The 459,899-nt window shown below is 33.2% G+C and overlaps 7 protein-coding genes across 13 annotated transcripts; 3 read left to right on the top strand and 4 right to left on the bottom strand.

Moving 5' to 3' along the window:
- Positions 1-1,931: 1,931 nt before the first annotated feature.
- LOC111058683 lies at positions 1,932-9,902 on the top strand. The gene is made up of 11 exons (XM_039438235.1): positions 1,932-2,628; positions 3,334-3,523; positions 4,240-4,322; positions 4,731-4,809; positions 5,324-5,467; positions 5,814-5,976; positions 6,497-6,670; positions 7,653-7,797; positions 8,555-8,686; positions 9,032-9,141; positions 9,568-9,902. Exons 1-11 carry the CDS (start codon positions 2,547-2,549, stop codon positions 9,697-9,699), a joined length of 1,434 nt encoding a protein of 477 aa, XP_039294169.1. The 5' UTR covers positions 1,932-2,546; the 3' UTR covers positions 9,700-9,902.
- Positions 9,903-10,787: 885 nt separating this feature from the next.
- LOC111049485 (transmembrane protein 35A) lies at positions 10,788-21,389 on the top strand. Its single transcript, XM_022335564.2, has 4 exons — positions 10,788-11,026; positions 15,275-15,413; positions 16,679-16,785; positions 18,638-21,389. The coding sequence occupies exons 1-4, from the start codon at positions 10,916-10,918 to the stop codon at positions 18,749-18,751; spliced, it is 471 nt and encodes a 156-aa protein (XP_022191256.1). The 5' UTR covers positions 10,788-10,915; the 3' UTR covers positions 18,752-21,389.
- Positions 21,390-24,023: 2,634 nt separating this feature from the next.
- On the top strand, positions 24,024-75,868 carry LOC111049472 (transcription initiation factor TFIID subunit 1). Its single transcript, XM_039437279.1, has 27 exons — positions 24,024-24,196; positions 28,739-29,419; positions 31,525-31,749; positions 32,518-32,700; positions 33,973-34,086; positions 35,150-35,319; positions 40,009-40,401; positions 42,611-42,851; positions 44,546-44,680; positions 45,320-45,543; positions 47,663-47,783; positions 50,989-51,130; positions 53,530-53,660; positions 54,644-54,865; positions 55,751-55,876; positions 56,346-56,479; positions 57,027-57,195; positions 57,755-57,905; positions 59,158-59,442; positions 62,614-62,840; positions 65,403-65,585; positions 67,536-67,778; positions 71,548-71,692; positions 73,231-73,524; positions 74,319-74,461; positions 75,137-75,280; positions 75,659-75,868. Exons 2-27 carry the CDS (start codon positions 28,754-28,756, stop codon positions 75,866-75,868), a joined length of 5,421 nt encoding a protein of 1,806 aa, XP_039293213.1. The 5' UTR covers positions 24,024-24,196; positions 28,739-28,753.
- Positions 75,869-83,958: 8,090 nt separating this feature from the next.
- On the bottom strand, positions 83,959-292,917 carry LOC111058168 (serine/threonine-protein kinase STE20-like). Its single transcript, XM_039438234.1, has 9 exons — positions 292,466-292,917; positions 100,435-103,493; positions 98,825-98,926; positions 97,372-97,494; positions 95,706-95,892; positions 92,056-92,237; positions 88,622-88,750; positions 87,873-87,984; positions 83,959-86,511 (listed from the first exon to the last, which is right to left on the bottom strand). Exons 1-9 carry the CDS (start codon positions 292,554-292,556, stop codon positions 86,216-86,218), a joined length of 4,281 nt encoding a protein of 1,426 aa, XP_039294168.1. The 5' UTR covers positions 292,557-292,917; the 3' UTR covers positions 83,959-86,215.
- Positions 292,918-294,437: 1,520 nt separating this feature from the next.
- On the bottom strand, positions 294,438-406,701 carry LOC111058948 (serine/arginine repetitive matrix protein 1). 6 transcript variants are annotated; one of them, XM_039438232.1, is made up of 15 exons: positions 393,993-394,362; positions 368,707-368,793; positions 363,027-363,252; positions 356,186-356,340; positions 351,768-351,914; positions 341,898-342,242; positions 340,960-341,215; positions 336,079-336,362; positions 331,138-331,330; positions 313,409-313,561; positions 312,626-312,801; positions 310,643-311,147; positions 310,163-310,505; positions 305,409-305,588; positions 294,438-296,385 (listed from the first exon to the last, which is right to left on the bottom strand). In XM_039438232.1, the coding sequence occupies exons 3-15, from the start codon at positions 363,241-363,243 to the stop codon at positions 296,382-296,384; spliced, it is 2,958 nt and encodes a 985-aa protein (XP_039294166.1). In that variant the 5' UTR covers positions 363,244-363,252; positions 368,707-368,793; positions 393,993-394,362; the 3' UTR covers positions 294,438-296,381. The 6 variants fall into 6 exon arrangements, with proteins under 6 accessions (XP_039294166.1, XP_039294161.1, XP_039294160.1 ...); XM_039438227.1 differs by lacking the exons at positions 294,438-296,385; positions 393,993-394,362 and adding exons at positions 297,886-301,254; positions 406,595-406,701; XM_039438226.1 differs by lacking the exon at positions 294,438-296,385 and adding an exon at positions 297,886-301,254.
- A 956-nt stretch (positions 406,702-407,657) lies between these two features.
- Positions 407,658-452,071, bottom strand: LOC111054935 (protein stoned-B). 2 transcript variants are annotated; one of them, XM_039438225.1, is made up of 18 exons: positions 451,126-452,071; positions 444,854-445,371; positions 443,759-444,057; positions 441,360-442,722; positions 440,141-440,297; positions 430,178-430,350; positions 428,498-428,693; positions 426,599-426,732; positions 424,692-424,918; positions 422,897-423,131; positions 420,280-420,448; positions 419,184-419,298; positions 417,123-417,289; positions 416,384-416,535; positions 415,769-415,881; positions 414,984-415,081; positions 413,701-413,866; positions 407,658-412,428 (listed from the first exon to the last, which is right to left on the bottom strand). In XM_039438225.1, the coding sequence occupies exons 2-17, from the start codon at positions 445,365-445,367 to the stop codon at positions 413,722-413,724; spliced, it is 4,257 nt and encodes a 1,418-aa protein (XP_039294159.1). In that variant the 5' UTR covers positions 445,368-445,371; positions 451,126-452,071; the 3' UTR covers positions 407,658-412,428; positions 413,701-413,721. The 2 variants fall into 2 exon arrangements, with proteins under 2 accessions (XP_039294159.1, XP_039294158.1); XM_039438224.1 differs by lacking the exon at positions 407,658-412,428 and having other exon boundaries at positions 444,854-445,373; positions 451,126-451,257.
- On the bottom strand, positions 451,212-453,629 carry LOC111054937 (protein stoned-A). Its single transcript, XM_022342066.2, has one exon. It carries the CDS (start codon positions 453,627-453,629, stop codon positions 451,212-451,214), a length of 2,418 nt encoding a protein of 805 aa, XP_022197758.2.
- Between the last annotated feature and the right edge of the window lie 6,270 nt (positions 453,630-459,899).

The raw sequence follows: 459,899 nt of genomic DNA, 5'->3' as shown, positions 1-459,899 counted from the left end.
TACATCGGGTGAGTACCTAGTTCTAATTAGGTCCATTCTATACTATTAAATATATTGTATGCATTGTAATGTATTAAAACTCTGTTCAAATTTTCTGTTTAGATTTTCTCAAAAGACTCATGATATCGATAAGTACATAGGTAGGTATATAGTTCTAATTAGCTCCATTCTATACTATTAAATATTTTGAATGCATTGTAATGTATTGGAACTCTGTTCAGCTTGTTCTCATTTTATTTGTTATTTTCATTGATTATTTTATGCCTATATTTCTTACAAAACTATTGCTCAATTGAGATGCTTAGTTTTATAACACTGTATAGAGTTAAGTACCTAAATTGAGCAACAATTCTAATGAAGATCACTGATACATGTTAAATTCAATCATAAGAGCTAGAATGGATCTTTCAAACTCAAGTCCCACCGATTTCCAAATAGGATTACAAAATTCCAAAGTTATATGAAATCTTCTTTCATTAATCTTATTCCATCATTTGTAATAGGGCAACCATATGCTTACCACATTTCACGTTTCACCCGAAAATAATCCAAGGATAGAGCCTCGAACTGATTATTTATTTATTGCTTCTACTGTGTGGCGCACTTTCATGTACTGCGTGCACATACAATAATATTATATATATTGCATAGATATATATTGTATAGATATAGATATACAAGTAGTAGTAGTTGTAGTTGTAGTAGTAGTAGTAGTGGTAAATATAAATAGTAATCTCTGAAACGGTTTCTCTCTCACATTGGAGCCATCTGGTCTATGTTTGTATTGAACTTGGACGAAGCAAAGAGGATGAGAGAGATTTATTCCCTCCGTGATGAGTGTAGATCAAAAACACTTTTACGCATCCATCTTAGTACAGTATCATCATTGACTATAGACATGAATAGACATGACTATAGACAATGGTATCATGCGTGCATGCGTGTGCGTGAATGCTTGATTTTACACAGATACAATCACCTTTTTTTGTTGTGCTACTCTTAATTATGAAGAAATAGAAATAAAAACATAAATATGAAACATGTTGCGTGTAAATTAAAAAAAGGGTACTTGGATTTTTTATTTTTATTTCTTGACAAAGTACAATGTTTTACTCTACTGAGGATCCATTCATTATATTATTGCTCTCCATTCATTAAATTGCTCTTGAACGATCTGTGCATGTGGTCTCTTACTAGTTGGTCAGCAGTTAAATTGAAATGAATATAAGTACCCCAATAATGTTCAATGTAGAGTAGGTAGCTTAGATTGTTTGGAGAAAATAGGGATATTAAACTAAGATAATAGGTACCAAAAATACTCAAATAATAGGGTACAATATTAGATGGAATTCTGATTTAAATTTCTCCAATATAGATGTATCAAAACAAGAAATATACCTGAATATTGATAAAATATTCTTTATCAATGAAAGATCGTCCATTAGGTAATTGTTTATTACCATATGAAATCAGAAAAATACTTTTTTGAAATTTTAAGATTAGATTATAAGAGTTGAAATATGAATCCGATTCTGCAACAAGATGTCAATTGTAAAACTATGTGTCGTCTGTTAAAGTTAACCAAACAATAATAATTAAAATAATATATTTTTGTGTAGTTGAGAAGTTGATATTGTGGTAATTATTCATATTGAATGAAAAAGACTAAGAAATTGTCAAAAAAACCACTGATCAGTTTGTCAAATGTCAAAAAAACCATCAGTGGTTTTTTGACAATTTCTTAGTCTTTTTCATTCAAAATAATATATCCTGTTGATTGCATCTTCTAATGAAAGACCAAATTTTTATAAGCTATCAGTTGTGGCTTTGTTGTTCATGATGTCCAGTTTCAGGTTCATCAGGTTCAGGTTCATCAGTTTCAGGTTCATCAGCTTCAGATTCATCAGGTTCAGCTTTCAGGTTCTTTATGTTTGATTGTGAAATGATAACTATGATGAAACATATAATATTAGTACCTGAATTTCCAACATAAAAATGAATTTTCTTACCTAGATATAGAGTAAAGATACTGTTTAAAGAGTGTAGATACTGTACCGTACTGTTTTAGAGTAAAGATAGTATTGTATCAGTTGTGTATGCCTAGACTCACTTCCAATATTTTTTATCAGCAAAGAGAATATTTTTATTTACTCTCATTTTTCTTGGTATTAAGCTATACAAGTTATAAATTATAATACCAGGACCTACTTAGGACTTCCTATATATACCTGTAGGTCCTGACCACCTATATATCTCCTTTATTTAGGAGGTCCTGCAAGTACTCTTTTTATTTTCTATCAAATCACATATATTTGATAGCTGGCACTTGATTGATTTTATTATATATCCATAAAAATCACATGTATTTTACCATATGATTCTCTCCTTACAAACTGTAATTTAGAATTTTAGATGAGGCTTGATAAAACTTTTTGGAAACTTACACACAGTCTTCGCCTACTATTAGAACAGTAACTTATAGTATTAATATTCAAAGGTTATTAAAGTAGCGCCTGTGCTAAGATTTACTCAAGCAAAGCTTTCAAATGAAACATAAAAATAAGGATAAATCAACAAAGCAAATACAAAAATCGTTTCATTATTCCCATCCAGATGAATTGGAATCACGTAAGAAAATTAGGTTGTTATTGAATCTTTTGATAGTAATTTTTTAAATCTATTTTTATGTATATTTTGATTGTAAGAATTTTAATGAATGAATAGAAAACACATTTTATACATTAGGTAAAGTTGAGATGTGAAGGTAGAGGTAAAGGTGGGATGTTATAAAATGTAAAGCTGTATAAGTTTAAACCTGGTAAAATAGGAGAGGAATAATAATTGATAATAAAGAGTAGGTACAGTAGTGGAAACGCACTTAATTTCATGAGTTGATTTTAATCAAGGTAATAGCAAGTCAATCCACTAGTGATGCTTCTTAATTTTTTTCAAAAAAAGACATGAGGTCTTCAAATGTCACAGTTTCTAGACTATACCGGTATATTTATTCACGTACAAAAGCTTCTTGCTTTTTTATGAGTAGTAAAAATTTATTGTTTGCTTCAATTATTTCTTGACATCATCATCAGCATTTTCAACTTAAGTTATAATTAATTTTTCATGGTAGAAGTCATCTGTTTTCTGCATCAAATTTTATTACTGATAAAAAGTTCTTTTACTGATGAATTTCATGTTACAAATGATGTGAACGATAAAATTGATTTGATTTGATATTCGTTGATTGATCATTATCTTATTGAATAAGTATTATTTTGAAAATACTAAAATTCTCTTCTATTCATTTATAATCCATAGGCTATTTATATTTTTCAGACGAAAAAGTAATCGACCTGAAAAGTTATCTGAATGAACTGACATCTAATAATGATGTTTATTACTTCAATGTCCAAGTTTTATTCAATGGAAGGTTTATTGATAAACAAGGCGTGGAACTTGCCAAGAACCAAATCATTGAGGAGTCACCATTTTTTGACACACCAGATGTGTTGCAAACTCCTGCCATGTAAGTTACATATCTATTATGGAATTCAAAATTATAAGAATGGTACAGAAATTCTAAAATGTACCTATTCTATTTAGAGAATTATCATATCAATATAAAGTCGCATATTTCAAGAAATGTCTAAATTGTTGTCGAAAAAATCAGCCTTTCTTGAAATTGGAATATACCAAATTAAATAAAACACATGAATTTTGACAACTAAATTTATTAATTTTTGGTAGGCTATAAGAACATGGTTTTGTGGCCACACAGGTCACATCATCAGCCTGATAACTAAGACATGTCATCACTGGTCATCATGAAAACATTAAACAAACAATAAAAACAGAACATAGCTAGTCATTCGTTTGGTCTTACAAATTTGTTTGCTAAAATGCAAAAATGTGCGTGCTTGAATTGCGATAATAGTGTTACTGAAGAACAGCTATCGCTTCGCTGTTCAGACTGCAAGTGTTCATTTTACTACGGCTGTACTGGTATAAGTGAAACAAATTTCAAAAAGTTATCCAAAGAAAATCGACTAAAGTGGAGGTGTGCGGTTTGAAAGTCAAGTGCTAAGTGTAAGTCAAGAACTTGCTGATTAATGCAGGGTTAAAAATGAATTTGAAGTGTTAAATTGTTTCTTACAAAAATATCTTACAATCATTCTTAATCTTGACAGAATTATTAAAGAAAATAAAAAAATATTATTTTTGTCATGATCTATTCTATTTCAGCTCAGAAAGTGGAAAGGTAGAGATTCTTCTTGGAATTGGATTCGATGAATCAGTTGAATCCATAGAGTCTTTGAGAATTGAAGGTAAGTGCAGCGATTTTTTAGATTCCATAGAGTTGTAGTATACAACTCTACTCCACTAAAGTGCAATTGCTTTATCAATACAGACCCTATATAGAATTGAATGCAATAGGTATACTTCAACACCACTCCTTTTAAAGTGCAATAGCTTTTTCAATACAGAACCTCTTTATCATTGCAATAGTTTTTATAAAAGGAGCTTTCATTGGATGCTTCAATTCTTACTTGATCACTTATAAATATTATTGAAATATTTCCATAAAAGGTACTTTTACAGGATGCTTCAATACTTATTTGATTACTTGATATTATTATAGTATATTATAAAATATACATTTTTTTTAGACATAGGGACATAAGAGAAATTTTTCGACTTCAATTGACTCTAAAACTCTTTATCATATGTTTCAGAGGCTGAAGTATGTGATGAATCAATCCTATGTAATTGTTTTTTGATCTCTTCAAAGTATGCAACAATATCAAAACTACAGTAAGTGTTTATTGTGGTAATATTAGGCCTAGTATAGTAGCAGTCAGTAGTCAGTAACTTACAGTACTTCAAAACTATAATAGCTGTTTTCAATCTATTTTGTTTTTATTAAGAGTCGATTTTCTCTGATGATTATAATTTATGATATAAGTTGTGTAAGATAACTTATGCTTATAAGTTAAAGATTGGGCAGATTACTGTGTACACTAAGAGCGTTTATGTTTTCAAAAAATAAACCTACTATAGTGTGGTCCACGTTATAATGGAAGTGGATAAAGAAATAAGAATAGCGATGCCGATTCTCTGCATTAATAAATTATATTTCTACACTGTCAAAAACATAATTGACATCGTTGTTGACCTAGAAAAGGATAGTACCACCGGCTTTGTCGAATGATAGACAAGCATAGCAAAACCAAAGTTGATCATATACTGTCATTATAACGTGGACCTCACTATAGTGAATATCCTCCATTGTTCAATTAATATTTGTAATCAATTTTTGTTTTTTCAGCTTGATAGATTGCTGTCTCAATGCAAAATCAATAGAAATTATTGCTAAACAACTCAGATCGGAGAACAACACTATCAACGATCTAAGCTTGGATATGAATGTAGTTCCGGAACAAAACTATCACCTCCTCATAGATGGAACAACGTAAGTTAAGTATATTGCAATTATAGTGAAATAACTATTAAAATTCTATTCTGTTTCAAAATGTCAGTTTTGTGAATTTACAAAATCCAGTTACTTAAAGGAGGATCATAAATATTTATACATTAGAATAATTATGTTCTGGATATTTTTGAGGAACGTGAATTTCAATTTTTTAATCTTTGTAACAATAAATTAATAAAAAAGGTTGAATAACTATCAATAAATTGAGGAAATACGTTTTAATTTTTGAGAAAATTCTAATTCCTGTCATTTTATATCTCCTTCTTTGTGACCTTTAACAAAAGAAAGGTCTAGTACACTATAAACTGATTTTTTCAAATTCCAGATTAGAACATTTATCATTGAGGAATTGTAAAATCGAATGTAAAGGGGCAAGACTGATTGCTGAAGCTTTAGAGTTTAAGAAACCTGAACTTAAACAAAGATTACTTTCGCTTGTTTTGAATGGAAATGCAATTCAAGATTCTGGACTATTATTCATAACAATGGTACAATCTCTGTATTGATTAGTTCTATTATTCAGTCTATTTATTGGAAATAATACTCAATTATTAAAAGATAATGCTTCTACAATATTTCGATTCTCCGAAATATTGTAGAAGTATATTTGTTAAATTGTAGAACTTTTCTTATATTTTAATTATTGTAGAAATATGTTTCTTATTGTAGGGGAATATTTCGATTTTCATGTCCAAAAACTAACACCAATATGATTTTAAGAAGAGTAGGTGGATCGAGAAATTTATTTTGAAATAGGCTATTTAGGGTGATCGACTACTTAACTACATATGCATAACATAAACCTACTGTTCAAACTATTGAACAGAGAAGTTTCTCGATTGAATAGAGAAGCTTCTTTATTTCTTATCAATAGTCATCAAATAATTAATAACTACCTATTTCACTATTATTAATGTGATATAATTCTACAGATGAATAAAGTAAATTATTTATTCATTGCCAAAATTGCAAAAAAATCTTACTTCCACTTTGTCATTGTTTTTTAAGGCTCTGAGGACAAATTTTAAACTTCACTACCTCTCTTTGGCCAATAACCTGATAACAGACAGTGGCATTGAAATGATAGCTGGAGTTATGAAAAGATTTCCAATTTCACCTGAAGAAGACAGAGAAAGACGTTTCATGTTCATCAAATATTTGGAGTCTGCTGCCATCAAACATGTAATGATGTTTTGCTGTCAATTCATATTCTAATAATTTGAAGGATAAATCATTTTGCTAGCATTTTTAAAGAACAAAGTCGTTTGTCCTCACGCCTCACAAGATGTCTGCCTATCCACAGATGAACTGAGAATTCCTGTGAATCATATCTCGTTGAAAAATGAATAGAGCTGCATTCACACCAAAGTTATTAACAAAATGTTTATTTTTCCGTCCTTATAGATTCTATTAGATTGAACATAACTTATCATACACATGATGTGCATATGTGTTTGTCAAGCTACGTTTAATCTGATAGAATCTATAAGGGGTGAAAATAAACTTTTTGTTAATAAATTTGGTGTAAACGCAGCTCTAGTTAAGTTATGAAATCAATCAGTCGATGTATTAGGTAGTGAAATCGATAAATAGGGGCTAATTTGAATCGGTGAAATAGGGGCTCACAATATTTTCAAATAATACTTATCTCATTTATATGAATATGTATATTGAACTATATAATTTGCACCTTGAATTTTTTATGCTATACAGAGTTTGCTTTGCTATTTGAGGGGCTAAAATACCTTACCTCACCCTCAAGTTACTATTATTATAGTAGGTAATGCTAGAAAATAGCCATATAGATTGGTTACGGTATCTATTGTAATACCCAGCCAAGATATATCTATCTATCTATCTACGTTGATACCTACCTTGTTGTATTATACGTACCGTTCTTTGAATATTGTATTTTTCTAAGCATCATCATTGATTTTTCGGATGAGATCTTCTCCACTTTCTCTTCTGAAATTTAATTTATTGGTGATTGACGGCTTCTGTATTCTGTGTATTCTATAGCTTCAATAAACAAAACATTTTCTCATATTTTTTTAAATATAAATAATTTTAAATCAAGCTTTTTTAGCCTAAGTGTAGTCTAATTATCTCATTCTACTTTTTGGGAAGTGGTTGACGGGGTTTGATTTATTTCCTTTTTTTCTAGGGAAAAGAGTGCATTGATTCAATTTGCAATGCTGTTGAAAGATTTTCTGTTTTCAAACAACGAGAAAGTAGCTCCTCATCCAATGAGACTAGTATTGGAACAGTCAGTGATGATGCAAGGACTCATCAAGACACCATTTCAGACAGTATTCATTATTTTTTTAATATTCTAGAACTAGTCCTGATAGATACTTAAAATTACAAAATAAAATCTATAGTCTGACTTTCAAGCTGATAAATAGATTCATTATAATATCAGTTATAATTAAAATAACATACATAAGGTACTCATAATACACAATTTACATAATTGTGAGTTCATTTTCGGAAAAAATGTCACGATTCATGATACATAATTTTTGGCTTCAAATTTTCTTTGAGAAAGCCTAACTATAAATTTTTCTCATGTTCTCAGTGATTATCAAGTGTAAATCCAATCATCCTTATCAATTTAAAATTTACAGTTTCTTAATTTTAAAAAATTGGACATAAATTCTTGAAAGTAAATCATGAGTAACCTATATTTTGGAAATGTTTCTGTTTATAATAAAGTTTTAGGAGGAGAACAGTTTTGGGCTAAGCCTGCTGCTTTCTCCCAGTTATAACTATATGATTTGTGATGGTATTTATGGATAAATAATAATAATAACAGATATCAAAATTATTTATTCATTCATATACATTTGACTATACTTTCAAAAATACTTACTAACTCTATGAAGAGTAATCACTTTTCCTTATAGGGCTACTACAATATAGTTTTAATGAGAAAAGGGTACTTGTGAATTTTTATCCAATTCTAAATGAGAAGCTTCACTTAATTGATAGTTGATATTAAATAAAATTTTTATTTTCACCCTATATGCATTCATAATAATAATAATAATAATAATTGCATTTCAGTGGCAAACCCATTCATATCTGTAACCAATATTATGAATGGAGATCTACATCCACTACTCACAACTGTCTATAAAGATGGTGACATCAAGTATTGTGTGGGGAATTTTGCTTTGGCATATTTGAACCTCAGTTGTGAGTGTAATAACTCTCTTCTTATTTATTTTAAATGAGTCAAATTCAAATTAAATTCTCCTGCATGCATATGATGAGGAAGCCTTTCCGTAATGAAACTCAGAAATTTCAAAGCTTTTCACATTTTAATAATATTTTGTCAATAAATTTGGAAATCTTGTAAAAACTCACAATCTCTCTCAATAGTTTCATCTATTCTATACAATCTTCTCCTGAAAACCACCTTTTCAATTTCTTTTTATACACTGTTTACGTTTAGAGAACTTAATTGTTTTTTTTCTGAACCAGGAATAATGTTGTTATGGTGATGTGAATGGATATAATGTAATCATGAATATTTTTCAGACAATTATTTTGGGAAAATAGGATTGCATGCTTTACAAGAAGCAGCAACATATCAAAGCACCGTCGGTCCACAAGTCAATGGCTTCGGTCTAATGGGAATCAAAGTTGAGGTGAGTATAATATTATATGTCACTTAAACTCACAAATATCTGTGAGTTTCAACGGTTTTTCAACGAAAAAAAAATGAATATATGCTCTTCCATTTCTATTTGTATTCATACAGTATTGTTCGTTACTTATTATTGGAAATTATCATACAGTAGGACAATAATTATTATTCATACAGCTATATATCAATTATTTCTATGAGGGCCATTTTCAATGCATCTGGGTAGATTTCTGAAAGAATCATAAGTTTTTCTGAGGTTCTATATGCTTTGAGTAAATATTTTTGAATCTACTAGACCTATATTTGTGTGTATTTTTGAGGAATAGGCCTCTATGACTGGTTAGTTTTTCAATTCGATAGACTAAAATCACCTTTTTCTTGAAAAGAAATAAATAAATAGGCTGATATTTATCATCGACTGTTGCAGGGTTCAAAACGCAAAGAAACCCTGAATGAAGAAATTAAAGAACTGAACAATATCCTAGAGAAACGCTCTCTTCCAAAGCTGTACGATCGACGACATCTGATCAATCTTTCTCAAAATACTCATGACAAATAGAGATGAGTTAGCAGACCTACAATGGTTTCAAGTTTTATAGGCGCGCTGCTTCATTAATTTTTCAATAATATGAACGTATATAAATAATTAAATAATATCATAATTATTAATATGATCATTGATAGCCAATAAATTATGTTACAATAAGTTCAAATTTATTATTTGTTTAATCTTCATTTTTCCAAACTATTTTGATTCTGAAATCTTTTCTCAATCGGAATTGAATTTGAAGCTGCATGTAACTCAATACTTGTTTATTATTTTCACTATACCAAGATTGTTATTCTACTCTAGAAATTATTGCTCTCGTCACATGCAAGATGTCTATTATCAGGTAAATTACACAATAATTTAGAATTTTAGATGATACACTAACAATAACTTATTCAATATAGTATAATTACTGTTCAACTACTGTTTCAACAAAAAAAAAACGTAATAGGGCCTACTCCTTCACAGGAGGTCACTGAATCGCAGGGGTGCCTACAAAAGGGGGCCTTGCTAGCTCGAAATTCTTGGAAGAGGACTCAAAATCAAAGGGTCCCAAAAAATGTCTAATCAGTGTTTAGAATCAGCTATTCTCCCAAGATGTGGGGTGAGCACAGTGGAATTTTCTCTAACTTCAGGGGGGGGGGTGCGTATGTACTTGGCGTGTTGGGCACCCCTGCTGAATAATAAATAAAATATCTTATCGATTGATATAGGCATAATGCTCTTATAAAATGTATTTATATGTAGTGGAAGCACTATACATCATAACATTCCCCCCCTTTCCTATATATTTATGTTCAAATCAGTTCTTTGCGCACGGATTTTCTTTGAGTGTATAATTGTAATGTAGTGAACTAAGTTGATAAGTTGAGAAACTAAATTCCTAAGTGGTGTGAAGTGCAATTTACTTGATGTGATTAATTGTTTGTACTAGTGATTCAAAATATAACAATTCAGTCCACTTTACTGTAGTGATAATACATTTTTCAAATTGGGCGCGGTTGAAACTACCCTGCTTGGTTTACACTCCTGCCGTTGGTAGCGCTGCGGAGCTTTCAAAGCGCGCGAGAGCGCATGTCCTTTGAAAACTGAGATTTTGACTTGCGCCCAAAAGGGAGATTGTTTGATCCGTTCCATCTTCGCCTTCGCTTCGTCTCGCGTGTGTGATGACATCGAATGGATTCTGATTATCGCTTGTTCCAACCGTCAGTTGTGTTTTGCCGCCATGGGCTCGGTAGTGCTGAAAAGTTTATCGATATTGCTAGGAATATTTTTCGTTTTCGTCGGCACCATGAAGCTGACATCGTTGATTAGCAAAGACTTACACAAAGATTTGGTAGGTTATATTCTACAAAACTCGTGTGATGGTTCGTTCAAGTGTGTAAAACGCGGTGGTGAAGAGGGGTTGTTGTGCTCATGCAATGCTAGGGGGAGGGAACTCGTATGAAAAATCATTACCTTCACTTCCACTATTTTCACCTTCTCTGATTACTCAAGTCGACATTCCACAAATAATTCTCCTTCAATTACATGCCTTGAATATTTCTCTACATTGTATAAATCAAGAACAGTGGTTGAAATTTAATTAATCATGAAAGTGTAATCGATTGCTCCTAACCCTAATATTGTGACAGTACCTACCTACCGTAATTAGACTGCATCATGACATGCCATCAGTATATCTAATGATAAATTATTCAATGTTATTCATTCAAAAAGGGCTGGGTTTATCCACCTATCAATTAGATTTCCTAGCAAACAATTCTAGAATGAGAAAACTTGAAAATTAAAATATAAAATTCTACAAGAGTTAGCTAGCCTACATATTCTTTCAAGCCGGTATCCTCAACGAGCGACTATCAATGATTATTTGCTTCATCTAATAAATAATATTGTTACTTTTGTCATTGTCAATTAATAGGGTAATCTGTCGTCCAATTGTTAGAATAATTATTATATGATCAATTGAAAGATGCTTAAAAATTATTAAAAAAGTGACAGTGAACGGTATACATTTGTGTAGGTATCAAAAGTAGACTTGAAGGTCTCTTGAACAAAATTCATCGCTCGTATGCCTACGTACGTTACTGTATTCAAAACCATAGAGAAGATATAGCATAAGATAGCTATTTCTATCATCATAGACCTATGCATAATTCAGTCACTTCTTATTAATACATTAAATTATTTCATTCTTGATTCAAAAAATAAATTTATCTGACTTCGTTCAATTTATTCCTTCCATAATAATGATTATTCATTTGATCAAGCTTTGTATTAATGAAAAGAGAAACTAAGAGTCAACTCAGTACTGTCTTCGCTGCATCTAAATATTTTAACTTATTGACTATACTTTTCTCATTTTCCTAGTAATAATAAGACATTTCAATTCAGCCTATTGTGAAATATTCTTATAAATGAAATTTAGGACAATTTATTAACGCTGCAAGATAATTTGTCATTTTCGAAGTGTAGAAATTTCATCAATTTGTCTGATCAGCCAAGAGATGCAATGCGCTAAGTCAATGATAACTGATGACAGTGAGAAAGGGCATTTACCTTGACCTTTTCAAGCTCATCACTTAACACTTGGCCAATCTGTTTTCCAATTGATTAAAAATAGCAAGGAGTGTTGTTGATCCCTTCCCTTCAAATAATTACTAGCCCAATGCATCCACTAACAATTGGCATAGATTTACCTGAAATGGAAATTGAATAATAATTGATAGGAAAATTTTCAGAATATATATTTCATTTTCGTTATATTTGGGTAAAATTGCGCTGAAAAATATATTCATTTGAAACTTTCAATTACAGAAATTACAGTAATTCTCCTATATATTATTCCTAATGATATTTCATCAATATAAATACAGTACTTTTATTACTAGGTACTGTACTTTCTATATTCTATTCTTTGCATTATTTTTCAAATAGTTTTCAATAAGAATAAATTATTTACTTATAGTTATAATGGGAAATAAATAGGATCTATCGCTTATAAATTTATTAGGGATTGAAAACCCTTCGGCCAAAAGAATATCATTTCTTTGAATGTAGAGTACTGCGCCATTCAACTATCAACAGGTTTGAATAATGATAAGGGCTCTTCTTCAATCAATCAATCAATTTATTAAAACACACAAAACAAAATGACCAAGAATTACAAAACAAATAAAATACAATAAAATGTTACAAATATAAAAAAACATAGGCTTTGTGGTTGGGTGTGTTGGAGAAGAGAAAAAAAAGAGAGGAAGATACCTAGCCAACTATGGTTTCTCATGTAATAGGCAGGCAAACAATTCTATTGTATACTAGGCTACTAGTACCTTAATACCTTCTTCTTCATCCTTTCCCCACACTTGTGAGATCGATGGCATCATAATACAAAAGCACTAAAATACAATAATAATTGAGGTTTTTACTATTCACTAATAAAATGATTGGAGGTTCAAAAATAAGATAGAATTTATAATGGGTGAGGAAAGGTGATCATATACAATATAGGCTAGTCAGGTGAAAAAACAGGCAGTCTCGTCTCCCAAACGAATCTCTTTCTATTTCAATCTTTAATTTTGAGACATAGCCTATGATGGTTATTATGATTACATTAAAAAAAACTCTTCACTTGAATGGGCTACTTTTTACAAATTAATAAAAACAATAAGAAAACTTAAAGTACCCTTTATTATTTTAAAGTTATTTTTATTATTTAAAACTTTAAAATAATAAGGGTACTTTAAGTTTTCATACTGTTTTTATTAATTTGTAATTCCATTGTATTCTTTCACTTGAAATAGTGGGTAGCTCTACGATAATCAAGTCCAATCAAGTACTTACAGTACTATCAATGTGGGGAAAGCTTCCCTCCAAAATGATGAAATTTGAAAAAAATTGAATCTTCCAAGATAAGAAACGTTTTGAAGAAGAAAGTTTTAAATTACTTCTTAAAAAACGGATTTCTCTCTATAAATATTAAGTCTAGAAATCTCGTTCAAGCTAGAGGATTTTTTCAAAAGTAAATATTGAAAGGTATAGGTCATCTTTAAATCTGATTTCAAAGATTGAATCATTTTCCAATTATCCGAATGTTTATTAGGTAATTTGTTTGATTCAAGTTATTGTACGGTTGTTATTCGAAGAGCTTTCTTTCTATTTTGTGAGTTGAAGGCCCTGGCATGTTGCCTTGCAGGCAGACTGCTGGCAACTAGAATAAAGTTGAGACATACTTTGCACTTTTCTACTTCATTTTGTCTTTTTCTTCTTCATTTCAGCCAGCTCCTAGGGTTCTATATAAAAATAATCCAACAATTATTTATCGCTGCGGTTTCCGAAAGACAATAGTCTCCCATATTAGTTTACTGCCCAGATACTAAACTCAAAAACAGACTCATCTAGAATAATTGTTAAATTTACGACTTAACAATCATCTGCTCCCATCTTATTTCCTGCAAGAATAAAATCATAAATGTTTAAACATCATTGTTTCGTTCTTTTATACATGTTTTTATATTTCCATTCAATATTGTAATCAAATCATTGGTCTGTTATTTTTCATGTGTTAGAGTTTGATGAACCAACAACAATATATTGTCTATTTTTAGATTTGGTTTGCAATACTTTCTTTCTCGACCTCCGCAAGGTAGTCTGAGAATAATTTTGAGATTCATATTTCGAAAAGAACCTTGTCAATAACCTTTGGAAGTCACATTATATTTCAAGGCAATATCTGAGGTCTGACATGGTCTATTTTCACTCTGAATATATAGAGTTACTTAAATCAAAAATGTGGAGCAATGCTAAGTTATATTGTTGGGTTAGTAGACACGTTGGAATGAGAATCAGGCTGAAAATGTTACTATAGCATTGTAAAAATGTATAGCATTGAGATAATTCTCAATGAATGAGCAAAAATAGAATATGATAAATGGTTAGATGAACCAATTTTCATTAAAAATTTGGAAACTCACTAATGAGTGAAGAATTGGCAAAATATTTGGTCTTTTCAAGTTTCCAAACAAGCATTTGTTTACTTGAAGCAAATGTGAGTTTACTGACTGCTAGCGCATATATAAACTCAACCTTGATCTACATATTTGTGTTTTTGTGTATATAAAAATAAAAATAGATCGACAATTGAAATTGTTTGTAAACTTAGCCATTAAGACTGGATTCTTATTTTTTAACTTCATATGCTCACTTAAATTATATTCTGCAGCCGAAAAGACTTTTATTTTTCAAGCTCTTTTTGGCGTGAATATAGTAAAAATATGGCACAGGATAGAAACGAATTCAACAATAATATATGTATAGTAGATTTCTTTGCTGAGGATGGTTAGAGTATTCGATGATGATTTGGTAAGAATAATATCAATTTATAATAATAGGCTGTTATAGTAACAATTATGTTATTCTAACACTTATATTATCAATTCATTATCACTAATTCTTCATTTTAATTCTGCGGATTGTTATTATGTGGGTACCGTAGTTTAATTCCCGACCTTAATTTGTCTCATGAATATAATATTCATTCTCCTATTTTCTTCATCGTCTAATTTATTATTTTTCATGATTCCAGAGAAAAGAATACGTCAAATACGCTAAAGTGTTACCACTCACAGAAATGTTTGATATAAAAATTCCAGCAAAATGGTACAGGAGAGTAATTGGATGTCTAGAAATAATCTGTGGATTAGCTATGGCTTTTATTCCAATAAGTAAGTACTTCATGATTTCTGCTACCAATAAAATTAGAATAGTCCATAATAATGTACATAGTGATTCACATAATATCTATATGATAAAAATTTTATTCACCATATAAATATTTTTAATTTCTCTCAAAAATAGAAACTATCGTATTTGTGCTTGAAACGATGACTCCACCTGTTTAGCTGAAGTTACCAAAATAGAATCTTGCTTTATTAACGCTTCTATTTCAAGTTTTCGTCCCTATAATAATCCGAAATCTATATTTTGTGATGAAAATCACTTGTTTTACTGACCAATGTAGGCTTACATCTTGGATATCTATTGGTAGAGTTTAGCGAGATTATTTAAGTTTTTTTTGTTCCGTACGAGGCCCTATATTAGTTACCGTATCAATTTTATAGCATTCAGAATAGCCTATATATTTCTAATATAGCAATATTCTGATCGATAAAACTTCTAACTATGCATAGAACAGACTATGTTACTTTATATTCCACTGTAATATTTTCAGTCACAAAAGTTACATCTTCAAACTATACTGTCAGTAGGCCTATGAAGATATCGTACATCATTTTCATAATCATTACACATTACTGTGAACAGTAGTTTGATTAAATGATTCACAATGAGGAATGAAATCTTCAGGCTCTTTTCCATATTTCACACAATATGTTGTATTTTCTTCTAGAAATGTTTCATTTTCACAAAACCCAATGAATCGAAGCTCAAGGCATCATCTTTGGTTGAAGCTTAAACATTTTCTTTAGCATGCATTATTTGAACTCAAATTATTCTTTTACACCATGTAGATTAGTCAGTAGCAATTCATTCAACCATGTAGATTATTTTTTACACACCATACGATTTAAAATTAATAAGAGACGTTTTAATTATGATTTTAGGCTCAACACAATCAAAGAAAATAAAGTAAACATACAACAAACAATTCAATAATTATTATTCCAAAAATGTTCAAGGCTTTGATAATATTTTGAGAATTACACAAACCTTTTCTACATAAAAGATAAAATCTACAACATCTCTGAATACAGTCTTCAATTCATTGGAGAAGAGCTTAAACATTTGAAGTTTTGATGTTTCAATTTCATTTGAATTCAAATTAAAAAAGATGTTCACTGATGAATTTCAGAATCCGTTTGAAACTTTGTTCCATGTTAATGGTATCAACAATTTCATTTTAGAATTGTCTCATTGATATTCATTTGTCTGTCATCTTTATATTCTTGACAATATTATTCATGCTTTTCAGATGCTGTGAAACAAGGAGCTAATATAATTCTATTATTGTTAATGATGATGGCTGTGTATTGCCATTACATGGTGAACGATAAATTTGAACGAATCGCGCCTGCTCTTGTGAGTACTTTTTTGTAACTCAATTCTTTTTATTTTTTCATAAAATTCCATGTTCAATCGTTCTTTGTCGATGAATGAATCCATTTTCATATTTTTTTAGAAATAAATCAATTTTTCCCAATTATTTTTATTTATTCATAAAGTTCCTTTCTTTATCATTCTTTGTTGATAAATCAATATATATTCTGGAAAATGTTCTTTGATATAGACTCCGAGGGAATTAATTTTGAGATAGAAACTCTGAAAAGATACTTAATAATTTCACTGTCTCCTTGTCATCAAAATGACTGGTTGGTAGGCTACTTATGACTGGCCTACTAACTGCATAGTTATTAATTATCCTAGTAAAAGAGCATCAGTGATGGCCTAATAAAATTTTAATAGTTATTACCTACTTCTGCCCGAACCTACTGCTGTTCTGCTGTAAGAAACTAACTAACTACTGCTGTAAAGAAACTAATTCTTATTTTAGTTTCAAATAGCAACGTTCCAGAATAACTAAAATGGTTATAATCGGAATTTGAAAGTATAAAGTATAAACCACAACTTTCCTGTTAATTAGTTGTAACATTTTCTTCATCTTCATCTTATTAGTTTGAAAATATAAGAATAAAATATTCTTTAAAACAATATAAAAGCATGTAACCTTTTATTTGAAGCATTTCATACTTATAATTATGTTTGAAATGTGTTAATTATTAAACCGATGAGCGCTGTCATTAAAACTTGAATTTATGTTTAAAATGTTTTAAATAAAAGGGTACTTCATGTTTTTAATAATTTTTTAATAAAGTAGCCCATATAAGTGAAGTGATTTTACAAGATTCTTATCTATATTCTCTTTGTTTCCTGCTAGAAAATAAGACACAGAAATAGAAGTTATCAATAAATTGTATTCACAGAATTGTCAGGCTTGGGTAAAGGAAAACACCTGTGAAAGCAGGAGCAGTAGTATTGTCTGTTAGGAGTGTTGATAAATTAGAATGCTAAAGTAAATGAAAATGAATCTGTCATTCCAGTGATTTTTCAGGAACAAATATCCACGTTTGTGAAATACTGTCATAAACAATATTCATGCTTCAAGCATTTTCAGCCTTATTGAATAATTGAACTCTAATCTGCAAAACCGGAAGAAATCAATCTGTACTTTTTCGTCTTATCTGTGAGAAAAACTTCATAATTCACTTCACTTTTTTATCCTAGAAACATTGAGAAACTAAAAAACAAACGTAGACTTAATTATAGATGATAAATGGTATGTTTCGATCTGTGAAACGACAATAATTATATGAGTTCGGTTCATAATAAAATAATATCGGGGCACCGATCTTCACTCGTTATTTTTATTTATTGATAAACAATTCTCTAAAATGATCCTGTCTATATTTTACAGCTGGCTATCCGTCAGCTTATGAATTACGAGGATGCAATATTTTGATTTTCCACAGACTCACTCGCTCACTCCCTTTTTTACCATTCACAGACGACGAAGTCTCAGCTGTTTCAGCCAAGGATGAATTATCCTTTTAATGCTCGTTCAGCAAGTTTTCCCAAGGATGAGACCTAGTGCAATCGAATTTTTATATCATAAACCTACTTTGTTCCAAATTTCGTGAAAATCGTTAGAGCCGTTTTCGAGATCCGTTGGACATAAATATAAATAACCAAAAAATATAAATACCTCAAATATAAAAATATATACAGAAATTGCTCGCTTAATATAATAGGATACGTCTTCGCTCTCCAATATAAATTCAACCCTGCTTTTCTCATACGAAGAAAATAAGTTGAAAATTCGTCAAATTAACTGTTTCAAAACTCGCTGTCTATCTTATCTTGATTTTGCTTGCAGGTATTTTTCTTCATGCTAACTGGACGAATGGTGATAGACTGGCAGTTGAGGAGAAAACTGGAGGTTGATAATGCAGCAAGTAATGGAGAAATTAAAAACAAGAAACAAGACTGAATCTGGACGAGAACATGTTTATACCTGCTCATAAATAATTGAACTGAATATTGTGTAAACCCTATTTCTTCACTAGGAAAATCCGACCTATTTCTAAAGTATAGTTATGAATTGAGTTTTCACTGTGTAAGGATACACCGGACACTTGTTGACTTGAATCGTCTACTTCTCCATCATCAAATGCAGTAGGCTACTCAGAATGAAATTTGTCATGATTGAAGTAATTTCAGGGTAATTTGATTGTATTATTTTGACGTACAAGCATGTGAAACGCTAATAGATGTATGACGCACTCTCTTTCAACGTGATTTAAATTTTCTGTCTGTAAGATCTGATACGGTATATTATCCTTAAGATTCGTTAACATCTTCAAAGTAAGCTTCAGTTGCATATTAATTTCTATGTAATATGATTATAGTTTTGTATGAGAAATCAAGTTACTCTGTAAAGAATTATAGATGATAATTGACAAGATCTCATATCTGAACTTTGTTGTTTACTTCACTATATTTGAGATTCATACTTTCAAATGAGAACGGGAATAGAAGAATTTCATGTTGAGAACAAAATGTATTTAATAAATGAACGATTATAAATTTGTAAAAGGATAGTTTATTTAAGTAAATTTTCTCTAACCTGTTTATTATTATTGTTTAGCATGATAATTATTTTTGAAAGAAAGAAGAGTCCAAATTCATCAAAAAAGTTTAATCAGTTTGGAGGAAGTATTCAAATACCGTACTCTACTTTATTGTTATCATCATTATATTCTCTTTATTTTATCAAAAAATCACAGCAATGCACGTTATTAGATTTTGTTGATAATTTCTTTATTTACAACCTTTATAGAGGTATACTGTATAATTAAATGAGAATTAGGCTAAGAGGATAGGTCTACCATCCCCTCTCCCATATTGTATAAATGAAAAGCACAGTTATTACTGAAATTTAGACTTTGAGAAGCATAATATTATACAGAAAATTTAGAACTATGTTATACACGATTTTCTTGGTACTGGTACCGTTTTTTTGAGCTTGAAGAGAATGGATTTATCCTGATTGTTTTTCAATTTATTGATTTGGGAAAATCCTATTACACTTTTGTTAGTGAAATAAAAAAAATAGTATAATTAAAAAAATGTTATGTTTGATACAAATTATTTAAATTGAAAATACTTTTACATTGATTGAATCGTTTTCTATTGTTTTTAGTTACGGTACTTCCACAAATGATTTTTTGGTCTAATTATGTACTATGTTATGTTTTCTAGTCCTTTAATTATAACGATAATTAAGTTCAAATCCCAGTGTTAAATTCACTATATATTTATTGTTATCGTGTAAGTGTTATTTATTTTGTTGCCCCAGAAAATTGTAATGCGCTTTTATAATGACAGTTTTCAAATTTTATAATAACTTATTATTGTTGTAGAGTAGTTTGAGACCTACCTGTAAATAATATAAACTAGTCAAAAATTTGGTGAATATAATATGAAGATTTTTCTATCTAATCTGTAATGATTCGCTCAATATTTTGAATAATGAATATCATATTGAAAATAATCATCTATACTTACCATATTTGAAAATATTTATGTTTTCTGTACAAGCTGGATGCAGTTGAAGTTGAAGACCTCTCCCATATGAATGTTAATATTGTTAATTTCCAATCATGGTTGAAAAATATATCTATGTGTAGTCAAATATTCTGATAAGAAGCAATTTTTTATTTCCACTTTTTATGAATCTTTATTTTGAAACTCTTTAAAATTAATAACTATTGGTTTCATTAATATACTGATTAATTGATAACTATTGTTTTTAAATGGTGTATTTCGTATGATATACAGATAGCAGCGATTTTGTATTTCAGATTGAACACCAAACTCTATGTGCAATAAATACGTATCATTAATGTTCTTGGAAATTCTACACATTGCGGCCTTTGTAATTTTTGGATTGTAAACTTTCTCAAATTATTCTTCCCAAGTCATTTTATGAAATGCAAGGAATTTCTACATTCGTTACAGGCATTGAAAAGTTTTTGAAATATAATGCAGCACAAATTACAGCTTATTTTTATGTGTTTTATGGTTAGCATTCATATTTAACTTGGCTATATCAATGTTATCCATTTTCACCTTGCGATTATTAATGGAAAACCTATAGATCAACTATTCCATAATAAAAAAAATTGTAAGAAATCATATAGAGATATTTCATAAGTACCGTATACTACAGTATTGTTGATAATATACAATATCTAAAATTAATTCTACATGAAAAATTTGAATAACATCCATTTAATTATAATTTCCTTATTACTAAGATATGCTTAGGCTATTCAAAACAAATCATATAGTTGTTAAGTATTATTTCCCTGTTTTTGATATTTGAGGCCTATATAATTTTACTGCTGTTGCCTTTATTGGATTTCTATTCTGTAGTATTCTATAGTGATTAATTCTTATTCTGTCATGTTCAAGTCAAAACTCCTCTTCATATTGTCAATATCTTCTTGGAATAAAAATGAATTGCCTTTCCATCTTCCCACTCTTCGTTTATTTGAGAGTCATTGGAATTTCAAATGTATTCATTTAGAGAATTTCATACATGGTTTGCCTGCGCATTCCTCTAACAACAGAAAAATTGTGGACTTATCAAAATCGGCATGTTTTACTCTTGAACTTGAGCCCTATTGGCCTATAAACAGTACAGTATTCACATTTTTGTGCCAATCCATTTCTAAATATTATACATTTGATATAAAAAAACCGGTGTACGTTTCATAGAATCACAACATTAAAAAGTTGTCAAACTTTGTTTATCATCAATATCCTCCAATAGGCCACTTTATATTCTTCAGCACTCTATATAGAAGAGAATTTTAATAAATCATGATATTACCTTGTGACATGCACTTGATTGTAGTGAATTGAATTTTTGCATATTGTGAAAATTAATTACTATTATTAAATACGTTTTGAATACTTTGAAAATACTTGTGTTATTTACAGTCATTTCATGTTTAGGTAGTCTACCCATCCAATTTCCCTTCCAGAATATTTTTCAATCTTGCAATAGCATTGTCTAGCTTTTATCATTTGAAAGTTTTGCTTTAGAGAACTTAAAGTTAATTATATACAAAAAAAGTTTTTTTCAAGACATGTTCATAATATTGATGCTCAAATGAATTATTGACCGAGCGAAGTGAGGTCTAAGATTCAAGTCGACGGTTTGGCATTTCTCTTAATGTTTGAATGTTTTTATGTTGCGCATTTACGGCAAAACGCGGTAATAGATTTTCATGAAATTTGACAGGTATATTCCTTTTTAAATTGCGCGTCGATGTATATACAGGTTTTTGGAAATTTTGCATTTCAAGGATAATATAAAAGGAAAAAGGAGCCTCCTTCATACGCCAATATTACCGTAAAAATCAGACTATAGAATTATTAGGCCTAATCATAAATCAGCTGACAAGTGATTAGGCCTATATACAGATATGTGGAGAAGCCATCAGTCTATTGCTGTATTTCCATAAGGTCTATAGTTTAAATCAGGTACTTGTGGATGAGAATACTACGTGAGGTCCACTGTTCACAGAACTAATAGTATTATTGAGTATGATGATGATAATAGACCAAAGTTAGTAGACAGTATACTATCAAAACGTTGATAATCAAATTTACGATTCACATTATATATATATATATATATATATATATATATATATATATATATATATATATATATATATATATATACATATTATGTGAATCGTAAATTTTATGTCCATTCCATAATTTAGTTGACCATGTAACAGAAAAGATTTTGGGAGAATGTCTCTATATTTCATAAATAATGTAAGTATTTAAGTTTTTTGACATAATGATTCGCATGAATAAGAATTGCAATGATTATCAATACAGTAATCTGAAACTCAAATTCATTGAACTCAAGTTAAGAAATGAAATGATTTAAGTTGATAAACCATTTCTACAAAGTGACATATGATAACATATGATATCACCTATGGAAATTCAAAATTTTAAATAAGTTACTACCAAATTGGGACACCATCAGGTTGTGTTATCAGCGGGATACCAGGGAGAGTCACAAGGGGTGTCTGTGTTTAAAGCAAGATGAGACACTATCAGCGTCCAGTTTTTCATTGACCAGGTTTACAAGCTGAGTGAGATACTAGCCTGCCACCAAAATCTGGTGTGTAGTTCTCATTGACACAATAAGAACTAATCCTCCACGACTCACACTTGGTGTCCCTTTGTAATATGGGTCTCTGACCCTTATGGAGATTTAAGGCATCAGCAATGGCAGGGGCGAGGCGTGACTCTGTCATCTCCAGGAACTATTTAGTTGAAAATTTGAATGAAAGCTGTACCCACTCCCCTACTTGAAATATAATGATGTTTCATTTTAGACGATTATTTAACAAGCAGAGTGTTGATGCGGAAGAGGTGATAATACTCTGCAGTGGTGGTAACAAATACTAAATAGCATTAACTGGAATCGAATATTTTTGAGAATCACATGAAGGGATGGAACTGATGATGCAGTAGTCTACTTCATTCAATAACTTGGCGCGCTCGCAAAAAAACGATTAGCTTTTGGTTTCTTCACCTCTTTTTTTGTATTTATTTTAAATATTTGCAATTTAATAATATACACATGACTTATAAATTTCTGTCCAGTCATCAGAGAATCCAGAGATGACCGGACGCCTCGCCTTGAGCAATGAGTGTCTTATTACTCTTTGCAATTATTACTTTTAAGGACATCTAATAACTATTTAAGGACATCTAATGGGACACCAGGTTTTGATGACCAGCCAGCATCATGTATAAAAATGAAAGAGTTTGATTCAAGCTTTTTTCAAATGTTCCTCCAATAAGTTATATTAGGATCCTTTCACAATAAAATCAATGTCCTGGAGCATAAAATTGAGGTTTTCAGTTCTCCACCACAAAGTTGAATTCGGAATTTTTCCCCACCTACTGAATCATTAACGTTACGTCAATAGTAAATTCGATTCCTTGATGAAAGAAATCAGAAGTAGTAGGTTATAGAGTCAACCAAGGAGGATCGTTGGAGTCAACTTACGCCTTTGATCTATACATCACAAGTAAACAAATTTTCCACGGAAGCGCTAATAGCGTTCAAACTTTTTTCCCCCAGCTGTAGTTGACGAAAAACCCACTGAAGCGCTGTAGGTTCTCCCCGTTTGGATTTTTAGCTTGTCCGAATTCCGAATTCAAAATGGCGAACTCTCTGAATTTTGAGTCACGTATCTCTTGCAGCCAGTTCGTATTTTGACTGAATTATTCGTCTTTCAACACAATAAATAAATTCTGTTGTGATTTTATTGTTTGTTAATAGAAATATATGTTTACCAATTTTCGTTCTGGTAGTCATGTGATTTGAAACGTAAGTAACGCTTATTACAAGAAAACTTGTTTACATGTAGGTTATGTTTTGTTTATTTTATTTAGAGTTATTATAAAGTAGAAATAAATATTCTACATAAACAACTCATAATAATACATTCATATAAGCTATCAATTTCAAAAAACTTCTTGGTAATTCATTCATTAATTTGTCAATTGAGTTTGCTTTTATTTCCTATTACGTTATCGGCCGTCTAAACATTACCTTTTTACATTTTCATCCCATAAATTAGCCTAGCTTTTTATTTTTTGTATTTACTCTTGGCATTCTCTCACTTACTTGTTGTTAATTTGTTATATTTATATGTAGATTATTGGTAAGTTATTTACTACACTAGTAAAGTAATTTAGGTACTGTACCTTATTCACTATTTTCAAACATGAGCAAGTGCGGTGACATTGCAGTAACTTACCTATTCGTGTTGTTGTTTTTATTTCAGGTAAGGGCCTTATTACAATAATAATTATGTACAATCATCTATCAGATCATAGATCTTTGATCGTTAATATTTGTTGGACAATCAAATATTTGACAGATTTAACAAAAAATAATCAAATCTTTGTTGTTAGATAGGCCTACCAAATATCTATGATCTGATATAATATTAGGTCTGGGTATATTGATGGGGACCTAATTTAGGTCTAGACTGAGTCAAATTTATCTTTGTCACTTTTTGTGATAACAACATAAGGCTAGGTCTATCAAATAATATTTTGAATTTTAATGTATCTAACTGTAGGCCTACATTATTCTAAAGCTTTTCTAAATATTTTAAACACTATAGCATGACCCAGTAACTCAGCCTGATTTAAAGTGAAACTTACACATTATCTCAACTCATTTTCTAACTGTCATTCTCTGTTTGAGATTGCTAGTTATGGAATAATGCTTTGGGCAAACAGTGTGAACGCCTAATCAATTTTTGTCCTTCAAAAGAAGGCAAAAAGAATAATATGCAAGCTATCATATAATGCACATTGTAGACCCTATTTCATTCACCTAGATATCCTGCCGTTGCCATCGTTATATGTCTTAAAAATATTATGATATGTTCAATGCAATTTGAATAAGTATGATACTAATAGCCTCCATAGTTTGAATACAAGAAATAGGCACAAACTTAGATTTCCGTTGTACAGCCATACTAAATCACAAAGAAACTGGCACTTCACATCTATCAAATTATATAACTCCACACCTGACCACTTGAAAGTACTCACATGCACACAATTTCAAAAAAATATTAAAAGCAGTGTTAATTGATGAATGTTTGTATACCGTACATGACTATTTTAGAATAGATTGGAATCGTTTTATGTGATTCATATGTTATTGTATTGTACTGATACGATCTTAGTGTTTTTGTATTTGTTTTGACTTACTTCAGTGTTGAAAAAATTGACGAAGTCCATGTATTCATGTGAATATTTTAAGACCAATAAACTTCTATTCTATTCTAGTGCACCTGAAAATATTAATTTTCGTTTTTGGATTTTATAAATCATGTTCCGTTATCAATTTTGGATAGCTCATGAATTAGGGTACCTATATATAATTCATTTTATCTGGAATAGACATAGTCAAGATACATAAAAATAATTCAACAATTATTCGATATACGATGAAGCAATTCATACCTGACTGATGTATTCTTAATTATTATAAACTTTTGGATTGTTAGGCTGGTCGACTCAAATAGCTTGTACCATCTCAGCTTTTGGACCAATATTATTGCTATGTATTGTAGTGTCCTGATGCTATGGATGTGTTGAATTGGTTAAGGGATCAACTCCTGATACAGCGACTGTATTGTATTAAATTGTATTCAGATTATTTATTCGTCAATACTTGATACTTACTTATAATTGTTGTCGTTGTCGAAGACTGGAGATACACGATAGGCAGAACACGTACTGGCTGTAGATTATAAGGATTCCCATACCCTTGAATAGAGGCTTACAGTGGTCCTCACAGAGAAAGTCATTGTTCGGGCTGCTCTTTTTTGGAATAGCAGCACATCCTTTGCTGCTGGCACATGTCTCCACAGGATCAGTCCATACATGAGGTGGCTGTGAAAGAGTGAGTGGTATGCCATCACTAAACTCTCCCTGTCTACCACGTATCTGAGCTTTCTTAGCAGGTATATTACCCTGGTTAGCTTCCGGCACACTTCATAATGTGCTTTAGCTGCATAGTAATTTGTGAGAAATCTAATTTGTAATTTATTCTTTTATTTACAGATTTATCTAAGAAAAATGGCGGATGACGAGGAGAACGCAGATCGCAAAACCGGACTCTGTCTAGCGAACTTCCTGTTCGGTAACATCGACGAATCCGGCGAACTAGAGAACGATTTCCTCGACAGCGAATCGAAACGCAGTTTGCGATCACTGGAACGGTTTGGTTTGGGATCGATCCTGCAAGATCTGCTTGGCGAAGCTGGTGTGAAGAATATCAAGAGAGAAGCGAACGAAGATGATGACAAAGATGACAGTGATGATGAAGACGATGACACTCACGAGAAAGCGGATGAGGCAAAAGAGAAGACGGGCGAAGATGAGGAGAAAGAGGAACATTTCGTTGATGTAAAATCGCCCTCAGCTGTTGATTACTCGGATATCAATGAATTAGCTGAAGACTGTTACACAGAAGTGGTAGCCAACAGTAAGCCTCCAAAACAAGAGACTGATGCCACAGATTACGACGCGGATGATGAGGACACAAATATTAAGAACGAGGATGATCAGCTTATGCCACCTCCTCCTCTTCCTCCGTCCGATTCGAAAGCGAGTAACGACAAAGATGCGGCTAAAGAAGAAGAGAAGAGGCGCAAATTGGAAACACCGTTGGCGGCCATGTTGCCGTCAAAATATGCTGGCGTTGATGTCCGAGAGATATTTCCGGATTTTCGTGTTGATAAGGTGAGTCAATCTTTTTTCATCTTAGTATATAACAACATAAGGCTAGGCCTATCAAATAATATTTTGAATTTTAATGTATCTAACTGTAGGCTTTCATTATTCTAAAGCTTTTCTAAATATTTTAAACACTATAGCATGACCCAGTAACTCAGCCTGATTTAAAGTGAAACTTACACATTATCTCAACTCATTTTCTAACTGTCATTCTCTGTTTGAGATTGCTAGTTATGGAATAATGCTTTGGGCAAACAGTGTGAACGCCAAATCAATTTTTGTCCTTCAAAAGAAGGCAATAAGAATAATATGCAAGCTACCATATAATGCACATTGTAGACCCTATTTCATTCACCTAGGTATCTTGACATTGCCATCGTTATATGTTTTAAAAATATTATGTTATGTTCAATGCAATTTGAAAAAGTATGATACTAATAGCTTCCATAGTTTGAATACAAGAAATAGACACAAACTTAGAATTCCGTTGTACAGTCACACTAAATCACAAAGAAACTGGCACTTCACATCTATCAAATTATATAACTCCACACCTGACCACTTGAAAGTACTCACATGCACTCAATTTTAAAAAAATATTAAAAGCAGTGTTAATTGATGAATGTTTGTATACCGTACATGACTATTTTAGAATAGATTGGAATCGTTTTATGTGATTCATATGTTATTGTATTGTACTGATACGATCTTAGTGTTTTTGTATTTGTTTTGACTTATTTCAGTGTTAAAAAAATTGACGAAGTCCATGTATTCATGTGAATATTTTAAGACCAATAAAATTCTATTCTATTCTAGTGCACCTGAAGGTATTATTAATTTTCGTTTTTGGATTTTATAAATCATGTTCCGTTATCAATTTTGGATAGCTCATGAATTAGGGTACCTATATATAATTCATTTTATCTGGAATAGACATAGTCAAGATACATAAAAATAATTCAACAATTATTCGATATACGATGAAGCAATTCATACCTGACTGATGTATTCTTAATTATTATAAACTTTTGGATTGTTAGGCTGGTCGACTCAAATAGCTTGTACCATCTCAGCTTTTGGACCAATATTATTGCTATCTATTATTGTAGTGTCCTGATGCTATGGATGTGTTGAATTGGTTAAGGGATCAACTCCTGATACAGCGACTGTATTGTATTAAATTGTATTCAGATTATTTATTCGTCAATACTTGATACTTACTTATAATTGTTGTCGTTGTCGAAGACTGGAGATACACGATAGGCAGAACACGTACTGGCTGTAGATTATAAGGATTCCCATACCCTTGAATAGAGGCTTACAGTGGTCCTCACTTGCAGAGAAAGTCATTGTTCGGGCTGCTCTTTTTTGGAGTAGCAGCACATCCTTTGCTGCTGGCACATGTCTCCACAGGATCAGTCCATACATGAGGTGGCTGTGAAAGAATGAGTGGCATGCCATCACCAAACTCTCCCTGTCTACCACGTATCTGAGCTTTCTTAGCAGGTATATTACCCTGGTTAGCTTCCGGCACACTTCATAATGTGCTTTAGCTGCATAGTAATTTGTGAGAAATCTAATTTGTAATTTATTCTTTTATTTACAGATTTATCTAAGCAAAATGGCGGATGACGAGGAGAACGCAGATCGCAAAACCGGACTCTGTCTAGCGAACTTCCTGTTCGGTAACATCGACGAATCCGGCGAACTAGAGAACGATTTCCTCGACAGCGAATCGAAACGCAGTTTGCGATCACTGGAGCGGTTTGGTTTGGGATCGATCCTGCAAGATCTGCTTGGCGAAGCTGGCGTGAAGAATATCAAGAGAGAAGCGAACGAAGATGATGACAAGGATGACAGTGATGATGAAGACGATGACACTCACGAGAAAGCGGATGAGGCGAAAGAGAAGACGGGCGAAGATGAGGAGAAAGAGGAACATTTCGTTGATGTAAAATCGCCCTCAGCTGTTGATTACTCGGATATCAATGAATTAGCTGAAGACTGTTACACAGAAGTGGTAGCCAACAGTAAGCCTCCAAAACAAGAGACCGATGCCACAGATTACGACGCGGATGATGAGGACACAAATATTAAGAACGAGGATGATCAACTTATGCCACCTCCTCCTCTTCCTCCGTCCGATTCGAAAGCGAGTAACGACAAAGATGCGGCTAAAGAAGAAGAGAAGAGGCGCAAATTGGAAACACCGTTGGCGGCCATGTTGCCGTCAAAATATGCTGGCGTTGATGTCCGAGAGATATTTCCGGATTTTCGTGTTGATAAGGTGAGTTAATCTTTTTTCATCTTAGTATGTAGCAACAGTGGGACTACTAAGCCGATTTGATTTTGAGAATGGGTGTCTCGTTTTTTTTTCAATGGTAGTGGTTTTTTTAATCAGTCTTTCTTGGTCCATTAGAAACTGCATTGGATATAGGCCTACGGTATTTTACATTATTTCATTTCTTTAACGTCATTTTGGCATTGTAAACGGAGGGGGTGTATCTACTCTTCTATAATATTTGCTGAAATTATACTACTATACATTGAATTTGAAATTGAACTGTTTGGAGCTTATAGAAGATTCGTTCATTTAAATGCACAGATTATCATCATTGTTCAATTGTCACCTATTTTAGCAACTAGCAACTACGAGCCAGGCACTTCAATGAAAAATACTAATTAAATTCTACTTCAGGTTTATTGAACTAATCAAAAGTAATTAATAAAATCATTTAATATCTCAAATTTTTAAACAAAACAAAGTTATTCAACAATCGATTCAGGTCAAGAAGGCATATTCAATTTTCAACTTCTAGACTTGAGAACTTGCTAACTTGCTGCATCTAAATTCGAGCCACGGTCATCCTATGTAACTAAATTTTGAGCTATATAAGAAAACAACACAAGTTTGGCACTCATCATTTTAACAATTTAAACTTCGACTCTTCAGAAACACTCACGATTTAAGAAAAACTCACTATACTTGAACTTACACGCCAAATAATTTCCTGATTCTATTCCTACTAACTTTATAAAATGTGGTTTCCTATTTAACTAGATAAAAATTACTGATAACTGAAACTTGTCAAGTTGTCCCTCTAAATAGAAAGCAGACCCATTCAGAGGACCGAGGCTCGCACACCGTTACATGATGTTTTTCCGGTTACGTCTCAATTCGAACTGCGGCCTTTTGACTGAAAACTATTCCCCCTCCACGAGCGTTGAGCATAACTTCAGTGTAAAAGCCAAAGCTTCAAAAAGGTCAATGCTCGTACAATTCCCAAATATATAGTAGCTTTTTCGACATGAAATTGAAACTGTATTTGAAAAATGCACGAAAATTGCTTTAATTTCGACAACTAAGCAACAATTTAGGAAATCCTATAAAAACATGGTAATTTCTCACACTAAAATTTCATGGTTCAACATAAGATGAAAATCAAAGCTCATTCAGTTCAATAACCTGCAAAAGAATATAAGATACACTGGAAAAAACAACTACAATAATATCCACTAAATATCACACTATTACAGCATTACTTTCCAATGTAAGAACGATATTGAAGTAAACAAATCGACATCTTATTTGCAAATAATGACTCCTCATAGTAAATTAGTGAAAAATCGAAAGGGTGGTGTATAGTTGATGGGCGTTTTTACACGATGTCGTCCCGATTTTGTTGACAAAACGCTTGATTATTGAAATCATAATTTTAGGTAGCCTACCACAAACTCTTGTAAAATAGCAACTCACAATATTTATTCCTTACAGTAAGAGAAATGATGTGATTTTCCTATCGTATTAAAATTTTACCCCTTCAGCGCTCCAGTTGGAAGTTTTGTCCACTTCCAAAAAATTCATTATTCGGAATTTGTAAACTAGGTTATGTTTATAGAATGCATGTACTAACTTCAGCACAAGCAGGTAAAGTTTTCCATTTCTCAATTATTCTTCTTTAGATTATTATAACAAAAAATTATGTACGTTACTTGGACGTGAATGTCTTTTGCAGTGCTCGAATGAAATTCTAGTCTCGGCTAACGCCTCGACTAGAAACATCATTCTCGCCTGCAAGACGCCCCTTCCCGTCCATGTGACGTAAGATACTATTTCCTGGCAGAAAAAAATTGATAATTTTAAATAAGAATTGATAGTTAATGGTCTATTACATGTGATATACCGGTATCAGCTACCATCTATCGTAAGGCAGACAATCGGCAATGCGGTTGCCCTATCTTTCTCCACTGCCACAATAACGTGGACCTCACTAGTTGTTGAATCATCAATTTACTTGATCACAATTAATGAGGTTCTAAATATTATTGCAGGTGTTGAAGCTATCCTTTTCTTGTTGAACGAAACTAGACTTGGACTACTCATGATTTCAGGTGTTGAGGTTCTCGCGTCTATTCGGGCCGGGCAAGCCGAGCAGCCTGCCACAGATCTGGCGCAGTGTGCGGAAGCGGAGGAAGCGCCGGAAGCACCTAGACAGGCATCATCATCATCAGTCGGACTCTGGCTCCGACAACGAATCCTACCGCAACAAGAAGCGCGGTTGGACGTTCAACTTTGCGCCGCCGCCTCCGCCCGAGATGTGTGCTTCTGATGATGAGGTGCGTTCTCGGTTATTAAAATTATTTGCTATTTTATACAGGGTGTTTTCAAACTCCCTACCAATATCCTAGGGCATTGTTCCTGACTACGAAACATTTCTAAATATCATTTTCAAACTGTCCCAAAGTCCTCATTTACTCACACAACCGCCATTTTGTATTTTCCACTCACTAGTAACGTTTTATTATTGTTTGAAAATCACTAATAACATGCAAAGCAAATTGGAATTGTTGCATTATTGGAGCAGACGTTAGAACTATGTCTTGATGTGCACTGCAACAAACCTTCAATGGTCATCTATCACTAAAGCCGCCATATGTTAATGTTCGTTCAGTCTTGAAAAATCAGATGTAAATCGATTCGTAATTGAATTTACTAAAAAAAGTTATTCCTGTATTTTTTTGTGAAATCAATGTTTTGTTTGTTATTCAATAAATAAGGGAGTTTGGAAACACTCTGTATAAAGTTGGTTACTGCCAGAAATGTGTGCTTCAGATGATGAAGTGCGTTTTCGGTTCTTGAAACTATATAACCCAACTCATTCTTTGATAATATTTTAGCTTTCTATAAAGTTGAATTGAAACTTTTTGTGTGATCAGTTATTTGAATTTTAATAATACATTTTCTGGAAATACGATTTTGCAAATTCAAATCAAATCAATTTATGTCCCAGAATGTTTAGTTCAATGATGTAAGTTAACTAAGGTAGAAATATAGATACACTATTCCTTCTACTGGTTCTAAGTAATACTGGTTCTTGTTTTCAGAAAAAGCTACTGCAACCGCAAGAAGACAAGGTGCAAAACAAGTCGCCGGACAACGGAGAGAACCCGGACATGGGTCCCAAGGCGGCCGACTGGAGGTTTGGGCCGGCGCAGGTTTGGTATGATATGCTCGATGTACCTGAGACCGGCGAAGGATTCAACTACGGTTTCAAACTCAAAGAAAAGGTCAACCAACCAATCATTCAAACTTTCTATTCATAACATAGATGAGAATGTACATTTATAGGTACCTCACAAAGAACTCATTCTTCTTAGTTTAGAACGATCACATTTTGATAAGTTGTAGAACAAAATATTGAAATACAGGGATGAAGATTCGATTTTAAAAACTTTCCTTGAAATGTTTGAAAATTTAGTTCTTGAATGATTTATCATCATTTTTAATACAGTGATTTTTTTCGATTGGTCAATACTATAGCCATCTAGTCTAAATATTTTTAATCTGAGAAACGTGACGAATGAAATTGAAACCGTTAAACTCCTTGGTATAATGTTGGATTCCAAGCTAACTTGGACAAGTCACATTGATTGGGTGTGTGGACGACTCAGCAGGGTGGTGTTTCTGTTAAGACGACTTGAAAATCTTGTTCCTCATGAGTATTTGAAGATTTCATACTTTGGGTTTTTCCAGAGTGTAATGATGTACGGGCTTATTCTCTGGGGTGGGGCAGCTAATGTGGGAAGAATTCTATTACTCCAAAAAAAGGTACTGAGAATAATGACTGGTTCAGACTACTATGCGCATTGTCGTCCTCTTTTTAAATCACAACATATTATGACAGTGTTCAGTTTGTTATGCTTCTTCTGATAAAAGTAAAAAATGAGTTGCATACTTTGAAGTTAGATCAGAAATGCATAGGCACGACACTAGACAGAGTAATTATTTGGATGTTCCCTATGTAAGATTGAGAAAGTTGCAGTGTCAATCTGACGTTCTATCAATAAGAGCTTTCAATAGGTTACCGCTGTGTTCCAGGAATCTGAGTATATCTGTTTTCAAATCAAAAGTGAAAAGGATGCTTTTAGAGAACCCACTGTACAGTGTTGGAGAGTTATTTGATCTCCCTTGTGATATTGTAAATAATTTCTTCCAAGCTGACTGATATATTTATATAATTACGAGAATTGTTATGTTATAATTATTGATTGATGTTTGTAGGTATGTTGTAACCTGTATTTTTTTATATTGATATGTTTATATGTGACATGGCCCACTGTACTATTTTAAGTATTTATCGGCTAATAAATGTATTTCTATTTCTATTTCTAAAGACTAATGAGCTAATTTTTCCTATCCTAAAATACTACTTGAAAAATTGAACAGTGAATTTCTCATTAGAAACTCTTACTCTAAAAGGATTTTAAAAAACTTTCTTTGGAATAATGAAAATTTGGATTTTTTTTATAATTTATTCATGATTCTTTATTCGTTTCTAGACTGAAGACAATGAAACTCCGAAAGAAGGCTTTCCTGAAGATGCCTACCTCATGGTGTCGCAACTGCATTGGGAGGATGATGTAGTATGGAACGGAGAAGAAATAAAACATAAGGTATTAAACAAATTCCATAGATAAAAATGCCTAATAAGTATAACAGATTGAAATTAAAAATATAATATTATTATATTTAAATTTTATTGGGCGTATAAGCCTGTGGTACTTTTCTGTAAGTTGTGTAATCCTCATTGATTAAATAAATAAATAACTTGATGTACTAGAGGTATAATATGTCTTACGTATTATAACAGAATATGCCTAATCAGAGCAAAACTGTTACATTTCAAAATAATTATTTGTTTAATCTGTCATTAAATTGTTCAATGAGTTTATTCCAAATTTCAAATTGAATAATGGATAATAATTATTGTCTAATAATAATTGTAATGCAAAGCTTAGGTCCGGTTTCCAGGACACTCATTTGAATCTAATGGATCATTAAACCTACAGATGTAGAACCTAGAAGTCCATTCGATATAGAAATAAGTCCATTAGATTTTTTTCTAAGAGAAGTCTCTCTTTTTTACTCTGTTGCATATCCATACTTTTTCACTATAAAATTGAACTTGAATTTAAAGTCTCTCTTTTTTCCTACCTACTTCTCCAATACTTCCCTTTTCTTCTCCTCTTCACCCTTCATTCCTTACTTTTATACCCTCTACCTGCCTATTACATGGGAAACCATAGTTGGCTAGGTATTTTTCCTCCCTACACACCCCACCATAAAGCCTGTTTTTGTATTTTATTAAAAATTTTATTTTTGATTGTGATTTTTTGTATTTTGATTTATTTTATGTATATTGTGTTGAATTGAAAAAAATTATTGATTGAGATTCTAATAAGTGTCCTAGGAACTGGCCTTAGAGTACAAGAAATCTTACGAAGAAATAAATAGTTTTATGTCAGTTCAACTGGAGAACAAATCATTGTTATCTAGAAAATAGGAGTTTTTGAAATGTTACACTATCGCACGATACGTTTACTGTTGAACTGCATGAATCTTGCCAGATTTTTCAGTGTTTTTGAAGGAAATATGGTATTGTTTTTTATGTTTTACAAATTATGAACTGCCTAAATGTTGTCAGTTTTTTGAAAGAAGTATGGTTTTGTTTTGTAGGTTTTGCAGAAGTTGAACTGTAAGACGAACGCGGCGGGCTGGGTGCCGAGCAGCAGCAATCGCACGGCGCAGGCGTTCAGTCAGCCGGGCAAGGGAATGCCTCAGATTCCAGGCGCCAATGTCCGTCTGGCCACCATACAGATCGCCAATCCCGCCAACAAGACTAAAATGTCAGTAAACACCACACCATCCATTCAAGTACAACTATACAATGCATCAAATTTATAAAGAGAAGATATTTTGGGTTAGCGCCTGTTTTTCTTTCCTGTATTGTGATGCTTTTAATGAATATGATATTATTGAGAATGGGATAAATAGTACCTACCCAAAACTAGCCGTGTCTGAAGTGAAGAGGTACACGTTATAATGGCAGTAGAGAAAGTTAGGAGAAAAACGTTGCCGATCCTCTGTCTTGTCAATGTCTTCTATAGACGGTAGCTGATACAGGCTTATTGATGTTATAATAACGGCTCATACTCGTTTAAAATAATCAATTATATTTTATTAAGCAAAAAATATATTTTTCAATAATTTCATAATGAATTTTCATAATTGAAATGGAATATTTTGTTAATTAATTATTAATTCCACATTGTTAAAAGACGATCTGGCAACAGAGCAAAGCGAGAAAGAGATAGCGCTATCCGCTTTGTTGAATGATAGACAAGGATAGCAATACTATTGCTAATCAAACACTGCCATTATAACGTGGACCTCACTATAGTGATTGTACGAGAGTTCAACTTTAAAGTAGCACTTTCAATATATTCAAACGCCGGTATATGACATTCCTAATAAATTAATATTGGGAGTACATCAATCATTCGTCAAGTTTTAAGTCATCAAGTACCTATTTTGACCATTCCTTGAGGTACTGAGAGAAATGGAAGATGAGCCATTCAATACGTGAAGATTTCAGCGCATCAAGTTTTCGTTGCAGGCTAATACAGTCAGCTATAGTGAGGTCATCTTTATAACGGCAGTGTTTCATTAGCAATGGTATAACACTATTCTTGTCTATCATTTAACAAAGCGGATAGCGCTATCTCTTTCTTGCTTTGCTCTGTTGCCAGATCGTCTTTTAACAATGTAGAATTAATAATTAATCAACAAATTATTCCAATTCAATTATGAAAATTAATTATTAAATTATTGAAAAATATAATTTCTTGCTTAATAAAATATAATTGATCATTTTAAACGAGAATAAACGTTAATATTACATCAAAAAACCTGTATCAGCTACCGTCTATAGAAGACATTGACAAGACAAGAGGATCGGCAACGTTGTTCTCGTATCTTTCTCCACTGCCATTATAACGTGCACCTCACTATAGTTTTGGATAAGTGAGAGTGGGTTAGGGAAAATTTGTTTATAGTTGAAGGTTAGGTTAGGGGTTGGTTTTTTGTTTTTAAATGACAATATGCTGGTATTATCTTATAACTTTAAAATCATCCAAGTTATTTGTTAATATGTCCATTGAATTTTCTAAAAGCAACGGGAATTTGATGAACTGAAAACTAGATAGGCAATGGAGGATTGGTGCGGATGCTCAAAAGGAGGAAACCGTTTGAACTGGTGTAGTGTTTGTTCAAGTAGTGTCCAGTGAAAGAGCAGATCAGAGATTGAGTGAATCTAGCTCCTCTAGTGCAGTCGATAAGTGTAAATACCAATCAAATAAACAATATCAGTAAGAGTTTCTGATGAGATATTCCCTGTTTAATTTTTCAAGTAGTATGTTAGGATAGAAAAAAATAGCTCATTAGTCTTCAGACCAGATAGCTATAGTATTGACAATAAAAAACAAACAAATATAATGTGCGCAAAGAAATAAATTTCCGTCCGCGTATAGGAATATCAAGCAATAATAATAATACTGAGGGTGATGCCCACATAAGCTCTTAGGCTTGTGCGTGGGTAATGAGTGAGAGGGATGATGATGAGGGATGACAACTACTTTTTAGGTAGTCGGGACCAACGGCTTATCGTCTCCTCCGTAAGACGGTGTGGCCGTATCTATGTGATTGTGCTGTGGTCAAAAACTTTTGGCCCCGGTGAAGATTCGAACTCGGGCTCTCTTGATTATTAGACCGGCGCGTTATCACTTACTTCAATGAGCCACCCAATAAGCAGTTAATATCTACAAATACGAATAACAAAATTAAATATGAAACAATGTTATAAAATACTAAGTTAGAAGAAAATAAGAAAACAAAACTAGTTTGAACTTTCTAAAGTACTATATAATTTTTTTTTTCTATTGGTCAATACTATAGCCATCTAGTCTAAAGACTAATGAGCTAATTTTTTCTATCCTTAATTACTACTTGAAAAATTGAACAGTGAATTTCTCATTAGAAACTCTTACTGCTATTGTTTAATTAATATGTACACTTATTGACTGCACTATAGAAGCTAGATTCACTCAATCACTATTCTGCTCTTTCACTGGATACTACTTGAACAAGCACTACACTAGTTCAAACGGTTTCCTCCTTTTGAGCCTCCGCACCAACCCTCCATTGTCTAGCAGCTGGATCGCCTCGACGTTGTCATGTTGGTGTAGTCGCCCCTCGTGCCTCTCCGCATGCCTCTGGATCTCGGTGGACACCAGATCGACGTGAAGGTCTCTATGAAGATCGCTGTTCCTGACATACCAAGGAGCATCCACAATGTTCCTTAGCACTTTGTTTTGAAAACGTTGAATGATATTGATGTTGCTTTCTTTGGTACACCCCCAAATTTGTATACCATACGTCCATACTGGCTTTAATATCTGTTTGTACAGAAGTACTTTGTTTCGGATTGAAAGGACAGAGTTTCTTCCGATCAGCCAATACAGCTTCTTATATTTGATTCCAAGCTCTTCTCTCTTCTTCTTGACATGGGCCTTCCAGCGAAGCTTTGCGTCCAAGGTCATACCTAGATACTTGGCATCATTAGCATATGGTACAACTTGGTTGTTGATAGTTATTGGTATGGGCAGGTCCTTCTTATTGGTAAAATTGATGTGAATCGACTTTGTTTCATTCAATTTCATTCTCCACTTTCTAGTCCAATCTTGAATTTTGTTGATGGATCTCTGTTGTGTTTCTCTGTTGCAATATGTATATTACTGTCTACTGATAATATGGCTGTGTCGTCTGCAAATGTTGCTGTAGTATTCTCATCAAGGCTGGGAATATCGCTGGTATAGAGTAGGTAAAGAACTGGTCCCAGAACACTGCCTTGAGGAACTCCTGCTTTAATTTCCTTCAAATCAGAATATGAACTTTCATGCCTGACCCTAAAGTATCTGTCAGTGAGATAGGATTGTAATATATCTGTATATTGCTTTGGTAGCACTTTTTTGAGCTTGAAAATGAGACCTTCATGCCATACTTTATCAAAAGCTTGCCCTATATCAAGGAAAGCTGCTGAGCAAATTTTTTCTCTTCTAAGCACTTCTCTATTACATTTATAATCCGATGCACTTGATCTATTGTTGAGTGTTTCACTCTGAAGCCAAATTGGTGATTTGGAATTATGTGCTGTCTCTCAATTATTGGTTTTAGCCTACTAAGTAAAATCCTTTCAAACAACTTGGATAGGACCGGTAACAATGATATTGGCCTATATGATGATACTTCATGTGGCTCTTTACCTGGCTTCAGTAGCATTATAACCTCTGCTACTTTCCATATTCCTGGTACGAATTTTAGTCTGAAAGAAGCATTCAAAATGTTTGTTAATTTCTCTATTGCTTTCCTTGGTAGGTGTTTGAGGTGTTTAGGTGTTTGTATATAATATAGCAGAGCAAATATTAAAGTAGTGACTGTTATTGTTTGTTACATGCTTACTAGCGGCTCACTTGGGGTTTATTGATTTATTAATTACAAGGTTAATTATTAATTGATTATGGTGTTTTTTTTAAGAAATGGAATGGTGAAATAATATATAATAGCTTCACTTTATAATAATGAATAAGCTGTATTCAATATAATTATCAATCTAATGTACATATCTAATCTAAAGATATCTAATATGTATCAATCAAAATAATACCTCTACTACTACTCAGAAATAGAGAATTTCCATTCCCTGTTCTTCCTTATCATGCAGATAACAACTCTCATAATCTGCATTTTCAATTATTCATTATCGTTATTGAAGAATACTACAGCATCAAACTTGACTGGACTCGTACTTATCTGACTGTTTACTTTTTCATTACTGTCAATTTTTAATAACTGTACATTTTTTATTCAGTGTTTTTATTTAAAGACTGAAATTTATGGACAGCTTTTTGTGTAGTTGAGAAGTTGATTTTTAGCAATTATTCATATTAAATAAAATACTGAGAAATTGTCAAAAAACCACAGATTTATTGATATACTTAGAAAGACCGGTTTCGGTTATTACACCATTGTCAATCTCTGATAAACTAAAACTAAATACAAGAGCAGCAGAATTTATACTAGTAGGCGAGTGCTGCTCTTGTATTTAGTTTTAGTTTATCAGAGATTGACAATGGTGTAATAACCGGATCCGGTCTTTCTAAGTATCAATAAATCGGTGTATTTTTGACAATTTCTTGGTCTTTTTCATTTAATTTATAGAAAGTGTGCTCCTATTGTTCTATTGTAATAACATTGGTCATAAAGCTCCGAACTAAGGTTAGCATGGACTTAAGTATAAGTATCCTTGTCATATCTTATTTTAAAACTCAGAAAATGGATAGATAAATAACGGATAAGTTGAATGAAAAAATAGATATATGAAATAGAATATAAGAAGGGTACTAGTAATTCTTTGTAATTAATAATTTTTACTATCTTAGCATGTTTTTTCATTTATCTATCAATTTATGTCCCGGTAGGATGATGAACAAAAACCAGATGAACCGAGAGGACAACGGTGACGACACGTGGTATTCGATATTCCCGGTGGAGAACGAGGAGCTGGTGTACGGCATGTGGGAGGACGAGGTGATCTGGGACGCTGAGAACATGGCCACCATTCCCAAGCCCAAGATACTCACCCTCGATCCCAACGACGAGAACATCATTCTGGGAATTCCCAACGATGTGGATCCCTCGAAGCAGCGCATCGACTCGGCCACACCAGTCAAGGTCAAGATCCCGCATCCGCATGTGAAGAAGTCGAAGATTCTGCTGGGCAAGGCGGGTGTCATCAATGTGCTGGAAGAGGATTCGCCGCCCCCTCCACCCAAGTCACCCGATCGGGATCCGTTCAATGTGTCCAATGATAGGTCAGTTATACTTCTACATTCAACAATAACAAATTGTTGCCGTTACCAAACTTGTGTTCATATTGTAAGTTATATCATCATCATATTGATAGTGATTTTTTAAACGTACAGTATGTAAATACATCTATATTTTAAATTTTATATAATAATAATAATTCATTTATTTGATCCATAGATTCATATACATGAATATAAGATCTTGTCAAACATAAATTTACACAGAAATTGTCAACTACAGAGTAAAATTTTATAAATATAAATATAAAAATACATAAATTCAAATCAATTTGGGCAGGTACTATAAACTAAAATGTTATATCACAGTTGGAATTCAAAAATTCGTCTATATGGTAATAGGGCCTTTCTACTAAATAACTTAATAATTTCATTTTTAAAGCTTTATTAGAAACATTCTTGGCTCCAGCAGGAAGCTTGTTGAATAAATTGACACCACCTACAAAGCATGTTTTATATGACTTGTCTGTTCTACATCTTGGAAGATGCAACATCTGACTAGATCGTGTATTGAAACTATGTATCTGCGACCGTTGAACATAAGACGACATGTTCTTTTTTATATACAGAACAGAGCATAGTATATACAATTTGAATACAGTTAATACTTTGAGTCGAATAAACAGAGGTCTACAAGTCTCTTGCTGACTTTTATGAAAAATAGTTCGAATTGCTCTCTTCTGGTACAGCAGTAGATGCTTGAGGTGGGCTGTGTGACCCCACAAATGCATGCCATAAGACTCTGAACTAGAGCAAAATACACCATTCTTAGATTCTGGGTTGATAGCTGGTCTCTAAGTCTTCTAAGAAGAAACGTTGATCTTGTACACAGATTCTCTACATGAACACTCCAGGACAATTTTGGGTCTATGTTGAAACCCAGCAGCCTTACTGCAGGTGCTTGGGGCTCATCTACAGAGCGCAGACTGCATATAATTCTTGAGGTCTTTCCAATATTAAGTTTAAGAATGTATTATAGATACATTGAATATTTTATTTTTCCAGATTGATTTTTACGGTAATTGCAAACACTTGCAATATTTTAAAGTGCGATAAATAAATGCAATTTTATCCATCTATCAGACATTTTTGATTGAGAAAGCGTAAGGATAACTAGGAATAAACCTATTTGATAGGTGATTTGTCAACTGTAATACATAAGCAGTTAATGGGTATGGTGATACTGTTTAAAAAATTTAATCAGACTGCACACATGGTTGAGACAAATATATGCATCAAAAAGTAACTGTATCTGATTCTAAAATACTATCAAGCTATTCAAGTTATCTCTGCCACCGAGTATTAAGGTTGTGCAAAGGCTAAAAATAAACATTCTACTGGTGATATTTTTCAAAGTTTTTCGATTTGTATACTATAAAGCTATCAAAATGAATAAGTTTTCTCAGGAAAACATTTTTCCTATCACTACTTTTTAAGATATGAGCGCCTTAAGTTGAATTTTTTGGGACAGAACATTTCAAATTCGGTAACATATAAATCCATGAAATTTAGAGGACAAATTCTTCATGGTATTGTTGATTGAATAAAAATAAAAATGCTCTGAAATTATCAATTTTTGAAAAACTTATTCAATTTACCAAAAATAACTCAAAAAGTTTTTTGGCCATTTTTAGTAAATTGAATAACTTTCTCATATACCTTGAATAGTTTTATAGTATTTTAGAATCAGATATAGTTACTTTTTGATGAATAGCCTATATTCGTGACAACCATGTGTGCATTCTGGTTATATTTCAAAATAGTATCACAAGACCCATTGACTGCATATGTATATTACAGTTGACAAATCACCTATCAAATGGGTTTATTCCCAGTTATCAATGTTATGTTATGGATCTGGATATACTTTATTCTTTATTGATTCATACAATAAGTACATAATCAAAATGATAGGGAGAGAAAATAACCTTGTGCTGTTCCTCTCCCAAATTTAGATAAGGTTACACATAGTCCGAAATAGGTTAAGTCTTGTAGTTGTTCACTTCACAAAATTATGTGTTGATAAAGTATAAATAAATTAGTTTCATAGTTATTTTCATAGTTAAATTCCCAGTTATCGATGATATGTGTTGATAAATAAATAAAGTATAAATAAATGCGTTTCATATGTTATTTCTTGGGTTTCACGGTAACATTGTTGTTGATGTTTAGTATATTGTCTGTGGTGTTGCAGCTACTACCAGGCACGTTCGTCGGACACGTCGCTACGCCTGAAGGTGGGCGGAGGCAACCTGATCCAGCACTCGACGCCTGTTGTCGAACTGCGAGCGCCCTTCGTGCAGACGTTCATGGGACCAATCAGGCTGCGCAACTTCCACCGACCGGCCATGAAGCGCTACTCGCACGGCGCACTCGCCAGTCCCGGTCCACATCAAGTCATGCCGCTGCTCAAGCATATCAAGAAGAAGGCCAAGGTCAGAGGCATTACAACAACATTTATTCATCACATTGTGTACAAATACTTAACATGAGGAAAGGCACAACAAGCTCATGCCCAAAACTGTCCCATTTCCGACATTTACTGTCCAAATCAAAATGTTGGTTATGTCACTTTCACTTTTCAAAATACAATTTACGCTCTTCAATACTCAGATAAACGAGCAAATTTGAAAACAAATAGATACTATTAGAGTCTAGAATAGTAACTTAATAATTACCGTATTCAAAAAGTCTAAATTTTGAATGAAACTGAAATTTTTGAGCTAAAAACTTACTACACTTAAAAACTACACTTTACAAAAAAACATTAGACCTTATCTCAACCTGCCTTAAAAATATCAAGATTTTCTTGTCATTCATAAATCAGAAACAATGGCGTAGAGGTCTACGCATTCTATTTGTATCCAGTGAGATAAGTCGATTTGCCATGAGTAGAGACCCCATCATCATGTCAACCTTTAGGCAAGTGCAAGCCAACTACTACAGAATGAACCAGGCCATCTTACCAGGAGGCTGAAGAGAAGGAAGCCTTTTGAACTAGTTTAAAATCAATTTGTGATAGTGATCTGATAGTGGATGCAGACTATATCATTTTTACTGCTCTTATAATCTCAGAACTACTTGGGTCATCAATGGATGTACTGAAGCTTTATAGTTTCCCCATAGAGAAACAATAGCGTAAGTAGATATCCCATGGTATAGGGCGTTTATGTCGCAACTTTTACTGTTATCTCAAGCTGATAGTCCACGTAGTTCTTTCCTGTGAAGCTTTATGACGCTGATAGTCTCTCATATTGTGCCGTTCATACACTCTTCGACAATAATCGACAGTAATCGGCTTGAGATAACAGTAAAAGTTGCGACATAAACGCCCGATACCATGGAATATTTACTTACGCTATTGTTTCTCTATGGTTTCCCATAGTGTAAGATTTATAGTGAAATGAAAATTAATGGTTAGTCTCTGAGACTAGTTTTAATGACAATCTACATAAAAAAAATTCAGTTATGTGATTTTCATTGTGAAGATTTTCTATTTTAAAGTTATAAATAGAAACTGATGAAACACTGAAGAACGTCTATTTTGATTGTAACTTGACAAATGTCAAATACTTTCTTAGTGCTGTCGACTAGAGAGGTCCAACTAAATGTGTCTGATAAATTTGAAAGTGTGCAGTCAGCTTTGCTCAGTAGGTTTGTGGTTCTGCTGATCTATTTATTTATTTGAACATTCCACTTTGGGAGTGTACAGGGAAACCCTAAAAAAATTCTCTCCAAACGATTAGAAAAAAAATCACAATTAAAGATGAAAATATAAAGAAATGGTATAATGAATATGAAAAGTAAAACAGATCGTATTTAACTAGAATCAATTCTATATCCAAACAAACTCAATATCACTAATCAGAGTCTTCACACTGATGAGTAAGTGAGTGGATGTATGAATGAATGAGTGACATTTCACTTTTAAATATATGTAGATTCCAGAATTTTGAATTGGCTACAAATCATACTTCGATGCAAGCTTTGACATTTTATTCATCGAATAAAAATGATTACTCTTGATTACTGTAAGTTTTTCAAAAAAATGTGTTCAATTTGAAGGTCTATGTGAGGAAAGCATATTTTTAATAAACAAACCTCATTCTATCTTTTATTTATTTTGTAGATACGGGAGCAAGAACGACTGCTGTCTGGTGGTGGAGATGTGTTCTTCATGAGGACACCAGAGGATCTCACTGGTAAAGATGGCGACATCGTTCTGGTCGAGTTTGGAGAAGAACATCCTCCTCTTATCAACCAGGTCGGTGTACTATAAGAGTCGTTAGTAGTAATTTTAGTCACTTTGGAAAGTCAGTGATGAAACCTTTTGTTGAAACGCTTTATGACTCTTTTTAAATGGACTCCTATTTTTTATTTCTAATTTTTAGTAGCAAAGCACGGGGGTACTGCCATGAATTTGAATGTTTTTTTTTGCGTATTCAAAAATATACATGATGATGTATATAATACTATAAAATGATATTATACTATATATCAATTGTATTAAAAATGGAAAATAATAATTTATGCCCTTTCAAAAAAGCCTCAAGTTTGAGATCTGGAAGGGATAAACTGGAGAGAGAACTGCTAGTTCTGGTATAACCTTTGGCAACGATATTACGAAACTGGAAGCGGAAAAATATTGAACATGAAGCATACTATGCATTTAATTGAGCACTCAATGCAATTTTTGCTTCACAAAATCTTTATAATTACCATATTGATGGGTGTTAGGCTACATTTGATTGATTGTGACTTGCAAGCTACAATCCAGAATATTTTATCTTCGGTACCCTCAATAATACCTTAATAAGGCTGTAATTTTCAATGTACACTGTATTGGAAGGTTCTTGTTTGAATGTTTTATCTTTCTATTATTGTGGTTTTGAATTGATTGCAGGTTGGAATGTGCACGAAAGTGAAGAACTATTACAAGCGGAGAGCGGGCAAGGACGCGGGTCCTCAGGAGTACAAGTATGGCGAAGTGGCCTATGCTCACTCGTCCCCGTTTCTCGGCGTCCTGCCGCCGGGTCGCTCCATACAGGCGCTTGAAAACAACATGTACCGTGCGCCCATTTACGAACACAAGATACCGCAGACTGATTTCCTTGTCATCAGGACCAGGTGAGAACTGAATCACAGATTGCAGTTTTGCAGCTAGTCTATTGCTGCTACATAGAAATAAATTTAAATTGTTTATCTGTCATGAATACAGTTATTACAAAGAATTAAAGAAGAACATTATATTTCAGCATTCTGCTTTTATAAAACGTAGTAGTTTTGCTAGGAGGAGAAAGGAGAATAGTTACTACACACTAGAAGAATATATGTTTAACGTAGTATGTTGATTGATAAATAATGAGAGGTAAGTGGACTTAAATCTTTAGGTGGATTCCGAATCACCGTGAATTAATTTGTAAACTCATGAATGGTATTCAGAGGAGTTCGGCTTCTAGAACCAAGTAGTACATAAGATTTTTAAATTCAATATTATGAATTCTGACCAGTACAACCACACTGAAAGCGGAGCGGAGCGTGGCGTGGCGTGGAAGCGTCATGCGTCAAGAGCCTAGAAAATGGCGTTGTCTAAGTTTGCACGGACATTACTTCGTGAGAATAATTACTTGAAGTATTGTATATTATATATACACACAGGAAGCGTCTGAGCGTCAAGCGTCAAGGGCCTAGAAAATGGCGTTGTCTAAATTTGCACGGACATTACTTTGTGAGAATAATTACTCAAAGTATTGTATATTAGCTAAGCCTGCTTGGACAGAGTGGGTTGATGAAATGAACTTAGATCGTCTACTATTTGGTGAATATCACTATCTGTTTAATGTGTTAAGAAAGCATGAGTCCCAATTTTATAAATACTTGCTAATGTCAACTTTAACCTTTGATTATATTTTGACGAGAGTGAAGTCTGATTTGGAAAAACAAGTCACTAATTGAAGGAATCCAATATCTGCTGAAGAATGACTTGTAATAACACTAACGCTAAGAAAAATCAAAGTGAAAATAAGTGTCGAAGTAGTGTGTGATATCATAACCTCAACCTTTGGACAACATTAACTTATTATCAAATTTTTTGGAGAGAAATAGAACAGGCTCAGCCTTCCTTCAATATCATAATTATACATTGTGTTATTGTATTATGATTGTAGTATTTTGTACAATAAATGGATAAATAAATATATGAATAAAGGTAACCATATTTTATAGAAATATGAATGAAATTGATTAGAATAGCCTTACTTTTGATTTCAAGTGCAATAGGTAAATTTTCTCTTTTAATTAATCAAATAATACACATTACAGGGGAATTTGGGCAAACATTAAATATACTAGTGTACTAGATGGTGGGAAAATGTAGTAGAACAAGTGCATTATTATGTACAATAGTATGTACATTAGTAGGGCACTCGCTCTTTGAAGCTTTGACCCTCCGCTCGTAGACGCTCAAAAAACAAACCAGCTTGTTCCAAAGTTTGACGCCCCGCTCCGCTCTACGAGTAGACGCTTCCAGTGTGTTTTAGCTCATTACTTAACATGATATTGTTCACGACGCTCCTCAACGCCACTCCACGCTCCGCTTTCAGTGTGGTTGTACCCTAAATTGTAAATTCAAATCCAATATTACTATTACTATTTGAATAGAACTTCTTAAATATAAAATTATAAAAGACAGTATTAATGTCATTATTCATACTTCATACCTGAAATACGCTTACATCTTAAACATCACCTTTCTTGAAGTGTCACACTGATGATAGATTTTGTCGTGGTTCGATATGATGCTCCACATTGAACAACTGTGACCCACAAACAAGAGGCCTACTTTTTCTCTTACCAATTACTAGTATTCGTCAGTTAGAAGAACAACAGATTGAATAGAGCATTTTTCTATAAATCAAACTGTTTTGAGATATATACTTGGTATGAGATTATTATTGATTTCTATTATTCACAACCCGAGGTGTCGGGTTATTTATTTTAGAAATATCTATAAATAGTTTGTAATCGAACTTTCATAATTGAAAAAATATTAATAATAGAGCACGTTGACCTGTTCTACATATACATTCATTCATGCCAAACTTTCCATGTAGAACAATAAAAAAAAATCAAAATCATTTATTTGCCAATTATAAAGATAACAATAATAAATAAAACAAATACATCGTTATAATAAAGCATCGTATGTGTTTTTCTATTGAATTTGTAATGTACTTGTTTGTGTTAGACATCAGTATGCCGTCAGAGAGCTGGACGCTTTGTTTGTGGCGGGACAGTTATGTCCGCTATATGAAGTGCCTGGCCCCAACTCAAAACGGGCCAATAATTTCGTGCGGGATTTCCTTCAAGTAAGGCAGCATGATAACGTAAAGCACTACTTGTCATGTCTCAAGCCTCACGTGAAATGCAGCCTTCTTTGTATTCGTTATAATTATTTTCGTATTATAATTTCTGCTAGCTCGCATAAAAAATTTTGTCTCTTCTTGTATTCGTCGTATTTCGAACGTCTTCTCCGTTATTTGAATTCTTTGTAAAATCGATTATTTTTGTTTTTCTTCTTTTCGAGCAGGTAATATGACTTGATACATTGGAACCCTCCCTCCATGCTATGTCACTTGGCATCGTGTATAAATACAAATGATCGTATGGTACATATAATTATTAAATCTTCGTAATAATAATTATTATCACATCTTGTCACAAGATGTGATTGTAGTTTGATTCCAACTTTTAGTTTTCCCGCCTTTCGGAGGATACGATAAGCCATCGGTCCCGACTACCTAAAAAGTAGTCGTCATCTATCATCCTTCTAACTCATTACCCAAGCACAAGCATAAGAACTTATGTGGGTATCACCCTCAGTATATTATTTAGGATAGTGTTTATGAACCTCACTTGAACCCGTACTTAACGAAAGCAAATTCCAAATTCCTATCGACATATTGTTATTCATCTATTATCTATCCAAAAAGGGTCTCTCAATCTAGTGAATATACTATTTCTCTACAAACATACCAAGTGAAACCTGTTTACTAAGTCAGGTGAATACCGATCAGGAAATGGTAAATGGGTTTTCAAAAATAGGCAACAATGAACCTTGTATCTCAAAACAATGTACTTATGAATGGTATTGGTTGTAATAGTATTTACTTTCAAATGTATTCAAAAGCCAAATAGTATCTCTTTCTATTTTAACTTGATTCATGTTTAAAATGAACGTTCATTTAATACTTTTTCCTTGAATATAAAAACGGCCATTATTTAAATTGATTATGAGAACCTATCAAAGGTCTATCAATGTTAATCCAATAGTGTTTTTTCTCTTGAATATATAACCACAGCCATTATTTGAATGGATTCTGAGATCCCATCAAAGATCTATCAAGGGATCTGTCATGTGTTTAGCTTTTTTGAAAATGTGGGTTCAAATTTTGTTCATCAACACCACCCTCAAATCTGTTTCTTGTTCATGTTTCATCTTCTGCGTGATTTTTTACGTTATGTATTAATATTATTTACCTTTCTTGTTAATTTTTAGCACTGAATGTTTCGCCCTTTATCACTTCTATTTTGTTTTGTCTTGTCTTCTTTTTATTGTGCATCGCTTTAAGCTTTTGTTTTCATTTTGGTTTTGTTTTGTGCATCCAGACACCAGTACAGTATACGAGAGCTTGATGCTTTGTTCGTGGCCGGCCAGCTATGTCCCCAATACGAAGTCCCCGGGCCGAATTCGAAAAGAGCGAGCAATTTTGTTCGTGATTTCTTGCAAGTAAGCACAGTTTCCTACCGTACTAAGTTCCAAAAGTTCATAAAGTTGGATAGCCGTCAGAAGATTTGAGAAAGGAATAAGGCACAAGGCAACCTTATTTATTCTCTCCCTATAATTTTGATGACTTAGGTACTTATTGTATGAATTAATAAAGAATGTATCATTTCCTGCATGTCATTTAAAATTCAGCTCAATTTCGACAATTTTTGTCTCTGCTGTGCCCGTTTACTGTCGTTGTATATTATAGATAACTGCATTATAGATTTTAGAAAATGTACCTATTTCAACAAATCTTAATGTATGTTTTCGTCTCTAGATAGATGTGAATGCATAAATTTTAAATACTTCTTTATTGAATTATCTTCTATCGCTTGTTATAAAAAATCATTAATACGAGTAAATAACCCTTTCATTGCATATTTACATTTTCTAAAATCAAATAAAAGTTCATAAATCATAATATACAAACAATGATATGTATGCAATAGTTAGCGTCTGCTATCGCTTGCATAGAGCATCCTATCGCTTGTTAAAGAATTTTAATAAATCTTTTTACTTTTAAAAAATAATTTTTAGATACATTGTTAACTGTAAATTATACTTGTGTAACAATTATTGCAAACTTCATTTAGTGTGCTTCATTCAATCTCCATCGAGAACGTTATGATATTATGTCCTAAACTCGATTTGAATGGTAGTTAGTAGACGAAAAATTCAAAAGTCACGGAAATAGTTTTCCAGGCAAATTTTTTGTACATCGTTTTCACTTTTGTAACACTTGGACCCCGTTGCACAATAGCCGATTTAATTTCAATCGTGAATAATTTCACGAGAACCAATCAGAGAAGGCTTTTTCGAAAAGAAGGCTCCTCTGATTGGTTCTCGTAAAATTAATCACGATTAAAATTGAACCGGCTTTTGTGCAACCGGCTCTAATACTTGCCAAAATCAAGACTTCTTTCGAATGTTACCTTAGAGTGTTACATTCTATCTTCTTCGAGAACATGATTTAATTGTATTCAAAATCTTATTCTAATTTAAATTAGTACTCAAGCCATACAATAGCCTGGAAATATTTTCTTCCAGAAAATAATTATTAAAGAGAGCTCATTGTGAATTGAATTATTAAAAAATATGAAAGTCGAGTTGAAGCTCAAGTGTTTAGGAACTAATGAACTGACTCAGTGCTTAAACTGATATTTATTAGTTTGGAAAACTCCTCTACATAATTATTTGTGTAATGTAAATTAATCATTGTACTGGTGACTTATTTTATCAACACTATGCCACTGGTGGCTGTTAACACACTATTGAATTATTAAATCTACTCATAATATATATTCTTTTTAACTTGGATTTTTTTAAAATGTATAAGTTTTTGTAAATGTATAAGTAAATGAATATTCCTAATATATTATGCTTCTTACTTTCATTATAGGTTTTTATTTACCGTACTGGTGACTTATCAACACTATGCCATTGGTGGCTGTTAACACCATTTAATTATTAAATCTACTCATAATAGACATTTTTTTAAACTTAGAATTTATGTAAAATGTATAAGTTTTTGTAAATGAATACTCCTAGTATATTATGCTTCTTACTTTCATTATAGGTGTTTATTTACCGTACTGGTGACTTATTAACTCTATGGCACTGGTGGCTGTGAACACTATTCAATTATTAAATCTACTCAATTATATCCTTTCAAACTTGTAATGTTTTTGTAAATGTATAAGTAAATGAATATTCCTAATATATTATTCTTCATACTTTTATTATAGGTGTTCATTTACCGTTTATTCTGGAAAAGCACAGATGTACCTCGCAGAATCAAGATGGACGACATAAGGAAAGCATTTCCCTCGCATTCTGAGAGCAGTATTCGTAAGAGGCTGAAATTATGCGCCGATTTCAAGAGGACAGGTAATGGTACGATATCTCCCCTTACCTCTCTTCTGTGTCCTATCTACCCTCTCTTTCCTCTTCCTACTCTATTATTTTCCTCCCTAATTGTTGTCATGCTTAGCTTTTATTCTCATTTGTATTAATTTATTAGCTTCTACTTGTAGTTTTCACTTCCTGTTAGTAGCGTTTGTCAATTATTATTGGTTTTGTTTATTCCAAAGTTCACCCTCTTATTTTAGAGTTATATCCACTTTCCAGCTTGCAATTTACTTGTTGCTTCACATTTCTAGTTTTGTGATTATCATTCATGAACTGTAGTTTTTATTTTTGAGTTTAAGCTCTTCATTTTGATTCAACCTTCGCAATTGTAGTTGTACCGGGTGTTTCAAAAAGAATGACCCAATTTCAAACAGCTATATTTATTTAAAAAAATGATGTACACAAACAAATTTGACATCGAATTACTCACAGAAGTATCGAGTTTATGATGATGTATCATTAGTGTTCTATGTACCCTCCTTTTGAGGCGCAAACGACATCTAGACGGTAGCCAAATTCATCCCAGACTGTCCGCAAGATGTCTTTTCGGACTGTAGCTACAGCATCAGTTATCCGTCTAGATGTCGTTTGAGCCTCAAATGGATGGCACATAGAACACTTATAATACATCATAATAAACTCGTTTGTGGGCACCATTTTTTAAAAATAAATATAACTGTTTAAAATTGGGTCATTCTTTTTGAAAAACCCGGTATATCTTATTCTATAGACTGAGATATTATGTAGTAGTTGCTTTCACTGTAGTTTACTCTCTTACTTTATTGTAAGGAGTTGTAGCTTAAATTATTTTGGTTGCTGCTCTCGTATTTTGATCGAAGCTTTCACTTTTTCATGTCTGTTCTATTTTGATCTTATTGTCTTGAAAATATCAACGTACAGTTTGTACACAAATTCATAATTGATTTTTTTTAGAATCTTATAATTCTTTTGCATGGCTTTAGTTGTTTTTCTATAGTGAGGTCCACGTTATAATGGCAGTGTTTGATTAGCAATAGTATTGCTATCCTTGTCTTTCATTATAAGGTTCGAACCCACTAGAACGTACCAGACACGGACCGTGTCAGACCATGCCAGGCACGTAAAATAACAACTATGCCCACTACAACGGATCAACAGCGTTCTATGCCAGTACATTACGCGTATGGTACGCGTATGGTACGCGTATGATACGCGTATGATGCCCGGTCAGAAGTTGTTGGGAACGCGTCAGTTAGCAAGAGAATGTAGCGGTGAACTGGTTACCAACGCGGTGCATGCGCGGTTACAACGGGGTTTGCAGGCGTCACGTGCCATGCAAGGAGCGTTCCGTCACAAACAAAATATACTGGCCGACAAATGTTGACCTGGACGTGCATGGCACGCTCCGTGCTTGGCCGGTGACGGAACGGTCTAATGGGTGTATTACATATCAAATGATGCTAAGAATATTTTTTTGCATGTGTCGGTACGGGCACGGTCATGGTATGATACGTTCTAGTGGGTTCGAACCTTAAACCTGTATCAGCTCTCTGTTGCCAGATCGGCTTTTAACAATGTAGAATTAATAATTAATTCACAAAATATTTCATCTTAATTATGAAAATTCATTATGAAATTATTGAAAAATATAATTTCTTACTTAGTAAAATATAATTGATTATTTTAATCGGAGATGAACAATTAATATTACATTAATAAACCTGTATCAGCTCTCTCTTGCCAGATCGGCTTATAACAATGTAGGATTATTAATCAATTCACAAAATATTCCATCTTAATTATGAAAATTCATTATGAAATTATTGAAAAATATTATAATTTCTTGCTCAATAAAATATAATTATTATATTGACAATGACTCAGTCGAATTTTTAAATATAATCGATTATTTTAAACTAAGATGAACAATTAATATTACAGTAATAAACCTGTATCAGCTACCGTCAAGAAGGCATTGACTAGACAGTGAGGATCGACAACGTTGTTCTCCTATATTTCTCTCCACTGCCATTATAACACGGACCTCACTATAGGGGTATAGGGGTATTGGTAGTTTTTAGTTTTATTCTCAAATGAAATAGATTATATCATTTTCAGTGTATGGTAATTTATGTAATCGAGGAATAGTTATTAAATTGCTTGATAAAATTCTTTCTTGAATTCTTTATTATACTACTATGATGCAATATGATACTTTCAATATTCAGTTCAAGATGCTCAATAGTCTATAGTGACATACAATTTGAACTTTTAGCATTGGTTAAATGTAGAGCATTAATTTTATTGTGTTTGCTGACTGTTTAATAGAAATGTCACTATAGGCTATGCTGTGTTCATTGTTTTAAACATGTGTTTGGTTTGGTGCGAATGTGTGTCAGGCTTGGACTCGAATTGGTGGGTGATTAAGCCGGACTTTCGGCTTCCAACTGAGGAAGAGATTCGTGCCATGGTGTCACCCGAGCAGTGCTGTGCCTACTTCAGCATGATCTCCGCTGAACAAAGGCTCAAGGTATGCACACTAGTAATTCATCCAAAATTATCGAATGGTTCAGTTTATATCTTGAAATTTATTGTTACAATACAGTAGAACCTCGTTAACCCGGAAGTCCGGATAATCCGGATCGATTTTTGGAGGAATTATAACAAATTCGACCACAAATACATTTCTAGTTCAGTTTTGTGTTTGTATTAAAACTCGTAAAAATTATCTTCATTTAAGTACTTGGATAGTGGATGTGTTTTTAATGTGTCATACATGACATCAAAACCTATTTAATTTTTGAAATATTATTTTGTGAATTGGAAATCTGGTCGCGGATTTAATTATCAAATATAATTGATAAAGCGAGAAGATCTCCAATGTACAAAGATGAAACGTGTGTTTTATCACGTTTCGTGAAGGCAATATTATGGGTTTTAGCTCCATGATATACAAACAAGAGTGAGTTGATTTTTGGTCTGTGAATCAAGGCTGCATGTGTTTTTCACATAAATAGATTTGGAATTTTTCTTTCGAGGCCCGTATACTTGAACCGTTTGTGAAGTGAGTTGTTGAGTTAAGGCATTGGTTACCTGAAGGATTCTGTCTTGAGGATTCAATTATTGGCTGTCCGAAATAGGAACAATAGAAAAAGTCAATTCCAGCGATAAAATTTTTGTTAATTTGATTGTAAGGGAGGAGGTGTTATGATAGTTCTCCTTAGTAAAAAGACACTGATACTGTCATTACTACTATTATTAATTAATATAATAGTATTATAATACTACTTTAATATTAATTTTGATTTTTTATCGTTCTATGATCTATTCGCCAATAACAATTTCATTTTTCCTATTCTTTATTGTAATTTTAATTGTGTTTAATACTACTTCAATATTAATTTCGATTTTTTTTATCGTTCTATGATCTATTCACCAATAACAATTTCATTTCTCCTATTATTATTTATCATAATGAATGAATTTAAATTGTACTTGTGCTTTGGTTGGTAGGACGCCGGTTACGGTGAGAAGTTCATCTTCACGCCGTGCGAGGATGACGATGAGGAGATGCAACTGAAGATGGACGACGAGGTGAAGGTGGCGCCGTGGAACACGACCCGTGCCTACATCCAGGCCATGAAGGGAAAGTGCCTCTTGCAGCTCACTGGCCCGGCCGATCCCACCGGCTGTGGCGAGGGATTCTCCTATGTGCGCATGCCCAACAAACCCACTGTGAGTCACAAATTACAACACACTGCAATTTCAATGCAAACTATTTATAATTAACATTTTTAATAAAATAAACATGTCTATAAAATGAGGTTTCTATATTCGGTGTGTGACTACCGCAATATAGAATCACTATTTATGTATGAAAAATAGTAAATAGGTACTATTCATGTATTTTATGTATAAAAACATATGTATACACATATTTAATATGTTTAGGTTACAACAGGTATGTAGTATTGTTTTGTGTACGATAATGCAATCATGTCGTTTTGCCAAGAGCAACGAGTGTAACCTCTAGACTGTGTATTTCAAATTAAGGTTTAAAGCAGTTTTGGGCGAATGCCTTTTGTTTTTGCCTTTATTGTATCTATTGTCTATGAATAAATGAAATGAAATGAAATAAATAAAATTCTTAGACAGTATTTTACCAGTATTAAACGCCTTCTTGATATTTTCCTGTGTGGCTACCTCGAAGGTTTCAATAAATAGGCCTTTCACTCTAAATATCAAATATTCATATTTGTCAAGATTCATATTATATTTTCATATTCATATTTCTATCAAAATAGGGAAAGGAACAGTTTTAGGCTGAGGATGTTGCTCCTTCCTCAGTAATTCATTTGTGTGTCAATTTGTAATTGTGTATTGATTTTTTTTTATTAATGTTGAAATCAACTTACAATTTTGCAAAAGTAAGACCTTAGAGTGATGGGAGTGAGAAACTGGAGTGAGTTGTGTCAGGGTCGACCTAGATGGAGGAGAATCGTGGCGGAGGCCAAGGCCCACAGAGGGCTGTAGCGCCATAGGGTATGGTATGTAATTTGATTCAATGCTAAAACTGATTGCTATAAAATTTGAAATATCAATATTTTTCTCTTTCTCCAGCAAAGCAAAGAAGAACAAGAAGCGCAGCCTAAGCGGACGGTGACTGGAACAGATGCTGATCTCAGGCGGTTGTCTCTCAACAATGCCAAAGCTCTGCTCAGGAAATTTGGAGTGCCTGAGGAAGAGGTAGTAGGCCTATTATTTCATATGAAGACTTCCTAAGATTATATTAATTTATTTTAAACTTTCAAGCAGTGAAATAGCTCTTTACATTGAATTGTTTATTATCAAATTTAATGCAATTCCACTTTCAAATACGATTTTTTTCCTGTCGGTAAACTTGGAAACGAAATATTTTAAAACAATTCTCAAGAAATGAATGAAAATTATTATTATTTTTTTTAATTACAAAGAGTCACAATTGATATTGTAGATCCATTTTGTCCCTAATGAAATAAAGCACGTATAATTCTACATTTATTTATTTCTTAGTCATCTTGATGATGTGACCAGTGTGGCCAAGAAAACATAGTCTTGTATCACAAATAAATGTAAAATTGACAAAATCTGTGTGTTTTTATTTCGAAATTATAAATTTTGCCTAGGTTCAGTCTCTAATTCATCAAAGCAACATGTAATTTGATTTTTTTTTTAGATTAAAAAACTTTCTCGATGGGAAGTGATAGACGTAGTACGAACACTTTCGACAGAGAAGGCCAAGGCTGGTGAGGAAGGAATGACAAAGTTTTCAAGAGGGAATCGGTTCTCAATCGCCGAACATCAAGAAAGGTAGGCCTAACTCCAAGTTTACAAAACCCCGCTTTCCAATCCAATTTCTTCATCTACCATCATTATTTTATTTTTTTCCTATCAACGTCTAGTGCATTTTAGGGCCGGTTTCTGAGCTAGGTAAGTTCTAGACTTTAAACAGCTGGAGTCGGAAAATTTGCTTTCCAAAACGGAGCGTAGTTGCAGTAAAATAAATCTATTTTCTGATTTCTTTAATTGGAAATGTTTTTCCTTGACGAAATAAAACATTCCTAAATAATTCAAAATAGCTGAAACTTTACAATATTTTCTCTCTATTTTATTTTTTGTTCAATTTTCTAGTTTTTCGAAATTTAATTTGAACATGACTTTGACTATGACTACGACTACGCCCAGTTTCGGAAAGCCAATTTTCTGACTCCAGCTGTTTAAAGTCTAGAATCCCGAGCTCGGAAACCGGCCCTTAGTGCAATAATAGTATTTTTTGTATTGATAAAAATGTATATCAATCATTTAATTTTTTCTGCTCAATCAAGAACAATTAGTAAATACTATTCTGTGATCTCAGATATAAGGAAGAATGCCAGCGGATATTCGATTTACAAAATCGGGTGCTTGCATCATGCGAAGTGCTTTCTACAGATGAAGGTGAAAGTTCTGATGAAGACAGCTCCGATATCGAAGAGATGGGCAAAAACATTGAAAACATGTTGGCCAACAAGAAAACTAGTACTCAGGTATGTATCTTCAGGTTTCTATCTTCCATTGACTATTTCCCTGTCAAATTGATTCTTTATTGATTCATGCAATAAGTACATTATAAAAATGATAGGGAGAGGAAAAAATAAGGTAACCTTGTGCTAATCCTCTCCCAAATTTAGATAAGGTTACACATAGTCCGAAATAGGTTGAGTCTTGCAGTTGTTCACTTCACTCAATTTTCTTTCCTTAATTATTTTCACAAAATAGATTATTAAATATTCTTGAATAATTTTTAGAGTTTCAAGTCCAATATATCTTTTACTCTTGTTAGAAAAATATTTCTTGCTGTTTACATCTGTATTGCCTATAAAGTTTGTAAGTTTTATTACTCCTATTTAAATCATCTTCCTATTCGTAGTGGTCTTGAATCTTGAAGCACTTAATTAGCTAACTAATTCAGTAGTTTCATTACTTTCGTCTGTAAAATACTTGCAAACCCTATTTGTTTTTCAATATTTCTAAACTTGTTTTTCAATATTTCTAAATTGGTTTTGAATATTACTCGTCCCACTGTATTTGTGAATTCTTTTACAGTTGTCTCTGGAAAAGGAAGAACAAGAGAGACAGGAATTGAGGAAGATGATAATGGGAGAAGGAGCAGATAGTCATGATCCAAGGAAAAAGAAGGACATGAAGAAAGAAGAAGAGGATAATAATTCGCTTACAAACTTCACTGGGCAGCCAGGTAACTATTATTTTTTCTGTGATTAATTTATTTGTATTATCTTATCTATAATTCATCAATTAGAATATAGAGAGATCTATTTGTATCAATTATACAAGTCTCCCAGTAATATATTGATTAAGTTGCTTCAATCATAATTTGGCTGTTATATTTATAATTTATAAATTATTGGTTTGTTTCATAAACCAACTTAATATTTGTTGATGTTAATCTATTTTTATGAGTGTCCAATTATTAAATAGAAATGTATATCCATCAGTATCCTTTGTTCAAACATAAATGAAATTCATCTACAAATACATTTTACAATGTTTTAAATATTCTTCGCTCTTATTCCTCAGATATTTACATTCTATTTACATTTCTCAGGGTGTGAGTGATTCTCAAGAACATTGTTAGCTAAGCACGTTTTGATTGATAGCAATCAACAACAGGAACCAATCAGGGTGATTCTAGGATCTGGTTAAACGATTTTTATTTGTTCCCAAAGTGTGATTGGCTAAGAACATTTTAAAAAATTGTTTGAAGTATGTCATTCAATGTTGTGAATAGGTCTACCAGTTTTTCAGTATGATGAAGATGCATTCGAAATCAGTACAATAATCGCCTCCTATTTTGTCGACAAAATATACCTATTTTCAATTCCATAAAATTTAGATTCGGTTTTTAGAGCACTTATTAAAGACAATTAAACCTAAACATTTTAATGTATCTTTCCATAAGCAAACAGATGCTCTTTTGTATCTTCTCAAAAGCAACATGTTGCATCCGAAAAGATACACAAGGAGCTTAGCTTTAATGTATCCTTCCATAAGCAAACAGATGCTCTTTTGTATCTTCTCAAAAGCAACATGTTGCATCCGAAAAGATACACAAGGAGCTTAGCTTTAATGTATCTTTCCATAAGCAAACAGATGCTCTTTTGTATATTCTCAACGTAAATTGTTGCATCCGAAGAGATACACAAGGAGCTTAGCTTTAATGTATCTTTCCATAAGCAAACAGATGCTCTTTTGTATCTTCTCAACGTAAATTGTTGCATCCGAAGAGATACACAAGGAGCTTTTTGGAGTTACGTCCTCTTAGCACACAGCCTATCAGCTGACATTCGTTCAACATGCTCTTTTCATTGTTGGTGATACTATAATTAGTGTACTGAAAATGCAATTAACATTCCGTGACTCAAAGGTACCATAACATCCAATAAGTGTCCCATGGAAAGTATAAACAATTTGTGTCGCCTATTTTGCAGGTCGCGTTCTGAAAATCTACCGCACATTCCGCGACTCGGAGGGCAAGGACTACACTCGTATGGAGGTGGTGCGGAAGCCGGCCGTGATCGACACCTACGTTAAGATAAGGACGACCAAGGACGAGGCGTTCATTCGGCAGTACGCCATGTTGGACGACTCGCAGAAGGAGGAGATGAAGCGGGAGAAGCGGCGTCTACAGGAGCAGCTGCGACGCATCAAACGCAACCAGGAGCGCGAACGCATCACTGGTCTGTTCAACCGCAACTCGTCGCCGGCGTCTCAGTGTGAGTTATCGCATTTGCCAACTCCTGAGATTTGTTTAATGTAGGATGTTTGTGTAATGTGCCTGAATTACCTCTGGTGGTGCGCGAGAGCATGTATACAACAAATTGTTTTGTGTAGTTGAGAAGGTGATATTGTGGTAATTATTCATATTAAATAAAAAGACTAAGAAATTGTCAAAAACCATAGATTTATTGATAGTTCTGTTAGATAGACCGGTTTCGGTTGTTACACCATTGTCAATCCCTGATAAACTCTGATGAGAATTGTCCTTAATTACTCTTAATAACAAAGGCAGATCTTTGAATATTCTAGAGGCTTTAGAAATAACAAGAGTAATTAAGGACAATTCTCAGTATAGTTTAAATGACCAGGACTCATCTCAACCAATACAACACTACGAATTTAGTTTTATCATAACATTGTAAGCATACATTAGCTGATAGTTTTTCTATTTACATATTTGTTTCATTATCTTTTACTTGTTTTCTTAGGAGTGGCCGTAGTCGAGTGGATCAGATGCTGGCTTTATGATTCAGAGGCCCGGGTTCAAATCCCGGCCCGGGCCAAGATATTTATCTCGGGCCACTCCCGTGTTTCGGATGGACACGTTAAGCCGTCGGTCCCGGCTGCCTAAAAAGCAGTCGTTAGGTCATGTCAGAGGCCCTGAAATTGATCAGTTGCGACCTGAAAACTCTGACACCAGACCTGAGCCAGCCAAGTCACTCGATATTATTATTATTACTTGTTTTCTTGGTTCTTATTTTGTACCGAAAATTTTGAAAACTCATTTTCAGAGCTATAAGTAGCTCTGCAACATAAAATTAGCGTTAAATCTACTTATAGCAGAGCTACCTCTAGCAGAGCTATATGTAGCTTAAATTTTATATAGATCTGCTATATAGCTCTCTAGCTACGTAGTGTAAACATAGCTTTAAGCTATAAAATTGAGCTAGATGTAGCTCTGCTATAAGTAGATTTAACGCTAATTTTATGTAGCAGAGCTATATGTAGCTCTGTCATAATTAACTTTGATGCCATTACTTGTAGCAGAGCTACATATAGTTTGGAATAAACCAGTATTCACTGCTCAGTTCCCATCCTGATGCCGAAGAAGAAGGTAGTTCTTGCAGCAGCCGCTGCTTTCGCCGCAGCTACTGTGATATTTTCAGCACAGAGAAGAGAAAGAAGATATTGGATAATTTTGTCTCTATTCCACTCAATTTCACTCTCCATCATTGCACAATAATATATAAATCAAAAATAAATGCTCGCAATGCGCAGTAACCTACTAGCACTCTGACAACAAATGAGTACAGTATATCTGGTGTAAACCCAGCAGGCACTAAACAGCTGCGGCAGCCTTCCTTCAAGGACAGAGCAGCTATATCTAGCTCTGCTATAAACAAAAATTGACATGTCGCAGAGCTACATATAGTTAAGATTCTCTTTGATGTTTACAGAAAATTTTGGATAGCTCATTTTCTGCTATATAGCTGAGAAAATATCACGTTTCGGAAAGCCAATTTTCTGACTCCAGCTGTTTAAAGTCTAGAACTCAGCTAAATCCCAAGCTCGGGAATCGGCCCTTAGATGTACAACTGTTTCTTTAACCATTTTCAAAATGTAGAAATTTATTATCTTATCTGTCATGCAGTTGAAAGGAAAGATTGGTGTATGCTTTTTTAACATTATTTCCAATATAATATTATACAAGAAGATATTTACAGTTATAACAAGCATTAAACCCTTGCTCAACGACCGTCAGGGCGAAAGATTGGTGTATAAAATAATGATATTCGTACTTTTGTAAATATTGTATATATTGTAAATATTTGTATATATTGTATTGATATTTGTACTTGAGATTTGTACAAATTTGGGTTTTAGTTTGTGGTACTAAAATGTTTTTAAACAAATATAAATAACTGCTAACAAATATTTTCTACTATTCAGTCATGTCAGATGTCACACACTACAGTGCTTCTCATGCATTCATTCATTATTCTAATGCCATCAACTACTCTACTACAACTAACTTCATAAAAACTAATAAAATCATTGATTCTTTGCACAATGTATAAAAACTAATAAATTCATTGATTCTTTGCACTTTTTTTATTCTATCACTCTTTATTGTCTGTTATTCACAGTTATGACACTACAGTGCATCTCATGATTTCATTTGTTGTTCTACTCTTTTACGTTGTCATCAACTAACACTCCAATTAACAACAATGAATTCATTGATTCCTTACACTTTTCCGACTCTTATCACCCTTAGCCCAGTCAAATAGTCATTATAATGCGACCGGACCAAACAAAAATTGAGGTAATTTGATTTTATTGTTCTAATCGGTCTATTTGGGTACTAGTAAGATTAATCTATGGTTTCCCACAAAAATTTCTGAAGGAATAACTTCTGGCAGCCTGAAAACCACGATATTTTCGTCCTTTTTCAGTTTTTTCACGATAAATAAATATGATTTTATTGCCGTTAAATTCTTAGAACAATGGGCAAAGTCAAATATTGAATACAGTACGACAAAAGATAGATCAAGTTTTACAGCAATTGTACACAAAATTGCACTATTGGGTCTTGAAAATAATACAGAAAGTAAACTGTAAGTCAATTAGATTTTTCAAATACAGAAATACAATTCATTTGAAAAGCACAAAACATATTCCTTACAGCACAACTTGAGCCTTTTGAAAAATACATTAATACAAATAGAAACCTCTTAACTCTAAGCAACAATTATTTCACTCTCAAAGAACTCTTCAACGCTATAAAAAGGATTTATCACAAGCCAATTCAATAATCTCGTCTTAAATTTCTTTTCTCTCTGTATTATTAAATCTGTAGGTAATTTATTGTAAAGTTTTATACCAAATGTATCATAGCTTTTAGCTGTTTTGGATAACCTCTGATATCTCCAAAACCAATTGTTCTATCAATATTCTCACTCTATACTTTTTTGAAGAGCATTAAATTCTCTACAATTTTCATTGCCTTAACGTTTTTTATCTCCAATAGGAAGCGAGTTATAGCTAGTCAAAAATATTGATAATTTTTTCTACTTTGCGAGAAATTCATATCTGTTACTCATGGTAATATTAATTATGTATTATTGTAGTGTGTTATTTATTTATTTATTGTGTGTTGTTGACAGTCATGTCGCACCAGTCATTGCTGAACCGCAACCGGCTGGAGTCAGAGCGGCTGGAATCAGGTGGGGGGAGTCACAAGTCTATGCTGCATCACCTGTTGCCCTCACACAGGAGCCAACACGGGGCCAGTGGCAGTGGGCTTGCCCCTCCTACGCCCACTCCGCCCCGTCGTCGCAAGCCAAGCAAGATGAAGCCTGACTTGAAGCTCAAGTGCGGGGCTTGCGGAAATGTAAGCAATGCTAAGTTTATTCATTTATTTATTTATACATGCATTGATACATACAATATCATCCTCAATTATGAATGATTGGGAAAGGATCCACAGGAATGTGTCCGTTTATTGGAGAAATTCACTCGAAATATTGTGCGTAGTAATTGATAGAAAGAAATAAAAATCTAAGTAGGCCCTACCCTTTTTTTAAAAAAAATTGTCGAAACATGTCGTAAGTGAACAATTTAAAAAAATGTCTTTCTATTTAAGAGTAGCCCTAACAAAAAAGGTATCTTAATTTATATTTATCGACAACTTTATTATTATTTTAGCTTCTTAAATTTCTTTTCTCTCTGTATTATTAAATCTGTAGGTAATTTATTGTAAAGTTTTATACCAAATGTATCATAGCTTTTAGCTGTTTTGGATAACCTCTGATATCTCCAAAACCAATTGTTCTATCAATATTCTCACTCTATACTTTTTTGAAGAGCATTAAATTCTCTACAATTTTCATTGCCTTAACGTTTTTTATCTCCAATAGGAAGCGAGTTATAGCTAGTCAAAAATATTGATAATTTTTTCTACTTTGCGAGAAATTCATATCTGTTACTCATGGTAATATTAATTATGTATTATTGTAGTGTGTTATTTATTTATTTATTGTGTGTTGTTGACAGTCATGTCGCACCAGTCATTGCTGAACCGCAACCGGCTGGAGTCAGAGCGGCTGGAATCAGGTGGGGGGAGTCACAAGTCTATGCTGCATCACCTGTTGCCCTCACACAGGAGCCAACACGGGGCCAGTGGCAGTGGGCTTGCCCCTCCTACGCCCACTCCGCCCCGTCGTCGCAAGCCAAGCAAGATGAAGCCTGACTTGAAGCTCAAGTGCGGGGCTTGCGGAAATGTAAGCAATGCTAAGTTTATTCATTTATTTATTTATACATGCATTGATACATACAATATCATCCTCAATTATGAATGATTGGGAAAGGATCAACAGGAATGTGTCCGTTTATTGGAGAAATTCACTCGAAATATTGTGCATATTAATTGATAGAAAGAAATAAAACTCTAAGTAGGCCCTACCCTTTTTTTAAAAAATTTCGAAACATGTGGTAAGTGAACAATTTAAAAAAATGTCTTTCTATTTAAGAGTAGCCCTAACAAAAAAGGTATCTTAATTTATATTTATCGACAACTTTATTATTATTTTAGCTTTTTAGATTTTTATTTCTTTCTATTTAAGAGTAGCCCCAACGAAAAAAGGTAGACCTATTTTAATTTATATTTATCGACAACTTTATTATTATTATTAGCGTATGGCTTCCAATGGTGGGGAGACCCAAGGGTAGTTCCACCTCACCTTATATAGTCCAAAGTTCCCTAATGGGAAACCGGAACTTTCAGAAGTTAAGAAATTAAATATATTCAAAGCATGCATCAAATCAATCAATAATAACAAATTATGATGTCAATTACTTTACAAACCAACCTTAATTTTTTATTGCGATTTTCGGGTGTTTTCTAGTGCTAAAACTTCTACCAATTTTCGACTTTTACAAAAAAATACAGAATTTTCCCTTTTCCTATTGAATTTTAAATGTGCATGTTAAATTGTCTGTACCGGATGAATTATGGTAGTCGTGAGGATCATTGACGGTTACAATATACATCAGTCTTGGTAAGGGCCAAGCCACACTAAGCGTTTTTTCAGGCGTTTTTAGACGAGTCGGCAGGGCAGGAATTTCTCCGATTGACTGATTATGAGTTGTTTCTCAAACGCCTACCCAATCAGCCAATCGGAGAACTTCCTGCCATGCCGACTCGTCTGAAAACGCCTGAAAAAAAACGCTTCATTTGGCTTGACCCTAAGACTGTGGGATTGTATTACATATCAATTGAATTTGATTTAATAAGTTTATTTTTATGAAAATTTGAAGTATACAAATACTGTATATAAAAATATACTCTTCTTCTTATGTACCTTCTCCATTACGGAGAAGGCAATCATGGCAATTCGTACTTTGTTTACTACTGTATATTTAGAAACAATATACAATTATACGATAACTGAATGGGAACTATTTAATTTCTCGAAAAATACATATTGAACAGCCCTAGAATATATTATATTTAAAATATGCGAAGATATATAACTTTGATGAAATTAATAAAAACAATATAAAACCTGTAGTACCCTTTTTATTTAAAACATTTTAAAACAAAAAGGTTCAAGTAAAAAGGGTACTACATGTTTTTATATTGTTTTTATTAATTTTAATAAAGTAGCCCATACAAGTGAAGTAACTTTGATGAATTATAATATTTTAGAAGAGCTAGTATTCTAAAAATTCGACAGTCATTGTCAATATTGTAGAACCGTTCCATAATTGAATAAAAACACACATATGTTGTCAAATTCTACACAGTTTTATTTGGTACACGACCATGGTTTCGTGACCACACACGTCACAGGTCGCATGGTCGTGTACCGAATAAAACTGTGTAGAATTCGACAACATATGTGTGTTTTTATATAATCGCTAGTATTAATCAGTGTGATGGTGACTATTACAGGTTGGCCATATGAGGACGAACAAGGCGTGCCCGCTGTACCAGAACTCGGGTCCCCCTCCCTCACTCAACGTAGCCATGACAGAGGAGCAGGAGGAGGAGATCGAGAAGCAGTTGAACGAGGATGATGAGGATCTAGTCAATGTCGATGGCACCAAAGTCAAGCTGTCATACAAACTGCTAAGGGTAATTGCATTTCATTTTGATTCATTTTTATAATGTCGTAGCCTCTGGAGTGTAGGATTTCAAGGATTCAAACTTGAAAACGTAGGATTAATACAGGGCCTGCTATAGTCGATTAGCGACCCAGGCGAAAATAATTTAGAGGCCCCATCGTTTGTTATTTATTATTATTATTTTTATTTATTAGGTTAGCAAATACATTACAAGGATCGGAAAAGAAAAAACAGGCTATTGCCCAAAACTTCTTCAATTTCGTAATTTAGTTTCAAATTGTCCAAATATTATACATAGACAATGTCCATTCTAATTTCTACACTAAATCACAATCTGAAAATATAAATTAGAATGAAACAAACAATTTAAATTTGGATAGATTGATAATAAAACTGTTAAAATTGTTATGTTTTGGATTTTGATCTTTTTTGCGAACCACTGAAATCCCCTCCTCCTAGTAGTTTCCAGTTATTTAGTTCTTAAGAACTCCAAAAATTCATGGTTCTTTTTTCAGAATATTCTTTATCACAAATGACAAATATATTGCCAGGTCTTGCAAGACCCATTGCATACTAATACTTCATTTTTTTAAAGAACAAATGAAAATTTTTCTTCACAGTTGTGGAAAAACTATCCTTTATAGTCGTGTGAAAAATTGTATTTTAAGCGTTGTTTGGGGACATTTGCAAAGTCGTTCTAGCACATACTTTCGGCTGAACATCCTTCTAAAATTAAAACCGCGAAAAACGTCCACGAAAATATCTGGGAAAATATTTCAAAAATACTGAAAAACCGTTAACTTTGGGGCCCGGTTGCACTAAAGCCACGACAACCAATCGTGGAAGGCTTTTTTTGGGAAAAACTAGGCTTCTCTGATTGTTTTTCCTGGCATTTAATCAAGGTTAAAATTTATCAAACTTTTGTGCAACAATAGACATGTTTTTAAGATATTCTCAAACATCTCCAAACTAGCCTAAAGCTGCATTTATACCAAAATTGTCTACAAAAATTGTCAGTTTCTTGTGGAAAACAAGTTTCTGTTCTCAAATGTAGAACAAGAAAAGTTGTAATTTTTTGCCCAGAGAGCGTAGTCGGCGTGATTTGTTGAGGGGGGACATTTTTTTGGCAACTTTCTCATTGTTTACCCACACGAGTGGAAATCCATTACAATTAATGCCAGCATAGCATCAATCTTAATAGCATTACTTATTCCAGTATTAAATTAAACTTGTATGAAACTACTATTGAGCATACGGATCCAAGTCTGTTTTGCAGTTATAGTTGAACCAATTAATTCCATGTATGGTCTGGTTGTTATCACCGACAGCACGCAGAGGAGATGAAACGCAAAAGTTCAACTAAAAAAGAAAAAAATCTAATGAAAAATTGAAGATACTTGAAATGTTGTAAGAATCCACTTTATTTAAATAAAAATTAATATTTTATACAGGAGCTTGCTTTCGTGTGTGCTCGAAAGCATGCTCCTGTAAATATTAATTTTTATTTGAATAAAGTGGATTTTTGACAACATTTCAAGTCTCTTCTATTATGGACAAGTTCCACAACATCAATATTCACGCTACAAACTTAGCTAATGAAAACATTTTCTGCTGCTGAAGGTGCCGTTTTAAAGTAGATTATTGCTCTATTCTGTAGTAGTTTTTTTTCTATGTTTAGTTTTGAAGCATCTAAATTTGAAAATCTACTTTGTGGATATATTTGAGGTCTGTAAATTTTGTGAGTTGAACTACAAGACTTAACCTGTTTCGGACTCTGTGTTACGTTACCTAAATTTGGAAGAAGAATAGTACAAGATTTCATTATTTTTCCTCTCCCTATCATTTCGAAAATGTACTTATTGTATAAATGAATAAACATAGAGAGCTTTAACTTTGGAATTAACATACTTTAGCCGTCAACTGAACTGTTGATATATTGCGAAGTGTGTGTTACTTGCAGCACGCAGAGGAGATGAAACGCAAAACGCTGCTACTGAAGGTGCCGCGCGACGCGGTGAACGCACGCAAGCGACGCAAGCAGACGGCCGAGCTGCACTGCGACTACCTGAAGCGACAGCAGCGGCCGGCCAACCGCCGTCGCACCGACCCGGTCGTCGTGCTCTCAACCATCTTGGAGTCCATTCTCAACGAGATGCGCGATCTGCCAGATGTCCAGCCATTCTTGTTTCCTGTTAGCGCCAAGGTCAGTGCAGTCGATCATCATTTTTTATTTCTTAATTATTCATTTTCAGTTTATTTTTTCGCTAGTGATAACCACAAAAGGTTATAGTGAGGTCCACTTTATAATGACAGTGAAGAAAGATAGGAGAAAAACGTTGCCAATCCTCGTCTTGACAATGCCTTCTATAGACGGTAGTTGTCACAGGCTTATTAATTTATTTATTTATTTATTTATTTATTTATTCCTTGAAAAAGCATTACAATAATTCACAATTTAGAAATATAACAACAAAATGAATCAATAGGAAATACAAATAAACATAAGGAACTACTTCCCCAAAAGAGCAAGCTCGAGCTTGGGGAAGGAGCAGCCGTACTTTGACTACTTACTTATTATTAATTAACATTACAGTATATACATTAACAACTAAAATCAAATCCTTTCAATAAACAAGATAAATCAGTGATGCTATAATAGATCAATATATTTACATACAATATGTGTTAGAATGCAACAAAATTTGTAAATTATAATAAATTATAATAATGACCTGATATTGCCTAGCCCAGTGTATAACATGATATAAGATGTGGTACAAAATGAAATCTATTCAATTGGAATAATTACTATACTAATGTAATCCAGAAATTCTCGGCACTATCCCAGCCATGAGAGCTAACCAGATACTTTTTCAAATGTAGTCCAAAGTTTTTTTGGGCGAGTAAACCTCTCAAATTACTTGGAAGAATATTAAAAAATAATGGAGATAAATATATGAAGCTACGCTGACCAGCAGTAGTCAATAATCTAGGAACAGTAACCAGACCTGACTCCTCCCGTCTTGTAATAGCACAATCCGTTCTATTAATGAAATGAAAAAGTGATAGCTTCTTATAATATAATATGATGTGTTTCAGGTATATCTGTCTGATCGGTAGAACTGAAAATTCCAAAAAAGCCAATCTTGTTGAATACATTCTATTCTTTTTCAGAATAATTTTTAATATTAAATTTTGTATTGTTTTTACTGGTTTTAGAACATTTGTATATGCACCACCCCAACCCACAATACCATATTGGAGCAATGACTGTGCCAGTGCATAATACACTATCTTCATGACTTTCATAGGCAAAACAGAACGTAACTTCACAAATAAATAAATAAGTTTTCTAGATCGTGTAGTAAGCTGCGACAAATGTACATCCCACTTTAAATGCTGATCAACCATTACTCCAAGATATCTGATACTGCTAACCTTCTCTATTTCATTACAATTAACTGAACACCCTAAATCTACATGACTAAGACAATTTGGAGAATGCAAAACAAGTGACATATTAACTGGCTGATTCTGTATATTCAAGGAAAAAGAGATGTATTTTGTTTTGGACAAATTCAGAGTCAGTTTTCTTCTATCAAGCCATTTTTTTACTTCTCCCAGTCCCCTAGCAGCTGAGTCATATGTGCTAGCCCAGTTTTCTTCATGAAAAATTAAAACTGCATCGTCTGCAAATGACAATATTTTCCCATTGATTAAATTAAGGTTACAAAAGTCATTAATATAGATCAGGAAGAGGCAAGGTCCAATCACTGTTCCCTGCGGGATTCCCATTTTAACAGATTTATATTCACTAACAGTGTTATTGACTCTAACACATTGTTGCCTATTCTTTAAATAACTGCAAAACCATCCCAGTGCCACATCCTCAAGACCAAGGCTACGGAGACAATCAAGTAGACGATCATGGCAAACTGTATCAAAGGCTTTTGCAAGATCAAGAAAAATAGCTATTTGTCTCCTACCTACATCCAAGTTTAAGATTGTTTCTTGAACAAAAGCAGCAATTGCTTCCTGTGTTCCCATCCCCTCTCTAAAACCAAATTGATTTTTTGACAGAATATTATTCACTTCCAAAAATTTATGTAGCTGTCTCTTTACACATTTTTCAATTATTTTAGCCAAATTCGAAAGTAAACTTATAGGTCTATAGTTGGTAATTTTCCTTTTGTCTTGTGATTTGAATATTGGTTTTACTACAGTTGTTTTAAAAGAATCTGGAAAAATACCTTGTTCAAAACTTACATTAATAATGTGTTTGAGTGGAGAGGCAACAATACTTTTAACAGATTTTAAAACAGATACAGTAATGCCATCATGACCAGGCCCAGATGCACCTCTAAGACTCTCGATCGCCTCCACAACCTCAGTCTCTGATACATATTGAAAAGTAAAATAATCTTGCGGATTGTGGGGATTGTCTGGTTGCAAATCGTCACCAGGCTCACTAGGAATATTTTGTACCATTTTCTCTCCTATAGAGATGAAAAAATCGTTAAAAGCATTAGCACATATATTGGGATTATCCCTAGCACTATAGACATTACCATCAATTTCAATTTCTTCCAAACACTCCTTCCTTATTTTACAACCAGCTACCTCCCTAACTACATTCCAAGTCCGTTTTACATCATTTCCAGCCTCCTCAATTTTTCTGCTATAATACAATGTAATACTAATGTAATACTAACTGTATTAATGTAATACTAACTGTTCATTCTCGTTTAAAATAATAAATTATTTTTTATTAAGCAAGAAATTATATTTTTCAATAATTTCATAAGGATTTTTCATAATTAAGATGAATTTTTTTGTTAATTAATTATGAATTCTACATTGTTTAAATACGATCTGGCAACAAAGAAAGCAAAGCGAGAAAGATATAGCGCTATCCGCTTTGTTGAATGATAGACAAGGATAGCAATACCTAAACAAACACTGCTATTATAACGTGGAACTCACTCTATGAATTGTGTGCGAATATCCACATAAGTCTATACATTAGCTTCGGAAGGTGAGTGGTGGTATTGTAAATGACTGTGACTGATGTAGCAAAAGCGTACTGAAGTTGCGATTATCCACTCTACTATGGTGAGCTGGCTCACTCACCACTCATCGATTCATTAACTAGATAAGGCAAACTGGTAATCGTGAAAATTCTCTTCTAGTTTTTGATTTTTTTGTCATGATTTGAATAGTCAAGTTGGTTATTTTCGGAATGATTCCTTGGTCAAAGAATTCCCCTCAGAAAAACATAGTAATTGAAGTAGATAACCTATTTTTAATTTGGAATATTAATGATAGAACGAAAAACAATAAAACTGCTTGATTTGTCGTGAACCAAAAATCGAACAATAGCTCAAACTATAAATAAAAATATAAATCTAAGTACCCTTTTAAATTATTAAAATTTTTAAATGTTATAATTCAAAAGTTTACTCAGATTAATATTAAAAGTAGCCCTAAAAAATAAACCTCAAATTATATACGTTTGTCTTGATTTAACAGTTGTGGGTGGGTACTCCGAATCAATTCCAATATCACGATCCCGTGTTCCACCATTATCCCTAAGCTGGCCACCTTCATTTGCATAGGATTCTGTAAACTTTGTGGTAACATGATAATTTCCAATTCTACTTCTCAATATCGTTTTACTTTATTATACAGTGATGTATTTGTACATTTTTTTGTTCAATAAAATTTATCATTATTACATCATTACAGTACTGATATCAATTCGGTCTCATTCGATGGTAATAATACTATTTTTTGTGTTCCATACGATTGATAGATCGATTGATAAATGCACTTGATTTATTTGCACTTAATAACATTACAAGTGATGTGAGCGAAGTTGAGGCAATAAGATCCACCTCTTCCACTTGACCCACACATTAAAGGGATTAATTCAGTGTCATTTGATAGTAATTACTGTTTATTCTTCATTTCAGGTTGTGCCTGATTACTACAAAATAATTACAAGGCCTATGGACTTGCAAACGATTCGTGAAAATCTGCGACAGAAGAAGTACCAGAGTCGGGAAGAGTTCCTGGCTGATGTCAATCAGATAGTTGAAAACTCCACACTTTATAATGGTCAGTTATTATATTTAATCAATATTTCTCAAGCGAAAAAATTCTATATAGTTTCTTTTAGATATTTCATCCTTACGTCCTTGAAATTGTTTCATTTTGAAAGCAGCTAAAGAAATTATTGATTAATTCTATTTAAGAGTTCGACATTGCTCGGTACGGCCCTATTAACGGTTACATATTGATAGAACAATTATATTAATTTATCGATACTTGCATCAATTCAATTCATCAATGGATGAAACTATATTGTCTGGCCTCTGAGATACATAATTATTGGTTATCTTTCAATATGGCTGAGGCTGAGGTCATTGTTTGAGGTTGACACTCTCAAGCGTCTCATCTTTGATTATTTTCCGGAAGATTCTCATGAATGAAGTTGATCCTTCTTGCCTCCTTGGAAGAATTGGTTTCGCCGTGCCCACTCTGAGGCGGAGCTCGCATACCTGTTCATAGGTGTAGGACAGTGGGTGCATATTTTTTTCCCTCCAACCATATTCCAAGATTGTTAAATGGATTTATGGCGGGGGTGGATGTGTTTTCCAATAGTCAATCAAGTTTCAAGCACAAAGTGACTTTGCTTTTGAGACAAAATCAAAACAATTGAAAATAAGAATGCACACCATTTTTTACACTCATACTTTGTGATAGCCCCCTAATTCTCCCTTTATTGTCATAGTTTATCATTGGCATATTTATCATCATCATCGGCATCTTCTTCATCTTTTCATTCATGCTTGTTATCATCTCTCCATCGCCATTTCATGTCTTTTCTCAACATTTCTGTCACTTATTTCTACTTTTCAATATCATTTATAATTTTTTGAAAGTTGTTTTTTAAGTACTTGAAAGTTAAGTACTTTTTCTAACGTTAGTCTAGTTAATTTTGTTTTTAATACGAATTGTACTTCTTATTGTTATGTTAAGGGAGCATATTTAGGTTTTTACCTGTTGTTCCCATTTGTGAAATAAATAAATATATTTTCTCTTTTCTGTATAGGGCTACTTTTTATAGAAATAGAAAGAAAAATAAAAATCTCAGTATGAAGACATAAAATATGAAGACTTCATATCACTTGAAAATTGCATCAATGTCCGAAACATGTTGTGATTAAATAATTATTCGAAAAGGGTACTGAGAAATATATTTTCGTTGTCAAACTGGGTATCTTGTATGTTCCATCCAACCTAATAGTGCTATTATATTTCACATTGAGATTATTAGCCTACACAATGTATATGCGAGTGAGAAAACTCATATTAAAAATGATTCTTATGAAGTTGAACTTTTGGAATGTATTGATTTCTAACGATAGATTTCCACATATCAGTATCAGAGTCATTGACCGTTACAGAAAAACAATTCCCATGAGTTCTAATGGAACTATCCATACTCGCCCGGCCGGGCTGAATGTGAATTGTCCTATTAGATTTAATGAGAATTATATTTTCATTGTGCCAGTCACTTTCACTGATACTGATATGTAGGAATCCAGCTTAATCAATATTTATTACCTATTTGTGATGTATGTTTTTGTCAGGCGGCAAAAGCTCACTAACGGTGGCCGCACAAAGAATGCTGAGTGTGTGCTTCGAGCGACTGGGCGAGAAGGAGGAGCGACTGATGCGACTCGAGAAGGTCATCAACCCTCTGCTGGACGACAACGACCAAGTCGCACTCACCTTCATCCTCGACAACGTCATCAACAACAAGCTCAAGAATATGTCAGAGTCGTGGCCCTTCAACAAGCCCGTCAACAAGAAGATGGTCAAGGACTACTACACTGTCATCAAGACGCCCATGGACCTCGATACAATCGCCAAGAAAGTCAAGTGTGAGTTGGAAAGTCAAACGTAGTTTGGGTCTCGGCGTTATAGAACAACATTTATTTATTTATTTATGAAAACATGAAAGCATACAGGATTTCTCCCAAAAATTGCTTCCATAACAACATGTTACAACATAATTACATAATAATAAATACATAGTAAGAGTACAAATAAGTAAGAATATTAAAAATAAAATTGAATTCCAGTATAAATTTAATTAAATACTACTGTAGAGCTACACCACACCATAACAGATGCAATGAGTAGTGAATTTATATGATCTTTATACAAAACAATTTTTATCATTGTTATATTCGACATCATTTGCAGTAATAGCTGCTAAGTCTGAAGAAACCAATCTTTGGTCAATGTTTTAAAACTAATCATCAACTATTCATTCAATGAAATCAGTGGAATGTGATCGGTGTTTGAAAAATATTCATCAATTTTATTAATTTAGTTCATTTTCTCGGTTGTAGTGAAGGCGATGTGGTAGATTTCCATATTGAATAGAACCACTAAAAATTATCACAATCATTTACTTATTGAAACATTTTTGAGAAATTATTTTGTCTCTCACTTGCTACGTCATTATTTATTATAAATAAACAGTTTACTAAGGATATTGTAGCAACAGAAGACTCTTTCCGTCCTCGAAAAAACATCAAAACAGTCACCAAGCCGCTAAGAACAGAAATTAATTTGATTTTCCAAACACTTCGAGTTTGATTCTCAATCGTTAGTTCATATTCATTAGTTATTCCCAGTTTCATAAATGTATATATTTTTTGTTTTGCAGCTCACAAATACCATAATCGTCATGAGTTTTTGGCTGATGTGGAGCTTATTCTTGAGAACTGCACCATCTACAACGGCAAAGATTCGCCGTTCACGGAAAAAGCAGAAACATTGGTTAAAACAGCGCATGCTACTTTGGAGGAGGTAAATTTGTTATTTTCTATTGAACTAATAACGTTCATTTGTTTCATAATTTCATCCATTAACATACATTCGAAATTATTGACTGCATTTAAATAAAATCACAGAAAAAATCGTGAGTTTATAACACATTATAGCAATCGTGGCATTATATTCAAATCATAATTATATATTTTTAGCGTTGATCACAATATTTTTATATTTGCGAAACACTAATGTTTCACAGCTTGTTTGTATATTCTCATAATACTCAAACATTCCTCTATATCTTATCCTCTCTAGTCTTTTTTCACAGCATCCTCTATTTCCTCATCTGGTGCATTAAAAATCCGAGTATTGTCATCAATTACAATAGATTCTATAAATTATCCAATTTGATATTGTTCTTAGTATGTCGGGCCAATATTCTTGATCATTCCTCCATATGTTTCTTTTTTAGCAGTGTCCTACTTCATCATGCATCTAGTGCATTATAAAATCAATGTATTATCGATTGCAAACTTATGTTTTCCTGACCAAAAACTACACAACATCTCAAAGAATTTGGAAATATACAGTGTATATGTAGGCATTTGAGACTCATGAGCTATTATATTTGTTGTGTATCTGCCATACGCTAAATAATAATAATCGATTACAATAAATTGTATCAATGATTGAATTTGATATTGTTTTCAGTATGACGAGCACCTGACTCAGTTGGAGAAGAACATCAGTCTGGTGCAAGAGAGAGCGCTAGAACAGGCGGAGACTAATTCCATTGACACGTGGCTTGGTCAGGATGATGAAAACTACACACTGCATGAGGGTGAAACAGCCATGGTGAGTATATTTTCACATTTCTTTCTCGTCACTCATCAATATATTTGGTTATTATGAATTAGTATATAAGTCAACCTAATTTCAATGAAAACACAAATATGTAGTCAAATATCACGAATTTTCGTTCATTAGTTCTTCTGGTATTGCTTCCGTTAGATGACATCATTTCAAGTCAGCTCAATTTTATTGGATTCAGTCATGGTATGACTGTGTCCATCATGATCTGAGCAATATCATCATGAACTGCATGATTTAGTTCATGATCATTACCATGATGACAATGAGCTAGGATCAGAGTTTATCCCTTCCATCATGCATACAATCTCTCGTTTGGTAGTATTCGCTATATTTCATTTATTTTGAAATTGTGTATTTCAGAGTCATACGAGTTCTCCGTTCGACAAGAGCAGATTGGACGATTACGACTTTGTGGACGTGGATGGAATGGAGGCCGACATAATCAGGGATCGCATCAAGCAGGAGCAAGAACGCGACCTCATGAAGTACCTCAGTCAGAATATGAAAAAGGAGGCCGGAGTTTTGGAAGAAGGTTCGTGTTTAGTTAATTATATTTGCATGAAAATATGATTTGTTTGTAGATGTCTAGGTGATTTAAAAATCCATTATTAAATTAGTTAGTGTGTATGTCTGTGAACACGATAACTCCATTCCTAATCAACCGATTGACTTGAAATTTTAAACTTAAGGTCCTTATACCATGAGGATCTGACAATAAGAAATTCAATAAAATTGAATTCAAAATGGCGGAAAAAATGGCGGATAATTACTAAAAAACCATGTTTTTCACGGTTTTCTCGAAAACGGCTCTAACGATTTTCTTTAAATTTATACCATGGATAGCTATTTATAAGCCCTATCAACTGACATGAGTCTCATTTCTGGGAAAATTGCAGGAGCTCCATAATATTCTTGTGAAAAATGGCGGATAATCACTAAAAAACCATGTTATTCACAGTTTTCTCGAAAACGGCTCTAACGATTTTCTTTAAATTCATACCATGGATAGCTATTTATAAGCCCTATCAACTGACATGAGTCTCATTTCTGAGAAAATTGCAGGAGCTCCGTAATATACTTGAGAAAAATGGCGGATAATTACTAAAAAAAAACATGTCTTTCACGATTTTCTCAAAATAACTTGACCGATTTTTTCAAATTCATACTCTGTATAGTTATTTATCAGTTCTATTAACTGGCATGAGTCTCCTTTCTGGGAAACTAATGGGGGGTCTACACCATCCTTGAGAAATGGACTTTGTAACCCCCTTCTCGTGCATGAGGTAGGTAGGTAGAGCAGTTCATAAAAAGAACACATAGTCGAGATATTTCATCTGTAGATTAGCTGTTTAGACGACTTGAAAAAAATGACGATTAAAAAAAGTCATCGAATTTCACAATTTACACAAAGGAAAAAGTACTCTGAAAACAATTATATATACACTTATACAAAAGTCTGATCGTAGTTTCAAATATGAGCAAGGAAAGTTGTGTGAGTGTACCACACCAGAATTTTACTCTAAGATTGGCGTATGAAGGAGGCTCCTTTTTACTTTCCTTGTCCTATTACCATAGGTAAGGAAAGTATTGCTTTCCGAAAAAAATTAAGGTAACCCAATTTCCAAATTTCTATACGTTTCAAGGCCCCCTGAGTCCAAAAAAGTGGGTTTTGTGTATTGGTCTGTATGTGTGTGTGTGTGTGTGTGTGTGTGTGTGTGTGTGTGTGTGTGTGTATGAGTGTATTTGCGTCTGTGTACACGATATCTCATCTCCCAATCAACGGAATGACTTGAAATTTGGAACTTAAGGTCCATTCACTATAAGGATCCGACACGAACAATTTCGATCAAATGCAATTCAAGATGGCGGCTAAAATGGCAAAAATGTTGTCAAAAACAGGGTTTTTCGCGATCTTCTCGGAAACGGCTCCAACGATTTTGATCAAATTCATACCTAAAAAAGTGATTGATAAGCTCTATCAACTGCCACGAGTCTTATATCTGTAAAAATTTCAGGAGCACCGCCCCATCAATGCAAAGTTCGATTTTAGTTTCCCAATTATCAGAATTCAGATACAATTTAAACAAAAAAAATCAAGTGGAGTAGATTGAGCATGAAAATCTCTACAATTAATGTTCAGTAACATTTTCACCTAAAATTGATAATAAGCTTTAAATTCGAGAAAATTTGATTATTCAATTGCAAATTAATATTGATTCTATTAAATCATTCACTATGAAGAGATAGCAGACCTGATGTGTGTCTCCAGTGTTATTACCCTGTCACCAGCTGGCTAAAATCTTCGAATAGTAGACTTGAGATGCACGGGAACACTAGCGTCAGGTGATCAATTTTCTTAATGGCAAGGAAAGTTGTGTGAGTGCGCCACACCAGATTTTTCCTTTTATATTATCCTTGAAATGCAAAATTTCCAAAAACCTTGTATATACGTCGACGCGCAATTAAAAAAGGAACATACCTGTCAAATTTCATGAAAATCTATTACCGTGTTTCGCCGTAAATGCGCAACATATAAACATTTAAACATTAAGAGAAATAATAATAATAATTTCTCTGGATGTTGGACGACACATCCAGAGGAGTTTATTCATAAATTCAGGAACATTACATATTATTTTTCATACATTTCCAATAATATAACAAAATGATATTCATCGTTTACAATATTATACCTCACTATATAATATTTGTGTCGAGGTTATCATCAAATTAATACAAATTTATGCTACAACAGATAATACAAAAATTCCAAAAAATCTAAAACTATATCTATTACCTTAAGCATCACCTAGTACAATGATACTAAACCGAGGTACTAATTTTCTACCTATAAATTACCTTATTTAAAAAGAATACTACTAAAATACTACTACTACTATGTAAATACTAGTATCTTTAGATACAACTATCTAAATCCCACTTACTATTAGTTCCTCACTACTTTGTATCCCAATACTGAATAACCAATGTCTAATTTTTCTTTTGAAGCTATTGAAATTTTCATCTCCTTTGATTTCTAATGGTATTCTATTAGATATTGTAGGCCCTAAATATCCTAGTGATCTTTGCCCAAATGCTGTGAACCCAAATGCCAAACCGTCGACTTGAATATTAGACCTCACTTCGCTCGGTCAATTATAGCAATTGATTCAATTAGTTACTTGTGTGAAACTTGGGATCGCTCTCTGAATCCTTAAATCGGACGCACACAGCAACGTAAACAATCAGATTAGATTGGTGTTCTTAATTTATGCATGTATAATAAATCTGACAGCGAAAAATCAAACTTCTGCATGCATACGTGAGCAGACATACGCAGACAGACGGGCGTTTGTGTGCATTGTAACATTTTAACACCCACTGATTGATCTTCCCTCCGACTGTCTGCATACGTCCGTCTGTGACTGTGGGCGTTCGCCTTTGAGCACGCTGCACACAGGGACAATAGTAGCTTCTACTAGCTGCCGAGGGTATGCGTGGATTGGAAATATGTACCTTTGAGTTCCGGACATTTCCAATTCTGAATTCCCGCGTCAGCTATAATGTTCATATTGAATGAAATGACATTTCTCTTAATGTTTGAATGTCGAAATGTTTATATGTTGCGCATTTACGGCGAAACGCGGTAATAGATTTTCATGAAATTTGACAGGTATGTTCCTTTTTTAATTGCGCGTCGACGTATATACAATGTTTTTGGAAATTTTGCATTTCAAGGATAATATAAAAGGAAAAAGGAGCCTCCTTCATTCATACTAGAGTAAAAATCAGACTATAGGATTATTCATCATAAATCAGCTGACAAGTGATTACAGAGATGTGTGGAGCTCAATAGAAGCTAGTCTAGCTAGTCTAGAAGCAGAGATCAATAGAAGCTAGTCTATTGCTGTATTTCCATAAGGTCTATAGTTTCAATCAGTTACTTGTGGATGAGAATACTGCGTGAGGTCTACTGTTCACAGAACTACTAGTGTACACTATCCTCAAACCTACTTACTATATAGACTAATCCAAATATAAATAACAATTGGAAATCCAAGTACTTTTTTAAAATCGTTCAATTACAACAAAATGTAGTAGAATATTTCAGCTACAGTCATTATACTCACGCCTAGAAATGCATCCAAGTAGAAAACGGTGGCATCCATCATCTCATTGTTATTGTACGTGTAGGTACGGACTTTTGGAAGGAAAAAATCGTTCCTAATTATAACATTAACTTTGTGAAATCTCTTATTATATTCACGAACAGATGATTCATAAGATATAACCTTGTAGTCAGTGTAGTTACAAGATGGCAAACAGTCACAAGAGTCCACAAATTTTTTCTCACCTGTGTTATAATGAGTGGCTTTTGCAACATTCACCGCACAGGAGCTGTATTCATCAGAGCATATGTATGTTGATTCATTGTGCGGCATGTAAAACAGAACACAACCACATTTTCTCAATGCTTTTTTGGTGGAGCACTCTATTAAACAGTTTTGTTGTGTATAATATTGGAAAAAGTCCAATTTTTTCTCTTTTGTGTAGCATTGCTTGGCATATTGAATGTTGTAAAGAAAATCACTATCATCCACAGGATATTTCACGATCAGTTCAGGTTCTATGAGAATGTGAGAACTTGCTGATATCTGAAAACGATGCCATCTCATGAAAGGACTTGGAACTTCCCAGGGATTATGGAATGTGAACCGATATTTATTGTCCCTGCCAATAAACTTGGTGTCTTCCTTTTCATATTCAACCAGAAAATAATTCATGTCTGATTGCCCTTCCAAAACTGATATCATTAATGGTGGATGGACGTGAATTGTTTCATTCTTTAACCAATTTTCTGTATGTGAAGGAAATCCGTGAATCAGTTCAGTATTCAATCGAAGCGTGATGTTCAATTCATACTTTTCTTTAATTTCTGAGTCTAAATTATGTTGTACTGTATTCATGTTGTAAATTTTGGAAGGTGGAAGCATGTTGATGGACCAGCAGAGTTCCCTGAAAATGAAGGTTGGACGGTATAATCCAGACTCAAATTCTGCTGCAAAAAATTCATAGTTATCAATTATTGAGATATTATGAAAAAAGGTTCCAAGACTGAAATCAGATAAAAAGAATCTCTCCCAATTACTCTCTGTGCCATTTCTGGTTGAAGTAATGTTGAACATCTCATCAAATGCGTTTCTAGACATACCTAAAATATCTGCAATTTTGTATATCTCATTACCATCTAGTTTATTCATAATATATCTAAGATCTTTGCTTGAAACTTCTACTGGACCACAGATGGTCAAAGCAGGAATAGCCAGGGTAGAGATGTGCTGCGGAGTGTAAGCTAATTCGATTTTCATGGGATCCTCTTTCCATTTATTCATCTTCATTCTATAAATTGCTAACAATGAGACAATAAAACCGATTACGACTATGCACCAGAAACATCGCTCTATCCAATGTCTGTTTGAATCAAAAATGTATTTCACCCCATGTAATGACGTATTATCTAGAAAGTTCTTGAAATGGGGATTCATATTTCTCCTTCTCCTCATCTGCCTTTGATTTGAAGTTTTGGAAGTAGCCATGCTCATGAGTGTGGAAAACACAACAAACAAAATACACAGTGGATGATAGATCACTCAATATAGACTGAATATCTGCTCAGGAACTAGGATAGGGATCCTGGTACTCTCGACTAGATCACTCACTGAAATTTGCTATAAACTGGGCGTGAACCTCATGCAGATTGCTTATAAATGAACAACATCAGGGCGGGGCCACTTCACTTACAATTCAATTATTCTAAGGGAAGGTCATCATGAACATTGTTTTAATTTTCGTGCTACTGGAGGTCAGACAGAGATAATGTATATGGTTATCATTTCGAGCATGCAACTCATATTCTGAATGATTCTCAACTGTATTGGGATTTGCATGGTAAGGTTCGTGACTGAGTTAGATCACATTAGCCAAATTTTTAAAAATCATAACTCATTCTGAGGTCAAATTAATTATTATAAGTTGATTAGTTTTTCCACTAAACACAAAGAAAGTGTGACAAGCCGGAGGAAAGAGTTGGAAGAGGAGGAAGATAAGGTGGGGAAGGACGGAGAGGAGGTGGAGAAAGGAGAAGTAGGAGGAGGATGAGGAAAAGGAGGAGTAGGAGGAGGAAGAAGATGAGATGCTGGTAAAGGAGGAAGAGTTTGTGGAAGCGGTTGTTGGTATGGAGGATGATGAGGAGGAAGAGGATGTACTACTCACTATATTTATTCCAGTTCTCAAGCAATTAAAAAATTATAAATAGAGTTACTATTGATAACGTTTCAGCAGAATTATTCTCTAAATAATGGTCCTGTCACAATATTAGGCTCTCTCATAGTAAGCTCTTTCTTCATAAATAAGTCAGTTGATGTAAACGTTGTGAATATGTGTGTATTGATTGGCTGGAACGACGTGTCAGTACTTATACTGCGTGAGGTCTACTGTTCACAGAACTACTAGTTTATTGCTAATGCCCACTTGAACTTGTAGCTTGTGCGTGGGTATTTTAAGTGTTTGGGTGATTTGATAAGATGATCAAACGTCCATGCCTACCGGCGGAATTCGAACCTACGACCAGTTATCGCTTGCAACACCTAAAGCTGGATTCACACACAAAAGTGAAAGTGAACAGTGAAAATATAAATCCCATAAGTTCTAATGGTATCATTCATACTTATTTGGCCGTCTGAGTGGGAATAGTCCAATTAGAACCCATATGAATTATATTTTCACTGTCACTGTGTGAAAATCCAGCTATGGCCGCCTCAGCTAACCTGGCTGGCTTTTTAATACTGTCCTTCTGATAATATATTATCTACATTATTATTATTATTCAATGAAATAATTTTCGGGATTTTCAGAAGAAAGCATGGACGTGGACCCGAACTACGATCCGTCGGACTTTTTGATGAAAGGATTGCCAGCCGAGAACCAGGCTGCTCCAGTCAATGAGGAAATTCACGATGATCTCAACGTTAGTGAGTCCGATGAAGAGGGAGCTCAGCAGAGTCACAACCTCGAGGTGCCTTACAAACAGGAAGAAGTCGACGAAAAAGAGGAAGGAGATTTGTGGTTCTAACCTCAATATTCGGTTGATTTTATCCTATATTCCATCAGTGGATAAAGATAATCTTGTTTATAATCTACAGTTCAAAGAAAATTGATGATATGTTTCTTCAATTTCTTTCTGTTATCCCACACCAGTGGATGAGGATAATCTTGTTTATAATTCATAAGAATCTTGATAAGGATAACCTTGTTTAGTCCTTCATCGGACTCACTTGTGTATAATCTAAAATGCATGGAAAGTTTTTGATGAAGTAGATTCAATTCCTCAATTTATGTTTTGTTATTTCCCACCAGTGGTAGAGATAGTCTTGTTTCTAATCTGAAGAGAGAGTATATTTGTGCATTCGTAGAAGAGCATTCGTTTCATTTCATAATACTGTATATTATTGTCATTCTCCACGATTGGATGTAGAAAATCTATTGGTTTAAAAGATGTAACTTATTTTGTTTCAAACCCTCGTCTATTCGTATTGAAAAGACGAAGGAGATTTGAAGTTTCAAGGAGAATGTTGGGTTAATTTGGTTTTGTTATTAATTTTTAATAGTGGATCTTGAACTTTTCACTTTTAGTTGAAATCCTCGTTTATTCTCATAGAAAAAGAGGAAGAAAATTTGATATTCTGAAAAGAATGGCGTTTATTTTGTAGTATTCTTTGTTTGACTTGTCAATGTAGATGACAATTTAGTTTGATCATTTGACCATTTTTCAAAACAGTACCCTCAAGGAAGAGGAGGAAGCGATTTTTTTTGGCTCTGATTTCTGTAATAATTGAGGTATTTTTTACAAGTGAAGGATTAGTGATGTAATATATTATAAGGATTATAAAAAATGATAATTATTGAGCCGTTTCTAATTAACAGAATTAGTAATTTCTAAATACCTCTAGCACTCAATTTTATTTGTTCCTGTATCAGTAGCAAATAATCTACTAAGCGCTTTTCATATTTTTTGTAAATTATTACCAGAAAACTACAATCGTTTAATAGATAATTTATGGGGAAGTTTGGGTAAGGTGGACTCAAATGTTCAAGTTCAATGAATATTTCAACCTTGGGTCTTATGTTTATATTGCTTTGCTGTTATTTTTGCTCTTTCAAAAATTTGGATGCTGTAACTGTAAATAAAGGTGTATACTGTAGGCTACTTTCAAAAAGTATCTAATCGCAGAAAATTGTAATATATTAGTAAATTAAGTAGTGATGGAAATAGTTTGTTAACTGATAAGCATATTTTTTGGTAGGCTATTTATGAATTACAAATTATAATGGGGATAAATAATGATAATCCTATACTATTAAACGAATTTCTGTTTATATATGTTTTTATAGTTCAACCTCTATCCATAGCCCTGACACTTAGAAGTGAATCGAACTGAACGATTGTTCCTACTCTAGCATTGAAAAAGATGTTGAATTGAATACTATATCCTTGGTTCATAATTTTTACAATTTCTAAGCCTTTTAAAATTTCAGCCTAGAAGCTAATTGATAAGGTGTGATCTTAATTAAATATTAGAACGACAGAAAACAGACAAAAGTTTGAATAACAAAAATGTATATTTATTAATAGATTGGCTTTGTTTACTTACAAACTAAAATTAATACTTACAAGTCTTTTGGAAATAAAACAAAGTTAAAAAATAATATTTTACAAATACAGTACAATACTTTATACATCAAACAAAATGGGCGTCTCGTACCATCGAGACAAGAAAACATAAATATAACATTTGCTTTTCTCTTCGTCACTTGATATTAAATGATTATTATCACCTGAAAACAATATAAATTTACAATGATGTGAGCTTTATATAAATAATCCTTTCCACAAAGCCTTTTTATACAATATTCACAAGAACCTGGCGTAGCACTAACTAGTCTACCCAAAGCAGAAGTAGTTTGAAATTCTAGAAGTTGCAAGCGTTTCATATTACTGAGGGTGTTTCAAATATGAAATAAATGTGGGCGACCCACCAATTTCTGGCTTTTGATTTCACACAAGGGCAATACTACAGGAGTATTGAAAGAACAAGAGGTTGTAATTTTATCTCTTACCATACAATCAAACTACTGGAGAACCTTTAGGTTTACAGAAAAATAGCATGAAAATATATTATGAAAGGAGTGTTGATATTTTTTATCCCGGCACTATCTTGGCTAGTGAGCTGATAACTTCGAATTAACAATAATCAAGCAAGATTGGATATCATCAAATTTCAAACATACCTAGTTTCCTTGACTTCTTAAATATGCTAGCACTACTATTAATATTGATACTGTACTACATACTTCCAATATCATTTTTTTTTCAAATTCAACTCTGTCAGCTCTTCTCTTGGTTTAGATGAATGAACTTACTTTAGCACACTTCTGTCACAGGACTCTGTACTTTATTTCAATGTAGGGAGTCATCACATTTGTCATTTTTTTTTCAAAGTCAACTCTGAACCCCCAGTTTAACAAACACTCTTTATTACATCTAAACGCCTGTTTCCGAGCTCGGGAACTGCTGGAGTCAGAAAATTGGCTTTCGAAACGGGGCGTAGTCGTAATCATAGTGAAAGTCACATTTAAATTAAATTTCGAAAAACTAGAAAATTGAACACAAATAAAATAAAGAGAAAATAGTGTCAAGTTTCAGCTATTTTGAATGATTTAGGAATGTTTCATTTTATCAAGGAAAAACGTTTTCTATGATAGAAATGAGAAAATAAAGATTTATTGTGCAACAACTATTTGCGACTACGCCCCGTTTTGGAAAGTCAATTTTCTGACTCCAGCTGTTTGAAGTCAAGAACTTGCCTAAATCCTGAGCTCGGAAACCGGCCCTAAATATACTTATTTCAATTACCACGTCAATCTCAACTCCAAATCTGAACTTACATGATAATAGCCTTCCATATTTCAATTAATCCCAACTTAACCTAACCTCCTCACGGCCTCTGCATCGTGCTAACACTATACTTTTAGCAGTCTGATTCTGTACTGTACTATACATTTAAAAATGTAGGATACTTCTTTTAATACCTTCGTCAATTCCAACTCCAACTCAATATTTCCACGATGATTAACTATCATCTTGAACCCATAACCTCCTCACAGCTCTTGCAAAATAACTAGCACCTGACGTGCACTATTGTACTAATTTGACTGAATGTACTAAATTTTAAAATGGACTCAATTTAATAATTTTGTCAAAATTCAACTCCAACTCTAGACTTCCATGATGTTAAACTTTCATCTTTCCAAGAAACCCAACACACTTTCCTCCACTGCAAGAACGCGCTAATGTTACTTGACTAACTCTCTACTAAATTTTTATATTCTTTCAATAACAACTTCTTTCAAACTTTCAATATGGTGTATGCTTTGCGAATTTCAACTTCAACTCTAGACTTCCATGATGATAAACTTTTGAATCTAACCTAAGCTTTTCTCGGCCTGTGCAGCATGCTAGCACTACTTTTATTCAACTGATTCTGTAGTAAATTTTAGATTTAAATGTACTCCTTTCAATAATATGTCAATTCCAACTACATCTCTAGACTTCCATGACGATTTTTTAACAACTTCATCTCCAACTTTAGACTTTTGTGACAATTTTTCAAACAAACCCGACCTAACCTATCCTAGTTCACGGCCTTAGCAGCGTGCTAGCACTACTATTGATTGACTGACTGTAGTAAATTGTAAAATGTATGGTACTTATTTCTTTCAATAACAATGTCAATTTCAACCACAACTCTAGACTTCCATGACGATCTTTCAAACAAACCCGACCTAACCTAACCTAGTTCACGGCCTCTGCAGTGTGCTAGCACTGCTGTTGCTCGACTGACTAGTCTGGCGCATCTCGTCGGCCAGACTCTCGAGGTCGACATAGTTGCCGTTGTGCTCCTCGTCGGCCAACAGGTCGCCCAGCTGCTGCTTGAGTTCGGCGAAGGTCGGTCGCTTGGCCGGCTCAGAGTGCCAGCAGCGGCCGATCACGCGGAACAGCGTCTGGTGGCAGTGCGTCGGGCGGTCCAAGCGGTAGCCGCCGCGCACGCGACGCATCACCTCGCGTGCGCCCATCGACGCGTACGGCGTCGACCCTAAAATCAAACATACAAACTGTTAATTACATACATCAATTCATTATTTACGCCGATGACGCGATACAGCTTCTAGTGGCCGTGCGCCGGGCGCTCCAGGCGGTAGCCTTGGCACTATATAAAAACAGCACTGTCTATCATGGCTATTTCAAGTCACTCATCAGATAAAGTATCTTATTCTGGGGGAGAAGCCAAACAAACCTTCAGAATATTTTTCGAAAGCAAAAGAAAGCAATCAGGGTTATTGAGGGAGCCAAATCTACGGTTTTATGTACGCCAATTTTAAAAAATCTCAAATTATTAACAATTCCAGCCCTTTATTTTTTGGATATTGCATCTTTTGTTTACAGTAATAAGTAGAAATTCATGGAGGATAACATTTCACACAGATACCGATAAAATGTTTACCCTGCAGTACCCCACTCATACACTTTCGCTCTTGGAGGGGGAACCACATTATGCTGGGCTCAGAAGTTTCAACTGTTTGACGGACGAACTGAAGGGTATTGACAGCCTTGGTAAATTTTATGCAGCTCTCAAAGATACACTGATTGAATGCTGCCCGTATTCATTAAGAGAATGCTATGAGATCTTCTCATTGAAATCCTAGAGATCAGAAAATCATTCAGACGATTTTGTAAAATGAAAAACTTCCCCTCCATGAAGGGAAACCCCCTATATTTGTTGTATTTGATATGTCGAATGTCGTACACCGTTTGAGCTGAGCTCATTAAATGCGGTTTAATACGACAAAATAACAATAACATCACCTCGCGTGCGCCCATAAAATCTATTCATCAATAATTGAAACATTGTCTTGACTTTCTTTATCCATTACGAATCGCTATATGTTACATCAAGTATAAAAACTAGAGTGACGACTTACAGACTATAATGATTGTGAAAAATATGAAATATTTACTCACTGACTTCACAATGAATCCCATGCTCCAGTCAATGAGTAAATATTTAATTTTTTTCATAATAATTACAATATTCAAGTCTGCAAGTCGTAATTTCAGTGTTAATACATATTTTCCTTTATACCTGGTAGACCAACGAGCACAACCAGACGATTGCGTTCCTCACGAAAAGTATTTAAATTTTTTCCTGGATCTGACGATCCAGACGTAAAATCACCAAAACGTTAAAATAACGGAACACTAGCTTAATTCTCTATTATAAGAGAATACGCTCTCTTATATAATCTATAATATTCTCTAGCTTAATTCTCTCTTAATTTCTCTATTTATGGAAATTAAGCTAGATAAATGAAAAATAAATATTTGTAGGTAATATTCTATTTAGGAATAATTAAATAATAATGTTTCTATAACAATAGAAAATGCTTGGGCACTTACCAAGAGTGACTATCTCCCACATGAGGATGCCGAAGCTCCAAACATCAGTCTTGTGCGTGTAGAGACTGAAATGCAGTGACTCTGGTGCCATCCATCTGATTGGTAACGCTCCCTAGAAAACAAATTACAAAAATTGATCTCAATTCACAATATAAATCAATTATTAATTTGATATGATTCTGATATCACAAACAAGTTTGATGAGATGCAGCAGGCTGGTAGGCCTACAGAAGAACAGGAAAATACTTTCAAAAAATAATAGGTAATGCATTTCTAAAGATAAATAAATAAATAATGTTTTCAAAGGATATAAAAATACACTAATAATTTCGTAGTCTATTCGAGTTTTTTGAATATTGATCCATAAACGAGGTACTAGTAGTAATATCGAATGGTATAAATTAACCATTAAATAACCATTTTCATATTATGCTTATTTTCAAAAAATGTTTTTCTCTCATTCTTTCTAATTATTCCATAATATTCATTTATGTAAATTACTGATTGCTACACTGTGTTTATAGATTCAAGGTACATTTTTCTGATTAAAAAAATCAATAGAATCAACAAATTTCATCCTGAGAAAGGATCATTATATTTCTCATCTTAATAAATAATGCAATAAATTTTCATTCCACAAAAGTATTTTTTTTCATAAAACTATTACAAATTCGATCTAATGAGGAATGAAAAATATTTATTTGCGGAGAGTGGAACAAATAATAGATAATTTAGGTAGAATGTGATACCTTGCACTGCCTCTGCTCGTATATCTGGCCAGTATCCCTTACATTCCGAGACATTCCAAAATCTGCAATCTTGCATAATTTGTTATGATCCACTAGTACGTTTCTAGCTGCCAAGTCTCTGTGAATTATCTGAAAATTGAAAAATAAATAAATTTATAAAAAGGCTAGACAAGGAAACATTTAAATACAGTTAAAAAAATGTGTATGTATTTTTATTCAATACTACTTGATTAATATTCTACTTCACAGATTAATTATTCCAGTTGACAACTTTGACAGCAAAGATAAATCCAGCATTTCTTCCAAAATGCAAAAGGCTCTTGTAACTTTTGTAACACTGTCAATAATTTATTGTATGCAGGCAGTTACTGAGTTCATATTAATATACGATAATTTTCATTTTTGATGAGCTACTTGTTAGAGTTTTTGATGGAGCGAACGTATTATTCGTTTCATTAAAACGTTTTTTCTGTCATAATTATAGTTACCGTACATCCATTTCCGAATTTTGAATATTGTAAGATATAATAGTACAATTTTTTTATAAATGAAACAGATCTATAGATAAATGAGTTCATTTAATGAGTTCATTCATATCATATAATGAAAAACAACAGAAGAACACAATAGATTACGTTTTTTTCGCATTTTCCCAAAATGCAAGAAATTTTGGACGATTTATATTTTTACAAAACCTATTTTTGGACAATTTCTATCTAAATTTGGGAAAGGTACAGTTTTGGGCTTCAAGCCTGTTGTTCCTTTCTCAATCATTCAAAGTTGTGAATGATATTGTATGTACTACTACTACTACTACTACTACTACTACTACTACTACTACTACTACTACTACTCAGCTCTACAGGTTGCTGCAACCCTTGGCCTCCCTCACAAAGCCTCTGCATCTCTACTCTACTCCTCTCCATCTCTGAGAATGGACTTCTTAAGGTCCAAACTTCACCGTTTCATGTGAAAACATTACAGGAGTACCTTAACTTTTGCATTTTTCATCATTATTCTTGCTCAATATTATTGTAGAACTCATCAGTTTAACATGATTCACCATGTCATTTTACCGCTACTGGTATTTATTTTTAACGCTAGAACGTAAGTTGAATTATGTTTTGTTAAACACATGAATAAAGGAATCTGAATCTGAATCTCTCCCGATCCTCTGCTTGCCTTTTCCAGTTACGAACTCCAAGCGTTCTCAAATCCTGCTCTACATCATCTGTCCATCTATTCCTTGGCCTTCCTTTCCTTCTTCTATTCTATATTTCATCCCTCCATATACATTTGGCAATCCTTTCATCATCCTTTCTCACAAAGTGCCCTAATCCTGCCAGCTTTAATAAATCTGACGATGTCCTCATTTCCCAGGAAGCGCTCGATTTCGCTATTTTTTCTCCTCCAAATTCCATCTTCATAAACAGGGCCCACTATCCTCCTAATAACCTTTCTTTCAAAGATTCGAAGCCTTTCTATGTCCCCAGCAGTGAGTACCCTAGTCTCAGAGCCATGATATTGTATGTATCAATGTATATATAAATTAATTCATATAATCATCTTCTTCTTCTATATATATAAAAGCCAAATGGCACTCACTCACTCACTCACTCACTGACTGACTGACTAACTCACTCACTCACTCACTCACTCACTTACTCACTCACTCACTTACTCACTCACTCATTCACTCACTCACTCACTCACTCGCAGAACTGAAAATCTACCGGACCAAAAACGTTCAAATTTGGTAGGTTGGCCCTTCAGAGGCGCACTAAGTAATCTTTTGGCAATATTTTAACTCTAAAGGTGGTTTTTAAGGGTTTGAAGTTCGTCTTTTAGCATGTATATTCTTCTTATTCTCTCAATAATGATTGAAAAATGTCCATACCATATGTTAATATAGAACTATAATCTAGAGAGAGTGCCTCTTCGAAACAGTTGTTAACTGGTAACTAAATTAATAATTTTGTCAGGTTGGCATTAAGTTGAGTTGACTTTGTTAGGTTGGCACAAAGTTGAAGATTGAAATGCATTCATCGCGGAAAAATTGATTGGGCACTGCTACTTCAATCAGAGCTATTCCTGGGAATATTATATTACTAGCCGTCAGGCTCGCTTCGCTCGCCATATCCGTTTAGCCAGATGTTTAGTCTGGACCCCGACTGGATCGTCCTAACATGATAAAAATGCTCAAATGAAAAATGCAGGCGAGCGAAGCGAGCCTGCTGATCTTATTCTTGGACGATCCAGTCGGGGGTCCAGAGGGCGGAGCCCCCTGGCTAGACGGATACGGCGAGCGAAGCGAGCCTGACGGCTAGTTTTTTATAAATGAAACAGATCTATAGATAAATGAGTTCATATCATATAATGAAAAACAACAGAAGAACACAATAGATTACGTTTTTTTCGCATTTTCCCAAAATGCAAGAAATTTTGGACGATTTATATTTTTACAAAACCTATTTTTGGACAATTTCTATCTAAATTTGGGAAAGGTACAGTTTTGGGCTTCAAGCCTGTTGTTCCTTTCTCAGTCATTCAAAGTTGTGAATGATATTGTTTGTACTACTACTACTACTACTACATAATAATAATACTACTACTCAGCTCTACAGGTTGCTGCAACCCTTGGCCTCCCTCACAAAGCCTCTGCATCTCTACTCTACTCCTCTCCATCTCTGAGAATGGACTTCTCAAGGTCCAAACTTCACCGTTTCATGTGAAAACATTACAGGAGTACCTTAACTTTTGCATTTTTCATCATTATTCTTGCTCAATATTATTGTAGAACTCATCAGTTTAACATGATTCACCATGTCATTTTACCGCTACTGGTATTTATTTTTAACGCTAGAACGTAAGTTGAATTATGTTTTGTTAAACACATGAATAAAGGAATCTGAATCTGAATCTCTCCCGATCCTCTGCTTGCCTTTTCCAGTTACGAACTCCAAGCGTTCTCAAATCCTGCTCTACATCATCTGTCCATCTATTCCTTGGCCTTCCTTTCCTTCTTCTATTCTATATTTTATCCCTCCATATACATTTGTCAATCCTTTCATCATCCTTTCTCACAAAGTGCCCTAATCCTGACAGCTTTAATAATCTGACGATGTCCTCATTCCCCAGGAAGCGCTCGATTTCGCTATTTTTTTCTCCTCCAAATTCCATTTTCGTAAACAGGGCCCACTATCCTCCTAATAACCTTTCTTTCAAAGATTTGAAGCCTTTCTATGTCCCCAGCAGTGAGTACCCTAGTCTCCGAGCCATGATATTGTATGTATCAATGTATACATAAATGAATTCATATAATATACATATAATGTTTATACATTATCAAGATGAATTTAAATTTCAAACATAGGAAAAAATATTGAAAACTACGTACATAATAACAAACAAGTAGTAAAATTTTATCTACATACCGATTTACTAGTCAAATAGTCCATGCCCCTGGCGACACAGTAAGCGAAGACAGTGAGGTCCCTCGACGTGAGAGCATCTGTGGCGTCTGAGAAGTTGTAGTAATGAGCTCTTGTCCTGTGATCCCGCAGGAAGGCCAGCAGCTTTCCGTACATCACATACTCCATTATCAACAGGTAAGGCTCTGCAAAATCGGAATAACACAATTAATAGGCATTACATTAGTGGATGCCTATACTGGCATTACCTACCAGGCACTGGGATAGGAAATAGGAGAAACTCATTCAAATCCAACAGAAGCAACATAATTTTGTATCTCTTATTGAACAAGACTCAAATAGCTCATATGAGCATTTACAGTTCTTGTTGCCTTATGAAAGCCTTTATATGCAGTATTGATATATATATTATATATATGCAGTATTTATATGCTCTATGATACATACTTGAGCACTGGTATACTTTCTGTTAAAGAATTGTTTAAGAAATATAAGAAAAGGTTCAGAACATTACTCAGGGAAATTAGACGAGAAAAAAATGACGAATTTATCATATCATCTAGCAATAAGGGCAAAGCAATATGGACTATCAAAAAGAATGAATGTGGCATTAAACGACGGTTTGAGGGTACTGTTAGTGATTTAAATTCAAACCAGTTTAACAAATTTTTTATTGACAAGATTGATGAAATTGTAAATAGTGTAGCTAAAAAGGTGTGTAAACAGAGCTCAGCAGAATATCTAAACAGTTGTAACTCCAGACCTTCTTGTAAATTCAGTTTCAGACTAGTCAGTAAGATTGAGGTCGAGAATGTCATAAGAAACATGAAATCCAGCAAATGTGCTGATATCTATGGTATGAACACATTAATTTTCAAATTAGGATTAGATTATCTAAGTGAAGTGTTAACCCACATTATAAATAGTTGTATATTAAACTCTGTGTTTCCTGATGCATTGAAGTTGGTAAAGGTAGTTCCAATATTCAAGAAAGGTAGCAAATCTGATTGCAATAGTTTCAGACCTATCTCTTTGGTTCCAATTATATCTAAAGTTTTTGAAAAGTTGTTAAATATTCAGATGGTTCAGTATTTTGAGGTGAATAATCTGTTCAGTGACAGTCAGTATGGCTATAGGTTGGGAATGGGAACTGTGAAAGCGACGATCTCCCTATATGATCAGCTATTGGAATCATTAGAAAATAAAAATCAGACTGATGTAAGACTATTCGACCTTTCGAGAGCTTTCGACACAGTTTGTCATGAAGTTCTTCTGAAAAAAATAGAATTTTATGGTTTTGAAGAATCTGCTAGCAAGCTTATTCAAGCTTATCTGAGAGATAGGTTTCAGAAAGTGGTTTTTAATGGTGTTGAGTCTAATTACTTGCCGGTTCGTTATGGGGTACCTCAAGGTTCAATATTGGGCCCAATTTTGTTCATTATATATGTGAATGACATGCCTAGTGTAATTGGACCCTCAGCCAAAGGATATTTGTTTGCTGATGACCTGGCAGTTTGTGTAAGTACAAAATCTACCTTGGCAATCAATAGAATCAGGTCCATAGAGAATATTACACTAATGATCGAGGATTGGTGTAACGCGAATTTACTGTGTTTAAACTTAGATAAAATTAAGAGTCTTAATGTGTCTTATGGCAACAATGATGATTTGAATGGTCTGAGAATGGTTAATTTTCTTGGTTTTAATGTTGACTCTAGGCTGAATTGGAAAGACCATATTGATAAAGTGGCGGGTAAGCTGTGTAAGGGATTGTTTATGTTAAGAAAATTGAGAACAGGAGTAAGTCTATCAGTGTTGCGAATAGTATATTTTTCTCATATACACAGTTATTTATCTTATGGAACAATATTGTGGGCTTCCCAAAAATATAGTATTAGATTATTTAGACTGCAGAAAAAAGCTGTGAGAATAATATGTGGTCTTCCTTCAAGAGGACACTGTAGGGATAGCTTCAAATTGATTGAAATTATGACACTTCCTGCTGTGTTTGTTTATCAATGTCTCAATCATGTTAAGGTAAATTATAACTCCTATGTTCAGCAGGGTATGTGTCACAACTATAATACTAGAGGTAGGAATAAACTAGTCTTGAGGTTTTGCCACTATGCAAATACTCAGAAAACTTTCTATTACGTTTCTCTGAAACTTTTCAATGCCTTGCCTGAGAATATAAAAAATTACCATTAAAATTATTCAACAATAGAGTTAAACGATTTCTGTTGAGGAATCCAATTTATGAAATGGAAGAGTTCTATGACGTAGTTGACAATATGCTTGATTAGCAACTAGGTACTCTCATAGGTGAACTAGTCATATGATTATGTGTTATGAGCGTGTTTTACTTATATTGTTATGAAAATAAGTATATTTTTATGTTTATAATTTATTGTAATGACTTCCTGCTTGTAATAATTATGATTCAATCTACCATTGACATTTGTAATGCAATTGATGTTCTCAATTAGCTGCTGCAATAAAGTATTTTGACTTTGACGTTGACTTTGTATTTCATGAACATACAGCAAATAACGCGGAATTAAATTATTCTACACTGGATTTGTAAGAAGAAACAATTTCACATAAAAGCTATGATTTACTATTTCTTAATCCAATATAACTTTTCTTCTATTTCTCTATTTATAGAGTAGAACTATTAATGCAATCATTTTCAATGACAATAGTGAGGTCCACGTTAAAATGACAGCATATGATAAACATTGTTGTGCTATCTTTGTCTATCATTCGACAAAGCAGACAGCACGATCCTTTTCTAGCTGCCAATTTAGTTTTCAACAATGTATATTATTTATTTGAAAATATAAGTATTTGAGGGCACCAGCAACTAAATTCCATTATTTCCCTCATAACGCACAAAATTTGAAAAACAATACATTGAAATAATAAAATAACTAATATACTATTGAATTTTAGGAAAAAAATTGAAAACAAGATACAAACAAAATAGTAGAAAACCTTGAAAATATGAAACTTATAGTTGCAGGTAAAAGAAAAAGAAAGAAGTATGTAAATAATACTGAAGAATTCAAGAAATATAATTAATCAATAAAATATTCAATCTCAATTGAAGAAATCATATTAAATAATTGAAAAATTTATTTTCTTTACGAATAAAATATAATTTACAGTATCATTTTTTTAACCAGAATGAACAGTATTGTTAATATTAGTCTACATCAGATATACCATTATCAGCTATCTTCTATAGAAGGCAGTGGCAACGCTCTTCTCCTATCTTTCTCCAATGTCATTATAACGTGGACCTCACTATGGCTGGTCCCAAAATTTCGTTTTGTTCCAACTTCAAATTAGCCAACACTCTTTGCTAACCTATTTAACTATGTTAAAACCAATTATCTCATAATATAATATATTATATTTATGAAATGTTCTAAACAAAAACGGACGGAGAAAATTCACGTTCAATACCTGATAATTTGTATGAACTTCTCTGTTGATATTGATAAATAAGTTTTACTGATTCTTGATTACTTGAGTAGGCCTGCAGTTATACTCAGCAGCGTGATTGAACAATGAGCTAAAATATTTGAAATATCGAAATAATCAAATAGGTACTATTGAAAGTGAGTCAATAATTGTGTGTGAGTGATGACCTTTTTCAGTGCAGCATCCCAGTAGCGTGACGACATTGGGATGAGCACCCAGCTCCTGCATGATGCCCAATTCCCTGAGCAGGTCTTCGCGCATCTGCAGGGAGGCTCCTTCCTTCACCGTCTTCACGGCCACCAGTCGCGTCAGGCCCTCATGCCCGTTTATGTCGTCTGCTTCTGCCTTCCAAACCTATCAAACAGAAGTAGTGAATTAAATCAAATTAATTAATTCATTGCCTCATAATAATAGAACAGAAATATCAAATAATGCAGTATGTTTACTTTAAAAATAAATGCATGATTAAATTTGGTGAATCGATTCATTGATTTCATTTCCATACAGAAACTTATCTGACCTTACGTAGGAGTTTCTTGTTGTGTTTAATTATAATTCATGGTGAATGTATATGATTTACAAATATATTTTATTATCAAATGAAAATATTATTATAATATCTAATATTATTATCTGAATAATTACCACAATATTAACTTCTCAACTACACAAAAAGTTAGATCTTTTACATTATAGTTTGACAGAGAATATCTGATTCGATATTAGAATGTTCTCTTCTCCTAAATCTAAAGTAATCTGATTATTTTGATTATTTACTAGGTATACTATACTTATACCACGGAATAAAGATACCCTTATTTAAAAGAAACTTGATCTTTCTCTGTGATAATACTAAGAAAAGAATTGAGACATTTGTATCTTCTCATTTATGTTGTACATGTATTTTTCTATGTATATTTTCTTCATAATATACTACTACTTCTTTTAAGCTGAAATATTAATTAATTTAGCAAAATAATGTGTTTTATTTTTATTTGTATTATGTATAAGTTTGTTATGCATTTGTATTTTCGTATTCTCATGTATATAATACTGTATCGAGAAAAGAAATTCACTACAATTCACACTGCTCCCTCTAGATTTCGCTCTTCTCCAGTACCAAAAATCACCTCTCTCTTCATATTTCTCTCTCTTCCAAAGAGAGATCACCTCTCTCTTCATATTTCTCTCTCTCCCAAGAGAAATCACCTCTCTCTTCATATTTCTCTCTCTTCCAAGAGAAATCACCTCTCTCTCTTCTTCCCATCTTTATAGAGAGAGATTCTTTCTCATCGTCATATTTAAAATCCTCTTCTATCTTCTTCAAAATCATTACCTTCTTCAAGATTCTAAAATGAGAGGCAATACTAGGGAGAGCAAAATTACAAAGCAAACAGTACCAGAGAGCATTAGAAAAAAGGAGATGGAGAAAAAGAACAAGAACGAGTTGATAGAAAGAAGAAACTCAATGGCATCAGAGAACCTCAGAAAATGGAAGATGGATAGATGCTCAGAGAGTATCAGAAAAAGGAGGATGGAGAAAAAAGAGCAATGGGAGCTTACCTCCAATGAGAGGTAATAGAAAGAATACACTCGAGAGCATCAGAGAGATTCAGAGAATGCAAGATGGAGAGATGCTAAGAGAACATCAGATAAAGGAAGATGAAGAAGAAACAATCAAAGGAAGAAAGGTAGTAGTAAGAAGATAGTGGAGCTAAGAGACACCCTCATTGAGAATTACATAGTGTAGGGGAGTCATTCAGTTTGCAGATATTATGACTTGGTCTACATTGAGAAAAAATCATGAAAATTCTAAAAGTTGCGTTTATTTACCTGACCGAAATTTCCCTGTCCTAGCACGGTTTGAAGCCTCAATTTCTCCCGGGGAAACTCCCACCTTGTCACAGGATTTGTGGGGATTGGCGGCAGTTCTCGATTCTTCTCGATTTCCCAGCTCTGAAACAATAAATAAGTAAAGTTGGAGTACGATTATGAACTGAAGTTAAAATGTGAAGGAATATATTTGTTTGGAAGTATTAAATCACAACAAATGTTTTTCGATGATTTCGATGGTCGTACAATACCAGGAATATCTTACTCTTCATCTTCATACCGTAGTAGTGAAGGTGATATAATTATTTAATTTGGTATCCATATGTGACAGTTTGAACAATATCCTATTTTATTAAGTAAGCAATTTCTGTATATCTGTTTATATTTTTATATCTGGTTATCTATGTTCAACGGATCTCGAAAACGGCTCCAACGATTTTCACGAAATTTGGAACATAGTAGGTTTATGATATAAAAATTCGATTACACTAGGTCTCATCCTTGGGATAACTCGCTGAACTACATTAAAAGGATAATTCATTCTTGGCTGAAACAGCTGAGACTTTCGTCGTCTGTGGATAGGAAAAAGTGAGCAAGTGATTCTGTGGAAAATCAAAATATCGCATCCCCGAAATTCATAAGCTGACGTATAGCCAGCTGTAAAATATAAACACGATCATTTTAGAGAATTGTGTTCTGTTTATCAATAAATAAAAATGACGAGCGAAGCTCGGTGCCCCGATGTTCAATATGATACTATTGATTAAAATATCCGAAAGTCTAGGAATTATTTTCCACAAAAACTACATGATTTAGGTAGATGAAACGTCAATATGACTTCCTGAATCTCTTTCGATGTTTATTAAATCTTAGATTAGGCTTTATGAGCATCCAAAATAGTTGAACAAAATTAATAACTGTGTTCGTGTTACTACTGGTACTTAAGAATAGATTATCTCGTTGTCTCACCTTAATCTAGCTTTTTTTTTAATTTTCGGATAAAATAATTTAATTGAAGTTGCTTTCCATGACGAAACACTATATAATAACTTTGTTGAAGTTCTGACACTGTGTTACTAGTAAACTACTAATTACTAGTAACACAGTGTCAGAACTTCAACAAAGTTACAATAATTTAATGTATACAAATACAAGTAGCCAACAATTAGTTCAAATTAGAATATACAATCTACAATTGAAAACCATCCATTAAATGAACATGCATGCAGCCTCTTGCCTGATAATTTTTCTTATAAAATCATTATATCTATGTGTAATGAAAGATGTCACGTCTAGTCCATATAGCCTATCAATGGAAATTATGAATATTTTAAAGTTCAGTCGTATCTTCCTAATTGGAATGATTCTCTACAATGTAGAGTCTACATCGTGAGTTCGAAAAAAGATTTAATAAGTAGAAAATTGAAAACACATTGATTGAGTGATTACTTACTGGGTGGGTGGCCAATCTCGGCAATTTGGTGTGTAGAGATGGAGTGGTTGTACTTAAAGGACTCCGGTTATATTCAGATGAGTATTCCGAATCATCAAGCACCTGCAAAATTAGAATGAAGCCATTTTATAATTATGTTTCTAGATAAAGTTCAAATTCATTTATCAGTTATATCAAAGAAAAATATGCAAAATTAAATGTATAAAATCATAATGAATTTTGTTGGCTATATGAATCAATAATTTGATTGATTAACGTAATTTTTAGTTACTAGTTACTAGTCATGTTACATGTAAACACCATTCCTTTAGGCATGAAAATAACGTTATTCATGAAAGCGAAAAATTGAATTGATTGCAATTAATTGATTAGCAGCGCTCAACTTCTTTCTAAAATTATAGCTTACAATATCCAACACAATACACATGGCTCAAGAATAGGAGCTTTCCAAGTAGAATTATTAGCTTTGAATCTTTTATTGCTTTGAAATAAATTGATCAGTTGTGACCTGAAGAGCTCTGACACCAGACCTGAGCAAGCCAGGTCACTCGATATTATATTATTATTATATTGCTTTGATAAAAATTATTATTGTTCTTTGATAATATTAATCCAGGAGCCTTATGAAACTCTACTATGAAAAAACACAGCAAAATGTATGATTGTATGAGATTGCAGCCATTCTGTGTTGTGAATCCATTCTTTTCTACTATCAATTCAAACTTGGAATTAAAAACACTTTTGAGAGAGTCTGAAGATGACCAGCAATAGGTTTGAAACGCCGTCACTGGCTCACTGCTAGAAGGTAAGTGTTTCCCCTGCAGATATAGGCCTACTAGTACTTTCCAGAATAATTGTTTCTCTTTTTCATTATATTTTTCACTCAAATTTTAATCATTAATTTTGTTGAGTCGATTCGATTATATTAGTCAAATTATTCTATAAGTACAAGAAAGATATTTTTATAATTTTCTGGGATTTCGAACCTATACTCTTAAACCAAGCATTATGGTTATTCTCTATTTTTTTACAATGAAGCACAGATTGGGAGAGAATAAGAATAAGAATATCTTGTACTATTTCTCTCCCAAATTCAGGTAACTTAAAAGTCCAAATGAGGTTGTCTTCTGGATTTCCACAAAATTGTCAGTCCAAAAATATTTATACAAACCATTCTTGCAAATTTAGATGTTCCAAATACCAAAATAATAATAATTTATAACACTCAGTTATTTTTATAATGGAGAATATTCACTTATTAGAAAAAAAAATTAAAAACGAACCGAAAAACAAACTTACTCCTATAGGGAGGCGCATCGGACGGATCCGCATCGTATAGGTATGCGAACTCCAATTGAAAACAATGAAACAAGAGAGTTTAAATCCAATCCTCCGATCCGTCCGATGCGTGCCGTCCGTCCGATGACGATCTGTGTGCGCCTACCTTAAAAGTACAGCTGGTTGAAAGCTTCATGATTGTATTATTCAGTAGCCTATGTTTTTTATCCAATTCATTGTCCAACAATAAATCACTCCTTTCTCTATCAGTCTTCAATCTTAAACAATAAAATTAGTTATACTATAACTAATAATCAAAACAATGAACTCACCTTTTTCCGTCTACTCCGTAGTATGATAATCCTGGCAGCCAGGATGGATAGAAGCAGAATGGGAATGACCACCAGGGCTGACACCAGGTAGGTGGTAATGCTCAGGTTCTCCGGGTAGCTGCTCACATCCACAAGAGGTGTCTCGTTGTGAGAAGGTGCCGGCTTCGTACTCCCAAACTGCCCTCCAGCTGTTGAACTTGTCCATTTGATGTTATGATTATGATTGAGAATCGGAGGCCGAGTATTGTTCGGAACATTGCTCACATGATCCTCATCGTAATCATTATAGTTGGGATTGGGTCCTCCATCTGGGATTGGTTCATTGTCTGCTTCTCCCCCTGTCTCATAAATATTGTTTGGGGGAGGTTCTTTGGTGACATGATCTTCATGCAGCTTTGGAATCATGAAGGTTTGATCGTTTGTTTGATCGTCATATCCACTGGGAGCACTATTCGAAACCTCAGAATGAATACCAACATCATTAGGATGACTACCAGGACCATCTTCCATATTTCCGGGCAAATTTGGATTGTAACTATCCTCTATTTTACCATTATTCACAACAGAAGTCTCCACTTCCTCTTCAGTTGCTACCTCACTACCTCTCTCAGGAGCCACCTCCACTGGAGGAGCATTAAATTTTGAATCTTTGGTATCAGCAAAACTACTTTCACTAGCAACCCTATTATTACTAGTGTTATTGTTGTTAATGCTACTTAAACTAATAATACTTCTATTATGCATATCACTGTCTCCATGAGACGCAACAGTTGAATGTTCAACAGTAGTCACTGGGGAACTAGGAAATATTCCTACTCGAAATGTTGTTGGTAATGGCTCTGATGTTGTTGTTGTTGTTGAAGGTGATGTTGTGGGTGAAGCTGTGGTTGTAGATGGGGAGTCAGGAGTTCTTGTGATGTTTACACTTGGATATCTATTTACATTTTGATCAACAACCTCTTTGACAACAGTATCTTGCTTCTCCTCAACTTCTTCCACTTTCTTGTGATTTTGAGGGAATTCAGTTGTTGATGTTGTCTGAACATTGGAACTACTATTACTCCTCAAAACAGCATTCCTACTTCTAATTGCATTCAAATCTGCCCCGGTTTGATTATTAGTCCTAACATTAGCATTAATCCTAGACCTACTTAAATCTACAAAACTACTTCTATTTTGATTCTCATTAATCAAAGCGATGGGCTCTGATTGTTGAGGCACATTCACGGTCTTATTGGTTGACCTTGTGTTGTTCTGTTCAGACTCCTTCACAGATACAGATGTAACAACAGCTGTTGATAGGATTCTGGTTGTGGGTTGAGGACTGATTGGCGATTGTGGCACAGATTGCTGCTGTGGCGGCTCAGCTTCAGATGGCTTGGCATTCCTTGGGTAGGGATTGGATTCCTCCTGTTGCAGGGGGTCAACAGAATGTTCTGGATGGGAATCAGCTGATACGTTTTTAGGCGTTTCACTTGGTTTAGGTGTAGTTGTTGAAGGTGGTAAAGTTGATGGCCTTCTGAATTTCATGACTCTGTCAGTTACAGATGGATGAGTAGCAGGTGATGAAGTTGTAGAACTTTCTTGAGGTTTTGATTCAGTGACTGCAGACAGTACAGTAGTGAATGGAGATGGTGATGATGTTGATACTACAGGAGGCATTGAAGGTGAAGCAACAAGTGCTACAGGTGATGATGACCTTGGAATCTGCAACCTTTCAAACTTATTCCTGTTAGAATTTGCAGAAGTTTTCAAAATCCTCCTCCTATTCACCAACTCTACATCAGTTATCTTCACCTCTGGTTTCGCCTTGACTTTATCAACATCCTCCTCTGTTCTATTACTTACACTCACTACTTCCTTCTTTTCCACAACATCTTCAGTCCTATTCTCCTTCTCATTCTCCACTTTTTTCCCACTCACTTCCCCACAAGTCTTGATGGTGGCACTGTGGAAATTAGGTGACCTCCTCCTGTAAACCTTAGTGGGAGTATTAGAACTATCAACAGCTGCACATTCAGTGGTACTTATTAGGTTTTCATCAGTGGTTTGCACTGATGCTGAGGTTGTTGATGATGTAGTGGGTCGCCTCCTGTAGTAGGAAGATGAAATCACTGGATCTCTGACAGGGATCCTCCCTCTAGGAGCTGTATTACGCTCTATCGCTTTCTTCATGACTGTCACATCCATATTCTCATTGACAATATCCTCTTCCGGTGTTAAATACGACAATTTCTCGGCTGTACTAACATGCCTATCACCTGTACGCTGCCTGATTGACTTATTACTTTCAATTGAATTGATCCCACTTGGAGTAGGCACTGTTTCCGGTGATATTTTCTTACCGAAATTGAGGAACTGTGTGATGTCATACTGAGGCACCTCTTCGATTGCAGGGTACTGATTGAAGGTGGGAAAAGGCGCTGACGTAGTGGGAGGGGTGGGGGTAGTGGATACAGTGGTGAGACGTCTCCTCTTTTTCACAGCAGTGCTGGAATTGACATCCTGATCTGATGGGGTGGGAGTTGAGATTGAAGAGTCTGTAGTTGTGGAAGAATGGTAGTTTGAGATTCTCTGTCGTCTGGACATGATAGCAGCTGGAGATGGAGTAACTTTTCTAGCTCTGTCAACTTTGGTGCAATTCTCACTGTTTTGACAACTTTTATCAGCTACAACTTTTTCATCCTCCTTTACCTCATCTACTTTTCCCTTCACTTCTTCTTCTTCTTCTTCTTCCTCAACAACACCACGTTCCGTTGTTGTTGTAGTTGTTGTAGTACTCTTAGATCTCGATCTTCTGTCAACCGATTTGTATCGATCATTACCTAAAACTCTACTCTTACTCTCTTCCCTGTTCTTCGCTTCTCCTTTCTCCTCTTCGACTACTTCTTTCTCCTTCTCCTCTTTCTCTTCATGATCACCTCCGCCTCTTGACGCCAGCGGCGTCTGCAGATTTCTCTTTCTATCAGCTGGCTGGTCATGTTCATGCTTCACTCCTGCGCCCGATAGACTAAGCACCAGAGTTCGACGGGCTTCAATCTTTTCAGGATCTGAGTCATCTGCAACAGAAAAATTTACACAGACTGTTAGTTTATCTGAATGTTCGGGAGAAAGTTAGAGAGATTTGAAGAGATTACAGTTGAGGAAACAGAGAGTTAAAAAATCATTTGAAAGTTATGTACATTGCAAAGGAAAATACAGATTCGGAGAGAAAATGTTTGAAACAAATACATACTCGATAAAACACCTGGCAGTCGTTAAAATGCAACTTTGAAAGTGAAAATTGCAATTAAAATAAATTTGAGAGAAACACATTATATATTGAAATGTATAAAGCATACCATAAATGAAATATATTTAATATACCATAATATTTCGGACTATGATTGTGTAACCTTGACTAAATTTGGGAGAGGAATAGCACAAGGTTACCTTATTTTTTCTCTCCCTATCATTTTGAAAAAAAAAATTGTTTCATGGAATAGGCCATGTTTTGGTTGTGGGAGAGTTATACTTGACTATGATAATTTGGAAATGAAAATTAGATGAAATACTCTTATAGGAAAACATTTAGAATCTGTACAAATTTGAATGGAAATACAAATTCGAGACGAGGTGTTCACTTGAATGGGATTTAAAATAATTCCACATACAGAACGAATACAGTGTACAACATTCAAAATGAATAAACAACCAGTGATACTTTTATGAAATCCACGGCCAACAGACTCCAATCTGTAGGCTATAATCTACAAAGACGTCCAATCATGAATACAACTGATAATTTTTAACTCAATGTACTCCTCAATTTACAGTAGTTGATAAAACATGACTTTTTTAAAATAAGTTGAACAAACATAAAGTATTAAGTATTATGAGAAAATAAGATAGAAAACATTATGCACGTTTCTATATCTCATTCAAGCACACTATAGTGAGCTTCTATATTCACTTAGAACAGTCAGTACTCCCCATGAATAGAATCAATGCTTCAGGTTCAAACAATACTGACAGTTTAAAGTCAATCTCAAAATAGCATCAATTCACTCCCAACTTATACAATATACTCAATTTGAATGGAAAGCGGAGTTTGAATGACTCAATGAAATTTATGACAGCTTATGCGGAAAAATCTGTAATAAAGTAAAATGAACTGAGAACATCGTCAAGGATCGAGTGGAGAGAAGAGAGAATTCTTTCAACCTTCCGCCTTCAGAAAAGAATGAGTCGTTATGATGATATTCACTTCAAACTGTCAGCATTGGTGGAATGAGAAGCATTTGTGAAATGTATGAGGAATGCTGACAGTGTAAAGTGAATCTCATTATAGTTATTCACCTCGATTCTCAAGTACAGTTGTTGGGAGACGCAGCTAGAAGCCCACTGATTTGTTTGTCCTCACAAAATTACAACATAAAACTTTACGGCCCATTTTGTAAACAAACAAAACAATTTATAGCAAGTTTACATGTTAGCTGGTGATAAAGTGAACATTGTCTGTAGAGGCTACACTTTTATGTTTTCACAATAAACACCAAGGTGTGATGATTTTATACTTATAATATAATAAAAGAGATGCAGGTGTTGAGATATATCTGCATTCTCATTACACAGAGCTTATAAGTTTCCCGATTTAAATTACCTTCATTCTTCTAAATTTTCCTAATCTTTATTTATAATATTATTTATTTATATTTCCTAATACTTTTATTGTCACTGCCGCCTGCCTCAACGATAAAAATGTACTTTTACTTGTGTAAAACAATTTTTCCCTTATTATTTCATTCCTTTCTAATTAATTTTCATTTTTCCCTTTTTTCATTACTGTAATTCTGTATCAAAATCTGATGTATATTTCTTATTTTATTTTTGCATTTTGTATCTGTTTTCTTTCATTTTTTACTTAAAATCTTTGAAGTGTAATATTTATTTTGTCTAAGTTTATTTATCTTTTGTAACTCATTTTTTTCCTGTAACTGGGCACCCGCCGAAAAACCTTTGGGTTTGGCAGGACCCTCAACTGTCTGAATTGTGAATTGTGAATAAAATTTTGATTTGATTTGATCCTAAGAGGATTAGAAATTCCCTTCTCATGGGAATATCTGTAGTTCAACTATATTTTATAGGTATCTGCAGCACTAATTCCGAGTAATAAATGTTATTGGGGGTTATATTGATTGGAAAACTTGATCAGTCATACTATTGATCGATTTTAAATTCACCCCGGATCAATAAAAAGGATGGCCATTCTTTCTTCCTGGGAAGAATTTCATCCCAATTTTCCCAAATTTCATCCCATGTTTATCTGACGTTATTTTTTAATGAATAACGATTTGCCCCGGCTTGGCTGCAATCGGTAAAGCATGCGTGTAAAAATATATAAGTCTGGTCGGTTTTTTAGAATACAATTTCGATTAAATCCTTATAGGCTCGCTCAGGAGCTCCTGCAGTTTATTGCTTTTTACAATTTCTGTAATTGAGCATACTTTTGCATTTAAAACGAATAATGAAAGCTTGGAACTGGAATCTTTTGAGAACAATAGTTTTTATATGCAATATAATAAGTTTCTAAGTTAGTTTCGAAAGTAAAAAATTGATAATAAACATCACGATTACATGCAACAAATTACATACAATATGGAAAAATACCAATAGCCTGAATTGGCCTACTTATTTAAAATTGAAATGAATAATGATGTGATAGGTTATCATTCAGAAGTAAGTTAACATAGAGCTGTCAATACTACTTCAATTCGACCACCTTTTTATTTCTCCCTTTCGAAATGTGATTTTTAACAAATGCCCAAGGAAACTATAGCCATATCAACTAACAAGGTGCTGATAAAAACATGAATTTGTAGCGACTTGTTAGTCAGACAGTAAGAGATTTGTTGAATTATCAAGAAAGTATGTCGTCAACTTGACTAACGACAATTTGATGAAAAACGGTTTCCATGAAACTAGAACTGACTGACCTTTCGAGACTTTTTATTAATTTGTTTTAGAACCTCATTACTGTACTGGTGATTTTATGAGAAGTGAGTCAGCTAGAAATCTTGAACATAAAAGAGAAAACAAAAACTAGATAAATCAGAAAAGAAAACAGGATTCTGAGTCAAGTGCATTTACTCGGACATTGAGAGTTTTCATACGTTTTTTCATTATTTCAATTTTTGAACAAGTTTTAAAGTAATAAGTGACAAAACTTGTTTGATTATTGAGCTGATTGCCAGTTGGTTTGCCTTCAAATAGAAATCAAAATTAACAAGATTACTTGCTACTATAGGCCTACGCGTATACGAACCAAAATTTTCATTTTTTATGTTTCAAAATTTTAATCATCCTTCCTCGTTGAGATAATAAAAACCGAGGAATTGAATTATAGTGTGAGTTCAAGGAGTTATAAAGAGAAATAGTAATAATTATTCGTAAATGAAAAACGAGATAAAGATAAATTATTATTGTTCTACCAAAGAAGAAATAACTCCTATCAAGAATATATTATCGTTTTTGGATTCATTTATAAATATTAATTTATGTTATCTATTTCCATTCTATAATAAAGAAAATAATTGTTTAATACACGTACAGGATAGAGAATTCACGAATGACGCATCACGACGTCAGAACTACTGGACTGATTAACTTGAAATTTTGCATATAGATTATTAATTTACCGAGGATGGTTACAGGCATATTTCAAATTCTTCAATATTTCACGACATCCAGTTTTTAGTTCGTAAACTTATTAATTAGACCTTTGCAGAGCACGGGTTACCAGCTAGTCTGAGATGAAATTCATAGCAGTAGGCTATAAAATTCATTTAAATACAGTACAAAAAGAGCAATCTCCTTAGCATCAAACGCTACTGTTCATTTCTTTCCATTATACATTTTTCTAATATCATTATTATGAACTATTTTTTATATATTTACTCGAACTGTGAGTTAAAAGATGCAAATACTGAAAAAACGGAAATTGCTAATAAACGAGCTGGATTCCAACCTTGCTTGACTTGTCTAATAAAAGTGTTCCTGTGATTAAGGATGCAAAATTTAATATTATACCTCTCTAATCCTTCTTCCATCCTTTCCTGTTTCCTTAATACTTCCTTGAATTTCCTGTTTCGGATACAGGAATATTTTTAATAATCGAACAGGTATTTCCAAGTTTCAACGAAAGTTTCGTTGAAAATTTTGTTTCAAATTTAATGAGGTAGACTTGCAACTCCAACAATAATCACTTTTCAATTACTTGTTATAACTTTATACAAAATATTCAAGAATGTTAATTGGTTATTCCCCAAATTAGTGAATTAATAGATAGAGCTATCTTCTCTCTATGACTATACTTTTCCAAATTACACGAAAGAAATTATTTTTACTAACAGTCACAAACTAAGAAAAGAGCCTATTTTTTCTCATGTTGATTCTCATTAGAACGAGAAAGAACCTATGATCAGTAATTGTTCATTTTCACTTCATATTCGTATTAGAATGCAGTTTTCCAAAAATTATTGAAAAAGGGTAACATATACAATATTATTTACGAAAAAAAAAATATTTATGTGATCGTACAACACTTTCACCATTCCTGGAGCTTGTTTTACAGTGATAACCCAGAAATGAATGATTTACATTCAAAAACGGATAAAACCTGACACCACCAATTATATATTATAGTATTATATTGAACATGTACTAATTACTAATATACGCATTGATTTTTCGCATTCTAGTCAGCCAATTCTACTTATGATTCCTTGATATTCAGAACTTTTGAACACACAAATTTTACACCAACATTTTCAATTTCTTATAATTTAAAAAAAAGCTCTTATAGCAGGCTCATGAGTCTACATCTCATCTTTGTTTAGTATCAGGATTTACTAAGGTTACAGTAAGACTCAATCGACCATACATTTTTGGATGAATTCATATCAATAAATTATTCGATCAGATAACTGTCATTTTTTCACTCAATATAAACTGAACTTACTTTTTGGACTTGGAGAATGGATCAAAATTTGGGAAATGAATAGTTTTGGGCTGTGCCTGTTGGTCCTTCTCTAATCATTTTAATGAATTATGTTTTGTGTATCATTGGATAAATATATAAAGTGCATATACTTACTGAAAGTACGTATTTTAAGTATATATTACCAGTAAAATCACCGAAATTTTTCATCAATAATCAATAAGCCTCATCGAAAAAAAAACATTTTTTTTGCAACAGCCTTGCTCCAAAATTTATGACATTCAACTAGGTGAACAATCACTTCTCCATAGAACTAATGAAGTGAGACTCGTTGACAGCAGCTAGCGTTACAATTAAATTACGATATTTGCTTTTTGCAGTTTATTGGTGGACAACGTAACTAGAACTGTTGGTTACGAAATATTTCTTAAGCATTATTTATTATATCATTATTTTTGCATTCGAAGATTGCCAATAACTGACAGCTTTGAACTCGGTTCGAATGAAGCATTTCCCGTCCTTGAACAAAACCTCAAATTCTTTCACCTGGAGAGATGGACAGAGAGAGATTACAGGATTGCTTAAAAATCAACAGGGAATAGAATAGAATGACTGCCTTTATTTTTCCTAGAGAGCGAAGTAAAGGCGCAGTCAGCCCTCTCTCACACAAGAATCAAGTTTCAAGAGAAGGAAGAATGGAATATGAAATCATCAAAATAATGCTTTGAATTATCCTCTCGATTATATCAGCCGTTGAAATGCAGTCGTTTCATTGATGTACTGTAGTACAGTAGTACTGCAGTAGCTTAGTATTTTAATCCTGTACTATTTATTGTAGTAGGCCTACTGTAGTAAATTGTAGAACTGCACTGTAGTATTGCTTGAATTCTGCCTCTGCCATTGCTGATGTTCACTATCTATAATGAATTTGACTATGACTGTCTTTATATTATTCTATGTACAAAATGACAGGCCTAGAAGCATTCTTAAATTATGTTTTTCTATAGGGAGAAATGGAAGTAATATTTATGTTGTTCAGTGGAAATGAAATATAAAACAGAATTCAGATTCATTTAGATAAGTATAAGTTGAATTAAGATGAACTTAAAAGTTGAATTAGACGCTCTGATCTTGATCGACTTTTGAAACACATTTGAGAATGAATTAAAGGAATATACGTGAAGTAAAATTAATTAAAGTAAAATTATGGGATCGATCTTTGGATACACAGTATTACAGGATATCCGATTTGAAAATAGTAATATCTTTCAAGTTCTCAATATATTGACATAATTATAGAATTCACGTGAAAATTATGTTTGATTTGAAAGAGAAGTGCACGTACACACTAAATTCGTTGACATGTATGAATATATGTATATAATTACCATAGATGTTTTGAGCATAATTGGAAATTCCAACAAGAAATTGACTTACATCTTTCAACTAGAACAACATCATTTCAAGGTTTCCAGCAATCATTCATTTCAAACTATTCTTGTACCTATAAATACTACATCTGCAACACTTTAATATTGTGATCTATATTTTCCTATCTTTTAACAAGTATCTAGCGAGATAGCATCGCACTAAATCCCTTTAAATGAATATTTCCAGCCAAATCATTCCAAATATAGCTTTTTTTCCAGTTGAATAACAAAAATAACATTTTCTCACACTCCAGTTTCCCGGTTCGAGTGGAAACGGTAATTTATCACAATCTGTGTGAATTATTGTCGGAAAAAATGAATAAGAAGGAAGAAAAAAAGGAGGAAGTGGAATGGGAATACGAAAATAGAAATACTACTTGTAAACCTGGCATTGCATGACGGAAAAGCATTCACTACTAAAATGGAAATGACGAGACATATTTTAGCAGCCCTTGCAGTTGTAATAAAGTTCTTCTACCTGTGGCTACAAGTTTTCGAAAATATTGGAAGTGATTCTATCTCAGAAAGGGATTGTTTTGAGGTTGAGGACTCAATATTGCAAATGTGTTTCCAATATTGAATAATTTATTTACCCAAATACACCACTTCAAAGTACTCCAATACACAACAATGAATTATTGGTTCTACTTTCTTTTCCAATAAGTCTTTCTCTAAGCATCTGGAGTTTATTGGAATAGAGTAGAGCAGTTCTACAGTAGAACAGTTCCACAATAGTTCTAGCTGTAAAACAAGGCGACTTTGTAAATTATGATATTATAACCTAACGATTCCTCCATTTGATCTTGTAGTATTACTGCACATATTACAAAATTGTGTCTACAATAAATTTGCCTCCTCAAAGAAGTTATCACTTGAAAAGCGAAATCTAGATTAGATACTTCATTCAACCTGGTAAATGTTAAGGAATTTGGTTAATTCTATCTATTTTCTTAATAACTTATTTGCTGTCACATTGATCTCGACAGCATTATAACATCATTTTTTCTGAGGATGATTCCATGAGCCAGAGTCTTGTGCGTTGATAATGGGAAATGATGATAATTATAGTGATGATGAAAGATGAATTAACTGTACAGTTCAATCACAGAATCTAATCCAATCCATAATATCCATTCTATGATGATTATGATGTTCATGTTGTGGAAATTCACGAAAATTATTCACGTATGTCATGTTTCATGGCTCTTATTGCTGTTGGTGGAGATATTATCTCGAATTTTCAGTCATATTCTCTTAATGAGTATAACCAGAGACAAGAAATATAACAAATAAGCACTTATGCTTATCCTTTATCTATGGTCTAACACACCGAAAACTCGAAAAAGCTAGGTTCTTAGCTCAACAAAAATACTGAATAAAGTTTCGTAACGTTCGATTTCGCATGTTATTTCTTATTTCAACTTTTCATTCACTATCTCCCGTTTTCATTTCAAGTTTAAATAATGAATTAGTTGGAATCATATCAACTTATCTCAAAACAAATATCAAATAATTATGTAATCAACTTCAGAAGAAAGCTTCAGTAATTATCACCTAGTTTCACGAAGTGTCATTGCAAAAATTATAGCAAAAAATACTCCTACTATCGATTCCCGATTGATAAATAAGTCAGCGAGTAATAAAAACTGAAAACATGACAACGATGTTTCTAGAGGAATGAGAAGTGAGCAGCTGACTCGTGGGAACCGATTGCTTTCATGCAATTGACACTTGCACTTCCTTATTTGAGATGCGGCAACGGGCTGCAGGGGTCACTGGACTATGCTCAGATTCACTTTCAACTGTCAGCATTAGTTAGAGGAGACAGCATCGACCTTATTCAAATAGAATACTGTTAAAGTAAATCTCACTTTGGTGATCTCTCAACTGGTTCAATTCACTTTCAACTGTCAGCATTAGTTAGATGAGACAGCATCGACCTTATTCAAATAGAATACTGTTTGAGGTGAAACTCACTTTGGTGATCTCTCAACTGGTTCAATTCCTTGTCTTTCCCAATAAACATGCGGTGATCGCCATAGTTAGATTTACTTAGAACTTTCAGCATTGGTTGAATGGATAGTATTGCAGTTATTCATAAGAGAGGCTGACAGTTTGGAGTGATTTCACTTAGGCCACGTAACGCCAAGGATGCACGACTCAATCAACTACCACAGTGCTAGCTTTTTACGATTCCAGTAAATTTTATCGTTTTAAAAGCTCTGTTGAGTGATCTGAGCATTCCTGCTCAAAGCTGATATATTTGTGTTATGTAGTTGTAATAGTAGAGTGCAGTAAGATACAGTAAGATATTCTTGGGGAGGGAATGATCTATTTTTGTGAAAAGCTGGAAAGTTTTATCCACTTGTTGTCAACAATTGAATATGAATAATGAGGAAGAGGAGGAGGAAAAGCAGGGGGGGAGGAGGAGGTGGAGTGGGTGGTGGTGGTGGTAGAGGAAGAAGAGAAGGTGGAGAAGGAGGAAGAGGAGGAGGTGTGGGTGGTGGAGAATTAGGATGAGAAGGAGGAAAATGATAAAGATACATACAGATTAACTTCATAATGAAAAAGAAGAATAAGAGAAAGAAGAAAACCCCTCGAGATACATGTAGTTTATAGCTGCATATAAGTAGCATGAGGAGCATGAGTGGGAGGAGGAGGAGGAGATAGAGGAACGTTGAGAAGAGGAAAGTTAAAGTTAAGATCAGCAGAAAAACAAATACACGAAGAATAATAATAGGAATATGAGGAATAAAGATGAAAAAGAAAGAGGAGGAGGAGAGAGGGAGAGAGTTGGATGTAGGAGAATATCAAATATAGGAAGAAAATAATAGGAATGAGGAGTTGAGGTAGGATTGAGGGGTTAAGGAAGAAGAATCAGAAGAAGAGGAAAATAAGGGGGAGGAATAAGAGGTGTGAGAAGAAGAAGCAAAAGGAAAACAAAACAAAAAAAATAGAGAAAACTGGGAATAATGAGAGGCAAGATAAGAAAGTGAAGGGCGAAAAGATGGAGAAAAAGAGTTATTGTAAAAAGATAAAAAACAAGAGATGAATGAAAAATGGCAAAGTAAGAGAAGGAGGAGGAGATGAGAGGTGAAAAACGAAGAGATGGAAGATTACGGCAGAAAAATGAGAAATACTGTATGGGCAAGAAGGAAAATGAAAGATGCAGACAACAGCGATAACCGAATGATGAAATAAGGAGAAGAAACACGAACAATAAGGAGGTTATTGTAGGTGGTGACGGAGGAAAGGCAAAGACGAAGCAGAGGATGAAGAAGCATTGAAGAAGGAGGAGCAAGAACTTGAGTGGGAGGAGGAGAAGGAAGATGTAAAAGAAATAGAAAGTATGTATGATAGGAAAAAGGATGAAGAAATTGGTTAAAAGTGATGTAAAGAGGAGGAGGAGAAGTCGGGGGTGTAGGAGGAAGAGATGTTGGAAGAGGATGAATATATATACAAGATTAGGTTTATCATGAAAAAAAGGAGAAGAAGAAGAAGAGAAAGAAGAAACCCCCTCGAGATACATGTAGTTTATAGCTGCTGGGTGACCACTTTCTCCTTTTATAAACAGGAAGATGATCAGATCTCCAATACTGGATTTCAGTAACTCGACAACGGAAATAAAGAAGGAGGAAAAGTAAAAGAAATAGGAAGAATGTATGAGAGGAAAAAGGATAAGAAATTGGTTAATAGTGATGAAAAATGTGAAGAGGATGATCGAATTGATTTCACACTTGATACGAAGATCAAGCATATAATCAACTCTAATTAATGTTTATCTTGATTTTCTGAGTCGAAATTCCAGGTGTCTTCCTGTATAATTCGAGAATGTTTTTTCAGAGTGTAATCTTCAGCTTGAGGCTAGTTTGATGCTTTACATAATAAATCGAGTATTTGTTCAAACGAGTACAAGTTGAATCAAAACTCGAAACTGTTTGCCTCAACACTTCAGTTACTGTAAGCAACTATACGTATACTACTTTACTGCTACCTCTGTCACTTCCAATCCCAAAAGAGAGATCTAAAAACTGTCCAAGATCATATTTTATTTTCTCTTCTCTTTCAAGGTAGATTGTCTACTCAAAGATTGAAGTTTAAATGAAAGATTAACTCGAATGTTCGAGTTTACCAGAGATTGATAATGGTGTAATAACCAAATTTAGACTCACTATTTCAATAGATAAGTGATTGAGACAATTACATCTATTTTAAACACTACTAAGATCAGAAATTCAAGCGATCTAAATTCAAATTATATTCAGGTCTATCACCTGGAAAAAGTTTATTCAAAATCAAATTCTAGCCAAGTGGAATAAGAATATGGGTTTAGGAAATCAATCAACAGGATATAAGGCCTGTTGTCCCAAGATAATATAGCCAATAAAATAGATGGTAATAGATTGTAACCCTACCAAGAAATTGTAACCCTACCAAAAATTCAAGTGATGTGAATTATATTCTGGTCTACCACCTGGAAAGTGTTTATTCAAGATCAAATTGTAACCAATAATCGTGGAATGATAGTATGGGTTTGAGAAATCCATCAAAAGGATATAAGGCCTGTTGTTCCAAGAGAATATAGCCTATACAATAAATAGATTGTAATAGATTGTAACCCTACCAAGAACAGAAATTCAAGTGATGTGAATTATATTCTGGTCTACCACCTGGAAAGTGTTTATTCAAGATGAAATTTTAGCCAATAACCGTGGTATGATAGTATGGGTTTAGGAAATCAATCAAAAAGATATAAGGCCGGCCTGTTGTTCTTAGAGAATACAGCCGATACAATGAATAGATTGTAATAGATTGTAACCCTACCAAGATCAGAAATTCAAGTGATGTGAATTATATTCTGGTCTACCACCTGGAAATTGTTTATTCGAAATAAAATTCTGCCCAATAACCGTGGAATAAGAATTTGGGTTTAGGAAATCCATCAACAGGATTTAAGGCCTGTTGTTCCAAGAGAATATAGCTGATACAATAAATAGATTGTAATAGATTGTAACCCTACCAAGATTGGAAATTCAACTGATGTGAATTATATTCTGGTCTACCACCTGGAAATTGTTTCTTCGAAATAAAATTCTGCCCAATAACCGTGGAATAAGAATATGGGTTTAGGAAATCCATCAACAGGATGTGAGGCATGTTGTCTAAAGAGGATATAACTGATATAGCAAATTGTAAGACGGGGCTCATACTAAATACTGTTAAAAATAATAATACTTTCGAAACAAATTAACTCCATGAGTCATAGATATTAAAAGTTCTACTTACTACCCGTCAGATCTCAGAAGCCTGCACGTAACATGAGAACATACCTTAAAATAGGTACAAGAACATACCTCAACTCTACTTGACCATTGCTTTCATTAAAACTCCCACGATTTCCTCAATTTATCTCTCTAACCTTTTCACAGCACCACAAAACTATTTACCATTTGACCCCATCTACATTAATCAGATTCGCTTCCAAGTAGACTAACCAGGTTACTTTTAATAACCAGGATCACTTTAACATGTAGATTTACTTTCAATGTGCACCTTACGAATAATGTAATAATACTAGTACTATCATTCAAGTTGACGTAAGAATTAAATCAGAAAACGCCCTATTCAATAGACACCACTCAATATTACCTATCAAGTTGCTAATAGAGTTGCATTGTAATTCCATTACTAGCAAGTCATGCGAAAGTCTAACGTTTAATTCATTAGTAATCGCTCTATTTCTAACAATAGCTCACAATAACTTACTATTGAACAATGGGTACAATATCTAGACGTGTGGTTCCAACCGTATCAAATGTCAATGATTCCAAGCTATGCATAATCATAAACTCATATATTCAATTCTTGGACCAGGTGTTATCAAGAGAGACCAGGGGAAAAAGACTTGGAGGTATACAAGGAATTGATAATCAAGTTTTTAAGTAATTCAGTGAATTGGAAATGATTTATCTTATACATTTCTACTTGAATGGAGGGGAGAGGAATTTCAGACTGCGTCATTGAAATTCTAGGGGGAGGGGTTTCAAAGAAGAGCCTACATTAATAAATTAGTTCCAAAGAATCGGACACTGATTCCGGAGCAAACTTTAAACTTAAAGGATCGGGAGGAGGATCTTCTTTGTGTAAGTTAGTGGAGCTGGTTTCAAGCAGTCACCCTTTCAAGGGGAGAGATAAGAGGTAAGAGATAACACGCTAAACACTCATCCAAAACTTCCCTAATATTAAAGTAAATGGTTCTTGAAATTAATTTGATTTTTGACTCAGATTAATCAAGGTTTTGACAATTGAAAACTACGGGTCCAGGGTTCAGCAGTATTCAACCTTATTCCCAATAACTTTAATTTTATTTTAAATGAAAAAGACTAAGAAATTGTCAAAAAACCACAGATTTATTGATACTTGGAGAGACCGGTTTCGGTTATTACATCATTGTCAATCTCTGATAAACTATTAATTATTACTAATTAACTCTGTTAATATTAATTTTATTTTATTAACACAGCATTAACCTCAACTTTAGGTATTATTCGAATCAATTATTTCCCACTACACTTTACAACATACTGCATCCCAGTGTTTCAAATCCAATGATTTGCTGTATTTATATATTTATTAATTTACAAAATCACATACTATAATCAAGTCAATGATAGGGAAAGAACCAACTTTATTCGTATTAGAATAATTATTATTCTAATTTGAACTCAATGCACCGTAATGCAAAGTAATACATCTAGCTTCACCAAGATAATGTTTCATTGGTTACGGCCAAGTAGGTACACTGCATTTCTCGTAACGGTCTGTTGACCACATAGCCTACTCTAGCTCCAGCCAATGATAGGATAATAATGCCAATAATAGTAGAGCAGAATACATTCAACTTATACGGTCAGTCGTGCTTGCAATATGGTCTCCAACGTCAACTTAGCCTTGATAATGGCAGTGAAAAGAGTCGTTCATTCCTCAGATAATACCATTATCTGAACTTCAAATCCATCTATACAAGTACTTTATCTTCAACATCTCTGGTATATCTATACAGCCTAACGTGTCTTGGATAATATCTATGTATCTGCTGTATTTTGAATATATCTTGTGTACCTCTGTACCTATGTAGCAAACTTAAACATTGAGTATATCTATACACGCATCATATTTCTAATATCTCCAGCATATCCCTATAACTATATACCGAGCCGCACCCTAGACATTTTGTGACCAACAAGAACTTTTTACGACCGGCTGAAGGATTTACACGACCGCTGGACTCCTACGCTTTGCTGCATGAATTGTTGTCAAATAGCTTGGCTACTGTTCACAGGCCAGTGTCAAATAATAAACAATACGTTTTATTGGAATTGGAAATAATTCTTGTCATCACCTTGAAAAGTGTTTTCAGGTTTTAAATTTCGGCTCAACAGCTGGACGCTTCGTTGTGATTGTTTTTTATTAGGGAGGTATTATGGAGGTGGTTGATTGTTTGGGGTTTGTAGAGAATCTGTCCTACTGTTCGAAAAATAAAATATGTTCTTAATTGATAAGTTTGTTTATATTTGAATGATGAATATGAACTAGTGATGAATAGGATTTTATTTTAATGATAAATATGAACTAGTATGATATCATGGGTAGAATTTTTTTGAATTCTTAGTGGGTAGACATTATTTAGCAACCAAATAGTTTAATGAGAGAGAAAAGACAAGAGGTGTCACAGTGTATAAAGTAGAAGAGTGAATGAATGAAGATTTTAATGAATGGAAGATATGACTCGTTGAGGAGTAGGAAGAGGTGGGGGAGGAGGAGGAGGAGGAGTAGGAGGAGGGAAGGAGGAAGGGAGGAGGAGGGTGATCAAGAGAAGGATAAGGAAAACGAGGAAGAGGATGAGGGAAATGAGCAGGGATGATGGAGAGAGAGAGATATATATATATTTGATATTTATTTATACAATCTAACATTGCCAGGTCTGGTAATAATAAACAAAATAATAACACTTCTATGATAGAAAATTAATTACAAGTGGAAATATGAAAGGTACAAGTAGGAGTATATTAAGGCTAGGTGAGGGGCAAGGAAGTATAATATAGAAGATTATGGATGTAAAGGAACCCGGATTCTCGGTGGGGAGATTAGATTTTTAGATTAGATTAGATTTCTTTATTTATGTGTGTTACAATATTTACTGGCTTATACACTAATTTACATTAAATGATGATAATGTTAGTTATTCAACGAATTTCATAAAGTAAAAATAATTAATCAATGAGAATAAATATAGAATGCAATTGAAATAACGATAATATAATAATGCGATGTAACTTCATAAATCGGCGGTGTTTCAACAAATAATTGTCGATTCTTTTACAAGGATATAGAATATCCTTCCCATTAACACACGACCGGGAGAGAGAGAAAGTAAGAGAGAGAGACTGGGAAATGAAGAGGAGAAGGATGAGAAAAACAAAAACAAGAAGAGATCAAATTGATGGTTACAATCGAGAATGAAGAAGAATAACCTAAAAGTACTAAGAGAATAAAATTTATTCTATAAATATAAATATCATTGAAAATAATAATAGAAACGTTGTAAACAGCATAGGTTTTTTTTAAATAATTATGGAAAAGATTGCACGAGAAAGGTCATATTCAAGCTTGGGAGTGCCTGAGATGAAAAAACTGTGACTTATATTATAGATGATGATCAAGGCATGATATTTTTTATACTGAGCTTTCTTTTAGACTGTCCTCAAAAATGACGTAATTCTCCATAGTAATATAATGAGTGATGTGATATTCATGATAGCATGTACGTAGATCATGATAATTTTTCCACAATGACAATGCATTATTCAGCCGATCTCATTTAAATTGAAGTTGTGGCTCATTGAAAGTCTAATTACAATTATCATGTCACATTATCGCAATCACACCCTTATCATTTATAGAGCAGAGTACCGTTAACTTTTGTCACAATTGAAATAGTGAATAATGAAGAGGACATCAATAATAATATAAATACAATATTGGCCTATTTTGCAATGAAAGGATTCAATGAATTGAGAAGAAAAAATCAAGTAGCTACCGATTAGAATTCGAAATTCAATACTGTATTCACCACAGTATAACAAGATGTTTGTACTGAAGCATTGATGAGAAATTTTCAAGTTATTGATGTACATAGTTCGGGAAAAAAATGCGAAAAACTCTATTCTTGATTTGTGAAATCTTGAAGATAATTGTAGAGGAATCAAAATATTTAAGTAATGATGTATTCGCGTATAGAGTACATATTTGGTACTCGGCACTTATAATCATAGAGTAAAGGATACTGTTCAAGATACAGTATAAAAGATACTTATATCAGTTGTCTTTGATTTAATGTGTATTGAAATTGAATTCTATGATCCACAAGTGTGGATAATGGATGAAGCAGAAGGTATTAAAGGTAATGTCTCTGTAATGGATTAAAACCACCAACTGTTTTTTTTTCAATCTTATATGTTTGCTCATCTTAAATGAGAGTCTAGAATGGAAACGACGATGTTTTAATACCACTCACTTAACGTTAGAAATCTTGGGTGAGTACCCTTCTTGAGTTCTTACTTTGTTCATCCATCTGGTTTTGTAAGATACCAAATTCCCAAGTTCCACATCATTCGCTGTTGTTTAACTGTTCTCATGACCATTTTTGGAATACATGGGCGTATCTAGTCTCGGCCAATGACAGTAGGGTTCAACCTTCATTGGTCGACAGTGCTAATGGCTAATCGTAGGGCTCCACGCCACCACCCATTACATTCTGATGCTTAATGTTTAAGCTTTCAATACAATAGTGATTGACAATGCTACAACCGAAACTGGTATTAAATTGGTTCAATAATTTGGTTGTTTTGACAATATGAAGTCATTTTCATTCACTATGGATATCTCCACAATATTACATTCAAAACAACACAGAAAGAGAATTGGAATCAATAAATCAATGAAAAAGTTCATTTTCTCATCATGTGGACTACATTGCGGAATACAGGTGCTAAATACATTTGAGAAGATTTAAAAAAAAAACTAGTGATTTTCAACTCGTTAATCTATTGGTTTCCTCATTCAAGTCTATAATTCCATTATCCTTTATCAATTCTTAAATCAGTAATTACTTTCTTCGCCAACTTTTTTTAAACAACGAACTCTTCCATAAAAGGCAACCGGATTCCAGAGATATGTGGAGAAGAGTATTGATTAATATTGCATCAAAATATCAATATGATAGCAGCAATTTATACAAGTCAAAATTCAAGATTATTATCTTGTCTCACACATCGAAAGCATACATAAAAAATCCACTTACTGTGCATGTCGATTCAAAACACGAATCATCTCCCCAACAAATCGCTAACAAATTGGACTGACTACACAATCAATTAGTCTAAATTGACTGCAATTTATTTCCAGTTGATCGGAGAATCATTTGTAAAAAGATGATCCGGGTTCAGATTTGTTCAATCATTTGCAAATTAAATCAGATAGCAGTCTTCTTGATTTATTGCGAGCAGTTTGCATCGTCAATCCTTGTTTGGAATCAAAATTATTATTGAGATGAACTGACTGGTCTCATGAATCATTATTGTTTCACCTTGAGATATCATTCGTACGTTCTCCGACTCTAATAAGACGTATGATAAGTCAATATCGAAGATTGAGACATTACATTGCAGGAACAATCTATTATTTACAAGCCATCATGTGCGATTTATACAAACTGGCAGCCTAGATGTAATAACGTGCTTGGAGTTAGTAGGCCTGCCCAGTTCTTCAAATACTACTATTTCAAGTTATATTTCTTACAGGCACATACTGTAGGCTACCTGTCTGAATTCTACGTTCTTCAAATACTTGTATTTTTAATAGAATTTTCAAATCTCCTTGTTAATGAATATTTAAATTTCGATGCTTGGATCCACTAAATTGGAACTTATATATTTTTCACAAAGTAGGAAGTTATTTGAATTTAATTAATCCAAGAATAAAGGAAAATCATTTTTTAAAATGATGTGTCAGGAAGAGAAATCTGAAGTGAATAAGACCTTCCCTCACGTTAGTATAATACAGGGTGTTTCAAAAAAACTGGAAATTTTGGTTCATATTGAAATTCACATACTCTATTATTTTTAGTACAGGGTGTTTCAGAGAAACGGTAAATTTTGAAAGTTAAATAATTTCAAGAAAAACAAATCTTTAAATAACGTTTTTCATATAATTTAATAGTAAAAATAATGCCATTTTAGAATAAATACCGTAACATTTATTTTTTGAAGATGACATCCTGCAGGTGTGTTCCTTCTCCACTGAAACATTCCTGTAGTCTCTTCGTCACATTGTCCATGGTTTGACGTAACATTGAAACTGGAATTTGAAATCGCATCTCGAATCTTGGCTTGTTGCAGAATTGAAAATTTCAATGTTACGTCAAACCATGGACAATGTGACGAAGAGACTACAGGAATAAGCGTAGAAAAGGCGCAAGATGTCATCTGCAAGATGTAATGTCATCTTCACACCTGCAAGATGTCATCTTCAAAAAATAAATGTTACAGTATTTATTCTAGAATGGCATTATTTTTACAATTAAATGATATGAAAAACTTTATTTAAAGATTTGTTTTTCTTGAAATTATTCAACTTTCAAAATTTACCGTTTCTCTGAAACACCCTGTACTAAAAATAATAGAGTATGTGAATTTGAATATGAACACTAATAATGCAAATGTGAAAGAAAGAAATATATAGTAAAGTACATTGAACGTCTGAGCGTACGTGGAGAATTCAGCACAATCATGATCGTATGTTTATACTGATACTGTTGAAAAACAACTAATATATTGTAGTGAATATCATCACACTCAGGTATATCCTGGTATATGTGGGCTTATTGTATAAAATCAATTCCCTGAGCCCTGAGGCTAATCTTTTAATCTTAACAATAATGCCATTCAAATACCTTGACTAGTTCACAAGCTTATCTACAAATGAAACTTCAGTTCTACACAAGTCCCCACGTTTTCCTCTCATCTAAAATTAATAGACCACAATTTTATGCATTTTATATCAAGTCGTGATCTTTGAAAGGAAGCCTGAATATTTTACTCGACTCTGCTAATAATAAGCGACTACGCTTTCCTCATCTATTAACCTTATAAAACTAATAATTTCCTCCGGTCATTTTTTTCTGCATCCAGTATTCGAAGACTACAAAACTATGCATTTTATATCAAATCGTGATCACTGGCTTCCTGGAGCAGTTTTTATAGAGACATTTCTGAAAACGTTATTGCAGTTTCAGTTTGCCTATTGTTTTCTGCTACGCAATAAAAGGTGATTTGAAGTACCACTGGGTCAACGCGGAACTCGCAATGAGATCATAACTTCGTTCAAGTATTCGTAATAAAGGAGGATCACGTTTTTATTGTTCCACAATTCAACTGTTTCCCGCAGATTTGAGATAATAATTTAGCAGGCAACCTGTTTCAAGAGATTTTTACGTAATCTGAGAAAAACAATGGGAGATGCAGATTCCAAACACACAGGTATAACTAAAAATGCTTATTGGTTCGTTAATGTTCTTTCTTGCCAATCCTGGGCCAACACTCGACTCATCTTGATATGGAAAATGATTGAAAAGTAAGAGAGAGTATTGGAGAATAATATTACGATATTATTATTCACAGCATTTAATTGGATAATAATATTAACCCCGTCTTTCATGATAAAAAGTTGAGAGAATAAAAAGTAAGAGTTGAAGAATTATATCACAAGCGCCTAAAGTGAAAACTTTTGGTACAGAACATTTCAAATTCGGTAAGATATAAAAACACGAGATTTAGAAGGTAAATTCTTCATGGTATTGTTGATTGAAAAAAACAAAAATTTTCTAAAAATATCAATTTTTGATCAAGTTATCCAATTTACCAAAAATGACCCAAAATAACTCAGCTAAAAGTTATTTTTGGTAATTTTTGAAGAATTTATCCTCTAAATCTCATGGATTTATCTCTTACCGAATTTGAAATGTTCTGTCCTAAAAATTTAGACGCTTTAGACGTTTAGAAAAAAGACCTTTAAAAAAATTTAGTCGCTAAAACGTCTAAAACTTTAGACGCTCATATCTCAAAAAGTAATGATCGGAAAAAAAGGTTTTCCTGAGAAAACTTTCTTATTTTGATAGATTGATTATATAAAAATCGAAAACATTGAAAAATATCACCAGTTAAAAGTTTACTTTTAGTCTTTGCACAGCCTTTAAATACTAATAAAGATATTTTTGAACAAAGTGAAAAAAGTGAGAAAAATACCTCATTATCTTTTATGATGAGGTCAAAATAATAGTATTATATTCCACGTTTTAGAATAACAATAATTCATCATCCATTCAAACCATCACTAATCGATTTTGAAATTAATTCAATTTTGTTGAATGACCAACTCATAAATTCTACACTCATTCCAATCATAACACAATCGAAAATGAAACCAAAAAACACACATTGAATAAATATCGAACATGAAACAAGATACTCCATAACGGCATCTAGTTCTGTCTCGACCACATAATATTATGTTGTTGACCAGCAGGAGAGGAAATCATACAAGTTTATTAATGTCAAAGACGGAACCGGAACTAATAACTTATGTTGCAGTGGGCTACCACTTTCTCGAATAAATTAAGCCTTATATTATTGGTGTATTAGCACGACTCACGTCCATAATGTCGATGACTAGAGGCTACATTGTGATAACTGGTGGATTGCTGAACTTTATGTGATATGTATCATCTTTGGAGAGTGTTCAGTTATGTAACATGGATATAATAAGATTTCACCGTTACTGTTATAACAATATATTAATTTCAAGTAATACGCTTGTCAAAATCCTAACTTTTATAAGATGATAGAATAGAATGGAATAGCTGCCTTTATTTTTACTTAGAAGGGCGGAGTTAGGGCGCAGCCGGCCCTCTCTTACACTCAACCCTCAAAATGATAAAATTAATACAAGAAGAGGAATTAACCTAAGAATTAATCACCTACCTTAATATGAGAGTTTTCTGCTTCTGTGATGAAAATAAATATGAAGGAATGAGATAAATAGGAGCAAATGAGGCTTATATGCTTGTATGCAGCTGTATGCAGCTTATAAAGCTGCGTACAGACTTGAACGCCACGAAAACGCGCGTTTCAATTTTATCAGCTGATGCTATGCTTATTATATCTGTATCTCACTGTCTCTGTACAAATATACAGATATAATAAGCTGATAAAAAGCAGAATGCGCATGCTCGTGGCGCTCAAGTCTGTATAAGCCAAAATATCATTATGAAGATTCTATTACAGAGTAGGAAGGAGGAACAGGACACTTCTTCTTATCCCATTCCTCTATCAAGCACTGTCCCAAGTTCCAACTTCCAATGTGTCCTATTCCCAAAATCGGAATTAGATTAGAATTTGAATTCGATTAGAATATATTAAGGAAGGGTAGTTGGATGATTCGGATAATAGAGGAGATTTAATTGCAAAGTACTTGGGTGGTAATAGTACACAAATAACTGATATAATAATAATATAATATCAAGTGACCTGGCTGGCTCATGTGTCTGCTGACAGAGTTTTCAATTCGCAACTGATCAAGTTCGGGTTCTCTGACATGACCTAACGACTGCTGTATAGATAGCTTAACGGATAAAATTGGAGATCATCGAACTACAGTTTCATTGATAGTTTCAAACTCATTTGAACACGAATACAGTTCCATTGATTTGAATTTAAGCTTAGCAATATAACAAAAGGAGATTCAACAATAAAATAATAGAAATTCATTGCATCAATTTGTTTTAAAAAATAACAAATTGAAAGAACGTTGAGAATTTTCTTTATTACACTAAAACAGAAATTAATGTAGATAATTTAAAAATGACTATGATTAAGAAGGCCAAAGTCGCTAAAAATGTTTGTAACATGTTTTTTGGACATTGTGAGCCAGTTTTCTGATATGTTTCTAACCGAGCCAGCAATTCACTGAGACAAGTTTCAAAACTTTCCGATTTATATATTTATTCTAAAGGAAAAACTCATAGGTCATTTATATACTCAAATAATATACTATATAAAATATAAAACATTTCTATACTTTAATTATATTAGTCGAATCAATATAATACTCGCAACATAAAATAGAGTTACCAGGGATCAATAAGAATAGGAGCTCAGACAACAAAGTTACCAGTAACATGTAAATAGTTGCATAATTTTATTCCCAATAAAAGAAATGACCTATGATTCTCCTTTAGAATAATAATATAAAAATCAGAAAGTTATGAAACTTGTCCCAGTGAATTGCTGGCTCGGTTAGAAACATATCAGAAAACTGGCTCACAATGTCCAAGAAACAAGTTGCAAACATTTTTAGCGACCTCGACCTACGTAAACATTGTCACCGTACACTTTGTATAAAAACCAGAACTATTACCCTAACAAACAACGTAGGCCTCATTCGACATTCTACCATAAATCTACACTAAAAGACAAAGTTATGTCACATTATCCAGTGAATCTGAGACAGATAGAGACAGAGAAAGTCTAGACGTGGGGGAAGTTGCAAGTAGATTACGACTGAAGTGCAACGAACAGATAAAGACAGAGAAAGTGTGGACTTGGGAAGTTAGAAGAGCAACAAGTCCAACTCTCACACCTTGTAGGGAGTGAGCTAAGCATGAATATTATTAGCTCTTCTTAGATCCGTGGGTGGAGAGATACAAGACATGACTATGAAAACTTTCTCCACGTATCCTTTATTTTCTTCTTCTTCTTCTACCTCTCCTCCTTCTTCTTGTTCTTGTTTTTTCTCCTGTTCCTCTTGATGACTTTGTCTTTCTTCTATTATTGTAACAAGGAAGAGCAGACCTTAAGTGAAAAGGTTATAATTTTTTATTCGGAGGTCGGGTTACAGGCACCGTTACGTAGCGCAGTATATCAGAGCAGGAACCAGTTACAGCTAATCGGATTAAAATACTGTAGCAGTCATCATCCTTTTTCACTCAATCTCTCTTTCTTTCACACTCATTCCGTCTTTTCCCCTCATTTGCAACTAATTTACAATACATATAGATTAAAATACTGTACTGTAGATGTTCTCTTTTTCATTCTATAATCCCTCTTCTTCCTTCTGCACACCTCTTCACTGTCCTCCTCACTCCCCTCTTTCTCATTCCCTCTCTTTCCCTGTCTTTCTTTCTCTCTCCCACACTCACTCGCTCACTCACTCTCTCTCTTTCTTTCTCTCGCTCTCTCGAAACTAATTTGTAGTATCCCGTGTCAGTACGATCTGTGACCTCATAATCTTTCAGATATCATCTTTCATATAAATTAGAAATTTTCGTCTCGATATCGGACATCTTCGGACTCCTTCGTGTCCTGGAACACTTTCTCTTTTCCAGATCACATCACACCGTGGTCTGTGCGATTTTATAACTTTTTTTGGGTGAGCTAATTTTTGATGGATTCATTGCCATCTGTCGTGGCTGTAGTGTTTTACTTTCTGTGTTGTTGTGAAGGTGATGTTGTATATATCCAAATTGAATGAAACTGACGTGATACAGTCAAAATCACAGATTAATTAAAACTATTTGAGATACTAGTTTCAGTTGTTACACTATTATCTATTTCTAGTAAAATCAATGCTTGAACATTAAGCAGCATATAATGAGTGAAGCCCATGAAGGTTGAGCTCTACTGTCATTGACCGCAACTGAACACGCCCAACAGTTCCAGAAATATGGTGAGGAGTATTAATTTATTGGTCCGTTAAATTACGTACGAACGTATAACTAACAGATCCGAATTGATAATATGAGTAGGGAGAAGCTGAAAGCTTAGACATTAAGCAGCAGAATACAGTGCGAGTGAAGCTCTACGATTGGCCATTAGATGTTGACCAATAAGGTTGAGCTCGACTTTCATCGGCCGAGACTAGGGACACCCTAGAGAGTATTACTGAGTATTATAGTCATGCGAACCGTTGAACAACATCGAATGAAGATAAACTTGGTAACTAACAAAACCGAATCTATAATATGAGTAAGAATGGCATAATAATACAATTTTAAAAGCAATAAACACGGAAATAAAAAGTCTCAAATTGTTTTAATAAATCAGTGGTTTATTGGGTTTATTGTATTCCACTATAGTTCATAAACACTACAGATTGACTGAGAACGAACGACCTGATAGTTTTCATTCAACATGTAATGTTCATAAGCTGTAGTGAGATACCCTTGAAACAATCAGTATTAGTTGAATGCGAAACAAATATGTATTTAATAAGCAATTTTGATAATTTGAAGTAAAGCTCACACACATAAATCTCAATTGAATCTTAAGGTGCGTACAGATTTACGCGCCGCGAACATGAGCAATTCACTTCTAATCAGCTGATGCCAAGCTTTTTATATCTGTATCTTACCGTTTCTGTAAAAATACAGATATAGTCAGCTGATTAAAAGTGAACTGTTAATGTTCGCGGCGTGTATATCTGTACGCACCTTTAAAAGAAGTTCACGCACAATCTAATCACCTACGGGTAGGAAAAAAGTTGAAGGAGGATGAGGATTCAGGCTTGAAATGGGGGCGAAGAACAAAAAACTTTTGTAAAGCAACAATATAAATTAAGGGTTTGAGTTCTGTCCTCCCAAAAAAGGATTCTATTCCGTAAAAGAATTCTTTATAGTTCAAAGCAATAGCTCACCCCATAAGAAATCAACTACAAAAATCTAATCGTAACAAAGCAAGTTACAACAGTTAAACTCCACCCCAATCACGAGCAAAACTCTATAAAAATATATACACTACCCACATGTCCCGTTTCGATCATGACCCACATACCTATTTCGTCAAAAAAATTATTCTAAATGAACAGGAGCCGTACAAAAACTATATTACAAGTAAACTATTACACTATTGATTGCAATCGAAAAACATATCGGCTCTGTAAGGTCAACATATTTCAGGTTAAAGGTGAAACAGAGCCAAGGACAATGGTCTGCTAAATGGAGCCCAGTGAATTATATCGTAACGGCTCTTGAAAAAGTTTATTTACAACATATATCTGTAGAAGTAACCCAGCTAAAGTACTCGTTCCTATCCACAGTGTACTATAAATCAGTATGCACAGGTCTCGAGTCTCGAGTACCTGTTCTTGCTATTTTACCTTCACTTGTGTAGAGCCGACAATCACGATCAACTCGCCAGACCTCTATCAGTGCACTAGACTTCTATATATTATTGTAATAGAGGTATATAGTATGCAACCTATATATTGTTGGATTGAAACCTGACTTTCCAATATTCACAAGATACAAGGATTACCTCCAGAGTAATATATTTCGAATATTGGAAATCGGAATGCCGAAATTTATATGATAGTAAGTAGGCCAAACAATGAGAGGCAAATTGAGTTTCATCACAATCAATATGGAAATAATGATATTCGTCTGGGAGTTGTGCTTTTGATTGAAAACAAAATGGAAATGAGAAAATATGTTTTGATTCCTGATGCTGTAGAGAAGGTCAAAAAATCACACAATTGATGTTCATCACCATGTACATGGAGGACCTTTGTCTAATTCTATCTAATGATCTAACGATATAATATCACTGATCTACTACGGATATCAATGATCAACGATCTGATATTCAATATGATTGAAAGTAAAAATTATGATGATCCAGTATATTATTGTTCCATTAGTGGGGATTGAGTTAAAAATTGGGGATGGAGTTCACGGAATATAACTAAATTTCCATTCGAAATTAAAAAAGTTTTTATAAATTGAAAAATAGTGATGAAAAAGTATCTAGTGAACATTGCAACTATTTTCCCATGAATTTAAATGATATCTTGTTGATTATATTGGCGTTAATTATTTTATAAATTCAAATTTCAACTTCGTAGTTTATAATTTAACAGTTCAAACATACAGTAAAGTACTACGACCGTGTGACAGTATCGATTTAAGGATTTCCAAAGGCCTTGCAAACATGATTTTGCACCAATTGATGACCATGCATCAATTTTAAAAGATTATAAATTTACATGGATGAAAATAATAAATTTAGAGACTTTACTTGGACTACGATTTTCGAAATAATATTAGTATTCCTTAATGGTATACAATCCTTATCAATGTACTTCCTAAGCGGAACAGAGTTTTCTATTGAATTGGGGAGACGCCATTTTAGATATAACAGTTGGAAAATAAAATTTAAAATTGAATGTCAACTCAACTCAAAACTACAATTAATTTCCAATTATTGATGATGAGGGATTGAGTCCCCATCAGTAGAAGGGTATAAAAGGATACTGTGATAATTTGTTAACATTTGTTGTCAATCGATATCCAATATCAAGGAATCCCTTACGGGAAACCAGAATGAAAACCCTTTGAATAGTCTACTATTCTCAAATCTGCAATCCTCTCCACGAGAAAACCGTATTCAATTTTCATAATAGTTTATTATCCAATCACGCTTTCAGGCAAACACCCTCTGGGTTCATCCATTATCCATTTATCACAGTTTCAAACCATCTCATAGCTGTATCAGCTGGATGTGCTTTTCCATTGAAAACCCATCAAACCGAACAGTATGCCATTGTTTCTGATGGCCTCTTGTGGTCTGAACATAATTGGAAAGTGCATGATCATGTCAACAATGGCTATCCATGTCCCTCGATGATGGCACTTCATGTTCGCGTTCATGGGTCATCGTTCTCAAACATTCTCTGTCGCTTCATTCTGTTCACTAGCTATCGTTTTCAAAACGATGTACCTATTATTTGGGTCTGCATTGGGACTCCTATAGAAGATGTTGATTGCGGTTAGCATTTTTTATATGTACTTTACGTTTATTGTGTGATTCCGAAACTCATACACGATGGAACTGATGCAATCTAGGAGTCTAATAAAATACAAATCAATGTTGGACAATACCATTTTCAAGAATACAAAAAACTTGAATGATTATCCATACTATAATAGTTATTGGATAGAGTATAGTTGGAATCATCAAAAAACAATATAAAAACATGGAGTACCCTTTTACTTAAACATTTTTAACGTTAAAACATTTCAAACAACTAGTTACAACTAAAGTTTTTTTAACTTGAAAATGGCCAAAGGAACCAAAACTAGTTGTCTGAATTATTTTAAAGTTTAGAATGTTTTAAATAAGAGGGTACTTTATGTTTTTATATTGTTTTTAATCGTTTTAATAAAGTAGCCCATTCCAGTGAAGTGATTTTAGTACAGTTGAGATATAAAATAGTACTAGAGCAGTAGTACAGAGTAGAAGAGTCCATCAAGTCGGTACTGAAATTCGATTGACTGATTAATTAATATGCATAGCCTACAATATTAAAATAGTCTACAATGTGAGAGATACAATTTTGTAAGCTATGCACAGTTATACGGGCTGTCCCACGAAAGGTGTAACAGCCGAAGACCATAGATTCTACATTGAATTTGCAACAAAAAATGTCCAGTAAAATTTTCTTTTATCGACCTTAGTTTTCGAGATATACTGTATAGATTTTTCGATACTTTTGTAAAACGTCGTCAATAACTAGAAAACTATCAGTCAAAATGTAATTCAAAGGACATGGTTGGAAAGAGGAAGAAATTTCCGATAAGATTCATATAATTTGTTCCTTTGTTTGACGTTTTTGAACTTTTTATGAGCGTTCAAAGTTGAAAAAAGTACATTCGTAGAGTTCAAAACCAAATTTCAACAGTTTGAACACTCATAAAAAGTTCAAAAACGTCAAACAAAGGAATAAATTATATGAATCTTATTGGAAATTTCTTCCTCTTTCCTTTGAATTACATTTTGACTGATAGTTTTCTAGTTATTGACGACGTTTTACAAAAATATCAAAAGATCTATATATCTCGAAAACTAAGATCGATATAAGAAAATTTTACTGGTCATTTTTTGCTGAAAATTTAATGTATAATCTATGGTCTTTGGCCGTTACACTTTTCGTGGGACACCCTGTATAATCCTTTTCTCCTTCCTAGAGAAAATAGATAATATATTTTATATACAGACTATAGAGATTCGTCATCAAATTGTCTTTTTTCCTTAAGGGCTACTTTTAAATATAAATAAACATATAAATCTGAGTACCCTTTTTAAAATTTATTTTGTCACGATATGTTTCGGCTATATCAAAGCCATTATCAAGTCTTGACTGGTACCCTAAAAAGGGTGCTCAGATTTAAATTTTCATTATTGACTATAGAGAGTATACAGTATAGATCTTAGACTAGAGATAGACTATAGAGTATAGAGAGTACATCTCAGAGAGTATACACTGTCTGCTCCCTCAAAATAACAGAAAATGGGGAATACGGCGGGATGCACACCGGAGAAACGCGTTTCGTGGAAAAAGTTTCAGGAAACGTGAAACGAAAGTTGCTCGCAATCGACTGATAAGATTAAGCAGGGAACGTTTCTTTTGTATGCATGCACGAGTGAAACGGATTGCATAAAACAAGTTTCATGAAAAGGGCTTCACGAAATGCGTTTCTCCGGTGTGCCCCCCGCCAAGTCAAGTTTAACCCCAAAATCATTTCATCTGATCTCTCAATCATTCTCTTTATTATTTCTTCTTTGTATGACGGAACCGGACCGGTACTATCGTGAACTATCTTAAACTGCTACTCATCCCATTCACTTGTAACAGTGACCCTCTTGGCTCTTGCTACTGTATAATAAGCTATTGCTACTGCAAATCAGTCTACTTCTTCGCTCCACTTTGACGCTTGTTTTATGACGCAATCAGCTGCTACTTATGCACGGCTGCATTATCATAATTCATTCAGCTTCTTATCAAGATCACGCTGCTTTGCATCTGTTTCCCACGAGACATAGACCACCACCAAAACGTACCATCATTCCAATAAATAATTAATTATTATAAAGAATTATAGTTTATTTTCAAGCAGTTGTGGTACTAAGAGCGATTTTCACAATTTTCACTTGTAATATATAATTCACAAGAAAGTATTCGTTAAATTCCTATGATATAGAAAATTTATTACTATATCATTATCGCTCTAGGAGTATTCAGACTTTGGGAGGATTCTTCCACTCCTCTGTTATATGAATCCCTCGAATTGAATTTTTCACAATAATTATTCTAATTCCTAATACAAACTTGAAGAAAAAATGTATCTAGAAATTAGCCATTTATCAAAATTATATATCAGTGGAATATTTTCATCTAAATTCCAAATCTAGTAAAGAGTAAACTATAATCATGTTAATATTATTGTTTATTCACGTCCCGTTATAGGGGATTAGCCTTCTCGGAATTTAAAGCATAACAATAATGATCTTTATCAATGGAATTCATTATTAATCCAGAGCTTCATTACAATCATGATTGATATGCAGAAGAAAAACTTGCAATAATTTTCAAGGGCTTCCGACCAAAATATGACAAGTAGGCTAGCAGCAATGAATAATAACCAAGAGTTTGGTACGTTGAAAATTTTCAATAGAGTGTGCTATTAGGAGTATCAGATTGATATAGTGTGCTATATTTTTATATTAGATTTTATATATTTTTAAATTAATTTATATTTTATATTTATAGCCTATTGTATATTTATTTATTTATAGTTCTATATTTTTATATTTTAGATAGTGTTCTATTAGGAGTATCAGTATTCTTTGGGAATATCAGATTTTGTACTTCAGGAGTTCTTCTACTCCTCTTCAACTTGGATTCTTCAACTTTAATCTTCCATAATCATTGTTCCATCTACATTATAATACAGGCAAGAATTGGCTTATACAGGTACGGGATAGGAAATTCACAAATGTTGCATCATCACTGGACTGATCAACTTGAAATTCAGCATATAGATTCTTTATTTAACTAGTCTAATTCATCAACATAACATCTAATTCATAACATAACATCTAATTCTAGGATGGTTATAGGCCTATTTTGAATTCTTCAAGATTCCATTACATCAAGCTTTCAATTGGACCCTTGCGAAGCACGGGTTACCTGCTAGTTTCCTAATAAATTTAGGCTACACATAGAAGGATGAGTGTGAGAGAGTTCTAAAACAACCACAAACCTTTAGATTCGCGTTTCTTCATTGTCAAGTATGCCGTAATCCCACCGACAACGGAACTATCGAAATAGTTGGCTGGCATTCCATGCAGGCAAGTCATCGGTTGTAGTTTACATGCCATTTGCGGTTCGCAGTTTGAAGAAGAGCGCTCGTTTCTTGACATTTGTCAGCATGACTGCGCGCGCAGCAAACAAAACCAAAGTTTGGCAACTGGCGCGAGTCAAATTGTTGAAACGAGTTTGTTTAATTATTGCGGTTCAGCCTAGTTTGCCGTCGCATTTCGTAAATATAGCGACGACGGAGATTTCCCGCCTTTTTCCGTTGCGGATTCCCGCCAAATGTCAACCACTGTCGTGTCTAGCCTAACCTAACCTAACATAAAACTATGCAACGCCATGTTATGAGGTCAAACCGAGTACTGCTTCGTTTTCGTTACCAACGTCATGCAGAAATTATTTCAACGCACTGCAATCGCTGCGTCATTTCAAGAAAGCGAACGTGTTTGAGAAATTTGTTTGCACGAAAATTATTGCGCCGTGAAAGTCGCCGAATTGGCCTGGAAAATTTGTGGGCATTAGTCATGTGCTCTGCGGCAGTCGTGGTGTGTTTTAAGCTGGTCTTTCATCACCACGTTTAATTGGCTAATTGGAATACATGACTTTGAAATAAGCTACTGTACTACTTCACTCGATATAGGACACGAACAAGTGAAACTGTGTCTTGTGTCCTTTATTACTATCCTGTTTAATTCAAAATGTCTCAATCTTTACTTTCATTTTATAGTTTCAAACTTTTAGCATAAATTCTGTCAAATTATTCTGCATTCTAATCACACTAAAAATTGGACTGAATTGGATCTTTCATAAAGTGGAAGAAACATAACCTACTTCTTGGACTAGTGTATTCATCAAATACTCGTATGTATCAATTTGGTATGTGGCTGATTTCCTCCACCCAATCATTTTATTGGAAATGGAGAATGTATAACTGAAACTGATCAATAATATGAATATACTGGAAAATGGCTATGTTTACCTTATTCCATAATATTCATCAACTCAACAAATACTCAACTCTTACAAATCAATTGCCTGCAGATTATAAATATTCAAAATTGACAAAATTTGTTAGGCTAATTGAACGATATAGTAATTCTATAATTGGCGATGTTTTAGTTTTATGTATTGTGAATATGTTGTTGAACAAGCTTTAAAGTCACAGTATGGAAACTTGGCTAGTACTTGGCTAGTACGCTAAAATCCGCCATCTTGTTAGGAAGCGCTGCATTGTAATAGTATTGATGGTAGGTTCGGATCACTTTAATGATCCGGATCAATTGATCTCGTTTACTGCCACGAGCCAATCAGAAGACCAGGATTGGAACTTCCCAAGGTCACGTGACGTGTTTAGTATTGGCATCATGTAAAAAGCATTGGTTAGATAGACGTTTGATTAAAAGTTTCCATTCTGTACCTACTCTGTGGTAAAGTAATGTCAAAAGGTACTATTTCCACCACAACAACAGAAAGTGAGTTATTAATAAAACTTGCTACAATACTGAATATTGAGAAGATAATTTTTAATGTAAATTTGGAATAATTATTGAAAAAGTCTTGTGATGTAGCCTATTTTATATAACAATTTAATTACGTAAGAAAAATAATGGGTTCACCTGAGATTCCTGTCAGGAATCCAATTCAATCGCTGAATCACACGACGTATTTATGCTTCCAGCATGCAAATGATCCGTTTTTTATTACTATGCAGTCTAAGAATTGCAGTATTGTTCAGAAGTCGTGCCATCACTGTATTTGGTAGTAAGCCACAGTGTTGCAAAACGAAAAATAAGAACTTGGGTGAACTGAGGAAACGACAATGAGATGGAACAGAAATACAAAGATACAAGGAAGAATATAGGAAATAGAAATTTTTACTCTTACAAAGAGAATCAAGGAGTAAGGAACGAAGTGGGAGAGGAATAAGATTGAGACCAAGAACAAGGAGAGGAAAGTTATAAAGTGAGATTGATGGCAAAAGAATACAAAGAATGACATGTGACATAGAATGATGGAAGAAAGAAGAGGACCTGGAGAGAAACAAGGAAGGAGTATAAGTAAATAGAAGTAGAGGAGAATTATAGTTATCCTTTACTTGACTTGCTACAATCTATTCAACCAATTAAAAATAATTATTGATCAGAGATTGAGGAATGCATTATTAGCCAAAATTCTAATTAGTTCAAATGCTTTCAAATTTTGTGAGAAAGTTTAAAAAATAGTTTGAATTCAATAATGTTTAGAATTTTATAATAACACACGATTTCCTTGATTTGTACATTTATTATTTATGAAAAAAAAATATGAGATGAGAATGAGGAGAGAAACAAGGGAAGAGTACAAGTGAATAGAAGTAGAGGAAAAATATGAGAGAAGGAAGTGAAGAAGGTGGGAAGAAAGGAGAAGATGGAAAAATCAGAGAAGGGAGAAGGAGAAGGGAGACGCTGTAGAAGAAAAAGAAGACGACACAGCAGCAAAGAAGACGGACATAGGAGATGTAAGAAAATGGAGTACTAGGAGTAGGAGAAGGTGGAGATGGAAGGAGACATAAATAAGTAGCAGAGTACAAAAATGACATAGAGAAGGGGAGAAAAGGCAGAGAGAAGGAAAATGTAAGCTGAATAATCAGCTGTGCTAATAGTGAAGTGTTGTGTTTTTTTCTGGCCCAAAATTTTGCAAAATTACTCAAAAATTTCCAATCTGTAGAGATTTGAGTGAAATATTTTTGTTTTTAATCAGTTTTTAAATATCAAAATTCAAAATTTTTAGTTTAGTCTTTAGTTTTGAAGTGGAAATTGGACTTTTTGAAGTGAAAGTGAAATCTTAACCTTATTCTTTTTTGAAACTTTTATTTGTAGAAATTTGGGAGAAGACAGTTTTGGGCTATGCCTGTTGTCTTCTCCCAATCATTTTATATTAATTATAATTATGATCTGTAATGACAATGGAATAAATAAATAAATGTGTGAGAGAAAAGATTTCATGGAGAAGAAGAGAGAAAAAGGAGAAACGGAGAGAAGAGGGGAAAGGAAAATTAGAGGAAAATGAAGAGAAGAGATTGAAGAAGAAAAGTCTTGGAGATGTCTTGAAATAGGCTCAGGTAAAGAGGGTGGGGAGGACAAGGAAAATAAGATGAAGAGTGGAGAGGTCCAAGTGAAGAAAGGAGAAGAAAATTGGGGGGGAAATATGAAGAAATTGTGAGAGGAGGAAGAGGTGGGAACTGAAATAAAGTGATGAAAAGATGAAGATGCAAGATAAAAAAATAAGGAAATAGGACAACAAGACGAGGAGGAAGATGAAACACGATAAGATAAGAAGAGAAAGAAGAAAATAAAAGATGAGAAGCAAAAGAAGAAAATGAAGGAGTCTATCTGCATGCTCCTCTTTCGACGGATGAATGAACCAAGAGCTACGGTGATCAAGAAGGCCGTGGAATATTGCGGTTCACCGACCATACTACCATTGTTTTGTTATTAATCGGATCCAGTGGCCGTCACGTAACCAGCCGCATCCAAATGACGTGAACAACAAACATAAATGAATGCAAACAACACAGCAGCAGTTAGAACAATGGAAGAGAGACAGGAAGATCGTGGCTTCACATCCAACAGTCCTTTTTTGTCCTAGCGCTGCCGTCAGCCATCAGCCATCCTTCCTGCATATTAAACTGATTCATGCATCCTGGGCACATGGAGCAACGACCACCTTGCTATTTCCAATTTAGGCCTATTCCAGATTTGAATATTCAGATCGCCACGTTAGAAAGAGATACCTGTTCAGATTATTGATTGTAGAATATTATCAGTTAGTTGATTTACAGATTCTGTTTCTGGATAGTATCTTCTCTTTCTGAATTTTAATATACTCTCAACATTTACAATATTATAGAGAATATCGGGGCACCGAGCTTCGCTCGTTATTTTTATTGACCGAGCGAAGTGAGGTCTAAGATTCAAGTCGACGGTTTGGCATTTCTCTTAATGTTTAAATGTTTATATGTTGCGCATTTACAGCGAAACGCGGTAATAGATTTACATGAAATTTGACAGGTATGTTCCTTTTTAAATTGCGCGTCGACATATATACAAGGTTTTTGGAAATTTTGCATTTCAAGGATAATATAAAAGGAAAAAGGAGCCTCCTTCATATGCCAATATACGAGTGAAAATCAGACTATAGAATTATTCATCATAAATCAGCTGACAAGTGATTACACAGATGTGTGGAGAAGACAGTCTATTGCTGTATTTCCATGAGGTCTATAGTTTCAATCAGGTACTTGTGGATAAGAATACTGCGTGAGGTCTACTGTTCACAGAACTACTAGTTTATTGATAAACAGAACAGAATTCTCTAAAATGATCGTGTTTATATTTTACGTCAGCTGATGAATTTCGGGTAAGCGATATTTTGATTTTCCACAGAATCACTCGATCACTTTTTACTATCCACAGAAGACGAAAAGTCTCAGCTGTTTTTCAGCCAAGGATGAATTATCATTTTAATGTCGTTCAGCGAGTTTTCTCCAAGGATGAGACCTAGTGCAATCGAATTTTTATATTATAAACCTACTATGTTCCAAATTTCGTGAACATCGTTAGAGCCGTTTTCGAGATACGTTGAACATAAATAACCAGATATCAAAATATAAACAGATATACAGAAATTGCTCGCTTAATATAATAGGATGATGTGAAATTGTTCCATATTAAGGTGAATTTCAAATTCAAGTTAAAATGTATTTATCAAATTGGAAATAATACAATACATGAATACAATGTATTATTTATAAATAATGGATAAGTAAAAAATACACACTTAGATTCCATTCAACACATATAAAATAAAAAATATTTAGTTATTTCCACATAATTTATTTGAACCAAACTCAAGTTTCAATGCACTAAACCAGGGTCTCCAACCTTTTCTTATCCAAGGGCCAAGGTTAATTCTTGGGAGGCTTCGAGGGCCAATAACAAGGATGTACGTGGAATCTGACTTGTGGGAACACACACGACGGGGGATTTGGGGGTTGTAAAATTATTATATTTCCATTAAAATAATATGAGGAGTTTCAAGTGAGTTTAATTGGAACACAGGAAGAAACACAAACCAATTCATTTCATTTCAATACAAAATACAATTTATTGAGTGTAAACGGTCATAAGAAAACTTGAAAATGCATGAATTTAGCAAGTTAAACAAAATGATAATAACGTTGTTAATAGTAATAAGACAACTTGACAATACACAAATTTATAGAAAGTTACCAAGCTAAAAGAGAATACTTATTTTTAGTGAGAGGATTGCATTTCTTTTCCACTTAGAATGTCCGCCCATTTAGGATCAAACTTTGTGGTTCCGATCATTAAAATTGTTTTCAAATGTTCATCTGACAAGGAAGATCTGTATTTGGATTCAACAAACTTCATTTTTGAAAATGTCTGCTCACACTTGTAGGTAGATCCAAGAAGAGAAAACATAGCTTGAGCACGGTTTTTTATGTTTTTAAAGTCTTTTTCAGGGAGAGACATGTACAGTCGGTGCAGACCATTAGCTAATATCTCACAATGGTTGATCGCTTCTTGTTTACAGCTTATTTTACACTTATTAAGAAATGGAGTGGCTAGTGAGAGAAGAGTACTGAACTCACAGTTGTTGTCAAAAATGTGTATAGATATATATTTTTAAAAATCTGTAGCAATAACTCTCGGCGGGCCGGACAAAATCTATCCGCGGGCTACATCCGGCCCGCGGGCCATAGGTTGGATAGCCCTGCACTAAACCATCATCATAAAAGGTCGTTTTGGGTTGGACTCAAATAAATTATGGGGAACTGACAATATCATTTCTATTTCACCTTAATACACTCCAGAATATGCTATGTTTAATTCTTTTCTAGTATTGAATTGATTCCACATATTAAGAATGTATTGTCAGATCTTATACGACCCATTTCATATTGAATACCAAGTCCCTTCAATTATAAAATAATAATATTTGTGGGAAAACAGGGAAACTAGCATAAATGAATTCAATCAATACAAAGAATGAATTAGAATGAATATAGAACTTCTAAACAATTGATATTTTTTGCATTTCTGTTAGTAACTACTCTCCCCGAGTTGATTCCTAATCCTGAAAATTTACATTATATTGAAATCATAAAGAAACGAACATCACTGCTCTGTTAATGCTTAGCTTGTGATTGGTTGAATTCTATTACTTAACTTTCATGAATGTCGTCGTGACAATGAAATTGCCGCTCTGCTTTTAATTAGCTTTTGATTGATTGAATTCTCCAACACTCAACTCTCATTGGTCGTTGCTATGACGACGCAATCACTACTCTCTCATTGGTTTACTTGTGATTGGCTGAATCCTTTCTTGGGCCGGTTACCAGGCAACAGAATTCCTACTCTATTGGCTTGTGATTGGTTGAATTATCTATTAGTCAACTCTCATTATTGTATGTTGCCGTGACGATACCATCGATACTCTCTTATTGGTTGGATGATCTCTTACTCAACAATTTCTTCTTTTAAGACATCACTGCCAAGCCAGAAACATTTCCTTTGATAGCGTTAGTATTTTCATTGACTGAGATTGAGTGAAAATATAATATTCTAGGGCTCTGTTTCTAGGAAACTCATTAAATCTAATATATCATTGAACCTATAGATTTGATAGTACATTAGATTTAATAAATATCCTAGAAACCGGACCTGGGGCTCTACAAAATCAATCAATAAATGAGCTGCAAATCTGTAAAGCCCATTTAAACGGAAGAGGAAGATTCTAGAACAAGACGAGAATGATAGATCAATAGGAAACATCGAATTAATCAGGGAAAATTTGTGAGGAATCCACAGTCTGAAACGGACCAGTCACAGTAATTGGACGAAATTTGAAATTCAAATTCTCCCGCCCTTGAGCTGTTTCAGAACACTGGCAGCAGAGATAATATTGATATGCAAAGCGTTCCATGTCTGAAGCTATTCCGCGTTCAAACAGTAGCAGATTAGTAGGGATGATTTGTTCGGGTCAGGGAGCTAGAGGGTGAATCACTCTGAATTGTCACTATTAGTTGAGAGGGAGGCATTTATGTAATTCATAAGAGATGCTGACAGGTTGAAATAAATATTGGTATAGTGAGATTTATCCCATTCTGTCAGCAATGATTAAACGGGAGACCTTCATGTTGATTATAAGAAATACTGTAAGTTTAAAGTGAATCATGCTATAGTGAGATTCATCCCAATCTGTCAGCATTGGTCGAATGGAAAGCATTGATGGTATTCATGAGAAATACTGACAGTTGGAAATTGGAAGAATGCAAACGAAATTTATTCATCGTGAACTGGAAGAGAGTTCTGTTGTAATTCTTGGCCGAATTCTATTTTATTTCGGTCTCTTTGCATTGTTGAAGTCTGTGAAATCGATTATACCTATTTCGGGAATAGTGTAAGATAGTAGAATGATGAAATTGAGATCATCTTCTGAATATTTAAAAGGGAGAAGAGGACGAATTTGGATTTCTCACAACAAAATTTAATGTAGTGAGTTTGAAAATTACAATAATATTTCCCTTTTATCCTAGACTAGCAGGAAACCCGTGCTCCTCAAGGGTCTATTTTCAAACTTGACAAACTGAAAACTTGACGTGATGAAATATTGAAGAATTGAAAATAGGCCTATAACCATCCTCTGTTAATTAAGAATCTATATACAAAATTTCAAGTTAATCAGTCCAGTAGTTCAGACCTGGTGATGCATCAAACATAATTTTCCTATCCCTTACGTGTATAAGTTCTATACATTATCTTAGTATAGATAATTCTTCTGAAATATCCTTTTATTCATATAAGATTCTTGATTATCAATCACCAGATGGTTCGGAGCCTACCAAAAGTTGTAGATTCATTTATCTCTCGTTACCCATTTTCCGAGAAAATTCTTATGTGTACAATCATCCTCATCCAATTAAAAAGTAAATTGACTGAATTTCAGTGTAACTTTGACAAGGGAAGACAATTCAAATGACAAATGAGTTCAACAAAATACAGTAAATAACTAGAATTAAAGAATCATGGAAACTTAACTAATAGAGCAATATGAAATGGAAAGTCTTTTTTAGACACCACCAGGAAAATAATAGAGATATCATTTATTATCATTTTTACTTCATTAAAATACACGCTCATTCTTCCACAATCGGGAACTCCAATAATATTTTGATCGACTTCCATAGGAATAAAATATCATTGACATGAAAAAAACAGTTTTCAATCTCCAACATGTAAACATAATCTGGACCAATGCGTGAATAAATCCTATGTTACGATGTAATCGATCAGAAATATCATCTAGGTGCACTCAGACTATCCTATACAACTATACTAAAATACTATATAGGTTATATGTCTGAAATCATGTCCAATCACTCAAAACTCAACGACATTATTTCGCAACAGAATCGATTGTCATTGAAAAAAATCGATTGACAGTGTGATTGTTATTTCCTTTAAAGGGACACCTTACGTTTCCACATATGTGATGCAGACTTATATGGGTGTTCTTTTTGGTAATGTCCCACTGACGCCAATATTATTGAATCTGAGAATTGAATAACGCCACGAGCCTGCAGCATTCGTCATGGAATATGACAGAAGTATTCCTGTTTTCTATGTCAATAGCAGAGTGACTCTTCATCAATAGTGTGCTGGAATTTTGTGGAAAATAGTGTCAATCGGAAAATGTAAGCAACCTACATTTGTAATATGTAATCTAAGTTGTTCACCACATTACTGATTCAATAGTGTTTTCTTTGTGAACAAGAAAATGTCGAATTTTATAACAGTACATTCATAATTCAATGTAGATCACTTCAAATCTGGGATTCAGATTTCTATGTTACAAGATTTCTAATTCCACATTAAATTTCAATCAAAAGATTATCGATTTCTCACATTCGCCCCAGATCTGAGTTTAATTATGAAAACCTAATATTATAAGGTGCCTTACTATTAGGCAAATTGTCATTAATTTATTACTCCTTGATAGAAGCATAGATGCTTCACCTCTTATTGGTAATGTGTTTCTCGGTACTGTAAACAGTAATTCATCACAAAAGTGCATAAGCTACCTTTTTTATCGTATCACTTCATAGTAATTTAGTTTAAATAATATTGTTCTATTAGCAATGTATTATTTTGTAGAAATGTCCATTACGGTACTGGAGTTTTATTCGAAAATAAATAATGTTCTAATCACAGTTTTTTTAACTGAAAATGTAGAAAATTATAATTCTATTTACAATTTCTCAGTTATAATCAAGAATCATAATATAAGGAACATGTCAAAATATAAATTGTACGAATTAGGTATCCATTAATTTTTACAATAAGAGTTTCAATTTTCCAAGATTGACAGTATTAGCTAAGTACTATTTGAATTAATGGTGTTCACATTTTACATTCATTTTTCCCCCAAAAGTTTTCATTGGTATAAGTTAAACTGAAAACTGAATGCATTACCATTCATTCTTCATTGAGTTATATTGAGTTTGTTATGATATTTTATCATCAGTTTATAATTGTTTGTTTCATATTATTTTTCTTCGAAGATTTTATAATTAAATTTATTCTGTTCATAATTCGTTTGATATGTGTTCGACTCATACAACAAGGATAACCACATGGAATGCCTGCGTTCGCTTACCAGGTTACCAATAAATAATAATCGAGAGGTCAACTTACTATGCTAATGCTTATCAGATATAATGCCGATAAATAACTGTATCGAATGAAAGTGAAAATCACGTGAGAGATCAACAATAAGCATGCAATCTAAGTCAACTTTTCTAAAAAGGAAATTTCCAGTTAGAATCCAATTACCGCGATTAGCCATGTAGTTGACCCACGTCAAGTACTATTGGTCATACCACCCACCAGATCTAACCAGCGTCAAATTGCATAACTGTTTTGCATTCCCCATTTCCATACATCACGTTAATGACCTTGACAAAACAATTATCATGCAGTTATTCGGTATGGCATCATCTTTAGTCACGGATCGAGGCAGCATGGGAGAGATTATCGGGAAACAGAAGATAAGGAGAAGGAGGAGGAGAAGGAGAAGAAGAAGAAGAAGAAGAAGAAGAAGAAGAACGAAAAAGAGAAAAATTATACACTCCTGATAAAGAGTAAAGGCTGGTTACGGAGCATAGAACCGATGCAGATTCAAATTAGACTAAAAGCAGATGGATGACTTACAGATTATGTGAATCAGTCTGAAGAGTATGAAAAGAAAATGTGAAGATGAAAAAGAAAGAAATCGAATATGAGGAGAAGAACGAGATAGAAAATCAATGGAGTGAATGTTGAGAGAGAAAAGAAGTTGAAGAGGGAATACAATTAAAACAATAATGATAAAAAGCGTAACAATCTAATTTTGAATAAAAAAGAGATGAAGGAGAGAGAAGAAAGAGGAGCCAGAAACTGAGAACAGAGAAAGGTTGTAGAAGTCAATGAGTAACAAAATAATTGAAGCAAGATATGAATTAGTGAATTAGAGACCAGAAAAAAATGAGACCAGAGATCAAAAAATGTATACCCAGACTAGAGCAAGATATTGAAGAATTGAGAATGTTGAGTAATAAGAAAATAAAAAATAAAGTAGGAGCTGAGGATGAGAAGAAAGATGCGAAAATATGAGAAGGAAAAGAAAAAGAGAGAGGAGAAGAGAGTTGATGAGATGAGATGAGCAGATGAACATGAATGGTTGTGAACAATAAAAAAATTAATTGAGATGAAGATCTATAGAAATAACATGAATGAGAGAAAAATCAGAGAGGATGAACAAGAAGCCAATTTATTTATCAATGTTAAATGAAAAGTATGAGAATAGAAAATCGAGACAAAATAAGACTGGATGTAGAGTGCCCAAGAAGCCTAGAAGACCATTTATCAATGGGAAATTGAAAAGAGAAGAAGAATACTCCAAAAAAGAATGAGATCGAGTTCCCTCCCTCTTCTAACCGTTGAAGTACCAATAATTTATCATAATAAGGTATGAATTACCTTGACAGTGCAGTGCTCTGAATGACCGAATGTTCATTAAAATAAAATATGAATGGCGCATTGAAATTTGAGGTGAAGAGGAGACACGAACAATATGACGAAGAGGAAGGACGTTTCGTCATTTCACCTTCTGCTTCGCACATCTTTCTCAACTTTGGTTTGTCTTTCAAAACAGATCTCCACCAGCCATAATTAGTGAAGGTTACTGCACTATATTATCTGCATTGTAGAAGGTTTCTGTAGTATGAATAAAAATATTCAAAAATACTCAACTAAAAGTTATTTTTGGTCATTTTTAGTAAATTGAATAACTTTCTCAAAAATTGATATTTTTAGAAAATTTTTGTTTTATTTAATCAAAATTACCATGAGTTTATCCTCCAAATCTCATGGATTTATCTTCTACCGAATTTGAAATGTTCTGTCCCAAAAATTCAAACTTTAGGCGCTTATATCTCGAAAAGTGATGATCAGAAAAAAAATGTTTCCCCTGAGAAAGTTTTCCCATTTTTTTAGCTTGATGATATACAAATCGAAAAACTTTGAAAAATATTACCAGTAGAAAGTTTATTTTTAGCCTTGGAAATTGAATAAAAGGAGAGATGAAGATATCAAAAGACAGGTTATAGAGACAACATAGCACAACTAATCATAAACGTAATATAAGCATATCAATGAATTGGCCCAGCATAGAGACAATATAGAGAAATCAAAATACAGGACAAGCTTGATCACTCATTTCTGTGAAGAAATCTGAGTTTCGTGAACATTTTTTTAATATTTGAATCAATATCTGAATAATTGGGATTAAATCATAATATAATAGAAGACTTGAAAGTGGATGCAAGACTCCTAAAGAAAAATGGTTATGGAAAATATTATATAATGGATGAAAAATAAATGCAAAAATATGACTCACGTATCCCAATCATGGTAGAAAACATAATTATCTTTTCTCACCTGAAAATAAAAAAAAGTTTATTATTATCAATTCAGACAGGATATTCAATAAAAATACATATCTTACGATGTCTATATGATTGAGATATATTCTATTGAAGACCATTGACAATGATCATTATTAATACTGTAGTAATATCTCATATTATTAATAATATATTTATATTAATTTTATTAATAATAATATATTGATATTTTGAATCATTGATGTTGTTAAATATTGCTCCTACAAAATTTCCCATTTTCAAATGGGGTTATCAAACAATAGCAATTAGATATCAGAACTGGCATTAATGATCTATTATGTGATCTCACAAAAAAGTGACAGAAAAACATCAATTAACAATCACACAGGTGACTACCGGAAACGTGAAAGGAAAACACTCTGAAAGAGAGGAAGAGAGTAGGAGAGAGAGAGAGAGAGAGAGAGAGAGAAGAGAGAGAGAGAGAGAAGCAAAGCAAGAGGAGCAAAGAGAAAAAGAGGAGATTTTGAATGAAAAGAGATAGAGGAGGATACAAGAGGAGGAAGGTGGAAACAAAAATATTGGAGAGACTGAAATGTCCATTGGAGAGAGAAATGAAGAAAAGAGACGGATGAGGGAAAGATTAACCAAAAAATATAATGAGAGTAGAGAAAAAGAGCTTGTGACGAAGAGAAAGAGTAGAAAGAGAGAAAGATCAGAGCTTCCGTTAGTATTTTTTAGTAGAACTGAGGGAAACTACAGAAGTGTATTACATGATTTCCCAATCCAGGATATCAGCAACCATTAACCATATCCTGGCTCGAATGACTGAAAACAATCAGCAGTAATTGTTTTGTCAATGAATTATGTCATTGACAGTCTAATTGGCATCGGCCACACCAATTGGAACGCAGCGCTGTGGTTTATCGCAAAAACCAGTAACCATTAATTGAGACGTCATTTCAGTTGAAATAGGTGGGAATTCCCACTGGTACAGCAAACGATTAAACATTTTTCAATCTTCATGAAATCATCTTTTGAAGATTTGTTAACATCATCATTTGAGTTGAGATAGGTGGTCATTTTCACTGGTACAGCAAATGATTGAAGATTTTTCAATTTATCTCTTCATCTCTTGGACACTTGTTAACATCAGTGTGAAAGTCCAACTTGCAGATGAAGTTTGAATGAGTTTGAAAGTTTGTATTTTCATGAACTATTCTCAAATCAACCAATAAATTTTAGAATAATATTTTTCACCAAAGCGAATATCATGCACAGGGTCTAAGACAGGGTTCTACCATAGAGAATCAATAGCATAAGTAGATATCCCATGGTATAGGGCATTTATGTCGCAAGTTTTACTGTTATTTCAAGCCGATAGCCACGTAGTTCTTTCCCGTGGAGCTGTGTGACGCTGGTAGTCTCTCATATTGTGCCGTTCATACACTCTCACCCCTACAAAACAGTAATATTCGACAATAATCAACAGTAATCGGCTTGAGTAAAAGTTGCGACATAAATGCCCTATACCATGAGATATCTACTTACGCTATTGTTTCTCTATGGATCTACCAAGTCAGGAGAAGTTTTCTAGTCACAAGCATTAGCTTGATTCAATCAATCAGTTACATAGATGACATAATTTACAAAAACACTCCCCTCAATACTTCAATCTATTTCAAACTGGATTACACAACACAAACAAATTATTTTGTGAATTATAAATAAATAAATAAATTGATTAACTGATTGCTTTTGTTTCGATAACCAATAATAATTGATACCAATAACAATTTTTTTATTTTGTCATGATGTATCAAGTTTCTTGTGTTGAATTCAATAATGCATAGGATGGATGTTCCATGTTTGTGATAAGATGATTTCCTCCTTCTTCAAACAAACGAAACGTTGAAATGTGTCATAAAAACAAGAGAAAATACAAAGGTCTTTAAGCTGCGTTTACACCAAAGTTATTAACAAAATGTTTATTTCTCCGTCCTTATAGATTCGATTAGATTGAACTTATCATACACATGATGGATATAAGTGTTTGTCAAGTTCCGTTCAATCTAATAGAATCTATAAGAAGGGAAAAATAAACATTTTATTAAATTTGGTGTGAACGCAGCTTTAGGCACCTTAAGGCTGTGCAAATGCTAAATATAAACTTTCTACTGGTGATATTTTTCCAAATTTTTCGATTTGTATATCATCAAGCTATCAAAATGAAAAAGTTTTCTCGGGAAAAACATTTTTTTTCCGATTATTACTTTTTGAGATATGAACGCCTAAAGTTTGAATATTTGGGACAGAACATTTCAAATTCGGTAATCCATGAAATTTAGATGATGGATTCTTCATGGTATTGTTGACCTAGTAAAATAAAAATGTTCTGGAAATATTAATTTTTGAAAAAGTTATTCAATTTACCAAAAATAACTCAACTAAAAGTTATTTGCAACATTGCACCTAATGTTGTAAAACTTAGTCAGAGAAAATAAAACAATCGTATAAGCTTTCTAAGCTTCCTTAGTTCAGAATCAATAATAGGAATCCATTACATGAGCCAGAAATGGAAGGGATCCGAACCGCGAACCAAAATTGGAGACCATTTAAACCTTCGCAGGCTGTACTTTTATACGTCATACTTTGTATCAAGAGCTATAAACAAACGAGTGCAACCATACTTGTAAAATCACCTGTTTCAATTTCATCCAAAACAAATACAAGTGCCTTGTTCGAGTTTGGCCTGAGATCTACAAAGTGCGATCTCGATTGCAGGCCATTAATTTAGATGTTGTACATGTAGTTGAATTGCAATAAAAGTGCAAGTGTGTGTGTGTCTACTCTACCCGATCGTGGGATTCTAGTGTAGGCCTCAATCTCTCCAACATATTGCATGTCACAAGAGTGGAATTGACTTTCTGTTTTATCTGCTATCCGAACAAGAGTGAAACCGCTGCCATACATCAAGCTGGTCATCTTGTGCAGTCCAATGCTCTGTAATCTACTCTACTCTACCCGATCGTGGGATTCTAGTGTAGGCCTCAATCTCTCCAACATATTGCATGTCACAAGAGTGGAATTGACTTTCTGTTTTATCTGCTATCCGAACAAGAGTGAAACCGCTGCCATACATCAAGCTGGTCATCTTGTGCAGTCCAATGCTCTGTAATCTACTTATACTTCGAATTGCTTTTCTATAAAAAAAGATATAGTGCCAATAGTGCCTTGTCTTGTTGTCTGTAATCTACTTCGTATTGCTTTTCTAGTGCCTTGTTTTCTAGACCTTCTTGCATCTTGCATGTTTGGCAGGAACGACTGAGAGCTTATTTCACCTCACTATTATCAGGTTGTTTCTTCTTTTCCTTTGTCACATGTTTTTCTTTTTGTCCTTTTTCTGCATTATTCTTCCTATGCGAGCAATTTCAATCAATATTGATAACGAGAACGAAATAAATCTCATAAAGTTCTCAAAGAGTTTTCATCTAACCGCCTGAAGGCTATCTTTTCTCTAAAATGATACTGTTCATTTTCAATACTGTTTTCTCTAGATACTGTTTTGGAGAAAGGATTCCTTATATAATAATATAATATATAATAATATAATAATATATAATATAATAATATAATAATATAATAATATAATAATATAATATATAATAATATAATATAATAATATAATAATATAATAATATAATAATATAATAATAATATTAACACCTTCGCAATACAGCACTGTACTTTGAAGATTTACACAAAAGTCTAAGCTCTCCTGACTCTCTTTGTGATAGATTTTGTATTACGATTGTATGATTTATTGAAGTTTCTAGTCCATAAAGAATACCTCTTCCATTGCACCCAAAGCTCAGTTTCAATAAGAATAGCTTTCTTACGTCAGTTCGAGAAATTTATGCTACAATGTATTGTACCTTCATGAAATATATACTCATCTTCTCTTCTCTTCATTGGTCCATTAATGAAATCATCATAAATAGAAACGTTTTTATCAGCATTTATCCCCTTATCATCACATTGCCTTAGAATACTTGTAGAGTAGCCTTTGTGAATAAATAAATAGAATAAATCAATTTAGTTGGATTCTGAAATCAACCACTTCTCACTTTATTCCTGAAATCATCATGAATAGAAAGAAACGTTTCTATCATTATTCATTCCCTATCATTATCAAGATTTATAAGACGTGTAGAAAGTTGCCACTATAAATAAATATTTGGATTCTGGAATCAGCCACTTGTCTCACTTTATTCATGAAATCATAATGAATAGAATAAAACGTTTCTATCATTATTCATCCCCTATCATTATCAAGATTTAAAAGACGTGTAGAAAGTTGCCATTATAAATAAATAGTTGGATTCTGAAATCAACCACATGTCTCAATGTCAAAGCGTTTTACTTTTGAAGCCCATAATAACCAATGCCTATTCTTATTATTATCATACCAATATATTTATTTTTTATTCTATACCAATCCTCATCCATGTCACTTCATGCAACAACTCTGTCTCCGTAATTTTCTATACATGCCTTGATTGTCTTAATTTATTTATTTTGAATCAATTCTATATATTTAACACTCAGTTCCTATCAATCGCAATCCTCTATCTATTCATTTAATCCTCTCACTTTTCCCCAAATCATCCTCTCCATTATCCTTTTCCATCAACTATCATTTACACTACTTTTGCAACCTCCAAGAAAAGTCCACTCACCAGAAAATTCATCCTCCAATTTTATGGCACTCAACTGATGATTAAAACGTGCATACAGAATAAGTGATTCGAGCTCTCTTATCTGGCCTCAAAGGTCTCACTTCACTTCAAGTGCTCTTTGCACAATTATCTGCGTAATAATTAGCCGTCAAATGCAAATACACACATTCTCAATACATATACCACTCACTAATCCTCCACGGCTTAAAATAGCCTTCGCAGAACTCACGTCTGATAATGCAATCACGAATATTGTGAGAAGACAGCTTTGCTGAGACATGAACACGCAATTCACTTGCAGCCAATGAGATAACACTTGTCTCAGATTAGCTTTTACAACATGATATTGACTTTTCCAACAAGTAATGTAAAATAGGCCAATATCCGCTTGAATAAAGTAGGCTGGTTTACTTACTGATTATATCCAGAGAGTATAGAATGTAACAGCATTATAAACCAACTATCAATGAGTGTACATTTACGAAAGAATATTCTAGTATTATGTTATAAATCAATTTTCCCACTATACTCAATGTTCTATAATTATTGTGATATAGATTTTTCTTGTATGAAATATAAAGGGTTATGTGGAAGAGAGGACCTTGAATTACTGAGTCCTAACTCCACCCTTACTAGAGGCAATTCAATCCAATTCATATCAATATTGTATTAAAATTGGAGGAGGTACATAAAATATATACAGGTTATCAGTGTATGTTTAGAGTAGTGTCTGTCATAACTCATTGATAATATTATCGGTTATTTCTGTCCATATTTAACAAACTTCGTTCATCTTATCAAATCTAAAATATGTTCTCAATTGGATTTAATTTGATACAGGAAAGCTAAACCACTAGCTACAAACACATCGATTTATCGATTTTTGTTTGTACGGTATTTTGCTGTCCTTATAAATTCTATTAGATGATTTCAAACATATGTTGTTTGTCAAGTTCCGTTTAATCTGATAGAATTCATAAGGACGGCAAAATATCAAACGAACAAAAATCGATGTGTGTGTGCGGGGCTTAACAGTAGAGCATGCATGTTTATCATGCACACACACATGTTCATCATGCATGTTTTGTCGTCAGTGAGAGGCTTCTAACGTAAAAAAAACAACAAATGAGCTGGAATTACCAATATTAATAACACAAAATAATTCAACCTCAAATAGAGCAGTTGAGAAAAAATAATAAACGACAAAAAATCGAAGTTACTAAAATCTAACCTCAAAATACTTTGCTCGAAGCCTTTAGCTGTTTGGACACTATGTATATTACGACATGTGTATCATGCATATCCTACCGTTAGTGGCCAGCCTTAGCCTTCGTTATCATACCTTGAAATAGCTAATGCATATTATAAGAATATTTATAAAATATATCAACCTGGTTCATAAAATATTTTAATGTCTTGTAAGAGATTGTACACACACTGCGACCATTTTCCAGCAAGGTTAAGGTGCAGATCTCACGCTCCCACACTGGCTTCCATTTAAGGTTCAGTCACGACCAATAATTCTCTACACTTTACACTTCTTCACTCTTCAATTGAAAAAGTGAGTAAACTTTCAACGCCAGGCCACTCAAACACATTTTGCTCCCACTCAACCGAAAATCATCGGGAATTTCAAACAGTTTTCTAAGGTGTGATTCACTTTCTACTGTCAGCATATCTTGTTAAAAGCATCAATGCTACAAATTCTACTAATGCTGACAGTCTCACTGCTCTAGCTAGTACAAATACACGTTTTCTGCTCACGTTCGAATAAATATTGTTGCCCACTTTGCATTAGAAAGGAAATCTCCCCGGTGGCCAATGAGTGAACACCGACCTGATTAAATATAATGATGTAATCTTCAGATTTTGCTGGAGTACTATTCCAGGAGTAAATGAATTAGCATTAACTAAATGCCTGATTGTATCAGGTTATCGTGCTGAATGAATACAGTCAATGCTTTCCAAGATTTAAATGAATCAATTTGAAGAATTTAATCAACTTGAAGATTTCGTATAATTGAAAATGTGATAACAGTATAATCAAACGATGAAAGGCTGTTGAACGAAATTCAGATATAACATGACATATTATCTTGATATTTTTTATTGTTTTATTGAATTTTATGAACTTGGGGAGTAAAATAGTCCTTGCTGCACTTGTGTTCTAGGGTATCATGTTACCGTGATGAATTAAATAAGTAGTCAATCCTTTTCAAGATTTTAATTAATCAATTTGAAGAATCTGATCGACTTAAACATTTCCTTTTAATTGAGAAGGTTTCACGGTAATAACAGTGTAATCAAACTATTAGACTAAATTCAAATATAACATGACATAAGTCATTTCAATATATTATTGCTTATTCGAATTTTATGAACTTGGGGAAAGAACCAGTCCTTCCTATTATGGGTTCTTGGGTATAATATCATATGAATCTGGATAGCTTGCAAGAAAGGCAATATTCTTATGAACTTCAATTCGATTATTTTTGCGCTTTAATAATATAATTCCTTTGAAGAAGAAGTCGATAATTCCATGAACCTCAATATGATTATTTTTTAGATTATTTAATAATCAATCATAGACTTCATAGATTACATTCATTAATAAGTCTGAATATAATTAACTTTATTAAATTTATTTATTTACAATACAAATGACACTAATGTAATACAATTTGTAGATAAAATAATAAGGTAGTCCTTGTTCTATTTTTTTCCAAATTTATAGGTGACAAAGTCAAAGATAAGGTTAGAATTTCACGTTACAAAAAGAAAGAAGATTAAGCAAAGAGAAAGTCCAATCTCACAACTCACATCAAATTATAAATAATTAATGAACTACAAACTTAAATGAGAAAAGATGAAAAATCAACTTTTGAAAATGAAACTTATTTGAGATCATTATTATTTATTGATTCATATGGCTTTTATCGGCAGAGAGATCCTTTTGGATGTTCTGACTTGTCGTATCACCCAATGTCATTTCCTATCAACACTCAAGTTAATAGGTTATAGGTTAATAGGTTCGAAATCATTAAACTAAATTCATGAATTTGTTCAGATAGTACATTTGTACTTAGCAACATTTCATCTCCATTATAATAATAACTCATCCTTCAATCATAACAAAGTCACCTCAAAATTGGTGTAAAAGATAACGTAACACTCAGTATAAATTTAATCCTTTCTCAACAGAATCTTGAAACCTGGAACACTCCCCTCTTACAAAAACAACATCTGTTCCTCTCGATTTCCATTATTAAAGTATCATTCAAACAACACCATAAATAAGAGCTACATTGTGATGTGAGTAGGCCTATTCTATGTTTTATTGAGACTGGGAAGACAATCTCGACCAGTTATACATTTTCAAAATATACCTGAATACAGTGATATCCTTCCATACTTTATAATATATACATATATAAATATGGATAATCTAGGTCGCGTCTCCCAGTTAGGAATCAGCCCACCCAATCCTTTCGCTTTCCGAAGTTTCATCTTTCTTCAGGCGAGAAATTTATGTCTCACGAAAATATTGGAATGCAATATTGTGACTGAAGACTGAACAATAAATTTATTGTGATAGCGAGCAGGGTTCAAGCAGTTTCATATTCCTGCAGTTTGGGAGAGTGGATTGCTGAAACTTGATATTTGAGCCTGGAGGTTGAATCATTGGAAAAGTTATGATATTATGGAAATTCAAATTGTTCCGATGAAAGAATACAGCAGTATGCTGAATTTCCAAATAATACTTTTATCGGTGAAGCTATGACATGACATTTATAATATTATCTTAAAAATGTAAAAAAAACTACTTGGGAGGTGAAGATGCAGCCTAGAGATAATTTAAGAACTTCAAGTAGAAAAAATTATTTCAGAGACTTGAATTGATAATGAATAAAATTGTCGAATGGAATAGAAGATAGCCAGATGCGTAGAATGAATTCGCGATACCATTTATTTATTTTTGGATATGCCTTTTATCGGCTGAGATATCCTTTCTGAAGTCGCGATAATCCTTGTGATATACACTCACAGATGAAACAAAATCGCAGTTTTTAAAGCTAGGTAGACAGTTTGTATCAAGGCAGAAATCAGGGAATGTTCTTTTCAGTGGGACTGACAAAATTTTACAGATCGAAATAAAGTTAACTTCTGTTGAAACTCGAACACTCTGAGGCCATAACAACTGGAGAGATTATTTGAAGATTTCAAAATTTAAATTTTTTCTTCTTCTAACTTCCACGGTATAGGGATGGAATTTCAATTTATAAATTGAATCAATAGCTTCAAAGTGATTAAATCACTTCATCCTTTTCGAATCAATTCTTACAAACTTACATTCTTACGTCCATTGGTGGACGTTCCACCAATGACGGGCAAGCTCACGAATAGGTCATGCCTCCACAATCCCACTACTCCTACTCTCTCCTGATTGGTTGACAGTCTTGTGCGACTGATTCGTATTTCTACAAGCGAATGGCAGCAATTGTTGGGAGGAATATTCACACTTTTTGTTGGACTGATGATGTTCTACGACATTACTGAGTTACACCAAATACACTGGATAAGAGATGTTATCCACTATAGAAATATGAAGTAAGAGATCTGGAACTATCATAATTACAGTATTTACTTATCAGATTATTCAAACAATTGTATTGAATTGGTACTGATCTTTAAAAGGAACTAAATAGAAGGAATTTGAACAGAGTAATAACTTCAGAATCTAAACATCAAGATTCAAGTAACCAAAAATTGTGCTTCAATAACCTGATAGAGATAATTATTGGGCTACAAGTTATTGTATTTACTGATGTATTTCATGAGAGAATTAATATATTTTACTAAAAGCACAGTAATTGCAACAGAGTATTTGGTATTTCTCACAGCAGGAAATGCTGTGGGAATATTGCAAATTGGGATCTGGTCTCAGCAATATTAGAATATAGAATATTATATTATTATGTATTAGAATAAAAATCCGAAAGCGCTCCACAAGTGAGTACTAGCATAGAGAAACTCAAGCTATTGTTTCTCTATGATACTAGTTTTAATAACTAATATTCTAAAATTAGACTGTAGTGTCGTTGAAAATAGTTCAAAAACGGGTTATTACTTGCAGTTCGTCATGGATAGTGAAATAGATAAGTATTAGAATAGTTTGGCAAATAATCAAGATTGGACAAACTTTTTATTTCCGTTTACAAGTCCTGAAAACTAAATACCTGAAAAACTAAACCTAATTTGCTTTCAAAATCACGCATTTCATAGCATTTACTGATCCATCAATATTATAGTAAGTTATAGGAAAGTGATAAAACGAAATGGAAATCATGATACAATAAGGAAAATATTACAGAAGCAAAAAAGCAACCAGAAGAAGAAATTAGAGTTTACAACTGATAATTAATGACTATTCAAGAACTTGAATTCAAAGAACTAAATAAAGCGTGAAGAACAATAGAACCACTGCAAAATTCATTACTGGCTATTCGTCATATCTGAAAATGACCTTTCAATGTCAGAAAACCAGCGTGGAAAATTAGGTAGAGCTTGAAAATTATAATGAAGATTCACCAGAGATGATGCAAGGACAAATTATGATGAAACTGGGAGATTCCAACAGTGAGTCGGCAAGTTTTCATATCTGTATCTTACCGTTTCTGTAAAAATACAGATATAGTCAGCTGATTGAAAGTGAATTGCTCATGTTCGCGGCGCCTATATCTGTACGCACCTCTACAGTTCAAAAACACTATATTGACTCTTGATCTAGTTATTAAAGTGTCAGACTCAGAAGGTTCTAAAGAAGTGCTCTGTCAAAAATAATTTCCTTTAATAACCTTTTTTAAATCTGTAGCAATGGAGATAACCGACACAAGAAATTTCTTTATTCCCATTACAATTACTGGACAACTAGACTTGTGAATTAAATTGCATTTTTTTATATCATCGAAGATTTAATTGGGCTCTTTGGAATAATTTCTGAATTTTTCAATCGTGAAATTAGCATGATATCACTATCCAAGCTAAATACTGCGAGAGTTGGGTATAAAGTATGGGATAGTAAGGTGTTCTATAATAAGTTGATTATTCATTTTTTGATAATTGATTGACAGTAATGTAACATTTGAGGCAAGAGAAATTTCAGAAATAGCTCAACTTGATTGTACAATTAATATTTACAATTGTTAATTAATTAACAATTAATCAGACTTGGAAGAATAAGATGGGAGATACACCACATCGTCATTGCAATTGCCTTATCGTTCACTGAAGTTTATAAATCCTATTTTATCTACTTCTTTTAATTTGTTCGGAGAAGTTTCCCTTATGTAAAATATCAATCTTGTTTTGCAGTTCCTAATCCACAACACAAAGTTATCATGAGAAATTAGCGCCTTCTTCTGTTCTTTCGTCTATCAGCCCTGCTCTCAATCTTTTGTTAGGAACGACAACACACCTAATGAGTTTTAAATTATTACTAAGCCGATTTCGGTTAACACAAAAAGAGGTAATCAGATTATATCATAGAGCTCCAGTTTCGACTCGAATGAAAACAATGTATTTCTTCAAAATCTCATGCTTCTTTTTAAGAAACTCTGTAATATCAAGTTGTATTCGTTGTTAAGAGATAGTTTTTATCATACGCCAGATTATGGATCTTACAAAAGTCTGAAGAATGTAGTAATAGGTTATCTTTAAAATATGATTTCAGCAATGAATTTCACATTATTTTAAAAATCAAGGCTCAAAAACAAATACTACCGGCATAATTTTACATTGAGGATAATTCATGAATTACGTTACGTGAAAATTAACGATTTTATAACTTAATTCCCCCCAGTAATGTGGAATGAGCTGGAATTTGTAGAATTAGCTACCAGGGATAACTAACCTCTAAAAGGTGGATAACAGGCAGCTTATATGCTTCCTTTGTAACAGTGAGTATACCGGGAGTATAAACCTTCCTGAGTATAACAGGGAGTATAACCTTGAATGTGTATCTTTGTAATAGACAATAAATTACATGTACAAAAAAACATCTATATTTTTCGACCAATAATTTTATTAGACTAATAATATTGCAAGAGTTGAAAAAAATTATCCATATTCAGGCCTGTTTGTAAAAATAGAGCATCGACCAAACAACAAAACACATCACGCGACAATCATTCTAAATACGGTACCAAAAATATTTACAACATTAGAAGCCCTGTCATCAGAGTCACGGAAATTCTCTCAACTAAAAGCCCAACTGTCAGTTATTCAAAGGACAGCCGCCCACATTTTCAGGCCATCAACCAAGTTTTGCAACAACTTCATTCATGGTGTCAGGACAAAGATTCACTTTAAATTGTCATCATTGATTCAATGGGAAGAATTGATCTTATTTATAGGGAATGCTGACCGTTGATAGGACATCTCACTGTAGCATCAACTGGCAGTAGAGATTAAATTGGTGGAATTGATGCTATTTAAAGGGATTGCTGACAGTTAAATTTGAATCTCACTGGAGGAAGGGCCAGAAAATCCAGCATCTGACACTGACAGAAAATGCAATCAGATCTGAATCAAGACAGAGACAGAGAATGTCAGCTAGCCTGATTCGAAACAGAGATGGGATATATAACTTTGCCTGTGTCAGGAGAAAGACAGAAAATGTAACTTAGCCTGATTGAAAACAAAACATAAAACGCAGTCTGATTTGCAGTTTGCTCGTTTGAAAGCGTGCAATGCACTAACGATCTGGACAGTTGGATTTCTAGGCACGGCACACAGGATGGCAGAAGAGGAAGGAGAAGGATAGAAGATGGTATGGAAAGGAGGAGAAAGAGAGAAGGAAGGAGTGGAGAGACAAAGGAAACAACAGGGAGAAGAGGCGTGACGGTGTCAAAACGTCGGATGGGCGAGTAAAGATAATAATTGCTACACAAATCCGTTTCATAACACACACAGTCACAGTAACACTGTTCAGCGAGGGTGAGTGTGAGTAGAGGGGAGAAAAGTAGGCTAAATGTTCTAAAGAAGAAAAGTAGATGTTTTTAAAAAGAAAAGGAAATATTATGGAGGAGAAAGGAAAATGTTATGAAGAAGGAAAAGAGGGAAAGTGTGCTTAGATAGGAGAAATGTGAATGTTATAAAGAAGAAAGGAAGATGTAATAAAGAAGAAACGGAAAAGTTATAGAGAAGAAACGAAAATGTTATAAAGAAAAAAGAGAGGGCGAGTGTGTCTAGAGAGGAGAAAAGAAAATGTTATGAAGAAGAAAAGAAAATGTTTTAAAGGAGAAACGAAAATATTATAAAGAAGAAAAGAGAGGGCGAGAGTGTCTAGAGAGGAGAAAAGAAAATGTTATGAAGAAGAAAAGAAAATGTTATAAAGGAGAAACGAAAATGTTATAAAGAAGAAAAGGAAGAAAGAGGATGGACTAGGAAAAAATGGAGACCGATGAGTAGAGGAAGAGGAGGAAGAGCGAGTAATGGAAAGTATAGAGGAGATAAAAAGAGGAATAGGTGAAGTTCTTTGATTACTTTCTAGTGACACTGGTTGAAATGTGAGATTATTCCATACAGATCAGGAGAGTTAGTGGGAAAATGTGTAAATAAGATTGGGCAGGAAGACGGAGGAGGAAATTTGAAATTTTGAGAGAGAAGGAAGTGTGATTGAACAAAACATAGAAGGAGAACAGGAATAGGTGAGGTTTGGCGCTGGTTATCAATTTGATCCCTTGCTACTTATTCGTCCCGGTAAAAAAATGAGATTATTCAAAATAGATGAGAAAACTGATTTGGTTGCTACGCAAAGATGGTAAAGACAGTGCCTCTAAAATAAATTCCTCAAGAGATGTAAATTGATATAAGATTAAAACTATTCAGTTCATTCTCAATTCATACAGTAACCCCGTAAGATTCTATTGAATAGTCTACAGTACTAGCTATGCAGAATATTCTGTGTGGGTTGTAGGAGTCTGAAATTCTAGATATTTCCATTTTAGATAATTCAAATGTTTCATGTATTTTCTAGAATTTGTTTAGTTATTTCAAGCTAAATAGGGAGTAAAATCTCCCTGTTTTCTGGTTATATGATCCTTGTATTGCTATTGCCTATCTATCAAAATACAACGTATAGAATAAAATGTAATTAATCCAAAACAAAAATACAAGAGTTGGAACACAGTATAATCTATATCCTTACATTCGGAATCCATCAACAAAAAGTATGTATCTGTGCGTAAGAGAAGCTTGATTACAAATGAATGTAGTACATCAATGAACATTAGGTAACATCTCAACAAAACAATAGTGTCTCCATAAAGAGTTCGACTAGATTGTAGTAAAAAGTAGTAGAGTTACAGAGTACTAGATTGAAGCATAGAGAAAAAGTAGCATAAATAGATATCCCATGATATAGGTCGTGTATGTTTCAAATTTCAAGCCGTATCCTTGTTAACTCAAGCCGATTACTGTCGACTACTGTCTATTACATCGGTTGTTTTGTGGGGGTCGAGAGTGCAACAACGGCATAGCATGAGAGACTACAAGCGTCATATAGATTCACGAAAAAGAACTAACTATTGGACTATGACTATCAGCTTGAGTTGACAGTGAAATTTGGAACATAAACGCCCTATTCCATGGGATATCTTCGTATGCTATCTTTTCTCTATGATTGTAGAGTTAGACTATTGAGTAGTACATCAGAGGATATAAATTATAGAAACCTGCAGAACAATAGTGTCTCCATCGACTAAATTATTGACTAGGACATCATACTAAATAATAATAGAGGCCTACACAGGCTATGATAGAGACGGAGCACTGAAGATGGACATCAGAGACCAGGGAACAACCAACATCCGCGCGTTTTCCTTAGCAGAAGACGCGTTACGTAATATTCAAAAGCAAAGTGAGCCGTTACGCTCGGCCACACCACGCTATAGCATGCTAAACTGAAGAACGGGTCCGGAAGTTTGTATTTCCCGCCGCCCCCTCTTACACCGCCTCCTAGATTACGACATCGGCCATCCTCTTCTGGCGAATGAGAACGCGCTTCTGCCTCTGCCTTCTTCATTTCACTCAATTAGTAGCCCGTTAGCATGGATCGGGTCCGTGAATAATATTGGATTGTTCGGTTGATTATTTGTCACTTTGAGATTTGATCGGGATCGTAAAGAGTTGAAAATAAATCTATTAGAGACTCAAGGACAATCAAAACATATAGTAATCACGGATTACGAATCATAGGAATCATAGTCGTGTCCTGGAAAGAAAACAGAATGAATGATCCTACATTCTGGGTACATTCATTTTCATCATTGAATCATGTCTTGAAAAGAAAACAGAATGAAGGATCCTACATTTTGGGTACATTCATTTTTTGCAAATTTTGGTTGCAATAATTCCTTTTTTATCTACAGAAGTAGGGCATAGTAATTTTAACACAATTGAAATGAATATAGAAGAGAATATTTATGATAGTGAATATGAATATAATTAATTATATGAATATACATTACTCCAAAACAAACAATAAGTTAATATCAGGGAATGATAGATGTAGATCTGAACATGTAAATGACGAAATGGACTATTCATTCGAAGAATTGTACGTGCAAGTGTGAACGAGTCCGATAATGAATTTGAATACAACAGTAAAATTAAAAGAGTGAAGTAAACAGTTAATTTTAACTCTGATCAAATTTATTCTTAGAAATAGAAATATCGTAAATGAAAATTGTAAAAAACACAAAGTTACAGAAAAAGCAAAATATTGATATAATCTTGGACAAGACCAGTAGGAACTTCGATATTGAGATCAGAATCTGATGTGAATTCGATTAGTGATGGAGATAAAATTATAAGTTGGAGATACAGATTGATGTTGAGCATGGTCGGCATTAGATATACTGTACTGTACTGTACTGCAGCTGAAATTAAAGGTGATCATGAATCATCAAGGCTATAATAGTTGATTCTTTTGATGAAAATTTCGAGAGAGTAGGTTGGCATGACAATACTGTAGACTCAAAACTCAGGATCAATACGATAATATTATGTGTGCTATTAGCTTCTCACTATAATACATATAAATAATATTCACGTGATTTGTTGATGGGATGAAAGAGAAACAGTAATATTCCTTTTCCTCTAATTACAACCTACGTTCGAGCTAATTACTATTTGTGGGACCAAATTGTAGGAGAAGAAATAATTTTCTTTGTTCTCTGTGGTTCGTGGAATTTATTCCATGAAGTACCTTCAAAATTTTATGCAAATTTAGATCAATCAACAGTAATTAAAAATTATGGGTAATTATGACTGGGTAAATAATCTGAATCAATAATTTCCTGTTCATTGTGTCAATAATAGAGATTCTAGATTAGCTTGCTCTTATTCACAAGGTTGAAGAGATTCGTTGTCTTGAAAACAAATCAATGTAGAGAAAAAAAAGTTCGAAATTTTTCTTCAATTTTCTATCAAGTTCTGAGCTGGGTTCTCAGTTTCAAGTTTATTCATTCAGTTCCTAGCTTTGTCAATTCAAGTAAATGTATGAAATTTAAAGTAAATGGTTATCAGATATCTAATTTCCAAAAAATACAAGAAATGAATTATAGAAACGAGAAAAATATCGACCTACTAAAATAGAAATGAGTGAGTAAAAATATATTTGCATTACCATCACAATATACCATAGAACGACTTAACATACCAAAACAGTCCCAGATCACTACACCGACTTAGAATATCATTTGAAATCTCAACCAGAATCAGAAAATCTATAAATCACTCCCGCTTTTTCAAGGCTTTATTATATGAAGCTCACTACGATGTTCGATATGACCCATAGCCTGGAGAGATTTGGAATGGGTGGAATCAATATATCATTTAACAGTTGTCATTCCATCAAGTACAAAATTTATGTACTAGCCCAGATACGAACATCAGATCGACATTATGTCTTATTGATGCAGTTACTTTGCCCTTATTTATTCAACAACATTATGCATACTAGTATAACTCGAACTTTTATTACTCATTCCATCAAGAGATTTTATAATAATATATTTTCAATAATGATTTAGTTACTTTGTCCCCATAATTTATTCAACAACAATATGCATTCTAGTGTTATTAGAACTTTTATAACTTATTCCATCAAGAGATTTCATAATAATATATTTACGATAATGATTTCGAAATGACAAGGCTCTTTGATCACTTGTACCTGTACTCAAAAATCAATTTCACCCTTGAACGGTGAGTTACAAATACGCAATCAAAATAAAGAAATAATTTCTCATCTAATATCAATCGACAGTAGTTTTCATACATGCACACTGCATTATTTTATGCCTATACACTGATAAATACATATAAATGCAATAATAAGTTCCATAATACACAATCTCATACATAATCTTAACCATGAAATTCACTTTCAACACAATCATCTACAACAGGAAGAGATTACTGTACCACAAAAATTCATGAATATAACAGCCTTGTATTATTCATACAAGTAATCATCAGATGAGCTACAGAAGGAAGAAGTTTAGAGAATTGTATGAACAATGAGGAGGAGACCAAGAAGAGAGGGACAGAAGATAAATGAACAAAGTAATGATAATAGCGACAATGACGAAGACACATCTTGAAACACAACGGAAGATGTGCTTGATCACCATTATTAACGCCAAATTGGCTTCGGTAATTGCAAATCCCATTCAAGTACTCATTGACGTCAAATAACGAGCAACTACTGATACTGAGCTGTGCTATTATCACCTGCAATACGTAACTTGCCAATAAATCATTCCGAGTGATGTTTTCTGAAAATGATACTTAAAGAGGTATGAACAGTAGGTTGCAGTATCTTGATAATAAATTTTGACATTATCAATTGTTATTGGTTTGATGCATCTTGATATTTGTTTGCTTTTCAATCATCTCACACGGTATTTGATGGAAGTTGACATGGTATTTGTAAAGAATCGGAAGAGAGCCTCGGAAGAGATTTGTAAAGAGAGAAGACCTTGATTCATATAGACTACATTGAGATGTTGCTTAGAAATGTTAAGGTTCTTCCACAGTAGTTTCTGATACATGAAAGAAATACATGATGTATAGTATTATAGCTGTCATACTGCATATAACAGTAAAATAATATATAACCAGAGATTAGCTGATACAGTCGACACTCGATAATTTGAATCTCTTGATTATTTGAATTTTTTGTCTGGTCCCTTGAAAAACTCTCAATAATTTGAATAAAATCAATGTAATGTATTATAGTATTCTTTTCTCCATGATATAACAATAAGTGATAAATTCTACTCATCATCCTGCTGAGTCCTGACAAAATTAAATTTATCCTAGCTGACATTTCCGCAAATATAATCTGAATATTCCAATTCAATCGCATCATACACTTGAAAATCTATTATTTAAAGCCAGAGAGTAAAGAATGTAATTACATTATAAATCTAGAGAGTATAGAATGGCATTAAATCATTATGGTGCCCACCATTTATTTGATAATATTAGAATATTGCCATGTGCTATGATAGGTTAGAACTTGACCAAGAGATAGAGTAACTCATTACATGAAATCATTATGGTGAAACTAGAGAAAACATAATATAATAGTATAAATTGTCCTACAGTATATAGATATTATTTTCTATACTCTCTCCCTCATTCTGGCCAAACAGAGCTTCACATCACTGTACATACATCGCTACGATCAATTGTCGTTAAACTTAATAGTCAACTACTGTTTGCCTTGAAATTTATTGCAAAAGTTATATTCCTTTATTATTATCAACACAAAATCTCATAAAAATAAATATAAACCACGGTTAATTCATTATTTAGTACCTCTATCCACTTGCAATACCCACTAATGAAGAGAATCACACCTAAGTAGCATATACAAAGATCCTTGCCAACTATTTTAATTAGGATTTATTATATTTAAACAGCTATCAACGATCACATCAAGAAGAATTGAAGTTCATTAACGTAAAGTACTTTTTTATACTATTTTAATAATACATTACAGTACCACAGACATCCTATAAGCAACCTTATTAGTCATGTACCTTATGTAGTCTTCATAGATAAAACTTCTATAGTATAGATTGTTTACTCCATGCTGTAGGGTGTGCTTACTATATGGTGATACTGTAGTATTAGTAATGCTATAGATTGTTTACGCCATGCTATAGAGTTTGCTTACTATGTATAAGGTAATACTGTACTATTAGTAAAATAGGCTAGTTATACTTTACTACTAGTAAAGTAGTTGTACTATCATCTTGGAGAGTCCACCTCCAATACAAACAAGAAGATGAATATATGCTAGCCAAGTTATAAAATGAAAACTAACAACTCAAGAGCGCAGGTCTCTCCATACATGAACAGGTAGCGCAAAGCATCTAGTTGTTATAGCTCAGGAAATAGTGGAAACAACCGTAAAAGCCTACGATGTCTCCATTCATTTAGCATTAAAATGTCATTTGTCAATGAAATCACGTGCTTCACCAAGTCGCTATATAGGTCCATTAATATACAGATATAGGATATGGTGAAGACATAGGTATAGTATGGACATGGATGTATAATATTATAATATAGTGTGTTATGTTTATACATGTTCGTGCAAACTTTTCTGTCTAGTTTAATCACAAACTAGGATCTAAGATTACTTGATAGATCATAGTTGCTTCCAACATGTTACGTCACATGTGCATGAATCTCAGTGTGTCCCGTACAAGGTTCCATGTGATCCTGTCAGAAACATCCATCCTACCTTTCAATTCAAATCGTGGGATGTTAATTCTTAATTCAACAGAGCATGTGTGGGTTACCAGCCACAGTATTCTAATGTTGCCTTGAATGTACAGTACACACAATAAACGAATTAATTGTTTGAACTCAGTGCTAAGCGGATAGATTGACGTGTTCTAGTCAGAGTATAGTGATACTCCCTGGTTTCGGTTGGAAGTTGAGTGAATACAACGTTAACTGGATAACAGATTGCATGAGTGGTGATAAAGTAATCACTTGAGGTGGTATTTATAACTGACAAATAACGTACTTGAGTTAGAAATGACTGACAAAACATTTCAGAGTTAGAAGTATGAGTTTTTTGTTGAAATTACAATAAGATCAAAATTTGCAATTAATCAAATGTAAAGCAGGGATGCCAAAAGGGGGCAAGTCAAGTCAAAAATGTGTTTATTTCCAATATTTCCAAAATTATAAATGTTACAGTACTTGATAATTGAAATGTGAAAGATGTACATAAAGAAAATACAATTGATGAGATAATACTATATCATACCCAATAATTACAGTGTAACAACTAAAAAATAATTTACAATTACGTGGAAATGTGCCTACATAGGTATAAAACCTGTGTGCAGGCACGAAGCAAACTACGTCCTTGGGGGGCTCATAATTGCAAAATTGAATCTTTGGGGGTTCTAAAAAAGGTCAACAGCTAGCTTTTAGAATTTCAAGGTGGTGATAGCTGATTTTTTTCTAATTTCAGGAGGGGTGCGTCCTTGAATGGAAGGGGTGTGAGCACCTCTGTGTAAAGAAAGATAAGGATACAAGAGAAGATGTAAAAGTATGAGGAAAATGAATGAGATACAATAGAGGATATGAAAAATTATTTAGGAAAAGGAATCTGAATAAAACAGGAGAAAACTAATGGAACCAAGAATAAGAATAATAACAACTAGAATGGAATGAATAATGAAATCGATTGTTGAAAGGAGTGGACAGAAGAAGATGATGATATTGAAATGGAAATGGAATACATGAGGGGGGAAATATGGAGAGAAAGAGAGAAAATATGGATAGATAAAATGGAGAAGTAGGAAACGAGCGACAATGGAAAGAAGTGGAATTGCTTGGAAGAAAAGAAGAACCATTCAAGATCAAAGACATAAACTAGAATAACATGTGAAAATCTGACATCACATTTAATTGGACAAATTCAATAAATTTTACCAAGTCTATCGTCCTGGTTATTCCATTATATTTTCGAACGTAAGATTTAAGATAATACGAGTGGTACTTTTCTGTAAGTTGTGTAATTCTGAATGATTTGATAAATAAATAATTATAATCATTACTGAATTTCTGAACTTCAAAAATTACATGAAAACCTACTCTGCAATTTCAATTAATCTTTCCAACTTGATTAATCAAGACTGTAATTCAATCGTAATCCAATAAATTTCTCCTATTGAAAGAAACTCTTTAATTAACTGTCGTTTTCACTTTGGCGAATCAAATAATTAGTATCCACCCAATCTACGAACGCTTCAAAGGCCAGCCCAATTACAAGGAAAATTAAATCATGGTAATGAGTGACTAACTGGTTTTCTAAAAGCATTGAGGAATTAACTAAGGAACAATTAGAAGAGATTCAATTATCAAACACGAGATGAGAGATGCCGCGAGAATCATAATTGTCTCAGTTGGGAGATAAATTAAGCTAAAGAGTAGTCTTGAAAGAGCATGGTCATGAATGGAAAACAAAATTCCAAAATTTATAAAGTTTTCAAATCGAAAATTATACTTCAGGGAACTATCCATCTAGTTTTTTGGTTGCAATTCATAATAAATGAAATAGAATTATGGTAAGAAACTATTGAAATAAATAAAAACTGGCGAATGATAAATTTAGTCTTATCTTGAAGTAGTAGTTCAGTTTCTACTTCTTGTTATTTTACTTTTGTATTTGACCTTGGTTTCTCTCGTCAAATACAATTACAGTTTCTACTTTTGTTTCTTTTTGTAGTTTTCGTATTTTCGTGTTTACTGGCTTTCAAATTTTATATCCTCCCCATTCTCTATCATATCATCCATTATTTGGACTTGTTAGTTACTAAGCTTCTTCTGATTGATTGTTGTTTAACGGTACCATATTTGGAACTCTTGGGCGTGTCTTGTCTCGGCCAATGACAGTAGAGCTCAACCTTCATTGGTCAACAGCTAATAGCCAATCGTAGAGCTTCACCCACACTACATATTTTTCTGCTCAATGTTTAAGCTTTCAATATTTTACTGGAGATTGCAAATTGTGTGACAGAGTTTATTATCTCGAATTCTTTTAATAAATAAATTAATGGTATCGACAATATCTAATCGTTTATTTTAATATGATGATTACAAGTTACAACTGAAGAAGAGCGTTAATAATTCAAGACGACAGTGAAAACTGGGAAAACAAACGGCTAAAATCTCGAAAGACACCATAGTTTTATTAGAGAGGTGGTCTTTTAATCCAGCATTTACATCCACAGTGGCAAAGTGGACCGCATTTTTTTATTTTTCTAGAACGCAAATTCTTGATAAGATTAAATTTATGAAGAAGTTACCGCTACTCGAGAAAATTCCTTCTGACAGTGATGCATTGGTTCTCAAATGAATTAAATGTAGTAGGTTTATAAAAACGTCGATAAGGAATCTAAGCGATATTTCATGGAGGGCGTGCCATAGAAAGAACTAAATATTCTTCTCATGGAATTAAATACAGGATCTAGAAGAGAATGATTTTTTAAAAGATGTTCAGGTAGCATCATCTAAAAACGAGCAAATTTTAACAAATAACCTTGGAGGCTATTATCCACGGCCAGCGAATCTTCAAGGTGTTGAAAAACAGCGAAACATGAGAGAATTAATAAAGAAGAGACGGCGAAAAGATGTTCCAGGAGCGAAAAAAGTGGTCAAGAATGACACAATGACTGTAAGGTATTTGTCAGCCAGTATAATAATGCCAAAGGTACGGCTTAATTTATGAGCAGAATCGTCGGCTGGCTGACTCGAACAAGATTCTCAGGAATGAGAAATAGAAAAACTATGTGAGGTGAGAATGATGGGCTCAATCCAGTTTAGGAAAATACTCATAAAGGATCGAATTAATATTCTCGTTTGACAAATTGGAATGAATAAAAAATTCAAAGTAACAAATGAATATAATGGGTGTGGACAAGTACAGGATTTTGTGAGTTGTGGATGCGGTTTTTGTCAGTATTCGATTTTGGCTTTTTATTGATCCGAGTTAATTTTAATTTGGCTTGCGATTTTGGTGAATCCTAGAATTGAAAATTTAAATATGACCTTCACGGTTCTTACTTCTCGATCCATGACTGTGAATCCGGGTTCAATTCCCGATTTTTCACATTGAGAGTTCTTGTACATTCACCTAAAAGACTCTTCTTGCCATTAAATAATATGATCTTCATTTCATTCAATCTCGAGTTTTCAAAGGAATATTAGAGTATTTCCAATAAAGCAGGTTGATGTGAAAAATTCTAAGGTAATTGAATTTCTATTACTGATAATCAGATAATTGAATGAATACTCATCTAGTGCTAGAATAAACAATCCAAGGAATAAAACATACTTTGATACTATTTTTAACGATTATTTTACCTATTGATTAATTTATATTTATACCAAGCTACTGAACATTGTGAAACAATATAAAATTCATAAATAAGTGATTAATAACACATAAATTGGAAAACAGATTACTTTCTTGAATAGTAAGAGCAAATAGTAACGTAACCCAATTTTGTTGTTTGTGAAAATAAAACATTCTTCATTCTTGATTCTTGAACGTAACTGTGTTTATTAACTGTAACTGTGTTATCTGCGATACTGATTTATCATTATTTATTATCTATATAATAATAATCATACACATGCAAGTGGGTAATGAAAATTATTAATAGAATAGGAATCAATATAAATAATAATAGACTTATGAAAGCTTCGCAGGTAATTAAAGTTATCAAATCCACGCCTCCAATATTCATTTTAAGGATAGACCGCATCTGATTGGCCAGAGCGCCAGAGGTTTCATGACAAGTCTTGGCCTCTGTACAATGCTCGATCGACACAAGAATTTAACAGTCACTTCTTAAATACTCATGCACTTCTCTACAAAATACAGATTAACCTAATATATAGCCTGATTCTGAAAAAGAAAGGTGACTGCCTGATGTATAAGTGATTGAGAAAGAAAGGATCAGGATCATATTTACTCGCTTAGATCAAATAAGATCAGATCAGAACGATGATGATGATGATGATATCAGATAAGTACCGTCAATTTTACTCACTCTGGAGGGCAAGAGTTGACTTCTTTTGAGTCTAATTCCATTTGGAGTAAAAAATTCAAAATCTCTTCACAACGTTCGGAACAAAACTGAATCTGTAGTTTCATACATCTCTGATCATTATCTTTCCCATTACTCTCGTACAAGCCCTACATACGCATTATCCTCGGAAAAAAATGATGGTTACCAAATTTTCCTCTTTCCTAGAACTGATTGGGGTTTCCAACTCCAATTTTACCAATCCTAAACTATGATAAAAAACTGATAGTTACCAAATTTTCCTCATTTCCTAGAACTGATTGGGGGTTTTCATCCTAATTTTCACAAATCTCCATCTATGATTTCAATTGTAATTTATGATTATTCTTCCTGGAAAAATCCTTCAACTAACAAGAATTTCTCAGTATGCTACTTGTTCCTTCCATCATCCCTGTAGTCGGGGTACCAAATTTACCCCACAAACCTTATGACGTACATGAGAAATCTCAAACACATTCCACTTACTCCACGCTACAATTCTCTGAATCTCCCAACCACTTCCTCATACAGCCACCTACATTTTTCAATACAACACGCTGTCAGACAAGTTCTCTTTTTATAACCTTTTTTCCTACCTATTCCGTGACAAACAGCAGTGAAGAGGATGAGTCGATTAAACCGGCTTCTTCACAGATAACTACAGAATTGCTTTGCAATAAATTACAGCCATCACATGGCACTCGTCTTGTCACGTGACAAAACACCTGGAACGTAGTAAAATAGCCGATGACCTTCAGATGACCTCAATCACAAGAAAAAAAGGATCGGACTCACATCATGTCACGTTTTTGCGCGGTTTGTACTCATCATCACAATAATTAACGACATCCAATTGAAAACTGAGACGATGTAATCATTAATTTCCAGTATTTTGTTTCAATTACTAGTGGAAATTAATTAACTTTCCATGCCGTAGTTAAATTAATTACTGTACTAGAAAAGGAAGGGATCAACTTCAAATTTATTTTTTTAACCTATAAATTTGGAAGAAAAATAACACAAGGACTACCTTATTATTTTATCTACCAATGTTATTACATTAGTGTAATTTGCATTGTAAATAGATAAATCCTAGATTTATTGCCCAGGATCCTCCCAAGTTTACTCGAACATATTTAGTTTTGATTATGGTAATGAGAAACCAAAATATATCCAGCCTGCTGATTTCTTGTAGGTGACTTCTTCAATATATTTATCCAAGGCCTACAATGAGCTAAGCTGGAATGTTTACCAATATATAGTATTAATTACATGAGAATCAATTAACTTTACGTGTTGTAGTTGTTAATTACTGTTGTTAACAACTTAGCTATCAGGTCTGATTCATTGCTAAGACTCTTCCTTCTATGTATTTCATTATTGATTTTGAGTATTCCAGCAATTATCAACAATGAATGGAATCCATCCGACAGATAGATTCATGTTATTGGAATTTTAAGATGTTTTTTTGATATTTTAAACCGGGGTGAATAATTCATGGATACCAATGCAATTCTCAATAATGTTTACAATGACCAACAGAGTGTTTTGAAGACGGAAAGTAGAAAAAAACACTTGTAAATAACTAGTAGTTCTGTGAACAGTAGACCTCACACAGTATTCTCATCCACAAGTACCTGATTGAAACTATAGACCTTATGGAAATACAGCCATTGACTGGCTTCTCCACACATCTGTGTAATCACTTGTCAGCTGATTTACGATGAATAATTCTATAGTATGATTTTTACTCTAATATTGGCATATGAAGGAGGCTCCTTTTTCCTTTTATATTATCCTTGAAATGCAGAATTTCCAAAATCCTTGTATATACGTCGACGAGCAATTAAAAAAGGAACATACCTGTCAAATTTCATGAAAATCTATTACCGCGTTTCGCCGTAAATGCGCAACATATGAACATTTAAACATTAAGTGAAATGCCAAACCGTTGACTTGAATCTTAGACCTCGCTTCGCTCGGTCAAAAATGAAAATTACTCAGAAACTCATCACCATAATGGATACTGAATTAATTTGGAGTAGGCTATGTATGAATTTTCATCTCTCAATGATTTCAGGCTAAAAGCTTCCTTTCTCACTCAGTAATCTCATTTACTGTACTGAATTCTCACTATACATGTAATTAGTACATACATAGACTCAATAAACATGAATATAATATATGGTTGGCTTGATTCTGTGTAGTGGTAAATACAAGTATAAATGGATAATGAACCCTCTGGAGAGAGAATTTGTATATTCTATTCAAATGAGTTTTCCTGATTATTCTACGGATAAACCTCTCCTCCCCTCATAATCTGGTATCAAATATATTGCTGACAGGATCTAATTATGCTCCAATCACATTATTATCCAAATCAAGCAGATTGTTGTCATAGTAAAGCTGGTGCTATGGATAAGTCCTAATTAATTTTCGGATAAATAATTAACAGACATGCCATTGCGATTATTGATAAAAAGCGATCGATAGTAAACAGGCATAATATGGTCTCAACTCTAATACAATGTTGTAGCTTATAGCACAGATCTGTTTAGTTAGTCTATGCTTATAGCGAATATCAATTTAATTAAAGTCCACTCTCCATCCAAAACTGAAATAACTGAAATACCTAATAATATAATGTAATACTGTATGTAGTTCATGATGAATTTATGACCATCAACTCAAATTGTAAATGAAATTCAGCCAAGTTCACATAGAGTCTAAGTACAATGTTGTAGCTAAAAGCACAGATCTGTTTAGTTAGTCTATGCTTATTGCGAATGTCAATTTAATCGAACAATGTTGACAATGTTACAGAGTAAAAATGAGATTCAAACAAAACTCAAAGTGTACTTCATAAGGATAAATCATTTTGATTAGTTTCAGGAAATGAGTTGTGTTTATTCGAGTTTATGAATTTTTTATTGACTATCTATTATATTTTTTTGATTTTAAAATAATTTTAGTTTTTCAATGAAGATATATTATTATTTAATAAATATTTGTGTTCAGAGTGAGTAACATTAGGTGATATCCCAGAGTGATTATCTTGTTAATTGTCGCTTATCAAGTAAAGTCTTTTTCTATAAGTCTTATTTCGTTTAGTTAAGTCAGTTTAAGTTAAGTTAATTTATGGTGCAATGGACAAAAGAGAACAATCAGTTACAAAAATGAAGAAATATAATCAGGTTAATTAAGAAATATAATTATTGTTATTGATTGTTTTTTATTGTATGTTGTAAAGTATTAAATTTGGGTAGATAAAAATTCCTAACAGAAACAGTAATAGGTCTGAAAATAAAGTAACTGGCTAATATCGCCAAATAGATAATAACTAAGATTAGATAGCATCAGCTTGTTCTGGCTAAATGGTACAAAAACCTAAAAAGGATTTGAAGGAATTTTATTGCTCATAAATAGATTATTATATAAAATATTTGAAGATTGAGGTTATGTACATGTATTCACGGATCGGTGACCTAGAGATCGATCAAACCGAGAAACGTAGAATCTGACCAAAACCCCTTGGCAGAGCTTTATTGCAATCAGATGGTGTGCAATGTGAAAAAACGTCTGATCACGTGGCTAATTATTAGGTAGCATGGAATAATATTAATGTATAGAATATTAGCTAGCATGTAAAGAGCATAAATAAAAAACCAAATAAAAATAATTTAATGTATTCAGGAAATAAGAGGTACCAGGCGCATGAATACCGAATAAAATTTGCATGCACCAATAGTAAAACGGCAGTTGATAGGCGGCAACTGTAGGCCAATTCAAAAATATTTCTATATATTTATATAAATACTAGATTTTGTGTTAAAACTTTGTATAGTCTATGTTATCGATATGGCTCGAATGCAAAGAAATTATTAATCATACAATCTAAGCAATATTTTGGCATTTTTTATAAGATCTATTTGAACCTAATGGCGGAGGACTAAGATATTTAAATTTTATGCTAATTTGAAAGTCGGAAATAGGATCTGTAAAACTTGAGAAAGGAGAACGAGCACTCGCCAACCAAATGCCACCAGGAGAGGACCCCAAATATTTTAGAGCGTAGTACCTTGCTAATGATTTTGTAAAAGTTAAAGTTAAATTAAATTATTAAATTTCTTAAAGGATTTCGTGATGCTATTATAAAGCAGAAGTCATTTTCATTTTTAAATAAATTTATAACCCCTGGGAGGAGACGATTCCGGCTACCATATTCCCGGACCACATGGAGTTGGATCGACATCGGCGGCTTACAAGAAGATTTTCGACACGTGAGTGATAAATTTGAATTAGTGATGGGCGCCCTAGTGCTTCGAATTAATCTGATGATCAAAGCTAGCTCGCCGAAAGGGTTTTTATTATAAATTAAGAAATTAATAAGAGTAATACTTGTGCAAGTAAAATTAGTATTAAAGGTATTTTGTTAAAAGAAAAAAGATAGATCAATATTTCAGAAATTTCTATTAAATCAAAGAAGTACAAAATCTAGGCTATTAAAACATATGCATATGATATTTAACTTTTGCAATATAATTTGCGATAGCTTATTTTTAGCTCTAATTCACTAGATGAATGGCTCTACCTATTCCGTCAGGTGCCGAATCTTGCACCCTGAGATAAAAATATATATTCGATATAAAGAAATCTACTAAGTACTAGAGATTTTAATATATATATATTTGGATTATTAGTGGCTAATTTATCAAGCTGATCTTAAAGCACACATTTTTAATTGAATTGTCCAAGTCGACAAGTATTAGCAAGCGCATATCGCAGCTACATGCAACAGAATGCATATGATTTTAAGATAAAGGCACATGGTAATGATTCGTGCCATAAATCTAGAATATAAAGTTTAGCCTGTGATATTTCTATTGATTTCAATTATTGTTCTATTTTTATATTATATTTTTTTATCGCTCTATATATATTTTTTGCCTCGATTTATTTTTTGCATTATTTGTGTAATATATGTATGAAACGTTTATGGTGTGCAATTTATTTATTATTCCTCAACACTATTGTATAAGTATCATATTTATATATATTTATTTTTTATTGAATTACAAGAGTTATAGGAGAAGCCATACCTAGGCCTAGAAAGATTTAAGACTGAATACTATTAGAAAACCACGACCTAATTATATAATTATATCAAATCTCATGCTTTACCGACTGATGCCAAGCAGGAGGCTAATCGTTATTTAAATATAAAGAATAACGTGACAATGTAAAGGATTATTTTTATATCTCCCTCAAATAGCTTACAGCTAGAGGGATATTATCGCACTATTGTAATACTCAAATAAATAAATAAATAAAGTCCACGCTCTATCCAAAACTGAAATACCTTATAATATAATGTAATATTGTATGTAGTTCATGATGAATTTATGACCATCAACTTAAATTGTGTATGAAGTTCAGCCAAGTTCTCATATAGTCAATCATTCCTCAAATAGAGTATTTTTCCTTTCATCTATGAGGAACAGGGAAGAATGCAGCAAATTTCCTAGCATTTGCTTCCAATCAGGCTACAATAGTTCATGAAACTAAACAACAAATCATATCAACAACGATATACAATTATTTATTTTATTGAAAGAAGCCAGATAAATCTAGGAACCCGGAACCCTGTGGTCCAATACATGAAAAACAACCAGCAACAACTAAACCACAAAAGCCGCTAGAAATCAACTTGAGTTGTCCAGATTGCAAGTGATATGAAAGTGCTTCAGATAATAATAGACAGGTATTGCAGAATGCAGCGGCAATTAGATGCACGCAATAAATCAATGCAGCCAACTGCAATTCAAACGGATGTGAATTTTTTCACCGAGAACGATTGCGGGTAGCCTATGAAATAGGTTTACAGAATTATAATAGGTTTACATTACAGGTATACGTACAATGTATAAAAATTACAGTATGTATAGCCTCTGTGTAATGGTTCAGTCTCAGTTGCATTCAATTTTTTAAAGATATTAATCAAGTTGCTGGCCTACTGTGCCAATAATTATAGTGCAATAAATTGTCTGTTCCCAAGGTATTAGTGAACTTGCATAATTTTGTTTATATAATCATTCCAGGTAGCTTGTAGCTTGTATTAGGTACTAGTGAACCTGCCTTATAAGATTTATCTTTATAGTCCTAGAATGGTATCGAAAACCTAGGAGAAGTCTGGTAAGGTTTTGACAGACGTAATTTGTGGTAAGAAGTTAGATTATTGAGGATAAATTTAAGGTGATACATAGACGATATAGCAATCTAACTGGTATTTAATAACTGGGATCCAAGGTTGGATCAAGAGCTAAAGAGTGCTACCACAGAATTACAATTACAATTACAATTATAGGAGTTTTCTCTGGTGCTACGTATTGCCGTTAGACAGATGATAGCCATAAAAGATAAGACTGTGGCAAATTTTCCAAGATCTTAATTTCTCAATTGTATCCCAATTACTCAGTTGGATATTAATTTCTGATTGAACCTCAATTTTCAATCAAATCTCAATTTCTAAATGAAGATTAATTTCTGATTAATTCATTTTCAATTTCTATGGTGACAATTTCTTCGGTTATGTGCTTTCCAAAAAAACGTCACGTAAAAATAATTATTTTTTATGTACCTAATGTTATAGATCTATTAGCCGATAAGCCATGCACAAATTTGATACTGATATGAGCGTTATCCTCAGTAATAAATTTATTTTAGTTTGAGTATATTTCATGCTCTTATTTGCAGAAAAAAATTTCTTTTAAGCTAGCATTGCTGTATTGCATTTTACATTTATGAAATAGCATCATAGTAACCTTTCATTTTAAAATAATATATTAAAAACACAAATTAAAACTACTATTTTGGATGTTCCACATCATCTTCAGGTTTAAAAAAAACCTGAATACTGAAAAGTAGCCCTGAATTCATGCATTATATAAATAATTATTTATGCTGCTGCTGCTGCTCACGTATTTCACAATAATAATGTGTACGAGCTTGTAGAAGAAAAATTTGATTCGATTTATAGACGATTTAAATGAGTACAGAAAGTGACGAAAGCATTTTCTCAACAAAACCATAGAGTAAAGATACCGTTCAAAAAAGAAGAAAAATTGATTATCAGACTCTGACAAGACTATTACTAAACAGACTCGAAAGTAACTAATTAGTATTTATACTCACAGTACATTTACTCTTCTATCATTTGAATTGTATAGTTTTGAAAAACTCCGTTACCTGAAACAAAATAGAATATTATTTTATTAATTACAACTCTAGAATTTTATCAAAAGTACAATATTTAGTTATAGATCAAACAAATTGTAAAACTGAAACTGAAAGATAATAAGAAATGAAACAGAAAATAATGAGAAACAGAATACGAAACTAAGGGGCGATTGCTGAGATCGGGATTATCTCTTGCGCTCGGCTAAAAACCGGTTTTTGCGCCGCAGATCAAAAATCGGTTTGCTGAGATCGGGATTAACCACGCTCGAGCGCAAAAGTTAGCCGACCGGCAATTATCGCAGGGAAAAACTGGCGGTCTAAAAATCGGTTTGCTGAGATCCAGTCTAGGCTAAAAATTAATCTCGGTGGATTGCTGAGTTCAAGCGTAGATCAACTCGAGTTTAAAAGATAATCTCGGTGGATTGCTGAGATCGGGATCAGGCTAAAATGAGATAATCTCAGGAGCAAAAATGATGATTTTAGACTCCAACTTAGACCTGCTTGGAGGCAGGTTTAAGTTCGGGATTAAGCTATTAACTCGCTATTCTTTTGATTTTATTGAAAACAAATGTCAAATTGTGGTTCACCTTTGAATTCTGAATAATTTCATTACCCATAAAGTCATATTTAAAATGTTTTTCCACTAATGTTTAAAATATTATAACATAAGAAAGTGAAAATGAAAACACCTTCAAACAACAAGGAAATTCTTTACCTCTCACAAAAAGGGGATCCGGGGGGCCTCCCCTGGAAAATTTAAGAAAAATACCCTCAATTTGGTGTGATTTCAAGCAATTTCCACTTGAAAAACTACATCCTAATGATGAAGTTTCTTTATATTTAGTGTGCTGATCACTATTTAATTTTTCATAGAAAATATCATAGGCCTATGTTATTTCAGTTCATATAACAAATAGAATGGGAATATAATTACATTAGTCATTCAATTGTTTCAAAAAATAGTTTCAAAGCTATAGTCTACAAACCTATGATTTTCATGATTTTTACTAAAGTGAAAAAAGTAATATTTACTGTGGGGGGGATATATCCATGTTCCCAGATATTACTGGAGATTTGTATATCCTCCTGTCCCCGGTGGAAACTACTCTTCAATCATAACATAACTGGGACATTTTGTGGGTACCATACTAAAAAAAGGTGCTGGAGCATTGTTCAAGGGAACTACGTTTCAATCAAATGAACTGGTTTAAATACATGATCTTTTCATATTCATGCATGAAACTGAATGAACAATTATCAATACATGTTGAATTGAACTTTCAATTGCTAAAGATGGTAAAAACAAAACTGACTTACTTCAAAAAGATTTTTCTGAAGTATTCGCTACATGCTGTTTGAAAGATACCTATACTGTTTGAAAGATACCTATTTATTTGTCTCTGGCAGTACGCACTAGCCCATTCACTGAGTAGCCCATAATTCTATTATCATTCTGATATTCTCTCAACACTCATATTATATATTCTTTGGTTTAAACAATGTCTGAAAATATATTAAATTGGAAGCCAATTATTTTGACTCAATTTCTATCAGTGGTCGATTACCTTCTTCGAATCTTGGCTACACGATAGTATCGATGCTATCTTTTATTGGGTTGAACATAATATGGAACTGCACCTACATCAGTAATGAAGGATAACTCTATTAAATACGTTGTAATTGTAAGAAAGTGTGAGATGATATCTATGTGGGGTTGATTGTTGCTAATTGGAGGCAGCTGCATTTGCTTGCATCATCACGGGATGCAGAAAAAGTCTGCATTGCATAATTGAACTATTGAGTCCAGATGGTGATGAGCGACCCTTCGTTTGCGTGATCCTTTCTGTGGAATTGATTTTGTGAGTGGATGAAGTGAATAATGGATTACCTTGAATATTTGGATTATTACGAGCCAATACCTCAAGTCGGCGAGTACGGTATCAGAATTTAAAACTGAAGAGAAGTGCTGATTGCTCTCAAATTGTTTAGCTGATGGTAGTCCACATAGAGACTGGTGATTTATGTGAGTATCATGTCGCATTATACATAGTGTTGCGGCAATAGCTATTATTTGTTTAGTAATTGAAAAATATTACATTAAATTCCTAGAACGCTAGAAAAAAACTACATTTTGGAAATAAATGAAAATGAATTCCAAATGAACACCAAAAAGGTGAGGAGTTGTTCATGTGTTCACTGTAACAACATTCGAAAGAGTTTAGAAGATTATCTAATCACAGATAATCATTATAACGACGGTCAAAATAGAGAGAGATAAAAATCTAAAATCAGAATATAAATCAATATAGGTCAAAATATAAATCATTATAGACTGAAATAGAGAGAGAATGGGAGTAAGTGGGGGAAAGAGAGAGAGAGAGAATGAGATTGATTGATTTTTTTTCTTCTTCATTATGCCCTAATAAAGGCATATTATGCCTGAGAGAGAGAGTGAGTGAGTGAGTGGGAGGGAGGGGACGAAGAAAAAACAAGAACGAAACGAATGATGGGAGAGTGAGTGAGTGTGAGTGAGAGAGTGCAAAAGCAATACGCAAAGACAGCATGTGAGAGCCAAAGTAGCATTCGAGATGGCTGTTGCCAACATTGCGACAATAATTCCCCGTGGATTCCTTCAGTTGCTCCTCGGTCTGGCTAAACTTGAGCGTCGGTCTGGCTAAACCCGCGGATAAAAGTTGCTCTCGACCAAGAGATGACCGACAGCTAAACTCGATCTCAGCAAACCGATTTTTTAGCCGAGACCAAAGTTGCGCTAGACCAACGTTGCGCCGGGGTTAGCCAGACCCGATCTCAGCAATCGCCCCTAAAACGATTGTTTAAAACACAATCAAATAAACAGCTTACATCGCAGCAAAACAAAGAAAAGTTATCGCACACACAGAGAATGCATCGTACTCAAACGTGCAAACGTAAAAAGATAAACAAGAGGTGTGTCTGAGGAGTGTCTGTAGACAATCAGTACTATTTAGCGCGTAAACTACTTCATATCTTCCGAGCTACAATGCCTCCTCATACCATAGATGATATTATTACAACAACCTCTGTGCTTATAGCTTCATAACTCCTGCATTTCTATCTTTATCTATCTCTATTTCTATCTTCATCTCTATTTCTATAACCCCTGCATTTCTATATCTATGCTAAAACGATTCTCTCGTTCTGATCGAACTTATCGACATAATTACAAAAGTAATAACTTCTCATCAACGTTTAGCATTTCAACTAGTTGACACCTTGAATCTTCAATTCAATTCGTGCACTTCAAGTAGAATAATTTGAAGTACATAGCCGTTATAAACGCAGCACAACACTAGATAACGGTCAGATAGTATAGGAAATTATTTACTTGACACACAGCAACTGCTAAGTCCTTAACCTACTTAAGCGTATTCCACACTACTAGTACAGGCACTCCACTTGATTTGTTCTTCAACTGACTTGACTTCAGATAGCTATAGTTATAGTTAGTCACTGTTAACTACACTGAAAACTCAAATATATATAGTTACAGCGCACTCAACGAGGTATTGCTTGCCCTTTACGATACATACTGATGTATATCTGACGTTATGAGACGAGTATTTGAACAATAATTATCGCCTATTGAATTAGTGTTCCGCTAATACCTGCCAAGGATGTTGTTCAACAAATAAGATATATTGGTGGAATGGTCCCGTTTCTGCTATTACTTTAACCTTCACTGAAATGAATATTATCGAGTCTTCAACATTTCAGCAAGCATCTATTGCTGTAGAGTTTAGGCCTAGATGCACTAGAATTATGATATTGACTTTTCAGTCAGCTTCATTCAACATATCAGCGAGCCTCTATTACTGTAGATGCACTGGAATTATGTTATTGACTTTTGAGCCAGCTGTATTATTGTTGGTCATCAACATACATTTCAAGTGCATCTGCAGTTATAGAGCTGATAATATCAGCAAGCCTCCTCTATAACTGTGGATGCACTTGAAATATGTTATTCACTTTATGGCCAGCGATTTATTTATTCAGAGAATTTGTTAGGATTCCACGTGAGAACTGCGACCTGGAGGCTTCATTTAAATAGCCTATTGTTTTGTTTTTCTTCAGTTTCTTTATCACCAGCTCCAAGGGATAACGTTTTTATCGTCAAGAAACAATAATTGAGTTCTCAATCAAATGGCTTTTCAAAACCTTTGGAATATTTATTTATTTATTTTATTCCATAATCACAATATCAAATAAATGATTGGGAGAGAATCAACAGGATAAACCCAATACTGTTTCTCTCTCTATTGTCAGTTTTTCGATGTGTATTTTTGACTCGTTTTTCATGGAGTGGTTGGTTTTTTATAGTTTTCAATCAATCTTGATAGTAAAGTCATACTTAACTAGTTTTGGAGCTTTCTTGATCCACATAAACCACAATCTATGAAAAATCTTGACTGAACCTATCAATGGAAGGATTATATTTTTCTGACTCCGTTCCATCAAATAAAAATTCAGTAAACTCTTCAACGAGTAAATAATATCTTACATCTATACTGTCTCACCGTTATAAAATTACTTGTTTTGTATTGGTTCTATATTCTATCATAGAGAAAGGATAAGCATAAGCACTATATTGAAGCAGGAGAGCTTATTCTTGCCAATTTAATTTACATTAAATTGGACAAGCACTATATTGCTTGTCTTTGATTCTATGCAATTGGAAAATCGAGAGGTGGGTGAAACTTATAGTAAAACCAAGACGTCGAGTTGTTGAATCGCTCAAATTCGAATTAAACTAACATTTGAGGTAGTTTTCGAAAGAATGTAAGTATTTTACAATAGTTTCCGACTATTGTATTCTTTGCTCTATCCAATAAATTAATAAATAAAAAAAGCTTCCTCAGCTCTTCAGTTGTTAGAGTTTCCATACTTTCAGAAGATTCTCATTGAAAATAAGTGAGCAATCAGGATTATACAGCATTCTTCATCAATCGGATGAACATTTCATCAGTGAAAGTAAGTTCATCAGTGGCTTGCAAGGTTTTTTTTTCGATTTGGTAGTCGTTTTCCATCATAACTTTCAGTGAGCTCGTCAGCAATGAAGTGTGTTAAGCCTTCACGCTGTGTGCATACTGAATGCTGGAATGCAGATAACGCATCATTAAACGCAGCTCAAGTCAAACTGCCGTGAAGACACACCCATCGCTCGCATCAACAATCGCTACTCATGTCTACAATCACACCTACATGGCATGTGATATAGGCCTACAGTGTCTCAGTATTATATAAATGCATATGATATACAATACCTCAGTATATACAATGCATGTGTTATACAAAGTATAGCATGTGATATACAAAATAGGATGTGATATAGATCTACAGAGATATAAAGTACCTAGAAAATCCGTCCCCGACGGATCCGGAGGCATGGCCGGATCATCAAAACAGACGGATTATTAGACTATTATTACAGAAGGAATAATAGACTATTATTTTTTTATAGTGTTTATATTTATAATTATAGAGTATTCACTTTAAATTTTTAAATCATAAACATTCAAGAAACTGAAGAAGAACAAGAATGAGAAGAAGATGATGATGGAGAAGACAGGAGAAAAGGGAGAAGAGGAAGAATAGGGATAAGGAGAAGACAGGGTGAGACGAAGAAGAAGACAGGAGAAGGGAAATGAGAAGGTGGAAGAGAGGTTGATTGATTGAGTACTTTATTTACGTAGATTACAATATATACTGGCTTATACACTTATATACAATAGCTTACAATACAGCAAAATTATAGATGAATTTACACAATATAGACTAAGAAAATAATTATTGAACTGTATATGATATGAAAAAGCAATTTGTAATATAGTAACTATAGATAATTATATTGTTATCCATCTACATAAAGTGGCAAAGCTTTGGACATATCAATGTCCATTCTTCGGAAAGAATATAAAAAATATCCTCCCCACTAACTCTCTAACAAAACGTTAATTTCATTAATTAAACTAAGGATTTATTTATTAATGGAAATATTGTAAAAGTTTTAATTAATATGAATATTTAAGAGAAAAAAAAACAAAAAATGGTTAAGTAAAATAATTATATAGGTAGATAAAATCAAATTATTGATTAATAAAATGAAAAGGGGTTGGAGAGAGAGGAGAAGAAGGATGAGGTGGAAGGAGAGGAGAAGGAGAATGAAGTGGGGGGAGGATGAGGAGGAGATTGAAGAGAAGGAAGAGGGGAAAAAGATGATGAAGAAGAAGAAGAAGAAGAAGAATAAGAGAAGTTTTATGAAATACCTATGTAATTCATATTGTATCAATGACATGTAGTTTCTATATCCATGACCATCTAAATTTATGGAATAATGAACTGTACTATCAAATATTACTGGGGGTGCATAATGAAAGGTTATAATAGATGAGAATTTATTGAATAAATAAATAGGCCTACAGACCTACAGAATGTTATAAAAAATTTACAAGCTGAATCCTCAGATAGATCAGTTAATTGTATATTAGCTGAATGTAAAGGATATAGTATTATTACGCATATATATTTCGTTTCTTACCACTGCAAGATATAGAAAGATAGAGTAGATAGGTACTATTGAATGAATAGCCTTGTACACGTGATAACAGCCACCTCCGTCATTCATGACAATAGAGTCAGTCAGAACAGAGAACACCCATGTATGTGTGATGAATCACATATGGATATGTGCAATGTACATGCGTAGAAGTTGAAATGCATGCAAGAATAGACTCGGTAATTATCCAGTCAGCAGTCACTGCCTTCAGCTATACGGGCAGATTGAAGTATAGTCAGAGTCAGAGCACGTGTCTGATTGGATGAGAGAGAAAGAGAAAAATATTATAGAAGAGAAGGAACAGGTAAGATAGAGAAAGAGGTTAGAGCAAGGAAGAGGAGATATCATGCTGTGATATGACTGAGATGTTAGAAGTTTTACTTGATAAAAATGATAAATAAATATTTTTGAAAAAAGGACACTTGAAGATGGCTTGAAAGCTGGAATTAGTAGTATTTATATAAGAAAAGTTAAAAAGGGTACTATCATAGACTAAGTAAACAGGTGAAGATTTAAGAACTAAGTAAGTAAGTTAGATCTGTGGTATTTCTATATTAATTGCTTGATGAATAATTAGGTTTTGTTTATTACTTTTCAAGTTTGTCTATCGAAATATTATTTAAAAGTATTAGATAGATGTTAAATATTAAATTAAATAATAGCAAAAGGAAAAACTTTTGATGATAGGGACAGCAAACTTTCAGAATTTAAGAAACACCCAGAGAATTTTCTTCACATTCATGTTCTCTTATCTCCTGTTTTTGGAGATTAACAATTAATTCTAATTGCTTTTTCATAATACATTATAAAATATGAGTTTGGGGTTATAAAGTGTATCTGAAAAATTAAGAATGACTACACTAGTAGTTCTGTGAACAGTAGACCTCACGCAGTATTCTCATCCACAAGTACCTGATTGAAACTATAGACCTTATGGAAATACAGCAATAGACTGGCTTCTCCACACATCTGTGTAATAACTTGTCAGCTGATTTATGATGAATAATTCTATAGTCTGATTTTTACTCGTATATTGGCATATGAAGGAGGCTCCTTTTCCGTTTTATAATTATTATCCTTGAAATGCAAAATTTCCAAAAACCTTCTATATATGTCTGTCAAATTTCATGAAAATCTATTTCCGCGTTTCGCCGTAAATGCGCAACATATAAACATTCAAACATTCAAACATTTAAACATTCAAACATTTAAACATTCAAACATTTAAACATTCAAACATTTAAACATTAAGAGAAATGCCAAACCGTCGACTTGAATCTTAGACCTCTCTTCGCTCGGTCAATAACTAACGTGCATTTGAACAATCTATCAAAATCAGTAAGTCGTGTGAAAAAAATTGTCTGAGTTTTTCTCAAATCCTGAAAGTCGTTCTTGCTTTTCCTCATTAGGAACTTATTTCTGTTACGTTTACGCCATGTAATTTTCAAATGCTGAATAAACGAATAAACTATGTTCGATCGAAATCGTAAGTTAGAAGTTCAAACGAATGACTTTCTGCTTCACGAAGAGGGTTTTTGGAGAAATTCTAATATGAGGACAGATTAACATAATCATAATCAATAAGAAGAATACGGATACTGTTCATATAATGAAAAAAGGATAGATAGTCAAGTGTAGAAAGAGACGGTGCACTGCCAAAACATCAGCTGTGCTTGGCTTGTAAGGTCATCGACCAGAGAGATAGCAGAGTCCGTTGCGGTGTGCTGCCTATTGTGAATGGCCAGCAAGTAGCACCAACATCGATAACTACTAGGAGAAATAGAAGAAGGAGAGAGAAATAAGAGAAATGGAAAAGAAGATGGTAGACTACTAACTATAATAACAAGAGAAGGAGAAAAAGAAGAAATAGGAGAAGGAGGAGGATGAGGAGGAGGAGGAGAAGGAGGAGGAGGACGAGGAGGAGGTGGACGAGGAGGAGTAGGAGAAGGAGGAGGGGAGGAGAAGAAGGAGGACGAGGAGGAGGAGAAGAAGAAGAAGGAGAAAAAGAAGAAGACAGAAGAAGAAGAAAGAAAACGAAGAAGAACCAGAAGAGAGGGAAAGGAGAAACGATGAAGAGGAAAGCCGAGTACGAAAGTGAAAAAGAATAGGAAAAAATGGAAGAAAGTGAACGCCCCCATATCTCCGTGCATGGAATATTAAAAATCTTCGGGGAACATTGCCACCAATGTGAGATCACATTTAGGAAAATGTTTTCAATTCAATTCAGGAATCAGAGGTTGAGTTTGTCTTCTTTTTATCTTGTTTTTTTGTTTTGTTTTTTATCTTGTGTGAGACGATTCAATACATATTATGCTGGAAGTGAATTGGAACTCAGACCACTATAGTTACCATCATAGTTTAGTTCCTCTAGTTTGATATAATAATTGAGTTTGTAGTAAAACGTAGAAGAAAAAAGGACAGTGTACTATGAATAAAGTAAACTACGAATATAATTTTCATTATAGATACAATTACTAGTGACACAAAACAAACCTAGTAATATGATATCGGTAATAATTCACAGATAAATACTAAAGTTGTCAATTCAGATGGAAATTAAATTGGGTTACATGTTAACCTTTACTTCCAAATTTTCATTCCCAAGCCTTTGGTTTCAAGCGAAGCACGGTACCCTCGATATTGATTGTCATTATAGTGACAATTACTAGTTTATTTACGGTACCACAATTTATCATAACAGAGATGATCACAAAATTACAAAATACTAGCGATGATCTAATGATCACAGTTAATCATATTCGCGATATCAAGACAAGGTGCTTAGTTCTATCAGAGACAAACAAATAGAAGTATATCATTTTCCCTATCCTAGAGTTCTAATATCATCTGTCTCATCACCCACGCACAAGCCTGGAGTTCATGTGGGTATCAACCTCATCGAAAAATGGCAGTCTGCAATTTTTGAGAACAGGAACACCATCCCATAAAACACACCAATAAACTACTGTCGACCTCATTATTTTCTCAACTCTAGAGTCTCTCACGCTTCGAAATGTGATTCTCATTGAATCAATAGAAATGTGCATTCATTATTTTTAATCACTCCTGAAACAACTCTCGATAACCTAGATAAAAGGCAACAAAGAAAAAAGGGTAATAAAGAGATCATCGACCAATGAGAATAAAATAGTACAAAGTTATGATTCTATACTATTTGTGTTTGGAAGTACTAAACTAAACCATTGTAGGTTGTTGGTGAGAGAAGAGAAAAAGAAAAGCAATAAGATAGGGAGAAAAATAAGAATCTAAAAGAAGAACAAGCAGCAAGAATAGTTAACTATTTGAATGTTGAGCAGTAAAAATCGAGGACAGCCTTGAGAGTTGAATGATGAACAGGCAGATACCCGAAGAAGTAACAAGATTCACCTTTAACTGTTTTGCTGTGTTAACCCGTTTAATAGCTCCAAGACGATTCTTCTCATTTATCAACCAGAGCATGAATGCAGAACATACACACACATTACACCAATTAACGTTTGCTGGCCTTCCAGCGTTCTAATCATGTTGGATTCTGTGTGATATTTAATTAGAGAAAATCGGCAAGACTCTACAACAAAATTACTCTGCTTTCACTTTGAGCCTGAATCATACTTACTAGGATGAATTATTGCAAGATGCATTCTTCAAAAGTAGAACTTTCATAGAATGCACTAAAATTTTAATGCGCTCTCATGAATGTCATGTTAAAAGGTGAATGGTTAGTCGTATCAATTTCATATAGCCTACTATCGTTTATTGCACCGTCCTTCTTGTGGATGCACTTATGTACCTTGTGAACTGCTAAGTCTATTATTATGCAAATTTCACATTTATTACAATGTATTTTTAAATTCGTTTTTGAACTAATTTTTTATGTCGTTTTCACGACACTACAGTCAAGTTTTGTAATTTACAGTCTCGAGCGAAGAAGGTGAGTAGCGAGCCGAACATCCACAAATGGTCACATTGCAGTGTGGATGGCAAGACCAACGTGGCCAAGCTTATCAGACTATGAATCTGACTGTAATGTCGTCAAAAATAGTAAAAAACTAATATTATTAACCGAGCGAAGTGAGGTCTAAGATTCAAGTCGACGGTTTGGCATTTCTCTTAATGTTTAAATGTTTATATGTTGCGCATTTACGGCGAAACGCGGTAATAGATTTTCATGAAATTTAACAGGTATGTTCCTTTTTTAATTGCGCGTCGACGTATGTACAAGGTTTTTGGAAATTTTGCATTTCAAGGATAATATAAAAGGAAAAAGGAGCCTCCTTCATACGCCAATTTTAGAGTAAAAATCAGACTATAGAATAATTTATTATTATTCATAATAAATCAGCTGACAAGTAATTACACAGATGTGTGGAGAAGCCAGTCTATTGCTGTATTCCCATAAGTCTATAGTTTCAATCAGGTACTTATGGATGAGAATACTGCGTGAGGTCTACTACACAGAACTACTAGTTAACTAGCTAGTTCATCTAGTTCATCATGGAATGTGAAATAGATGAGAATTTTCAAAATTTTCTCAACAACATATTCAAGAAGTTCTGTTTTTCAAATTGACACTTTATCAAACTGATAATCATGGGAATGTAATGTTAGCACGTTTTCCGGTCGTTTAAATTGAGTGGTTAATAATTGAATACGGTCGGCTACCCTTGTGAATGATATTTGACAGTTGTCTAACATGATATGAGTTATGAATGATACCTTTTATTATAGCTTAAACTAACTAAATTAAATAGTTAACTTAATTTACTAAAAAAAAATATCACATCAAATTGAGGCGTGAACTCCTTACACAACAAACGTGACTCAACAAGATATTGACACCAAATTCATATACAATTAATCACAAACACCTACAACTTCAACACAAGATTCCAATTCTATTCATACGTTGCTGTCTTGACGTTCCACGACTTCGAGCATTATAGTATACCATACCTATATTCACAATATATATTAAATTGCTGACTTGACGTTCCAGTGTTTAGTATACCTATATTCACACTATAAACATATTTATACAGGGGTCAAAGTTCAAAATCACTATTGTTTCACCTCTCCTATTCAATAACAAACTTAGAGGAAGAAGTTCACGACCTGCTACTTAATCCTTGAAAGATTGATGGATGAAACAAAGACACTAAATGTATTTGATGCTATCAATTGAAAGGGAGTTTGTGAAATATCATTACGGTATTGCCTCACGATTGGTAGTAATTATTTATTATTCAATAATCTCAATAATTCGGCCCTGTCTCTCAGAGATGACAATGAAAAGGCTGATAAGAGCAAGCGTGCCTGCTATTGTATTGAAAAGAGTTTGGTAATTTTGAAGACAGGTAGGACAATAGTGTCCATACTAAATAGAGTCAAGATTACGTTTCAAATAGATGACTACATGGTCCTATTCATTATTACAAAGTACTAGGTAATATGTAATACTCATTACTTTATCTTCCAAGTATTATATAGGTACTATTTACAAAGAAGTAACAAGTACTCTCTCATTACTTCTATGACTCTTTTATTACTTGACTAGCAATGACAATACACAGTTGACTTCAACACGACCACGTCTGACAAAACAAGACATTGTGAAGGTAGATAGGAGAGTAATTATTCAAATTTACATTCAGCTGTCAAATAAATCACTCAATATTGCGCAACAATTACTGACTGCATTCAATACACTGATCCTATTTTTGACGTCGTGAGCTTTCCTGCACATGCCATGAGCGCGTGCAAAATTTCAAGAAAATTGTATGGAAAGAAAGTTGTACATATTTTTGAATAGGAAGAAATTGTGTGGAAAAGTTAAGTGAATTTAGTCACAAGTTCTCAATGATCCGTGATATTAGTTAGTATTAGCCATCTGCTGCTACTAAAATTCTGTTCGCCTGGTAGCCAAATCAAAGGTTTTCGAGCAAAAGAGGATAAGTCCAAATCCGCGCGCTGCTTGCATGCCTGCCTGCCTGTATGTACGTGCGCTTTTTGCTTGTGCTTGCTGTTTTGTTTGCTGCCTCCTTGCTTGTGTTCTCGTTCCCTTTTATACTTGCTATTTCATGCTTGCTTGCTCTATACAGACGTTTATATATACGTTATATATAAACGTTTTCAATAACCACTATCAATAACTAACTAATGAGGAGAAGCTTGGAAACGTTCAAAATATGATTTAATAATAAAATGTATGTATGTTTGAATGTATATGATAGAATGAATGTTTAATGTTTCAATTATGTTTAATGGACAGTAGTTAGTAATTTGGATGAATTAGGATTTTAATTGATTAATCAGCTAATTAATTAGGATACCTACTGTCAAATTAATTATTCCTGTTAGAGAAATATTTTAGCTGTTTCCATGATTTCAATCAACTCAAATTGAAGTTGCTGGTTTCGAAGATTACATACATAATACAACAGTTCTTGAGCGAGTTCTTCATTAGTTGACGTAGATAAATAGACATAGATAATAATTATTATTACATAATAAATAATTTGACGTAGATGAAAATAGATAATTTGACGTAGATAAAAATAGTATATTATTTTCACTAGGGCGAATAATCTATTAAAATGCTGATTTCACTAATTCCATGGATAGGGTAGAGCAAAATAAGAAAAGTAGTAAGTACGTCTTAAAGTAAGTAAAGTAAGTGAGCCTTTTAAGTACCTTAAAGTTATACTTTTCTCTAATTGTAGAGATAATATATATATATATATATATATATATATATATATATATATATATATATATATATATATATATATATATATATATATATATATATATATATATATATATATATATATATATATATATATATATATATATATATATATATATATATATATATATATATATATATATATATATATATATATATATATATATATATATATATATATATATATATATATATATATATATATATATATATATATATATATATATATATATATATATATATATATATATATATATATATATATATATATATATATATATATATATATATATATATATATATATATATATATATATATATATATATATATATATATATATATATATATATATATATATATATATATATATATATATATATATATATATATATATATATATATATATATATATATATATATATATATATATATATATATATATATATATATATATATATATATATATATATATATATATATATATATATATATATATATATATATATATATATATATATATATATATATATATATATATATATATATATATATATATATATATATATATATATATATATATATATATATATATATATATATATATATATATATATATATATATATATATATATATATATATATATATATATATATATATATATATATATATATATATATATATATATATATATATATATATATATATATATATATATATATATATATATATATATATATATATATATATATATATATATATATATATATATATATATATATATATATATATATATATATATATATATATATATATATATATATATATATATATATATATATATATATATATATATATATATATATATATATATATATATATATATATATATATATATATATATATATATATATATATATATATATATATATATATATATATATATATATATATATATATATATATATATATATATATATATATATATATATATATATATATATATATATATATATATATATATATATATATATATATATATATATATATATATATATATATATATATATATATATATATATATATATATATATATATATATATATATATATATATATATATATATATATATATATATATATATATATATATATATATATATATATATATATATATATATATATATATATATATATATATATATATATATATATATATATATATATATATATATATATATATATATATATATATATATATATATATATATATATATATATATATATATATATATATATATATATATATATATATATATATATATATATATATATATATATATATATATATATATATATATATATATATATATATATATATATATATATATATATATATATATATATATATATATATATATATATATATATATATATATATATATATATATATATATATATATATATATATATATATATATATATATATATATATATATATATATATATATATATATATATATATATATATATATATATATATATATATATATATATATATATATATATATATATATATATATATATATATATATATATATATATATATATATATATATATATTATATATATTTCTATACTATATATTTCTATTATACAGGGTGTTTCAGAAGTAGTGTCGAGAATTTTAGGGTATTGTACCTGGATGCTAGGAGACTACAAATGTCATATTTGAAGTGTCCAAAACTCAGCGGTTATCCTTATAGCTGCCATTTTGTTTTTTTCACTTAAAAATTTTTATCTCAAGAACGAAATGTTGTATTGATCTGAAATTTGGCATGAATATTTATGCTATAAAGACTCAACTATAAAAAATAAAAAAAATTTTTTCGTTGAAATTGTTGAAAATGGCGGCCATTTTAAATTTTTGATGGCGAATATCTCGAAAACCGTCCATTTTACAGAAAATTTACAAGAGACAAAAAAGTTAGCAAATTTTTTCACAATACCAATAATACCTAATTTATTAAGATTGGTCGAAGAATAACAGAGAAATTAATTTTTTTCGTACTGCATGCATGACCACTTTTCACCATTTAAAGATCAATATTAATTTTTTAATTCCAGATGTATTTAAGATGAAGCTTTGAAACTCGGTATGGCTCCATATGGGCAAACAGATGATTTTACAATAGTTTTTCAATATTTTTTAATAATAATGGCGCCAAATAAATGCGGTAGGCCTAGTCTACTTGCCATATATATTACCTTAATGTGTGCGTTATGAGCCTTTTTGCAATGTGAGCTTTGTCCAATGTTAAGATTTGTCCAAAGTGTTCATCATTATTCTAATATTCTATATATTAAGCATTATCGCTAGCAATCTAAAACCATCCCCATCACAAAAATTCAATTACAAGAATACAAACTAAAATGAAAGAGGATTGATTCAAAGATGGTTGAGATGCTTGCTATACTACCCAAATTCCAATCCAAACCACTTGCCAGATCCAATCCGACTACAAGTGCGCTACGAAAACAATTCCAAGTCCCAAAAACAAAGGGTTACTGCCCATAAATGTTGTAACGGTGAAAAACGAATCCTGTCCGGGTCCAGAGGTGAAATAAAAACAGCAACCAACCGGCGAATGTTCGGAAAGAAACGCCACTTTCTGTATCCAAACTGACAAGTGCCCATTTTGCACAGAATAGTAAAGTTCGGAATTGGTTCCATCTTATTTGTTCAACAGCAATTCCGCTGAACCAACACGGAGAACGGATCTATGCAAATTTAAAATCAATTTTCGTATGGAGTGTGTTGTTTTCCGAGAATGACCCCAATAATTTGCATGGAAATGTTATTCATCCATGCATCACATTACAGACATTGTATAGTTTATCATACATATTCTTTACAAAATTACATAGAATTGATAATTCATTTTATTGATAAAATATATTATATGATCATATCAATGCTTAATAATAATAATATGGTAATGCGTATGTGTATGATCATCGTGTTGGGTGATGTGTGATACAAGGAACGTGTTGTTTAATTCACATTATAATTCATCTTATATTGCATATTAAACATTTTATATTGTATATTAAACAAACAGTTTCATTAATAAATTTTGGAATCTAACTGGATTCAATTTCAAATTTAGTAGAAAGTCCAATAAAAAAGGAATTTTTTACGTGGTCCCCACTATAATATTAAGTACATCTACAGTAAAATGCATTATTCAATGCATAATTTGCCTACTCGGGCAAAAATTGAATTAATTAAAACACTGTTTTCAATATACATAAATAAATAATAATGTTACATGGATAGGGCAAGATAAGAGAAGTAGAGTACAGTAAATTCGTACAGAAGTAGACTAGATAGAATACCGTTCGTAAACGTAAGAGAGTGTGGAAAATTGTTTAGTATAGCTAACTGCTTCACTACAATTCTGTTCGCCTGGTACCAAAATCAAAAGGTTTTCCAGCAAAAGGGCCTAGTCCTCATTGCAGCCAGTAGCGTGTTGTGTGGCTGACTGGCTGCTTTGCTTGCTTTTTCATCCCGTTGTCCGTTGGTTATTTATATATATATACATATATGCATACTACTACCAGAGACAAGAAATTATAGTTAGACTTACTTATCCTTGATCTATGCTACTACAATCATAGTTGCATTATGCATATGTATACGTCGTACTGTACTGCAATTTATTGGGAACAACATAACAACAGTTTTCACTAACATAGTTGAGTCAATTTTGTTTCAGCACAACAAGAATGCCGAGAGACACGACACACATCATCTGTATCTCTACAATATATTTTCTGTTCGACAGAATCCAAAAAATGTTGAGAAAAGCCTGAGTGGCTCGCAGTCGGGCTCCAGACAAAAACGGAGCCGGGTCGACGTGTCCTGAAGCCGCCGCACAAAGTCGCTCTCAATCTAGACTAATAGATAGAGATGTTAATAATTCAAAGTTCATCTAAATCTCCCAATTTAGTATTAATAAATTTATTAATAATGGATTGGGGGGAAAATCAAGGACATGGACTGATGATATTGCTCAATAAAAATTTCATTTGCAGCTTGATAAATTAAGAAAGATGTGAGTGAGTTCAATTATAAAAAGTCAGCAAAGTTGTAAATTTCACCCCCCATGTTGAAACTGCTATAACATTGGAAGTAAATAAATATCACCACCTCCACTGAACAAATTTGTAGAAAATTGATCAAGTTTCTTCATTTTTGTCATGTAGATTGGAAAATTAAAAATTTTATATCGAATTTTCAAAAAAAAAAAAAAAATTCAGTTAGACACATCTGCTCAATATAAATATAAATTTAATATAAATTTGTTTGCTGATTATTATTCTTTACTTTCATGCTTACTCAGTATATAATTATATACTATATAAACGTATATCATTCTTTACTTTCATGCTTACTCAGTATATAATTATATACTATATAAACGTATATAACGTTTTCAATAACATTACTAATAAATAAATAACTTTAGTTTAATTTATTAGTTGAACTAAATTCTCCAATTAGTTTAGTTCACTATATAAATTGGTTTTGCTTGGAAACGTTCAAGTTTTTAATATTATTTAATAATAATTTAAATGTATGTTTTATTTTTTAATTATGTATGTTCAATATAATTTTGGGATCCCCAATGAAATTATTCCTTATTTCCATGATTTTCATCAACTTAATTATAATAATTATAAGTTTCAGGTTTCAAAGATTACAATACAACAGTTTTAGAGCGAGTTCTCCAACCCAGGGGGTCACTAGTAAAATAATTGAGGCAAATGAAAAAATTATATTTTTTTTATTCACTTGGGCAAATATAATCTGATTACAAAGCTGATTTCAATACACTAAAATAATAGTGAATGTTTTTCATGGTAGAGCAAGATAGAAAAAGTAATTCTATTTTTGTAAAAAAAAGAAGCAATTTATTATTTTGAAATATTGTATATAATTGAAATATAATTTGTTCCTTGTTCATGATATGGACAAGAACTTGGATACAAGAACATTGGACATCTGCTGCTTTTACAATTCTGTTCGCCTGGTAGCCAAATCAAAGGTTTTCGAGCAAAAGGGGATAAGTCCAAAATCCATCCGCGCGCTGCTTGCTTTTTTTCTGCTGCTGCTGCTGCTTGCTTGCTCTCTTGCTTCTTGCTTTGTTGCTGCTATTTCTTGTTTTTTTTTCTCTTTCTGAATTTACTTTTTTTCTTTCTTTCTTCTTCTCTCTCCTTCCTACTAGTTAGTATAAACAACATCCTTAAATCCAACACCTAGTTGTGATGAAGAAGTAAAAAGTAGTGATCGATCAAATCATATCCAAAGTTTTTGTTGTGTGATCCAAGTTGTATCGAAGTTGTAACCAAGTTTTGTTGTATCCAAGTTATCCAAGTTTTTCTGACTTTTTTAGTAAATTGATTTTTGATTGATATGAATGAGTGTGAACGATCATGAATTCGAATTGAATTAATTAATATTTTAATCTAGAAAAAAGTTGAAGAAGTCTGAAAAATCAAGGTTGAGTGAACAAGTAGGTTTCATTCATTATTAAACCTGTTAATAAAAAGTTCAAACTAAATATGAACTTTTAGTTCAAACATAGCCTAATAGATAGATTTAAATAGCCTACTATTGCCATAGTCATGGTTCAAACTAAAATATGGATACAGCTGTATTTTTATAAACATTGTCCACACTGAACTGTGCGATGGTGTTAGTAAGCTTATATATAAGTTGAATTTTCAATAGTTTTTCAATATTATTTAATAATAATTTAAATGTATGTTTTATTTTTTAATTATGTATGTTCAATATAATTTTGGGATCCCCAATGAAATTATTCCTTATTTCCATGATTTTCATCAACTTAATTATAATAATTATAAGTTTCAGGTTTCAAAGATTACAATACAACAGTTTTAGAGCGAGTTCTCCAACCCAGGGGGTCACTAGTAAAATAATTGAGGCAAATGAAAAAATTATATTTTTTTTATTCACTTGGGCAAATATAATCTGATTACAAAGCTGATTTCAATACACTAAAATAATAGTGAATGTTTTTCATGGTAGAGCAAGATAGAAAAAGTAATTCTATTTTTGTAAAAAAAAGAAGCAATTTATTATTTTGAAATATTGTATATAATTGAAATATAATTTGTTCCTTGTTCATGATATGGACAAGAACTTGGATACAAGAACATTGGACATCTGCTGCTTTTACAATTCTGTTCGCCTGGTAGCCAAATCAAAGGTTTTCGAGCAAAAGGGGATAAGTCCAAAATCCATCCGCGCGCTGCTTGCTTTTTTTCTGCTGCTGCTGCTGCTTGCTTGCTCTCTTGCTTCTTGCTTTGTTGCTGCTATTTCTTGTTTTTTTTTCTCTTTCTGAATTTACTTTTTTTCTTTCTTTCTTCTTCTCTCTCCTTCCTACTAGTTAGTATAAACAACATCCTTAAATCCAACACCTAGTTGTGATGAAGAAGTAAAAAGTAGTGATCGATCAAATCATATCCAAAGTTTTTGTTGTGTGATCCAAGTTGTATCGAAGTTGTAACCAAGTTTTGTTGTATCCAAGTTATCCAAGTTTTTCTGACTTTTTTAGTAAATTGATTTTTGATTGATATGAATGAGTGTGAACGATCATGAATTCGAATTGAATTAATTAATATTTTAATCTAGAAAAAAGTTGAAGAAGTCTGAAAAATCAAGGTTGAGTGAACAAGTAGGTTTCATTCATTATTAAACCTGTTAATAAAAAGTTCAAACTAAATATGAACTTTTAGTTCAAACATAGCCTAATAGATAGATTTAAATAGCCTACTATTGCCATAGTCATGGTTCAAACTAAAATATGGATACAGCTGTATTTTTATAAACATTGTCCACACTGAACTGTGCGATGGTGTTAGTAAGCTTATATATAAGTTGAATTTTCAATAGTTTTTCAATATTTTTTAATAATAATGGCGCCAAATAAATGCGGTAGGCCTAGTCTACTTGCCATATATATTACCTTAATGTGTGCGTTATGAGCCTTTTTGCAATGTGAGCTTTGTCCAATGTTAAGATTTGTCCAAAGTGTTCATCATTATTCTAATATTCTATATATTAAGCATTATCGCTAGCAATCTAAAACCATCCCCATCACAAAAATTCAATTACAAGAATACAAACTAAAATGAAAGAGGATTGATTCAAAGATGGTTGAGATGCTTGCTATACTACCCAAATTCCAATCCAAACCACTTGCCAGATCCAATCCGACTACAAGTGCGCTACGAAAACAATTCCAAGTCCCAAAAACAAAGGGTTACTGCCCATAAATGTTGTAACGGTGAAAAACGAATCCTGTCCGGGTCCAGAGGTGAAATAAAAACAGCAACCAACCGGCGAATGTTCGGAAAGAAACGCCACTTTCTGTATCCAAACTGACAAGTGCCCATTTTGCACAGAATAGTAAAGTTCGGAATTGGTTCCATCTTATTTGTTCAACAGCAATTCCGCTGAACCAACACGGAGAACGGATCTATGCAAATTTAAAATCAATTTTCGTATGGAGTGTGTTGTTTTCCGAGAATGACCCCAATAATTTGCATGGAAATGTTATTCATCCATGCATCACATTACAGACATTGTATAGTTTATCATACATATTCTTTACAAAATTACATAGAATTGATAATTCATTTTATTGATAAAATATATTATATGATCATATCAATGCTTAATAATAATAATATGGTAATGCGTATGTGTATGATCATCGTGTTGGGTGATGTGTGATACAAGGAACGTGTTGTTTAATTCACATTATAATTCATCTTATATTGCATATTAAACATTTTATATTGTATATTAAACAAACAGTTTCATTAATAAATTTTGGAATCTAACTGGATTCAATTTCAAATTTAGTAGAAAGTCCAATAAAAAAGGAATTTTTTACGTGGTCCCCACTATAATATTAAGTACATCTACAGTAAAATGCATTATTCAATGCATAATTTGCCTACTCGGGCAAAAATTGAATTAATTAAAACACTGTTTTCAATATACATAAATAAATAATAATGTTACATGGATAGGGCAAGGATAAGAGAAGTAGAGTACAGTAAATTCGTACAGAAGTAGACTAGATAGAATACCGTTCGTAAACGTAAGAGAGTGTGGAAAATTGTTTAGTATAGCTAACTGCTTCACTACAATTCTGTTCGCCTGGTACCAAAATCAAAAGGTTTTCGAGCAAAAGGGGATAAGTCCAAAATCCATCCGCGCGCTGCTTGCTTTTTTTCTGCTGCTGCTGCTGCTTGCTTGCTCTCTTGCTTCTTGCTTTGTTGCTGCTATTTCTTGTTTTTTTTTCTCTTTCTGAATTTACTTTTTTTTCTTTCTTTCTTCTTCTCTCTCCTTCCTACTAGTTAGTATAAACAACATCCTTAAATCCAACACCTAGTTGTGATGAAGAAGTAAAAAGTAGTGATCGATCAAATCATATCCAAAGTTTTTGTTGTGTGATCCAAGTTGTATCGAAGTTGTAACCAAGTTTTGTTGTATCCAAGTTATCCAAGTTTTTCTGACTTTTTTAGTAAATTGATTTTTGATTGATATGAATGAGTGTGAACGATCATGAATTCGAATTGAATTAATTAATATTTTAATCTAGAAAAAAGTTGAAGAAGTCTGAAAAATCAAGGTTGAGTGAACAAGTAGGTTTCATTCATTATTAAACCTGTTAATAAAAAGTTCAAACTAAATATGAACTTTTAGTTCAAACATAGCCTAATAGATAGATTTAAATAGCCTACTATTGCCATAGTCATGGTTCAAACTAAAATATGGATACAGCTGTATTTTTATAAACATTGTCCACACTGAACTGTGCGATGGTGTTAGTAAGCTTATATATAAGTTGAATTTTCAATAGTTTTTCAATATTTTTTAATAATAATGGCGCCAAATAAATGCGGTAGGCCTAGTCTACTTGCCATATATATTACCTTAATGTGTGCGTTATGAGCCTTTTTGCAATGTGAGCTTTGTCCAATGTTAAGATTTGTCCAAAGTGTTCATCATTATTCTAATATTCTATATATTAAGCATTATCGCTAGCAATCTAAAACCATCCCCATCACAAAAATTCAATTACAAGAATACAAACTAAAATGAAAGAGGATTGATTCAAAGATGGTTGAGATGCTTGCTATACTACCCAAATTCCAATCCAAACCACTTGCCAGATCCAATCCGACTACAAGTGCGCTACGAAAACAATTCCAAGTCCCAAAAACAAAGGGTTACTGCCCATAAATGTTGTAACGGTGAAAAACGAATCCTGTCCGGGTCCAGAGGTGAAATAAAAACAGCAACCAACCGGCGAATGTTCGGAAAGAAACGCCACTTTCTGTATCCAAACTGACAAGTGCCCATTTTGCACAGAATAGTAAAGTTCGGAATTGGTTCCATCTTATTTGTTCAACAGCAATTCCGCTGAACCAACACGGAGAACGGATCTATGCAAATTTAAAATCAATTTTCGTATGGAGTGTGTTGTTTTCCGAGAATGACCCCAATAATTTGCATGGAAATGTTATTCATCCATGCATCACATTACAGACATTGTATAGTTTATCATACATATTCTTTACAAAATTACATAGAATTGATAATTCATTTTATTGATAAAATATATTATATGATCATATCAATGCTTAATAATAATAATATGGTAATGCGTATTTTTATAAACATTGTCCACACTGAACTGTGCGATGGTGTTAGTAAGCTTATATATAAGTTGAATTTTCAATAGTTTTTCAATATTTTTTAATAATAATGGCGCCAAATAAATGCGGTAGGCCTAGTCTACTTGCCATATATATTACCTTAATGTGTGCGTTATGAGCCTTTTTGCAATGTGAGCTTTGTCCAATGTTAAGATTTGTCCAAAGTGTTCATCATTATTCTAATATTCTATATATTAAGCATTATCGCTAGCAATCTAAAACCATCCCCATCACAAAAATTCAATTACAAGAATACAAACTAAAATGAAAGAGGATTGATTCAAAGATGGTTGAGATGCTTGCTATACTACCCAAATTCCAATCCAAACCACTTGCCAGATCCAATCCGACTACAAGTGCGCTACGAAAACAATTCCAAGTCCCAAAAACAAAGGGTTACTGCCCATAAATGTTGTAACGGTGAAAAACGAATCCTGTCCGGGTCCAGAGGTGAAATAAAAACAGCAACCAACCGGCGAATGTTCGGAAAGAAACGCCACTTTCTGTATCCAAACTGACAAGTGCCCATTTTGCACAGAATAGTAAAGTTCGGAATTGGTTCCATCTTATTTGTTCAACAGCAATTCCGCTGAACCAACACGGAGAACGGATCTATGCAAATTTAAAATCAATTTTCGTATGGAGTGTGTTGTTTTCCGAGAATGACCCCAATAATTTGCATGGAAATGTTATTCATCCATGCATCACATTACAGACATTGTATAGTTTATCATACATATTCTTTACAAAATTACATAGAATTGATAATTCATTTTATTGATAAAATATATTATATGATCATATCAATGCTTAATAATAATAATATGGTAATGCGTATGTGTATGATCATCGTGTTGGGTGATGTGTGATACAAGGAACGTGTTGTTTAATTCACATTATAATTCATCTTATATTGCATATTAAACATTTTATATTGTATATTAAACAAACAGTTTCATTAATAAATTTTGGAATCTAACTGGATTCAATTTCAAATTTAGTAGAAAGTCCAATAAAAAAGGAATTTTTTACGTGGTCCCCACTATAATATTAAGTACATCTACAGTAAAATGCATTATTCAATGCATAATTTGCCTACTCGGGCAAAAATTGAATTAATTAAAACACTGTTTTCAATATACATAAATAAATAATAATGTTACATGGATAGGGCAAGATAAGAGAAGTAGAGTACAGTAAATTCGTACAGAAGTAGACTAGATAGAATACCGTTCGTAAACGTAAGAGAGTGTGGAAAATTGTTTAGTATAGCTAACTGCTTCACTACAATTCTGTTCGCCTGGTACCAAAATCAAAAGGTTTTCCAGCAAAAGGGCCTAGTCCTCATTGCAGCCAGTAGCGTGTTGTGTGGCTGACTGGCTGCTTTGCTTGCTTTTTCATCCCGTTGTCCGTTGGTTATTTATATATATATACATATATGCATACTACTACCAGAGACAAGAAATTATAGTTAGACTTACTTATCCTTGATCTATGCTACTACAATCATAGTTGCATTATGCATATGTATACGTCGTACTGTACTGCAATTTATTGGGAACAACATAACAACAGTTTTCACTAACATAGTTGAGTCAATTTTGTTTCAGCACAACAAGAATGCCGAGAGACACGACACACATCATCTGTATCTCTACAATATATTTTCTGTTCGACAGAATCCAAAAAAATGTTGAGAAAAGCCTGAGTGGCTCGCAGTCGGGCTCCAGACAAAAACGGAGCCGGGTCGACGTGTCCTGAAGCCGCCGCACAAAGTCGCTCTCAATCTAGACTAATAGATAGAGATGTTAATAATTCAAAGTTCATCTAAATCTCCCAATTTAGTATTAATAAATTTATTAATAATGGATTGGGGGAAAAATCAAGGACATGGACTGATGATATTGCTCAATAAAAATTTCATTTGCAGCTTGATAAATTAAGAAAGATGTGAGTGAGTTCAATTATAAAAAGTCAGCAAAGTTGTAAATTTCACCCCCCATGTTGAAACTGCTATAACATTGGAAGTAAATAAATATCACCACCTCCACTTTACAAAATTACATAGAATTGATAATTCATTTTATTGATAAAATATATTATATGATCATATCAATGCTTAATAATAATAATATGGTAATGCGTATGTGTATGATCATCGTGTTGGGTGATGTGTGATACAAGGAACGTGTTGTTTAATTCACATTATAATTCATCTTATATTGCATATTAAACATTTTATATTGTATATTAAACAAACAGTTTCATTAATAAATTTTGGAATCTAACTGGATTCAATTTCAAATTTAGTAGAAAGTCCAATAAAAAAGGAATTTTTTACGTGGTCCCCACTATAATATTAAGTACATCTACAGTAAAATGCATTATTCAATGCATAATTTGCCTACTCGGGCAAAAATTGAATTAATTAAAACACTGTTTTCAATATACATAAATAAATAATAATGTTACATGGATAGGGCAAGATAAGAGAAGTAGAGTACAGTAAATTCGTACAGAAGTAGACTAGATAGAATACCGTTCGTAAACGTAAGAGAGTGTGGAAAATTGTTTAGTATAGCTAACTGCTTCACTACAATTCTGTTCGCCTGGTACCAAAATCAAAAGGTTTTCCAGCAAAAGGGCCTAGTCCTCATTGCAGCCAGTAGCGTGTTGTGTGGCTGACTGGCTGCTTTGCTTGCTTTTTCATCCCGTTGTCCGTTGGTTATTTATATATATATACATATATGCATACTACTACCAGAGACAAGAAATTATAGTTAGACTTACTTATCCTTGATCTATGCTACTACAATCATAGTTGCATTATGCATATGTATACGTCGTACTGTACTGCAATTTATTGGGAACAACATAACAACAGTTTTCACTAACATAGTTGAGTCAATTTTGTTTCAGCACAACAAGAATGCCGAGAGACACGACACACATCATCTGTATCTCTACAATATATTTTCTGTTCGACAGAATCCAAAAAAATGTTGAGAAAAGCCTGAGTGGCTCGCAGTCGGGCTCCAGACAAAAACGGAGCCGGGTCGACGTGTCCTGAAGCCGCCGCACAAAGTCGCTCTCAATCTAGACTAATAGATAGAGATGTTAATAATTCAAAGTTCATCTAAATCTCCCAATTTAGTATTAATAAATTTATTAATAATGGATTGGGGGAAAATCAAGGACATGGACTGATGATATTGCTCAATAAAAATTTCATTTGCAGCTTGATAAATTAAGAAAGATGTGAGTGAGTTCAATTATAAAAAGTCAGCAAAGTTGTAAATTTCACCCCCCATGTTGAAACTGCTATAACATTGGAAGTAAATAAATATCACCACCTCCACTGAACAAATTTGTAGAAAATTGATCAAGTTTCTTCATTTTTGTCATGTAGATTGGAAAATTAAAAATTTTATATCGAATTTTCAAAAAAAAAAATAAATTATAAATAAATAAATAAATTTACCAGTAGCGGTAAAATGACATGGTGAATCATATTAAACTGATTGATGAGTTCTACAATAATATTGAGCAAGAATAATGATGAAAAATGCAAGAGTTAATTAAGGTACTGTAATGGTTTGAGAGAGAGAGAGAGAGAGAAAGAGTTTTTTTACTCGGTGATTCAACAAATTCCAAAATTAGAAATTTTGAAAAATTAGATTTTCAACAAGACACCAGACCACATTCAGTTTTTCGATAATTTGATTAACCAAGATTTTTACAATAATTTTTGCAAAAAATTTATAAAAAGCATTTTAACTACACTGTAGTGTCCACGTTATAATAATGGCGGTGGAGGAATATATTAAAAAATAATTGAATTATATTAATAATAATAAATTTTCATTATTGAGATTATTTTGTTAAATCATTTTTCTTTGCCGTTATAAAATGATCTCACAACGTTGCCGGGATAACGCGACATGCTTTGTCATATGATAAGACAAGTAGATCATAGAGCAACACCATAGCCACCTCTAATACAAGGCCCCGGCCTACGATATTGCAACGTCGCAGTGTAGGCCTACAATCTAATACATGATTGGAGGAAAAGATTTTAAAAAATACCAGCTGATCTTTTTCACCAATCATGTATTAGATTCTAGGTCTACGCTGCGACGTTGCAATGTCGTAGGCCGGGGCCTTGTATTAGAGGTGGCTATGGCAACACCCATTATAACGTCGAATATAGGACACAACTTTAAAGAAGACTTGCAGGTAACCCGTGCTCCGCAAGGGTCTAGTTAAAAATTTGACAAACTGAAAACTTGACCTTCTGAAATCTTGTAGAATTTTAAATAGGTGAACCATAACCATCATCGGTTATTCAAGTTCATCAGTTATTTAAAATTAGTTATTAAAATTATTAGCGTTTGAGTTTATAACTGCGCGAGGTCTTTATAACAGAACTACTAGTTATAGATTTATACTGTAATGCAGTGGTTCTCAAACTTTTTACTTCAAGCCCCCCCTGCATAATTCAGCTGTATGCCGGACCCCCTACATAATATATAAGCATAGACTACTATACATGTTGTACATATACGTATACGTACGTGTATACACCTACATATTTTACACTCAATGTTTATTTAGTTGAGTTTTGCACATTCTATACATGACCCAATATTGCAATAGTTACAATCATAAATAAAACAACAAATTCTATACCAAAACAATAAATGATAATATTTATTCAGGTAGTACAGCTACTACATAGTTGCTATTTTTGTTTGTCATAGAAATGTCATTGTGCGAAATATCAATGTGAGGAAAATGTAGTTGGTGATGATGGTTGAAGCTGAAAATCCGGTGTTTTTCATAATACAATGAGCATTCTTGTCAGGTGTACCTGGAAATCTATTTGAGATAGAGCGCTCTCCCTGATCTCAGATTGTAGAGCACAAAAATACGCCCAGAGGGATTTTGAATTATACATCTAAATGTTAACAATCGGAAGATATTGTTGATCAAAAACTAAAGTTCATCAAAATTGATTTTTCCTTCAAATTTCACTCATTTTTAATAAATCATAACTCAGTACTCATTGAAGATAGAGAGTTCCGAATGATCTCATTTTATTCAGAATTTTATAATCTAAAAAAAAGGCGAGAGTGCATTTTTCTGTCCGACGAGATTTGGCAGAAATAGCTGAAATCTGGAAAATGAGCCGAAAATACTAGGTTTTTGGGTCACTCTGTATCTAGGACAAGGAAATTTTGCATGAAGAATTTGGTTCTGGACTTCTCTTATGTACCCAAATAATATATTAAAAAATCAGAACTACAATATAAATTGCAAACACACCCCCTTTTTATGTCTATATTGACTGGACTAAGAGCGTCAGTGTGAAGGATGAGCTTGTTTTTTCACACAAAGTTTGTTGGAACGAGGTGTCAGCTCCGATAAGGCCTGGGTCACATCCAGTCTTGGTCTATATTCACTTTACATGGCAGCTAGAGCGGAAACCCAGTTTCATACGGATAAATTTTAGCAAATAAAGTCTATATCTTCAATGCCTTTTCATTGAAAATTAGGTGTTCCTTTTGCACACCAATCTAGAAGGATGTAAGAGAATATTCTTGAAACTTCATTTTAAGCGCAAAGCCACCTTGGAGATCAATTAGGTTTTCTTTTTCTATCATGTTGAGGGAGCAATTATTGTTGAGAATTTTAATTTGACAATACGGTTGATATAAATATTCCATGAGTAAAAATTACTCACATGTAATTTTAAAAATAGAAAGATTGCTTATTATTTTAGAAGTAAATTTAAAACATTTTGCAACCAAGCTTTGCGCCCCCCCCCCTGAGCATTCATCGCGCCCTCCTTGGGGGTCGCGCCCCACACTTTGAGAATCACTGCTGTAATGCTTGTGATTAATTTATATGGCCACAATATGATTGATTGATACACGAGAAGGCCGTTGCACGTTGCATCAATGCAAGAGAGTTTTGTCATCGCTTGAGCATACTCGTCAATCTGATTCTCTACAATATTCTGTTCGCCTGGTAGAAAAATGAAAGGTTTTCGAGGGTCGTCCGGGACACAGACCGGGACAGCGTAGCGCTCGCTGCTTCTTTGTTGCATGCATGCACAGTGCACACACATGTCTCTCTCCACAATGTAGATAGATATTATATAGATAGATAGATAGATAGATAGCCTATAGAATCATGTAGTTATATGAATGAATGTAATGTATAATATATGTATGTGTATGTATGTATGCACATCTACTCTCTGCATGCACATCGTCCCCCATTTTGTTGTGTTTTGTTCTTTATTTTTTTTTCCATTCACTCACTCCTCTTCTTCAAATCACCACTCTCCCTCTCCTACATATTTAGTGGTTGATCTCGAATAAAAAGGAGTATGACAGAGATTTTCAAACTCAACTGATTTCAATTGAATGAATAAAAAATTATATTATAGAATTATTATTATATAAAAATCATCTATTATTATAGAATTATTATTTATTATCTTTGTATATAGTCAAACAAATATTTTTATGCAAACACAACTAGTTTCGAGCCTAAATAACCAAGTATTTACTTAGTGTGACTGACATTCATTGTACTTAGTGTGACAGCCACTTTCAGTTGAAAGCACTCGGATCTGTTCATCTCGGATCAGCTTTTTGGAAGGGTCACACACAGTTTTTGGAATTTTCAGTTAGTTTTGTTCCCGTTGCATTCAGGAAATCTATTGAAATAATAATTATATTCGATAGCATAGATTTCAACGCAAACCTAACCTCCTATAACCTTCCCTTTTATCTTTGACCCTTCTATGTTGTTAAATGGTGTCGTCTTGACGTGATGCTGTGAGATTCAATAAACTGAACAAACTTAACTTCTCAGGAAATGGTCATAATGGGGCAGCACTATATATGTATATAATGTAGTTTTCCAGAAGAACTGGGATACTCCCGTTTTTTCTTCTTCATCTCAGTCTCATCTCTCCATGACCATCTCTTCTCTTCAGTCTCATCAGTCATGTAAGGCATAGGAAATATACAATTGACGCATTATCACTTATTATTTTTTATTAACTTGCAATTTGACATAAATATTCTGGATTCACCGAGGATTGATTGTTTATTGTTATTAATCAATTAACTCTAATTCAATAAACAAATTTATTCAGTTTGTAATTCAAAGATATACCCAACCAAACTAAACTTTTCTACAAGTGATTTTCATAGCTTAATTTGTATGGCACGCGCGACTTATAAAAATGTAGGTTGCAGGTTCGAAACCAATGAAACTCATTTTTTTTGCAGGAAATTTTCAACTTTGATAAAGATTGATAACTATCCACGTAATTTTGACAATATAAATAACTACCTATTCTGTTTGTTTGTGTTATATTATTGTATTTGTATATTTTTCATGTACAGGAGATTGCATTTTACAACAGAAAATTCTCCCCGGTGAGAAGGACGGGTTATCTCCTTGTTTAATCATAAACATAGGAATAAGTTCGATGAAGGTTGGGACAACAAAACGCTAGCTGATTCGATTGATATTCTAATATTTCAACTGAAATAATATATGTTAATCTCAATCGAGAATATATAAATGATACAAAACTCAATGGCAATTCAATCAATCCTAATTCTGATTCAATCAATATTCAACAGAACCATACAAATTACCAACTATTTGTCTTCTGTCTCCTTGTTTTCATTCACCAAAAAAGACACTGATAGATGATAGATGATACAAAACTCAATGGCAATTCAATCAATCCTAATTCTGATTCAATCAATATTCAACAGATCTATACAAATTACTAACTATTGTCTTCTGTCTCCTAAATTGTTTCCATTCTCCAAAAAAAGACACTGATCAGCTCTGATTTGGAAACATCAGCCATAATTTCGAAGCAGAAAAACAATCAGCAACCACCAAATTACTGCTTATTGGAGTGTAACAAACAAGCAACACATAAATAGGAGAGAAAGGGAACACACACGCTAACAAAAGCTGACAAAACAATGACAAAAAAGAACAAAACAGCGCGACAATGTGTTTCAAAATGGTGATAAACATGACAATAGGGCATTAGACAACAGACAACCTCCACGTGCATAAAATCTGCATGTTTGGCGGTACTATATCGAGTAAAAATATAGATAAAGTGGGTTGAACTAGGCGACGGTTTTGTCAATGAGATTGTCACAGTTGTGATGACATCTTGTTAAGATATTCTGCAGGATGATTTTGTGTTTTGTCACATTTTGTAAGGATGCAAGAGTTGTGAAATCAACGCCTCTCCCAGATTAATTTCATTTTGGATTGAGTTATCAGGATAGATGAACTCAGGTTTTCCACAAGTCGAAATATACTCAGTTTCGAAAGTCTTCTTTTTCAATTTTCATTTTTTCTGTTTGATGCATCTCTAAAATTATGATACTATGTTAAGCTCAATTATTATGCTACCTACGCTCAAGAATTATGATATTAGAAGCTCTATAATTATCTTAGGCTCTAGAATTATGATATTATGTTAAGCTCAATTATGCTTATTTATATCATAATTTTCTGAAGAATTTCTCCTCGATTTCTAGTTGTACTGAGAGTTCAAGCACGTTAAGGGCCGTTTGCACAGTGTAAGTTTAAGCTAAAGCTTAAACCAAATCTGGATTTCTTTCGGTTTAAACTAAAATTCCGTTTGCACAGTGTCAGTTTAAACTCTGTATTGAGTTTAATTACAAAGCAGGAGGTTTAAACCAAATAATTTGGATTAACTTGACTTCTGTAAAGATTTGATGGGGAAACAGCTCTGATAGTAAATTATTTTTCAACGGTTGTTTTTAATGTTTATTTTTCTTTAGTGCAATCAATTTTAAGATACGTCATAATTATCTGGGGAGCTACGAATTTTACACATGTTGAACCTCTCTATAAACTTCAAAAACGAATACTAAAAATAATAGGCTTCAAGGAGAATCAATTCCCCACGAACATTCTTTTCAAGGACAGTAAAGTACTGAGTGTAAGACAACTCTACATCCAGGCTATCATCACGAGAATGAGGAGAAACAACGAACACATAAGACTGGCAGATCATAACCATCAAACAAGGCAGAGAAACACGTATTCAATAGTACCAAGGATGAACACTACATTTGGGCAAAGAAACTACACATATTGGGACCAAAAATTTATAATTCAATACCAAGTTACATTAGGGAGAATTCAATAGACACAGGTTCAAGAAAAGTTTATTTTCCTGGTTGGTTGATATTGGAGTGGAAAATTGTGAAAATTTAGTTAGACTGTAAATATTGAAACTATTTATTCTTCATTCCACTCTTTACTGTTTTTCATTTTTCTAAAAATAACCTTTCTTATTATTATCCTTAATAGAACATTAATATTATTTACTATTCCATAATTTTGTTTGTTTGTATTATACATTTTTACTAATTTTATTATAAAAAACTTTAATCCCATATCAGTGAATGAAGTTTGTAATAGTAATTATTACACGCAATAAGCAACTAATTACTTATACCCCAACACATATAATATATAGTGGGGTGTATATTTATTCATTGAAATTATCATTTATTCATTGTTGAAACACCGCTGATTTATGTAGTTTTATTACAATACTATATTATCAATATTCTAATGTTGCATTCAATCTTCATTGTAATTAATAAGTTTTCATAATATGTGAAATTTGCTGCATAATTGGCTGTTGTACTGTAATTTATTGTAGATTCGTGTATGAACCAGAATGTATTGTAACTTACTTGAATAAATAAAATTTGAAATTTGAAATTTGAATTTGAAATGCTTCTGTAGACGATAATAATTATTATTTTAGGTTCTAAGTGAATCATTATTTGAATGTAAATATAATTATAACGGAAGAATTGATAAAATTTTTATTGTGATTGATAAAGATGACTGTGAAGAAATTTGGAAACAGAAAAATTAAGCAAAAAACGAATCATATAAATTTCTGGGATGATAGAGAATTTTTTAAACGGTTTTGCTCGAGTAAAGCAACTGCCAATTTATTATCTGATTAAATACACTACTTGATAGAAAATAAGACAATTTTTAACAGTGGTCTTTGATTAGAAAACATGTTCTTAAAACACATAATAGAGATATTTTGCTTTCGATAGATTTCTAATAAACAAGCAACAAGGAAGACCGTAGTAGATTTAAGCGTAACAAAATAACTTTCTCACATTCTAAAATATATTTTTGGGTGCCAACTAAATATAAATTGTATCTAATAGTAATATAGCATTCCATCATTTTATGAAGAACTTCTTGATCGCTTTTCACTTTTATTACCTTACAGCTTACAGCTCTGTGGATTTGGTACGAGGAAATAGCTACATAACCTCAATTTACTGATGGTTTGTAAACAAATAACAAACTTCCTGTAAAAATCAGCCTTCCTGATATTATAAACAATGACATTCTATTACCAACTTAATGCTAAACTAGTTTAACTTAAACTGGATTAGTAAATGCTCTGAGAAAACCGATTCAAGTTTAAACTTTCAGATTAACTTAATCGAGTTTAGCAATATATACTGTGCAAACGGCCCTAAATATTTTGAATGTGGATTACTTTTGAATGAACCGTTATACTCCTCGATAGTATCCGGATAGTTTTTGTACTTGAGTTCAAGCATGTATAATAATTTATATTACTTATAAATGAGCCGTAATGCTCCTGGATAGTATGAATGCATCAGTATATACTATTAGAATGAATGCATCAGTAGATACTATTAGAATGAATGCATCAGTAGATACTATTAGTATGAATGCATCAGTAGATACTATTAGTATGAATGCATCAGTAGATACTATTAGAATGAATGCATCAGTAGATACTATTAGAATGAATGCATCAGTAGATACTATTAGTATGAATGCATCAGTAGATACTATTAGAATGAATGCATCAGTAGATACTATTAGAATGAATGCATCAGAAGATACTATTAGAATGAATGCATCAGTAGCTACACACCGAATATGAAAACACTACTTTTTACAGACATGTTTTATTTTGAAGTGCGACACATATAGAACGCAATGTTAACTGTGACGTGAGTATTGAAGAGTTCATAGTATACTATAGTGTATTATAGCATAAAGTATGTAGTATAGTATGGTTTATTTGATATGGGTATATAGGAAAACTCTTCAAAACTCGATTATTCAGATTATGTTTGTATCTTCTATCTGAATACATTGGATCTTAAAAATAAAGTTAACTGTACATTCAATCAATTTGATGAAATAATCTTGTTTATCTTGTCGATTGAACAGTGTTATAAATATATTTCTATTATAAATAGAAATTATTATTAGGTGTTATTATTAATTTCTATTGAAATTTCCATTCAATAGATACTGATACTGGATACTAGATAGATCAGAAGATTCAAGTTTCATTTTATTGACCATCCAACTACAAAAGTAACCGGCAGTAACATGATCATAATGATCCATACTCCGCTTTATGAAGAATATTTCTATCATTTCATTCCATATGGATTGTCCATATAAATAAGTTTCAATGGTAAGTCACTCTGGAGCGAAATCATTAAAATTACTCTTGAAAATAGTAAAAACCCATAATAAAGAGTACAATATTGCAGTACTGATGTCATGGTCAGATATATATTAAATTTCCAATAATAATTAATCAATAATCAGTTTTTTACCCAGGTATGATATTGTTCATCAGTTTCAAGGCATAAACTCAACAAACTATTCTTCAAAGTCATTTTCAAGCTTCAAGGCTAATTATCTCGCACTGTTCTACAATGTGGCACATATACAACACAACTCACAACCGAAAATGACTTTATTTCATTATGGTTTCTTCTTCAGCCCATCAATCTGCGATGGAGCTGATGTCTTCATCAAGTCACTTTTATGACGGCTCTAATGTTTTTCTGCCGCTTTGCAGTGAATTGCATAGTAGCTTCACAAAAATATGCTGCATCATCTCTGATGTTTTGATAGGGCAATCTCTGAGACTGATTAAAAATTGATAATATGACTGGCACCATTAATCTTCTGCGTCTAATTGTTCACAGCACAATAAACTAATTAGGACGGAAAGATGTATGGAAAAAGGATGAAATCAGTGCAAGAAGAAAAAAATTGGGAGGGTGATAAAGAAGAAACAATTCAGTTGCAGGACTTATAATATGATTCAGAAGACAAAAAGAAGGAAGAAACTAAAGAGGAAAAAAAATGAAAAAAGATGGCCTACCAGAAAAACAAGAAAACTAAAGATAATAAACAGAAAAGGAATGACTCATATGGAGAAAACATTGGATAGATTGATGATGAAAAATGAATGGATGAAGAAAGAAAAATACGACGATGAGTGAGGTAGTGAAGAAGGAAGAGAAGCAGAATAAAACGAACCACGAAAGGAAGAAGAATTAAGCTGGGAGAGAAGCAAGAGTAGGAAAGGAGGAGCTGATGAAAAAGAAGAAGCTGAAGGAGATGAAATTAATGAAAAAATAGAAAAGTTGGGTCATATGACGGTTCAAAGCGTCTTCCAAAAAACGAAAACTGCAAGTTTTTTGACAAAGTAATTAGAAAACTACAACCTTGCAATAATTACAATTAGTAACTTGTCTCATTTGGCGCTCAGTGATCTAATTAAATAGAAGCAACACTAGTTAGGGACCCCTACTGTTTTCTCATTACCTTGTCTTATTAATAATCTCAGTGCAAATTAATCAGGAGTGATGCATGCTGTCTTACTAAATTTGTAGCGATGATTCTGAACAAAGAACTGGTAAATTTAATTAGAGGATTACAATGAGATTGAAAACTGAAAGTAAAATAAAAATGTTTGTGAAAAACTTTGAACTCTACTCACTGACTCTCAAGATCAAGGTTGAAATTATTGATGGAAGAAGATGCATTGTGACCCACCTGTGAAAAGAGAAATAAGCATATTATTAGAAAATTTCGAAACAAAACACAGTCTACATTCAATGTATTCAACACATAAATTGGAACGTTTTTTGGATTAAATTAATTTTTCAATATTTTTCTTATAAATTCTCCTCTAGCTTACATCCAGTTAGATTAGTTCAGGACTGCTTCTGCTAGTAACTGTATTATTGAACGAGCGTTAGCGAGTTCTTACCTTTGACTTACTAAAGGCCAAAATCGTTGTCAGTCTGTTTGTATGTTCTACAATAACTTTAGAAAGAATTGATCAATCAGATTCAAATTTTGAACACGTATTCTTTGAACCTTTTTACAGGTCAAGTTTGTTGGACAACAAAATTGGACCCACTCCTTTATGCTTTTTCAGGATATAAAAATAACATTGAAAGTGCATAAGAAAAAAAATTGTTTTGATTTATCATTTAGTCAGCTGCATGCAATAATTACTACAGCATTTCTATTCATTCATTCATAACATCAGGCAGTTTTTCATGCATAATTTCATCTGGTTAATTTACAACTTTCACATCAACAAACTGAAAAGGTTTGAGATATTAATTAATTAATAAAAAAAAATAATTTGGTATGATATGAGGGACAAACATTCTGAAGCGACAAAGTAATTTTTCATTTCAAATAGGATCCCCGACAAAACCTTCTGTCAAATCTCGTGAAAGATATATTTAGCTGTTCTATAATTTTCACCAACTCTGCATGATATAAAGTTGCTTGTTTCGAAGATTACAATACAACAGTTCATGAGCGAGTTCTCCAACCCAGGGGGTCACTAGTAATGCTTAAATATAGTGCTAAGATTTTAGCGTCTTTTGAGGATTATTATTATTTATTGTTGCTTTCTTCATTCTATTCTATATTCCATTATATTATATTACAGTACCTATCAATGAAAAATACACTATCCCTCATGAGTTTTACCATTACTCTCTTATCATTTCATAACAACTGACTTTCATAAAAAATTGTATTCTTTCAAACACTTTTTTGCTCCTTTCTATAATTCCAACAAGCACCCGGCTTTTTATTTTAGCCAACCTTGAGAACTCTCAGCAAGCACGAAGGTTTTCTTCTATTGTAGGAGTACAAAAATGTCTGGTCGACTTTATTGTTGTATTAGATCGTGAGCTACCACCGATTAACACCTACTTTCAAAAGATCCTAAACGCCATGAGAGAACAAATCTGGAGCCAAAGACACAACACAACGTAACCTGAAACGACGATAACGGATTAACAGAGAAATGAAGCAAATCGTCACGTCACCTTCTTCGGTTTGATGGTTTAATAACGAGTTAATTCGTTATAACAGGGTGAAGGCACAATAGAGAAATCGACTAACTATGGGTCAACATTTTTATCAGCGTGCAGTTTGATTTTGACAGCCTTGTTCGATTTTAAATAACCTTTGGCACAGTGAGATTCACTCCAAACTGCCAGCATTAATCGAATCTAAAGCAATGCTGTTATTTAAAAGAAATGCTGACAGTATCACAAAAGCAAAGATGAACTCTGTTTGCAGAGCGACTGGTAACGCCTTTTTACTTTTTATTCGTTAACACTTTCCGATTCGCCGCTTCCGGTCGGCATTTCCATTTCCGGTTGAGTTCTTCCGTTCGGAGGTCACGTGATTTGGGTGGGGTCGGTTGACTTGATTGATTTTTGCTAAATTTATTCTATTGAGTTATCTAGTAAGGTGATTCTGCTTTGCTATTGAAGATTTAGTTTGTGTATCATGGCATTTTTATTGCGTAATCCACACTTTCAATTCAATTTAATTTGCATTTTATGAAAAAAATCACTTTTTTTGGACTCAGGGGACCTTGAAACGTATAGGAATTTAGAAATTGGGGTACCTTAATTTTTTTTGGAAAGCAATACTCTCCTTACCTATCGTAATAGGGCAAGGAAAGTAATATAATAATAATTATTGTATACAAATATAATTTTTTTCTGCAGTGCATCCTTAAACTTTTTTTTCTGCAGTGCATCCTTAAACTATGAATATAAAACAATATAAACAGAGATAATGCGATAAAATTTGAAAACAAAATTCTTCAAAATTTTTAATTATTATTTTAATGGAATTTTTAACATAGAGACTTTGGCTGTTCGCTAGCAATCAGTTGCACAATATAAACAGAGATAATGCGATAAAATTTGAAAACAAAATTCTTCAAAATTTTTAATTATTATTTTAATGGAATTTTTAACATAGAGACTTTGGCTGTTCGCTAGCAATCAGTTGCGATTTTAAGAAAATGAAAATATTCAGAAGTATTACACTCTCTTAAAATGTCTTTAGAAAATGAATAATCATGTTTTCACATTTTGTAGAATTGAAGCTTAAGGCTGTGCAAAGGCTAAAAATAAACTTTCTACTGGTGATATTTTCCAAAGTTTTTCGATATGTACATCATCAAGCTATAAAAATAAAAAAGTTTTTTCAGGAAAAAATTTGTTTCCGATCATTATTTTTTTAGATATGAGCGCCTAAAGTTTAAATTTTTGGGACAGAACATTTCAAATTCGGTTAGAGATAAATAAAACAAAAATCTTTTGAAAATATCAATTTTTGAGAAAGTTATTCAATTACCCAAAAATGACCAAAAATATCTCAACTAAAAGTTAGTTATTTTTGGTCATTTTTAGTAAATTGAATAACTTTCTCAAAAATTGATATTTTCGGATAATTTTTGTTTTATTTATTCAAAATTACCATGAAGAATTTATCCTCTAAATATCATTTATCTCTTACAGAATTTGAAATGTTCTGTCCCAAGAATTTAAACTTTAGGCGCTCATATCTAAAAAAGTAATGATCGGAAACAATTTTTTTCCTGAAAAAACTTTTTCAATTTTATAGCTTGATGGTATACTAATAAAAAACTTTGTAAAATATCACAAGAAGAAAGTTTATTTTAAGCCTTTGCACAGCATTAATATGGAGCTCTTACATTTTATTTTGAACTCGTCTACACTGGAGAGTATAGAATGTAATACATGGAATGTACATGTAAATTCTATACTCTCTGTTCTACACTTACACTTTTTTCAACAACATGAATAATAATCAAACCGCAAAGTACACATCATACTCAGCCTGCAAAAGAGAAATTAGACCATAAACAAATCACTGCTACAGTGTTGGGTATCTAGTACCTATGTAGTAGTCAACCGCTATTTGACTATCATGATATACAAACAACGAAGAATTTCTCCATCTCTTTCTCTCTTCATCTTTTCTCTATGGTTTCAAGCTAACCTATGCACTGTAAAGTAAATAACTCATTGCGGTTTTCAAAAGTAGAGCAGATTCCTCAGCAGCAAAAAACATGGACCACCGGAGTCACTGAGTGATAGAAATGCGACCACATTTTGATGCAAGCGCAATCGCATCTGAAATATTCATTGCATTAACCAAAACTAATTATCAAATTGCAACAAGTTGATTTGGACCAAATACTGTTCGGTTAATATATTATGACAGTCTGAGTTAATCTTAGTGCCGATTGCACAACAGCCGGTTAAATTTTAACCGTGATTAATTTCACGAGAACCAATCAGAGAAGCCATCTTTTCAAAAACGCCTTCTGATTGGTTCTCGTGGAATTTTAACCGGCTGTTGTGCAACCAGGCCTAAGTGTAGTAATTGCTACAAATGAAATTTTATAAACCAAAATGCAAAATTATAGTAAAGTTCGTGAAATAATCATACAGGGGAATCACGATAGAATTTGAAGAATGGAATGTGATAATATAAGATGGATTGAAATTAAAATCGTTTACATTAGCTTATTGTTGGTAAATATTATAGGATAGAAATAAACTGATCGTTAGTCCTAGTACTAGTAACAGTTATATTCAATAAAAAATGCTTATTTGATACTGTTCATCCATTTCTTATTAGAAATATGTCTTTCAATAGGTGATCAAATTTGTATTGTTTTTCATTTTTAATTAAACAAAATATTCGTTTACTGGAAAACTTTTTTCCTTGATAAGGGGATAGAGGTTGATGATGCTGATAGTGATGAATGGACACAATTACACTATGCTGCTTGTGATAATAGCTTAGATAAGTAAGCAAGAATTAAGTGATAATAGATTGGACAAATATTGTAAAATCCATATTTTGATTGTCACGCAAGACATTGAGATAAGAAATCACTTGAAAATTCAACCTAGTTATCACATCAGGAAAAAAATTGGAGAGCTAAATTGAAGCATTCACTTCCCATTGGTCGAGAATTCTATACCGCATTATAGCACACTTAATAGGTTTCGAAATGACAAGCTATCTACCAATCACGAACAAGCTACTCAAAATCAAGTATGTGTGAGATCATGGTTTGGAAAAGTGCACAAAATGTATGATTTACTGAGTGTTTTAATACGCAAAATGAATGATCCAATTTCAAATAGACCGATGATAGGTTCACCGAGTAGAAAAATAGCCATGGTTAAACAACGTGAAATCGGTTCGATGAATGGATAAAGATGGAGGAGGAACCGAACTCAAGCCTACGTTTCCCATTGGTCGACTCGTCCGGTCCAATCATTGCTCCGTATCAACGTAACCAATCAGAAGTAAGCAACGATGACCGAACTAACTCGACAGCTACACTTATCCAAAACCGATATATCTCCAATTGATTGTCAAGAAATTAAATGAAATTAAATTTAAAAAAATTCTTAATCAGGCGGAGTTAAGACTTTTAAGTCCTCTCTATCACTCAACCTCGACGATAAGAGGTACAATAAGAACGAATTTTTTTACCATAGTCTTTTCGACTCTCTGGTTCTGAAGGCACAATTCAATTTCCATAGTTCTGTTATTGGAAAACATTAATTTGTTGATAATCGAGATTGTTTTCTTACGTCCCAAAAAAATAATATTTGTTTTATTGTTTTCAACTCTAAAGTTGAAATGAATTATTATTATGACTGCTCAAATGTTTTTCAATGTTCATAAAATTATTTTTATTCATTGTAGATTGTCTTCTACAGCCTGAAAGAAGCATTTAAATGTTTTTCATCCAAGAAAACCAATAAAATATACAGTTAGTATGTTAGTAACTGCACATATAACCAAGCAGTAAGTTTTATCACTGAGTAAAAGGACCATAGTATATCGAATGTTTCACTTTGAAGTTTAAACTTTAGAACTCAAAGCTTTGCTTGTTATTATCATGCACCCATCTTTGGATCTTGCAATAATCTAACGGCTTTGTATCGTAACAATCACTTACATCTCATAAATAAAACATGCAATTTAATTAGCATGAAGCTTAGGATGTGGGTATGCTGAATTTATGGAATGACTTATTTGGTTCAGGTAGTAATATGGAAGTGTTCATACACCATAATTAATTAGGTTGCATGGAAATTCAGTTCAGCTAAAATAGATTCACAAGTAGATAGTGTCTTGAAACAATTCGATATGGATGGTGGATTCATGGTTGAGGCTTGAGTTTCACATAAATCAACGTCTAACATATTATTCAAGTATAGTAAGAAACGCGTAGTTGCTAGTGAGTGTGATATATAATTTTATTTTAATAAGGCTTGTTCTCAGATTGTAGGATAAAATAATTAATTCTACACGATTTGTCACGTTTTCGGACATGCACGTTACAATGGAAAACTTAGTGCTTCCATGACGTTATTATTTGTAAAATTCCACAAGTTTATTCTCATTTCAAATTACTTCGTGATGCACCTATTGATAAGGTAAGCACTTTATTTCGCATATCCGCAATAAAAACTATATTCAATAATAGTCAGAGATTGAAAGGAATATGATACCAAGTCGTAGGAGTAGGAGTAAACGATGGGAAGGGTTAGGGAAGAAGAGGAAAAGGAGGAGTAGGAGGAGGAGGAGAAGGAAAAAAGTTAAAGAGGAGAAACGAATAATTTTTATTAAACTAGAAGTTATCTAAGAAGAAATCATCTTCAATTTATTAGACGATTGAAGAGAAATAGAAAAAGAGACTATGATGGCGTGAGTTAAAACATAATACACATCCAATGTATTTGAAGATTACATAGAGAAAAAGGATGAAAGACAGTATGAGATTATTATAATGACGTTGTTGATGATGATGATGATAACCTTACTTTTAAACAGAAATAACAAAAACAGATAGATCTGATTGAGAACTGTTGAAGATGCGAAAAAAATCGGAATAAATCCAAATATGCATTACGGATGATATAAAAAAATGCATCAGAAATTAAAGGGGATTCAAAAATCACTGAAGATGTTAAAAAATATAAGAAATAGCGTATGAAAGCTAAAAACAATATTTAAGACAAGTTTGGGTTTTTCTAGGAAATCAGTATTTTACAATAAATATTACGCACAAACCTTCATGGGATAATGAAAGAAAAACAATACTTCTAAAACAGGGAAGTCTGAGCTAATTATTTCTACAAAGATGAGACCATCGACGATCATCCAAAACAAAGCAAGCTCTAAACTCGCCTTGAACCACTGCAATCATCAAAAATGTGCAATAAAACACAACAATAACTTTTACAACGCTAACAAGACCTAAATTACGTGAACAACAGATCATCACGAAGGTCAGGATTAAACTTTGATGTGATTCTCCATCCGTAAACTAAACTAAGATCTAAAACACAACCAGTAATTATATCGAGTGACTCACTTGCAGCTAACATCACGATTATTTCCCGACATTGAGATCATCTTCACCAAACTACAACAAGACTCGTGATGAACCAAAAAACCAGAAGTAACCATCAATTATAGTGTTGATTGGGCAGGCTCAGCTATGTTATTAGAATCTTCAGATTACTTTTTCAACCCGGAAACAATTCTAAGATCTTTTGTTTCAATGACAAACGCACTCGTACATTGCACTCGATCATCTCAAAAATCGGAAGTACCACACATTCATTTCCTGCCGACCACAGAGGCCTACACAGTGTAATTGCATTCGTGGCGAAATAAATGCACTGAAAAATGCTTTCTGTGGTTTCCAAGCTCATCTCAGCTACATCGGAGGTCAGAATTATTATTATCTTACTCATTGTTCTTCTTGCTAGTGATAATGCTAATGGCTTTGGAGCATTGTTATAAGGAAACGTTTTCCCGAAACAATATTTCAAAACAGATTTAGGTTACCACTACATCTATTAACAGGTCTGAATGTACATACAGACTCATAGTGCCGGTCTCCGAGCTCGGGATTTAGCTAAGTTCTAGACTTTGAACAGCTGGAGTCAGAAAATTGGCTTTCCGAAACGGGGCGAAGTCGTAGACATAGTCAAAGTCACGTTTAAGTTAAATTTCGAAAAACTAGAAAATTGAACACAAAATGAAATTAAGAGAAAATATTTAGAAAACTACTGCAGACACAAAAGGCGTTTCCAGAATCGATAGTGCAATAATAGGAAATGGATTGTTGTAAAGATGAAAAGTGGTTTGTTGTAGTAAGGATAATAATTGGTTTGTTGTAAAGTGTGGTTTCAGCTACTTTGGATTATTTAGGAATGTTACATTTCGTCAAGGAAAACCGTTTCCAATTAAAGAAATGAGAAAATATAGATTATCATGAAACTGCGACTACGCCACGTTTCGGAGAGTCAATTTTTTGACTCCTGCTGTTTAAAGTCTAGAACTTAAATTTTTTTAACTTTTTTAAAAAACTTTTAGCTAAATCCCGAGCTCGGAAACCGTCCCATAGTCTTTGGAATGTTCAGTTCAAAGTGGAACAGTATTCATCAGAATGTTTCTTGACAAAAGCTTTCCTTAATCATGAATAAAGTAAATCAATTTTTTAATGTCTGTTTTTCATTAATTTACTATACTTTTGTATTGTAACTTTGTTAAACAGTGGTGTAGGCTACAAGCTGCATATTTCATAAGTACCTATCATAGTTGACAGTACACAGGAAACAGTATCGGCATTGAGAAGTCATATGCTATAATATCATGCTTCCTCACCTTTTTAATTTTAAGCTGCAGCAATATGATTATTCTCTGTTATAGGTTATGACTGATATATCAAAGGGTCACTAACTGTTTGATTACAATTTTGAAGTCCTTAACCTAGGATGGAGACTGAAATAGAAATGAACAGTACTGTTTAATTAGAATTTTGAGGTCATGTAATCTAGGAAGATGACTGGAATAAACATGAACAGTTCCGCAAATGTGATAAATACACATCTCTGATATGTTGGGGCCTCTTTTATATATACCAATCATGATAGAAGAGTAAATCAGTGAGGTGCGAAGAACATCTGAATTGTTCAATATATGCAGACTCCAGAGAAATGACAGAAGTAACAAGAAAAAAATTCAAACTTCGTGCAGAAATAACCTGGAACTAAGTACAAATCAACTAACAACCGATACTTCTAATTTATTCAATCCAACATGCTAACTGTCAGTTAATAACACAATAATGTGCCAAGGTTTCTGAGGCCTACTCACTCTAACATTTAATTGTAATGTGAGAATGGAGTCAGACCATACATGAACAACAGTTTATCTTTTTTATCTGAGATAGGTGAGATGCTATCAGTGACCTTTCACTCCTCTGCTGTAGGCAAGCATAAAGCTTCAAGTGTGCTGAGAATAGAGAAGCATGCAAGATAATGGAATAGTATGGAAGAGATTAATGGATCTGAAGACCATTGCGTGTGACAATCAGCATCTCTCTAGAATTGACTCTTGAGATGAAAGCTCTCATGCGTAAATGAATCAAAGGGAATTCAACAATACATTTGTAGTACACAATAAAAGTGTCAATTACGATGTTAAACACTGAAATACTAGCAATTATGATTATTGATAATTTGGTATTCTTCTTCCACCGATATCCACGGTTTAGGCATGACTTGCCTGTTCCGGTCCTTGAAGTCTGTGGCGAGTCCGATGGTAGCAAGCATTCAAAAGACACACCAGTGTTTGATGTTAAGTCGGGCCTAGGCCACAAACTCAAGCTCTGACGAAAATTTGTCAAACTCTTTAAATAAGGTTGAGATGGCCCTGTTCTAACAGCTCTTTTGCAATATTTTTGAAGCTCAATTTTGTGCCCATCTCTTTGTAGGCTTTGTAAGAATTTAAAGGCTCCACTTTCAGTCCATTTTGAATGTCTTCATTTCGCAAGAGATCCACTCTTGTACATCCCTTAACACTCCATTCCTAAGGAAGTGCATTTCTGCCACTTGGATCCTGCTTGCTTCCTTCTTACCAAGAACTTCCATAAGTCAAAACAGGGATGACCATGGTCTGGTAGAATTTTAATTTCGTTTTTCTTCTGGCTTTGTTTTCAGGTTCCTATGAATTGTTCTACAATTAATAATGTGGTATTTTAAAATGTATTCAGTCATTCATGTTCGTGAATAAGTCAACCTCGTTTTACCCATCAACACTGTTATCATACAGTGATATACTCGAATCAAGAGTGTATATATTCGACTATAAAAACTTTCGGTTTATACACATTTTAAAGGGAAAGGATAATTTTGAAAAGTGTAGAAGTGGGTAATGAATAGAGAATGATTGAATGAATTATAAGTTGGTGAATAATAAATGATTTATTGATCAGAGTGAGAGAATAGATGAGTGAGGAAAGCTAAAAGGAAGTCAGGGAGAAGAGGATGGAACCATAGAAATATGGGAGAGAAAGCTCAAGGAAATACAAAACAAGAATGAAGTCTATGTAGTTTGTAGTATGAATAAGTACGAAGTAGGAGATATGATGTAACAATAGTCAAATTCCAGTGAAAAACTTCGTGCAAAATAATCGACAAGATGACACATTTTCACGACAGTACTGACAAGCAGGAGGAGGAGGAGCTTACCTCTCCATAGTTGTAGCATGTAGCAGAATGCTTGGATAAACCCCGAAAAGCAAATCATCAGAAATTGAAGAAAAACTATTCTAGTGAAATGAGCAGTGAAACAAAAGTGGCTGTGACTAATTTCAAGGTGAAGAGAAGCCGGTAATTTTGGTTGTAATTCATGCTTCCACCAGTTTTTCAAACAATTTGTTTTCAGCCTTGATCTTTGCTCTTGCCGGAATCCGTCTTTCGCACAATTGGCTGCTGTAATAATTTAATGCTTTTCTGACAAGAAATTTCAGTCAGCCATTATGCAAAAAATTGCACTGTAATACTTGAAAATTGAAGTAAAAAACTGCAAAAATATCTCAACTCTAGTCATTTCCTATGAATTTGAGCTAGAATTATTGCTAAGTACTGTACATGCATGATTCAGTGCATAGTGGTATGTTATTATCACTGTATTCGAAAGGTTTATCTATAAGGAAGACTGTAATAACATGATTTGGGAGCGGCTGCGATATAAAGACTGCAGACCTGATTTCAGATTTCAAATTTTGATAAATGTGATAAATTACTTCATTTTATTCCGTAGCTTTACATGCCTTCATTGTGTTACACCTGTATTATTATCGGATCCATTTATTCCGATACTCACATATCAGATTAGATTTACTTGTTCCTGTTACTCTTATTTTTATACAAGCCTACTGTTCCCATTCTTCATTCCAGTCTTCACACACTTTACAAAATTTTCATTTTTTTAAATTTTTCAAAGTCTTCAAAATGTTTTAAAAATAGATTTTCGGTTAAAAGAAACGAGACGGGACCGCGCTACCTGTACACTGTTTCTTTAACCCAAATTTTCTCTTCATCTCTAATTTTTTCCAGTTGATGAGTTGATTCTCCACCTCCTTTTCCAAGATTTTCTCTGCTCAACTATAGGCTACTAGCGCAGAAACGTTATTCGTGAATATTTTCTTGAAAGAATAGTCTAATAACATGTATTCAAGAAGTTGGAAACACCTATTACATTATATAAGTTATCAATATCACTGTTTTTAAGTTACATGTAAATATAAACATTACCTGAGAAAACTTCTATTGCTGTATTCTGTGACATGTCATAAAAATGTTCTATGCTGGAAAATAACAAATAAATATATTGAAAATAACCAACGTTTAAAAAACATCAGGTTGCTGGTCTCCCTATTTCTATAATTGTTCTTATTTTCTTAGAAAATAAGTATATTAAAGTTATGTGTATATTTGAAAAACGTCGGTTTGCTGGTCTCCCTATTCATATACTTTTTGTACTCATTTTGTTGGATGAGAATATTTAAAATAATATATGATGTTAAAAAACATCATATAAAAACATCATATAAAAACATCATATAACATAAACATCATAAACATCATATAAAAACATCATGTTTAAAAACTAAGGTAGCTAGTCTTCCTATATATTCTGTAATTGAAGTGTATACATAACCACAATAGCCGGACTCTGTATAAGTGAATCTCCGATAAGAAACAATCCGTTACGAATTTCGATCACGTTTTAAAAGCTTTTTCATTGATCGTCCTTCCTCTGACTTCCTAGAAGAAGCGGACGTTGAACAAGAAGAAAAAGAACAAGAGGATAATTTTAGAATCTAAATTGAAACATGAATCGGCGAGGAGAAGAAGTAGAAGAGGAGGAAAAAAGGACAGGTACAAAGCTAGAAGAAAAGGACGTGAGTGAAAAAGAACAGGCATTGAAAATTAGTTTCGGATGAAGCAGCGTCTGCAGGTCATACGGGCAGATAACTGCGCAGATCTTCTGCAAAAGAGCGTGCATCATTTTGAGGATATTTGGATCATATTCAGGAAGAGCTAGTAGATGAGTAGATGAAATTTTGAATAGATTATAATATATAGTTGTTGAGTATAATCAGTTAATATTTATGCAATGACTATTTCCTTCCATTTTCAAAATTAATTTTAAATCCATTAAACTGAATAATTTTATATCAATTTAATATAATAATTAATCTACAAATCACGGAAATTATGGAGAGAAACAACAGGTTCAACCATTATTATTCTGTCCATGACAAGAATTTTTCTTCTCAATTCAGTGAAAAAGAGCAAGATAGAAGAGAGAAGAATTGAAAAGAGAAATGAGAAAGATCAGCAAAAAGGAAGAGAAGGACATGCGGAGAGATGGAAGAAGTCAAAAGAGAGAGAGGTCGACAGCAGAAAGAAGAAAGTGGAGGCAGGAAATTGAACAGAAGAGAAATAATGTTCATCATCATCTTCACCATCATCGTTGAAGAAAAAAGAAGAAGAAGAAGAAGAAGAGAAGTATGGAAAATTTTGTATAGTAGCTAACTGCTTCGCTATGATTCTGTTCGCCTGGTACCAAAATCAAAGGTTTTCGGGTAAAAGGGCCTAAGTCCAAATCCTCGTTGCATGCACCCACCACATTGTGTGTGCTGCTGCTGCTGCTTGCTTGCTTTTTTGTTCGTTCGTCCGTCCGTTATTTGTTTTTTCTTCCTCCCAACTCCTCCTTCCGATCGATCATGAATGAAGTGCTCAAATTGGTGGGCATCATTTCTACAAAATTCGATTTCAAAGACAATGAAGTTCTCTTGAGAAAATCAATTTGGAACTAACCCTTGACTACATTATTTAATCTACTCGTTTTGAGTAACCAGTTTTGGAGACTTCAAGTAAAAAAGTGAGTAAATACAGTATAGAAATTAATTTGGTGATAGACACTGATGATAATAATACTATGAGATACTATGAGAGTGGAAATTTTATTTTGCGTAGATATAAGATATTCTTTCTTCCATACATATAATATATATTTACATTACATTACATGATATATAATATATACATATATTATAATATAATATGACATATAATTAAGTTATATTATAAACCAAAGACCTTAAAGAGATATAGACCCACAATGCCTATGCCTTCCCAATGATAGCTCTTACTTGAAATTGAAGGCCGCCATTGGGGTATATTTGCACGAGTATCTATAATATATCTATAATATATCTATAATATATCTATAATATATTATCTATAATATATTTGCAATACAATAGATCACAAAGGCATTGGTGGCATTGGTATGTAATAATCTTATGGGTTGCCCCCTCAATGGCGGATTTCAATTCCAAGTACGACACTAGCGCTGTATGTGAGAGTCTATGCATCTTTAAGGTCTTTGTTTGAAACTATATTCCAATCTAAACTACAAACTTATTCTAACCACAGAGTTGCAGTACCGTACTGTATCTCTACAGTTCTGATCGCCTGGTAACAGAATCCCAGAGTGGCATCTCGTCGATTTTTGCAAGCGGGCTAGCAACGGCGTCGAGTCAGCAGCAGCATGGTGTGTACATAAAGCCAGTGAGAGAATGGCTATAGAATGTATTAATATTCTATACTCACTGTGTGCAGCAGCACAAACACACAGTCAGTCGCTCTAATGAAAGCTAACACATGCTCACTCGCTCACTCACTTTTTTACAGCTGTTTCAGCCAAGGATGAAATTAATTATCCTTTTAATGTCGTTCAGCGAGTTTTCCCAAGGATGGATGAGACCTAGTGCAATCGAATCTTTATATCATAAACCTACTATGTTCCAAATTTCGTGAAAATCGTTAGAGTCGTTTTCGAGATCCTAAACATTACCTAACCAAATATAAAAAATAGCTAGATATATAAATACAGAAATTGCTCGCTTAATATAATAGGATTTTAAACATTTTATAACTAGTAGTTCTGTGAATAGTAGACCTCACGCTGTTTTCTCATCCACAAGTATATGATGTCACCTGCTTGAAATTTTAACAAATTTAGTTCACGTTTGAATTTGTATTCCATATGATATATAATTAATTCATCCAGTTCCGTGATAATCTTTCCATCTATTGAATTTTTTTTATAATCAAAAATATTTATAATTTCTTTATCATTATTTAGTTCATTTGATTATTTTTAATCACCTATTAAATTAGTTTTTTTTTAATGTGAAAATGTTGATACTGATGAAGGAATTCCTTTTCTTTTCATAGTATCCTTAAAATGCAAAATATCAAAAAACCTTGTGTATTCATCGACTCGCAGTTGAAAAAGGAATATTCCTACCAAATCTCATCGAATTCTATCAACGCGTTAGGCCGTAATTGCGTTACATACAGACAGACCAAAGAAATCCGAGTTAAAGCATAGACCTCACTATGTTCGGTCAAAATATCTATATTTTCAAAAAGATATATAGGCTAGAGAAACAGAATGAAAGAAAAATAAGAATTAGATGAAGTAGAAAATGAGAAAGTTTGATAGAAGGAACACAGTCAGAAGTTGAAGAGGATGAAAAGTAGGGGAAGACAACGGGAGAGAAATAATAATAATAACAAAATAAATATATGAAGTGAATGAGTAACATAAAAAGCAATCCTATAAAAAATAATATTCAGTTATTTTCTTAAATAATTGCAGTAAAGGTCAACTTTCCGTTAATGGTAAACGAGAGACCTCCGACTTCAGAGCCTTCGATTCAGAATCTTCCGATCCATGTCAGGCCTTCGCAAATTAGAGAAATTAAAACGAATCAGGGTCGTTCTGTAGCCTACAGAAGGAAGAAAGCATTCAGCCGTTGTTAATAATATAATTGACCTACAATGCCTCTGTTTTTGAAAAGTGTCAAAGTGAACGAAGCAATAAAGCGTCTGTTGTTTGAAATGACGTAATGGCTGTAATCGATGAGAAATACAAATAAGTAGGAAAAGACCTATGAAAATATAGTCCATACTTTCAAGACAAGTTATTAAGATCTTCAGGAACCGATCGTGCTTACTTATACTTACTCTATAAACTTACTCAGGCTTTTTAAGTCACAAACATAAATGGTTTGTCAACTTTTTATCAAGTCTCTAAGTTACCATGAAGTTTTTAAGTAAAATACTATTTTAAACTTTAATCTCCTTGTTTTGTTCACTTGAAAAATTTGTAATTTTTCTTCTTTGAGTAAATGGGACAGGTCACAGTATTTAAACCAGAGGCTCTAATTAAAATTTGCCACTTATTCAAGAAATTATCTCCTAATATAATATAATGATAGAATTAAATAAACTTAACACAATACTATAATACTTAAATGATGATTGCAAACTAGTACTATAGGGAAAAGGATACAGATTATACTTTGGCGACACGATTACACTTTGGCGACAGATTATACTTTGGCATACGTTGTTACGACAAGTTGTTACTTGTTAGTATGAACATTATTCGTATATGCTATAAAAAAATAGTAGTATCCTCACTATCAAGAATCAATATTAATATTTCAAACTTAAAATTTGTTGTTTCCTTTGTTCTTTTTGAATAAAATAAAAATCGATTCAAAAAGTGATGCGTAACATAACCTGAATTTGGACTGTCGCATAAAATTAAAGGGGAACAATTTCTAGGTATAATCCCGTTGTTCTTTTCTTCAAGTAGAAGAAATAAATATGATCATAGAACTAGATAATGGCATTATCGGCGAATCTAGCCTTACTTGAAATAACAAATAATAAAGGTATTAGTAATTCTGTGTAATTAAATACTATTATGAAATGCATTTTAATGTTCTTTCAAATAGTACTACTGTACAGAAATAATTCATTTGGTGCAAAAAAATTCGCACGACTCGATGTCACTATGTTGATGTGTCACCGGTGAGTCAAACAGAAAAAAATAAATGAAAAATTCGATGTCACTGAGCTTTGATCGAATCACCGGAAGTTTATTCAGAGTGCCAATTGAAGCATGAAGCAATTCGCAACAAGCACAGACAATAGAAATAAAATAAATCAAAAAACGGATGTATCACAGAAGCACAGAGTAATGAAAACAGGCTAATGCGAAACGGACACTTCAAAATGACATTCAGCTTCAACTATAACATGAAAATAGTAGAGATAGAGAGATTATAGATTGATTGATTATATGCCTTTATTAGGGCGGAGTTAGGACTCCTGGTCCTCTCTACCACACAACCCGACAGAGAGAGATATTGATTGTTATTGTTATTGAGAGAGAGAGAGAGAGGGAGAGAAACTACAATATTATTATAATTTTTCAATGACAGTACAAAGTAAGTACATTGATGGTAGATTCTGCCTACTATATTTTAGTCTATTCATACCTTTTATTCATCCATACCTTTTATATTATTATTTATTGTATATTACATTTCCTTTTTGTATTTTTTGTGTGTTGTGAATAAATTGAATAAATAAATTATTGAATATTAACAATAATCCACTCTATGCAGCTCCAAAAACAATACACTATTGTCTCACTTTGAGAGTAATTGAGAAATTGTCCAATTTCGTTAAAATGAGGTGAAAGTGCAAAAGTTCATTAATGTATTCATTAATAGATCTTACTTTATTATTTCATAATTATTGAAGAGACCATCTTCAACTTCATGATTGTGATATGATTGTTGAGAAAGGTCATATCATGAAGAGGACGAATAAAACATGTCGTGGAGCAAAACTGAATATTGGAACCTCTACAAGTATCAGAATATATGGAACATAGTTCTACTACATAATTCGCAACCATTGGGTGGAAAAAGCTCAACTTCTAGGAATGCCCTCCCTTAAGAGGTTCCTAAACCTAAGACCTTTATGAGAATCCACATTTGCGCCCAAAAATTCCGTAGATCCATTGAAATTGTAATGTAATTGATACAAGGTGTAACAAGCCAATAAAAGTTGAAATTTGAAAAGATGATATAAATACCAAACAGTTGAGTTATCATTCAGTACCTACTAATAGATACAAATGATCTAGGTGTCTTTACTCTATGCTACTACCCATAAGCATAAAGGAAGCAAATATAAGATTACTTATTTAATCTGTGCCATAAGTTATTGATTAGTAGGCTACTAGCACTTCAATGTACTAAGCAACTAGTTTCAATACCTGTGGAACTAGTTTTCTACCTATGCAGTATTATGATAATTTATGATTAATATGATTTTCGTCTATCATCGTCTCACTAACTAAAAGTCAAGGCTAAAGCATAGTTTGATAGATCCAACACAACAATCCCCGAGCATTATCTATGTAAATGAATTTTTCATCATCCATATAAAACCCCTGAAGGGAACAATCCGTCAAGAAATTTACAATACATAAACATCTAATCTCAAAGAAACAAAACATTAAACTCTTTTCCCATACAATAGTTTTGATATTGGAGCAACAAAAATATGGATATGAAACCCCTGAAGGAAACAATCCGTCAAGACATTTACAATACATAACATCCAATCTCAAAGAAACAAAACATTAAACTCTTTTCCCATACAATAGTTTTGATATTGGAGCAACAAAAATATGGATATGAAACCCATGAAGGAAACAATCCGTCAAGACATTTACAATACATAAACATCTAATCTCAAGGGAAACAAAATATTAAATTCTTTTCTCATACAATAGTTTTGATATTGGAGCAACAAAAATATGGATATGAAACCCCTGAAGGAAACAATCCGTCAAGACATTTACAATACATAAACATCTAATCTCAAGGGAAACAAAATATTAAATTCTTTTCTCATACAATAGTTTTGATATTGGAGCAACAAAAATATGGATATGAAACCCTGAAGGAAACAATCCGTCAAGACATTTACAATACATAAACATCTAATCTCAGGGAAACAAAATATTAAATTCTTTTCTCATACAATAGTTTTGATATTGGAGCAACAAAAATATGGATATGAAACCCCTGAAGGGAACAATGCGTCAATAAATTTACAATACATAAACATCTAATCTCAAAGAAACAAAACATTAAACTCTACTCTCATACAATAGTTTTGATATTGGAGCAACAAAAATATGGATATGAAACCCCTGAAGGGAACAATCCGTCAATAAATTTACAATACATAAACATCTAATCTCAAGGGAAACAAAACATTAAACTCTACTCTCATACAATAATTTTTCATACTAGAGTTTCTAAAATATGTATTATTGTAACGCGAAGATTGAATTAAGAAGTAATAACAATTTACGAGACAGTTCAATTATTCTAATCAAGTCAATGCTAGATACACTGTTGCAACACATGACCATTATGTTAGCTCACGATGGCATGCCAGAACATGCTAATTCGCTGGCTAAATAATGTGAGAGCATTGAATGCAATCAGAGTACCACGGAACGTACTACAAGTATATCATTTAAAAAGTAGCTACAATACATAGTGTTATATAAAGTATGTATAAGTATAGTAAATAAATGTATATAAATATAGTATATGAGCTACTGAGGTACGGCGGAACTGCATTGCAGTAATGCTTGGTTTCCAACTATAATAACTTACACACTCATTCAATGTTCAGTGTTGGTTTAGGGGAGAGTAAACTTAGTACGAGAAAATGTAAATAGTTAAGAGAACAAGAGGAGCAAATGTATAATTCATAAGAAGTTTTCTAATGAGGACCTGAGAGAGATTTATAATGAGGAGCAAGCATTGCTTTGTATGCAAACAGAAGGGAATGTGATTTTAGGTTGAAGTAAAATGGATTACAGATTCGAAAGAAGTTTGTTGATAAGAACTAATCGATGATTTATAATGTGTCTGTCGAAGTGAATTTTCCCCGCAAGGGACTACCCACCAACAATAGTTACTGTATTTGTATCTAGAGTGGAAAATACTCCTTTTTCTCCTGAGGGAAAATATGAAACAGTTTTTTAGTACCGGGAGCCAAAAAGTGACACTCAAGTATTATGTATCAGGGAGTAAAGTAAGTACTGTCACACTGGACAGTAGGTGGAGGAAAAAGCAATACGCGTTTACTTTACAAAAGTGGCAGTATTTAATAACATAACAGTGGAGGTAAACTTATATTTTAGATAGAAATTAGAGTTGGATTTTTCATGGCTCTGTGGACTGAGAAATAGGATGAGGATAACAGAATAAATACAGTTGAATATAAAATTGTTCGAAAGTCGAAGAAAATTGATTAGAGAATAATTAAATTAGAAGGTTATACAAGATTAATGAGACAGGAATAGAAATCACAAATCATTGTTCACAATACAAGTAAATAGAGAAAATATATATAAATCACGAACTGTATAACATAAATACAAATAATATTTACATCACCTGCGGTTTTTCTTATTGGTCTCATGAATAGAGGGATTCCACTAAACTATTCAGATTGTGCAGACTACAGTGATACAGAAAAGGGAAAGAGATATAATGACGGATGAAAGAGAATAAGCGAAGAATGGAAATGGTGAACCAATCACAGACAAGTTTGAGTTAGCACTATGCCGACAGGCAGGCCTAAGCTCCGCCTAATCCTCTCCTGATTGGTCAGCGATGTTCTTGAATTCTGCCAACAGATGGCTGCACTTACTGGGTCGAGTACAAATTATTTATTTCGTTTGATAACAATAGTAGTTCATAAGAGTCAGTTGTCACTAGTAACTGCATTCTACTACCCTTTATAAACTTTTGGAAAGAAAAATTTCATAGAGAGTACCTTGTAACTTGAAGAATTTCGTGTTGATTGACCGGAACGGATTCTTTCAATTTTATCGAGCTTGCAACATACACTTATTGATCAGCTTGGTACAAACTAGATGTGGGTTGATAGTTCAATTCAAGACGTGTGCGAAATCAATAGAGTTTTACAGATGTGAAGTTGTGCTCCTGGGGGGGGTTATCTCTTATGATAGAGTCCCACGTTATGAAGCTATTGTGAGAAGTTGTGGATTGCAATTCCTTCACAGATAATACGATGTTTCTGGTATTTATAAGAGCAGTCTCTAAATTCCCTCTTTTGCGAATAAATTCACAAAAAATTAAGGCCTTCCGGCTCGCAAAATTACTGGGTTCAAACCTCAGCTCTAGCTCAGTGGTAGAAACATGAATTTTATAAATACAAATAATCACCATAAGGTTCAAGGACCAGGGATTGATAATTCTTACCGCTGCTTCTATGAAGTTCTTGAAGAATACCAGTAAGGAAATTAAAAGAATATTTGATGACTGATTATCAGTAACCATGTACCACTAGAGAATAATCAGGACCAACTATAGTTGTTTCTAGTTGATTCTTAAAACGCTCGTCGTGAATACAAGTATCCACCAATATACCCTTTCAAAATTCCTTAGAACTTACAACGCCAGTTCTTGAAGCTCTCTGGATCCTTATATGATATAACTGGAACCTTATTACTATAATTTCTTAATATGCTTGTTCTGGCTGATAAACTGAATATCATCAAAAGATGATAAATATTGAGTGCTTTGAATAAGGTTAATATTATTTGATTCAATAATTTTAAATGCTGCTAAATATTTGGTGATATTAAAACAGCTCAAACTATATAACACGAGATGAGTTGGGATATAATAAAAAATTCTATAAGTTTGTATGCTGACATAAAACACAAAATATATTCCCATAAAAAAGAGGTGCATAAAATATTCGATATAACTATAATTCACTTAAATAATCTACTTTTAAAATCTGAATAATTATCACAGGCTTTGCTAATATTCACAATAATGAGTTTCAAATTCATAAATATATTATATTTAATACTGGTACTTAGACTTCCAATCAATACGCAATTCTGCAAATAAAAACCTGTTCGGTCTATAAGTTTGATATGGTATATTTTGTTCAATAAACAAAATTAATATTTAATAAATTAATATTCGAACATGAGATCTCAGGGCTTTTAATATGAATTCGGGCAGTGCATGGAAGTAAGCTTCCTACATATAATAAATAAATTTATAAAATGTTCTTGTGAACTATGTGATATTGTTCAACACGTGGTGACTTTTTATTTTAACTCTAATTAATTGGAATAGCGCTTTTTTATAAATTATTACCCCACTGAACGTAGACAAATGAGCTCATTTGGTTTGACTTATCACTCACTGACTGAAGTTCTGGATGTTCTCGTGGATTGAATTAATTATTTCCAATAATTAATTAGGTAGGCTCCTTTTCGTCACTGCTGGGCTAACGTGTAATCCAGATTTTTATAAGTTTCTTTCGAATTAAAGCTATTTTTATGGGAATCTTTACAATTACGAACTCTTTGACAGCACTGAGTTCACAAACAATTTACATTCAACAAACATACATTACATTTAAAAAAGGTTTTGGCTTAATAATTCATTAAAAAATTTTCAAAAGGAATAAGAAAAGACCCTAGACTCCATGTGCATCCTCTCCGGTTGGGATCTTAAGCCAGAAGAAAGAGGTTTTCAGAAAAATTTGCTTCTTCCTAGAATAATTCTATAAGCTACTCTCTGATTGGCCTTCAATTTAATAGACTCAATACAATTGGTTGCCTTGGGAATCAGGGCTTCCTCGGCTTTATAATAGAAAAAATTAAATAAAAGAAGTTTTTATACAGATATATGGGGTATTTATCTTAAATTGAATTCATAAATAAATCGTAACATATGATTTTAATAGATAATACATTTTGTTTTTATATGAGTTTTTTTATACTCTTGATTTATCATGCTTTTTTAGATTATAATAAATATTTATACAGAAATAATAGTTCTTTGTATTTCTACACATCGACTTCCTTTAGTATACATAATATATTCTTTATGAGTGAATTTTATATGATTCAACCGGTCATATGGGTTGATCGAATAATCAGCTGATTCGTTCAGTATTGGTTCGGATAATTATCGATTTATCCAAGATCGACTAATTCTTTTCAAAACGTAAACAAGTAACTCTAACCTCAATATTCATGCATTTTATTTTATTTTTTATTTTTGTAATCCGCCAATAATAATTATGCCTTTACGCTTTATACGCTTTATAATTTTTTTTGATCTTACCAATGAGTTCTCATAATTATTAAATCACAATAATACATGTTTTCTTATCGTTGTTGATAATGCTATTACTCCTAATCGCTAATAATACTTGATTTGAGTTGATTTACTCTTTAGATAGGTCTAACCTTCTTTCCAATTTTATAGTTCTATTACATTTTATTGGCTCATTTAGAAATATTTGGTGGTTTCAAATTACCACGTGACACAAAACGCCCTCTGATTTCTGATTTAAAACGACAATTCGAGAATATAATATAAATTTTATGATCCAGTTGGTTTTTGATCAGAAATCATATATGTTACAAAGTCTGCTAATAACTCTACTGAGAATCTTACCTCCTAACAATTCAACAGCATATACAACAATAAATAAATACAATTCAAATACATACGCCTTACATCGGCCAATCTCCTTCTACACACAATACACAATATAAACTATCTCCTCCTCCATACATAATATAAATCTTTTTTCTAATCCACGCTCCGCCCTCAGGCCAGAAGCATATTTGAATGTTGGTGCAAAATCATTGCCAACCTAACACACTGATAATTCTCCGACTTGCAGAGTATAACATATTTTCTCCCTCAACATAGAACAGTGATTTGTACATTTTCATTTCATTCTCTTGCAGAAATTGGGCTTTGTTTTCATATAATGGATATTTTTAATGATAATCTTTGGTAGGTTTTATCAACAAGAACTTCTTATTCATCTAATACATTGAGACTTGGGATTAATGCTTTTGGTGGTAACTATGCGGTTTGATCATTTGGCGGATAATTTTAATGATTTTCTTAATAGTTTATACATAAATAATAATAATATAATATCTTTATAATATCTCTACATGCAATTCACATTTATATGACATTTGATCTTCTTATTCGGGGTATCAACTTTGATGATTTACTAGGCATTGACTGCTCTGGTTTTCGTAGTGTACAGCTGGTTTACGTTGGCTTCGGCTTGTCACTTGTCGCCATCTTGATGTTTCTTCCTGCTACATGAAGGTAAGTTGGCTTTTTAACATTAGAAGTTATTTATTCTCTTGTTTCATTAATAAGAAAGGTGGTAAAAAAAAAAATGGTTTCTAAATTTTTTATTTCTTTATTTTCAGGTGTTGTTGTTCGAAGTGGATACTCGTCTGCGAAATAAGTGTGTTGCCTGGTGTTTGTTTGGTACGTATTTGTTGACAGGTAGATCCATGAATCCAAATATTATTGTTTATATTCTTATCGCTTATTGTCTCGATAATACGGTTTGAGATTAGAAATATTTTCTTTTGATTCTGTAAATAATCTGGCGGTTTTGACGACCGGTTCTCCATCAGCTCTCTTATCCTGGCTAGCCTAGAGTATTTACTTGGTGTATTTTGAATCGTTCTGAGTTTCAGATTAGCTTTGAAAATTTTAGAACTGATTCTCTCAACATAAGACACGCCCTCATTCATCAATACTTTAATGATATTTTCCTCAATTGATATTGCAGCCATAAATATAATAATACTCACAAAATAAATCAATGCATTTATCGTGTTTCTCACAACATAACCTTTCCACTCATCAATAGTAGTTTCATTTAGTAATAATAATACAATATTTTTCATCCTATCCACAACACAGTCTTTTATCCATATCACAGCCATAACAAATAGTATACAATATATCAGAACATTTATCATTTCTTTAACAATATAATCTCTCAACATGTAATAGTCAGGTACTTTCACTCTCTTATTATAATTTCTTATTTCTTTTAATCTTATTAAACACTTTCCATCCTTTATCAACCTCCATAAATAGTCCACTTTATTATTATCATCCATGCATGTTTCAATCGTAGTTTTCCTTTCAGTTCCGTTTTTTAACCCTGTATGAATCCATATTAGTCCTTCCAGTAGCTCCAGTTTCATTCCATTTATTATGTCCATTTTGCCGGTCACATCGCTGATTTTCTGCTTTAAAGCGAATGTGCCGCGGATGCATGCCGTCGATCTCCGGTCCTCCATCCTGGTTTCGGTCCGGTGTCCTCCGTTGCCTCTTGAAACGTGCATGCGGCTGGTATCGTCGCGCGCGGTACTTCTTTTTCTTCCGCCTGACTTTCCGCCTCCGGGGCCTTGCGGTGCATGCCTCTTTTCTCCTGTAGTCGGTCATGCAGTCGGTCGTCCGGTGTCTGCCTCGGGCGTTTCCGTCTCCGGGCCTTGCGGTGGGCGTTCCTCCGATCCTGCATGTTGTCCTCCCGGTACTCACTGGTATCTTCCTTCCCATCCTTGGTATGCCTCGGTGTGGTCGATTGATGCGCGGGTGTAGGCTCGGTGCGCGGATGCTTGGTGGTGGTCCTTTGATGCGCGGGTGTGGCGTTCAAAACGAGTTCATCGCATGTGGGCTCCATATTACATAATTCCTCTACTGTAACCTGGTGTTCCTCGGTGGCGGGTTGCTCTTCCTGCGGTGATGGTTCTTCAGTGGGAAATATAAGGCTCAAGAGGGATTGATGTTTACAGGGCGTTTCAAGTGCATGGCGGGCGGCGGTTTTGTGTGGTAGGCTGTCTTGTATGGGCTCCTGTGTGTCTGGTGGTGGGTCATTTGCATGTTGATTTTGTGTTGTCCTTGTTGTATGTGCTATTGTATAAGATGTATTTGTTTGGTTATGATTTTGTTTATTTTCGTCCTGTTTTGTGAAGGTTATTTTCCGTTTATTATTTCTATTCCAGTGATCTCTGTTATCATAATATGCCTCTTTGTGATGCTGTTTACTGTTTCGGTATTGGAACTTATTTCTATAATTATTATCAAATGATTGAACTCTGTTATTATTTTCAGTATACTTCGCTCTTTGCGCATTTGCTCTAGCATTTGCTATATGATTTTCATTATTACTGTTTTGTTTGAAATTACTATTTTGCTGATTAAAATTTCTTGCTTGTTTATTTATATGATTTGTCTCAGAAGTAGCTGATTGGATAGAATGTAAATGTTCTATCATTTCTTCACAACTGGAAATCGAAGATACTGCCAGTGTCATGCGAACATTGTAAGGAAGCTTTTTTGATAAGATATTTGCTAGTGATGTGTCCGCCAAAGATTCGTCTAGTTGCGAATTCTTACACATCATCTTAGCTACGAATTCCGTATATGATTGTCTGCCTCTATTATCATATGTGCATGATATAATCTCTGATAGTGCGTCCATCTGTTTACGTTTACTCCAATACTGCTGCAGGAATTGGGAGATGAAGTCCTCCAGGCTGTTGATATCTCGCATCCGGCTCTGGAAAAACATCAGCGGCTCACCGAGTAATAGACTGGACAGTTGGAAGCGCCATACTAACCAAGAGGTGGGTATCAGTTCCTGAATAGCTTTTATTTGATCTATGAATGGTCGGGGTTGCATATGACGGTAGGAATTATCAAATTTTCCCAGACTTTGGAAAAGTTGAGTGCTATTTACTGGTTCAATCGGTATATAATGTATTCTGCTGGCTGGAATATTTTCCATGGATGTCGCTAGTCTGGAGACTCTTTCCTCACTTGCGGTCCATTTATCATCTATAGTTTTTATGTTCTCATTCACTTCGCCATATAATGTGGTTATCTTTAGTTGTTGTCCGACTACGGCATTTTCTAATACATCGCATCTCTCACCTGATTTCGCCCCCTCCCCCGTTAAGTTCGCTATACCTATCAGCACGTCACTTTGTTCTTTAGTTATTATTTCCATTCTATTGACATTTTCACCCCTCTTCGATTCTATCCCGCATTTATTTTCTAATACCTTTTCCGTTGTAGCTTCTATGATAGTGGTACCTCTCTCCTCACCTAATACGTCTACCAGCTCCTCAATTTCTTTAGGTACGTCATCCAACCGTTCATTTATTTGACAGGTGACATCATCTAGACGAGTTTCTAGCTTTTTGATAACTGCAGATTGAGTATCTATTTTTGTATCTATTATATTTCTCACTTCCTCCCTGAAGCTAGAAAATTTTGCATCCATGGTTTTAATACCTTCTTGTACAGTCTTGGTAATATTTTCAGTGATAGTTTCACTATTTTTCTGCATAGCTTCCCGGTTTGCCTTCGCTTCGTTGTCCTGTCTTGCTAAGATTTGACTGAGCATGAGTTTGAGTTCGTTTGTAGAATCATTTGCCATAAGATTGGTAATGTAACCGACTGAAGAGTCTAATGTTGTATTGCGTTTTTCCAGGTTGGTGGCGGATGGCGGTTGATTGGCGATATCGGATGGCGATTGGGTAGCGATATCGGATGGCGATTGGGTAGCGGCACTCTCTGTTCCCTCGGCGACGCTTGGAGCGATCTGCGGAGACGCCTGTACCGGGTTGGACGCCCTCACTCCCTCATCTCCCTCCGCCGGACTCTCATCGGAATTAATCGCATCGACGACGTTATCAATCTTCGTAGAAGACAATTGGGCTAAGTTTTGCGGGTCGAAACTGATGGAGCATATGCTGCCTCCCTCTCTCTCTCGTGGGGTCTCCGCTGCATCGTCCTGGGGCTGTTGATTTGCCGGTGTCGTGGCTACATAGTTTTGGGGATGTTCGCTGAAGTAGGAAATTTGCGAGTTAGCCGGCGACTGGTTCATGGTGACGTTATTATGGAATACTTCGAGTAAATAGCCAAGTGTGTTGCCAAGTCTCAGGAATATTAAAATGGATTCAGTGATAGTGCCTATTCTGGATAAAATTGTGTTGTGTTGAAGTTTCAAGTGTCATATACATATATTACAAAAAGACCTTCGAGTGCTACAGGTACGCTTATCAACATAGACAGATATGGCTTACAAATTACACTAATATAGTTCTTAAAATTTTAATTAGGGTCTTATCCTCCTGAATAACGATAGTATTATAATGCCTCAAATAACCTATAACCCTGGTCAGCATACAATGTCTAGATTCAAAGATCAAAATCAAAATTTTTACTATAACTTTTATGGAAATTTCCATCCAATTTTCTCTATTATGAGAATTATGTTATCAAACTCGTGTGATACAGTTTGTCTGTATTTATGCAGCTTGAAAAATTTTAATTTGAAGAGCAACTCAATTATTTTAGCCAGAAACTTACAATAGATCATCAGATATATCTTGTCGAAACAACTTCAGATTATGTTTCTTGCAGCTTTCAGTTTTATCAATAATTTCATTAATCATTGATAGTAAGATTGAGTAGGTAAGCTTTTCCTCATGCTCCACTGGTTGGGTGCCATTGTGTGAAGTTGTGCTCCTGGGGGGGTTATCTCTTATGATAGAGTCCCACGTTATGAAGCTATTGTGAGAAGTTGTGGATTGCAATTCCTTCACAGATAATACGATGTTTCTGGTATTTATAAGAGCAGTCTCTAAATTCCCTCTTTTGCGAATAAATTCACAAAAAATTAAGGCCTTCCGGCTCGCAAAATTACTGGGTTCAAACCTCAGCTCTAGCTCAGTGGTAGAAACATGAATTTTATAAATACAAATAATCACCATAAGGTTCAAGGACCAGGGATTGATAATTCTTACCGCTGCTTCTATGAAGTTCTTGAAGAATACCAGTAAGGAAATTAAAAGAATATTTGATGACTGATTATCAGTAACCATGTACCACTAGAGAATAATCAGGACCAACTATAGTTGTTTCTAGTTGATTCTTAAAACGCTCGTCGTGAATACAAGTATTCACCAATATACCCTTTCAAAATTCCTTAGAACTTACAACGCCAGTTCTTGAAGCTCTCTGGATCCTTATATGATATAACTGGAACCTTATTAATATAATTTCTTAATATATTTGTTCTGGCTGATAAATGAATATCATCAAAGGATGATAAATATTGAGTGCTCTGAATAAGGTTAATATTATTTGATTCAATAATTTTAAATGCTGCTAGATATTTGTTGGTACCAAAACAGCTCAAACTATATAACACGAGATGAGTTGGGATATAATAAAAAATTCTATAAGTTTGTATGCTGACATAAAACACAAAATATATTCCCATAAAAAAGATGTGCATAAAATATTCGATATAACTATAATTCACTTAAATAATCTACTTTTAAAATCTGAATAATTATCACAGGCTTTGCTAATATTCACAATAATGAGTTTCAAATTCATAAATATATTATATTTAATACTGGTACTTAGACTTCCAATCAATACAAAATTCTGCAAATAAAAACCTGTTCGGTCTATAAGTTTGATATGGTATATTTTGTTCAATAAACAAAATTAATATTTAATAAATTAATATTCAAACATGAGATCTCAGGGCTTTTAATATGAATTCGGGCAGTGCATGGAAGTAAGCTTCCTACATATAATAAATAAATTTATAAAATGTTCTTGTGAACTATGTGATATTGTTCAACACGTGGTGACTTTTTATTTTAACTCTAATTAATTGGAATAGCGCTTTTTTATTAATTATTACCCCACTGAACGTAGACAAATGAGCTCATTTGGTTTGACTTATCACTCACTGACTGAAGTTCTGGATGTTCTCGTGGATTGAATTAATTATTTCCAATAATTAATTAGGTAGGCTCCTTTTCGTCACTGCTGGGCTAACGTGTAATCCAGATTTTTATAAGTTTCTTTCGAATTAAAGCTATTTTTATGGGAATCTTTACAATTACGAACTCTTTGACAGCACTGAGTTCACAAACAATTTACATTCAACAAACATACATTACATTTAAAAAAGGGTTTGGCTTAATAATTCATTAAAAAATTTTTAAAAGGAATAAGAAAAGACCCTAAACTCCATGTGCATCCTCTCGGGTTGGGATCTTAAGCCAGAAGAAAGAGGTTTTCAGAAAAATTTGCTTCTTCCTAGAATAATTCTATAAGCTACTCTCTGATTGGCCTTCAATTTAATAGACTCAATACAATTGGTTGCCTTGGGAATCAGGGCTTCCTCGGCTTTATAATAGAAAAAATTAAATAAAAGAAGTTTTTATACAGATATATGGGGTATTTATCTTAAATTGAATTCATAAATAAATCGTAACATATGATTTTAATAGATAATACATTTGTTTTTATATGAGTTTTTTATACTCTTGATTTATCATGCTTTTTTAGATTATAATAAATATTTATACAGAAATAATAGTTATTTGTATTTCTACACATCGACTTCCTTTAGTATACATAATATATTCTTTATGAGTGAATTTTATATGATTCAACCGGTCATATGGGTTGATCGAATAATCAGCTGATTCGTTCAGTATTGGTTCGGATAATTATCGATTTATCCAAGATCGACTAATTCTTTTCAAAACGTAAACAAGTAACTCTAACCTCAATGTTCATGCATTTTATTTTATTTTTTATTTTTGTAATCCGCCAATAATAATTATGCCGCTTTATAATTTTTTTTGATCTTACCAATGAGTTCTCATAATTATTAAATCACAATAATACATGTTTTCTTATCGTTGTTGATAATGCTATTACTCCTAATCGCTAATAATACTTGATTTGAGTTGATTTACTCTTTAGATAGGTCTAACCTTCTTTCCAATTTTATAGTTCTATTACATTTTATTGGCTCATTTAGAAATATTTGGTGGTTTCAAATTACCACGTGACACAGATCATTAACAAATCAATCACAATCTAGTACCAGGGGATAGAGGAGATTTTTTTGTAATTTGATGAACTCGTAAGCTTGAGAAACAGTTCATGATTGTTGTAAATTCAATTACAAGTTAATTTTTCCTTTATTAATCCAGTATTGTATTCATTATTCATAAGTTTCTAGAAAAAGAAATTTTTCCAAGAAGTTTACATTTGTTTATAGTCTATTTGGAAAATTCTAGAATTTTTGCAAGAAACATCTTTATGAGACAAATCTGTTTCATTTTTTGTCATCTGATTCGTCAGTCAAGTGTAGCGAACACAAATAACCAATCAATATCCTCAATTTTCAGGATAATTCACCATGATGCGATGCGAGAGTTCGTTCTCAGATAGAATTTTCTGTCATTTTTGTCATCAGATGAGTGATGGAAGGACAAGGATTGAAATGAAATTTGAGAGAAAGAGATAGAGAGCGAGAGTTTCGTTCATGAGAGAGAGAGACTGAGAGAGAGAGTGGGAGGATGGAGAGGTGATAGAAAAATAGAGAATCTCTTGCAGATAATTGGATCTCACATAGTAGAGACATGGGTGGTGAATGCTGTACCCAGAAGCTATAAGAAGGAGCATCCTACCATTGTGTTCGTATTAAACCATAGATTTTGTTAATCAATAGAGTGATTGGATCACCAATATTTTTATTATGTGCTCAGTATTAGATCACATATTTTGGTCATCAAGGTCTCAAGAAATTCGAATTTCTATTGTTGCAACATAATTACTCAATAGCATGCATGGATAAACTTGGATACAAAACAGGATGGAAGGTGTGGAGAATTTTGATGGAGGAAGAATGAAAGTGGAAAAATATGGTAAAAGACATGATTGACAAAAGAGTCAAGAAAGAGTGCAATACGAAAGAAAAATTGAAGAATTTACAGGAAAAATGAATGCTAAAATCATAGAATATGTAGAGCATTGATGAGTTAAAAGTACTAAAAGATTGTTGTTGAGGAGTATTATAATATGTTATAAAAGGCATAGAGTTTGAAAGAAGGTTTGGATTTGTAGAGTTTAAAATAAACCCTACAATATTACAGGTGAAAATATTAGTTTGTGGTAGGATATTAAATATTATAAATTTTGTCATTGCATTCGATAAAAACAAATAATATAAGAAAGGAAATGAGGAGAATAAGAGGGTGAAAAGGTAAATATGCTGAGGAATATAATAATATGAATTACAAAAGAAAAGAAAGATCTGACAGAATGAAAAGGTACTGGGAAGAAAGGAAGAGAATTGAAGCGATTAAACGAAGAAAGAGGACTAGCCAGAGACTACAGTAATCCTATGTGGTCATAACATTGAAAAAAATGAATTACACATTTCCTAAAATGAGAGGATCATTATAGGTTTACAATTCAGTCAATAATAAAATTTTCATTATGGCTTAAATTCTTGAAGTGGAAGTGAGAATACTATACTACGGTTCAAGGAAATTCAGATATAACCCAAAATAAGGTCTACAGAAATAAATTGGAACTACCATAATTCACCAGACCGATTGTGATTAGAAAAATTCAAACGGGAATACTTCTTGCAAAACCTACGTTCAGTGCTCAATGCATCGTGGAGTATTGCATATACGGCTAATTTGAAACGAAAATTACACCTATTTGCTCAATTACATAATTACCTCCCGTACTTTTCCTTATTACCATCATGATGTTTGTGAATTATGCGATACCGAATTTATTTGCTCCTCCCCCTTCTTTTCAGATCCTCCTTTCTCTCATTAGTTCTCCTTTGATTATTCCTATCATTTTCTTGTTAATCACAGCTATATAATCTTCGTTTTGTTCTAGTCATTCTTTTTCATTTCTCTCCCATCCCTTATCTTCGTTTTCTTCTCCCATCAATTTAATTCTTACTATTTTCCTTCATTTTTTATATTTCCACTACTTTGTCTTCAACAGAACTTTGCATTTCTTTCTCTCTTTTTCTCATGTATCGTCTTTTAATAGTACAGGCTCAGCCTAGTTTTTCTTCAATGTTATAATTATATTATGATTGTAGTATTTTGTACAATAAATAAATACCATCTTACATTCAAATTACAAAGTTTTATCCATTCTTCTCTTCTATGACTAATGAGCTTTTTTGTAGAATAATTACAAGAGAATGTACCTTCCGTATTCATCAAGAGAAAGGTAGAAAGAAAACAATTCAGTTATTATGTTTTTAAACCTAATTCTGAAGACCAAGTCAAATTAATTCAAAAAGTCAAACTACAGTGAGCATTACTCAGTATATCAACTTTGAACAAAATCTAACTAATTCTCCACGATAAAATGAGTATTTGAATTATAATTTCCGTGCAACGCATTAGCACATTTCATAGACACAGTATAGTATAGAGAAAGTACACTATAATGATCTTTCTCTGCGTTTACCAAAACATATTTGAAACAATAGCGGTACAAACGACAATCTAACCTCAATTGCAATTTAATTGCACCTAGTCATAATCTGAACTTCAACTCAAAAACACAACTGAACTCAAACTCATCAACGTACCAAAAATAATCGTTAGTTACTGTCTTTAGTCATGGATCTCCAAGACCGTAGCTGGTGAGGAACCTATAGTTTCTCTGTATAGCAATCATTAATAGTTTCATGTTCAAAATAAGAGAGCTCTATTGTTGCATGACATAGAGAGAAAGTTAAACGCATGGAGAGTACGCGGATAATATTTTCTAGCACCTAACTTTCGTTTGGCCAACTAAAATGGCAGCTACTCATACGCCGCCACAATCGACTCCACGTTTTGTTTTCGTTGGTGGTCACAATCCAACAATCAACATTTAATCCGTCAACTTGACTGCATGAATGCTTGTTCAATAAAAACATCAACGGTTATCTAATGTGAGGTGAGCACTTATTACTAGTAATGTTCTTCATACGGTATCTAGGGTCCTTTGATAGAATGCTAAAGTTCATATGCCTGAATCAATTTAAGCGGCGAGCGGGGAAAGAAAGAAGCTTTCTATTGGAAGTATCCCGTACATTTCATTCATTCATTTATGATTCAAATGACACTGATGTAATAACATTGGTAGATAAAATAATAAGGCAATCCTCGGGCTATTTTTCTTCCAAAGTAATAACACAGTCCAAGATAAGGTAAGTTTCTCACGTACAATTCGTCTACAATTTTTGTTCAAAATAAATATGTTTAGTTCCAACACAATGTCTAATGACTGCCTAAAAATCAGTCGTTAGGTCATGTCAGAGGCCCTGAAATTGATCAGTTGCGACCTGAAAACTCTGACACCAGACCTGAGCCAGCCAGGTCAGTCGATATTATTATTATAATACAATGTCAGAGCTAATAAACATGATTGGTCGAATCACAAGAGAGTAGTAGTTGTAAATCTCTGGCAGAAATTATATGAGAAAGAAAACATTCGCCATATTACTGTACTTCTTCTATAAAAAAAAGTTTCTAATTGATTTTTTTTTTTTTTGGAAAAGTAAACTATGTTGTGAACTTAGTTTTTCTCTCCCATTCAGTGCTTTCTTGTGAAAATAAAGATAATAAAATAATAAATAAATGTATTACAGTATGATAATATGTTTTTTCTATACGTATTGAAAGCATCATAAAAAAAACCGTCAATAATCTTCAGAAATAAATGCGTCCGTAGGCTAATTGAGAAAATTCAATACAGTACTAAATATATTCTTTGTAATATAGATATCGATAATAGATTTGAAAAAGCATGTCATCTTTGTTCACTGGTTCAAATCTCAAAGTAAAAATCTATAAATTATTCATTTCTTGTAGACTTACAAGTCAAATAAAGAATGAGGAAGACTATAATCCTTCCAAAAAATGCTGATGATGAGCTGGACCTACATCACACCAATCACAATTCAGTAATCAATCAGGATTTCCAGCTCAGATTACCTTGTTGGTTGGAGCTCGTATTTTATAAATTCTACAGTTTAATTTATAGGTCACAAACGATCCATTGTTGATTGATGAAGACATTTCGTATGCAAATTTATGATAATCCTCCTATCTCCAAACCTTCTTTATTTTGATTTCCAGGCACAGAAAAACTAATCAAGCCGAATTTTATTGATTTAGGTGCTTCACAACATTAGAAATCTAGTATTGCCCGAGGCCTATCAGAACTAGACTGCAAGGTCTCAACTATGAATCCTAGTTTGTAATTTCGTAACATTTTCGACCAACTTTTATCCAAGGTTAGGCATGCATATGCGCATCCATATATCATAATCAAAGATAGATGTAAGGTGTCATGTGTAGTGGTATTTTGGTAGTAGAAGCCTGTACCGCCAAAGTGAATGGTTCCATTCATAGTTACAAGAAGTGGGTGTTGATTCAACGAACTGGTTGAATTGAAGCGTTTTTGTTGTCAAATGTCAACGATTGAACTATTTATATGCCAACTCAAAACAGTTGACGATTCAACTACAATATCCGGGCACCGAGCTTCGCTCGTTATTTATTTATCTACTTTAGATAAACCGGACACAATTCTTTAAAATGATTGGGGAATGACTAACAGGCACAGCCCAAAACTGTTTCTTCCAAAATTTTTTATTTATAAACTATAAATAGTACAGAAAGTAAGGTATGTTCCATACACTTGAATTCAGGTTCAATTTTCAGTTCAAACATTTGAAAACAAAAAAGTTCTAATTTAGAATATTTACAAACCAAATTGAATAACAAAATAACACTCACTAATCACTTAAAATTGTCAAATAATGATCAACTTTGAAAATTATGATATACTCTAGTTTAGGAGGATTATCATGTCATGTCAACAAATCAGATTATCTTGATCAAGTCGATTGAATTGTCTAGCTCGATAACATTTCTTGCTGATTGATTATGATTACACAGCTGAAAATAATTTTGTCTCTCTCCCACACAGGCACACACATCTTCTGTTATCGAGAGACGACGAAATTATCATCTGTTTTTCCAAGAATGAATTATTCTTTTCATGTCCTTCAGCGAGTTTTCCCAGGGATGAGACCTAGTGCAATCGAATTTTTATATCATAAACCTACTATATTCCAAATTACTTTCGTGAAAATCGTTAGAGCCGTTTTCGAGATCCGTTGAACATAAATAACCATATAACCAGATATAAAAATATAAACAGATATACAGAAATTGCTCGCTTAATATAATAAGATTCCAAGCATTGAAACCTATATTCATGAATCTGAATATGCACTTTAATGTTTTAACTAGTTTATTTGCTAGTTAACTAGTTTTCAAAATAGTTTCGTTTCGTTGACGTTGAAATCATCAACTAAATTTTAACGGTCACTGACACCATTTCACAACAGTTGTTGGACTTGAGCTTGCTCCAGAATATCAACTATAAAGTACTAAATAAAAGTATTGGTCGATAGGATTAGGACCAATGCATGAATTAGAAGGAAGTTTTGATTGCCTTGAATACTAAATAAGTATGTTGAAAATGGACAATGAATAAGGCGTCACTACCAAATAAGTAATTGATCGAAGAGAAATCAGAGTGCGTCCTACAGTATCTTGCATTTTTTATCCTGCATCTTTTTTACTTCAATTTCTTTTTCTAATTCCTCATTTAGGGTTTCAGTAGTTATCGATCTCATTCTTCGTTTTTATCCAATTCATCTTTCTACAATTTATTATTCGTCTGAGTGTTTTCATAGCAATCTCATTCTTTTCAAATTAATTTATTCAATTTTTCACATTACTTATTTATTTATCAATATTTTATTATTGTCTTTAATTGGGATAAAGATGTTTTTAGATGAATGGATTCAATTTCTTCCCTAATCTACATTTTGGACTAGAAAATTATCGTCTTTCACACTAAAATTTATTGGAGACAAAAATATATTTTGGTAGCATAAATTTATGCAACATCTCAAAAAATTGTATCATCGTAACCATCGGATAAGAAAACAAAAGGAGAGCTCTACCGTATTTATTGAGAAAGTCAAATCAATCGAAGTTTTTGAAGTAACTTTAAAATCTCAAACATGTTGATCACAATTATAGCAATTTTTCAAGTTCTGTAAGCCAAGAAGTTGAAAATTGAGAAATTGAATATTGTAGCCTCCAATTTACAAGACTCATAAACTCATCAGCAGCATACCACAAAATACCAGACAAGGAACTACTCACTTGTTTTTCCAATTTTTGAGAACTTTTTGTGTAGTTGAGAAGTTGATATTGTGGTAATTATTCATATTGAATGAAAAAGACTAAGAAATTGTCAAAAAACCACTGAATCAGTGGTTTTTTGACAATTCCTTAGTCTTTTTCATTCAATTTTTGAGAAGTCCAACAGTAGATTCTTACCTGTAAAAAAAGACAAATTGAAGTAAGTACAAGGTATGAGTGAACAAAATTGAAACTAAAAATACAACGCACAGTAGGGTTACAATGAGAAATATTACGGAGCATGAGAATAAAAATAATTTCAATAGACAGAAAAACATCATTCAAAAAACTAGAAATAACTACTTATCTATAATAATTGAAACTGGAGTAGATCATCACTGAGCTTTCTTAAACTGAGCTCAATAAACTAGAGGCGTAACACGAATTATTTATTCAAAGAATAGAAAGGTATTTGAGAAAAATCGACGCTTAGAAATACGATGAAATATCAGTGATAACTCTTTCACAATATTGGTGTCAGAATAAAATGATTGATTATGATGATCTGAAGGCGATCTGACGAAATTCGTTTCTTCTCGTCCTTTTGCCAATATTCCCTGTCATCTTGCACCTTCTGACATTCTCCTTGTCAGAAAAACAGAAAAAAACTTGACCTCCCGAAAGAAAACAACTCAGTCGAATTAGAAGCGGAGATAAAGAGTGTCATCAACTATTATTCACCTGACAAAATTTCAAACACCTTTTAATAGGTGTCTATTTTTCAGACGTTAATAGTGCTCTTTGTTCTTTGAAACGAACAAAACCCTGACGGGATTGTATGCTGTCATGTCATCAGCCATCCGATAATTATTTCGATAGTTTATTCCTGACATTGTTCACTGTTCACACCTTGTTTCGTCTGCATTCAGCTGAATATTCTGTGGGTGGAAATGTTCGCTTTGTACTTCGTGATTCAGCCATTTTTGAATACAACATGGTTGTTCACAAAAGAGGTCAAATTGTCACCTATGAGAATGGATGTAGCCAGAGTATAAAATGTAATACTCTATACTCTAATACTTTGTATTTCATTGTACTAATGTTACATTCTATAATCTCTGGATGTAGCCTGGGGTTTGAGATACAAGAATCTTGCTACACTTGGTTCACAATTTTTTACTGTATCAATATTCATAGTTCTATCTCCTCTATCTCCTCACTTTGCATATACAATTAAATTATTAACTTTTCAAGAATCTTAATGAAATTTCTTATTTTAATTGCTGTTTATATTGACATTTTGTCACTTGGCCAGTGTAAAGTATCTAAAACTAATCAACAGTTATTAGTTATTAACTATCTCTACCAACATGAAGGAGTTTTTTCATCGAGATTTCTTGAGTTTATTAGTAACGTACTTCAATAATATTAATGATGATATTTCAGTTTTGAAATTTTGTTATTGAAATTGCCATGTTTATTTGAAGTTTAGGATGAATTTGATCTAAATTTCATCAGCAATATATGGATTGGATTAGTAGGTAGGTTCTAAATATTGATGAACTGAATTTCATTAGGTTCAACATTTTGACGTTATTGAGGTGATAGCTTCCTAACTTTATAATTGACATAGTAATTGAATCATTCACCTCCTCATATTATAAATAACATACTTTATTGAAAAATGACCTATTAAACTTTCTGACTTCAATACATTTTTATTTCTCAAATTTGGTTCAGTACCGTAACAACTTGCACTAAAGTGAAGAAGTTCTAAAGATTGCAGAATAATGAGATCCATAAAGCTTTCCTTCATGAATATCTGTAATCAATCATCTTCAAACCCAAACCGCCTGAATATATTAGGAAAAATCAGATCATGATCTCAAAATTAGCATCAACGATTAACATCTCGTTTGAAAAATGAATCTTACAATTTTTTTCAGACTGTGGAAATAGTATTGGGCGTGGTTGACTGGTCATTAAGGTAGCGTCTCTGGTTTTCTAAAGTTTTTACGATAAGTTTTCTCTTCAAGTTGGTACTTCAAGTCTCTTCCAGAGTGCAGCAAATTACTTGTAACTACTCATTTTCCATCATAAGTTAATTGATGAACAGAACCTACAGGCAGATATTTCTAGATTTCCATTTTATTTTTATTTTGAATAGGTTCTTCGATTTAACTCAGATTTTACAGCTGTAAAACTGAACAAAAATCTCGTCAACTTAAAGGAAGGACTCAACTATTACCACAAGTGAAGATAATATTCAAATCGTCTATTTGTCTGTGCTATGACTTCCAAATTCATATGGTAAAATTATTATTAAGACTTCATCCTGGCTGAACTGCTGAAGACATTTTTGCTCTTATTTTTACAGCTGAAATCGTGATCTCTATTATCTTGAAAAGGGCTATCCAATGAAAGCACAAATGAATTTCCCACAAAACTTTTTCCCTTTTACCCAGCTCACACTTATCATTCAATAGGCAACCTAACCGAGCTGAACTGCTGAAAACATTTTTCTCTTAGTTTTACAGCTGAAATCGTGAAATCTATTATCTTGAAAAGGGCTATCCAATGAAAACACAAATGAATTTCTCACAAAACTTTTCCTTTCCCCCAATTCACTCTTTTCACTTACTAGGTAACCTAACCTATAATCCATAACTACCTGTAAGCGGTGACACCAACAACGTGATGCGTGTTTTGCGGCGTTTTTAGGGCGCGCTCGTCACGCTTCACCACGACAATAGACAAAAGTACAGACTTACGTCGACCATAGAGCATCCGTAAACAAATTTATTGCGCTTGCGTATTGTGTTACATGAAAGTCGTGAGGAGGATCGCGTAAGCCTCGTTTCTCCGATGCGCAACTTATAAGCCCCAGAAAACTCGTCAAAGTTAACAAAGTTTAGCTCATAGAGTTATGTGTCTCTCTAGTCAGATTCACTCTTCATTATGGGTTAAATGGGTAGCTTTGATGTTACATTCACAACAAATGCTGACTGTTTAAAGTGAATCTCACTTTCCGATTCACTACATTGTGTCAGTATTGGTGGAATGAGTGTAGGTGATGTTATTTCATGTGGGATACTGACAGTTCAAGTGGATCTCACTTACCAATTTACTTCACAATGTCAGTATTGGTTGAATTTGTAGCAGTGATGTTATTTTATGAAGGAAACTGACCGTTTTGAGTGAATCAGACGCCACTTGGAGCCTGTTCACTGATCGAGTCACGAAGTTTTCACGCATGAGAAGCGTTTCTAGTCTCTAGGGAAATTTAATAGCATGATCGATCAGTTATGTAGGTGGAAATCACAAATCACGTGTGCAGTTTTTCATAATGTGTGGCATTTAGGAACAAGTTAACAGTTATGCAGCTCTTGGGAATTTTATGCTTAGCTATGCTAGAGAGGTAGCTTTCTTCACAGTGTGCTATAGTGGAACGTGTAGTAAATTCCACTTTTTTCACATCTCCATTTTCTATTCTCATTATTATTTCCGCTTCCATTTTTAACTACATTAAGTATACCCAATTCGTTTCTAATTTTCAGACATTCAAAAAAATATTACACAGTAGTTCTGTGAACAGTAGACCTCACGCAGTATTCTCATCCACAAGTACCTGATTGAAACTATAGACCTTATGGAAATACAGCAATAGACTGGCTTCTCCACACATCTGTGTAATCACTTGTCAGATGATTTATGATGAATAATTCTATAGTCTGATTTTTACTCTTATATTGGCGTATGAAGGAAGCTCCTTTTTCCTTTTATATTATCCCTGAAATGCAAAATTTCCAAAAACCTTGTTTATACATCGACGCGCAATTAAAAAAGAAACATACCTGTCAAATTTCATGAAAATCTATTATCGCGTTTTGCCGTAAATGCGCCACATATAAACATTTTAACATCAAGATAAATGCCAAACCGTCTACTTGAATCTTAGACCTCACTTCGCTCGGTCAATAAATATAATTTATCAAAATAAAAATCATTTAATAATGAAAATAATTTGAAAACTACCTATTAATTTTTTTTATAAAATTTTGTGAAGTGAACAAATACAAGACCTAACCTACCTACCTTTAGATGTGTAACCTTATCTAAATTTGGGAGAGTAATAGCACAAGGTTAACTTATTTTTTCTCTCCCTATCATTTTTGATGATGTACTTGTTGAAAGAATGAATCAATTGTTCAACATCATTAGATGGCTTTAACTCATCAAGCTTTCAACAACTGATTTGCAATCAATGATGGTCAATATTTTTGGGGTCAGTTAGGCTGACTGCATGTTTATCATGCACATACAGATGTTCATTATGCATTTTCATCATCAGCGAGAGGCTCCTAACATAAAATAAACAACTAATAACAATTAATAAACCACTGAGAAAATATAATGATAGATACATAATTCAACCTCAAATAGAACAGCAAAGAAAAATAAACAAAATAACTTCAGAAAATTTTGCTTGAAGAGTTTTGCTGTGATGACAGCTTTGATGGCAACAATGTATGACCACTGGGTATCATGCATGTTCTACCGTTAGTGACAGCCTTACTCACAAATAGACAAATATCACAAATTAATAGACTATTAATTTATTATTTTCTTGTAAAATGTCTAATCCAACTTTTCTAGTCGTTCTTGTATAAATGATCAACCCTTTTATCATATTCGAATCGTTGAATACACTTCTCAGGTCAATAACATGAAAATGATGTAGTAATGGCTGAATTAATAGTCCACGCCTCCAAAACGAAGGAGCTGTCTGATTGGTGAATGGGTTGATGAGTCATCTTCAAAGCTCACTACCAATAGGAAGCGAGCAGCTTGGGAATGTCACTTGCAAGGCATTGTCCAATTAGACTACTCGTTTGAATTTGGGGCGTGGCTTACATTAGCAGAGCCATTCCCATACTTTTTCTGTCTAGAGTTGTTTCTGCCCTACTTCAAAGTCATGAATATTATTTACTGGATCGAATTTTATGATATTATTCAAATCGTGAATATGTTTGAAAAACATGAATCTATTTTGATAGAGTCCTGTTAAAAATATAAAATTTTCTGAGCTTTCCATGGCCCTATGACTCCCCCCTGGAGCCGCCACTGCTGCAAACTCCATTAAATTTTTTTTTCTAAAATGTTCTACCTATTAGTGAGAGAAAGCAGTATAGAATGAGATGTTAAATAGACTACAATGTGATATCCTAGTCTAGGCTTGAACTAGGAATTATTGGGAAGTGCATTAACCTAAATCAATAAACGATTGCTGAAAGATGATGCAGGCTGCCTGGTTTTACCGCTAATGGTTTGTTTTACTAATAATCCGAATCGTTTTAAACGTTGTTTCGGTACAAGCTAAAATCTGTCAACAAAAATCCATTAGTTGAAAATACACAGATGAGTCATGTAGTTTAGTGACGCTTACAACATGCAATGATAGTAAGTCAATTTCTTAGACCTCTCTCATTACAATACCAAATACAGTAATACGTAATCAATGAGTGACACTCCTATTTGCCTTCTATTTTGTCTACAGTATTGGTTTTACTACTATATTTTTTCGAAATCTATTAATGTTGGTTTATATTATTGTAGAAAGGTTTCCATTTTCACAAAGTTGTTCTCTAGAGAATATTCTAAGAAGAAGAGAATATTCTTATGATTACTGTACTTGGCATTCAATGGCATTCAAAGGAAAATATCCAATTAGAACCAAAATAGAATTGAACGGAAAATTGATAGAACAAGTGAAAAATTTCAACTATCTTGGTAATGATGTAACATATGATACAGATATTGATGTAAACAATAACATTTCAAAGTTTCAGAAAATATGTGGCACTATACATAGAAACCTCAAAAATAAATCAAGACGAGAAACCAGAATAAAGTTCTATAATACCATTGCAGTTCCGACTCTCCTATATGGAAGTGAGAATTGAATTCACACACGTAGAATGAACAGTCGAATTCAAGCTGCAGAAATGAGGTTTCTAAGGAGTGTATTTGGCTGCACTAGAGTTGATAGAATCAGAAATACTGATATAAGACAGGTTTTATTGGTTGCTCCTCTACATGAAAGAAATATTCAAAATAGACGCAACTGGTGCAGTCATTTGGATAGAATGCCACCTGGAAGAATTCCCGTTGTAGTCCAAAACTATAGACCTACAGGAAAAAGATATGTAGGGAGACCAAGAAAGAGATGGGTACCGGAACAGGTTCATTAATAAACCTAATCCTTGAAGTGAAGATGATGATGATTACTGTACTTTTTCGAAATCTATTAATGTTGGTTTCTATTATTTTGTAGAAAGGTTTCCATTTTCACGAAGTTGTTCTCTAGAGAATATTCTAAGAAGAAGAGAGTATTCTTATGATAATAAGACAGTATGAGAGCAAATCCCGATATATCAGGAGAATGAGATATACCAATAGGTATAGTACTATCAGAGAAAACTTCTATAATGCTGTATTCTGTGGTACTATGATATGACAATGATGGTAAAAGATCAAGGATCTACAAAGAGTTGAAATATTAGGCTAACTACACCAAGAACATAATTTGAAGAGTTGTCTTTGATAATATATCCGTAGGTGATTTTGGAGTAAACAACATTGATGAATGAATGAATATTGCGATATTTGGGTCGCCAAAACAAAAACGATTCGTTAATTCTAATCATATTGCTTCAATCTTAGTCAAGATTATTTTTAAAATTATGAATTATTATGTGAAAAGAATTTGAAATTAGAATAGAATCGGCTTTAACTTGAATTAGCTATCGCTGGATCGGTCAAAGGTATAATTTCCATTTAAATGATTTCCATTTCAAAGATATCATTTCATCTGACAATGATTATCACTCATCTCATTAGTTATACTCAAGCACAATTTATAGGATAAAGTCTATATCAGGATAAAATATCAGTCTAATAAAGGATAAATAAGCTCATCAGCAAAAGAATATCAGGAATGTAATGAAGTAAATCTTAAAAAGATCAAGATTAGTCGTTGAATAGAAAAATTTGAATAGGATGAAAAACAAAATTGGTGGTGAATGGATATTTTGCAAGAGTGAAAATAACACTGTAGGATCAAGAACAAAAGACAATATTTTAATTTTTAATTACTAGTACATTTTCCAATGTTATTCCTATCGTGAAAACACAAATTTGAAAGTGTCAACCACTTTTTAAAAAGTGGTTTTTACTTTTTAAAAAGTGGTTGACACTGTAGGGTCAAGAACAAAAGACAATATTCTAATTTTTAATTACAAGTACATTTTCCAATGCTATTCCTATCGTGAAAACACAAATTTGAAAGTGTCAACCACTTTTTAAAAAGTGGTTTTCACTTTTTAAAAAGTGGTTGACACTGTAGGGTCAAGAACAAAAGACAATATTCTAATTTTAATTACAAGTACATTTTTCAATGTTATTCCAATCGTGAAAACACAAATTTGAAAGTGTCAACCACTTTTTAAAAAGTGGTTTTTACTTTTTAAAAAGTGGTTGACAATTTCAAAATTGTGTTTTCATTATGGAAAAGTACCACAACATCACCCACAACAGAACTGTAAGGTTATTCCTATCTCTACCTCTTCCATTATTATCATATCAAACACTTAACACAAATTACATATGCGAAACTGGACAATTCACGAATATATATGTAATTTGCGAGAATAATGAAACAATACACAGGTGCTAAGTGAAATCGATAATTGGAAATGCTATCTAAAAACAGGCCGAAGTATGTCAGGCCTCCATAGCAATGGGGTCATCCTATCACTAATATACCGCACAAGGTGAAAGCTCATCATTGTTGCGAAATCATCACAAATAGTTCTCAAAGACAATTGGACTTGACTGGTCATTGGTCATTGGTCACTGCCTATTTGAGGTTACGATTTCATTTTTATTTCAATGTCACCACCATAAACACGTTCTCTGCGGTTTCTGCGTTTAGTTTGGTTAAACTAGCGATGCGCATGCTCAGAAAACCTAATTTTAGGCATCTGAAAATAAGTATGAACTCAAATATGGAGGTTGCAGCCTCGAGGAACTACTAAGAAAACAATGATAAACAGAAGATAATTTGAAAATACATAGTCACAACTAAACGTGAAGCTATATTTCTGTAGAATCAGTGGTATGACGTAGCCAGCTAGATATCATGATAAAATTGAAAATAATGTAGAATTTTCCAACGAAATCTCTAATCACGAAGAATTTACTTGAGATATAGATGAATATGATAATATAGTGAATTTCCAACGAAGTATAGTGAATTTACTTGAGATATAGATGAATATGATAATATAGTGAATTTCCAACGAATTATATTGAATTTACTTGAGATATAGATGAATATGATAATATAATGAATTTCCAAAGAAGTCTAGTGAATTTACTTGAGATATAGATGAGTATGATTTGGTGAATTACCGTTTTTCATCTATTTATTGTTACTTTGCTTTTCATTATTTATACAGTACCTTGTACTCTAGTTGATTTAATCTATAATTATTTTTATTCCTACTTCTATTATAATATTATGGATATTTTTCTACTGTTTTGTATAATTTGGTGTGTACCGTAGGAGGGATACGCATGAATGGAAAATTCCAGGGCAGAACATCATTATACAATGGTCTATAATAAATATTTATGATTACCATGGTGCTGGCTACCTATAGATTGAAGGGTATTGGATAAGGAGCAATATATTCGTCCAGGCTACTTCTTTCGCTCAATATATTTCACCATCACTGAGATGATTAATTTCCGTTTCTGAAAATAGAATCTTGTAATCTGTATGATTTTTGTATTCAGGTTTCTCTGAGGATATTAGTAAGCGTTTTATTTCATACAATAGAAATAGATTTTAATGTTTTTTAAAGAATAATGGGTGCTATAAGATTTATTTTGTTTTATTAATTTAAAAGCAGCCCATGTCAATAAGTGTTTTAATAGAAATAGACTCTCTTGTCCTATGACTATCAAGACGGAGGGAAAGAATGGAATGCATTCCAATGATTGAAACTACAGTTTTTCTCACCAAACAAGCCAATCACAAGTTTTAAAGTGAATAGACAACCACAAAAAAGTAAATACAATCACAATTACACATCAGATGAGTAGAATGTGATTCATACATAATTATTCAAATTAAATATAGATATGTGGTGATGAAAAAATGAATGGAAATAGAAAATTATAGAATTATTATTGGATTAGAGGTAGCCGCATCAGAGAAATAATTTTGTAATTCGTTGAAAATCGGCTTTCCAACTTTATTTTCTTGCAATTATGGAAACAACTGAACAAGGCTGCAAGGACAGAAGGACAAAAAAAAGGAGAAATTCACATCTTCCACACAAGGTCTCTCCTATAGTTAGTTATTTTTAGTGTCGTGTGAACCATTCAAATCTTCGTATTGAATTCATGCTATCAGTGTTAATTCTACAATTATTGCAATTACGATTATTCACACTATCGTTTGAATTTGTCTTTTGTTTTTGACCTTCACTCAGGAGCTGCTCATTGTAAAAAAATACACAAGAAAATATCGTTCAGAGTTAAGAGAAAGATGAGACAGACTCATAGAAATAGAAAACTCTCCAAGGCTAGCCGATTTCAAAAATTGTTGATCTGATTTTGAATTTACAGTTTCATATTTCTCATTCGAAAAGAACAAATGCATCCATCCAGACCAATAATTTCTATGTATTATCACAGAGAAGGGGATCTAATTTTGAGTCGATCTGATTTTGAATTTACAGTTTCACATTTCTCATTTAAAAAGGGCAAATACATCCGCTCAAACATTAATTTCTATGCATTATCACAGTGAAGTGGATCTAATTTTGAGTTGATTTGATTTTGAATTCACAGTTTCATATTTCTCATTAAAAAAAAAAACAAATACATCCATCCAGAGCATTAATTTCTATGTATTATCACAGAGAATGAGATCTGATTTTGAGTTGATCTAATTTTGAATTTAAAGTTTCATATATCTCATTCAAAAGGGACAAATGCATCTATCCAGACCATTAATTTCTATGTATTATCACAGAGAAGGGGATCTGATTTTAAATTTACAGTTTTGTATTTGTCATTAAAAAAAAAATACATCCATCCAGAGCATTAATTTCTATTACAGATCACAGAGAAGGGGATATAATTTTGAGTTTGTATGATTTTGAATTTACAGTTTCATATTTCTCATTCAAAAGGGCAAATACATCCACCCAGACCATTAATTTCTATGTATCACAGAGAAGGGGATATAATTTTGAGTTGATCTAATTTTGAATTTACAGTTTCATATTTCTCATAAAAAAACAAATACATTCACCCAGACCATTAATTTCTATGTATTATCACAGAGAAGGGGATACTGTGATAGATTATTTATTCTATTGTATTAGTATATTTTATATACTTTATTATTACAAAATTACTTTGTTACTTTCTATATATTATTACTACTAACATTTCCTATTATGTAACTTGAAATGAGTTCCAAACCAAATGAGTAGCACATTCCTCACACTAGCTCATTCATTATTCTACAATACTTTGAAAAAGGATAGTCATCCTCTACATATGAAAAGTCCAATAGACCACATCTGCGTCTCATTCAACATTGTTATATAAGCAAAGAAGATTACATTTCCTTTCTCATAAACTACTATTAAAAAACCTACAGATTTATAAAACTCATCACATATATTACAAGCGAAATAGTTGTACTATTCATGTTTCATAACGCGCCTAGCAGAAATAGAAACATAGCTTTTTGTACTGCGGAGTATTTTAATATCTCATCAACAAATAAGGATCTATTCAAGTGTTTACTACGCACAGACATTGCGGTTCCGCATTATCTTTAGATATTATCAATGTATACCTGTGTATATGGGGAAATATCGTATCAAATGTATTTCTGTATATCTGTATTGCAGTGTGCAAGTATAGTTCTATGCACTACAGACCTCAAGTTGCGTCCCACGTATTGAAGCTGGTAGTAAATAGCTGGGAATGAACTCTATGGGAAGGAAGTCATGCTGTGTCATTTAAAGGTGGGAAATAGTAGGAGAAAGTGGGAGAGCTAAGAGATGTGAGAAAAAGATGAAAGAAGGAAATGAGGAGATGGTTGAACGGCAGAAGGAGAGAAGAAAGGAGGAGGAAGAAGAGATGATGGAGGATGAAAAGGTAAAGGAGAATGATGAGTGAGAGGTGGATAAAGAGGAGAAGGTGGATAAGGAGGAGGAAGAGGAGCTGGAGCAGGAGGAGGAGGAGGACGAGTATGAGAAAAGGGAGGAGGAGTAGGTGTAAGAGGAGAAGGAATGAATATAAGGAGGCGAGAAAGAACAAGAAGTGAAGAAGTAAGAGGAAAAGTATACGAAGAGAGAATAGAAGAAAAGTAGAAAAAAGGGAGAAAAGAGAATGATGAAGAAGAACAAGATGGGGAAGGAGAGAGAGAAGTAGAAGAAGACTAAAAAGAGTTGAAGAAGAAGCGGAACAGGTACAAGAAGAATAAGAAGGAAAAGAAGCAAAAAAGGAGAATAAGAATAAAAATCAGAAAAAATGAACAGCAGGAGGTGAATGATAGAGGGTGGAGGAGGTGAAGGAGGAGGAGGTGAAGGAGGAGGAGGAGAAGGAGAAGGTGGAGAGAATAAAGAGTGAAGAGAAGATGAAATAATTGATTGATTGATTGAGTATTTATGTAGATTACAATATATACTGGCTCATACACTTATATACAGTGGCTTACAATACAGCAAAATTATGGATGAATTTACAAAATATAAATTAAGAAAATAATTATTGAGCTGTATATAATATGAAAAAAAAACAATTTGTAATAACTATAGATAAAATAGATAATATTGTTATGCATCTACATAAATAGGCGGAGCTTTGGACATATCAATGTACATTCTTTGGAAAGAATATTCGAAGTATCCTTCCCACTAACTCTCTACCAAAACGTTAATTTCATTAATTCAACTGATTTATTTAAAAATGAAAATATTGTAAAAGTTTCAATTAGTATGGAGATTTAAGAGAAAAAACATAAAATTAATAAAGTAAAATGATTTTTTAAGTAAGTAAGATCAAATCATTAATTATTAAATGATAGTAGAGATTCAGAATAGAAGTAATCAGAAGTGGTAGGAGGAGGATGAGGAGGAGGAGGAGGAGGTGGAAGAGGTGGAGAAGGAGGAGGAGGAGGAGGAGGAGGAGGAGGAGGAGAAGAAGAAGAAGAAGAAGAAGAAGAAGAAGAAGGAGGAGGAGGAGGAGCTGGAGGAGGAGGAGAAGGATGAGAAGGTGGAGAAGAATGGGGGATGGAAGGATTAGTAGAAGACAAGGAAGCGGATGAGGATTAGGAGGAGGAGAAGAGTTAAAAGGAGGAGAAAGAGTCGAAAAGGGGAGGAGGACGAAAGGTAGTAGCAGAGAGAGAAAAGAAGCAGAAGAAACAGAGGAAGAAGAATGAGACGAAATGAAATGAGGGCTGGGCTCTTGAATAGGATTAATGTTCAACCTTCGCCCAACTCAGCAGTGGGTTACTCTCGATTTCTCCAGATCAACGAACAACAAACGTCCACTGAGCCGATAACGAGTTGACTATCCTCTCTGAATTAAGTTTATTGTTGACCGGGTGTAATCATCATTCTTCAACTGTTTTGAAATAGAAAAGATTGTAGGCCGAATTTGAATGCATTATGAAATCGAGAAGATTGTGGACAGGATTTTAAGTGGCTCATTCATAGATTGGGCAGGGGGCTATAGTAAAGACGAATGTTTAAATATACTAAGTAGCAATTATCCTTAAAAACATTATTCTGTGACTGGGCCCACATCAAAAGTATTTTATTTTTATTTATTTATAAACTTTACAAAGGAGCACTGATCGGGAGAGAAAAACTAACGATACTCCTTGTACTATTTCTCTCCCAAATTTAGATAACATTTTAAAAGTCCGAAATAGGGTTATGATTTCACTTTTCTAAAATTCTTTACTTTTCTAGTATTCTTAACGTTCTTAATAAAAAGGAACACTATATAGCTTGGACTGAATTGTTGTGATTTGTTTAGAGTTGAGAGTGTAAGTAATTGAATGTTCTATTAATTTATTCTAGAATCATATAGTTCATACTAAAATATGTAAAAATTAAGGAACACTATAATCTTGGATTAAATTTGTTGTGGTTTGTTTCAAGTTTAGAGTGTGAGTAATTTAATGTTCTATTCATTTATTCTGGAATTACATAGGTCATACTAAAATATGATAAAATTATCACTTATTCTACCCAGCGATCACAGATTTGTAGGCCTACTATATAATCGCTGATTTCACCTAGCTAACACAGTGTAAATTAGAAAGACAATAATTTACTTCCAACTAAACCCTAAAAAAAGTCCTTAGACTGAATTATCACTTAAGTTTTATTAGTAATATTTGGAATTGAAAAAAAATACTTGGAAGTACAGAATAATAGTTAGATTAAGATTTCAATGAGATTTCCGCCTTGATATTCCTTGAATCCATGAGATGTTTTGCAGCTAACACTCATACTTCCTCTAAATTCTTATATGATTCAAATTCTCCAATTCTAAAATAATTCTCTTTTTTCTATCTTCATCTAATTCTTATCTTAAACCTTAGATTCGAAGTTTAATAGCGTCATGTATTATGAAAGAGAAGTGTGTCACTGTATTGCAAAATATTAGATGTACAGCTATGTAATAACATAATTATGTTGCATCTGCACAATATCATAGTTTTTAATACATCACTCAAACTTGGAATCTATCAATTCATATTAGAGAAAGAACCAAGTTCTTTAAAATCCATGCAATAATATTACAAATTACGTAAATTAATTATTGTAGAGGTCCCACGATTTCTTCAAAGCTCATCTGTACATTATTGGAATCAGAATCTCTACAAAAAAAATTACATTCAAACGAAAAATTTATAATGGAAAATGATCAATAATTTTCTGATTACTATTGCATCTCAATGATTAGGAGGGAGAACGAAGAGCCCCTTACAGCAATACCATTGTACAAATGATTAATCTCGAGCCCGTTCAAGTAAATGACTTTCCGAAGAAGATGGATTTCCAACATCGACTCTCAATCCATCATCGATATTCGCTGTCACCCAGATAATTTTAACGACCTCATATATAGCTTCAAGCTATCATTTGGGGTCTCAGAGAAATGTGTGTTCATATTATGATAAATTGAACTCATTACATTACTATATGACGGTTGCCTAGAGGAGATGACAGGATAGATACATGGGGATGTATCCATCTATCTCTAAGGATATATATATGTATTCACGTGATTCTGTGTATGTCACGTGATTCAAGCTCATAAACCATAATATCATCCTGGGGATATGTCATTTATTTCTAAATGATCGTTGAAAATGTGTTTTCACGGTTCATCTAAACCATGATACCAATATCATAATAATCTTCACAAGTATACGTATATATTTCATGGAGTTTCATATATGAGTATTAAGTTGAAGAATATATACTTGTAAACCTACATAACTCATAAAATCGTATACATCTATACGGTGGACTTGTCTTCATCTTCATCATTTAATATACTGTGACTTCACCCATATAAAATACTGTACTGTATATAGATTGAATGCAGCTTTCTGATTTTTGCTTGGGAGATGATGTGACGTTACTCCCTGTGCTCTCAATCACTTCTCTTTCTCTTTCTAACGTCATCCTTCTCACTCCTTTTCTCTCTCCTTGATCTGAGCACTTTTCTTTTTCTATTGGTCCTACGTGAGCAATTGGCATTGCCTGAAGATATGTCGATTTATTTCTTGTTAAAGTGTCTCTGCTGTAGAAAGTGAAGTAAAGCGAAAGCAATAATTTCTACCTAGACAAATAGTAATGGTGTTGTGCCAACCAAATAGGTATCTGACACGTGAAGTTGATAATGCGACGATTACGTTCAGAGTTTATGGCTTTAATTGGTGGAATACAATCGAGAAATTTGATGTCAATTAGCGAAATAGGACGTTCACTTGTAATACGTATCAAGACAAGATAAGTGAAATGTGAATATTATTGACTATTTTGTAAATTATTGTTTATTATTCCATTTACTTGGAGATAATTCGCGGTTTCCATATTTTTAGTTAGGACCAATTGCGTCTTAGCATTCAAAACTATGAGATTCTATATAGGATTCTAGAAGAGGATTCAACATTGGATTCATTGTGAAAACATAACTTGAAGAATTGAACATTTGAAAAATGTCAATATCACAGAAAACTTTCAATTGATTTACAAATATAATTGATTACTTTACAATTTTTGTGAACGACATGCAGACAGAGAGAAAAACACGAATGAAACGATTATTTTAAATAGGTTTCCAGATTTTTGGACAAAATAGATTTTATATGGGGCTAATGCAATTTTCAACCCATTTTACGTCCATTTATTCATTTATTTATGGTATCCATCCCTCCAAAATGTCTCAATTGAATGATATCTTACATCCATTCCTATTTTTCAACTATCAACACATATCCTATAAGCGTTATTCTCACCATTAATTTCAATGTCAATTGAAAACTTAAGGCTTTGCATCTCATTTGACTACTGTATATTCCAACTCTCAAAGTAGGTCTGTTTCTAACCCTACAACAATATTATATAAGTCTCCTAAGTCCTGCTGTTGACTAACAAAATGTAAGACTCCTTGTTTTTAATATTATTCACACCCAGAGAGTAAAGAATTACTCTCTACATTATATACTCTCTGCTTACACCCCTCAACTAATAATAATAATTATGATTATTATTCACCCCTCAACTGAGACCTCTTTAAACTAAGACTCCTGTTGTCTTAGTTAATGACGGTCGGATTAATGAAAATTCAGAATTAATTTTATGTGAAACCAAAAAAACGGTAACAATTACAATTCAAAACTAATTGAAATTGTCGAACCACTTTCTCTCTCAATTTCACGCTCACTGACAGTGACATCAACTTTATATCATCAATTCATATTTCAATGAATGACGAAAGAAACAAAATTTCATTTATGATAATTGGTGTGATTGCACTTTCATTTGCAGTGCGATGAGCCCAGTGATCACACTCCCAGCCCAGCATTACACTTTCGCTTTCAGAGCACTTGGCAAGAAATTAGAAATGGGTTAGAACTGCACGTCTGAGTGCCTTGGACTTTTTCACATTCGAAAAACGCTGGATTATAACACGGCGTACGTCTAGCATTCTATATCTGTAGAACTACACCAATGGTTACATAGTGTGGAATAATTTCACTGAACTCCTCCATAACGCAGAAAAAACAATTCGTATTTAATTACAAGTCACACAAAATTGTGAGAGTTTCATGACGCTGTAGAAGACGCATTCTGTTTCGTAATAACTAGTTGTCTAATTAATAGTCTAATGTTTGGTTTCTTTATGTCAGAATTTCACTTTTTCCTTTGAATTACACTGTGTGTTATTTTAAAGTTCAAACAGATAAGAAAAGTTTCATTAGATGAATGGAGGAAAGCTGTGGAGTTTTTGATTGGATTAAAATTATTGTGTACTATAGTATGTTGCAGCACAACCACTTTATAGGCTGTTTCCAACTCTTCAATGGCGAAAGCTAAAGAATAGGCGTTGAGCTGTAAGGTTTGAGGTTATGGATATTGACTCCTAGTAACTTTTCTATCCATCAATAGAATGGAAACGCTTAGTTTCATAATTAATGAAAAGTTCCTATAGATACCAGTTAATAGTTTTTTCCTACAGTTACGTTGAAAAGTGGCCATTGCTGCACTGATTACAGAACGCAAAGAATCACTTTTCCGCTCTAGTGCGGGAAAAATTTTTCTGCACTCCAGATTTGCAACATGGCAACGCAAAATACTTAGTAGGTTATATGGAGCAACAGTGCAGCAAAATCAAAATGAAGTTGGTAACAGTGACTGGGCTGCTATAGTGAGTAGAGGTGCAACCAAGCACAACGCGCTAATTATTATTCATTATATATTATAACCAAGGACAACGAGGACTTTAGGATTTTAGGATTAAGGTTTTTATCAATAATAAAATTACACAGAAAAACATTTGATGCATTTCAGGCAATTTTACCCATAATTACCCACTTTTCATATTCAATGGTAACTGTAGGAAAAACTTAATGTGAAATACGTGCGTAAAGTTCTTCTGCTGCACTCAAGAAACCATTCCGCCCTCGCCTACGGCTCGGGCGTAAACGTTTCTTTCGGTGCAGCAAACTGTCACTTTGCGCACTAGTTGCACAAATAACTATTACCTGATTAATTTTAAGTTTGAAAAACAGACTAGTTATTCAAGGTATTGGATTTCTAGCTATTCTCTATGTAGTCACTGATAAAGTTTAGCTTCTTGAATTTGACTATTCACTGGTAAAAATGAACTGGAGAATTGATTCACTGGTGAAATTGTCTATTATCTGGTAAAAATTGGGAGAATGATAGAATATAGTAGTCGATGTACGCAGAAAAAGATGAGATGCCTCCTGCCAACATACTCATTTCATTTTTAAGCAGTTTTTCTATCAATAGAACAAAACTTGTCAGTGACATGTGACATAATATATGTATGCTGTGGATTGTCACAATAAATCTGAATTTTTCTTCTTCGAAACAAATCATTATTCCAGGCTTTGCAAAACTATGAGATCATAATTTTACCATAATCATTATCATCATCATAATCTTCAAGATCATAATTAGGTACATCAACGACCTTTACCACTTTTACACGATGAGTCTCTTTATTCACATACGTGATTTTATTATCTCATATTATGTACCTTTCATCCTCAAGGTGATGAGTGAGTTATAGATCCAGTGTCCTGAATTTTACGATGCAGATGACTACATTCCATTATTATCACTCTATAACAATACATTTGAATTTTATATTCATAAGTAGTTTGCAAGTTATATTAAAGCGTAAGTTATATTCATAATTGACTCTATTACGGGTTAAATTATGATACTTGTCAACTTATACCACAACAATATACTATTTATGAAGGGAATCTAATAAATTATCCCATTTTATTATCACGTTGTGTTATTTTTCGGCGCGTCTTCTTTGGTCTCGACTGCTCCAAATCCAAATTCGCAAACAGTGTAACAAAACCAACAAAAACGTGAAAACTAGACCACTTTACAGAGTCGCGAAAACAAATTTATGATCGAATAAAGTTTGGTTTTGCATCTCAAGTCGATATATTCCAAAGCACACGTCATAAAATGAATGAAATCTCGCCGAGTCGGAATCCATAAAACGCTCTATCATCCGACTATTTTAGTAGGTACCCAGCATTCTGTCATTATTATTTAGTGCTCGATAAAATCGCCGTAAAAGCAAAATTATTTGCGATTAATAACAAGACTAGCCGTGTAGCAGCGATCCTAATCTTGTCAACAACTCGAAGAGTTAACAAGCTGAACTTGTTACTTATCACGAGTTTTATCAATCAAGATGTGTATGCTATTATAAGGAATGTTAGAAACGAAGTGAAGCAGGTTATAAGAATGTTGCTGGACATGATGGACCCAAATTTGGTAACACCCAATTATTATAAAGTGGATTAACAAGCACTTATACTGGACACATCCATATCATTACATGTGGTAGTTTCATATTTTTTCTCATTCACTTCAATGTTGGGTATATCCTGGTACCTCATGTTTCTGGTTATGATGTTTGATATTTGCTCTTAATTTAAAATGTATGCTTAATTTGTTAAGCAGCTCCAGGCAATTAACTTTAACTTTATAACTTTATCATTACATGTGGTAGTTTCATAAATGGTTTTCTCATTAACTTCAAAGTTAGGTATTCTGGTATCTCATGTTTCTGGTTATGATGTTTGATATTTACTCTTGATTTAATGCATGCTTGATTTTTTAAGCAGCTCCAGGCAATTAACTTCAACTATTTATTAGAAATTTATCTCATGGAAAATTGAATGTCACTTTCAAAGGTTCACATTTTTTCACAATTCAATCAATTTATATTACAACTGAATCAACTTGTATCACAACTCAATCAACCTGTATCACACAACTCAATCAACTTGTATCACAACTCAATCAAATTGTATCACAACTCAATCAACTTGTATCATAACTCAATCAACCTGTATCACAACTCAATCAACTTGTATCACAACTCAATCAACCTTTATCACACAACTCAATCAACTTGTATCACAACTCAATTAACTTGTACTCCGTAGGTCGAGTTCAATTAATAAAATTCAGCCGTTCTTTGTAAGTTCAACCATAGATTATAGAAAACAATATTTATTATAGCTTTCGTCTCTGATTATTCAATCTCTGACTAAAACTCTGTTTATTTCTTTCATCTCTGGTTCAACAGAACTCACATGATACCAACATTCAAACAATATTCCCAGCAAATGCACAAGCACCACAATATCTACAGTAAGTTAACAGCATGTTATGCAGGCCGTAGCTCCGAATTTTATGTTATCTTCTGCTAATTCACCAATATATTATAATATATCTGCTAATTCACCAATTACCGTCATAAGCACGTCAACTAATGTGGAGAAAATAATCTTCAAATCTTTTAATTCTAAAATAATTTCAGATGTGTGTCCTGTAATAGAGAAATGAGACTAACTAATCAGTGAGTGTGAGCTACTTGTAGCTCAATAATAATTGATTCATCATTTATTAACATACACACAATATGCAAAATCAAAGTAACAATAATCTTATCACAATTCAGTGATGTATCATAAATCAAATCAAGTTTATTGACCAATTAACAACAGAGTTACTAGAAAATAAATAAATAATTTGTGTTAATAATTGGCTAGAAAAAGAAGCCTTGTGCTTTGATAAAAAAGCGATCTTCATTTACATTTTTATTAGAACTGTTTCAAGATTTTTGTTGAAATTGTTTCTGTATGGAATTGTATATCGTTCCTGGTAAAAAACTCAGTACTGTTGGTAACAGAAGAGAGCGATTATGATGCACCTCACGTACTAAATCGAAGACCAAAGACGTAGGAAGTCGTTTCTTTGAATTTCAATCAACAAACTATCGAGTTCTTCGAACTCTAGAAACTATGCAACTAGCTTCAGCACTATAAAGTGCGTTTTTCTGAAACCAGTTTCATCATGAACTACAACAGCGAGATACTCAGAAAAAAGGTTCTAATCTTTATACATTCCGAGATCCAGTAACTGGAATAGAACGCTTGACCTTTGGAAATTTTACGCTTTAGAAGCCCCCTAGCAACATACAAACAAACCAAATCACAATAATTGGTTTTTAATAGCAAGTATTGTCAAAAATGTGGCCGATTGTTGGTCAGTTTGTTGATAATAATTTATAATCAGAGTAGTATTGCAGATACCACGGCCCATTTAATTTCCGATATTGTTCCACTTTTTTCTGCGCCATTTAATATGATTCCTTTTGAAACTGTGGCAATGCAGCCAAAGAATCGGATTTACGAGGTAATAATGTTATCAACAGATTTGCAGCTCCAATGATTTTCGTTTGCAGTTGAATAGTTGGTTCACAGTTGAATAGAAGAAAGAGGCAACCGAAGGTCAAATTCATTCACGAATTTCTTCACATTCAAAGATCTCAGCCGATACCTAATTCAAAGAATTTTACCTGCTGGTGAAACTGTGAGTCATTTCTAATAAATAAGATTTACTAAACTTAAACACTGAGCAACACAAATAATATGTGTTGGTTCTGTTGTTCAAATGTTAAGGAAGTAAGGAAGGATTGTTTGTTGAAAGTTGATCATTTTGAGAATCAATTTTCAGCTACAAAATATCGCTTTAATCAAAATAATACCAAACAATGTACCTAGAATGAACCTTATTCTAGGTACCTACATTGATACCAATCATAGGCTACTTAGATAATCTACTAAAATTAGTTATCAGGTTTTATATCGTTAATTTCAGCCGTTATTAAATTCGAGTTGATTGGTTAATTTATTAAAATTCGATTTTATTCAAAGCTTCTCTTCTCGTTGAGTAATTTAGGGATGCTCTGTTAATAAATAAGTAAATGGAATATTAAAATAACAGTGTAGCTTTGATAGAGTAATCTCAGAGAACTGCTCAAAAAATGTACCCCAATATTACGAGGTTTGTGTACTAAAGCGGGATGTAGGTCTACTATATTATATGAACGTTTCAAAGGATTGCAGAAAATTCACTATATCGAGATTCCACTGTATAATCTATGAGTTAAATTTATTCTGAATCAACAAGAGAAATGGATATAGAATTTCACCATTGATTCTTTCCATAGAAGAAACGAAGGAAGCTCTAGGAGAAGAAACTTTGGAAACTATATGAATTTTCATAGAAAATGGATATTTCAAGTAAAAACCTTCCCCACGTGATTGAAACCCACTCGAACTGATATAACCAGTAGGTAAATGCTCAGCATAATACAAACGAAAGGCTACTCATGTACTCATATAATCTGTCACATACTTTTCCTTTCAAATCACTGATAACCGATACGATAACTATACGTGACCGTGATAAAGCGAATCAAATCTTATCGGAACAGTTCATATCAGTTACTTCACCAATCGTGAATTGCACGAATCATCAACTGGTGCACCCAATATACGTGATCTTATCAGCACAATGCTCGGGATTTAATCACGAATTCCATCACAGCATACTAGTTATAATAAAATTATTGAATAAAAATGAAAGACTACCCATATGAGCTTTTAATCTGTATATTCTCTACAATCATAACAAAAGGTATTGGCCTAGATAAAGCATGTTACATAAAAACAAATGAAACTTATGATGAAGTCATCAAATATGAATAAAAAACTATGAAAAGAGATTCTTGAAGGTTTACCCTAACAATAAACCTGCCAACCTAAATAGAATATGAAACCAAAATCTTTATTGAAAGTTAACAAGTAAATTTGATCATGTTTTGTTAGGGCACACTGGAGATTATAATTATTATCGTCTGGGGATCATTCTTCACTCTGAAAACCATTATTCACTCTTTTTAATAGGTAGTGTCGGTAAGTCAACACTTCTCAACTTTTACTCTCTCTCACACACACACTCTCTTTCAAATGCTCAAAGCTGGTCTTCCTTTCTCACCCATAGACATCAGACCACTTCATTATTATGGAGATAATTATTTTTCATTTTCAATTACCGGATTCGTTCCGGTCATACATACCTTGCAATCTCAATCTACATGGAGGCGCCTTCCATTTTCTCATTTTCTTTGCTTACTGTCAGCTGCGCACTTTTCTTCTCGCTCCTTCAAGTTTATCATCATCATAGCCTGAATTTTTCATAACTCTGTTATGTAAAGAAAGTGGAGGTGGTCGACTAATATTGATATATTTGTTGGTAAGAAATCGAGTGAAATACTCAGGTTCAATTTGAATAAAAAATTACAATTATTGACTGTAGTCAATGTACACAATGTAGACAATGTTGGCTATAGAACAATTCAAATTATCATCTTAAAAATCTGGTGTGGCGCACACACACAACTTTCCTTGCCGTTATGAAAATTGATCACCTGACGCTAGTGTTCCCGCGCATCTCAAGTCTACTATTCAAAGATTTGAGCCAGCTGGTGACAGGGCAATAACGCTGGAGACACACATGAGGTCTGCTATCTCTTCATAGTGAATGATTTAATAAAATCAACAATAATTTGCAATTGAATAATCACATTTTCTCGAATTTAAAGCTTATTTTCAATTTTAGGTGAAAATGTTACTGGACATTAAGAAATTACTGGATGAAATGTTACTGGACATTGTAGAAATTTTCATGCTCAATCTACTCCACTTGATTTTTTTTGTTTCAATTGTATCTGAAGCCTGATAATTGGGAATCTATCTGCATTGCTGGGGCGGAGCTCCTGAAATTTTTACAGATATGGGACTTGTGGCAGTTGATAGAGCTTATCGATGACTATTTTAGGTATGAATTTGATCAAAATCGTTGGAGCCGTTTCCGAGAAAATCACGAGAAACCCTGTTTTTGACAACATTTCCGTTATTTTAGCCGCCATCTTTAATTGCATTTGATCGAAATTGTTCGTGTCGGATCCTTATAGTGAAAGGACCTTAAGTTCCAAATTTCAAGTCATTCCGTTAATTGGGAGATGAGATATCGTGTACACAGACGCAAATACGCACATACACTCATACACACACACACACACACACACACACACACACCAATACCCAAAAACCACTTTTTTGGACTCAGGGGACCTTGAAACATATAGAAATTTAGAAGTTGGGGTACCTTAATTTTTCTCGGAAAGCAATACTTTCCTTACCTATGTGGTAATAGGGCAAGGAAAGTAAAAATACTACAGAATCCAGAAAAGGTGATTAACATTATCAAAAAGTACTGTAAATGCTGTTTTTCTACACATGAGTTTTAATGTAGCCTATAGTAGTTTTAGTGCACCTACTCTACTTCTTTTTCTTGGATTCTTGTTCTTGTTCGATTTTACTGATTTTACCTTCATTTTTCCAAAGATTTCCAATTCATATTGCTAATTTCATCCTATTTCACTAATTAAATTACATTAAACTCTCATATCATTAATGATGGAACATTCCATAGGTACATTCATTGTCAATATCTTTGGTGACCGGAACTTTATGGGACCATCTTTCGAGGTTTGCTTAAAAAATTATCTTCATACAAACAGAATACAGAAGAAAATATTTGTTTCTATACTCTCTACGTACAACAATAGTGTACTTTTGTTGTAGTAATCTTTCTTGTTATTGGGACCCAAATTTTTCAATAATTTGCCGGGCAATGTAAGATGATCTTGCCAATCGTATTCCTTGTACAGTAGGTTGATCAGAGAGTGTCTATTCTGTCTTCTTCCAGAGACGGTCGAAGCTATTTTTTTGGTTGTTCAGTGAGAGATCACATTTCTCAAATTCTAAAAGTTATTCAACTTTACTATTTTTTTCCGTTGATAGCTTTCAACTTATTCTTTATTTATTGTATGACTTTTTGTATCTCAAAGCTGTGTATTTAATTTCTTAGTTCTAATTACTGGCCATACATTATTAGTATGTTAGGAATTCGATAAACAAATTGATTTTTTTAACTATAAGAGAGTTTCTAGGGTTTGCAGCAGCTCCTCCATGGGCAGAGGGAAGCTTCCCTTGCATGAGAGTATTTATTTCAAAAGAATAAAATGTATAAAATATTCATAATTTTATTTTTATTATTATTATTGTTAGTTTAAGCTCTAGATGATTGAGTATTATTTTGTATACATGATTTTTGGCAATAAAGTTTATTATTATTATCATTATTATTAGTGAAGGTTTCATCAACAATATACAGTATATGACTCTTTTTTCGCTTACTTGCTACTCTATCAAAATACTTCACTATTATTATTTTAAGATGTTCCACCTACTTATGAAGAAAAAACTAACTAACTATTGAAAATTGCTTTTATCACTATGTACCAACTTCGCATCAACGAATGTCGTCCCAATCAGAAAATCCAAAAATATCACGAAACCACACATAATTATTGTGGCTCCTATCAACCTCGTGTGCGAATATCCTATTTAAAAAATCCAAAAACAGTTAGGTAACACTGTTTGAAGATAGCAATTGGTTTTAATGACTGTAGTGTCATGACAGTCAACGGTAGTCATGAAGCATCGACTCTTGGCAGGTTATGGGATGTGCACATGCTATCTATTCACATCAAACTGACAGGATTGGTTGAATGTGGACCATTGATGTTTATTTATGAAAAATCCTGACAGTTTAAAGTGAAACTACAATTGGAGGTTCATTTCAAACTGGCAGTATTGGTTAAATAGGAAGCGTTGGTATTGTTTATGCAGAATGCTGACAGTTTAAAGCGGATCCTCCAATAGCTTCTTCATAGTGGGACACTACAAGTGAAAGTATAGTACTAGAATATACACTTCAGACTATAAACCTTGCGAAATGCACATTCCCAACATCCTGCCTACAAACTGGTATAGAATAGAACCTACCTATATAGTACGAAACTATACTAAACAACACCGATTATACCTATGGAATAGCATTGACTATAACCATAGTAATCTAGCTCTCATTATGAAAGTTTACTCAGTACTCTCCTCTCCCACTCATATAATTGTTTCACTTTTCTATTTCACTCTCTCTGTCTCTCTCACATGCCTGAATCTTAATTAGAGGTAACGTAGAGGGGAATTCCTTAATGTCTCAATCGTAACCTACCTGCATTGAAAGTCTGGACTGGTTTAATATATCAAGGTTGTAATGTAAATTCACGATTTTGTTCACCGAGCTGGATATTGAAATAATATGATTCAATCAATTGAAGAAATGATTAGTTTTACGATCATCGAGCAAATTATGAATGATTATTTCTTCAAGAATATCTCATCATTGGTAGAGAGTTAGTGGGAAGGATATTTTTAATATTCTTTCCGAAGAATGGACATTGATATGTCCAAAGCTCCGTAAATTTATGTAGATGCATAACAATAATTATAATTATCTATAGTTATTATATTACAAATTGCTTTTTCATATCATATACAGTTCAATAATTATTTTCTTAGTCTATATTATGTAAATTCATCTATAATTTTGCTGTATTGTAAGCTATTGTATATAAGTGTATAAGCCAGTATATATTGTAATCTACATAAATAAAGTACTCAATCAATCAATCAATCATTGATTATATTTCAAATATGATCCATGAAACTCATATCCCCATTAAAATGAAAATAATTCGTTTTTTAGGAGAGGAAATCATTATGCCTTACCACCCGACAATAAACCTGCTTTATAAGTTAACCTACTTTTGAAAGTACTAGCATGAGACAAGCCATTTTTTACTCCTATAGGATTTAGGAGGAATACTGTTTGCAAATTATGAATGATTATTTCTTCAAGAATATATCATCATTGATTATATTTTGAATATAATCCATGAAACTTATATCTCCATTAAAATGACAATAATTCGTTTTTTAGGAGAGGAAAATCATTATGCCTTACCACCCGACAATAAACCTGCTTTATAAGTTAACCTACGTTTGAAAGTACTAGCATGAGACAAGCCATTTTAAACTCCTATAGGATTTAGGAGGAATACTATATCATGAAAATAATTTCATCGAGTTAATATAAAATTAAAAATTCTTCTCATTTTCTCAAATGAATTTTAAAATTTTCATTATCGATTTTAAACCAGACAATAAATATCATTCTTGAAATATACATTGACTTGACCTGTCGTAATCTAGATTTCTCATTTTAAAAACTATTTTATACTTAACTTCAGCAGTTGTACCTCACCAGTGTCAGAACTTAAAATATCTCTTTTTGCAAGATGATTGATTGAATTTCAAGATTTTTTAGTCCACTACGTCTACATTTATTTTATTACTGTACTTCAAGCAGCTATCTTCTGTAGTAAAAGTGAGACCTTCCTTACAGCATAGTATAGGTCATCGGCCATGAGTCATTATAAAGCACACGCCATATATTTATATTTATGTAAGTACGTAGTTTATATATCTGGATGCTCAATTTCGATCAAGTGTTCACGATGACAAAACCAAACGTTACAACACAGCAACATAAAACAATACAACAAAAACTAGCAATTTAAAAAAGATGCTGCTAGCCTCATCATTACAAGTCATTAGATGAGACGTCCGTTTTATTTGCCTACTATGGTCTATGGCCGTGGCTACATTAGGAACAATATGCCCTCACGGCACTGATGCACTGAAAGGTCAAGCTTCCTAGTAATAATAATGTCATTACATAAGGTATGATGAGTTTTTTCATAGATTGCATCGCGAACAAACGCGAAAATGAAATGAAAATTGCGCGCAAACCTCCCAACCCAAACCACTTTCTCCCAGAGTCCGTGAGAAATGAACCTGTTAGCCTAAAAGGTAAGCCATCATTGACCTCTGTACACCTACTCGCCTTATACGAGTCTAGACCGCCTTTATAGTTCGTAATTTATTACAGAATTAACAATGAGCCATTCAAAGATCCGCAGAAAATTCACGTAACAATATTCAAACGCACTCTCCAAGAATATTCTTCGTCACGACCTCATATTATTTTACAACTGATAACTGTTCGAATTATTTATTACGTGGGAGCAAATTGTAGCTTGCAGCCAAACTGGAATTATATATGGAGTGTTTATTGGCTCATTCATTATATCAATACGAACGCGTAATTATCTGTACAACGATTCACAATGGTCAACATGTGAGGTTATCATGGAGGTATTGTTGTATTATTTAATGGAATTTTACATAAACGTGTTGAGGTGTTTTTCTGAGATGAGAAGGAATAAATTTACTTGATTGCTTTCCAATATTAGTGAGTTTGATCAGATTATATTTCATAGTATATTTTATTACAGTATGTTGCAGTCTTAATGAAATCTTGAACCTAGATGAAATCTTGAAGCCTTGATTCTTAAAGAGGTCTTAAACGTGTTGAAGTTGTTTCTTGAGATGAAAAACAAAAAATTGTAGATTGCTTTCCAATATTAGTGAGGTTAATCATAGGTCTATTGTATTCTATAGTATATTTTACAGTATGTTAGAGTCTTAGTGGAATCGGACTGCTCAAGTACAAGTTTTATACCTTAATTTTAACAGCCGAAATAGATAATCTATAAAGTCTCTTTTGCTGAGATGATGCTCACAAGAGCTCCAAGATCGAGCGTTGGTCATAGTAAGGTTTATGATCGTAATTGAATAGTTTAAATATATTCATGTAGAATTACAATGATCAAATAATTTTAAAAAGGTCTATTAATTTGCATGATTATGGTTTGATGCAAGATACACTATAACAGAAGAATATGTAAAATAAAACTAGTAAATAGTGATGATTTACATGAAGTGGCGAAGTTAGCACAGGTCCTGTCTTAAACATAACCAAATAAGAGAGGAACTACAGCTGATGTCCTTCTGTTCACAGAGAAGTAACTGAAAAATACAATCAGCACCTACATTCGGGGAGAAGGGAGAGAGAAATAGGTTCGAAATAGTACAACAAGAGGAAAAGTGAAGAGAAAGAGTAAACGATTGAGAGAATGAGAGCAAGACTTGGACTGAACTCAGTTTCATTCAACTAAAAGATAAGTGCACGGTTCACCAATTTCTCCTGGTCATCCACCTCTCTACCAAAAACACCAAACGCAATTCTTCCACCATTTCTTTTTCTTTTTCTCCTTCCCATCATCCTCCTTTCATTCATCCTGAGTTTCCTAACATTCTTCTTCTTTTTCTTCTTCTTCTTTTTGCTCTCTTGATCTCTCGCTCACTCTCTTTTCGCCTCCTCCATCTCATTTGTCTTCTTCTATTATTACAGTAAAAGACACAGACAATTCACGCCATCCAATTCACCCAAGAAAAAGTGCGTCAAAACCGCGTAGATAAATTGTAATAGCTTGAAGAGAATTCGATTATTTATCGATATCTTATTTAAGTGAAGTCCAGCACTAAAAAGTGACAGCTCTTATTATTATGTATAGACTACCATGTATCCTAGGTGTTTCTAACCATTCAAGAATTTGAGCAATTCCGAAACCAAACATTTATTAACAATATTGTCATCGAAATGAAAACTGCAAATGAAATTGATGGTATTTTGTGAGAAAGCAGTATCTGAAGAATGGATATATCTGCTTTGCATAAACAATGACTGAGACAGTATGGTGATCAATATTGAATGTTGAGTGGCTATTACTCAACCAAAAAGAGCGAAGGGGAGGAGTCAAATATTTGAAATACTGATTGTTGATTGGCTGAGCCCTACAGCCAATGGAGATGGTACTGTTCGAGGGGAGTGAGTATTATTTGTTTCTGAATGCCGGAATTCACTATAAGTAGAATCATTCATATGAAAGTAACGAACGTTGTATTAAATGCATCCAATTCACAGTATCAACACAATATTTCTGCCATTTAGTCACTATTGGGTTTTATTTGATGATTTGAGGTTTAATATTTCTAATGAGATAATAGCTAATATTATACTTTTAGAATATCACAGCTTAGTTTATTGAGCTTTAACTGGAGCATAGAGGTTTATCGGAATTTTTTTAAGATTATGATTAATATGAGAGTTTGTTCAAGATTTGTCATATTGAATTCAAAGATTAGGAAATTATCTTGAATTTCTAAGATTTTGAATGAATCAACTAACTAATGAGAAGTTTTACAATGTTGAATTTGATGAGAATATTCACAATTTTCTCAAAACGAATCATTCAATTCTTAAGAATAAGCAAGAATTTCAACACTGCTGAATTTGAACCCAGTTCTCTCAAAACGAATAATTCATTTCTTCAATGCAGTTCTGCTCAGGAACCTGGAGCTTTCAAATATCTCTATTAACGATATAATTACAACACTCTGCAAACTATCTTCAATCAGTGCTAACAATATTTCAAGCGATTTCCAAACCAAATCCGTTTTCAAACAAGCAGTCAATCAAAGGTGCCACAATCTTCTACTCCATCCTATTACTACCAATAAATAAAACCACTCTTCAATAACCCACATCCAGTGTAGTATCTAGTGAACTCTATAGTAACTATATTTGATAACCAATATGGTTATATAGTTACTGTAGTGAACTCTATCTCTCCAGATGCTTTCAGAGGCAAGCCAGCTAATAAAGTAGCGCCTTCAAATATCACAATGAAAAAGTGTTGTGTCAAGAGTGGAATGCATTATTGCGATTTGCAAGTCGTGCTTAGCCCCGCCCTGAACAGACGCTCAAAGATTAACTATTCGACAGTATTATTGAGAGCCTTGAGACCTCTAGACACTTCCAGTCTCACAACAGAAGGTAATAATATTGAAACAAGCAACCGGTGTCAGTAAATCTTGATATTTTGCTTGTAGACCCACAATCCAGCGCAGCTAGGAATGTGCTAGACAGTGCTAGAGTACCCACAACACTCAACAAAAACAACTAGAAACGATTTCTCAACACACGCATATTGAAAACGCTCGAATTTACTAACCATCATAATTCTGTTTGAGCTTGTAAATCTGAGCTCTTGTTAACAGAAATCAATAGAGGCACTATCTACAAACATATTATGCATGAGATATTGATACACTTCAATGTAAAAACCAACACTATAGTAGTGATTCTTAACTATAGATATGATTCTTACCTAATTTATTCCCAATATTGGATTGATTTTCTACTAGTAATATAAATTTTTATAACTCTTGAATCCAATTTATTATTGAATCTATTGTTTACAAAATGGGTTTACAAAATGAATGATACAAATATAATTGGCCCAATATTCCCCTGCCCAGTAAATTGGATTTCAAGAGCTTCGAGAATAGTTTTGAAAATGGTTACACTAAATACTACATGAAGTTACAAAGTGTCTGTGAGAGAACTTTCACTAGTCATTTTCAGCGATAAGAGGGAGAAAGAGCACCAAAAGAGTACGAAGAGAGAGAAGTGCATGAGAACAAAATGCATAATCTGTTCCACTTCCAGTCTTCTCTGATTTTCATCAAATTATAACAGATTCGATCAAGATCACAATTTTAAACAACACTCTGCACTCTATATACATCCTGCCTAGAACACTATTACTATTTATGCACTACATAGTATACAGTAACCTGTATAATAAAATCCATCAGTATACCTGTATATTCCTAAACTTATTCGAACATACTAATCTTCACCTTACTATGATAATCTTATCTGTACTATATTTATATTCATGGATAAGACTGTATATTTCAACATTATATACATGGTATACTTGGATTACTTGTAATCTTACCAATAGTAATCCTCATTATATTCTTCAGACTTTCTAATAATTTCGTTCTACTGTAGGTGAAAATATTGCTGGATGTCAGACGATCAATGTCCACAGGCCTGATTCGCTGTTATTATGTGCCAATGATTTCCAGTATTATAGAACTATAGTGTTATAGCACTATAATGCACAATCACAAATGATTGTTATCTGTCAATCGTGATTTAGAAAGCTGTATTGCTTCCGATTGTTAGTGAAGAAAGCAGCGGATTGATTCCGATTCCCACTGATTGTTTATAGAAAGAAAATAGTGGAGATACAATTGAGCAAGGTTGAGATTTACCGTTTCCGGTGAAAGAAAATCACGAGTCCTTACTATAAATGTTAACTAATAATATAGTATTGAAGAGGAAAAAATATTGGGAAAGCTGTAATAGAAATGGTAATGTTTATTTAAATTGGAGACATTCAAAAAACATCTTAGCTGTGGAGTAAAAACATTGTCAATGATTATAACAATAGCAGCTTTGCTCTGATAAGGATTGAAACAAACTTATCCCGTTTTTGAACTATTTCTAACTATAGCCTACTACAGTCTAATATCTTTGAATTAGTTAAAGTTATTAGTTAAAGAATATTAAAAAGTTGGACTGTTATGATATTGAAAATATTAGTTATTAGACTGTAGTATCGTTAAAAATAGATCAAAAACGGATTATTACTTGAAGTTCGTCATGGATAATGAAATAGATGAGCACACATTTATTGATAGATAAGTACGTGTAGTATGAAATTTTTTTCTGTGCGTAAACTCCAAACTTCCTTTACGTGATTTCAACTTTGTATTATAAAAAAAAATCCAAATGTGGACAAATCATCACAGAATAATATTAATACAATAATTATCAATTGTAACGATTTATTTCAATTAAATGGTGATAGTTGTATAGTAATATATTATCAAAGAACAATAAGTGTGAAATAAAGACATTTTAAGAGGAGGGGAAACGTTGAAAATGTAAATCAAATTGATTTCATTAGAATAATTTGGATATAATGAAAAATACCTATAATCAGGAAACAATTACAATTTTGTAATAAAATTCCAATTAAATTTTGTATTATTGGAATTGTACTTGCATCACTTCAGCATTCTCCTATTACAGTATTTATACAGTAATAACTATAATAGATTATCAGTTATAGCAAATTTTGATAAGAATAAATTCGTTGCTCCAGCCTACTAAAAAACTGTACAAATTTAAATTTTTATCCATTTCAAACTGTTATTCTATTTCCAATCTATATATTATTTTAAAGCGCAGTCTCGTTGAGAATCTCGCTAAATAGGAATTGTTTCAAATAGTAACGACTTTGTAACAACCCTGTTTACGACTTACAATTATTATTGAACTGAAAATGAATGGTACAATACTATAAAAATTGATACTTCAAACAATAGTAGCAATTATTGCTTGTTTGGGAAACAGTTGTACGTATTTGAAAGTAAAAACTTCTGACGTTTCCACAAATTAACGTTGAAATAATTGGAAAAGGTGAGTTTTACAGCTGAAATTGGACGATTTTCTCCAACTGTAACTTTCTACGGATTAAAATAATCAATCGACTGTAACAAAAAAGTTATATTCAAAGGGAGCAAGTGTAAATAATACATGATTACCGGAAATCACAGGTTATTTCTTTCAGGTTAATTTCCTTATAATTTCGAACAAATTGATCATAGAGTTTAATCCATTTTTATAGTTTACAATAATTATTATTTCATATCATAGATATGGTTGCAATAATCATAATTCAATGGCTCTACAGTTTTTATGATCAATGACCAAAGTACTTTGAATATACCTAAGGTACCTACTCCAAACACGTAGAATGGGAGTTGGAAACACTTAGTGCAGGTTGCACGTACGTCGGTTAAATTTTAACCGTGATTAATTCCACGAGAACCAATCAGAGAAGCCGTCTTTTTAAAAAAGCCTTCTCTGATTGGTTCTTGTGAAATTAATCACGGTTAAAATTTAACCGGCTTTTGTGCAACTGGGTTTTAAGAATTCAATAATTGAAAAATAAATTTTCCCGTCATTTGAAAAAATTAATTCGCAAATCAACAATACGTTGATGATATGATAAAACGATGGTAACAGTGAGTATAGATCAATGTACCTAGAATAGGTACCTATAATTCTAGATACCTTGCTCTGGATTGTAACTGACAGTAAACTTTCTTTTGCAGTGCTCAAATACTGAATGAAATTTAATTACTGCTGGGATACTTGTACAAGACTAGCTTGGAGAAAAAACTAGCAATTAAATTCGGTAACTAGACGAAATCTCTGACCATATTTCGAATAAAGATCACTGAAAAAATTGTGGCGTGAGAGTTGGAAAGTGCACGTGAATGATAGATTGCTGATAGTATTAAATTACTATTGTTCGTTGCACGAGTTGAAAAAATTGGGCCATGCCTTTCCGATGGAATACTAATCTGACAATCAATTTATCTGATTAGATGATAATAAGGAGAATTTTTTCGTTATTATAGTAACATGGGATAGAAAAACTTGTATCCAAGATCAATCTACCAGCTTGATATATGACACCAAGTAGATTTGAACCAAAAATATAAATCAAATAAATGAAGTTTGTATGTTTCAATGAGCAGAATAAAATTTACTAAATTTAGAACTGTTGAATACCTTCTAGCACAGAATACAGCATATTATAGAAGTTTTCTCTGCTTCTAGCGAGAAAATTACTCATGAAATCCGGACGATTGAGCTTGAAACTTAATGGAATACAATGAAAAGGTTTTAATATACTGCCTGCACTTAACCAATGCCAATATGAGGTTTCCATTGAGAAGATCAGAAGTAATTATTTATTCACAGTGAAGATCAGTTTCCATTCCCGGAGGTTGTTTCAAGTAATAACAAAGTCTACCCAAGTAAATGCTTTGAGAAACGAACCGTTACAGATTAGCTGTAAAGTTCAGGTAAGCTAAAATCAAATCAAATCAAGTTTCATTCAATGATATCACTTACATGACAAATTCCAATTTTTTATTGACATTTTTTTTTAATTTTCACCATCAAAAATTACTTGGTAATCAATACTCGAACAATTTAGTACTGTGTACATAAACGCATCCTCTACGACTGGTTTGTTTGGAATTGCTTTACACTGTGTATAGATAACTGAAGTATAGTTTAGCAAAGATAACACTAGAGAATTTTAAATTTTTCGCTTTTTGAGCCAATCAGAAACGATCATTCTAACAAAACCAAAAACATTATGACAATACTGTAACATTATATATACGCCAAACAACAATATAGATCCACTTCAGTATTCTCTTCTTCAACTCTTGAATAAAATGAGATCACATATTCAAACTTACTGTAACGTCTGTGGACGTTATGAAATATACGTTCAAACGTTACAATACTGATCCACTCCAGTATTACCTTCTTGAACTCTTGAATAAAATCAGACCACAGATTCTAACGTTACGTCTATGAACAGACATACTTGGACATCACCATCACACATAACAACCAATTTAAGACAGTCTGAGAATTCAGGAATGAGAAAGGGAATAAATCCAATTTTCTGATTCCAGTTCAGGAGCAGCAATCAACATCTAATATCCATCCAATTTACCAGGCGATCCAGTATTCTAGTAGAAGAGCCTGATGAACTCACGACCTCTAGTGATCCATATGGCTCGTTACAATCAGCTTATATCATTTGATAGCAGTTATTAGAGTTGTGTAATAGGTGTCTGGTGTGGAAAAGCTGGAGAAATTGATAGAGTTTAGGGAGAAAAACTGAAAAATTTGGTAGAGAAACATGAGCATTGTCTGGTGGTAAGAAGCGGGCCGGTTCCATTGACTGAATGTCCAATTATTCCTCGCCATCTTGAAATCTTTTTTCTCATCTATTTCGCAACCTGATCTTCGAACTATAGCAGCTATAGATAGATAGATTTAGCTATTTAGTCGTAACAGTGACGATAATAGATAAGTAGTTGTTTCCCGCTCGGCTGTACGCTGGCTGGCTGTTATCCAATAGATCTCGTTTCCTATTGGGCTGGGTCGCGATCCACAATCGATTAGGTCGGTATCGGTTATTGATCGAGTTCTGAGTCGACAGTGCGGGAGGAGAGGTCGTACAGATTGTTCCAGATATTTCTATTTTCTGGAGAAACAATTCTAAAATGATTTGGATCGTAAAGGAACAATTTAGTGTTGAATAGATGCCACCTCCAATATTATTTCAATTATCGATTCCGAAATCAGAGACGATTCTGTTAACCACCAATATAAAATTGTATTGTTCAAAATACTTTTTTCCTGGTTAGCATATTGTTGACATTAGATTGGTAATTTAGAAATACTAACCAGAGAAAAGTATTTTGACCAATACAGTATAGAATATTGCCAAATAATTATTACCGTTTATGATGGTTTGGTAAGAGTGTGATGATCAAGATGGAAAGTTGAGAAGGTTTAGTTGAGAATTAAATATTGAATGTTATTATTCCATTAAAAATGTCAATGATTGGGAGAGAAACAACATAATAAGCCTACAACTTTTGGGAGTTTCTCTCCCAATCTTCTACAATAAATTTCTCATTAAATACTGTAGGAACTAGCTGGGAAACTTATTCATTTTCCTTTATGCGTACTATCAAGGAATGTGATAGGCCTATTCAACTTGACTTCATTTTCAAATATAGTTTGTGATTTTAAGTGGGAATTTTTACAAAATGCTTCATTTGTCCTTTCATTGCAACGTTACAAAACGTAACAATTTTTATTGCAATCTGAAAATACGAGAATTTATCTCCAGAGCGTTTCACACCACTTTAGCATTTCATTATTATCAAAATAATATAAGGGGATTTGAAGATTACGTCTTCAAGAACCCTGTTGCGAATCAATCCTTTAAATAAAAAACCCAAACTTTCCATCATACCGCTGAAGTATGATAGATATCATAGATAGAAGATTTGTCAAAGGCAATAAGGACTTCAAATAGAAAGATGGAACTGCTCTAGTACTGGGAGTAGAATTTAGTCGTGACTCCCTGACATGACTCCAACTCAAAACGTCTCCTTGAATTTATTTTACCTCTATTCGTTTCCTGCTTTTACTTCAAACTGAAGAATGACTCAACATAATCCTTCTATAATATTCAATAAATCTCACATCAAACGATATAGATCAAGAGATGTTAAAAGATGCAAAACAAATGAAACAAACGAGTAAGTCGCGTTCGATGTCACGTTAACACTAAACAGATTGTAATGATAAAAACATTTGGAGTCATTTATATAAATATAAGTATCAAGTATAATATAAGTCATTGATATAAATATAGATAAAGAAGGTCGATAGCGAGCTGCAATCTACATATCGACCTGATCGTTCGAATCTCAAGTGTATTAATTAATACAAGCTTCCATGAGTATTAGAAGTAAATTTACACATAAACTGACATTTTCAACGTAACATCTCTCTGTGACATCCTCAGTCCTACTGCATTAAAGTATTCTTATAATTACACGAATTCCATTCCAAGTTACGTTACGTTGAAAATAGCACTCGAATTGTACATTTTTCCAGTGAGAATCCACGAATTCCGGGAAAGAATTCCACAATGCTTCCATACCAGACAGTCTGACCGAAAGGATGCACATCCTACTTCAAGCACAATAGAAATATATAACGCGAAGCATCTTCCCAACAGATGTAATGGAAACATGAAAAAAATCGACAGACTCTTCCTTACTTGAGAAAGGATACAGACATTGGCATTTGCCAGGCTTGTCGTTTTTGCCTGCTTCCATCTTCCCGCAAACAACACGGAAAGAACCTACAATTTATTCAATTTTTTCCCAGGAAAATCCTTGGATTTCCTTTGTGTATTTGTGTTTTAGGCCAGCTGTGTTCTTTCCCACAAACTCGGTGTTTGTGTGAAGGTGAAAATCGCCATCCGTAACGATGAATAGAACACATAAATACATATATATTACACTGTACATACTGTATGGAATAGAGGTGGCTTATTCGCAGCTATATTCATCCAAAACTATACCTACATTGCGAATCTACGTATAGTTTTAACCTTGGCTATTTTAACGAAGACACCTGCAATTAGAGAAATCCTCTATTTTTGCCTATTATTCTAGCTGATTCACTCTCACGGTTTTTTTTCAACTCCATGGGATTCATGTGTGTGTCGAGCCCTATTTTTAAATTATTTGTATGAGATAGACAATAGATAGCCATGTTCGAGACTATTGTACTATTACAATTTCAGTGAATGTAGGCGTAGTTGAAGCAATTTATTTACATTTTATCATCACACGGTGAGCAAATGACTTCGAATTATTGGAATTATCAGTCTAGATTTGGTCTTTTGGTATGAAAACTTATATTGTATACACTGGAAAAGATACACATAAATTAATTTAATTGAAAGATGAAAATTTCAATCTCTTCACTCCAACACTTAATAGAACACAGCACTTATCATCCAACACTTATCATTACTCCACATACTTAATAAAATGATAATTCAAGAAACGTTATAGAAATTATTTCGTGTATTTATTAATATTATAACGTTGTATAATACAGTAAAGATACTGTCCTAGAACATTTGTCTCTGGCTGTATTTCAAGAAGGAATAAATAGGTCACTCCAACAATAACTTTGAATACGAACTTTTTATCTTTTCTTCAAGACTTTTCCAATAGGACGGGAGCTCTGATCGTTCTGTTGTCTGATAACAGAAGAAACTCCAAGTCTACTTAACATTTAAACCGCCAAAGTCCTTTAGTTTCTCAGGAAGCTAGAATACGAAAATTATCTCCAAGGTCCTTGTTTTACCAGCATTTATAAATAATGCAACATGAAGTAATATTGTTTCACTTCTAGGTGTTCGTGGACGAAGACAGTGATACGCCAAAATCGAAGAGGAGGAAGAGAGAAAGAACTACAGTAGAAGGATAAGTAGCCTACTACTAGTACTACCGTGTACAAGTTATTTTTTAAGAACTGAATCCCGTGATCCCGTGCTTCGTTCAATATTCGCATCGTTAAGAAGTATTAAGCCTATTGTTCATTGTTAGAGAAGTCTCACTGTGTGTACCTTGTGAAATGGATTCCCAAGGATAGGTCGGTCGGATTATCTAAGGCCAGCCTCAGAAGACACCTCCTTTTGTGGGATTCACTTAAAAACTGTCAGCACTGATTACATAGGAGGTATTGATCTTATTTATAAGCAATACTGACAGCTCTATTCACAATCAAACGTGAAAAAGCTATAGTGAGATTCACTTTAAAGTGACAGCAATGATTTAATGGTAGATATTGATGATATTTATAACGAATGCTGGCAGTTAAAAGTGAATTCATTGTAGCTTTTCCATGTTTGACTGTGAATAGAAGCAGGAGAATGCGTTGAAGAATACGATCACTGAACGTGGAACTACGAACAATATGTAAATGATTGTAAGTCTTGATCTCATTGTGCATGGAGATTTACATTTCAAATTTATTTCACCGGTTTCATCTAGAAGTCATGGAATAATAGTGAACTAGCTTCGAGTTTTGAAAAAAAGTGAAAATAGTGACAGTACAGGTAAACTGCCATCACTAGATCACCAAGATGGGGAACTAGATGTAAAGCAGATGGAAACTAGAGAGAGGGATACCAATATCGAATAGAATCGCGCAGTCGGTCCTCTCTTACACTTAGTGATATTACCAATTGGAATAAGTAAATAAAATTTGTGATGGTGTTGAACAATGTATAAAAAATGGCTTTATGAGCTAGCTTTATTGTATATTAAGTTCTTCTAGTCAAAGCTTGAAAAAATTGTCTTTGTGTAAAGAAGGAAGAATATTTTCTTTCTGAAAATATTTAATGTGAATCTCTGTAAATGTGAAAATCTATAAATGAAAACAATATAAATAGAATACGAATATAGATATCATTACTGATGATGAAATTAAAAATAGAAATAATTTCAAAACAAAAGTGAGGAAATGGGAAATTATTCCAGAGATAAAAGCACCAAGAGTTGGCACAAGATGGAGTGAAGAAAGAAAAGCTGCATTTTCTCAGAGAATGAAAAGCTGGTGGGCGAACAAGAAAACCGCCAAGTCTAATAGAAATCGATGATCATGATTTTACTCAGCGTCTTCCACTTCGGGAGCTCTACGACTAATAATAATAATAAATTGAATACGTTATAATCAAGTTAGTGCCAACTATTACAAAATTATTGAAATACTAATAACTCAAAGATATATACTTTTCTGGGATTTCCAGTTTTGTAAAATACGCGTGAAAATTGCAAATTGAGAATTAAGGTGACGTAAATGAGAAGAAAATAGCAGATTTTGATTGGTGTGAGGGAAGAGCACTGCATTATCTAATTTTGTGAAACATTAATTATTATCATAACATTGTTCTATATGAAAGCCTCTTCTTTAAATGCTTGAGTAAATATTTGCGTTATACTACAAGACAACTGGGCCGAAACAAATGAATCATTGTGGCTTGTGGAAAGACTTTTTCTCTTTCACGGCTGTCAGATTGAACCACTCAAGAGATAATTATGTAATTTACACTCTGCTCATAGTAGTAAACTGCTAGAGTTATTTTTGTTGAGTACCCACTTCAGAAAACGAGAAACTTGTTCAAATATCTACTGTAAAAACCCATTTTATGAGAGTTTTCCTGCCAAATTTTCACGATAAGATAATATTTTCATTTGATACTGTTTTGTTGACGTATACTTCATAATTGGAAAAATAAATACTGCTATTGGTATTTTTTTTTAAACTCAAGAGTTCAATAATGAATTTCATGAGCTGAAATGTAAAGTGGTGAAATTTTATTGATAACTGCAGAAAAAATAATGGAGGGAATATTATGAAAAGAAGAATAAAATTATTCATCATTGAGATACAGTAATCAAATCGTAATAGCACGTGAAGATGAACAGAAAGGAATTACCTTTCTTGGAGGAGAGGAAAATGAAGAGGACAGGAACATGGAGAACGGAGAAGGAGAACGTGCAACAGAGAATGGAAATCTATTGGAAAATGTTAAAAGAGCTCGCAAGAGATAAAAAAAGAAGCAAACCCAACAGAAGGAAAACGAAAGAAGAGCAAAAGGGAACAGAGAAGACGTAGAAAAATACTATATACAGATGGGAAATTACTGAGATATTGCAATTAGGAGGTACTGGGTACGATTCACGGGTTGATAAATAATTTTTGAATAGTAGTTCTCATCGAATTTCCATCTAGCTGTTTACCCTGTTGTCAATATTTGCAGTAGCAGAAGTCTTCGGGGTGAATTACAGAATTTAACTTGGATTTTCGTTTAATACTAATAATTAAATACTATATCGTCGATGTCTTATCCTCTATTGCCATATAGCCAGAAACATAGACAGTATTTCAGATTGGGATCCAGAAAATTGTAGAGAGATAAGTGAATTAGATTGGAAGAGCCTGTATTCATGAGTGCAAGAAGCTGTATTTTATAAATAATATTGAAATGTAGCTAGCATTCTACGCATTTCTATTCTCTCATAAAATAGCTGTTAATTTGTTAAAGAATAAATAGGGCGATAAAGAAGTGTTTAATATTGAATTTATTTAAAAAAGTATATTTAATTAATTGTGTAATTGAATAAATGAGTATTTGTAACATTTGTAATTCTTAATTTGTTGCTATAGTGATACTAGGTATTTTTATAATAGTAAAATATAATTTATTCGTTGAATTTGATGTTCCATTATTTTTTACATTGTTTTACAGAACAATGGCAATACCGTTAATAGCATAGTACGGTAACGAGGAATGGGTTTTAAACAGACAAACTGCATCTCGTATACAAGCTGCTGAAATGAGATTTTTACGAGCGGTCAAAGGTTGTAGTAGACTGGATAAAATAAGGAATGTCAACATAAGAGCTGAATTGAATGTAGAACCGCTATTTATTTATTCATTTATTTGTGGACAGAATAACAAATCATAGAGGCCTAAATATGATTAGGAAGGAACAACAGGCTTGGCCCAAATCTATTCCATTCCCAAATTTTGATAAAATGTCCAAAAAATAGGTTACCGTATGTTTCTACTGTAAAATGTTCAAGTTCAATTTTCGTCCAAAAATATATATAAGCTAAACATTTTGAATTTAGAGAAATTGACACACCAAACTATATTTAAATTTAACACTTAATTATCACTTCATATTGAATTAATCAATTTATTTTATAAAATTTTGAACCCAAAAATACACACAGCTTCTCTAAGCTAAACATTTTGAATTTAGAGAAATTAAAGCACCAAACTATATTTAAATATAACACTTAATTATCACTTCATATTGAATTAATCAATTTATTTTATAAAATTTTAAACCCAAAAATACACACAACTTCTCTCACTAAGCACAGCTGTTGAAATTTATTGGATATTCTGAAGAAATATCGGGAAAATTGGTCTACTCATTTATTCAGAATGCCATCCAATAGGCTCCCAATATTAGCATGAGAGTACAAACCCAAAGGAAAGAAAGGCATAGGAAGACCAAGAAAGAAATGGATGCCGGTATAGCCTAATCCTTGTAAGATGATGAATATGATGATGTAAAGTAACGTATAATAGAATAAAGAATTGTGAAGAGGTATAGTAAATAAATAAACTGTAAAAAGTGAAGCGAAAATCCTGTTATCTCAAATCTCAACTACACCTGGATCAGGTTTAGAGATTGAGAGAGAAATCAATCCAGCCTCGTTCAATTGAACACAATAATTATTTAATGCTTTTTCAGGGAAATTCACTTGAATCAGTCAGCACTGCTTTCAAATAACACGAATGCTCTCCATTCAACACTGTTGCTGACAAGCCGTTGCATTCGGCTGCTGGTGGGTGGTGGAGAAACTTTTCGTAGGTTTCAGCTGCTAAGCAGACAGAAGACAGCAGACGCGCCTTTCTTCCATTCTGTCACTGACAACTGTCTGATTTGGCGACTTTCACCTATTTCTTTCAGTCTTTCTTTATATGGCTAAAAGTATTTCAAATCCGGACTTCTTTTCTCTTATCGCATTGCGCCACCTCAGTCTACTTTGTACTGGATAAGCAACTTACAAGCAGACAGTATTGTACCATAGAGAAACGATAGCATGAGTAGATATCCCATGGTATAGGACGTTTATGTCGCAACTTTTACTGTTATCCCAAGCCGATAGTTTACGTATTTCTTTCCTATGCAGCTGTGTGACGCTGGTAGTCTCTCAAATTGTGCCGTTCATACACTATCGCCCCAACAAAACAGTGAAAATTGACAATAGTCGACAGTAATCGGCTTGAGATGACAGTAAAAGATGCGACATAAATTCCCTATACCATGGGATATCTACTTACGCTATTGTTTCTCTATGATTGTACCCACAAAAATATAACTTGGTTTTTAACTATGTTTCACACTATTACCGTCAACTATAGTAACTATAACTATTATGGCTATATAGTTACTGTACCGTCAACAATCATAATAATATTATTACTGTATTCGCAGGTAACCCGTGCTTTGCACCGGGGAAAATTTGGTGTTGTCAAATAATGCAATCTCCTATAGGCTTAATGTCCAGGAAACATAAAATAAATTAAAGAATTATTTGAATGAAAAATACTAAGAAATTGTCAAAAACCACAGATTTATTGATACTTAGAAAGACCGGTTTCGGTTATTACACCATTGTCAATCTCTGATAAACTGATTGTTTAAAACATTGGGTTTGATAAACAATCAGTATATCAGAGATTGACAATGGTGTAATAACCGAAACCGGTCTTTCTAAATATCAATAAATCTGAGGTTTTTGACAATTTCATAGTATTTTTCATTCAATATGAATAATTACCACAATTTCAACTTCTCAACTATAAGTGAAATAATTATTTATTATTTTGTTCAAAATTACTTGGATAAGATTTGAAATTCCCAGCAAGAAAAAATGAGTTTGATAGGTCTGGAACCCGCAACCTTATTGATTCATGAACCACGCGCGCTACAATCAACTAAGCTACGGAGTTGGAGATGCCCTCTTTGGTTGGGCTTTATACTTGCGTAAACTTTGAATCCCAAATTGAATAAATTTGTTCTTATTATTTAATTAGAATTAATTGATTAATAGCAATGAAAATAGGCATATGACCATCGTCGGTAAATTCAGAATCTTCATGTAAAATTGCAAGTTAATCAGTTCAGTAGTTCAGACGTGATGATGCGTCTTTCGTAAATTTCCATCCAAACCATGTGTAAGACAATTCTCTCCTTTATTTTATAGATTACAGTATTAGCAGAAAAGCTCCAAAAGTAAAGACAGAAGACGCTTGAAAATATTGGTCACTAATTAATTATTGATGATTGTATTTTTTTGTATTTTTCTGTGTAGGCTACGTGGTATTGATGTATAATTTGCAATACATGCATGTCATTAATCATAAAATACAGTTGTACCGTACCTATAATTCAACAGAAAATACAGTTCAGTAGGCTACATAAATAATTGTATTTTTGAATCGATTAACAATTTTATGCCCGTATTACAATAGGACACCAAAAGTGTCCAAGGGAGTCACGGGACATTATATATAGGAACTAACTTCTTATTGTGTGGTCATTACACTAGATACACCAGGATTTGATTTCCGCCCGGCTGTTGGGGTACAAGCCCAGGCACCGCTGGCGCGGGGACACTATTTATGTTTTACTGGCGTCTCAACTACATTAAAATTAAACATGTTTTGTTGGTGTCCCAATAGTGCCCTAATTGGATTGTATGCTCTGAATAGAAGTATACTACTATTTTTTTTCCTCATGTAAGTTATAATTTGTTTTTCTGTTTTATGAAATATAATATGAAACTCTTTCCGATTGGTTAATAAGGAAATGATCGAACTCCCACCAGAGCCTGGGAAAGTAATAATTAAAATGTAGACTATAATTTCATCACAATTCCTATTCTAATTTCAACAAACCACGGTTCCTGATCGTATTTTTCAATTGACTTAGATGCACAGTATTTAAAATTCATGAGAATATACTATAAGATTCCATAACTAGTTCTAAGAGTTGCTTTCACTCAGTCAAAACTATTGTTTATATACAACTGAAATTTTCTTAGACCTGTATAACAATTTACAAATTTCTTAGAAATAACGTAGGCCTCTTACTGATACAGTAAGCCTAATTCTAAATTAATCATCATTTCAAATTTTAAAAGACTGGTTTTAAAATTCTTGATTTTAAAGTTCTTTTAAGATTTGTTTTTTCTTTTTATAAATTTTATTCACCTTAGATTCATTTGCTTCTTTTCTAGTCAAGTAGCCAGTCCTATCATACTAATTAGCAATTATTGTAATAGTTTTTCTAGTTAGAATAATGTTAATGAGCTTACCTTCTAATGGTAATCCATTCACAGCTACCGTTGACAGTGTGATGACAATTACAAAGATGACAGGTGAGCAAGAAACAGCTACTGCCAGCATTGTACTGAGAGCACTTCACAAGAAACATTTGAGTAATTGACAGAAAATCTTATCATTGTATCGATGACACTATAGAAAGACACTGCAAACCACAAACCGAAATATTAAATTTAGTTCAATAAACTAGAGTTAGATATTGTACACTATCCACGAATAGTTTACATTTTGCTAAAATTTGTTTTTAATCACAAGTTTCACTGAACCCTAGTGTTTCACAGTTTTAAAAGATTGTGCCAATACACTTATTTAAAAATGACATTTGTTTGGGATAAATGCCGGTAGTACAAAGTTCACGATGAAATTTTACCGGATAAAACTCACGTGGGTACGGTTGTAAGGATAAAACTGATACTGAAATCTGAAATCAGAATGACAAGATTCTACACGCTCTGTTCGAAACCCCACCACTCGATTCATGAGCAAACACGAACTGCTGTAGTTCGTTCTGCATTCGCTAGGAGCGCCACTTGCTGAACAGAATTCAAATTTTGGACGAAATCAGCTGGGGATACCGTAGCGATGTCTGGTGGAGAACTCCAGAACTATTTGGGATTGAAATAACGTGAGGTCCACGTTATAATGGCAGTGGATAAAGATAGAAGAAAAGCAATGCCGATTCTTTGCATTAATTAATTATATTTCTACACTGTCAAAAACATAATTGGCATCGTTGTGGACCTAGAAAAGGATAAAAACACCGGCTTTGTCGAATGATAGACAAGGATAGCAAAACCAAAGTTGATCAAATACTGTCATTATAACGTGGACCTCACTATAGCGCCAATGTTCAAATTGGAAGCCGATTACAGTAATATTGTAATACAGGTTATAAGCTACTGTAAAGTACCTAAGTTGTAATAGTTTGATATTTCTCTATTTTATTAGAGAGAGCTATTTAATGCACTACTATTTCAAAAATTGATTAGATGAACATACTTCATTTTGGAATTTTAACTTGTTGGATAGAATGTTGTAACAAGATATCAAATCATCAAAAATAGAAAACATAGGCTATACAGTACTGTAGTTCTAAGTGACACTATACAGAAAGTTGATTGGTGTTTTTCAGTATGTGAACTACCAATTTAATCAATCTGACTTTACTTTTTCATAGTAGATTACCATACTCATATATTGAAAGGATTACTTTTTTGAGGCTGCAAACGATAGGTCTGTTAATAGCCTGCTGCAAACGACTATTTCATAAACATACGAAGGAGAGTTGAATATTTTTTAAATTAATTCACCTCTCCAACTGAGGTATCCGTAGGTCTATAAATTATCCCAAAATCATTTTTTCTCTTTATTGCCATGTAATTACCGTTATCGTAATTCCTCATTCAAGTTCAGCTAATAATCGAATTATTACGTATCATAGAAAGGATTCTTACCCTCATTCTGGCATCTTGTGAGATGTGATAAACCGCAAATCACTATAAAGGATCTTGCAAGATTTTTATCACCTCTGTATTTTTCTACTCTTTTTCTCATACCGTGAATAATAACCCAATATATTTTTGGTGCATTAAACAATTCAATTAACATTATCTTATTGAAAAAATCACACTACCGTACCTAATTTATTTTAGATTAGCCATGAGGCAATGTCTAACTACACATCCAAGTCATTTTCATAACTGTACTTTGGGTTCTTTTATTTTAGAAATATATTACCTACATTTTCAAATTTTTGTTTATTTCCCTCACATGATTAATTAAAATCTTCGAAGAATACCTCATTTCTCAGTAGAATAATGATTCTTTCCTCGAATGTATTTGATTTGATGAATTACAATTCGTATATTTTCATAATATTATCTTTACCTTAATTCATGCAGTTATGATTTCCATATTCCATTGGCGATAATAAAAACATGTTTTAGAAAAGGTTTGTATTTATTTCATTGTTGCAACAGTTTTAGATTATTCAAACATTTATAAAATAATAGTATTATTCAACAACAAAAATATAAAAATATTCTAGTAAGATAAATATGCATTTCATAGTATTCATAATAATAATTATTATTTTCTTAATAACGATCACACTGGTTAACAGATATAACAAATACGGTCACTAAATGAAGTATTATTATTTGAGAAAACCTATTTAATACAGTTCATTCAATTGGAGGCTGCAATTCATTCAATAAAGATTGATTATTTTTATTTGGATTGAGTAGTGTTTTGAAAAATTCACAATTAGTTTGATAAATTGCTTAAAGATAACAATTTGAAAACTTATCTATAATTGTCCCTAATACGAGCTAGCCTATTCTATAAGGTTGATTATTAGCAATCTAAACTTTTCAGTATAACATCTCGTAAATTAAACAATGTTGAACCCAATATCCATTCACACATAAATAATTCTGGAAATATTAGAGATATTAATTGTTAATCTACAGGTCTGTAACTTATCAATATCATTTTTGGAAAAATTTTATAATGCAATTTTTATAAAGTACTTCATGATTGAAAAGAGTGTCAATGAGAAATAAATAAATATTCTATAGTACGGTTTCCCCAGACAGTTCCAAAGAATGAGCATGACAGTCTAATATTAGAATAATAAAGTGGTAAGTGGTAAAAAATCACATTTTACCAGGTTGTGAATTTGAAAAAAGATTGAATTTCAATAATGAATATTATTCTCTAAATATTTGTGTAACAATGTATAGAATCTAAAACATTTTATTATTTTTTAAATTAACAATCAGCTCCTAAAAGCTGGATTACAGTATACAAAATATTTTTGAATTATCAATCAGCTTCTAAAAGCATTAATATTGCCGTGAAGCGTTCTAGCCTTTACTGGTAGCTTTGCTTGATCTCTACAATATCTCATAACATTCTTTCTTACTGTGAAATGAATGATCATTACATTTCATCATCAAGATTTAATTTTCCTCCTGAAGAAGGAAGAATATGAAGAATTCAACGTCTCTATGGATAGAAGAGTCTTCAAGTCTCTGTGAATATGAAGGTTTCACGTTCAAAAAGTTGATAAATACTTCTAGAAAATATCTAGGACTTGATTGAAATGTTCTACATTTCGACATAGAATTTGAATAAAAGGGAATATTATATATTTAAAATAAAATCCTTGAGAAAATTAAAAGTGAAGTCGAGAAAAATAACTTCAATCTCTTCACTTTGTAAATGGTAGAGAAAATAAGAATTTTCATAGAAAAATTGGAATCTAGTAAATATTATCATCAAACAAACTGATTAACGACCTCATAGGTAGCCATATTACTGGATTAAAAATGTCAGTTCGTCACTTGATTTCAAGTGAACTCCCGAAATTGTAAAATAATATGCTCACTTTTTTATGCTCACTCATCTTTCACTCAATATTCTATTGTATACCATGTTCTATCAACTTACTTTAAAAATTTCACCATTACTTCCCCTATAGGCTCACTCATTGAATTATTAGAACAAATATCAGCAATATTGAGAAGTTATGAACAAAAAGTGGGCGAAGAGTTGATAATATTCATACTACTATAATATGAGATCAAATAGTTTATATAATTATATTACGTGAACACGATTTCAAAGATTTCGTATATAAATGTGTACCGTACATACAAACAGCGGATTACCGGTAGTGATACAAATTCTAAACGAGAATTCAAATTTAAAAAATGTGGAAAGATAATTATTATTATTTCTGAAAATTTTACGGTATAAACGGCGACAAAGTTATGAATTATATTATCTGATAATATTATTTAGAGGCAAATATTAGTTTGTTTTTTTGAAAATTCCATCCTCAGGTATATAAGATTTTGTTGAGTAAAGCAGCTTTTGAATTTTTTATCTGAAATAAGAAGCAAAATATAATTAAAATTCAATTGAAAGTATGATTTAAGCTTATCAGAAATAGACTCTATAGAATATTATGATACACCATTCAATTCCCACTTCTCATTAAATGACAGACTTTTATTTTTCATACCATACAGTATCATTATTGGTATTTACTATCAATATATTCATAATTTTATTGCACAAATGGAACCGTATTATCATACAAACCATAACACAGCATTTCAGTGCTTATTAAAATATGTATATTGCAGTTGACATTTCTATACTGTACAATTAAATTAAAGCTTGCTGCAAACACCATGCATGGGTGAAACAATTTCAGCAGATGGAAAATCCAGATTAATGCATGAATTTGTCTTGAAATGTTGTCTTATAAATTTTAATGTCAAGGCTATTTTAAAGACCGGAACAGGCAATCATGCCTATAACGTGGAAGTCGGGAGAATTTGTCTTGAAAATATAAATAATCATTAGTAATCAAGAAATGAAATTATTTTTTTTAAATTTCACAAACAATTCAAAAATAATCGTGACTGCCAGTTTATATTTGTTTAAAATTCAAAATTGAAACCCAATTAAGGGATGAAATAATAAGAAATTTCAAGAAAATGCTATATTTTGAAAATAAAAATGATTATAATTTAATTCAATTCAATTATTCAATCAGTCATGTTTATATAAGTTAGTATTAAAAACAATATTATTTTTACTATTATCACATTATGGACTTCTTAAAAAGATATTAGTCCTGTATGAATTAAATTCACAACGTTACTGTTCCATCTCTAGAAAAAAATCAAAACTTAACTCAACAGCATGAGTCTTTGGATATGAATAGTTACCTATGTAGGCTACTGCAGAATCAGCCAAAATACAGTTTATGAATACAAACATGAAAGCATGATGGTTAAGCATGATTATGAGAGCATGAGAAATTGATTCAAATTCAGAGATAATTTCATTTTTCTATTAATTGTTATTGTAAGCATGATAAATTGATGTGAATACAGAGATATTTTCATTTTTCTATAAATTGTAATTATTTAAAACAATTTAAATCCTATTAGCATTTTGAGAATGTTCAGTAATATTATAGATATTTATTTGAATGCCGAGACAATTCATCTTTTGAAAACTTTGTTGACTGTAATTTTCTAAACATTACAATTTACCTCGTGATAATGTAGTTGAACAAACTTTATTTATATCAATCAACTATAAAAATAATAATTCATAGAGAATTATCATAAAAACTGCTTCATGCCCTCTCAAAAATCAATGATGAACTAAATCATTATTCAAATTAATTTGAGCAGAAAAACATACTCTCAATGACAATAGTTCGCAAGTTTACATAAAATTGAATGCATACATACATACCTTTCATGAGATTACAATATTATGATTACACATGTCCAATAAAACTCAGCTTCAGTGCAAAGGTAAGTAAATGGGTAATCCTTACCGCTGATTCTGTGGTATTTACGTGTTACAAATAGTGACCCATATTTTGAGAAATATTTTGTTCCTCAAATTCAATTCATTAAACAAGTATTTTCAAATTAATGATTGTCAGTTTAGTTGATGAACATTATAAAATTATTAATTATGTATTATTCAATAAGATGCATTGACTTTTCAAGATTATTATTAGCTATTATAGCACAAGACAACATGAGAAATGAAGATATTGAGCGTGTTATTTACATTTTTAATATGATTTAGACAGACAGACATTCTACACAGAAATGGATACTAAGAAGTTATCTAGGGTAACTACTTTTTTTAGTAGAATGGGAAAGTGGTTCAAATTAGCAACAGTTGAAGGGGTGGTAACTAATGAGAAAGGGGTAATCAAGGATACATCACAAACAGAAGGTTGAATGCAAAATATAACAGAAATAGGCAGCTATAGTCAGTAGTCACTCATCGGAAAATTAAGTAAACAACAGTAAACATAAATGGTTCAAGGTAAGCTATTTCGAGGTCTAAACACATTTTATACTTAAAGGCAAGATACTGATTGCAAGCTATATTAACGTCTAAAACACAACCAATCTCATAAATACTCAACTTATAACAATTAATAACGGTTCAGTTCATTATTCTCACGAATACTTCAATGCTGATAAGTTGAAGATATGAGCAGTAAGTTATCTAAAAAATGAATCAATTGTGGATGACATAAAATAAGTTGTAAGCAAATCTATAATTATCTATATGGAAAAGATAATTAATTACTTTCACATACATTTATTTCATTCTGAACTTCTCTTATCCAGCATTATAGCCTACTTGTAAGCGGGTTACCAACTTTTCGATTATATTTTTTGCCTAATTATTGCTGTTTATTTGTCAAGGTCAGTGGATAAGGTATCTTCTGAAGAGATAACTAAACAGGAATTGAGAAAACGTATGTTTTCAAATTTTTACTAGAGATTATCTCCATTATTATTAATGGTAATGAAGAACTATACATGTATTGCTCACTATACAAGTAAAGTTACTTCACTAGTAAATTATTGATAAACAAGGCACTTCAAGTAATGACACGGATTCATTTCTGTAACAGCTTATACCTCATAAAGGTAGAAATTGGAATAATGTGAAAAAGGTGAGTTGAAATTCATTGATTGAGAAAAATAATCTCAAATTCTGAGGCTCTTGCAGAAAAGGGTCGAGTATGATGTACTCAGACATGATAAACATGTCAATCATGCTCTATCAAACGAAATATCGTATGTCTACTGTACTTTTCAAAAATTAATTGGGAATTTTGAAATGTTAATATACTGTACATAAAAAACTGTACGGTAATAAAAGTGATCAATTGGGAGAATTGCAAGAATATTAAAAATATGAAGTAGCATTCTACCATTCGGAATGAAATCATTTAGATTTATCGGTATGACGTTTTAAAAATCTCATTTGAATCAAAATTGAAATATCTATGATAGGTTTTATGAAATATACATTAGTTATTAGTTTTTAGAGAAAAATATTTCTCAACTTTTATTATTATGTTACTCGAATCTTCATTTTAATCGAAATTTCAAAATGTATAACCACCTTTTTAATATTTTATGAAGCTAGTTCATCCACATTGAATGATTTTTCATTCAAAATCACACGAGATCATAGAACAATGCAAAATAAGTCAATTATCTGATATTGAATGTTCCTAACAATGAACAAAAATATTACTCTGATGTCTCACAAGATTGAAGGTCAAAACTCATTCTATTTTACTATTCACAAACTTATTTTTAACTCGTATTTGATTAGAATTTATTAAGTCTACCTATATTATAAGTTATGTGAACCATTTTGTAATGATCAATAAAATTATTACTATTATTGAAGTAAGGGGATTTGAATATTCTAACAACAATAATGCTCTAATTTATTACAAAAATGCATCATCAGCCTTATTTTATTAAAATTATTATTGAAACTATTTAGCGCTTATCTAATGTAACCTACAGATGAACAACCTCAACCGAACAGTTGAATGGAATCCTTAAACTTCATTTAAATATTATAATCTTCGAAATATTATTAAGTCATGATTATTTTCTATACAATGCATAACACAGATTTACATTTATCAGTGATAAACACATTAATAAAGTAATGTAGCCATTACTTTATTGTTAGGGGAATATTACATACTCGAATTTGAACACACCAATATAATGAATGAAAATTTTTGAGATTTGAATTTATTAATATAAACATCCATTCAATTGATTATTTCAGTTTATTTGTCTTGAAAGCACATATGTAATAGCAATTCTCTTCAATAATAACAGTCTGTAGTGGAAATTGCAAGAGGCGGTAATAATCACCTTATGGATAAATTTTACTTAAAAATAGAGAAATTTAGTAGGCCTGATGGTTGGGGATTGAATTGAAGAACTCATTGTAGCTTTACAATAATCCACCTGAAATGTGATGAAGCTGGACACTGGACTATGGTTGTTGAAATTATACACTACTATATTATAGTACATACTGCAAAGATAATGGTATTGGTATACAATATTAAAATGATATGAGTCAGTGAGATATAACATTATACAGATTGAAAAGGATGTATTATTTTTTATTATACAGCAAAATTTCCAGATTTATACACAAAAAATAATATTTTTATAGTATATTATTGTAGTTATACATTTGAGAGAAAAGCAAGGGTATTGCCAATAACTCTTCACATGTTGTATAGTTTATAGGTGGTTGATTCATCATTATATCCATTCATAGAATGGATAAATAGTTTCACTATGTATATGTTAAAGATTCTCATAATTTTGTATGAAACCTAAAACTTCAACACTCCAAACCACTAGGCCTACCGTACTCACTCATCTCAATTGCATCCTAAATTCAATTTTATGTCCTATAATTTCTTGTTTTTGATTTGTCACGTCGCAGCGTTTCAACACCAGGCAAATCAGGCCGGTGACGTGGAGTACCTGCACTACAACTGCCACCCTTGCCAGATGACGTCATTGTATGAGTGATGTCATGACACCGACTGCCCGTCCGGCTCGGAGGACCAGAATGCGTGACGTCATGGCACTCACAACTGCACTCTTCCGGATTGACATAGCTGAGCACTGTGTGCGCATGCGTGTGCCCCGAGGGGGGAGCTGACGAGGGGAGAGTGGTGATGCGTTTGGGTGGCCTCCGGCGCTCAGGAACCTCCTCAAAACTGACCCAGGCAGCTGTGGCGCGGGGCGGGAGTGGGGGTGGACTGGGAGGCGGGGTGGGGGGAGCTCTGGCTGGTGTCCTTACTCGTGACTTGCCACTGCTTGGACTCCTTGAGCGGCTTTCACTTTTTATTGAGTCGGTCCTGAAATTGTCAAGTGGCCAATTTTGCACTAGAACACTTGTATCTTACAGCACTTATCATGAGTATCTAACAGCTTATAAAAATTGGTTTCTTTGTTTGTATATTTCAGCACTCATCTCCTACCTTTGTAGCCACTAATAGTTTTTTATTTGAGAGCAATTACAAGAGAGTGACACTCTTCAGATGCACTTTAACTTTGAAGCAAAGCTATTAAGAATAGATAGAAAATATCACAGAAGTCTGGAAATTTTCCCTGCTTGTCCATGACAAACATTGGCCAATGTGCTAGTTAGCTCATCTGAATATTCTAGCCAAAAATAATATATTTCAGAAGAATAAATTGGTAATGTGGAGTAGAATTCCAGAATCATATAAGGCACTTATGATTTCGCCAAGGTACGGTACTCAAAAAATGTATAAATTGGGAAGTTCTGGCTATGTTAGTCATGGTAGAAGTAAGCTACATAAGAAAAAATGACCAATGAGAGTAAAATTTACACTATGAAGAGAGATGTTGTGGAATTTTACCTCAATGAGAGTAAGCTCATATTGTAGTCTAAGTTTCAATCCTATTTATAATATAGGCTACATTGTGGTATCACACACTACTGTGACATATCTTAAGAGTCTGGAGTAATTTAATTTGAGACCAGCAGATGCGAGAAATACAGCCTTGATGATATTTGTTGGCCACACCTAAATTGTTTGTCACACAAAATCTTGATTGACCAGTGACTATCTATCGAGGCAACCGAAAAAGTAGAAGGACTAATACTCAGACAGTATTTCAAGGAGTCATACAACTTTGTGTGACCATTGGTATCAGCAGACAATAGGACTCTATCATGCCAGCTAAATTACAATAAAGTGTTGTAAATGAGTTTTGTTACAAATAGAAATTGGAAGTTATCCATAGAAAACGTTGAACATATAAGGTATGAAAAACCCTCTGTAGCCTATTGTATATATCAAATCCAAACAGTAGTTATAATGTAACCCTCATAAAGATTACATGTTTCAGAGGAAACTGAATCAATGTTTTTGAAAAACGAAATTTTTGAAGTAATAAGAGATTTAGAAAATTCTCATCTTCATAATATTTTTTTTTCAGTAACTGCGCATGGTAAAGGACAAACGTTTTCGCATTCATCATAATCTTTGTCCAAATTTTAAGAGCTAACACATGTTTATAAAATTAGACCGTGATGAATTCCAAGTTTGAAAACACATAATATAGGTAGTTGTTTTCAAGAAATTTACTAGAATAATTCAAGTACGACATATACAATATAGCCTATAATAATCCACTCTCTGATAATAAACAAACTTGAGTAAGAAAATGTCACAACAATCAATCTAAAATCAAAGTACCAATTTCGGTTGTTAAAACGTTATCATTCGAAATAAAAAACCTGAAACAATTTTTCGATCTCAAAGAAGTGCTTGCTCAAAGTCGTTCAATTCAATATGGATATCTACTACAATATTGCCTTAACCACTACAAAAAGAGAACCAAACTTTATAATATTTTCAATTTTCCAAAAAGTTCTCAATAGTTTGAACTAACAATCATCAGTAATTAAACATTCATAATATAATAAAAAAGTTCAAACTACATGCCTCACTTCTACATATATCTTAATTGTGCATTGAAAAACCAAATTAATAATACCTCAATTTATTTGAAATCGTTCTGTTTGTCAACATTTTAGCCAATTTCGTTCTTAATAATGAAGTTTAATGAAAAGTGCCAGATTCATGCCAAATAGATGATTGAATTACATTCAAACCAATAAAAATTTTGATCCTCTGAATAATACCCAACATTGTTTTCTAAAATATAACCTTATATTTCAAGCACCATGTCCTCAAGTGACTTTTATCACATAATATTAATTTCTAAGGTACATTTCAAATCACATTAAGTTTCCCTAGTCATCAGTTTTAACCAAATATGAGTGAGTTGACAAAATTATTCAAGCATAATATTATCTTCATAATATAGTCCTCCAATGAAGGTATAATATTAACGTAACTCGTACTATTTTGGATTGATAAGCTAGACTAGTATTGTCTTCAAAAATTATTATTTATTCTTGAACAGAGTTGAAGAGTACCGTAGTTAAAATTTAAACTCAAGAACCTTACAGTATAACAAGGGCTATTGAGGCAATAAATCGTTCAGTTTCATATTTGTAGAGAGGAAAATGTAGAAGTAAATGTACAAGGGGAAGAAAGTTTATGGTGGTAAATAAGGAGAAGAAGCCGAATACAAATACAATGGACGGAAGGGAGACAGAAAGGCAAAGAAGCACATTTAGAAGCTCACATCGAATAAGCAGGTCTGTTGATTTCTAATTACTTAGTGGATACATTGAAGATGCACTGAAGGATATACAGAAGATAGTTTAGTATTCACATATAGTACACAACACTGTGCATAACATTAAGCTGCATGCGAAGGGCACATTAAGCACATCAAGATGAACAAGATGATTAATGAATGAATGATTCATTTGCACAAAGACTAGGTAACATTTTGAAAATAATAATTTGGACGATCTCTTGTTGAGAAATAATAGTGAATTTATATGAATACTTTTCTTAATGCTGTTGAGCAAATCCTTAAAAAACAATAACGCTTTGCATTTTCAAAGGTATCAGAAGAACCTATAAAATTTTTAAGATATTCTATCAAAACTAGTTTATGGATTATGCTCTTGAAAATAACAATAATTTGGACGATCTCTTCTTGAAAAAAATATAAGTGAATTTATATGAGTCCTCTTAATGTTGTTGAGCAAATCCTTAAAAAACAATGACGCTTTGCATTTTCAAAGGTATCAGAAAAGCCTATAAAATTGTTTAGAAATCATATCAAAACTAGTTTTTGGATTATGTTATTGAACATTCATTCAAACTTTTCAAAACATTAATTTCTGATACACATGGAGTTATTCCATGAGATATCTTAATCTGAATACATGGAGATCCTGACATATCAATTCATAATTTCTCATGTGTGATTTCCTTCAATTTTGTGTAGCCCTACTCTAATAGCTTGTGAAGAAATTGTGTTTCTAGCTAGAAGATGTGTCAGCTCACCTTCTATAGGCTACTCTCAGGCTCAACTTTTGCATGTTATTACCGGTATTTGTACAAGTTTTTTTGCCTTCTGCTATCTTCATTGTGTAGTAAGGAAATGGATGAATTTGATTTGAAAATATTTTGAATAATTCAACAAACATGATCTGCATCTTGATAAAAACAGTGACTATTATCTGCATTTCACAAGCTTTTTGTCAGATTATTTTCATTGTATGAAATCGTATTGTGAAAAAAGTAAAAGAAGATTGATTTGGAACCTACTTCATCAATCTAGTATAATCCTGAATTTTAATGGAAACATTCAATGGAAATAATATTGACTATCGATGGTAATTATGCAATATAGTTTTTTATTGTATTGTGAGAAGGATTTGTATTGTGTGAAGGATTTGTGAGAAGTATTGTATATGGCTTTGATTTGAGACTCTCATAATCAATTCAACACAATCTTGAATTTCATTAGAAATTCCGGATATATAATGTACTGTACTTAGGTCTACTTGAAAATGAACTAAATCTAATTTGAAACCTCAACCTGCATGGATTATCTAACACAATCCTGCATTTCGATAAAAATATTTAAAAGCAGAAATTGAGCAACACCGAAGACTGATAACTAGCAAAACTATATGAAACATGTTTGAGCTTTTCCTGACCTCGTAAGTGCAAAAATTGACATTCACTGGCATTTCTATATGTTTTCCAAGCTTGTGTTCTTTGTAATGTGTTGTATGGTGAAAAAAGTTGTTTTATCTTACTTTATTAATCCAACATAGGCTATCATTAAAAATACTCCAGAGAAGAAATTGATTCGATTTGAAACCTACATAATTAGTAATCAATTATTGCTTTGAAACTCACACAATCTATCCAACACGATCCTGCATTTCATCAAAAATACTCTAAGAATTAAATGAATTCCATTTGAAAGCTACATAATTCATCTAATACAATCCTGCATTTCAATGTGAACATTCAGAAGCAGAAATTTAACAACACCGAAGGCAAGCTACCATAACAGTGAGCCAATTTGCAGTTTTTCTAACCTTGGAAGTGTGATCTGCATCTTGTCCCACTGACAGGCGGCTGACGACTCATCATGCGGCGTGATGTAGTCATCCAGCGTCGATGGGTTGATGGGCGTGGTCGAACGGGGCCTCTCGATCGGATAGGTTTTCACTTCGGAGACGCGCTGCTTGATTGGGATCATGGGATGCGCTAAAGACCTGTCAACACAATCGTTTATTAATAGAGTGTAATGGGGAAAATTACCAATAATTGATAATAATAATTATTTATTATTAAATATTATTATAATAATATATCAATAATTATTATTGGATGTATGTTACAGGGAGAACAGTAGCCTATTTACAAGCAAAATCTATAGGGTGTAGGTCCACATAGTATTCCAGCACTTTGACCTGCCTCAGAACAATTTAGGAAGCTTGTGAAACTGAAACAGATCAACGACAGATGTACGTAATGTGTGTGACATATTATTTGTTGACAAGAAAATAGGATGACGAGTAAGGTAAGTGATAAAATAGTATTTTTTAGTGAGTGAATATATAGAAAATCCTGTTTCTGTTTTACATGACTCAGAAAACTTTAACCTGAAGGTGAAAAGAAGGTGATTTTTGCTCTGTTGTTTGTTTTTCAATATTTGTATGAAATGAGGTCCACATTCAATCATTAGAAGACCCACAGTACCATGGCCACCTCTAATACAAGGCCCCGGCCTACGATATTGCAACGTCGCAGCGTAGGCCTAGAATCTAATACATGATTGGTGAAAGAGATCAGCTGGTATTTTTTTAAATCTTTTTCCACATTCATGTATTAGATTCTAGGCCTACACTGCGACGTTGCAATATCGTAGGCCGGGGCCTTGTATTAGAGGTGGCTATGACAGTACTCTTCCTATAGGAGATATAAATTACCAGCAAACGCCAGTAAGCTATTAGTTAAGGTGAGTTTTTCATTAAAATTATAACAACTTCATACATTTTTTTTTTGAAAAGTAATGCCAATGTATATGCTTTGTTGTGTTAACAATACTAAGATCTGGGTGCACAAATCATGGATTGTTTTTAAAAAGTGAAGCCATGCAATATTAGTCTATGTAAATATAGGGTAATAATGAGTAGAGCCATAAAAATCGATAACCAAATTTTTCTCCTACCAAGCTTGCTTCGAAAAACAAGCTACTCATAGTGTATCATAATGAAACTCCTACGACTTATTGTTGGTCATGCTATCTTCATCAAATTCATTACGAGTAGAATCAGTTGTTGCTGGAGCAGCAATCTCTTTCTAACTATTCTCTATTCATCTGTATCAGTCCTGTTTATTATATATGTAATTAGCTGAAAGGTGGTCTTTTTCCTTAGAAATGTATTATCATTACTTACTTTTACCAGGACCACCTGAATATTTAGTAGGTCCTGCTTATACCTACAATACCTACTATTATTTCATTCTACTTGGTGATTTTTTATAAATATGTTGTGTTTACTGTCAACTATAAAGTCACAATTTATATTCCTTGAACTTTCCTTACTGCATTCATTAAAAATGTGATTGTGATGGTGAGAATATTTTTTATCCACACAAATTAATGTAAATTCGTGAGTGAAATGAACGCAAACTGAACATGAGATGATGGAATTGCACGGCATACTTATTGATTAATGACATCAAAACATAAATTGAATAATATTAAATGAAAGAATGATATCGATACATGGATACATACTCCTCCTTCAAAATTGAAATTTCCTTAAATGAGCTTGATAAAAACTGACCTAAAAACTTGAATACATCACAATTACTTGTAATCCCAATCTAAAATTATGGAATATGAGTTGAACAATCAACAATGATGCATGGTACGATGATGTTCAAAATGTTCTTTTGTATCAGTGCATGATGCATTTGTTTGTGTATCATTCTAGGTGCCTGAAAATTCTATTTGATACACAATGCACATGCTCTCATAATTTTGCTGAGTCTGAAAAATCCTAGAGAAAAATTAATGTTAGTGCATGTGTTTTATACAATCATTCTGCAATAATTACTAGAGAAAATATGCCAATGTCAATATATTAATAACTCAATCGTAGAATTGGGTCAAAAAATATTGGATGAAAATCGAATTAATTTGTTATAATGTAAGAGTTTTCCTCATCATATTACATCAATTTCTCAAATAGAAATTATCACATATATATTTAAATCTATGAACAAACATAATTCATGATTTTTAATTCGCAGAATATGAATAAATATTTGTATGAAACATATTTGATGAGTTTCCTTAAAACATAATGTAACAATATAAGAAACTTATTCTTGAAATAATACATGGGATATATGGAAAAGTAAACTAATATCATGATATTAATCGAGGAACTTTCAAAAATGAAGGAACCTGCTCCTTACATTCCATGAATGCACGAGTGTATTTACACAGGAGTGAACACCAATAATTTTGACAAAGAATAATACACTTATCTATTAATTATTGTACTGACTGGTTCAAATAGGGTTGATTTAAAATTTTAGTAGTAGAAGTATAATTTCCTAAGTTGTAGTTGGTGTGCTATCATTTCACAAAAGCAATCTGTAAATGAAACAGTCATAAAATGCAAATAGAAATAATATTTTTTGTCAACTGATTCTTATAATATATCATGATAATATATTGTGATAGTCATTGTACAACTGTGATACAAGTTAATTTGTTGGTCTTCCTTTGAAAACCAGTGTAAAATCAAGTTTGAAAGAAGGTAAATTGTGGATAATGGAATAATCCTTAAGGAATACTTATCATTTCAATTATACACTTGAAAAAGGAAATAAGAGGATATGGTGATCAACACCAAATAGGCTAGTTAATTGGGGGGAAAAAGGAATAATATGCAATGATAGAATAATTAGAATTACCATATCACAGAAAATCAAATCAACACTGTAATTTCAGATGTTGATAGAAAAATTGGTTGAAATAATATATTAATATGATATATTTCATCAGCGATACATTTATACAAAAATATACAACAAGTTTGAAATATTGCAGTAAGTTTTTTAAATGTGTTATACTGTCTCAATATTATTTGAAAAAACGTGAAGAAATAGTGAATTAAGAAGTAAATATGTAGAAAGAGCATGCGAACAGTTAAGAATAAAAATATAGAAGAATATTAAGCACAAGTTATTGAAAGATTAAATGAAATCACGAATAGAGAAAAAAATCCAAGACCAATATTTATAATGGCGTAGCCTAACAAAGCTTATTAGTTGTATCATCCAATGGAATTTCAAATGTATTGTGCTACAGTTATATGACATGAATTATGGATAGAATAAAATATTTAAAAGTGTCAATATTCTCAAATTCAGTAGTAATTTAACTCAGTTTGATTGACATAATGTATCAACATCTACTGGTATTATCAACATGCAATATCTCCAGTAATAATTCATTGATATCCAAATAATTGAATCAAGATAAATGTAAATTATTGACGATTTTATTGAAGTAATTGTATGATTGAGAAACTTGACCATCACCAAAATACTAAGAAAATAGCAGAATGGCAAAGAATAAAATTAATTCATCAGATGTAAATTATTCAGTTTGAGAAAAACAAATTTTGCATAACAAAATCTTCACAAGCTCATTAAGATGAAACATTTGAATCGAATAATACTGATGATAATGGAGTTCAATCACTAAGCTGTAAACTCCCTCGTACACAGCCAAATTGAAAAATGAAATTAAAACAATCAATCAATTGAATTTGTAAAAGCTGAATTAACCAGAACAAAATCTATTCAGTATCATTTCATCTCCATTTTCCTAGCGATTCAGCCAATTTTCAAGATTTTTACATCCATTAATTTGAAAAAAAGCTGAGGTACTGTAAAAAATGATGAAATATGCCATGACATTATTACTCAGTCATAATTGAAAAAATTGAATTTGAAAGAAGCAGTATGTTGAATTGAAAAATCTATGAAAATGCATTTGAAGAGTGGCAATGGTGGTTATAATAAGTATAAATTATAGTAAAAATATATGCGGCTTTATTATCGTCGGCTATCAGTGTGTTATCAGTCTAACTCCAATTCCGGACAAAATATTGCGAAATTACAAGAAAATGCGTATTAAAAACAAACTAGGAAAATAATTTTGATGGATGAAATTGAGTCAGTAATAGCATAGAGAAACAATAGCGTAAGTAGATATCCCATGGTATAGGGTGTTTATGTTGCAACTTTTACTGTTATCTCAAGCCGATTACTGTCGATTATTGTCGATTTTTACTGTTTTGTTGGGGTGAGAGTGTATGAACGGCACAGTATGAGAGACTACGAGCGTCACACAGCTTCACGGGAAAGAACTACGTGGATAAGTGAACAAATATTGACATTTCCAAGCATTTTATCTTTGAAGAGGAAAATTTATTATTTTATTCATATTACTCGTATTTACGATCTGTGGCAGGGAAATGCCTCTGGTGTTTCGGTGGCACAATACTGGACACGACAACTTTAATGCCTTATTGCTTGGACACGAATAAGTAAATTAAGTATTATCTTATTCAATTTATCTTTTAAACATTATTTATCTTTTAACTTATATTTATCTTATTCAGTTCTTCCAGTTCTATTGCACTCTTGCGTGGAATGGAGTTAGCCAGCTAACACATGTAGCCGACAAGAGTAATAAGTGGAAATAACTAGTTTTACATCTACTATGAAACAGTTTGTAGTGATATTGAAGACTGACCGTTCCTGAGGCAGTGTGGTGGGCACATAAGGCAGTTCGTCCTCAATGGAGTCCGGCTGGTGCACGAGGCCCTTCTTCTCCTGATCGTCGGCGCCATTTTCATGCGGCGGCAGAGGCAGAGCATCCGAGTCCGGTTCAGATTCAGACGACTTGCGTTCGTCGGAGCCAGTAGTGGCGGCCAGTAGCGGGGCCTTGGCTGCTGCTACTGGCTGCAACATGTCGACGTCGTCTGTTGCTGTTTGTGTGTTGGTAGTGGGTGTGAGTGGTTGTTGAGGGTGGTGAATCTCCTCCTCCGCCGCCTCCTGAGGTGGTGGTGGGGGTGGTAGCTGCTCCTCCTCTGCAACTGTTCACCTCATTATGTTGGCAACACTTACTCGCTACGGCATTTCGACGTAAAGCACACATAGAGCAGAATCGATAGGAGGACAACAAACAGAGACAGCAAATAGATAGATAGAGGAAGTTGTGATGGAGTAGTACCAGAATGAGTGATGACGTCAGCGGCCACTATGATGGTGCCTTCGGCGCCACTCCACGTTCTAGTCATCGATGATGAGTCATCAGCCGACGAGGGCGTTTTGCTGACTGCGCTATCTCGCTTGCCCGCCTCTGCACTCGCTGCTGGAGTCTCCTTGAACCTCCTCTTGGGAGGCGACGGAGGCTGCTCTTTCCTCCTCGGAGGAGGCACATCCTTAGATCGAGGACTCGCTCCCTCGGGAGGCCCTCCCGGTGGAGCCGATTTCGACCGAGTCTCCTTGACAGGTGGCTGCTCCAACGACTGAGCAACCACTACTTTTTCCACAACCTTCTCCTCAACTGGTTTCGGCTGGTATTGTTTCTGCATCTCAGCCAGCTCTTCTTCGGGTCGGGTGCTGATCATTTTGCCGGAAACCGGGTCGTAGATCATCAGTGGCTCCGCTATGCTGTCGGGGGAGTGCAGCGGTATCACAATGGCGTCTGGACCGGTGTCCTGTCGTTTCTTGTCCTGAAACATAAAACAGAATGAATGAGTACTTCAAAAATAATAGGTTGTTACAAAACTACGGGAACAAGGAAATACTAAATAATCTTAGATATAAATTAGGTCTTAGATATTAGTTATTTGTGTTATGATGAGAGTTGTTCTATTATGTACAATATTATTGTGTTTTGTGTATCAATATCTTGTTTTTTATATTATTGTATGACTATTGTCGATATGGTGCTTGTCACTATCCATGACATGATTGGAAAGAAGTAAACATAATTCATACTATCTGAGTATAAGTGAGAATATTAAGTCTCCTGGAAAAAGTCAAATAATCAACATGTAGGGCACTATGAAAAACAAAAAATGTTGAAGAATCATGAAAGGACTCATCAAAAATATATTATAGCATTACCTTTTATATAAGAATAATAAGGAATTACAGTATTTAAATGTTATAAAACCTGAGGATAAGTCTCCTCAAGAACTGAATTACATTTTGAATGCTAGAAATTGAAGAATTATTACCTCTCAATTCATTCATTCAAATAATTTTGTGATAGATAATGATAATATCGAGTGACCTCGTTGGCTCAAATCTGGTGTCAGAGTTTTCAGATCGCACTTGATCAAGACGTAAATTAGACATTGTGATAGATAAAAAAGTCATTAAAATTTTTATTGAACATGGAATAATTCTATGGGAATCCCAAATAAATTGCTACTATATCTACCCCTGAAGACTTCTGCTATATTAATGTTAAATTCGATGCATTATTTATAGGTAGTTTCTAACAATAATTACATAAACTAAATGCATACAATTGTCAATTCATCAATCTGCGAATGATTAACTCATGAGAAATTGGGCTGAGAGCTTAGTTGTGTCAATAAATCGACGTCATAGGGTATCTCAACAATCTAATCTTGAGAATTGAAGTGGAGTGTTGGAAGAAGCCATACATCAGAGTTTATTCAAAGAGTAGAGATCAGTAACCTCAGCTTTCATTTGAAAGGTTTCCTTCTTCACTTTCTGTTTCTCTCCAGAATTTTCTCTCTTCAAGTAATTATCTATTGATTTACAAGTTCCAAATTTATTCAATAAATCTATAATGAATCTGCTGGAAGTTCAACAATCAATCTGACAATTATTGTTCAAGTGAAATTGAAATTCTAATTCACATTTCCAAACTAACAACAATCGATTTTAAAGTTATTACAAGTAGGGATTAAGCCTCATTAAAGTGTGAAAATCAAAAGAAATGATAACTTCGTGTTTTCAAATAAACAGCAATAAACTGTCGGTCCTGGCTGGAGTATGACAGTCGTAATGCCCATTGAGGGCTTAAATGATATATTCAGGCGAGATGGAACTTCCGTCAGGACCACCAATAAAGCCCATACAAATATTATTTAACAGCAATCTCTGGTTAATAGATAGGGAAAGATCACGAAATTCTGGAGCGAGAATTATGTTAATTGAAGAAACATCTGACCTGACTAAACGTGAATTCGACATTGGTGATCTTCGGATCCAGACTGACGTGTCTTTCCGATTCAGCGCTTTTTCTCCTCGTCGATTCTCGTTCTTTTCCACTTCCACCTTTCTTAAACAACGATGTGAACACAGATTTGTTTTTAGAATCTTTTCTAGTTTTCGAGTCAGCAGAATCTGAAACAGAGAAATTTGTTCATGCAATGATAAGTGATCAAAAACAAAGTGATGTTTCACTGTTGCAAACGCCATTGATTCTCGTTTTCCAGTCAGCTTTATCCTAATTTATTTCATCGTTTCATACTATTAGTTTTGAAAGCTATTACATTAAAAACGGAAGTTCCTCTAAATTTCGTTATTTTCCGAAAATTTGACACGTTTTTGAAAAATTGTAACTCAGTACTCAATGAAGATAGAGAGCTTCGAATATTATTTCATTCTATTATCTAGAAAAATCAGGAGTGATTTTTTCTGAACGACGGCTCAATTTTGCGAGAATCGCAGAAAACTGGAAAAGGAAACGCAAATCTGTGATTTTTGGGGCATTCTGTACGAAAAGCCACGGATAGAAGGTAAAGGTTTTGTATTTAATTTGTCCAATACTCCAGAATCATTGTAAGAGAAAATCAACATGTTCGGATTTTTTTTCCACCAAGAAGTACCTGGTGACTGGACTATGATTCAAGATTGTTAATGAGACAAGTTAAGGTTTAATATTTTACAACTTATACTGCACAAATGGTTCTAAATTTCGAAAAAATTGAATTATATTGCTGAAACTTACTGGAAGTTCTGCTTTTTGTGCTGCCGGAAGACTCGGAGCTGCGCCGGAAGAGCGAACCCCGTCCGAGTGAGGCGGCGGGGGAAGGGGTGCGGGACCCATCCCGCATCGATCCCGTCGATTTCGACGTCCGACCCAGATCCAAGGTACCCGATCCTAAACACCAAACAACAAACAATTATAATGAATATTTTGTTTTTATTAGTGTTAGCTTATGACCCTTATTCACTCTTTTCTAAATCAGAGGCTTAGAAACTACCGCAGTACTACTAGTCAAGGTCTATTTAATACAGGTCATGACACGATCCCGTGTTGCATTGCAAAAACGCCATTTTGTGGGGTTCTAGTTCACCAGCTATTTTCAAATTTAGTAGCTGTTATCATTAGAGAGTAAACAACATGATGTGTTATTTGTAATATTTTTCAAGGGACATTGCTCGGCTTTGGATAGTAAAATAAATTCTTCCGACATAATAATAGAATTTAGATTACAACTAGGAACTGAATTGTTGATTTTTCGATTAAATTGATTGGGAACTTTCAACTGTTTTTGAGGTTAGCCTCTTGTCCCAATGCCTTATGAATGACATGTTACAAGAATAAGAACAATTCTTAATAATAAATAAATAAAAGATTATTGAACCATTTATTGACCGAGCGAAGTGAGGTCTAAGAGCTTGTTCACATGACAGCGATTTACGCTCGGTTGTCGCTCGATTGGCAAATCGCGATTATTGATAAATAATTACTAGGTACAACATCTATGTACTCAATCTTAATATCTTAATCTATGTACTTAATCACTATATTACTCTTAAACATATATTACTGCTCTGATCGAAACCGCTCGGTTGACTGAAGACATGTGTATGCTCTCATGCCTGCTCTAGTATATCGAGCCGCCCGGCAACCGAGCGGTTGTAGTCTGAGACTACAACCGCCGCGATTCGCCGGCGACTACTAAAATCGAGCGATGCATGAGTACGGCACCATGTGTTTCCCTATACCTGGCAATCGCTCGGTTTGTCAACCGCGCGACAACCGAACGTAAATCGCTGTCATGTGAACAGGCTCTAAGATTCAAGTCGACGGTTTGGCATTTCTCTTAAAGTTTAAATGTTTGAATGTTTATTGTTTATATGTTGCGCATTTAAGGCGAAACGCGGTAATAGGTTTTCATGAAATTTGACAGGTATGTTCCTTTTTTAATCGCGCGTCGACGTATATACAAGGTTTTTGGAAATTTTGCATTTCAAGGATAATATAAAAGGAAAAAGGAGCCTCCTTCATACGCCAATATTAGAGTAAAAATCTGGTGTGGCGCACTCACACAACTTTCCTTGCCGTTATGAAAATTGATCACCTGACGCTAGCGTTCCCGCGCATCTCAAGTCTACTATTCAAAGATTTGAGCCAGCTGGTGACAGGGCAATAACGCTGGAGAAACACGAGGTTGCTATCTCTTCATAGTGTTATCTGCTATCTCATCATTTAATAGAATCAACAGTTGCCAACAGTTTGCAATTGGATAATCACATTTTCTCGAATTTCGAGCTTATTTTTAATTTTAGCTGAAAATGTCACTTAACATTAATTGTAGAGATTCTCATGCTCAATCTAATCCACTTGAAATTTTTTGTTTAAATTGTATCTGAAGCCTTATAATTGAGAATCTAAAATCGAATTTGCATAGATGGGGCGGAGCTCCTGAAATTTTTACAGATATGGGACTAGTGGCAATTGATAGAGCTTATCAATGACTTTTTTAGGTATAAATCTGATCAAAATCGTTGGAGCCGTTTTCGAGAAAATCACGAAAAACCCTGTTTTTGACAACATTTTCGCCATTTTAGCCGCCATCTTGAATTGCATTTGATCGAAATTGTTCGTGTCGGATCCTTATAGGGGAAGGACCTTAAGTTTAAAATTTCAAGTCATTCCGTTAATTGGGAGATGAGATATCGTGTACACAGACGCACATACACATACACTCATACACACACACACACACACACACACACACACACACACACACACATACAGACCAATACCCAAAAACCACTTTTTTGGACTCAGGGGACCTTGAAACGTATAGAAATATAGAAATTGGGGTACCTTAATTTTTTTCGGAAAGCAATACTTTCCTTACCTATGGTAATAGGGCAAGGAAAGTAAAAATCAGACTATAGAATTATTCACCATAAATCAGCTGACAAGTGATTACACAGATGTGTGGAGAAGCCAGTCTATTGCTGTATTTCCATAAGGTCTATAGTTTCAATCAGGTACTTGTGGATGAGAATACTGCGTGAGGTCTACTGTTCACAGAACTACTAGTTATTGAAATTTCATAATTAAAAAATCGAAAACCTGAATTTACATAGTATCTGAACCAAAATATTGTTTTTAAAATGCATAATGCATGATTTTGTTACGAGCAAATTGAATTAGATTGGATTTCCAAAATAATGTACCGACATAAAAACCGCACAAAATGGCCTCCTCCGTAAGAAAAACGGGTGTCTTGACCTGGTTTTTATAGACCTTGCTACTTGTACCAATAAAAACTGCTTCCTGTATAATTCTCATATGCCAATTTTCAACTTCAGCTGTTCCATTGCTTGTCTCCATTCTTTTGTGACCAGACACGGCAGGCCTCCACTGATCTGTCAGTTGTCATTATTACTATTATTTCCTGTTTGAGGTGTACCCCAAGCCCCCAAAGGAGAGAGACGAGCGATTTTTCCAGAGTGACTTCTCCACATGTCTAATGACTCCTACTTTTATGTCTCCGACATAAGACTGGTTACAGAGCTCGACCGACCGTCAGTGCGTATGTACCATCCTGACCGTACGCATCGATGAATCAGTTTTACCCATTCAGAGCTCGACCGACCGTCAGTGCGTATGCACCATCCTGACCATACATCAGTTTTTCTGACTCACAAAATGGACGCCTTTACAGATTATTATTGCAGCTTATTATCTTTGTAAACGAAAGATTAAAAGACGTAGATATCAAGTTCACCCGATGGTCGCCTAAAGAGCATTTCAAAGTGAATTTAGTACCATTATATACATCATTTCATGGGGTGAAGATACATTTTTCAAGTACCTCAGAATGTTCATCAGAAATTTTGATGAATTATTTCGAGCTTGTATCACCATTGGGAATACTTGCAGTCACTTTAAGCTACGGATCAAATAAATGTAGATAATATTAATAATATATTATTTTTCCAATAAAAAATTTAGAAATGATTGAATAAATGTATAGAAAAACTCTGAATTAAAATATGACACTATCAATTGGATTCACTCATTATAAATGTATAGAAAAACTCTGAATTAAAATATGACACTATTAATTGAATTCACTCATTATGCTATTAAATTCAATATCAGCTGATTGTCGGGCAGAGGTGTCAGCACATTGGTTATGTTGCGATCGGGCCACTGATCAGTACAGCTCTGAAAGCTTCTATTTGTTTCAATAGCGCGTCAGTCGACCGATGGAACGGATGCGCACGAGTTCGACCGATGGTCTTCGTACGCTGTATAAAACGCATGGTCCTGACTGTGCGCATGCGTGCCGTCAGTCCTGCTCTGAACGGATACATGGAATATCTATGGAAAAGACAAGCGCGACCGACGTACGCACTGACGGTCGGTCGAGCTCTGTAACCGGCCTAAAGCTCTGGAAACGTCCATGACTAAAAGAATCTCAATATGATTTCTATTGATAGAATGTCTACTACAGAGTATTGTAATGATCTTCAACTAAACTATTCACAAACAAACAGGAAGTAATTCGATCACTCACTCTGGATTCAATTGAACTGAAAGCTGCAGCAATTTAATTTTTTTATCAGCCACTCTCTAGGGTTTTTGTCAAATGAAGCATGCGACAATTCTTCGGCTTCGGAATGCCATGATGAAATTCTTGTCTAGATAAAGTCATCCAATTTTAATTTTTCCAGTTTATATTTCACTTTAGCTGTAATAGATCGTATGATGCATATCAGGGTTCAAAAGTTTCTCTTAAGATTAGCTCTACCACATTGTTATTAATAATTGTGGCGTGCGTGGCGAGCATGACAGTGCTCTCCAGTAGCGCTGCCACCACCAGGTTTTTAGGGTCCTGGGCCCTGCTACTTTTATAGGATAATATTATTAAATAAATACGCAAATTCACTAAAACAATCTCACTCTATTGAAAAAATCCCATAACAAACATCTATAGGCTACTCTCTCTCTCTCTCTCTCTCTCTCTCTCTCTCTCTCTCTCTCTGTGGACATATCAATGTCCCAAAGAATGGACATTGATATGTCCAAAGCTCCGCCAATTTATGTAGATGCTAACAATATGATTATTATCTATAGTTATTATATTACAAATTGCTTTTTTCATCATAATTATACAGTTCAATAGTTATTTTCTTAGTCTATATTATGTAAATTCATCTATAATTTTGCTGTATTGTAAGCTATTGTATATAAGTGTATAAGCCAGTGCCGTGCTACCAATTTTTCCTTAAATCGGTTGGAATAGCATTCCACCTATTAACCTAAGGATAGTTGTCGGCCCAATGAAATAGATTCTTGATAAATTGTGAATGGATCTATCGCCTATGAATGAGAAATCCAGTTTTCAGAGCAAATGAACTTATAATCTTCAGATGAATTTATACAAATACACAAGAACTATTTTAAGCCTAATAATTAGAGTAACTACGAACTAAAATACTTATCTAGTTTACAGTTGAAAAACAGTGGCTATTGGCTTGAATACACAAATAGCTATATATTAACAAAATAGAACACAATAAACTGTTTAAAACGCAATTTAAAACATTAATAAACGAAAATGATTCAGAGCAAAATTTTACAACAACACACGTAGCCAGCCATTTTTCTAGAGAGGGCAGAACAGGAAAAACCTAAGTTACAAGTCACAAAGCCAACGCCTTGTTCGGTATAGATTTTACAGACACGTCACCAAAAAATTATAACTTACAAGTTTAGAATTCACATTCTACATCTGTTCTCAATAAAACTTTATTTTGAAACTGTTATTTTAAACTTTCATATATATTCTCTATTTAAATAAACTATTATTCTGTCTCAGCCTCGGTGACACCATGGAACAATGCAACAATCATTTAAAGAAAAATTTAAAGAAAAAAAAATTACATTGACCCTAATGAAAATTGTTGAAATTTAAATTTGGAACAGTAACAATTTTTTCTAGAAAAACATTACATGTCATCCTATAATATTGAAATTATTATAAAAATTCATCAATAGCGTTTGTTATATATTTCAAACAATATTTCAAAATATAGAATATCAATATTACTTTTGATTTAGCTTTATAATTTAAAGGAAAATATCTCAACAGAAAGTTTATATGTAAAGAATAGTTTTTTGAAATTGCACATAAATTTAATAGATAGAAAAATTCAATTTTTTTTTTATTGCAAAAAAATTAGTATGTGAATGAAAAATTTATTATTATTATTATATATTTTTATTTTTAAATGAATTGATGAATTGTTACATTTAATTTTCACACAAAACCTCAACAAATCAAAAAATGTTCATTTCTTTCACTATTGATGTGGTTGATTTTATTGATGCACATTTTGGAAAACAGTCCGTTAAGGCACTCAGTATGATTTTCAGTTAAGTGTGACTCCAATGTGATGACGTTAGTGTTGGGCTGATCTGAATGCACGTAGTGTTGGGCTGATACTTGTAGTAAACTGATGCATATCAAACTCGATACAGGTGACATCTCAGTTAGCATTGCTTCATGCTTGTAGTAGACGGCTGCATTCCAAATTCAATACAGAGTCACGTAAATTTTGTATCATATAATTATACAATGTACATTTCAGGCTTGAAATGACAATGTAATTCGTTTTTTTTTGGAAAAGAGATAGATGCTGCATACAGGATTAATTTAGGTGAGGATTAATTTAGGTAAGGTTTGGTTTTTTGATATTTTCAGCTTTCAAGGTTTAGAGTTCTGCATACAGGAATAATTTAGGAGAGGATTTTTGAATCAATTCTTTCTGATACTGTGACTGTTATTCTGAATTCAAAGTTGTGAATGTGAACATGGATGGCAATTACCTCCAGGTAATGTAGTAGTGTTGAAGTTTGAGATACAAAGTCAGCAATAGCGTTGGCATTGTTATTGGCGTATGCTTTGGTGTCGGCATTGATTTTGGCATTGGCATCAGCATTGGCGCAGGCATAGGCATTGGTATCAGCATTGGCGCAGATTTTGGCATTGGCGCAGGCATTGGCGTAGCTATTGGCATCGGCGTAGATTTTGGCATTTTGGCGTAGTTATTGGTGTAGATATTGGCGTAGATATTGGCGTAGATATTGGCGTAGATATTGGCGTAGATATTGGCGTAGATATTGGCGTAGATATTGGCGTAGATATTGGCGTAGATATTGGCGTAGATATTGGCGTAGATATTGGCGTAGATATTGGCGTAGATATTGGCGTAGATATTGGCGTAGATATTGGCGTAGTTATTAGTGTAGGCATCAGCGTAGATTTTGGCGTAGTTATTGGTGTAGATATTGGCGTAGATATTGGCGTAGTTATGTCACACTAGTTCGAAAATCACCCAAATGTTCTTAACACTCTTCATGGCATTCACTTGTTGCTGATTTCGAGATTCACATGATAACTATTTCAATGTTAATGTCTGTGCTGTACTGTTATCTTAAAATGCTTATAAACTAAGAAGAAAATCTTGATTAGGCTATCAATACAATCTAATACACATGAAAATTATTTTTAAATATATATGAAATTGAAATTTGTTAACATCCTATTATACAGTCAGCAATACATAAATTGTGAAATATGGACATATCAATTACAAATTTTCACTAAAAAAAATTTCATTTCCATCTATTCACTGTTTAAATATCAAAATTTAATCCATTCTTCAAAATAGAAATAGAATTTCATAACACCCTGTATCATTATCAAAATTGTAAAAAAAAACATCAGATCATCACAACAAAATTAATTTCAATATATATTTCAATAATTTCAGACAATTGGTCTTCTATTCCAATCATTTCATAATATATCTGCATTTCATTATCATTTAATATAACATTCATTTATAGCAAGTTCATTTCACATTTATGATTATCATTCAGGGTTTCAAAATTATTTAGTTTTAATTTTGTGTTCAAAAATTGTATAAAAAGCAAATTATTTAATATTATTAATCATCGTTTGACAGATACTATAGTTTATTTCGACTTTTCAATGTTCTAAACACAAACTACATTTCATGACAAAACTTTACTATCAATCATTAAACAAGAAATCATTCAAAACATCAATAATATTTTGCTTCAAAGGCAATCAATATTCATAAGTAATCTGCATCTATGGCAATCAACATTATTAATCATTATTTTTGCATCTATGGTAATCAACATAAAGTAAAAACACAAAAATATTATCTCATTACTGCCTCTCTAAGTCATAACCTCTGTTATTCCTTCTTCAGGCAATAATGGGTTTCCATCTCAAAAAACAATCACATACCAGCAAAATTCTAATCAACAAACCCCACTAAAAATTCTACATACACTCCAGCATCCATTTCAAACGATAATCAATCATATCAAAATTTATAGAACAAACAGTTTTAAAATTGAAAAAAAATATCAATTACAAACACTTTAGAAAATTTTAGCCTTTAACTCATTTCAATTTATAATATAACACAACGTTTTTATTCAATAAAAACATTATTTCAAGCTAACTTTCATTAATAAATCACATATATATGGCTACAGAATTCATTAATACTTTCAAATTTGAAGTTTATTAATTATAATAACATAATTTATAATTTAAAGACTGTATAATAAGTACAAACATTTCAAGATTATAATACAAAGATGATCAAGATGAATAATGGGTAAATAAGTTCCCTAAAAAATACAAAAAGAGAAAAAGAAAACTGGGTAAATAAATTCCCTAAAACAATACAAAGAAGAGAAAGATTAATTTATTAGAGCCTATCCTACATGTCAGTACTGAACTTTCATGAGGAAGTATATTTAATAAAATATACTACTATGGAATTTTGTAAATTCCAAGTATGACTCTAATTGTTATAATTGTGAGCTATCACTCCCACAAAAACAACTGGTGAAGGAAAAAATGTTGACTATTGTGACTGGGTGGATAGTTCCTAGATGTCTGTAAGGCAATGTGATAGCAGACTCTAGTATCGGACCACAAAAACAAAAGTATGCAAAAGTTTTTTACAAACATTTGATGTTGCAGTCTTAAGGTTTTTATATCGCAAACAAGTAGGTCAGATAATCGAGTCCAGCCGTATGTGGTTCACGCCCACACCTCTAAAAGAATCACACCTACTTGTCTACCAAAAATCCAAAGTATTGGACAGCAAAGAAAAAATAAAATGCAAAATGGGTTAAAAGCCCAGAAGAAAACTATAACCTAATTACATATGGCTTATGGCACAATATGCAATGAAAGATGAGAACATTGGACAAAATTTGCTCTGAAAAACCTAATTACCTAATATAATACCTAAAAAAAAAATAGACATGATTAAAATATGTAATACATGATGAAAAAATATACCACAAGCAAACAATTCTTTACACTATAATGGATAGATTTTAGAAAAGTTAAGTTTTATCAACAATTTAAAGATTAGGAAAATAAGCTACTATTTCAACTTCCAAAATTATTCAGAAGAATACAAATTTAAATGACTATGGACAAGATGGTTAAGATATGCATCATAGAAGAAATTACTGAATATTACACAAAGACAGGAAAGAATCGAAAATTGAAAAGATTAAGGGCCAAGAAAAATAGGCTACAGGAAAGAAAAAAGACACAATTATGGACTCTTACCATACACTGTGTAGCGATTATGCTATTCTGAATCCCGGCATAACACAGGATTCCTAATCATTGTGTGTTGGGGAATACCCTTTCATCATGTGATTCACTGTCATCATCTTGTAAGTAAGCAACTTGAAACAACCTTTAAATACTAACACATCAATGGTGACTTTGCGTTTTGTTTTCTTCAAGAACATAGTTTTATTCATGGGTTCATTTGTTTCAACAAAGCCGTTTTGCCTACAAAAGTTAGTCATGTTCACTTGAGAATGCATAGCATACACCTTTTCAATTCTCAGTTGAAAGTTGAACTCATCAACTTGACTCAAAGCAACATTCATTTTGTTTACATTGTTCCTAACCTCTACAGAAACCTGTCTCATGTAATCATTCACTTTGTTAATAGTTTTCCTAACCTTCAATGTAGCAATATCACTTTCATGATAGTTGACTTTCAGTGAAGACAACTCCCTACCTACTTCTTTACTCAATTCTACTATCTCATTAGGGTTGACTTTTTCAACAACAGTAACTAGGCCTACATTGTCAGAAACTTGAATGAGTTGATCCTGTATCTTAACACTACTATTATCCTGCTTCAATTTGTTTTCATCTTCATGATTATCTTTCAATGTTTCATGTGCATTTTTCAATAGAAGGTTTATACTAACCTGCTCTAGTCTAATGCTAGCAAATTCTTGCTTCATCTCATCAAACCTAGCATTAAACTTAGATTTGCTCATCAATCTTGGCATTTTGCTCATCAAATCTAGAATTTTGCTCATCAAATCTAGCATCTTGTCTATCAAACTTTTGTGTTAAGAACTCTATAAGATTTATATCATTTTTAGCTCCTACCATACTTGTTTCATTTGATATTTCTACTACTTTCTCATGACTTGTTACATTTGAACCGTTTTCACTTACAGTTACACTATCGTTTGAGTCATTGTTTAAGGTTAGGTCTAAATCTTGTGATTCTTCATCTAAGTTTTGAATGTTTTCACTGGATAAAACTTCATTATTTTTATTGTAGTTTAATATTCTTCATTTCATTATAATTAGTATTAATTATAATTAATATTTTATGGTAATCTCATTACCTATTTAATTCTAAGTTCTTAGAATATTTATCTTTAGTTTTTACATTCTATTATTTGTGATGTTATGTTTTGTTGTAATGTGCAATGGGTCTTACTAGACCTAGCACTCAATAAAAATCAATCAATCAATCAATCAATCTCTCTGTGGACATATCAATGTCCCAAAGAATGGACATTGATATGTCCAAAGCTCCGCCAATTTATGTAGATGCATAACAATATGATTATTCTATAGTTATTATATTACAAATTGCTTTTTCATATCATATACAGTTCAATAGTTATTTTCTTAGTCTATATTATGTAAATTCATCTATAATTTTGCTGTATTGTAAGCTATTGTATATAAGTGTATAAGCCAGTATATATTGTAATCTACATAAATAAAGTACTCAATCAATCAATCAATCAATCAATCAATCTCTCTCTCTCTCTCTATATATATATATACAGTTCTCTATATCTCTCTCATATACAGTTCAATAGTTATTTTCTTAGTCTATATTATGTAAATTCATCTATAATTTTGCTGTATTGTAAGCTATTGTATATAAGTGTATAAGCCAGTATATATTGTAATCTACATAAATAAAGTAATCAATCAATCAATCAATCTCTCTCTCTCTCTCTCTCTCTAAACATAATCACTCCTCTATCCAATCACATTACTATAGTGAGGTCCACGTTATAATGACAGTATTTGATCCACTTTGGTGTTGCTATCCTTGTCTATTATTCGACAAGGCAGGTAGTACTATCCTTTCCTTGCTCCACAACGATGCCAAATCTGTTTTTAACAATGTAGAAAGATAATTAATCAATGCAGAGAATTGGCAACGCTGTTCTCCCATCTTAATCCACTGTCATTATAACGTGGATCTCACTATAGAAACTACATCTCACTATCTCACTTCCTCTAGCGCGTCTCAGAACGTTTACGTTCTCCCCCTAGTTTCGCCTCTACGCGGTCATCACTCTCTCAGCTCACCAGTTCAAAAGTCCAATTTGGTGGCCTGAGTGATGACTCCGCTATTCTAATAATTAATAACCTATGAGAGCGGGGTGTTTGAATTGTTACATAATGAATGGATATTTCATTAATAAATTATGGTAACTAAAATAATTTGAGACCTCAAATTCAATTAAAAGCCTCAATAACAGTTGCTCTGATGGAATTTCGAGTGGGGAAAAGCTTAATGTAGTTGTATCAATCAATCGAAATTTATATTCAGAACATACGTACACGAAAATATAAATTAAAATATGAATCTGAGTTCCCTTTTTAAATTCATTTTGTCACTAAATGTGTCGGCTATATAATGCCATTATAGGGACTTGCATTATATAGCCGACAAATGTAGTGACAAAATAGTTTTAAAAAGGGTACTCAGATTTATAGTTTTGTTTATATTCAAAAGTAGCCATTAAGAAAAAAGACAGTACATGAATGTCACAAAACTAAGAATTGAAAATACGTCATAAAGGTTATAGGAATTTATTCTTATTTTTCCCACTTCCAACATTATTCACTGCTCTGAAAGGTCTGAAACGATAATCACTAAACATATTCTTACACTAGACAGAAAAAATCAAAATCAATTTTTTACAATAAATCTATTTTAGCTTTCATTGAGTAAGAGATTTTTACAATAAATTTATTAGAGCTTTCATTAAGTAAGAGATTTTTCATCATTTTACTCAGAAACAAATTGCAAATATTCATAGGCCTTGTAAAAACTCAGTCACACAGACTTTGGTCTTTGCATTCTGGCGTCAAGCTCCTTTAGTTCGTAAGTTGTTCGCTCTGACGCTAGTTGTTTGTTAGTGCTAGTTGTCGTTCACACACTTTGTCTACTTCTAATTTTGTATATTTTTAGATGTGATTTTCTGATTTTATTCATTTCATTGTTCTAGTAATTTATATTGCAGTTTTCGTCATATTCTGCAATTATTCGAGCCATTTTGCATTGGTTCTGTGTCATTTTTATTTTCAATACCTCAATCGGCCTTCGGTGAGTATGATCGATAGACACTTCCGTTCTTGTCGCTTCCCAAGAAATTGCCTGTTCAAGGCTTCTCTTCTCGTTTCTTCAAATATGTAGCAATTTTATCCCTTTTCTATATCTTCAGCCCTTTTTTATATCTCCATCATCAGTAAACATTTTGTCGTTTGTGAAGTATTCTAAGCCTATGACAAAAAGGCAAAATAAAATCAGTCATTGTTTCTGTACAACGTTGTCTTTATTTAGAAAAATCATTATCACAGGTATCAACTTAGAACTATTACATTTTTTTAGATTTACAGTTACAATTCTTTTCAAACATTCTAGCTTCCAGAGTTAATTACAAATTGTATAACAGTTGTAATTTCAATTTGGCACTTTGTTGGGTCTGTGGTGCAAGAACTAGACAAGTATTAGTTCTTTTATCAAATTCTGTTTCTCACACCATACAGTCCACTCAAGTTATGTTGGCTTTACGACCCAACTTAGGCCAACCTGCGACACACCATGCCAAGTAGATAGAAGAAGAAGCTCATGGAGGAAGTTACAAAGAAAATTAATATGACGATGAAGAAGATGGACAAATGCATACTTTCCATTAACTTTTTCCTATAATCGATAAAAGCCATAAAACTACAACAATATATTTCAGCTAAAGTCATCATACTTATGCCTAAAAATACGTCCAAATAGAAAACTGTGGAAACCATTCTACTATTGGTATGGTAGGTACGAATTTTTGGGTGGAAAAATTCGTCCCTGAATACAACTTTAATTTCGTAGGAATTATTTGCTTCAATAAGTGTTGGTTCAACTGATATCACTTTGTAATCGGTGAAGTTACAAGACGGCAAACAGTCACAAGAATTATTCCCAGTAGAGTCGTAATGAGTCTTTTTGGCAACATTCAAGGCGCAGGAATTGTTTGCATCTGGACATATGTATGTTGTTTCATTATGTGGCATGAAAAACAGAACACAGCCGCATTCTTCCAATGAATTTTTTGTGGAGCACTCTATCAAGCAATTTTGATGTGTGTAATATTGGAAGAAATCCAACTTTTTTTCAGTTGTACCGAAGCATTGCTTGGAGGATGGGATTAAGTCTAGCAAAAGATGCAAATCAGTATCATGTAAGGGATATTGTAAAATTTGTTCAGGAGCAATGTTTATTTGAATGCGTGTTGATTCCTCGAGACGATGCCATCTCATGAAAGGACTTGGAACATCCCAAGGATTGTGAATTGTGAAAACATATCTGTTCATAATTTCCCCTCCAAGTATATTAACTCTGGATAATGGATGAAACCTTATTGAGCTTAACTGAGGTGCTGAATCTCCTACAAGAGCTGGATGATTACTCATATTCCTCAACCAAAGATTGTCATTTCCTTCAGACACGTTTATCTTTATCAAAGGAAATCTGTGTATTGTATCATTATGCGATTGAAACGTATACTTTTCGTCTTCCCATATCACTTCTTTGTCTTTATGGAAGAAATTCCGCACTGTTTCATTATTGTATATTCCTGAAGGTGGATACATATTACAAGATAAACAAAGTCCTCTGAAAGTGGTCGTTATGAAACAAAGTGATCCATATGTATCAATTGAAACGCTCAACTTAGGAAACACGTTGTCAAAGAATACACCGATACTTGAATCGGATAAGATGAATCTATTTTTCATGTGATTCAGTGTAAAATTCAAGTTCTGATATTTTTCGAAAGAAGACTTTTCTCTAGTAAGCCTGAAAATATCTGCAACTTTGTAGAATGTTTCAATTGTCTCTGGACTCTTCTTCAATGATTCAAGTAGTACATTTGGAATGAATGAAAAACCACAAACTGTTATTGCAGGATGTGGGAGTGTAAATATGTGTTCGGGAATATCAGCTACTTCAAGCGTCATAGCTCCTTTCCATTGAGATATCATTAGGCAGTGACTCTTACAGAACAAATACATCAAACTTATCAAAGCTATGGTCCATAAACAACGCTCAATCCAATGTCTATCTCGATCGAAAACATATTTGATCCCGTGAATTGATGTGTTGTCCAAAAACTTCCTCCAATGACTCCTACTTCTATATCTCCGACGTGAACCTCTGGAAACGTCCATGACTGAAAGAAGCTCAGTATGATTTCAATTTATAAAATACCCACTTCAGAGTATTGTAATGAACTTCAACAGAACTATTTACTAACAGAGAGGAACTTAGTCGATCACTCACTATGAATTCAATTGAACTGAGAGCTGCAGTGTTTTTATATTTTATCAGCCACTCTGCAGGTTTTTTGTCAAATGAAGCATGCAACAATTCATCGGCTTTGGAATCCCATGATGAAATTCTTGTCTAGATAAAGTCATCTAATCTGAATTTTTTCCACTTTATATTTCACTTCAGCTGTAATAGATCGTGTGATGCATATCATGATTCAAAACTCTCTAGGGTTTTTGTCAAATGAAGCATGCAACAATAACTCTTCGGCTTGGGCATCCCAAATAGAATTATTGTCTATATTACGTGAATCACCTAATCTGATTTTAAAAAAAATTTTATTCTAATCAAGCTTTAATAATGGATTGAGTGATGCGTATCAGGATTAAATGTTTTCTGTATTCAATATTCTATCATACTGTTATTAGTAATGGATGAATTAATTGTTATTCATTACTAATAGCAGTATGATAGAACTGATTACAGAAAAAATTTACTCCTGATACGCATCACACAATCAGCTAAATTCAAATAAATTAAACGCATTTTAGCTAAATTGAAATATAAACTGAGAAAAAAATTAATTAGATGACTTCATCTAGACAAGAATTTCATCATGGGATTCCAAAGCCAAAGAATTGTTGCATGCTTCATTTGACAAAAACCCAGGAGAGTGGCTGATAAAAAATAAAATTGCTGCAGCTTTCAGTTCAATTGAATCCAGAGTGAGTGATCGACTAAGTTCATTTTTATTAGTGAATAGTTCAGTTGAAGTTCATTACAATAATCTGTACTGGGTATTTTATAAATTGAAATCATATTGAGCTTCTTTCAGTCATGGACGTTTCCAGAGCTTCACGTCGGAGATATAGAATTAGGAGTCATTGGAAGAATTTTTTGGACAACACATCAATTCACGGGATCAAATATGTTTTCGATCGAGATAGTTTTGAGCATTACTTTTGGTCAATAGTTTTCATGCTTTTGATACTTTCGTTCATAACAATTTACAGTCTGAAAATAATTCAATGGAAAGAAGATAATATGACGCTTGAAGTAGCTGATATTCCCGAACACATATTTACACTCCCACATCCTGCAATAACAGTTTGTGGTTTTTCATTCATGCCAAAGGAAAAACTTGAATCAATGGAGAAGAGTCCTGAGACAGTTGAAGCATTCTACAAAGTTGCAGATATATTCAGGCTGACTAGAGAAAAGTATTTTTTAGAAAAATATAAGCACTTAAATTTTACACAGAATTACATGGAAAATAGATTCATTATATCCGATTCAAGTCTCGGTATATTCTTTGACAACGTGTTTCCAAAGTTGAACGTTTCAATTGATACATATGGATCACTTTGTTTCATAACGACCACTTTCAGAGGACTCTGTTCAACTTGTAATATGTTTCCACCTTCAAGAATATACAATAAAAACACTGTGCGGCGTTTTTTCCATACAGACAAAAAAGCGATATGGGAAGACGAAAAGTATACGTTTCAATCGCATGGTGATACAATACACGGATTTCCTTTGTTGAAAATAAATGTGTCTGAAGGAAATGACAATCTTTGGTTGAGGAATAGGTGTAATCATCCAGCTGTTGTAGGAGATTCAGCACCTCAGTTTAGCTTAATAAGGATTCATCCATTATCCGGAGTTAATATACTTGGAGGGGAGATTATGAACAGATATGTTTTCACAATTCACAATCCTTGGGATGTTCCAAGTCCTTTCATGAGATGGCATCGTCTCGAGGAATCAACACGCATTCAAATAAACATTGCACCTGAACAAATTTTACAATATCCCTTACATGATACTGATTTGCATCATTTGCTAGACTTAATCCCATCCTCCAAGCAATGCTTCGGTACAACTGAAAAAAAGTTGGATTTCTTCCAATATTACACACATCAAAATTGCTTGATAGAGTGCTCCACAAAAAATGCATTGGAAGAATGCGGCTGTGTTCTGTTTTTCATGCCACATAATGAAACAACATACATATGTCCAGATGCAAACAATTCCTGCGCGTTGAATGTTGCCAAAAAGACTCATTACGACTCTACTGGGAATAATTCTTGTGACTGTTTGCCGTCTTGTAACTTCACCGATTACAAAGTGATATCAGTTGAACCACCACTTACTGTTGCAAATAATTCGTACGAAATTGAAGTTGTTTTCAGGGATGATTTATTCCACCCAAAAATTCGTACCTATACCTACCATACCAATGATATAATGGATTCCACAGTTTTCTATTTAGACGTATTTTTAGGTGTAAGTATGATGACCATAGCCGAAATATTTTACTATAGTTTGCTGGCTGTTATTGATTATCGCAAAAAGTTATTGGAAATTTTCCTCTTCTGCTCCTTTTCCATCTTCTGTTCAGTTTCCTACAATTTCATTTTGCGCGTACCGTTATCATTTCTATTGAATCCTGTTGATAATTAAAATGATACATTATCAAGTGTCTCGTATCATGTTTCTGCCACGCTATTTATACCCTATGTATCTAGAATACATAGGATACATTGTATTCTAGGTACAATGGTTACGGTATATCTAGCGTGACACTGTACAACTACATTGAGCTATTCCCTACTGGAAATTTCAACAATGCAAGTTTTATCAAGGCTTCATTTTGAATTTGTGGAAAAGTAATTGGTGATTAGGTACTATCAAACGTTTTTGATGCTTAGGGAACTCATAAAGTGAATTTTTAATGCAATTGGCATTTTATTTGTTACTCATAGCTTATTGGTTGTGTTGTCTCTCGCTAGAGACTTGTGGTAGAGTTTGTACAGTCAACTGAGCCTCTTACTGTGAACTGAATATAGATACCGTATCATTTGCTACGGAATGTTTTTTTTAGAGAATCACTGTGATCTTGCTGAACTAGAAACAAAGTTAGGTTTTTGAACTTGTTATCCTAGTTCTAGTTCTAGTTATTCTTCTCCCCCTTTTTCTTGTTCTTGGTCTTGGCCAACTGCAGATAAAATGTATTATGTAATATTGTTATTGTATTTATCATATTGTTATTACTCCTATCGAAAATAAATTAATTTGAATTTGTATTATACAGTATCTTCCTTTGTAATTCATTTAATTCAATTTAGAAGTTTTTTTTAATTTAAAAATGATTTTTGTATGTGAATTGTAAATTGAGTGTATAACTGAAGAATGTTGAAGTGAACATAACCTAGATACATCTGGACTGTTGTATAAATTAGAATTGAAACCGTTTTGGGCGTGAGCCTGTAGTACTTTTCTGTAAGTTGTATAATTCTGAATAATTAAATAAATCATTGCTTCTGTAATTCTCCTCTTCCTCCACCTGTTCTGTTTATTTTTCTTGAGTGTAATGTTCACTCATAAGTAGGTAGTGTTTGAATTAACTCAATTCTAATCAATTGAGTTCAATCGACTCGATTAAAATGAATGATTCAGCTTGATTACCTGGTTTGGCGACTTCCAGACGAGCCAAATCAAGAGTAGCCGGCTTGCTGCGACTCACTTCCGGTTCGCTGCGACCCACTTCCGGCTTGCTGCGACCCACTTCCGGTTCGGCACTGCGCCTCCCTGACAGGGTGGACTGCGGCGAAGGCAACGAGTTGCCCTCGTTCCATGGCACAAACCGAGCAGCAGGCACCTAAAAATCATCCACATTTACTCCCCACAAAGGACAATGGTTGCCATGGCAAAATTGTAACGTGACATACATTTTTGGCTCTAAATTTCATAATATTTCCCAAATTTGGCTTAGTGATTTTGTGTTTTGTTTCGGTTTTGCATATGTGTTTTGCATATGTGCAGGAGAATGGTATTTTAATTGATGACAACCGCCTAGTTTCTGACGTAATGAATAAATACTTTATTGAAATGCCTAAGAATCTTTCTGATTCTTTTCCTGCTTTACCCACCCATATTCAGGCACAATCTTCAGAGTCCTTTAGAATTAAAACTAGCCATAAATCTATTTTTTTCAGCCCTGTTACACTTGTTGAACTCAAAACATTTGTTGACTCTCTTTCTACTCGTAAAAGTTCGGGTGACGATGTTGTGACTGCTAGAATCCTTAAAGATAACTTTTCTTCTATTTCTTCAGTTCTTTTATATTTGTTTAACTTGTCGTTGGTATCTGGTTGTTTTCCTGAAATACTGAAGTCGGCTACTGTTGTTCCCATCTTCAAAAAAGGAAATAAACTCAGTAAAGAAAACTACAGACCCATCTCATTATTACCAGTCATGTCAAAACTATTTGAAAAAATTATAAAAACTAGATTACTTTCATTCCTCAATAGCTGCAACTTTTTTTCGGCCTGCCAGTTCGGTTTCAGGGAAAATCTTTGTACAGAAATTGCCTTACAGCATCTTTTGGAATATGTCTATTCAGGATTAAACAGTGGCTGTAGTGGCAAAACAGCGGGAATCTTCCTGGATATTAGTAAAGCATTCGATACAGTTAATCATAGTCTGCTGTTCCGCAAGCTGGAGAGTGCTGGTGTAAGGGGAATTCCACTAGATTGGTTTAAGTCCTTCCTACAGGGTAGGAAACAGTATGTAAGGATCAGAAACGTTGCAAGTGAAGTATTACCCATAACTTGTGGTGTGCCGCAAGGTTCGGTTCTTGGCCCTATTCTCTTCTTAATTTTTGTAAATGATTTGTATAATGGTGAATTGAATGGACGGATAACTGCTTTTGCGGACGACACTGCTCTTTCATATAAAAGTAATAACCTTCAAGATTACATCAGAAAATGCAGTCTGACTTGAACAAAATATCTCTATGGTTTACATGTAACAAACTTAAAATTAATGTAGCCAAAACTAATTATATGATGTTCAGTCTCTCTGGAAGTGCTGACTTGCCTGCTCCACTGCGCTTTCACTCTCCGGTTTGTTCCTATTCTAGCTGTGACTGTCCCAGTATCAGTCCAGCAAAGACTATCAAATATTTGGGTCTTTCACTGGATGAAAATCTGAATTGGAGGCAACAAATTGAAACTCTAAAGAAGTCTTTAAGGTTCTATTTGATGATTTTCCATCGCATTAAATATTTGTGCGATTTTAATGTAATGAAGGAACTTTATTTTTCATTTGTACATTCCAAAATTGAATATGGAGTTGGGGAAGCTCCTATTACGCTAACCAGGATCCAATTATTGAACTTCAAAAAGCTTTTATAAGATTGATAACGGGCAGTAGGTTTGATGATCATACATTTCCACTGTTCTGTCATCTTAGAATTTTGCCTGTTAGGTTCCTATATGTATTCAAGGTTTTGTCATTGTTCTTCAATATAAGTGGAAATAGAGGTGTGACAATTGATTACTGTCAGCCTGTTACCGCACTTCGACAGACCAGGCGGACTGCGGTTTCCCAAGTCAGATGTCCTAAACCCAATTGCACTCTTTTTCGTAAAACATTCATTTTCCTGGCACCTAGATTTTATAATGCTTTGCCGCTTGAGGTCAAGAATGCCATTGCTGCATGTAATTGTGGAAATAAGATTAAGAGATTAATTAAAATTTGGCTTTTGTCACTCACTCCCGAAGCTCTAGAGTTTTTGTTCATAATTATTGTTTAATCCGTCTATTTTTCTTTCCATTCTGTTAACTTTGCATTCTGTTATCTTGCTTTTCTTTTTATTTTTTCTCCTCTTTATTTTTTTTTTGTATTTTCCCTGCTCTTCTTACCGTTTTTTTGCAACATAAATCAATAAATTAATCTTTTCACACAATTTGAATCTCTATTTTTAATGATTTTCTTTTGCTTTCTCTAATTAGCATCATCTCTTTAATAATTAAATACTAATATCCTATTTTGATTACAGCCCATAAATGTTTTTTTTATCTCTCTTTTTTCTTTTTTTTCAGTCCATTCTATTGCTTTAGTAAAATAGTGTGTTAGACTCCCTCCAGCGGTCCGTAAGTTGCATCTTACGTGCTGGATTGTATTTTTCTCAATAAGTAATATTAAATTTGGTTTGATTCGTTACTATGCAGTTATGTATATTATAAACTTGTTTATTTGTTTTTTTTATATGCATGTATTTTACATTTTCTTGTATTGAGCTTATTGAGAATAATTAAAATAATAAATAATAAAATAACAATGTTTGGACTTTTTAACCTCAAAAAGAACTTTATTCTGAACTAAAAAGTGTAAATTTAAAGTAGTGTGCTCACTATAACCTTGGTGTCCGGTTTCCCAATGTTTCTTATTAGGGAACTTTGGACTATTACGGCGAGGTGGAATATTACCCTTAGGTCTCCCCACCATTGAAAGTCATACGCTAATAATAATACAATGAAGAGTTTGTCTCCACAACACCTACAAATCAATCTAGATCTATTATCCACAAATCACACCACACACTGGTCTCCAGAAAGGTGATCTGAAACAACACTGCAATAGAACCAGTCATTTGAGAAAAAACTTGAGCCATAGACCTGGTTTTTGGGACACTTATTAAATGTGATGGACCATCAAGTACTGTTTGCACAGTGCCATTTTACGGATTCTCAGTTTGAACTGAATTGAATCAGTCTATTCAATCGTATACTTATATGATTATTTGTCGTTTGCACAGTATCAGTTTTAACTAAATTTCATTTTGGACTGGATTAAATCAATACCTACTATTACTATTATTAAGTAATAGTAGGTATTGATTAAATCCATATAGGTCTCGTTCGTTTATTTTGAATTCAAGCAATCAGCTGATAAAATTCGGTTTAAGCTTTGACTGTGACTGTACAAACCAAAGACCTTAAAGAGATGCATCTTTGGTACAAACGGCCGTAAGTCTCATAGACGAGCTATATAAAGTCTCATTTGTTATAATGTGGTTCATTTTGAACTGGAACCACTAGCTGATTCAATTCAGTTCAAGTTTTCACTGTGCCAGTATTAAAATCTATTTTTTAAACATGAAGGTGGATCAGATTTGAAGATTTAAGGACGTTAATTTGCACAGTCAAAGCTTGAACCGAATTCAATCAGCTGGTGGCTTAAAATAAAAATGAATCATATTATAACAAAAAAACTGGATATGGATTCAATCCAGTTCAAAATGGAATTTAGTTTAAACTGTCACCGTGCAAACGACATTTAATAAGTACCTAGTGTTCTAGAAACCGAATCTCAGTTAGCAGTGGAATATAATTATTTATGAATTATTGTCCTTAAACAGTCCTAAGAAAACTATGGAAAGTTGTCAGAGGCTACTTCACCAATTCAAGGATTCTCTGAACACCCATCGATTATTAAATTTTTACTAGCCTCATGCGCTGTTTCTAAAATAACCTATTAATAGAGTACTACTCTTTATCAGGTTATTATTTATTTTTTTATTTATTTACAATGCAAATGACACTAATGTAATAACATTGGTAGATAAAATAATAAGGTAGTTCTTGTGCTATTTTTCTTCCAAATTTATAGGTGACAAAGCCCAAGATAAGGTTAGAATTTAACGTGTACAATTTTTATAAAATTTTAGTCCAAAATAAACATGAAAACTATAACAGATGGAAATCACTGAGATATTGCAATTATTCAAATGCAAGTGAATAAATAATCATTATTAAACGAAAATCCAAATTAAATGCTGTAATTCACCCCGAAGACTTCTGCTACTGCAAATATTGACAACAGAGCTAGATGGAAATTTGATGAGCGCTACTATTCAAAAATATTTGTCATCCCTGGAATAATTTCAAATTATTTTGAAATTTTTATCTACTATTCAAATAATTTTTCTCAGAAAATCCAAATTAAATGCTGTAATTCACCCCGAAGACTTCTGCTACTGAAAATATTGACAACAGGGTAAACAGCTAGATGGAAATTTGATGAGCGCTACTATTCAAAAATTATTTGAATAGTAGATAAAAATTTCAAAATAATTTGAAATTATTCCAGGGCTGACAAATAATTTTTGAATAGTAGCGCTCATCGAATTTCCATCCAGCTGTTTACTCTGTTGTCAATATTTGCAGTAGCAGAGGTCTTCGGGGTGAATTACAGCATTTAATTTGGGTTTCCGTTTAATTATAATTAAACAATCCTTTCTTCCTTCCTTACATTTCAACAAAAACAAATTCCTTATTTGTGTTTAGAATCGTAGTTTAGTTAAATTGATTAATAAATTAATAAATTGATTAGAAATTAATATTCCACTCAATTACCACTTGTAACGAATAATATTGAGATATTTGAGAAAATTTGGAACCATTGGAGAAACACAAACTTGTAAACACTTTTATTTGTGAGGAGCTTTACATCTTGATTTGGTCAATATTGAAGTCTTTCCTCTATCACATACCTTTTCTCCCACCTACTTTTGACAATAGGTGGAGGAAAAATACTTTTTACACAGACTTCAAAACTCACCTCCTCCGTTTCGAAACTACCCTGTCGAGGCGGAGTATCGCCGTGCAAGGGAATTATTTTGAACAGTTCGCTCTCGTCGAGTTGGCGAGCAGGCTTGATCGGTTGCGGTGTAACGGGCGATCGCGCCGATTTCGATTTGGCCCGTTCGCTTTTCGACTCTTTCCTGCTTCTCTCCTCTTTCTTCCTCGTTCGCTCGGGCTCCAGCTTTCTCACTCTGTCCGATTCGGTTCGCCTCACGGGTCGCTCCACCTCGTGTTTCTTGGGTGGTAGAATTGGATCGGGACCTGTGACCACAGTGAAAATATACATATTTTTTTATAAAGGTTGATGTGATAGTAAAGTGGAACTGTTAGTAGTTTATTTCATTTATTGGCATTCAAAAATCATCATTACAATAATAATATGATTGGGAGAAGACAACAGGCATAGCCCAGAACTGTCCTTCTTCCAAATTTCGATGGATAAACAAATTTAAAAGAAGAATGAGGTAGTTAGTATGCACTACTGGGCCACTTTGGAGCGAGACCATATTAGGCTTTTATTCAGGCGGTAACGCAATCAATCAATTGGAGAGCTTCCTGCTCTGCCGACTCTGAAAAGGTCTATTATGGTGTCGCCCTTATTCAAACTAGCAATGTGATATAATAGTGTAATATCTCGGGTAGATTAGATATTAATGAACTGTTTTACCAAAGGGTAGACGTGGTTAAAGAAAGCTAATTTTTTCTCTATGAAAATTTGTTGTATTTAAACATTTTCTCAACCAAATTTTTACAACAATTTTGACTCTACTCTGGCTGCCTAGCCTAATACAAAAAAAACATTGAAAGAGATTTGGAATGGTACAAATAAACAAGAAAAAACCTATCGTTATGCAAATAAAGTTTGATCGCCCCTTGTCATTTGAGTAGGATTAATATTCGGGACTCACACATAATGAAGACTCTGAAGAAATCCATTAAACGATGATTTTGGTGATCCACACTCCCGAAAAGAATTGATGTCTGAGCGCGCTGTGTTCGCTTCAACGGTTAAAACAAGAGTGCACGGAAAGAATGCAATTTTTGTCTCAGGTCCGACTCTTCCTAGGCCTACACGTGGAAAACTAGACTACGGCAGGGGGGAAGAAGAGCCGGAAACTGTTGATGGGACGAGTGGATGGAAACTATCTTTCCCAGGCTGGGATGCAAGCTAGGCAGTTCCCAACCCTGAGAAAGATCCTCACCTCGTCCATCGGTTGAAAAAATGCCAGCTTTCCGTAGCCTATGCTAGGCAGCCAGCAAATAAAATATTACGTTCAATTTTCACTAATTTCAATATCACTACTTTCAATTGCTTCCATTACAATAGTTTACCTATTTCATTCTTCTGAAATAAATGTTGTATTCATCAAATATGAATTTTATTTCAATTATTATTGAACGAAAATCCAAATGAAATGGTGTAAATAACCCCGAAGACTGTAGAATTTCCATCTGTAGAAGTTTATTGTGTTGGTAGGTTGAGGTTGAGGAGAAAAAATGCAGAAACAACTGGATTTCCATCATCATATGGGATACAAATTCAAAATAGAACTGAGTTTATTAACATAAGGAGTTTTTGATCTTGGAGAGAACAAATAACATCAGTTTTTAATAGTAAATTATGATTCAACTGTGAATTGTGATGCAACTGAATCAACTAGAACAGGTGACATCAGATACTTGTGGATGAGAAAACTGCGTGAGGTCTACTGTTCACAGAACTACTAGTAGGTGTGATTTCGCCTGACAAGAACGGACAAAATACCGCTTCAACCGAGTGGGAAAGCTTCAGCTTTGTAGACCTGATTAGTTGCATCGAATGATAATAAAATCTAAACATCGACCAGCCCGTTCTTTTCGACTGGTGTCAATGCCAAAAGCAGTCACAAGAAGATATTTTTAGATATCAATTAAATAAGCAAACTTGTTTACTTACTGATTGAGGTACTTCAAACGGAAGCATTATTCATTTTCAACAAAGAAAAATCTGGTGTGGCGCACTCACACAACTTTCCTTGCCGTTATGAGAATGATCACCTGACGCTAGTGTTGTCGCGTATCTCAAGTCTACTTACAAACAAAGATCTGAGCCAGCTGGTGACAGGACAATAACGCTGGAGACAAACGAGGTCTGCTATCTCTTCATAGTGAATCATTTAATAGAATCAACAGTTTCAATCACATTTTCTGGAATTTCGAGCTTAATTTCAATTTTAAGTGAAAATGTTACTGAACATCAATTGTAGAGATTTTCATGCTGAATCTTTTCCACTCGAATTGTTTTGTTTAAATTGTATCGGAAGCCTGATAATTGAGAATCTAAAATCAAACTTTGCATAGATGGGGCGGAGCTCCTGAAATTTTTACAGATATGGGACTTGTGACAGTTAATAGAGCTTATCAATTTCTATTTTAGGTATGAATTTGATGAAAGTTGTTGGAGCCGTTTTCGAGAAAATCGCGAGAAACCCTGTTTTTGACAACATTTTCGCCACTTTAGTCGACATCTTGAATTACATTTGATTGAAATTGTTCGTGTCGGATACTTATAGTGTAAGGACCTTAAGTTCCATATTTCAAGTCATTCCGTTTGGGAGATGAGATATCGTGTACACAGACGCACATACACTCATACACACACACACACCACACCACACACACACACACAACACCACACACACACACACACACCACACACACACCACACACACACACACACACACATACAGACCAATACCCAAAAACCACTTTTTTGGACTCAGGGGACCTTGAAACGTACAGAAATTTAGAAATCGGGGTACCTTAATTTTTTCGGAAAGCAATACTTTCCTTACCTATGGTAATAGGGCAAGGAAAGTAAAAATGGAAATGAACGCTTGCGGTTCTTCATGATAATAGACAGCTGTTGAATTCATTGAACAGCTTTAAAGTTACTACGTGTGTTTTCAAAGTAACATGGATAGATATATTATTCGAATAGATATAATAATTATTCCTTTTCCACAATGAAAATTAAAATGAACGCTCACCGTTCGAAAGTACTGCAGTCAGTAAGTAAACAAAGTAGCTTATTTACTCGAAAATAATTGACTGCATGTCCTGTAAAATACATAAGAAAAATAGTGATGATAATTCAAAGTATGAATGATACCGTAACTTATTATATTTCAGATTAGGAAGGATCTCAATTCAAAGTAGGAATGATAACTTATTCACATTACTACATTTGGGCAAAGAAACTACATATATTTGGGACCAAAAATTTACAATTCAATACCAAGTTACATTAGGGAAGAACTCAATAGACACAGGTTCAAGAAAAGTTTATTTTCCTGGTTGGTTGATATTGGAGTGGAAAATTGTGAAAATTTAGTTAGACTGTAATTATTGAAACTATTTATTCTTCTTTCTTTTCTTTACTGTTTTTCATTTTTCTAAAAATTAACTTTCTTATTATTATCCTTAATAGAACATTAATATTTATCTACTAATTTCATAATTTTGTTTGTATTATAAATTTTTACTAATTTTATTATAAAAAACTTAATCCCATATCAGTGAATTAAGTTTGTGAATAGTAATTATACATGCAATAAGCAACTAATTACTTATACCCCAACACATATAATTTATAGTGGGGTGTATATTATTTATTCATTGAAATTAACATTTATTCATTGTTGAAACACCGCCGATTTATGTAGTTACATTACAATACTATATTATCAATATTCTAATGTTGCATTCAATCTTCATTGTAATTAAAAAGTTTTCATAATATGTGAAATTTGTTGCATAATTAGCTGCTATACTGTAATTTATTGTAAATTCGTGTATAAACCAGAATATATTGTGACTTACGTGAATAAATAATTCTTATAAATTCTTATTCTATTTTGGACCGATAAGGATAAAGTCAGACCATGGATCTAACCTTAGCTTACTTTGTTTAAGACTGTTCGGTACTTTTTTATTATTTAAATTGGATAATCTTTTTCAATATAATTGTTAAGATCATTATAAGAGTGAGAAAAAGTGGCAACTGAAATTTTCAAGTGGTCTAATGAGCGAGTTATGGGTTGTTGAAGTGTTGAACTCCGTTTTTTTCCAGATCATAAACGGTTTCGAATTTTCCATTGGAGTTTTTTTTAATACATTGGCTATGTTCTAATATGCGTTTTTCGCGATTCATGCCAAAAATAAACAAGTTATAGAATTTACAAAAATGTTACTTTTTTATTTATGAACGATATGGGGAATAAAATGTTTTAGAAAGATACATTTTTTTTAATTTTCAAGAGAAGTTCTGTTAATATAGTCGAAACCGTTTATTATCTGGAAAGGAAACGGAGTTAGCACTCATAACTCGCTTATTAGACCACTTAAAAATTTCAGTTTGTCACTTTTTCTTTATAATGATCTTAACAATTATATTGAAAAAGATTATCCAATTTTAATAATAAAAAAGTGTACTGAACAGCCTCAAGTGTGTAAAGTAAGTAAGTAAACCTATGTTTATTTTGTTTAACCTTGTTTAGTCTACGTTTAACCATAGAGAAACAATAGCGTAAGTAGATATCCCATGGTATAGTGCGATTATGTCGCAACTTTTACTGTTATCTCAAGCCGATTACTGTTGATTATTGTCGAATATTACTGTTTTGTTGGGGTGAGAGTGTATGAACGGCACAATATGAGAGACTGCCAGTGTCACACAGCTTCACTGGAAAGAATTACATGAACTATGGGCTTGAGATAATAGTTGAAGTTGCGACATAAACCCCCTATACCATGGGATATCTACTTATGCTGTTGTTTCTCTATGGTTTAACCTTGTCCACTTGGACTATGGCCATACCTTTGAGAGGAATGTAGATGCCATTCTCGGGCGGCGTGTAGGGCCGGTCCTCGGCATCAGACTCGCCTCGCTCGCCGTCGCCGACTGCGTCATCCTCGGTCTCCATGCTGTCCTCGGAGTGGAGCGGGATGATCCGCGTCAACTCGTTGTTGTCAGCCAGTTTGGGCCTCGACCGTCGCTTGTGCTTTGGCTTCGGTTTTGGTGGTTTCGTCTGCGTTTCCGTCTCCAGGTCGATTGTCGTCTGGTGAAGCACCACCTGCAACGAGTTTATCTCACTCATTATTCAGTTATTTGAACGAGCGTTAGCGAGTTCTTACTGAAGGCCAAAGTCTTAGTCCGTCTGTTTGTATTTTATACAATAACTTTGGAAAGACTTGATCAATCAGTTTCAAATTTTGAACACGTATTCTTCAAACCTTTTTACACGTCAAGTTCGTTGGACAACGAAATAAAAGAAAAATTCATTTAACGACTGGTTATCAAACATCATTTTGTTGGTTTTGTATTCTATGGCTATGCTATGGTAAACAAACTTAACAAACAAGCTATCAGCGCTTGCCCAGAGAAGCAAGTGAACTACAATTATTCAATCGACCAATGAGAGCTCTTCAAATTTGAGCTATCACAATTTACCAGGCTTCGGCTGTGGGACTGGAATTTGGTACTGGAACTACAGTAGTTTCTGGTTCAGAATCTGTCAAAATTCTTCCTATGGGATGCGGAACTTTGTACCGGGTAAATTGTGAATCGGACGATTTACCACATTTCATGTTCCCAGAACGGGTCCAATGATTCAAGTTAATGTATCTATGGATAAATATAAAAGTTTTATCAATTTGTTCACTTGTTTGTATTTTAAAGGAAATTGAATCTAATTCTTATTATGATTTATTATAATCATCAAAGGATAGAAGAATATCTGAAAACGGAAATCTTACTTTGGGTGGTGGTTGATGCTGCATCTGAACTGGCTTCACCTGTTCAGCAGTTTCCTGTTTCTGCGTCAGCTGCTGCGCCTTTTGTATGGTCTGTATGCCATTGATGATGTTGCCAACCTCCTCCAGAGGCAGCACGGCTCCCGTGGGGTCGGTCGTCCGCGCCAAGAGCGCCGCCTCCACACTCTCCGTCCCGGGCGGATAGTCCGTCTCCAGGCTGAGGGTGGGGATCGGCTTGGGGCCGCAGAAGGAGGTCTCCAGCAGGGTGCGGTGCGGGGAGGAACACCGCGACGTCTTCGATAGCTGGGAGGCGGCTGAGAGGTGGGAGCCCCCTGACACGTGACTCGCCTGCAATATCAATGCATTAGAATAAGGCTGGCCACTAACAATAGAACATATATGATAAATATCCATGATACATGGCCAAGGGGTCAGCAAAAAAAAGGCCTCCAGCATAAACTTATCAACTTAAACTTACAACTTGGCCTCTAGCATAAACTTATCAACTTGAACATTATACTTGTTTCACTGTTCAAAAGGAATAAACTGTTCAAAAGTTTCTGTGCTAAAAGGAATAATTTTATAACTACAGAATAACTAACTACTCCTTATACAAAACTACATTACATATAAATAAAAATATAGATCTGAGTACCATTTTGATGACAAAATTATTTAAAAGAGTACTCAGATCTATATTTTTATTTATATTAAAAGTAGCCCTAAAGAAAAAAGACTACATTACATACCTTCTCTTATACATTTAGGTGCGTATAGACTTCTGTGCCAAGAACACGCGCATTTCACTTTCCATCAGCTGATGCTATTACTATTATGAGTGTTGAAAATGGATTTTTAAAATCCGAATGCGCTCTACCCATGCGAGTACTAGTTTTTAATAACTTTAATTAAAAAAATAAACTGTAGTGTCGTCAAAAAAATAATTAATTACATGTTATAATGGCAGTGGAGAAAGATAGGAGAACAACGTTGCCGAACCTCTGTCTTGTCAATGCCTTCTGTAGACGGTAGCTGATACAGGTTTATTGATGTATATTAACTGTTCATTCTCGTTTAAAATAATCAATTATATTTTATTATGCAATAAATAATATTTTTCAATAATTTCATAATGTATTTTCATAATAAAGATGAAATATTTTGTTAATTAATGATTAGTTCTACATTGTTAAAAGATGATCTGACAACAGAGCAAAGCGAGAAAGAGATAGCGCTATCCGCTTTGTTGAATGATAGACAAGGATAGCAATACCATTGCTAATCAAACACTGCAATTATAGCTTGGACCTCACTATAGCATTTCGTAATGGACAATGAAAAAGATGAGAATTATCATTATATCTACTGTATTCGTGCAGAAGCAGTCTGATACAGTTATATAAAAAGTATAGAATCAGTTGATAAAAAGTGAAGTGCGCGTGTTCGTGGCGCAGAAGTCTGTATACACCTTTTCATAACTACTCCTTATAAATAAGAAACGCTTGTAAAACTAATAGTCACTATCAATGTTATAGTAGTGGACCAAATAGCATATGCCATTTTTCCACCAAAAACAGAATAGGTAAGCGGTCTTAACCCAATATGCCAATTTTATTTATTTTTTTGAAGAAAATTACTTGTAAACCATGTGAAAAACATGTAAAATGAGAGAGAATAAATGGTAGCGCCATCTCGCAGCTTTTTGACAGTTTGTAGGTTACTAATAGGGCTGATTGTGCTAGATATAGCTTGATTCAATAAGTCTGCGGTTGAACAATTTTAGTAAAACCTCGCACTGTGTGGCAGTTTACAATGATTTTCAGCATAATACTTTTCTTTATATTATATACATGGATGGGCCTATCTGAATTTAATTCAGTTTATTTTATTAGCCACAATTTCTTACAAAATCCACTTTCTTTACAGGCTACTTTGAAGTTATCAATAAACGACTTTGATAATATAAAATGTAGCCTATGATAAGACTAATATCTATGAAAAAAGATTAGACTCACCAGAGTGAAAAATCTTGTTTTGGACTTACGGATTATATCCTACAGTTCATCATTTTTATTCATTCATTTACAAAAACATACAATATGATTTGAGAGAGCCAACAAAGATTATGCCAAAACTGTTTCTCTCCCGAATATTGATACTTAAATATATTTTAAAGTTATGCTTCCAGTTTTAATAATTGTAAAAAAAATTCACATTCATCATAATTTATTTATTCATTTATTGTACAATATACTGTCATCATAATAATATTATGATCAGGGAGAAAAAGCTAGGCTGAGCATGTTCTATTTCTCTCCCAAATTTTGATCAAAAGTTCATATTGTCGAAATGAGGTTATGAATCACATCAATGTTCAAACACATAATTTTCGATCCAGGAAAAGTAATTTGAATAATATAACTCATTAGCCTACATCATACAGAGTGTCCCAAAAGTTAAGTGCCAAACTTCGGGAATAGGTTCTATGGGTCAAAACAAAGAGAAAATGTGGAATAATTTTTTCCCTAAAACGCTTCATTTATGAGATATTTGCCATCTTGTATTTTTTACAAAATATTCTATTTCTTCCAAGTTATCCAACTGATCGCTATAAAAATCAGTAGGTATGTCAAATAAGATAGATGAACTGTAGAAAAGATATTCAACTTTGCCCAATTCGAAAATTCAAAATGGCGGCCATTTCAATCTTTCAATCCAAAATTGCGGGAAAACGATGATAGATAGAGAAATTTACCAAAAAAAAATTTTTTTAGGAAATTTTATTTACAATCAGTCAACACCAAAAAATGAGAATCGGACAAAGCATAACAGAGATACAATGAAATGTGTGTTATGAAGCAGCAAAACATCAATTTCTTGTAAATAGCAAGGAAGCCTACCAGTCTGTATTAACATCAAATTATGAATTTTCTTATCCAAGTACAATAATTGTTCTTGGTAAATTCCTCTATCTATCACCGTTTTCCCGCAATTTTGGATTGAAAGTTTAAAATGGCCGCTATTTTGAATTTTCGAATTGGACAGAGTTGGATATTTTTTCTACAGTTCATCTCTCTTATTTGAACATACCTACCGATTTTTATAGCAATCAGTTGGATAACTTGGAAGAAATAGAATATTTTGTAAATAATACAAAATGGCGAATATCTCATTAACGAAGCGTTTTAGGAAAAAAATGATTCCACATTTTCTCTTTGTTTTGACTCATAGAACCTATTCCCGAAGTTTGGCACTTAACTTTTGGGACACTCTGTATAACTAATTGCCGTGCTACCAATTTCTCCTTAATCGGTTGGAATAGCATTTAACACCTATTAACCTAAGGATAGTTGTCGGCTCCAATGTGATAGATTCTTGATAAATTATGAGTGGATCTATCGCCTATGAATGAGAAATCCAGTTTTCAGAGCGAATGAACTTATAATCTTCAGATGAATTTATACAAATACATAAAGAACTATATCTTATAAGCCTAATTTTTTAGAGTAACTACGAACTAAGATACTAATCTAGTTTACAGTTGAAAAACAGTGGCTATTGGCTTGAATACACAACTAGCACTTTACGAACAAAATAGAACACTAAAATTTGTTTAAAACTCAATTTAAAACATTAATAAACGAAAATGATTCAGAGCAAAATTTTACAACAACATACGTAGCCAGCCATTTTTCTAGAGAAGGCAGAACAGGAAAAACCTAAGTTACAAGTCACAGAGCCAACGCCTCCAACATTACAGACACATTACCAAAAATTTATAAATTACAAGTTTAGAATTCACATTCTACATCTGTTCTCAATAAAACTTTATTTTGAAACTGTTATTTTAAACTTTCATATATATTTTCTATTTAAATAAACTATTTATCTATTAATTATGCTAACCAAGCCTCGGTGACACCATGGAACAATGCAACAATCATTTACAATAAAAAATTCTCCGTCAAAAAGTTTGTCCGTCTATTGATGACTCTGATATTTACTATAAAGTTCCATAGATCTCGAATTGAAGATTCGATTTCAATGTGAGAAAAAAATGTAATATTACAAATACCCCCCTCTTGACATAAAAAATTTTACTGTTTGAAAATTTAAAAAAAAAATACATTGACCCTAATGAAAATTGTTGAAATTCAAATTTGAGAACAGTAACAATTTTTTCTAGAAAAACATTACATGTCATCCTATAATTGAAAATTATTATAAAAATTCATCAATAGCGTTTGTTATATGTTTCCAAACAATATTTCAAAATATAGAATATCAATATTACTTTTGATTTAGCTTTATAATTTAAAGGAAAATATCTCAACAGAAAGTTTAATATGTAAAGAATAGTTTTTTGAAATTGCACATAAATTAATAGATAGAAAAATTTAATTTTTATTGCATAAAAAAATTTAGTATGTGAATGAAAAATTTATTATTATTATTATTATTATATTATTATTATTATTATTATTATTATTATTTTTTTTTAATGAATTGATGAATTGTTACATTAATTTTCACATAAAATTTCAATAAATCAAAAAATGTTCATTTCTTTCACTATTGGCGCAGTTGATTTTATTGATGCACATTTTGGAAAACAGTCCGTTAAGGCACTCAGTATGATTTTCAGTTAAGTGTGACTCCAATGTGATGACGTTAGTGTTGGGCTGATCTGGATGCACGTAGTGTTGGGCTGATACTTGTAGTCGACTGATGCATATCAAACTCGATACAGGTGACATCTCAGTTAGCATTGCTTCATGCTTGTAGTAGACGGCTGCATTCCAAATTCAATACAGAGTCACGTAATTTTTTGTATCATATTTGTAATTATACAATGTACATTTCAGGCTTGAAATGACAATGTAATTCGTTTTTGGAAAAGAGATAGACGCTGCATACAGGATTAATTTAGGTGAGGATTAATTTAGGTAAGGTTTGGTTTTTTGATATTTTCAGCTTTCAAGGTTTAGAGTTCTGCATACAGGAATAATTTAGGAGAGGATTTTTTGAATCAATTCTTTCATGATACTGTGACTGTTATTCTGAATTCAAAGTTGCGAATGTGAACATGGATGACAATTACCTCCAGGTAATGCAGTAGTGTTGAAGTTTGAGATACAAAGTCAGCAATAAGCATTGGCATTGCTATTGGCGTATGCTTTGGTGTCGGCTTTGGCATCGGCGTTGATATTGGCATTGGCATTGGCATTGGCGCAGGCATCGGCGTAGATATTGGCATTGGCGCAGGCATCGGCGTTGATTTTGGCATTGGCATCAGCATTGGCGCAGGCATTGGCATTGGTGCAGGCATTGGCATTGGCGCAGGCATCGGCGTAGATATTGGCATTGGCGCAGTTATTGGTGTAGATATTGGCTTAGTTATTGGTGTAGATATTGGCGTAGTTATTAGTGTAGTTATTGGTGTTGACATTGGCATAGTTATTGGCGTTGGCATCAGCATTGGCGCAGGCATTGGCATCGGCGCAGGCATCGGCGTAGATATTGGCGTTGGCATCAGCACAGGCATCGACGTAGATTTTGGCGTAGTTATTGGTGTTGATATTGGTGTTGACATTGGCGTAGTTATTGGTGTAGGCCGCAGCGTAGATGAGTCACACAAGTTCGAAAATCACCCAAATGTTCTTAACACTCTTCATGGCGTTCACTTGTTGCTGATTTCGAGATTCACATGATAACTATTTCAATGTTAATGTCTGTGCTGTACCTGTTATCTTAAAATGCTTATAAACTAAAAAGAAAAACTTGATTAGGCTATCAATACAATCTAATACACATGAAAATTATTTTTAAGTATTTATGAAATTGAAATTTGTTAACATCCTATTATACAGTCAGCAATACATAAATTGTGAAATATGGACATATCAATTACAAATTTTCACTATAAAAAAAATTCCATTTCCATCTATTCACTGTTCAAATATCAAAATTTAATCCATTCTTCAAAATAGAAATAGAATTTCATAACACCCTGTATCATTATCAAAATTGTAAAAAACATCAGATCATCACAACAAAAATTAATTTCAATATATATTTCAATAATTTCAGACAATTGATCTTCTATTCACAATCATTTCATAATATATCTGCATTTCATTATCATTTAGTATAACATTTCATTTATAGCATTTATAGCAAGTTCATTTCACATTTATGATTTATCATTCAGGGTTTCGAAATTATTTAGTTTTAATTTTGTTCAAAAATTGTATAAAAAGCAAATTATTTAATATTATTAGTCATCGTTTGTCGGATACTATAGTTTATTTCGACTTTTCAATGTTCTAAACACAAACTACATTTCATGACAAAACTTTACTATCAATCATTAAACAAGAAATCATTCAAAACATCAATAATATTTTGCTTCAAAGGCAATCAATATTCATAAGTAATCTGCATCTATGGCAATCAACATTATTAATCATTATTTTGCATCTATGGCAATCAACATTATTAATCAACACAAAAAATATTATCTCATTACTGCCTCTCTAAGTCATAACCTCTGTTATTCCTTCTTTAGGCAATAATGGGTTTCCATCTCAAAAAACAATCACATACCAGCAAAATTCTAATCAACAAACCCCACTAAAAATTCTACATACACTCCAGCATCCATTTCAAACGATAATCAATCATATCAAAATTTATAGAACAAACAGTTTTAAAAATTTTGAAAAAGATATCAATTACAAAACACTTTAGAAAAATTTTAGCCTTTAACTTATTTCAATTTATAATATAACACAACGTTTTTATTCAATGAAAACATTATTATTCAAGTTAACTTTCATTAATACATCACATATATATGGCTACAGAATTCATTAATACTTTCAAATTTTGACGTTTTTTTATTATCACAAAATAATTTATAATTTAAAGACTGTATAATAAGTACAAACATTTCAAGATTATAATACAAAGATGATCAAGATGAATAATGGGTAAATAAGTTCCCTAAAAAATACAAACAAGAGAAAAAGAAAACTGGGTAAATAAATTCCCTAAAACAATACAAAGAAGAGAAAGATTAATTAGAGCCTATCCTACATGTCAGTACTGAACTTTCATGAGGAAGTATATTTAATAAAATATACTACTATGGAATTTTGTAAATTCCAAGTATGACTCTAATTTGTTATAATTGTGAGCTATCACTCCCACAAAAACAACTGGTGAAGGAAAAAAATGTTGACTATTGTGACTGGGTGGATAGTTCCTAGATGTCTGTAAGGCAATGTGATAGCAGACTCTAGTATCGGACCACAAAAACAAAAGTATGCAAAAGGTTTTACAAACATTTGATGTTGCAGTCTTAAGGTTTTTATATCGCAAACAAGTAGGTCAGATAATCGAGTCCAGCCGTATGTGGTTCACGCCCACACCTCTAAAAGAATCACACCTACTTGTCTACCAAAAATCCAAAGTATTGGACAGCAAAGAAAAAAATAAAATGCAAAATGGGTTAAAAGCCCAGAAGAAAACTATAACCTAATTACATATGGCTTATGGCACAATATGCAATGAAAGATGAGAACATGGGACATAATTTGCTCTGAAAAACCTAATTACCTAATATGATACCTAAAAAAAAAAATAGACATGATTAAAATATGTAATACATGATGAAAAAATATACCGCAAGCAAACAATTATTTACACAACAATGGATAGATTTTAGAAAAGTTAAGTTTTATCAACAATTTAAAGATTAGGAAAATAAGCTACTATTTTAACTTCCAAAATTATTTCAGAAGAATACAAATTTAAATGACTATGGACAAGATTGGTTAAGATATGCATCATAGAAGAAATTTACTGAATATTACACAAAGACAGGAAAGAATCGAAATTTGAAAAGATTAAGGGCCAAGAAAAATAGGCTACAGGAAAGAAAAAAGATACAATTATGGACTCTTACCATACGTAGTATTTACGGTCATTGCTATTCTGAATCCCGGCATGACACAGGATTCCTAATCATTGTGTGTTGGGGAATACCCTTTCATCATGTGATTTACTATCATCATCTTGTAAGTAAGCAACTTGAAACAACCTTTGAATACTAATACATCAATGGAAACTTTGTGCTTTGTTTTCTTCAAGAACATGATTTTATTCATGGGTTCATTTGTTTCAACAAAGCCGTTTTGCCTACAAAAGTTAGTCATGTTCACTTGAGAATGCATAGCATACACCTTTTCAATTCTCAGTTGAAAGTTGAACTCATCAACTTGACTCAAAGCAAAATTCATTTTGTTTACATTGTTCCTAACCTCTACAGAAACCTGTCTCATGTAATCATTCACTTTGTTTATAGTTTTCCTAACCTTCAATGTAGCAATATTACTTTCATGATAGTTGACTTTCAGTGAAGACAACTCCTTACCTACTTCTTTACTTAATTCTACTATCTCATTAGGGTTGACTTTTTCAACAACAGTAACTAGGCCTACATTGTCAGAAACTTGAATGAGTTGATCCTGTATCTTAACACTACTATTATCATGCTTCAATTGGTTTTTATCTTCATGACTATCTTTCAATGTTTCATGTGCATCTTTCAATAGAAGGTTTATACTAACCTGCTCTAGTCTAATGCTAGCAAATTCTTGCTTCATCTCATCAAACCTAGCATTTAACTTAGCATTTTGCTCATCAATCTTAGCATTTTGCTCATCAAACCTAGCATTTTGCTCATCAAACCTAGCATTTTGCTCATCAAACTTTTGTGTTAAGAATGCTATAAGATTCAGATCATTTTTAATGTTTGCCATTTTGTAATATGCACTGATTCATTAAAACTTGATCTCTCTTGAACCGACTTCCCACTCAGCAACAAACCATTCATAACCTATCAAGATATCTATCCTACCAATAATTTTTTTATAACCAGGGATATATTTTGTAGTTTGAGTCCCACACCAGGGCGTACCATTTGGGACATATTTATTTTGTAATTTGGTCCCACCACAGGGGTAACATTTGCCGTGCTACCAATTTTTCCTTAATCGGTTGGAATAGCATTTAACACCTATTAACCTAAGGATAGTTGTCGGCTCCAATGTGATAGATTCTTGATAAATTATGAGTGGATCTATCGCCTATGAATGAGAAATCCAGTTTTCAGAGCAAATGAACTTATAATCTTCAGATGAATTTATACAAATACATAAAGAACTATATCTTATAAGCCTAATTTTTTAGAGTAACTACGAACTAAGATACTTATCTAGTTTACAGTTGAAAAACAGTGGCTATTGGCTTGAATACACAACTAGCACTTTACGAACAAAATAGAACACTAAAATTTGTTTAAAACTCAATTTAAAACATTAATAAACGAAAATGATTCAGAGCAAAATTTTACAACAACACACGTAGCCAGCCATTTTTCTAGAGAAGGCAGAACAGGAAAAACCTAAGTTACAAGTCACAGAGCCAACGCCTCCAACATTACAGACACGTCACCAAAAATTTATAAATTACAAGTTTAGAATTCACATTCTACATCTGTTCTCAATAAAACTTTATTTTGAAACTGTTATTTTAAACTTTCATATATATTTTCTATTTAAATAAACTATTTATCTATTAATTATGCTAACCAAGCCTCGGTGACACCATGGAACAATGCAACAATCATTTACAATAAAAAATTCTCCGTCAAAAAAGTTTGTCTGTCTATTGATGACTCTGATATTTACTATAAAGTTCCATAGATCTCGAATTGAAGATTCGATTTCAATGTGAGAAAAAAAATGTAATATTACATAATGAAAAGCGGAAAACAATTAAAATTGAATGAAAATGTCGTCTGCTCACCCCTGAAACGCCGGACGCGGCTGATCCACCTGAGCCGATGGAGGAGAGTCGACTGGTGCGGCCGCTGATTGAAAGAAGTCCGATGTCGCTGCAAGCCGAGTCTTTTCTCTCTTTCTCGCTCTGCGCCTCCAGCTCGTACTTCGTCGACTGTTGAGTGCAATAACAACATTTATTGATCCATTCATTGACAATAATACAGAATTCACAATGAATCAAAAGGCGTTCGCCCAAAACTGTTTCTATTCCTAATTTAACATATTAAAAGAAGTCATTGTGATTAAATATGTTGTGGAATTTCAAGTAAATGATGCTTCAAACAACATTAATTCAAATCTTGCGTCCTTTGTGGGACGCTATATACTTTACACATTTTCAACAAGAACTTCATGGGAACATCACTTTAATTACCAGTAGAGCATAATTCAGTAGAAAAGTAAATTCTTATGGCTTTTTGCTGATGGGGAATGTCCCATCTGGCCTGAATACCGTATATACTTAAAAATTCAAGAGCAATATGTAAGATATTAAGTTCTTCATGATAATAGATGATATAAAGTAACAAAATTGACTAATTTTGAAGTGCTATCTTTAGTTTCCGGCTATCTTAGTCCACGCACTAGACGACTAGACCATTCACTGTCTTGCACATAATTATTCCAATTGTGCTTTACTCTCAGTCCTTATATACCGGATGTTTCAAAAATGATGATCAAATTTTAAACAGTTATATCTATTTTAAAAAATGGTGCACACAAACCAATTTTACATCAAATTACTCACATAAGTATCAAGTTTATGATAATGTGTTGTAAGTGTTCTATGTGTCGTTTGTCCTTTTGAGGCTCGGACGACATCTAGACGGTAGCCAAATTCATCCCAGACTGTTTGCAAGATGTCCTCTCAGACTGTAGCTACTGTATCAGAGTTATCCTGTTTTTAGCTCTCCAATATCAATTGCTAAGGGAGAAACATCGTTAAAAATCATGTTTATGTTCCTTCCTAGCACTTGATATTGAGGAACTAAAAACCTATGAACTAGAATTTGGCTGCCGTCTAGATGTCGTCTGAGCCTCAAAAGGAGAGACATAGAACATTTATAATATATCATCATAAACTCGATACTTCTGTGAGTAATTTGATGTAAAATTGGTTTGTGTGCACCATTTCTTAAAATAAATATAACTGTTTAAAATTGAGTCATTCTTTTTGAAACACCTGGTATATTCTCGACTTGACCCTTTCAGAATTCAGTCAAGATATTAAATAAATATTTTCGCAAAGGATAATGATGGAGGAGAGTTGAATAAAACTTTATTATGAAGTTGAGAAAAACGGAAAAGTGCTGTTTGCATTTTGGGACCAGAGTATACTATAGACCAATTTGCAACGTTTTATTCCTGAGGAGAAATTTCTGCAAGTGAGAAAAAGTTCTCTAGTTCAATTATTTACACAGAACTTTTCCTCCACCTACATTCATTATAGAGTTTTGTTCAATCTTCGTCCATCATTATCCTTTGCTTCAAAATAAGCTAAAATTTTACTAATCATCTCCAATAGCAGATACTTATTATAGACGTATATACTCTTACAAAGATGCTACAGTACCCATGATATTATGGTTCACTTCACTCGATAGGGAGATCTGAAATCTGTTCTAGAGAGGAAAATCGACTTCATTTAGTAAGGGTAGAAAAAATTAATTTCCGTTCACATACTTAACAATATTATTTTACTCCAAAACTGACTTCCTAAGGACATCTGAAAGAACTCTTTGCTTGAGATCATTGTAATGCCTAATAATTTCGTAAATTACCAGCATCAATCTTATTAAAAATGGGAATTGTATAATTAACAATTCTGAAAAAATTGTATTAGATCATCATTTTTATGATATAGGCTATACTGAAGCAATTCAGTGACTGCCTTCTTGTTATTGGGAGTCATTTTGTATAAAAATGGAGTCTTCAGGTAGTAATACAGTGAAAACTGACTATAATCTATGACAGAATTATATATTATTTTATTATATTGAATATTTAAGAAACTGTTTGGTCTAGATTGGAGAAATTGGTATTACACCAATTCTTATAATTTAGATAGCAACACAACTGTAGACTTTTTAGTATTCTTAGATTTTTGACTTCAAAACGTGGAAATAAACTCAACAATCAATTGAATGATTTTTGAGAGTTGATAAAGTGTTCAGATTGATTCAAATTCTTAATCAACATGCTTTTAGGAAATTCTCATTCCTAAATATCATCCATAATGCCTCATGACAAAGGCATGCTTCAATCACTTGGAATACACACCGGTACAAATTCCTTAAAAGTAAAAATTATTTCAGAATGAGTTAGAAAATGTGTGATGAGAGTATTTTATAAGTGCAATTTGGAACCATCATCTAATTGAGGTTTTAGGTAAGCTGATTGAGATAAATTTTGGAAGCAAAGAATCTGTACATGCGTTTGATAAATGGTCAATCCAATGATAAATAGGTAGTTTGAGATTGAAAATGATTCAAGAGTGAAGGAAATATACGAAATTTGATAAAATTATGCATTCATACTTCTTCAAGAATGAGAGGTCGATGGAAACGAAATTTCTGATAAGATACAAAGAGCATACCTATGTTGTTGCCTATGAAAAATTATAATTGATTTTAATGTCCATTAATATCGCATTTAACAGATTTAGTACAATAATTCAAAAATAGAAAATAGTAAATTTCAACTTGTAAATTTAGTAAGCTATAATATATTATTGAAAAAATTCCTTACCAATCATGAGAAATAGTAAAACTTATGGATAAATAGAATCTAAAATCTAATTCAAAGTGACAGAAAATAGGAATACATTGATCCTAGCTATTAATAAAATTTTAATGTTCAAATTACTCTTTCTCCCTCAGGTAAATTGAATGGGTAATGGGTAATGGGTGATTGGTATTATTTATTCAAGTATGAAACTATTTGAATTTTTTATTGTTAAGACATTGATAAATAAATAATATCAATCAAAGAATGATATGAGAATGAACCGTTTTAAATTGGTAGATAAGGCCTAATTAGAAAAAAATCTCGCGTTTATAATAAATATGAATAATTGAAAAATGATACGAGTAGGCCTATACAACATGGTATGGTCATGACGAAGAATTTGGGTTGAGGTATATTGAACGAACATTTATCATGCGGTATTTCTGAGTAAATGAAGGGATTAAAGATGTTAAAGAGAAATTTACAATGAATATCTTTGTCTATGTCAAAAACGTATATCTCTCACTGATATGCTATTTACTTGTGTGGAACTGTGTTGTGTAAACTAAGCTATGTGTGTGAGACTTTTCAATTATTTCAATTTTTTACCGTTTCATCTTCATAGAGCTGAAAAGGTAAAATTCAGCGCCTCAAAAGTAGATCTGAAATATGTCTTATTTATTCTGTGGTGTTTGTTTTGTGACATAGGTACCTTTGTATGAAAATATTGAACCAGAATCATATCAGGCCAGCTGATATACCTAGCCTGTTTTGCTTGTGAGCATAACTTGATTGTCAATCACGTGTATAGCATATAATGTACAAATAAATTGTAATTGTAATAGTTGTGAAGGATAGTAGGATTTGTCAGTGATATTCATGAGATACAATTTAAGGGGGTGGGTATTTTTCCGCAGAATCATTCTCATATACAGTAACTGGAAAGATGGAAATTTCAGAATGTCCCATTGAAACTGCAAAATGAGTTGAACCAGTGTATCATCAGGCCAACTGATTCGATCTGTCTTGTTAGTGACATAACTTTGTATGACAATTATTGTCAATGCTGCTTTTTATGCCGGTAGCCTTAATCCGCAAAACAACTTGTACCAAAGTATCATCAGGCCAACTGATTTAGTTTATGTTTCATTTGACATAACTCTATGAAAATATTGTCGTTTGTCAATTCTGTTCCTGTACAGTAAATGAATAACTCTGAATGACAATATTGTCATTTGCATATGTTGTTCCTGTACAGTCTATAACTTGTAATGAATTTAAAATGGAATAGTTGTGAAGGACATTAGCATTTGCAATAATTATGAGCGACAATGTTAATGGACATGAATATTCCGCAACTGAATCATTCCCGTATAACTGGAAAGATGGAGAATTCAGAGAGTCCAGAAATTAAATCCACAAAATGACTTGAACCAGTATCACCAGGCCAATTGATCCAGTCTGATCTTGTGAGATGACTTATTGATTGTCAATGCTGTTTTTGTATAGTTTATGATATGTAAAATAAATTGTAATTGAGAAAGTCGTGAAGGACAGTCGCATTCGTCAGTGATTTGATGAGAATGTCACTTTTGGATGCCATGCGATGCGATGCGATGCGATGCGAGACTAATTGATTGAGAGCTATGGAACACATACCGCGTGTTGTTGGGTCAACTTTCGTCGTCTTTGTCTTGTCTCACTTACTTCTGGCGGCCCGTGGAAGTCCAGCTCCTCCGTACTACTCCTCAGTTCCAGCGCCATCTCCTCAGTGAATCCTAGTCCTAGTTTAACGCCTCCTCCTCCTTCTCCTCCTATATTTTGGGAAAAATTCAATAAGAGATACGTTAGAAACGATGTTTGCTACAATATATTGAAATAATTAACTAGTAATATTATGATAATGTGTTAGTACTTATGATACTAAACTCAGTATGTATACTATATATATATAATAGTAATAAAATCACTTCACTTATATGGGCTGCTTTATTCAAATTGATAAAAACTTGAAGTACCCTTTTATTAAAAACTTTAAAATATTTATTTATTTATGCATTGATAATACAATAAATTTATGCACAGATTTACGCGCCGCGAACATGAGCAATTCACTTTTAATCAGCTGATGCCAAGCTTTTTATATCTGTATCTTACCGTTTCTGTAAAAATACAGATATAGTCAGCTGATTAAAAGAGAATTGCTCATGTTCGCGGCGCGTATATCTGTACGCACCTTTAGATACAACATCATTCTCAACTGTGACAGATTGGGAAAAGAACAAAAGGCTTAAAGCCCAAAATGTTCCTTTCCCAAATTTAGATAGAAATCGTTAAAATATTCTAAAGTTTTTGATAAAAGGGTACTTCAAGTTTTTATATTGTTTTTATTACTATAATGGTAATACTTATTATCTTTGAATAAGTATTTGTGGGAGATTATAGATATGTTAAAAAGGTTATGTACCACAGTGAATTGAACGAATAAACTAGTAATAGTAAGTTATATTAGCTACTGTGTTAGAACTTATAATTCTAAACTCAGTCTGTATAGTATAATAAAGATGTGTTAGGAAATATGAATTCATATTAGAAAGTTAGGTATTGAAAAAAATTGAAGTCTCGTTGCGGTTTAAGTGGCTGACTCTCTGATATAATATATAGTATATAACTGAGTCATTACAGTATAATATTTTAGTAATTAATCCACACAATTCCACAGTAGAGAAGATACAGGCATTTAGTCTTCTTCAAAGTTTTCTCTCCAACTAGAAACTTTTCCATTTAGAGAAGGTGTCTAGTTAAGAGAAGACTTCCATACTGGAAACTATTTTTTTACAATGAGGCTACTATATGCTAGTATATTCATTTTATTACTTTCATAATGATCATTCTCCCCAGTTGGAAATAGATTAGAAATAGATGAGTTTCAAAGTACGGTACACTGATATTGAATTATTTTTAACCTACGTGTCAGTTTATTATTGTACTTGATTTTTTATGCATTTTGATATTGCACTCTTAGCATTACTACAACTGAGAATATGCTTTTTATACTAAATCAATTTTTAATAATAAATTGTTCTAATTAGCTATTTTATTCATTAATTACAGTATAATTCAAGAATAGGCATTATTAATAACTTTTAACAGAGGCTTCTCATTCATCTACATCCCCTAAAACCTCATCAATGTATCATGAATAGTTTTTTGTTTAATGTAGATATCATGAAAGGTTTTGTTGAAATTCCGTTATTATTTCTTTTTGAAAATATTAATTATACCTAAGTATTTGTTACGAATATTACATGGTTTTTTAAATAAGTAATAAATTATCAACTTATTTAGTTCAGCATTAAAAAGCTTAATTGGCATCAAAAAGGAAAAAGCAGGAGATAGGATTGGGAAATTAAAATGAAAAATAAAGTTTCTGAGCTCTAGTGGTAGTCTGATAATTCCTTTTCTTGGGAGCTCATAAAACTATAACAAAAAAATTATCCTTGGATATATAATAGCATTCCTGTTTGAATGTTTCAGTTTCTGCTAATCCAATTAAATGAATTCTTCTTTGAAAAAGGCATGAAAAATTAAATAAAACGTACAAAAACCCCAGTTAAACAAAAATACAAAAGGTCATATTTTTCCCTATATATTAGAATACAGCCCTATACATTAGTAGCTTCTGAGGACTGTAATAATGATATTATGATGAATTCTCTAAGAATAATTTTTACAGTCAAAAGTGATGGCAATTTCCGATATTAATAAGAGTAGAATGAAATATCAATAAAAGATTGTTTCGAAAGTGATATATTCGTTCACATACGAGAATATTTGATCTCCAAATATAATACAATAGTGATCAAGCTTAAATGCATTCATGCAAGTTCACAAGAACATAGGTATTCTTCAATGGATAAGAATTCACAAGATAGTTGTGAATGTTGAGGAATACATCAGGACAAACAACACTTTTACCAAGAGAAATAAGGCAAGAAATTTGTAAAATTTCATGTTACAAAGCTGTAGAGATATTCTAGCACAAACGTACCCAAAAGACAAAACATGCAAGATAACCACTGAGTATGTGTGAGTGTTGGAGTAACAATAGTGCCAAACATTGTGAGATGATAATGAATACATTTCCATACATGGTTTGTAAGAGAATTATAAATTGATACGATTGTTATATTCAAGAAAATTGTTTTTGTGTTCGAAATCGAGATGACATTTTTGAACGGTTTAAGTGTTTCCAGGAGAGATCTGAGTCTAAAACGTACCGTTTGAGCTCAGAAACAATAATATTATTTTGGTTAGGGAATATAGAGGAATGCAGGATTGAGCGAGTACAATAAATAAAGGCTTACATTAAAATAGGATAATCACAAAATGGTAGAAAAGAGGTAGAGGAAGGAAAGAAGAAATAAGAAGTAAATGAAGGGTAACCGAATAATGAGAATGGATACGGGGAAAATGTTGAAAAAGAATGAATGATTAAATAGTAACCAATATCATATGATAATAATTTACAGGCAAGACTTAGAAGTAATTGAAAAGCAATAAACAAATACAAGGTGATTGGTCACTTCCATACAGAAGTACCGGTAATCAATTACAGGCGGGTTCAAGTACTGATCGATAAAAGTTGCAAAAAAGTTGGAAAGTCCCAAGTCATTCATAACCTGGTTTGAATGGATATTTATTAATTTATGTGAACAACTTGGTTGTCTGATATTCCAGTGACTAAGTAATTGACGCTCATTTCTTGGTTCAAAATTATACAATTTGATTATTCATGATTATTCAACTCCAAGAGTTGAAAAACTACGAGCCTTTGTCTTTTTTCTTTAGGGCTACTTTTAATATAAATAAAATATAATATAAATATATAATTTAAAAGGGTACTCAGATTTATATTTTTATTTATTTGCGAATCTTTGTACACCCTAAACTTTCCGATGTTACTCTGCTCACATAAAATAGATCATTTCATTTAAAAACTCTAATTTGATTTCAAGGTTTCAAACCAAAACAAAATTTTCAAATCAAACTCTAGAGTTTCAAATCAACTCTAATTTGATTTGAAGGTTTCAAACCAATCGCAGTGCAAAATAGCAGAGTCGGACTATGAAAATCCATTGACCCAAATTTCAAATCAAAAAGGTCACTTTGAAAGCCTACTCAAACACTCTATATAATGACTATGCATGTGGTCAGTGTATCACTCTATTGGAAACACACGAGCAGGCTTGTGGGCAATATCCTAGTTAACCAAGTTTGGAAATTACATCAAAGGCCCACCCCAACAACACAATAGATTGGCTTTCCAATTTTCTGATACGTTCGATAGACAGGGACACAATCAGAGAGAAAGACAATACGAGAGAGCTTGGTTGTATGGAATATCGGGGGTATCTAGCCCTGAAAAGTAAGAGAGAGCGGGTGAAAGAGAGAATGAGGGTGAGGGAGAAAGAGAGCGGATGAGAGAGAGAGAGAGAGAGAGAGAGAGAGAGAGAGAGAGAAGCAAGAGTAGAGCAAATAGAGCCGATGAAGAGAGTTTAGAGTTCAAAGTCTCTGGCAAATTATTCACCCCATTTATAGAGCTTCTATGCAAATGTGAGGTATCATCTAACGTACATTATTAATACTGCCCTTTGAAGCTTAGGCACTGATTGAAAGTCCCAACAGTGGAAATTATTCAGCTAATTTGAAAGACAGGAACAGTTGGAAAAATGCTTTGGAGAAATGCATTGGAATTCACTCATTAATTTTATGGTCTAGTGGTTAGCGGTTCATTCTTGCTATTGTATCTGTAATAGGTTTGTTGTACATATAAATAATCAATTACAATAAAACTATTTTACATTTGAATACAGTATTCTCATTTCAAAAACCCTTAAATGATTATGTATCTGAATGTTTTGACATTCATGCATTTGTCTAGAGAGATTCATATAATTTTCTATAATAAAAAATTCAATGACATTTTTAAAACTTAGGTAAAATTGTTTTTTATGTTTTCAGTGACACTTGTATGATTCCAACAGTAGAGGAGATAGTAAATAAATTATTATCTATGTTTTTTGCTTGTTTTGACGCTAAACAATCAAGAAAGTGATTCAGAGTGATAAAGTATCGAATTATATTCAAATCTACTGAGAACTATATCGATTAATGTAATTGAGAATCTCCTTGAACAATTCAAAAGGACAGCGAACTTGATTTCATTTGTTTTTTAGTAATATGAAATTGACGTTTTGATGTTGGTAGTATAAATTTTATTGAACAAGAGAGCAATTTGTGGGGATACTTTGCATAAGATATTGATAACAGATGTTGTAAAAATTTCTAATTTTTGTTTTTATAAATCTATTTGTTGACTTACTTTTGTGATAAACATGTGAAAGCTATAGTGAGGTGATAGCACTGTTATAGATGATGATGCATATTGATTTTCAAATATTTTTAGATTTTTTGCACAATATCACAAAATTTGGAATCCCACAAACACAGGATTTAGAGTCTTATTTCAAGATTTTTTCATTTATTTTTATCAATTCATATATAGAAGTGTAAACAACAAACATGAATTTGAGAGTAGTGGAAAAACAAAGAGGACAAGTACTTGAAGCAAGGAGACAATATATAAGATTGTGACAACAAGGAAACAATAAATACGATTGTGACAATGTGCAAAAAATCTATAAAATTGAAAACAGGTGCAATCACATGTAAAACGTGAAGAAGCTGGTAGCATACTTGAGGGGCAGAAATAATAGAGATTAGAAAAAAATTATAGGTGTAATGAATTATATTAAATTAGTTACCTTTTCCACCTTTACTATTAATTTATAATGTTCTTGTACTTTTCCTGATTAACGAAGACAAACGAACTTCAGGGCATTCAGATTGTCATGTAAAGTGAGACATCAGTAGCATATATCTCCACGGGATTCTAGAGAAGATACTATTATCATTTAGATTTAGATAATATATTATTCAATCATCTAAGATATTTTCATTATCAGTAACATCAAATGATCATCAAAATATCTGGAAAATATTATTTTCTCCTTGGAAAAAATCAATCTCCTCTTCAGTTTCTCTTTACGGTAGAGGTAGTAGTCCAGTCAAATGACAGGTTTGCAAGAAGAGCCCCGAAATATATTTTCTTGACGGCTTTATAGATAGGGTAATGGGTTAAACGTTTTTAAGGACGCTGAATTTGAATGCAAAATTTTATGAAAATCCAGGGGGCAGCTTCACTTATAAAAATGGAATGAAATAAAATGTAATACATTTTTGGTTTCCAGAATAGCTAGGTGGTGCTAGTTCACTTTTTAACGGCCCACTCTTTAATATGTAGACTATAGAGATGTAAGCGGAGAATGATTTTTTTGGAAATACCATTGATTACACTCAAGTACACTACATGTTCTTGTGCTGACTGTACATGTGACTCAACACCCCTACTTTAAAACGTTACTGAAACTAGGTTGCACCAACAGAGATCAAAGATAACCCCCTGATTTCAAATAAATGTCTGCTCTGCTGGACAGAAGAAGAAAACCTTGATTCATTTGGCAGTGTTCACACATATTTCTGTTCTACTTGGCAGTAAAAGAAGAACATTGATTCTTATGGGACTGTTCACACGTTTTGACACTGTGCTAGCACTCCCATAAACTGTTAACCCTCCCAATGGATCTTTGTTCTGTTGGGCACAATAGGAATATCATATCATATTAATATGGGAGTGGAATGCCTTAAAGAGAGGTCACACTACCCCATTAGAAACAATAATGGTATTAGTATTTTCTGCCCAGGCAGAGCAGACATTCATTGGAAGTATTTACAGTTAGTATGAGTGTTCATACATTATTTTGTGAGAAGGTGTGCCATATTGTCTAATATCAATGGTATCATTTTTCTGCCTAACAGAGCTGGAATTAATTGTGAAGGAAGATGTGAAGAGTATTCACAATGAGAATCAAGTATTCCACTCTCCTTGACATGAAAGTACCCACAGGCAATATGAAAGATGTGAAGACTCCCTCCCATAAGACCCAATGAATCCTTCCAATGTTCCTCCCAATGAAGTAGAGAAGTCTCCCAATGAGTCTTATACTTTCTCTAATCATCAGAGCAGAAATTCTTAGAGAGTAGGGATTTAAAAGTAGGGTCTGTAATAGTATGTTTCAAGGTTAATTTTCACTATTTATGGAAAAAATTTAATTTCTAAACTGTGAATACATAATTCATAATTAACTTAAGAATGATATTGTATGTATCAATGTATGAATAAATAAATACTTCCAATGAATTTATGTTCTCCTGGCCAGAAAAGGAATATCATTGGTTCTTATGAGAGTGTTGAAAATTTCACACATATTGCGTGAACCAATGGTATCATTTAAATTATCAGGGTTGAAGCAGAATGTATATTTGATCGGAGTTGGTGCAACCCTGCATGATTGTGATGATTGATGATGATCATTGCCTGCAAACAGTTCCCGCTCGGGACTGGAGTCGTCGTGGTGGGAGGAGCTTGACGCCCTTGAGATGTCAATGCGGGGCGGAGCAACGCCAGCCCCCGCCTTCGACCCCGGAGCAGCCAGTCGGTCACGGTCACCCATCCGACCCGGGGGCGACTCGCCGTCGCTTAGGTCCTCAATGGACGCCACGGGAGCCAGCACAGGAACGGAGGCGGTCTCCATTCATCCGCCCTTACAGACACAGACAGACACCACACAGACACGTCAGGTCAGGTCAGGTTAGGTCGGCTCGTTATCACAACTGTGTTTGGCTGTCCAATCGCAAACAACAGGCAACACATATTTACAGCTAGCAGGTCATATAAGAGTCAACAAGCCAAGTATCAAGCTACCACTTCAATACACATATTCTCCCTTCAAAATAAAAATGTTTTAATATTTTTTATACTCTTCATTTTAGATTTGGGCCCTTCAACTGCATAGTAAGCTAAGAGTATCAAGGCACTACTGTAATATATTAATTCCCTTCCAGCAGAGATAAGGTCTAGTTTTTGTTTAAACTAGATCTAGAAGATATAGTTTTCGTTTCTCTATGCTTCCAGTTAGGGGTGCCCAGGGGGGGGGGGGAAGTGAGGAGGTCGAGGACGCGGACTGCGCCTTTTTCTTATGGGTTGGGGGGGGCGTTGGTTTACTCCATTCCACATTTCCTACATTCCTCTTTAAAATGGAATTGAAATTTAGAATTGGAATGAAAATTACAGGAAAAATGAGTTTTATCTCGTGAATAGAAATTGGAAGCCCTTCTCTTCATTTGAATAGATCTACTTTTCATTTGAAGAACGTACTACAAGTTAGATGAGAATATTGAAAATGCAATTTTTGTCAAATAATAAGTTGAATCCTAAAATCGCAGTTTCTAATCCGACGACTATATGAGGTATGAGTTACATTTCTGAAGACTAAATACAAAAAATATTTTGTATGAAAGATAATTAAAATGATCTACGTATAGATATAGGATTCTTATAATTTCCTGATAACAATATAGATAGAGAGGTAAGTAATTAATGATCTCACAGTTTAAATGTGCTCCCAACCACACCTGATAGAGACTTTAAAGATAATAACATCTAGTGAAGAAAATGAAAAACATTTTTTCACAAATAAATCGAATTTGAGTTTTCTAAACGTTTTAGATATCTAAAGAGAGAGACAATGGTTATGGATGCTACAGAAACTGGCTGGCTAATTATGTTTCAAGAGGGTTGCACTGATAAGTGCAAATTCAATTTGAAAATTTTAAAAAATCCTAGGTAAGTTGAGAATCATGCTACTCCCGTTGGAAGGGTGACCACTCATGCCATATACCAACTCCTCTTAATATGATTAATAAGTTAAAAAATCGCTTCCCGGCGGTTTGGAACCCACCTAAAACTTTAGGTCCACTCATTTCTCATTATTATCCGCCTCATATTACCCACGCACAAGCCTAGAGCTCGAGTGGGCATAACCCTCACCAAAAAATATAAATAACAAAAAACAACTACCATTTCAGAAACAAGGCTATCACACCAGAGATATCATTATTCAGTTATTTATATCATTCTGTGGAAGAAATGGTTTACAGATGAAGAATGAATACTGAAGCATGTTTTATATAGAAGACATGGGGAACAGAGGTTTTGAAACTTTTAAACCGAGCAAACGACACAGAATGAGTAGCATGAAGAAAGTAAAATAAGAGGAGGCAATAAAAGAAGACAAAAAGTAGAAGAAGAAAAGTGTGGAATGGGGAAAAGACAGGAATGATTGAACGAGCTACAAAGAACTCCAGAGGGTTTTACTGCCTATTTTCTTCCCTGAGCTATTCGCTAAGTAAACATACATCTTGTCGATCCCAGAAGGCTCTCACGGAAGCTGACAGAAGAGGCTTAAAACTAAGGAAATGTTGAATCTACAGATAAAGAAAGAGATAACATTTTCACATTCAACAGAGATATTTTTGCTTTCATATCGAGAATTCAATCTATATACCTGGTGAAGATGATTTTGAAAATGTTTTTTTCTTGTGGAAATTGAAAGATTGAGTTTCAACTTTTTTTAAACACAAAATTGTTCCAGCAATCTGTTTTTATAACTTAAATAAGTGTAACGCTAGTTCGCCTCCATGGTGCACATTGGTTAACTGGACTAGCAAATGATGGCGGTCAGACAAACTTATATTCTCCTGACCAAAAACTTCACACCATCTCAAATAAATTGGAAATATACAGTGTATGTGTAGGCATTTGAGACTCATGAGCTTTATGTGTTGTAAATCTGCCATACGTTAAATAAATAAATTTATAGCTATTGGCAATAATATAAAATATTGCAATCCTACATCGATTTATTTAGGGGAATGAAAATACGTAGAATAAAATAAAAAATGATTCATATAAATAAAACAATTTCATAACTGGAAGCTTGTGAAAGCTTGACACTTGGAAAATGAACATGTTCTGCTCATTGATATTATATATATTCGTATGACATGAGGGAAACCACGCAGTTTTCTTTTATTCAATTTTAAAAGGAAATTGCTTGAGAAGTACTGCACTGTAAGTTATATTTAAAACCCGTTATAATAAGTTATATTGAGTTATAATATAAGTTATAAAGTTAACCGTTATATCAAGTTATAATATTTAAAAGCCAACATGTAACAGAACTTGCTCAATATTAAACATCCGTTGCTGTTAGCTATGGAATAAGTTATTGAGGATAAAAATAATTTTATAGGGGGAAAAGGAAAATAGGACAGAATATTGAAGATGATTCAGATTAATTGGAGTACAATTTTAATTGGAAACTTGATACTTGGACGTGTTAACTGTTCTACTCATGATTATTGCTTGAGAGTGTACTGAATTCTGTATTGCATACTTTTAAAAATCAACATCTAATCAAACTTGCTTACTGTTTTGGAACAAGCCAACCAACGTTTTCTGTAAGGTATTGAGGTTTGTACAAAATTATTCACAATTATTGTTCTACCTATATGGATACTGGAGATATTTGAAGAAATAGAATAGGAATATCACAAGTATTAGAATCCACAATAATTTGTTACATCAGTCTGATAATGAGAGATATTTGACATAGAAAGCAATAGGTTGATCTATATTATAAGATGAGAGCAGCTAACTAACATACAAGGGGTACATTGAATAACAAAACATTATTAGTAAAATCAAGGCGAATTGCAAGGTTCAGCTATAAAAATCAATTTAAAACAAACATGCTGAATTATTCAGAAAATATTATACAAAATTAGATTGAAGGGAATTGTGGGCAAACATTTGCCGCCTATATTAATTTTTCAAATATCATCTTGGAGTACTGAGATTTAATGTCCTAAAACTATAAAAAATGTTAATACCGAACCGAATTAAACAACTCTGATATTTTTTGAACGACAACAAACTTTACAATGACGTTGATAAAGATACTTCTTACAAATAAAAAATTACTAGGCTACCTACGTGAATTTTTGTAATAAAAATAAGCTAAATTCACATTCCAGTATGATATTGGACTAATTCAATGAAATTGTAAAATTTATATAGCCTACTACTATCCTATTACTATTTGTTCAAAACAAGTAAGTATTCTGCAAACTTTTAGAATTTGAAAAAGAGACCCAGCTAGTCCTATTAAAATTTCAATTAGAAACTATTGTAGGATTTGATAGGTGATGATCATTATAGTAAATTGTAAGAAAAAGCTGTGGTTAAAGTGAAGTAAAGTACGGTAAGTGGAAGCTCTTTTCTGTTTAAAGCTACTTTGTAATATAAATAGAAATACAAATGACTTGAAAATGGCATGAATGTCCGAAAGATGTTGTGATAAAATAATTCAAAAAAGGGTACTGAGATTTGTATTTCTATTTATAAGTAAAAGCTATGTAGTGGTATTGACAATCTTATTCTTTCAAAGTAAAAGCTAAATATTGATAAGATGGAAGTAATATGGTGCAAAACAATTCATTTACATTAAGAGAACACAAATTCCCATGATTATTACCTTTTCAAGTTATTAGTTCATTAGTATCTAGGCCCTTATGACTGAATCAAAAACATTTTTCTTTTTGTTTTTTTCAAGTACCATACCGTAGCCTACTTGAGAGTAGAATTTATTCGCAAGTTCATACAAAGTTAAATTTAATTGTGTAAATTTTCTTTCATCAGTTTGAAAATATATTTTTTATCTCATCCACTGTATTTTATTATTGATATATTTATTCCAAAATTACCAGAAAAACTAAACTGACGAAGAGTTTTTTAAATGTTGTTTCAAAATTCCATATAATCAATTTGTATTTTTGAACAGTATTGTCATGTCACCTTGCATACTTTACATACTTTAAGTACTAATACTTTGATAATGGGAGAGATCAATTCCGCAATCTTCAGGTTATAAGAAAAATGACGTTTAAAATGAATAAGATCGTTTCTAAAAACATGTTTCAGATTTTAATGTAAGATCTCACTCTCTTAAAAAGTCATGTGAATGTCAATGACCGCTAACCACTAGACCAAAGTATGTTTCTATATTTTCTTAGATTTTCTATATTTTCCACGACTTTTCAAGTACTATGTGCTAATTATAAAATTTCATTAAAAATACTAACAAATGGGCTATGTATGTACGCAAACGTGCGATATAAATTCCTTCAATAAATTTCTATTTTGTACGATCTGAATTTTAGATAATCAACTAACATGATGATATCATGCAGGATCCTAATACAAGCCAAATAATCGTCGGTGATTATCGTGAAATTATGAACCAAGAAAAATTGAAAAGTGGAATTCAATAGAAGAAGAGGTAGAAAAATAAAAAGAATAATATGAGAAATAAAAAAAATCAAGGATAGATAAAGAAAGATAGTTTTATGGTGAATGATAAAGGGGAAACAGACAGAGAAGGAATGGAGAAAGATTTAGAAGGATAAGCAAGTGTATTAAATGCATGTTTGGTAAATAGGTTTTGCAAAAGCTTGAGATTATATTCTGTATATTATGAGAACAGACTACTAAGTTTATATTATTGAATATTTACTCTGCAAATTCTGCATAATTCAAACTACATTTTCATGTTCATTTGATTAGATATTATGAAGTAGGAGATTTGATTTACTCACATCTACACTCTATAATATGCAAATGATCTGTCTATTGAATTATTCTATTTTAAGGACATAATATTACTGTAATTTGTATAATAACATCATAGTACCGTTTTTGAGAAGTTTGTAATGTAAAAGAAAAAAATTAAAAAAGGGTTACTATGATGTTATTTCACAATTAAGAAATTGAGTAGCCCTGTATATATATACATAATATTAAGATAATATATGAGATAATACTATTGATTTATAGTACAAAAATAAATTAGGATAGATTACTGGCTGAGAATATATTGCAATCAGGATTGTATCAAGTCACGTCTGATCTAATCCTCAAAACGCATTCACTAATAAAAACGACTAATTTAATTTAGGCTACATTCATGTGTTCATCTATAGAAGTTCACTGACACTTGCATTCAATCATAGATACTGTCTACTTTACAAATTCAACATGTCAATTCGATAATGCTCTAATACTAGGATAATGATAGAAAAATGAGGTGATATCTTACTGGATTTATCTGTTAGTTGATGAAATTTTTGTAGTTTTCATAGATATCCATTAGTTGAGGTAGTTCCTTGTGCTGGTTGACTTCCTCCTGAAATGAAAAAAGAAACTATGAATAAATTATTTCAACCACTGTACTGGTTAGATCGCTTATATGATGATACATAATAAAAAATAGTTCAAAAAATGATATTATTAGTCTGAGATATGGAATTACAAATTCAACAAAATTTCAATTTGCAATGGTTACAGAGAAATTCAATAGCTCATACTGTCATTGAAAATATAAATTAATAGAACACAGGCCTACTTGAATTTATTATTTTCAACTGTTTTTTTTTCAAAAATAAATTCAATTTTTTTAGATTTATCTAATCTAATTCATTTGAATTATAGGTTCATAGTTGCACCTACAACAGTAGGTAGTAGTAGGTGTATTGCAGTGTACATTTGAAATGAGATTTCCACCAAACTCACAATATTCCAATTACTTCCTATCAAACCGAAAAACTCTCTGAAAAAGTCTTGACTTCTGAACTTTTCATTCTCAACCTTGCATGAAGACTTCCATGATATACATTATCTGTTATTTGACAGAAGAGAAAGGAATCCCTCATGTAAAGTTTGAATCAATCAACTAGTAGTAAGACGGTATCTAATGTAAAAATGTTAAAATCCTTTCAACTGTATCATTATTTTTCACTGCGTTAAAATAATTATCTGAAAGCCAACCTTGCCAAAATTGCATTAGCACCCGAATTCCATTGGAACGTTTTCTAGGTTAACGACCACAACTATAAGCAGTTGCAGTCTATTCTGCAACCCCTAATAGTAGTATAACTCCCCATTCATGAGGGCGTTTGCGCATTACATAAACACCGCGCCCGTTATATAAGCAGCACAAGATGTTGTTTTACATAACATTTTCTCCTTTGAAATCTATTTCTATTGCTCTTCTTTTTCTTCTTCTTCCTCCTTGGAGGAAAATTTCCTTCCTCTTGTACTGATTTATTCGTGGGTTGAGTGGAAGGGGGGGCTCTTATTGCCTCAATTTCGCCCACATCACTTTTGAAATTGTAAAGTGTAAATAAAAGGCATTTATCTATCTATCTAACCTTCTTCACTTTCTTCTTCTTCTTCGGCTTTTTCTTTATCTTAGCTTTATTTGTTTCCTATCCCTCCTCCTCTTCCTCTTCCTCTTTATCATCTTATTTTCCTTTGTTTTTTTCATTTTCTTTACATCCAAATCTTCCTTATTCGGTTTTCTCCGTTGCCGTTCTCTATCGTCCTCGTTATCTTGTTTTTTCTCCTCTTTCTCTTCTACTTTTGCTTCTCTTTCTTTCTTTTCTCCCTCTTCTCCTAGTTCTCTTCTTCTTTTTATATCTTATCAAACTTTATTATTTTTCTGTTTTTTTTCTCTTAAATATTCATATTAATTAAACCTTTTACAATATTTCCATTCATAAATAGATCCTTAGTTTAATTAATTACGTTTTGGTAGAGAGTTAGTGGGAAGGATATTTTTAATATTCTTTCCAAAGAATGGACATTGATATGTCCAAAGCTCCGCCAATTTATGTAGATGCATAACAATATAATTATCTATAGTTGTTATATTACAAATAGCTTTTTCATATACAGTTCAATAATTATTTTCTTAGTCTATATTATGTAAATTCATCCATAATTTTGCTGTATTGTAAGCTATTGTATATAAGTGTATGAGCCAGTATATATTGTAATCTACATAAATAAAGTACTCAATCAATCTTTCCCCATTGTATATGAGTGTATAAGCCAGTATATATTGTAATCTACATAAATAAAGTACTCACTCAATCAATCAATCAATCAATCAATCAATCAATCATCCCCTCCAACTCTTTTAATTTTCTATCTCTCCTTCTTATTCTAAAACTCTCTCTTATTCTCCACTTCCCCTTTTTGTTTTTCTTCATTACAAACAATAAATAAACAATTACAAGCGATAAACTATATTTTTTTATAATTTCATTATTGTCTTCATTTCTTTATTGTTTTTCTTTTTCCCCCCCTTCCGCTAATTTTTAGTTCGCCAACGTTGGGCTCACAGATTAGATTTATCTCGTTTCACATTTGAATAGATTTGTACAAACAGAAAGATTCAAGTAGAAACTGAAATTTATGAGAAGAAACTACATGATTCAAGTGAAAAATAATATTAGTTCTGTGAACAGTGGACCTCGCGCAGTTATAAACCACAGCCTCCTCTTATACTGTCCATCAGAGTAAATCCTGTCTGTATGTCGTGTCGGCGAGAAAACGGATAGTGGCTGTTGGGGTTGGTGTATCAAAAATACTAACATCAAAAGCCAATCTCCTTTAAAACATACTGGCAACAGATCAGCCCGACTTGGAAGCAGAGAAAGGTCGAGAGAAAGTAATATGTTACTTTCAGTTATTAATGGCATGAGTCATTAAAGGTAAAGATTAGAGAGAAGGTACTGAGGTTGTATGCTATTAGCTCTGAACAATAGAGTGTTTTATATCGATGTTTATTTCTTGAGTATTGATTTTTGATCGAAGATTAAGATATCTTAAGGTGCGTATACGCAGATATACGCGCCGCGAACATGGGCAATTCACTTATAATCAGCTGACTATATCTGTATTTTTACAGAAACGGTATAAGATATAGATATAAAAAGCTTGGCATCAGATTTGATTTTTACGGTAATATTGGCGTTCGAAGGAGACTCCTTTTCCTTTTTTATTATCCTTAAAATGTAGAATTTCAAAAAAACTTATATACGTCGACGCGAAATTCAAAAAGGGACATACTTGTCAAATTTCATGAAAATCTATTGCCGCGTTTCGCCGCAAATGCGGAACATAAAGAGAAATGCAAAACCATCGACTTAAATCTTAGAACTCACTTCGCTCGGTAAATAAATCTCCAGTAGAAGCTGAGCTAATTCAAGTAGAAACTATGCGTTTTGATTGGATACTATAAAGTTTGAGTGACGACTAAAAGTTTGAGTAAGAACTACAAGGTTCAAGCTGAGACTATCAGGATTAATTAGAGACTATAAGGAGGATAAGCGAAGACTACTATCAAATCAAATGGAAATCGAGAGGACTACTAGGTTTAAATTAAGACTATGAGGTTAGTTTAGAGTTGAGGTACTGAGCTTTGAGAAGCGACGACCATTATTATAACAGGGCAGGTACTCTAACTCTAGCAACCTCTGCTGTATTATCGGTGATTCTGATGACAAGAGCTCATTGTTCGTCGTAGCGAGTTCCCTCAGGAGGGACGACTGTCACGAGTTGAAGTGGTTTTGCATTATGCAATCAGGAACCCTCCACGCCTAATCTCAATTTCGGAGTTCAGTAGATCAACTGATTAGCATGAGCTCCCTTATAGGATTTGGAGGCAGGTTTCATTCTCATACACTATTATCACAGATATACATCGATTATCAGTGACTGTCCTATTATCATGATGAGCCAAAAAAAATGTTTGAATCAGAAGAATGTTTGACTAATTTGTTCAACGATTTTTTCACACACTCACTCCAAAAAATTCTATCTATATAAGTTAGCATTAATGTACAGAAATAATTATTCTTACCGACAATTCGCACCTATACCTCAATATAATCTTAGAGCATTCAGTGTATATTCAATTCCTAGATATAATAATTTGTACGGAAATAGATCATTGAAATACACTATTCCAAAACTGTTTAATTTGCTCCCTATCATCATCCGAGATTATTCCAAGGAATATATTTTCCAACTATCATTGTGAATGATTTAATTTGTGACACTACTGCTCCAATACTTTAGTCTACACTAGATAGAGAAAAATCATTAATTTTTGCTTTTTTATTTTTAAAATTACATAAATATTAGTTTGCTGGTAAAATGAATTTTAGTATTTGTGAAACACCGCCGCCTTAGAGTGACTATCTAATTTTTCATAATATATATTAATATCATATCATTTTTATATACTATATGGATGGATAATTAACGTTTTAGACTCTCGATCACTTATTGTATTTTTTGTTTAGTATTATCCTTAATTCTGAATAAGATTAATAAGATTAATATCTTTCTAATCCTATACCTCCCTATTAATCATCCTTAGTTCATCTAATACCCCATACTCCTTTTTAAATTCTTAAACTCCCAGTTACATGGAAAAAAATTTTCCTTAGTTTATTTTTAAAGTTAGCATTCATTCTATTTATGTATTTTATTATTTGTAGGCACCTGCTGTAAAATCTTTTAGGTTTAGCGGGACCAATTTTGTAATGCATTTTACTGAATAAAATGATTGATTGATTGATCAGCGGTCATGCTTGTATTGGGCCATACGGATTAGTTTATTGACGAGCCTCTGATAATTTAGTACTGTAGTGAGGTCCACGTTATAATGACAGTGGAGAAAGATAGGAGAAAAACGTTGCCGAACCTCTGTCTTGTCAATGCCTTCTATAGACGGTAGCAGATACAGGTTTATTGATGTAATATTAACTGTTCATTCTCGTTTAAAATAATCAATTATATTTTATTAAGCAATAAATTATATTTTTTAATAATTTCATAATGAATTTACATAATTAAGATGAAATATTTTGTCAATTAATTATTAATTCTACATTGTTAAAAGACGATCTGGCAACAGAGCAAAGCCAGAAAGAGATAGCGTTATCCGCTTTGTTGAATGAAAGACAAGGATAGCAATAACATTACTGCCATTATAACGTGGACCTCACTATAGTTGAACGGATGACCGTAAATCTCTATCAAAATTATAACACTTTGAATAATTTTCTTTGAATTCACTCCCCAGTAATTCGTTTCTACCAACTCACATTATCATCATTCCCAAAACCAAGTCTCAGACCCGATTGCACAAAGGTATGTTAAATTCTAAATGTGAGTACTAATCATTAGAGACGTTCTCCGCTTCTCTGATTCTCATTGCACTCAAACGTCATTAAATCAGTGTTAAAATTTAACAGACTATTGTACAACCAGACCTTGAACTCCTATAAGCATCGACGAGAGGAGAATAGTAAGGCCAGTCACTAAAGTTGCGTTATTTTATGCTGGGTACTTTCAACGTTATAAACTGGAGAAAGGATTGAAAACTTAAAGAGCAAAAAAAGAATATGAGGATTCTTCAGAATAAAACCGAAATGATGTAATTCCAATTGTAGCTGAGTAGGAGTTTGAAATGAAAACAGATAAAGTATAATGACGATTTGTCCGTAATTATTCAAGTCATTAATGAAATCCAATTTCCTGATCGTTGCACATCATGTGCTCTGAATTCCTCTTTCAAGTACAGTACATACATATTTCAAGAAACTCGCTTTTTATTTGAATTCTGTTCTTTGAGCCGTAGTATCAAAGATAATTCAATTCAAAACATTAATCCAATCATCAACTCATTCCAAACCGACTCAACAATAATACGTACAAAATCATAAAAATGTAACAAACTGCCTGAATATGAGAAGATTCTACAGAAAAACAATATGACGGTTCCCGAGCTAAGAAGCTTGAACTTTCACTTTTTGCTGTCATGATGTCACATAAATCCTGTGAGAATATTCGTAACACGTACGATAATAACTCACCTATAACGGTCACAACAGGGAGAAATGCGGCTGGAAAGTGAAGGGATGATGAAAAGTGACAAGAAAGGAAAACATGAAAAAGGTAGAGGGGAGAATGAGTTGGAAATAGGTTGTGAAGGGAGTAAAACAGAGAAGAAAAATGCCATTTTCGATGGAAGTGTCTCAGGAGCCAAAATACCCGACTGGCACTATGCCAGGGGTTTAGCGGGCATTTCAATTACATTCCGCCAGCTATTTTGTTGATGAATTTCAGCTGCATTCTAGTTGAATTCGCCGATATTGTTTTCTGTTCACGTTTCACCAGGAATTTGCGGTCAGGGTTGATGGTCCATGGTGAGGGGTGGGGGTTTTAGAGGCATGAGTTGGGGACAGAATCATGAAAAACTATCTCAATTTGATTTCGTGGTGAGGGGTGGGCGTTTTGAAGGCATGAGTTGGGGACAGAATCATGAAAAACCCTCTCAATTTGATTTCGTGGTGAGGATTGGGAACATGTAGTGATAGTGGTAGTGTACTATATGAAGCGCTCTCTCAATTTGTTGGGAAATGCTGAGATCGCCTTTTCAAGTCTGCAGCTTATGTGAGCATCACCCTCAGCAAAAAAAAAAGATAGGGATAGAATGGTGCGCAATGCGCTTTATGCATTATGCAGGTCTGGGAATGGTGAGATACACGAGGGCGCAGGTCATATAAGAGAGGGATCTTGGAGGAAAAAGACAGAGGAATAAGGGAACAAGGAGATAACAGGTTGAAATGGAAATACAGTTCGTCTTGGTCCAACAATTTCACCCTTCTATTTGTTTCTACAATGTAAATTAATGTTCTTTAGAATCCTTCTAGATGCTGCTCTTCTGAATTATGGTACATTATAGTTGACAAGTGTTTTTTAAGAATGAAAATGGGTAAGAGAAAGTAATGGAATATGAGAGAAGAGTCTTATATTGATACATAATTGGAATTTATAATTACTAGTATGATTATAGTTCAGTTTGTAGCAGAAAAAAAGAGTTATAATGATGAGTATAACAGAAGGAAGATAAAAAATCTGGTGTGGTGCACTCACACAACTTTCCTTGCCGTTATGAAAATTGATCAACTGACGCTAGTGTTCCCGCGCATCTTATGTCTACTTTTCTAAGATCTCAGCCAGCTGGTGACAGGACAATAGCGCTACAAACACACGAAGTCTGCTATCTCTTCATAGTGAATGATTTAATAGAATCAACAGTTGCCAACAGTTTGCAATTGAAATAATAACATTTTCTCGGGTGAGAATATTATTGGGTGAAAATGTTACTGATTATTACTTGTAGAGATTTTCATGCTGAATCTTTTTCACTTAAAATTTTCAGTTCAAATTGTATCTGAAGCCTGATAATTAGGAAGCTAAAATCAAACTTTGCAAAGATGGGGCGAGGCTCCTGGAATTTTTACAGATATGGGACTTGCGGCAGTTGATAGAGCGTATGAATTTGATCAAAATCGTTGGAGCCGTTTTCGAGAGAATCGCAAAAAACCCTGTTTTTGACAACATTTCCGCCATTTTAGCCGCCATCTTGAATTGCATTTGGTCGAAATTGTTCGTGTCGGATCCTTATAGGGGAAGGACCTTAAGTTCCAAATTTCAAGTCATTCCGTTGATTGGGAGATGAGATATCGTGTACACAGACGCACATACACTCATACACACACACACACACACATACAGACCAATACCCAAAAACCACTTTTTTGGACTCAGGGGACCTTGAAACGTATAGAAATTTAGAAATTGGTGTACCTTAATTTTTTTCGGAAAGCAATACTTTCCTTACCTATAGTAATAGGGCAAGGAAAGTAAAAGTGAAGATTGGAGGGGAAAGGAGAAAAGAATGTGTTTTTTGAAAACTTATTGAACTGGATGTATGACAAATGAATCGAAAAAAAGAAGTACAGTATAAGGGAAAGGAAAATGAGATTGATAAAAGGAGATTGATTTATTCTTATTATTATGTGCTGGGTCTCGACAGACCCATTGCATTGAAAATGCAGTAGAAGAAAAAGAAAACAATGAAAAAGGAGAATGGGAGAAGTGAAGAAAAGAAGGAAAAACGAAAGAAAACTAAGTCAACGACGAAAGGAGGAGAAAAGATTGGAGCATGGAAGGAAGAGATGAAAATGGATTTAAGGAAGAAAATAAAAATACAAAGGGAATAATATACTGATAAAAGTTCTGTGAATTCACATAGAAATGGAGAAGCGAATGAAGAAGAGCTCGAAAACCTTATACAGTAATTCAATCTAGTAGAATTATACAAGTTAGCTAGAGCCAAGCAGTATTGGTTTTACAATGTGATAGTACTTTCCTGACGTCATACGATACTTCAAACATACAACATTAAATATATGATACACATTATACGTGTACTATATAATGCAAAGATTCGACATGAATCAGCCCAATTACATGTAGAATGGTAAGGCTTTTGGTTCGTCACTACCCACCAAGATAGGGTGACAAAAATGTTCTGGAAATTTAAATGTGCAATAACAGCACGAAACGGACTTTGCCATATGAAAGAATGTGAGTGTTTCTTCACTTTAAAGTTTTATGAAATACGATAGTAATATTTATTTGTATAACTAGAGTGAAAAGTGCTATTTTTACTCTCTGAGGGAAAAATTTGATGCCCGAGGCGAACCCGAGGGCAACAATTTTCCTGAGGGAGAAAAAGCATTTTTCCCTCGTGATATACACAAGATTTTTCCTCCACCTACATTTTTATAAAAACTGCAGATAAAATAACTTTTAAAAACGTACGTGACCAAACAATGTGTTACAACATAAACTAAAACGTCAACAGCTAGGCTGGCTTGTAATCACAGTTCTCCGCCGACAGCGCTATGAGCTATATCTGTCGGAAAAAGTTGTAACAACAATGGCCGCCACAACTACAACTATGTTGAAGTTCCCGTTTCAAATTTGATTAGTTAATAAGGAAAATTCGTTGGCTGGTATTTTGAATAACATGGAATATAACAAATATTTATACATTTTTTTAGTATAGTGATATGAAGTTTGTAATAATTTTAGCATACAAACATAAATTTCATATATTGATCAAATTAATGTCTGGTTCAGGTATTGAATTTAGTTGGTTTAATGACTACTCGATATGCTTTCTCATCTGAGCTTAGACCTTCTAACCTATTTCAAATGTACGTTTTCAAAATAGAGATGCTTCCCATGTAATTTAAATGGAGTTACTTTTACGCTCTAGAGAGTTTTCCTGTTTTTTCCTCCCGAGAGCGAAAAAGTGACACTTAAGTATTATGTTCCAGGGAGTAAAGTAAGCACTTTATACAGGAGGTGGAGGAGAAAATGTTCCCTAAATACCTTAGCAAAAAGTTACTCACTTCTCAATCACCATTCCCTCAACGCATCATCTAAAATTCCTCACAGAGCTATAAGTTGACCCAACCATGCTATTTCTGGTTAGGCAGTGGGATGTGACATTTTAAGTATTACTGCCGACGGTTATAACGACACGATGCGTACCTGAGTGCGTAGGCAGGTCGCAGGTGAAGGATTGGCTGGCTGGTTAGTCAGCTGTGAAAATCACACGAGGGAATCGATTTTCACACTTCGTTGGAACTGATAGTGAGCCTGCTTTTCCTCTCGAGCCGCATCGGAATGCTCGGGTTGAAAAATCTTACATTTTTCAAGAAGAGGTCCACCAACAACTTATTTTATCCAATACATGTTGTCTAATAGGTTGCTTTCTTACTTGATGGCATGAAAGACAAAAAGATGTTGTCTTATATGATGATGGTTAGACAATTATATATGTCTAATACCCTATAATATTAAGCGAGCAATTTCTGAATATATATTTATATATTTGGTTATATGGTTATATATTTATGTCCAACGGATTTCGAAAATGGCTCTAACGATTTTCACGAAATTTGGAACATAGTAGGTTTATGATATAAAAATTCGATTGCAGTAGGTCTCATCCTTGGGAAAACTCGCTGAAGGACATGAACAGGATAATGATAATTCATCCTTGGAAAAACACATGATAATTTCGTCGTCTGTTGTTGGTAAGGAAAGATGGGAGTGCCTGTGTGGGAGAGAGACAGAATTATGTTCAGCTGTTAAATCAATCAGCTTATCTCACGAGAAATAAGATCTAGAAATTTTAATCGACTTTTTGAAATAATCTGATTTGTTGACATGACATTGTATATCATTTTAAATTAGAGTATATCATAATTTTCAAAGTTAATCATTGTTTTACAGTTTTAATGGTTAGTGAGTGTTAATTTGTTATTCAATTTGGTTTTTAAATTTTCTGTTTTCAAATGTTTGGACTGAAAATTGGACCTGAATTCAAGTGTATGGAACATAACCTACTTTTTGGACTATTTATAGTGTATAAATCAAAATTCGGGGAAGAAACAGTTTTGGGCTGTGCCTGTTAGTCCTTCCCCGATCATTTTAAATAATCGTGTTCTGTTTATCAATAAATAACGAGCGAAGCTCGCTGTGCCCCGATATCATATCTAAGATGGGGAGCTAAAAAAGGATTAATAGAAAGGATTGTGGGAAGAACAAGTTAATCAAGTATAAAAAAAGGAAGATTAAGAAGAAAGTAGTACCGTTCAAAATAGGGGAGGTTCCTTGTCTATTCTTGAAAAATCTGGTGTGGCGCACTCACACAACTTTCCTTGCCGTTATGAAAATTGATCACCTGACGCTAGTGTTCCCGCGCATCTCAAGTCTACTATTCAAATATTTGAGCCAGCTGGTGACAGGGCAATAACGCTGGAGACACACATGAGGTCTGATATCTCTTCATAGTGAATGATTTAATAGAATCAACAGTAATCTGCAATTGAATAATCACATTTTCTCGAATTTAAAGCTTATTTTCAATTTTAGGTGAAAATGTTACTGAACATTAATTGTAGAGATTTTCATGCTCAATCTACTCCACTTGATTTTTTTGTTTCAATTGTATCTGAAGCCTGATAATTGGGAATCTATCTGCATTGATGGGGCGGAGCTCCTGAAATTTTTACAGATATGGGACTTGTGGCAGTTGATAGAGCTTATCGATGACTATTTTAGGTATGAATTTGATCAAAATCGTTGGAGCCGTTTCTGAGAAAATCACGAAAAACCCTGTTTTTGACAACATTTTCGCCATTTTAGCCGCCATCTTGAATTGCATTTGATCGAAATTGTTCGTGTCGGATACTTATAGTGTAAGGACCGTAAGTTCCAAATTTCAATTCATTCCGTTGATTGGGAGACGAGTTATCGTGTACACAGACGCACATACACTCATACATACACACACACACACACACACACACACACACACACACACACACACACACACACACACACACACACACACACACACACCTGAGTGTGACAAACATGCTGGCTTCTGAAATGGAAAAAATGCCTGAGCCTTTACCTTTAAAGTATGACAGGGAATCTTTTTTAGGGTTGGGCTAGAGCCCAACGTTTTGAATCTGTCATGCAATGATTTGAGATTAGATGAAGTTAGTGCAAATTGTGTTAAAAATTTAGTACAAGTTAATGTATGTAGTGAAGATAATGACAATGATCTTGTGATAGCTACTTCTCCTTATCGTAAATATCAAGAAAAAAATCACTTAAACCATATCTCAATAATGCATCAGAATGTTCAGCACTTACCATCACGCCTTGATTTGTTGGGAATAAATTTAGAAGAGATAAAACCTGAGATACTAGCCCTATCAGAACACAAAATGTTGGAAGCAGAAACAGAAATGCTGAATTTACCTAATTATTGCTTAAGCTCTAAATTTTCTAGAATCAATAGTATAGGAGGCGGGGTTATGATCTTAGTGCATAATAATATTGTTTCCAAATGTAAACCTGTAAACTTACCTGCAATTGCATCTATCACAACTGAAAAAGAATTTGAATGTTGCGTTTCGGAATTTTCACTAAACAATATCACATTTGTACTGGCATGCTTATATAGAACGCCTCAGCATTGTTATCTTGACCCGTTTCTAGAAAAGCTAGAGATCTTACTTGACATTTTATGTAAGAAATATAAATATGTTGTTTTAGCAGGAGACATAAATATTAATGTTTTAGAGAGAGATAATGTTTACAATAAGTTCATGAACGTTTTAAGAATGTTTAATATGAAATACAAGGTTGATTTTGCTACTAGAATTACTGCTACCTCCGAAACAGCGATTGATAACTTTATCACAAACATTAATGACGATAGTTTAACGATATCTGGTATAATTACCCATATATCAGATCACGACGCCCAACTTCTCGAAATCCTGAATGTGAATAGTTTTTTATGTAAACCAATTAGGAAACTGCGTCGGAAGCTTAGTGAATGTTATGTAGACATGTTCTACAAACAGCTGTTATTTTTGAACTGGATAGAAGTTTTTCAATCTCCAGTTACTGAAAAATTTGATACTTTCATGTCGCTTTTCTCTTATTACTTTAACATAAACTTTCCAAAACTATTCAGAAATGAAAAAGAGTACAGTAGTAAAAAATTGTCTAGTGCTGAGGCAGTTTATAAAAAGAAGGAGCTGTTACAGTTGGAAAACATATTCAGACAGTATAAATCAGAGGATGTGAAATTTCAACTTAAATCCAAAAGGAAACCTTTGAAACTCATTATGCAAAAAGATAAGCAAAAATATTTTGACAAGAAAATTTTTGATGCAAAAAATAAGAATCGAGTAGCCTGGAAAATTATAAAAGATGAGATAGGAAAACAAAAAACTTGTAATCATTCAAATATAAGTATAATAAGTAATGAAACGAATACAACTGATCCTATTAGAGTAAGCAATATATTTAATGACTTTTTTGCTACAGCAGTGGACAATTTTGTGATACCAAATATTCCTGAAAATAATGATGAACCTGTATATTTACCAAACTTTCAAAATTGCCAGCCATCTCCGAAATTCAAATTTAAAACAATTTTAGAATTTGAGTTGCAGGAAATTGTTATGAATTTTGAAAATAAACTCTCGACTGTACCGGATGACATACCAATTACAGTAGTAAAACAGATTCTGCCAGCTATAATTAAGCCATTATTACATATAATAAACTCCTCTCTAATTTCAGGCCAATTTCCCAATAATTTGAAGACAGCCAAAGTTATACCAATTTTTAAAAAAGGTAATTTGAAAGATCCTGCTTGTTACAGGCCAGTGGCACTATTATCTGTGTTTTCGAAAATATATGAGCGTGTTGTATATATTCAGCTGATGGATTATTTAGAGACACATAATACACTAGATAAAGAACAGCATGGCTTCCGCTCTAGAAAATCTACTATCACTGCTGGAGTAGATTTTATTAGTACTGTGATTGATGCTATTGACAAAGGGGAAAAGGTTATCGGCGCCTTTTTAGACTTAAGTCGTGCGTTTGACAGTGTGTGTCACGATACTCTGTTGAAAAAATTAGAGTCTATGGGAGTGCATGGTAAGGAGCTGAATTGGTTTTCATCTTTCTTGAAAGGCAGACAGCAGTTCGTTCAAATAGAGCATTTAGAAGAGTCTCAAAGATATAAATATAAAAATATCTATTGCTCCGACCTAAGAAGCTTGAAGTATGGAGTTCCCCAAGGATCTATCTTAGGTCCTTTACTATTCCTGTGTTATGTTACAGGTATGCCTAGGATGGTCCAAGATAGAGCGTCTGTCTGTCTATATGCCGATGATGCAAATATAATATTCTCTGGTAGATCAGCTCAGGATGTAGAAATCTCATCTGCTATTGGAATAGCCTCTATTAATAATTATCTGAATTGCTATAATCTTATTTTGAACTCAAGTAAATCAATAGTTATCCCATTTATGACAAAGCAGAGTAGGAACCAAAATCTATATCCTAGGGTGACATTGAATAATGAAATTATAGCAACAAAAGAGAGTACAAAGTTTTTGGGATTATTAGTGGACTGTAATCTTACATGGGATAGTCATGTTTGCCATGTTATGAAAAAGATTTCCACAGGTCTCTATGCTCTAAGGCAGATGTCCAATGTTTGTGGTGTCCAGACATTGAAGTCGATATACCATGCTAAACCATGCTGTAATTCATTCACATTTGGCGTATGGACTTTGTATCTATGGCGGTACAACCAAAAAGAATTTGGACAAGATACTCAAGCAGCAAAAGAGAGCTATCAGAATAATCCTCAAGCTTGAAAGATGTGATTCAGTACGATTGTTTTTCTCGCAGCTTGGGATTATGACAGTGTATGGGCAGTATATATATGATGTCATCATGTTTTTTAGAAAGACTAATACTGAAATAAGAAACCAGACTCACAGCTACTTTACCCGTTATGGCAGAATAGTTGAAAGACATGGATTATACCTATTCGAGAGGAAAACCGTTTTTAGGGGAAGATCATTTTTTTCAAAATTGCCAAACGATTTGAAAATTTTAGAAGATGTTAAAAGGTTTAGTATTGAGTTAAAGGAATATTTGGTAAGATTATCCCTGTACTCGTTACAGGAGTTTTTATAATATTTTATGTGTATGACATTTGTTTGTAACTAGTATTTAGGCTATATTCCTTAGTATTCTGTGACACTATTCATATGTATTTTTACATGTTTATGAATAAAGATTTTTTCAATTCAATTCAATTCAATTCAATTCACAGACCAATACCCAAAAACCACTTTTTTGGACTCAGGGGACCTTGAAACGTATAGAAATTTAGAAATTGGGGTACCTTAATTTTTTTCGGAAAGCAATACTTTCTTCACCTATGGTAATAGGGCAAGGAAAGTAAAAATGGAAACAATAACGTAGAGAAGTTCAAGAGAACTTTTATTCTATAGAGACCACTTGATGGAGTTGGTGCTCTTCTGTTACTGGAACAGGGAGATTATTTTAAATTTCCTGGTGATAAGTTGTTCATTCATTCGCATGAAGATGGCTGTGATAAGTTCTAAATAGAGTGTTTGTCTTCAAGTCTCAACATTCTACAGTTTCTTGTAAGATTGGACTTTTTTAATAATTAATTGTAATTGATTCATTTCATTTTATAAGCATATTTTAATCAGAAAATGTTCTTTGTTTGTTTTGGATTGTAAAGTAATTGAAAAATGTGAAAGTTACTCATAACCTAGCTGGATTTTGACTGTTGAATAAATAAGAATTGGAACCGTTTTGGGGTTATAAGCCTGTGGTATCTAAAAGTTTTGTAATTCTGAATGATTGAATAAATAGATAAATAAATAAAGCCCCAATATATGAAATATCCCAATATAAATATCATTAAATAATAACCTAAATAAAAGAGCTGCTTAGAAATCGTGTTGAGCTGTCTATTTTTTTGAAAATAGTTGGGTGGTTCTGGTTGCATTCTTATTGAAAGGAGTTTCAACAGAATGGATGGGAAAAGGATTCCGGGAGATTGAATGCTTTGAATAAATCAAACATTTAAATATCATATTACAGTTTTGTGCTTTTTTTTGATTCAGTAATTGAACAGATTTAGGAAATATCATGTAATTTTAAAAGAAACGTTGTTGGATTCACTACTCTGTAATTGGTCAAGATCCTTGTTCTTCATTGGCTAGGAATGTCAATTGAACAAAAAATGATTTCAAATATAGAAATGCTAAAACTAACTAACTAGACCACTAGTCATCATGTTACCATATAAAGAAAGTACAGTATATCCAATTGAAATAAAATCAAATAGACTATCTACTTCAAGGTTACATCTTCAGAAGGCTACAGAAATTCAAGGCTACTTATCCAAGTCTATCTAGGTTTCTGGCTCTTCATATTTATCTTTTACAGTATAAAGATTAAAATTGAACATGAACCCCTAGTTGATCATGATCAGATAGGTAACAATGTATCAATCTTAAATGAAGCGACTTGCAATCCATCATTCAATAATTTATGGGCGAATGACAGGCTATCATGTTTTGCAGCGGAAATCTAATAAACCTGGTCAATGAACGGGACATGGAACTTGCAAATACTACAAGAAATGTTGACACGGTCTCGCCTGTCACATTGTTAAGATGGGAAGCTCGATAAAGTCGAAAGAAACATGCGAACAATGCTCGCTTGTCACGTGACAAAATACTTCATTCATAACTTACTTCATTTTATAGTAGCCTGAATTCATTCATGCAGACTTCAAGCCATAGTGCAAGCCAATGATAATTACATTTACAATGGATTAATTACATGGAATACAAATAATTAGGTAGCAATTGTTCCTACTATTAAATTGGAACATTACTTAGAATATTATTGTTCCATAGATAAAGATGCTTAAGATTTATAAGGTTTAAAATAATATTAATATTAATTCACAGTTCACTGCATGAAGAGTGGAAGAGCCTAGAAAGTGGCACGTAGATTTTTTACTTTCCAGTAATTGTGTTAGAAGCACAGAATAACCAATCTACATTGGTATAATTATTTTTTCTATGATGAAAAGTGACATCCGACACGTGGGCTATCAAAGGATTTCAGCTTGCTGCCTGTAGCCTACATTGTACAAACTTGTATCTCCTCATGCCTACCGTACCGTATTGTACTAACTTATGCAGATGATTGGTATACAAAATATATGTTCCACAGTCTATAGATGATCCATAGCCATATAGAAGAATTGCATATACAAGGATTGTGTTTACTGTTTATTGCAATAATTGTTCACTGTTTATCCAATGGATGTTTATTCAATGGAGATGGGAATGGAGCTGAAAGCCATCATGGCAAGATGGCATTCAAGGCGAAACATACTACTATAACATGGTATTTTAAGGGTAAAACCTTGGGAAAAGAAAAATTGAAACAATATGAGAAAGAAATATAAATCGTTGAATAAGAAAAGTTTTCGTACAAATATAAAGATTATGCAATGAATACTATTCAAATCTAGTTGCACCATCCCCTACGCACAAGTCTCAGCTCTATGTGCGAATCATAATCAGGGAAAAAGTGTCTGCTAGTCATTAATTGTCAGAACTCAATTAATCTTACTCAGTCCAGTATTCCCCACTCCATTGACATTGTATAAAACAATCGATCCACCAGAAGACAATGGACAGACATTGTTGCTTCCAACGATTTGCTCCAACAGGGAAAACTTCCGAAGAATAACAAATTGCTATTTCTGTTGAATGGCGGAGCATGAATAGAGAATGTCAGAACAAAGCGAAATGTTCGATTGAAAGAAGAACATTCGTTCTCAGTTTCTTCAATTCCCTCATTTCCCATTGTTCTAGATTCGTCCAAAACAAACACAGCGAACCGAAATGGGCACACCGAATGCAAATGGAAAATCGAAATGGGATGGGAAAAACAAAATGGAAATGGGGAACGTGTTTGGTAGATAAAAACGTGATCAACTCTCATAGCCACAGTATCTAAACAGGGGTTGGCCGTTTAATTAAACCCAAAATAGTCATGATAAGATGGTTGCCGAAATCCTTGATATTTCCAGGTGTAAAACTCAGGTAGTGTTGTTTAAATGGCTTGCTTTAAAATCCCTGTTATAGTAAGGTCCTCGTTATAATGACAGTATTTGATCGACTTTGGTTTTGCTATCCTTGTCTATCATTCCACAAAGCCGGTGGTACTATCCTTTTCTAGGTCCACAACGATGCCAATTATGATTTTGCCAGTGTAGAAATATAATAATTATTCAATGCAGAGAATCGGCATCGCTATTCTCCTATCTTTATCCACTGCCATTATAACGTGGACCTCACTATAGCTTAGCTTTTGGTTGTATGGGATACGAACATCGACAAACTCCCCAAACTACGTCAAGGTAAATAATATTCATGTTCTGGATGACCCGAATTTCAATTAACAATTCAAGTGCAATTGAAGCTGCTGCATACCAGGTAAAATTCAGAAATTCAAATTATCAGTGTTCTAAGAAGTGTTGAATGCTTTAAGTTAGCGTCGATTTGAATAAGTTATTTGATAACTGATAGTTTACTTTTAGCTGTATGTAAAACGTCGTTTTTAATACATGCAATCAGTATTTTTATGAAATTAAAAAAATACTTCGTTATAATTTATTATTATTAAACGAAAATCCAAATTAAATGCTGTAATTCACCCCGAAGACTTCTGCTACTGCAAATATTGACAACAGGGTAAACAGCTAGATGGAAATTCGATGAGCGCTACTATTCAAAAATTATTGTCAGCTCGGGAATCGAACCCAGTACCTACTAATTGCCGGTCAGGAATGCTTACCCTTACACCAAACTGACAATCTCTGGATAGCATCTGTAGACTTCGTTATAAAATTATTACAGTATAGAATTCAAATTAACTCAACTTCAGAATTAAGTAACTCAATAATCTAAGATCTATTAATCTAACTTGAGTATGAAGAGGCTAAGATTGGAGTTGAAAGAACTCCAAAATTATTATTACAGTGGAACTCCAATTAACTCCAAACTTTAGAATTGAGTATCATTATAATCTAATATGAGTACGAAGAGTCTAAGATTGGAGTTAAAAGAGCCCCAATAAGATTATTACAGTAGGAATCCTATTAACTGAAAATTTTAGAATTGAGTACCTATCATGATAATTCGTACTCAGACGCTAACAAAGCGCATATAACCTGTTTATTTCCTACTTGGAAGCAAATTTATGCAGGAAGGAAAAGCGGGTGATTGAGTCTTCAACCCCAAGCACAGGCACAGTAATTGAAAGGCTAATGACATCGTCGTATAGCGTGTCATGGCTATAACCCAGTTGCAAAATTCATGAATATTTTCTGTTTTACTCTTTTGTTTGGCAATAAATTAAACGATCAGCCCCATTCACTCCTGCTATTGAATTGCGAGCAGGGATATGGAACGAATAAAATTGTAGAATTGTAATTCAATGTTTATGTAGCCGGATAGACGGAATAAATCGTTCTCCAGGATTCAATAAACTTGATTACCTTTTTTTATGGTTCAGTTCACCCTGACTGTAATCTAGATTTTGTGGTCCTTGACAGAGTTTTGAGGAATGTGTAGAAAAAGAAACTACCTATGCATTCCTTCTTATTGAAAATGAGTTCCAATAGAGCTTAATGAAAGTGTACTCTGGTTCAGTGTCCTTGGATAAATTACTTCTAAATTTAGTGTAGAGTGAAATTTTAATTTGAACTATTACAAAATATAAGCAGCTAACACTATAGATGTATCAGAAAAATAAAATATAAGCACGAATTATAAATATATCACAAACTATAAGCAGCTAATAGATTTATCAGAGAAACTAATTACAATATTTGAAAAACCTAATCAGTCTAATAAATCTACTTCTGAAATTGGGAGATTGAGGATTGAGACCAGGGAGTCCGAGGTCACACAGCTTGCTACGATAATAAAAAATATCGGGGCACCGAGCTTCGCTCTTTATTTTTCCTACAGTTACATTGAAAAGTGGCCATTGCTGCACTGATTACAGAACGCAAAGAATCACTTTTCCGCTCTAGTGCGGGAAAAATTTTTCTGCAATCCAGATTTGCAACATGGCAACGCAAAATACTTAGTAGGTTATATGGAGCAACAGTGCAGCAAAATCAAAATGAAGTTGGTAACAGTGACTGCTGTGGCTGCTATAGTGAGCAGAGGTGCAACGAAGCACAACGAGCAAATTATTAAGTAGATATTATAACCAAGGACAACGAGGACTTTAGGATTTTAGGATTAAGGTTTTTATCAATAATAAAATTACACAGAAAAACATTTGATGCATTTCAGGCAATTTCACCCATAATTACCCACTTTTCATATTCAATGTTAACTGTAGGAAAAACTTAATGTGAAATACGTGCGCAAAGTTCCTCTGCTGCACTCAAGAAACCATTCCGCCCGAGCCGTTTCTTTCGGTGCAGCAAATTGTCACTTTGCGCACTAGTTGCACAAATAACTATTTATTCATTTATAAACAGAGCACAATTCTCTAAAATGATCCTGTTCATATTTCACAGCTGGCTATATGTCATCTTATGAATTTCGGGGATGCGATATTTTGATTTTTCACATACTCACTCGCTCACTCACTTTTTTACTATCCACAGCTGTTTCAGCCAAGGATGAATATTATCCTTTTAATGTCGTTCAAAAAGTTTTCCCAAGGATGAGACCTAGTGCAATCGAACCTTCATATCATAAACCTACTATGCTCCAAATTTCGTGAAAATCGTTAGAGCCGCTTTCGAGATCAGTTAAACATAAATAACCAGATATATAAATACAGAAATTGCTCGCTTAATATAATAGGAAATCTCGATGTAATTGTGTAGGGTTGTATCACAATTTCTTGCATCTGAACAAGAATTTATGAATAATTTGTTATTCTTACATATATTTATATATTATTCAGATGGTTTTGACTATCCCAATGTTATTCACAACAACACCTCGTGAGGTGAAGAGTCTACGATGAGCTAATGGAAGCAAAATCAGTCGATAGATGAGCCATACATACTGAAAGAGTTCATCCCTAAAACACAGGAATCACATACTTAAAAATGACTCATAGAAAATGATAAAATTTTCCATATATAATTAACAGGAATCAGAAAAGAACGGAAGCTGAATCATTACAGGAGAAAATTTACTCCTCAGCAGCATGTAAAGTCACACGATGATACAACTAATAATTGATGAGGAGAAACGAATTATCAAATCTACTGAGAGTCTGAATAATTTTTATTTTCCTAATATAATGTTGGAGAGGTGAATTATTCCGGAACGTGATCTATATATAAAAAATAATTCATCACTTGAAATGTTTATTAGGTATTGAATATAATCTTACCACATATCTTCAACGCTTTATATACGGCAGTTCTAATTGATAGCCTAATCGCTTAATGCTATCACTTCAAATGTTTATTTAGTTTTGAGTATGTTGTGTCATAAAGAGAAGATTATTTTCTCTATGGTTGTATGTAATGGATGGGGTGGGTCTCTCGGATTGTAAAAAATTATATCAAATAACAATCGAACACATTACAATATAATAAATGAATTATTGGATATTGAGTATCCACAGTATCAAAAGAGTTTCGAGTTTATTAATTTCATTTGTAAATTGAAAGGATCAATTGGGTGGGAATGCTCAATTTCTACGAACCATACATATTGACCTTGCAGTTGGAGCTTGACATGTGGAAGAGTTAGCATGCTATGGATTTTGTATGAGACCGACTGAATTGAAGGCGACGCGAAGTCGACTCAACTAGACAATTGTCTGCCGAATTCCAGACGCTTTTCTTTTTTGCAGGCCCATTTTCCGGAGCTTTCCCGGATCCTGCAGCAGCTAGCAGCGAGTAAACAACTCGCCTCAAACTCAATAAGAGATACGGCTGCTGGCAAATTATTGCGTGTTTGTGTGTTGGACTGAGAGATCGAGTTTGCGTGAGAGCGAGAAAGAGAGAAAAAGAGAGAGAAAGATAATGATTGAAAAAGGCAGAGAGAGTGAGAGATGATGATTGAAAAAGGTAGAGAGAGGGAGAGAGTGAGAGATGATGAATGAAAAAGGCAGAGAGAGAGAGAGTGTGTGAGAGAGAGAGCGAGAGGGAGAGAAAGTGAGAGACAGAATATGATTGAGAAAGGCAGAGAGAATGAGAGATAGGGAGAGAAATAGAGCAAATAAGAGGCAAGGAATACAATAAAGGATAATAGTATTAGGTTTGGAAGGTAGCCTACATTTTAGAGATGCAATAACAACAAAAGTAGGAGAGAAATTGAGATTAGAAGAGGAAGGAGTTTGCCAGAGAGGGAGAGAGAATAGAATAATTGCCTTTATTAAGGGCAGAGTTAGGACTCTAGGTCCTCTCTGCCGCATAACCCTAAAGAGATATAGAGAGTGAGAGCTAGAGAGCGAGAGAGAGAGAGAGAAAGTGAGTGTGTGTGTGTGTGTGAGCGAATAACAGGCGAGGAATACAAGGAAGGAGAATATACTATTAGGTTTGGAAGGTAGCTTAAATAGGCATGCAATAACAACAAAAGTCAAAGATAGGAATTTGTATTAGGAGAGGAAGGAGTTTGCGAGAGAGAGAGATAGAGAGTGAGTAAGAGACGAGGAAAAAAGGAAGAATAGTATTAGGTTTGGAAGGTAAATAGGGATGCAATAACAACGTAAGTGAGAGAGAGAAATTGAGATTAGAAGAGGAAAATAAGGAGGGAAGGAGAATAGTATTAGATTTGAAATGTAGTATGCATAATAGGGATGCAATGAATAACAACAGAGGTGGGAGAGAGGAATTGAGATTAGAAATGGAAAGAAAGAGAGAGAGAGAGAGAGAGAGAGAGAGAGAGAGAGAGAGAGAGAGAGAGAGAGAGAGAGAGAAAGAAATTTGGTTGGAAAGAACGAGTAGAAGGATTTATGGAGGGTAGAAGAATTCACGGTAGTCAGTTGAATCTTGAAAAGAAAATTAAAACAAAAGAGAATAGTGAAAAGAGGATATATGGTAATATCTGTAATATCTAGGATATATCTAGGATATATCTAGGATATATGGTAATAGGTATAGGTATAGTGAAAAGGCTAGTTAATGGCTGTTGTGAATGTGATTTGATTAATGTTTTGATCAAAACAATAATTACATAATCACATACTATTGAAAAACCAAATGTGCAGAAGGAACATTGATTTACGAATTATACTTGAAGAAATATAAAAGAAGTCATTGAAAAAAAATTTTTTCTCATTATATTGAAGCGATATCTCCAGTACAATGAGCACGGTATTGATATCAGTAATAATATTTTCAGTAGAATGTCAACTCGTAATAGTGTAAGAAAATCATTCGGAACTGATTCATCCATTACAAATTCATGTATGACTAGGCCAAGGAGAGTATTACATTTTTGGCTTAATCCAAAATCAATTATGCCTCCAGTTCCATAATTTATAATAGAAAAACCAACTGCCTGAAAACCGATGAGCGAACTCAATTATGATAAATGCATTACCAATGTTCTCTAGAATACATCATCGTTGCAATGTCACCTTCAATAGGATTTATTGAATTCGGAGCAGACGATAAGCCGTCGGTCCCGTCTACCTAAAAAGTAGTCGTCATCTTTCATCATCATCTCTGTCACTTATTACCCATGCAAAAGCCTAAGAGCTTATGTGGACATCACCCTCAGTATTATTATTATTGAGGGAGTGAATGAAAAATGCATAATAAATTAAAGGGATTGATAGAATTACAGTAGCCTACTTCAATTAAAATTAAAACAAAAATATCTTTTGTGAAAATAGTTTGTGATGTGTTGTAAGTTTGCGATTTGGGGTTGAATGAAACTTGTTCACTTTTGAATTTAAAGAAGATTGACCTCAATCCACCCTCGATTACAAGCACTCAATCCATCAAATAGGGTTATTTGATAGGGTTATTAGGTCAGAAGGATTCATTAATATTAACTTTTAATTGTTTATTAGTGTATTGTATTATTACAAAAAATTGTATTATGAGTTTTTATGATGAATAAAATCATTATTTCATTATTTATAGACAAGACCTCTTTAAGATAAAATCCTGGATAATGGTAGTTCATGACAAAAATATCGATTTTAACTTGATGGTAACATACTTTTGGAGTCTACAAATTAAATATTGATATTAATCGAAGAAGAAGCTGTTTCTGCAGATAGGCTACTGAGATGTTTCATTTCGATCTAATATAAATATTCACCTAGAAAGTACTCAATATAGAAGTAACCAGAATTGGCAGGAAGGTAACAGTGCTTCATTTTCTATGGGGTGAAATTATATAAATCATATTTCCTCTATAATTTCTCTTATTTGTGTTGATAAACAAGAAGTACGCTCATAAAGTGAAATATTCAATAAGAAAGGAATTCACATTTCCTTGGGGGAGAAAATTAAACCTTCTTTCTGTTGGAATTGAAAACATATTCTCAATTGAAGCTCTAAAAATCAAATTGTAATTGAAAACCCTTGACTGTGGTTTATCGGACTTGAATATTATTTTTAATTGGAAACATGTAAGTTACGTCTATCAATAATTGATTGAAACTTGAAATTCTGAAAAAATATAGGAATTATAAACTCTGCTATCGACGATACCTCCTGCACTAACTCATCCTAATATCAATCTGATTGATAATACTGATTACATTTATTGCAAATATAATATTTCATATAGTGTTTGCTCAATCAATACGCAACAAGAAAACAATTAGATTGAGGAACACCCAGAATTCGATATGACAAAAAATGTGTTCATACCACTCCACGTTGCTTTCATCAAATAATGACCTTATAATCTGAGGCTAAATTAAGGTAAAGCCAATATCAGATTTTTCAAATATTTCTATCATTGGAAGTATTTGGTATTCTTTTCTCTATGTTGAAATAGGTCTACCAATAAGAGCAATTATGTAATTGATTCAACCAATCAAGAAATAACCATAATATATGTCTGGAGAAAAACGTGACCAGTCCATGAAATGCACACAAATTTTACCTGTCAAATAAAAAAAGCCCAAAAGAATCGAATTGAAGGGAAATAATTGTCAGGAAATAAAATCTTCCCAGTCCAGGATATGCACAAAAATCTTGGATGTAAATAGGAAGAAAACCCAGAATTAGATTTGGAGTAAAAAGTGGCTTCTATAAAGCACATGGAAAATAAATCAATCTACCCTTAACAAGGAAATCATTAACCCAAAATTATTAGAAACGTGACTAGTCCAAGACATGCACACAAATCTTGGCTGTAAATAGAAATTCAAATACCAGGATATATTCGATTCGAAGTAGAGTGGCTTTTATAAAGCACATGCAAAATTAATTAATCTAGCCTTAACAAAAAAAATTATCAACCTAGAATATTCAGAGAAAGAATGTCCAGTCCAAGACATGCACACGAATCAAGTCGAATCCCAAAAATCAAAGTGTAAAAAACTTGCTAATAAGATGCAATTGGTGGGAGTGATTAATTATTCAACCCTTAACAAGAAAATTGTTAACCCAGAGTATTTAGAGAGAAACATGTCCAGTCAAAGATATGCACACAAATTTTGGCTGTAAATAGAGGGTCAAAAACCAGAATTAGATTTGGAGTGAAAAGTGGCTTTTATAAAGCACATGAATCAATAAACCTACCCCTAACGAGGAAATTTTTAACCCAGAATATTCACAGAAAATGTGTCCAGTCCAAGACATGCACACAAATCTTGGCCGTAAATAGAAAATCAAAGTCCAGTATATATTAGAATTGAAGAGAAGTGGCTCTTATGAAGCACATGAAAAATTAATCAATCTACCCTTAACAAGGAAATTGTTAACCCAGAGTATTTAATGAGGAACGTGTCCAGTCAAAGATATGCACACAAATTTTGGCTGTAAATAGAGAGTCAAACCCCAGAATTAGATTTGGAGTGAAAAGTGGCTTTCGTAAAGCACATGAAAAATTAATAATGCTTTTAAGAATTAATTAATCTACCTTAACAGGAAAATTGTTAACCCAGAACATTTAGAGAGAAACGTGTCCAGTCGAAGACATGCACACAAATGTTGGCTGTAAAATGGAAAGTGGGGGACGGTTGGTGGCTTACCAGCGTTTTGAGGATGGGCAGGTCAATAGACTTTGAGGCAGTGAATGTAGGTCTGTAGTCGGAAGGTGCTACTAGTCTCACGGCAGCCACAATAATTACCGAACAGGTATTCATCTAAAGGTGCAAATTATTTCTCCAGAATCCAACTCACAACGCTGCAAAAAACTGTCTCGCGTTTTTGAATAATTGAAGTTGTAGGGTGCTGCTCAGATAGGAAAGCGACCGTCCCCGCTACTTGGGGCCAACGTACTACTCAATACAAGGGACTATAGTAGAGGACAGAGCACCAATAGAACTACTGATGATGACGAAATTGTAGGGGAGGCACGACTCAACGATTACGGCTGAGAGATATTGATTAGCGAAACTGCCACTAGATAGCGCGCACGTCACGATCGATGTCCCCCCACCCTTCATTACCTTTCAGCCTCCCCCCCTGAATACCCCCTGCCAGGATGACGGCGACGGTATGTCGTCAGGGAGGAATGTCGGAGAATGAGGGAGGACAGAATGACAAGGTGATAGGAGATAGAGAATGTGGGTCAATGGGGGATAAGAAAAGGAAGAGGATAGCGAGAAGGGGGAATAATAAGAATGGAAGGAGGAAGAAAGAGAGAGAGGGATGTCGGAGAATGAGGGGAAAGAAGGTGACAAGGTGATAGGAGATAAATGGAGGAATGTGGGGTTGAGGGAGGACATGAAAAGGAAGAGGATACCGAGAAAGGGGACAAGTTGGCAAGAGGAGAAGGAAAAAGTAAACAGGCCTAAGTGAATGAGGAAAATGTATTTATTTAAATGAGGATGACGAGGTGATAGAAGATGAATGGAAAAATGTAGGGTTAAGGGGTCGCTACGAAAAGGAAGATAATATGATGAAGGGGGAGATAATAAGAATAGGATTTGAAGATAGACACAGGGAGCAATGAAGGAGAATGAGGGGAAAGAAGGTGACAAGGTGATAGGAGATAGAGAATGTGGGTCAATGGGGGATGAGAAAAGGAAGAGGATAGCGAGAAGGGGGAATAATAAGAATGGAAGGAGGAAGAAAGAGAGAGAGGGATGTCGGAGAATGAGGGAGGACAGAATGACAAGGTGATAGGAGATAAATGGAGGAATGTGGGGTTGAGGGAGGACATGAAAAGGAAGAGGATACCGAGAAGGGTGAATTATAAGAATGGAAGGAGGAAGAAAGAGAGAGAGGGATGTCGGAGAATGAGGGAGGACAGAATGACAAGGCGATAGGAGATAGAGAATGTGGGTCAATGGGGGATGAGAAAAGGAAGAGGATACCGAGAAGGGTGAATTATAAGAATGGAAGGAGGAAGAAAGAGAGAGAGGGATGTCGGAGAATGAGGGGAAAGAAGGTGACAAGGTGATAGGAGATAGAGAATGTGGGTCAATGGGGGATAAGAAAAGGAAGAGGATACCGAGAAGGGTGAATTATAAGAATGGAAGGAGGAAGAAAGAGAGAGAGGGATGTCGGAGAATGAGGGAGGACAGAATGACAAGGCGATAGGAGATAGAGAATGTGGGTCAATGGGGGATGAGAAAAGGAAGAGGATACCGAGAAGGGTGAATTATAAGAATGGAAGGAGGAAGAAAGAGAGAGAGGGATGTCGGAGAATGAGGGAAATTAGGATGTCAAGGGGAAAGGAGATAGATGGAGAAATGAGGGGTGGGAATGTTAGGTCAAGAGAGAATAAGGAAAGAAAGAGGTTACCTAGATATCAATTATGAGATTTGAGACGATATGATGAAGTTTTCAAAAATTAGTTATAGTATCTTTTTTTGTTTTGATTAAACTGTATACTGTACTTATCGTTGTGTTAAGAAAACATCTTTGGGTCATTACCTGTTGTTCCGAAGTGATATTGTGAATAAATAGATAAATGAATGAAGAGGAAGTTAATGAGGATGGGAGAAGAAAAACAGAGACGAATGTAGGAGAATGAGAGGAATGAGGGTGACAAGGTGATAGAAAATAAATGGAAGAATGTGGGTCAATGGGGGATGAGAAAAGGAAGAGGATACCGAGAAGGGTGAATTATAAGAATGGAAGGAGGAAGAAAGAGAGAGAGGGATGTCGGAGAATGAGGGGAAAGAAGGTGACAAGGTGATAGGAGATAAATGGAGGAATGTGGGGTTGAGGGAGGACATGAAAAGGAAGAGGATACCGAGAAAGGGGAAAAGTTGGCAAGAGGAGAAGGAAAAAGTAAACAGGCCTAAGTGAATGAGGAAAATGTATTTATTTAAATGAGGATGACGAGGTGATAGAAGATGAATGGAAAAATGTAGGGTTAAGGGGTCGCTACGAAAAGGAAGATAATATGATGAAGGGGGAGATAATAAGAATAGGATTTGAAGATAGACACAGGAAGCAATGAAGGAGAATGAGGGAAATTAGGATGTCAAGGGGAAAGGAGATAGATGGAGAAATGAGGGGTAGAAATGTGAGGTTAAGAGAGAACAAGAAAAGAATGTGGTTGCCTAGAAATGAGTTATATGCGATTTGAGACGATATGATGAAGGGGAGATGATAAGAATGGGCGAAGGAGAAAGACACAGAGAGGAATAAAGAATGATGGAAAGATGAAAGGAGATAAATTTATTTAGGAATGAGGGGTAAGAACGTGAGGTCAAGAGAAAACAAGAAAAGAAAGAGGTACGGTAACCTAGATATGAGTTATGAGATTTGAGACGATTTATGATGAAGGGGAGATGATAAGAATGGGTGAAGGAGAAAGACACAGATGGAAATGAAGGAAGATGGAAAGCTGAAATGAGATAAATGGAGAAATGAGGGGTGGGAATGTTAGGTCAAGAGAGAATAAGGAAAGAAAGAGGTTACCTAGATATCAATTATGAGATTTGAGACGATATGATGAAGTTTTCAAAAATTAGTTATAGTATCTTTTTTTGTTTTGATTAAACTGTATACTGTACTTATCGTTGTGTTAAGAAAACATCTTTCGGTCATTACCTGTTGTTCCGAAGTGATATTGTGAATAAATAGATAAATGAATGAAGAGGAAGTTAATGAGGATGGGAGAAGAAAAACAGAGACGAATGTAGGAGAATGAGAGGAATGAGGGTGACAAGGTGATAGAAAATAAATGGAAGAATGTGGGGTCAATGGAGGATAACAAAAGGAAGAGGTTACCTAATAAGAGTTATATGCGATTTGAGACGATATGATAATAATAATAATAATAACATCGAGTGACCTGGCTGGTGTCAGAGTTTTCAGGCCACAACTGATCAATTTCAGGGCCTAACGAGATATGATGAAAGGGGAATAATAAGAATGAGAGGAGAACGAAACAGGGAGGAATGAGGGAGAACGACAAGATAATGTATGGAGAAATGAAGGATAGGAATGTGGGGTCAAGTGGAGACAAGAAAAGAAAGAAAAAAGACACCAAGTTATATCTCATTTTGAAAAATGAGACGATAGGACGAATGGGGAGGTAATAGGATTGAAAGAAAGAGAGAAACAGGGAGAAATAACAGGAGAGGAATAAGAGAAACGAGGATGACAAGTTGATAGGAGATAAATGAAGAAATCTGGGTTAGGAATGTGGAGTATAGCAAGAAAGGGTACACCAAGATATGAGTTATGATGATTTATATGGCGTTAGGAAATAATGAGGATGGAGAAAGAAATGCGATAAGGTGACAGGAGAGTAACAATGTGATAGAAGATAAGGTTATTACACATTACATATAGAAGATCAAGAGATAGGAGATAAAATAGATGAGAACCAGACAAATGGATAGATAAACAAACAAAAACTGGTTGAATGTGAGACGATTGAGGTGTGAGAAGATGAGGTGATGTGAGGGGGAGATAGAGGAGAGAAGGTTACCAGGATTACATGAAGAAGATAATGTGATGAAAGATGAGATAGAGAAGGAATGATAAATGAGATAGAGAAGGAATGATAAATTAGATAAATGAGAAGGATAGAGATCCAAGACACGAATAAGACAAGTTAAAAATATAGAAGATGTGGATGGATGAAGGGAGAAAGAGTGATAGGTGATGAGAGATAAGATATGAGACATGTAGAAATAAGAGGGTGGAATGGAATATAAAGGACATCAACATTATATCACGATATGATGGAAGAAAGCAGGGAAGAAACTGTATACGTTGAGGAAATTCGGAGAATGAGTAGATTTAGGTAAAATTGAGGAAATTATGAGTGAATGAGATTTATTATCAGGCATTTATTTGGGAATATCAGAAATAAATAAGAAGAAAACAATCATGTCAACATTTTGTGGAAAATTTTGGAAATAGATTTGTAAACCAAAGTGTAATCAATTTGGTTTATACAATTCAACCTCCTGACTCTCCTGACTTATCAACCGCACTTATATCTTCTATCAGTCCGGTTATGTGTCAATGGAAAGACTATTATCTTATATTTTCAAGAATCGAAAATTATTTGTTGAAACTCCGCCTCTTCATGTAATTACATAAAGTAATATAATCAACAAAATTAAATTTGCAATCCATTTTCATTCCGATCTAAAATTCTGAAGAGGTTTTCCTGTAGCCTCCAGTGTGTTCTCTTACTGAATATGTGTTTACTTTCATCAGGCAAAAATCAGTATTGGCTGTGAGTGTTTTTGTCATTTGCAGCTTTAATATAATATAGATTAGTGTATAAGCCAGCATCTATCAAAATATACTTTGTATTAATAGAATTCAATTCAATTCAATTCAATTTATTTTTTCCTTCTGAATACAATTCAAAGCAGTTACATAGAATCTTGAGCAATAAAGTTTATACAATTCAAGAAACGATATAATATACTTACTAAAAACAAACAACAAAATATAGAACTATACTAAACAATAAAACTCTTGAGCAATCACAATTTTATTCTTGTATAAAATTCTTGTATCAGATAGGAAAGAGCTTACATAGGCAACAAAGGCCTGTGCGTAAGCTCGAGTTATCATAACAATATGCGTTATATCTATAATTATAAAGAGAGATCTCAATTTTTATAAGAGATCTAAACTACATTAAAATAATTTTCAATGATGAATCTATAATCCCCATGCATTAAGAAGGGATAAAAAAAGAGGAAAACTAAATTATAAATAACTTGAAATTTATAAATAAAAGATAATGAAAACCAAGGAATAGCGAGGAAGGCTACAATTTAAATAACAAATTCAAGTCAGGAAAATCAGAACAGACAAGCATGACATAACAGAAACATCTAATCTAGTCTAATCTAATCAAATCAGGAAACTAGAGTTGAATAACAAATATAATAGCAAACAGAATCTCCTGCATAGCCATCTTGCATGAAGAAATTTATTTTTAATTAATTTATTATGTGTGGTGGTATATTGATATACCACCACATATAATAAATTAATTACTTCTCAAACATTTTCCTCAACCAATATTCAATAATAAAGTCAGAAAAAGAGATATAGATTTATTAAAGATTGAGGGCGTGTGATAGAGTAGAGATAGAACATCCACTACACACTCAGACATGTCAGCTGACGCACGCACACGCCACACACCACTCACGCAAGACCTGCCGCTACAGTGATAGTCACTTGTGTCAGTATTGATTCAATATGGGAAGCATCGATGATATTCATGGGGAATGCTGACAGTATGAAATGAATTGCTGCTTTGCCGCAGTGTTTGTCCGTGAGACGGGGACTTGGGCCAACAGAACAGAAGGGTTTTACGCTCATCCTTAATCTAGATCAGTGGCTTGAGCTTATTGAGTGGTGATTTGGGTTGGGCCAGTGGTTTCGTGGCTTGGCCGGCCGGCTCAATCAATAGATGATTGACGAGTTGCTTTAGAACAGAGTGGACTCAATTTTAGAAAAGGGATTGAGGTAATCTGACAAATTTTAATACCGGTATACTAGTCTGTGAAATACTGTACGGTACTACTATCTAATAATATTATAATAAATTACAATGCTATTATAATGTTTATCACATAGCTAATAGAATCACTTTGCTTATATGGGCTACGTGATTCAAATAAAAACAATATAAAATGTAACGTTTTTTTGCATTTTAACTTGAAAATGACATGGTCGAAACTAGTCGTTAAAATATTTTAAAGTTTTTAATAAAAGGGTACTACAAGTTTTTATTCACATAGCTAATATACAGTAGCAAAGTGGAACGAGAACTGGTTTGTTTGAATTTGGTTTGATTTTTCAGATTGATTTCTACAATGATGCAGGTTTGAGATCAGACTCCCCAACTGTGTAAATTCAACAGTGTGGCCGAGCTCGCGCTTAGAAATTCAAAAAGAAATAGTTCAACTTTTGAGATACTATCATCAACTGATTAGGTAGGCTACTAAAGAAGGTTACAGTATATAATGACAACATTCGAAATGCTTGTCTAACAACGACTACTTGATAAAGTACTGAAAAACTTATTAGTTAAAAACAATCAACTTATTAGTTATAGCTTATTGAGTTACTGCTCAACATTAATTAAGTAGTTATTATGGGGACAATGAATTCCCAATAATTATGAATTTAGTGATGGATTTAAGTAGATTAATTTATTTAATTCATTATTATGTAATCTAATTTAATAGACTTAAAACGTTGTCAAAAATCCACTTTAATTAAATAAAAATTAATATTTTACAGGAGCATGCTTTCGTGTGTGCTCACACATCATCAAGATTCACGCTACAAACTTAATCTAATTTATTCAAATGGATTATTCAAATCACTACGTGCAGGACCAAGAAACTTGACAAATTGTAGTATGATACAAACTATGGGAGTAAATTTCCTCAATAGAGAAAATCAAACAGAACATTCTCAATGAACCATTTTTTTTTTTTTGAAAATCATTGAGGTTAAATGAAACTTTAAACCTGCACATCTCTATAAACATAGATCGAATAATCCCCACATCAGGTCAAAGGATGTGATAAATAAAGTAAAACAGCATGGGTAACCAGCAAAATCGTACATTTGAGCATGAGAAAACCTGAGGAAAATTTTCTCAACAGTGAAAAAACATCCTCAACACAAAATATTCCTCTTGAAATCCTATATTGACCACAACTTCTTTTCTACTGACCACAATTCAATCAATCAATCAATCTAAATTTTTATTCGCAATTCAAACAATTGAGGGTCCTGCCAAACCCGAAGGTTTTTGGGCGGGTGCCCAGTAAAAAAAAACTAGTTAAAAAAGTTAAATAAACTTAGACAAAATAAACATTCTACAGAAAATTCAACTGACCACAACTACAGTGCTAAACATACCAGATGTTTCTCAGTACGGTGAATACGTATTATACGATTTCCTCGTATAAAACGAGAGAAAAGGATACAATATTATTATGATGTGATGTTTGGCAAATGCACAAGCAGACCACCTGTTGGATGCCTTGGATTGAATAGGGTGAGAAGCAGATTTAATCTGTTGATAGCCAGGGTCGCATGAATGGCTTAATATCGCCATCAATATTTAATAAACAGCAATCATCTCATACCCCACAAGATATTAATTTGGCAAACCTTGTCTCCATCCATATTACAAAAGACTACTGGGACCTCATCTGGAGCTCTATTGAAATTGATTGTGTGGATGGTATGAGGTGGGTGTTGTAATGTTTAGCATTACGGAGGGATCATGTGAGATGTGAATGGTCTTTAATTTGCAGCGGACATTGAAGAGAATACTTTTATAATTTGATTGAAATCTTGACAAACTTACTTAATTCTTCAAATTTCTCATTTTTAATGATGGGAACGATAATACTCGTATTAGAATGGAAAATCAACCACACGGAGTAAGGAGCAATACGTTTTGGTTCTTTGTCCTTATTTTGTGGTGAAACCGACACCATATCATTCATTTTAAAAACTTATCTTTTTATGGAATTAATGTTTAAAATTAAAAGCTCTTATCAAAGTTGTACCTATTAGCAAGTGTTGTTCTGTATCTATATTTGTACGGTTCCAATTAAAAAAATATATATAAACATTGTAGATTGTAAAAAGTTAAAAAATGAACTTTTAAATATTCAATTCAATTTTATTTCCACAAAAAAAATCATAAACATATTAGTTACACAAAATAACCAATAACAATAATAGTTATACAAAAACAAATCAAGGAAATATAGACTATAACACTTAGACTATAAATCCGTGTGTGGGGAAAGTATTCCTATCTAGAAAAGCCTTGAGAAATACAAGATAATCAAAATCATTCAATCTTTTTTTTAAATATAAGAAATAATTTTAATTTTAACTTTAATCAAACAGTAACTTCAAATGTAAAAAATATAACAAGTTAAATCTATTACCAATATAGGTTGGTGCTATAAGATCGAAAGAGTTAATAGAGCGCTGCATCAAAAACAAGAAACTAAACACAAGCAAGAAGAGAGAGAAAAAAAAGAAAAAATAACGAAACACGGAAAACGAATGGCTTATAAAAAAATGAAAAATGGGAATATCTGTAGACGAATATCTAAGACAAAACCTAGGTGTAAGTCGAATTCACAAGGGCCTCCGAAGGAAGCAGTTTGAAACAATTATATATTCACTTGTAAAGAGTCTATCAAAATAGTCTTTTCTGAATTGAGTTGTTGAAATCAATCATAGAGGTAATAATGTAAGCTACGTTGGTTTCATTGAATCAATCCTTCAAGCTCATGACCTTCTAAATTGCATAATATGAAGGCCTCGAACCAGTATTTGCGATACATAAAAGCCAAATGATTTCAAGGATACTACCTACACAAAGAATTTATTCAGTAGACACTTTCTATTGATTGTATCATACGTCTCTGCATTCAAATGAAAGAATTATTGACGAATAAGAAGTGTTCTCTGTTCACATTCATAACGTTGGTTGACTACTAGCTGAATGTGCAATTGAAAAATTGTAAGGACTATATCATCCTCACCCTACAGGTTATAACTTTAATATTCTACAATTCAAGTATCTTCATAGATTCTCTAATCAATGAATTGAACACTTTAATATTCTATAATTCAAGTATCTTCATAGATTCTCTAATCAATGTTAATGCAACTGAAAGATTCTGTCATAGCCGTATTGCTTTTCTCTTGATTTATATACTCGATACAGTAGCACAAACCTAAAAACCTTGAAACTTTAGATCGTAGCTTCAACTTCAGTCCAAAATTTATCATCCAAAATACTATTACCTGATTGTTCAAATGTTAGTAAATTAAATTGCTTACGTATTCATTTCTATTCTCAATTTACGGATCTTTACACCATAAACAAAATACTGGATAAATGAAAATTTCAATTTTTTACGATCGTGATAGAATTTACCCGCTTATTCTAAATTTTTTACTTCAGAATAACTGAATATCTTATAAAAAAATAGTTTGTAAAATTACAAAGCTATCTATAAATGAAGAGGAAGACGTCATATTGTATTCAGTGGAAAGGCTGGGAACCAGTGAAGACGTCAAATTTAAAGCTACCGTAATCTGTAAGTGAAGTGGAAGTTAATCTTGTAGATGTTCAGTACAAACCTACCTCCTTGTTTAACAACAAACGAGTATTTAATTCTAGAGGAAACGCCGTTGTGTATTTTAGCAGGCTGGATAACACATCAAGGAGCAGTACCTACAGAACCCTAACTGAATTATTAGCACACAGCTCTTATCCCCAAACGGTCATTATCAGTAATGCCTCGCTCTCACGCGAACTTAGAATTGAAGTCCGCGCTTAAAAGTCAAGTCGATGCAAATGTGTACGCCGCTAAGTCCACCCACACTTGAATTTGTGAGATTCCATTCATTGTGAGCTATCGCCATCTAACTTCCATTCAGGAGTCTCCTGAGGTAGGCTACAAGCGGAAATGAAATGAGAACAAATGACTCCTTCCTCCACAGTTCAAGGTTCTCATTGATGGTAATGTCCGTGAAGCCATCAAGGGTTTTATTACAGAGTAGGGTGAAAATAAATTTCTAATATTTCCTTCTTACTGTTTCTACAGCTTTTCCAACTGTATTTGAAAAAGTATCAATTGTAATTGAGTATAGTCATTTGAATTTGAGAAAACGTCAGATGTAGATGAGAACAGACAATTGTAGATTTTTTTGTGTAGTTGAGAAGTTGATATTGTGGTAATTATTCATATTGAATGAAAAAGACTAAGAAATTGTCAAAAAACCACTGATTTATTGATAATTAGAAAGACCGGTTTCGGTTATTACACCATTGTCAATCTCTGATAAACTCTAATTGTAGAAATAGAAAGAAAAATAAAAATCTCAGTACGTGATCACTTGAAATGGCATCAATGTCCAAAACATGTTGTGATTAAATAATTCAAAAAGGGTACTGAGATTTTCATTTTTCTTTCTATTTCTATAAAAAGTAGCCCTATACAGAAAAGAGACAGTCAATTGTATTTGAGAAGTCATCACTTGTAATTGAGAATAGTGAATTTTATTTGAGAAAGTATCATTTCAATTTGAGATCATACGAATTGAAATCGAGAAGTTGTCAGTTGTAATTGGGAAATGATTTAAAAAAACAGTACTTCTAGTACTTATATTTTTCATAACTGTACTGTACATAAAATAATATGATATACCTTGATAAAACGTTTAGTTTTTGAATAAAACATTATTTTGAAGCACCATAATCCATTGAAGAATTGCCGAATTGTTTGATCAAGAGATTCAATTGATTGATGATAAAGTTCAATTGCGCCATAAACATAGAGAATCTTCATCAAGTGCATTATTTCACAAAATGTTTCGAGACAAAAGTCGCGTTGCCAATAAATAATTCTAATTAATCATTCGTAAACAGTAAAGGGGTAAACATACTTTCACCATTGAAAATATTAATTTTCCCCCATGCAAAGCCTATGATAGTAATTGGAGTACTGTGTACGTAGTACAGTATCCTTTCCTTCTCAAATCAAACCTGCACTGTTAGTAGGCTACAGAAGAGTCACGACATCTTCTCAATTACATTATTAGACGATTTCTCAAATACAATTCACTATTCTCAATTACATGTGATGACTTCCCAAATATAATTGACTATTCTCATCGACTTCTGACATTATCTCAATTACAAGTGACTATTCTCAAATACAATTGATACTTTCTCAAATTAACTTGATACTTTCTCAAATAAAATTGGAAAAGGTGTAGAGATTCAACCTTCAACGCAAATATGATGAGTCTTGCCATGGGGCTTATAATTAATGATATTCGTATATTTTTTATTAGTGGGGAGTCCCCCGCGCCACGTCTCATATATACTGTAATATATCAGCCGGGACCGACAGTTCAATTTTTGTTTCATCAATGTGAATTGTGACTTGGCTATATGTAACTTCTATGTTCAGCTGGCCCAATAAAAACTTGAAACGTGTCCATCTGATAACACACGGGGATTGCTGTTAGCGTATGGCTTGGATTGTGGAGAGTCCCGTATAAGTAGTTCCGTAAGGGATTGATTGATGTGGTTGGACTACCATCTATGGAATTCTGCTTTTCTTTATTTTAATGACAATCATGATGTTCTATGAAGATCGTTTTCTTCATTTTTATTGGGAAACAATGAAGGATTCGAGTATTCACATGTGTTCCCAAAATATTAAAATGATTATTAGGGGATGCCGATTGGAAATACAAGAATTGTTCCTGAGTACACTCGTAATAACGACTAAGATATTTTGAATGTATGAAACCAGTGTAAACAGTCCACTCATTAGAAATAAATTTAAAAATAAAAATATTGATTCATAGTATTTTTCAAAATCTTTGTAATGCGGTTGGATGGGTACCAACATGCAAAATTGACGTTATTATTCAATACAGTTTTACTTGGTTAATTTTATCTACTTTAATCAGTTCCTTATTTAATATTTCGTTAGTGTACTGTTAGTAGCGTTAATATTTTAGTAATAATGCCGTTAATTTCCAATAACTTTATTTAATAACAGTTCATTACTTCAAAACGTAAAGCTGCGTTAACACCAAAGTTATCAACAAAATGTTTATTTCTCCGTCCTTATAGATTCTATTAGATTCAACGGAACCTGACTAACACATATGTTCATCATGTGTATGATAAGTTATGTTCAATCTAATAGAATCTATAAGGACTGAGAAAATAAACATTTTGTTAATAACTTTGGTGTAAACGCAGCTTGAGAAATATATGAGTTGGTAACTGGTAAATGAAGTTAGTATTGACAAGAAAGTAATGTTAGTGAAAAAAGTTGAAAAAAATTATGATGAAACATAACATATTTCAACTTACACCAACTCTAATATCAATTGGATTATGGGCTCTACTATTCAGTCCAATTATTTTGATGAAGATTAGTGTGGATTGGAAAATATTGTTTCCAAGATGAATATGATTAAGATATGACTACAATTATATTAATCTCTATATTTAATACCCATTTGAGCTGTAATACGGATATTTACTACAGTATAGAGCCACTGTCACCAATACTGAGATTCCCAATTTCTAGTAATTTGAATCTACCAATTTACAGCCCAATATTATCGATCTATTACTTGTTTAGAAATTATTCTTTTTCCATACCAGTCATCTCTGTTACAAGGAGCATTCAATATGTTCCTACAAATTTCTTCCATTTGTCTCCCCACAATGTTTTCTTCTCCAATCCATAACCTTGGAATCATCAGTGCATTGAACGTTGAAAACATTTTCTCTGTAAATGAATATCATGAAATGATATTAAAAAAGTCAACAAATAATTAAAGTTAGAAGTAAAAAGGTCAAAAAATAGGGGATGAAATTAAGATATTTCAAAAAATATACAGATACTGTGAAGTAGAAAAAGAAAACTGTTTGAAAATAGAACAGTAGAAACAGATAGAATAATCAGAAAAAGAAGACCAAAAAGGATAAAAATATAGAAACAAAAATGAACACTGAACAGAGGAAAAAATTGAGAAATAAATGAGTTGATTAACACACATTATATAATACAAAATACGAAATCAGAGATTATTTGTAGGATGATCCCCACAGGGCACTTTGTCATAAAATTGGGATAAAAATGCCTACAATTAATTTCTTTGTATAGGTACTGTTTGTTTTAATGGAATAATTGAATACCGGTCATTTTTATTATTAAATATTTATTATAAGTGGGGTGATACAGGAGGGATGATAGATGAGATGCTATAAAAAAAGTCAACAAGATAGTTAAAGTTAGAGGAAAAAATGTCAAAAAATAGGGGATGAAATTAAAATATTTCAAAAAATATTATAGCCTAGATACTGTAAAGTAGAAAAAGATAACTGTTTGAAAATAGAACTGTAGAACAGATAGAATAATCAGAAAAAGAAGATGAAAAAAGATAAAAATATAGAAACTGAAATGAAAAAAAATTGAGAAATAAATGAGTTGATTAACACACATTGAATACAAAATAAGAAAACAGAGATTATTATTTTTTGGATGATCACCAGAGGGCATTTCGCCATAAAAATGGGCCTGAAATGAATTGCTTTTTATAGGTACCGTTTGTTTTAATGAAATAATTGAATAAACGTCATTTTCATTATTATTATATATTATATATGTGGGATGATAATCTGTGAAGGGAAGTAATATTAGGAAAAAAAGAGTTATACAGCTAACATAAAAATCTTTTATTGATCTCCGTTATACAGCCTATAAGATCATCATTAATGCTCCAGAAATAAAAGATACTTTTTACATAGTTTCATAAATATTTCACATTGGATTACTCAACAAGGATAGCCTAGAATATATTATTTATCATTCGAACATTTCCTAAATTATCTTCAACCATTGTTGATCACATCAAGTAGTACGATATTTAAATGTCATGAGTACTCTCACAAAATGTTTTCCATTGAACAATAGGATAACAGCTGATTCATCAATATACAGTACTGTATTATAATAGAACACTATCAATGCAACAACAACAACATACATCCATCTATAATATTATCGATTTCTGATATGCAAAGCACATCACGACACAGAGCAAAATTTACTAAATTTGAGTAGGGACTCGGAAGAGATCTCTCAAATTTGTTGTGGTTTTGCTTGGTGAAACTGAGTCACCTCAAACTTATGTTATTTAGAATGCCATATTGATCTAGTAAGCATTCGAGTGGGAACAATATTGCTCTTGTTTAGGGTACAGTACATCAAGAGTAATAGTTTGTATAGAATGTATTACTCAATAATAATAAGGTGATATATGCCGGTCAATGTTTCGCTATTCGTTTTTAATTAGCTATATCTTGTTTACTTCTGCCAGAGAGAAACTCAATATGACATTTTGTTCCTAAATGCATATCATAAGTTGATTTTAACACGAGAAAGAAGATCAACCTGGAAATGTATAACTGATATACAATTAAATTTCATTATGGATTAAAACTTAATAGTCTGGTATAATTTGCTGATATTTGATACTTTTTATAATTTTCAAGATCCGTTCATAGCAAAACTACCGTACCGTACCTTATACAGGCATCTTACATTAATAATTCGGAACATGAAGAATTTAACTTAGTTCAACTCTTTCAATGGAAGAGTTTGTATACTCTATTGACTCTCCATTGTAGGCCTACGTTATTTACTGAATAAGATGGAGTGAATTTTTCAGTATTTAGTATCGAAGTTTACATTATTCCGACCGGCCAATACTCAATGCCCTCCAAAGAAGAAACATCTAAACAAGATTTTTGAATTTGAAACTTCTAGTCAATGTTAAATGAATATTACCATCTACAAATTTAATGAATACCATTTGTGATACTTCCAACTTTAACTTAAATTCTACATGTCAAATATTTCTCAATCATTCACTCTCATTTCACTCAACCAAGTCACCCTTCCAAATCATCACACAAAATAACAACTTTATTCTAGCTTACTTTTATGCCATTGATTTACAGTGATTATTAATTACAATAATAATTATCCGTCTACGTTTAATACTAAGTATCATTGCACAATACAGAATTGTAGCAACAAACTATTGCATTATTGATATTTTTCCACTCATTTAACATTAAGTAAAAATGCCGTTACTGGTTCTATACGTATTTTATATCTAATTTATTAATAAATCACAGGAAATTATGAATATAACAAGCAATTAATCAAAGTATAACTTCAAATCAGCAACATTTCTTATTCATAAATCAACAGAAGATAAATAATTGATACCGTAATAGAATTATATTATAATAGGTGTGATTTCCACTTGAATATTGGGATGTTTTGGAAAAGCAGTGATTGATCTAAATTTTCATAGCCTGAATTTACCGAGCTAAAGTTGGAGGATTTGAAATTGTGTCTGTTTACAATTCAAGTTTCCTCAATTGAAGAAGTGGATTACACATTTGCAGCGTATTTGATCACGCATTTTCTACTACTTAATATCATTCTTGTATTCTTTCAAATCAAACGATTCCAGCCTCGGATATTGCTTCCTGAGGCGTTTATTTTCATTATTCTCCTAAAATCTTCTATCTTCTTCTCATCCAAACAAATTCTTCTGATTTAATTAGATCCTTCAATTCAACAGTTTTCAACACTATTACAATCTTTAATGTAATTAACATAATATAATTGCTATTTTTATGTGCGTGAGTCATCTAATTCCGTTTACTTCCAAGCTCTATAAAATAAAGATTCATTATTTGAATCTTAATTATTTTAAATTTTAGTTGTTATTCACTAGTGAAGTGAGGCTTACTTGAAGAGTGTAAGTAACTTGCTCGATCCCTAAATTCTTCATTTTATAATAATTATAATTTCCCTTGAATGATGAATAATTTTCTTTCTAAATTATCATACTATAGTCAGAGTTTAGAAAATGCAGTTTTATATATACTACACAGATCACTAAGAAGAAATTAGGTAATACTGTACTATAATAGTAATACTATTAAATATAATAATTATATTTAAAATTTCATAATTAAAATATAACAAATTATGAAATTTTGAATAGCCTATTTATTGTAGATTTTTTTTCTTATCGTCAATCACAAGAACTGAAAAATAATAATTATACAACTAGTGACTGAAAAACAGAACAACTGAATAAAGAAACAATCACGAATATTTTTCAACAATCCCAAAAATATATGAACATTAATAACGATTTCATATTCATTTGATGATAACAGCAATAAATTCAACATGTAGGTATTCTTCTTGGAGAATAATTATTTTCTTTCAAAATAGAGATTCTCTTAGAATAAAAAACTATCAAGCTAATCTGTTCACTCATTCAGCTATGACTACATTTTTTTATTATTCATTAAACGACAATGATTTATCAAAGAGATTACTCTTTCAACATTTTATTCATATTTATTCACAAAAGAAATAATTTATTAAGCTACTTACTCATATGTGAACCCTAAGACCAGCAGAACTCTTAAATGTAACAATAAAAACACTAATAAGATCTTTATTGGTTTGGTTTTAATGATTGCAATGTAAGAAATAAGTAAAAAATATAGAACTTCCATTATTATGTTTTAAATTGAATTATTTTATCACTTTTCAAAAATGGCAATACCAAATGAAAACGTTTTAAAATGTCTATTCCATTATGTTATGAAGTTTTACAAATTGTCATCACGAGTCTACAAGAAGATTTCGCAACAGTTTGTAAGTATCAGTGAATTGAAGCTGAAAAAAATATTTCTGATTAAGTTATTGGGAATTTGATATTTGTTTTGACAAGAAATCTAGTTTTAATACTGACCTCCTCTTCTAACCTTCTTTTCCAATATTTCCCTATTCTTCTTCACTTATTCCATCTTCCATCCAAAATTTCTGCTTAGAAGCTTTCACCTTCTCTTCTTCTTCCACAAGTGTTACAGAGCTACCAACATTATTCTGATATTTTATTATATTTCTCACTTTAAACCAGTGGTATTTTATAATATGAAGTTTTAAGCAAGCAATCATTAGAACCAACCAACAATTGGATAAATGCACAAGCTAGATACTACTTCACTACCATTGACCACTAAGCACAACAATAAGCATCGTTTGAACTACATTTATTATTTTTACATCCTAATTGGAAAAAGACTCCGTATGCTTATGGCTTATAAAACGACGGAAAATCATTAAAAAATAAAATTTACAACATCTACACATATTATACAATATTCAACATTATATGGTACAGTAAGCATACAATGGGTAATGAATTATATCTAATACAAGATCAATAACATTCTGGATAATGTAGGATTACTTAATGAATCCAAAACCTAGTATTGTCCAATAATTTTCAGTGCCATTTTTATCCTCAATAATACGGTACAGCAATAGATTATGGTATATAATAATAAGATTATTTCTTTCGTCGTCCAATAAATCAGCACTAAATTAATATATACACGCTTAATTTACATGAGTAAGTTCAGCTTTAGAATTCACTCAATTATTCTTACAGCAAATTATGATTCTAGTGGTATACATATATGGGTCGCTGAATGTTAATCAAATATAATATATATAATGATATAGCATCGTTCATAAATCTCAAAGCATTATGCTTATCCAGAGAAGTTGTTTTTAATGTACGTTAATAGATTTTAGAATCTAAAATAGGCGGCAATCATCTTATTTCAAGTTACAATGAGATTGCATTTTTTACATTGAAAATTAAAATTGACCTCACATTTCTCCCAACAACTGATAGCTGGAAAATTAATTTCTCAATGAGATTCTATTGCACTCATTCACCAGCAGACACTTCATGTTTAAGAATGTGTATTCAATTGTTTACAACAGTTAAGTAGTTACATCAATAATAGTCGACCAACATATCATTCTGGAATATCTCTCTTCCAAGTCGTTGACTAGTTTATTTTGTGATCACTCCCATTCCTTACATTGTCTTGATCATTCTCGATTATTCAGTATTCAACAAACAACTACCTATATGACTTTCAACCTGAAAATTCAAGTTCATTTTGATTCCAGAATTTTCAAATTGCCAAATTGAAACGAATAGTTTTCAACACTCAAGATTGCTAACGATATCAACTTTGTCAATTTGGTTTGTGATTTTATTATACATTCACAATATACAATAGAACGTCGATATATGGATATAATACAATAATTTTATATACAATGATATATGTATAATCGCTTTTACATTTATTCACAAACGCTTCTACCCTTTCATAAATATATAATACTTTGGTTCATATATTTGCATTAATTTCAACATTACGACTACCGTACCCAAATATATGTTATCAATACAGACATCTAAGTAAATTGCATATTTTTTACGAAAGAACATATTATTTCTACTTGATTTGCATTTTGGATTAATATGAGCAGCTACTAAAAAAAATCATCATAAGTATGTTCAGACCTGGAAGAATAAAATGAAAAATTTTCAACACGAACACAAAACAATATCAACATATATAATTCACTCATAACACATAATTTTGTCACATTCCACATACATTATATGAATATAAATTATAATCACAGTTCTTTATACTGTAACTGTATTTTATAATCAACGTCGTCATTAAATCATGAGTTACTGAATCATAATATCATTTATAGCCATCTGGATAGTTTTCAGCAAGAAAGTGAAATACAAAAGATTTCTTCCATCGCATCACCAATCAATCACTTGACAGATCCTAGTCCTAGTTGATTCGACGTTTCTAAAACTAACAGGAGTGAAAATGTTGCATATTTTTCCAAAGCATTTGTTTACAAAATTCAAGAACTTGGTTTATTGCAACGTAGTGACTCAGATGAATGATACTAAATGATCAAGAAAGAAAATTCAACAGTGAAGAAGTGACCAAATTTTGGTCAAATCTCTGGTCAACGATCTTTGATGTTGTAATGGATACCTATAATTAATATATTTTATGAAATATTTAAAAGTCTAGGTCTGGTTTCACAAAAGCCTGTTAAATTTTAATCATGATTAAATGCCACGGGAACCAATCAGAGAAAGCGGTTTTGAAAGGAAGGCATCTCTGATTGATTCTCAGGACATTCAATCATGATTTGAATTTAACATGCTTTTGTGCAACCGGAACTAAAACTGGTATTATAGGGAATCAAATCTTTGATAAAAAATGGTCAAGTATTCGGTACAAAATATACTTGTACCAAATATGACTGAGGGTTCCTTAGCTATAGTGAGGTCCACGTTATAATGGCAGTGGAGAAAGATAGGAGAACTACGTTGCCGATCCTCTGTCTTGTCAATGCCTTCTATAGACGGTAGTTGATACAGGTTTATTGATGTAATATTAGCTGTTCATTCTCGTTTAAAATAATCACATATATTTTACTAAGCAAGAAATTATATTTTTCAATAATTTCATAATTAAGATGTAATATTTTGTTTAATTATTAATTCTTTATTGTTAAAAGACGATCTGGCAACAGAGAAGCGAGAAAGAGAGCGCTATCCGCTTTGTTGAGTGATAGACAAGGATAGCAATACCATTGCTAATCAAACACTGCCATTATAACGTGGACCTCACTATAGAAGATTGTTAATCAGATTCAGAAAATCTAAATTCAGATCCATGTTGAGTTGATGAACTAAACTGTAATCCATCAAGTTCAAGTAACATTCCTGATTATTCTATACAAATGTTATACTCACTTTGAATTATTCGCAGTTGTCTTAGCTGGAAGAGTCTGAATCTGATTCAGCGGCCGAGGCTACGGCAGAGTGAGGCTTCTCTTCCACTATAGGTGCCGGCTTCGAAACGGCCGTAGCTGCTATGTAATCGGCCGGCGATTCGCCCTGTGTGTGCTCTATCTCAACGCTGCAAAACCAAAAGAAATATTTTTGAAATCATCATTTCGAATAGGATTGGGAGAATATTTTAGTATAGTTTATTGATAACATGTATACTATAATTAATCAGTGCATACATGTTGAATCTTCTACTAATTGACTAATCTACTACTAGATGAATTCCAACAATGAAAAATGACAAACATATATAAAATACCTACATTTAGAATTAAAAGAATATTTCTATATCATTTGATAAGAACAGACTGGAAATTTCCCAGTGTTTTCCACTGGCCAACAAGAGTCTTCTTATGCAAGTGGGTTTTCACTTATCGTATATTATTAATTTTCAGTTGAATTGTAAAGAAATGCTGAAATTGATTTCAATTTTTAAATTAATTTTTTTAATTTGAATTAACAAAATCTGGAAATCCATTAGTTAAGTAAGATTTCAAGTACGGTTTGGTGAAATTGAATCAAACATTAATTGCTGGACAAAAACCGACAAGAATATGACAAATGTCAAAGATTGAAAGTATCTTTTAGTGCAGTTTGATGAAAATACAATAAACAATTGATGATTGTAAAGTAGTGGTAAGTTATCACCATTTTACAGATTGATATAATCAATCATTGAACGAGATGCCAATTGAAAGTGGAAATATTTCTACTCAAAACAACGAATCTTCAGCATTAACTAAAATATAAAAAATGTTTCTAAAGTCTTTGGTATAGTATTTCTAGAATGCGGTGAATACTCAAGTTTATACACTATACAGTAGAGACTAAATCTTTCATTGATATTAAATTTCTTGAATTGAATACCATAGTAGATATTGTAGTATAGTTATGTAATTGTAATTCAAGAATGTGTGCCGAAAATTTACTATTGAGAGTTCTATCGTAATTGCAGTTGTAGCATCACGTCCTATCCAGGATGGAGATCTAAATACAGTACAACCATCTGCAATGAACAATGCACCTATTCAAAATGACACCAAAAGAAATAACGAGGGAGTAGAAGATGATGACAATCGCTATACAATATTAACGATGACAATTGAACAAATCAGAAGATTTGTTCATGTGAGGTTATTCGAATTTGACAGAAGTGGTGAAATTGAGAATTTGGAAAGAATACTTACACATATTCATGCCTAGCCAACTGCCGGACATACTTCTCAGGTGGAGTGTCACTGTCACTGTTCCCTATTGAAACTGATCGCACGGTTGTATGTGACACCTGCAATAGAAGCGTATAGATTTCAATAATAAATTTATAAATTATCAAAGTAAAAAGAAACCATGAGAAAAAGCAATACAATGGGATAGTTGAAGTTACAGGCAGTTTTATGTGACACCTGCAATAGAAAAATATAGATTTCATTCATCAAATGAGAAATAATTGAAGTAGAAATAGAATAGAATCAGAGAGCTCACACGCACAACACAAAATCATCACATAACTGAGCCGTACTCCCTATTTGTATAATGTAATAAAGCCTTTTTTCACAAATCAAGGGACTTCAATTTTTTATGGAATAGTACCTTTGCAAATCTCTCCAAGTATCTTTGCAAAAATATTTGGACATGAAGGTTCAATTATCATGAGTTTTAAGAAATTAGATTCCACATATTGTTCCTTTACAAAATTCCTAAAAGGGCGTCACCATACTCAATGAGATACACCAGTTTAAAAAAATGGCCACATATTCCCTTAGCTTCAATTTTTGTTATGATGAATGTGAGTGGCACACATTGGTCTGAAAGATAAAAGTCACAGGTAACTGATGTATTGGAATACTGACATTGCTTATTGCAATTTATTTTCCAATCAGAATAAATCATTTTGTTGTTCAAGTATCAAACATAATTATGTTTATTCCAATCACAATCATCAAATAAATTAATAGAATGAAAAGAAACCTACCTGAGTAGCAGGCATTGTGAACTCTACATAGCAATACTGTGCTAGCTCATCAGGGATTTGGTCGTAGGAAGTTAGCGCCATCCTACACACCAGATTATGGGTCGTATAAGCACCTGAAATTAACGTATCAAATTTAAATAACATACAAACTTAAAAATTCAAGAACATTTTTGTCAAATGGAGCACACATTGTAAAAAGATCTCTGAAGAATGTTTTTAAATATGATTTGTTGAATTAAAAATTCAACAATTAATCGTTGAATTATTAATTTGAGAACTGAAATTGTGCACACAAATTCACAAGGAATACAAATTCAAAGCTTTCAATAAAATAAAAGTTTTTAATAGGGTGGATGCAGCAATAAATGAACATTAACCAGTTAATGAACAATTAATCATTTGATTGTAAGGGGAGAGATGTTGTGCTATATCTCCATAATAATTGAAAGAATAATTCGTTGATGTTTGCAAATAATGTATTGACAACATGAAAGTCTTATTCTTTCAATAATGTACAATTTATCTATCATTCTATCAAATAGCTTGAGGCTATTTATGGATGATTATTCGAAATAAGATTTCTTGATGAGTTATGAATAAGTTATGAGTTATTACCTTGTCCCTCTTTAGGCAGCCTAGGCATCCTCCATACAATCGCCCTATGCTGATGTTCGTACTTAGCTTGACCTGAAGTAACTTCCATCAGAGATGGCTCCAGGTTATCCACTGCTCCGAGGAATCTCTCAATTCCCTTCACTTTACCAGACCTATGAATTGAATTAAATAAAGTTTAGAATCGAAAATAAATTTAAATAAGAATTCCAATTATTATCGTATAAATAAAGTAATAACAGATACTTTATCTTGTTCTAGTTTAGTATTTTTTTTTTTAAAGTCAAGTTCCTATGACCATGCTAATGAAAGTTTCAACATAATTGAAGATAATTGAAAAAACACTGTTTTATTCGTCAACTCCACTTTTATTGAGCAACAAGACTGCAGTTTCGTGTTGGGACCAACACATCTTCAGAAACTGCAGTTATATATTATAAAATTAATAAAAGTGGAGTTGACAAATGAATAACAGATTTTTTCCAATTATGAAGAGGTTCCACAACATCGAAACTTATTCAAAAAATTTAATTCATTGAATAGATAGATTTTTCAATAGATAAATTCATTAGATAGATTTAAACTGAGTTACATAGCCTAATTTATTACTGAAAGCCTTTTCATTAGTGACTGATTTTAAAGTAGCCAGAGAATTACTATAGGACTCATAGCATATATGAATACCCACTATAAGGATTTTCCAAAAATAAGATTTCTTATTTTATTCAAAGGAATTACTAACCTTCTGTGCGCTGACTTGACAGATCCATATCGGAAATGTTTCTCTACCCTGAACAAATAGATCCAGCATTCAGGAATGGGGAACCTGATCATCACATCCTCACAAGGTATTTGCCCCAGTTTTCTACTTGCAAAACCAGGTACTAGTACATCAGCCTTCAACTCAACCTAGAAAGGAATGAATAAAATCCATTAGTTTTCAAAAAGTGATGTTGTACCACTATCATCAGTACGAAGAACGTTATTAATTATTATTCATGATTATTATTATTCGTTATTAATTAGTATCATGATTTCATAGAACAGTAAGAAGAACTTCATTAATTATTACTCAGATGTATCATGATTTCATCTGAAAATGGCATAATTTCACCTGAGTAGGATCAATAGTGTTATCAGAAACAAATAAACTCAATTATTTAAAATTCAGCGTCAGTTGATTCTATTCTACGGATTAGTATTTGAACAGAATGTGTTTCATAGATAGCTTTAGGTAAGTGTTCTAATATAAATAACTTGACTCAAGTACAGAAATATTGTTAGATTGGAGCTACTTGACACATATTATTCAAAATATAACTGGCTCAATTTAATGCTAGACCTTCAGAACCTGAATTTGCCTGTTTGTCCTATGATAAGATTTCACAATCAGGGTGAAATTAATGAATAACAACATTAGATGTCTCAGGATTGACCATCAAGTAAGCCTTATGTACCAAAATTTTGAGTTATTAAATGGAATTTATTCTATCTCAAGTAAGTAATTTTCAGTTCCCATAAAGATAGTAAATTTATTCTTGTTCATTGGCAACTTAGCCAGCATTTCTAAAATCGTTATAATTATGATCAGCATCTTATTAAAGTCCTTGATTCCCACGATCCCACTTGGTATTATCTATTCTCACGACAGATTTAGACGCCAGAAGTATGCTGAATCAATCCCATAATTCTAAACTTGCAAAAGGGAAATAACTTTTCTCTCCTAGTTTCCTTCTTGCTTGAACGTATCACCTTCCTTATTTATTGAGGAGAAAGAGAGTGGGCGAAGAGAAATTCACAGGCGATCGGGGAAATATTTTAAATTATGATGGTAAAACTGATCAGTCTGGACGCCTCTGAAACCTAAGAGAGCGATCATTCTAATCCCAGCTGTCATAGTGTTGACTGTTTCTTGAGATTGTCTTTCAATTACCAGTATTTTTTTCGTTTGGGGGTTCATTCTCATTCTCTCCAGGAGAATTTAATTGATTGTTCAAGTAAATCGGACATCTTTTGAAGTAACTTTAAATGTAATTGTAATTTGGAAGTAAGGTCCCCCTTATAGAAAATACAGTAATAATGGGATAGCTTGAGTTAATATGACGATTGATGTCCTCTATACTTCGGATCTCCAATACCCCTTTTGGGTTTCTGTATCGGGCCGAGAATTTCCATTGTAGAAGGGCCGGCGACTTCTTCCAACCATGGATGGAATCGTACGTCATTGAACGCTGATGAGGAGAGAACAAGACTAACTCCCTTTTGGATCTGTCGTCGCGACGCCTGAACATTCCTGGAGGACGACCAATCATCTTCACCCTTCATCCATCTCCGCCAGGGACTCCGGACATCGCGACGACAACTACAAGATGAGTATTCAATGTGTCCCTTAAATTATGGTCTCTTAAAGACGTAAATGTAGTTAAATTTGGTCTCTTAAGACAAAGATAATCTTTAATTGAAGAAAGTATTTATTGTAAAGTGTTGTTTGAATTTAAATATTTAATATAGAGGCAATCAGTCGTCAAATGATTTTTATTTCGGATTCCTCACCACTAGCATAGTACTAGAAATTTCACTAACCCCTCCACCATCGGGGTCTCGCACGATTTCCAAACTTGATTATAGTTGTCTGAGAATTTAGGTTCTCAAAAGACACTATACTTATAATAGAGTTGGACATGATAAATATGTTGTGGAACATCCAGATAGGGTAGGGAACTACATTTTTCATTGAAACATTCAACTGCTGAAGGAATTGATGATGTTGGAGAGAACTCAGATGTGATGGGAATATACTTGCCTTATTTCCAGTGATACACATAGTGGTTTTCAGTTGCAGTGGAAGCTCCCTGTTCTTAGGTGGCCTAACTCTAAATCTCATCAGTTCTATGTAGGAAGCGTCGGGAGGTTTGAACCTGTAACAATACAATAAACAATATTAGAAAAATGAAATAAGTAAACCCAGTTCAATTCAATTTTATTCGAGAATGTATACAATAAAATTCTAAATAGAAGTAGAAATGCTTATTGGAGAATGTATACATTACAATAAAATTTCAAATAGAAGTAGAAATGCAAAATAGATAGTTTATTATTAATATAACGATTAATAATGTGAATTGATATCTCCCTGCTAGGACGATCAGTCCGTGAATGTAAATAAAATTACTCTCTTCAGAATAGAAAGGTTTGCAGTGTGCTCTACACACTATAATCTACGATTGCTCTGTTACATTTATAAACTGAATGATAGAATTCTACAGTAGAACAGCAATTTCTCTTGAATTTCCATTAACTCCATCTTCTTGACTAGAAATGTTATGTCAATGATGTACTCAGATTTAAAAATGTATTCAGGTCATAGCTGATAGACGATACATACAATTCAGGTAAAAACAAAAGGCATTCACCCAAAACTGCTTTAAGCACTGATAATTGTGTCCTACACCTTGTATCAAACATCTTAATTTTTTCAAATACCTTTTAAGGAATATAAACATATTGACATCTGGATATCAATTTTATCAGACAATTTTTGGACTCGATCAATTTCCTACACATTACAGTGTGTAGATTGTATCTGTTATTAGTGCAGATTTTATGAATAAATGAGAATTGTACAGCTAGCAATAAATGTAAAATTAACGAGAAGGGCACCAGCGGGACTGGGTATACAAATTTCAAGAATTAGAAAATGAAAGCCTTTTTCGATCATGATTTTTTTATAACATGTTTAGACTTATAATGTGATTTATCACTTGAAAATAACATTAAAAGTCGAAACATGAGAGAAATAAAATAAAGTTGAAAAGGGTACTTTGATTTTTCATTTTCACACGAGTAGCCCTTACTAAGAAAGTGAAATTTTAAGGAATATGGTAGAAATAATGATTTACTTGATAGTCCTGGTTCTCTCGTACTCATCTTGCTGAACACAACTGTGGAACTCTACAGCTTCCAGTCTTATCCACTCCTCAGTGACAACAGGGATGATGTCGTGACGCCCCACCACCTCTTTGCCTTGTCTCACCAGGTCGTTCACTCCAAGCTCCACGTCAGGCATTCCTGGAACATCACACAACATATTATTTTCATTTCAACGAAAATATTATAATGCTGAACTTCCATGAAGACTTTATAGAAAATAATACTTATGTGAATCACAATTTTTACTTATCTGAACCATAATAAAATGACTTTCCAGTTATTATTTGTATTATTTTATAATTGATTGCATATTTATTTTATTTTTCATCTTCTTTCTATTTCGAACTGTATGATATGTTGAAAACTATTGTATTGTTTCGAAGAGGCGAAATGGATTTTTACTAGTTGTCTCCGTTAATAAAATTGTTATTATTATTTTTGTTTGTAAGATTTCTTTTTATAAGTGTATTTTTCAGTTTTGTTTGTTATATTTTCTGTAATAAACTCCCTTCTTCTGGGGGTACCAGGACAAAGGACAAAGGAGAGGAAAGGAAAGTAGTTATTATTATTATTATTATGCTGATGATGATTACAGAATTGTTATATTATTGACATAATTTTAATAGAATATAGAGGTATTTGTTAACAAGTAGCATTAATAAATAGGTAGTAGTCCACAATATTACTGTACCAAGATCTACTTGAGTCACCATTGGATAAACCGATGTCCATTCAGGTTTTATTCAAAATATCGTTACTATCCTATTTCATAAAACTTCAAAGTGAAAAAACAGTCACATTATTTGGTGTGGCGACGACCGTTTCGTGCTGGTGTTGCATATTTTCAAGCCAAACATAAACTGAAGTATTTAAGATTATGAGGGTGAGATTCTGACCAAATCTCACCTTCACAATCTTAAATACTTCAGTTTATGTTTGGCTTGAAAATGTGTAACACCAGCACGAAACGGTCGTCGCCACACCAAATAATGTGACTGTTTTTTCACTTTAAAGTTTTATGAAATAGGATAGTAAGAATAATAGTGAAAACAAGATGGATAACCAACAACGAATAAAAAATATCGATTGTCCTGGATGGCTCAGGTCTGGTGTCAGATTTTTTAAAGCTGGTTTTCTTAGAAAGATAGTTACATAATCAGCTCCATTTACAAACTATACAAATCATTTGTAGTATTCATTATTATTGTAGATGAGGCAATAAGAGCCCAATCTACCATTTCACTTACAACTTCTTCCTAAAGTGTTTGTCAATGTATCTAATAGTGCCACTGAAGCTACTACAACAGCTTATATTCTGTGTCTTAATAATCATCATGAGATGAAAGAAGGAGTATTGACACGATTTATTTGTCATTTTCGCTCCACACTTCCAGCTCATATTTCGTTTCTCAGTATCATATTATGGTGAGTAAAGGAGAATAAACACGATTCATTTATCATTTATGCTCCTCCTTTTACCCCAAGCTTCTTTACTTATTGGACTCCAATTATATGGGCGTCTTGGATACGCTGAATTTATTTCGCTCGTCTTCAGAATACATGGCTTTTTATGGAGAGCGTCTATTTCGGCCCCCTATAGTCTCCCCATAGAAGACAATGCATCCGGTTAACAAGCGAAGAATAAAATTCAGCGCGACTTAAGGTGCAATTCCTTAGAGGCGGTCCAGCAGCGCAGCTATAAGCTCGGAAGCTCGCAGCTATAAGCAGGCTTGACTGCGTCAAGAGCTTCCTGCTTATAGGAACAGCCTCTAAGGAATTGCACCTTAAGGCTGTTCCGTGAACCTTTCTATTTTCATTTAAATTGGATAATCTTTTTCAATATAATTGTTAAGATCATTATTAGGGTGAGAAAAAATGGCAACTGAAATTTTTAAGTGGTCTAATAAGCGAGTTATGGGTTGTTAACTCCGTTTTCTTTCCGTATGATAAACGGTTTCGAATTTTCCATTGGAGTTTTTTTAATACATTCAGTATATCATTGGCTTTGTTCTTTTTTCGCGATTGATGCCAAAATAAACAAGTTATCGAATTTACAAAAAATGTTACTTTTTTATTTATGAACGATATGGGAAATAAAATGTTTTAGTTTGGAGAGATACATTTTTTGAATTTTTAAGAGAAGTTCTAATAATATAGTCGAAACCGTTTATGATCTGGAAAGAAAACAGAATCTGGAAAGTTAGCACTTCAACAACCCATAACTCGCTTATTAGACCACTTAAAAATTTCAGTTGCCACTTTTTCTCACTCTTATAATCAAAGACTATCCATTTTAAATAAAAAAAGTGTACCGAACAGACTTAAGGTGAAATTCCTTAGAGGCGTTCCAGCAGCGCCGCTCGAACAGCGCAGCTATAAGCAGGAAGCTCGCAGCTATAAGCAGGCTTGACTGCGTCAAGAGCTTCCTACTTATAGCTATAAGACATCCGTATATTGGGGGCATTGAACACATTCATTCAAAATATAATCACAAGTTTGGTGATTTCCTGCGTACATTACACGTATATATTGTTCATGTAATTGGTAACAAGTTTTACTTTTACTAATAGTAACTGAGGTGCTCACCAGACAGAAACCCGAGGAAGAAAAGGCGCACCCTGGCAATCTGCTTGTCGACACCGCCATTCTTGTTCTGCTCGACATAGAGCTCGTCGACGGCGGTGATCTGCACCTCCTCCATCTTGTAGTTGAGTGCGCGGTCGCGGTGCGCCGACAGTCGGAACAGCGCCTCCTCCACGCACACAGACATCTGCTTCATGTCCTCATACGTGAACGAGCCGATCTTGTACAGCTGCGAGATCTGCCACAACAATTATCACATTTATTGACAATGAGGAAACAATTTATTCACAATCAAAATAATGCAGAAAGATATAATAAGAAGATGGAGGGAAATTGGAAAAATTAACTTTCAATTGTTATAGGATAGTAATATAATATTTAATTGACAAAAATTATATTCTGAACTATCAGTCAGGCTCGCTTCGACTTGCCATATCCGTCAAGCCAGGGGGCTCCGCCCCCTGGACCCCCGACTGGATCGTCCAAAACTGAGATCAGCGGGCTCGTTTCGCTCGCCTGCATTTTTCATTTGAGCATGCTTCATTCCATCAGAAAGTCAAAGCTGAGAAAGCGCAAAAAAACGTTGGAAAAACGCAGATTTTGGGCGTATATTTGACGTTATTTCAAATTCCTTCTAACACAACATTATTACACCCTAGCTTAGCTTCTGTACTAAATTTGAACAATTTCTGTCCATTTGTTCTCGATAAAGCTGAGAAAACGCTAAAAAACGCTGGAAAAAGCAGATTCTGGGCGTATCTTTGGAAATTTTTCCAAATCCTTTCTTAGTGCGCCTCTAAAGGGCTAACTGAACATATCTACCAGATTTGAACGTTTTTGGTCCGGTAGATTTTTAGTTCTGTTAGTGAGGGCCATTTCGCTTTTATATATTATTCTAAATATACAAAACAAGTTGAGACTTGGACAAAATATCCATGCTGCCAAATGGTGCAATATTTCTGCTGTTAATATTCACATTGGCAAAGGTATTCTGAGTCAAGTTCAATATTTACAGTAGAGTGTATTTAGAGTGAAGTGGATTAAGTACAAGAAATATGGAGATAATAATATGTTGTGTAACGCATCATCTCATTTGAACTACCGAACTGATCAGCTTGAGATGTTTCATGACAATTCCAAATTCGCTAAAGATCGAAGGACTATTTTCTTTATCATTTATCAAAGAATTTATTTTGCCGGATATAGCAATCTAAGAAAAAAAACCTATCAAATCATTAACATAGAGAAACAATAGCATAAGTAGATATCTCATGGTATAGGGCGTTTATGTCGCATCTTTTACTGTTATATCAAGCCGCTAGTTCATGTAATTCTTTCTCGTGAAGCTGTGTGACACTGGTAGTCTCTCATATTGTGCCGTTCATAGACTCTCACCCCAACAAAACAGTGAAATTCGACAATAATCAACAGTACCTAATCGGCTTGAGATAACAGTAAAAGTTGCGACATAAACGCCCTATACCATGGGATATCTACTCATGCTATTGTTTCTCTATGTCTTTAATTCATCCAGTGAATTAATGACACAATAACAATGTGCGCGATTCTGGAACTAAAGATCTCCGGTTCAATTCAATCAATAATATTTGCTACTAAGAATTTTGAACTTCAATGAGGATCATCCATGTAATTTTTCAATTTGTAATTTATTTATAGCCATAGCGAAGCATGAGAGACACCTGCTCGTTTCAAATAGCGATACACCCCTAATAATAATTACCATATTAGAAAAAATATATAGATCATTTTGAATAAAAAATGAAAAACGTATTTATACCTGAGGCGCATGCTCGACGGGTAACCCTAGCTTCTTGAGGTCACTGCCGAACTCCTTGCAGCCCTGATAGTCGCCCTGTATGGCATAGGCGGCGAATTGGCTCAGCTTGTTGGTCAGTCTTTCAGCTTTGGTCACCTGACCTGGCCGCACACCTGGTCGCTCCTTGTAAAAGATGAACTGCAGTTTCACCGTGAAGATCTTTCCATACTGGTCGTATTGTTGGGCTCCTGAATAAAACCAACAACAACAGTTGAAAAATAGTTATTTGTATAGCTAGAGTGAAAAGTACCACTTTTTCTCCCTGAGGGAAAAAGTTTGAAGCCCGAGGCGAAGCCGAGAGCAACAATTTCCCTGAGGGAGAAAAAGTATTTTTCGCTCGTGATGCACACAACATTTTTCCTCCATCTACATTTTTAAAGAAACTGAAAATCAAATAATTTTAATAACTGACGTTATTGGTGACAATGTTTTTTTAACAACATAACCTAAAATCTGAAACCTAAAAACCGGTCGTCTGATTGGCACTGCCGATTGCGCTATCTATCAACAAAAGTTGTAACATTTATCAGCTGGCCGTCTATCAAAAATGGCTGACTCCAGTTCGCGCGTTTCAGATTTGTATTGCAGATAGAAAATATTTGTTGGCTTGTATTTTGAATAGAATAAAATATTTTAAAATATGTATAAATTTTCATAGTTTACTAATATTACCGTATGTAATATCATACAAACGTATATTTCATGAGTCGGTCAAATTTCTGGTTGTGGTATTGAAAATTCAGTTGACTCAATGACAGACACCTCTATTATGTTCCTCATCTGAGCTTAGAGCTCCTAACATATTTCAAATTTAAATTATTAAAATAGAGATGCTTCCCATGTTATTTAAATGGAGTTACTTCTACGCTCTAGAGAGTTTTTCTCTTTTTTTGTCCCGAGAGCGAAAAAGTGACACTTTAGTATCATGTTCAAGGGAGTAAAGTAAGCACATTAGACAGTAGGTGGAGTAAAACACTATTTTAGAATATGTAGATGGATGAATAATTATCTTATTGCAACGACTTCTGAGTTCTTCAAAAGCAATACAGTTGTCAAAGTAATACATTAGAACTTGATGCATTAATACAATGTTTTTTAATTATTGAGAAGTTTCACAACATCAACGCATATTCAACAAATTCTATAAAGAAAGAACGGGTTTTAATTAAATAAAAATACTAAGAAATTGTCAAAAACTACAGATTTCTGTGTGCTGTAAGAAACCACAATTTCTTAGTATTTTTTTTTATTTAATATGAATAATTACATCAACTTCTCAACTAAAAGTGAAAGAACGGTTTCTTTATTCCTCCAAGGCATGGTAAATGTCACGGTTTAGAATAGAATTTAATGACCGTACACAATTGCATAATGTCAACAATAAATGCAATGATTCGAAGTTTGAAACTAATAATTAGCAGAATACAGTACAATTCAAATAATACAAAATCAACATGAAACCAACAAAAAACTCAAATTTTGAGTGAAGACGTTCCTAAACATCAATATAAGTGTTCTACATATTTTTCCAAAGAAATTGGAACTGAATTGAATATCTATCTGTATTTAGATTAATTATTTGTATAAAACATGAACTTAAAAATAAAGCTATCAACATAGGCCAACTGTAGTTTAAAAACAAGAGAACAAAATAAATATTATTTATGATTGGCGACAATAATAAGTTGTGATGTATGAAACTTCGTTTTCAATTTAAAGTCATAGTCTTCTGTGGGAAACACAATAATATGTTTCCCTAGATAATTCCAACATTTCTAATTAGATTATAATTTGTTTTTTATAAGAATTTTATTCAGTACTGTAGAATTTCATGAATAGGATTTAATGAGATAAATTAATTATCCTACCGATTTCTGACACGGAGTAACAAGGTTGAAGCGGCAGTTCTTGGAAAGGGTCTCTGTCGTTACTGTTGTTAAATAAATGAATTACTGGATTCTCTCCTTGATACACCAGTTTCACGAATATTTTCTTCCAAAATCTGAAATGGAAAGTAGAAACATGATTCACAGGAGATCCAAACTGGAAAATTTGCAAGCAAAAATGTTCATAATAGAAAATCTTCATATTGCTGAAGTTTATTGAAATTGTATAGTATTTTTTAATTATGGGGCTACAGGTATACTTGATAGTTTGATAATATTGAATCACAATAGTACTCTTTCTAGTTTATTATTCGATGACACTACCGGTTTCGGGTATTCGGGCAGACAATCAAACTACATCATTGCAAAATTGGATAGTATGAATTGTAATTGTCCTTCAATAGAGCGCACAAACAATATAAAATATTTAGGAGTCAAAATAGATGAATTACTTCGGTGGGATAAACACATTTTACATCAAACGGCTAAAATCAGAAAATTAATTTTCAAATTCATCCAAGTCAGGCAGCTACTATCAATAGACAAGATGAAAAATGTTTATTATGCAATAGTCGAGTCCACAGCAAGATATGGAATTTTGGCCTGGGGAGCTACAAATTTCTGTCACATCGATCCTATCTTCAAGGTTCAGAAGCTAATTTTGAGGTTAATAGGACGCAAACATTCACTCTTCCCTTCAGTACTACTATACTCGGAGCTCAGCATCCTCAGCATCAGACAGATTTACATTCACAGATTTCTAACATTCGCCAGAAAGAACCCACAACTCTTCATCAATTTGAATCACCCGCAAGGAACACGCAGAAGGAACATGGACTTGGCAATTCCCAGGATGACAACATCAGCTGCTCAGAGGTCAGCCGCATATTTAGGACCAAAAATTTTCAATAAACTGCCAATAGATATTAAAGAAACAGTTCCAATCAATTCATTCAAATCGAAAACAAAAAACTGGCTCCTGTCCAATAGAATCAATCATGAAGAACAATTAGTTCTATGAAAAAATTTCCATACTGTTTCATTCTTATTTTCTTCATTTTAATGATTTTTTCCCATGAGTATTATAAATGTTTTTTATGTTAAGTTTTTATAAAATTTCTACATCTTAGGTTTTCAATTTTCGTTTTTTAATTTGTGTATATGATTGAGCTTTCATGAGTTTCTAAAGACTCGCATGATGTATCTTTATTCATATATAGTGGGGGCCACATTTTCTTAGATCAGCAAATAATCAACCAATTGTATTAATACTTTGTAAATAATTGTACCTTATATGTTTTTTGTAATCATATCTATAATTTGATTAAACTCCTCTGATCGTGTTGTACCCTCGACCAGAGACATTATTATTATTCATTCCAAACAACTTTTTTATAGGATGAACACCCCAAACAGGTCAAGTCATTAATTAAAATACAAATGGTACTAGTGATTCAATATAATAAATAGAAAAGTATCATATTTATATTGTCTATTTCTATATTGATTTCAATCTTATTTCGTGTTGAGTTATGATATGAAAAAGGTTTTAAACCTTTTCTTTAACCAAAGGTGTAGTAGTGCTGGTGAGTTACAACTAGATGACTGACTTTTCATCGAGAGAAAAATAGGCTGAATCAAGAATATTCCTCTCCCAAATATAAATAAATGACTATCAGCTAAGCAACCTCTAATACAGGTATATTAGAGGTGGCTATGCTATCAGTCCGAAATCAGATTTTTCGATAAGATTTTTTCCAATTTCTCTATTATTTAAATCCCACTTTCTATAATCTCATTCTATATATCGTAGGCTACCAATCTCCAAATAAGACGAAATCAATATGTAGTTGAAACTTTTTCAAAATGGTAAAATCTCACCTTTGACCAGTGATTTTCTTCTTGTTAGGTTGCCTGAGGTACATTTCCCAGCCTGGTCCTTCGTAGTGAATTCTGGGGAAGTCCTCCAGAGGCTGAGATACGTCTTCGTCGAAAAGTGGAGTGGGGGGAGTCTCCTGTGAATCTGTTCTTTCCATTTTTTGTTGGCCTTCTTCTGTTTTTTCGAATTGTGCTTGAGCTGAAAGTAACAAAGAATTGTCTCAAATGCATTATGTCAATCAATTGCCTCTCTACAACTTACTGACAAACACATATCTAGATTTTTTTTAGAATCATATAAATAACTATAAAAAGTTCAACAATTTTCACCAGGAGATTTAATTATTATTTACTCTACTAGAGAGTAGAGTTATATCATATTAAACCATCTTCGTTTTAGTTTGCCAGATTTTGTTTATTTTATTTTATTTATAATAATACCTCTCTCCAGATTCAGTTTTGTTTTATTTGTTACTCTAGTCTATTCTTTCTTAAATATTTTTTTTATTGTATTTAGTCATATTTTCCATAGCTATAAATAGTTTTAATTTAAGATTATGTATATTGATGCTACTAGACAACTAGCTCCTCTCTCACAGGCATGTGCCCATAAGAGGAGCCTCCAATGAAACGTATTTTTATTTTTTACATGCAAATATAATATTGTAGCCTATTGTTAATATTTTTTGGAGAATGAAGAATTTCAATTTAAATTTTAACTAATCGAAGAAGGAGATTTGGAGTACATGCACTAGAAATTACAAAAACTAAGTTAATCTTACTATGAATCTAATTATTATTACTTGGAGATGATGAGATAATGGGAAGTTTTGATAGGGAAATAAGTTGCATTTTTAAAATTTCTATAATTTTATAGAAAATAGCCAACAAACGCTACCTTCTGAACAATAATACTTCCAAAATTGGTAGACTGTGAGTAAGAATGATTCATTAATTCATTAATGGAACTGAAGCAACTGTATAATTCCATTTATTGTTCATTATTTCCCCAAAATACTGGAAACTTCATCTTCATTGGTGATTTTGACCAGTAGGCTTCTAGATTTTTTTAATTAGTTATAGAATAATCTATCCCACTCTATTGAAAAGCTGAATAATACATAATCATTTCTTCAAGATAATAAAACTTTGAACGAACGAGAAGACCTTAAACTGAATGTGAAGAGTAAGTAGTGAATCGGCATTTAAAAAAGTATAGTCTACTGCAATTAATGATCTGTTTTCAATCAAAATCGAAATCTTCATTTCGCCAAAATAAAAATCACTAGAAATATTTCCAATTAATAATACAATAGCCTGATAATTGAAATATACAGTACCTACATACATAATCATAGAAATGAATAATACATTCGAATGAATAAATAGAATTGGCTTAGCTAGCAATCGATTTTGATAGAAACGTCTTAGTAAATCTAGTTATCTAATAGGGTAGCCTATGATATTTATTTTTTCAATCATTCAACATAACACAATTTCTAGAAATGTAACACACGCTTAAGCTCAAAATGATAGTATGTGGTCTTGAAATTCAGTCCACCATCTCTCAAAACTCGTTTTATAGTAAAGTTTTGCATTGATTATACATTATAGAATCGAAGTGGTTTTTGTTTTTGTTTTCTTTTTAATTTTCCAAATCTCTTTGATCTTTATAGTATGTACCTTGAGCGAAGAAATTGTCAGGTTGGGCCTCCGCCACTGCTTGGCCGGCGTCGAATGGATTGAATCGCGGACTGCTGTCCTGGAAGGCATTCTGCACGGGCGAGCGGGGTGGTGGGGCTAGCACCGGTGTAATCGCCCCTGGCTGACTGCCCCCCTCTCCTGCCGCTTTCGGCCTTTCAAAACACATACAAATTAGTATTCACTCAATATAGTCTAAAAAGTGGTATTTTGATTTATATAATTGAATACACTGAATTCCATTCGATGAAAATACTAGAATCTGTACCACATATTACTTTACTTTACTATTCTTGTTAGTCACAATTATTAAACTGCATTAAGGGAGCAACGCTCCCGCAGTATATGACAAGTCAAAGTTTAATCTAATATAATACTACCATCCTTCATATTTCAACACAACAGTCAACAGAACACCACAGATTTCACATAACATACATTAATCAAACATTAACCAACAAGGAGGTCTGCTAATCTGTAAACACAATACAATGAGGAATTCCCTGAGTGTTTTTGAACTCCTTCAAGCCCTCAATTTCTCTTATGTGAGATGGAATTGAATTGAATATTTTCATTCCCATATAAAAGGGGCCACTCTCCAGCAGGCTAAGTCTATGATGTGGGTAAACAAAACCTCTAAATCTTGTATTATGGGGATGACTCACCTGGTTCTCCTCATACCGGGTGTCCCACGAAAAAGTTTAGGGTTTAGAGGTTTTTGACAATTTCTTAGTCTTTTTCATTTAACAGATAACTCATGAAAGTAGTTTTTATAGGAAGCGAATTGGTAAAATTTTCAATATGCCGCCATTTTGTTTCTACAAAGGTTCGGAAGCTGAAATTTTCCCAGAATATTTTCAAAACCTACTTAGTAAACAGTGTAAAATTTAAAAAAGTATAGTGCATGAATGTGCACGTAATAAAAAATCAAAAGTGTAAACCTCTTCGTGGGACACCCGGTACATCCGTAACGAAGATTGCTAAATCTAATATACAGAGTGTTTCAGAAGTAGTGTCGAACATTTTAGGGTATTGTTTCTGGATGATAGGAGACTACAAATGTCGTATTTGAAGTGTCCAAAACTCAGCGGTTATCCTTATAGCTGCCATTTTGATTTTTTTTCACTTAGGAATATTTATCTCAACAACAAAATGTTGTATTGATCTGAAATTTGGCATGAATATTTATGCTATAAAGACTAAACTTTAAAAAATAAAACAAAAAATGTTCTATGTAAATTTTCAAAACGGCGGCCGTTTAGAATTGTTGATGGCAAATTTCACGAAAACCGTCCACTTTACAGAAAATTTATAAGAGACAAAAAAGTTAGCAAATTTTATCAAGATTTCAAGGATACCTTATTTATCAAGATTGGTCGAAGAATAACAGATAAATTAATTCTTTTCGTACTGCATGCATGCACAAGACAAACAAGATCATCTGAAAAACATTGTAAAATCAGCTGTATGGCCATATGGAGCCAAACTGAGTTTCAAACCTTCATCTTAAATACAATTGGAATTAAAAATAGAATATTGAATATTGAATAATTGAATAATTATTAAATAATTATTAATTAATTAATTAGTATTTAATTAATTAATTGATTAATTAATTAATAAAAATAATTAATTAATAAATTAATTAATTAATTATTTATTAATTATTCAATTATTGAATAATTGAATATTGAAGTTTAAATGGTGATAAGTAGTCATGCATGCAGTACGAAAAGAATTAATTTCTCTGTTATTCTCTGACCAATCTTGATAAATAAGTTATCCTTGAAAAGGATATAAAGACTAAGAAGGTATCCTCGAAAAATCCTGATAAAATTTGCTAACTTTTTTGTTTCCTGTAAATTTTCTGTAAAATGAACGGTTTTCGTGAAATTTGCCATCAACAATTTTAAATGGCCGCCATTTTGAATATTGTAACGAATCAAATTCTGATGGGTAAATAAAAATCCCTACTTGAAAGAAATTTATAGGTCTAAGTGGAATAATAAGCTAATATCGCCAAATGCGATAACGCTTTTAAAGATTAGATAATATCAAGTATCATGGCTAAATTTATAACGGCCGAATAGAAATGGAAATAATTTTGCTACTTATATAATATTATATAAAGTATTGAAAATTTGAGGTTAGGCGTAAAACATCTATTGATCGGCGACATAAGGATCGATTGAGTCGCATAACGTAGAATCTAGCCAGACACCTTGGCAGAAATTTATTGTAACTAAATGGTATGCAACTAGAGGAACCAAAAAATGCACATGGCTAATTGTTATAATGTGAGAAACAACCTATAATCTTTAGAAAATTATTTTGCATGTAAAAAATGTACTAAAAAACCCAGATAAGAATAATTTAATGTATTAAGGAAGTAGGAGGTTTGTAGGCGCATGTATACTATAACAATTTGCATGAACCAATCAAATGGTAGCAATTGATGGGCGGTAATAGTGAGCCAATTCAAATATATTTGTATATATTTCTATAAATGATAAGAGTTTATGAATTATTGTTGTTCAGTTTATGTTTTGGATATGGCCCGAAGGCAGATAAATTATCAGAGGTGTAACATAAGTAATAATTTAATAGATTGGCACGAACTATTTGAGCCTTGAATGGCGTAGTAACAAATTATTAAAATTTTATGTAAATTTGCAAGTCGGAAATGAAAATTGTGAAAAAGAAAGGAGAACTTGCCCACTTGCCTGCCAACCACTACCATGGAATGTCACCAAAAATTGTAGAGCACAATATCTTTTACTGTACCTTTTTAATGACTTAAAGTTAAATCAAATTATTAACTTTTCATAAGACTTTGTGATGCTATAGTAAAGCAAAAGTCGTTTAAATATTTTTTAATCCCTTGGAAGAGACGACTTCGGCCACCGATAATCCAGGACTACAGGAGTTTGGATCGCCATCAGCAACTTATAGAAAATCCAGCACGTGAGTGAAAAATAGTTGAAATAATAATAGGGCGCCCTCAGTGCTTCGAATGAAATAAGAAATAAAAGCTAGCTCGTCGAAAAGGTTTTAAAAGTTAAGAAATTAATAAAAATACTTGCGCAAGTCTAAAAATGGTATAAGAAATATTTTATTGAATAGTAACAAGTCAATTCATATATCAAAGGATACACCAATTAAAGGAATACTAAGTTCTAAGCTAATAATACAAATGTTCACATGATCATTGATTCTATAATGTAATTTGTGATAATATAATGTAGCTCTGGTTCATTAGATAAATTGATCTATCTATTTCCGTCAGGTGCCGAATCTTGCACCCTGAGATATTATATATTTATTGGAAACTATAAAAATTAATATATATTTAATTGTTGATTTGTCAATTTATCATGCTCTGATCTGGGAAGTTAATATATTATAAAGTAGGATTATCCAAATCGACAAGCAACAGCAAGTTGAGATCAAAGCTACATGCAGATAAATGCATAAGATCAATGAAGTGAAAGCACATGGTAAAGTTTCGTGCTATAGAACTATAAAATAGTACTAATCTGTGATATTTTATTTGATTTCGTTTCTTGTTTCATTATATATTTTGTTGCTCTATATATTTTTTCTTTGATCTATTTTTGAGATTATTTGTTTAATATATGTATCAAATTTTTCATGGTGTACCATTCTTTTTATTCCTCAATACCAAAGTATATAAATTATATTTATGTATATATATCTTTTATAAATTATCAGTATTATATTATTGCAAAAGCTCCTGTCTGAGCCTATTAAGATTTTTAGTGAGATTTGTACCCTGGAAAACCACGACCAGATTTTATAGTTATTAAGCTAACTCTCATGCTCTACCGATTGACGCCAAGCAAGAGGCTAAGCGTTATTCCACCAAAAGTAACGTGACAATATTTACATCACAAATTTTTTATTTCATTTTTCAAAGTTTAGTCTTTATAGCATTTAATATTCCAGCCAAATTTCAGATCAATACAACATTTTGTTGTTGAGATAAAAATTCCTAAGTGAAAAAAAATCAAAATGGCAGCTATAAGGATAACCGCTGAGTTTTGGACACTTCAAATACGACATTTGTAGTCTCCTATCATCCAGGAACAATACCCTAAAAATAATGTTCTACACTACTTCAGAAACACTCTGTATACATAGCAGGAGCCGTCAGCAATCTCTTTTCTTTAAAATAAGGTCTGCAAGAACGCCTTGTTATAATCTTATAAATTATCCTAATAGCTTTCTTCTGCAGTATGAATATTCCATTATTCTCGTTACTTTTCCCCCCAAAAATTACTCCATATCTCATAACTGCCAGAAAATAAGCGTGATATACCAAAATAACAGTTTTTCACTCCCTACTCTGGCCATAACTCTCAATGCAAATAAGGCTCTAATATTTATAAAATAGAATTATAGTACCCTTCGAATTAAAAAATAATAAAACAAGAATACCAATTGTGACGTAAAAAAATGTATAAATACAAGAAAGTAGCCCTGAATTCATACATTTAAAAAAATAAGGCTCTAATATTATTTCAAAAGCGCCATCTATCAATAATTCACTTAAATTTGATAAAAATACTTTGATCTTTACTACATATTTTATGAGCTCATGCCAAGTTAAAATTATAAATCAGAGCACCCTTTGAATATATGCAAGATTTTATGCATTATAATATTTATGCATGATTTTTGGATGTTAGGCTGAAACTGAAATTTTATTCACAATAACATGTTTCACAAATGTTTTTACGATGTAATTATTAGGGAAAACAGTATCATGATGGAAAAAAGAAAAGAACTTCAATAGCTTAACAGCTGTGGTTGAAGTTCAACACTATATATTGTATATAATAATATGAACGAAATGTTAAGAAAGATCTAGTTTTGGCAGGAATTACTGATGATGAAATTAAAAATAGAAATAATTTCAAAACAAAAGTGAACAAATGGGAAATTATTCCAGAGATAAAAGCACCAAGAGTTGGCACAAGATGGAGTGAAGAAAGAAAAGCTGCATTTTCTCAGAGAATGAAAAGCTGGTGGGCGAACAAGAAAACCGCCAAGTCTAATAAAAATCGATGATCATGATTTTACTCAGCGTCTTCCACTTCGGGAGCTCTACGACTAATAATAATAATAATAATAATATAATAATAATAATAATAATAATAATAATATAATAATAATATAATAATAATAATAATAAAATAATAATAATAAAATAATAATAATAATAAAATAATAATAATAATAATAATAATAATAATAATTCCTTTTTTCCTTTTTCCTTCGTCCTGGTACCCCCAGAAGAAGGGAGTTTATTATAGAAAATATAACAAACAAAAATGAAAAATACACTTATAAAAAGAAATCTTACAAACAAAACAAATGAAGAATAAAAAAAAGCAAGAATAACAAAAGATAAGAAGATTTCCTTTCAGTAGAACATTTCAAATATTATAAACCAGACGAATTATAAATTCTCCAAAACCTTCTAAAGAAGGTTTGACTGGAGGAGTCAAGTTTTACATTATATTAAAAAAAAAAAAAACAACATAGAAATAGTACATTGGTACATTGATACAATCAATCAGTGATCCCAAAATAATAATTTTCAATTTAAATCATATCAAAAGAGAAATAGTTGTCAATCTTGGGTAGAAAAAAAAAGTTAATTGATACATTGATAATAATTCATTTAATTGTATTGTGTAGCAATAAAACAATAAAACAATGGGATTTCAGTTGTTGGTTATCACAAACAATAATACTCAAGACAAAATATATAAAAAAAGAAAGAATTTATGAAGATCATTCAAATTCACTCAAATTATTTAACAGAAAGTGTTTCATCTTATTCTTAACAATTGAAATTCTATCCAGACCAATTAAATCATCTGGCAACTCATTGAAAATAGTTGGTACAACATAACTAAGTTCACATTTACCATGATAATTATTGTATTCGGGCACAATAAACCTCTTATAAGCAGCACCTTGTCTTCGCTCATGCAAAATTCTACTTGACATTTTATAGTTATTAGAAAAATAATTATTTAATAAGATATCATATCTGAAGAGCTCGTTTACAGGAAGAATGCTATATTTTTTAAACAAATTTGGCTTAGGGTAACTCTCTTGTTTTGAATGAACTATTTTCAGCAAGGAATTTTGTAATCTCTTAACTCTATCAATTTCATAGCCACTTGCATTACCCCAAACATTGACACCGTATCTTACTACGGATTCAGCTAGGGCTTTATAAACAACTATCAATGTCTTCTTTGAGACAGATCGCTGTAAGTTATATAAACCAAATAGACATGAGCGAAGACGCTGGCATACACTATCAATGTGAGGACCCCACTTTAAACAATCATCAATGAAAATACCAAGATACTTTTGAATTGTAACTTGTTTGACCTTTTCATTACAAGTACAAGGAGTTCCAAAGTTATTCTCATGTAGACAATTTAAGGAATGCATAGTAATATTAGTGGACTTTGAGGTTTGACGTGGCGGTCTCATATGCATACAAGTGGTTTTTTTAAAATTCAAAGTCAAGCCATTATCATGGATCCATCTTTGCATTCTATCAAAGTCTCTTTGTAGCAATATTCTTGCTTCATCAAAACTTGTGTGGCTGGCTACCATAACTGTGTCATCAGCATACTGAAATATTTCAGTTTCCTTTGAAACACCAACCATTGTGATTACTGACACCAGATAAAGCAATGGTCCAAGATTGGAACCTTGTGGCACACCAGAGGTGACAAATTCATGGCGACTGTAGGATTTTCCTACTTTAACAGTAACCTTTCGGTTATTCAAATAATCTATTAACCAGTTAATACCTCGTCTTGACAAACCAATTTCACTCATGGACTGTAATAATTCTTATTTAATTTATTATTTATATAGTTACATAATTGGGATAAAAGCTGACCAGTTGATTTGTCGCGTTGGAATCCAAATTGAGCTGAAGGGATTAAATTGTGATTTTTTAAATGCATAACTAATTCATTACAAATATACTTTTCAACTATCTTATCAGGTGAAGAAAGTATTGAAATAGGCCGATAGTTAGAAATTTCTGATCTGGATCCATTTTTGAAAATCGGTCTTATTATGGAAGTTTTCAATTTATTTGGAACTTTACCTTCCTCTAATGATAAATTGATTAATCTTGTGATAATTGGTATGAACTTGATACTGTGATTTTTTATATCAGACATCAAAATATTATCAATCCCTGGAGATTTATTTGAACTCATACTTCTGATAATATTACCTATTTTTAATTCATCTGCATCAGGTAAGTCAAAGCTAGGGAAATTAACATTGGTATCATTATCATTTTCTAAATAAGTAGTAATATTACACTCATGTTTTGCAGCTCTAACACCTTCTGTGAATTCACTGCAGAAATGGTCCACAACCTCCTCAACCTGCCTATCACCAACCACTATGTGTTTCATTATATTATCATCAACTGACAACTTTTCTTGTCTACCCATGGCAACGTTGATTAATGACCAAGTATTTTTTATGCTATTAATGTTTGTCTCAAATTCATTTTTTAGAAAATTACACTTTGCCTTTTTAATATCTTTATTTAATTTGTTACGATATTTCTTATATGCTTCCAAGCCCTCTGGTGTACCAGAGTGTCTATACAAATTATCCCTTTCTTTCAATCTCCTATGCAACTCTAGAGTCATCCAATTCTTTTTAAGTTTAACTTGAGATTTTTTTTTGACTTTGATTTTTGATTTTTCATATCCCAAGTCATAGACTCGGCATAACTCATTATAGAGCTCATCACAGCTATTCAAACTTAAAATGCTATTTACATCAAGATCGCTGAGGTAACGATTTATTCTATTTTTTAAGTAAATATATTCATAATCACTCCCAATAGTTGAATTCACACTAAGATTTTGATCTATTGGACATGAACATAAAACAGAAAAATGATCACTTATTCTACTTTTTACTACACCAGTATAGATTGGTTCATCATACTTCATCCATCGAACAAAATAATGATCTAAACAAGATCTAACCGGTACTCCCTGCAGGAAAACCTCTCTTGTATTACTCCAAATACCTCTAACAAATCCCATGGAATAGAGCGTATCTAAGTATTCTTTTATAATAGAAGACCTATCCTCATTCAAATTGAGGTTGATATCACCTGACAACAAGAATTTACAATCAATGGGTACATTATTAATATTTTCATTGAGCTCTTTGATAAAATTAGACTTAGATAAATTAGGAGGGCGATAAATACCCAAGAAATAAGTTTTGAAATTTGCATTAATACTAGAACGTATAAATCCTTGAACATTTTCAAAAGTAACAAAATTATAATCTATCCTTTCAAAAATAAAACAATTTCTTAGAAACATACAAACACCACCACCACCTCTATCTTCTCGCAACCAGAAATGCTTATTGAAACCCTCAATTTTGAAATGATCCATCAGGTAAGATTTAGTTTGTACTTCTGTAAAAAATATCAAGTCAAGTGATTGAATAAATTTATCATAAGCTAGTATGAATTCATCAAAGTGCAACTGGATTTTTCTAATATTGAGAGTAAGTGAATTGAAGTTGGATTTGACACCATTCATATTATGTCTATTGGTCCCTAAAGAAGAAGAAAGAGGTACAAACAATTCGAGCTCAGTAACATCATGGAAAATACTCTCTTTAACAAATGAATCTGAGTCTGGATTCAACTCATTTGCAAAATTTTGAGTAAACAAATCATGAACTGATTCGTCTCCTTCATGATCAAACATTGGCACGAATTAAAAATGAAAATGCATATCTGAACAATGCTTCTGAAATAATTCAAACGATTTTAGTGAGGTCATTATCCCTCAATATCTCAATGACAGGTTCCTTTTCATTCTTACGAACTAGAATCTTTCCATTTCTATACCATACATATTTGTATCCATGCTTAACAGCTTGCTGCTTGGTCAGCCACTTTAGGTTTTTGAAATAGGCGGAAAGATTTTCAGATACAAACACCAATTGATCATTCTTAGAACAGGAGGAAATTATCTGAGATTGCTTAATTTTAGGGCCCTTTCGAGCAGAACTTACAATTTTTTCCTTCAAATTCCTACTTTTCAGAACGACAATGATAGAATTATTTTGTTTCTTATTCCTAGTCGGTAAACGGTGCGCAATATCAATATCTCCTATCACAAACTCAGGTACAATTTTTTCAACAGTTTTTGTCACTAGCTCATAAACATTCTCATCCTGATTTTCTTCAAGTCCAAAGATTTCTATATTATTTCTACGACCGTATTGTTCAATAGAGTTCAATTTGTATTCCAGATCCTCGATTTTCTTGTCTTTTATAACTAAACGTTTTTCCAAAGATGCTATTTTACTATCATTTCCTTTTACACGTGATAGAACTTCGTCGAAGCTATTACTCATGAATTTCACGGAATCGTGTAAAGTTGTAATTTTCTTCATAAGACACGTGAAAACCAGTTTCAGTTCTGGATTAGAGATTGTTTTTGTAATTGAGTCTAAATCGAAGTCTAGATCATCACTTACCACACTTTCAGTATCTCTATTGTCACCAGCAGTTACCTCCCTAGCAGCACGACAACGTTGAGGGCAGCGCCATTCATTCATCTTCTCCTGTGTTTTTCGTTGTAATAAAAATAATAATAATAATAATAATAATAATAATAATAATAATAATAATAATAATATAATAATAATAATAATAATAATAATAATAATAATAATAATAATAATATGAACGATACAGTCACTTAATTTTGATAAAGCTATCTTCAATGTTCACTTTGTTAATGAGGGCTACTTGTATGTAAGAATCAAAGCACCCTTTCTAATAAAAACTTATTACAATTAAATGTTTCAAGGAGTAATACATACTTGATGAAAATGTTGAAGTCGTTGTCGTTGTCGTCTGAGTCCTTGGAGTCGCCACGACTGACCCTGGCTGGGGTGCTCTGTGGCACGGGAGGGGGCTCCTGCAGAGCCAGGAATGCATCAAAGTTGTCGTCCGCTCCAAATCCGCTCACTCCATCACCTACACACACAGAATTATTATAATCATTCTAGTAGACACTTTAAGAAATAAATCCATCAATCATGAATCTTCAATCATGGCTTTAAATAAATGAATATTTCATAAATCTTTTCTCATAAATATGTTTTCTTCAAATGATAATTATTTAGATAACTTATCTAATTCTTATTCACACTATTTTTTGAATAGCTTTACTGGACAGACATTTGGAAGGTTCCCTAAAACACTATATAGATCCTTGAAAATTATCTCTAGAATTCTCTAGAAGTACTTTCAATAGTTTTATTAACAGATGATGTCTACCAATATTATACAGCACTTCTCGGATGTAGGTAGGACTCTAATTACTATTCACATTTCTAGATTTAAAAGTCTGTGTAATAAATTCCAAGTTTTATGTTATCTTTATGCAGTGGAACTAATTCTAATCTACTGGAGCAGTATTCCAAAATATTAATGATTTATGGCATTCTCATTACTTTCCCTCCTCTTCTTTATGGTATATGGCTTACGATCGGGTTCCCAAGAGTACTGAGTTATATATAGTCTGTGCTGATATAGTAGTTTACTTCAAAATGATGAATTTGTATGTTCAACTTGATGGACTTTACTGGAATTAATCAAGATTGAAAATAACCCGGCTTTTTTGCAACCGGCACTAAGTACCTGATTGAATGATTACAAAAGTTCAACAGCTGAGTCATAATTTTGACACAGTCCCACACACTCATGAACTCGCTCACTCACTTCCATCATCAACAGAAGACGAAATAATTAGTATCATCTGTTTTTCCAAGGATGAATAATAATTATCCTTTTTATGTCCTTCAGCAAGTTTTCCCAGGGATGTGATCGAGTGCAATCGAATCTTCATATTATAAACCTACTATGTTCTGAATTTCGTGAGAATCGTTAGAGCCGTTTTCGAGATCCGTTTTCGTGAAATACAAACATATAAACATCTAAACATACAAACATATAAACAGAAGTTGCTCGTTTATTAGTATAGGATGATAGTACTGAAGATATTAGTACAACTATTAATTTTAAAATGAATAGTACCTTTAGCATCAGCTGGCGCTCCAAACGCATTCGAGCCGAACGCATCAAAAGCATCAGCACCGGCTTTCTCATGACCAGCACTCTCAAACTTGGCAGTGAATGCATCGAACGCATCTTCCATGGGAGCAGCGGCGGCTGCAACTGGTGCAGCGGGTTGAGCGTCGAAGATATTGTAGCTGGCTGGATGGGTGACCGGCTCCTGTACAACAGGAGCAGCTGCAAAGATATCATGCCCAGTTGCAGGTGCAGTCCCAAAAATATCAGCTCCTGCAGAAGGTTTTGGAGGGGAGAACAGGTCTGGAGCGGCTTGAGTGGGAGCTGCAAAGACATCTTGGGCAGGTGCTCCAAAGATATCTTGGGAGGGTTGTTGAGGTGGAACTCCAAATATGTCTGCCTGAGGTGCTGCAAAGATGTCCTCAGCAGGCTGTGGCTTGGGTGGAGAGAAAACTGCTGCAGGTTGAGCAAACACATTCTGTTGAGGAGATGTGAAGGTATCTTCTGCTGGTTTTGCTACTTCTGAGGTTGCTCCCCACAGGTCATTTCCACTTGTGGCAGTTGGCAGAAAACTGGTGCCGGTTATTGATGGATCTTCCCTGGGAACCGATGTTCTTTGTGCTGCAGGTGCCCCAAAGAAGTCTGCCTCTTCTTTGGCAACTTCTGGCTCTTTGAAAGCATCAACAGGTTTTGCAACTTCAGCAGGCTCTGGAACATGATTTGGTTTGGCAGCAAATGGTGATGCAGCAGGTCTTGATGGAACTGTGGGTGGAGGTGGTTTTGGAGGTGGTCCAGATGCAACAGCTGGCTGTGGTGGAAGTTTTGGTCTTTCTGGAACCGCTGGACGTGCTGGTCTTGGGGGAGGGGCTGCAGCCACTGGAGTGGGGGAAGGAGCCATGGAGACAATCGGCTCTGGACTGGGTGTCATGGACAGCATTGATATGCTACTGCTTGGGGGCATGACCTGTTCAACAAGTGGTTGTGTGGGCCTCACAGGTTGCTGGAATGGAGCAGCCGGTTGCTGGAAGGGCTCTGGAGATGCCTGGAAGAGGTCTGCTTGCTGGAATGGTTCTGATGCCTGGAAGGGTTCTGCTGCTTTGAATGGTTCTGATGCCTGGAAGGGTTCTGCTGCTTTAAAGGGTTCTGCTGTCTTGAAAGGCTCTGATTGTTGAAAGGGCTCTGATTGTTGAAAGGGCTCTGATGTCTTGAAAGGTTCTGATTGCTGGAAAGGTTCCACTGGCTGTTGGAATGGCTGTGCTGCAGGCTGTGAGAAAGGCTCTCCTGAGCCAAGCAGATCCATGACTTCAGCCTCATCATGTTGCGACTCTTCCATTACAGTGCCAAATCCGTCTCCAAGGAGATCAGTAACCTGTAAAATATTTGAGAATATTATTCAGTTATTTGATTTCTATGCATTGAAAAGTGGAGCTCCAAAATACAATCAATAGGTGCGAGAAGAATCAAGTGCCAAGAACACGCAAAATTTCACCTCTTATCAGCTGATGATATTCTTATTATATCTGTAGCATAGCAACAGGTGATGAAAAGTGGAATGCGCGTGTTTGTGGCACATAAGTCTGTACACACATTTACACAAACAAGTTATAAATTAGTGAGGAGTGATTGAATTTAAACAAAATATTATGAAATATCTAAATATATTCATCTATTCAGTGAATGTTGATATCGAGTGTAATCAGTGATAATTCATTTCCACTTTGTGAGTAGATGAATCAGGCCCACATATTATGAATGATGCAAGTTAGTATAAGTTATTACGATTATGATATTTGAATTGAATTTTGCCTGCTATAGTTATGGATAAAACTCATTTATATTCATCACTTTCAATTGTTATACCACATCAATAAATTAAATACCGTGTGGTATTGATGATTCAATCCAATTCAATTCATTCTCTATCGTCGTGAGTATAATTACAAATACATGGACATCGTCAGGTACATATGAGAGCAAATATCACAAAGAGAATAATGAATTACAGGAGACACAATACCACTTGGAGGTGAACATAATCAATGAAATAGCTCCTTCTACTTCATTTTATAATTGGTTTTACAGTATTAATAGTTTACATTTTTAATTTTATTTGGTTCTTGTAAAAAAATTGGTCAACTATCTAATTTTACTATCAAGTCGTTTTTAAAGAATTAACTCAATCTAAAAGGACATAAACTATTAACTTACTGTCAAGTCATTTTTTAAGAATAAACTCAAACTAAAAGAGCATGAACCGTGTAATTTTACTGTCAATTCGTTTGAAACAAGAAACTCAATCTGAGAGGATATGTTACTGTCAAGTCGCTTTTAAAGTATAAACTAAATCTAAAAGAACATCAACTATTTAATTACTACCAAATTTTCATGAATAAACTCATCCTAACCTGCATCATATCAGGCGTAGGACTGGGGGAATGCAGCTCTCTGATTGGCGTAGGGCTGGGCGTCCTAGTGGCCTGCAGTCTGTCGAGTAGGTGCGACGATGTGGCCTCCATGGCGCCGGTCACACTCAGGATCAGGTCCTTGGTCTCCTTGGAGGGCGGTGGTCGCGGAGGCGGAGGTCGCCTGGGCGGGGCCGCTTCGCTCGCCCCCTGCGCGTCGTCCGGCGGGAAGAACTCTGTCTCCTCGTCGAGCAGGTTGGCTGTGATCGTGGTCGAAGGTGCTGGGGTTGGCACCATTGTTTCTATCAACAAATTAATCGAAAAAGTATGTTTCAGCCAAGTAAAGATTTTTTTATTATCTAGTTGAAAGAGTGAACAGTTATTCTAAGTAAAGACCAATATAATATTTTCTAATAGGTTTGCAATAAATGCAACTATTTAATCCAAACATAATACTCACTCGATCTAGAAATCTTTGAAAATACTTTCTAATCAATCAAAATACAATATGTTACTTAGGTGTGCTTTATTATTTCTTCCAGCCATTTTTTCTGAAAAGTGAAAACACATAGAAACAACTATACAGAATAAGTAGTAAAGATTAATATAAAAGTTATTCAAAAAAGAAATACCTATTAAATAGGTATTTTTTAAATAGGTAATTTTTCAAAGTGAAAAATAAAAATTACATTTTTTATATTGGTGAAAAACATCCATTGTAGTCTTGTGGAAGTAATTGTGAGAGAAACTTCTGTAGGCCTACCGAAGATCCAATCTTCGAGAAATGTGTGAACTTTATTGTTTAAACTGGGAGCGTTAGAAAGTTTCGATCCTTTCCAAAAGGCTCCTTGAGGAAACTGAATAAACGAAAGAATGGAAGATGATAAAAATTGAAACATTCTGAAGGCTCCTTTCATTGATTGAGTTTTGGTTTCATCTTAGACAAATATATTGTATAGTGAAGTGAAGCTACTTTTTCGTCAGCTATTTTCTGTATGATTTTCAAATAAAATATTTCAGTACATATAGTACAGTACATGTATTTTTTTAAATATGAATTTTATTATTACTATATGATTTTCAAATTATCACACCAACCTGCAATCAACGGTGGAACAGAAGACGCCGGCTCAGCAAAACTGTCGAACAGATCCGGTATAGGCGCCGCGGGTTGAGGGGGCTGCTGCACCTGAGGCGGCTCGCTGGCAAAAATGTTGCTGAAATCATTGGTGGGAGCCTGTGCTTCCTGGGCGTACTGGGCACTCGGAGCCGGCGACGAGAAGATATTCGAGAAATCATTGACGGGCGCCCCTTGGCTGGGGGCTTGTGACGCGAAAATGTTGGTGAAATCGACCGGCTGGCTGGGTTGTGCAGTAGTTGTGAAGAAGTTGTTAGTCTCCTGGGAGGAGAACGCGAATGGGTTGGTGGCCGATGAAGACTGGTAGCCGCTGGAAGCCGAGTCGTCGACAGCTGATGTCATGAAGGGATTGTCGGGCACTGAGGGGGGTTCTGCTGCTCCACCGCCCCCGAAATCACCCCCCGATAAGAAGGGGTTGAAGCCGGCCGGCTGCTTCACAGGCTCCATGTCACTCATCAGGAATGGATTCGCCATGTTTCTGTAGCAAAAATAGACAAAACAACGATTGTTAGTTTGACCAGGATTTATTTATTCCTTATCTATCATTCATATAAAAGATCTACAGTGAGGCCAGTTACATTTTGAATAATATTTGTGCAAGTAGTCCCAAAATCTTTATTACCCTACAGGAATTAAATTATCTATATTAGAAAACTTGATTGAAGCTTATTCTAGTGAGGTCCACGTTATAATGACAGTGTTTGATTAGCAATGGTATTGCTATCCTTGTCTATCATTCAACAAAGCGGATACCGCTATCTCTTTCTCGCTTTGCTCTGTTGTCGTCTTTTAACCATGTAGAATTAATAATTCATTAACAAAATACTTCATCTTAGTTATGAAGATTCTTTATGAAATTATTGAAAAATATAATTTCTTGCTTAAAAAATATAGCCTAATTGATTATTTAAAACGAGAATAAATACGCCATATCTTGCTCGCTTTGCTCATTCGCCAGATCGTCTTTTAACAATGTAGAATTAATAGTTCATTAACAAAATATTTTATCTTAGTTATGAAGATTCATTATGAAATTATTGAAAAATATAATTTCTTGCTTAAAAAAATATAATCGATTATTTAAAACGAGAATAAACCTTTAATATTACATCAATAAACCTGTATCAGCTAACGTATATAGAAGGCATTGAGAAGACAGAGGATCGGCAACGTTTTCCTCTTTCTCCACTGCCATTATAAGGTGGACCAACTATAGGGTTTATTCATTCCAATCAGTTAATTTAAATAAATGATGGAGGCTATAACTATTAATTTATTCATACCATCACTGATAAGATTTCCTGGCATTCAAAGACTTCTATTTATTCCAACAACTCAAACTCTATTACTATAATGAGGTCCACGTTATAATGGCAGTATTTGATTAAAATTGGTGTTGCTATCCTCATATATCATTCAATAAAGCAGATAGCGCTTTTATAGCTCCGATAAGTTGCCAAAGTGGAAAAATAATTTTAAAAACTTCTAATCTCAATAAGGAAAATTCATTATCAAATCATTGAAAAATATACTCTCTTGGCGAATAAAGTATAATTGATAATTTTTTGATGGAATGAACAGTTAATATTATCAAATAAGATACACAGGTATTGGCTATCTATGAAAGGAAAAAATCAGCAAAGCTACTCCCATATATTTCTCCACTGTCATTTTAACGTATACCTTACTCTAGTCGCCTAAAGGAGGGTAGTTTCCACCTCACTTTCAAGCTAAGTGATTTTCACTAAAACTAGGACTAGATTATTATAGTTATTTGAGAATCTCGAGACATTTCATGATAAACATAAATGAGATTTATGGTAAAAATATACGGAGTTTCTTGATAAACTATTTCCACAGAAGAACTCATACAACGAGTCCCAAGTAGTAAATTAAAAGAATATGAATTGTTTTTTTTTCACTTATACCTTTGTGACTCAGTCTGTAACTAATTAGTAATTACTTAAGCAAAATAATTTTGAAGACTGATTTTAAACTTTGCTACAAACTTGTGTGCGAATGAATTAAAATATACGCATGAAATACTTATATTGCAAATATAAAAAATAATAAATACTCATATTGCAAGCATAACTAGACCGTTATTAAATGCATTCAATTTGGATACTGTAATTTTATTCTCATGGAATTCTAATGTAATTTCATTCCATTCATAGCTTCCATTACCCGCACATAAACGTCTATGGCACCATACTGAGCTGGACAACTTACAACTCAAATTTAAGTCATTTTAATAATCACGTCTGTATTGAATTAACGTATTGGAAACAATCAGAATCGAGTAGTTGTAATGAATTGAGTTGCTATTTACACTAAGAAAACAAATTTCTATCAAAGGTGACTAAAACGAAATAATTTGAATAATATCAATACTATTAAGGATTGAATTCACAATAATTATTAAATTGAAGTTCTCACTTCGACTGTAGAAACAAGTTTGATGAGACTTGAGACTTTAATTTGAATCATTTTGCTAAAAAACTGATTCCGAAATAATTATGACGTTACCAAGGTATTAGTTTTCAATTATTTCATTTAGTATTACTGTATTACATTCTATCTACAATAATGCTCTCCTTTACTTTTCCAGTTAGTTGACCGAGCGAAGTGAGGTCTAAGATTCAAGTCGACGGTTTGGCATTTCTCTTAAGGGGCGATTGCTGAGATCAGGTCTGGCTAACCCCGGCGCAACGTTGGTCTAGCGCAACTTTGGTCTCGTCTAAAAAATCGGTTTGCTGAGATCGAGTTTAGCCGTCGGTCATCTCTTGGTCGAGAGCAACTTTGATCTGCGGGTTTAGCCAGACCGACGCTCAAGTTTAGCCAGACCGAGGCGCAACTGGAGGAATCCACGGGGAATTATTGTCGCAATGTTGGCAACAGCCATCTCGAATGCTACTTTGGCTCTCACACACTGTCTTTGCATATTGCTTTTGCACTCCCTCACTCACACTCACTCACTCTCCCATCATTCGTTTCTTTCTTGTTTTTTCTTCTTCTTCCCTCTCTCTCTCTCTCTCTCTCTCTCTCTCTCTCTCTTTAAGATAATTTGTAAAACTGTAATTATTATTGTAACCATGTTACCATAGGCGACAAGCCTAGGAACAATTGAAAAATAATATCTATCTAACTATCTATCTCTCTCTCTCTCTCTCTCTCTGGAAGAAGAAAAAATCTATCAATCTCAATCTCTCTCTCTCTCTTTCCCCCTCTTACTCCCATTTTCTCTCTTTTTCAGTCTCGATCCTTTCTTGACCGTCATCATAATGATCATCTGCGATTAGATAATCTTCTAAACTATTTCAAATGTCGTTATACAGTGAACACATGAACAACTCCTCACCTTTTTGTGTTCATTTGGAACTCATTTTCATTTATTTCAAAAATTTATTTTTTTACTAGCGTATTGTCCAGCTAGGAATTTAATGTAATATTTTTTTATTGCTAAAAAATAATAACTATCGCCGCAACACTATGTACAATGCGACATGATGCTGAAGTACTCACATAAATCGCCAGTCTCTCTGTGGAGCAGCAAAAAATTTGAGAGCAATCAGCACTTCTCTTTAATTTTAAATTCGGACACCGCACTGGCCGAATTGAGGTATTGGTTCCTTATAATCCAAGTATTAAAGATAATCCATTATTCACTACATCCACTCACAAAATCACTTCCACAGCAAGGATCACGCAAACGAAGTGTCGCTCATCACGGTCTGGACTCAACTTAATAGTTCAATTATGCAATGCAGACTATTTCTGCATCCCGTGATGATGCAAGCGAACGCAGCTGCCTCCAATTAGCAACACTCAACCCCACATAGATATCATCATCTCACACTCTCTTACAATTACAACGTATTTAATACAGTTCTCCTTCATTACTGATGTAGGTACAGTTCCATATTATGTTCAAACCAATTATATCCATTTAATCAATACTAATTAATCGATACTATCGTAGCCCAGATTCGTAGAAGGTAATCGACCACTGATAGAAATTGAGTCAAAGGAATTGGCTTCCAATTTAATATATTTTCAGACATTGTTTTAACCAAAAAACATTCAATATAAGTGTTGAGAGAATGATGATAGAATTATGGGCTACACAGTGAATGGGCTAGTGCGTACTGCCAGAGACAAATAAATAGGTAACTTTCAAACAGTATCTTTACTCTATGGAACTGCGTATAGCGAATACTTCAGAAAGATCTTTTTGAAGTAAGTCAGTTTTGTTTTTACCATCTTTAACAATTGAAAGTTCAATATAAAATGTATTGATAATTGTTCATTCAGTTTCATGCATGAATATGAATAGATCATGTATGTAAATCAGTTCATGTGATTGAAACGTAGTTCCCTTAACCAATGCTCCAGCACCTTTTTTTTAGTATGGTACCCACAAAATGTCCCAGTTATGCTATGATTAAAGAGTAGTTTACTCCGGGGACAGGAGGATATACAAATCTCCAGTAATATCTGGGAACATGGATATATCCCTCCCCCAATATATTTTTTTGCACTTGAGTAAAAATCATAGGTTTGAAGACTATAACTTTGAAACTATTTTTTGAAACAATTGAATGACTAATAAAATTATATTTCCATTCTATTTGTTATATGAACTGAAATATCATAGGCCTATGATATATTATTTTCTATGAAAAATTGAATAATAATAAGCCCACTGAACATAAAGGAACTTCATTATTAGGATGTAGATTTTCTAGTAGAAATTGCTTGAAATCATACCAAATTGAGGGTATTTTTCTAAAATTTTCCGGGGGAGGCCCCTCGGACCCCCTTCTCGTGAGAGGTAAAGAATTTTCTTGTTGTTTGAAGGTATTTTCATTTTCACTCTCTTATGTTATAATATTTTAAAAATCAGTAGAAAAACATTTCAAATATATGACTTTATGGGTAATGAAATTGTTCAGAATTCAAAGACGAACCCCAATTTGACACTGGTTTTTGATAAAATCGAAACAATAGCAAGTTAATAGCTTAATCCCGAACTTAAACCTGCCTCCTAGCAGGTCTAAGTTGGAGTCTAAAATCATCATTTTTGCTCCTGAGATTATCACATTTTAGCCTGATCCCGATCTCAGCAATCCACCGAGATTATCTTTTAAATCCGAGTTGATCTACGCTTGAACTCAGCAATCCACCGAGATTAATTTTTAGCCTAGACTGGAACTCAGCAAACCGATTTTTAGACCGCAGGTTTTTCCCTGCGATAATTTCCGGTAGGCCAACTTTTGCGCTCGAGCGTGGTTAATCCCGAACTCAGCAAACCGATTTTTGATCTGCGGCGCAAAAACCGGTTTTTAGCCGAGCGCAAGAGATAATCCCGATCTCAGCAATCGCCCCTAGTGTTTAAATGTTTATATGTTTTTATGTTGCGCATTTACGGCAAAAAGCGGTAAAAGATTTTCATGAAATTTGACAGGTATGTTCCTTTTTAAATTGCGCGTCGACGTATGTGCAAGGTTTTTGGAAATTTTGCATTTGAAGGATAATATAAAAGGAAAAAGGAGCCTCCTTCATACGCCAATATTACCGTAAAAATCAGACTATAGAATTATTCATCATAAATCAGCTGACAAGTGATTATACAGATGTGTGGAGAAGCCAGTCTATTGCTGTATTTCCATAAGGTCTATAGTTTCAATCAGGTACTTGTGGATGAGAATTCTGCGTGAGGTCTACTGTTCACAGAACTACTAGTTCTATAAGTTTTAATATAGGGGCACCGAGCTTCGCTTGATATGTTTATTTATTGATAAACAGACAAAATTCTCTAAAATAATCGTATTTATATTTTACAGCTGGCTATACGTCAGCTTATGAATTTCGGGGATGCGATATTTTGATTTTCCACAGAATCACTCAAAGACCTTAAAGAGATAAGGTCTTTGGAATCACTAGCTCACTTCTTACTATCCACAGACGACGAAAGTCTCAGCTGTTTCAGCCAAGGATGAATTATCCTTTTAATGTCGTTCAGCGAGTTTTCCCCAAGGATGAGACCTAGTGCAATCGAATTTTTATATCATAAACCTTATATGTTCCAAATTTCGTGAAAATAGTTAGAGCCGTTTTCGAGATCCGTTGAACGTAAATAGCCAGTTATAAAAATAACCAGATAGAAAAATATAAACAGATATACAGAAATTGCTCGCATAATATAATAGGATAAAAATTCAATACTCACATTGTGCTTCTATAACGTTGATCAAAGTCAAACTCTGTAACTAGTCTCGAAAAAGTTTTTCTAAAAGTTTGAACACTTCCAACACTTTACTTGATAAGTTCGCTCTCCAAAAGTTTGAGCTCAGCTTTCCCGGGCAGTATGTGTTCGGCAATGGACGTATCAAACGGATCCGAATAAGCAGACACGTCAAGGTCGTCCTCTATCTTCCTCGGAAGCACCGGGGTGTGGAGCTTAGTCTCAGCGTCAACACCTTCTGAAAGAAAGTCCTGACTGACACTGTTCCTCTGCGATTCGCACGCTCTCGGATCAAAGTCGGGGTCGGAAACACTGTGTTTCAGTGTGGTTGATACTTGGGAGATTGGTACTGATGTCGTTGATGTCTGAGGGATTGCTTGTTGTGATGTGGAAGGAGGAACCTGACTGATGTCACCGACAAGTTCGTTCTCAATCAACTTCAATTCTAGTTTCCCTGGCGCACTGGACACAAAAGACGTATCAAACGGGTCCTCACAAACAGTGGATGACTCACTCTCGTAGCTTGGTTTATCTTCCAAAAGTTTCTGCTCTGGATAGTAAGGAGTCAACGGTTTGGAAGCTTTGTTTGTTTCGTTTTGTCCAACCGACAACAAATCCTCCAACGGTTCCTCAGAAGTTACATTAAACGCTACCACTTTCGGTAATGACTGTCTCTTATCACCACCAATGAACAACTGTTCAGGACGTGGAATGGATTTTCTCCTGGGTGGAGATTCTTCAGCACGGGGATCAAAATCGTCGTCCTCTTCTACACAAGTTACTGGTATGGCAGGAGTTCCTTCAGCTAGAAGTTCTTTCTCCAAAAATTTCAATTCAGCTTTACCTGGGGCTACAAGATCATTGACTACTGATGTGTCAAATGGATCACAGTAAGACAACTCCTCACTGTTTGAACCCTTAGCACCACCCTCTTTTGCAGATGCTGGCTCTATAGGACTGTGTCCAATCTTAGACAAATCAGTGGTACTTCCACCAAGTAAATCCCGGTGTTTGAAGCTCAGAGGTGTCTGATCTGCCTCCAAAAAGTTATGTTCATCAAATTCTAGTGGATTTCTGAGAGGACTTCCAGTTTTTGGCAGCTGTATACTGACAGTAGGCAGGCTTCTTACCTCTTCCTTATGATTCAATATCTCTTCTTCAATCAATTTCAACTCGTACTTCCCGGGGACTACTTCAGCTGCAAATGATGTATCGAATGGATCATCACCTGCAAAATCATCCTCATCAAGATCTTTGACTTGATTTTCAGTTACAACTGATCCTGGCGGTGGAGGTCTCTGTGGTTTTAACTTGACTCCTTCGTTTTGATTGAGAGGTGTAGGGGACAACGCTTGAGGTAATTCGATGGGATGAACTTCTTTTGTTAGAGATTCTGCAGCTAGTTGCGCGAATTCATCATCCAAGTCGTCTTCTGGTTCTGGTGCTTGTTCTTTATTATCATCAGTTGTGATTTCCTCAAACTCACTGACTAGAGACTTAAGTTCTGGGGAAACACCGATCTCAGAAGGTTCTAGTTCTTTGAGTGGTGAGGGTGTCACTGAAGCAACAATCGGTGCTAGATTTATTGAAAGGTCAACTTCAATTTCCTCTCCCAACTCATCATCATCAAGCAGATCATCAAGTAGTGTCTTTTGAGGTTCCTCGACTACAACTTCAACAGCTGATGCGATATTCGCGTCTCCACCACCTTCATCAAAACTCCCAAGCAGCAGATCCTGTTGTCTGGGACGACGTGTGTTTCTTTTGGGTCTTTCAGTTGCAAGAGTAGTTGGTTTCTCTACTTTACCAGTGAGAACATCAACTGCACACCCTAAACTGACAAGCTTCTTCTTACGTTTCTCTTCTGGAGTCTCTTTGATAACTTGGTCTACAATTGATGTGTCGAACGGATCTGGACCATCGTCTTCTAAAGTAGGACTTTCAGGGATGTAGGCAAGTTTAACTTCTCCACTTGCTACAACGTCTACATATGATGTGTCGAATATATCCTCGTCTTCATCGTCTTCTTCTTCACTCTCAGATTCTAGTGCAAGCTGGTCTTCTAAGTGCTGCTTTTCTTGACTAGCTTCTGCAAGCTGTTGTTTCTCTAGCTGTTCGGCCCTAGCTGCTGCTTCGGCTGCTTCTCTTTCCGCCTTTTCGGCTGCTTCTTGCTCTACAGCTGTTGGCTTCTTCTGGAAAAAGCTCTGAGATTTGATACGATCTAGATCGTCCTGAGTTTTCTTTAGGATATTATCAACGCCCGATGTAAGTGCTTTGAATTTCTCCCACTCTTCTCCTTTCTCCTTCTTCTCTGCTTCTTCTCCTCCCTCTTGTGCAGATGTTCCCTCACCTTCCTCCTCCTGCTGCTTCTTCTTTCGCTCCTGTTCTTTCCTGTATTCTTCTAGTTCTGCTTCAAAACGTTCCTCTTCTTTGTGCTTTCCTTTTTTGCCCTTCTTCTTCTTTTTCAATCCTTTTGTGATCTTCAGCATATTCTACTACTAGTTCAGGTGTACATCTGGAACAGATAAATGAAAATTCCATAAGTGATATTTCTACATACAAATGATTCGATAACAAATAAGTTGAGTAGAAGTTGTGAATTATTTTCTCTTTATCTGTATAATTTTGTATTGTTATCTTGTTGAAAATTACCTTTTGGAAAATCAAAGTTGTAAGCTTTGGAATATTAGTAACGAATTATTGATAGTTATAAGGTGAAGTTATTTGACTCTATGTAACCAGCGACCTCCTTTTTTATTTTACAATTTTCAATATTTCAAAAACAAGTGAGAATATTTTAGTTGCTTGATAAAAGGAGAGAAGGCATGAAAACAACTACAGTATTGGTATTTGGAATAATAATTTCAAATCAAATTTCAACTCAACAACCAACTATTTCATGTTTCTATTGATAGAGAACAAAATAGAGTTTAGTTTCTAAGAGATATAGGAGAAATAACTGGATTTAAGAGCGTATCACAATTCAATGACATCCATAATGAAGTTTTGTCACTATACCTCCAATGAAACACAGAGTTGGATACGATTATATAGAGTCCATTATGGAGAGGGTCGTCATATTAATTGAATTTTCAAAACGTAATTACAAGTTTTGCATTCAATTTAGGTAAGGTAAGGTACAGTAATCATATTTCGTAGTTCTGCCCATACTGTACTCGATATACCTCTTTCAAAGTACTACCATAAACTTGCATTGAAGAGAATCAAGTTCGAAATTTCTCGATTCTGTTCTTGTCTCATGCACAACAATAATTAACACAGTTAATAACAAAATAATTAACACAAAGTAACTTCATTACAGTATAGTTTGAAACGAGCGGCTTCAAATTCATTCAATCTGATTCAAATCTAAGTAGAATAAAAAAAAAATACTGGACAGTAAACAAAGAGGGTGCGCCATAGACTTTAATAGATTATAATTTTTTGGAATTCATTGATAATATTCTATAGGAATTTGTTTCCAATTCAATATAGAGTTGAATTTGTATCAAATGAACTAGATCATCTGTATGTTTTGGAGGAGGAGGAAAAAAAATAAATTCGTATGGCTTTTGTTGGTGGGGAGTCCCTTGCGGGAAAGTCCCACCGCCTGAATATATAATTTGAGCCATCAATGGGCCTTACGACTGTCATACTTCAGCCGGGACCGACAGTTTAACGTGCCCATCCGATAACACGGGAGTGATCTGGTTAAAAAACTTTTGGTTGTGAGAGGGTTCGAATCCGGGATCTCTAGGTTGCTACGCAAGCACTCTATCCACTAGACCACGGATCACTCCGGAGGAGGAGGAAAGAGCCATTCTCTATCCGGTGTAAAAGACAAATAAATTGAATCAAATTTTTCTAATTTTGTATAATAAAAAATTAATGGTGTCCTACGTCAACGGGAGATGAAATTTTAATGGTATTATCTTCAACGTTAACTGAGTTTTAATAGAAAGATTGATCGATTTCCATATTTTCATGTTATTAATTTTCTTTATCCATTTATACTATTTCCTAACATAAATAAACTGGTATCATGAATAATTATCGTTATCATCGATGATATTGAAAGTTAATTATTCAATGTATCAACTGTAATATCACATTTGTGGAATGAATTATATATAATTTGCAGTTCACAGATTCCAGATATTGGTAGGCGAATATTAATAGGTGTTCGTGAATAAGGAAATATAGATCGGAAATCAGCAACCAAGAAATGCAATAAATGGCAAACACACAAGCGCTTATCGAAGAGACATAGAAAAACGTCAAGATAATGCCAAAGCTATCCTTCTACAGAGCCAATCGAATTCGAATAAACAATGCAAAGTGTTCAAAATACATCGATCAAATTAGAGCAAGCTTTCAAAACGGATTCAGGAATCAACCAGTGACATAAGTGAGCAGAGGTGTGAATTCAAACATACTTTCGGAAAAACTTGAAAAGATCCAACAAGCAAAATGACTGAATTTGGATGTGACGTTTCATGAAAGTCTGTGATGATAGTCAAAACCATTGAAAGAATCAAATCAAGGATAGAGAATTTCAAACCAGTACTCACAAATGCTTTGGTAGAAATTGAATCTGAAATTGAAAGCAGATTTCTAGTAAATTTTGAATCTCACCAAATTCATAGCAATAACAAATCCATAACATATTGAATTTATAACAAAGTAAGAGAATTCTATCAACACTGATATTCTAATTGGTACTGATGTGTATGGATAAAATGTGAAGGAGTCAATAATTTGAAAGTGTATTACGGAGAAATCATTGAGGAAATTAAGAATATTTGGATTAGGCCTACTGGACACAATTATAAGGTTACCAAGTTCAGATTTGATTGGTGATATTTTTGCCATTGGAAAAATTTCAAATACGAATAAACCTTCTTTATAAATCACAGATCAATAACACTAATAAATTCTTGTAGTGTGTTGTGTGACTGAGTAGGATTGGTACTTTGAAGTTGGTAAAACCATCCAAATTGAATCTAAATGTATGAGGTTAATTCAACTATAAATGAAACATTGATAAATCTGTCAATCTTGAGCTTTCAATGAAGAAACAAGGAAGTGGTTTTGAAAATGAATGTCATTGAAGTATACCTACTATAGTAGGATGATGAAGTGATATGATATATAAGGTTCTCATGATGATTGGATAACTTATTTCATCAATCAACACCAAATTGGAAGAGACTTTAAGGTATGCACATCTTACATTCTTTATTGTTTATGAAACTGTTTCAGTAAAAGTGCTACGATATTCCATTGCTGCTATCCCACAACCATATTACACTATAAAACTGTATCCTGAAGTGAAGTGGGTTGAAATCCCACCAAGCGAATGGTTGTTGCTTGTCTGTTCCTTTCATCTCATCAACCACACAGAATATTATACAAACATTATGTAGCATGTATTACTTTTTGTGAGAAGTTTATCTTGTGGTAATTGATTGATATTGGGATTTTGCTTGATATAGATTGACTATATTTGCAGAAAATCAAGACATTTATAATGATTTATACCTCCCCATGTAGTCTCATATGAGTGTACAATGACAAATTCTAGTAATTATTATTAAACGAAAATCAAAATTAAATGCTGTAATTCACCCTTAAGACTTATGCTACTGCAAATATTGACAACAGGGTAAACAGCAAGATGGAAATTCGATGAGCGCTACTATTCAAAAATTATCTGTCAGCCCCGGAAAAGATTATTTCCTGGGCTGACAAATAATTTTTGAATAGTAGCGCTCATCAAATTTCCATCTAGCTGTTCACCCTGTTATCAATATTTGCAGTAGCATAAGTCTTAAGGGTGAATTACAGCATTTAATTTTGATTTTCGTTTAATAATAATTATTAATTCATTAGCATTTGAATAATTGCAACATCTCAATAATTTCCATCTGTAGACAAATTCTAGTGTCAAATCCAATACTAGAAAGAAATCGCGAAGTTCGGATTGATATCAATAATCAACAAGCGATGATACCAATATTTCATACAAAATGAAGTGGAACCAGGAAGTCATGAGGAGAATAGATGACCATGTCATTTCCCTCTATGTAGCTATAGCCTACTAGTGAGACATAAATTTGAGTGGATGAGAGTGCTGTGCTGTGTCAGCAGACAGGCCGGAGCCAACGATGATGAATCGAGTATTGGAGAAGTCACTCACTCACACACACACACTCTCTCTCTCTCTCAGGACTCTCACACACAAACTCTCTCTCACATACTCTCTCTTTCTTTTCACATTATCCCACATAATCTCTCCTTCTCTTTCTTTTTTTCCTCTCTCTCTCTCTCTCAATCTCTCTCTTTTTATCGCTCTCACTCTTCCGCTTTATCTCCCACCGTAAGTCGATGAGAGGTTTGACACGTAAACTGATGCCACGCGGCCCACTTTCATGAAAGCATGATAAACAAGTGAGGTGAGTGCTCAATACTACCTATGGGTGAGGCAGTGGGTGAGTCAGTGGAAGGGTTGACGAGGGAGTGAAAAGTTGATGAGTCAAATAATTGTTGAGTGAATAATATAGTTCATAGTGAGTTGAAGAGCTGATAGTGAGTCAATTAGTTGGTGAGTGAATGAGTGCAGTAGTACCTCGAGAAGTACATCTCAAGAGACCGTTAAAAAAATTTAGTATACTATTACGAGGTCTGTACTAAATCGAGATGTACTCGTGTACTATATCGAGGTCGAGTGTGGAAAATATGGAATGAACGAGGATCTTCATTTATCTATACAGTATTTATCAAGATGTCCAATGACGGGGTTGGATTCATGGGAAATTCACTGCGTAGGGTTTTTGTGTACAGGGGCTCTGCACACTTTAGATGTAATATAAAGGCCCGGTTGCACAAAAGCCGGTTAAATTTTAACCGTGATTATTTTCACAATAACCAATCAGAGAAGTCGTCTTATCAAAAAGGTCTTCTCTGATTGGTTATCGTGAAATTAATCACGGTTAAAATAACCAATCAGAGAAGTCGTCTTATCAAAAAGGCCTTCTCTGATTGGTTCTCGTGAAATTAATCACGGTTAAAATTTAGCCGACTTTTGTGCAACCGGCACTAAGGGGTTTATTGATTTCTTATTGGAATGGCATTAGAGTCAATGTGTTGGTAATACGTACTGTACATCAAATATTTGGTAGTGAGCAAGTCGAATAGTTAAAATAGTTGGTACATGGTTGTGAATTAGTGATAGAGGATGAAATGAATAAATGAAATACTATAGAGGGCTTGATGAGTGAAGAGGGGGAAAGTGAATGATAAAAAAAGAGAAAATAAGTAGTTGATTGGATAAAATAGTGAATGAATGAGTGTTAAATAATGAGATACATGTTGGTACAGTTAATGAAAGATTATATACGGGTATATTATTCGAATAATAATAATAATAATAATAATGTGAGATTGATTCTAGATAGAAGATGTGATTGACAGGAGTGCTTACTTCACAAGGTGATCATGTCCGGAATGGTGACAGTGGAGATGATTGCAAAAAATGCAGACAGATAATTGATATAACAGATAGGCAGTTAACTAAGACATAAATGATGAGATCGAAAACTTAGAACTCATAGCATAAAATTCCATCAGATTCACCCTATAGAATGTTACTCTCTTCTTCAACAGAATACAAAAGGGTTTGCATTCCAGTAAGGAGTTGTTTTATCTTTGAAAGCTTTCAAAGAAGAAGATTTGAATTCACGAGTCAATCTGAGCACAATACAAATCATTGATTACATGATCTAACAACTTGATTGAATAAACATAGTTAATTATTTATTTATTCCACAATCACAATATCAAATTAATGATTGGCAGAGAATCAACAGGATAAACCCAGAACTGTTTTATTATGGAAACCAAGTAAGTTTTCACGAACCTGCATCATGTTATCTAATTCATCTGAGGAAAAATCTAAATATGGACCAAAAAATAGATTGACAATGCCTGGTCGAGAATGGATTGCATTGAAATTTCAGCAGAACAAAGATATATGGAAATTGTATCCTAAACATGACGAGGTGAGGTGTGTTCGATCGCACTGGAATTCAAGAGGAAGAGAAAGAGAAGGATGATGAGGAGGAAGGGTGAAGATAAGAAGGAGGAGGAGGAGAAGGGGGAGGAGGAGGTGAAGGATAAGGAGAAGGAAGAGGAGATAAAGAAGAAGATGAGATAAGGAGAAGAGGTAGGATAGGAAAAGTTGGAGCAGTAATGTCTGGTGAAAAAGAAGAAGAAAAAAGAGTTTGAAGGAGCGTTTGAGATACGAGTGTACGAGAGACACTTGAACCCATAAAACATTCCTGGGGGATATTGAAAAGTAGCGTATGTGCAGCTGATGGGGAAAATCCCTGACTGAGATGAATATTTTTATCGGCAATATTTTTCTCCCGCATATCGCTCCAGGTATTCCATTCTGATTGAGACTCTCTGACCGAAACAGCTTTGATTACAATATTCTGAATTTACTTACTTGGGAAGAAAGTTTAACAATATTTATTCATGTATCAATGACAAGCAAACATAATCATAGAATGATTGGGAACGAAAAACAGGCTTGACCTTCACTATTTTTCAAATATTATATTTATAAAATACGTTGAGCGGAGCAACAGGACTTGTGCAGTATCGGTAGCCCACAGAAATGCAGATGATTCTCTTCCAATCACAGTTTTGATTTTGTGCTTTGTAAATAAATGAATCAAGTAAATTCTTTAATATTA

Source organism: Nilaparvata lugens, chromosome 11, assembly GCF_014356525.2.
Source record: "Nilaparvata lugens isolate BPH chromosome 11, ASM1435652v1, whole genome shotgun sequence".
Lineage (NCBI taxonomy): Eukaryota > Metazoa > Arthropoda > Insecta > Hemiptera > Delphacidae > Nilaparvata > Nilaparvata lugens.
Note: the sequence above shows the minus strand (reverse complement) of the source record. Positions and strands in the feature narration are given on the sequence as shown.

Excerpts from the sequence above, each read along its gene's own strand:
- LOC111058683 (XM_039438235.1), top strand. The coding sequence starts at position 2,547 with ATGAAACATAAAAATAAGGATAAATCAACAAAGCAAATACAAAAATCG. Across the intron at positions 6,671-7,652 it reads AGTCTGCTGCCATCAAACAT|GGAAAAGAGTGCATTGATTC; the intron begins GTAATGATGTTT and ends CTTTTTTTCTAG. Across the intron at positions 8,687-9,031 it reads GGCATATTTGAACCTCAGTT|ACAATTATTTTGGGAAAATA; the intron begins GTGAGTGTAATA and ends AATATTTTTCAG.
- LOC111049485 (XM_022335564.2), top strand. The coding sequence starts at position 10,916 with ATGGGCTCGGTAGTGCTGAAAAGTTTATCGATATTGCTAGGAATATTT. Across the intron at positions 15,414-16,678 it reads TATGGCTTTTATTCCAATAA|ATGCTGTGAAACAAGGAGCT; the intron begins GTAAGTACTTCA and ends CATGCTTTTCAG. Across the intron at positions 16,786-18,637 it reads AACGAATCGCGCCTGCTCTT|GTATTTTTCTTCATGCTAAC; the intron begins GTGAGTACTTTT and ends TTTTGCTTGCAG.
- LOC111049472 (XM_039437279.1), top strand. The coding sequence starts at position 28,754 with ATGGCGGATGACGAGGAGAACGCAGATCGCAAAACCGGACTCTGTCTA. Across the intron at positions 42,852-44,545 it reads ATATCAAGAAGAAGGCCAAG|ATACGGGAGCAAGAACGACT; the intron begins GTCAGAGGCATT and ends TTTATTTTGTAG. Across the intron at positions 47,784-50,988 it reads TCGTGCGGGATTTCCTTCAA|GTGTTCATTTACCGTTTATT; the intron begins GTAAGGCAGCAT and ends CTTTTATTATAG.
- LOC111058168 (XM_039438234.1), bottom strand. The coding sequence starts at position 292,556 with ATGCTGGCAGTAGCTGTTTCTTGCTCACCTGTCATCTTTGTAATTGTC. Across the intron at positions 97,495-98,824 it reads CGAGATTGGCCACCCACCCA|AGCTGGGAAATCGAGAAGAA; the intron begins GTAAGTAATCAC and ends TTATTGTTTCAG. Across the intron at positions 87,985-88,621 it reads ACGAGCAGAGGCAGTGCAAG|GGAGCGTTACCAATCAGATG; the intron begins GTATCACATTCT and ends TTTGTTTTCTAG.
- LOC111058948 (XM_039438227.1), bottom strand. The coding sequence starts at position 363,243 with ATGGAGACCGCCTCCGTTCCTGTGCTGGCTCCCGTGGCGTCCATTGAG. Across the intron at positions 351,915-356,185 it reads AGTTGACCCAACAACACGCG|TCGACGAAGTACGAGCTGGA; the intron begins GTATGTGTTCCA and ends TGCACTCAACAG. Across the intron at positions 305,589-310,162 it reads ACCACACTGCCTCAGGAACG|GTCTTTAGCGCATCCCATGA; the intron begins GTCAGTCTTCAA and ends TTGTGTTGACAG.
- LOC111054935 (XM_039438225.1), bottom strand. The coding sequence starts at position 445,367 with ATGGCGAATCCATTCCTGATGAGTGACATGGAGCCTGTGAAGCAGCCG. Across the intron at positions 423,132-424,691 it reads CCGTCGAGCATGCGCCTCAG|ATCTCGCAGCTGTACAAGAT; the intron begins GTATAAATACGT and ends TTGTTGTGGCAG. Across the intron at positions 419,299-420,279 it reads GAGAGAACCAGGACTATCAA|GTTCAAACCTCCCGACGCTT; the intron begins GTAAATCATTAT and ends GTATTGTTACAG.
- LOC111054937 (XM_022342066.2), bottom strand. The coding sequence starts at position 453,629 with ATGCTGAAGATCACAAAAGGATTGAAAAAGAAGAAGAAGGGCAAAAAA.